General features: G+C 49.2%; 1 protein-coding gene across 2 annotated transcripts; it reads left to right on the forward strand.

The window, feature by feature from the left end:
* Positions 1 to 42,780: 42,780 nt before the first annotated feature.
* On the forward strand, positions 42,781 to 332,247 carry LOC138246699 (von Willebrand factor A domain-containing protein 7-like). Of its 2 annotated transcripts, none has more exons than XM_069201470.1 (17): positions 42,781 to 42,912; positions 58,440 to 58,661; positions 101,290 to 101,562; positions 103,784 to 103,880; positions 134,958 to 135,068; positions 135,157 to 135,337; positions 160,639 to 160,808; positions 169,097 to 169,209; positions 211,570 to 211,686; positions 213,135 to 213,686; positions 215,642 to 215,774; positions 221,916 to 222,068; positions 250,595 to 250,687; positions 254,328 to 254,596; positions 259,886 to 260,025; positions 260,131 to 260,290; positions 330,652 to 332,247. In XM_069201470.1, the coding sequence occupies exons 2-17, from the start codon at positions 58,449 to 58,451 to the stop codon at positions 331,051 to 331,053; spliced, it is 3,177 nt and encodes a 1,058-aa protein (XP_069057571.1). In that variant the 5' UTR covers positions 42,781 to 42,912; positions 58,440 to 58,448; the 3' UTR covers positions 331,054 to 332,247. The 2 variants fall into 2 exon arrangements, with proteins under 2 accessions (XP_069057571.1, XP_069057572.1); XM_069201471.1 differs by lacking the exon at positions 330,652 to 332,247 and adding an exon at positions 285,172 to 285,330.
* Positions 332,248 to 501,752: the final 169,505 nt, after the last annotated feature.

Genomic DNA, 501,752 nt, shown 5'->3' on the forward strand with positions numbered 1-501,752 from the left:
TCCCCCTGTACTAGAACTGGAGGTGGTTGGGAGGGTACCTTCTGGACTGCCTTTTTCAGGAGGGAAGTATGGAACACTGGATGAATACGTAGTGACCGGGGTAACTGCAGTTTATAGGTCACTGGATTCATTTGCAGGAGGACAATGTAAGGACCTATGAATTTGGGATTAAAAATGTGCTTTTTCTTGTAGTCTATGGGGGTCATTCTGACCCTGGCGGTAAAATCCGCCAGGGCCAACGACCGCGGGAGCACCGGCAACAGGCTGGCGGTGCTCCCATGGGCATTCTGACCGCGGCGGTACAGCCGCGGTCAGAAACGGAAAACCGGCGGAGTACCGCCGGTTTCCCGCTGCCCTGGGGAATCCTCCATGGCGGCGCAGCTTGCTGCGCCGCCATGGGGATTCCGACCCCCATACCGCCATCCTGTTCCTGGCGGTTTTGGCCACCGGGAAGAGAATGGCGGTATGGGGTGTCGTGGGGCCCCCGTAACAGGGCCCCACAAAGATTTTCAGTGTCTGCCATGCAGACACTGAAAATCGCGATGGGTGCAACTGCACCCGTCGCACCCCTTCCACTCCGCCGGCTCCATTCGGAGCCGGCATCCTCATGGAAGGGTATTTCCCGCTGGGCTGGCGGGCGGCCTTCTGGCGGTCGCCCGCCAGCCCAGCGGGAAACCCAGAATACCCGCAGCGGTCTTTTGACCACGCAGCGGTATTCTGGCGGATCCAGCCAGGCCGGCGGCTTCCGCCGCCAGCCGGGGTCAGAATGACCCCCTATATGTCTTGTAGAAAGCCACACTTTATCACCTGGTTGATACTGAGGTCCTTCACAATGTTTCTTGTCGTAGTGCTTTTTGTATTTTTGTTTAGCTTTTTCTAGATGCTGTTGAATCAGTTTCTGGGTTTGATGGAGGTGTTGAATGGTTTCTGACACAGCTGGTGTAAGAGAACTTTCTTGAGGAACCGTGATGGGCAGGCCATCTGGATGATAGCCAAACAAGCCAAAAAAGGATGTGACATCAGTGGAGGTGTGAAACGAGTTATTGTAGGCTAGTTCAGCTAACCAGAGCATTGATGTCCAGGAATGAAGAGCTTTCTCAGCGTAAGCATGCAGATATTGCTTCAATGTCTGATTCAGTCTCTCAGTTTGGCCATCTGTTTGAGGATGATGGCTAGTAGATAGTGTGGATGTAACTTGAAGCGGTTTGCACCAATTTTTCCAGAAGTTTAAGGCAAATTGCGTTCCTCGATCAGAGAGAATCATTCTCGGCAGCCCGTGATAATGGACCACTCTATTCAGTAGGATGGTTGCCAGTTCACTGGAGGTGGGCAATTTATTGCAGGCAATGAAATGTCCATATTTCGTGAGACTATCTACTACCACAAGGATTACTGAGTGCTGTTGAACCACTGGTAGTCGTGTAATGAAGTCTAGCGAGATGTGTTCCCAAGGTCGACATGGAGTTGGGAGCGGATGGAACAATGACTTGTCTTCATGCGAGCACAGACTTCACAGTTAGCGACCATTGTTTTGACGTTTTTTGTCAGAGTAGGCCACCAAAAGTAGCGTTGGATTAATTCAAGAGTTTTAGGAGTGCCTGGGTGACCTGCCGTAGGTATAACATGCAACCAATGAAATGCTAACTTGCGAAGCTTGGTAGTGGGCACGAACAAATGAGCGTCATGGAAAGGTAGTCCTTGCTTGATTGATCTTTTGGGATCTGCTTGCGCCCATGCCTGCCATTTCTCAATGGTGAAGGAATTACGGATGTCTTCAAAGAAGTCGTCGGTCTTTATAATGCAGAGGACTTTGTCTGGAGCAATGATAGCTCTGGAAAGCTGGATTGTAGGCAACGTGGTAGACTCTTGACGGGACAAGGCATCTGCTTTGTGATTGTCTTTACCAGGACGAAAAGTTACCACAAAATCGAAGTAGGCAAAAAAACAGCATCCAGCGTAATTGCAGAGGAGTCAAAAGTCTAGCTGAACTCATGAACTGGAGATTGCGATGATCAGTATATACTGTGACAGTGTATTTGGCACCCAACAAATGATGTCTCCACTCGTTAAAGGCATCACGGATCGGCAGAAGCTCTTTCTCTGCAATGACATAGTTCTGTTCGGCTTCGTTCAGCTTTTGAGACATGTAAGCTACAGGATGAAATTGGCCAGTGTCTTTACTTCGTTGTGACAAGACTGCACCAACTGCCACATCTGAGGCATCGGCTTCCACTATGAATGGACGATCCACATCAGGGTGAGTCAAGACTGGGGCAGTGGAAATGGCTTTTTTTTTAAGTTGAAAAGGCCCGGTCAGCTTCTGGACACCATACAAATTTTTCTTTCTTTCTCAATAACTTGGTGATTGGCGCCACTGTTTGAGAGAAATGCTTTGTAAACCTGTGTTGAAAGTTTGCAAAAACTGAGAAGCACTGTACATCTCAAACAGTCTTTGGAGTGGGCCATTCAGATACAGCTTGTACTTTCTTTTCTGCCATGACCATACCGTGAGGGGTAAGGATAACCCCCAAACACTCAACTGTGGTAACATGAAACTCACACTTGGTTAGTTTGCAATATAAGTAATGCTTTCAAAGAGCTGTGAGAATCTTCTTGACATGTTGCACATGTTCGGTTTCATTGTCCGAGTAGATCAAAATATCATCGATATAGACTATTACAAATATGTCGAGATACTCTCTAAGGACATAATTCAGGAAAAATTGAATTGCTGCTGGAGCATTGCACAGGCCAAAGGGCATGGCGGTGTATTCAAAGAGACCATGGCCCTCATAACAAACCTGGCGGTCGGTGGTAAAGCGGCGGTAAGACCGCAAAAAAAATTGAATCACGACCGTGGCGGAAACGGGCAACAGAGACAGCCACTTTAACACTCCGACTGCCACAGCGGTACAAACAAACAGCTTGGTGATCACTGCCAACAGACAGGTGGAAAACAATGTACCGCCCACACTATTATGACAGGCCAATCTGCCACCTTTTCTGGGGCGGATTCAATGCAAACAAAAACACGATGGAAACAGGAATTGGAAGGAAAAACTCTCATCTCTACACACCCCACGAGGAACCAGGACGCCATGGAACCGGAACTCCAAATACTCCCTGCGATTGTCTTCCTGCTCCTCTACCAGGAGCACAACCGACGGCGGTGACGACCACGGTGAGTACTGCACCTATGACACAGGGGAGGGAAAAGAGAGTGACACACACACGCAACACGCAGCACCCCCACCCCCACCCTCACCCGCAACAACACACACACAAATACATGCTGAAAAGTTACATTTCCCCCAACCCCTCCTTGAAGAACGCAAGGACAAAAGGAAATGATTTGAACAAATGTATTCAAGAAAAATCCATTACTCAAAAATTTATATACACTATTAACAAATATGTACACCAAGAATTCAAGTCCAGGTACTCCACCTATATAGTCTGTGGACCACTGGGCCCAAAATGCATGGGCGAGGCCCACACAAGATACCCGATACAAACTGAGAGAACACTGCAGGGGCATCAGATCGAAATAAAACAGGCACCTCAGGGGGACGGGGGGCACCTCAGCCAGATGAGTGCACGACGCCAGCTCTACGAGGAGGGACCATGCCCATTGATGTATCCTGGGGAGTGCAAAGACACAGGGGGTGATTCTAACCCTGGCGGTCGGTGATAAAGCGGCGGCCAACCCGCCAACAGGCCGGCGGTCCAAAAAATGGAATTCTGACCCTGGCGGGAACCGCCAACACAGGCCGCCACATTAACACTCCGACCGCCACGGCGGGACCGACAAACAGCGCGGCGGTCACCGCCAACAGACAGGCGGCAGACAATGTACCGCCCACACTATCATGACCGGCCAATCCGCCACCTTTTCCGGGGCGGGAGCACCGCTGATAAAAATACGGCGGAAACAGACTACGAACTGGAAAACGCGCACCTCTACGCACTCCACGAGGAAGGAGGACAGCATGGAACCCGAATTAAACATCCTACCTGCTCTCGTCTACCTGCTCATCTACCACGAGTACGAACGCCGGCGCAGACGACAACGGTGAGTACTGCACCTACGACACAGGGGAGGGGGGAGGACGAAAGGTTACGTGCACACACATACGCGATACACCCACCCCCCCAAACCATGTACACACCAATGCAGAGCAACAAGTCACAGTGAAACCACCCAAACCCCCGTAAAAAAAACAAGGATATAATTAAATTGTGACTCGAAATTTATGGGAAATAAAAACCACTGATAAGTCACGGTCAAATAGCAATAACAATTCAAAAATACCAATTCAATATCCAGTGCATACGATAAACCGAGGCAATAAGTCCTGCACATCTAACGAGATTCCAAGTGTCCGTGGGCCAAAGTGTAGCAACACAAGGGCAAAGCCCACACAGGAGACCTGAGTCCTTTGGAGAGAACACTGCAGGGGCATCTGATGAAAAAACCACAGGCACCTCAGGGGGAAGGGAAGGGGGGGGCACCACAGCCACATGATTCCACAACGCCAGATCCACGAAGGGGCCACCATGCCCACTGTGCCATCCTGGGGAGTGCAAAGCCACAGTCTCTCAAGTCTCTACAGTGGTGGCTTGCCCACTCGGCCATCCTGGGGAGTGCAAAGCCACAGTCTCTCAAGTCTCTACAGTGGGTGGCTTGGCCACTCGGCCATCCTGGGGAGTGCAAAGCCACAGTCTCTCAAGTCTCTACAGTGGGTGGCTTGCCCACTCGGCCATCCTGGGGAGTGCAAAGCCACGGTCTCTCAAGTCTCTACAGTGGGTGGCTTGGCCACTCGGCCATCCTTGGGATTGCAAAGCCACAGTCCATCAGGTGGATAACAGTCTCCACCGGTCAAGGAGGAGGCATGGTGGGCACAGTGAACCGTGAACAGTAGCTCGAGACAGATCTGGCACTGTCATTGTGCCAGTGGTGCTTGAGACGGCGGGCCCAGCGGAGCGGTGCATGAGACGGCGGGGCCCAGCGGAGCGGTGCATGAGATGAAGGGCCCAGCGGAGCGGTGCTTGAGACGGCGGGGCCCAGCGGAGCGGTGCTTGAGACGCCGGGGCCCAGCGGAGCGGTGCTTGAGACGCCGGGGCCCAGCGGAGCGGTGCTTGAGACGGCGGGGCCCAGCGGAGCGGTGCTTGAGACGGCGGGGCCCAGCGGAGCGGTGCTTGAGACGGCGGGGCCCAGCGGAGCGGTGCTTGAGATGAAGGGCCCAGCGGAGCGGTGCTTGAGACGGCGGGGCCCAGCGGAGCGGTGCTTGAGATGAAGGGCCCAGCGGAGCGGTGCTTGAGATGAAGGGCCCAGCGGAGCGGTGCTTGAGACGGCGGGGCCCAGCGGAGCGGTGCTTGAGATGAAGGGCCCAGCGGAGCGGTACTTGAGATGAAGGGTCCAGCGGAGCGGTGCTTGAGACGGCGGGGCCCAGCGGAGCGGTGCTTGAGACGGCGGGGCCCAGCGGAGCGGTGCTTGAGATGAAGGCCCCAGCGGAGCGGTGCTTGAGATGAAGGGCCCAGCGGAGCGGTGCGTGAGACGGCGGGGCCCAGCGGAGCGGTGCTTGAGACGGCGGGGCCCAGCGGAGCGGTGCTTGAGATGAAGGGCCCAGCGGAGCGGTGCTTGAGATGAAGGGCCCAGCGGAGCGGTGCGTGAGACGGCGGGGCCCAGCGGAGCGGTGCTTGAGACGGCGGGGCCCAGCGGAGCGGTGCTTGAGACGGCGGGGCCCAGCAGAGCGGTGCTTGAGATGAAGGGCCCAGCGGAGCGGTGCTTGAGATGAAGGGCCCAGCGGAGCGGTGCTTGAGACGGCAGGGCCCAGCGGAGCGGTGCTTGAGACGGCGGGGCCCAGCGGAGCGGTGCTTGTGATGAAGGGCCCAGCGGAGCGGTGCTTGAGACGGCGGGGCCCAGCGGAGCGGTGCTTGAGATGAAGGGCCCAGCGGAGCGGTGCTTGAGATGAAGGGCCCAGCGGAGCGGTGCGTGAGACGGCGGGGCCCAGCGGAGCGGTGCTTGAGGCGGCGGGGCCCAGCGGAGCGGTGCTTGAGATGAAGGGCCCAGCGGAGCGGTGCTTGAGATGAAGGGCCCAGCGGAGCGGTGCTTGAGACGGTGGGGCCCAGCGCGAGCGGTGCTTGAGACGGCGGGGCCCAGCGGAGCGGTGCTTGAGACGGCTGGGCCCAGCGGAGCGGTGCTTGAGACGGCGGGGCCCAGCGGAGCGGTGCTTGAGACGGCGGGGCCCAGCGGAGCGGTGCTTGAGATGAAGGGCCCAGCGGAGCGGTGCTTGAGACGGCGGGGCCCAGCGGAGCGGTGCTTGAGACGGCTGGGCCCAGCGGAGCGGTGCTTGAGACGGCGGGGCCCAGCGGAGCGGTGCTTGAGACGGCGGGGCCCAGCGGAGCGGTGCTTGAGATGAAGGGCCCAGCGGAGCGGTGCTTGAGACGGCGGGGCCCAGCGGAGCGGTGCTTGAGACGGCGGGCCCTGTTCAGCGGTGCTCTTCTGCACGGCGGGGCCCTGTTCAGCGGTGCTCTTCTGCACGGCGGGGCCCTGTTCAGCGGTGCTCTTCTGCACGGCGGGGCCCTGTTCAGCAGTGCTCCTCTCCACGGCGGGGCCCTGTTCAGCGGTGCTCTTCTGCACGGCGGGGCCCTGTTCAGCGTTGCTCCTCTCCACGGCGGGGCCCTGTTCAGCGGTGCTCTTCTGCACGGCGGGGCCCTGTTCAGCGGTGCTCCTCTCCACGGCGGGGCCCTGTCCAGCGGTGCTCTTCTGCACGGCGGGGCCCTGTTCAGCGGTGCTCCTCTCCACGGCGGGGCCCTGTTCAGCGGTGCTCTTCTGCACGGCGGGGCCCTGTTCAGCGGTGCTCCTCTCCACGGCGGGGCCCTGTTCAGCGGTGCTCTTCTGCACGGCGGGGCCCTGTTCAGCGGTGCTCCTCTCCACGGCGGGGCCCTGTTCAGCGGTGCTCTTCTGCATGGCGGGGCCCTGTTCAGCGGTGCTCCTCTCCACGGCGGGGCCCTGTTCAGCGGTGATCCTCTCCACGGCGGGGCCCTGTTCAGCGGTGCTCGTCCAGTAGGTCAAGGGAGCCAGACCTGGCCTGGACTCCCTGCTCAGTCGCCCTCCGACCGTGCTGTTGCTGGACCCTTCGGTGATGGAGTCCTGGGCCCTTTGGTGTCCTTCCTAACACCCAGGATGGGGCTTGTGGGCCCCTCCTGCTCCGCGCTCCTGCTGGCTGACTTTTCCGCCCTGCTGCCCTTTCGCTCCTTAGATGGGGCTCTCGGGCCCTTGCCTCCCCTAGATGTTGTGGCTGGTGAAGTGGGCGAACTTTGCTCCTTGGGGGCAGCCATGTCATTCCTCTCACGGCGGCCCTTTAGCTTCCTGGTCTTCTTGCCTGGTGGGGGGCTGGCTGTCCCCTTGCTGCTGATTGAAGTGTCACTGCTGGCAATGGGTGGGCTCCAGAACCCATGCACCACAGTGACACTCGAAGCTGGGCTGGTGGTGGCTGAGGTGCTCTTGGGACTCTTTGCAGATGGAGGGGGTGGGTCAGTGGAGGGAAAGAGGTCAAGATTAGCAAGGAAAACTTTCTTAGGACCAAGGTAAAAGGTAGGAGAAGTGGTGATGGAAGTGGAGGAAGAGGATGTGGTTGTAGGAGAGTCAGGTGTGCTGTCTTTGGGTGCAGGTGCTTGTGCTGGAGGCTGTCGTGAGGTGGATGGCTGTTGGGTGGGTGTCTGCCTGCATTTGTGTGTCTTGGAAGAGGGGGTGACAGACACAGTGGGAGAGGACACAGGGGACGTGTAAATGGTAGTGGGGGTGGTGACTGCACGTGTGCGGACTGGACTGGAGGGTGTGCTGGTGATGGAAGCACTGGCTGATGGTGGTGTACATGCAGGTGTGAGTGTAGACGTCACAGGGAGGGAGGAGGGAGACGAGGAGGAGGGGGACACAGAGGTGGTAGTGACTGTTGGAATGTCTGCATCTGGGTGTTGCTTGCGTGAATGCTTGTGGGTTCTGTGGTGCTTGTGTCTGGATGAGCTGCCCTTGGGTGTTGAGGTGTGTGCAGGCTGGTCTGATGGTGTGGATGGGATAGGCTGAGAAACAGGAGACAGAGACAGGCTGGAGGCAGTCAGAAGAGGGAGGCTGGAAACAGGGACAATGGCTGCCGTCAGTGCTGAGGCCAGAGCATTGAACGATCGTTGATGGGCAGCCTGACCCGAATGAATGCCCTCCAGGTAGGCATTGCTCCGATGCACCTCCCATTCTACCCCCTGGATGGCATTCAAAAGGGTAGTCTGCCCAACAATGATGGTCCGCAGGAGGTCAATGACCTCCTCACTGAGGGCAGCAGGGGTAACAGGGGCAGGTGCTTGAGACGGCGGGGCCCAGCGGAGCGGTGCTTGAGACGGCGGGGCCCAGCGGAGCGGTGCTTGAGATGAAGGGCCCAGCGGAGCGGTGCTTGAGACGGCGGGGCCCAGCGGAGCGGTGCTTGAGATGAAGGGCCCAGCGGAGCGGTGCTTGAGATGAAGGGCCCAGCGGAGCGGTGCTTGAGACGGCGGGGCCCAGCAGAGCGGTGCTTGAGATGAAGGGCCCAGCGGAGCGGTACTTGAGATGAAGGGTCCAGCGGAGCGGTGCTTGAGACGGCGGGGCCCAGCGGAGCGGTGCTTGAGACGGCGGGGCCCAGCGGAGCGGTGCTTGAGATGAAGGCCCCAGCGGAGCGGTGCTTGAGATGAAGGGCCCAGCGGAGCGGTGCGTGAGACGGCGGGGCCCAGCGGAGCGGTGCTTGAGACGGCGGGGCCCAGCGGAGCGGTGCTTGAGATGAAGGGCCCAGCGGAGCGGTGCTTGAGATGAAGGGCCCAGCGGAGCGGTGCGTGAGACGGCGGGGCCCAGCGGAGCGGTGCTTGAGACGGCGGGGCCCAGCGGAGCGGTGCTTGAGACGGCGGGGCCCAGCAGAGCGGTGCTTGAGATGAAGGGCCCAGCGGAGCGGTGCTTGAGATGAAGGGCCCAGCGGAGCGGTGCTTGAGACGGCAGGGCCCAGCGGAGCGGTGCTTGAGACGGCGGGGCCCAGCGGAGCGGTGCTTGTGATGAAGGGCCCAGCGGAGCGGTGCTTGAGACGGCGGGGCCCAGCGGAGCGGTGCTTGAGATGAAGGGCCCAGCGGAGCGGTGCTTGAGATGAAGGGCCCAGCGGAGCGGTGCGTGAGACGGCGGGGCCCAGCGGAGCGGTGCTTGAGGCGGCGGGGCCCAGCGGAGCGGTGCTTGAGATGAAGGGCCCAGCGGAGCGGTGCTTGAGATGAAGGGCCCAGCGGAGCGGTGCTTGAGACGGTGGGGCCCAGCGCGAGCGGTGCTTGAGACGGCGGGGCCCAGCGGAGCGGTGCTTGAGACGGCTGGGCCCAGCGGAGCGGTGCTTGAGACGGCGGGGCCCAGCGGAGCGGTGCTTGAGACGGCGGGGCCCAGCGGAGCGGTGCTTGAGATGAAGGGCCCAGCGGAGCGGTGCTTGAGACGGCGGGGCCCAGCGGAGCGGTGCTTGAGACGGCTGGGCCCAGCGGAGCGGTGCTTGAGACGGCGGGGCCCAGCGGAGCGGTGCTTGAGACGGCGGGGCCCAGCGGAGCGGTGCTTGAGATGAAGGGCCCAGCGGAGCGGTGCTTGAGACGGCGGGGCCCAGCGGAGCGGTGCTTGAGACGGCGGGCCCTGTTCAGCGGTGCTCTTCTGCACGGCGGGGCCCTGTTCAGCGGTGCTCTTCTGCACGGCGGGGCCCTGTTCAGCGGTGCTCTTCTGCACGGCGGGGCCCTGTTCAGCAGTGCTCGTCCAGTAGGTCAAGGGAGCCAGACCTGGCCTGGACTCCCTGCTCAGTCGCCCTCCGACCGTGCTGTTGCTGGACCCTTCGGTGATGGAGTCCTGGGCCCTTTGGTGTCCTTCCTAACACCCAGGATGTGGCTTGTGGGCCCCTCCTGCTCCGCGCTCCTGCTGGCTGACTTTTCCGCCTTGCTGCCCTTTCGCTCCTTAGATGGGGCTCTCGGGCCCTTGCCTCCCCTAGATGTTGTGGCTGGTGAAGTGGGCGAACTTTGCTCCTTGGGGGCAGCCATGTCATTCCTCTCACGGCGGCCCTTTAGCTTCCTGGTCTTCTTGCCTGGTGGGGGGCTGGCTGTCCCCTTGCTGCTGATTGAAGTGTCACTGCTGGCAATGGGTGGGCTCCAGAACCCATGCACCACAGTGACACTCGAAGCTGGGCTGGTGGTGGCTGAGGTGCTCTTGGGACTCTTTGCAGATGGAGGGGGTGGGTCAGTGGAGGGAAAGAGGTCAAGATAAGCAAGGAAAACTTTCTTAGGACCAAGGTAAAAGGTAGGAGAAGTGGTGATGGAAGTGGAGGAAGAGGATGTGGTTGTAGGAGAGTCAGGTGTGCTGTCTTTGGGTGCAGGTGCTTGTGCTGGAGGCTGTCGTGAGGTGGATGGCTGTTGGGTGGGTGTCTGCCTGCATTTGTGTGTCTTGGAAGAGGGGGTGACAGACACAGTGGGAGAGGACACAGGGGACGTGTAAATGGTAGTGGGGGTGGTGACTGCACGTGTGCGGACTGGACTGGAGGGTGTGCTGGTGATGGAAGCACTGGCTGATGGTGGTGTACATGCAGGTGTGAGTGTAGACGTCACAGGGAGGGAGGAGGGAGACGAGGAGGAGGGGGACACAGAGGTGGTAGTGACTGTTGGAATGTCTGCATCTGGGTGTTGCTTGCGTGAATGCTTGTGGGTTCTGTGGTGCTTGTGTCTGGATGAGCTGCCCTTGGGTGTTGAGGTGTGTGCAGGCTGGTCTGATGGTGTGGATGGGATAGGCTGAGGAACAGGAGACAGAGACAGGCTGGAGGCAGTCAGAAGAGGGAGGCTGGAAACAGGGACAATGGCTGCCGTCAGTGCTGAGGCCAGAGCATTGAACGATCGTTGATGGGCAGCCTGACCCGAATGAATGCCCTCCAGGTAGGCATTGCTCCGATGCACCTCCCATTCTACCCCCTGGATGGCATTCAAAAGGGTAGTCTGCCCAACAATGATGGTCCGCAGGAGGTCAATGACCTCCTCACTGAGGGCAGCAGGGGTAACAGGGGCAGGGGCTGAGGTGCCTTGGGCGAAGGAGACGCCCGCCTTCCTGGGCGAGCGGGCACGGAGCGTAGGCTGAGGGGCTGCGGGAGGGCGGGGCTGGTGCGCTGGGTGGCGGCTGTACCTGTAGAGGCGGGGGGCCCGGATGTTGCCGCCACCGCTAGGGAGCTCCCATCCGAAGACGTGTCGCTGTCGCTGGTGTCACCACCGGTCCCCGTTGTGGTGCTCCCCTCGCCCTCCGGATCACTGGTGCCCTCGGTGTCTGTTCCTGGTCCCACCGGGGCCTTGTAACTTGCAGCTCCCTCGTGCTCCGATGCCAATTCTCCTCCGCCTGATGATGCTAATGCACAGATGCACAAGAAGACGAAGAAGAAGGGTGGGGGGAGAAAAACGAAGACCAGGTTGAGTGCATGCAATGTCAACACCGTTGGCGGAGAGGACAGACACAGGAGCCTCATGCACTAAGCCGCGCATTCGGGGTACACTACTCAGTACTTCTGACTAGGACAACAGGTCTAGAGACGACAAAGGCGCACATGTGTGATGCTGGACCATCGATAGCTGTACTTGTCACCCTACAGAGGTGGGGGCCGGGAGCACAGGGCCATGCCTAAAGGAGAGGACTACACTACAGAAAGCGCCCTGGCCTAATGTCACCCCCAACCCTCCTCCCCCACCCAGACGCCTCCACTGCGCAGAGAGATAGCAGAATGTGCTGATACTCACCCCCTTTTGTCTGCTGTGATGTCCTCAAGCGCCCATCCAAATCAGCGTAGGCCACTGCCAGGATCCGGGACATCAGGGGGGTCAGGGTACGACTGGCACCCCTCCTAGGTTGGGAGGCCATCCCCAGCAGTGACTCGGCGGTCTTCCTGGTCCCGTGGCGGATGGCCTCCCACCTCTTGCGGCAGTGGGTGCCCCGTCTGACGTGGACCCCATGGCCCGGACTTCCTTGGCGATGGCACGCCAAATGTCCACTTTCTGATGGGCGCTGACCTATTTGACATGTACAGGGTGGGAAGGAAAAATCATAATTTTTCTGCATGTTAGATGCGATTGGCCCCCCTCCCCAACCTTGCCATATGGCACATGCTCTCATCTGTCGTGCGTTGCACTCCTCATTCGCCCCCCACCCCACCAACTTAGCATCCACCCCACTCCACACAGGCATAGCCCATTCAATGTGCACCCAGTGTACTTACCTGTTGGTCTGGAGGACCGTAGAGTAACGCATACTGGGGGAGGACCCCATCCACAAGTTTGTCCAACTCCTCAGACGTGAAGGCAGGGGCCCTTTCCCCAGTCGCAGCAGCCATTGTCACTTCCAGACCGAGGTGACAGCAGCACTTGCAGTATAGGTCCTCTCCTGTGGATGATCAGGTCTCGAGTGATTAAGCAGATAGAAAATGGCGGTCACTCCCGCGGCGGTGCGTACCGCGGCGGTGCGTACCGCGACCGCCGGCGCACCTCGTCATTGGCTCCTGAAACCCATAGGCCTCAATGTTAGCCAATGCGGCTTCGTATAGCGGTCTTCGACCGCCTACCGCCACGGTGTGCCACGCCGGCGCATTGACCTCACATCCCATTGTCCCACTTCACAGGTCAGGCAGCCGCCATTTCAAGGGCCCACATGGCATTATTTGTACTGCGTCACACAGGCCTAGGCCTTGCATTGCCACACATACACGCCTTTCAATACATAGATAATCGTGTGCTATGCATGCAGTGGTGAACGTACCTGTGATTTGCTTGACTCTGTGCGCCATGTTGTCCTTCCTAGGCACCGTCCGCTGGGACTTGCGAGGAGAAGGATGAATCCTCACGTGTACCGACCGCTGGTGGACCTGTCGACAATGGAAGAACGCCACATCATACTGCGATACCGACTTGACCGAGCCACTATACATGAACTGTGTGCCCAGCTGGAGCCAGCCCTGATGTCCCCCATCCGCCAACCCACAGGAATTCCCCCTCTAGTGCAGGTTCTGTCAGTCCTCCATTTTTTGGCAAGTGGCTCATTCCAGACAACAGTGGTCATGTCATCTGGAATGTCTCAGCCTATGTTTTCAAAAATCTTGTCTAGAGTGTTGTCTGCCCTGACGAAACACATGCGGCGCTACATTGTATTCCCTGAGGAGGTAGATTTGGCCACTGTGAAGGGTGATTTTTATGCCCTTGGACATATCCCCAACATAATTGGTGCCATTGATGGGACCCATGTGGCTTTAGTACCCCCAAAAGACGATGAGCAGGTGTACAGAAACAGGAAAAGTTACCATTCGATGAACGTCCAGGTGGTCTGTTTGGCTGACCAGTACATCTCCCATGTGAATGCCAAGTTCCCTGGGTCAGTGCATGACGCGTATGTGATGCGAAATAGCAGCATCCCTTATGTGATGGAACAGCTACAGAGACAACGTGTGTGGCTAATTGGTGACTCTGGTTACCCCAACCTGCCTTGGCTATTGACCCCAGTGAGGAATCCCCGGACCAGGGCAGAGGAACGGTACAATGAGGCCCATGGGCGAACTAGGAGGATCATTGAAAGAACCTTTGGCCTCCTGAAGGCCAGGTTTAGATGCCTGCATATGACAGGGGGATCCCTGATGTACTCACCAAAGAAGGTGTGCCAGATCATCGTGGCCTGCTGTATGCTTCACAATCTGGCATTGCGACGTCAGGTGCCCTTCCTGCAGGAGGATGGTCCAGATGGTGGTGTTGAAGCAGCTGTGGAGCCTGCGGAGAGTGAAGAGGAGGAAGACGAAGAGGACGACCCAGACAACAGGGACAGAGTTATCCAACAGTATTTTCAGTAGCTCACAGGTAGGAATCACCCACGCCATTTAACATTTACTGAATGCCCCCTGCATCTTTACTTTGTGTATTTCCCCCCAGTTCTTTTAAACTGAAGTTTACTTTTCCCTTCCCTTTTCAGTGCTGTATGACCCACTGCGCGACTTCTGCTTGGTTAGCCCATGGACTAATGCTTATAGACATCGGTATGTTGTCCAGACATAAATAACGCAACATTATTGATAAGTAATGTGTTATACATTTGTAAATAATACAGGCTGACTCCAGAATGATTTCTGTGCAATGAGTGATTTATTTTTAGTGCTATATATTGGTACATGATATTAAAACGGTGATGGGTGAGGGTGGAGTTATGTCCATGGCAGAGTCCAGTTCTCGGTCGCACAGGTGCATTGTTCATATGGCTGTGGAAGGATGGAGCAGGGGCAGTTCAAGGTTGGACAGGGTGACACTGTGGCACAGTGGAATGACATCCGGGGGGATATTAGGCTGGCGGGGGTCTTGGTATCCTACTCTGTCTTCCTTTGAGATCTCAGGTTCCTCTTGCGGGGTGGTTGTTCTTCAGCAGGAGGTGGGGTTCTGGTGGCCCGTCGTTCTGTGGGGGCCTCCTGACCACTAGCGCCGGCGGAGGTGGTAGGCTGTTCCTGGCTAGTGACAGGGGCCCTTTGCGGTGCCACATGGTCCCGCAATGTGGTTTCTATCCGGTTGAGGGCCTGGACTATGGTCCCCATAGCGGTAGCGATGTCCCGGAGTTCATTGCTGAACCCCATGTACCGTTCCTCCTGCTGTGCCTGGATCTCGGTGAACCTGGCCAGTACCGTCGCCATCGTCTCCTGGGAGTGATGATATGCTCCCATGATGGTGGTGAGGGCCTCTTGGAGAGTCGGTTCCCTGGGCCTGTCCTCCCCCCCCTGTCGCACAGCAGCCCTCCCAGTTGCCCTGTTTCCCCGGACCTCTGTCCCCTGGACGGTGTGCCCACTACCACTGCCCCCAGGTCCCTGTTATTGTTGGGGTGTTGGGTCAGCCTGGGTGCCCTGTAGTGGCGGACACACCGCTGATTGACGCGTCCGCGAGACAGAGGCATGGGCCCGCTGGGTGGGAGCTGTGCTGGTGTTCCAAGAGGGGTTTGGGTCTGCTGTGGCCTGTGTCTGTGTGTGGGGAACCGACTGTCCAGAGGTCCCCGATGGTCCGGGCTGGTCGTCAGGTTCTAGGTCCACAGAGCTGCTGTCCTCACTGGGGGCCTGTTCTGGGGGTGGGATGGACAAATCTGGACCCTCCGTGGCGGTGTGTTGGCGTTCGGGCCCTGCAGGGGTAAAGGAGTATGGTTATTGTTTCTGTGTGTGCCATGGCGTGCATTTTGAGTGCCCTTGTCCCCCAGTGCTGGCATTCCCTTGTGGGAGGTGTTGTGAGGGTTTGGGGGGGGGGGGTGTATGGGTATGTGCAATGGTCATGCTTTGGTGGTGGCTGTCTATGGTTTGTGTTGGCATTCAGGGGTTGGTGTTGTTTAGGGTGGGTTGTGCTGGTGAGACATTGGCAGGGAGGTTATGTGCTGGGGTGTGAGATTGGGGGTGGGGGGGGGTTGTCATGCTGGTGGTTGGGGGGGGTGAAGTAGTTGAGATTTGACTTACCAGAGTCCATTCCTCCGTGTACTCCAGCGAGGCCATCAGGATGCAGGATGTTTACCACCTCTTTCTCCCATGCTGTGAATTGGGGTGGAGTGGGTGGGGGTCCGCCGCCAGTCTTCTGCACAGCGATGTTGTGCCTGGAGATCATCGAGCGCACCTTCCCCCGTAGGTCGTTCCATCGCTTTCTGATATCTTCCCGATTTCTGGGATGCTGTCCCACAGCGTTGACCCTGTCTACGATCCTTTGCCATAGCTCAGCCTTCCTTGCTATGGTGGTGTGCTGCACCTGTGTGCCGAAGAGCTGGGGCTCAACCCTCATGATTTCCTCCACCATGACCCGGAGTTCTTGGTCCGAAAACCTTGGGTGTCTTTGGGGTGCCATGGGGTGGTGTGGATGAGGTGTGGGGTGGTGTTTGTGGTGATGTGCGTGGTGATATGTGGTGATGTGTGCGTAGATGTGGTGTGGGTGATGAAGTTGGGTTCCTGTGTGTGTTGGGGTTTTCTATTGCTGTGCTCGCTCTCTCTATCTCTATCTCTCTCGCTCTCGCCTTCGCTCCGATTTCCAACTAGTGGGGGTTTGTGGGTGATGTGGGTGTGTGTTTTAAAGTTGATTGGATGTGTGGGTGTGTTGTTTGTATGTGTCTTAGGAGTGCGTATTTCAAAATGTCCAATGTGGCAGTGTTTTGGAGCTGGGTGTGTATTTTGACCGCGGCGGTGTGTACCGCCAATGGAATACCGCGGTTGAAAGACCGCCGCGTGGATTCGTGGGTCAGAATGGCATGGGCGTGTTTGTGTTGGCGTGACGGTGGAGGTATGGTCATCTCCAGTTTTCCGCGGCCCGCTGATGTGGCGGCCTTCCTTGGATGTCGGATTTTTGGCGGTTTCACAGTTGGTGGTCAGAATGACCGTGGCGGTTTACCGCGGCCGCGGCGGTAGAATGGCGGACTTCTGACCGGCGGTAAGGGCCTTTTACCGCCGAGGTCAGAATGACCCCCACAGTCTCACAAGTCTCTCCAGTGGGTGGTTTGCCCACTGCTTTATCCTGGGGACTGCAAAGCCACAGTCTCTCAAGTGGATAACAATCTCCACTGGTTCTGGAGGGGGCTTTGTGCCCAGAGTGCTTCATCCTGCCAAGGACTGAGGTAGTGGATGCCTTTCTCCACTGGTTCTGGAGGGGGCTTTGTGCCCAGAGTGCTTCATCCTGCCAAGGACTGAGGTAGTGCATGTGATACTCTACTGACGGTGGGGCAACATGGAAGCTGCCCAGGCCCCTGGAACTGACCACCAGCCTCGTACGAATGACCACTGGGGATGGCAACCATGTCTGCGGTGGTGCCACTGGCTCAGGATGTGGCGTGGCCGCTGGCGGTGCTGGCAGCGGGCTCAGTAGCGGTGGTGCTTGCGGCGGTCATTGGGCAGTGGTGCTGGTGGGGGGCTCACTGACCTCGGTGATAGCGGCGGTGTCATGAGCGGCAGTGCTGGTGGTGGGCTCACTGACCGCGGTGCAGGCGGCGGTGTCATGAGCGGCGGGGCTGGTGGCGGGCTCACTGACCTCGGTGCTGCTGAAGGGCACAGTGTCTGCGGTGCTGGTGAAAGGCTCAGTGCCTTGGGTGCTGGTGGCGGAGGCCGTGGTGGCAGTGCATATGGCGGTGCCGGTTGCGGTCTTGTCCGCCGTGCAGGTTGGCGGCGACTTGCCTTTCTTTTTCAGTCCCTTCCCCACCTTGGAGGTGGCGCAGCTGTCTTGCCACTCCCAACTGTTGTCTTAGCTGAGCCCTTGGTGGCAGGTGTTTTGGCCTTCTCACTCCAGGATGTGGGCAACTTCTTCTGTTTTGGAGGTGGAGGAATGTCCTTGACCTCGCTCCTTAAGACACTGTAGGAAAGTACCATCTTGCCTGGCATGTTACCCCCATATTTCACTGTATATATGTTGTTTTAGTCTATGTGTCACTGGGACCCTGCCAGCCGTGGCCCCAGTGCTCATAAGTGTGCTCTGTATGTGTTACCTGTGTGATGACTAACTGTCTCACTGAGGCTCTGCTAACCAGAACCTCAGTGGTTATGCTCTCTCATTTCTTTCCAAATTGTCACTAACAGGCTAGTGACCAATTTCACCAATTTACATTGGCATACTGGAACACCCTTATAATTCCCTAGTATATGGTACTGAGGTACCCAGGGTATTGGGGTTCAAGGAGATCCCTATGGGCTGCAGCATTTCTTTTGCCACCCATAGGGAGCTCTGACAATTCTTACACAGGCCTGCCACTGCAGCCTGAGTGAAATAACATCCACGTTATTTCACAGCCATTTACCACTGCACTTAAGTAACTTATAAGTCACCTATATGTCTAAGCTTTACCTGGTAAAGGTTGGGTGCAAAGTTACTTAATGTGTGGGCACCCTGGCACTAGCCAAGGTGCCCCCACATTGTTCAGGGCAAATTCCCCGGACTTTGTGAGTGTGGGGACACCATTACACGCGTGCACTATACATATGTCACTACATATGTATAGCGTCACAATGGTAACTCCGAACATGGCCATGTAACATGTCTAAGATCATGGAATTGTCACCCCAATGCAGTCTGGCACTGATCCCACGAGTCTCTAGCACAGACCCGGGTACTGCCAAACTACCTTTCCCGGGGTTTCACTGCAGCTGCTGCTGCTGCCAACCCCTCAGACAGGTTTCTGCCCTCCTGGGGTCCAGCCAGGCTTGGCCCAGGAAGACAGAACAAAGGACTTCCTCAGAGAGAGGGTGTTACACCCTCTCCCTTTGGAAAAAGGTGTCAGGGCTGGGGAGGTGTAGCCTCCCCCAGCCTCTGGAAATGCTTTGATGGGCACAGATGGTGCCCATCTCTGCATAAGCCAGTCTACACCGGTTCAGGGATCCCCCAGCCCTGCTCTGGCGCGAAACTGGACAAAGGAAAGGGGAGTGACCACTCCCCTGACCTGCACCTCCCCTGGGAGGTGCCCAGAGCTCCTCCAGTGTGCTCCAGACCTCTGCCATCTTGGAAACAGAGGTGCTGCTGGCACACTGGACTGCTCTGAGTGGCCAGGGCCAGCAGGTGACGTCAGAGACTCCTTCTGATAGGCTCTTACCTGTGTTGCTAGCCTATCCTCCTTCCTAAGTAGCCAAACCTCCTTTTCTGGCTATTTAGGGTCTCTGCTTTGGGGAATTCTTTAGATAACGAATGCAAGAGCTCATCAGAGTTCCTCTGCATCTCTCTCTTCACCTTCTGCCAAGGAATCGACCGCTGACTGCTCTGGACGCCTGCAAAACTGCAACAAAGTAGCAAAGACAACTACTGCAACCTTGTATCGCTGATCCTGCCGCCTTCTCGACTGTTTTCCTGGTGGTGCATGCTGTGGGGGTAGTCTGCCTCCTCTCTGCACTAGAAGCTCCGAAGAAATCTCCTGTGGGTCAACGGAATCTTCCCCCTGCAACCGCAGGCACCAAAAGACTGCATCACCGGTCCTCTGGGTCCCCTCTCAGCACGACGAGCGTGGTCCCTGGAACTCAGCAACTCTGTCCAAGTGACTCCCACAGTCCAGTGACTCTTCAGTCCAAGTTTGGTGGAGGTAAGTCCTTGCCTCCCCACGCTAGACTGCATTGCTGGGTACCGCGTGATTTGCAGCTGCTCCGGCTCCTGTGCACTCTTCCAGGATTTCCTTTGTGCACAGCCAAGCCTGGGTCCCTGACACGCTAACCTGCAGTGCACGACCTCCTGAGTTGTCCTCCGGCGTCGTGGGACCTTTTTTTGTGACTTCGGGTGAGCTCCGGTTCACTCCTCTTTGTAGTGCCGGTTCTGGCACTTCTGCGGGTGCTGCTTGCTTCTGAGTGGGCTCTTTGTCTTGCTGGGCGCCCCCTCTGTCTCCTCACGCAATTGGTGACATCCTAGTCCCTCCTGGGCCACAGCAGCATCCAAAAACCCTAACCGCGACCCTTGCAGCTAGCAAGACTTGTTTGCGGTCTTTCTGCACGGAAATACCTCTGCAAGCTTCTTCACGACGTGTGACATCCATCCACCAAAGGGGAAGTTCCTAGTCCTCTTTGTTCTTACAGAATCCACAGCTTCTACCATCTGGTGGCAGCTTCTTTGCACCCACAGCTGGCATTTCCTGGGCATCTGCCCACTCCCGACTTGATCGTGACTCTTGGACTTGGTCTGCTTGTTCCACAGGTACTCTCGTCCAGAAATCCATCATTGTTGCATTGCTGGTGTTGGTCTTCCTTGCAGAATTCCCCTATCACGAATTCTGTGCTCTCTGGGGAACTTAGGTGCACTTTACACTTACTTTTCAGGGTCTTGGGGTGGGCTATTTTTCTAACCCTCACTGTTTTCTTACAGTCCCAGCGACCCTCTAAAAGCTCACATAGGTTTGGGGTTCATTCGTGGTTCGCATTCCACTTCTAGAGTATATGGTTTGTGTTGCCCCTATACCTATGTGCTCTCATTGCAATCTATTGTGACTGTACATTGCTTGCATTGCTTTCTATTGTTATTACTGCATATTTTTGGTATTGTGTACATATATCTTGTGTATATTTGCTATCCTCATACTGAGGGTACTCACTGAGATACTTTTGGCATAATGTCATAAAAATAAAGTACCTTTATTTTTAGTATATCTGTGTATTGTGTTTTCTTATGATATTGTGCATATGACACCAGTGGTATAGTAGGAGCTTTACACGTCTCCTAGTTCAGCCTAAGCTGCTCTGCTAAGCTACCTTTTCTATCAGCCTAAGCTGCTAGACACCTCTTCTACACTACAAACCAGGCCAGCCTCCTACATTGGTTGTGCAGCGGTGGGATAAGTACTTGTAACTACTTACCACTTTGTCATTTTGTACTTTTCATAAGAGAAAAATATACAAAACAAGTTCAGTGTATGTACACCTAACCAAAAATGTTTGCTTTTCTCCTCTTACTCTATTGCTAAGTGCTGAAAAGTACCTCTAAAAACTTTCAAAAAGTTCTTAAAAGTTGAAAAAGTTTTTTTTTTCTGTTCCTTAAAAAGTACTGAAACTTTGTCTTTCTTTTTCTATCCCTTAAACCTTTTTCTATCATGTCTGGTACAGGTCAAACTCTGGATCTGACCAGCACTGCTTATGACCACCTTAGCTGGAAAGGTGCAAGGAGTCTCTGTATTGATAGAGGTTTAGGGGTAGGGAAGAATCCCTCTAGACAATTGTTAGTAAATATGCTCATTGAACATGATAAGACCATAGCTGGCACATCTGGTGAGAGATTAGCTGATGGTTCACACTCTGATTCTGGGGCAGCCCCAGTGAAAGTGTTAGAAGGGAACCTTCCCAACCTGCCCCTTAGCAGGCCACCTAGCAGGGCTGGTACTGATGTGAGTTCTCATCACAGTAGAGAAGTTACTCCTTTAGGCCAGTTTGTTAGAGTGCCATCTGTTAGGGACAGGTCTCCCTCTGTTCATTCACACCATTCTTCTGTGTCAAGGCATGCCCAACCCACCCACCCTGAAGACAGAGTGTTAGAAAGGGAACTCAATAGATTGAGAGTGGAAGAATCCAGGCTGAAGCTGAAAAAGCAACAGCTGGATCTAGACAGGGAAGCATTTGACTTAGAAAAAGAAAGACAGAGGTTGGGGTTTGGACCCCATGGTGGCAGCAGCAGTATTACAGATTGTAATCCTGTAAAAGAGCATGATTCTAGGAATCTGCACAAGATAGTTCCCCCTTATAAGGAGGGGGATGACATTAACAAGTGGTTTGCTGCACTTGAGAGGGCCTGTGTTGTACAGGGGGTCCCTCAAAGGCAGTGGGCTGCTATCCTATGGCTATCTTTCAGTGGAAAGGGTAGGGATAGGCTCCTTACTGTGAAGGAAAGTGATGCCAATAATTTTACAGTTCTTAAGAATGCACTCCTTGATGGTTATGGCTTAACCACTGAACAGTACAGGATCAAGTTCAGAGAAACCAAAAAGGAGTCTTCACAAGACTGGGTAGACTTTGTTGACCATTCAGTGAAGGCCTTGGAGGGGTGGTTACATGGCAGTAAAGTTTCTGACTATGAAAGCCTGTATAACTTAATCCTGAGAGAGCATATTCTTAATAATTGTGTGTCTGATTTGTTGCGCCAGTATCTAGTGGACTCAGATCTGACCTCGCCCCAAGAATTGGGAAAGAAGGCAGACAAATGGGTCAGAACAAAAGTGAACAGAAAAGTTCATCCAGGGGGTGACAAGGAAGGCAAGAAGAAGGATGGTAAGTCTTCAGACAAGGGTGGGAACAAATCTAAAAATGAGTCTTCATCAGGCCCACAAAAACACTCTGGTGGGGGGTGGTGGGCCCAAATCCTCTTCTAATCAAGTAAAGAAACCATGGTGCTATTTATGTAAAATAAAAGGCCATTGGACAACTGATCCCAGTTGTCCAAAGAATAGCACCAAGCCTCCCACTACCACAACCCCTACTGCTACACCTAGTGCCCCTAGTAATAGCAGTGGTGGTGGGAGCAAACCTACTAATAGCCAATCCAAGGGAGTAGCTGGGCTCACTTTTGGTAATTTAGTTGGGGTTGGTCTTGTTAGGGAGACCACAGAGGCTGTGTTAGTCTCTGAAGGTGCTGTTGATTTGGCCACCTTGGTTGCTTGTCCCCTTAATATGGATAAGTACAAGCAACTTCCCCTAATAAATGGTGTTGAGGTTCAGGCCTACAGGGACACAGGAGCCAGTGTTACCATGGTAATAGAGAAACTGGTCCACCCTGAACAACACCTACTTGGTCACCAGTACCAAGTGACTGATGCTCATAACAACACTCTTAGCCACCCAATGGCTGTTGTGAATCTCAACTGGGGGGGTTACTGGTCCAAAGAAAGTTGTGGTTGCCTCAGATTTACCTGTAGACTGTCTACTATGGAACGATTTAGAGACATCAGCTTGGGCAGAAGTGGAGTTGGAGGCTCATGCAGCAATGCTGGGCATTCCTGGGCATATTTTTGCTTTGACAAGGGCTCAGGCCAAAAAGCAAAAAGGACAGGGTGACTTGGATCCTGGAACAATGGACCAAGTACTCCCTAAAGCTAGGGTTAGTAAAGGTAAAACACTACCAACTATCCCTCCCTCTACAGTGGATTCAACTTCTGAGGAAGAAGAATTTCCACCCTGTGCAGATCCTACACCAGAGGAGCTGGAAGCAGACACTGCTGAGCTTTTGGGTGGAGGGGGGCCTGCCAGGGAGGAGCTGAGTGTAACACAGCAGACCTGTCCCACACTAGAGGGTCTAAGACAGCAAGCTGTCAAACAGCAAAATGGGGATGTCAGTGACTCTCACAGAGTTTACTGGGAGGACAACCTCTTGTATACTGAGGCAAGGGACCCTAAACCTGGAGCAGCCAGGAGATTGGTCATTCCCTTGCAATACAGAGAGTTCCTCCTAACTCTAGCCCACGACATTCCCTTGGCTGGACATTTGGGACAAATGAAATCTTGGGACAGGCTTGTTCCCTTGTTTCATTGGCCAAGAATGTCAGAGGACACAAAGGAATTTTGTAAGTCCTGTGTCACCTGTCAAGCCAGTGGCAAAACAGATGGCACCCCAAAGGCACCCCTTATTCCACTGCCTGTGGTTGGGGTTCCCTTTGAAAGGGTAGGGGTTGACATAGTTGGCCCCCTTGACCCTCCTACTGCTTCAGGCAATAGGTTTATCTTGGTGGTAGTGGACCATGCCACCAGATATCCTGAAGCAATTCCTCTAAGGACCACTACAGCTCCTGCAGTGGCAAAGGCCCTCCTGGGAATCTTTTCCAGGGTGGGCTTCCCAAAAGAGGTGGTATCAGACAGGGGTAGCAACTTCATGTCTGCTTCCTTAAAGGCCATGTGGAAGGGTTGTGGTGTGACATACAAGTTCACCATACCCTATCATCCACAAACAAATGGACTGGTTGAGAGGTTTAATAAAACTCTCAAAGGAATGATAATGGGACTCCCTGAAAAACTCCGGAGGAGATGGGATGTCCTGTTACCTTGCCTCCTTTTTGCTTACAGGGAGGTACCCCAAAAAGGAGTGGGCTTCAGCCCCTTTGAACTCCTATTTGGACACCCTCTAAGAGGTCCTCTAACACTTGTGAAGGAGGGTTGGGAACAACCTTTAAAAGCTCCTAAGCAAGACATAGTGGACTATGTACTTGGCCTAAGATCTAGGATGGCTGAGTACATGAAAAAGGCCAGTAAAAACCTTCAGGCCAGCCAAGAGCTCCAAAAGCAATGGCATGACCAGAAGGCTGTTCTGATTCAGTACCAACCAGGGCAGAAAGTGTGGGTCTTGGAGCCTGTGGCCCCAAGAGCACTCCAAGCCAAATGGAGTGGACCCCACATTATTGTTGAGAAAAAGGGAGAAGTTACCTACTTGGTTGACTTGGGCACTGCCAGGAGTCCCCTTAGGGTGCTCCATGTCAATCGCCTGAAACCATACTATGACAGGGCTGATCTCACCCTGCTCATGGCAACAGATGAAGGACAGGAAGAAGAGAGTGACCCTCTCCCTGATCTCTTCTCTTCCACAGAACAAGATTCTCTAGTGGAAGGTGTAGTTATGGCAGTTTGTCTTACTGCTGAGCAGAAAGACCACTGCATAAATCTCCTGGGTCATTTTTCGGAACTCTTCTCTACCGTGCCAGGCACCACTTCTTGGTGTGAGCACACTATAGATACTGGAGACAGCTTGCCTGTCAAAAGTAAGATCTATAGGCAGCCTGACCATGTCAGAGACTGCATAAAACAAGAGGTTCAGAAAATGCTTGAAATGGGAGTGGTTGAGCACTCTGAAAGTCCATGGGCCTCTCCTTTGGTACTTGTACCAAAGCCTCATTCCAAAGATGGGAAAAGGGAAATGAGATTTTGTGTAGACTACAGAGGTCTCAACCAAGTAACGAAGGGCCAGATGTAGCAAAAATCCAATTTGCGAGTTGCAAATTGCGAGTCCTTCCGACTCGCAATTTGCAACTCGCAAATTGGTATGCAGAACGGTGTCTCAGACACCGTCTGCGAGTCGCTATGGAGTCGCAAAGACCCACCTCATTAATATTAATGAGGTGGGACGCAAATTGCGGCCCCATAGCGACTATGGGCACTCGCAAACATGGAGGCCTTCTGTAGTCAGCAGACCTCCATGTTCGTGACTGCTTTATCAATAAAGCAGTTTTTTTTTTTTTAAGTGTAGTCCGTTTTCCTTAAAGGAAAACGAGCTGCACTTAAAAAAAAATCCGAAACCTTTAGTTTCTGTATTTTTTCAGGGCGGGTAGTGGTCCCTTGGTCCCGACTCGCAAAATGCATTCCTGCATAGGAAACACGCATTTGCGAGTCGCAAACGGCAAATTTTGACATTTGCGACTCGCAAAGTGTTTCCTGCATCTGGCCCCAAAACTGATGCTCACCCTATACCCAGGGCAGATGAGCTCATAGATACACTGGCATCTGCCAAGTATCTAAGCACCTTTGATTTGACTGCAGGGTTATTGGCAGATCGTTATCAGAGGATGCTAAAGCAAAAACTGCATTTTCTATCATTGGAAGGCACTACCAATTCACAGTAATGCCCTTTGCTTTGAAAACTGCACCAGCCACTTTTCAGAGGTTGGTGAATACAGTCCTGAAAGGGTTGGAGGCTTTTAGTGCAGCATATCTAGATGATATAGCTGTCTTTAGCTCCACCTGGGATGATCACCTGGTCCACCTGTGGAAAGTTTTAGAGGCCCTGCAAAAGGCAGGCCTCACTATCAAGGCTTCAAAGTGCCAGATAGGGCAGGGGAAAGTGGTTTATCTGGGACACCTGGTACGTGGGGAACAGATTGCACCACTTCATGGGAAAATCCAAATTATCATAGATTGGGTTCCCCCTACAACTCAGACTCAAGTGAGAGCCTTCTTAGGCCTCACTGGGTACTACAGGAGGTTCATAAAGAACTATGGCCCGTATTTATACTTTTTGACGCTAAACTGCGTTAACGCAGTTTAGCGTCACAAAGTTTAGCGCCGGCTAACGCCATTCTGAAGTGCCATGCGGGCGCCGTATTTATTGAATGGCGTTAGCCGGCGCTAGCAGACCGGCGCTGCCTGGTGTGCGTGGAAAAAAAACACGTACACCAGGCAGCGCCGGCGTTGGGGAAAATGACGTTAGGGCGTCTTAAAAATGGTGCAAGTCAGGTTGACGCAAAAAAATCGCCTCCACCCGATTTGCACCATTTTTAACGACGCCCAGACGCCATTTACATGACTCCTGTCTTAGTAAAGACAGGAGTCATGCCCCCTTGCCCAATGGCCATGCCCAGGGGACTTATGTCCCCTGGGCATGGTTATTGGGCATTGAGGCATGTAGGGGGGCACAAATCAGGCCCCCCTATGCCAAAAAAAAATATAAAAAAAATAAAAATGTATACTTACCTGAACTTACCTGAATGTCCCTGGGATGGGTCCCTCCATCCTTGGGTGTCCTCCTGGGGTGGGCAAGGGTGGCAGGGGGGGTCCCTGGGGGCATGGGAGGGCAGCTGTGGGCTCATTTTGAGCCCACAGGTCCCTTAACGCCTGCCCTGACCCAGGCGTTAAAAAGAGGCGCAAATGCGGGGTTTTTTGCCCCGCCTACTCCCGGGCGTGATTTTTGCCCGGGAGTATAAATACGACGCATTTGTGTCGCAGTCATTTTTTTGGACGGGAACGCCTACCTTGCATCTCATTAACGCAAGGAAGGTGTTCACGCAAAAAAATGACGCTCTTTCCTCATACTTTGGCGCTAGACGCGTCTAACGCCAAAGTATAAATATGGCGTTGGTTTCGCGCCGAATTTGCGTCGAAAAAAACGACGCTAATTTGGCGCAAACGGAGTATAAATATGCCCCTATGGCTCCATAGCAGCCCCTCTTAATGACCTCACTTCAAAGAAAATGCCTAAAAAGGTATTGTGGACAGCTAACTGTCAGAAAGCTTTTTAAGGAGCTGAAGCAGGCCCTGTGCTCTGCACCTGTCCTGAAAAGCCCCTGTTACTCCAAATAATTCATTCTCCAAACTGATGCATCTGAATTAGGGGTAGGGGCAGTCTTATCACAACTTAATTCTGAGGGCCAGGATCAACCTGTTGCTTTTATCAGCAGGAGGTTGACCCATAGAGAAAAGTGTTGGTCTGCCATAGAGAGGGAGGCCTTTGCTGTGGTCTGGGCACTGAAGAAGTTGAGGCCATACCTGTTTGGCACTCACTTCATTGTTCAGACAGACCACAAACCTCTACTTTGGCTAAAACAAATGAAAGGTGAAAACCCTAAATTGTTGAGGTGGTCCATATCTTTACAGGGAATGGACTATACAGTGGAACATAGACCTGGGAGTACCCACTCCAATGCAGATGGACTCTTCAGATATTTCCACTTAGACAATGAAGACTCATCAGGTCATGGCTAGTCTTATTGTCCTTCGTTTTTTTGTGTAGGAAAGTACCATCTTGCCTGGCATGTTACCCCCATATTTCACTGTATATATGTTATTTTAGTTGTATGTGTCACTGGGACCCTGCCAGCCAGGGCCCCAGTGCTCATAAGTGTGCCCTGTATGTGTTACCTGTGTGATGACTAACTGTCTCACTGAGGCTCTGCTAACCAGAACCTCAGTGGTTATGCTCTCTCATTTCTTTCCAAATTGTCACTAACAGGCTAGTGACCAATTTCACCAATCTACATTGGCATACTAGAACACCCTTATAATTCCCTAGTATATGGTAGTGAGGTACCCAGGGTATTGGGGTTCCAGGAGATCCCTATGGGCTGCAGCATTTCTTTTGCTACCCATAGGGAGCTCTGACAATTCTTACACAGGCCTTCCATTGCAGCCTGAGTGAAATAACTTGCACTTAAGTAACTTATAAGTCACCCATATGTCTAACCTTTGCCTGGTAAAGTTTGGGTGCTAAGTTACTTAGTGTGTGGGCACCCTGGCACTAGCCAAGGTGCCCCCACATTGTTCAGGGCAAATTCCCCGGACTTTGTGAGTGCGGGGACACCATTACACACGTGCACTATACATATGTCACTACATATGTATAGCGTCAAAATGGTAACTCCGAACATGGCCATGTAACATGTCTAAGATCATGGAATTGTCACCCCAATGCCATTCTGGCATTGGGGAGACAATTCCATAATCCCCTGAGTCTCTCGCACAGACCCGGGTACTGCCAAACTACCTTTCCCGGGGTTTCACTGCAGCTGATGCTGCTGCCAACCCCACAGACAGGTTTCTGCCCTCCTGGAGTCCAGACAGGCTTGGCCCAGGAAGGCAGAACAAAGGACTTCCTCAGAGAGAGGGTGTTACACCCTCTCCCTTTGGAAAAAGGTGTCAGGGCTGGGGAGGAGTAGCCGCCCCCAGCCTCTGGAAATGCTTTGATGGGCACAGATGGTGCCCATCTCTGCATAAGCCAGTCTACACCAGTTCAGGGATCTCCCAGCCCTGCTCTGGCGCGATACTGGACAAAGGAAAGGGGAGTGACCACTCCCCTGACCTGCACCTCCCCTGGGAGGTGCCCAGAGCTCCTCCAGTGTGCTCCAGACCGCTGCCATCTCGGAAACAGAGGTTCTGCTGGCACACTGGACTGCTCTGAGTGGCCAGTGCCAGCAGGTGACATCACAGACTCCTTCTGATAGGCTCTTACCTGTGTGGCTAGCCTATCCTCCTTCCTAAGTAGCCAAACCTCCTTTTCTGGCTATTTAGGGTCTCTGCTTTGGGGAATTCTTTAGATAACGAATGCAAGAGCTCATCAGAGTTCCTCTGCATCTCTCTCTTCACCTTCTGCCAAGAAATCGACCGCTGACTGCTCTGGACGCCTGCAAAACTGCAACAAAGTAGCAAAGACGACTACTGCAACCTTGTATCGCTGATCCGGCCGCCTTCTCGACTGTTTTCCTGGTGGTGCATGCTGTGGGGGTAGTCTGCCTCCTCTCTGCACTAGAAGCTCCGAAGAAATTTCCCGTGGGTCGACGGAATCTTCCCCCTGCAACCGCAGGCACCAAAAGACTGCATCACCGGTCCTCTGGGTCCCCTCTCAGCACGACGAGCGTGGTCCCTGGAACTCAGCAACTCTGTCCAAGTAACTCCCACAGTCCAGTCACTCTTCAGTCCAAGTTTGGTGGAGGTAAGTCCTTGCTTCCCCACGCTAGACAGCATTGCTGGGTACCGCGTGATTTGCAGCTGCTCCGGCTCCTGTGCACTCTTCCAGGATTTCCTTTGTGCACAGCCAAGCCTGGGTCCCTGACACGCTAACCTGCAGTGCACGACCTCCTGAGTTGTCCTCCGGCGTCGTGGGACCTTTTTTTGTGACTTCGGGTGAGCTCCGGTTCACTCCTCTTTGTAGTGCCGGTTCTGGCACTTCTGCGGGTGCTGCTTGCTTCTGAGTGGGCTCTTTGTCTTGCTGGGCGCCCCCTCTGTCTCCTCACGCAATTGGTGACATCCTGGTCCCTCTTGGGCCACAGCAGCATCCAAAAACCCTAACCGCAATCCTTGCAGCTAGCAAGGTTTGTTTGCGGTCTTTCTGCACAGAAACACCTCTGCAAGCTTTTTCACGACGTCTGACATCCATCCTCCAAAGGGGAAGTTCCTAGTCCTCTTCGTTCTTGCAGAATCCACAGCTTCTACCATCCGGTGGCAGCTTCTTTGCACCCGCAGCTGGCATTTCCTGGGCATATGCCCACTCCAAACTTGATCGTGACTCTTGGACTTGGTCCCCTTGTTGCGCAGGTACTCTCGTCCGGAAATCCATCGTTGTTGCATTGCTGATGTTGGTTTTCCTTGCAGAATTCCCCTATCACGACTTCTGTGCTCTCTGGGGAACTTAGGTGCACTTTACACCTACTTTTCAGGGTCTTGTGGTGGGCTATTTTTCTAACCCTCACTGTTTTCTTACAGTCCCAGCGACCCTCTACAAGCTCACATAGGTTTGGGGTCCATTCGTGGTTCGCATTCCACTTCTAGAGTATATGGTTTGTGTTGCCCCTATACCTATGTGCTCTCATTGCAATCTACTGTGACTGTACATTGGTTGCATTGCTTTCTATTGCTATTACTGCATATTTTTGGTATTGTGTACATATATCTTATCTTTGCTATCATCATACTGAGGGTACTCACTGAGATACTTTTGGCATATTGTCATAAAAATAAAGTACCTTTATTTTTAGTAACTCTGTGTATTGTGTTTTCTTATGATATTGTGCATATGATACCAGTGGTATAGTAGGTGGTTTGCATGTCTCCTAGTTCAGCCTAAGCTGCTTTGCCACAGCTACCTTCTATCAGCCTAAGCTGCTAGACTCCTCTTCTACACTTCAAACCAGGCCAGCCTCCTACAGCAGGGCATACACTAAGCGGATGCACAGGGAGCAGGGCACACAATAGCCGGATGCACAGGGAGCAGGGCACACAATAGCCGGATGCACAGGGAGCAGGGCACACAATAGCCGGATGCACAGGGAGCAGGGCATACATTAGCAGGATGCACAGGGAGCAGGGCACACACTAGCTGGATGCACAGGGAGCAGCCCACACACCAGCAGGTTCCACAGGGAGCAGGGCACACACCAGCAGGTTCCACAGGGAGCAGGGCATACATTAGCAGGATGTGCACGAGGCAGGGCACTCACCAGCCATATTTGCAGGAAGTCCCAGGCTTGTGTGCCCTGCTCCCTGCTCATCCTGTGGTGTGTGACCCTGTCCTTGTGCATCCACTGTTGTGTGCCCCCCTCCCTGCGCATCCCCTGGTGTATGTCCTATTCATCCTCTGGTGTGTGCACCTCTCCCTGCTCATCCCCTGGTGTGTGCACCTCTCCCTACTCATCCTCTGGTGCGTGCACCTCTCCCTGCTCATCTCCTGGTGTGTCCCCTCCTAGTCATCCTCTGGTGTGTGCACCTCTCCCTGCTCATCTCCTGGTGTGTGCACCTCTTCCTACTCATCCCCTGGTGTGTGCACCTCTTCCTGCTCATCCCCTGGTGTGTGCCCGCTCCCTGCTCATCCCCTGGTGTGTGCACCTCTCCCTGCTCATCTCCTGGTGTGTGCACCTCTCCCTGCTTGTCTCCTGGTGTGTGCACCTCTCCCTGCTCATCCTCTGGTGTGTGCACCTCTCCCTGCTCATCCCCTGGTGTGTGCACCTCTCCCTGCTCATCCCTTGGTGTGTACACCTCTCCCTGCTCATCCCCTGGTGGGTGCATCTCTCCCTGCTCATCTCCTGGTGTGTGCACCTCTCCCTGCTTGTCTCCTGGTGTGTGCACCTCTCCCTGCTCATCCTCTGGTGTGTGCACCTCTCCCTGCTCATCCCCTGGTGTGTGCACCTCTCCCTACTCATCCCCTGGTGTGTGCACCTCTCCCTACTCATCCCCTGGTGTGTGCATCTCTCCCTGCTCATCTCCTGGTGTGTGCACCTCTCCCTGCTCATCCTCTGGTGTGTGCACCTCTCCCTGCTCATCTCCTGGTGTGTGCACCTCTCCCTGCTCATCCCCTGGTGTGTGCACCTCTCCCTGCTCATCCCCTGGTGTGTGCACCTCTCCCTGCTCATCTCCTGGTGTGTGCACCTCTCCCTGCTCATCCCCTGGTGTGTGCACCTCTCCCTGCTCATCTCCTGGTGTGTGCACCTCTCCCTGCTCTTCCCCTGGTGTGTGCACCTCTTCCTACTCATCCCCTGGTGTGTCCCCTCCTAGTCATCCTCTGGTGTGTGCCCGTTCCCTGCTCATCCCCTGGTGTGTGCACCTCTCCCTACTCATCCCCAGGTGTGTGCCCGCTCCCTGCTCATCTCCTGGTGTGTGCCCTGCTCATCCTCTGGTGTGTGCCCGCTCCCTGCTCATCCTCTGGTGTGTGCACCTCTTCCTACTCATCCCCTGGTGTGTCCCCTCCTAGTCATCCTCTGGTGTGTGCCCGCTCCCTGCTCAGCCCCAGGTGTTTGCCCCTCTCCCTGCTCGTCTCCTGGTGTGTGCCCGCTCCCTGCTCATCCCCTGGTGTGTGTCCCCCCAGCTTCTCATTCATATCATGCGTAATCCTCTCTCATCTCATCCCCTGGTCCTTGCCCACCTGAACCCTGGCAGCGGCTGGTGTGTGCCCAGTTATCTGCATGGTTTATGGGAGCACTGCTCACTGTCCTACTTGCTGCTGAGTGCCCTGCCCCTGCTCACTGTCCTACTTGCTGCTGAGTGCCCTGCCCCTGCTCACTGTCCTTCCTGCTGCTGAGTGTGCTGTCCCTGCTCACTGTCCTTTGTGCTGCTGAGTGGCCAGCCCCTGCTCACTATCCCTGCACACCCTCCTTCCTGCTGCTGAGTGTCCGGCCTGCTGCTCACTGTCCTTCCTGCTGCTGAGCTCCCTGCCCTTCCTGCTGCTGAGTGTCCTGTCCCTGCTCACTGTCCCTGCTCACTGCCCCTCCTGCTGCTGAGTGTCCTGTCCCTGCTCACTGTCCCTGCTCACTGTCCTTCCTGCTGCTGAGTGTCTTGTCCCTGCTCACTGTCCCTGCTCACTGCCCTTCCTGCTGCTGAGTGCCCTGACCCCGGTTGAATGGCTCTGTAGAGAACTTTAATGCCTGGATCACCAGAGCTGCCAACCAAGTCACCCCCACCAAACCAATCTAAACGCACAGATGACCAAACCAGCCAGATGGTATACGCTGGAACTCAGGATCAAAACAGGATCAAAACGCAGGTGTAAACAACTGGAAAAAAGATGGCGAACAAGCAGTAACCACACCGAACGAGCAGCCTACAAATCAGCCCTCAACGACTACCACCGCCTATTCAGCGCAAAAAAAAGAGGCCCTGACACACCGGATCAGATCGAGACCAGCACCAACCAAACCAAAAAACTCTACGCCATTGTCAGAGAATTCACCAGCCCATCAGCAGAGAAAACTCGATCCCTTCCACAAAGGAACTCTTCAATACCTCATCGATCATTTGCCCAATAGGATAGTAACCATCTACAGAAACTTCGATCCCCAACCCTCCGACCTCTTCAGCAACCCATCAACCACCAACCACCCACGCATCGGATGGGAACAACTTAGCACATCAACAACAACCACCCTGATGAACTCCATCCACTCAGGAGCACCCACGAGATCAGCCACCAGCTCAACCATAATCCTCAACACCACCATAACTACAGCCACCTTTCCCGAAGTATGGAAAGACCTGGAAGTTAGACCCCTCCTCAAGAAACCTTCGGTAGACCCCAGCAAGCTCCAGAACTACCGTCCAATCTCCCTTTTCCTGTTCCCCACCAAAGTCCTGGAGAAGGTCATCAACCTCCAACTCACCGATCATCTGGAAAGAAGCAAACTGCTAGACCCATCCCAATCTGGTTTCAGAGCGAACCACAGCACCAACACAGCCCTGACTGCCACAACCGATTACATCAGAGACCCACTCAACAGAAGAGAATCAGCCGTACGCATCTTCCTGGACCTCTCTGCAGCTTTTGACACCATCTCCCACCACCCACTCATCGATTGACTACGCCAGATTGGAATCACGGACGATGTGCTCAGATGATGGCATTCTTGCTGATGGGACACACCCAGAGAATTTGATTCCCTTCCTTCGCCTTGCAACCCAAGCACGCTATCTGCGGAGTACGCCAAAGCTCATCCCTCAGCCCAACCCTCTTTAACATCTACATAAGTCCACTCGCAGACATCGCCAGATGCCATGACATCAACATCATCTCCTACTCTGACGTCACACAGTTCGTCCTCTCACTCTCAGAGGAACCCACCTTGTTGAAGACGTACTTCTACAACTGTATGAAGAACATTGCAACATGGATGAAAGACAACTGCCTGACCCTCACCACGGACAAAACAGAAATTCTGATCTATGGCAGACACACCGCCCTTTGGAATAACTCCTGCTGGCCGGTGGAGCTTGGGCCTACTCCCACGCCAAAAGACCACACCTGCAACCCCAGCATCATCCTGGACAGTGAACTCTCAATGAAAGATCAGGTGAACGCTGTCTCCTCAGCCTGCTTCCACACAATCAAAACTCTGCAAAATCTTCAAGTTGCTCCCCATCAGCATAAGGCAAACTGTCACGCAAGCCCTCATCACCAGCTGCCTTGACCACAACAATGCACTCTCTGCGGCACCACCACAAAACTCATGCAAAGACTCCAGACAATGCAGAACGCAGCAGCCAGACTGATACCCAACCTGCCCAAGAGGACACACATCACCCAGCACCTAAAATGCCTCCTCTGGACCCCCCTCCAGAAGCAATGCCATTTCAAACTCCTGCCCCACGCCTTCGAAGCCCTCCACCGCCAAGCACCAGCCTACATGAGCCACCACCTGAACTTCCACCAGCCGACCAGAAACCTCTTCTCCGCACACCTTGCCCTCGCTCAGACACCACGTATCCGCCGCTCCGGAGGTCGCTCCTTCTCCCACCTCGTCGCCAAACCCTGGAAAACCCTCCAGCTCTGCACTGCACCCTCACTGACCCACTTCAGGAAGGGACTCAAGACCTGGTTGTATGACTGAAACCAGCAGCAGAGCACCTGGATACATCCGGGGTGAATAGTCGCGATATACAAATATTTGATTGATTGATTGACCCTTGTTTCCCTCAGTTCTGAGGCAGCGAGTTACTTCCCCACCCTCCTCCTTTGCTCTCCCACTACTCCCCGCTTGCTTCTTGTATTATTATTATTAAGAATGGGCAAAATATTCTTCTCTGTGGGCAGAAAAGGTAGAATTTTCTAAACTCAATATGTGCGCTTTTAACATTGAGTTCCAGCAAAATTCCACTGATCCCTGCATAACAGGTTTTTTTCTTGCATGCAGATCCAAAGCGGTAAGTTGCTGAGTGTGAGTGAGATTTGGCGTCCTCTAGAGTGATTTTCAGTCGCTATGAGGCCATCCGGCAACGCAAGCGGGCACCACTGTTCGGGGTCAGAAGGCTGCCGCTCGAGTAGAAAGTGTACTCGAACGGCAGCAAAATCAACGTGAGCAGTTGTGCCCTCTGCGTTCGCGATTTGTCATCTCGGAACAAGCTCCCAGCGTCAAATCACAGTGTGAGATGCCTAATTCCTCACCTTGGTGAAGCTCTGCAGAACGTTGCACTTTATGTAATCAGATTCCACAAGTTCCGCCCACCCCTAATTACTATTACGCTTCTTTTCGGGAAGGCCAAGCAGCTGCAGTGCGCTGCTGAGCTGCTCATTTCTCTACTCCATCTTGGAAGGTTAAATTAAAAGTTAAAAAGGCACTGTAGCGCCATGAGGCACATGTGCGCTTGAGAGCTGATACATGCGTAGATGTGCAATCATGCTCTGGTGGCCAGTTTGACTTTTTTTACTTTTCACCTGTTGTTCCGCATCATGAAAAATCATTGTTTCAATCTTTTCTTCCAATGCTGATCAACGTCACCAACCACCTTTATCAACCTATTGGCTTTGTCAATGCTCGTTCTCCCTAGTGATTGGTTCAGTATAGCTGCAGAGAGGATGTGGCAGTGCTTAATTTGAGCCAGTGGTTGCCAGTCGGTTCTCTGGCAGTCATTTTGCATCAAATATTTACCATGAGCAAAAGAAGGACATGGAAATGAGAGAGACGAGGAGACGAAAGTGGAAAAAACAATGAAAGTGAGAAGAAGGAATGTGCAGGACAGAGTTAAAAGGCAGGGAGTGGCTGGTGGTGGATTAAGGAAACATGATGTGGGTGTACAACTGCGCAGCCTTGGGATTGGGTGTGTGAATATTTAAATACACCGACCGCGATTCATAGCGTTCATGACAGAGTTTTACAGGCACATCTTATGCTTCTCACAGTTACATGCATGTCACATACATGTCATAGCATGAGTGCGAGCGAGAACGTAGCCTCTTTCTAGCCTAGTTACCCATTTTTGCCCAGTTTGTCAGTGTGTTTAACTGTGTCACTGGGATCCTGCAAACCGGGACCCCAGTGCTTATGCTCTCTCCCCGTTAAATTTGGTTGTTGGATACTGCTAACCCAGTATTCCGCTCATAATTGGCACACTGGTGCCCCTTTATAAGTACCTAGTACATGGTACTTAGCTACCCAGGGCATTGGGGTTCCAGGAGATCCATATGGGCTGCAGCATTTGTTTTGCCACCCATATGGAGCCCAAGCAAACGCTTCTGCAGGACTGCCATTGCAACCTGTGTGAAATGGTGCATGCACCCTTTCACTGCCATTTACACTGCACCAGGTCACTTACAAGTCAACCCTATAGCAGGCCCTCCAGCCCTGAGGGCAGGGTGCAGAGTACCTGTGTGTGAGAGCACCCCTACACTAGCAGAGGTGCCCCACATCGTCCGGGACCATTTTCCCAGACTTCATGAGTACGGGGACGCCATTTTACGCATGCACTAGACATAGGTCAATACCTATATGTAGCTCCACAATGGTAATTCCAAATATGGCCATGTAAGGTGTCTTACATCTCGAAATTATACCCCAATGCTGATTCTAGCATTGGTTGAATAATTCCATACACTCTGGGGTCTCCACAGTGGACCCCCCCGTGCTGCCCTACCAGCCTTCTGAGTTTTTCGATACAGCCCCAGCTGCTGCCACCTCACAGACAGGTTTCTGCCCTCCTGTTGCTCAAGTCGCTTAAGCCCAGGAAGGCAGAACAAAGGATTTCCTCTGAGAGAGGGGGTTACACCCTCTCCCTTTGGAAATAGGTGTCAGGGCTGGGGAGGAGTAGCCTCCCCCAGCCTCTGGAAATGCTTTGATGGGCACAGATGGTGCCCATCTCTGCATAAGCCAGTCTACACCGGTTCAGGGATCCCCCAGCGCCTGCTCTGGCTTGAAACTGGACAAAGGAAAGGGGAGTGACCACTTCCCGCTCCATCACCACCCCAGGTGTGGTACTCAGAGCTCTGTGAAACAATAAAACTCCCCAGGGGAAAAAAGCAATCACCACACAAAGTCAAATAATCAATCACTCAAATGATCAATCTCAGAATAAAGGAATCTAATAATAATAATTTAATAACACAAACCCATATGATTAAAAACCGAATATGACAACAATCACAATACAAAAAAATATATATTAATAAAAAGATCACATATGAACAATAAAATCCAACATGAGGGAGACAGAAGAAGACATCTACTATAGTCTATTGGGGTTAAACTGTCCCAATTTTGGTAGATTTAGGCCAATCGATTTCTGTCACCAATCCCTGTTCGATTCAGGCCTGCTCCTACCGGTCCAGTAATGTCATACAGTGTTGACGCGTTTCGGTGGTCTTTCAGGTCCTTTCAAAAACTTCTTCAGGACTAAAGAATGTCCTTCCAACACTTATTAAACCAAACCTAAATGAACCAACAGAAAAGGAAACTTAAATATGTCCAAAAACTTAACATCACCCTTCAGAAAAAAAACACTTTTTTTACCAAGTACCCCAAATAATAATAAAATGCCCAACATTTAAAAATAAACCTAGATTCCTTTATATAGACCGTCACTAGGAGAGGTTTCTTTATCAACATTCGCAATCACTCCTCCAGAGGGTCCATGGGTTTTGCCATCTTGGATCCTAAGGTGGTGGGGCACTCTGGGAGCATCTAAGTGGCCAGTGCCAGCAGGTTATGTCAGAGCCGTCCCCTGATAGGTGCATACCAGGATAGGTAGCCAATCCCCCTCTCACTGCTATTTAGGGTCTCTGCTCTGGGTGTTTCCTCAGATTCGGATTGCAAGACTCCAGCAGGAACCCTCTGCATCCTTTACTTCATCTTCTACCAACGGAACTGCATCTGGACCCTGCAGGAACTCTACAAACTGCAACAGAGAAGCAAAGACGACTTCTGCAACATTGTATCTTCAGCTCCTGCCAGCAACTGCAACAGTTTCCAGGTCGTGCATCCTCCGAGGACTGACTGTCTTCAGCCTGCACCGGAAGAACCAAAAGAATCTCCCATGGAGTGACGGAGTCACTTCCCTGCTTCAGCAGGCGCCCCTCTGCAGCTTGGGCTCAATTCCCTTGGACCAGCTAATTCTCGCCTCAGTGCCTAATCTAATTAATGGGTCCCACTCTGTAACTCTGGGCAATAGCTTGCTTAATCTCCACAACGGCCCTGACAGCGCTTGGATGCCTGGCTTCACCCTGGGGCTGTCCAGGAGTGGGCGCCTCACAGGGAAAAGCCAAGAGGGGTTCCACAGCGGTATGCGTACAGCGCCTTGAGACCCTAACAGGTGAGTAGTGTGCTATACAAGTACGAAGTTTACATTTATGTTTTATGTTTACACTTGCCTAAGTGGGAAACCAACTTTCGCATTCCACTATTTTAGTATATGGTTTGTGTTCCCCCTAGGCCCATTGTAACCTATTGTGATGTTCACTATTTTCTAAAAAATTTTACAGCTATTTCTGCATTCTATTGTAAATACTGTGTATACTACTTACCTTCTAATGTAGTATAATCTCTAAGGTATTTTTGGCATTTGTGTAACCAAAATAGAGTACCTTTATTTTTGTAACACTGAGTATTTTATTTCTTGTGTGTAAGTACTGAAAGACTGTAGTGATATTGCATGAGCTTTGAATGCCTCCTAGTTAGGCCTTGGCTGCTCATCCACAGCTACCCCTAGAGAGCCTGACTTCCAGACACTGACTACACTTCACTAATAAGGGATAACTGGACCTGGTATAAGGTGTAAGTACCTTAGGTACCCACTACATACCAGGCCAGCCTCCTACAGTGAGAGAGATGTCGGATTCTATCACATGAGAATCACAGCCATCAATCAATCAATCAAGAAAATTTGTATAGCGCGCTACTCCACCGGAGGGTCTCAAGGCGCAGGGGGAGGGGGGACCGCTACTGCTCGAACAGCCAGGTCTTGAGTTGCTTCCTGAAGGAGAGGTGGTCTTGGGTCAGACGGGGTGGATGGGGAGGGAGTTCCAAGTCTTGGCTGCCAGGTAGGAGAAGGATCTTCCTCCCATGGTGGCTTTTCTAATGCGTGGCACGGCGGAGAGGGCATGGCTGGTCGATCGTAGCTGGCGGGTGGGAGTGTAGAAGGTCAGGCGGTTGTTGAGGTACCTGGGGCCCAGGTCGTGGAGGGCCTTGTGTGCGTGGGTGAGGAGGCGGAACGTGATTCTCTTGCTGACGGGGAGCCAGTGCAAGTCTCTCAGGTGTCCGGAGATGTGGCTGTGTCGGGGGATGTCAAGGATGAGGCGTGTGGAGGCGTTCTGGATGCGTTGGAGTCTTTTCTGTAGTTTGGCCGTGGTTTCGGTGTAGAGGGTGTTACCGTAGTCCAGTCGGCTGGTGACGAGTGCCTGGGTGACCGTCTTCCTGGTTTCGGTGGGGATCCATCGGAAGATCTTTCGGAGCATGCGTAGGATGTTGAAGCATGATGATGAGACGGCGTTGACTTGTCTGGTCATCGAGAAGGAGGAGTCCAGGATGAAGCCCAGGTTGCGTGCGTGGTCCGTTGGTTTGGGTGCGCTGCCCAGGGCAGGGGGCCACCAGGAGTCATCCCAGGCAGAGGGTGATGATCCAAGGATGAGGACTTCCGTCTTGTCTGAGTTCAGTTTCAGGTGGCTGTTCATCATCCACTCGGCTACGTCTTTCATCCCTTCGTGCAGGTTGGTTCTGGCGGTGGCTGGGTCGTTGGTGAGGGAGAGGATCAGCTGGGTGTCGTCGGCGTAGGAGATGATGTTGAGGTTGTGATGGCGTGCGATGGCTGCGAGGGGGCTCATGTAGACGTTGAAGAGGGTGGGGCTGAGTGATGATCCTTGTGGTACGCCGCAGATGACTTCGGTGGCCTCGGATCTGAACGGGGGGAGGCGGACTCTCTGGGTTCTTCCGGCGAGGAACGAGATGATCCACTCTAGTGCCTTCTCTTGGATTCCGATGTTGCTGAGGCGCTGCACTAGGGTGCGATGGCAGACAGTGTCGAACGCTGCGGAGAGGTCCAGGAGGATGAGGGCCGCTGTTTCCCCGTTGTCGAGCAGGGCTCGGATGTCGGCAGTGGCTGCGATGAGGGCGGTCTCGGTGCTGTGGTTGGCTCAGAAGCCGGACTGCGAGTGGTCGAGGGATCCATTAGTCTCGAGGAAGGCGGCTAGCTGTCTGTTGACGGTCTTCTCGATGACTTTGGCAGGAAATGGGAGGAGCGAGATGGGGCGGTAGTTCTTGAGGTCGGTAGGGTCTGCTGACGGTTTCTTCAGGAGGGCGCTGAGTTCGGCATGCTTCCAGCTCTCCGTGAAGGTAGCGGTGTTGAAGGAGCAATTGATGATGTCCCGGAGATGGGGTGCAATGACAGAGTCGGCCTTGTTGAAGACGTGGTGGGGGCATGGGTCGGTTGGTGATCCGGAATGGATGGTGTTCATCGTATTGATGGTGTCTTCGGTGCTGACCGGGGTCCAGGCGCGGAGGGTGGTGTTGGGGGGCGTCGGTGTGGTGGTTGGGTGCGTGGTCTGTGCGCCGAAGCTGTTGTGTATGTCGGCGATCTTGCGGTGAAAGAACGAGGCGAGTGAGTCGCAGAGGTCTTGTGAGAGGGTGATGTCGTTGTTTCCGGCGCTGGGGTTGGAGAGCTCTTTGACGATGCTGAAGAGTTCCTTGCTGTTGTGTGCGTTGTTGTCTAGTCGTTCTTTGAATGCTGTCTTCTTGGTGGTGTGGATCAGCTGGTGGTGTTTACGGGACGCGTGCTTGAGGGCGGTCATGTTGTCTGTAGTCGGGTTTTTTCGCCAGGCTTTCTCGAGGGTGCGGCAGTTCTTCTTGGAGTTCTTGAAGTCGTTGTTGAACCAGGAGGCGTTCTTGCTGTTGGGCCTGATGGGATGGGTTTTCAGAGGTGCGAGGTTGTCAGCGCAGTTGGTGATCCACTGTGTGAGGTTGTTGGCTGCTTGGTTGGGGTCCGCTGAGCTGGCGGGAGGGTTCTGGCTCAGTGATGTGGAGAGCTGGTCGGTGGTGATCTTGTTCCAGCTCCTGCGGGGAGCCTGTTGTGGGTGGTGGTGAGTCGTGGTTCTTCTGAAGCTGAAGTGGACGCAGCTGTGGTCTGTCCAGTGGAGTCCGGTGGAGTGGCTGAAGGAGATGTACTTGCTGGAGGAGAAGACTGGGTCAAGCGTGTGTCCGGCGTAGTGGGTGGGGGTGTTCACCAGTTGCTTGAGTCCGAGGTTGGCGAGGTTGTCCAGCAGGGTGGTGGTGTTGTTGTCGTTGTTGTTCTCCAGGTGGAAGTTGAGGTCCCCTAGGAGGATGTAGTCAGCGGAGGGGAGGGCGTGAGGGCTGATGATGTCTGCGATGTCTTCGCTGAATTGTGTGCGGGGTCCTGGGGGTCTGTAGATGAGGGTGCCTCTGAGTGTGGTCTTGGGGTCGGTGTGAATCTGGAAGTGGAGATGTTCGGCCGCTGTGAGGGTGTCGTCGGAGTTGGTCGTGATGCGGATGGTGTTCTTGTGGACAATGGCGATGCCTCCTCCTGTCTGGTTGACGCGGTCCCTCCGGGTGATCTTGTATCCGTCCGGGATGGCGATGGCGATGTCGGGCGCTGAGGAGGCGTTCATCCAGGTTTCTGTGAGGAAGGCGACGTCTGGAGATGTGGTGTTGAGCAGGTTCCAGAGTTCCACGGCGTGTCTGTGGATGGAGCGGGTGTTGAGCAGGATGCACTTCAGGTGGTTGCTGCTGGTGCTTGGCTTGGCGGGTGCGGTGCGGGTCTGGATGCAGGAGAACTTGCATGATTGGCAGGCGAAGGGTCCGTGGGTGCATCTTGGGTCGGCACGGCAGCACCCGGGGATCCGGCTGGTGTTGAGTGCGAGGAGGGTGCCGGCGTCGTAGGTCCGGTGGGTAGGCTGGCAGCGGCGGGGGCCAGGGGGTCTGGCGCTGGGCGCGGTCCAGGCGCGGACGGTCGCAGACGGGCTTGCCTTTGGCGAGCCAGCGGCGCGGCCGCTGTGCGCCCGCTGCGCGGCCTCCATATGAGGGGAAGAGGGAGCGAGGAGCAGCTGGGAGGTGGGAGCGGGGCGGCCAATGAGGTGCAAGGGGGCGGAGCTACCGGGACGCGGCGGCTGGAAGAACGGGCGGAGAGGGGGAGACGCGGCAAGACGAGGGAAGCTGAGAAAAAGGGAGCACAGTCAAGGCAAGGCAACAAGTAGGGAGAGCAATCAGGGCAACAATAACAGTAACAATACCAGGGACACAGGCACTCGGGCACAGGATCGGCGGACACTGGCGCTCGGTCACAGGAGGCAGGCACAGGCAGTCAGGGCACGGCAGCGAGAGCGGTCACACTGGGGGCTGCGTGGCGGTGAGGGGAGCGACCTGCCTGGGAACCAGGGTCAGAGGTCACATGGTCACAGCCATGACATTGTTTCATCGACACATCTCATGCTTCTCACAGTGTTACAGGCATGTCACAAGCATGTCAGAGCATGAGAGAGGTGTCAGGGTATCACAAGAGAATAGCATCATGGCATTGTTTCACAGATGTAGCTCACACTTCTCACGGTGTTACATGCATGTCACATGCAGGTCATAGCATGAGAGAGGTGTTGAAGTTTATCACATGAGAATCACAGTCATGACATTGCTTCATCGACACATCTCATGTTTCTGACAGTGCTACAGGCATGTCCCCAGCACGTCATAGCATGAGAGAGGGTTCAGGGTATCACAAGAGAATCACACCAATGACATAATTTCACAGGCATATCTGATGGTTCTTCCAGTGTTGCAGGCATGTCACCGATCACAGGATGGACACTGCTGAGGTTTTGCTTGGATGTTGTAGATATGTTATGTTGTTGCAGGGTCGTCAGAAGCATGTCGCAGTACTTCAGACAAGCCAGAAACATGTCACAATATCAAAAGCATGCAGTGGTGTACATGGGCGTGCCCGGGGCATGCTGTGGTATGAAAGGAAGACCTCAAGCATGTCATGTGATGACAAGCATGCCACAAGTATGTCGTGATATTACGGAGATATTAGGGTATCACAGGTGGGCGACGTTTATTGAACAGGGTTACAGCTTACCTGAAGCATGTCCCAATATCACAGATAAGTCACGAGTATGTCGTGTAATACAGGCACGTCACAGGCCTATCACGATATCGTACGCATGTGACAAGCAGAGTAAGGCAACAAGTCTGTCACAGTATGACACAGGTCACATCAAGCACACACACGCCGGGGTTGCAGCCCTGACACCGCAGAGGCTTGAAGTGGGTATTATCAGCCCTGAGATGAAGGATAACATGAAAGTCCTTTCCTAAGTCCAACCCCCGCCCCTCCCAGCCCAGCCCCACCCCTGACGGATCAAAGCAGGACCGGCTCCCTCAGCCCAACTCAAGGGACGGCTTTATAAGGGCTGGGACGGTCCTGCCTGAGACCTGAGGGACCGAGAGGAGCCTTCATCACACCCGGGAGACGAGCATCACTCACGGAGGTAGGTGGGGTCTGTGGAGGGGCTCTGAGGGCAGGGAGGGTCTGTGGAGGGGTGGAGGGGTTATGAGGGCAGGGAGGGTCTGTGGAGGGGCTCTGAGGACGGAGAGGGGTGTCTATGGAGGGGCTAGGAGGGCAGAGAGGGTCTGTGGAGGAGCTCTGAGGGCAGGGAGGGGCTGTGGAGGGGCTCTGAGGGTAGAGGGGTGTCTGTGGAGGGGCTAGGAGGGCAGGGAGGGTGTGTGGGAGAGCTCTGCGGGCAGGGAGCAGGGCTGCTCCCACAGGAGGTAGGTGAGGCCCTTGGAAGGGATGTCGGGGGTCTCTGAGGGCAGGAAGGGCCTGTGAAGGGGCTCTGAGGGCTGGGAGGGTCTGTGGAGGAGCTCCGAGGGTAGGGCGTGTCTGTAGGAGAGCTCTGCGGGCAGGGAGGGTCTGTCTGTGGAGGGGCTCTGCGGGCAGGGAGGGTCTGTGGAGGGGCTCTGAGGGTAGAGGGGTGTCTGTGGAGGGGCTAGGAGGGCAGGGAGTGTCTGTGGAGGAGCTCTGAGGGCAGGGAGGGTCTGTGGAGGAGCTCCGATGGTAGGGAGTGTCTGTGGGGGGGCTCTGAGGGCGGGGAGGGTGTGTGGGAGAGCTCTGCGGGCAGGGATGGTCTGTGGAGGGCTCTGAGGGTAGGGAGGGTTTGTGGAGGGGCTCTGCGGGCAGGGAGGGTCTGTGGAGGGGCTCTGAGGGCAGGGAGGGTCTGTGGAGGGGCTCTGAGGGTAGGGAGTGTCTGTGGGGGGGCTCTGAGGGTAGGGAGTGTCTGTGGGGGGGCTCTGAGGGTAGGGCGTGTCTGTGGGGGGGCTCTGAGGGCGGGGAGGGTCTGTGGAGGTAGCAGGGCTGCTCCCACAGGAGGTAGGTGAGGCCCTTGGAAGGGATGTGGGGGGAGGCACAGCTTTGTCAATGCACTTCAGCCGTGGTGTATAGATCCAGTAGGCTTCCTGTGTACATTCTGCACACATCCTGTACGTATACTGTATATGTCCGCTAGATATCCTGTCTGTATCCTGTTTATGTCCTGTAGGCTTCTTGTGTACAATCTGTAGACATCCTGTATACGTCCTGCATACATCCGCTAGACTTCCTACAGACATCCATTACGTATCCTGTATAAATCCTGTAGACTTCTTGTGTACATTCTGTAGACATCCTGTCTGTATGCTGTTTATGTCCTGTAAGCTTCCTGTGTACATGCTGTAGACATTCTGTACGAATCCTGTATACATCCGTTAGACTTCCTCTAGACATCCTTTAAGTATCCTGTGTAACTCCAGTAGACTTCCTGTGTATATTCTAGACATGCTGTATGTAGCCTGGATATATCCGGTAGACTTCCTACAGACAACTTGTATGTATCCTGTATATTTCTAATGATTACCTGTGTACATCCTGTATGTTTACTGTAGACATCCTACAGACATATATACCCGCATATGCTGTGTAGGCTTCCTCTGTACATTCTGTAAACATCCTATATGTATCCTGTAAACCTCCAGTAGACTTCCTACAGACATTCTGTATGTATGCTGTATATATCCACTAGACTTCCCACAGATATCCTGTAGACCTCCCATATGTGCGTATCCTCTATATATCCAGTAGACTTCCTACAGACGTCCTGTATGTATCCTGTATATATCCGGTAGAATTTCTACACACACCCTGTACGTATCCTATATATATCCAGTAGAATTCCTACAGACGTCGTGTAAGTATCCTGTATGTATCCAGTAGACTTTCTACAGACATCCTGTATACATCCCGTAGACTTCCTACAGACATCCTGTACGTATCCTGTATATATTCAGTAGACTTCTTACAGACATCCTGCATGTAACCTGTATAAATCCAGTAGACTTCCTTCAGACATCCTGCAGACAACCTGTATGTACCCTGTATCTATCCAGTAGACTTCCTACATACATCCTTTACGTATCCTGTATACATCCTGTAGACTTCTTGTGTACATTCTGTAGACATCCTGTCTGTATGCTGTTTATGTCCTGTAAGCTTCCTGTGTACATGCTGTAGACATTCTGTACGAATCCTGTATACATCCGTTAGACTTCCTACAGACATCCTTTACGTATCCTGTGTAAATCCAGTAGACTTCCTGTGTATATTCTAGACATGCTGTATGTATCCTGTATATATCCGGTAGACTTATTGTGTACATTCTGTAGACATCCTGTATGTATCCTGCATACATCCACTAGGCTTCCTAAATAAATCCTGTATATATCCCATAGACTTCCTCCAGACATCCTATATGTATCCTGTATATATCCGGTAGACCTCCTACAGACATCCTGTATGTATCCTGTATATATCCCGTAGACTTCCTACAGACATCCTACAGATATCCTGCATGTATCCTGTATATATTCAGTAGACTTCCTACAGACATCCTGTATATATACTGAATACATCCGCTAGACTTCCTACAGACATCCTGTATGTAACCTGTATAAATCCGGTAGACTTTCTACAGACATCCTGCATGTAACCTGTACAAATCCGGTAGACTTCCTACAGACATCCTGCAGACAACCTGTATGTAACCTGTATCTATCCAGTAGAGTTCCTACATACATCCTTTACGTATCCTGTATACATCCTGTAGACTTCTTGTGTACATTCTGTAGACATCCTGTCTGTATGCTGTTTATGTCCTGTAAGCTTCCTGTGTACATGCTGTAGACATTCTGTACGAATCCTGTATACATCCGTTAGACTTCCTACAGACATCCTTTGCGTATCCTGTGTAACTCCAGTAGACTTCCTACAGACGTCCTGTATGTATCCTGTATATATCCGGTAGAATTTCTTCACACACCCTGTACGTATCCTATATATATCCAGTAGAATTCCTACAGACGTCGTGTAAGTATCCTGTATGTATCCAGTAGACTTTCAACAGACATCCTGTACTTATCCTGTATATATCCAGTAGACGTCCTACAGACATCCTGTATGTATCCTGTACACATCCGGTAGACTTCCGACAGACATCCTGTACCTATCCTGTATAGATGCAGTAGACTTCCCACAGACATCCTGTATATATGCAGTAGACTTCCTACAGATATCCTGTATGTAACCTGTATATATCCGGTAGAGTTCCTACAGTCATCCTGTACGTATCCTGTATATATTCAGTAGATTTCCTACAGACATCCTATATGTATCCTGTATATATCCTGTAAATCTCCTACAAACATTCTGTATATATCCAGTGGAATTCCTACAGACATCCTGTATGTATCCTGTATATATCCAGTAGAATTCCTACAGACGTCCTGTACATATCCTATATATATCCAGTAGACTTCCTAGAGACGTCCTGTAAGTATCCTGTATATATCCTACAGATTTTCTACAGACGTCCTGTATGTATCCTGTATATATCCTAGACTTCCTATAGACATCTTGTACGTTTCCTGTATATATCCAGTAGACTTCCTAGAGACGTCCTGTACCTATCCTGTATATATCCAGTAGACGTCCTAGAGATGTCCTGTACGTATCCTGTATATATCCGGTAGACTTCCTTCAGACGCCCTGTACGTATCCTGTATATATCCAGTAGACGTCCTAGAGACGTCCTGTAGGTATCCTGTATATATCCAGTAGACTTCCTTGAGACATCCTGTAGGTATCCTGTATATATCCAGTAGACGTCCTAGAGACGTCATGTAGGTATCCTGTATATATCCAGTAGACGTCCTAGAGACGTCCTGTACTTATCCTGTATATATCCCATAGACTTCCTACAGACATCCTATATGTATCCTGTATATATCCGGTAGACCTCCTACAGACATCCTGTATGTATCCTGTATATATCCCGTAGACTTCCTACAGACATCCTACAGATATCCTGCATGTATCCTGTATATATTCAGTAGACTTCCTACAGACATCCTGTATATATACTGAATACATCCGCTAGACTTCCTACAGACATCCTGTATGTAACCTGTATAAATCCGGTAGACTTTCTACAGACATCCTGCATGTAACCTGTACAAATCTGGTAGACTTCCTACAGACATCCTGCAGACAACCTGTATGTAACCTGTATCTATCCAGTAGACTTCCTCCATACATCCTTTACGTATCCTGTATACATCCTGTAGACTTCTTGTGTACATTCTGTAGACATCCTGTCTGTATGCTGTTTATGTCCTGTAAGCTTCCTGTGTACATGCTGTAGACATTCTGTACGAATCCTGTATACATCCGTTAGACTTCCTACAGACATCCTTTACGTATCCTGTGTAACTCCAGTAAACTTCCTGTGTATATTCTAGATATGCTGTATGTAGCCTGGATATATCCAGTAGACTTCCTACAGACAACTTGTATGTATCCTGTATATTTCTAATGATTACCTGTGTACATCCTGTATGTATACTGTAGACATCCTACAGACATATATATACCAGCATATGCTGTGTAGGCTTCCTGTGTACATTCTGTAAACATCCTATATGTATCCTGTAAACCTCCAGTAGACTTCCTACAGACATTTTGTATGTATGCTGTATATATCCACTAGACTTCCCACAGATATCCTGTAGACCTCCCATATGTGTGTATCCTCTATATATCCAGTAGACTTCCTACAGAAGTCCTGTATGTATCCTGTATATATCCGGTAGAATTTCTACACACACCCTGTACGTATCCTATATATATCCAGTAGAATTCCTACACATGTCGTGTAAGTATCCTGTATGTATCCAGTAGACTTTCTACAGACATCCTGTACTTATCCTGTATATATCCAGTAGACGTCCTACAGACATCCTGTATGTATCCTGTACACATCCGGTAGACTTCCGACAGACATCCTGTACCTATCCTGTATAGATGCAGTAGACTTCCCACAGAAATCCTGTATGTATCCTGTATATATGCAGTAGACTTCCTACAGATATCCTGTATGTAACCTGTATATATCCGGTAGAGTTCCTACAGACATCCTGTACGTATCCTGTATATATCCGGTAGACTTCCTACAGACATCCTATATGTATCCTGTATATATCCTGTAAATCTCCTACAAACATTCTGTATATATCCAGTGGAATTCCTACAGACATCCTGTATGTATCCTGTATATATCCGGTAGAATTCCTACAGACGTCCTGTACATATCCTATATATATCCAGTAGACTTCCTAGAGTCGTCCTGTAAGTATCCTGTATATATCCTACAGATTTTCTACAGACGTCCTGTACGTATCCTGTATATATCCTAGACTTCCTATAGACATCTTGTACGTATCCTGTATATATCCAGTAGACTTCCTAGAGACGTCCTGTACCTATCCTGTATATATCCAGTAGACGTCCTAGAGATGTCCTGTACGTATCCTGTATATATCCGGTAGACTTCCTTCAGACGCCCTGTACGTATCCTGTATATATCCAGTAGACGTACTAGAGACGTCCTGTAGGTATCCTGTATATATCCAGTAGACGTCCTAGAGACGTCCTGTAGGTATCCTGTATATATCCAGTAGACGTCCTAGAGACGTCCTGTACTTATCCTCTATATATCCGGTAGACTTCCTACAAACATCCCATATGTATCCTGTATATATCCGGTAGACGTCCTAGAGACGTCCTGTACGTATCCTGTTTATATTCTGTATAGTATTTCCTAAAAGAAGGTACTTTGTCAGGGTCCCTTCTGGCCCCCAACCTGCTGCCTATTCCCAGCACCCTGTGGTACGCTGGCCTGCTGTGTGGTGGGTACCTATGGTACTTACACCTTATACCAGGTATCCCCTCTCAGTGAGGTGTAGACGGTGCCTAGAAGCCAGGCTCTCTAGAGGTAGCTGTGGATGAGCAGCCAAGGCTTATCTAGGAGACATGCAAAGCTCATGCAATACCACTGTAGTCACACAGCACTTACACACAGGAAAGAAACCACACAGTGTTACAAAAATAAAGGTACTTTATTATAGTAACACCACACTAGAGTACTTATAGGCAGACCTCCAACCTCCAACACTCTATATACACATGGTAAGTACTAGGAATTATCATAGAAAAATAACAAGCATTGGTAACAAATAGCAGAAAATAGCGAGGGCCCTCTAGGCGGGCTAAACCATATTCTAAAATATTGGAATGCGAAGTGGGGTCCCCCATCCAAGGATATGGAGTAGTTAGAGGGGAGATGGGAGAACTCTGGACCCCAAGAGGTGAGCACCTGGGTGATCCCCAGCGACCAGGAGAGGCGAGGTAAGTTACCTGGTCTTCCCAGAGACTAACAAGGGGACATGGAAAAGGAAGATTACAAGACTGGGATCAGTCCGGTGGAACCCAGCGGTGGATTCTGGCAGAAGAGGACCTGCGAGAGAAGGGCACAGGGTCCAGTCCACGATGGAGTGTCCAGCCAGGGCCGGAGCCGCTGCTCACCCTTCTGTGGATGAAGATCCGTGCCGACGAGGGAGGATGAGGAGCAGCTGTGGAGCCCAGGAGCTGCAGGGAGGTCCGTGGAGTCACGCAGACGGTCACCTGGTCACAGATGGTCAGTGGTCAGGAGGACCACAAGCAAGCCTTGGCAAATGCAAATTGGGACAGAAGAGGATTTGCAGAGCTGAGGAGGACCAGCAAGGTCCAGGGGACTCAACCCTTGGCGAGCAGTCCGGGCTGACCCTCAGCAGTCGGGAGAGTCAGCAGAAGCAGTCAAAGCCCCCACAGGCACCCCACTGGCAGCAGGCACAGTAAGTCGCAGTGAGGCGCAGTCAGCACACGTGGAGAGGAGTCCCACGTCGCTGGAGCAACAGAGGAGACTGTCCTTGCAAGGATGACGTGCTGGAGGCCGGGGCTACTAGAAACCTGAAGATCCCTCAGAGCAGGAGTCAACAAGCCTTGGTTGCTGCAACAGTCATGGTGCACAGGGATTATGTCCTGGAGGAAGAGGCAAGTGCTCACCGTCTCCCAAGTTGGAGAGAAGGCAAAGAGGACCAGGGGACTCCTCAGAACCACCACCGGTGTTGGAGAATCTTCGCAGATCCAGAGGAAAGAAGGTCTCAGCAGCAGGACCTTGTTGCCTTAGGTGCTGGTGGATGCAGGGCAGTCACTCCTTCACTCCAAGGGAGATTCCTTCCTGCGTCTTTGGTGCAGCTGAAGGCTGGCTGACCCCGGAGGATGCTCAGCTGTGGAAATGTTGCAATTGCTGGACAGAGACAGAGAAACAATGTTGAAAGGCGGGGTCACCTGAGGAGGTGCCGGCTTGTTTGCTTCCTGAGAATTCCAGCAGCTGTTCCGGTGAAATAGCCCTAAAAGGGGGTCTGGTCACTCGGTAGGATGACCACCTATCAGAGGGGGTCAGTTACCTGTCCTGACCAACCAGACACTCCAAGGGTCTCTGCATATCTTGTTTCCAAGATGGCGGAATCAGGGGGCCACCTGAAGGAGCTCTGGGCACCTCCCCTGGGGTGGTGATGGACAGGAGAGTGGTCACTCCCCTTTCCTTTGTGCAGTTTCGTGCCAGAACAGGGGTGGGGGTTCCCTGGACTGACACAAACTGGATTATCCAAGGAGGGCACCAAATGTGCCCATCAAAGCAATCCGGAGGCGTGGGGAGGCTACCCCTCCCCAGCCATGTAAAACCTATTTCCAAGAGAGAGGGTGTTGTATCCCTCCTCCCACAGGAAATCCTTTGTTCCGCCTTCCCCTGCTTGAGCTGGTCAAGCAGCAGGAGGGCAGAAACCTGTCTGAATGGCTGTAGCAGTGCGGGCTGCTCTCAAACCATGGCTGACTGGTAGGAGCAATGCTGGGGGGTCCTCTAAGGAGCCCCCAGAGTGCATGGGATCATGCCGCCAATACTGGCAACAGTATTGGGATTATGATTTTATACCAAACATGCCTAGATTTGGAGTTACCATTATGTAGTTGGACACAGTGACCTGTGGCCAGTACATGGGTAAAATGGCTTCCCTGCACTTACGAAGTCCAGTGCATTGGAACTGGAGTTTGTAGGGGCACCTTCTCACTCAGGGGTTGTGAGAAAGTAGCCTCTTTCTAGCCTTGTTACCCCCACTTTTGGCCTGTTTGTGAGTGTATGTCAGGGTGTTTTCACTGTCTCACTGGGATCCTGCTAGCCAGGGCCCAGTGCTCATAGTGAAAACCCTATGTTTTCAGTATGTTTGTTATGTGTCACTGGGACCCTGCTAGTCAGGACCCCAGTGCTCATAAGTTTGTGACCTATAGGCATGTGTTCCCTGTGTGATGCCTAACTGTCTCACTGAGGCTCTGCTATCCAGAACCTCAGTGGTTATGCTCTCTCATTTCTTTCCAAATTGTCACTAACAGGCTAGTGACCAATTTCACCAATTTACATTGGCATACTGGAACACCCTTATAATTCCCTAGTATATGGTACTGAGGTACCCAGGGTATTGGGGTTCCAGGAGACCCCTATGGGCTGCAGCATTTCTTTTGCCACCCATAGGGAGCTCTGACAATTCTTACACAGGCCTGCCACTGCAGCCTGAGTGAAATAACGTCCACGTTATTTCACAGCCATTTACCACTGCACTTAAGTAACTTATAAGTCACCTATATGTCTAACCTTTACCTGGTAAAGGTTGGGTGCTAAGTTACTTAGTGTGTGGGCACCCTGGCACTAGCCAAGGTGCCCCCACATAGTTCAGGGCAAATTCCCCGGACTTTGTGAGTGCGGGGACACCATTACACGCGTGCACTACACATAGGTCAATACCTATGTGTAGCTTCACAATGGTAACTCCGAATATGGCCATGTAACATGTCTATGATCATGGAATTGCCCCCTCTATGCCATCCTGGCATTGTTGGCACAATCCCATGATCCCACGGGTCTGTAGCACAGACCCGGGTACTGCCAAACTGCCTTTTCAGGGGTTTCACTGCAGCTGCTGCTGCTGCCAACCCCTCAGACAGGTTTCTGCCCTCCTGGGGTCCAGCCAGGCTTGGCCCAGGATGGCAGAACAAAGGACTTCCTCAGAGAGAGGGTGTTACACCCTCTCCCTTTGGAAAAAGGTGTTAAGGCAGGGGAGGAGTAGCCTCCCCCATCCTCTGGAAATGCTTTGATGGGCACAGATGGTGCCCATCTCTGCATAAGCCAGTCTACACCGGTTCAGGGACCCCTCAGCCCTGCTCTGGCGTGAAACTGGACAAAGGAAAGGGGAGTGACCACTCCCCTGACCTGCACCTCCCCTGGGAGGTGCCCAGAGCTCCTCCAGTGTGCTCCAGACCTCTGCCATCTTGGAAACAGAGGTGCTGCTGGCACACTGGACTGCTCTGAGTGGCCAGTGCCAGCAGATGACGTCAGAGACTCCTTCTGATAGGCTCCTTCAGGTGTTGCTAGCCTATCTTCTCTCCTAAGTAGCCAAACCCTCTTTTCTGGCTATTTAGGGTCTCTGCTCTGCTTTGGGGATTTCCTTAGATAACGAATGCAAGAGCTCATCAGAGTTCCTCTGCATCTCTCTCTTCACCTTCTGCCAAGGAATGGACTGCTGACCGCGCTGGAAGCCTGCAAAACTGCAACAAAGTAGCGAAGCCGACTACTGCAACTCTGTAACGCTGATCCTGCTGCCTTCTCGACTGTTTTCCTGGTGGTGCATGCTGTGGGGGTAGTCTGCCTCCTCTCTGCACTAGAAGCTCCAAAGAAATCTCCAGTGGGTCGACGGAATCTTCCCCCTGCTACCGCAGGCACCAAAGAACTGCATCACCGGTACCCTGGGTCTCCTCTCAGCACGACGAGCGAGGTCCCTTGAATCCAGCAACTCTGTCCAAGTGACTCCCACAGTCCAGTGACTCTTCAGTCCAAGTTTGGTGGAGGTAAGTCCTTGCCCCCCCATGCCAGACTGCATTGCTGGGAACCGCGTCTTTTGCAGCTACTCCGGCCTCTGTGCACTTCCGTCGGAAATCCTTTGTGCACAGCCAAGCCTGGGTCCACGGCACTCAAACCTGCATTGCACGACCTCCTAAGTTGTACTCCGGCGGCGTGGGACTCCTTTGTGCAACTTCGGGTGAGCACCGTTTCACTCCTCTTTGTAGTGCCTGTTCTAGTACTTCTGCGGGTGCTGCCTGCTTCTGAGAGGGCTCCTTGTCTTGCTGGGCGCCCCCTCTGTCCCCTGACGCAATTAGCGACATCCTGGTCCCTCCTGGGCCACAGCAGCATCCAGAAACCCTAACCGCACAACTTGCAGCTAGCAAGGCTTGTTTGCGGTCTTTCTTCAGGAAAACACTTCTGCACAACTCTTCACGATGTGGGACATCCATCCTCCAAAGGGGAAGTTTCTAGCCCTTGTCGTTCCTGCAGAATCCTCAGCTTCTACTGTCCAGTAGCAGCTTCTTTGCACCCACAGCTGGCATTTCCTGGGCATCTGCCCACTCTCGACTTGATTGTGACTTTTGGACTTGGTCCCCTTGTTCCACAGGTACTCCAGTCTGGAAATCCATTGTTGTTGCATTGCTGGTGTTGGTCTTTCCTGCAGAATTCCCCTATCACGACTTCTGTGCTCTTTGGGGAACTTTAGTGCACTTTGCACTCACTTTTCAGGGTCTTGGGGTGGGCTATTTTTCTAACCCTCACTGTTTTCTTACAGTCCCATGGACCCTCTACAAGGTCACATAGGTTTGGGGTCCATCCGTGGTTCGCATTCCACTTTTGGAGTATATGGTTTGTGTTGCCCCTATCCCTATGTGCCCCCATTGCATCCTATTGTAACTATACATTGTTTGCACTGTTTTCTAATACTATACTGCATATTTTTGGAATTGGGTACATATATCTTGTGTATATTTGCTATCCTCATACTGAGGGTACTCACTGAGATACTTTTGGCATATTGTCATAAAAATAAAGTACCTTTATTTTTAGTATATCTGTGTATTGTGTTTTCTTATGATATTGTGCATATGACACTAGTGGTACTGTAGGAGCTTCACTCGTCTCCTAATTCAGCCTAAGCTGCTCTGCTAAGCTACCATTATCTATCAGCCTATGCTGCTAGACACCCTATACACTAATAAGGGATACCTGGGCCTGGTGCAAGGTGTAAGTACCCCTTGGTACTCACTACAAGCCAGTCCAGCCTCCTACAGGGGTGCCCTCACAAGCAGGGACCTGCACCCTGCCCTCTGGGCTAGGAGGGTCTGCCTTAGGGGTGACTTACAGTGACCTGGTGCAGTGAGCAGCAGTGAAAGGGTGCACGCACCTTCTCACACAGGCTGCAATGGCGGCCTGCAGACACAGTTTGCATGGGCTCTTATGGGTGGCACAATACATGCTGCGGCCCATGGGGAACCCCTGGTGCCCCAATGCCCTGGGTACCTAAGTAGCATATGCTAGGACAGGGGGACCAGTGTGCCAATTGTGAGGTGTAGGAAGTCCTAGGCACCCGAACCTAGAGGGAGAGAGCACAGTCACTGGGGTCCTGGTTAATAGGATCCCAGTGAACACAGTCCTAACCCACTGACAGCAGGCAAAATGTGGGAGTAACCATGCCAGAAAGAGGGTACTTTCCTACATGCACCTCATCCCCTCACCCCTCCTTCCTTCACTGCACCCCACTCTTTCACATTCTTTCAGGCAGGATCCAACCTGCAGCCCTTTTCGGGAAACTAGAGACACTGGGAGAGGCAGGAAGAGAATAACATGCAAGAGAGGTGAGGACATGGAAGGCTGTGGGGGGGGGAACACAAAACTGGAGCGAAGCAATGAGCGGAAGGATGAGGAGAGAATAAAATGAAACAAAGAGTGGGAAAGGAGGCGGACGTACAATGAAAGGGGGGCATTGAAATCTGTGAGACGAAAAGGAAAACATAAGACATTTTAGTGAGGGGCGAGGCAAGAAGATAAGACACTACAAGATCAAGCGGTTAGTGCGCTCACCTCGGGAGACAGGTGGGGCTGAGATGTCACCTGACGAAGATCACACGGGCAACCTTTCAGGATACTTGGGGTGTGTAGGAAAGTTTCCTCTTTCTGGAAAGGTTACCCCGACTTTTTGCCTGATGTCAGTTTGTTTAGACTGTTTTCACTGGGATCCAGTGCCCAGGAAGGCAGAACAAAGGATTTCCTTTGGGAGAGGAAGGCAATACCCTCTTCCTTTGGAAATAGGTGTTACATGGCTTGGGATGGGTAGCCTCCCCCAGCCACTGGTATGCTTTAAAGGGCACATTTGGTGCCCTCCTTCAATAATCCGGTTTGCACCAATCCAAGGACCCCTGGTCCCTGCTCTGGTGTGAAACTTCACAAAGGAAAAGGGAGTAACCCCTCCCCTGTCCATCCCCATCTCAGAGTTGGTGCCCAGAGCTCCTCCAGGTGGCTACCTGATTCTGCCATCTTGAATCCTTGAACCCTAGGAGAATCTGAGTGGCCAGGTCAGGCAGGTGACGTCACAGCCCCCTCCTGATAGGTGGTCACTCTGCTTGGTGACCAATCCCCCAATCTGGGCTACTTAGAATCTCCCTCTTGGGTGGGCAAGATTCCAGCAGGACTCCTCCGCAATGTTTACTTCATCTTCGGGCCACTGGAACCACAACTGTACTCTTCAGGAACCAACAGTCTGCAACTTCAGTGACGACTCCACTTTGCAACATTGTTTCCATGGCTTTCTCCACAACATTTCCCTGGCTGTGCATCCTCTGGGTTGGTAACTCTTCAGCCTGCACAAGAAGTATGAAGGAATCTCCCTTGGAGTGAAAGAGTCACTCTCCTGCATCTGCAGGCACCAACTGCAACGATGACCGGCTGCGTGGGTCCCCCTCCTCCAGAGCTGCTTGGATCCTGCCTCACAGGTGGTGGTCTAGAGTCCTCTCTACTAGCTGTCCAACTTGGGAGATGGTAATTTCTTGCAGGACAGTACACCTGTGCACCGCAACTCTTGCAGCAACCAAGGCGTGTTGTCTCCTGCTCCAAGGGATCTTCAGGCTCTGAGTAGCCCCGGCCCTCAGCACTTCTTCCGCCAATGTCTCCTCTCTGCTGCTCCAGCAACGTGACACTCCTTTTCATGTGTTCTGAGTGGGTCTCACTGTGACTTCTGTTCCTGCTGTCAGTGGGCTGCCTGCAGGGGTTGCCTCCTCTTCTTGTGACTCTCCTGACTGCTGAGGGTCACCCCAGACTCCCCCTCTTTGGTCGATTCCCCTGGGGCTTGCTGGTCCTCGTCACCCTTGCAATTAGTTTTCTTCTATTTTTGCATTTGCCAAGGCTTGTTGGTAGTTCTCCAGCACCACTGACCAACTGCAACCCGAAAGACGACATGGGACACCATCTGCATCACTTTAGGAACTCCTCTTCCTCTCCGGTGCTACGCTGCTGGTCTTCTTCGTCCTGCATCGACCTGGTCCTGCATCCACAGAAGGGTGGGTAGTGGCTCCTGCCACAACCGGACACTCCATCATGAACTGGACTTGGTGCCCTCCCCTTGCAGGTCCTCCTCTGCCAGGATCCACCTTTGGATTCTCATGTTTGGGTCTTGCACAATCCTATTCCAAAGTCTTCTTGTTGGGTTTGGGGAAAACCATATACTTACCTCTGCTTGCCTGGTCACTGGGGGTCACTCCGGTACTTACCTTTTGGGGTTCCTAGTTACTCCAGCTTCCTCCTCCTGATTCCATATCCTTAGGTGGGGGACAGCCTTTCACATTCCACTTTCTTAATATATGGTTTTGCCCTTGCGTAGGGCCCTCAATGTTTACCTACACATTTGCCAATGTTTATTGCTTTCTATGCTCTTTACAGATTGCTAATGTGTATATAATAGTGTGTTTACTTACCCCCAGTTGGGGTATTGCCTATGCATTATTTTAGTGTTTGTGTTACTATAATAAAGTACCTTTATTTTTGTAACACTGAGTATTTTCTTTCATGTGTGTAAGTGCTGTGTGGCTACAACGGTATTGCAGGAGCTTTGCATGTCTCCTAGATAAGCCTTGGCTGCTCAGCTACAGCTATCTCTAAAGAGGTTGGCTTCTAGACGCTGCCTCCACTTCACTAATAGGGGATACCTGGACGTGGTATAGGATGATATCTCCACAGGTGCTCACCACACACCAGGACAGCTTCCTACAGTGCAGTAAAGGAAGAAGGGGTGAGCTGTGCTTGTGTCACAAACACAGCCCAGGGGTGTCCCCTATCAAACACATCACCCCCCCACCGGAGGATTGAAAGCCCCCTCCCCTCCCCTGACCTGCCTAGATGTGCACCTGGGAGCACTGAATTGTATGGCAGGTCTCATCTAGCGCTTACTACACCTGTGTGGGTCACAAGTGAGAAGCACGCTACATCACATAAGGTGAAGTGTTGTCATGGTATGGGATGTAGCTCCTAGCAGTGGTTGGTTATGAGGTGTGAGAGACACACATGGTTTAGTGTTTTCATGAGTCTGACAGTGGGTTTGCACAGCTGCTGTGCTGTGTCCTCTCTGTGAGTTTGCACTGCTGTGCTGTACTGACAGGGTGTGTGAGGGAACCTTGCACAGCAGCTGACCATGCTGAACCTGTGTTGTGCATTAGTGAGACTTTCACTGTGGCTGCCCATGCTGTACCTGTGTTGTATGTAAGTGAAGCTTGCACAACAGCTGCCCATGCTGTACCTGTGTTGTGTGTAAGTGAAGCTTGCACAGCAACTGCCATTGCTCTTTATTTGCTGTATGTAAGTGAAGCTTGCACATAGGCTGCCCATGCTGTACCTGTGCTGTGTGTAAGTGAAGCTTGCACAGCAGCTGCCCATGCTGTACCTTTGCTGCATATAAGTGAAGCTTGTACAACAGCTGCCTATGCTCTACCTGTGCTGTATGTAAGTGAAGCTTTCACAGCAGCTATAAATGCTTTCCCTGTGTGTGAGGGAAGCTTGCTCAGGGGCTGTCCATGCTGTACCTATGCTGTATGTACCTATGCTGTATGTAAGTTAAGCTTGCCCATCAGCTGTCCATGCTGTACCTGTGCCGTGTATGAGGGAAGCTTGCACAGCAGTCGTCCATGCTGTTACCTGTGCTGTATGTAAGTAAAGCTTGCTCAGAGGCCATCCATTCTGTACCTATGCCGTATGTAAGTGAAGCTTGCACAGCAGCTGTCCATGCTATACTTGTGCTGAGTAGTGAAGGAAGCTTGCTCAGAAATCATACATGCTGTACCCGTGCTGTGTGTAAGTGAAGCTTGCACAGCAGCCGTCCATGCTGTACCTGTGTTAAATGTTAGTGAAGGTTGCACAGCAGCTGTTGATGCTGCACCTCTGCTGGTTGTGAGGGAAGCTTGCTCAGAGGCTGACCATGCAGTACCCATACTGTATGTGAGTGAAGCTTGCATAGCAGCTGTCCTTGCTGGCGCAATGCAGACACCTGGGGTTCAGGCAATACGTTTTGCTGCACTTAGTATGAATACTCTCCTGCCACATGTGTGTTCAGTTCTGGCCATGGCATGTTTCTGAATGACTGTTTGGTAATGTGCCGCTGGTCCAGCATGTAAGTAACTTACGGTGTCTCTTTGCAGGATCACAAGATGGCAACCGCGTGGAGGGTTCTGGTCTTGGCCGTGATTCTAGTCCACTCTGCCCACACCTTCCTGCCCAACCTGGAGCTGACCCCTCCTGGAACAGAAAACACCAGGACCCACGAGAGCATTACCAAGGATGGGGTGTTGAGCATCGCCCTGAAGGTCTTCCAGGATCTGGCCCAACAGAAGGGGAAAGTTCTAGACGTCGCTGCACTGAAGGTGAGTCCACAGAAGCCACTGAGGTGGGACACAAGCCACAAATTACTAAACCGTTTAATTATTGAAGAATACTGATTCAGCACTCATTCCAGGATGTCCAGTACCCGATTTCAGGTTGGAAACTCACAAGGGTTATTTCTGAGAGGCTTGCATTGCAGAAGCGTCACATTTTCTGAATCTCCGGCAGCACAAACCCTTCCACCATATCTATGAGTCACTGCGTTGCCTTACTGCGCATCACAAGGGGCCCTTCCCAGGTACAGGTGCAGGTACCCTTGCACCCTGATGCAAGGCAGCCTGTGTTGTAGGGAGGATTGTTTTTGTGCAGAAAGGAACATAAGAAACTCCAGAGAGGCTTTTTTGCTCTTTCTATATGTGTTACAGAAGGGAGCACACATGGAGAGGGGAAACACGGAAGAGAAGTAGCGTTATTTCTCCTCGTTGCGCTTTCGCTGGGAAGACGCACAGTTTTGATGCATTTTAAAATTTACAGATTCGTGTAAATCTGGGAGCGCGACAAAACCCATGGGTGTTGCATGGGAACACACAGCTCAACGGCCACGGATCCTCCGTGACTCAGTGAAAGGCACCGTTGTGGCTTTGCACTGCTTTGCCTTACTCCATATCTATGAGGCCACGAGAAGCCACGCAGAGCGCCTTCGCACGGCAAGGTAGATGTGGGTCTGCGCTCTGCGCCACCGGTACCTCACGAGAAGTGATGCTCCAGCAGCGCTTGGGCTTGTAAATATGCCGCACAGTGTTTAAGCCAAAAATGGGTTTATCTTGTCTGTCCCCACCCTGAAGTCGCCTCTTCTTCAATGGAGGTCACCGGGCGGAATACATCTTCTGATTATGGTTTTAGGATCTCAACGCTACTCTTTGGAAAGGTTGGCGCGTATATTGAAGGAGGAGCTCTCAGGCCCAGGCTTAACAATTCTGGTGGCAGCGCCGTCCCAGTTAGTGGTCACCACAAGTAGTCGGGTATTGAATGGGGAATAACGTGCTGTAACCTGGAACCACCAGGACCAAACCACATGGGATCCCCAATCCCAAACGCTTTCAGAAGGAGGAAAATGTACACAGAGCTTATTTGTTTTTACCAGGTGTGTGGTTGTTCCCGCTTCACGGGTTTAGCTTCGGATAGAAGAGGAAGAAGTCAGGGGAGTGCGACACGCGGCATTTCAATTGCAGGTCCAATATTTGGACATAGAGTATATTTTCCAAACTAGACCAAAAAAACCTCTCTTCAGGGTCCTTTGAAACTGATGTTTTCATACACATTTTTGGGTTGTGCTGCAAATTGATCGATTTGCCAACATGTTTTGACTCTCATTCACCAGTAGGCCTGAGGCTTCACCAGTTCACCTGGCTGTACATTATAACTATGTGAGGGGTTTCTTTTAAATGTCATTGTCTTATATAAAGTGCAACAATTTATTTGCAAAGTTATTGTTGTGGCACAGCAGACAGTGGTAGTGAGTAGGGAGCCCGTAGAGGGAGTGCTGGTGGCCACGGCATGTAGCAGAGCTTTGCAGACTCTCAGCTGTGAGCAGATAATCTCAGTCCCTCAGTGAGCCTCAGCGATGATCTGACAATCGCACCTGGGGCCAGATGGAGAGGTGCTGTGAGGATTACAGGAGGATTCAGAGCTGCCCTGACCATCCTCGGCTGCTTCACGACCGTTGGCTCCGTCACCATCCCAGGCCCTTTCACCATCCCAGGCCCTTTCACCATCCCAGGCCCTTTTACCATTCCAGGCTCCTTCACCATTCCAGGCTCCTTCACCATTCCAGGCTCCTTCACCATTCCAGGCTCCTTCACCATCCCAGGCCCCTTCACCATCCCAGGCCACTTCACCATCCCAGGCCACTTCACCATCCCAGGCCACTTCACCATCCCAGGCCCCTTCACCATCCCAGGCCCCTTCACCATCCCAGGCCCTTTCACCATCCCAGGCCCTTTCACCATCCCAGGCCCTTTCACCATCCCAGGATCCTTCACAGACTCCTTCACCATCCCAGACTCCTTCACCATCCCAGGCTCCATCCCCATCCTCAGCTCCTTCACCATCCTCAGCTCCTTCACCATCCCTGGCTCCTTCACCATCCCTGGCTCCTTCACCATCCCTGGCTCCTTAACCATCCCTGGCTCCTTCACCATCCTCGGCCCCTTCACCATCCTCGGCCCCTTCACCATCCCAGGCTCCTTCACTATCCTCCACTCCTTCACCATCCCAGACTCCTTCACCATGCTCTGCTCCTTCACCATCCCAGGCTCCTTCACAAGGCTCCTTCACCATCCTCCACTCCTTCACCATCCCAGACTCCTTCACCATCCCAGACTCCTTCACAGACTCCTTCACCATCCCAGGCTCCATCCCCATCCTCAGCTCCATCCCCATCCTCAGCTCTTTCACCATCCCTGGCTCCTTAACCATCCCTGGCTCCTTAACCATCCCTGGCTCCTTCACCATCTTCAGCTCCTTCACCATCCTCAGCTCCTTCACCATCCTCAGCTCCTTCACCATCCCAGGCTCCTTTTACCATCCCAGGCTCCTTCACCATCCCAGACTCCTTCACCATCCCAGATTCCTTCACAGACTCCTTCACCATCCCAGACTCCTTCACCATCCCAGACTCCTTCACCATCCCAGGCTCCATCCCCATCCTCAGCTCCTTCACCATCCCTGGCTCCTTAACCATCCTCGGCCCCTTCACCTTCCCAGGCTCCTTCACCATGCTCTGCTCCTTCACCATCCCAGGCTCCTTCACAAGGCTCCTTCACCATCCTCCACTCCTTCACCATCCCAGACTCCTTCACCATCCCAGACTCCTTCACAGACTCCTTCACCATCCCAGACTCCTTCACCATCCCAGGCTCCATCCCCATCCTCAGCTCCTTCACCATCCTCAGCTCCTTCACCATCCCAGGCCACTTCACCATCCCAGGCCCTTTCACCATCCCAGGCCCCTTCACCATCCCAGGCCCTTTCACCATCCCAGGCCCTTTCACCATCCCAGGATCCTTCACAGACTCCTTCACCATACCAGACTCCTTCACCATCCCAGGCTCCATCCCCATCCTCAGCTCCTTCACCATCCTCAGCTCCTTCACCATCCCTGGCTCCTTCACCATCCCTGGCTCCTTAACCATCCCTGGCTCCTTAACCATCCTCGGCCCCTTCACCATCCTCGGCCCCTTCACCATCCCAGGCTCCTTCACCATCCTCCACTCCTTCACCATCCCAGACTCCTTCACCATCCCAGACTCCTTCACCATCCCAGACTCCTTCACAGACTCCTTCACCATCCCAGGCTCCATCCCCATCCTCAGCTCCATCCCCATCCTCAGCTCCATCCCCATCCTCAGCTCTTTCACCATCCCTGGCTCCTTAACCATCCCTGGCTCCTTCACCATCTTCAGCTCCTTCACCATCCTCAGCTCCTTCACCATCCTCCGCTCCTTCACCATCCTCAGCTCCTTCACCATCCCAGGCTCCTTTTACCATCCCAGGCTCCTTCACCATCACAGACTCCTTCACCATCCCAGATTCCTTCACAGACTCCTTCACCATCCCAGACTCCTTCACCATCCCAGACTCCTTCACCATCCCAGGCTCCATCCCCATCCTCAGCTCCTTCACCATCCCTGGCTCCTTAACCATCCTCAGCCCCTTCACCATCCCAGGCTCCTTCACAAGGCTCCTTCACCATCCTCCACTCCTTCACCATCCCAGACTCCTTCACCATCCCAGACTCCTTCACAGACTCCTTCACCATCCCAGACTCCTTCACCATCCCTGGCTCCATCCCCATCCTCAGCTCCTTCACCATCCTCAGCTCCTTCACCATCCTCAGCTCCTTCACCATCCCTGGCTCCTTCACCATCCCTGGCTCCTTCACCATCCCTGGCTCCTTCACCATCCTCAGCTCCTTCACCATCCTCAGCTCCTTCACCATCCTCGGCTCCTTCACCATCCTCCGCCCCTTCACCATCCTCCGCCCCTTCACCATCCTCCACCCCCTTCACCATCCCAGGCTCCTTCACCATCCCCGGCTCCTTCACCATCCCAGGCTCCTTCGCCATCATCAGCCCCTTCACCATCCCAGGCTCCTTCACCATCCCAGGCTCCTTCACTATCCCAGGCTCCTTCACTATCCCAGGCTCCTTCACTAACCCAGGGTGCTTCACCATCCCAGGCTTCTTCACCATCCTCCACCATCCTCGGCTCCTTCACCATCCTCGGCTCCTTTACCATCCCCGGCTCCTTCACCATCATTGGCCCCTTCACCATCCCAGGCTCCTTCACTATCCCAGGCTCCTTCACCATCCTCCGCTCCTTCACCATCCTCCACTCTTTGATGATCCTCGGGTCCTTCACCATCCAAGGACCTGACGACCAGCCTCCACTCCTTCACCATACTCACTCCTTCGCTAACCTCATCTCCTTCACCATCCTCGGCTCTACCACCATCCTCAGCCCCTTCTCCAGACTCCCAGAGAAGACATCAAGAAACCAGAGGTGGATTCCTGGAGAGAAAGACCTGTGGAGAGAGGGGACCGATCCAAGAGTCACCGTGGAGTCCAGGAGGAGTAGGAGCTACTACCCACCCAGCTATGGATGCAGGAGTTGGTCGACGGTGATGAAGAGGACAGCACTGCAGCCCTGGAGCCGGAGAAGAGATCCTGAGGGGTGCAGATGAAGCCCCATGCAGGAAGGAAGATTGCATACAGGTGTTGGTGCAGGGATTCTACCAAAAAGCTTTGGCAAAGGCAAATATTTCAGTTGACGGAAAGTGATGCTGCTGGGGACCAGCAAGGCCCAGGAGGTCTCAATCCAGGAGGGGGAGTCAGAGAGGACCCTCAGCGACACAGAGAGCCCACAGGAGCAAAGGTAGCATCCACAGGAGCCCCACAGGAGCAAAGGTAGCATCCACAGGAGCCCCACAGGACGGGGACACAGAAGCTGCAGGAGAACATGCAGCACATAGAAGAAGGGTCCCACACTGCAAGAGAACCACGCAGAGGGCTGTGCTGCACAGGAAGGAGTGCTGGGGGCTTGAGCTGCATGTAGCCTGAAGTTCCCTTGGAGGAGAAGCAAACAAGCCTTGGCAGCTGCAAGAGACTTGGTGCACGGGGTACTCTCCTGCTTGGGAAGGCAAGGGTTTACCTCCACCAAAATTGGACAGCTGGCAGAGAGGACCAAGAGGACTACTCCGGACCACCACCCATGATGCAGGATTCACGCAGCTCATAATGAGAGGAGATCCATGCAGCCAGTCGTCGTTATAGTAGGTGCCTGCGGATGCAGGGGAATGACTTCTTCGCTCCGAGGGAGATTCCTTCTTCCTTCTTGGGCAGACTGAAGACTTGCCGCCCTCAGAGGATGCAAAGTGGGGGGAAATGTTGCAGAAGCTGGAAGGAGTCGTGGAAACAATGTTGCAGAAGAAGGCCCTAAATAGCCCAGAGAGTAGGCTTGGTTGCCTAGACAGGTGACCACCTATCAGAAGGTGCATCTGAAGTCACCTGCCTGGCCACCCAGATGCTCCCAGAGTTCCCTGCCAACCTTGGAAGCAAGAAGGCAGAACACAGGGACCCTCTGGAGGAGATCTGAGCACCACCCCTGGGGTGGTGATGGACAGGGGAGTGGTCACTCCCCTTTCCATTGTCCAGTTTCATGCCAGAGCAGGGACTGGGGGTCCCTGAAGCTGTAGACTGGTTTATGCAAGGAGGGCACCATCTGTGCCCTTCAAAGCATTACCAGTGGCTTGTGGAGGCTACCCCTCCCAAGCCTGTAACACCTATTTCCAAGGGGAGAGGGTGTTACCCCTCTTCCAAAGGAAATCCTTTGTTCTGCCTTCCTGGGCTAGATCAGATCAAGCAGCAGGAGGGCACAAACCTGTCTGAGGGGTGGCCACAGCTGGGCTACCCGGAAAACCCTGTAAGACTGGTGGTAGCCATAATGGGGGTCTTTGAAGGAGCCCATGGAATCATACTACCAATACTTGCGACACTATTGGTGTATGATTCCGACATGTTTGATTCCAAACATGCCCAGTTTCGGAGTTACCATTATGTTGCTGGAGATAGGTAGTGCCCTGTGTACAGTACACGCAACAAATGGCGTCCCGCACTCACGAAATCCAGTAAAATGGATCTGGAGTTTGTGGGGTACAGGGGTGCCCTCACACACAGAGGTACTTGCACCCTGCCCTCTGGGCTGAGGGCCTACCATAGGGGTGACTTACAGTGACCTGGTGCAGTGACCTGTAGTGAAACCGGGTGCATGCACCCAGTTCACGCAGACTGCAATGGCGGCCTGCAGAACCCTTTGCATGGGCTCCCTGTGGGTGGCAGAAAACATGCTGTAGCCCGTGGGGATCCCCTGGTACCCCAATGCCCTGGGTACCTATGTACCATATACTAGGGACTTATAATGGGGAACCAGTATGCCAAATGTGGGAAGAACAAGATACAGTTACACAGTCAAACACACAGACAAACAGGCAGAAAATTGGGGTAACCATGCCAAGAAATTGGGTAGTTTCCTAAACACACAGACATGCGCATGCACACACAGATGAGTAAAATAAAATGCACACACAGACACACATGCATGTGTGAATAAACCCAAACACAATTGTATATACAGACACACATGCATGTACATACAGACACACACATGCACGAATGGACACAAACACAAATGTACATAGAGACACACATGTATGGCTAAACAAATACACGCAGACAAGCACATGTACACATGGATGAATAAAGACAAATTCACATACAGGCACACATGCCTGTACAAATAAACACAAACACAAATGTATATACAGACACACATGCACATATGAATAACTGAACACACACACGGTCATGCACATATACACACTGACGAATAAACACACAGGCATACACATGCGTGTATGAATAAGACACACATGCCCACATGCACAAAAACACATGCTCACAACTCAGATCCAAATCACAACACAGAGCTCTGCACAGACACACACACACCGCTACCTCAGTCATGAATCACACCACACAGCTCTGCACAGACAGACACGCACACACACACACACCGCTACCTCAGTCGTGAATCACAACACACAGCTCTGCACAGACACATACACACATCCTACATCATACGTGAATCACAAGTGACAGCTCTGTACACACATACACACATTCCTCATCATACGTGAATCACAAGACACAGCTCTGTACACACACACACACACCTCAGACCCGAATCACAACACACAGCTCTGCACAGAAAGCCCCCCACCTCCACTGCCCCCCAGTCCTGAATCACAACACACAGCTCTGTACACACACACTCACTCTCACGCTTTAATCACAACACAGAGCTCTGCACAGACACACACACACACCGCCCACCTCAGTCGTGAATCACAACACACAGTTCTGCACAGACACACATCCCACATCATACGTGAATCACAAGAGACAGCTCTGCACACACACACACCTCACACCTGAATCACAACACACAGTTCTGCACAGACAGACAGAACCCCCCCTCCACTGCCCCCCAGTCGTGAATCACAACACACAGTTCTGCACAGACAGCCCCCCCCCACCTCCACTGCCCCCCAGTCCTGAATCACAACACACAGCTCTGCACAGACACACATCCCACATGATACGTGAATCACAAGAGACAGCTCTGTACACACACATACACACCTCAGACCCGAATCACAACACACAGCTCTGCACAGAAAGCCCCCTACCTCCACTGCCCCCCAGTCCTGAATCACAACACACAGCTCTGTACACACACACTCACTCTCACGCTTTAATCACAACACAGAGCTCTGCACAGACACACACACACACCGCCCACCTCAGTCGTGAATCACAACACACAGTTCTGCACAGACACACATCCCACATCATACGTGAATCACAAGAGACAGCTCTGCACACACACACACCTCACACCTGAATCACAACACACAGTTCTGCACAGACAGACAGAACCCCCCCCTCCACTGCCCCCCAGTCCTGAATCACAACACACAGTTCTGCACAGACAGCCCCCCCCCACCTCCACTGCCCCCCAGTCCTGAATCACAACACACAGCTCTGCACAGACACACATCCCACATGAAACGGGAATCACAAGAGACAGCTCCGTGCACACACACACTCACTCTCACACTTTAATCACAACAGATATCTCTGCACAGACAGACCCCCCTCCACTGCCCCCCCCAGTCCTGAATCACAAAACACAGACAGACCAACCCCCCCACTCCACTGCCCCCCAGTCCTGAATCACAATACTTCCACTTGTCTGGGCAGGTGTTAGCGGGGCCCTAAATCACCCGAGAGGGCACCTTTTGGGGCTCTTACGGGTGGGGGTGGAGGGGGGAGGGGGTGTTATAGGATCCAGAACATCCCAGGAATGTTTCGTGTCCTCACAGGAGCCAGCAGGTGGGGGCGCTGGCCCGAGGGGACATGGCAGATGCGATCACACCCAAGGAGGGGTGCGGCTCAGAGGCTGCCCCCCCCCCCCCCCCCGACAGAAGCTGCCCCCCCCCCCCCGTCAGAGGCTGACACCTACTCCCCCCCCCGTCAGAGGCTGACCCCCCCCCCCCGTCAGAGGCTGACCCCCCCCCCACCCCCCGTCAGAGGCTGACACCTACTCCCCCCCCCCGTCAGAGGCTGACCACCCCCCCCTCCCCCCCCCCCGTCAGAGGACTGGGCTTCCTAAGCCCCCAGAGACACTGGCACCCCCCCCCTCAGAAGACCAGGGTTCCTGCTCCCCCTCCATGCCCCCCCCCCCCACTCATAGGCTGACCCCCCCACCCCCCGTCAGAGGCTGACCCCTCCCCACCCCGTCAGAGGCTGACCACCCCCCCCTCACCACCCCCCGTCAGAGGCTGACACCTACTCCCCCCCCGTCAGAGGCTGACACCTACTCCCCCCCCCGTCAGAGGCTGACCACCCCCCGTCAGAGGCTGACACCTACTCCCCCCCCCGTCAGAGGCTGACCACCCCCCGTCAGAGGCTGACACCTACTCCCCCCCCCCCGTCAGAGGCTGACACCTACTCCCCCCCCCGTCAGAGGCTGACCACCCCCCGTCAGAGGCTGACACCTACTCCCCCCCCGTCAGAGGCTGACCACCCCCCCTCCCCACCCCCCGTCAGAGGCTGACACCTACTCCCCCCCCCGTCAGAGGCTGACCACCCCCCCTCCCCACCCCCCGTCAGAGGCTGACACCTACTCCCCCCCCCCGTCAGAGGCTGACCCCCCCCCCACCCCCCCGTCAGAGGCTGACACCTACTCCCCCCCCCGTCAGAGGCTGACCACCCCCCCCCCCCACCCCCCCGTCAGAGGCTGACACCTACTCCCCCCCCCGTCAGAGGCTGACCCCCCCCTCCCCACCCCCCGTCAGAGGCTGACACCTACTCCCCCCCCCGTCAGAGGCTGACCACCCCCCCCCCCACCCCCCCGTCAGAGGCTGACACCTACTCCCCCCCCCCCGTCAGAGGCTGACACCTACTCCCCCCCCCGTCAGAGGCTGACACCTACTCCCCCCCCCGTCAGAGGCTGACCACCCACCCTCCCCACCCCCCGTCAGAGGCTGACCCCCCCCCTCCCCACCCCCCGTCAGAGGCTGACACCTACTCCCCCCCCCCGTCAGAGGCTGACCACCCCCCCCCACCCCCCCGTCAGAGGCTGACACCTACTCCCCCCCCCCCGTCAGAGGCTGACACCTACTCCCCCCCCCCCGTCAGAGGCTGACCACCCCACCCCCCCGTCAGAGGCTGACACCTACTCCCCCCCGTCAGAGGCTGACCCCCCCCACCCCCCCGTCAGAGGCTGACACCTACTCCCCCCCCCCGTCAGAGGCTGACCCCCCCCACCCCCCGTCAGAGGCTGACACCTACTCCCCCCCCCGTCAGAGGCTGACCCCCCCACCCCCCGTCAGAGGCTGACACCTACTCCCCCCCCCGTCAGAGGCTGACACCTACTCCCCCCCCGTCAGAGGCTGACCACCCCCCCTCCCCCCCCCGTCAGAGGACTGGGCTTCCTAAGCCCCCAGAGACACTGGCACCCCCCCCCCCCCCCTCAGAAGACCAGGGTTCCTGCTCCCCCTCCATGCCCCCCCCCCCCCACTCATAGGCTGACACCCCCCACCCCCCTTTCAGGGGACTGCGCTTCTCCCAGAGGCTGCCACCCCCCACCCTCAGAAAACCGGGGTTCCTGCCTCCCCCCCTCAGAGACTGACTCCTGCCCCCCTCAGAAGACCGGGGTTCCTGCTCCCCCCCCCCATGCCCCTCCCCTCAGAGGCTGACCCCCCCCCCCCCCCCCACCCTTCAGGGGACTGCACTTCTCCCAGAAGCTGACACCCCCCACCTTCAGAAAACCGGGGTTCCCGCCCCCCGTAAGTGCAGGTGTTTTTGAATCAGATGCCGCAGAGGAAGGAAACACAAGGCAGCTGTGAAAACCCACAAAACTCCTGGAGCCCCCCAAAGAGGGGGAGAGAAGCGAATCCGAGCGGGGGGGGGGGGGGGGTCGCACACACTACCAATATCCCGCACGAACAACAGAGTCACAGAGGTGAAGCGCTGCCCAAAGGCCGAGGTTCCCCATCTTTGGGAATTCACGGAGGGCTTTCACGAGTACTTTTATTACATTGGACTGGGGGGTCCCATTCCGGGGTGCAGTGCGGATGTGAAGAAACCACTGAGGTCAGTGGCCCTAGACCCCTCACTGGGATCCTGCTACCCAGGGCCCCAGTCACTGGGCTTCTCCCTGTAAATGTGATTGCCTGGGGCTTCCTACACTGGTGCCCCTTACAAGTCCCTCGTATATGGTACCTGGGTACCCAGGGCATTGGGGTTCCGGATAGGATGCAGCATATATTTTGCCACCCATACTAACCCTCCTTCAGGACCGCCGTTGCAGCCTGCGTGAGAAGGTGACGCACCCTTTCACTGCCAGCTCACTGGACCAGGTCACTTATATGCCACCCCTATAGCAGGCCCTCCAGCCCTGAGGGCAGGGTGCAGAGTACCTGTGTGTGAGGGCACCCCTGCACCAGCAGAGGTGCTCCCACAAACTCCAGTTCCAATTTCCTGGTCTTTATAAGTGCCAGGGCGTCATTTTACCTATGTACTGGCCACTGGTCACCTGTGGTCCAGATATATAATTGTGACTCTGAACCTGAGCATGTTTGGTATCAAACTTGTCAGAATCATACCCTAATACTGATTCTAGTATTGGGGGTAATACTGGTTCCAGTATTGGGGGTAATACTGATTCCAGTTTTGGGGGTACGATACAATGCACCCTGGGGGTTCCTTAGAGGATCACCCAGTTCTGCTCCAACCAGCCTCCCAGCATCTGCGGGCAGCCCATGCTGCTGCCACCCTTCGGACAGGTCTCTGCCCTCCTGCTGCTTCCCAGGGCAGGCAGAAGAAGGCACAACAAAGGATTCCCTTTGGGAGAGGGGTGCAACCCCTCTCCGTTGGAAATAGGTGTGACTGGCTTGGGGGGGGGTAGCCTCCCCAAGCCACAGGTATGCTTTGAAGCACACATTTGGTGCTCTCCTTGCATAATGCAGTTTGCACCAGTTCAGGGACCACTGGTCCCTGCTCTGGCATGAAACACACAACACACAATGGAAAGGGGAGTATCCACTCCCCTGTCCATCTCCTAGGGTGGTGCTCGGAGCTCCTCCAGGTGGCCACTTAGTTCTGCCATCTTGGAACCAAGGTGTGCAGAGGCCCCTGGGGGCATCGGACTGGGTAGGCCAGGTGGCTGACATCAGTTACCCCTCATGATAGGTCGTCACCCCAGAGAGTGACTAAACCCCCTTTTTGGGCTATTTAGGGACTCCCTTGTGGGTGGATCCCCAGACTTGTCATGCAAGACTCCGCCAGGACCTCTTTGCAAAGACATCTTCTGCTCCTGGCCTCCGGAACTGCTGCTGGACTCCACAAGGACCCAACAAGACTGCAACACCAAGACGACCACACCTTGCAATATTGTTTCCGTGGCTCTTGTCAGCAATCTGCAACATTCTCAGGGCTGCACATCCTCTGGGGTCAGCAAGACTTCAGCTGCACCAAAGAAGGAAGAAGGAATCTCCGTTGGAGTGAAGGAGTCGCTCCCCCGCATCCGCGTCACCTAAGGCAACAAAGTCCTGCTGGTGGGATCTTCTGACTGTCAGATCAGCGAAGATTCTCCAACACAGGTGGTGGTTTGGAGGGATCCCCTTGGCCCTCTCTGCCTTCTAGCCAACGTGGGAGATGGTGAACCCTTATCTCTGCCACTGGGACAGAACCCCTGTGCACTGCACCTGTTGCACCAACCAAGGTTTGTTAACTCCTGCTCCGAGGGGTCTTCAGCCTCCCAAGCACTCCACCTCTGCAAGGGCAGGGTCCTCTCTGCAGCTCCAGCGACTCCTCTTCAGGTGTGCTGACTGGGCCCTGTCCCACCTGGACACTCCTGCGTGGACTGGACTCTGTCCCCTTCTTTTGCAGGTCCTCCTTGCCCTGAATCCCCCTTTGGGTTTCACCAGCCTGGCCCTGTTTCTGCATTTCTCCGATCACAACATCCCCATCTTAGCCTATAAGAAGACCGGGTAAATTACCTCTCTGCACCCGGCCGTTGGGGATCTTCTAGGTACTTACCTTTCGAGGTTCCACTGTCCCCCAGCCCTTGTCTAACTCTCAATACACTCTGGTGGGGGACACCCTTTCGCATCCCATTTTTTTAGTATATGGATTTGCCCCCCTCCCCTCCCCATGGGGTCCTTGTTAATTTATTCTTTTACTGAGTACTTATCAGTGTATATTTTGTGTTCATACTTCCAGAGGGAGGTATGCCAATGGTAGTCTAGTGTGGTGTGCCTATAATAAAGTACCTTTATTTTTTCAACACTGTGTGGTTCCTTTCAGGTGTGATAAGTTGCAGTGTGACTGCTGTGGCATTGCAAGTGCTTCACATGCCTCCTAGATAAGCCTTGGCTGCTCACCACAGCTACCCCTAGAGATCCAGGCTTCTAGACACCGTAACACTAACTAATAAGGATTGCTTGGACCCAGTATAAGGTGTAACACCATGGGTGTCCACCACACACTGGGCTAGCCTCCGACTTCCACCCCCCAGCCTCCCAAATCCATCCTGGTCAAGGGCCGGAAACCTGCATGCGCCATGAGGGCGTTGCATGCCTTGTACTCCACTGTCATGAAACCCAGGAAATCATTGGTGCCCAGGGCTTAATTTGTAAACACAAATCTCTAAATTAGACACACAGTGCCACCATGTGGCAGACTGCCATAAGAGCTGGTGTTGGTAATTAAATGCCGCTTTCAAGCACTGGAACCCACTGGCTCAAAATAAGCATGGTTTGTAGGAGGCTGGCTTGGCTTGTAGTGGGTACCAAGGGGTACTTACACTCTGTACCAGGTCCAGTTATCCCTTATTAGTGTAGAAGAGGTGTTTCTAGCAGCTTAGGCTGGTAGAAGGTAGCTATAGCAGAGCAGTTTAGGCTGAACTAGGAGACATGCAAAGCTCCTACTATACCACTGGTGTCATATGCACAATATCATAAGAAAACACAATACACAGATATACTAAAAATAAAGGTACTTTATTTTTATGACAATATGCCAAAAGTATCTCAGTGAGTACCCTCAGTATGAGGATGCCAAATATACACAAGATATAGGTACACAATACCAAAAATATGCACTAATAGCAAAAGGAAGTAATGCAAGCAGTGTATAGTTACAATAGATTGCAATAGGAGCACATAGGTATAGGGGCAACACAAACCATATACTCCAAAAGTGGAATGCGAATAACGTATGGACCCCAAACCTATGTGACCTTGTAGAGGGTCGCTGGGACTGTAAGAAAACAGTGAGGGTTAGAAAAATAGCCCACCCCAAGACCCTGAAAAGTAGGTGTAAAGTGCACCTATATTCCCCAGAGAGCACAGAAGTCGTGATAGGGGAATTCTGCAAGGAAGACCAACACCAGCAATGCAACCAAAGTGGATTTCCAGACCTGAGTACCTGTGGAACAAGGGGATCAAGTCCAAGAGTCGCGACAATGTTGAGAGTGGGCACATGCCCAGGAAATGCCAGCTGAGGGTGCAATGAAGCTGCCACAGGATGGTAGAAGCTGTGGATTCTGCAAGAATGAAGAGGACTAGGAACTTCCCCTTTGGAGGATGGATGTCCCACGTCGTGAAGAAGCTTGCAGAGGTGATCCCACGCAGAAAGACTGCAAACAAGCCTTGCTAGTTGCAAGGGTTGCGGTTAGGGTTTTTGGATGCTGCTGTGGCCCAGGAGGGACCAGGATGTCGCCACTTGGATGAGGAGACAGAAGGGGCACCCAGCAAGTCAGGGAGCCCTCACAGAAGCAGGCAGCACCCGCAGAAGTGCGGGAACAGGCACTACAAAAAGGAGTGAACCTGAGCTCACCCAAAGACACAAAAGGGAGTCCCACGACGCCGGAGGACAACTCAGGAGGTTGTGCATTGCAGGTTAAAGTTTCGGGGACCCAGGCATGGCTGTGCACGAAGGAAATCCTGGAAGAGTGCACAGGAGCCAGAGCAGCTGCAAATCATGCAGTACCCAGCAATGCAGTCTAGCATGGGGAGGCAAGGACTTACCTCCACCAAACTTGGACTGAAGAGTCACTGGACTGTGGGAGTCACTGGGACAGAGTTGCTGAGTTCCAGGGACCACGCTCATTGTGCTGAGAGGGGACCCAGAGGACCGGTGATGCAGTCTTTTGTTGCCTGCAGTTGCAGGGGGAAGATTCCGTCGACCCACAGGAGATTTCTTTGGAGCTTCTAGTGCAGAGAGGAGGCAGACTACCCCCACAGCATGCACCACCAGGAAACAGTCGAGAAGGCGGCAGGATCAGCGATACAAGGTTGTAGTAGTCGTCTTTGCTACTTTGTTGCGGTTTTGCAGGCGTCCTGAGCAGTCAGCAGTCGATCCTTTGGCAGAAGGTGAAGAGAGAGATGCAGATGAACTCTGATGAGCACTTGCATTCGTTATCTAAAGAATTCCCCAAAGCAGAGTCCCGAAATAGCCAGAAAAGGAGGTTTGGCTACTTAGGAAGGAGGATAGGCTAGCAACACAGGTAAGAGCCTATCAGGAGGAGTCTCTGAAATCACCTGCTGGCATTGGCCACTCAGAGCAGTCCAGTGTGCCAGCAGCACCTCTGTTTCCAAGATGGCAGAGGTCTGGAGCACACTGGAGGTGCTCTGGGCACCTCCCCTGGAAGGTGCAGGTCAGGGGAGTGGTCACTCCCCTTTCCTTTGTCCAGTTTTGCGCCAGAGCAGGACTGGGGGATCCCTGAACCAGAGTAGACTGGCTTATGCAGAGATGGGCACCATCTGTGCCAATCAAAGCATTTCCAGAGGCTGGGGGAGGCTACTCCTCCCCAGCCCTGACACCTATTTCCAAAGGGAGAGGGTGTAACACCCTCTATCTGAGGAAGTCCTTTGTTCTGCCTTCCTGGGCCAGGCCTGGCTGGACCCCAGGAGGGCAGAAACCTGTCTGAGGAGTTGGCAGCAGCAGCAGCTGCAGTGAAACCCCGGGAAAAGTAGTTTGGCAGTACCCGGGTCTGTGCTAGAGACTTGGAGGATCATGGAAATGTCTCCCCAATGCCAGAATGGCATTGGGGTGACAATTCCATGATCCTAGACATGTTACATGGCCATGTTCGGAGTTACCATTGTGACGCTGTACATAGGTGGAGACCTATGTACAGTGCACGCGTGTAATGGTGTCCCAGCACTCACAAAGTCTGGGGAATTTGCCCTGAACAATGTGGGGGCACCTTGGCTAGTGCCAGGGTGCCCACACACTAAGTAACTTTGCACCCAACCTTCACCAGGTGAAGGTTAGACATATAGGTGACTTAGAAGTTACTTAAGTGCAGTGGTAAATGGCTGTGAAATAACGTGGACGTTATTTCACGCAGGCTGCACTGCCAGGCCTGTGTAAGAATTGTCAGAGCTCCCTATGGGTGGCAAAAGAAATGCTGCAGCCCATAGGGATCTCCTGGAACCCCAATACCCTGGGTACCTCAGTACCATATACTAGGGAATTATAAGGGTGTTCCAGTATGCCAATGTAAATTGGTGAAATTGGTCACTTGCCTGTTAGTGACAATTTAGAAAGCAGAGAGGGCATAACCACTGAGGTTTTGATGAGCAGAGCCTCAGTGAGACAGTTAGTCATCACACAGGGAACACATACAGGGCACACTTATGAGCACTGGGGCCCTGGCTGGCAGGGTCCCAGTGACACATACACTAAAACACAATATATACAGTGAAATATGGGGGTAACATGCCAGGCAAGATGGTACTTTCCTACACAACCCCCCCCCCCAAACGAAGGACAATAAGACTAGCCATGACCTGATGAGTCTTCATTGTCTAAGTGGAAATATCTGGAGAGTCCATCTGCATTGGAGTGGGTACTCCCAGGTCTATGTTCCACTGTATAGTCCATTCGCTGTAGAGATATGGACCACCTCAACAATTTAGGGTTTTCACCTTTCATTTGTTTTAGCCAAAGTAGAGGTTTGTGGTCTGTCTGAACAATGAAGTGAGTGCCAAACAGGTATGGCCTCAGCTTCTTCAATGCTCAGACCACAGCAAAGGCCTCCCTCTCAATGGCAGACCAACGCTTTTCTCTAGGGGTCAACCTCCTGCTGATAAAAGCAACAGGTTGATCCTGGCCCTCAGAATTGAGTTGTGATAAGACTGCCCCTACCCCTAATTCAGATGCATCAGTTTGAACAATGAATTTCTTGGAGTAACATTGGCTTTTTAGGACCGGTGCAGTGCACATGGCCTGTTTTAGCTCCTCTAAAGCTTTCTGGCAGCTAGCTGTCCACAATACCTTTTTAGGCATTTTATTGGAGGTGAGGTCATTAAGAGGGGCTGCTATGGAGCCATAGTTCTTAATGAACCCTTCTGTAATACCCAGCGAGGCCTAAGAAGGCTCTCACCTGGGTCTGAGTTGTAGGGGGAACCCAATCTATAATAGTTTGGATTTTCCCCTGAAGTGGTGTAATCTGTTCTCCACCTACCAGGTGTCCCAGATATACCACCTTCCCCTGCCCTATCTGGCACTTTGAAGCCTTGATAGTGAGGCCTGCCTTTTGCAGGGCCTCCAAAACTTTCCACAGGTGGACCATGTGATCATCCCAGCCGGAGCTAAAGACAGCTATATCATCTAGATATGCTGCACTAAAAGCTTCCAGCCCTTGCAGGGGAGTATTCACCAACCTCTGAAAAGTGTCAGGTGCATTTTGCAATCCAAAAGGCATTACTGTGAATTGGTAATGCCCTCCAATAGTCGAAAATGCAGTTTTTGCTTTAGCATCTTCTGATAATTTGATCTGCCAATACCCTGCAGTCAAATCAAAAGTGCTTAGATACTTGGCAGATGCCAGTGTATCTATGAGCTCATCTGCCCTGGGTATAGGGTGAGCATCAGTTTTTGTTACCTGGTTGAGACCTCTGTAGTCTACACAAAACCTCTTTTTTTTCCCATCTTTAGAGTGAGGCTTTGGTACCAGCACCACAGGAGAGGCCCATGGGCTTTCAGAGTGCTCAACCACTCCCAGTTCAAGCATTTTCTGAACCTCTTGTTTTATGCATTCTCTGACATGGTCAGGCTGCCTATAGATCTTACTTTTGACAGGCATGCTGTCTCCAGTATCTATAGTGTGCTCACACCAAGAAGTGGTGCCTGGCACAGTAGAAAAGAGCTCAGAAAACTGACCCAGGAGATTTATGCAGTGGTCTTTCTGCTCAGCAATAAGACAATCTGCCAGTACAACACCTTCCACTAGATCATCTTGTTCTGTGGAAGAGAAGAGATCAGGGGGAGGGTCACTCTCTTCTTCCTGTCCTTCATCTGTTGCCATGAGCAGGGTGAGATCAGCCCTGTCATAGTAGGGTTTCAGGCGATTGACATGGAGCACCCTAAGGGGACTCCTGGCAGTGCCCAAGTCAACCAAGTAGGTGACTTCTCCCTTCTCTTCAACAATGATGTGGGGTCCACTCCATTTGTCCTGGAGTGCCCTTGGGGCCACTGTGAGAATGTAGCCTCTTTCTAGCCTTGTTACCCCCACTTTTGGCCTGTTTGTGAGTGTATGTCAGGGTGTTTTCACTGTCTCACTGGGATCCTGCTAGCCAGGCCCCAGTGCTCATAGTGAAAACCCTATGTTTACAGTATGTTTGTTATGTGTCACTGGGACCCTGCTAGCCAGGACCCCAGTGCTCATAAGTTTGTGGCCTATATGTATGTGTTCCCTGTGTGATGCCTAACTGTATCACTGAGGCTCTGCTAACCAGAACCTCAGTGGTTATGCTCTCTCTGTACAAATTGTCACTAACAGGCTAGTGACCAATTTCACCAATTTACATTGGCATACTGGAACACCCTTATAATTCCCTAGTATATGGTATTGAGGTACCCAGGGTATTGGGGTTCCAGGAGATCCCTATGGGCTGCAGCATTTCTTTTGCCACCCATAGGGAGCTCTGACAATTCTTACACAGGCCTGCCACTGCAGCCTGAGTGAAATAACGTCCACGTTATTTCACAGCCATTTACCACTGCAGTTAAGTAACTTAAAAGTCACCTATATGTCTAACCTTTACCTGGTAAAGGTTAGGTGTTAAGTTACTTAGTGTGTGGGCACCCTGGCACTAGCCAAAGTGCTCCCACATTGTTCAGGGCAAATTCCCCGGACTTTGTGAGTGCAGGGACACCATTACACGCGTGCACTACACATAGGTCACTACCTATGTGTAGCTTCACAATGGTAACTCCGAACATGGCCATGTAACATGTCTATGATCATGGAATTGCCCCCCCAATGGCATCCTGGTATTGGGGAGACAATTCCATGATCCCCTGAGTCTCTAGCTCAGACCCGGGTACTGCCAAATTACCTTTCCCGGGGTTTCACTGCAGCTGCTGCTGCTGCCAACCCCTCAGACAGGTTTCTGCCCTCCTGGGGTCCAGCCAGGCTTGGCCCAGGAAGGCAGAACAAAGGACTTCCTCAGAGAGAGGGTGTTACACCCTCTCCCTTTGGAAAAAGGTGTCAGGGCTGGGTAGGAGTAGCCTCCCCCAGCCTCTGGAAATGCTTTGATGGGTACAGATGGTGCCCATCACTGCATAAGCCAGTCTGCACCGGTTCAGGGATCCCTCAGCCCTGTTCTGGCGCGAAACTGGACAAAGGAAAGGGGAGTGGCCACTCCACTGACTTGCACCTCCCCTGGGCGGTGCCCAGAGCTCCTCCAGTGTGCTCCAGACCTCTGCCATCTTGGAAACAGAGGTGCTGCTGGCACACTGGACTGCTCTGAGTGGCCAGTGCCAGCAGGTGACGTCAGAGACTCCTTCTGATAGGCTCCTTCAGGTGTTGCTAGCCTATCCTCTCTCCTAAGTAGCCAAACCTCCTTTTCTGGCTATTTAGGGTCTCTGCTTTGGGGGATTCTTTAGATAACGAATGCAAGAGCTCATCAGAGTTCCTCTGCATCTCTCTCTTCACCTTCTGCCAAGGAATCGACTGCTGACCGTGCTGGAAGCCTGCAAAACTGCAACAAAGTAGCAAAGACGACTACTGCGACCTTGTAACGCTGATCCTGCCGCCTTCTCGACTGTTTTCCTGGTGGTGCATGCTGTGGGGGTAGTCTGCCTCCTCTCTGCACTAGAAGCTCAGAAGAAATCTCCCGTGGGTCGACGGAATCTTCCCCCTGCAACCGCAGGCACCAAAGAACTGCATCACCGGTCCTCTGGGTCTCCTCTCAGCACGACGAGCGAGGTCCCTTGAACTCAGCAACTCTGTCCAAGTGACTCCCACAGTCCAGTGGCTCTTCAATCCAAGTTTGGTGAAGGTAAGTCCTTGCCTCCCCACGCTAGACTGCATTGCTGGGAACTGCGTGTTTTGCAGCTACTCCGGCTCCTGTGCACTCTCTGAGGATTTCCTTTGTGCACAGCCAAGCCTGGGTCCCCGGCACTCTAACCTGCATTGCACAACCTCCTGAGTTGTCCTCCGGCATCGTGGGACTCTCTTGTGCAACTTCAGATGAGCTCCGGTTCACTCCACTTGGTAGTGCCTGTTCCGGCACTTCTGCGGGTGCTGCTTGCTTCTGAGTGGGCTCTTTGTCTTGCTGGACGCCCCCTCTGTCTCCTCACGCAATTGGCGACATCCTGGTCCCTCCTGGGCCACAGCAGCATCCAAAAACCCTAACCGCGACCCTTGCAGCTAGCAAGGCTTGTTTGCGGTCTTTCTGCGGGAAAAGACTTCTGCACGACTCTTTACAACGTGGGACATCCATCCTCCAAAGGGGAAGTTTCTAGCCCTTGTCGTTCTTGCAGAATCCAGAGCTTCTACCATCCGGTGGCAGCTTCTTTGCACCCACAGCTGGCATTTCCTGGGCATGTGCCCACTCCCGACTTGATCGTGACTTTTGGACTTGGTCCCCTTGTTCCACAGGTACTCTCATCTGGAAATCCATTGTTGTTGCATTGCTGGTGTTGGTCTTTCCTGCAGAATTCCCCTATCACGACTTCTGTGCTCTTTGGGGAACTGTAGGAAGTTGGCTCTGTATGCACTATTTCAAAGTAAGGAATAGTATGCACAGAGTCCAAGGGTTCCCCTTAGAGGTAAGATAGTGGAAAAAAGAGATAATACTAATGCTCTATTTTGTGGTAGTGTGGTCGAGCAGTAGGCTTATCAAAGGAGTAGTGTTAAGCATTTGTTGTACATACACACAGGCAATAAATGAGGAACACACACTCAGAAACAATTCCAGGCCAATAGGTTTTTGTTATAGAAAAATATATTTTCTTAGTTTATTTTAAGAACCACAGGTTCAAATTCTATATGTAATATCTCATTTAGAAGGTATTGCAGGTAAGTACTCTAGGAACTTTGAATAATCACAATAGCATATATACTTTTTACATAAAACACATTTAGCTGTTTTAAAAGTGGACACAGTGCAATTTTCACAGTTCCTGGGGGAGTTAAAGTAATGTTAGTTCTTGCAGGTAAGTAAACCACCTACGGGGTTCAAATTGGGGTCCAAGGTAGCCCACCATTGGGGGTTCAGAGCAACCCCAAAGTTACCACACCAGCAGCTCAGGGCCGGTCAGGTGCAGAGTTCAAAGTGGTGCCCAAAACGCATAGGCTTCAATGGAGAGAAGGGGGTGCCCCGGTTCCAGTCTGCCAGCAGGTAAGTACCCGCGTCTTCGGAGGGCAGACCAGGGGGGTTTTGTAGGGCACCGGGGGGGACACAAGTCCACACAAAAAGTACACCCTCAGCAGCGCGGGGGCGGCCGGGTGCAGTGTGCAAACAAGCGTCGGGTTTCCAATAGATTTCAATGGGAGACCAAGGGTTCTCTTCAGCGGTGCAGGCAGGCAAGGGGGGGGGCTCCTCGGAGTAGCCACCACCTGGGCAAGGGAGAGGGCCTCCTGGGGGTCACTCCTGCACTGGAGTTCCGATCCTTCAGGTCCTGGGGGCTGCGGTGCAGGGTCTTTTCCAGGCGTCGAGATTTCAGAGTCAGGCAGTCGCGGTCAGGGGGAGCCTCTGGATTCCCTCTGCAGGCGTCGCTGTGGGGGCTCAGGGGGGACAACTTTGGTTACTCACGGTCTCGGAGTTGCCGGAGGGTACTCCCTGAGGTGTTGTTTCTCCACCAGTCGAGTCGGGGTCGCCGGGTGCAGTGTTGCAAGTCTCACGCTTCTTGCGGGGATTGCAGGGGTCTTTAAATCTGCTCCTCTGTATACAAAGTTGCAGTCTTTGTTGAACAGGGCCGCTGTTCTCGGGAGTTTCTTGGTCTTTTGGAAGCAGGGCAGTCCTCTGAAGATTCAGAGGTCACTGGTCCCGGGGAAAGCGTCGCTGGAGCAGTTTTCTTCTGAAGGAGGGAGACAGGCCGGTAGGGCTGGGGCCAAAGCAGTTGGTGTCTTCTTCTTCTCTGCAGGGTTTTTCAGCTCAGCAGTCCTCTTCTTCTTTAAGTTGCAGGAATCTAAAATCTTAGGTTCAGGGGAGCCCTTAAATACTAAATTTAAGGGCGGGTTTAGGTCTTGGGGGTTAGTAGCCAATGGCTACTAGCCCTGAGGGTGGGTACACCCTCTTTGTGCCTCCTCCCAAGGGCAGGGGGTCACATTCCTATCCCTATTGGGGGAATCCTCCATCTGCAAGATGGAGGATTTCTAAAAGTTAGAGTCACTTCAGCTCAGGACACCTTAGGGGCTGTCCTGACTGGCCAGTGACTCCTCCTTGTTTTTCTCATTAATTCCTCCGGCCTTGCCGCCAAAAGTGATGCCGTGGCCGGAGGGAGCGGGCAACTCCACTAGCTGGAGTGCACTGTGGTGCTGTAACAAAGGGGGTGAGCCTTTGAGGCCCACCGCCAGGTGTTACAGCTCCTGCCTGGGGGAGGTGATAGCATCTCCACCCAGTGCAGGCTTTGTTACTGGCCACAGAGTGACAAAGGCACTCTCCCCATGTGGCCAGCAACATGTCTCGAGTGTGGCAGGCTGCTAAAACCACCGGTAGTTGGTTAAGGTTTCAGGGGGCACCTCTAAGGTGCCCTCTGGGGTGTATTTCACAATAAAATGTACACTGGCATCAGTGTGCATTTATTGTGCTGAGAAGTTTGATACCAAACTTCCCAGTTTTCAGTGTAGCCATTATGGTGCTGTGGAGTTCGTGTTTGACAGACTCCCAGACCATATACTCTTATGGCTACCCTGCACTTACAATGTCTAAGGTTTTGCTTAGACACTGTAGGGGCACAGTGCTCATGCACTGGTGCCCTCACCTATGGTATAGTGCACCCTGCCTTAGGGCTGTAAGGCCTGCTAGAGGGGTGACTTATCTATACTGCATAGGCAGTGTGAGGTTGGCATGGCACCCTGAGGGGAGTGCCATGTCGACTTACACGTTTTGTCCTCACCAGCACACACAAGCTGGCAAGCAGTGTGTCTGTGCTGAGTGAGGGGTCCCCCGGGTGGCATAAGCTATGCTGCAGCCCTTAGAGACCTTCCCTGCCATCAGGGCCCTTGGTACCAGGGGTACCAGTTACAAGGGACTTACCTGGATGCCAGGGTGTGCCAATTGTGTAAAACAAAAGTACAGGTTAGGGAAAGAACACTGGTGCTGGGGCCTGGTTAGCAGGCCTCAGCACACTTTCAAATCAAAACATAGCATCAGCAAAGGCAAAAAGTCAGGGGGTAACCATGCCAAGGAGGCATTTCCTTACAGGAACTTAGGTGCACTTTGCACCCACTTTTCAGGGTCTTGGGGTGGGCTATTTTTCTAACCCTCACTGTTTCCTTACAGTCCCAGCAACCCTCTATAAGGTCACAGAGGTTTGGGGTCCATTCGTGGTTCGCATTCCACTTCTAGAGTATATGGTTTGTGTTGCCCCTATCCCTATGTGCCCCCATTGCATTCTATTGTGACTATACATTGTTTGCACTGTTTTCTATTGCTATTACTGCATATTTTGGTATTGTGTACATATATCTTGTGTATATTTGCTATCCTCATACTGAGGGTACTCACTGAGATACTTTGGCATATTGTCATAAAAATAAAGTACCTTTATTTTTAGTATATCTGTGTATTGTGTTTTCTTATGATATTGTGCATATGACACTAGTGGTACTGTAGGAGCTTCACTTGTCTCCTAGTTCAGCCTAAGCTGCTCTGCTAAGCTACCTTTTCTATCAGCATAAGCTGCTAGACACCCCTCTACACTAATAAGGGATACCTGGGCCTGGTGCAAGGTGTAAGTACCCCTTGGTACTCACTACAAGCCAGTCCAGCCTCCTACAGCCACCGGCTCCAAAACCCACATCTTCTGTCCTGGTTGGTACTGAATCAGAACAGCCTTCTGGTCATGCCATTGCTTTTGGAGCTCTTGGCTGGCCTGAAGGTTTTTACTGGCCTTTTTCATGTACTCAGCCATTCTGGATCTTAGGCCGAGTACACAGTCCACTATGTCTTGCTTAGGAGCTTTTAAAGGTTGTTCCCAACCCTCCTTCACAAGTGTTAGGGGACCTCTTACAGGGTGTCCAAATAGGAGTTCAAAGGGGCTGAAGCCCACTCCTTTTTGGGGTACCTCCCTGTAAGCAAAAAGGAGGCAAGGTAACAGGACATCCCATCTCCTCCTGAGTTTTTCAGGGAGTCCCATTATCATTCCTTTGAGAGTTTTATTAAACCTCTCTAGCAGTCCATTTGTTTGTGGATGATAAGATGTGGTGAATTTGTATGTTACAACACATTCCTTCCACATGGCCTTCAAGTAAGCAGACATAAAGTTGCTACCCCTGTCTGATACCACCTCTTTTGGGAAACCCACCCTGGAAAAGATTCCCAGGAGGGCTTTTGCCACTGCAGGTGCTGTAGTGGTGCTTAGAGGAATTGCTTCAGGATATCTTGTGGCATGGTCCATGTAGGAGGCTGGCCTGGTTTGTAGTGGTACCAAGGGGTACTTACACTCTGCACCAGGTCCAGTTATCCCTTATTAGTGTAGAAGAGGTGTCTAGCAGCTTAGGCTGATAGAAAAGGGTAGCTTAGCAGAGCAGCTTATTCTGAACTAGGAGACGTGTAAAGCTCCTACTATACCACTGGTGTCATATGCACAATATCATAAGAAAACACAATACACAGATATACTAAAAATAAAGGTACTTTATTTTTATGACAATATGCCAAAAGTATCTCAGTGAGTACCCTCAGTATGAGGATAGCAAATATCCACAAGATATATGTACACAATACCAAAAATATGCAGTAATAGCAATAGAAAGCAATGCAAGCAATGTACAGTCACAATAGATTGTAATGAGAGCACATAGGTATAGGGGCAACACAAACCATATACTCTAGAAGTGGAATGCGAGCCACGAATGGACCCCAAACCTATGTGAGCTTGTAGAAGGTCGCTGGGACTGTAAGAAAACAGTGAGGGTTAGAAAAATAGCCCACCCCAAGACCCTGATAAGTGGGTGCAAAGTGCACCTAAGTTCCCCAGAGAGCACAGAAGTCGTGATAGGGGAATTCTGCAAGGAAGACCAACACCAGCAATGCAACAATGATGGATTTCCGAACGAGAGTACCTGTGGAACAAGGGGACCAAGTCCAAGAGTAACGATCAAGTCGGGAGTGGGCAGATGCCCAGGAAATGCCATCTGTGGGTGCAAAGAAGCTGCCACCGGATGGTAGAAGCTGTTGATTCTGCAAGAACGAAGAGGACTAGGAACTTCCCCTTTGGAGGATGGATGTCCCACGTCGTGAAGAAGCTTGCAGAGGTGTTTCTGTGCAGAAAGACCGCAAACAAGCCTTGCTAGCTGCAAGGGTTGCGGTTAGGGTTTTTGGATGCTGCTGTGGCCCAGGAGGGACCAGGATGTCGCCACTTGGATGAGGAGACAGAGGGGGCACCCAGAATGTCAGGGAGCCCTCACAGAAGCAGGCAGCACCCGCAGAAGTACCAGAACATGCACATGGAAGAGGAGTGAACCGGAGTCCACCCAAAGTCAGAAAAGGGAGTCCCACTATGCCGGAGGACAACTCAGAAGGTTGTGCACTGCAGGTTACAGTGTCTGGACCCAGGCTTGGTTGTGCATGCAGGAAATCCTGGAAGAGTGCACAGGAGCCGGAGCAGCTGCAAATCACACGGTACCCAGCAATGCAGTCTAGCATGGGGAGGCAAGGACTTACCTCAACCAAACTTGGACTGAAGAGTCACTAGTCTGTGAGAGTCACTTGGACGGAGTTGCTGAGTTCCAGGGACCACGCTCGTCGTGCTGAAAGGGGACCCAAAGGACCGGTGATGCAGTCTTTTGTTGCCTGCGGTTGCAGGGGGAAGATTCCGTCAACCCATGGGAGATTTCTTCAGAGCTCCTGCTGCAAGAAGGAGTCAGGCTACCCCCAGAGCATGCACCACCAGGAAACAGGCAAGAAAGCCGGCAGGATGAGGCGATACAGGGTTGCAGTAGTCGTCTTTGCTACTTTGTTGCGGTTTTGCAGGCGTCCTGAGCAGTCAGCGGTCGTTCCTTTGGCAGAAGGTGAAGAGGGAGATGCAGAGGAACTCTGGTGAGCTCTTGCATTCGGTATCTGAAGAATTCCCCAAAGCAGAGACCCTAAATAGCCAGAAAAGGAGGTTTGGCTACCTAGGAAGGAGGATAGGCTAGTATCCCAGGTAAGAGCTTATCAGAAGGAGTCTCTGACATCACCTGCTTGCCCTGGCCACTCAGAGCAGTCCAGTGTGCCAGCACACCTCTGAATCCAAGATGGCAGAAGTCTGGGGCACGCTGGAGGAGCTCTGGGCACCTCCCCTGGGAGGTGCAGGTCAAGGGAGTGGTCACTCCCCTTTCCTTTGTCCAGTTTCGTGCCAGAGCAGGGCTGGGGGATCCCTGAACCGGTGTAGACTGTCTTATGCAGAGATGGGCACCATCTGTGCCCATCAAAGCATTTCCAGAGGCTGGGGGAGGCTACTCCTCCCCAGCCCTGACACCTTTTTCCAAAGGGAGAGGGTGTAACACCCTCTCTCAGAGGAAGTCCTTGGTTCTGCCTTCCTGGGCCAGACCTGGCTGGACCCCAGGAAGGCAGAACCCTGTCTGAGGGGTTGGCAGCCGCAGCAGCTGCAGTGAAACCCCGGGAAAGGTAGTTTGGCAGTACCCGGGTCTGTGTGATCTGGGGATCATGGAATTGTCTTCCCAATGCCAGAATGGCATTGGGGTGACAATTCCATGATCTTAGACATGTTACATGGCCATGTTCGGAGTTACCATTGTGACGCTATACATAGGTAGTGACCTATGTATAGTGCACGTTTGAAATGGTGTCCCCGCACTCACAAAATCCGGGGAATTTGCCCTGAATGATGTTTGGGCACCTTGGCTAGTGCCAGGGTGCCCACACACTAAGTAACTTTGCACCCAACCTTCACCAGGTGAAGGTTAGACATATAGGTGACTTATAAGTTACTTAAGTGCAGTGGTAAATGGCTGTGAAATAACGTGGATGTTATTTCACTCAGGCTGCAGTGGCAGGCCTGTGTAAGAATTGTCAGAGCTCCCTATGGGTGGCAAAAGAAATGCTGCAGCCCATAGGGATCTCCTGGAACCCCAATACCCTGGGTACCTCAGTACCATATACTAGGGAATTATAAGGGTGTTCCAGTATGCCAATGTGATTTGGTGAAATTGGTCACTAGCCTGTTAGTGACAATTTGGAAAGCAGAGAGAGCATAACCACTGAGGTTCTGGTTAGCAGAGCCTCAGTGAGACAGTTAGTCATCACACGGGGAACACATACAGGGCACACTTATGAGCACTGGGGCCCTGGCTGGCAGGGTCCCAGTGACACATACAACTAAAACAACATATATACAGTGAAATATGGGTGTAATATGGCAGGCAAGATGGTACTTTCCTACAATGGTGTTTTTAACATATGACACCTGCTTGTTCTATGATGTATTTAACATGATATGACACCTGAATTTCCTGTGCTTATTCTGTGCTTGTCCAGTCCATGTCCTGCTGTTATCCTGTGCCTGTCCTGTGCATATCCCGTGACTCTCCTGTGAATATCCTGTGCCTGTCCAGTCCATGTCCTGTTGTTATCCTGTGCCGGTCCTGTGCATATCCTGTGACTCTCCTGTGAATATCCTGTGCCTGTCCAGTCCATGTCCTGCTATTATCCCGTGCCTGTCCAGTCCATGTCCTGCTGTTATCCTGTGCCTGTCCTGTGCATCTCTCGTATCTGTCCAGTAAATATATTGGTGTTATCCTGTGCCTGTCCAGTACATATCCTGTGCCTGTCCAGTACACGTGCTGCTGTTATCTTGGGCCTGTCCAGTACATGTGCTGCTATTATCCAGCACTTGTCCAATACATGTGCTGCTATTATCCCGTGCCTGTCCTCTGCATACTCTGTGCCTGTCCATTGCATATCCTGTGAATATCCTGTTCCTGTCCAGTACATGTCCTGCTATTATCCTGGCCCTGTCCCGTGCATATCCTTTGCCTGTTCAGTACATGTGCTGCTATTATCCTGTACCTATCTGCTGCATATCCTGTGCTTGTCCTGTGCATATCATGTGCCTGTCCTGTGCATATCCTGTGCCTGTCCAATACATGTGCTGCTATTATCCTGTGCCTGTCCGCTGCATATCCTGTGCCTGTTCTGTGCATATCCTGTGCCTGTCCTGTGCATATCCTGTTCCTGTACTGTGCATATCCTGTGCCTGTCCTGTGCATATCCTGTGCCTGTCCTGTGCATATCCTGTGCTTGTCCAATACATGTGCTGCTATTATCCTGTGCCTGTCCGCTGCATATCCTGTGCCTGTCCTGTGCATATCCTGTGCCTGTCCTGTGCATATCCTGTTCCTGTCCGCTGCATATCCTGTGCCTGTTCTGTGCATATCCTGTGCCTGTCCAGTACATGCCCTGCTCCTATGTAGGTGTAATGTGAAGTGGTGAAGAGTGCAGTGGCGTAGAGTGGAGTGGTGCAGAGTGCAGTGGTATGGAGTGGTATAAAATGGAGTGGTAAAGAATGGAGTGCAGTGGTGTGGAGTGGTGCAGAGTGCAGCAGTGTAGAGTGGTGCAGAGTAGAGTGCAGTAGTGTGGGGTGGTGCAGAACAGAGTGCAGTGGTGTGGAGCGGTGCAGAGTAGAGTTCAGTGGTGTGAAGTGGGGCATAGTGGAGCAGTGTAGAGTGGTGCAGAGAAGAGTGCAGTGGTGTGGAGCGGTGCAGAGTAGAGTTCAGTGGTATGTAGTGGTGCAGTGGTGTGGAGTGGTGCAGAGTGCAGTGGTGTAGACTGGTGCAGAGTAGAGTTCAGTGGTGTGGAGCGGTGCAGAGCAGAGTGCAGGGTATGGACCGGTGCAGAGCAGAGTGCAGTGGTGTGGAGCGGTGCAGAGTGAAGTGGTGTGGAGTGACGCAGCGGAGAGTGCAGTGGTGTGGAGCGGTGCAGAGTAGAGTGCAGTGGTGTGGAGTGGTGCAGAGTGCAGTGGTGTAGAGTGGTGCAGAGTAGAGTGCAGTGGTGTGGAGTGGTGCAGAGTGCAGAGGTGTAGAGTGGTGCAGAGTAGAGTGCAGTGGTATGGAGTGGTGCAGAGTGCAGTGGTATGGAATGGTGCAGAGTGCAGGGTATGGAGCGGTGCAGAGCAGAGTACAGTGGTGTGGAGTGGTGCAGAGTGCAGGGTATGAGCGGTGCAGAGGAGAGTGCAGTGGTGTGGAGCGGTGCAGAGTGCAGTGTTGTGGAGTGGCGCAGAGGAGAGTGCAGTGGTGTGGAGCGGTGCAGAGTGCAGTGTTGTGGAGTGGCGCAGAGGAGAGTGCAGTGGTGTGGAGTGGTGCAGAGTGCAGGGTATGGAGCGGTGCAAAGCAGAGTGCAGTGGTGTGGTGTGGAGTGGTGTAGAGCAGAGTGCAGTGGTGTGGAGCAGTGCAGAGTGCAGCGGTGTGGAGCGGAGCAGAGTGCAGTGGTGTGGAGTGGTGCAGAGCAGAGTGCAGGGTATGGAGCGGTGCAGAGCAGATTGCAGTGGTGTGGGGCGGTGCAGAGTGCAGTGGGGTGGAGTGGCACAGAGGAGAGTGCAGTGGTGTGGAGTGGCTCAGAGGAGAGTGCAGTGGTGTGGCGTGGCTCAGAGCAGAGTGCAGCGGTGTGGAGTGGTGCAGAGTGCAGGGGTATGGAATGGTGCAGAGCAGAGTGCAGTGGTGTGGAGTGGTGCAGAGTGCAGGGTATGAGCAGTGCAGAGGAGAGCGCAGTGGTGTGGAGCGGTGCAGAGTGCAGTGGTGTGGAGTGGAGCAGAGGAGAGTGCAGTGGTGTGTAGTGGTGCAGAGTGCAGGGTATGGAGCGGTGCAGAGCAGAGTGCAGCGGTGTGGAGTGGTGTAGAGCAGAGTGCAGTGGTGTGGAGCGGTGCAGAGTGCAGCGGTGTGGAGCGGTGCAGAGCAGAGTGCAGTGGTGTGGAGCGGTGCAGAGTGCAGTGGTGTGGAGTGGTGCAGAGCAGAGTGCAGGGTATGGAGCGGTGCAGAGCAGGGTGCAGTGGTGTGGAGCGGTGCAGAGTGCAGTGGTGTGGAGCAGTGCAGAGTGCAGTGGTGTGGAGTGGCGCAAAGGAGAGTGCAGTGGTGTGTAGTGGTGCAGAGTGCAGGGTATGGAGCGGTGTAGAGCAGAGTGCAGCGGTGTGGAGTGGTGTAGAGCAGAGTACAGCGGTGTGGAGTGGTGTAGAGCAGAGTGCAGCGGTGTGGAGTGGTGCAGAGCAGAGTGCAGTGGTGTGGAGCGGTGCAGAGTGCAGCGGTGTAGAGCGGTGCAGAGCAGAGTGCAGTGGTGTGGTGTGGAGTGGTGTAGAGCAGAGTGCAGTGGTGTGGAGCAGTGCAGAGTGCAGCGGTGTGGAGCGGAGCAGAGTGCAGTGGTGTGGAGTGGTGCAGAGCAGAGTGCAGGGTATGGAGCGGTGCAGAGCAGAGTGCAGTGGTGTGGAGCGGTGCAGAGTGCAGTGGGGTGGAGTGGCACAGAGGAGAGTGCAGTGGTGTGGGGTGGCTCAGAGGAGAGTGCAGTGGTGTGGAGCGGTGCAGAGTGCAGTGGTGTGGCGTGGCTCAGAGCAGAGTGCAGTGGTGTGGAGTGGCTCAGAGCAGGGTGCAGTGGTGTGGAGCGGTGCAGAGTGCAGTGGTGTGGAGTGGCACAGAGGAGAGTGCAGTGGTGTGGAGTGGCTCAGAGGAGAGTGCAGTGGTGTGGAGCGGTGCAGAGCAGAGTGAAGGGTATGGAGCGGTGCAGTCAGAGTGCAGTGGTGTGGAGCGGTGCAGGGTGCAGTGGTGTGGAGCGGTGAAGAGTGCAGCGGTGTGGAGCGGTGCAGAGCAGAGTGCAGTGGTGTGGAGCGGTGCAGAGTGCAGTGGTGTGGAGTGGTGCAGAGCAGAGTGCAGGGTATGGAGCGGTGCAGAGCAGAGTGCAGTGGTGTGGAGCGGTGCAGAGTGCAGTGGGGTGGAGTGGCACAGAGGAGAGTGCAGTGGTGTGGAGTGGCTCAGAGGAGAGTGCAGTGGTGTGGAGCGGTGCAGAGTGCAGTGGTGTGGCGTGGCTCAGAGCAGAGTGCAGTGGTGTGGAGTGGCTCAGAGCAGGGTGCAGTGGTGTGGAGCGGTGCAGAGTGCAGTGGTGTGGAGTGGCGCAGAGGAGAGTGCAGTGGTGTGGAGTGGCTCAGAGGAGAGTGCAGTGGTGTGGAGTGGCTCAGAGCAGAGTGAAGGGTATGGAGCGGTGCAGTCAGAGTGCAGTGGTGTGGAGCGTGCAGGGTGCAGTGGTGTGGAGCGGTGAAGAGTGCAGTGGTGTGGAGCGGTGCAGAGTGGGGTGCGGAGTGGTGTAAAGTGGAGTGGGGTACAGTGCTGTATTCATGGTGTGCCAGCGCACTGCCGTTACACACAGCATGTTTCCGATTGAAATGACCCTTACATTTGCACAGATAGGATAGACAGTTTTAATAATAAAGCTATGCAGTGCACAAACGAAAATGTATGGACTTTGCATCACCCAGTGTAATGAATTGTTCAGATCATATTAAAGTATTTGTTGCCAACACACTTCAGAATTAACAAAAATGTGCTTTGACTCTATTCCTAATTGTGATATTTTCTGAAATACTTACAGAGTTCTTTTAAATGTTGTCATGTGCTAGAAAAAAACTGTTTCCTACCCCCAGTATCCAGCAAGATGTTCACATCAATCCTCTCACTTTGAAGTCAGAGACTGAAAAGTAAGCACCAAGCTCGAACAAAGACAGCGCCTGACATTTGACCTTCTTGTATGAACGCACAGCAAATGTGACGAGATAAGAACAATATTCCAGGCCTGTTTACAGAAAAGGAGCCCCCGGAAGGATACTGTAAATAAGGTGTGGGCAAGGGAAGGGAAAAACTCAAGCTGGACAGGCTAAAATGAATAAAACCTGCAAATTGAAAGGAAAAAATTGTGAGTTACACACCATAAAGCCAATGGCAAGCAACAGGCAGAATGCATTCTTTTAAGTTACTTGAAGTGGCAGCCGCAGGATACCTTGTGGGAAAAGTCTAATATTTTAGCCCAGTCTTCATCGTGCAGAGGTTTGGCCATGTCAGTCTCCCAGGTAGTATGGGGAGAAGTCCTGGAGTGGTCTCAATGTTGCAGGAAAGGTCGGTACACCCATCTTATCAGCTTCTGGCATGCCTCATATGGGTTTAGAGCTGGGTGGCAGACATGAAATAGAGTATTTAACGGTTGTTTATGGTGTTTGTAAGTAAGGAGTTGACCCGAATGAAGATGGTAGTCTCCTACAAGGGTCTGGAATTCCAGTAGTTGACCGTCCACAAACAAAAGCCTCTATTTTAAGACGCCTGCAGCATGCCACTGATGGAGCTGCCCTGAGCGCAGCCGTCCTGTGCCGAGTAAAGGTAGTGCAGAAGCCTAGGGTTTCTTCGTGTTGGTGACTTTACACGTTCTAGAAAGGCGAGGGAAAGCTGTGCTGGATACCCTCGGAGGGCGTTCCGTGGAATGGTCAGTAAGAAACAATGAGCAGTGCAGCAAGTCCTTCCTAAAATCTTACGGATAAACCCCGACTCCTGCACGGAGCGGCCAGACAGCCAGCCAGGATCCAGCGGCAGATGTGCAGATAAATAATAAAGTTCTAAGTTTGCAAGGCCTAATCCACCCATAGTCACAGGTAGTTTTAGAGTAGAAAGAGCTACCAGACTGTGCCTCAGCGGTCAAATCTGATGTGTGGCATGTCTGAAAAAGAAATGAGGGATGATTAGGGGAAGGTTTGCAGAATAATGCAATAATTGGGGAGCACACCATCTTCATTAGTGCCATGTGGCCCATTACTGAAAGCGGAAATGAAGACCAAAAATCAAATTGGGCTTGGCTGGACGGTGTCAATCTGCCCGGACTTCCATCGTGCTAATCAGTGAGGGGATGGTAGATATTCATCCCTAGATATAGAAAGGTAACTGATTCCCAGTTCAATCTGAGGTCTAATTGTATATAAGAGGGAAACAGTGCCATATGTTAAAGAAACACTAATTACATTTTAGAATCTTTCTCATGTTCTTACATTTCATTTGTCCAATTTACATCCCAAATATTTAGAAGATTCTCTGTGTACTTTGACACTTCAAGATGGGCCAGATAACTGGCTCGGCTTTTGCTCAATTGCAAAACCATTTTAAGACCTGGATAAAGCGGGCAACTACCTTGCACAACCCTGCAAGGGGTATTATCTTTGATTGGTAGTCCAGGCTCCCATTTCTGAGATAAATGTAGAGTCCCAGACATACACTCTAGTGCTGTGAGGCTACAGACAAGTTGTGGGTACCTCACATCCTGGCATTGGGGGTGAGACTGTCGCCCACACCATTTGTTCTGCCTCATTACATTTTTGTTTAGGTTTGAAGTCCATTGGAGGCTGAGGTGAGCCAGATGCTTTTGTTCAACTTGTTTGAACTAGCAGACGGTCACTTACCTTAATATTTCCAAATTGTTTGCCATGGGATTTAAAATGTTTGGAAATATAATCAGAATTTGCTGTTGCTTTCTCTCCACCAAAGACTGGGTAGATTTGGGTAGGAGTGATGACCTTGACACCGTGCTGAAGGGCATTAATTTGCTACTGGACAAGGAAATAATGTGACACCTGAATGTGGCACACCAGGAGGAGATCACAAAAAGACCACAGTGAATAAATAGTGCTATGTAGAAAATAGTAAATGCACTTATAACGTAGTGGGTGTGGCCTCTCTTGGACGTGTCTGTAAAACTGATGTTTGTTCTTGAATTTGTGTCCTCAATTTTGACCCTACGTCCTGAGGTTTTACGATCCTGACCAGAATTTGCCTCCATGCTAGGTGGTCACCCTATGTGCCTGACCTGGGCAGTGACCCTGGACCTCCGTTGCAGAGAGTCAAAGCACCGTACAAGGGTGGATGTGTGAACACTTCATGCAGACACTACCCTGGGGTCACTGCAGACATGTAGCACATACCATGTACACAGCGGCGTGCGTCAGAGGAGTCACTGCCCTATACATGGGTGGGTGTGTGAACATTTCATTCAAACACCACCCTGGGGTCACTGCAGACATGTAGCACATACCATGTACAGAGCACTGTGCGTCAGAGGAGTCACTGCGCTATACATGGGTGGGTGTGTGAACATTTCATTCAAACACCACCCTGGGGTCACTGCAGACATGTAGCACATACCATGTACACAGCAGCATGCGTCAGAGGAGTCACTGCGCTATACATTGATGTGTTTGTGTGTGAGCACCATAGTCTGAGCCTTCCAAATGTGAGGTTCCTTTTAGTAGTTAATGAACAGTCCTTAAAATGTAAGTTTCCCAAAAGGTCCAATACACTGTTTGATCTTTGCTACGGGTTATATTTTCAGTCATTTTGAGCCTGTAGGCTAGGAATAAAGGGGCATATTTATACCCTGTTTGTGCATCATTTTATTTTACACAAAAATGGTGCAAATTTAACTCCATACTTAAATTTTGACTCTAGATCCGTCTAGCATCAAAATATTGTAGTTTGTGACATTTCTTGGATCCGTGAACCCACCTTGCGTCAATAAGATGAAAAGTAGGCGGTCCCATCCAAAAAATGATGCTATCCCCATATTTAGCTCCCCTTGTTAAAATGACGCACGGGTGGGGGGCGAAACCAAATGATGGCATTATGCTTGCTTAGCTCCATTATTGAAAGCCTGGTTCAGACCAGGCATTGGGGACCTGTGGAGCCATTTCCATGGCTAAGCGCCATGGATTCGGCCCACAGATGCCCACCCCAAGCCCCAGGAACACCCCCACCCAAACCAGAGGCACACCGGAGGATGGGGTCCCCATCCCACATAAGTATTTGTTAAAAAAAATGTAAGTGCCACTGGGGGCCCTGACATGGGCCCCCCAAGCCCAAGGGACACTTGTCCCCTGTGCTGGCCATTGGGGGGTAGGCATGACTCCTGTCTTCACTAAGACAGGAGTCATGTGTTTTGGATGGTTGTGCGTCAGGAGATAATGCTAGGCTGGTTAGCGCCATTTATTGTGCCTCTAACCAGCCTAGCGTCATTGTTTGACGCTCAACCTCCATCTCCTCTATCGCTGCCCCCTCCCGGCTAGCAACTTTTATTTTGACGCTAGCCCAAGCTTACCGCCGGCTTGCGCCATTCCTTAAATATGGTGCCGGCTGGCCCTGTAGATTGGCACAGTTTTGCATCAAAAAGTATAAATAAGCCCTAAAGTATTTTACGTCCGATAGAGACGGCTCTGTTCACACTCCCCACCCCCTGCCACAGCCTGCTCGGTCCCCACCGTGACTCTGGTTGTCTCATCGTACCATCATCCCCTCTCACAGTCCTCCGAGCTGCCTGTCTGAAAAGCTCTTTGATTTCCACATGTGTATCCCAGGTTTCAATTTTCAGCCCTTTAGATTACCTGAAGGGTGTTTGAGTAATTGTCTCTGGCAGTGGAGTCAGAAGAGAGATGGTTTTCAAGGGGCACTTAGGATGCTTGACACAATGCTGATTTTGGTGGACTGGCGGAGGCGGGCGTATTCCATCGCAAGGTGAATGGGAAGTAACCACTATCGTTAGAGCAATAAGGAACTGGGACAAAGAACCACTGAGGAAACACTAGAGCCCGGCCTCACGGATTGTGTTGTGCGAATGTTGTATTTTTCCTTCATGTTGGAAGAAATAATATTCTTCTCTTTTTCCATAAAAGTATTTGGCTGGACAGTGATTAGTTCTGGTGCTGCGCACGGTTTGTGTTGTGAGCCAGTGTCCATCCCGTACACCCACCTTCCCGAAGGAGTCTGGATCTGAGCTCTAGTGAGATGTCTCTTCGAGGAGCTGGATCTGAGCTCTAGTGAGACGCCTCTTCGAGGAGCTGGATCTGAGCTCTAGTGAGACGCCTCTTCGAGGAGCTGGATCTGAGCTCTAGTGAGACGTCTCTTCGAGGAGCTGGATCTGAGCTCTAGTGAGACGCCTCTTCGAGGAGCTGGATCTGAGCTCTAGTGAGACGCCTCTTCGAGGAGCTGGATCTGAGCTCTAGTGAGGCGTCTCTTCGAGGAGCTGGATCTGAGCTCTAGTGAGGCGTCTCTTCGAGGAGCTGGATCTGAGCGCTAGTGAGACGTCTCTTCGAGGAGCTGGCTCTGAGCTCTAGTGAAACGCCTCTTCGAGGAGCTGGATCTGTGCTCTGGTGAGGCGTCTCTTCGAGGAGCTGGATCTGTGCTCTGGTGAGGCGTCTCTTCGAGGAGCTGGATCTGAGCTCTAGTGAGATGTCTCTTCGAGGAGCTGGATCCGAGCTCTAGTGAGGCATCTCTTCAAGGAGCAGGTTCAGAGCTCTAGTGAGATGTCTCTTCGAGGAGCTGGATCTGAGCTCTAATGAGGGGTCTCTTTGAGGAGCTGGATCTGAGTTCTAGTGAGACGTCTCTTTGAGGAGCTGGATCTGAGCTCTAATGATGTGTCTCTTCGAGGAGCTGGATCTGAGCTCTGGCGATGTGTCTCTTCGAGGAGCTGGTTCAGAGCTCTAGTGAGGCGTCTCTTCGAGGAGCTGATTCAGAGCTCTCGTGAGGCATCTCTTCCAGGAGTTGGATCTGAGCTCTAGTGAGGCATCGATTCAAGGAGCTGGATCTGAGCTCTGGTGATGTGTCTCTTCGAGGAGCTGGTTCAGAACTCTAGTGAGGTGATCAGAGCTCTAGTGAGGCGTTTCTTCCAGGAGCTGGATCTGAATTCTAGTGAGGTGTCTCTTCAAGGAGCTGGATCTGAGCTCTGGTGAGACGTCTCTTCGAGGAGCTGGATTCGAGCTCTAGTGAGACGTCTCTTCGAGGAGCTGGTTCAGAGCTCTAGTGAGGCGTCTCTTCGAGGAGCTGGATCTGGGTTCTAGTGAGACGTCTCTTCGAGGAGCTGGATCTGAGCTCTAATGAGGTGTCTCTTCGAGGAGCTGGATCTGAGCTCTGGTGAGGTGTCTCTTCGAGGAGCTGGTTCAGAGCTCTAGTGATGCGTCTCTTCGAGGAGCTGGATCTGAGCTCTAGTGAGGAGACTCTTCAAGGAGCTGGATCTGAGTTCTAGTGAGATGTCTCTTCGAGGAGGTGGATCTGAGCTCTAATGAGGTGTCTCTTCGAGGAGCTGGATCTGAGCTCTAGTGAGCTGTCTCTTCGAGGAGCTGGATCTGAGCTCTAGTGAGGCTTCTCTTTGAGGAGCTGGCTCAGAGCTCTAGTGAGGTGTCTCTTCGAGGAGCTGGATCTGAGCTCTAGTGAGGTGTCTCTTCGAGGAGCTGGATCTGAGCTCTAAGGAGGTGTCTCTTCGAGGAGCTGGTTCAGAACTCTAGTGAGGTGTTCAGAGCTCTAGTGAGGCGTTTCTTCCAGGAGCTGGATCTGAACTCTAGTGAGGTGTTCAGAGCTCTAGTGAGGCGTTTCTTCCAGGAGCTGGCTCAGAGCTCTAGTGAGGTGTCTCTTCGAGGAGCTGGATCTGAACTCTAGTGAGACGCCTCTTCGAGGAGCTGGATCTGAGCTCTAGTGAGGCGTCTCTTCGGGGAGCTGGTTCAGAGCTCTTGTGAGGCCTCTCTTCCAGGAGCTGGATCCGAGCTCTAGTGAGGCGTCTCTTCGAGGAGCTGGATCTGAGCTCTAGTGAGATGTCTCTTCGAGGAGCTGGATCTGAGCTCTAGTGAGGCATCTCTTCAAGGAGCTGGTTCAGAGCTCTAGTGAGATGTCTCTTCGAGGAGCTGGATCTGAGCTCTAGTGAGGGGTCTCTTCGAGGAGCTGGATCTGAGTTCTAGTGAGACGTCTCTTCGAGGAGCTGGATCTGAGCTCTAATGAGGTGTCTCTTCGAGGAGCTGGATCTGAGCTCTGGTGATGTGTCTCTTTGAGGAGCTGGTTCAGCGCTCTAGTGAGGCGTCTCTTCGAGGAGCTGGTTCAGAGCTCTCGTGAGGCATCTCTTCCAGGAGCTGGATCTGAGCTCTAGTGAGGCATCTCTTCAAGGAGCTGGATCTGAGCTCTGGTGATGTGTCTCTTCGAGGAGCTGGTTCAGAATTCTAGTGAGGTGATCAGAGCTCTAGTGAGGCGTTTCTTCCAGGAGCTGGATCTGAATTCTAGTGAGGTGTCTCTTCGAGGAGCTGGATTCGAGCTCTGGTGAGGTGTCTCTTCAAGGAGCTGGTTCAGAGCTCTAGTGAGGTGTCTCTTCGAGGAGCTGGATCTGAGCTCTAGTCAGGCTTCTCTTTGAGGAGCTGGCTCAGAGCTCTAGTGAGGTGTCTCTTCGAGGAGCTGGATCTGAGCTCTAATGAGGTGTCTCTTCGAGGAGCTGGTTCAGAACTCTAGTGAGGTGTTTCTTCCAGGAGCTGGATCTGAACTCTAGTGAGGTGTTCAGAGCTCTAGTGAGGCGTTTCTTCCATGAGCTGGCTCAGAGCTCTAGTGAGGTGTCTCTTCGAGGAGCTGGATCTGAGCTCTAGTGAGGCGTGTCTTCGAGGAGCTGGATCTGAGCTCTGGTGAGGTGTCTCTTCGAGGAGCTGGTTCAGAGCTCTAGTGAGGCGTCTCTTCGAGGAGCTGGATCTGAGCTCTAGTGAGGCGTCTCTTCAAGGAGCTGGATTTGAGTTCTAGTGAGATGTCTCTTCGAGGAGCTGGATCTGAGCTCTAATGAGGTGTCTCTTCGAGGAGCTGGATCTGAGCTCTAGTGAGGTGTCTCTTCAAGGAGCTGGTTCAGAGCTCTAGTGAGGTGTCTCTTCGAGGAGCTGGATCTGAGCTCTAATGAGGTGTCTCTTCGAGGAGCTGGATCTGAGCTCTGGTGAGGTGTCTCTTCAAGGAGCTGGTTCAGAGTTCTAGTGAGGTGTCTCTTCGAGGAGCTGGATCTGAGCTCTAGTGAGGTGTCTCTTCGAGGAGCTGGATCTGAGCTCTAGTGAGGTGTCTCTTCGAGGAGCTGGATCTGAGCTCTAATGAGGTGTCTTTTCGAGGAGCTGGTTCAGAACTCTAGTGAGGTGTTCAGAGCTCTAGTGAGGCGTTTCTTCCAGGAGCTGGATCTGAGCTCTAGTGAGGCGTCTCTTCGAGGAGCTGGATCTGAGCTCTAGTGAGGCGTCTCTTCGAGGAGCTGGCTCAGAGCTCTAGTGAGGCGTCTCTTCAGGAGCTGGTTCAGAGCTCTAGTGAGGCGTCTCTTCGAGGCACTAGTTTACCCTCACTTGTCATTGTACATGTCTTTTATGTGTGACTTGATTTCTTTGGTATCAGTCACAAGAGGGATCTGTTCCTGCTCCGTTTTCCCCTCTTTAGAACCTCACATCTCTCTCCAATCTCCACCTCCCGAACCAAGAAGAGCCTGAAAACGGATTTATCCTTTTAAAACCTGTGAGGACTCGGGCTGCTCACAGTCTGGCGGCAGCAAAACACAACCTCTGACTCCGACTTACATTAAAGTTTTATCCCTGCTCTCAAGGGCCCCGTACATGCTGCTGCTGAGCTGGCACTGAGCACCAGACGTCGGGGGGGCCTTGGCCCATCGAGGGCCCCATACATGCTGCAGCTGAGCTGGCACTGAGCACCAGACGTCGGGGGCCCTTTGCCCCTCCAGGGCCCCGTACTTGATGCAGCTGAGCTGGCACTGAGCTCCAGACGTCAGGGCCCATTGGCCCCTCCAGGGCCCCATACATGCTGCTACTGAGCTGGCAGTGAGCACCAGACGTCAGGGGAGCCCTTGACCCCTCCAAGGCCCCGTAGATGCTGCAGTTGAGCTGACACTGAGCACCAGACGTCAGGGGAGCCCTTGACCCCTTCAAGGCCCCGTCGATGCTGCAGTTGAGCTGTATAGGAAAGTTACCCCCCCTTTTCGCCTGCTGTCAGTGTGTATAGACTCCAGTGTACTGGATCCTGCTAACCAGGACCCAGTGTCTGTCCTTTCTCCTCTAAATGTGGTTGCTGGTGAACGTTTACACACTACAATTGGCCTACTGCTGCACCCATGTAAGTCACTAGTATATGGTACCTAGTTACCCAGGGCATTGGTACACCAGGGGACCCTCAAGGGCTGCAGCATGTATCATGCCACCCATGGGAGCCCATGCAAACTGTGTCTGCAGGCCTGTCATTGCAGCCTGTGTGAAATGGTGCATGCAACATCCACACCAGATATGTGGCTTGCCTTATATCATGGTCACTGCACTTAGGCACTGTACGTCACCCCTCTGGTAGGCCCTTCAGCACAAGAGCAGGTTGCATGCTGCTAAGTGTGAGGGTACCCCTGCATGAGAAGGGTACCCCTACAAACCCCAGACTCCATTCCCTGGGGTTTATAAGTGCGGGGGAGCCATCTTAAGGTATGTAGTGGACATTGGTCAACATGAGTAGACCAAGTACATAATGGCTTCACTGACCAAACATGCTGAAGGCCTGCCCTGACTCCAAGAGTCAAGTCACTAGGACCTCGCTGGTCTTCCAAATTCTGCAAACTTCCTTGCAACTGTGATTTGCATTTGCCTAGGCTTGTTGCAGATCCTGCTGGCCACTGACCCTCCTGCAATCCAGCGACCGACGTAGGAAAGCTCATGGGTGTCTCCAAAGATCTCTTGCATCCCCCTGGACTCCACAGCTGGACTTCGTCTTTCACCGTTGTGCTAGAACTTCACATCCAAGAGGGTCGGGATGACTATCTGCACTGCCAGGACATCTCTGAGTGGTCTGGACACTGCCCCCATCTTTTACAGGTTCTTCACATCTGGAATTCACCTTCTGGTTCCACCGGCCTGGTCCACGGGTCACGACAGCAGCTGGACAACCGAGGCTTCCATTGAATCCAGCGAGGGTTTCAGGCACCACTTCACCTGGGCTCCCTGGTGTAGGTACTCTGGTCTTCTGGGTATCCACAGGTGGGGACACTATCAAACCTTCTTTGTTCCAACTGGTTTCCTCCTTGTCCACTGGGAAGGGTCCTGAATGCATAAAAATCCACCTGCCACATCCTGTGTTATCCTATGGGACACCCGGCTCAATAACAACTCTGCACCCCGGCGCCTGTGGGATTTCTGGTACTTACCTCTGGCAATTTTGCCCTCCCCCAGCCCCTGGGATCCTAACACACTTACCTTCGTTGGGCACCTCCATTCTTATACCACTTTCTAAGCATATGGTTTGCCCCTCCATAGGGTCCATGTATTTGTATTCTTTTGTTAACTAACTGTATATTTTTGTTTGGTGATATCTTGAGGTGGACATACACCAATGTTAGTATAATCTTAGTGTTTTAATAAAGAACCCTTTATTTTTGTAGCACTTGTGTGGCTCTTTCTTGTGAGTGAGTTATTTCTGACTACTCTGGTATTGCAAGTGCTATACATTCCTCCTGGATGGGGTTCAGCTGCTCGCCTCAGGTACCCCTAGAGAGCCTCTGCTATCTGGACACCTATTCACTATCACTGAGGGTTGCCTGGACTCGGTATAGGGGGCCACACCAGAGGGGTACACCATAAACTGAGACAGCCTCTTACAAACTGGCACTGATCAGCAGTTAGGGGCCCCGTGAGTGCTGCAGCCGAGCTGGGTTTAGGGGCCACAAAGGCTTGCATCAATTTACTGTGGTTTGTCCCTCTCTCCCCTGGTTTCTCTTACAACCAGGTGCAGACGGACATGCAAACCCCTCACATCAGGCCCATTGAAGGTTTAGTAATCCAGGGGGGCCCAATACTGCCCCCAGGGTAACAGCAACCCGTGATTTTAAAATCTAGTGCCTAGAAGTCAGTGGTATATTAGCCCAGGCATTGTCTCGCATCCTCTCCAGGGAGAACCTGTTCACCCACCTCCGGGCCTCCAGCCTTTTCTCTCCTCTGCCCACTCACTGTGCAGTGTCTTCGCTGTGTTGGGTATTGAGGTGCAGTTTTGTAACTCTTGACCTTACGTTCCCACATTTGGTAATATTGAGACATTTTGAACCCTCTGTGATTATCCATGTAACAACACACGTGTACTCTAGAATGCTCTGCACATTTCGGTAATGTCCACGCTATAGAACAAATCAGGAGTAAATAGAACCTATCAGTGTTATAAGACTGTCCTGGCTGTAGCTCGCTTCTCGAGCAGTAATCAGGACGTTGCATACATGCCAACCCCGACTCGGGCGGGAGACTCCACAATGTGTAAGCCAAAAATGCATTTATTTTCACTGCCTCCTGCCTGAAATCTCTGATGTTTAATCTTCAAAGTACATTGAGTGGAAAATCAATTCCCCAGTGTTTTTCAGAATCTCTCCTGTACCAGGTTCAGAATATCAGCATGTGTGATCTTGGTGGAGTGAGGGTGGTGGACGGAAGTGGGCAGAGGGGGGCATAGAAGCGATGACAGTGGAGAGCCTTACTCCACCCTTAAATAAAGCCAGAATTCGGGGATTGTTGCGTGGGGGGAAAGGAACTACTGAGGGGCGTGGAGGAGCTGTCTGCTGGAGTCACTGATGGAAAGTGGATGATGCGGGTATTTAAGGGTACCAGAAGCGCACACATGCACCAGGTCGAGGTCACACAAGTTGCAAGCTCAGACAATGTTTGCATGAATTTCAAGCAGCATCTCTGCCTCAAAAACACCTATGTTTTGTTTCAGGGAGATCTGATGGCAGAGGAAATATTCAAACTGTATTATGGGGTCCCGGTCTCCACAAAGAGATTCAAGATGGCGCTGGATGAGATAATCCGCAGCAACAACGAGGTCGACTTCCTCCTTCCAGATGATGCCAAGAGCCACAGTGAGGCAGAGAAGTTCAAAGAAGCAAAGATGCTCATACTGGAGAAGAAGAAACAGACCATCTCCAACATCATCAAGGAGAGGTACCCTGCTGCCAGGACCAGCCTGGGAGGGCTGCTCCACACACTGCAGGTAAGTAAAGAGAGTCTGGAGGAGTGCTGCAGCTATGTAGTGACATGCGTACACTCACCTGCACTCGCAGATGCACACACAAACATATACATACACACTCATGCAATTCCCCCTAGCATGTGGGGGTGCTCCACACACTGCAGGTAAGTAAAGAGAGTCTAGATCAGCGCTGTAGTTATGTGTTGGCATGTGTGCATTCACATGCACTTCCACATGCACACACAAACACATACACACCCACTCATACAACACCTTCCATCATGTGAGGGCTGCTCCACACACTGCAGGAAAGTAAAGAGAATCTAGATGAGCGCTGTGGTTATGTGTTGGCATGTGTGCATTCACATGCACTTCCACATGCACACACAAACACATACACACCCACTCATACAACACCTCCCATCATGTGAGGGGTGCTCCACTCACTGCAGGTGGGTAAAAAGAGTCTAGATGAGCGCTGTGGTTATGTGTTGACATGCGTGCACTTGCATGCACTTCCACATGCACACACAAATGCATACACACACAATCATACAACACCTCCTAACATGTGAGCACTGCTCCACACACTGCGGGTAGGTAAAGAGAGTCTGGGGAGTGCAGTGGTTGTTTCATGAAGTAAGTGCACTCTCATGCTCGCACGCATGCATACACATACACAAGCTCATACAACCCCCCAACTAGTCTTGGGGAGTGCTGCACCTTTGTGAAGATATGAGCGCGCTGGTATGTACGTGCACATCAAACACACACACACTTATACAACATCCCCTAGCTTGTGAGGGCTCTTCCACACACTGCAGTAGGTAAAGAGAGTTGGGGTGGCCTCCCTGTTAATTTTATGTCCTGGGTACATTTTCATGCCCTCCCACATACACACACCTACGCACACATGCATGAACACACAAACTCTCACACACCTACAAAGACACACACATCACACTTTGTGAAAGAGTAGGTGCCAGGCTTAAGGCACTTCCCTGCAGCTGGCACTGCCCACAGCTCCTCCCACTGCTGCAGAATGCCAGCACCACCGCTACTCACCACCCACCACTCTTCAGCGAAGTGCGTGAGTTTGGACTATTCCAGGTCACCACAAGCTGTTGTGTCACCTTTTAAACCCTCTGCTGATGTGCTTTTCTCAAATATTCGCAGAGAGTGCCACCGCGTGGTGCACTGCCATCAGTGCTGGTGTTTAGAAACACACTGCCACAAATCCAGCACAGAACAAGAGACACGATCAAGTACACACACAATCCCTTGGAGCAGGACACAACCTTAACGTGCTCCAGACAGGCAAACACACCTGTGATGCACACACAGTCTCTCTCTGTCTCCACCTCCTCTCTCCTTCATCTTTCATTTCAATCCCTCTGCATCACTCTCCCTCTCTCCCCCCTTCTCTCTCTCTCTCTCTCTCTCCCCCTCGATCTCTCTCTCTCTAACTTTCTGTCTCTCTCTTTATCTCTCTGTCTCTCTCTCTTCTCTCTCTTACTCTGTCTCTCTCTGTCTTCCCCTCTCTCTCTCTCTCTTTATCTCTCTTTCTCTTATAATCTGTCTCTCTCTCGCTCCCTCTCTCCCTCTCTCTCTCCCTCCCTCTCTCCCTCTTCCTCTATCTCTCTACATCTCTATCTGTCCCTCTCTCTGTCTCTCTCCCCTCTCTCTCTTAATCTCTCTTAATCTCTCTATCTCTCTCCCTTCCTCTCTCTCTCCGTCTCTCTGTCCCTCCCTCTCTCCCCCACTCTCTCCCCCTCTCTCTCCCTCGCTCTCTCTCTGCACCTCTATCTCTCCCTCTCTCTGTGTCTCGCTCTCTCTCTTCCTCTCGTTCTCCCTCTCCCTCGCTCTCTCTCTCTCCCTCTCTCTCTCCCTCTCTCTCTCTCCCTCCCTCTCTCTCTCCCTCTCTCCCTCTTAATCTCTCTATCTCTCTCCCTTCCTCTCTCTGTCCCTCCCTCTCTCCCCCTCTCTCTCCCTCTCTCTCTCCCCCTCTCTCTGTCTCGCCCTCTCTCTCTCTCTCACCCCCCCCTCACACTCTAAGCCTCTGACAATCAGTGCCTTGGGATGCGAACCCTGCGCCCTGGATGTGACAGTGAGCCCAGGATGCTGTGGGTGGGTGACCGACGGATGGGTGGGTGGGACGACGGATGGGTGGAGTGTGGCACAACGCTCACTAGATGTGTGTTTGCTGTTCTGTACTTTCAACAGATGTGTTTTCTGATTGCAGGATTTCTACAGCCACAGTAACTGGATTGAGTTGGGAAATGTCGACAACACCAACAAGGGCATGACCCTTCACAATGACATCATCGGCGTGACTGCAGGTAGGCGGTGCTTGCTGTCCCAAAGTACAGACAGAGGCCCTTTCACTGACTGCTAACATCCCCTCCTTTAACCCCCCTGTGGGTAGCCCCCCGACAGTGCTCCAGGGGTCACTGCACAAGATGCACGTTATATGGATCCCTGGGGGTAGCCCCCCGACAGTGCTCCAGGGGTCACTGCAGAGGTCACTGCACAAGCTGCACATTATGTGGATCTTCAGCCAGGGCAATATCAGAGGCGGCGCCGTAGGACGCTGGCTCTTTATATGGAATATCAAATGAGGAATATCCAAGGCCTCCCTTATAAGTGGACAAGGGCTTGATCTGCAGATCCCCAGGTGCTCTACTAGGGGTTCGTGTGGTCGATCCGCCTTAGGCTTCTCAGAGCGGAGTTTTAGACACAGTCTCAAAAAGGAGACCCACTCTCATTTGCACGTAGGGACTGGGGTCCAGTCTAGGTGAACCAACAAGTGGGTTAGGCACATGGGACCCCATATGGTCCTCTTCTCGGTCCAGGGCAGCCGGGTGCAGAGGTGTCCTTGTGCGTCAGGTTTCCATCACTGGAGGCGGTTGCAGTAGAGGGGACCTGCAAGCAGAGTCTGCGGGCGTTGAGTTTCCGGCACCGGCGGTGGGCGCGTCGACAGAGCCTGTAGAAAGACACAGCAGGCATCTAGTTTCCTGTCCCCAGTGGCGGTCGTGTAGGAAGATGCTGAAGGCGTGTTTTCCTTTACCAGTGGCGGTCACGTTGCCAAGGCCTGTACAAAGAGACTGCAGGCATGGGATTTTCCATCAACGGTGGCAGTCGCGATGACGGGGGCCTGCAAGGAGGACCTGCAGGCATTGGTAAAGAATCCACAGTGGGCAGGCCCACGGTGGGGACCACACTGACGGAGTTGGCCCACTTCCACTGGGACTAGGCGGCACAGGTGCGGTGGTGTCTTCTGCTGTTGGGTTTTGGCAGTCCGGGGGCCTCACAGGTTCTTCTTGGGGGTCTGCAGATACAGGGAAGAAGCTCCGCTACGCCACAGGAGTTCCTGTTTCTTGGGTGACGGCGGGCAGAGCTCTCAGGCTTTTGGAGGCACGAGCAGCTGAAGAACGAGGCGGGTTTGTCGCAATGGTGGAAGTCAGCAGGCAGGCTGGCAGGGTTTGTTGCCGAGTCCATCACAGATCTCCAGTTCTCACGTTTGTGTCTCTTTAGTGTCCTTCTTCTTCTTTCCAGATCAGCAGGATCTGCTTCTCTTTTTGTTGCTGCAGGGGGGTCACTCCTCTACTCCAAGGAGCTTCTCTGGCGATTGGCGAAGCACTGGCAGCCCTCTGTGTTTCCTGGAGTCAGCACAGCGGCAGGATGAGTGGGTTGCTCCACGAAGCTCGGGTGCAGCAGGCCAGCTGGCAGGATTGGTGCCAAGTCAGTTGACCTACTTGGCTCTTGGGTCAGCAGCCTTCTTTGTCCATTGAAATCTGATTTCCTGGTGCCAGGGGCTCCCCTAAATTGTACATTTGGGGCATTAGGGGAGTGTAGGGTAGTAGCCAATGTGCTAATGAACCCTGGGGCACTACACCCCCTATATGACCACTTCTCACAGGAAGTGGGCATGACCATCTCCCAGAGGGCATGACTCTGTCCCAGAAGTCCTAATTCTGCCATCACCAAGATGACAGACTTTCAAATTTCATGTTCATGTCAGGTAGCCCGCCTTAGAGGTGGCATTGGCGAGAAGGTGGACACGCCTCTCTGACTAGCTAAATTTCCCATCCTGTCCAGGCAACAAATGGGTCCTGGTCAGAGGGTCAGCGTCTTCTCACTTTTGAGGGAAGCCAGATTTGCATACCTGGGGTGGTAGGTTCTTTGAAGTCCCCTTGCCTCAGAATACTAATTTGCAGGCCATCCTGTTGGGAGGGGTGAGTTAACACCCCTGCCAGAGCAGACTGTCCCTGACTGCCTGAGAGCAGAGCACCTCCCCTTTGGAGTTCAGAATAATGTCTGGTGGTGGCAGGCTGGTTGTCATTAGTAGGTGTCAAGGAGTACCTCTAAGTGCGAGTATTAATAAATCCATCATAGGACTCAGTGAGGGTTTATTAATACAAGATGTTTGATACTAAACATCCCTGTCTTCCATCACGTAGCTGGGGATCTTGTAGTGACCAGTGACCAGCACATGTACTTAGAATGGCTTCACTGATCACTTACTATGTCTAAGGATCGACAAAGACATAGCAGGGGCTTATCTGCTTGTGCAACTATGTCCTCACATGCAATATAATGCACCCTGCCCTAGAGCTGAGGGCCTGTTGCATGGGTGACTTAAAGATATTACAAGCAGTGTTTTACGGGACATGGCACACAAGCGTGTGCGTGTCGTGTCTTCACTTTGGGAGCACCTTGTCACGCAGCCTACGGGGGCCGTCTGTCTGAGGTTGGTGCTGCCTCCCTTAGAGGGGCACAGGTTATGCTGCAGCTCTTAGGGAACCTCTTTAGTACTCATGCACCAGGTACCAGGGGTACCATTTACTAGGGACTCACAGAGGTGCTAAAGGCCTGGACACGTGGGGATCAAGTGACCAGTTGTCTTGTTTTGGGGAGAGAACGCTGGCACTGTGGACCTCGTTAGCAGGAACCTGATGCACCTCAGTCAACGTGGCATCGAATACAAGGCAAAGAAGTGTGGGGGTGGGAGGGTCACTGCAACCAGAACCAGCTTCCTACAGCGCCCTCTTCTGACTGATCCACCCCTCTTGCCTACCATCCAGCAAATGTCATTATTCAGGATCACCCAAGCAGCTGCTCCTTGGTAAAAATCACTTCAATTCAATTCTAAAGGCAGCTGTTTCTTTCTTCCCTGACGTCAGTGTCTGTGCCTCCCTCAAATCAGTGTCTGCGTCTCCCTCTCGTGAGTGTCTGCGTCTCCCTCACGTCAGTGTCTGCGTCTCCCTCGCGTCAGTGTCTGGGTCTCCCTCGCGTCAGTGTCTGCGTCTCCCTCGCGTCAGTGTCTGGGTCTCCCTCGCGTCAGTGTCTGGGTTTCCCTCCCCTCAGTGTCTGGGTCTCCCTCATGTCAGTGTCTAGGTCTCCCTCTCGTCAGTGTCTGGGTCTCCCTCACGTCAGTTTCTGGGTCTCCCTCACCTCAGTGTCTGGGTCTCACTCACGTCAGTGTCTGGGTCTCCCTCAAGTCAGTGTCTAGGTCTCCCTCACATCAGTGTCTGGGTCTCCCTCACGTCAGTTTCTGGGTCTCCCTCACGTCAGTGTCTGTGTCTCCCTAAAGTTATTGTCTGGTTCTCCGTCACGTCAGTGTCTGGGTCTCCCTCACGTCAGTGTCTGGGTCTCCCTCACCTCAGTGTCTGGGTCTCCCTCACATCAATGTCTGGGTCTCCCTCACGTCAGTGTCTAGGTCTCCCTCTCCTCAGTGTCTGGGTCTCGCTCACGTCAGTTTCTGGGTCTCCCTCAAATCAGTTTCTGGGTCTCCCTCACGTCAGTGTCTGGGTCTCCCTCCCCTCAGTGTCTGGGTCTCCCTCATGTCAGTGTCTAGGTCTCCCTCTCGTCAGTGTCTGGGTCTCCCTCACGTCAGTTTCTGGGTCTCCCTCACCTCAGTGTCTGGGTCTCACTCACGTCAGTGTCTGGGTCTCCCTCAAGTCAGTGTCTAGGTCTCCCTCACATCAGTGTCTGGGTCTCCCTCACGTCAGTTTCTGGGTCTCCCTCACGTCAGTGTCTGTGTCTCCCTAAAGTTATTGTCTGGTTCTCCGTCACGTCAGTGTCTGGGTCTCCCTCACGTCAGTGTCTGGGTCTCCCTCACCTCAGTGTCTGGGTCTCCCTCACATCAATGTCTGGGTCTCCCTCACGTCAGTGTCTAGGTCTCCCTCTCCTCAGTGTCTGGGTCTCGCTCACGTCAGTTTCTGGGTCTCCCTCAAATCAGTTTCTGGGTCTCCCTCACGTCAGTGTCTGGGTCTCCCTCACGTCAGTGTCTGGGTCTCCCTCCCCTCAGTGTCTGGGTCTCCCTCCCCTCAGTGTCTGCGTCTCCCTCCCCTCAGTGTCTGGGTCTCCCTCACGTCAGTGTCTAGGTCTCCCTCTCGTCAGTGTCTAGGTCTCCCTCTCGTCAGTGTCTGGGTCTCCCACACGTCAGTCTTTGGATCTCCCTCACCTCAGTGTCTGGGTCTCACTCACGTCAGTGTCTGGGTCTCCCTCATGTCAGTGTCTAGGTCTCCCTCACATCAGTGTCTGGGACTCCTAAAGTTAGTGTCTGGGTCTCCCTCACATCAGTGTCTGGGTCTCCCTCACGTCAGTGTCTGGGTCTCCCTCACATCAGTGTCTGGATCTCCCTCACATCAGTGTCTGGGTCTCACTCACGTCAGTGTCTGGGTCTCCCTCATGTCAGTGTCTGGGTCTCCCTCATGTCAGTGTCTAGGTCTCCCTCACATCAGTGTCTGGGTCTCCTAAAGTTAGTGTCTGGGTCTCCCTCACATCAGTGTCTGAGTCTCCCTCACGTCAGTGTCTGGGTCTCCCTCACATCACTGTCCGGGTCTCCCTCACATCAGTGTCTGGGTCACCCTCACATCAGTGTCTGGGTCTCCCTCACCTCAGTGTCTGGGTCTCCCTCACATCAGTGTCTGGGTCTCCCTAAAGTTAGTGTCTGGGTCTCCCTCACATCAATGTCTGGGTCTCCCTCACCTCAGTGTCTGGGTCTCCCTCACCTCAGTGTCTGGGTCTCCCTCACATCAATGCCTAAGTCTCCCTCACGTCAGTGTCTAGGTCTCCCTCACGTCAGTTTCTGGGTCTCCCTTACGTCAGTTTCTGGGTCTCCCTCACCTCAGTGTCTGGGTCTCCCTCACGTCAGTGTCTGGGTCTCCCTCACGTCAGTGTCTGGGTCTACCTTACATCAGTGTCTGGGTCTCCCTAAAGTTAGTGTCTGGGTCTCCCGCACGTCAGTGTCTGGGTCTCCCTAAAGTTAGTGTCTGGGTCTCCCGCACATCAGTGTCTGGGTCTCCCGTATGTCAGTGTCTGGGTCTCCCTCACGTCAGTGTCTCGGTCTCCCTCACGTCAGTGTCTCGGTCTCCCTCACGTCAGTGTCTGGTTCTCCCTCACGTCAGTGTCTGGGTCTCCCTCACGTCCGTGTCTGGGTCTCCCTCACCTCAGTGTCTGGGTCTCCCTCACATCAGTGTCTTGGGGGGTCATTCTGACCCCGGCGGTCTAAGACCGCCGGGGCCAGGGTCGGCGGGAGCACCGCCGACAGGCCGGCGATGCTCCCAAGGGCATTCCGACCGCGGCGGTAAAGCCGCGGTCGGACCGGCAACACTGGCGGTCTCCCGCCAGTGTACCGCCGCCCTTTGGAATCCTCCAAGGCGGCGCAGCTAGCTGCGCCGCCGAGGGGATTCCGACCCCCCCTACCGCCATCCAGTTCCCGGCGGTCCGCCCGCCGGGAACCGGATGGCGGTAGGGGGGGGTCGCGGGCCACTGGCATGGGCACTGCAGGGGCCCCCGTAAGAGGGCCCCTACAAGTATTTCACTGTCTGCTTGGCAGACAGTGAAATACGTGACGAGTGCAACAGCACCCGTCGCACCTTCCCACTCCGCCGGCTCGATTACGAGCCGGCATCCTCGTGGGAAGGGAGTTTTTCCCTGGGCTGGCGGGCGGTCTTTTGGCGACCGCCCGCCAGCCCAGGGAAAAACTTAGAATACCCTCCGCGGTCTACTGACCGCGGTGCGGTATTTCGGAGGGGGGAACTCTGGCGGGCGGCCTCCGCCGCCCGCCAGAGTTAGAATGACCCCCTTGGTCTCCATCACCTCAGTGTCTGCATCTCCCTCACGTCAGTGTCTGGGTGTCCCTCATGTCAGTGTCTGCATCTCCCTCACGTCAGTGCCTGGGTCTCCCTCATGTCAGTGTCTTGGTCTCCATCACCTCAGTGTCTGCATCTCCCTCACGTCAGTGTCTGGGTCTCCATCACATCAGTGTCTGGGTCTCCCTGACGTCAGTGTCTGGGTCTCCCTCACATCAGTGTCTTGGTCTCCATCACCTCAGTGTCTGCGTCTCCCTCACGTCAGTGTCTGGGTGTCCCTCATGTCAGTGTCTGCATCTCCCTCACGTCAGTGTCTGGGTCTCCCTCACGTCAGTGTCTTGGTCTCCATCACCTCCGTGCCTGCATCTCCCTCACATCAGTGTCTGGGTCTCCCTCACGTCAGTGTCTGGTCTCCCTCACATCAGTGTCTTGGTCTCCATCACCTCAGTGTCTGCGTCTCCCTCACGTCAGTGTCTGGGTCTCTGTCACATCAGTGTTTGGGTCTCCCTCACGTCAGTGTCTGGGTCTCCCTCACATCAGTGTCTGGTTCTCCATCACGTCAGTGTCTGGGTCTCCCTCACATCAGTGTCTGGTTCTCCATCACGTCAGTGTCTGGTTCTCATCACGTCAGTGTCTGGGTCTCCCTCACGTCAGTGTCTGGGTCTCCATCACATCAGTGTCTGGGTCTCCATCACGTCAGTGTCTGGGTCTCACTCACGTCAGTTTCTGTGTCTCCCTCACCTCAGTGGCTGGGTCTCACTCACGTCAGTGTCTGCATCTTCCTCACGTCAGTGTCTGGATTTCCCTCACTTCAGTGTCTGGTTCCCCCTCACATCAGTGTCTGGTTCTCCTTCACGTCAGTGTCTGGGTCTCCATCACGTCAATGTCGGGGTCTCCCTCACATCAGAGTCTGGTTCTCCGTCACGTCAGTGTCTGGGTCTCCCTCACGTCAGTGTCTGGGTCTCCCTCACATCAGTGTCTTGGTCTCCATCACCTCAGTGTCGGGGTCTCCCTCACATCAGTGTCTGGACCTCCCTCACATCAGTGTCTGGGCCTCCCTCACATCAGTGTCTGGGTCTCCCTAAAGTTAGTGTCTGGGTCTCCCGCACGTCAGTGTCTGGGCCTTCCTCACGTCAGTGTCTGGGCCTCCCTCACCTCAGTGTCTGGGTCTCCCTCTCGTCAGTGTCTGGGTCTCCCTCACCTCAGTTTCTGGGTCTCCCTCTCTTCAGTGTCTGGGTCTCCCTCACGTCAATTTCTGGATCTCCCTCACGTCAGTGTCTGGGTCTCCCTCACGTCAGTGTCTAGGTCTCCCTCACGTCAGTGTCTGGTTCTCCGTCACGTCAGTGTCTGGTTCTCCGTCACGTCAGTGTCGGGGTCTCCCTCACGTCAGTGTCTGGGTCTCCCTCACATCAGTGTCTGGTTCTCCGTCACATCAGTGTCTGGTTCTCCGTCACCTCAGTGTCTGCGTCTCCCTCAAGTCAGTGTCTGAGTCTCCCTCACGTCAGTGTCTGCATCTCCCTCACGTCAGTGTCTGGGTCTCCCTCACATCAGTGTCTTGGTCTCCATCACCTCAGTGTCTGCATCTCCCTCACCTCAGTGTCTGCATCTCCCTCACCTCCGTGTCTGGGTCATCGTCACATCAGTGTCTGGGTCTCCCTCACGTCAGTGTCTGGGTCTTACTCACGTCAGTGTCTTGGTCTCCATCACCTCAGTGTCTGTGTCTCCCTCACGTCAGTTTCTGGGTCTCTGTCACATCAGTGTCTGGGTCTCCCTCACGTCAGTGTCTGGTTCTCCATCACGTCAGTGTCTGGTTCTCCATCACGTCAGTGTCTGGGTCTCCCTCACGTCAGTGTCTGTTTCTCCCTCACGTCAGTGTCTGTTTCTCCCTCACGTCAGTGTCTGGGTCTCCCTCACCTCAGTGTCTGGGTTTCCCTCACGTCAGTGTCTGGGTCTCCCTCACGTCAGTGTCCGGGTCTCCCTCACATCAGTGTCTTGGTCTCCATCACCTCAGTGTCTTGGTCTCCATCACCTCAGTGTCGGGGTCTCCCTCACATCAGTGTCTGGGCCTCCCTCACATCAGTGTCTGGGCCTCCCTCACATCAGTGTCTGGGTCTCCCTAAAGTTAGTGTCTGGGTCTCCCGCACGTCAGTGTCTGGGTCTCCCTAAAGTTAGTGTCTGGTTCTCCGTCACGTCAGTGTCTGGTTCTCCGTCACGTCAGTGTCTGGGTCTCCTTCACGTCAGTGTCTGGGCCTTCCTCACGTCAGTGTCTGGGCCTCCCTCACCTCAGTGTCTGGGTCTCCCTCACCTCAGTGTCTGGGTCTCCCTCTCGTCAGTGTCTGGGTCTCCCTCACGTCAATTTCTGGATCTCCCTCACGTCAGTGTCTGGGTCTCCCTCACGTCAGTGTCTAGGTCTCCCTCACGTCAGTGTCTGGTTCTCCGTCACGTCAGTGTCTGGTTCTCCGTCACGTCAGTGTCGGGGTCTCCCTCACGTCAGTGTCTGGGTCTCCCTCACGTCAGTGTCTGGGTCTCCCTCACATCAGTGTCTGGTTCTCCGTCACGTCAATGTCTGGTTCTCCGTCACGTCAGTGTCTGGGTCTCCCTCATGTCAGTGTCTGTTTCTCCCTCACGTCAGTGTCTGGGTCTCCCTCACCTCAGTGTCTGGGTCTCCCTCACCTCAGTGTCTGGGTCTCCCTCACATCAGTGTCTTGGTCTCCATCACCTCAGTGTCTGTGTCTCCCTCACGTCAGTTTCTGGGTCTCTGTCACATCAGTGTCTGGGTCTCCCTCACGTCAGTGTCTGGTTCTCCATCACGTCAGTGTCTGGTTCTCCATCACGTCAGTGTCTGGGTCTCCCTCACGTCAGTGTCTGTTTCTCCCTCACGTCAGTGTCTGGGTCTCCCTCACCTCAGTGTCTGGGTCTCCCTCACGTCAGTGTCTGGGTCTCCCTCACGTCAGTGTCTGGGTCTCCCTCACCTCAGTGTCTGGGTCTCCCTCACGTCATTGTCTGGGTCTCCCTCACGTCAGTGTCTGGGTCTCCCTTAGATCAGAGTCTGGGTCTCCCTAAAGTTATTGTCTGGGTCTCCCGCACTTCAGTGTCTGGGTCTCCCTAAAGTTAGTGTCTGGGTCTCCCGCACATCAGTGTCTGGGTCTCCCGTATGTCAGTGTCTGGGTCTCCCTCACGTCAGTGTCTCGGTCTCCCTCACGTCAGTGTCTCGGTCTCCCTCACATCAGTGTCTGGGTCTCCCTCACGTCAGTGTCTGGGTCTCCCTCACATCAGTGTCTTGGTCTCCATCACCTCAGTGTCTGCGTCTCCCTCACGTCAGTGTCTGGGTGTCCCACATGTCAGTGTCTGCATCTCCTTCACGTCAGTGTCTGGGTCTCCCTCACGTCAGTGTCTGGGTCTCCATCACCTCAGTGCCTGCATCTCCCTCACGTCAGTGTCTGGGTCTCCATCACATCAGTGTCTGGGTCTCCCTCACGTCACTGTCTGGGTCTCCCTCACATCAGTGTCTTGGTCTCCATCACCTCAGTGTCTGCGTCTCCCTCACGTCAGTGTCTGGGTCTCTGTCACATCAGTGTTTGGGTCTCCCTCACGTCAGTGTCTGGGTCTCCCTCACATCAGTGTCTGGTTCTCCATCAAGTCAGTGTCTGGGTCTCCCTCACATCAGTGTCTGGTTCTCCATCACGTCAGTGTCTGGTTCTCCATCACGTCAGTGTCTGGGTCTCCCTCACGTCAGTGTCTGGGTCTCCATCACATCAGTGTCTGGGTCTCCATCACGTCAGTGTCTGGGTCTCACTCACGTCAGTTTCTGGGTCTCCCTCACCTCAGTGTCTGTGTCTCCCTCACCTCAGTGGCTGGGTCTCCCTCACGTCAGTGTCTGCATCTTCCTCACGTCAGTGTCTGGGTCTCCCTCACTTCAGTGTCTGGTTCTCCCTCACATCAGTGTCTGGTTCTCCTTCACGTCAGTGTCTGGGTCTCCATCACGTCAATCTCGGGGTCTCCCTCACATCAGAGTCTGGTTCTCCTTCACGTCAGTGTCCGGGTGTCCCTCACGTCAGTGTCCGGGTCTCCCTCACATCAGTGTCTTGGTCTCCATCACCTCAGTGTCTTGGTCTCCATCACCTCAGTGTCGGGGTCTCCCTCACCTCAGTGTCTGGGCCTCCCTCACATCAGTGTCTGGGTCTCCCTAAAGTTAGTGTCTGGGTCTCCCGCACGTCAGTGTCTGGGTCTCCCTAAAGTTAGTGTCTGGTTCTCCGTCACGTCAGTGTCTGGTTCTCCGTCACGTCAGTGTCTGGGTCTCCTTCACGTCAGTGTCTGGGCCTTCCTCACGTCAGTGTCTGGGCCTCCCTCACCTCAGTGTCTGGGTCTCCCTCACCTCAGTGTCTGGGTCTCCCTCTCGTCAGTGTCTGGGTCTCCCTCACCTCAATTTCTGGGTCTCCCTCACCTCAGTGTCTGGGTCTCCCTCTCGTCAGTGTCTGGGTCTCCCTCACGTCAATTTCTGGATCTCCCTCACGTCAGTGTCTGGGTCTCCCTCACGTCAGTGTCTAGGTCTCCCTCACGTCAGTGTCTGGTTCTCCGTCACGTCAGTGTCTGGTTCTCCGTCACGTCAGTGTCGGGGTCTCCCTCACGTCAGTGTCTGGGTCTCCCTCACGTCAGTGTCTGGGTCTCCCTCACATCAGTGTCTGGTTCTCCGTCACATCAGTGTCTGGTTCTCCGTCACGTCAATGTCTGGTTCTCCGTCACGTCAGTGTCTGGGTCTCCCTCACGTCAGTGTCTGTTTCTCCCTCACGTCAGTGTCTGGGTCTCCCTCACCTCAGTGTCTGGGTCTCCCTCACCTCAGTGTCTGGGTCTCCCTCACATCAGTGTCTTGGTCTCCAAAACCTCAGTGTCTGCGTCTCTCTCAAGTCAGTGTCTGAGTCTCCCTCATGTCAGTGTCTGCATCTCCCTCACGTCAGTGTCTGGGTCTCCCTCACATCAGTGTCTTGGTCTCCATCACCTCAGTGTCTGCATCTCTCTCACCTCAGTGTCTGCATCTCCCTCACCTCAGTGTCTGGGTCATCGTCACATCAGTGTCTGGGTCTCCCTCACGTCAGTGTCTGGGTCTCACTCACGTCAGTGTCTTGGTCTCCATCACATCAGTGTCTGTGTCTCCCTCACGTTAGTTTCTGGGTCTCTGTCACATCAGTGTCTGGGTCTCCCTCACGTCAGTGTCTGGTTCTCCATCACGTCAGTGTCTGGTTCTCCATCACGTCAGTGTCTGGTTCTCCCTCACGTCAGTGTCTGGGTCTCCCTCACGTCAGTGTCGGGGTCTCCCTCACATCAGTGTCTGGGTCTCCATAACGTCAGTTTCTGGGTCTCCCTCACGTCAGTTTCTGGGTCTCTGTGACATCAGTTTCTGGGTCTCCCTCACGTCAGTGTCTGGGTCTCCCTCACCTCAGTGTCTGGGTCTCCCTCACATCAGTGTCTGGGTCTCCCTAAAGTTAGTTTCTGGGTCTCCCTCACATCAATGTCTGGGTCTCCCTCACCTCAGTGTCTGGGTCTCCCTCACATCAATGCCGGGGTCTCCCTCACGTCAGTGTCTAGGTCTCCCTCACGTCAGTGTCTGGGTCTCCCTCACCTCAGTGTCTCGGTCTCCCTTACGTCAGTGTCTGGGTCTCCCTTACATCAGTGTCTGAGTCTCCCTAAAGTTAGTGTCTGGGTCTCCCGCACGTCAGTGTCTGGGTCTCCCTAAAGTTAGTGTCTGGTTCTCCGTCACGTCAGTGTCTGGGGCTCCATCACGTCAGTGTCTGGGTCTCCATCACGTCAGTGTCTAGGCCTTCCTCACGTCAGTGTCTGGGTCTCCCTCACCTCAGTGTCTGGGTCTCCCTCTCGTCAGTGTCTGGGTCTCCCTCTCGTCAGTTTCTGGGTCTCCCTCACGTCAGTGTCTGGGTCTCCCTCTCGTCATTGTCTGCGTCTCCCTCACGTCAGTTTCTGGGTCTCCCTCACGTCAGTTTCTGGGTCTCCTGGTTCTCCATCACGTCAGTGTCGGAGTCTCCCTCATGTCAGTGTCTGGGTCTCCATCACGTCAGTGTCTGGGTCTCCCTCACGTCAGTTTCTGGGTCTCCCTCACCTCAGTGTCTGTGTCTCCCTCACCTCAGTGGCTGGGTCTCCCTCACGTCAGTGTCTGCATCTTCCTCACGTCAGTGTCTGGGTCTCCCTCACTTCAGTGTCTGGTTCTCCCTCACATCAGTGTCTGGTTCTCCTTCACGTCAGTGTCTGGGTCTCCATCACGTCAATGTCGGGATCTCCCTCACATCAGAATCTGGTTCTCCGTCATGTCAGTGTCTGGGTCTCCCTCACGTCAGTGTCTGGGTCTCCCTCACATCAGTGTCTTGGTCTCCATCACCTCAGTGTCGGGGTCTCCCTCACATCAGTGTCTGGGCCTCCCTCACATCAGTGTCTGGGTCTCTCTAAAGTTAGTGTCTGGGTCTCCCGCACGTCAGTGTCTGAGTCTCCCTAAAGTTAGTGTCTGGTTCTCCGTCACGTCAGTGTCTGGGTCTCCATCACGTCAGAGTCTGGGTCTCCTTCACGTCAGTGTCTGGGCCTTCCTCACGTCAGTGTCTGGGTCTCCCTCACCTCAGTGTCTGGGTCTCCCTCACCTCAGTGTCTGGGTCTCCCTCTCATCAGTGTCTGGGTCTCCCTCTCGCCAGTTTCTGGGTCTCCCTCACCTCAGTGTCTGGGTCTCCCTCACGTCAGTTTCTGGATCTCCCTCACGTCAGTTTCTGGGTCTCCCTCACCTCAGTGTCTGGGTCTCCCTTTCGTCAGTGTCTGGGTCTCCCTTACATCAGTGTCTGAGTCTCCCTAAAGTTAGTGTCTGGGTCTCCCGCACGTCAGTGCCTGGGTCTCCCTAAAGTTAGTGTCTGGTTCTCCGTCACGTCAGTGTCTGGGTCTCCATCACGTCAGTGTCTGGGCCTTCCTCACGTCAGTGTCTGGGTCTCCCTCTCGTCAGTGTCTGGGTCTCCCTCTCGTCAGTGTCTGGGTCTCCCTCTCGTCAGTTTCTGGGTCTCCCTCACCTCAGTGTCTGGGTCTCCCTCTCGTCATTGTCTGCGTCTCCCTCACGTCAGTTTCTGGGTCTCCCACACGTCAGTTTCTGGGTCTCCTGGTTCTCCGTCACGTCAGTGTCGGGGTCTCCCTCACGTCAGTGTCTGGTTCTCCATCACGTCAGTGTCTGGGTCTCCCTCACGTCAGTGTCTGGGTCTCCCTCACGTCAGTGTCTGGTTCCCCGTCACATCAGTGTCTGGTTCTCCGTCACATCAGTGTCTGGTTCTCCGTCATGTCAGTGTCTGGGTCTCCCTCACGTCAGTGTCTGGTTCTCCCTCACGTCAGTGTCTGGGTCTCCCTCACCTCAGTGTCTGGGTCTCCCTCACCTCAGTGTCTGGGTCTCCCTCACATCAGTGTCTTGGTCTCCATCACCTCAGTGTCTGCGTCTCCCTCAAGTCAGTGTCTGAGTCTCCCTCACGTCAGTGTCTGCATCTCCCTCACGTCAGTGTCTGGGTCTCCCTCACGTCAGTGTCTTGGTCTCCATCACCTCAGTGTCTGCATCTCCCTCACGTCAGTGTCTGGGTCATCGTCACATCAGTGTCTGGGTCTCCCTCACGTCAGTGTCTGGGTCTCACTCACGTCAGTGTCTTGGTCTCCATCACCTCAGTGTCTGTGTCTCCCTCACGTCAGTTTCTGGGTCTCTGTCACATCAGTGTCTGGGTCTCCCTCACGTCAGTGTCTGGTTCTCCATCACGTCAGTGTCTGGGTCTCCCTCACGTCAGTGTCTGGGTCTCCCTCACGTCAGTGTCGGGGTCTCCCTCACGTCAGTGTGTGGGTCTCCATAACGTCAGTTTCTGGGTCTCCCTCACGTCAGTTTCTGGGTCTCTGTCACATCAGTGTCTGGGTCTCTGTCACGTCAGTGTCTGGGTCTCTGTCACGTCAGTGTCTGGGTCTCCCTCACGTCAGTGTCTGGGTCTCCCTCACGTCAGTGTCTGGTTCTCCATCACGTCAGTGTCTGGGTCTCCCTCACGTCAGTGTCGGGGTCTCCCTCACGTCAGTGTTGGGGTCTCCCTCATGTCAGTGTCTGGGTCTCCCTCACGTCAGTGTCTGGGTCTCCCTCACGTCAGTGTCTGGGTCTCCATCATGTCAGTGTCTGCATCTTCCTTACGTCAGTGTCTGCATCTCCCTCACTTCAATGTCTGGGTCTCCCTCACTTCAATGTCTGGGTCTCCCTCACATCAGTGTCTGGTTCTCCCTCATGTCAGTGTCTGGGTCTCCCTCACGTCAGTGTCTGGATCTCCCTCACATCAGTGTCGGGGTCTCCCGCACCTCAGTGTCTGGGTCTACCTCACATCAATGTCTGGTTCTCCATCACGTCAGTGTCTGGGTCTCCCTTACGTCAGTGTCGGGGTCTCCCTCACCTCAGTGTCTGGGTCTCCCTCACGTCAGTGTCTGGTTCTCCCTCACGTCAGTGTCTGGGCCTTCCTCACGTCAGTGTCTGGGTCTCCCTCTCGTCAGTGTCTGGGTCTCCCTCTCGTCAGTGTCTGGGTCTCCCTCTCGTCAGTTTCTGGGTCTCCCTCACCTCAGTGTCTGGGTCTCCCTCTCGTCATTGTCTGCGTCTCCCTCACGTCAGTTTCTGGGTCTCCCTCACGTCAGTTTCTGGGTCTCCTGGTTCTCCGTCACGTCAGTGTCGGGGTCTCCCTCACGTCAGTGTCTGGTTCTCCATCACGTCAGTGTCTGGGTCTCCCTCACGTCAGTGTCTGGGTCTCCCTCACGTCAGTGTCTGGTTCCCCGTCACATCAGTGTCTGGTTCTCCGTCACATCAGTGTCTGGTTCTCCGTCATGTCAGTGTCTGGGTCTCCCTCACGTCAGTGTCTGGTTCTCCCTCACGTCAGTGTCTGGGTCTCCCTCACCTCAGTGTCTGGGTCTCCCTCACCTCAGTGTCTGGGTCTCCCTCACATCAGTGTCTTGGTCTCCATCACCTCAGTGTCTGCGTCTCCCTCAAGTCAGTGTCTGAGTCTCCCTCACGTCAGTGTCTGCATCTCCCTCACGTCAGTGTCTGGGTCTCCCTCACGTCAGTGTCTTGGTCTCCATCACCTCAGTGTCTGCATCTCCCTCACGTCAGTGTCTGGGTCATCGTCACATCAGTGTCTGGGTCCCCCTCACGTCAGTGTCTGGGTCTCCCTCACGTCAGTGTCTGGGTCTCACTCACGTCAGTGTCTTGGTCTCCATCACCTCAGTGTCTGTGTCTCCCTCACGTCAGTTTCTGGGTCTCTGTCACATCAGTGTCTGGGTCTCCCTCACGTCAGTGTCTGGTTCTCCATCACGTCAGTGTCTGGGTCTCCCTCACGTCAGTGTCTGGGTCTCCCTCACGTCAGTGTGTGGGTCTCCCTCACGTCAGTGTGTGGGTCTCCATCACGTCAGTTTCTGGGTCTCCCTCACGTCAGTTTCTGGGTCTCTGTCACATCAGTGTCTGGGTCTCTGTCACGTCAGTGTCTGGGTCTCCCTCACGTCAGTGTCTGGGTCTCCCTCACGTCAGTGTCTGGTTCTCCATCACGTCAGTGTCTGGGTCTCCCTCACGTTAGTGTCGGGGTCTCCCTCACGTCAGTGTTGGGGTCTCCCTCATGTCAGTGTCTGGGTCTCCCTCACGTCAGTGTCTGGGTCTCCCTCACGTCAGTGTCTGGGTCTCCATCACGTCAGTGTCTGCATCTTCCTTACGTCAGTGTCTGCATCTCCCTCACTTCAATGTCTGGGTCTCCCTCACTTCAATGTCTGGGTCTCCCTCACATCAGTGTCTGGTTCTCCCTCATGTCAGTGTCTGGGTCTCCCTCACGTCAGTGTCTGGATCTCCTTCACATCAGAGTCGGGGTCTCCCGCACCTCAGTGTCTGGGTCTACCTCACATCAATGTCTGGTTCTCCATCACGTCAGTGTCTGGGTCTCCCTTACGTCAGTGTCGGGGTCTCCCTCACCTATGTGTCTGGGTCTCCCTCACGTCAGTGTCTGGTTCTCCCTCACGTCAGTGTCTGGGTCTCCCTCAAGTCAGTGTCGGGGTCTCCCTTAAGTCAGTGTCGGGGTCTCCATCACGTCAGCGTCTGGGTCTCCCTCACATCAGTGTCTGGGTCTCCCTCACCTCAGTGTCTGCGTCTCCCTCAAGTCAGTGTCTGGGTCTCCTTCTCGTCAGTGTCTGGGTCTCCCTCACGTCAGTTTCTGGGTCTCCCTCACCTCAGTCTCTGGGTCTCCCTCACGTCAGTGTCTGGGTCTCCCTCACGTCAGTGTCTTGTTCTCCCTCACGTCAGTGTCTGGTTCTCCATCACATCAGTGTCTGGGTCTCCCTCACGTCAGTGTCTCCCTACATCAGTGTCTGGTTCTCTGTCACGTCAGTGTCTGGGTCTCCCTCACATCAGTGTCTGGGTCTCCCTCACATCCGTGTCTGGGTCTCCCTCACATCAGTGTCGGGTTCTCCCTCACGTCAGTGTCTGGGTCTCCATCACCTCAGTGTCTGCATCTCCCTCACGTCAGTGTCTGGGTCTCCATCACATCAGTGTCTGGGTCTCCCTCACGTCAGTGTTGGGGTCTCCCTCACGTCAGTGTTTTGGTCTCCATCACCTCAGTGTCTGCGTCTCCCTCATGTCAGTGTCTGGGTCTCTGTCACATCAGTGTCTGGGTCTCCCTCACGTCAGTGTCGGGGTCTCCCTCACATCAGTATCTGGTTCTCCTACACGTCAGCGTCTGGGTCTCCCTCACGTCAGTGTCTGGGTCTCCCACACGTCAGTGTCTTGGTCTCCATCACCTCAGTGTCTGCATCGCCCTCACGTCAGTGTCTGGGTCTCCATCACATCAGTGTCTGGGTCTCCCTCACGTCAGTGTCTGGGTCTCCCTCACGTCAGTGTTTTGGTCTCCCTCACCTCAGTGTGTGCGTCTCCCTCACGTCAGTGTCTGGGTCTCTGTCACATCAATGTCGGGGTCCCCCTAATGTCAGTGTCTGGGTCTCCCTCACGTTAGTGTCTGGTTCTCCATCACGTCAGTGTCTGGGTCTCCCTCACATCAGTGTCGGGCTCTCCCTTACGTCAGTGTCTGGGTCTCCATCACGTCAGTGTCTGGGTATCCCTCACGTCAGTTTCTAGGTCTCCCTCACCTCAGTGTCTGGGTCTCCCACACGTCAGTGGCTGAGTCTCCCTCACGTCAGTGTCTGCATCTTCCTCATGTCAGTGTCTGGGTCTCCCTCACTTCAGAGTCTGGGTCTCCCTCACATCAGTGTCTGGTTCTCCTTCACATCAGTGTCTGGTTCTCCTTCACATCAGTGTCTTGGTCTCCGTCACGTCAATGTCTGTGTCTCCCTCACGTCAGTGTGGGGTTCTCCCTCACATCAGTGTCTGGTTCTCCATCACGTCAGTGTCTGGGTCTCCCTCACCTCAGTCTCTTGGTCTCCCTCACGTCAGTGTCGGGGTCTCCCTCACATCAGTGTCTGGTTCTACACCACGTCAGTGTCGGGGTCTCCCTCACATCAGTGTCGGGGTCTCCCTCACATCAGTGTCTGGGTCTCCGTCACGTCAGTGTCTGGGTCTCCCGCACATCATTGTTTTGGTCTCCATCACCTCAGTGTCTGGGTCTCCCTCACGTCAATGTCGGGGTCTCCCACACATTAGTGTCTGGCTCTACGTCACGTCAGTGTCTGGGTCTCCCTCACGTCAGTGTCGGGGTCTCCCTCACGTCAGTGTCTGGGTCTCCATCCTCCAGCCATCGGAAACGCTGTTAATGCACGTCCACTGTCTGGGAAGCTGTGCGCGCCTTCCATTGCACGCCGCGCTAAACCAGGGCCATTCAATATGGATTCCATTGAACCCAGCAATCCTACTTACAGTGCAGTCTCATTACCATGCATGAGCCACACATGCACTGTACACACGCGCACTCAACATGCACACGGAATATCAGCACAAAGGAGTGATATGAAAGCAGAATTTACACATGTGTGATCAGTAGACAACATACTTCTCTGACATGAGAAAAAGGTCTGGTCAGGGCGATCAACTCACTAAACTTGGTATAAAGCTGCCACTGCTTTATTTATTCCCACACGAGATGAGGAGTAGTCCCATGCCGCTATTGATGCACCCGGCTAGGTCATAGAACAGGCTGTTGACCTTGGCGTTTGCACGGACAGGCCTTGCCCACAGTGCACACGCTCTAGCAGCAGGTGTGTTGTGGAAGAAAGACGCAGGGTGCCATACTCACATGCAGTTGGGTCCGCTGCGGAGGTGCTCACGCCCACTCACATGCAGTTGGGTCCGCTGCGGAGGTGCTCACGCCCACTCACATCCAGTTGGGTCCGCTGCAGCAGGTGCTCACGACCACTCACATGCAGTTGGGTCCGCTGCAGCAGGTGCTCACGCCCACTCACATGCAGTTGGGTCCGCTGCGGCAGGTGTTCACGCCCACACACATGCAGTTGGGTCCGCTGCAGCAGGTGTTCACGCCCACACACATGCAGTTGGGTCCGCTGCGGAGGTGCTCACGCCCACTCACATGCAGTTGGGTCCGCTGCGGAGGTGCTCACGCCCACTCACATGCAGTTGGGTCCGCTGCGGCAGGTGTTCACACCCACTCACATGCAGTTGGGTTCGCTGCGGTGGTGCTCACGCCCACTCACATGCAGTTGGGTCCGCTGCGGCAGGTGCTCACACACACTCACATGCAGTTGGGTCCGCTGCGGCAGGTGTTCACGCCCACTCACATGCAGTTGGGTCCGCTGCGGAGGTGCTCACGCCCACTCACATGCAGTTGGGTCCGCTGCGGAGGTGCTCACGCCCACTCACATGCAGTTGGGTCCGCTGCGGAGGTGCTCACGCCCACTCACATGCAGTTGGGTCCGCTGCGGAGGTGCTCACGCCCACTCACATGCAGTTGGGTCCGCTGCGGCAGGTGTTCATGCCCACTCACATGCAGTTGGGTTCGCTGCGGAGGTGCTCACGCCCACTCACATGCAGTTGGGTCCGCTGCGGAGGTGCTCACGCCCACTCACATGCAGTTAGGTCCGCTGCGGCAGGTGTTCACAGCCACACACATGCAGTTGGATCCGCTGCGCAGGTGTTCACGCCCACACACATGTAGTTGGGTCCGCTGCGGAGGTGTTCACGCCCACACACATGTAGTTGGGTCCGCTGCGGAGGTGCTCACACCTACTCACATGCAGTTGGGTCCGCTGCGGCAGGTGCTCACGCCCACTCACATGCAGTTGGGTCCGCTGCGGCAGGTGTTCACACCCACATACATGCAGTTGGGTCCGCTGCGGAGGTGCTCACGCCCACTCACATGCAGTTGGGTCCGCTGCGGCAGGTGTTCACACCCACATACATGCAGTTGGGTCCGCTGCGGCAGGTGTTCACGCCCACTCACATGCAGTTGGGTCCGCTGCGGCAGGTGTTCACTCCCACTCACATGCAGTTGGGTCCGCTGCGGCAGGTGCTCACGCCCACTCACATGCAGTTGGGTCCGCTGCGGAGGTGCTCACACCTACTCACATGCAGTTGGGTCCGCTGCGGCACTTGCTCACGCCCACTCACATGCAGTTGGGTCCGCTGCGGCAGGTGCTCACGCCCACTCACATGCAGTTGGGTCCGCTGCGGCAGGTGCTCACGCCCACTCACATGCAGATGGGTCCGCTGCGGCAGGTGCTCACGCCCTCTCACATGCAGTTGGGTCCGCTGCAGCAGGTGTTCACACCCACACACATGCAGTTGGGTCCGCTGCGGCAGGTGTTCACGCCCACTCACATGCAGTTGGGTCCGCTGCGGCAGGTGCTCACGCCCACTCACATGCAGTTGGGTCCGCTGCAGCAGGTGCTCACGCCCACTCACATGCAGTTGGGTCCGCTGCGGCAGGTGCTCACGCCCTCTCACATGCAGTTGGGTCCGCTGCGGCAGGTGTTCACACCCACACACATGCAGTTGGGTCCGCTGCGCAGGTGTTCACGCCCACACACATGTAGTTGGGTCCGCTGCCGAGGTGTTCACGCCCACACAAATGTAGTTGGGTCCGCTGCGGAGGTGCTCACACCTACTCACATGCAGTTGGGTCCGCTGCGGCAGGTGTTCACGCCCACTCACATGCAGTTAGGTCCGCTGCGGCAGGTGTTCACACCCACTCACATGCAGTTGGGTCCGCTGCGCAGGTGTTCACGCCCACACACATGTAGTTGGGTCCGCTGCGGAGGTGTTCACGCCCACACACATGTAGTTGGGTCCGCTGCGGAGGTGCTCACACCTACTCACATGCAGTTGGGTCCGCTGCGGCAGGTGCTCACGCCCACTCACATGCAGTTGGGTCCGCTGCAGCAGGTGTTCACACCCACATACATGCAGTTGGGTCCGCTGCGGAGGTGCTCACGCCCACTCACATGCAGTTGGGTCCGCTGCGGCAGGTGTTCACACCCACATACATGCAGTTGGGTCCGCTGCGGCAGGTGTTCACACCCACTCACATGCAGTTGGGTCCGCTGCGGAGGTGTTCAAGCCCACTCACATGCAGTTGGGTCCGCTGCGGAGGTGCTCACGCCCACTCACATGCAGTTGGGTCCGCTGCGGCAGGTGTTCACACCCACATACATGCAGTTGGGTCCGCTGCGGCAGGTGTTCACGCCCACTCACATGCAGTTAGGTCCGCTGCGGCAGGTGCTCACGCCCACTCACATGCAGTTAGGTCCGCTGCGGCAGGTGCTCACGCCCTCTCACATGCAGTTAGGTCCGCTGCGGCAGGTGTTCACGCCCACTCACATGCAGTTAGGTCCGCTGCGGAGGTGCTCACGCCCACTCACCTGCAGTTGGGTCCGCTGCGGCAGGTGCTCACGCCCACTCACATGCAGTTGGGTCCGCTGCGGCAGGTGCTCACGCCCACTCACATGCAGTTGGGTCCGCTGCGGAGGTGCTCACGCCCACTCACATGCAGTTGGGTCCGCTGCGGCAGGTGTTCACACCCACATACATGCAGTTGGGTCCGCTGCGGCAGGTGTTCACGCCCACTCACATGCAGTTAGGTCCGCTGCGGAGGTGTTCACGCCCACTCACATGCAGTTGGGTCCGCTGCGGAGGTGTTCACGCCCACTCCCATGCAGTTGGGTCCGCTGCGGAGGTGCTCACGCCCACTCACATGCAGTTGGGTCCGCTGCGGCAGGTGTTCACACCCACATACATGCAGTTGGGTCCGCTGCGGCAGGTGTTCACGCCCACTCACATGCAGATAGGTCCGCTGCGGCAGGTGCTCACGCCCACTCACATGCAGTTAGGTCCGCTGCGGCAGGTGCTCACGCCCTCTCACATGCAGTTACGTCCGCTGCGGCAGGTGTTCACGGCAACTCACATGCAGTTAGGTCCGCTGCGGAGGTGCTCACGCCCACTCACATGCAGTTGGGTCCGCTGCGGCAGGTGCTCACGCCCACTCACATGCAGTTAGGTCCGCTGCGGCAGGTGCTCACGCCCTCTCACATGCAGTTAGGTCCGCTGCGGCAGGTGTTCACGCCCACTCACATGCAGTTGGGTCCGCTGCGGCAGGTGTTCACGCCCACTCACATGCAGTTGGGTCCGCTGCGGCAGGTGTTCACGCCCACTCACATGCAGTTAGGTCCGCTGCGGAGGTGCTCACGCCCACTCACCTGCAGTTGGGTCCGCTGCGGCAGGTGCTCACGCCCACTCACATGCAGTTGGGTCCGCTGCGGCAGGTGCTCACGCCCACTCACATGCAGTTGGGTCCGCTGCGGAGGTGCTCACGCCCACTCACATGCAGTTGGGTCTGCTGCGGCAGGTGTTCACACCCACATACATGCAGTTGGGTCCGCTGCGGCAGGTGTTCACGCCCACTCACATGCAGTTAGGTCCGCTGCGGAGGTGTTCACGCCCACTCACATGCAGTTGGGTCCGCTGCAGAGGTGTTCACGCCCACTCCCATGCAGTTGGGTCCGCTGCGGAGGTGCTCACGCCCACTCACATGCAGTTGGGTCCGCTGCGGCAGGTGTTCACACCCACATACATGCAGTTGGGTCCGCTGCGGCAGGTGTTCACGCCCACTCACATGCAGATAGGTCCGCTGCGGCAGGTGCTCACGCCCACTCACATGCAGTTAGGTCCGCTGCGGCAGGTGTTCACGCCCACTCACATGCAGTTAGGTCCGCTGCGGAGGTGCTCACGCCCACTCACATGCAGTTGGGTCCGCTGCGGCAGGTGCTCACGCCCACTCACATGCAGTTAGGGCCGCTGCGGCAGGTGTTCACGCCCACTCACATGCAGTTGGGTCCGCTGCGGCAGGTGTTCACGCCCACTCACATGCAGTTGGGTCCGCTGCGGCAGGTGCTCACGCCCACTCACATGCAGTTGGGTCCGCTGCGGAGGTGCTCACACCTACTCACATGCAGTTGGGTCCGCTGCGGCAGGTGCTCACGCCCTCTCACATGCAGTTGGGTCCGCTGCAGCAGGTGTTCACACCCACACACATGCAGTTGGGTCCGCTGCGGCAGGTGTTCACGCCCACTCACATGCAGTTGGGTCCGCTGCGGCAGGTGTTCACGCCCACTCACATGCAGTTGGGTCCGCTGCGGCAGGTGCTCACGCCCACTCACATGCAGTTGGGTCCGCTGCGGAGGTGCTCACACCTACTCACATGCAGTTGAGTCCGCTGCGGCAGGTGCTCACGCCCTCTCACAAGCAGTTGGGTCCGCTGCAGCAGGTGTTCACACCCACACACATGCAGTTGGGTCCGCTGCGGCAGGTGTTCACGCCCACTCACATGCAGTTGGGTCCGCTGCGGCAGGTGCTCACGCCCACTCACATGCAGTTGGGTCCGCTGCGGCAGGTGCTCACGCCCACTCACATGCAGTTGGGTCCGCTGCGGCAGGTGCTCACGCCCACTCACATGCAGTTGGGTCCGCTGCGGCAGGTGCTCACGCCCACTCACATGCAGATGGGTCCGCTGCGGCAGGTGCTCACGCCCTCTCACATGCAGTTGGGTCCGCTGCAGCAGGTGTTCACACCCACACACATGCAGTTGGGTCCGCTGCGGCAGGTGTTCACGCCCACTCACATGCAGTTGGGTCCGCTGCGGCAGGTGCTCACGCCCACTCACATGCAGTTGGGTCCGCTGCGGCAGGTGCTCACGCCCACTCACATGCAGTTGGGTCCGCTGCGGCAGGTGCTCACGCCCTCTCACATGCAGTTGGGTCCGCTGCGGCAGGTGTTCACACCCACACACATGCAGTTGGGTCCGCTGCGCAGGTGTTCACGCCCACACACATGTAGTTGGGTCCGCTGCCGAGGTGTTCACGCCCACACAATTGTAGTTGGGTCCGCTGCGGAGGTGCTCACACCTACTCACATGCAGTTGGGTCCGCTGCGGCAGGTGTTCACGCCCACTCACATGCAGTTAGGTCCGCTGCGGCAGGTGTTCACACCCACTCACATGCAGTTGGGTCCGCTGCGCAGGTGTTCACGCCCACACACATGTAGTTGGGTCCGCTGCGGAGGTGTTCACGCCCACACACATGTAGTTGGGTCCGCTGCGGAGGTGCTCACACCTACTCACATGCAGTTGGGTCCGCTGCGGCAGGTGCTCACGCCCACTCACATGCAGTTGGGTCCGCTGCAGCAGGTGTTCACACCCACATACATGCAGTTGGGTCCGCTGCGGAGGTGCTCACGCCCACTCACATGCAGTTGGGTCCGCTGCGGCAGGTGTTCACACCCACATACATGCAGTTGGGTCCGCTGCGGCAGGTGTTCACACCCACTCACATGCAGTTGGGTCCGCTGCGGAGGTGTTCAAGCCCACTCACATGCAGTTGGGTCCGCTGCGGAGGTGCTCACGCACACTCACATGCAGTTGGGTCCGCTGCGGCAGGTGTTCACACCCACATACATGCAGTTGGGTCCGCTGCGGCAGGTGTTCACGCCCACTCACATGCAGTTAGGTCCGCTGCGGCAGGTGCTCACGCCCACTCACATGCAGTTAGGTCCGCTGCGGCAGGTGCTCACGCCCTCTCACATGCAGTTAGGTCCGCTGCGGCAGGTGTTCACGCCCACTCACATGCAGTTAGGTCCGCTGCGGAGGTGCTCACGGCCACTCACCTGCAGTTGGGTCCGCTGCGGCAGGTGCTCACGCCCACTCACATGCAGTTGGGTCCGCTGCGGCAGGTGCTCACGCCCACTCACATGCAGTTGGGTCCGCTGCGGAGGTGCTCACGCCCACTCACATGCAGTTGGGTCCGCTGCGGCAGGTGTTCACACCCACATACATGCAGTTGGGTCCGCTGCGGCAGGTGTTCACGCCCACTCACATGCAGTTAGGTCCGCTGCGGAGGTGTTCACGCCCACTCACATGCAGTTGGGTCCGCTGCGGAGGTGTTCACGCCCACTCCCATGCAGTTGGGTCCGCTGCGGAGGTGCTCACGCCCACTCACATGCAGTTGGGTCCGCTGCGGCAGGTGTTCACACCCACATACATGCAGTTGGGTCCGCTGCGGCAGGTGTTCACGCCCACTCACATGCAGATAGGTCCGCTGCGGCAGGTGCTCACGCCCACTCACATGCAGTTAGGTCCGCTGCGGCAGGTGCTCACGCCCTCTCACATGCAGTTACGTCCGCTGCGGCAGGTGTTCACGGCAACTCACATGCAGTTAGGTCCGCTGCGGAGGTGCTCACGCCCACTCACATGCAGTTGGGTCCGCTGCGGCAGGTGCTCACGCCCACTCACATGCAGTTAGGTCCGCTGCGGCAGGTGCTCACGCCCTCTCACATGCAGTTAGGTCCGCTGCGGCAGGTGTTCACGCCCACTCACATGCAGTTGGGTCCGCTGCGGCAGGTGTTCACGCCCACTCACATGCAGTTGGGTCCGCTGCGGCAGGTGTTCACGCCCACTCACATGCAGTTAGGTCCGCTGCGGAGGTGCTCACGCCCACTCACCTGCAGTTGGGTCCGCTGCGGCAGGTGCTCACGCCCACTCACATGCAGTTGGGTCCGCTGCGGCAGGTGCTCACGCCCACTCACATGCAGTTGGGTCCGCTGCGGAGGTGCTCACGCCCACTCACATGCAGTTGGGTCCGCTGCGGCAGGTGTTCACACCCACATACATGCAGTTGGGTCCGCTGCGGCAGGTGTTCACGCCCACTCACATGCAGTTAGGTCCGCTGCGGAGGTGTTCACGCCCACTCACATGCAGTTGGGTCCGCTGCAGAGGTGTTCACGCCCACTCCCATGCAGTTGGGTCCGCTGCGGAGGTGCTCACGCCCACTCACATGCAGTTGGGTCCGCTGCGGCAGGTGTTCACACCCACATACATGCAGTTGGGTCCGCTGCGGCAGGTGTTCACGCCCACTCACATGCAGATAGGTCCGCTGCGGCAGGTGCTCACGCCCACTCACATGCAGTTAGGTCCGCTGCGGCAGGTGTTCACGCCCACTCACATGCAGTTAGGTCCGCTGCGGAGGTGCTCACGCCCACTCACATGCAGTTGGGTCCGCTGCGGCAGGTGCTCACGCCCACTCACATGCAGTTAGGTCCGCTGCGGCAGGTGCTCACGCCCTCTCACATGCAGTTAGGGCCGCTGCGGCAGGTGTTCACGCCCACTCACATGCAGTTGGGTCCGCTGCGGCAGGTGTTCACGCCCACTCACATGCAGTTGGGTCCGCTGCGGCAGGTGCTCACGCCCACTCACATGCAGTTGGGTCCGCTGCGGAGGTGCTCACACCTACTCACATGCAGTTGGGTCCGCTGCGGCAGGTGCTCACACCCTCTCACATGCAGTTGGGTCCGCTGCAGCAGGTGTTCACACCCACACACATGCAGTTGGGTCCGCTGCGGCAGGTGTTCACGCCCACTCACATGCAGTTGGGTCCGCTGCGGCAGGTGCTCACGCCCACTCACATGCAGTTGGGTCCGCTGCGGCAGGTGCTCACGCCCACTCACATGCAGTTGGGTCCGCTGCGGCAGGTGCTCACGCCCTCTCACATGCAGTTGGGTCCGCTGTGGCAGGTGTTCACACCCACACACATGCAGTTGGGTCCGCTGCGCAGGTGTTCACGCCCACACACATGTAGTTGGGTCCGCTGCCGAGGTGTTCACGCCCACACACATGTAGTTGGGTCCGCTGCGGAGGTGCTCACACCTACTCACATGCAGTTGGGTCCGCTGCGGCAGGTGTTCACGCCCACTCACATGCAGTTAGGTCCGCTGCGGCAGGTGTTCACACCCACACACATGCAGTTGGGTCCGCTGCGCAGGTGTTCACGCCCACACACATGTAGTTGGGTCCGCTGCGGAGGTGTTCACGCCCACACACATGTAGTTGGGTCCGCTGCGGAGGTGCTCACACCTACTCACATGCAGTTGGGTTCGCTGCGGCAGGTGCTCACGCCCACTCACATGCAGTTGGGTCCGCTGCGGCAGGTGTTCACACCCACATACATGCAGTTGGGTCCGCTGCGGCAGGTGTTCACGCCCACTCACATGCAGTTGGGTCCGCTGCGGCAGGTGTTCACGCCCACTCACATGCAGTTAGGTCCGCTGCGGAGGTGCTCACGCCCACTCACCTGCAGTTGGGTCCGCTGCGGCAGGTGCTCACGCCCACTCACATGCAGTTGGGTCCGCTGCGGCAGGTGCTCACGCCCACTCACATGCAGTTGGGTCCGCTGCGGAGGTGCTCACGCCCACTCACATGCAGTTGGGTCCGCTGCGGCAGGTGTTCACACCCACATACATGCAGTTGGGTCCGCTGCGGCAGGTGTTCACGCCCACTCACATGCAGTTAGGTCCGCTGCGGCAGGTGCTCACGTCCACTCACATGCAGTTGGGTCCGCTGCGGCAGGTGCTCACGCCCACTCACATGCAGTTGGGTCCGCTGCGGCAGGTGTTCACACCCACATACATGCAGTTGGGTCCGCTGCGGAGGTGCTCACGCCCACTCACATGCAGTTGGGTCCGCTGCGGCAGGTGTTCACACCCACATACATACAGTTGGGTCCGCTGCGGCAGGTGTTCACGCCCACTCACATGCAGTTAGGTCCGCTGCGGAGGTGTTCACGCCCACTCACATGCAGTTGGGTCCGCTGCGGAGGTGTTCACGCCCACTCACATGCAGTTGGGTCCGCTGCGGAGGTGCTCACGCCCACTCACATGCAGTTGGGTCCGCTGCGGCAGGTGTTCACACCCACATACATGCAGTTGGGTCCGCTGCGGCAGGTGTTCACGCCCACTCACATGCAGTTAGGTCCGCTGCGGCAGGTGCTCACGTCCACTCACATGCAGTTAGGTCCGCTGCGGCAGGTGCTCACGCCCTCTCACATGCAGTTAGGTCCGCTGCGGCAGGTGTTCACGCCCACTCACATGCAGTTAGGTCCGCTGCGGAGGTGCTCACGCCCACTCACATGCAGTTGGGTCCGCTGCGGCAGGTGCTCACGCCCACTCACATGCAGTTGGGTCCGCTGTGGCAGGTGCTCACGCCCAATCACATGCAGTTAGGTCCGCTGCGGCAGGTGCTCACGCCCACTCACATGCAGTTGGGTCAGCTGCGGAGGTGCTCACGCCCACTCACATGCAGTTGGGTCTGCTGCGGCAGGTGTTCACACCCACATACATGCAGTTGGGTCCGCTGCGGCAGGTGTTCACGCCCACTCACATGCAGTTAGGTCCGCTGAGGAGGTGTTCACGCCCACTCACATGCAGTTGGGTCCGCTGCGGAGGTGTTCACGCCCACTCACATGCAGTTGGGTCCGCTGCGGAGGTGCTCATGCCCACTCACATGCAGTTGGGTCCGCTGCGGCAGGTGTTCACGCCCACATACATGCAGTTGGGTCCGCTGCGGCAGATGTTCACGCCCACTCACATGCAGTTAGGTCCGCTGCGGCAGGTGCTCACGCCCACTCACATGTAGTTAGGTCCGCTGCGGCAGGTGCTCACGCCCTCTCACATGCAGTTAGGTCCGCTGCGGCAGGTGTTCACGCCCACTCACATGCAGTTAGGTCCGCTGCGGAGGTGCTCACGCCCACTCACATGCAGTTGGGTCCGCTGCTGCAGGTGCTCACGCCCACTCACATGCAGTTAGGTCCGCTGCGGCAGGTGCTCACGCCCTCCCACATGCAGTTAGGTCCGCTGCGGCAGGTGTTCACGCCCACTCACATGCAGTTAGGTCCGCTGCGGAGGTGCTCACGCCCACACCCATGCAGTTGGGTCTGCTGCGGCAGGTGCTCACGCCCACTCACATGCAGTTGGGTCCGCTGCAGCAGGTGTTCACACCCACTCACATGCAGTTGGGTCTGCTGCGGCAGGTGCTCACGCCCTCTCACATGCAGTTGGGTCCGCTGCGGAGGTGCTCACGCCCACTCACATGCAGTTGGGTCCGCTGCGGAGGTGCTCACGCCTACTCACATGCAGTTGGGTCTGCTGCGGCAGGTGCTCACGCCCTCTCACATGCAGTTGGGTCCGCTGCGGCAGGTGCTCACGCCCACTCACATGCAGTTGGGTCCGCTGCGGCAGGTGCTCACGCCCACTCACATGCAGTTAGGTCCACTGCGGCAGGTGCTCACGCCCACTCACATGCAGTTAGGTCCGCTGCGGCAGGTGTTCACGCCCACTCACATGCAGTTAGGTCCGCTGCGGCAGGTGTTCACGCCCACTCACATGCAGTTAGGTCCGCTGCGGAGGTGCTCACGCCCACACCCATGCAGTTGGGTCTGCTGCGGCAGGTGCTCACGCCCACTCACATGCAGTTGGGTCTGCTGCAGCAGGTGTTCACACCCACTCACATGCAGTTGGGTCTGCTGCGGCAGGTGCTCACGCCCTCTCACATGCAGTTGGGTCCGCTGCAGAGGTGCTCACGCCCACTCACATGCAGTTGGGTCCGCTGCGGAGGTGCTCACGCCTACTCACATGCAGTTGGGTCTGCTGCGGCAGGTGCTCACACCCTCTCACATGCAGTTGGGTCCGCTGCGGCAGGTGCTCACGCCCACTCACATGCAGTTGGGTCCGCTGCGGCAGGTGCTCACGCCCACTCACATGCAGTTAGGTCCGCTGCGGCAGGTGCTCACGCCCACTCACATGCAGTTAGGTCCGCTGCGGCAGGTGTTCACGCCCACATACATGCAGATGGGTCCGCTGCGGCAGGTGCTCACGCCCACTCACATGCAGTTGGGTCCGCTGTGGCAGGTGCTCACGCCCACTCACATGCAGTTGGGTCCGCTGCGGCAGGTGCTCACGCCCACTCACATGCAGTTGGGTCCGCTGCGGAGGGGCTCATGCCCACTCACATGCAGTTGGGTCCGCTGCGGCAATTGCTCACGCCCACTCACATGCAGTTGGGTCCGCTGCGGAGGTGCTCATGCCCACTCACATGCAGTTGGGTCCGCTGCGGCAGGTGCTCACGCCCACTCACATCCAGTTGGGTCCGCTGCAGCCGATGCTCACGCCCACTCACATGTAGTTGGGTCCGCTGCGGCAGGTGCTCATGCCCTCTCACATGCAGTTGGGTCCGCTGCGGCAGGTGCTCACGCCCACTCACATGCAGTTGGGTCCGCTGCGGAGGTGTTCACGCCCTCTCACATGCAGTTGGGTCCGCTGCGGCAGGTGCTCACGCCCTCTCACATGCAGTTGGGTCTGCTGCGGCAGGTGCTCACGCCCACTCACATGCAGTTAGGTCCGCTGCGGCAGGTGTTTACGCCCTCTCTCATGCAGTTGGGTCCGCTGCGGAGGTGTTCACGCCCACACACATGCAGTTGGGTCCGCTGCGGAGGTGTTCACGCCCACGTACCAACAGGGGACATTCCTGTTACAACAATATCTGGGATCTGTCTGCATCCACTAGAGTCTGCTGGACCCAAAATATTTGGAAATTTCATTTGCAATAAACCATAAAATAAGAATAGTTTATTTCACCCAAGTGAAGAAATGTTCCATGATTTAACTGAAAGTTGCCCGCCTTCACATTACGGGTTTGGATTGATACCATTAACATGATGTTGGTTTCCAGTGATGTTTGTAAGCTCTCAGTGCTTCTCTTTAAGCTTCCTAAATGCTTTTCTAAAGAGTGGAATCTACATTATCTTTCAAATAAAACATGTTGACAATTTGAGCCAAAAGCGAAAGAGGTTTGTTCTGACTCAGGGTACCTTCCGTGTGTGAGACGGAGAAACTCGGGAGACTCGTAAAATTAGTGCCTACACCATCGTTGGTGGTGCCATGTCATACAGACGCTCGTACTCTAAGCAGACTGCTGCATTTGGGGCGGCAGCACCTCTGCGTTGTAAGCGACTGGGTCACTCGCACACCTGTTGCCAGCTGTCAGCCCAACCCTCCTGGCTCCGAAGCAGCACCTCACCAAACCCGAACGGCAGAGGCGATTGTGGCAGCCTTACATGAAACTCTGAAAAAACCCTCAGGGAAACTCATGGTGACACAAGACTTAGCCTTTTCTCTCCACATCCGAGTCTCTTACACACACAGAGGCAATAATAAAATGAATACAGAAATACAGAGCTTGATTACTAGGTAAAAGGGCACAGGCCGCAAGCCTAGGCTAAGCTATCACTGAGCCCAAGCGTCTAACTAAAATGGACCCACGACAGTGTTGAGCACAGGCTTTACCACAAGGCAGAACATGCAAGTAGGAGGTGACAGCACCACCTGCATGTCATAGGAACTATCTAATGATGCGTTACCTGTTCCAACCTGTGCACCGACCACAGATGCTAAGAAAATCTATAGAAGACTCAAGAAAACATCTGACTTTTACACAGATTGGAAAGATATGTCTATATCCTGAATATCTTCTAGCATATGTGCTTATGGCATAAAATATACAGGAATGTATGTGAATCTTTGAATTCCAAAGTAGTAGATTTAAAATATGTTTTATTTTACTATAATAATCTTTAATAGTTTAGAAAGGAGAATGAAAATCTTGAGTTAAATATACCATTTGCTTTTCCAATATATTTGTAATTTTCTCCATAATACATCGTACATGAACTTATTTAAAATCTTAACTTTTTGTGTCTGCCCATACTTATTTAATGGTGCTAGCTAATGTGTTTTTCGCATTATACTTTAATTACTTCCTGTTCTGTATCATAATATTGTTTATAAATTCTAACAAAATTATCAAGCAGAAATAATCTCTCAGTGCTCAGTTCACTAAGCACTTTTCCCTCCTTTAGTTTTGTTATGTGTATTTGGGTTCCTCGCTCTGTGCTTGCTTGAACTTTCTGTATTAATTATTTCTTGAGATTTCATCTAGTCCATACAACTTGTTCTGTGTCTATATTCAGGATCCACGGAGAAGACGTGTGGCCCATGTAGCTCCTCAGCAAAGTGTGACCCCATCCTCACACCCATCCTCAGGGCAGAGAAGCTGACCAGCGGATACCCCAATGCGGCTGGTAGGTCCAAGGAGGTCCACGCGACACTGGTACCCAGAGTCAGGGTCTCTTGCACCCAATAACAAGGTTTCCTGATTTTCCTTGGCAGTGCCAGATGGGAAGTGCGCCCACGGTGGAGACTCACGTCCTGGAATCAACAAGGACACTACGTCGCCAGCCATGTCGCCTCAGCACCACCTTCACCAGGATGCGGCAAGACTTGCCCTCAAAGCCACCGAGGAGGTCCTACAAGACATCCGGGAGAGCGTGGACGGCCCCCTCTTTGTGAAGTAAGTTTTACCAGCACCTGGATACCCCTGCGGTTGATTAGTGCCGTCTACAAATCCAGATTCTTTGATTGATTGACAAGTGTGCCCAAAGCAGAAGCCTCTTGTGGTGTTTGTCTCAGCCATGGGTGTGGCTCATGGGAGCCCCCAGGAAGTCTGGGAAGATCTGTGAGATAGTGTGAAATGTTAAGGTGTTGTGAGGGGGTCATGTTAAAGCATAGCTCCCAAAAAAGGCTCTCATCATAGGAGGTCAATCCCTGCCTTTAGAAGGCCTCCCTTGGCTTCAGCCAAGGACTTGAGTCAGGGAACAAGTCCTGAAGAACCAGCATTCCTGTGTCAGAAGGACAGCAATGCTCTTAGAACAATCCACCCATCCAGAGCAACCTTCTACATTTGGCGGTAAAAACCAGGAAGGCCACCATGGGAATGTTGGTGCAGGTAACCTAAACAAGCATTGCTTTGCCTGCTGCAGCAGTGCACCCAACATTCCCATGTACAGGAATGGACGAACTTTGTGATGTTTACAAACGTTGTGCGACACAAGCAAGAGGGGTCTCCCAGAGTTACGTTGTTGACATTTATTGAACAGAAATGTATTTTGCAGTGTACAGTTTCTACAGGTCTGCAAACATCTTTATTTGAACCTTAGCACAGGCCTTCTTCTGCGAGCATGTTTCAGCTCTGCTTTTTAGATTGAGCACAAGTACTTTTACCTGTTGTAAGTATTGTGGACTTTTAACCACACCCGTCCCACGCCCATCACTTTCATTTATTTCTGGGCTTGCCTTTCAAAAATCACTTGATGTCATTGGTAAATGCTTTTACGTTTGTTCCGCCTTGAGGCTGTTTTTTCACACCTTGCAAACTGCTCCTGTTACATGGATTACTGGACAATTGCCGATATATTTCAGCAAGGGCGAACTATTTTTTCTTTTGTCTCTCCCCTTTGTGCTGCATGGCGGCCATTGTGCTCACAGCGCAAACTCGCACAACAGTGTGATTTTGATCGACGGTATTAGTGCGCTGGTCACATTGTTCACAGGTACCTGATCAGAGTCATTTCCTGTGGCTCTCCCCTTAAAACACTTGAAATTGGTAAATGCCTTATGTAAAACAGAAATCCTCTAAGCTAAAGCGGCTGTCCTGGCACAGTGGGAGAGCCGATGCTACAATATTGACTACACTCTGGAAAATCACCCCATAATGCTTTGCAGGGCATTACCTTTACAAAACACTTTTGCTCATAACTCTGCCTGTGGTGGTATTAGGCAATGGAGCCACCCTCAAAACACTGACTGCAATGAGCTCTTTCTGTCAACATCACTTCTGGGTCCCCACACTATGTTAGTGGGAACCCCAAAATAATAACCCCTCCCACCATTCAGTATCTTGAAGTGTTCTCATGCCTGCAATTTTTGTTTTATAGCTGAGAGAAGTTATGTTTTAAGGCCTTTGTTTATAATATCATTATAATAGGCTTGCTAGCCTTGCAAATGTGTAATGTACTATTTTCTCTAGGTGCTAAACATATGGTTACATTGCACTAATTTCTCCCATTCTTTTTTAATGTGGTTGTGCTCTCTAAAAGCTGACAGTATGATTATATGACAAGTGCTATTTTCATTATGGTGTCCTCTAGGGTTTGTTCTGAGCATTGCAGTCAACATACTATAGTATTTGCGGCACGAAAACTCGCCCCATAATGCTTTGCAGGGCATTACTTTTACATAGCATCTTTGCTCATAACTCAGCCTGTGGTGGTCTGAGGACAAGGGGACCACCTTCAAAATGTTTTTTCTGTCTACGTCATCTCTGGGTCCTCACACTAGGTTAGTAAGTAATAACCCCTCCCACCATGAATAATCTTTTGAGCTTTCTCATTGCTAGCACTTTTGTTTTACAGCTGTGAAGGCTGGTGTTTTAAAGGTCTTGTTTCTACTATCATTGAAGAAGACCTGTTAGCTCTAAACATCCTCTAGGGGACTAAATAAAGGGTTACGCTGCATTACTTTTTCCTTTTTAGTGGGTTTATGCTCTCTAGGATCTAACAATGTGGTTACATGACCATGTTTTTTAAAAATGATGCTTTTGTTATGATGTCATAAATATCTGAGTCCCGGCACTAATGATTGACATTCACCCTAAGCTGTACTGGACACCTCCCCACCTCTTCCACCTCAGGGATTTCCGCCCTCTGCTCTATTTACAGCCATACTATTCTGTCCTCCTGTGGCATTACAACCTCACTGTAGGAGGCTGGCCTGGCTTATAGTGGGTACCTTGTGGTACTTACACCCTGTGCCAGGTCCAGTTATCCCTTATTAGTGTAGAAGAGGTGTTTCTAGCAGCTTAGACTGATAGAAGGTAGCTATGGCAAAGCAGCTTAGGCTGAAATAGGAGACATGCAAAGCTCCTACTATACCACTGGTGTCATATGCACAATATCATAAGAAAACACAATACACAGATATACTAAAAATAAAGGTACTTTATTTTTATGACAATATGCCAAAAGTATCTCAGAGAATACCCTCACTTAGGAGGTAAGTAATATACACAAGTTATATGTACACAAACCCAAAACAGGTAAGTAACAGTAAGAAAAGTAGTGCAAACAATGTAGAATCACAATAGGATGCATTAGGTAAACATAGGCCTAGGGGCAACACAAACCATATACTCCAAAAGTGGAATGTGAATCACGAATGGACCCCAGACCTATGGGAGCTTGTAGAGGGTCGCTGGGACCCTTCTTTTGTGACTCCGGTTTCGCTGGGACTGTAAGAAAACAGTAAGGGTGTCCAAAATACCCCACCCCAAGACCCTGAAAAGTAGGAGTAAAGTTACCATTCTACCCCAGGAAGACACAATAGTCGTGAAAGGGAGATTCTGCAAGAACCACAAGCACCAGCAAAACACTGAAGAGGGATTCCTGGACGTGAGGACCTGCAAAGCAAGGGGACCAAGTGCAAGAGTCGCAATACTGTCCAGGGGGGGCAGGAGCCCAGGAAACCCCAGATGAAGGTGCAAAAGGGCTGCCTCCGGGTGGAAGAGGCTGAAGATTCTGCAACAACGAAAAGGGCTAGGAACTTCTCCTTTGGATGGAAAATGTCCCACGGTGTGCTGGATGTTGCAGAAGTGTTTCCACGCAGAAATACCGCAAACAAGGCTTGCTAGCTGCAAGGGTCGTAGTAGAGGTTTTTGGGTGCTGCTGGGGACCTGGAAGGACCACGATGTTGCCCCTTGGAGGAGGAGACAGAGGGGGCGCTTAGCAACTCAGAGAGCCCCCGCAGAAGCAGGCAGCACCCGCAGAAGTACTGGAGCAGGCACTTAGAAGATTTGTGAAACCGGAGTCACAAAAGGAGGGTCCCACGACGTCGGAGTCCAACTCAGAGGGTTGAGCACTGGAGGACGGAGTGTTGGGGACCCAGGCTAGGCTGTGCACAAAGGAATCCTGGAAGAGTGCACAGGAGCTTGAGCAGCTGCAAATCACGCAGTACACGCAGAGACAAGGACTTACCTCCACCAAACTTGGACTGAAGGATCACTGGACTGTGGGGGTCACTTGGATCCAACTCCTGTGTTCCAGGGACCAGCTCGTCAGGATGAGAGCGGACCCAGAGGACCGGTGATGCAGTCTTTTGGTGCCTGCGTTAGCAGGGGGAAGATTCCATCGACCCACGGGAGATTTCTTCTTGACTTCCAGTGCAGGGTGAAGGCAGACAGCCCTCAGAGCATGCACCACCAGGAAACAGTCGAGAAAGCGTGCAGGATGAGGCGCTACAATGTTGCTGGTAGTCGTCTTGCTACTTTGTTGCGGTTTTGCAGGGGTCCTGGAGCAGTCAGCGGGTGATCCTTGGCAGAAGTCAAAGAGGGAAGTGCAGAGGAACTCTGGTGAGCTCTTGCATTCGTTATCTGAAGAATACCCCAGAGGAGAGACCCTAAATAGCCAGAAAAGGAGGTTTGGCTACCAAGAAAGGAGGTTTGGCTAGGTAAGCACCTATCAGGAGGGGTCTTTGACGTCACCTGCTGGCACTGGCGACACAGAGCAGTCCATTGTGCCCCCAACACTTCTGAATCCAAGATGGCAGAGGTCTGGGAACACTGGAGGAGCTCTGGGCACCTCCCCTGGGAGGTACTAGTCAGGGGAGTGGTCCAGTTTCACGCCAGAGCAGGGCTGGGAATCCCTGAACCGGTGTAGACTGGCTTATGCAGAGATGGGAACCATCAAAGCATTTCCAGAGTCTGGGGGAGGCTACTCCTCCCCAGCCCTTCACACCTATTTCCAAAGGGAGAGGGTGTAACACCCTCTCTCAGAGGAAATCCTTTGTTCTGCCTTCCTGGGCCGGGGCTGCCCAGACCCCAAGAGGGCAGAATCCTGTCTGAGGGGTTGGCAGCAGCAGCTGCAGTGAAACCCCGGGAAAGGCAGTTTGGCAGTACCCGGGTTCTGTGCTAGAGACCCAGGGGATCATGGAATTGTCACCCCAATACCAGGATGGTATTGGGGTGACAATTCCATGATCTTAGACATGTTACATGGCCATGTTCGGAGTGACCATTGTAACGCTACACATAGGTAGTGACCTATGTGCAGTGCACGTGTGTAATGGTGTCCCTGCACTCACAAAGTTCGGGGAATTTGCCCTGAACAATGTGGGGGCACCTTGGCTAGTGCCAGGGTGCCCACACACTAAGTAACTTGGCACCCAAACTTCACCAAGTGAGGGTTAGACATATAGGTGACTTATAAGTTACTTATGTGCAGTGAAAGATGGCTGTGAAATAACGTGGACGTTATTTTACTCAGGCTGCAGTGGCAGGCCTGTGTAAGAATTGTCTGAGCTCCCTATGGGTGGCAAAAGAAATGCTGCAGCCCATAGGGATCTCCTGGAACCCCAATACCCTGGGTACCTAAGTACCATATACAAGGGAATTATATGGGTGTACCAGTGTGCCAATGAGAATTGGTAAAATTAGTCACTAGCCTGCAGTGACAATTTTAGAAAGCAGAGAGAGCATAAACACTGAGGTTCTGGTTAGCAGAACCTCAGTGATACAGTTAGGCACCACAGAGGGAACACATACAGGGCCTACATTATGAGCACTTGGGTCCTGCCTAGCAGGATCCCAACGACACAGGGGCTAAAACATACATACATACAGTGAAAATGGGGGTAACATGCCAGGCAAGATGGTACTTTCCTACACTGACCTCCTCCATCTGGGGCATTACAACCCCACCTCCTCCATCTGTGGCATTACAACCTCAGCTCCTCCATCTAGGGCATTACAACCCCACCTCCTCCATTTGAGGCATTACAACTCCACCTCCTCCATGTGAGGCATTACAACCCCACCTCCTCCATTTGAGACATTACAACCCCACCCCTCCATTGGAGGCATTACAACTCCACCTCCTCCATCTGAGGCTTTACAACCCCACCCATCCATTTGATACATTACAACCCCAACCCTCCATTGGAGGCATTACAACTCCACCTACTCCATTAAAGGCATTACAACCCAACCCCTCCATTGGAGGCATTGCAACCCCACCTCCTCCAGCTCCATCTCCCCTACACCTCCTCCATCTGAGTACTTAGGCTGAGAGGCACACCCACCAGCGTCTCTGCCCCTTGCATGAGAGGAAGGGAGTCTCCAAAGGTTGAGTAGATTACTATCTCAAGAACGTACTCCACTCCAGCCAATGAGCCTCAAGGCGATGGAAGGCCCGTATGACCAGGGCGAGAGCTGTAATAATAAAATAAGAGTGCCTGTGCCAGTACTGGCTCAAGGTGCTAGGCATGCAGCAGTGATAGATTGGACCTGACAGAAATGTGAGCAGTAATAGTAGAAGATGAATCTCTGCACTAGTCCAGCAACCAGTGCTTCTTCCCGGGACAATCAGGTGATTACGGCCAGTGACAGAAAGTCTCTCATCGCTCATGTTGTGCATGGCTTCCACACAAAGCCTTTACCATGATCAGTTCGATCGAGAAACAGTTATTCACTACTGTGATGTCACAACAGTGTGCAACCCAAATGATCAACCACTGTTGAGATGTCACTAGGAGTTGCACTCGCATCACCTTTGTAGGAAGTTGGCTCTGTATGCACTATTTTAAAGTAAGAGATCGTGTGCACAGAGTCCAAGGGTTCCCCTTAGAGGTAAGATAGTGGCAAAAAGTAGATAATTCTAATGCTCTATTTGTGGTAGTGTGGTCGAGCAGTACGCTTATCAGAGTGTAGCGTTAAGCATTTGTTGTACACACACAGGCAATAAATGAGGAACACACACTCAAAGACAATTCCAGGCCAATAGGTTTTTATATAGAAAAATATATTTTCTTAGTTTATTTTAAGAACCACAGGTTCAAGATTTGAAGTAAATACATAAAATGCAAGGTACTCCACACAGGTAAGTTAGGAACTTCGAATTAGAGCAATATCATATACAGTCTTTGTTAAAATGGCAATAAGCTATTTTAACAGTGGACACAGTGCAAAAATCAACAGTTCCTGGGGGAGGTAAGTAAAGGTTAGATTGTGAGGTAAGTAAGACACTTACAAGCCTTAGTTCCTGGGCATAGGCAGCCCACCATTGGGGGTTCAGGGCAACCCCAAAGTTACCACACCAGCAGCTCAGGGCCGGTCAGGTGCAGAGGTCAAAGAGGTGCCCAAAACACATAGGTGCCTATGGAGAACACAGGTGCTCCAGTTCCAGTCTGCTAGCAGGTAAATACCTGTGTCCTCGGGGGGCAGACCAGGGGTGTTTTGTAGAGCACTGGGGGGGACACAAGTAGGCACACAAAACACACCCTCAGCGGCACAGGGGCGGCCGGGTGCAGTGTGCAAAGCAGGCATCGGGTTTCAGGTTGGAAACAATGGTGGGACCCGGGGTCACTCTAGCGGTGCAGGCAGGCACGGGGGGCTTCTCGGGACAGCCACCACCTGGGCTAGGCAGAAGGTCGCCTGGCGGTCACTCCTGCACTGAGGTTCGGTTGCTTCAGGTCCTGGGGGCTGCGGGTGCAGTGCTTTTTCCAGGCGTCAGGTCCCATGTTACAGGCAGTCTCGGTCAAAGGGAGCCTCTGGATTCTCTCTGCAGGCGTCGCTGTGGAGTTCCAGGGTGGTCATCTCGGGCTACTCACGTGGTCCTCCCTGTGGTGTTGGTTCTCTAGCTCTCGAGCCAGGGGTGTCAGGTGCAGAGTGTGAAGTCGCACGCTTCCGGCGGGAAGAGTGAGTTCTTTGAAAGTTGCTTCTTTGTTGCAAAGATGTTGCTGTTTTTGAGCAGAGCTGCTGCTCACGGGAGTTTCTTGGTCCTGGGGTTCAGGGCAGTCCTCTGAGGCTGGTCCCTGTTGGATGCGTTGCTGGTTGAAGGTTTTCGAGTCAGGAGACAGGCCGGTAGGGCTAGGGCCAAAGCAGTTGTTGTCTTCCGTCTTCTTTGCAGGGCTTGTAGGTCAGAAGTTCTTGTTGTTGCTTCAGGTTGCAGGAATCTGATTTCCTGGGTTCTAGGGTGCCCCTAAATACTGAATTTAGGGGTGTGGTTAGGTCTGGGAGGGCAGTAGCCAGTAGCTACTGTCCTGGAGGGTGGCTACACCCTCTTTGTGCCTCCTCCCTGTGGGGAGGGGGGCACATCCCTAATCCTATTAGGGGATCCTCCAAAACCAAGATAGAGGATTTCTGAAAGCAGGGGTCACCTCAGGTCAGGGCACCTTAGGGGCTGTCCTGACTGGGGGATGAATCCTCCTTGTTTTTCTCATTATCGCCTCTGGATTTGCCGCCAAAAGTGAGGGCTGTGTCCAGAGGGGCGGACATCTCCATTAGCTGGGATGCCCTGGGGTGCTGTAACAAAATGCATGAGCCTTTGAGGCTCACCGCCAGGTGTTACAGTTCCTGCAGGGGGAGGAGGGTGTGAAGCACCTCCACCCAGAGCAGGCTTTGTGGCCCACTGGCCAGGAGACTCAGCCAAAGCTGGGAGAATCTTCCTAGTCTGTCAGGCGAGGAAGAGTAGGGAAAATAGGCTGGTTTGTTGGAGGGCCTACTCTGCCTTACATCCTCCTGTTCAGGTCATTCCCTGTGGGGAACTGACCCACTTCCACAGTGATAGGACCTAGTCTGAATTGCCTCTTGCCTGTGTCTTTAATGTCTTCACCCATTCTCTCTATTTTGGGGTTAGAGGTATCCACCTCTGCTAATCTTATCTTAGCGAGGGTCACCCCTAGCCTACCCAAAGAGGTTACCCAGAGCTGGAGTAACCCCACCGTGACCAACAGGGTCAGGGGGCCTAACTTGCTATTTGGCATGGGGTCAGACCACCATGCCAAGGATAGTGCAGCCATAAAAGCTAACACCCAGCAGAGGCCACTGACAGCTGTCAGTGCCGAGAACCACACCTTCAGCTCATCACCTACAAGGGAAGGGGCTAAGTTACAGGCTTCTTTGGGTTCAGGGTGCATGTCTGCTCTGTTAGAGTGGGGGTTACTACATCTTGTAGTAAACACCCTTCTTCCACTCTTTCTTCTGTTAACTGAGGAGCCACCCACTCAGGGTTAACAGTTGCCTGACTAGCCAGGACTTATTGTGGGTCAGGTTGGACCTTACCAGTGCCACTTTTGGAGTTCTCTCCTACTGGAACATAATCTCATTGGCTTGCTGGAACCTTGGCTAAAGGTTGTCCACCTTTCCTACACTGTTTTCTTTTCTTTTTCTTCTGGGGCCTACTTGCAGTAACTGCAAGGGCAGCACCTCCAGAATCCTTGGGAGAGGACTGGCACTGGACCAGTTCCTCTCTTGGGCTCTGACTAACCTCTGGGTAGGGTAGTCATTTCCAAGGAGACAATCAAGGGGGAGGTTTGTACTGACTACCACCCTTCTCCAGCTAAAAGTCCCACCAGCTTCTATGGGCACATAAGCCACAGGCCTATCAGTGGCCCTGTCTGGGCTAACTCTTGCTCGGGCAGTCTCACATGGAAAGTACTGGTTTGAGAACACCAGCCTCCTCATGCACAATAGTGTGACTGGCACAAGTGTCTCTCAGGGCAGTGGCTTGGATTCCATTCACCAGTAGGTGGTGGAAGTGTCTACTTCCCTCTGGAATCTCCAACTCACCTGTTGGGCCCTTTTTCCAGTTGAAGGCTATGAAGACCTCCTCATCTGAGGAGTCATCCCCAATGGCTACACTTGTCACCCTGGGATTTTGCTAGGGGGTTTGTTTTGGGACAAGAAGTGTCCTCTGTGTGGTGCCCTGTCTGTCTACAGTTTTGGCACCATGCTTTAGTGGCATCCCAGTTCTTACCCTGGTACCCACCTTTGTTTTGGGTTGTGTCTTGGGGCCCACCCACCTGGTCTGGTTTTTGGGGGCTTACAGAGGACACGTTTTCTTTATTTCTAGTGTCACCCACTATCTCCTGTGGAGGCTTTGTAACCCCTTTCTTTTGGTCACCCCTAGTGGAAACTTTGGTTACCCTAGTCCTGACCCAGTGGTCTGCCTTATTTCCGAATTCTTGGGGAGAAATTGGACCTAGGTCTACCAGATACTGATGAAACTTTTCATTGAAGCAGTTACTTAAAATGTGTTCTTTCATAAACAAATTATATAGCCCATCATAGTCATGCACTTCATTTCCAGTTGCCCAACTGTAGGAAGTTGGCTCTGTATATACTATTTCAAAGTAAGAAATAGTGTGCACAGAGTCCAAGGGTTCCCCTTAGAGGTAAGATAGTGGCAAAAAAGAGATAGTCTAATGATCTATTTTGTGGTAGTGTGGTCGAGCAGTAGGCTTATCAGAGGGTAGTGTTAAGCATTTCTTGTACACACACATGCAATAAATGAGGAACACACACTCAAAGGGAATTCCAGGCCAATAGGTTTTTGTATAGAAAAATATGTTTTCTCAGTTTATTTTAAGAACCACAGGTTCAAGATTTACAAACAATACTTTAAATGAAAGGTATTTCACTCAGGTATCTTAGGAACTTTGAATCAACAAAATAGCATGTACAGTTTTGGAAAAAATGGCAATAAGCTATTTTAAAACTAAACACTGCAAATTTCAACAGTTCCTGGGGGTGGTAAGTATTGGTTAGTTTTGCAGGTAAGTAAAGCACCTACAGGGTTCAAAGTTGGGTCCAAGGTAGCCCACCGTTGGGGGTTCAGGGCATCCCCAAAGTTACCACACCAGCTGCTCAGGGCCGGTCAGGTGCAGAGGTCAAAGTGGTGCCCAAAACGCATAGGCTTCAATGGAGAAGGGGGTGCCCCGGTTCCAGTCTGCCAGCAGGTAGGTACCCACGACTTCGGAGTGCAGACCAGGGGGGTTTTGTAGGGCACCGGGGGGGACACAAGTCAGCACAGAAAGTACACCCTCAGCGGCACAGGGGCGGCCGGGTGCAGAGTGCAAACAGGCGTTGGGTTTGCAATTGGTTTCAATGGGAGACCCAGAGGTCTCTTCAGCGAAGCAGGCAGGCAAGGGGGGGCTCCTTGGAGTAGCCACCACCTGGGCAAGGGAGAGGGCCACCTGGGGGTCGCTTTTGCACTGGAGGTCGGATCCTTCAGGTCCTGGGGGCTGCAGGTGCAGTGTCTTTACAAGGCGTCGGGTTCTTTGAAGCAGGCAGTCGCGGTCAGGGGGAGCCTCTGGATTCCCTCTGCAGGAGTCGCTGTGGGGGCTCAGGGCGATCAACTCTGGCTACTCACGGGGTCACAGTTGCTGGGGAGTCCTCCCTGTAGTGTTAGTTCTCCGCAGGTCGAGCCGGGGGCGTCGGGTGCAGAGTGGAAAGTCTCACGCTTCCGGCGGGAAACGTGTGGTCTTTAAAAGTTGCTTCTTTGTTTCAAAGTTGCAGGTTTGTTGAACAGGGCCACTGTCCTCAGGAGTTTCTTGGTCCTTCTAGATGCAGGGTAGTCCTCTGAGGCTTCAGAGGTTGCTGGACCCCGTTGGATGCGTTGCTGTTGCAGTTTTTCTCGAAGTGGGGAGACAGGCCGGTAGGGCTGGGGCCAAAGCAGTTGTCGTCTCCGTCTTCTCTGCAGGGCTTCAGGTCAGCAGTCCTTCTTCATCTTAGGTTGCAAGAATCTATCTTCCTAGGTTCTGGGGGCCCCTAAATACTCAATTTAGGGGTGAGTTTAGGTCTAGGGGGTTAGTAGCCAATGGCTACTAGCCCTGAGGGTGGCTACACCCTCTTTGTGCCTCCTCCCTGAGGGGAGGGGGGCACATCCCTAATCCTATTGGGGGAATCCTCCATCTGCAAGATGGAGGATTTCTAAAAGTCAGAGTCACCTCAGCTCAGGACACCTTAGCGGTTGTCCTGACTGGCCAGTGACTCCTCCTTGTTTTTCTCATTATCTCCTCCGGCCTTGCCGCCAAAAGTGGGGCCGTGGCCGGAGGGGCGGGCATCTCCACTAGCTGGAATGCCCTGTGGCACTGTAACAAAGGGGGTGAGCTTTTCAGGCTCACCGCCAGGTGTTACAGTTCCTGCAGGGGGAGGTGAGAAGCACCTCCACCCAGTACAGACTTTGTTTCTGGCCACAGAGTGACAAAGGCACTTTCCCCATGTGGCCAGCAACATGTCTGGTGTGTGGCAGGCTGGTAAAACTAGTCAGCCCACACTGTAAGTCGGGTATGTTTTCAGGGGGCATCTCTAAGATGCCCTCTGGGGTGTATTTCACAATAAAATGTACACTGGCATCAGTGTGCATTTATTGTGCTGATAAGTTTGATACCAAACTTCCCAGTTTTCAGTGTAGCCATTATGGTGCTGTGGAGTTTGTGTGTGACAAACTCCCAGACCATATACTCTTATGGCTACCCTGCACTTACAATATCTACGGTTTTGCTTAGACACTGTAGGGGCATAGTGCTCATGCACCTATGCCCTCTCCTGTGATATATTGCACCCTGCCTTAGGGCTGTAAGGCCTGCTAGAGGGGTGACTTACCTATGCCATAGGCAGTCTGAGGTTGGCCTGGCACCCTGAGGGGACGCTGTCAGGCGGGTAGGTAAATTAACCTACGAACGGCAAAATACAAATTGTCAGTTCCAGTCCCTGACAGGTGATTCCAAGGAGCCGTATCCTATTACCGGGGATGGGCGACCTTTTTTGACATAGCATAAACATACAAAAAGTAAGTGACTGTTTTTGCATTTCTTCCCCTAGTTGGGCTTATAGTTAAAATTATTTTTGGAGAAGTAATAATTCTTGTTGGTCCTGATGAAGCGTCGTTGGATCCGGCTGGACCACTAGACGTGAAACATGTAGACCTGACCAGAGGCACCATAAAAGGTTCTATCCTCTTGCGTTATTGTTGGGAGTATGTGAGCATTACAACTCAGTTTTAGACTCCCACTTCGGTTTTTAATCTTGGTCTCCATCTTACCAATCTTATTAAAATTTATAATTAATATCTCTTGATGGATAACCAATTTTAATATTTCTATACTCTCCTTTATTGTTTGAAACCTCACCGCTTTGAACAATACGGTTAAGAGCCCCCTTCGGAGAGCCCGTTAGGCATTGCAGCACCGGCCTAACGAGTAGCTGTCCCGATGATGAAGCCAGTCATCCAATGTGATGCTTGAGGGCTCTTGCTCCTGTTGATATTTGGTCCTCCGCTGCCCTAATTATTGGAACAGTGTACCTTTAATTTCTATTAACTTCGTATGGGAGACTGTACACTGGACCACTAACCTCCCGGTCCCCCTTCTTTTGTTTCTTGACCCTGAGGGGAGTGCCATGTCAATTTAGTCATTTTCTTCCCACCAGCACACACAAGCTGGCAAGCAGTGTGTCTGTGCTGAGTGAGGGGTCCCCAGGGTGGCATAAGACATGATGCAGCCCTTAGAGACCTTTCCTGGCATCAGGGTCCTTGGTACCAGGGGTACCAGTTACAAGGGACTTACCTGGATGCCAGGGTGTGCCAATTGTGGAGACAAAGGTACAGGTTAGGGAAAGAACACTGGTGCTGGGGCCTGGTTAGCAGGCCTCAGCACACTTTCAAATCATAACTTGGCATCAGCAAAGGCAAAAAGTCAGGGGGGTAACCATGCCAAGGAGGCATTTCCTTACACCAACCATCCAGTGTTTTCACTGAGTAGTCTGCAAAATCAACCCAGGTCTGGCTCGAGGTTTTCTGAGCCCCCCTGAACCTAATCCTGTACTCCTCAGTGGAGAATCCAAAGCCCTCAATCAGGGCAACCTTCATGAGGTCATAAGATTCTGCATCTTTACCAGAGAGTGTGAGGAGTCTATCCCTACACTTACCAGTGAACATTTCCCATAGGAGAGCTCCCCAGTGAGATCAGTTTACTTTTCTGGTTGCACAAGCCCTCTCAAAAGCTGTGAACCACTTGGTGATGTCATCACCATCTTCATATTTAGTTACGATCCCTTTGAGGACTTTTAGGATGTCAGTATTCTCTCTGACCCTATTTAAGTTGCTGCCACCATTGATGGGGGCTAAACCCATCTCTTGTCTTTCCCTTTCCATGGATAGGAGCTGCTTCTTCAAAGTCAATCTTTTGGCCATCCTGGCTAACAGGAGGTCATCTTCATTGAGGCTGCCCTCAATGATTTCAGAGGTACTGGTCTCCCCTGTGGAAGAACCAGTCTCTCTGACTATGATTTGTGGAGTCAGGGTTTCAGGGACCCTGTTCTCCCTATTTAGGACAGGAGGGGGAGGGGGGGATTCACCCTCCTGTTCAGGGGTGGTCCCTTTTGAACTCTGCCAAAAGCTCCTGGAGCTTTACTTTGGTAAGGTTGGACCCAGTTTGTATCTTTTTAGCTTACAGAGAGTCCTTAACTCTGACATCCTTAGATGCAGGTAAGGGTTGAGGTTGAGTTCCACCACCATCTCATCTGTGCTAGACATTATCACTCTAAAAGTTGGGATTACTTTTTAAGAATCTAAAAACTACTTCTAGAACTTAAATCCAAACGTTTACAAACTTTTAAACTGTAAAAAAAATGCCAACAGGGACTTACACAAGGCCCTAGTAGGACTTTTAAAACTTTAGAAAAATAGTTCAAATTGTAAAAATCAGTTTCTAATGTCAATTTTTGGAATTTAGTCATGTGATCAGGTATTGGCTGAGTAGTCCAGCAAATGCAAAGTCGTGTACCCCACCGCTGATACACCAATGTAGGAAGTTGGCTCTGTATGTACTATTTCAAAGTAAGAAATAGTGTGCACAGAGTCCAAGGGTTCCCCTTAGAGGTAAGATAGTGGCAAAAAGAGATAATTCTAAGGCTCTATTTTGTGGTAGTGTGGTCGAGCAGTAGGCTAACTACCACACTTACCTTAGTTGGGGCCATTTCACATTCCACTTTCTTAGTATATGGTTTGAGACCCCCCATATGGGTCTCCCTCACGTCCGTGTCTATACTTGCATTCGTATATCTCCCTTTGGAGATATTACACACAATATAAACACAAAGTAACCAACAGAAATACCGTAAGATATACAGAACCATATGGGGGGGGCGCAAACCATATACTAAGAAAGTGGAATGTGAAATGGGCCCAACTAAAGTAAGTGTGGTAGTTAGCTGGGGGTAGATGAAAACACCGAAGGTAAGCATGGTAAGTGTCCCTAGCGACCAGGTGCGAGGTAGTTACCTACTCACTTGTCCCATAGGCTAACACAGAGAGTAGTGGTGGGAGTTTGTGTGGTTCAGGGGCCTTCCCAGTGGTCTCAGAGGAAACAAGCAGGCAAGAGGATGGATGAGGAGTGCCCCTACCCCAGGATACCCAGAAGACAGGAGTACCTACACCAGGGACCCAGATGCAGATGAGAGAAGGGACTCTCTCTTAAGACTGTGGATGCCTCAGATTGTCCAGCTGCTGTCACTACTTGTGGACCAGGCCGGTAGAGCCCAGGGACGGATTCCAGACGTGGAGGACTTGCAAAGAGTCCAACACCCAAGGAGGGGCCCAGGTGGTGCGGGTGGCAATGCCCACCCTCCCATAGGTGAAGTTCTTACAAGTCGGTGGAGGAAGGAGTCCAGCTGCGGGGTGCAGGAGCTGCAGAAGACCCCAGGAGTCACCTATGAGCTGTCCCTCTATGGTCGCTGGATTTCAGGAGTGTCATTGACCAGACATGTCACCAACAAGAACTGGCAAATGCAAGCACGAGCTGAACATGTATTCGCAGAGTTTTGGGGACCAGCAAGGTCCAGGAGACTCTACCCTTGAGGGGGGTCAGGGCTGGCCCTGTGCACACAGGAAGACCAGGGGAAGTCATTGTAGACCCCATGAGTGACCGACAGGGGATGGACACAGGGAGTCACAAGCAGGCCTCAGCAGCATAACAAAACAGAAGTCTCGCGTTGCAGGAGTTGCAGGACAGGGACTGATCTCTGAGTTGTAGATTGCTGGAGGCCGGGGCTTCTTGGTGCCTGAAGATCCCCTGGAGGAAGAGTCAACAAGCCTTGCAGTGCACAGGGCTTCCAGTCCAGTGGCAGGAGCAGGGGCTCACAGTTTCCCAAGCTGGTCAGATGTCAAGCAGTACCCACCGGAAGGCACAGACTCACCACCTGTGAAGCAGAGCCTTTCGATCTATGTTGAACACCAGACCCCACCAGCCGGTCGACGTTGTCTTGAGGTGCCTGTGGATGCAGGGGAGTGACTCCACTCCAAGGGAGATTCCTTCGTGCTTCCAGGTGCAAACAGAGTCCTTATGAGCCCTGGATGAGCCCTGGGGGATGCACAACCTTGGATGTTTCAGAATTCTTACAGGATCCGGTGAACCAATGTTGCAGTAGGAGCCTTCCCACCAGAAGCAAACTTGTTCGGTTCCAGCAAAGACCAGCAGCGGTTCCAGAGGCCAGGAGCAGAAGATGTCTTGCAGAGAGTTCCTTGGATAGTCTTGTTCGACTAATCTGAGGTTCCACCCATGGGGGAGCCCTTAAGTAACCATAAAAGGGAGTTGGTCACTCTCTGAAGTGACCCACCTATCTAGGGATGGTCAGGAACATCATCTCCCTGGCCTAGCCATCAGTTGCTCTCAGGGGCTTCTGCCCATCTTGTTTCCAAGATGGCTGAATCAAGTGGCCACCTTGCAGAGCTCTGTGCACCTCCCTAGAGGAGGAGCTGGACAGGAGGGTGGTCACTCCCCTGTCGTTTGTGCAGTTTTGTGCCAGAGTGGGACGGGGGTTCCTGAACTGGTGCAAACCTGATTATGCATGGAGGGCCCCAACTGTGCTCTTCAAAGCAGCCTGGTGGTGCTTAGAGGCCACCCCACTCCAGCACTTAGACACCCAATACACATGGGGGTTGGTCACACCTCTCCCTCGCAGGAAATCCTTTGTTCTGCCTCTCCAGCCTGAGTCAGGCTCACCAGCAGGAGGGCAGAACAGTGTCTGGAGTCAGCAGCAGCGTGGGCTGGCAGCTAGACTTTGTAAGGCTGCACAGGCAGAACTTGGGGATCCTCTAAGCAACCCCCAGAGTACATGCTTTCATGCAACTAGCACTGGAATCGGTGTAATTGCATGATTCCAACATGTTTGATTCCCAACAATCCTAGGTTTGGAGAAGCCATTATGTAGATGGACCACTCGTGTTGACCAGTGTCCACTACATACCTTAAGGTGGCTTACCCGCAGTCCAGTAAATGGGGCCTGGGGTGTGTAGGGGCACCCTGCTCATGCAGGGGTGCCCTCACACTTAGAGACATGCACCCTGGCCTTGGGCTGTAGGGCCTACCAGAGGGGTTACTTACAGTGTCTAAGTGCAGTGACCAGGATACGGGGCAAGCCTTATATCTGTGGTGAAAGGTGCCTGCACCATTTCACACAGGCTGCAAAGTCAGGCCTGCAGACAGAGTTTGCATGGGCCCCCATGGGTGGTACAATACACTCTGCAGCCAATGGGGGACCCCCGGTGTCCCAATGCCCTTGGTACCTAAGTACCATATACTAGGGACTTACATAGGTGCACCAGTATGCCAATTGTGGGTTTTAAATGTTTTCCAGCAACCAAATTTAGAGGAGAGAGCACATACACTGGGGTCCTGCTTAGCAGGATCCCAGTGAACTGGAGTCTAAGCACACTGACATCAGGCAAAAAGTGGGGGTAACTATGCTAAGAAAGATGGCACTTTCCTACAGTGCACCATTTATGTCCAGATGTTAGAAGCTGTCTTCTTAACAGGCAATGCATGTGCACTGTGTCCCTAGCCTTGGACAGAATGTACTCCTGCACGTCGAGAAAAGGCTAACTAAACAAGCACATTGTACAGCATACTCCTAGGAGTTTATCATGCAGAGAAAGTTGGTAAAATATCAATGCTAAAAGTGATGCGGTTAAACCGTGTAAGATATAAAATGAAGCTACTAAAATGAGGAGGCAGCTTGGGCCCAAGAGGTCCCTACGACACAGCGAGAGTTTGCCTGCAGCGCTCCATGCTGACAAGTGTCTGTACTATAGTGCAGAAGCACTTCTCCACACTCACTGTGAGGGTGGAGAGTCCTGCTTTGGGCTGGGGGAGTGGAATGGCACACAGGGTGGTGGGATGGGTGTCAGGAGCTGAGGTAGTTTTCTCAGTTTGCTCAGCATGCGGGGGTTTGCAGAGAGTGATGTGGGCGGCAGAAGGATTTTGTGTTTCTTTTTATCTTTGGAGGTGTGTAGGGAGGCTTTTTTCAGAGGGTGATGCGGGAAGTTGGCAGGACGCCAGGTATGTTTTAGTTTGGGGAGGGGTAGAGAGTATGTAGAGGGTAGTTGAGATGGGTGTCAGGAGGCCAGATTTTGCTTGTACATATTTTTAAATGGTATATATGGCTCTCCATTACTCATCTGCCGCTGTCTGTATGTGGAAGCAGTAGCAGGTGACCTTGTTGGGCCAGGTTCAGCATCACATTATAGATGGCTAAACCGTGAATAATGGGGATGTTTTTTACCTCTGGGTTCTCAGTAGCATTATCGGCAATTTGAGCTTTGCTCTCGTTGTCTATATGATGATCTCTTGGTAAAAAACCTACAAGCTATTGACTGTTACTTATCCATAATTCTGAATGCTACGTATGGCAGTCAGAGAGCCTCTATCGTATATTTCAGTTTCCGAATCTCATAACCCACTGTTATGACCTAAGAACAGTTGATAACAACACTGGTTACCCACTGCTTTGAGGTCATAAAGGTCTCTGAGGCCCGGCTGACGGGCTTCCTGAGAGCCTGTTGGTGCAGCTCTGCTTGTCTGCCTTGACTGAAAGCAGAAACCAGAGCTGCAGTGGGAGAAGGAAGGCACAGAAGATGGTGGGGGCTGTAGGAGAACACCCTTTTAGACATGCTCACTTCCACTTTTTGCCTGGTAATTGATGCAATTTTGACTAAAAATGCACTCGGTTCCTGCAAACAAGGTCCCCAGTGCCAGATCTCTTTCCATAAAACTGCAATTGTTCCCCTATTGGCAATACCTTTGCGCCCCTGTAAGCTCCTAGTACATGGTCCCCCTGATACCTAGGGCATGGGTACCAAAGAGCCTCCCCAAGGGCTGTGGCAGGCAGTGTGCCAATCTGAGGGACTTCTCACCTAGCACATACTGGCTGTCCCTGCAGGCTGCGTGTCTTGGTGCAGCTAAAAGTGAAAACATGACATGGCGCACAGCCTGTGTGCCATGACCCCTAACACTGCATAAAATATATGTAAACCACCTTTACAGTAGTCCTTAAAGCCCTAAAGGCAGGGTGCATTATACTGCATGAGAGGGCATATCTGCACGAGCAGATAAGCCCCTGCTACGTCTTTATCAGTTTTTAGACATAGTGAGTGAACAGGGAAGCCATTTTAAGTACATGTGCCGGACACTGGTCACTACGAGTTCTCCAGTTACATGATGGCTTCACTGAAAATAGTCATGTTTGGAATCAAACATCTTGTATTAGTAAACCCTCACTGATGCCACTGATGGATTTATTAATGCATGCACCCAGAGGGCACCTTAGAGTTTGCCCCAGAAATCCACCCAACTACAGCTGTGCAGCCTGACCAGTTTCAGCCAGCCTGCCACTACCAGACATGATTCTGACCCCGAAGGGTGAGAGCCTTTGCTCTCGGTCTGTCAGAAACAAAGCCTGCTCTGGGAGAGGTCTTTACACACCCTACCCAACAGGATGACCTGCAAATCTGCATTCCAAGGCAGGGGGCATCAAAAAGCCCACCTCCCTTGGTATGCTGATCTGGCCTCACTCAAAGGATAGATGCCTACCCAACCTGCCCCAGGGCCCATTTGGCATCTGGACAGGCAGGAAATGTTAGTACTCAGAGAGGTGTGTGAGGTAACAGAAGAGCGGTTTCTTCATGAGTAGTAAAGCCAACTTGGTTTATTATAAGATACGTACGATGTCTAGAAGCCTCATCCTGTCAGCAAGACGTTCAAACACAACTGCCTCAGAAAGAACCTCCTTTGACCCTTTGCATTCTATATTCTAAGAACTGTCTTGCTCACGAGCTTGAGTGGCTCCTATAGTAACAGAACATTTCTTAATATTAAATGGTAACATAAGCAAATGGACATTACCACAGTGTGCCCACCCCTCAGGTCAGTTCACCCCTCAGGTCAGTCCCACCCCTAAGGTGCACTGCCTGATGTGGACACAACATTTAGAAATCTGCCATCTTGGTGTTGGCAGATTTAGGAACTCTGGGACAGGGTTATGCCCACTTCCCACAGGAAGTGGTCATATAGGGGTGTAGTGACCCCATGGGTAAGTACCCCATTGGCTACTACCCTACACTCCCAAAAATACCCCCAAATTCTGTATTTAGAGGAGCTCCTGGCACCAGGAAATTAGATTTCTGTGGACCTACGATGAAAAAGAACACTCAAGAGCCGCAAAATCAAAGACTGAACATGAAGCACCTGACTTGGACCCAGCCCTGCCGGCCTGTCTGCAGCTCCCATCAAATTGCGCCAAAGTCATCTTGACCTGAAGCTGTTGTTCCTCCAAAAGCCTGGGAGGACTGCCTTCCTTTAGAACCAGGAATTCCTGTACTTCACTGCATCTTGCAGGCACCCCAAGAAGGCTATGAGGACTCCGGACTGCTGAAAACCTGACCCCTGAAAGCACCACTGCACCCAAGCCGCTTAACCCGAGTTGAAGTGGACCAGTGGTGCCAGAGTGGTCCCCCAGCCCTCCAGAGACAAAGCCCACCTTGGACTTGCCACTGTGGACTCACCAACACCGGTTGCAGCCTCTGCGTGCAGGAACCCTCAACCACGAGTGCTCTGGTGGAGAAAACCCAACGCATCAGGACTTCTCTGCACCCGACGCCCCGGGCCTGTGGAGAAGAGGACCCAAGGTGTCCCCAGACTTCGGACTTCTCAAGATTGGAACCCACCTTGGTTCTTCCTTACTGGACTCCAAGTCTAAACCTGCAGCTTCTTCTCAACCAGCGTGATCTCCGTTGAGTAACAGTCGGCACCTTGCGCCGTACTACACCTGCGCACCTCTGCTCCCTGTCACCCCAGTGCCACAAAGTGTGACCTGTTGGTGTGGTCCTGACCCTTGCCCAGTGCTTGCCTTGAGTCCAGGAGACTGGTCCCGTAAGTCACTCTGCTGTACGTGAATGCAGTACTTGTTTCTCTCCATAGGATAACATTGCCGCATCAGGCTTTTGAAACCTGAAAGTATTTTTCTTGCAAAACGTACTTACCTGATCATATTGATTCTCGTTCCAAAACGTATATAAAGATACTTGTTTTTTTGTAAACTGGGGTGGATCTCCTTTTTGAGTCGTGTGTCTCATTTATTGGCTGTGTGTGTATTTGCAGCTGTCTCACACTCAGCTCTGATAAACCTAACTGCCCCTGAAAGAGCACCTTGGGATTACTGGAGTAAGCCCCTCTCCACTGGTAAGGGAACCCCTGCACTCTGCACTGTATATCTCTTTTTGATGTATCCTATAAAGAGCCGGCTTCCTACAGGGGCTGCTCAAGGATGTCAGGTACCGTTGTTCTTTACCTTTCAGACAGGGACACATAACAAAGGCCATGTTGTGTAGGATTTCTCTTTACTCTTCCGTCACTGCGTAGCAGCTGAGAGCGGGGGCAGATGATTTTGGGGCCATAAATTTTTTACCTTGGGGTTCGAAGTGACATCATAGACAACTCAAGCTTCGGTCTCCTTGTCTATTTGACGTCACTCCGAACCCCTTGGTGAGAACATCCCAGTAATTCACTACTAGCCATCTATAATTCTATATATTGTCCCTTGTGGTGTAACCTAGATGACAAGCAGTGGGAAGCAGAGCCCCTAAGAATGTAATATTTAAAAGGCCATCGGTCTATGTACCCAGAACCTGGGACATCCTCCCTGAGCCCACGGAAACCGCCCAGCCTCTGGAACATCCTCCCTGAGCCCACGGAGACGTCCAGCCTCTGGGACATATTCCCTGAGCCCACGGAGACCGTCCAACCTCTGGGACATCCTCCCTGAGCCCACAGAGACCGTCCAGCCTCTGGGACATCCTCCCTGAGCCCACGGAGACCGTCCAGCCTCTGGGACATCCTCCATCCTCCCTGAGCCCACGGAGACGTCCAACCTCTGGGACATATTCCCTGAGCCCACGGAGACCGTCCAACCTCTGGGACATCCTCCATCCTCCCTGAGCCCACGGAGACCATCCAGCCTCTGGGACATCCTCCCTGACCCCAGATCGTCCAACCTCTGGGACATCCTCCCTGAGCCCATGGAGACCTTCCAGCCTCTGGGCCCACGGAGACCGTCCAGCCTCTGGGACATCCTCCATCCTCCCTGAGCCCACGGAGACGTCCAGCCTCTGGGACATATTCCCTGAGCCCACAGAGACCGTCCAGCCTCTGGGACATCCTCCATCCTCCCTGAGACCATGGAGACCGTCCAGCCTCTGGGACATCCTCCCTGAGCCCAAGGAGACCGTCCAGCCTCTGGGACATCCTCCCTGAGCCCATGGAGACCGTCCAGCCTCTGGGACATCCTCCCTGAGCCCACGGAGAGTGTCCAGCCTCTGGGACATCCTCCCTGAGCCCACGGAGAGCGTCCAGCCTCTGGGATATCCTCCCTGAGCCCATGGAGACCGTCCAGCCTCTGGGACATCCTCCATCCTCCCTGAGCCCATGGAGACCGTCCAGCCTCTGGGACATCCTCCCTGAGCCCATGGAGACCGTCCAGCCTCTGGGACATCCTCCCTGAGCCCACGGAGAGGTTCCAGCCTCTGGGACATCCTCCCTGAGCCCATGGAGACCGTCCAGCCTCTGGGACATCCTCCATCCTCCCTGAGCCCATGGAGACCGTCCAGCCTCTGGGACATCCTCCCTGAGCCCACGGAGAGCGTCCAGCCTCTGGGACATCCTCCCTGAGCCCATGGAGACCGTCCAGCCTCTGGGACATCCTCCATCCTCCCTGAGCCCATGGAGACCGTCCAGCCTCTGGACATCCTCCCTGAGCCCATGGAGACCGTCCAGCCTCTGGGACATCCTCCCTGAGCCCATGGAGACCGTCCAGCCTCTGGGACATCCTCCATCCTCCCTGAGCCCAGACCGTCCAGCCTCTGGGACATCCTCCATCCTCCCTGAGCCCACGGAGACGTCCAGCCTCTGGGACATCCTCCATCCTCCCTGAGCCCATGGAGACCGTCCAGCCTCTGGGACATCCTCCCTGAGCCCATGGAGACCGGCCAGCATCTGCCTCTGGGACATCCTCCCTGAGCCCACAGAGACCGTCCAGCCTCTGGGACATCCTCCCTGAGCCCACGGAGACCGTCCAGCCTCTCGGACATCCTCCATCCTCCCTGAGCCCACGGAGACGTCCAACCTCTGGGACATATTCCCTGAGCCCACGGAGACCGTCCAACCTCTGGGACATCCTCCATCCTCCCTGAGCCCACGGAGACCATCCAGCCTCTGGGACATCCTCCCTGACCCCAGATCGTCCAACCTCTGGGACATCCTCCCTGAGCCCATGGAGACCTTCCAGCCTCTGGGCCCACGGAGACCGTCCAGCCTCTGGGACATCCTCCATCCTCCCTGAGCCCACGGAGACGTCCAGCCTCTGGGACATATTCCCTGAGCCCACAGAGACCGTCCAGCCTCTGGGACATCCTCCATCCTCCCTGAGACCATGGAGACCGTCCAGCCTCTGGGACATCCTCCCTGAGCCCACGGAGAGTGTCCAGACTCTGGGACATCCTCCCTGAGCCCACGGAGAGTGTCCAGCCTCTGGGACATCCTCCCTGAGCCCACGGAGAGCGTCCAGCCTCTGGGACATCCTCCATCCTCCCTGAGCCCATGGAGACCGTCCAGCCTCTGGACATCCTCCCTGAGCCCATGGAGACCGTCCAGCCTCTGGGACATCCTCCCTGAGCCCATGGAGACCGTCCAGCCTCTGGGACATCCTCCATCCTCCCTGAGCCCATGGAGACCGTCCAGCCTCTGGGACATCCTCCCTGAGCCCATGGAGACCGTCCAGCCTCTGGGACATCCTCCCTGAGCCCACGGAGAGGTTCCAGCCTCTGGGACATCCTCCCTGAGCCCATGGAGACCGTCCAGCCTCTGGGACATCCTCCATCCTCCCTGAGCCCATGGAGACCGTCCAGCCTCTGGACATCCTCCCTGAGCCCATGGAGACCGTCCAGCCTCTGGGACATCCTCCCTGAGCCCATGGAGACCGTCCAGCCTCTGGGACATCCTCCATCCTCCCTGAGCCCAGACCGTCCAGCCTCTGGGACATCCTCCATCCTCCCTGAGCCCACGGAGACGTCCAGGCTCTGGGACATCCTCCATCCTCCCTGAGCCCATGGAGACCGTCCAGCCTCTGGGACATCCTCCCTGAGCCCATGGAGACCGGCCAGCATCTGCCTCTGGGACATCCTCCCTGAGCCCATGGAGACCGTCCAGCCTCTGGGACATCCTCCCTGAGCCCATGGAGACCGTCCAGCCTCTGGGACATCTTCCCTGAGCCCATGGAGACCGTCCAGCCTCTGGGACATCCTCCCTGAGCCCATGGAGACCGTCCAGCCTCTGGGACATCCTCCATCCTCCCTGAGCCCATGGAGACCGTCCAGCCTCTGGGACATCCTCCATCCTCCCTGAGCCCATGGAGACCGTCCAGCTTCTGGGACATCCTCCCTGAGCCCACGGAGACCGTCCAGCCTCTGGGACATCCTCCCTGAGCCCATGGAGACCGTCCAGCCTCTGGGACATCCTCCCTGAGCCCATGGAGACCGTCCAGCCTCTGCCTCTGGGACATCCTCCCTGAGCCCACGGAGACCGTCCAGCCCACTCCAGGTCAGGAACCAGGTGAAGTCTCATCTCTGTTGGTGAGACAGGCTGGCAGTGCCTTTGCCCGTGCAGACCTCTGCGGCCTTTTGTCTACTTCAAGCTGCACTTTGTTAGGTTTCCAGACCTGATGGTTTACACCGAGCTGACTGGAGAACAGATGCAACTATTTGCCCTGGTAAACGGCAGCTTTACCCTTGTTAACTCGCTGCTTGGCATGTGGTTGTGGATAGTCTGCAGCACATGGTGATGGTACAGGCAAGAGATGAGGGGAGCCCTGGTGGGGCTCAGTATTTACTAGGGATCAGCTGTAGCGCTTTGTGCTCAGCGTGTTATGAGGACACTTGTCGGAGCTCTGAGAGGAACCGGGAGTAGCGCTTCGTAGGTATTAGATATCAGTCGTAGCGCTTTGTGCTCAGCGTGTTATCAGGGCACTTGTTAGAGCTCCGAGAGTAGCCGGGAGTAGCGCTTCGTAGGTATTAGGGATCAGTCGTAGCGCTTTATGCTCAGCATGTTATCAGGGCATTTGTTAGAGCTCTGAGAGGAGCCGGGAGCAGCGCTTAGTACTCACTGGGCAGCAGTCGTAGCGCTTTGGGCTCAGCCTGTTATGAGGACACTTGGAGCTCTGAGAGGAGCCGGGAGTAGCACTTCGTATGTATTAGATATCAGTCGTAGCGCTTTGTGCTCAGCGTGTTATCAGGACACTTGTCGGAGCCCTGAGAGGAGCCGGGAGTAGCGCTTAGTACTCACTGGGCGACAGTCGTAGCGCTTTGCAATGAGAATGCTGTGATACGATTCATTCTAACTTTAAATGAAAGATATTTGGGGCTGAGGGACCATTCGAGGAGGGCAGAAACAGAAGGATCCCTTGTTACCCAGGCCCTGATTCCTTCGTGCCCCGCTCTCAGTGTCTGTCCCTCACTTGCCATTAGAGATCCAAGCATTTGAATCTAAGCAGCGGGTCCAGTGTTTCGTCAGCTGAAGATGCTCTGAAAAGACCCCCCACATCCCTGAGCTTCAGGGATGCAGAACCCCCTCCGTTCTCATAAGCTGTCTCCATCTCCCTAGGTTTCTGGAACTGGAGCCGCCTTCGACCATTAGTTTCGTCATCGACACAACCGGAAGTATGAGTGACGACATCCTGGCAGCCAAGGAGCGAGTCTTCTCCATCATCGAGAGCAAGAAGGGGACCCTGAACGAGCCCTCTGTGTACGTGCTGGTGCCTTTCAACGACCCAGGTATGAAAACTAGGGCGGGGAAGGAAGCGCCCCGACAGCCAGCACCACTGTAGTGCCAAGAAGCTCTCCATCACACACCTACCTAGAGCAGGTGGGAGCTTCGGTGGGGTCCAGGGAAGACCATTCTGGGCGGCTGGGGCCTCCCCCAGGAACTCTATGGACCTTACAAGGTTGAAAGGCGGAGTCAGTCTCGCAGGTTTCAGATCTGTGATTTACAGGTTGCAGTTGGCACAAAAGGACACTGACCGAAACCTATTGCACACACACACACTGTGCTTGGAAACAGTAGGAAGACCAGCTCGAAGCACTACATAGCGTCGTCTTCTCATCAGGAAAGTGGTTGTGTGTGAGCTGTGATTTACATGTTAGAGTTGAACATGTGTGCTGCAGTGGCCAGGTCCCTACCCCAGACACCACTGTCTCCCCACTCTGCGTCTCCCCAATAATCTCTACTCAACGGATGTGCCCATCTCTGCTTGGTACGTTGTTCTGAATATTTGTGAAGCGCAGAATCACCCATGCAGGTATCCTGGCACCGAGCAGGTGTGTGCCCGGCCCTGTCTAGGGTAGGCTGGGTAATCACCCACAGGGCAGTGCTCTCACATAGCCCGGCAGAGACAGACCCTAGTGCTCTCACGTAGTGTCAGTGCGGTCTGAGACTACCCACAGGTGCCCGGGCAGAGACAGACCCTGGTGCTCTCACGTAGAATCAGTGCGGTCTGAGACTACCTACAGGTGCCCGGCAGAGACAGACCATAGTGCTCTCACGTAGTGTCAGTGCGGTCTGAGACTACCCACAGGTGCCCGGGCAGAGACAGACCCTGGTGCTCTCACGTAGAATCAGTGCGGTCTGAGACTACCTACAGGTGCCCGGCAGAGACAGACCATAGTGCTCTCACGTAGTGTCAGTGCGGTCTGAGACTACCTACAGGTGCCCGGCAGAGACAGACCCTAGTGCTCTCACGTAGCGTCAATGCGGTCTGAGACTACCCACAGGTGCCCGGGCAGAGACAGACCCTGGTGCTCTCACGTAGAATCAGTGCGGTCTGAGACTACCTACAGGTGCCCGGCAGAGACAGACCATAGTGCTCTCACGTAGTGTCAGTGCGGTCTCAGACTACCTACAGGTGCCCGGCAGAGACAGGTGCCCGGCAGAGACAGACCCTAGTGCTCTCACGTAGCGTCGGTGCGGTCTCCGAGACAGACCCTAGTGCTCTCACGTAGCGTCGGTGCGGTCTCAGAGACAGACCCTAGTGCTCTCACGTAGCGTCGGTGCGGTCTCACACTACCCACAGGTGCCCGGCAGAGACAGGTGCCCGGCAGAGACAGACCCTAGTGCTCTCACGTAGCGTCAGTGCAGTCTCAGAGACAGACCCTAGTGCTCTCACGTAGCGTCGGTGCGGTCTCACACTACCCACAGGTGCCCGGCAGAGACAGGTGCCTGGCAGAGACAGACCCTAGTGCTCTCACGTAGCGTCAGTGCAGTCTCAGAGACATACCCTAGCGCTCTCACATAGCGTCGGTGCGGTCTCAGTCTACCCACAGGTGCCCGGCAGAGGCAGACCCTAGTGCTCTCACGTAGCGTCGGTGCAGTCTCAGAGATACACCCTAGTGCTCTCACGTAGCGTCGGTGCGGTCTCAGAGACAGACCCTAGTGCTCTCACGTAGCGTCAGTGCGGTCTGAGACTACCCACAGGTGCCCGGCAGAGACAGACCCTAGTGCTCTCACGTAGCATCAGTGCGGTCTGAGACTACCCACAGGTGCCGGCAGAGACAGACCCTAGTGCTCTCACGTAGCGTCGGTGCGGTCTCAGAGACAGACCCTAGTGCTCTCACGTAGCATCAGTGCGGTCTCAGAGACAGACCCTAGTGCTCTCACGTAGCATCAGTGCGGTCTCAGAGACAGAACCTAGTGCTCTCACGTAGCGTCAGTGCGGTCTGAGACTACCTACAGGTGCCCGGCAGAGACAGACCCTAGTGCTCTCACGTAGCATCAGTGCGGTCTCAGAGACAGACCCTAGTGCTCTCACGTAGCGTCAGTGCGGTCTCAGACTACCCACAGGTGTCCGGCAGAGACAGACCCTAGTGCTCTCACGTAGCATCAGTGCGGTCTCAGAGACAGACCCTAGTGCTCTCATGTAGAGTCAGTGCGGTCTCAGACTACCCACAGGTGCCCGGCAGAGACAGACCCTAGTGCTCTCACGTAGCGTCACTGCGGTCTGAGACTACCCACAGGTGCCGGCAGAGACAGACCCTAGTGCTCTCACGAGCGTCGGTGCGGTCTCAGAGACAGACCCTAGTGCTCTCACGTAGCGTCGGTGCAGTCTCAGAGACAGACCCTAGTGCTCTCACGTAGAGTCAGTGCGGTCTAAGAGACAGACCCTAGTGCTCTCACGTAGAGTCAGTGCGGTCTGAGACTACCTACAGGTGCCCGGCAGAGACAGACCCTAGTGCTCTCACGTAGCATCAGTGCGGTCTCAGAGACAGACCCTAGTGCTCTCACGTAGTGTCAGTGCAGTCTCAGAGACAGACCCTAGCGCTCTCACGTAGTGTCAGTGCGGTCTCAGACTACCCACAGGTGCCCGGCAGAGACAGACCCTAGTGCTCTCACGTAGCGTCAGTGCGGTCTCAGAGACAGACCCTAGCGCTCTCACGTAGCGTCGGTGCGGTCTCAGACTACCTACAGGTGCCCGGCAGAGACAGACCCTAGTGCTCTCACGTAGCGTCGGTGCGGTCTCAGAGACAGACCCTAGTGCTCTCACGTAGCGTCGGTGCGGTCTCAGAGACAGACCCTAGTGCTCTCACGTAGCGTCAGTGCGGTCTGAGACTACCCACAGGTGCCCGGCAGAGACAGACCCTAGTGCTCTCACGTAGCATCAGTGCGGTCTGAGACTACCCACAGGTGCCGGCAGAGACAGACCCTAGTGCTCTCACGTAGCGTCGGTGCGGTCTCAGAGACAGACCCTAGTGCTCTCACGTAGCATCAGTGCGGTCTCAGAGACAGACCCTAGCGCTCTCACGTAGCGTCGGTGCGGTCTCAGACTACCTACAGGTGCCCGGCAGAGACAGACCCTAGTGCTCTCACGTAGCGTCGGTGCGGTCTCAGAGACAGACCCTAGTGCTCTCACGTAGCGTCAGTGCGGTCTCAGAGACAGACCCTAGTGCTCTCACGTAGCGTCGGTGCGGTCTCAGACTACCTACAGGTGCCCGGCAGAGACAGACCCTAGTGCTCTCACGTAGCGTCGGTGCGGTCTCAGAGACAGACCCTAGTGCTCTCACGTAGCGTCAGTGCGGTCTCAGAGACAGACCCTAGTGCTCTCACGTAGCGTCAGTGCGGTCTCAGACTACCCACAGGTGCAGGCAGAGGCAGACCCTAATGCTCTCACGTAGCGTCGGTGCAGTCTCAGAGACACACCCTAGTGCTCTCACGTAGCGTCAGTGCGGTCTCAGACTACCCACAGGTGCAGGCAGAGACACACCCTAGTGCTCTCACGTAGCGTCGGTGCGGTCTCAGAGACAGACCCTAGTGCTCTCACGTAGCGTCGGTGCGGTCTCAGAGACAGACCCTAGTGCTCTCACGTAGCGTCGGTGCGGTCTCAGAGACAGACCCTAGTGCTCTCACGTAGCATCAGTGCGGTCTCAGAGACAGACCCTAGTGCTCTCACGTAGCGTCACTGTGGTCTCAGAGACAGACCCTAGTGCTCTCACGTAGCGTCACTGTGGTCTCAGAGACACACCCTAGTGCTCTCACGTAGCGTCAGTGCGGTCTCAGAGACAGACCCTAGTGCTCTCACGTAGCATCAGTGCGGTCTCACGCTACCTACAGGTGCCCGGCAGAGACAGAGCCTAGTGCTCTCACGTAGCGTCAGTGCGGTCTCAGAGACAGACCCTAGTGCTCTCACGTAGCGTCGGTGCGGTCTCAGAGACAGACCCTAGTGCTCTCACGTAGCGTCGGTGCGGTCTCAGAGACAGACCCTAGTGCTCTCACGTAGCGTCGGTGCGGTCTCAGAGACAGACCTTGTTGCTTGCACATAGTGTCGGTGCAGAGCCCCAAAGGTCCAGCCCATTCACCAATGAGATTTAACCCCCTGACATTTCACATTCTGGGTTCTGGAGATAAGCTCTTTTCCTTTCTAAGCTGCTACAGTCCATCCAGGTGCAGCCTTCACTCCCACTAAGCCCTCCTGGTCTCACTAGACCCGTCCACCTTAGAAACATTACCCCGTTCCCCTTTCTTCAGCTAATTAGATCCATATGGAGCTGCCATATAAATGTTCTGCAGTCTCTGCATTGTCTCTTCAGTCTTTGTGAGGGTTGCTGCATTCCCTCTTGTACCAGCAGTGGGTGCACTTGAATCTTGCACCCTGTTCCCAGGCTGTGTTTGCTTTGTGCGTGAGAGGCGCGTGCTCTGCCTCTGCCAGTGTGGGATCTGGTCTGTGTGCGATCCTTTGCCTTATGTGTCTTGTTTTGTGGTTGAGGTAGATCAATAATTGTGTTCTCCACCTGTCATAGTGTCCTGGTTTGTGCATGTGGGAAACCTTCCATTGCGTTTATCCTGGTTTGTGCATATGGGAAACCTTCCATTGCGTTTATCCTGGTTTGTGCATGTGGGAAACCTTCCATTTCACTTAACCTGGTTTGTGCATATGGAAAAACTTTCATTGCATTTGTATTGGTTCGTGCATGTACAAAACCTTCCATTGCGTTTGCCTGGGCTACTCTTGTTTGTGTGAGGATAATGTTGTACTGTAGTCGACAAAGCTTAACTTGAATTCACAGTGAGCTTTGTCCTCACACAAGGTATTTTGTGTGTGTATGAGTGTGTATGTGTTTGTGTGTGTGTGTTTGTTTATATGTGTTTGTGTATGTTTGTGTGTGTGTGTCTGTTTATGAGTGTGTATGTGTTTGTGTGTGTGTATGTGTGTGCATGTGTGTGCATGAGTCTGTGGCCCAGATTAAAGAGGGCTTAGCACCTCCTTGTGGCACATTGCTAATGTTGTGGCCCCACAAAGCTAAAATCGCCATGCCAGATTTACAAACACCTTGCTCCACATTATGCATGTGCCAGGCATAATCTATGCAAGGGGGGGCATTCCCCCATTCTAAAAGACTTATTTGTTCCATGTGTTTGTGTGGTTGTGTGTGTGAGGGTGTGTGTGAGAGTGTATGTGTGTGTGTGCTTGTGTTTGTGTGTGTGTGTGTATATGTGTTTGTGTGTGTGAGTTTTTGTGAGTCTGTGTGCTTGTGTGTGTATGAGCGTGAATGTGTTTGTGTGCTCGTATGTGTATGCATGTGTATGTTTGTGTGCTTGTGTGTGTATGTGTGTATGAGTGTGTATGTGTGTGCGTTTGTGTGTGTATAAGTTTGTATGTGTTTGTGTGTATGAGTGTGTATGTTTTTTTGTGCTTGTGTGTGTATGAGTGTGCATTTGTTTGTGAGCTTGTGTGTGAGTGTGTATGTATTTGTGTGCTTGTGTGTGTAAGAGTGTACATGTGTTTGTTTGCTTGTGTGTGTATGAGTGCGTATGTGTTTGCTTGTGTGTGTATGAGTGTGTATGTGTTTGTGTGCCTGTGTGCAAATGAGTGTGTATGTGTCTGTGCGTGTGAGTGTGTATGTGTTTGTGTGTGCATGAGTTTGTATGTGTTTGTGTGTGTATTAGTGTGTATGTGTTTGTGTGCTTGTGTGTGTATGAGTGTGTATGTGTCTGTATGCTTGTGTGTGTATGAGTGTGTATGTGTTTGTGTGCTTGTGTGTATATGAATGTGTCTGTGTGCTTGTGTGTGTATGAGTTTTGTGTTTGTGTGCTTGTGTGTGTATGAGTCTATATGTGTTTGTGTGCTTGTGTGTGTGTATGAGTGTGTGTGTGTGCTTGTGTGTATGAGTATGTGTTTGCTTGTGTGTTTATTTGTGTGCTTGTGTGTGTATGCATGTTTATGTGTTTGTGTGTATGTTTTTGGGTGCTTGTGTGTGTATGAATTTGTATGTGTTTGTGTGTTTGTGTGTTTGTGTGCTTGTGTTTATATTAATTTGTGTGTGTTTGTGTGTGTATGTGTTTGTGTGCTTGTGTGTGTATGAGTGTGTATGTGCTTGTGTGTAAGTGTGTGCTTGTGTGTGTATGAGTGTGTATGTGCTTGTGTGTAAGTGTTTGTGTGCTTGTGTGTGTATGAGTATGTATGTGCTTGTGTGTAAGTGTTTGTGTGCTTGTGTGTAACTGTTTGTGTGTGTACATGTGTTTGTGCTTGTGTGTGTATGTGTTTGTGTGCTTGTGTGTGTATGTGTTTGTGTGCTTGTGTGTGTATGTGTTTGTGTGTGTGTATGTGTGTGTGTCTCTGTGTGTGCATGTGTTTGTGTGTGTATGTGTTTGTGTGCTTGTGTGTGTTTGTGTGTGTGTGTGTGTATGTGTGTGTGTCTCTGTGTGTGCATGTGCTTGTGTGTGTATGTGTTTGTGTGTGTATGTGTTTGTGTGTGTATGTGTTTGTGTGTGTATGTGTTTGTGTGTGTGTGTGTGTATGTGTGTGTGTCTCTGTGTGTGCATGTGCTTGTGTGTGTATGTGCTTGTGTGTGTATGTGTTTGTGTGTGCTTGTGTGTGTGTGTTTGTGTGTCTCTCTGTGTGTATGTGTTTGTGTGTGCATGTGTTTGTGTGTTTGTGTGTGTATGTGTTTGTGTGTGTATGTGTGTGTGTCTCTGTGTGTTTGTGTGTTTGTGTGTGTGTGTATGTGTTTGTGTGCTTGTGTGTGTATGTGTTTGTGTGCTTGTGTGTGTATGTGTTTGTGTGTGTGTGTGTGTATGAGCAAGCACTGGAGAAGCCTCTTTCTTCCATCATCCCTTCCTCAGGGTGTGTCCAGGCTGCTGAAGTCACCAGGTGAGCCCTCCTGGCCCTTACCTCTCTCCCAACTCTCACCCCCCTTGACGCTTCTCTCCCCAGTTTACCCAGAAACCCTCTGTACTACTGAATTGATCACACCTGCACCCCTCCATCACCACCGACAGCCCCCCTCTTCCCCTCCTCAAGCACGCTCCACCGCGCACCCCTCTTTCCATCGCTCTGTAGTCATGTTTGTTTCATGTAACTCTGAGGATGCACTTATATCAATGCATGTAATGTTGAAAATACACGCTTGTGCTCGTAGCTTGTAATCCTGAACACACACACTTTAGCTCTAAACACGTAATCCTGAACACACACACTTATGTCCGTGGCATGTAATCCTGAACATACACACTTATGTTGTGGCATGTAATCCTGAACACACACACTTATGTTGTGGCATGTAATACTGAACATACACACTTATGTTGTGGCATGTAATCCTGAACATACACACTTATGTTGTGGCATGTAATCCTGAATACACACACTTATGTTGTGGCATGTAATCCTGAACATACACACTTATGTCCGTGGCATGTAATCCTGAACACAGTAATCCTGAACACACGCACTTATGTCCATGGCATGTAATCCTGAACACACGCACTTATGTCCGTGGCATGTAATCCTGAACATACACACTTATGTTGTGGCATGTAATCCTGAACACACACATTTATGTTGTGGCATGTAATCCTGAACATACACACTTATGTTGTGGCATGTAATCCTGAACACACACACTTATGTTGTGGCATGTAATCCTGAACATACACACTTATGTTGTGGCATGTAATCCTGAACACACACACTTATGTTGTGGCATGTAATCCTGAACACACACACTTATGTTGTGGCATGTAATCCTGAACATACACACTTATGTTGTGGCATGTAATCCTGAACATACACACTTATGTTGTGGCATGTAATCCTGAACATACACACTTATGTTGTGGCATGTAATCCTGAACACACACACTTATGTCCGTGGCATGTAATCCTGAACATACACACTTATGTTGTGGCATGTAATCCTGAACACACACACTTATGTTGTGGCATGTAATCCTGAACATACACACTTATGTTGTGGCATGTAATCCTGAACACACACACTTATGTCCGTGGCATGTAATCCTGAACATACACACTTATGTTGTGGCATGTAATCCTGAACACAGTAATCCTGAACACACGCACTTATGTCCGTGGCATGTAATCCTGAACATACACACTTATGTTGTGGCATGTAATCCTGAACACACACTCCTGGTTACGCCAGTGTCTCCCGCCTGCTCAGGTTGTAGAGGGTCAGCATCTTAGAGCAGAAGTTGGGGCTCCAGGTCTCTTGTGGTCCAGGGTCTTTCTTGAAGAGGTGGTTCCTAACATCCTAATATTACATTTGTGTTCCAGACTTCGGACCGGCCCTGATTACGGACAACCCTGAGGAGTTCAAAACCGCCATTGAACAGCTGGTGGCCAACGGAGGAGGCGATACCCCAGAAATGTGTCTGTCTGGGCTCCAGGTGAGATGGAGATACCTTCAGAGCTCCATTTCAAGCATTTAACAGTTAAGAAGTTGCTAGTCCCAGTTCCTTTTATATTTGCTCAGACTGAGCCTTTAACACAAGGAATCCGATTAAATCTAATTGTGCCCTGCAGGTTGCCATCTTCTCTCACAGTTTATCTTTCTGTTATTTATAGGCTCGTTAAATTTCGAAGTCCATCTTTCTTTCATGATTAGATGCAACATCTCTTGATCTGCATCCATTTCTAAGATTACCATCTTCCTTTGTGTCTGCTGGTCTCTATGATTATACATCTCGGGCCAGATGTAGAAAAATCAGTTTTTGCGACTCGCAATTTGCAAGTTGCAAAAACGGATGCAGAACGGTGTCTCAGACACCTTCTGCGAGTCGCTATGGGGTCGCAAAGACCCACCTCATCAATATTCATGAGTTGGGTCGCAGTTTGCGACCCCATAGCGAGTCCCTGCACTCACAGGGATGGTGGCCTGCTGGAGACAGCACACCTCCATGTCTGTAACTGCTTTATAAATAAAGCAGTTTTTTTTTCATTTTGCAGCCCGTTTTCCTTAAAGGAAAACGAGTTGCAAAATGAAAACTAAACCGAAACCATTTGCTCTGAAAAAATATTTTTATCGACATTCACAAAGGGGAAGGGGTCCCATGGGGACCCCTTCCCTTTTGCGAATGTGTTACCACCTGAGTGACACTGGTGGTAACTGCCAGTGGTTTGCAACCGTATTCGCGGTCACAAAGCAACTCTGAATTGCGATGCGAGTCGCAAATAGGAAGGGAACACATTTGGGAATGTGCATCGCGTGAGGCCGTTTGCATGGCGTTTTTCGCAGTTTGCGCCATGCAAGCGGCGTGCTACATCTGGCCCTAAGATTATACATCTCCTTCCTTCCCTTTCTCCAACTCCCCTTCATGGAAACTTCTGACCTGTCTCTTGCGCTAATTCATTGATGCCATCTCAGGTGGATCTTGCTCTCCAAAAGGATCTTCTGTCTTTACGGCCTTCTTCCTCTGGTTGATGAAGCAGCATTTCTGGCACATTTATCCCTCATATTAATGGACTCTACACTGACTTCTCAAGCCCCCTCAATAATTGATGCAAATCTTTCCCTCACTCAAGGAACCTGTATTGATTTATATGTTGATTTCTTTCACAAATATGTTTTCTTTTAGATTTTTATCTTGATATCTTCCTGGGATTCATGTATCATCTCTCTCGTCCTGTCCCAATGTTTGGATTTCTCTGACACATTATTTTCCATCCTCGTCCTGCCTCGTCACTCCATACTGGATCACCTCGTCCTCCTATAGATCTTCCCTTTGATGTCACACTTGCTTGTAGTTATAGATTAATGCTCTCGACTCGTTCTCTTGTTGTCTTTAAGATATTGGGCCCGATTCACAGAGGTAAATTTAGACCAAAAGTCTAATGTAGACCAAAAGTTTAACTTCACTACTAGAAAGGTTAGACGTTTGGGCTAATTTTACATTTGCGAATTTGGCCTTCTCGGAAAGTCCCCTCTTGGTGGCGTGCTTACCCCTACTTGTTGCCTGATGTCAATGTGCTTCGATCAATCAATAAATCAATCAGTGATTTCAAAAGCGCGAATATTCACCTGTAGGGTCTCAAGGCGCTGTTTGTGGGTTGCTGCTCAGTCGTAGAGCCAGGCCTTGAGGTCCTTCCTGAACTGCCTCAGTGATGCGTCTGCCTGAGTGTGAGAGTAGCGTGTCCCATGTCCAGGCTGCGAGGTAGGAGAAGGATATTCCTCTTGCTGTGCTTTTTCGGATCTTGGGGATGGCTGCAAGGGTGAGCTGGGAGAAACATAGATGTCTGTTGGGTACGTAGAAGGCGAGGCGGTGGTTGAGGTATGACGGCCCTATGTTGTGTAGTGGCTTGTAGGTGTGGATCAGGAGTTTGTATGTGATGCACTTGTTGATTGGAAGCCAGTGTAGGTCTCTGAGGTGGGAGGAAATGTGGCTGTGTCGGGGGTGTCCAGGATGAGCCTGTGTAGGAGGCTGGACTGGCTTATAGTGAGTACCAAGGGGTACTTGCACCTTGCACCAGGCCCAGTTATCCCTTATTAGTGTATAGGGTGTCTAGCAGCTTAGGCTGATAGATAATGGTAGCTTAGCAAAGCAGCTCAGGCTGAACTAGGAGACGTGTGAAGCTACTACAGTACCACTAGTGTCATATGCACAATATCATAAGAAAACACAATACACAGTTATACTAAAAATAAAGGTACTTTATTTTTATGACAATATGCCAAAGTATCTTAGAGTGTACCCTCAGTAAGAGGATAGGAAATATACACAAGATATATATACACAATAGCAAAAATATGCAGTATAGTCTTAGAAAACAGTGCAAACAATGTATAGTTACAATAGGATGCAATGGGGAAACATAGGGATAGGGGCAACACAAACCATATACTCCCGAAGTGGAATGCGAACCACGAATGGACCCCAAACCTATGTGACCTTGTAGAGGGTCGCTGGGACTATTAGAAAATAGTGAGAGTTAGAAAAATAACCCTCCCCAAGACCCTGAAAAGTGAGTGCAAAGTGCACCAAAGTTCCCCTAAGGACAAAATAGTCGTGTTAGAGGGAAAATGCAAGGAAAACACAAATCAGCAATGCAACAACGATGGATTCCTGACTGAGGGTACCTGTGGAACAAGGGGACCAAGTCCAAAAGTCACAAGCAGCTCGGAGATGGGCAGATGCCCAAGAAATGCCAGCGGTTGGTGCAAAGAAGCTCTTACTAGGCTGAAGAACTGTGAATACTGCAGGAACGACAAGGGCTAGAGACTTCCCCTTTGGAGGATGGATCCCCCACGACTTGGAGAGTCGTGCAGAAGTGTTTTCCCGCTGGATGGACGCCAACAAACCTTGCTACACGCAAATCGTGCGTTTGGCGTTTTTGGACGCTGCTGGGGCCCAGGAGGGACCAGGAGGTCGCAAATTGGACCTGCAGAGAGAGGGGACGTCGAGCAAGACAAAGAGCCCTCACTGAAGCAGGTAGCACCCGGAGAAGTGCCAGAAACAGGCACTACGAGGATGCATGAAACGGTGCTCGCCGAAGTTGCACAAAGGAGTCCCACGTCGCCGGAGACCAACTTAGAAAGTCGTGCAATGCAGGTTAGAGTGCCGTGGACCCAGGCTTGGCTGTGCACACAGGATTTCCGCCGGAAGTGCACAGGGGCCGGAGAAGCTTGCAAAGTCGCGGTTCCCAGCAATGCAGCCCAGCGAGGTGAGGCAAGGACTTACCTCCACCAAACTTGGGCTGAAGAGTCACTGGACTGTGGGGGTCACTTGGACGGTGTCGCTGGATTCGAGGGACCTCGCTCGTCGTGCTGAGAGGAGACCCAAGGGACCGGTAATGCAGCTGTTTGGTGCCTGCGATTGCAGGGGGAAGATTCCGTCGACCCACGGGAGATTTCTTCTGAGCTTCTGGTGCAGAGAGGAGGCAGACTACCCCCACAGCATGCACAAGCAGGAAAACAGTCGAGAAGGCGGCAGGATCAGCGTTACAGAGTTGCAGTAGTCGTCTTTGCTACTATGTTGCAGGTTTGCAGGCTTCCAGCGCGGTCAGCGGTCAATTCCTTATCAGAAGGTGAAGAGGGAGATGCAGAGGAACTCGGCTGAGCTCATGCATTCGTTATCTAAAGTTTCCCCAGAGACAGAGACCCTAAATAGCCAGAAAAGAGGGTTTGGCTACCTAGGAGAGAGGAAAGGCTACTAACACCTGAAGGAGCCTATCACAAGGAGTCTCTGACGTCACCTGGTGGCACTGGCCACTCAGAGCAGTCCAGTGTGCCAGCAGCACCTCTGTTTCCAAGATGGCAGAGGTCTGGAGCACACTGGAGGAGCTCTGGACACCTCCCAGGGGAGGTGCAGGTCAGGGGAGTGGTCACTCCCCTTTCCTTTGTCCAGTTTCACGCCAGAGCAGGGGCTAAGGGGTCCCTGAACCGGTGTAGACTGGCTTATGCAGAATTGGGCACATCTGTGCCCAACAAAGCATTTCCAGAGGCTGGGGGAGGCTACTCCTCCCCTGCCTTCACACCATTTTCCAAAGGGAGAGGGTGTCACACCCTCTCTCAGAGGAAGTTCTTTGTTCTGCCATCCTGGGCCAGGCCTGGCTGGACCCCAGGAGGGCAGCTGCCTGTCTGAGGGGTTGGCAGCAGCAGCAGCTGCAGAGAAACCCCAGGAAGGGCAGTCTGGCAGTACCAGGGTCTGTGCTACAGACCACTGGGATCATGGAATTGTACCAACAATGCCAGGATGGCATAGAGGGGGCAATTCCATGATCATAGACATGTTACATGGCCATATTCGGAGTTACCATGGTGAAGCTACATATAGGTAGTAACCTATATGTAGTGCACGCGTGTAATGGTGTCCCCGCACTCACAAAGTTCAGTGAATTGGCTCTGAACAATGTGGGGGCACCTTGGCTAGTGCCAGGGTGCCCTCACACTAAGTAACTTTGCACCTAACCTTTACCAGGTAAAGGTTAGACATATAGGTGACTTATAAGTTACTTAAGTGCAGTGTAAAATGGCTGTGAAATAACGTGGACGTTATTTCACTCAGGCTGCAGTGGCAGGCCTGTGTAAGATTTATCAGAGCTCCCTATGGGTGGCAAAAGAATTGCTGCAGCCCATAGGGATCTCCTGGAACCCCAATACCCTGGGTACCTCAGTACCATATACTCGGGAATTATAAGGGTGTTCCAGTAAGCCAATGTAAATTGGTAAAAATGGTCACTAGCCTGTCAGTGACAATTTGAAAGTAATGAGAGAGCATAACCACTGAGGTTCTGGTTAGCAGAGCCTCAGTGAGACAGTTAGGCACCACACAGGGAACATATACATGCACACCTATGAGCACTGGGGCCCTGTGTGACAGGGTCCCAGTGACGCATACATATAGGCCACAAACTTATGAGCACTGGGGTCCTGATCAGCAGGATCCCAGTGACACATAACAAACATACTGAAAACATAGTGTTTTCACTATGAGCACTGAGGCCTGGCTATCAGGATCCCAGTGAGACAGTGAAAACAGTGACAAACACTCTGACATACACTCACAAACAGGCCAAAAGTGGGGGTAACAAGGCTAGAAAGAGGCTACCTTCTCACACAACCCCCCCCCAAACGAAGGACAACAAGGCTAACCTTGGCCAGTTGAGACTTTATTGTCTAAGTGGTGATAAGTAGAGAGTAGCTCTGCAATAGACTGGTTACTCCCTTTATCATCCACTATATGGTTACTTCCCTGTGGGGATGTAAACCACCCTGTTTGAAGTTTTTTAGCTAACCAACAATGTGAAGATGTATTTTCAGAGTTTCTATCAGTAAGTTTTAGTTTAGAGCAGTGGGAATTATCCACTGAACCTATTTGTAATGATGGAAATGCCAGACAGGGATGCTGTCTCAGTAAAGCCATAGCTGGGCAAAAACTTTGTCCATTTGGCTGGAAGAGAGAACAGGGATGCTGTTTCTCTTGAGTTGGAGCAGGGCAGGGATGCTGTCCTATGAGCTCCACACTAGGGCAGGGATGCTGTCCTAAGTGTTGTGAGGTAGTGCAGGGTTTCTGCACTAAAGTTTCTCTGGGAGGGTTGGAGGGATGCTCCATGTTAACTAAAATGGTGCTGTTTTTCTCACCAATGTTAGTTATCCCACAGAGAGGTACTTCCACCTCAGGGAGTCCAGCTTTTCCAGCTGATGATTCCCTTGGAACAGGTGCCACCCCAGGAGAGGTTTCTCCCACCACAGGAATAGTATCCTGAATGGTAGGGTGGTTAGGGGATACTGTGATACCCTTTTTACCTGTTGATGGAGAGGGATCCTGAGTTTTCAGGCCTTCTCTCCTTTGCTTTTTCATTTCATTTGAAATGAGAGGGAACAATTCCTCAGGGATGCCCAGCATGGCTGCATGGGCATAAAACTCTACATCAGCCCAACCTGAGGCCTCTAGGTCATTACCTAAGAGACAGTCTACAGGTAAGCTAGGTGATACCACCACCTGCTTAGGGCCAGTAACTCCACCCCAACTAAACTGAATTATAGCTAAGGGAAGAAACTTAGTGGAGTTATGGACATCAATAATCTTATACTGTTGTCCAATGATGTGTTGTTCAGGAGGCACTAGGTTTTCAGTCACCAAAGTGAAACTGGCACCTGTGTCCCTGTAGGCCAAGGCCTCAACACCATTTATTGAAACTGTCTGCCTGTACTTATCCATTGTAAGGGGACAAGCAGCCAGTGTGGCAAGGCCAATGCCACTAGGTGTGACAGAAACTTTCTTGGGACTGATTACATCAGTTTCCACTATGGACCCATAAGTGAACCCAACTACACCCTTTGCTTGACTGTTGCCAGCAGTCCCACCACTAGTACCACTACTGCTAGGGGCACTAGAGCTTGATGTATTAGTGGTGGTAGGCTCAGGGGGTTTACCTGGACAGGACTTATCCCCTGGCCTATGGCCTCTGTTTTTACACACAAAGCACCAAGGCTTTTTAATGTGTGCAGGTTGGGAAGAAGAGGAAGAATTTGTTTTATCCCCACCCTCTGAAGAGTGTTTAAGATTTGAAGTGGGATCTTTGGTTTTACCCTTATCCCCATGCTTATCTTGAGATTTTTCACCATCTTTCTTCTTATTGCCATCTTTGTCACCCCCTGTATGAACTTTTCTGTTCACCCTTGTTCTGACCCATTTGTCTGCCTTCTTTCCCAATTCTTGGGGAGAGGTCAGATCAGAGTCTACCAGGTACTGGTGCAACAAATCAGACACACAATTATTAAGTATATGCTCTCTCAGGATTGTGTTATACAGGCTTTCATAATCAGTAACTTTACTGCCATGTAACCACCCCTCCAAGGCCTTCACTGCCTGGTCAATGAAATCAACCCAGTCTTGTGAAGACTCCTTTTTGGTCTCTCTGAACTTTATCCTGTACTGTTCAGTGGTTAAGCCATAACCATCCAGGAGTGCATTCTTAAGAACTGTAAAATTATTGGCATCATTTTCTTTCACTGTAAGGAGCCTATCCCTACCTTTTCCACTAAATGATAGCCATAGGATAGCAGCCCACTGCTTTTGAGGGACATCCTGTACAGCACAGGCCCTCTCAAGTGCAGCAAACCACTTGTTAATGTCATCCCTCTCCTTATAAGGGGGAACTATCTTGTGCAGATTCCTGGAATCATGCTCTTTTGCAGGATGACTATGGGGAATACTGCTGCTGCCACCATGGGTATCTAAACCCATCTTCTGTCTTTCCCTCTCTATTTCTAAAGACTGTCTATCCAAATCCAGCTGTTGCTTCTTGAGCTTCAGTCTGGTTTGCTCCACTCTCAATCTATTGAGCTCCCTTTCTAACAATCTGTCATCAGGGTGGGTGGGAGGGACATTTCTAGATACAGAGGTATGATGGGAATGAACAGAAGGAGACCTGTCCCTTACCAAGGGCACCCTAACAGCTTGGCTACCAGCATAATGTGAGAGCACATCATCAGTATGATGTGATTCAACCTCTGTACCAACTATGCTAGACTGTCTAGTAATGGGCAGGCTGAGAAGTTTCTTTCCTGAACCTTTTCCTGGGGGAGTCCCTGGATCAGATTGAGAACCATTAGCTACTTTTTCTACAGATTGGGCACTTATGGCCTTATCCTGTACTCTAAGCATATTAATTAACAGTTCTAAGGAAGGATTCTTCCCTACACTCAAACCTCTCTCTATGCAGAGACTCCTTGCTCCTTTCCAGCTAAGGTGATCATATGCAAGTTTGGACAGTTCAACTTTTTGGCCTGTGCCAGACATTTTTAGAGAGAGTTAAAGTGATAGACAAAGAGAAAAAAGTTTTCAGAACTTTTTGGAAAGACAGAAAAAAACTTTTTAAACTTTTAAGAACTTTTTGAAAGTTTAGAAGTACTTTTCAGCACTTAGAAAAGAGTGAAAAGAGGAAATGCAAAACTTTTTGGCTATGTGTATATACACTGACCTTGTTTTGTATATTTTTCTCTTATGAAAAGTACAATGACAAGAGTGGTAAGTAGTCTCAAAGCACTTATCCCACCGCTGCACAACCAATGTAGGAGGCTGGACTGGCTTGTAGTGAGTACCAAGGGGTACTTGCACCTTGCACCAGGCCCAGTTATCCCTTATTAGTGTATAGGGTGTCTAGCAGCTTAGGCTGATAGATAATGGTAGCTTAGCAAAGCAGCTCAGGCTGAACTAGGAGACGTGTGAAGCTACTACAGTACCACTTAGTGTCATATGCACAATATCATAAGGAAACACAATACACAGTTATACTAAAAATAAAGGTACTTTATTTTTATGACAATATGCCAAAGTATCTTAGAGTGTACCCTCAGTAAGAGGATAGGAAATATACACAAGATATATATACACAATAGCAAAAATATGCAGTATAGTCTTAGAAAACAGTGCAAACAATGTATAGTTACAATAGGATGCAATGGGGAAACATAGGGATAGGGGCAACACAAACCATATACTCCCGAAGTGGAATGCGAACCACGAATGGACCCCAAACCTATGTGACCTTGTAGAGGGTCGCTGGGACTATTAGAAAATAGTGAGAGTTAGAAAAATAACCCTCCCCAAGACCCTGAAAAGTGAGTGCAAAGTGCACCAAAGTTCCCCTAAGGACAAAATAGTCGTGTTAGAGGGAAAATGCAAGGAAAACACAAATCAGCAATGCAACAACGATGGATTCCTGACTGAGGGTACCTGTGGAACAAGGGGACCAAGTCCAAAAGTCACAAGCAGCTCGGAGATGGGCAGATGCCCAAGAAATGCCAGCGGTTGGTGCAAAGAAGCTCTTACTAGGCTGAAGAACTGTGAATACTGCAGGAACGACAAGGGCTAGAGACTTCCCCTTTGGAGGATGGATCCCCCACGCCTTGGAGAGTCGTGCAGAAGTGTTTTCCCGCCGGATGGACGCCAACAAGCCTTGCTACACCCAAATCGTGCGTTTGGCGTTTTTGGACGCTGCTGGGGCCCAGGAGGGACCAGGAGGTCGCAAATTGGACCTGCAAAGAGAGGGGACGTCGAGCAAGACAAAGAGCCCTCACTGAAGCAGGTAGCACCCGGAGAAGTGCCAGAAACAGGCACTACGAGGATGCATGAAACGGTGCTCGCCGAAGTTGCACAAAGGAGTCCCACGTCGCCGGAGACCAACTTAGAAAGTCGTGCAATGCAGGTTAGAGTGCCGTGGACCCAGGCTTGGCTGTGCACACAGGATTTCCGCCGGAAGTGCACAGGGGCCGGAGAAGCTTGCAAAGTCGCGGTTCCCAGCAATGCAGCCCAGCGAGGTGAGGCAAGGACTTACCTCCACCAAACTTGGGCTGAAGAGTCACTGGACTGTGGGGGTCACTTGGACGGTGTCGCTGGATTCGAGGGACCTCGCTCGTCGTGCTGAGAGGAGACCCAAGGGACCGGTAATGCAGCTTTTTGGTGCCTGCGATTGCAGGGGGAAGATTCCGTCGACCCACGGGAGATTTCTTCGGAGCTTCTGGTGCAGAGAGGAGGCAGACTACCCCCACAGCATGCACAAGCAGGAAAACAGTCGAGAAGGCGGCAGGATCAGCGTTACAGAGTTGCAGTAGTCGTCTTTGCTACTATGTTGCAGGTTTGCAGGCTTCCAGCGCGGTCAGCGGTCGATTCCTTATCAGAAGGTGAAGAGGGAGATGCAGAGGAACTCGGCTGAGCTCATGCATTCGTTATCTAAAGTTTCCCCAGAGACAGAGACCCTAAATAGCCAGAAAAGAGGGTTTGGCTACCTAGGAGAGAGGAAAGGCTACTAACACCTGAAGGAGCCTATCACAAGGAGTCTCTGACGTCACCTGGTGGCACTGGCCACTCAGAGCAGTCCAGTGTGCCAGCAGCACCTCTGTTTCCAAGATGGCAGAGGTCTGGAGCACACTGGAGGAGCTCTGGACACCTCCCAGGGGAGGTGCAGGTCAGGGGAGTGGTCACTCCCCTTTCCTTTGTCCAGTTTCGCGCCAGAGCAGGGGCTAAGGGGTCCCTGAACCGGTGTAGACTGGCTTATGCAGAATTGGGCACATCTGTGCCCAACAAAGCATTTCCAGAGGCTGGGGGAGGCTACTCCTCCCCTGCCTTCACACCATTTTCCAAAGGGAGAGGGTGTCACACCCTCTCTCAGAGGAAGTTCTTTGTTCTGCCATCCTGGGCCAGGCCTGGCTGGACCCCAGGAGGGCAGCTGCCTGTCTGAGGGGTTGGCAGCAGCAGCAGCTGCAGAGAAACCCCAGGATGGGCAGTCTGGCAGTACCAGGGTCTGTGCTACAGACCACTGGGATCATGGAATTGTACCAACAATGCCAGGATGGCATAGAGGGGGCAATTCCATGATCATAGACATGTTACATGGCCATATTCGGAGTTACCATGGTGAAGCTACATATAGGTAGTGACCTATATGTAGTGCACGCGTGTAATGGTGTCCCCGCACTCACAAAGTTCAGTGAATTGGCTCTGAACAATGTGGGGGCACCTTGGCTAGTGCCAGGGTGCCCTCACACTAAGTAACTTTGCACCTAACCTTTACCAGGTAAAGGTTAGACATATAGGTGACTTATAAGTTACTTAAGTGCAGTGTAAAATGGCTGTGAAATAACGTGGACGTTATTTCACTCAGGCTGCAGTGGCAGGCCTGTGTAAGATTTGTCAGAGCTCCCTATGGGTGGCAAAAGAATTGCTGCAGCCCATAGGGATCTCCTGGAACCCCAATACCCTGGGTACCTCAGTACCATATATTAGGGAATTATAAGGGTGTTCCAGTAAGCCAATGTAAATTGGTAAAAATGGTCACTAGCCTGTCAGTGACAATTTGAAAGTAATGAGAGAGCATAACCACTGAGGTTCTGGTTAGCAGAGCCTCAGTGAGACAGTTAGGCACCACACAGGGAACATATACATGCACACCTATGAGCACTGGGGCCCTGTGTGACAGGGTCCCAGTGACGCATACATATAGGCCACAAACTTATGAGCACTGGGGTCCTGATCAGCAGGATCCCAGTGACACATAACAAACATACTGAAAACATAGTGTTTTCACTATGAGCACTGAGGCTTGGCTATCAGGATCCCAGTGAGACAGTGAAAACAGTGACAAACACTCTGACATACACTCACAAACAGGCCAAAAGTGGGGGTAACAAGGCTAGAAAGAGGCTACCTTCTCACAGCCTGGCTACTGCATTCTGAACTCTTTGAAGTCTTGATTGCAGTTTCTTTGTGATGCTGGCATACAATGGCCCTCATTCTGACCCTGGCGGTCTTTGACCGCCAGGGCGGAGGACCGCGGGAGCACCGCCGACAAGCCGGCGGTGCTCCAATGGGGATTCCGACCGCGGCGGTAAAGCCGCGGTCGGACCGGCACCACTGGCGGGGTCCCGCCAGTGTACCGCGGCCCCATTGAATCCTCCGCGGCGGCGCAGTTTGCTGCACCGCCGCGGGGATTCTGACCCCCCCTACCGCCATCCAGATCCCGGCGGTCGGACCGCCGAGATCCGGATGGCGGTAGGGGGGATCGCGGGGCCCCTGGGGGGCCCTGCAGTGCCCATGCCACTGGCATGGGCATTGCAGGGGCCCCCGTAAGAGGGCCCCTACATGTATTTCACTGTCTGCTGCGCAGACAGTGAAATACGCGACGGGTGCAACTGCACCCGTCGCACAGCTTCCACTCCGCCGGCTCGATTCCGAGCCGGCTTCATCGTGGAAGCCTCTTTCCCGCTGGGCTGGCTGGCGGTCTGAAGGAGACCGCCCGCCAGCCCAGCGGGAAAGTCAGAATTACCGCCGCGGTCTTTCGACCGCGGAACGGTAACCTGACGGCGGGACTTTGGCGGGCGGCCAAGGTCAGAATGAGGGCCAATGTGTTGCCATAGTCCAGTTTGCTAGTGACGATTGCGTGGGTGACTGTCTTCCTCGTGTCGGAGGGAATCCATTTGAAAATATTTCGAAGGAGTCGTAAAGTTTGGAAGCATGATGATGAGACGGAGTTGACTTGGCGGGCCATGGATAGAGAGAAGTCTAGTATGATGCCCAAATTATATATGTGGTCCGTGGGGGGTGGGGGGGTTTCTCAGTGCGGTGGGCCACCAGGAGTTGTTCGAGGCAGAAAGGGGTGGAGCCGATTAGGCTGTTTTCACTGGGATCCTGCTAACCAGGACTCCAGTGACTGTGCTCTCTCCTCTAAATGTCGTTGTTTCGGTACTTCTTACACCCCTCAATTGGCATACTGGTGTACCACCTGCAAGTTCCTAGTATATGGTACCTACGTACGCATGGCATTGGCACACCAGGGATCCCCCATGGGCTGCAGCATGCACTATACCACCCATGAGAGCCCATGCAAATGTGCCTGCAGGCCGCCATTGCAGCCTGTGTGAAAAGCTGCATGCGCCCATTTACTGCTGGTCACTACACAAGGTCACTGTAAGTCACCCCTATGGCAGGCCCTCCTAGCCCAGAGGGCAGGGTGCAGGTCCCTGTGTGTGAGGGCACCCCTGCATGACCAGAGGTGCCCCTACAAGCTCCAGTTCCAATGCACTGGACTTCGTAAGTGTGGGGACGCCATTTTACCCCTGTATCGGCTACAGGTCACTACTTATGGTCCAGCTACATAATGGTAACTCCAAAACCTAGGTATGTTTAGCATTAAACATGTCAGAATCATACCTCAATACTGTGGCCAGTATTGGTAGTATGATTCCATGAACTCTGGGGACTCCCTAGAGGACCCCCCAGTATTGCTCCTACCAGTCTCCCAGTGTCTGCGGGCAGCCCACGCTGCTGCCACCCTTCAGACAGGTTTGTGCACTCCTGCTGCTTGACCAGCTCAAGCAGAGGAAGGCAGAACAAAGGATTTCTTGTGGGAGAGCGGTGCAACCTCCTTTCCCTTGGAAATAGGTGTTACATGGCTTGGGAGGGGTAGCCTCCCCACACCATCAGTTTGCTTTGAAGGGCACATTTGGCCCCCTCACTGTGTGATCTGGTTTGCACCAGTCTAGGGATCCCTTGTCCCTGCTCTGGTGCGAAACTGCACAAAGGAAACGGGAGTGACCACTCCCCTGTCCATCACCGCCCCAGGGGTGGTTCCCAGAGCACCTCACTTGGTTCTGCCATCTTGAAAGCAAGATGTGCAGAGGCTGCTGGGAGCATCTGAGTGGTCTGGGTAGGTACCTGACACCCGTGACCCCCTCTGATAGGTGGTCACTTTAGCAGGTGACCAAGCCACTTTTTGGGCTATTTAGGGACTCCCTTGTAGGTGGGTCCCCAGATTTGTCATGCAAGACTCCACTAGGACCTCTCTGCAAAGATATCTTCTGCTCCTGGCCACCGGAACCACTGCTGGACTTCATTGGAACCGAACAAGACTGCAACAGAGATGACCTCTCCTTGCAACATTGTTTCCGCGGCTCCTGTAAGTAACTTACAACATTACCATGGCTGTGCATCCTCTGCGGTAAGCAAGACTTCACCTGCACCAAAGAAGCAAGAACGAATCTCCCATGGAGTGGAGTCACTCTCCTCCATCCACAGGCACCTAAGGCAATGACATCCGGCTGCTGGGCTCTCCTGTCCTCTGGACTCAGGAAGATTCTCCAACACAGATGGTGGTTGGGAGGGGTCCTCTTGGTCCTCTCTGCCTTTTGTCCAACTTGGTAGATGAACAGTCCTTGCCTCTTCTTTCAAGACAGAACCCCTGTGCAGCGCGGGTGTTGCAGCAACCAAGACTTGTTGACTCCTCCTCTGAGAGATCTTCAGGCTCCCGGTAGCCCCGGCCACCAGCTATGACTGCTTCTATTGGCTCTCCTGTCTTCTCAGGGTCAGCCTAAACTCCCCTCCAAGGTTCAAGTCCCCAGGACCTTGCTGGTGATCTTCAGCTCTGCAAATCTCCAACAGCTCCAGTTGCATTTGCTTGTGCTTGTTAGTGGTCTTCCTGACGACTGACCCATTGGCAATCTGGCGATCTTCTAGCAACAGCTCCTAGGTGATTTCAGGGACTTTTCTGCAGCTCCTGGGCCCCGCCGCTGGACGTCACCCATCTCCGTCGACACAGATCTTCACCCACAGAAGGGTGGGCATTGCCTCCTGCCCCACCTGTCCCCTTTTTTTGCAGGTCCTCTTTATCCAGAATTCACCCCTGGATTCCACCAGTCTAGTCCTGCTTTTTGCAATATTCCATTTACAAGTCCCCATGTTAGCCTATGGGGCGGCCAGGTAACTTACCTCTACTCTCCTGGTCGCTAGGGGTCTTCTAGATACTTATCTCTTGGGGTTCCACTCGCTCCCAGCCCTTTGCTAACTACTCCATATCCTCTGGTGGGGGACCCATTCTTGCATTCCACTTTTTTAGTATATGGTTTGGCTCCCCTATAGGGCCCTTGCTATTTTATGCTGTTTCCCAATAATTACCAGTGTATATTCTGTGTGTACTTACCTCCAGAAGGGGGTTTACCGATAGTAACCTACTGTGGTGTTCCTGTAATAAAGTACCTTTATTTTTGCAACACTCTGTGGTTCCTTCAATGTGAGATAAGTTACTGTGTGACTTCTGTGGTATTGCAGTTGCTTCACATTCCTTCTAGATAAGTCCTGGCTGCTCACCACAGCTACCACTAGAGACCCAGGCTCCCTAGACACTGTAACACTATCTAATAAGGGTTGCCTGTACCTGGTTTAGGGTGTAACACCATGGGTATCTACCACACACTGGGCCAGCCTCTTACATGCTAAATATTTATTAACTTCTCCTTCAAATTCATCCATTCCTCGCTTGAATGGTGTCCTCTTTTAAAATTCTCCCAGACCCGTGGACCACCTCTTTCATTTTGTTACTATCACCTTTCGTCTGTCTCTGACGTCACATTTCTGCACATGTTATGTCCCCTCTTTTATCTAATATTCTAGTCCCTTCTACATTTCCTGCCCTTTATTTAAGATTTAACCATCTCCTCCAACTACCTCTTACAGTACATGGTGAGCACGTAAGCCTCCCCCAACCACCTCACAGACCGCCTCTCTCTGGCCACACTTCCCCTCTGGCCCCTCCCACAGCGACCCTCTCGCTCCCACACCCCACCTGCTTCCTGCGGTGGTAGATGGGACCTTTAACTGGGAATAGGAAATACTGCTCACAATTTGACCGAGAACAATTGTGTCCACATGTTTGCCCCTATTCTGTAGCAACATAGTACTTGCGGGCATGTATTACTGCATCGTGTCAGTGTTTATGGGGTTTCTGCCCTTTAGTTCTGTGAAGCTTTTATCTTTAGATTTATGCTTCTTAGTAATTGTTGGGGCCTGAATATTGTAGACTCTCCAAGAATCCAGTTGCCTATCTATACAACATTATTATTTCACAAGTAACATGGATGTGCTTTGTACATTGTGGTTCCTCTGACCTGGACTCAGTAAGCTACAGTGACACAAGTTAATGTTTGGATGACAAGTGCCCGCCTTACTAGAAAGATGTTTGCTCTGTTTTTAATGTAATTTTTAACATATTAAGTTTTGTAATGTATCTTATGCTATTTTCAGAATTCTTGAGTGTGAGAAGGAAGCCTCTTTCTGGCCTTGTTACCCCTACTTTTGGCCTGTCTGTGATTATATGTCAGGGTGTTTTTACTGTCTCACTGGGATCCTGCTAGCCCAGGCCCAGTGTTCATAGTGAAAACCCTATGTTGTCAGTGTGTTTTTACTGTCTCACTGGGATCTGCTAGCCAGGGCCCCAGTGCTCATAGTGAAAACCCTTTTTGCCAGTGTGTTTTGCCTGTTTCACTAGGATCCTGCTAGCCAGGACCCCAGTGCTCATAGTTTATGGCCTATGTGTGTGTTGTCTGGAGTGCTTACTGTGTCACTGAGGTTCAGCTACTTTGGTCAGAAGATGTCCCACGGCGTGCTGGAGGATGCAGAGTTGTTTCCACGCAGAGAGACCACAACAAGCCTTGCTAGCTGCAAGGGTCACGGTTGAAGAAAAAGGGTGCTGCCCGGGCCCAGGAAGGGCCAGGAGGTCGCCACTTGCATGAGGAGAAAGAGGGGGGGGGGGCACAGCAAGACAGACAGCCCACGCAGAAGCAGGCATCCCCCGCAGAAGCACTTGAACAGGCATTCAAGAAATCTGAGCACAGCGGTCATCTCAACACTACAAAGGAGGGTCCCACGAAGCCACTTGTCAACTCTCCTCCTTTACAAGTGTTAGAGGACCTCTTACAGGGTGCCCAAATAGGAGTTCAAAGGGGCTGAAGCCCACTCCTTTCTGGGGTACCTCCCTGTAAGCAAAAAGGAGGCAAGGTAACAGGACATCACATCTCCTCCTGAGTTTTTCAGGGAGTCCCATTATCATTCCTTTGTGAGTTTTGTTAAACCTCTCAACCAATCCATTTGTTTGTGGATGATAAGGTGTGGTGAATTTGTATGTTACACCACATTCCTTCCACATGGCCTTTAAGTCTGATACCACCTCTTTTGGGAAACCTACTCTGGAAAAGATTCCCAGGAGGGCTTTTGCCACTGCAGGAGCTGTAGTGGTCCTTAGAGGAATTGCTTCAGGATATCTTGTGGCATGGTCCATTACCACCAAGATAAACCTATTGCCTGAAGCAGTAGGAGGGTCAAGGGGGCCAACTATGTCAACCCCTACCATTTCAAAGGGAACCCCAACCACAGGCAGTGGGATAAGGGGAGCCTTTGGGGTGCCACCAGTCTTGCCACTGGCTTGACAGTTGACACAGGACTTCCAAAAATCTTTTGTGTCCTCTGACATCCTAGGCCAATGAAACAGGGGGACAAGCCTTTCCCATGTTTTAATCTGACCCAAATGTCCAGCCAAGGGAATGTCGTGTGCCAGAGTTAGGAGGAACTCTCTGTATTGCAGGGGAATGACCAATCTCCTGGCTGCTCCAGGTTTAGGGTCCCTTGCCTCTGTGTACAAGAGGTTGTCCTCCCAGTAAACGCTATGTGAGTCCCTGACATCCCCATTTTGCTGTTTGACAGCTTGCTGTCTGAGACCCTCTAATGTGGGACAGGATTGCTGTGCCACACTCAGCTTCTCCCTGGCAGGCCCCCCTCCACCCAAAAGCTCAGCAGTGTCTGCTTCCAGCTCCTCTGGTGAAGGTTCTGCACAGGGGGGAAATTCTTCTTCCTCAGAAGTTGAATCATCTGTAGAGGGAGGGATAGTGGGTAGGGATTTACCCTTACTAACCCTAGCTTTAGGGAGCACTTGGTCCATTGTTCCAGGATCCAAGTCACCCTGTCCTTTTTGATTTTTGGCCTGAGCCCTGGTTAAAGCAAAAATATGCCCAGGAATGCCCAGCATTGCTGCATGAGCCTCCAACTCCACTTCTGCCCAAGCTGATGTCTCTAAATCGTTCCCTAGTAGACAGTCTACAGGTAAATCTGAGGCAACCACAACTTTCTTTGGACCAGTAACCCCCCCAGTTGAGATTTACAACAGCCATGGGGTGGCTAAGTGTGTTGTTATGAGCATCAGTCACTTGGTACTGGTGACCAAGTAGGTGTTGTTCAGGGTGTGCCAGTTTCTCTATTACCATGGTAACACTGGCACCTGTGTCCCTGTAGGCCTGAACATCAACACCATTGATTAGGGGAAGTTGCTTGTACTTATCCATATTAAGGGGACAAGCAACCAAGGTGGCCAAATCAATGGCACCTTCAGAGACTAACACAGCCTCCGTGGTCTCCCTAACAAGACCAACCCCAACTAAATTACCAAAAGTGAGCCCAGCTACTTCCTTGGATTGGCTATTAGTAGGTTTGCTCCCACCACCACTGCTATTACTAGGGGCACTAGGTGTAGCAGTAGGGGTTGTGGTAGTGGGAGGCTTGGTGCTTTTCTTTGGACAACTGGCATCAGTTGTCCAATGGCCTTTTACTTTACATTAATAGCACCATGGTTTCTTTACTTGATTAGAAGAGTATTTGGACCCACCACCCCACCAGAGTGTTTTTGTCGGCCTGATGAAGACTCAGTTTTAGATTTGTCCCCACCCTTGTCTGAAGACTTACCATCCTTCTTCTTGCCATCCTTGTCACCCCCTGTATGAACTTTTCTGTTCACTCTTGTTCTGACCCATTTGTCTGCCTTCTTTCCCAATTCTTGAGTCCACTAGATATTTGTGTAACAAATCAGACACACAGTTATTCAGAATATGCTCTTTCAGGATCAGATTATACAGGCTTTCATAGTCAGAAACTTTACTGCCATGTAACCACCCCTCCAAGGCCTTCACTGAATAGTCAACAAAGTCTACCCAGTCTTGTGAGGACTCTTTTCTGGTTTCTCTGAACTTAATCCTGTATTGTTCAGTGGTTAAGCCAAATCCATCCAAGAGTGCATTCTTCAAAACTGTAAAATTATTGGCATCACTTTCCTTCACAGTAAGGAGCCTACCCCTAACCCTTTACACTGAAAGATAGCCATAGGATATCAGCCCACTGCCTTTGAGGGACCCCCTGTACAACACAGGCCCTCTCAAGTGCAGCAAACCACTTGTTAATGTCATCCCCCTCCTTGTAAGGGGGAACTATCTTATGCAGATTCCTAGAATCATGCTCTTTCACAGGATTACTATCTGTAATACTGCTGCTGTCACCATGGGGTCCTAACCCCAACCTCTGTCTTTCTTTTTCTAAGTCTAAAGATTCCCTGTCTAGAGCCAGTTGTTGCTGTTTAAGCTTTAGCCTGGACTCTTCCACTTTCAATCTATTGAGCTCCCTTTCTAACATTCTGTCATCAGGGTGGGTGGGTTGGGCATGCTTTGACACAGAAGAATGGTGTGAATGAACAGAGGGAGAATTGTCCTTAACAGTTGGCACTCTAACAACTTGACCTGCAGGAATGACATCCCTACTGTGATGAGAGCTCACATTAGTACCAGTTATGCTAGGTGGTCTGCTAAGGGGCAAGTTGGAAAGAATACAATCTAACATTCTTACTGGGGCTACCACAGAATCAGAGTGTGAACCATCTGCTAACTTCTCAACTGATGTGCCAGCTAAGGCCTTATCATTTTCAATGAGCATATTAACCAACAATTCTCTAGAGGGATTCTTCCCTACCCCTAAACCTCTATCAATGCAGAGACTCCTTACACCTTTCCAGCTAAGGTGGTCATAAGCAGAGCTGACCAGATCAAGAGTAGGACCTGTACCAGACATGATAGAGAAAGGTTTAGGGACAGATAAAAGAAAGAAAAAGTTGCAGGACTTTTTAAGGAAACAGAAATTTTAAAAAAAAAACTTTTTAGACACTTTTTGAAAGTTTAGAGGTACTTTTCAGCACTTAGCAAATAGAGTAAAAGAAGAAAAGCAAAACTTTTTGGTTAAGTGTACATACACTGAACGTGTTTTGTATATTTTTCTCTTATGAAAACTACAACATGACAAAGTGGTAAGTAGTTACAAGTACTTATCCCACCACTGCACAACCAATGTAGGAGGCTGGCCTGGCTTGTAGTGGGTACCAGGGGTATTTACACTCTGTACCAGGCCCAGTTATCCCTTATTAGTGTAGAAGAGGTGTTTCTAGCAGCTTAGGCTGGTAGAAGGTAGCTATAGCAGAGCAGCTTAGGCTGAACTAGGAGACATGCAAAGCTCCTACTATACCACTGGTGTCATATGCACAATATCATAAGAAAACACAATACACAGATATACTAAAAATAAAGGTACTTTATTTTTATCACAGTATGCCAAAAGTATCTCAGTGAGTACCCTCAGTGTGAGGATAGCAAATATATACAAGATATATGTACACAATACAAAAAATATGCAGTAATAGCAAAAGGAAGTAATGCAAGCAGTGTATAGTTACAATAGTTTGCAATAGGAGCACATAGGTATAGGGGCAACACAAACCATATACTCCAAAAGTGGAATGCGAATAACGTATGGACCCCAAACCTATGTGAGCTTGTAGAGGGTCGCTGGCACTGTAAGAAAACAGTGAGGGTTAGAAAAATAGCCCACGCCAAGACCCTGAAAAGTAGGTGTAAAGTGCACCTATATTCCCCAGAGAGCACAGAAGTCGTGATAGGGGAATTCTGCAAGAAAGAACAACACCAGCAATGCAACCAAAGTGGATTTCCGGACGAGAGTACCTGTAGAATAAGGGTCCAAGTCCAAGAGTCGTGACAAAGTCGAGATTGGGCAGATGCCCAGGAAATGCCAGCTGAGGGTGCAAAGAAGCTTCCACCGGATGGTAGAAGCTGTGGATTCTGCAAGAACGAAGAGGACTAGGAACTTCCCCTTTGGAGGATGGGTGTCCCACGTCGTGAAGAAGCTTGCAGAGGTGTACCCACGCAGAAAGACCACAAACCAGCCTTGCTAGCTGCAAAGGTCGCGGTTAGGGTTTTTGCATGCTGCTGTGGCCCAGGAGGGACCAGGATGTCGCCACTTGCGTGAGGAGACAGAGGGGGCGCCCAGCAGGACAGGGAGCCCTCACAGAAGCAGGCAGCACCCGCAGGAGTGCTGGAACAGGCACTAAGAAAGGAGTGAACCGGAGCTCACCCGAAGTCACAAAAGGAGATCCCACGACGCCGGAGGACAACTCAGGAGGTTGTGCACTGCAGGTTAGAGTGTCGGGGACCCAGGCTTGGCTGTGCACAAAGGAAATCCTGGAAGAGTGCACAGGAGCCGGAGCAGCTGCAAATCACGCAGTACCCAGCAATGCAGTCTAGCGTGAGGAGGCAAGGACTTACCTCCACCAAACTTGGACTGAAGAGTCACTGGACTGTGGGAGTCACTTGGACAGAGTTGCTGAGTTCCAGGGACCACGCTCGTCGTGCTGAGAGGGGACCAAGAGGACCGGTGATGCAGTATTTTGTTGCCTGCGGTTGCATGGGGAAGATTCCATTGACCCACTGGAGATTTCTTCGGAGCTTCTAGTGCAGAGAGGAGGCAGACTACCCCCACAGCATGCACCACCAGGAAAACAGTCGAGAAGGCGGCAGGATCAGCGATACAAGGTTGCAGTAGTCGTCTTTGCTACTTTGTTGCGGTTTTGCAGGCGTCCTGAGCAGTCAGCGGTCGATTCCTTAGCAGAAGGTGAAGAGAGAGATGCAGAGGAACTCTGATGAGCTCTTGCATTCATTATCTAAAGAATTCCCCAAAGCAGAGACCCTAAATAGCTAGAAAGGGAGGTTTGGCTACCTGGAAAGGAGGATAGGCTAGCAACACAGGTAAGAGCCTATCAGAAGGAGTCTCTGACGTCACCTGCTGGCACTGGCCACTCAGAGCAGTCCAGTGTGCCAGCAGCACCTCTGTATCCAAGATGGCAGAGGTCTGGAGCACACTGGAGGAGCTCTGGGCACCTACCCTGGGAGGTGCAGGTCAGGGGAGTGGTCACTCCCCTTTCCTTTGTCCAGTTTCGCGCCAGAGCAGGGCTGGGGGATCCCTGAACTGGTGTAGACTGGCTTATGCAGAGATGGGCACCATCTGTGCCCATCAAAGCATTTCCAGAGGCTGGGGGAGGCTACTCCTCCCCAGCCCTGACACCTTTTTCCAAAGGGAGAGGGTGTAACACCCTCTCTCTGAGTAAGTCTGTTTTTCTGCCTTCCTGGGCCAAGCCTGTCTGGACACCAGGAGGGCAGAAACCTGTCTGAGGGGTTGGCAGCAGCAGCAGCTGCAGTGAAACCCCGGGAAAGGTGGTTTGGCAGTACCCGGGTCTGTGCTAGAGACTCGGGGGATCATGGAATTGTCCCCCCAATGCCAGAATGGCATTGGTTGACAATTCCATGATCTTAGACATGTTACATGGCCATGTTCGGAGTTACCATTGTGACGCTGTACATAGGTAGTGACCTATGTCCAGTGCACGCGTGTAATGGTGTCCCCGCACTCACAAAGTCCGGGTAATTTGCTCTGAACGATGTGGGGGCACTTTGGCTAGTGCCAGGGTGCCCACACACTAAGTAACTTAGCACATAACCTTTACCAGGTAAAGGTTAGACATATAGGTGACTTATAAGTTACTTAAGTGCAGTGGTAAATGGCTGTGAAATAACGTGGACGTTATTTCACTCAGGCTGCAGTGGCAGGCCTGTGTAAGAATTGTCAGAGCTCCCTATGGGTGGCAAAAGAAATGCTGCAGCCCATAGGGATCTCCTGGAACCCCACTGGACACAGTCAAAACATACTGACAACAGGCAAAAGTTTGGGGTAACCATGCCAGAAAGAGGGTACTTTCCTACAAACATTACCCAAGAGCATGTGCTGTGGCAACAAAAGGAAACCTACCCACAGAAGGGTGAGAGGGAGGCCAAGAAACACTATCCATGAGGAAAAGCAAGAGACCGGTCAGAGCTGGAAGGAGTTAAGCCATGAAATAATATCCACGATAGGAGCCAGAGCCCAGTCAAAAGAGCGGGGATTGGGAGCAAGTGATAGAAGGTGCAAGAGAAGAAGACCTCCAGGTGAGCAGGTTAGAAAAATATGGTACCAGAAAGTGAGCTCTACAAGAAAGAATCACAAGAGGGGCAGAGCATGGGAGGGCAAGCGGCAAAGGAGAAGACAGAGCAGAGGCCGGTGGGGACAGAAAGGTCTACAATAAAAAAATCTGTAGATTGTCCTGATTTGCTCCCTGCGCTTGTGCAACATTCCACAATTCATCTAAGCTTCTGAGTCCTTTGATCTACCATATAGAAACTTCTTGACTCTTGAGCAATATACTGCAATTCCCTTTCATTTTGGATTCATATCAAGCTATGTGATGAGCTTTGATCTTCTGGCATGTTCCAGGAATGATTTCCAACTTCCTAGAAGAAACTTTAGGCCTCGACTTGCATTGAAGATCCACGCCTGGTTTCGTGGAAGTCTGTGTGTGTTTCCTACTAAAGCCTTCAGTTCCTGGAACTCCCTGCTCATGCTTTGTCTCCAGCCAAGGAGGGCGGTGGAATCCATACACCTGTATCTTGCAGGTGCTAACTTGATCACACCACAGGCATGTGATCATTAATGAGTTCTTTTGAAGATTCTGTTTGCTTCAGTCCAGTGCTGATGATTCTAGCGGACTTCCTGTCCGGCTGACCCTTTTTGTAAAGGGATCCACATTTTCTGAGCTATGACTAATCCTTGGTTTTGAACCTGCTCTATGGTATAGAGCATCCCTGTTCCCGGAGTATGTTCTGCAGTTTGCCCTGATCCGTGAACCAGCGCTTTAAGTGCTTCCTGATTCCTTGAACTTTCACTCCTTCTGTAGTTTCCCTTTTGCAGTTCTTCTTTACTTTTCTGTGCTTTCTTGGTTCTCAGAGTTCTGCATTTCGATCCGTGCTGCTGAATTTCTCAGTTTCCTAGTGTGATTTATTTGCTTGAAGTTCCCTTTTGTTTTCCCTTCTTCCTTGTGAAGCAGTCCTCCTCTCCAGCTCATTGTTAGTTGTGTCTGTGTGTTTATTTCTGAACTCTGCTGCTTCTGCCTTGATAGGTCCTGTGTGTTCCTTGCTTCTTCCAGGACCTCTGGGCGCAGCTGCAGACCTCGGTGATGTTTCTCGTCCACTGGGATCATTGTCTTTACGTTCGTTTTGTAGCATCACCAAAAGTATCAGCTCCACAGATCCTGACTCTGCATGTATATTGTGCATGTAGATACTTGCAACCAATGTGTCCTGTTCAAAAATGCATTTTGTACTACAGCAGTACTACACACATACTACAAAATGATATTCACAACATATGTGGGGAGGTTCCGCCTCTGCCTGGCCCATCCATTCCCGTGTGGCGATCTCCACCCCGAGCACCGAGTCTCCACACACACAGTATTCATTTTAGTAATAAATATGAGAGGCACGGGGAGTTGTTGGAAATGGTGAATACTTTCCACTACTTGGGACGGGTTTGGGAGGAGTGAGGCGGGGTTAAGGCAGGGCTAGGGAGGGCTTTAAGGAGAGGTGTGTACTAACCCACAAAGGAGTAAGCCCATTGCTGCTCCCAAACTGCCCTGCCAAAGTGACTACAGCCAAAATGGAATTCAAAACAGTGGTAAATTACTCCAGCTCAGATCTGGAGTAAGTCCAGCACCAAACACGGTACTGCATCACCCTCCTGTAGAAAATAATGGAGGTAGGGACTTAAAATAGAACCCCATTGGAAATAATCTAATATTTAAAATTGTTAAGAATATATTATTAAAATATATTGTTATGTTTTAATCAAATTAAAAATTTATATATACTTGTTATTTAATTATAAAATATTTAAACAACCTTTTTAAATTTTAAAATAATGTTAGATCATGTTTTAATAAAATATAATGAAATTACTTTTAGTTAATTCTATACATTAATTTCAATAATTATTAATGCACAATTGAACTGTTTTTTTTTTTCTTTAGGTAGAAATGTATCTTTTAATTTGAACTTCAGCACACCATTTCTAATTTAATTTAATATATTTAAATTCATTACTTTTTTTAAATTTATATTTGAAATGTTTTATTTAAAACTAAGCTAATAGTCCTATAGCATTTAAAAAAAAAAATTGTTCTACATTTTAAATACATTTATAATATCAATATTTAAAATTAATTTATTTTTATTAATTCTTTTCAAGTTTACTTAACTTCTTATACTCTTTACCATACTTGACCATTCGAAGACTGCAGTCAGGCGGATCTCCTAATGGCAAAGTTTAGGGAAAAGGCAGACATAAGGCCGGTGTTTGATATAGTCCTACCTTCCTCTATTGCAGAGTTTGCCCTTTTCTGGTATTGTTCACTGAGTGTTTCATTAGTTCCCCAGTTTGTTTCTACTTTTGGTGGGCAAAGTAGTTTAGGAGAGCATTTGAGTTTGCAATTCTCCGTTACTTGGTGGTTGTTTTCTCAACCTTGCAACCTACCATCTCCGCCCTTTTGTTCTCCTTTTCAGATGATGGGTCAGCCGATTAGCTCTCTCTCTGGTGGCCACAATTATTGATTCCAACATTGCATTGGCTTAAGGGGTCCTTAGAGGAAAGCTTAGATTTTTTCTTCACTCTTGGATTTACAGTTTACATGTTGCTGGTTTTCTGACTGCCTCACTTCCTTGATCAAGAATGCTTGGTATTGGCTTTTCCTCTGCTTTTCCTCAGTGATGGCAAAAGGTTTCCATCGGAAAACAAAGTAGTGATCGCTCGTCTTCTAACTGCCCCCCATATTTGTCTGCAGCTCCTTTTATCACGCATTGCACATTGCAAGGTCATCTGGTGGTGATGATCTTGAAGGGTGGGAATTGATGCCCTGCTCTGGACAATCAGTGTTGAGAACGTTCCATTCTCCTTCGGTGGTTTCTAGAGGTTGTAGTACCCCCGCTCATACATTTCCTCCCCTTCGAAGAACACCTGATGCCCTTTTTTGTGTGGCTCATGCGAGGTTGACTTTTCATGGTAATACTGCTCTTCCTCTTATGTGGTTCCTCAGGGATTCCAAATTGTGCATCAAAATCCTTCTTTATCTGGAGGATCTCTGCCATCCTGGCTTCGAGGTGTATCTTCTTTTCTCTCGAACTTGAGCACCCTTTATTCAGCATCAAGACAGGGGACAGTATTTCTCTTCGCATTTGTGGGTCTTGTTTTGGGTCTTTCCCCCTATCTCAGTCTTAGGGTCTGATTTAGGTTTCAGCAGACGGGTCACTCGCCCGTCTGGCAAAATCTAAATCCCGTAGGACTTAATGGGATTAACATTTCAGCGGACGGGCTGTCACTGCTGTGAAAGAGTAACCCATCTGCTGAAATCTAAACCAGGCCCCAAATCATTTCTTCACACGGAAGATGTGTCTGAGGGAAATCCCCCAACAGTGTCCTTGTGTAGGGACCCATCGGGCTTTTACTGCTTTGACTTCCTTGTACTGTGCAAAGATTTTGCCGCCAGGGGTGTCTTTTAGATCCTGAAGTCCAAATGCTTCAGTTCAGCCCTGCTGTGTTTCTCTTTTATTACCTGAACATATCTTTTGTGGTCTCCTTTCTCGTTGGCTTCATCAGCGTACGTCGTTTTTTGTAGCTCAACCACAAACCCCTTTGGCATCGGACCCTTCTCCTTGTGCTACCTGTGAGTCCTTGCTGTTGTCATCATTGTTGCTCATCAAACCAAAGTCATGCGGGGAAAGCCGTTCTTTCTTCTCCGTCTGCGCTGTGGTGTAGTCCGCCCACTTCTGCTTTTCCCTGGTTATGTGGATGAAATGGAGTGTAAGCGCTGCAGCCTTCGATGCTCTGATCTGTGGGCGAGCAGAGGCTGTAGACCTTGTGGCTGCCTTTTTGGTAATATTTCTGTTGTTAGCTGGGACAGAAACTAAACAGGGTGTTCTCCATTGTCCTCTGGCTTCACATTCTTCGACTGCATGATCGATCACCCATGTGAGGTTCCTACTTCTTTGGTGAATCTCAGTACTTAGACACTGCCGGAGATGTTCATTTTCTTTATAGCTGATTTCCTGCATGTCAGCTGTATGATCCATTCATCCAGAGTCTTCCTCGAAGTTCCTGGAGCTCCATTTTGTGCTTCCAGACCAAAGAGCAGAAAAAAGATTCTGAAGATGACGACCACACAGAGGCCCATGCAGGCGCAGGTCTGACGTCACAAGGTGATGGATGTACCACCAAATGGTGACCGACAGCATTTGCTCCCAAAAAATCAGACCCAACCACTAAATGGTGGAATAATGAACAGCATGGGAATCCAGAGAGAGATTCACACTGTAAACCTGTCTGTAAACTCCCTCAGTGCCCTCACATCAGAGTCAAGCTGATTACTTGATGTTGATTACATTTACGCGGCCGGAGAGGAGCTTATGTTTTACTAAGTGGAGGTGTTTACACCTGGAGCATGTATCCTCTTTCCACCTTTTTTCCAAAAGTCTATAAATACATTTCTTTACTGAAAGTAAAGATACCGTTCTTATAAAAGCTAAACACTGCTGCTGTTAGCACATCGGTGTCCATACCTTCTCCTGGGAACCAAGTAGATGGCAAAAGAGGATTTAGCATAACTCAATGTAGGAGACTGGCCTGGCTTGTAGTGGGTACCAATGGTACATACACCTTGTGCCAGGTCCAGTTATCCCTTATTAGTAGTGTAGTAGTGTTCTAGCAGCTTAGGCTGATAGAGGTAGCTAAAGCAGAGCAGCCAAGGCTGAACTAGGAGACATGGAAAGCTCATACAATACCCAGCTCTCTGGGGTTTTCTCTGCAGCTACCGCTGCTGCCAACCCTCAGACAGGTTTCTGCCCCCCTGGGGTCTGGGCAGCCCAGTCCAAGGAAGGCAGAACAAAGGATTTCCTCTGAGAGAGGGGGTTACACCCTCTCCCTTTGGAAATAGGTGTTAAGGACTGGGGAGGTGTAGCCTCCCAGAGCCTCTGGAAATACTGTGAAGGGCACAGATGGTGCCCTCCTTCCATGAGCCAGTCTACACTGGTTCAGGGATCCCCCAGACCCTGCTCTGGCGCGAAACTGGACAAAGTAAAGGGGACTGACCACTCCCCTGTCCATCACCACCCTAGGGGTGGTGCCCAGAGCTCCTCCAGTATGTCCCAGACCTCTGCCATCTTGAATGCAGAGGTGTGAGGGCACAGTGGAGGCCTCTGGGTGGCCAGTACCAGCAGGTGATGTCAGAGACCCCTCCTGATAGGTGCTTACCTGGTTAGGTGGCCAATCCTCCTCTGAGGGCTATTTAGGGTCTCTCCTGTGGGTTTCTCGTCAGATAACGAATGCAAGAGCTCACCAGAGTTCCTCTGCATCTCCCTCTTTGACTTCTGCCAAGGATCGACCTCTGACTTCTCCAGGACGCCTGCAAAACCGAAACAAAGTAGCAAGAAGACTACCAGCAACATTGTAGCACCTAATCCTTTCCAGACTGTTTCCTGGTGGTGCATGCTCTGAGGGCTGTCTGCCTTCACCCTGCACTGGAAGCCAAGAAGAAATCTCCCCCGTGGGTCGACAGAATCTTCCCCCTGCTAGCGCAGGCACCAAACTTCTGCATCACCAACTCTCTGGGTCCCCTCTCATCCTGACGAGCGTGGTCCCTGGAACACAGGAGCTGGATCCAAGTGACCCCGACAGTCCAGTGGTCCTTCTGTCCAAATTTGGTGGAGGTAAGTCCTTGCCTCCCCACGCCAGACAGTAATCCTGTGTACTGCATGAACCTCAGCTGCTAGGGCCTCTGTGCACTCTTGCAAAGAATCCTTCATGCACAGCATAGCCCAGGTCCCCAGCACTCCATCCTGCATTGTAGGAAAGTACCATCTTGCCTGGCATGTTACCCCCATATTTCACTGTATATATGTTGTTTTAGTCTATGTGTCACTGGGACCCTGCCAGGCAGGGCCCCAGTGCTCATGAGTATGTGCCCTGTATGTGTTCCCTGTGTGATGACTAACTGTCTCACTGAGGCTCTGCTAACCAGAACCTCAGTGGTTATGCTCTCTCTTTGCTTTCCAAATTGTCCCTAACAGGCTAGTGACCAATTTCACCAATTCACATTGGCATACTGGAACACCCTTATAATTCCCTAGTATATGGTACTGAGACCCTGCTAACCAGGACCCCAGTGACTATGCTTTCTCCCTTTAAACTTGTTTGCTTGGACCACAAACACCCCACTTTTGGCATACTGGTGCCCCTTTATAAGTCCCTAGTATATGGTACCCAGGGCATTGGGACACCAGGGGTCTCCCATGAGCTGCAGCATGTATTGTGCAACCCATGGGGAGCCCATGCAAAGTGTATCTACAGGCATGCCAATGCAGCCTGCGTGAAAGGTGCAAGCACCCTTTTCACTACAGGTCACTGCACCAGGTCACTGTAAATAACCCCTATGGCACGCCCTCTCAGGCTAGAGGGCAGGGTGCAAGTACCTCTGTGTCAGGGCACCAATGCACAAGCAGAGGTGTCCCTACGAACTCCAGTTCCATTTTCATGGAATTAGGGAGTACGGGGACGCCATTTTATGTGTGTAATGGACGCCATTTTATGTGTGTATGTGTGTAGGTCACTACCTATGTCCAGCTGTGTAATTGTAACTCCGAACCTGAGCATGTTTGGTATCAAACATGTCGGAATCATACCCCTTTACTGTTGCCAGTATTGGAAGCATGATTCCATGCACTCTGGGGGCTCCTTAGAGGACCCCCAGCAGGAACCCCCAGCATTGCTCCTACCAGCTTTCAGGGGTTTTCCGGGCAGCCCAAGCTGTTGCCACCCCTCAGACAGGTTTCTGCCCTCCTGCTGCTTACACAGCTCAATCCAAAGAAGGCAGAACAAAGGATTTCCTTTGTGAGAGGGAGGCAACACCCCCTCCGTTTGGAAATAGGTGTTTCATGGCTTGGGAGGAGTAGCCTCCCAAAGCCACTGGTATGCTTTGAAGGGCATATTTGGTCCCCTCCTTGCATAAACCAGTCTTCATCGGTTCAGCAACCTCCAGTCCCTCCTCTGGTTCGAAACTGGACACAGGAAAGGGGAATGACCACTCCTGTGTCCATCACCACCCCAGGGGTGGCGCCCAGAGATCCTCCAGAGGATCCCTTGATTCTGCCATCTTGAATCCAAGGTGGGCAGAGGCCTCTGGGAGTATCTGAGTGGCCAGGTCAGGCAGGTAATGTCAGAGCCCCTTCCTGGTAGGTGGCCACCTTGCTAGGTGACCAATACCCCTTCCAGGGCTACTTAGGGTCTCCCTCTTGGGTAGGTCCTCAGATTCGACATACAAGATTCCAGCAGGACTCCTCTACAATGTCTACTTCGACTTCTGGCCCCTGAAACCACAACTGGACTCCACAGGAACCTACAATCTGCAGCTCCTGCAACATTGTTTCTCTGGCTCCTTCCAGCTTCTGCAACATTTCCACAGCTGTGCATCCTCTGAGGGCGGCAAGTCTTCATTTGAGTGAAGGAGTCCCTCCCCTGCATCCGCAGGCACCAACTTCAAAGATGACTGGCTATGTGGGTCTCCTCTCATCCTGAGCTGCGTGGATCCTGCATCACGTGTGGTGGTCTGGAGTGGTTCCCTTGGTTCTCTCTGCCAGCTGTCCAACTTTGGTGAAGGTAAGCCCTTGCCTTCCCATGCAGGACAGTACCCTTCTGCAGCACGTCTCTTGCAGCTACCACTGCTTGTTGGCATCTCCTCCAAAGGATCTTCAGGCTCCTTGTAGCCCCAGCCCCCAGCACTCTTCTCTGTGACGCACAGCCATCTGTGTGGTTCTCCTGTGGCGTGGCGTGGGCTCCTCTGCAACTCCTGGGTCCTCTTCCAGGGGGTCCTCTGTGGGAGCTGCCTCTTCTTTTGTGGACTCTGCATTGCTGAGGGTCCCCTGGGACTCCCCTGCATGAGTTGAGTCCCCCTGGACCTTGCTGGTCCCCGGCAGCTCCACTTTTTGTCTGCCACGACTCTTACCTTTGCCAAGGCTTGTTGGTGGCTTTTCCACACCACAGAGAGACTGCAATCTTCCCTCCGGCATGGGATGTCAACTGCATCCTCCAGGAACTCTTCACCAGCTCCAGGGCTGCATTGCGGACCATCTTCGTCCTACCGTCAACTAACTCCTGCAAACACAGACGGGTGTGTAGTGGCTCCTGCCACCACCGGCCACTCCCACGGGTTCTGAACTTGGTCCCCTTCTTTTACAAGTCTTCCTTCCTCAGGATCCACCGCTGGTTTCTTGCAGTCTTGTCTGGGTGATGCATTATTCTTCTTTTCAGTCCTTTTGGTGGTTTGTGGAAAATCCAGTAATTTACTCCTTTCTTCCTGGACGCTGGGGGGCACTGTGGCTCTTACCTTTTGGGGTTCCTAGTTCCTCCAGCTGCCCTCTACAAATTCCACTTACCTGGTTAGGGGTCCTGCATTCGCATTTCATTTTTTTAGTATATGGTTTGGGATCCCCCTAGGGTCACTACTGTCTATTGATATTTGCACTGTTTTCTATTGCTGTTTATGCCTATTTCTGATCACTAGTGTACATATCTTGTGTGCTACTTACCTCCTATTGGAGGGTTGCCTCTCTAGTACTTTTTGGTAATTGTGTCACTAAAATAAAGTACCTTTATTTTTTAACAACTGAGTATTTTCTTTCATGTGTGTAAGTGCTGTGTGAATACAGTGGTATTGCATGAGCTTTGCTTGTCTCCTAGATAAGCTTTGGCTGCTCATCCACAGCTATCTCTAGAGAGCCTGGCTTCTAGGCACTGACTACACTACACTAATAAGGGATACCTGGATCTGGTATAAAGTGTAAGTACCATAGATACCCACCACACACCAGGCCAGCCCCCTACAATATTCTTCTCACCAGTGGATGTCTTCCTCTTCATCTGTCTCTTAGATGGTGCTTCTTGAGCACCGTCTCCCTTGCTGGTAGACACTGGCCTGATCTCTCGTCTCTTCCACGTTGCTGCTTGACCCGTTGACCCACTTAATTCTATTTATTAATCTTAGCCCTCTACTGAGTTTTGCTGGTTAATCTCCACTCGGTATCATGTGCCTTTCTGTTTATCTTGCTTCTCCTGCTGATGGATCCCCGTCACGTCAATATTCCTTCCTGGCCTGGCTCCCCTCATGGCTTGCCGCTGTGTCCTGCTTCTGCAGAGTGTTCCTCGCCTGCATCTTCCTCTGTCCATCAGTTCCTGACCTGCCTCTTGCTCATGATCATTATGACATGACTTTCCGCTCTCTCTAGCTGATGCGTATCCCTCGGATAGTGCGCCTCTTGTTCTTTGATACAGTTTCTGGCCCTCCTTCTTTCTTGCTTGTGGCTCCCCTTCTCATGGCCCATCTGATAGTCTTAGACATTGCTTTCTGCCCTTCCTCTCGCTCTAGCTGGTTGAAATCCTTTTTTTGAGGTGGCGGGGGTGCGGAGATGATGCTGGAAGTGCCAGAGATCCAGCCAGGCTGTGGTGTAGGTGGTGCAGCTACAAACATCAGGGCTGTGTAGCAAAGCGGCTGGTGCACTAGGCATCAAGCGGTGCCTGTGGAGAACCGAGGCAGCCGGTGTTAGGCCAGTGCAGCTAGTTCCCGTGGTGATGCCTGCCCGTTTGCCATCTCATCTGTCTCTTTTATGCCCATCTCCAGATCTACTTTTTTAAGCGTTACTGTTTTCAGGCTCCCTCAGGCTGTGGGACGGCTTCTGGGTGCTTTTTGAGGCCTCAGTGGTTTCCAGAGTTTTGTGGTTCTGAGGTCACTGCACTTTGTGGACTTGGGCGCTGTGGTGCTGCGATGGGCATGGAGTTTATACTTTTACACTTCTTTTTTCACTCTTTTTCGAATTACCCATAAGCAGTAATTGTTTTTACTGTACTGCTCCCAGTCAGTCTTCACCCTGCTCTCCATGGGAAACAATGGCTTAAACACAGATCTCTGTTCTGGAGGTGAGTGAGTGAGATTGTTCAGCATTCTGTGCATCATGTCTTCTTTTTGCTCTTGTCTCCCTCATTGCACCGGGTATGATCAGACGTGGGTCCCAGGCTCACTGCACCACTGGAGCTAGCCTGGCTGATGAAGGGTGATACCCTGAAACCGGACCCGGGATGCTTGTTTCCGGTCCAGGGAGGACTCAGCTTGGTAGTTCGAGCTGGACTGCTCCCATTGGGAACAGGGTCAAGACTGATTTGCATATGGCTGGGTCCAAACTGGGGTGGTGAGAAAAAAATGATGGATTAAACCCAGATCTTTGTGACTGGGGGTGAACATTTGGACTGTTCAACATTCTGTCCATTATCTGTTCTTTTTGCTTTTGTCACCATAAGTGGGACGGGTATGTCCAGACGTGGGCCCTGTGCTCACTGCGCCACTGGATTTAACCTAATCAGGCTGATGAGGGTTGATACCCCGAAACTGGTCCCAGAAGGTTTGTTTCTGGTTAAGGGAGGACTTGGCCTGGCAGGTCGGGCTGGACCGTTCCCATGCGGAGCAGGTTCAACACTAATTTACGTATGGCTTTGTCCAAACTGGGGGTGTCATGGGAGCACAAGAGCTATGGATTAAACCCAGATCTGTGACGGTGAGTGTGATTTGTTTAGCATTCTGTCCATCAATTGTCGGTTTTGCAATCATCAATTTTAAAAGCACTTCCAATCAGATGTTCATGTAATAGCCACGTTAATCCTGTCACAGGTTTGTCGCCTCCTAGGAATTGTTTTTCTTGAAACATTAGATCCTCCGTGGAGGGATCCTGAGGCAGCAGTTGTGAGAAGGTAGCCTCTTTCTAGCCTTGTTACCCCCACTTTTGGCCTGTTTGTGAGTGTATGTCAGGGTGTTTGTCACTGTTTTCACTGTCTCACTGGGATCCTGATAGCCAGGCCTCAGTGCTCATAGTGAAAACACCATGTTTTCAGTATGGTTGTTATGTGTCACTGGGATCCTGCTGGTCAGGACCCCAGTGCTCATAGGTTTGTGGCCTATATGTATGTGTCACTGGGACCCTGTCACACAGGGCCCCAGTGCTCATAGGTGTGCATGTGTATGTTCCCTGTGTGGTGCCTAACTGTCTCACTGAGGCTCTGCTAACCAGAACCTCGGTGGTTATGCTCTCTCATTACTTTCAAATTGTCACTGACAGGCTAGTGACCATTTTTACCAATTTACATTGGCTTACTGGAACACCCTTATAATTCCCTAGTATATGGTACTGAGGTACCCAGGGTATTGGGGTTCCAGGAGATCCCTATGGGCTGCAGCATTTCTTTTGCCACCCATAGGGAGCTCTGACAATTCTTACACAGGCCTGCCACTGCAGCCTGAGTGAAATAACGTCCACGTTATTTCACAGCCATTTTACACTGCACTTAAGTAACTTATAAGTCACCTATATGTCTAACCTTTACCTGGTAAAGGTTAGGTGCAAAGTTACTTAGTGTGAGGGCACCCTGGCACTAGCCAAGGTGCCCCCACATTGTTCAGAGCCAATTCACTGAACTTTGTGAGTGCGGGGACACCATTACACGCGTGCCCTACATATAGGTCACTACCTATATGTAGCTTCACCATGGTAACTCCGAATATGGCCATGTAACATGTCTATGATCATGGAATTGCCCCCTCTATGCCATCCTGGCATTGTTGGTACAATTCCATGATCCCAGTGGTCTGTAGCACAGACCCTGGTACTGCCAGACTGCCCTTCCTGGGGTTTCACTGCAGCTGCTGCTGCTGCCAACCCCTCAGACAGGCAGCTGCCCTCCTGGGGTCCAGCCAGGCCTGGCCCAGGATGGCAGAACAAAGAACTTCCTCTGAGAGAGGGTGTGACACCCTCTCCCTTTGGAAAATGGTGTGAAGGCAGGGGAGGAGTAGCCTCCCCCAGCCTCTGGAAATGCTTTGTTGGGCACAGATGTGCCCAATTCTGCATAAGCCAGTCTACACCGGTTCAGGGACCCCTTAGCCCCTGCTCTGGCGCGAAACTGGACAAAGGAAAGGGGAGTGACCACTCCCCTGACCTGCACCTCCCCTGGGAGGTGTCCAGAGCTCCTCCAGTGTGCTCCAGACCTCTGCCATCTTGGAAACAGAGGTGCTGCTGGCACACTGGACTGCTCTGAGTGGCCAGTGCCACCAGGTGACGTCAGAGACTCCTGCTGATAGGCTCCTTCAGGTGTTAGTAGCCTTTCCTCTCTCCTAGGTAGCCAAACCCTCTTTTCTGGCTATTTAGGGTCTCTGTCTCTGGGGAAACTTTAGATAACGAATGCATGAGCTCAGCCGAGTTCCTCTGCATCTCCCTCTTCACCTTCTGATAAGGAATCGACCGCTGACCGCGCTGGAAGCCTGCAAACCTGCAACATAGTAGCAAAGACGACTACTGCAACTCTGTAACGCTGATCCTGCCGCCTTCTCGACTGTTTTCCTGCTTGTGCATGCTGTGGGGGTAGTCTGCCTCCTCTCTGCACCAGAAGCTCCGAAGAAATCTCCCGTGGGTCGACGGAATCTTCCCCCTGCAACCGCAGGCACCAAAAAGCTGCATCTCCGGTCCCTTGGGTCTCCTCTCAGCACGACGAGCGAGGTCCCTCGAATCCAGCGACACCGTCCAAGTGACCCCCACAGTCCAGTGACTCTTCAGCCCAAGTTTGGTGGAGGTAAGTCCTTGCCTCACCTCGCTGGGCTGCATTGCTGGGAACCGCGACTTTGCAAGCTTCTCCGGCCCCTGTGCACTTCCGGCGGAAATCCTGTGTGCACAGCCAAGCCTGGGTCCACGGCACTCTAACCTGCATTGCACGACTTTCTAAGTTGGTCTCCGGCGACGTGGGACTCCTTTGTGCAACTTCGGCGAGCACCGTTTCACGCATCCTCGTAGTGCCTGTTTTTGGCACTTCTCCGGGTGCTACCTGCTTCAGTGAGGGCTCTTTGTCTTGCTCGACGTCCCCTCTCTCTGCAGGTCCAATTTGCGACCTTCTGGTCCCTCCTGGGCCCCAGCAGAGTCCAAAAACGCCAAACGCACGATTTGCGTGTAGCAAGGCTTGTTGGCGTCCATTCGGCGGGAAAACACTTCTGCACGACTCTCCAAGTCGTGGGGGATCCATCCTCCAAAGGGGAAGTCTCTAGCCCTTGTCGTTCCTGCAGTATTCACAGTTCTTCAGCCTAGTAAGAGCTTCTTTGCACCAACCGCTGGCATTTCTTGGGCATCTGCCCAGCTACGAGCTGCTTGTGACTTTTGGACTTGGTCCCCTTGTTCCACAGGTACCCTCAGACAGGAATCCATCGTTGTTGCATTGCTGATTTGTGTTTTCCTTGCATTCTCCCTCTAACACGACTATTTTGTCCTTAGGGGAACTTTAGTGCACTTTGCACTCACTTTTCAGGGTCTTGGGGAGGGTTATTTTTCTAACTCTCACTATTTTCTGATAGTCCCAGCGACCCTCTACAAGGTCACATAGGTTTGGGGTCCATTCGTGGTTCGCATTCCACTTCTGGAGTATATGGTTTGTGTTGCCCCTATCCCTATGTTTCCCCATTGCATCCTATTGTAACTATACATTGGTTGCACTGTTTTCTAAGACTATACTGCATATTTTTGCTATTGTGTATATATATCTTGTGTATATTTCCTATCCTCTCACTGAGGGTACACTCTAAGATACTTTGGCATATTGTCATAAAAATAAAGTACCTTTATTTTTAGTATAACTGTGTATTGTGTTTTCTTATGATATTGTGCATATGACACTAAGTGGTACTGTAGTAGCTTCACACGTCTCCTAGTTCAGCCTGAGCTGCTTTGCTAAGCTACCATTATCTATCAGCCTAAGCTGCTAGACACCCTATACACTAATAAGGGATAACTGGGCCTGGTGCAAGGTGCAAGTACCCCTTGGTACTCACTACAAGCCAGTCCAGCCTCCTACAGCAGTGATCTCTGATTCTCGTCTCCTGGATAAATCTGATTGTAACGATCCCCTGTCCCCTGCCCATTCTTTCAGGCTTGAGGTGTTGGGTGAACTAAAGCGTGTGGTTTGCCCGCTTCTTTGGGGGCGACGAAAATACATTCTAAGTTTAATATTGAAAGTGAGACTGTTGTTCAGGCTGGTCTTGGAGTATCTGACAATAAGTCTGTTTCTTCTGAGAAAGCACCAATGCCCGACGTTTCTAGGTGTCAGAGGAAGAAGACACTTTCTAAAGTTCATAGAATAAAGAAGCAGCCGTGTGGAACAATAGGTTTGTTAAATTATCATAATTTGCTGGGCCAGAGGGCAGGAGCGCTACTCTAGAGGGCCCGGCATCCCTCCAATCACCCAAGATAGTTTATGTGTAGCTGGAGTCGCTGCAAGTAATGAGGTGCTGCCACTTCACTGAGTGCATGTAGTGAGTGAAAGGAGGAGGAAGTCCAGGGGTGAGTGCAGCTCTGGTGCATCTGCTGCTAGAACAGGGGAAATGTTCAACTTTACCCAATGCTGTGAGGCTTTCTCCAAAAACTAAGTTAGAATACTGGAATGGAGAGTTGACGACCCTCCAAAAAACCAAATTTTTTGAAGCTCATGCACGTTTTTAAAGTGTATTGAATTGATTCCTGCTCTTAGCGCCACTTTGTTTTGTATAATCAAGTTGTTTTAAATATATTTGTAATGTTTACAGCCTGAGGGCGGCCTCCTCTCAGGATTTTGCTTTAGTTGAGCTGCAGTCACACATTGATGAGAGCCAAGACCTTTATGAGACTGTTGTCCATTCTCATTCTGAGACAGTTTCTTTGATGATAAAACACAGCAAGACATTTCTTAAAATGCGCATTGCTGGTTTACCCACGAATGGGCGTGGCGTTTATAATATTGCCACATATACATCTTCCTCTCACCAATCTTCAGCATCAACATAATCTTATTACTCAAACCACCCCACCTCCTGGGCTTGCTGCAGTTTGACAGTTATTAATTCTAATGGTCTCAGGTGCGTGAAGGAGGAAGTGACGTGTGAGGTTATAAAGGACAGTAGTTGGTCCTGGCTCCCCACTGTGCTCATCTGGAACCATTTTCGCTTTTCGCTGAACTTATGCGATTGGGGCATGGCTCTTCTGTGTCTAGGACCCAAATGCACCAGATTGGAAAAGTACGGCACATTCCTGCCTTTCCTCTGTGATGCAGGGAGCACAGTGAGGTGACTAGCTCCGCTGCCCTGCGCCACAAAACCCAGACATGTGAGCCTTAGAATTGGTGTAAGGAAATGCCTCCTTGGCATGGTTACCCCCTGACATTTTGCCTTTGCTGATGCTAAGTTTTGATTTGAAAGTGTGCTGAGGCCTGCTAACCAGGCCCCAGCACCAGTGTTCTTTCCCTAACCTGTACTTTTGTTTCCACAATTGGCACACTCTGGCATACAGGTAAGTCCCTTGTAACTGGTACACCTGGTACCAAGGGCCCTGATGCCAGGGAAGGTCTCTAAGGGCTGCAGCATATCTCATGCCACCCTGGGGACCCCTCACTCAGCACAGACACACTGCTTGCTAGCTTGTGTGTGCTAGTGAGGACAAAACGACTAAGTCGACATGGCACTCCCCTCAGGGTGCCATGCCAACCTCACACTGCCTATGCAGTATAGATAAGTCACCCCTCTAGCAGGCCTTACAGCCCTAAGGCAGGGTGCACTATACCATAGGTGAGGGCACAAGTGCATGAGCACTGTGCCCCTACAGTGTCTAAGCAAAACCTTAGACATTGTAAGTGCAGGGTAGCCATAAGAGTATATTGTCTGGGAGTCTGTCATACACGAACTCCACAGCACCATAATGGCTACACTGAAAACTGTGAAGTTTGGTATCAAACTTCTCAGCACAATAAATGCACACTGATGCCAGTGTACATTTTATTGTAACATACACCCCAGAGGGCACCTTAGAGGTGTCCCCTGAATCCTTAACCGACTATCCGTGTAGGCTGACTAGTTTTAGCAGCCTGCCACACACCAGACATGTTGCTGGCCACATGGAGAGAGTGCCTTTGTCACTCTGTGGCTAGTAACAAAGCCTGTACTGGGTGGAGGTGCTTCACACCCCCTTTGTTACAGCACTCCAGGGCACTCCAGCTAGTGGAGTTGCCCGCCCCCTCTGGCCACGGCCCCACTTTTGGCGGCAAGACCGGAGGAGATAATGAGAAAAACAAGGAGGAGTCACTGGCCAGTCAGGACAGCCCCTAAGGTGTCCTGAGCTGAGGTAACTCTAACTTTTAGAAATCCTCCATCTTGCAGATGGGGGATTCCCCCAATAGGATTTGGGATGTACCCTCCCCCCCTCAGGGAGGAGGCACAAAGAGGGTGTAGCCACCCTCAGGGCTAGTAGCCATTGGCTACTAACCCCCAGACCTAAACACACCCCTAAATTCAGTATTTAGGGGCCCCCAGAACCTAGGAACTCAGATTCCTGCAACCTAAGAAGAAGAGGACTGCTAAGCTGAAAAACCCTGCAGAGAAGACGGAGACACCAACTGCTTTGGCCCCAGCTCTACCGGCCTGTCTCCCCATTTCTAAAGACACTGCTCCAGCGACGCTCTCCCCAGGGACCAGCGACCTCTGAAGCCTCAGAGGACTGCCCTGCATCTAGAAGGACCAAGAACTTCCGAGGACAGCGGCTCTGTTCACCCAAGACTGCGACTTTGCTACAAAGAAGCAACTTTGAAACAACTTGCGTTTCCCGCCGGAAGCGTGAGACTTGACACTCTGCACCCGACGCCCCCGGCTCGACTTGTGGAGAACAATCACTTCAGGGAGGACTCCCCAGTGACTGCGAGACCGTGAGTAGCCAGAGTTGCCCACCCCCTGAGCCCCCACAGTGACGCCTGCAGAGGGAATCCCGAGGCTCCCACTGATCGCGACTGCCTGCTTCTCAGAACCCGACGCCTGGTAGGGACACTGTACCCGCAGCCCCCAGGACCTGAAGGATCCGAACTCCAGTGCAGGAGTGACCCCCAGGAGGCCCTCTACCTTGCCCAGGTGGTGGCTACCGCGAGGAGCCCCCCCCTTGCCTGCCTGCATTGCTGAAGAGACCCCTTGGTCTCCCATTGATTTCAATTACAAACCCGACGCTTGTTTGCACACTGCACCCGGCCGCCCCCGTGCCGCTGAGGGTGGACTTTCTGTGTGGACTTGTGTCCCCCCCCCGGTGCCCTACAAAACCCCCCTGGTCTGCACTCCGAAGACGCGGGTACTTACCTGCTGGCAGACTGGAACCGGGGCACCCCCTTCTCCATTGGAGCCTATGCTTTTTGGGCACCACTTTGACCTCTGCACCTGACCGGCCCTGAGCTGCTGGTGTGGTAACTTTGGGGTTGCTCTGAACCCCCAACAGTGGGCTACCTTGGACCCAAACTTGAACCCCGTAGGTGGTTTACTTACCTGCAAAAACTAACAAACTCTTACTCCCCCCAGGAACTGTTGAAAATTGCACTGTCTAGTTTTAAAATAGCTATATGTGATTTATGTGAAAACTGTATATGCTATTTTGCTAATTCAAAGTTCCTAAAGTACCTACCTGCAATACCTTTCATTTGAAGTATTACATGTAAATCTTGAACCTGTGGTTCTTAAAATAAACTAAGAAAAGGTATTTTTCTATACAAAAACCTATTGGCCTGGAATTGTCACTGAGTGTGCGTTCCTCATTTATTGCTTGTGTGTGTACAACAAATGCTTAACACTACTCCTTTGGTAAGCCTCCTGCTCGACCACACTACCACAAAATAGAGCATTAGAATTATCTCTTTTTGCCACTATCTTACCTCTAAGGGGAACCCTTGGACTCTGTGCATGCTATTCCTTACTTTGAAATAGTGCATACAGAGCCAACTTCCTACAATTGAGGTCTAAGTTTACCTTTGTGAATTAGGTCCTTACAGCCTCTCAATACTGCAAGTGGGAAGGAAAATTATTAAAAATACTCAAGAGGCAAAGGTTTAGTTTCATCTTTTGTCTGCGGTGAGCTCTCACAATCTGCGCCAATACTGGATTGTAAAAGCCGTAAGTTTAGGCTGGGACACTAACAGAATTCCTATTCCAGTAGATGGAGATAGATGGTGTTCTTATTTTCGTTTGTTGTATGCATCAACATTCTCTCACATTCCTAATCCAAGACACTTAGGCCCTGATTTATACTTTTTGGTGCAAAACTGCACCAACGCAGTTTTGCACCAGAAAGTTTAGCACCGGCTTGCACCATTTCTGAGCACAAGCCGGGCACCATATTTATGGAATGGTGAAAGCCGGTGCAAAGGGTGGGCTAGCGTGAAAAAAAAGGATGTTAGCCCGGTGGGGCTGGTGGTATGGAAGAAGGGGGTTTTGTACCAAAAAATGACGTTAGGCAGGTAAGAGTAAAAAAATGACTCTAAGCAGCGTAGAGTCATTCTCTGACGCAAAACCATCCATACCACATGACTCCTGTCTTAGAAAAGACAGGGGATTACAATCTTCTAAAAAGTTATTATCCAGTTGCACTCTTAGACGTTCTCAGGAAAAATATTTGCCAAATGTTTATTAAATCACTTGGAGCCTGATTTAGCTTTTGACGGATGGGTTAGTCCGTCACAATGATGATAGATATCCCGTCCGCTGAGATCAGAATACCATTATTTTCTATAGTATTAAGATTTTGGCGGACGGGATATCCATCACTGTGGAGTTCCCTATGACCTGTTACTCCCTCAGATATCCTTCACTCCGACAGCTGCTTGAAGTACTCTTGAGCTCTGGAGAGGAATATTCTGATAAAAGTCCAGAGGGCAGGGGCCTCAAACATCTTGTGTGTTTTGTCTGCTTTGTTACTTTCTCTTTCTTTGTCTTATTTAACTTGTTTTTAAAGTAACTGCGCTACATATCCTCCTGAATGAGGACCATGGGAGGCCTGGCCCTGGTTGGAGGTGGATGACTGAGTCTTGATGTCCCTGACTCCTACTGGTTCTCAGAAGCCACCTGGTGTTTGAGCTTCTCCTGCTCAAAACCTTTCAGAGGAAAACTAAATTATAATGAGAAGGGCCAGAGGTGTTCAGTCTTCCGGGTCTTGTCTTCTAGAGCTGGAGGTGATAAAAGAATATTTGCACATAGGAGTGAGTATCCCCAACAACTTGTCATGGGTCCCTCTAGACACACACGACCTTTCCAAATCGAAATCTACAGGAATTGGCCTTTTTTTGTGTTTTTTCAGTTTTATTTTATTATATTTTTCAGTTGTTGAGTAGTCCAGACAATGCACTGAAAAAGGTTCTATGGAGTGAACCTTGGAGGGATAATAAAGGGACTTACACAAGTGGGACTCTTTGCAATCTTGGCCCTAACCAGTAACGAGGCGCTATCTTGCCTGACTAGCTGTGGGGAGCTACAATGTTATTTCAAGGACAATTTATGTCCTCTTGTAGGAAGACCTTTTAAGAAGAGCTTAAGAGGTTTCATCAGAGTCCGTTTGGTGAAAGCCTGTGATGGAGAAGGAAGGTTTGTCCTGTCACCAAGTGGTCAGCGCTGTGGAGCGGGCAGCGGGACCGGAGTCTGTCCATGCTTCAGTCCTTGTTAAATACCCCCACAGTGGAAGTCTGGTATCATCTGCTGAGATTTATTTGGATTCTTTCTTGTAGTAAATTGAGTTATTTTATTGCATTATAATGTATATGGAATGTTTGAACTATGCATCTATTCTCTTAATTTGTATACTACGTTCAATAGTTCTTTTTTTGCATTCTATTTACATATTTCTGCTTCTTGTGGTTTTACGTGCACTCTGTCAATGCATTTTACAGATTAAATAAATAATGAGTAAAGGTGCCCTCTCTTCAAGTAGCTCTGCATTACTCCAGTTGTACTGCTGTGCACCCTAGAATGTACCCTTCATCCGTCTGAAGTGTCATGTGTCTTCCTTCCAGCTGGCCTTGCTCAGCACACCACCTGATTCTGAGATTTACGTCTTCACGGATGCAGTGGCGAAGGACTATGAGCTCAAGAACCGAGTCCTCACCCTTTGCCAAGAGACCAGATCTAAGGTACATGGTGGGCGAGCTCGTCAAAACAATGGTTGTGACATTGTAGGTAAGAGCCAAGAGTAGGAGCTCAGCTTTGTCACTTCAGGTGCACTCCTACTGAGAAGAAGCAATAGAAAGACAATCAGTGTATGTCAAGAACTCATGAGGAGTCCTCAGGGCTACCCTCAGATAACATAACATAACATAACATGTGTATTTGTAAAGCGCACGTTCACCCGCAGGCATCTTGGCGCTGAATAACAGATGTCTCCTGTATATCCGGCACTCTCTGTCAGCCCAATGTGAAGCTTGTGCGGGTGCTTGCAGGAAGTGTCTCCTGAAAGGACCAGAGTTCTGTACTACATAAGATGCACCTAGTTTAGATTTTCTAGATGTCAAGCATCAATATTTCTTCATTTTCCATTCCTTATTAGCAAGGATGACACAGAGAGAGCTGCGAAGGGGATGAAAGAAAGAGCAGACAGTGTTGTCCTCATAAATATCTCCTTCCAGTGGGCACTCTACCATCTGCCACTGTGATGTTTCCATCTCATTGAAGGCATCAGCACCCCTCAACACACACACACATCTCCATGAACAACAGAGCTGCCAGTCAGTCCTTTCAGTTTTTGGACTGGGCTCTTTAAGTCACATGGCATTCCATGCTTCCCATTTGATGAAGGTATGCTCATCCCATCCTCTCACACATCCAGGCCACCACATAGTCTAATACTCCTTCTACTGGGCGCTATAGACAAGGCTGAGTCTCTGACACACTTCTTTTATGGTGAAGGAATCCTCACTCCTTCACATTCTCTCGCACAGTTATGCCATCACATAGTCATTCCTCCTTCCAGTGGGTGCTTGCATCCTGTAAATCTGAGATGCTTCCTGCTTGACGATGGTGTCTTCATCCCTTCACATCCCTCACACAGCAACGCCGCATCCGCTGGGCGCTTTAGGAAAGAGTGCATTTCATACCGTCTTCCTTCTTTGCGAAGGTGTTATCAACACAAAACTCTCTTACAGTGTAGTCACTCAATCCCACTTCCACTGGATTCTTACACCGGTCTGCGCCTCCATCACGCCTCGTCTTGAGGAAGTTATTGCCACCCTTGCACATGCTCCCACACAGCTGTGCCACAATGTAGTCTACTACTCCTTCCACCAAGAGGCCTATGACAGAGTAGGAAAGGGGTCCTCACTCCCAAAGGAAGTACCACCAACAAGCAGAGTCCAGCCCCAAGCGAGAAGTCCAGTCCTAAATAATCTTCACCCATCTTTCTCCAATGCCCATCATTCCCCACTCCTGACCAACGAACAGGTCATCATGCATGAGACTCCTTGGTGCACCCGGAAACTCAATACTCACCCTACAGAGCTCACATAAGGGGCATTGCATATTGATGAAAAATTGCCTTCTTTTCAATCTTTGTAATGAATAACTAGATTATGTTTAATATTTTTAGGTGACCTTCCTTCTAACTGATGCCTACAGTAGAAGGAAACGCAGAAGCTCTGGAAACATGCGCCTGACTAGCTCACGGACCGATGATGCGACAAGGTCCAGAGGGTGCGGACGGTCTTCAGTGGGATCCAGAGGATGTGAGGCACGTTCTAGGACCAGGTCTGGAACAAGTGCTCGTGGCAGGACCCGACGTAGCAGCTGGCAGCCTGATATAAGGCACCGGAGACCATCCCGCCTGGATAGCTCCTACCTCAGTGCGGAGTACAGACAGGGGGCCCATCTGCGGAGACTGCACCCCGGTACAGGACACGGGCACAGGTCTGAGCCTTCTGGGTCCCTTACTGGACTCGGACACAGCAGCAGGGCAACCTCACACCACATGTCCCAGAGCAGTTCTGGACACCAGGGCAGGATACGCCGGCAGAGCTCAGAGTCTGACTTCTCTCTCTACCAGGACATCGCTTTGACATCCGGTGGTCAGTTTATCTCCAGTACCAAATCTGAGCTCTCCAGTGTCACCAAGATCATCGAAGACTCAGTGTCCTTCTCAACGGTGAGGGTCTGCTGTGAAAGTGCATGCTTTTCTGTACATTACCTCAGGTTGTAAGAAATGATGTAAGCCAATCGCACATGGAGTTATTCATTATGGCCCATATTATGCCCCGGTGGTCCAAAGACCACCAGGGCCACAGTGACAGTCTCACTGCCGACGGGCCAGAAGTGAAGACGGCTACGTTATGCGTGTGGCGGGATGGCAGAGGCCAAACCACCACATCCCCGCCTGTCCCGCCAGGGCGGTTAGACAGCCGAGCCGGAGATTAGCATCTTCGACCCAGTGGTCCAATGAAGACCACCGGTGGTATTAAGATTCAGCTTTCCACCAGGGTTTCCACGGCAGTAGCACTGCCAAGAAAACCTTGGCGGAAAGGATACCGGTGACAAAAAATGTCTTTCCTGTCACTGGCAGATGACTCCCCTAATGCCCCCCTGCAATTCCAATGCCATCCAAACCCCCCTCCATACCAGAACCCCCACCCCGTCTTTCCAGTACAGCACCCCCCTCCCCCAACCTTCCCCTTCCAGTACAGCATCCCCTCCCCGCATACACGCACACACACACCCACATGCACCCCGCATACACTCATTCACCAACACTTACATACACGCATTCACTCACATGCATCCATAAATGCATTCACTCACATGAATCCATACACGCATTCACTCAAGCGCATCCATACATGCATTCACTCACACACATCCATACAAGCATTCACACAAACATTCCAACACACACCCAAACACACACACATTCACACACGCATTCGAACACCCATACGCACACGCATAGCCACACACATTTGAACATCCACACACACACTTACAATCACACACGCAAACAACACCCACTCATAAATGCACACACAACAACTCCACAGCGTCACCTTCTTGAATGTAATAACATAAATTCTAAATGATCGAAGATAGGGATTCCAAACTTTTAGAAGGAAGCTCAGGCCAATTTTACATAGGGAATGGTGATGTCATTGAACAAATATGGCTGCCCCCGCAACCAGGCTTATGGCAACTTCTCCATCAAGCCGTAGATCAAGGAGGATTTGAACAAATTCCAAAATATCTAAGATGAGCATATGTTCTCAGGAAGCCTGGGATCAATGCATGTACCTATATATGTTTGTGTGCGTGTGTGTGCATGTGTGTGTGCAGATGTGTGTGTGTTCATGTTCATGTGTGTGTTTGTATATATGTGTGCGTATTATGTCAGTGTACATATGTATTTATGAATGTGTGTGTATATATATATGTGCATGTATGTGCATATGTGTGTATACATGTGTGTGTATGTATTGGTGCATGTCTGTGTTTGTTTATACGTGTATGTATGATACTGGTGCATAGTGTAAGCCTCGTCAAAAGGCAGCTGAGCACTTTAGAGGCTCAAAGAGAAACATTCAAGTAGAGATTGGAGGGGTGTCTGGGTTCTGGGACTCGGGGTGCACTCTTCTTTCATCATGATGTACTGTCTTATAAAGCAGGATGTGTTCAGCTCTAAGTTCCTGATGATACAGGTTAATGTTCCAGATTCCTGGTTCATGACTACAGAAGGCCTGTTTCCTAGTTCTTCCCTTCTCCCACCTCTGTGTCTCCAGTCTGAGGGTGTCCTGGCTGCCATTGTGTTGAGAGCCTCTGGTGATGGTGCGCTGTCCACCCAGCGCACCATCACTCATGGTTACGGCTTTTTAGATGATGCAATTAAATTCATATAAAAAATACCAGATTTTAGTAAACATCCTGTGCATCAGGATGTCAGGGGCTCCAAGCTGCCTTGGACATTACCCCCGGCACAGACGGTAAATAACTAATGTTGCTTTAAACAAGGGTCTTCCCTAGGAGGACACCTACAGCCTGGGTCCTCCTGTCTCATCACATTCTCGCCAAATGTTGAACCATCACCTTTTGCATCATTTGCTCCTCCTCTTCCAACAGGTCACTTTACTTCAGCTGAGGAAGTCACCACCGACCCCCCCACAGAACTTCACCTTCAACATTGACAGCAGCGTCAGCAACGTGTCTCTGTACATCACCGGCAAACCGCAGTTCAGCCTCTTCAATCCAGCGGGTAGGTGGCCACCAGCAGGCTTCACGCAACACATGGGAAGGGGAATGTGGGACGTGCAGCTGTGCCAATGAGCCGGTGCTAGGAGAGACAGGAGGGAGGGCAAGAAGAGCTAATGGTAACGCCCAACTGGGGTAAGGTAGAGCAGAGGTGGGGGAGCCCTGATGATGTGATGAGCGAATGATAACACCCAACTGGGGTAAGGTAGAGGAGATGTGGGGGGCTCTGATGATGTGATGAGCGAATGATAACACCCAACTGGGGTAAGGTAGAACAGAGGTGGGGGAGCTCTGATGATGTGATGAGCGAATGATAACACCCAACTGGGGTAAGGTAGAGCAGAGGTGGGGGAGCTCTTATGATGTGATGGAAGGAGTAAGGTCTGGAGCTAGAGAAGATCACTCCAGAGACTGAGATGAGAAAACACAGAGCTAGAGATACAGATGGAGATACAGACCGAGATAGAGATAGAGAGAGAGAGAGAGAGATAGAGAGATAGAGGTAGAGATAGAGATAGAGATAGAGCTAGAGCTAGAGATAGAACTGAAGATAGAGATACAGACAGAGTTAGAGATAGAACTGAAGATAGAGGTAGAGATAGGGATAGAGATAGAGATAGAGATAGAGATAGAGATAGTGATAAAACTGGAGATAGAGATAGAGGTAGAACTGGACATAGAGATAGAGATAGAACTGAAGATAGAGGTAGAGATACATATAGAGATAGAACTGTAGATAGAGATAGACCTGGAGACAGAGAAAGATAGAACTGAAGATAGAGTTAGAAGTGTAAATAAAGATAGAGGTAGAGATAGAACTGAAGATAGAGGTTGAGTTAGAGATAGTGATAGAACTGGAGATAGAGATAGAGGTAGAACTGGAGATATAGATAGAGATAAAACTGAAGATAGAGGTAGAGGTAGAGATAGAGATAGAACTGAAGATAGAGATAGAGATAGAACTGAAGATAGAAATAGAGATAGAACTGTAGCTAGAGATAGAGGTAGAACCGTAGATAGTGATAGTGATAGAGACAGAGACAGAGAGAGATGGAGATAGAAACAGGAAAAGAAACAGAGACAGAGTCACAGACAGAGACAGAAATAGAGAGATAAAGATAGAGATCGAGACAAAGATAGAGACAAACAGAGATAGATAGAGAGATAGAACAGACACAGCGATAGAGACAGAGACCAAGGCAGAGATAGAGACAGAGATGGAACAGACACAGCGATAGAGATAGCGATAGAGACAGAGACCAAGACAGAGACAGAGCTAAACATAGAAACTGAGACAGAGACAGAGCTATATAGACAGTGATAAAGATAAAAAAAGAGATCGAGATTAAAAGAGAGACAGTGTTGAAGAGAAAGCATTAGACTCAATTTAGAATCCAAGGAAATATTTTCAATTTTCCTTTTTTTTTCTTGAAAAGGTGACACTATATGAATGTGTGTTGTAACAGTAGCCATGTAGATATGCAATGTAAGAATACAAAGTGCATATTGCACTGCTTGGGTGTCTGCCTAAGGTGGAAGGAGTGAAAGGTAATAAACACAGGCTGCTCAGTACATCAATGGATGCATCCAGGAGGCAGGAGGACGCCAAATCCTCTTCAGGTTCCATCTTATCTTTATTCTGCATGAACGCCATCTCTAGTCCACAGAGATCTGCCCCTTCATCCCACCTTTCACGCCTGAGTATATACAGCATCATCCCAGTCTGACTGACAAGCCTTGGAGGGAACTTCAGAAGAAAACTGATGGTAGCTTGCCCAATGGACAGAGAGAAATCCTGACCAATTTATTAATCTCTTGGAGAGCTTGAACCAAATACACCTGGACCGTAAAACACCTAGGGCCTGATTCACGAAGGTAAACTTAAACCGGAAGTCTACGTTTAAAGTCTACGTTTAGAGCTACAGTCTAACTTTACTGCAAGTAAAGTTAGACGTTTGGTGTAAGTTTAGATGTTTAGTCTATGTTTAGAACAGAAGTCTAAACGTACACCTTGGGCCCGATTCACAAAGGTAAACTTAGACCAAAAGTCTTGAGCCCTGATTTATGAAAAGTGGCGCTGCACACGGTACAGCGTCACTTTTCTTGAGCTCCTTAGGGCCCCCCTAACGCCACCCCGTGTGCTCCGTATGTAAGATACGGCACACCATGGAAGTAGTTAAGGGAACTAACATCAACATTTTTGACACTAGTTCGGAGCTTTGCAGGATTAGCATAAAAAATGTTGACGCTAATCCTGCAAAGCCCATTGAGGCCCATTGTAAACAGTTGTGTGCCTGCTTTTAACACCTGCTCCGAGCAGGCATCAAAAGTGACAAAAAAGTGAAGCAAAGAGATCTCTTAGCTTTGTTTGCACCAATTTATGGCCCCCCCTAACGGGGGAATGCCCCCTTTGCATACATTATGGCTGGCGCAGGCATAATGTAGAGCAAAGGTTTACAAAGTGGCGCAATGCATGCACTGCACCACTTTGTAAATTTAACGCAGCGATTTTGGCTTTGTTGGGCCACATTAGCGTACAAAAAATTACGCTAACGTGGCGCACGGAGGCACTAGGGGTTTTAAATCTGCCCCCAAGGTTAGACCTAAAGTCTACCTTTACTTGTAGTAAAGTTAGACTTTTGGTGGAAGATTAGACTTTTGGTCTAAGTTTATCTTTGTGAATAGGGCCCCTAGTAAATAGCTGGGTTAATTGAGCGGTGGTGCCAACACCTCAAAAACATAACGTATCATTATGAAAGCCCCTGGCGTGAAGCCTTTTTGGGGTATAATATGTATCCTGAGGATATTGGAACTGACAGATCCTTTATGCCCTTGAATTGTGTGCTTAGATATTTCGTCTGTAGTAATCAATACTCTCAGTCTGCGTGTCCGTCTACTTGTAAAATGCTGCAAAGTGTTGGGCGGTCCCTCCGCCACTAAATGAGACACTGGTCACTGATGCCTTGACGTGCATCATGCGCCTGATCCACTTGTTGTCGAGCTAGAGCTGATGCTCGAGAAGAACTGGGGAAGAGGCGGGCTACTCCGGTGAGAGCTACGGCTAGTAGCCAACCAAATACATTCATAGCTCGCTGAAGTCCTAGAGACTTTCTTTAAAATATAATGAATCAAAGAAACCAGTGAAAGAAGGTCGGCCAGCCGGCATTGGTGAGTCCTAATAAATGTGAAATTCTAGCAGAAATGCAGCTCAATAATTTCATTTTCACGTTTCTTGAGGCATCACTTGAACAAGACATTGCTGCATCTGGCCAAGCTTCGTAGACACCAGAGGGCATATTTATACTCTGTTTGCGCCGTTTTAGCGTCATTTTGTTTTACACAAAAATGGTGCTAACTTATTTCCATATTTATATTTTTGCGATAGACACATCTAGTGTCAAAATATTGGGGTTAGTGCCATTTTTTGGATGCATGAACCCACCATGCCTCAATGAGATGCAAGGTAGGTGTTCCCGTTCAAAAAATTACTCTAAGCCCGTAGCGCCATATTTATCCCCTGTGCAAAAATGGCGGGTGGATGGGAGGCGGATCTAAATAATGTTGCTGAGCTTCCTTAGTTCCATTATTTAACACCTGGGTCAGACTAGGCGTTAAGGTACCTGTGGACATATTTCCATGGCTAAACACCTTGGAATGGGCCAACAGGTACCCACCACAAGCCCCAGGAACACCTCCACCCACACCAGAGGGACACCAGAGGATGGGGGGCCCATCCTGGGTATGTATAGGTGAGTATAGGTAAGTATTAATTTAATTTATTGGCTGTGCTATTGGGGGCCCCTTACATAGGCAACCCTGCATGGCACTGGGTCTAATGCCCATGCCCAGGGAACACTGGTCCCCTGGGCGTGGCCATTGGACCATAACTAAGACAGGACTCATTTGTAGGTGCTAGTGCATCAAGAAATGACGCTAGGCTGGTTAACGCCATATATTTTGGTGTTAACCAGACTAGTGTCATTTCTGGCACCCTAACACCATTTTCCCATATTGTCACTCCCTGGCTAGCGTCTTTTCTTTTGGCGCTAGTCGATCCTTACAGCCAGCTTGCGCCATTCCATTAATATGGCGCCTGGCTTGCCCTCAGGAATGGTGCAAGCTGGGGGTAACATTTATGACGCAAAACTGTATTCGCGCAATTTTGCATCAAAAGGTATAAATATGGGCCTATTGTGCATATTTAGGAGCCCCTACTACCACTGGAGGGTCACTTTACGTGGCACTCCAGTGGCGCTAAACTCTGCTCCATATTTACACGGAGGTGTAACGCCACTTTTTGTAGTGTTACGCCTCCTTGTAAATATGGGTCATTAAGTGCAGTTTTCTGCATCAGAGGGGCGTGCAATGGGTGTTGCTGTGGGCGTGCCACAGCAACACCCATTGCATTTTGACGTTGCCTCAGATTTCCGAGATTTCGTAAACCTGAGGCAGCGGAAAAATCTGACACCACCCCTAGTGGTGGCGTTAGCAAGGCGCAACAAGGAGGAATACTTTTATTCCTTGTTTTTTTAATTTTACCATACATTCTGCAGCATGCATAGAAAGACTAAAATGCCAGACATGATTGTTTATGTGCAGGAAGGTGTCTCTTCCTGCACATAAACAATCATTTGAAAATTACACTTTGGCACTTCTCTGTGTGCTGCGTTCTGCAGCACGTATAGAAAGAGCAAAATGCCAGAAATGACTGTTTATGTGCAGAAAGGTGTCTCTTCCTGCACATAAACAATCATTTGAAAATTACACTTTGGCACTTCTCTGTGTGCTGCGTTCTGCAGCACGTATAGAAAGAGCAAAATGCCAGAAATGACTGTTTATGTGCAGCAAGGTGTCTCTTCCTGCACATAAACAATCATTTGAAAATTACACTTTGGCACTTCTCTGTGTGCTGCGTTCTGCAGCACGTATAGAAAGAGCAAAATGCCAGAAATGACTGTTTATGTGTAGGAAGGTGTCCCTTCCCGCACATAAACAATCACACTCTTCAACGCAGACATCCTTGCACAATGGTGATTTAAATTTAGCGCCAGCACAGGGGTGCACGCATTCAATTAAATATGTTGCATCCCTGCTTTGTGAAAATGATGGAGTGCGGTACTGCCAATTGCGGCGCAGCGTCATTTTCCCATAAATATGGGCCCATATTTCTTCAAGCATCTTCTTTAACTTGTAAGATTTTAATCTAAATGATTCTTCTAAGGCGGTTCTCAGGCCAGACTATGCTTCACTTTTTGTAAAGGTGAATCTAATCCAGATGCAAACACTTGTACTAATGTCTAAAGCTGTAACTTTCTTAAAGTCTCTTTACTAATATCTTCTTAAGTGAACTTTTCAGATTTGCATAAAGAATGTAACGCTGTTCCTAAAATCATATCAGGCCTGATTTCGATTTTGACGGATGGGTTACTGCACCACAACGGTGACGATTATCCCATCTTCCGAAATATAAATACCGTAGAGAATACTGAGATTCACCTTTTGTTGGGACGGAGTAACCCGTCCACCAAAATCTAAATCCGTCTCGGTCCCACTTCGAATGTTGTCCTGAGGCTGTAAGCCACGTCCCCTCTGTGCTGGATCAGAAACAGCTCCAGCTCTCCTCACAAGGCTGCTAGGTTCAACATGGGTTTGAATCCCATCTCCAGGACTTGCCCAAAAATCTTGTGATTCTTGATAAATAACGTTTTATCATATTGTAAATGAAGATTTGTACCGGGTTCTGTTCATGTATGTGCTGAAGTCTCACCACCGTACCCTCGTTGCATCACAGGCTCTCTGCTCCGGCCCCCCACGGACCTTGTAGAGACCTTTCCACTCGGGTTCAGCCGCTCTTCCCTGTAAAGACCCAGGAAGAGACTTCTAAATTATTGTTGGAGCTGTTCTCTGTCTTGTCAAGGCTCTTTCCCGGGGGGCTGTCATCTTTTCCTCTCGTGGATAGGTTTGTGGCTAGAGTTTAATAAGAGAGAACAGTGTAAGTGCAACTCATTTGCCCTTTTACCTGTAGCATTTAATGATTTCTAGGTTTCTTTGGTGAGGTTTGGTCTTTGCATTGTCATTTGTCTCTTACTACCAAGACTGCATAACATAAACCTTCCCATTTGCATCCTGATCTTATCCTTGGCAGGGGCGTCATACACTGGAGTGGCCAAGCCATCCCCCATCGCAAGCTCCCAGGTGGCCGGAAGCTTGGAGCGGGTCATCCTGACATCACCTGTCCAGCCTGGGACATGGACGCTGCAGGTGACATCAGCTGCTGAGTTCACTGTTCGAGTCACAGGTACCACCGCTGGGGACGAGCATTTCTATGCGTTGAGTGATGAGACTGGAGGCTGGATATGGCTTTGTGGGCATCATTTGTACATTTACAACACACCCTCTACCTCTGCGTAGCACGTATGTGCATCCTCCCCACATTGTGGAGACATCCTTCTTCTGCTGATGCTGCAAATGTGGACGCCTCGCCACAGCTTGAGGACACCTGCTGCCTTTGCTAACATTCATGGATGTATCTCCACATTTTGAGACACCCACTGGTGTATGGTCCAACTGTTACCCCTGTACATATATGTACCCCCAGGGGATCCACACTTACGTCACATCTGAAGTGCATCCTCAGCCACGTGTCCCTACTGATTCCTATGACACCCTGTAGCACACACGGTCTTCTGCTCTCCGTCCTGTACCTGTCTCCTGTAGTGCCTCACCTGTCCCCTGTGATTCTGTACTTGTCTTGCGTGATTATGTACCTGTCTCCTGTGATTCTGTACCTGTCTCCTGTGATTCTGTACCTGTCCCCTGTGATTCTGTACCTCTCTCCTGTGATTCTGTACCTGTCCCCTGTGATTCTGTACCTCTTTCCTGTGATTCTGTACCTCTCTCCTGTGATTCTGTACCTCTCTCCTGTGATTCTGTACTTGTCTCCTGTGATTCTGTACCTCTCTCCTGTGATTCTGTACCTGTCCCCTGTGATTCTGTACCTCTCTCCTGTGATTCTGTACCTGTCTCCTGTGATTCTGTACCTGTCTCCTGTGATTCTGTACCTCTCTCCTGTGATTCTGTACTTGTCCCCTGTGATTCTGTACCTCTCTCCTGTGATTCTGTACTTGTCCCCTGTGATTCTGTACCTCTCTCCTGTGATTCTGTACCTGTCTCCTGTGATTCTGTACCTCTCTCCTGTGATTCTGTACCTCTCTCCTGTGATTCTGTACCTGTCTCCTGTGATTCTGTACCTCTCTCCTGTGATTCTGTACCTCTCTGCTGTGATTCTGTACTTGTCCCCTGTGATTCTGTACCTGTCTCCTGTGATTCTGTACTTGTCTCCTGTGATTCTGTGCCTTTCTCCTGTGATTCTGTACCTGTCTCCTGTGATTCTGTACTTGTCTCCTGTGATTCTGTGCCTTTCTCTTGTGATTCTGTACCTGTCTCCTGTAATTCTGTGCCTTTCTCCTATGATTCTGTACCTGTCTCCTGTGATTCTGTACCTGTCTCGTGTGATTCTGTACTTGTCCCCTGTGATTCTGTACCTGTCTCCTGTGATTCTGTACTTGTCTCCTGTGATTCTGTGCCTTTCTCTTGTGATTCTGTACCTGTCTCCTGTAATTCTGTGCCTTTCTCCTATGATTCTGTACCTGTCTCCTGTGATTCTTTGCCTGTCCCCTGTGATTCTGTACCTGTCCTCTGTGATTCTGTGCCTTTCTCCTGTGATTCTGTACCTGTCTCCTGTGATTCTGTGCCTTTCTGCTGTGATTCTGTACCTGTCTCCTGTGATTCTGTACCTGTCTCGTGTGATTCTGTACCTGTCCCCTGTGATTCTGTACTTGTCTCCTGTGATTCTGTACCTGTCCCCTGTGATTCTGTACTTGTCTCCTGTGATTCTGTACCTGTCTCCTGTGATTCTGTGCCTTTCTGCTGTGATTCTGTACCTGTCTCGTGTGATTCTGTACCTGTCTCCTGTGATTCTGTACCTGTCTCCTGTAGTGCCTCACCTGTCCCCTGTGATTCTGTACTTGTCTCCTGTGATTCTGTACCTGTCTCCTGTGATTCTGTACCTCTCTCCTGTGATTCTGTACCTGTCCCCTGTGATTCTGTACTTGTCTTGTCTGATTCTGTACCTGTCTCCTGTGATTCTGTACCTGTCTCCTGTGATTCTGTGCCTTTCTCCTGTGATTCTGTACCTGTCTCCTGTGATTCTGTACCTGTCTCCTGTGATTCTGTGCCTTTCTGCTGTGATTCTGTACCTGTCTCGTGTGATTCTGTACCTGTCCCCTGTGATTCTGTACCTGTCTCCTGTGATTCTGTACCTGTCTCCTGTGATTCTGTACCTCTCTGCTGTGATTCTGTACCTGTCCCCTGTGATTCTGTACCTGTCTCCTGTGATTCTGTACTTGTCTCCTGTGATTCTGTACCTGTCTCCTGTGATTCTGTACCTGTCCCCTGTGATTCTGTACCTGTCCCCTGTGATTCTGTACTTGTCTTGTCTGATTCTGTACCTGTCTCCTGTGATTCTGTACTTGTCTCCTGTGATTCTGTGCCTTTCTCCTGTGATTCTGTACCTGTCTCCTGTGATTCTGTACCTGTCTCCTGTGATTCTGTACTTGTCTTGTCTGATTCCGTACCTGTCTCCTGTGATTCTGTGCCTTTCTCCTGTGATTCTGTACCTGTCTCCTGTGATTCTGTACCTGTCTCCTGTGATTCTGTACCTGTCCCCTGTGATTCTGTACCTGTCCCCTGTGATTCTGTACCTGTCTCCTGTGATTCTGTGCATGTCTCCTGTGATTCTGTGCATGTCTCCTGTGATTCTGTGCCTTTCTCCTGTGATTCTGTGCCTTTCTCCTGTGATTCTATACCTCTCTCCTGTGATTCTGTACCTGTCTCCTGTGATTCTGTGCATGTCTCCTGTGATTCTGTGCATGTCTCCTGTGATTCTGTGCCTTTCTCCTGTGATTCTGTACCTCTCTCCTGTGATTCTGTACCTGTCTCGTGTGATTCTGTACCTGTCTCGTGTGATTCTGTACCTGTCTCGTGTGATTCTGTACCTCTCTCCTGTGATTCTGTACCTCTCTCCTGTGATTCTGTACCTGTCTCCTGTGATTCTGTACTTGTCTCCTGTGATTCTGTACCTCTCCCCTGTGATTCTTCATCTGTCTCCTTTGTCTGTACTGCGTCACCTGCTTCAATGATCTACCTATCTAGTGTGTCTGTAACACGGTACATGTGTCACCTGTGTCTAGAATACTGTGCCTGTCTCCTGTGCCTGTACTGCATCACTTGTCTCATGTGAGTCTTTACCTATCTCCTGTGCCTGTACTTTTTCACCTGTCTCTTGGGATTATTCACCTGTCTCCTGTGCCAGTACTGCCTCACCGGATATGATGCTCTATATTAGAAATGGGGTCTTTGGTTGGCAGTCGGGTTGCCCCCTGTCCAAGCAAGTACCCTCACTCTACTCAGGGTAAAGGAGAATCACCCCCAGTTAATCCCCGCTCACCCCCTTGGTAGCTTGGCACGAGCAGGCACGCTTAACCTCAGAAGAAATGTGTAAACTATTTGTACCAACACACACAGTAACACGGTGTAAACGCTACAAAATGGACACCACACCAGTTTAGAACAATAGGTAATATTGATCTAAATCAAACAAGACCAAAACGACAAAAATCCAACATTCACAAGTCAAGATATGAATTTTCTAAATAATAAGAGTCTTAATCAATAGAAAACAGTGAGAATGCTGTTGTTACACAAACCTGTAACAGCGTGCTTCGGAAAAGGGTAGCAATGCGTCGATTCCTTACTCGCAAGTGAGGCTGTGCAGCGTTGTTTCCTTCTCCACTCAGGTCGTTGATGCATAATTTTTCTTCCTTGCAAGAGAGCGATGCATCGATTTCCGGACGGGGCACCTCAGATTCTCACAGTCATCTTGACTTTGATGCCCAGGGACGATGCATGGAAAATCCTGTCGCATGGTATCAGAAAACTGCGCTGCAGGAGGTTTGCATCGTTACTAGCCCCATAAGCGGGTTTTGCGTGTCATTTCTCCAGCTGCGATGTGTCGATCTCCCAGCTGCAATGCAGGTGGACCGTTGATTTCAGCCGCAAAGCCAGTGGCGCATCGTCTATTAGCCGCGTTACGGAAGATGCATCGTAAATTCTCCCACACGGCATTCTGTGTGGGGATTTTTAGTTCTTGCCTATCAGCTTCACCTTTCAAGGGCCCAGGAACTGGATAGGGCACCACTTGACAGGGCAGGAGTCTGAGCAGAGAGTCCAGGTGCTGGCAGGGGAAGTCTTTGATGGCCCTAGGACTTCAAGAACATGAGGCAAGCTCAGCACAAGCCCTTGGAGATTTCTTCACAAGCAGGAATGCACAACAAAGTCCAGTCTTTGTCCCCTTTCACAGGCAGAAGCAGCAACTGCAGGATAACCCAACAAAGCAGAGTCACAGGCAGGGGCAGCACTTCTCCTCAGCTCTTCAGCTCTTCTCCTTGGTAGAATCTAGAAGTGATCTAATTTTCAGGGGTTTTGGTTCTACTACTTATATTCCTTTCTGCCTTTGAAGTAGGAAAATTGCAAAGGAAAGTCTTTCTTGTTTGTAAGACCCTGCCTTGTCCAGGCCAAGCCCCAGACACACACCAGGGGGTTGGAGACTGCATTGTGTGAGGGCAGGCACAGCCCTTTCAGGTGTGAGTGACCACTCCTCCCCTCCCTCCCAGCACAGATGGCCCATAAGGATGTGCAGACTACACCCCAGCCCCCTTTGTGTCACTGTCTAGTGAGAGGTGCAAACAGCCCAACTGTCAAACTGACCCAGACAGGGAATCCACAAACAGGCAGAGTCACAGAAATGGTATAAGCAAGAAAATGCCCACTTTCTAAAAGTGGCATTTTCAAACACACAATCTAAAAAACAACTTCACTAAAAGATGTATTTTTAAATTGTGAGTTCAGAGACCCTAAACTCCATATTTCTCTCTGCTCGCAAAGGGAATCTACACTTAAATAATATTTAAAGGCAGACCCATGTTAACCTATGAGAGAGATAGGCCTTGCAACCGTGAAAAACGAATTTGGCAGCATTTCACTGTCAGGACATATGAAACACATTAGTATATGTCCTACCTTAAACATACACTGCACCCTGCCCATGGGGCTACTTAGGGCCTACCTTAGGGGTGTCTTACATGTAATAAAAGGGAAGGTTTACGCCTGGCAAGTGGGTACACTTGACAAGTCGAATTGGCAGTTTACAACTGCACACACAGACACTGCAGTGACTAGTCTGAGACATGATTACAGAGCTACTCATGTGGGTGGCACAATCAGTGCTGCAGGCCACTAGTAGCATTTGATTTACAGGCCCTGGGCACCTCTAGTGCACTTTACTAGGGACTTACTAATAAATCAAATATGCCAATCATGTAAAAGCCAATTACATACACCTTTTTTATAGGAGCACTTGCCCTTTAGCACTGGATTGCAGTGGTAAAATGCCCAGAGAAACAAAAACAGCAAAAACAGAGTCCAGCACACATTAACAACCTGGGAAACAGATGCAAAAAGTTAGGGGAGACCACGCCAATGAAGACAAGTCTAACACTCTACCTGTCTAGTGTATCTGTACTGCTTCACCTGTCCACTGAGTCTCTGACGGTGTACCTGTCCCCTGCACATGTGATGATGTACCAGTTTCCTGCATCTGTGATGGTGTGCTGTGTCCTGCGGCTGTGACGGTGTACCTGTCCCCTGCACCTGTAATGGTGTACCTGTCCCCTGTGACTCAGATGGTGTATCTGTCTCCTGCATCTCTCATGGTGTACCTGTCCCCTGCACATGTGATGATGTACCTGTTTCCTGCATCTGTGATGGTGTACCTATCTCCTGCGTCTGTGATGGTGTACTGTGTCTTGCATCTGTGATTGTGTACCTGTTTCCTGCATCTGTGATGGTGTACCTCTCTCCTTCATCTGTGATGGTGTACTGTGTCCTGTGTCTGTGAGGGGGTACCTGTCTCTTGTGTCTGTGATGGTGGACGTTTCTCCTGCGTCTGTGATGGTATACCTGTGATCTGCTGTACCTGCCCATGTCTGTAATGCTGCGTCTGTCCTCTCAGTCTGTACTGCTGTATCCGTCCTCTCTGTCTGTAATGCTGCACCTGTTCCTTCTCTCTGTAATGCTGTACCTGTCCTCTCTGTCTGTAATGCTGCGTCTGTCCTCTCCGTCTGTAATGCTGCACCTGTCCTCTCTGTCTGTATTACCGTACCTATCCTCTCTGTCTGTAATGCTGCACCTGTCCTCCCTATCTGTAATGCTGTATCCCTCCTTGCTGTCTGTAATGCTGCACCTGTCCTCTCTGTCTGTAATGCTGCACCTGTCCTCTCTGTCTGTAATGCTGTACCTGTCCTCTCTGTCTGTAATGCTACATCTGTCCCTTCTCTCTGTAATGCTGCAACTGTCCTTTCTGTCTGTAATGCTGTATCCGTCCTTTCTGTCTGTAATGCTGCATCTGTCCTCTCTGTCTGTAATGCTGTACCTGTCCTACCTGTCTGTAATGCTGCACTTGTCCTCGCTGTCTGTAATGCTGTACCTGTCCTCGCTGTCTGTAATGCTGCACCTGTCCTCTCTCTTTGTATTGCTGTACCTGTCCTCTCTGTCTGTAATGTTGCACCTGTCCTCTCTGTCTGTAATGCTACATCTGTCCCTTCTCTCTGTAATGCTGCACCTGTCCTATCTGTCTGTAATGCTGCACCTGTCCTCTCTGTCTGTAATGCTGCACCTGTCCCTTCTCACTGTAATGCTGCATCTGTCCCTTCTCTCTGTAATGCTGTACCTGTCCTCTCTGCCTGTAATGCAGCACCTGTCCTCTCTCTCTGTAATGCTGCATCTGTCCCTTATCTCTGTAATGCTGTACCTGTCCTCTCTGTCTGTAATGCTGTACCTGCCCTCTCTCTCTGTAATGCTGCACCTGTCCTCTGTGTCTGTAATGCTGTACCTGCCCCTGCCTGTAATGCTACATCTGTCCCTTCTCTCTGTAATGCTGCACCTGTCCTCGCTCTCTGTAATGCTGCACCTGTCCTCTCTCTCTGTAATGCTGCACCTGCCCCTGTCTGTAATGCTGCATCTGTCCCTTCTCTCATTAATGCTGTACCTGTCCTCTCTGCCTATAATGCCGTACCTGTCCTCTCTCTCTGTAATGCTGCACCTGTCATCTCTGTCTGTAATGCTGCACCTGTCGTCTCTGCCTGTAATGATGTACCTGTCCTCCCTGTCTGTAATGCTGTGTCCGTCCTCTCTGTCTGTAATGCTGTACATGTCCTCTCTGTCTGTAATGCTGCACCTGTCCTCTCTGTCTGTAATGCTGCACCTGTCCTTGCTGTCTGTAATGCTGTGCCTGTCCTCTCTCTCTGTAATGCTGCACCTGTCCTCTCTTTCCTAATGCTGCGTCTTTCCTCTCTGTCTGTAATGCTGCACCTGTCCTCGCTGTCTGTAATGGTGTACCTGTCCTTTCTGCCTGTAATGCAGTACCTGTCCTCTCTCTCTGTAATGCTGCAACTGTCCTCCCTGTCTGTAATGCTGTACCTGTCCTTTCTGCCTGTAATGCTGTACCTGTCCTCTCTGTCTGTAATGCTGCACCTGTCCTTTCTGCCTGTAATGCTGTACCTGTCCTCTCTGCCTGTAATGCTGTACCGGTCCTCCCTGTCTATAATGCTATGTATGTCCTCTCTGTCTGTAATGCTGTACATGTCCTCTCTGTCTGTAATGCTGCACCTGTCCTCTCTGTCTGTAATGCTGGACCTGTCCCTTCTCTCTCTAATGCTTTACCTGTCCTCTCTGTCTGTAATGCTGTACCTGTCCTCTGTCTGTAATGCTGTACCTGTGCATTTTCTCAGTAATGCTGCTCCTGTCCCTTCTCTCTGTAATGCTGTAACTGTCCTCTCTGTCTGTAATGCTGTATCTGTTCTCTCTGTCTGTAATGCTGTACCTGTCCTCTCTGTCTGTAATGCTGCACCCGTCCTCTCTGTCTGTAATGTTCTACCTGTCCTCTTTGGCTGTAATGCTGCACATGTCCTCCCTCTCTGTAATGCTGCACGTGTCCCTTCTGTCTGTAATGCTGTACCTGTCCTCTCTGTCTGTAATGCTGCACCTGTTCCTTCTCTCTGTATTGCTGTACCTGTCCTCTCTGTCTGTAATGTTGTGTCTGCCCTCTCTGTCTGTGATGCTGCACCTGTCCTATCTGTCTGTAATGCTGTAACTGTTCTCGCTGTCTGTAATGCTGTACCTGTCCCTTCTCTCTGTAATGCTGTACCTGTCCTCTCTGTTTGTAATGCTGCACCTGTCCTCTCTGTCTGTAATGCTGCACCTGTTCCTTCTCTCTGTAATGCTGTACCTGTCCTCTCTGTCTGTAATGCTGCGTCTGTCCTCTCTGTCTGTAATGCTGCACCTGTCCCTTCTGTCTGTAATGCTGCACCCGTCCTCTCTGTCTGTAATGATGCACCTGTTCCTTCTCTCTGTAATGCTGTACCTGTCCTCTCTGTCTGTAATGCTGTGTCTGTCCCCTCTCTCTCTAATGCTGCACCTGTCCTCTCTGTCTGTAATGCTGCACATGTCCTCTCTGTCTGTAATGCTGCACATGTCCTCTCTTTCTGCAATGCTGTACCTGTGCCTTCTGTCTGTATTGCTGCACCTGTCCTCGCTGCCTGTAATGCTGTACCTGTCCTCCCTGTCTGTAATGCTGGACCTGTCCCTTCTCTGTGTAATGCTTTACCTGTCCCTTTTCTTGTAATGCTGCACCTGTTCCTTCTCTCATTAATGCTGTACCTGTCCTCTCTGTCTGTAATGCTGTACCTGTCCTCCCTGTCTGTAATGTTGTACCTGTCCTCCCTGTCTGTAATGTTGTACCTGTCCTCTCTGTCTGTAATGCTGTGCCTGTCCTCTCTGTCTGTAATGCTGTGCCTGTCCTCTCTGTCTGTAATGCTGTACCTGTCCTTTCTCTCTGTAATGCTGCACCTGTCCACTCTATCTGTAATGCTGTAACTGTCCTCGCTGTCTGTAATGCTGCACGTGTCCCTTCTGTCTGTAATGCTGTACCTGTCCTCTCTGTCTGTAATGCTGCACCTGTTCCTTCTCTCTGTATTGCTGTACCTGTCCTCTCTGTCTGTAATGTTGTGTCTGCCCTCTCTGTCTGTGATGCTGCACCTGTCCTATCTGTCTGTAATGCTGTAACTGTTCTCGCTGTCTGTAATGCCGTACCTGTCCCTTCTCTCTGTAATGCTGTACCTGTCCTCTCTGTCTGTAATGCTGCACCTGTCCTCTCTGTCTGTAATGCTGCACCTGTTCCTTCTCTCTGTAATGCTGTACCTGTCCTCTCTGTCTGTAATGCTGCGTCTGTCCTCTCTGTCTGTAATGCTGCACCTGTCCCTTCTGTCTGTAATGCTGCACCCGTCCTCTCTGTCTGTAATGATGCACCTGTTCCTTCTCTCTGTAATGCTGTACCTGTCCTCTCTGTCTGTAATGCTGTGTCTGTCCCCTCTCTCTCTAATGCTGCACCTGTCCTCTCTGTCTGTAATGCTGCACATGCCCTCTCTGTCTGTAATGCTGCACATGTCCTCTCTTTCTGCAATGCTGTACTTGTGCCTTCTGTCTGTATTGCTGCACCTGTCCTCGCTGCCTGTAATGCTGTACCTGTCCTCCCTGTCTGTAATGCTGGACCTGTCCCTTCTCTGTGTAATGCTTTACCTGTCCCTTTTCTTGTAATGCTGCACCTGTTCCTTCTCTCATTAATGCTGTACCTGTCCTCTCTGTCTGTAATGCTGTACCTGTCCTCCCTGTCTGTAATGTTGTACCTGTCCTCCCTGTCTGTAATGTTGTACCTGTCCTCTCTGTCTGTAATGCTGTGCCTGTCCTCTCTGTCTGTAATGCTGTGCCTGTCCTCTCTGTCTGTAATGCTGTACCTGTCCTTTCTCTCTGTAATGCTGCACCTGTCCACTCTGTCTGTAATGCTGTACCTGTCCTCTCTGTCTTTAACGCTGCACATGTCCACTCTCTCTGTAATGCTGTACCTGTGCCTTCTCTCTGTAATGCTGTATCTATTGTCTCAGTTTGTAATGCTGTATCTGTCCTCTCTGTCTGTAATGCTGCACATGTCCTCTCTTTCTGCAATGCTGTACCTGTCCCTTCTCTCTGTAATGCTGCACCTGTCCTCGCTCTCTGTAATGCTGCACCTGTCCTCTCTGTCTGTAATGCTGTACCTGCCCCTGCCTGTAATGCTACATCTGTCCCTTCTCTCTGTAATGCTGCACCTGTCCTCGCTCTCTGTAATGCTGCACCTGTCCTCTCTCTCTGTAATGCTGCACCTGCCCCTGTCTGTAATGCTGCATCTGTCCCTTCTCTCAGTAATGCTGTACCTGTCCTCTCTGCCTATAATGCCGTACCTGTCCTCTCTCTCTGTAATGCTGCACCTGTCCTCTCTGTCTGTAATGCTGCACCTGTCGTCTCTGCCTGTAATGATGTACCTGTCCTCCCTGTAGGAGGCTGGACTGGCTTGTAGTGAGTACCAAGGGGTACTTGCACCTTGCACCAGGCCCAGTTATCCCTTATTAGTGTATAGGGTGTCTAGCAGCTTAGGCTGATAGATAATGGTAGCTTAGCAAAGCAGCTCAGGCTGAACTAGGAGACGTGTGAAGCTACCACAGTACCACTTAGTGTCATATGCACAATATCATAAGAAAACACAATACACAGTTATACTAAAAATAAAGGTACTTTATTTTTATGACAATATGCCAAAGTATCTTAGAGTGTACCCTCAGTGAGAGGATAGGAAATATACACAAGATATATATACACAATAGCAAAAATATGCAGTATAGTCTTAGAAAACAGTGCAAACAATGTATAGTTACAATAGGATGCAATGGGGAAACATAGGGATAGGGGCAACACAAACCATATACTCCAGAAGTGGAATGCGAACCACGAATGGACCCCAAACCTATGTGACCTTGTAGAGGGTCGCTGGGACTATTAGAAAATAGTGAGAGTTAGAAAAATAACCCTCCCCAAGACCCTGAAAAGTGAGTGCAAAGTGCACCAAAGTTCCCCTAAGGACAAAATAGTCGTGTTAGAGGGAGAATGCAAGGAAAACACGAATCAGCAATGCAACAACGATGGATTCCTGTCTGAAGGTACCTGTGGAACAAGGGGACCAAGTCCAAAAGTCACAAGCAGCTCGGAGATGGGCAGATGCCGAAGAAATGCCAGCGGTTGGTGCAAAGAAGCTCTTACTAGGCTGAAGAACTGTGAATACTGCAGGAACGACAAGGGCTAGAGACTTCCCCTTTGGAGGATGGATCCCCCACGCCTTGGAGAGTCGTGCAGATGTGTTTTCCCGCCGGATGGACGCCAACAAGCCTTGCTACACGCAAATCGTGCATTTGGCGTTTTTGGACGCTGCTGGGGACCAGGAGGGACCAGGAGGTCGCAAATTGGACCTGCAGAGAGAGGGGACGTCGAGCAAGACAAAGAGCCCTCACTGAAGCAGGTAGCTCCCGGAGAAGTGCCAGAAACAGGCACTACGAGGATGCGTGAAACGGTGCTCGCCGAAGTTGCACAAAGGAGTCCCACGTCGCCGGAGACCAACTTAGAAAGTCGTGCAATGCAGGTTAGAGTGCCGTGGACCCAGGCTTGGCTGTGCACACAGGATTTCCGCCAGAAGTGCACAGGGGCCGGAGAAGCTTGCAAAGTCGCGGTTCCCAGCAATGCAGCCCAGCGAGGTGAGGCAAGGACTTACCTCCACCAAACTTGGGCTGAAGAGTCACTGGACTGTGGGGGTCACTTGGACGGTGTCGCTGGATTCGAGGGACCTCGCTCGTCGTGCTGAGAGGAGACCCAAGGGACCGGAGATGCAGCTTTTTGGTGCCTGCGGTTGCAGGGGGAAGATTCCGTCGACCCACGGGAGATTTCTTCGGGGCTTCTGGTGCAGAGAGGAGGCAGACTACCCCCACAGCATGCACAAGCAGGAAAACAGTCGAGAAGGCGGCAGGATCAGCGTTACAGAGTTGCAGTAGTCGTCTTTGCTACTATGTTGCAGGTTTGCAGGCTTCCAGCGCGGTCAGCGGTCGATTCCTTATCAGAAGGTGAAGAGGGAGATGCAGAGGAACTCGGCTGAGCTCATGCATTCGTTATCTAAAGTTTCCCCAGAGACAGAGACCCTAAATAGCCAGAAAAGAGGGTTTGGCTACCTAGGAGAGAGGAAAGGCTACTAACACCTGAAGGAGCCTATCAGCAGCAGTCTCTGACGTCAGCTGGTGGCACTGGCCACTCAGAGCAGTCCAGTGTGCCAGCAGCACCTCTGTTTCCAAGATGGCAGAGGTCTGGAGCACACTGGAGGAGCTCTGGACACCTCCCAGGGGAGGTGCAGGTCAGGGGAGTGGTCACTCCCCTTTCCTTTGTCCAGTTTTGCGCCAGAGCAGGGGCTAAGGGGTCCCTGAACCGGTGTAGACTGGCTTATGCAGAATTGGGCACATCTGTGACCAACAAAGCATTTCCAGAGGCTGGGGGAGGCTACTCCTCCCCTGCCTTCACACCATTTTCCAAAGGGAGAGGGTGTCACACCCTCTCTCAGAGGAAGTTCTTTGTTCTGCCATCCTGGGCCAGGCCTGGCTGGACCCCAGGAGGGCAGCTGCCTGTCTGAGGGGTTGGCAGCAGCAGCAGCTGCAGTGAAACCCCAGGAAGGGCAGTCTGGCAGGACCAGGGTCTGTGCTACAGACCACTGGGATCATGGAATTGTACCAACAATGCCAGGATGGCATAGAGGGGGCAATTCCATGATCATAGACATGTTACATGGCCATATTCGGAGTTACCATGGTGAAGCTACATATAGGTAGTGACCTATATGTAGTGCACGCGTGTAATGGTGTCCCCGCACTCACAAAGTTCAGGGAATTGGCTCTGAACAATGTGGGGGCACCTTGGCTAGTGCCAGGGTGCCCTCACACTAAGTAACTTTGCACCCAACCTTTACCAGGTAAAGGTTAGACATATAGGTGACTTATAAGTTACTTAAGTGCAGTGTAAAATGGCTGTGAAATAACGTGGACGTTATTTCACTCAGGCTGCAGTGGCAGGCCTGTGTAAATATTGTCAGAGCTCCCTATGGGTGGCAAAAGAAATGCTGCAGCCCATAGGGATTTCCTGGAACCCCAATACCCTGGGTACCTCAGTACCATATACTAGGGAATTATAAGGGTGTTCCAGTAAGCCAATGTAAATTGGTAAAAATGGTCACTAGCCTGTTAGTGACAATTTAAAAGTAATGAGAGAGCATAACCACTGAGGTTCTGGTTAGCAGAGCCTCAGTGAGACAGTTAGGCACCACACAGGGAACATATACATGCACACCTATGAGCACTGGGGACCTGTGTGACAGGGTCCCAGTGACACATACATATAGGCCACAAACCTATGAGCACTGGGGTCCTGACTAGCAGGATCCCAGTGACACATAACAACCATACTGAAAACATGGTGTTTTCACTATGAGCACTGAGGCCTGGCTATCAGGATCCCAGTGAGACAGTGAAAACAGTGACAAACACCCTGACATACACTCACAAACAGGCCAAAAGTGGGGGTAACAAGGCTAGAAAGAGGCTACCTTCTCACACAACCCCCCCTCAAACGAAGGACAATAAGGCTAACCTTGGCCAGTTGAGACTTTATTGTCTAAGTGGTGATAAGTAGAGAGTAGCTCTGCAATAGACTGGTTACTCCCTTTATCATCCACTATATGGTTACTTCCCTGTGGGGATGTAAACCACCCTGTTTGAAGTTTTTTAGCTAAGCCACAATGTGAAGATGTATTTTCAGAGTTTCTATCAGTAAGTTTTAGTTTAGAGCAGTGGGAATTGTCCACTGAACCTATTTGTAGTGATGGAAATGCCAGACAGGGATGCTGTCTCAGAAAAGCCATAGCTGGGCAAAAACTTTGTCCATATGGCTGGAAGAGAGAACAGGGACGCTGTTTCTCTTGGGTTGGAGCAGGGCAGGGATGCTGTCCTATCAGCTCCACACTAGGGCAGGGATGCTGTCCTAAGTGTTGTGAGGCAGTGCAGAGTTTCTGCACTAAAGTTTCTCTGGGAGGGTTGGAGGGATGCTCCATGTTAACTAAAATGGTGCTCTTTTTCTCACCAATGTTAGTTATCCCACAGAGAGGTACTTCCACCTCAGGGAGTCCAGCTTTGCCAGCTGATGATTCCCTTGGAACAGGTGCCACCCCAGGAGAGGTTTCTCCCACCACAGGAATAGTATCCTGAATGGTAGGGTGGTTAGGGGATACTGTGATACCCTTTTTACCTGTTGATGGAGAGGGATCCTGAGTTTTCAGGCCTTCTCTCCTTTGCTTTTTCATTTCACTTGAAATGAGAGGGAACAATTCCTCAGGGATGCCCAGCATGGCTGCATGGGCATAAAACTCTACATCAGCCCAACCTGAGGCCTCTAGGTCATTACCTAAGAGACAGTCTACAGGTAAGCTAGGTGATACCACCACCTGCTTAGGGCCAGTAACTCCACCCCAACTAAACTGAATTATAGCTAAGGGAAGAAACTTGGTGGAGTTATGGACATCAATAATCTTATACTGTTGTCCAATGATGTGTTGTTCAGGAGGCACTAGGTTTTCAGTCACCAAAGTGAAACTGGCACCTGTGTCCCTGTAGGCCAAGGCCTCAACACCATTTATTGAAACTGTCTGCCTGTACTTATCCATTGTAAGGGGACAAGCAGCCAGTGTGGCAAGGCCAATGCCACTAGGTGTGACAGAAACTGTCTTGGGACTGATGACATCAGTTTCCACTATGGACCCATAAGTGAACCCAACTACACCCTTTGCTTGACTGTTGCCAGCAGTCCCACCACTAGTACCACTACTGCTAGGGGCACTAGAGCTTGATGTATTAGTGGTGGTAGGCTCAGGGGGTTTACCTGGACAGGACTTATCCCCTGGCCTATGGCCTCTGTTTTTACACACAAAGCACCAAGGCTTTTTAATGTGTGCAGGTTGGGAAGAAGAGGAAGAATTTGTTTTATCCCCACCCTCTGAAGAGTGTTTAAGATTTGAAGTGGGATCTTTGGTTTTACCCTTATCCCCATGCTTATCTTGAGATTTTTCACCATCTTTCTTCTTATTGCCATCTTTGTCACCCCCTGTATGAACTTTTCTGTTCACCCTTGTTCTGACCCATTTGTCTGCCTTCTTTCCCAATTCTTGGGGAGAGGTCAGATCAGAGTCTACCAGGTACTGGTGCAACAAATCAGACACACAATTATTAAGTATATGCTCTCTCAGGATTGTGTTATACAGGCTTTCATAATCAGTAACTTTACTGCCATGTAACCACCCCTCCAAGGCCTTCACTGCCTGGTCAATGAAATCAACCCAGTCTTGTGAAGACTCCTTTTTGGTCTCTCTGAACTTTATCCTGTACTGTTCAGTGGTTAAGCCATAACCATCCAGGAGTGCATTCTTAAGAACTTGGAAATTATTGGCATCATTTTCTTTCACTGTAAGGAGCCTATCCCTACCTTTTCCACTAAATGATAGCCATAGGATAGCAGCCCACTGCTTTTGAGGGACATCCTGTACAGCACAGGCCCTCTCAAGTGCAGCAAACCACTTGTTAATGTCATCCCCCTCCTTATAAGGGGGAACTATCTTATGCAGATTCCTGGAATCATGCTCTTTTGCAGGATGACTATGGGGAATACTGCTGCTGCCACCATGGGTATCTAAACCCATTTTCTGTCTTTCCCTCTCTATTTCTAAAGACTGTCTATCCAAATCCAGCTGTTGCTTCTTGAGCTTCAGTCTGGTTTGCTCCACTCTCAATCTATTGAGCTCCCTTTCCAACAATCTGTCATCAGGGTGGGTGGGAGGGACATTTCTAGATACAGAGGTATGATGGGAATGAACAGAAGGAGACCTGTCCCTTACAGAGGGCACCCTAACAGCTTGGCTACCAGTATAATGTGAGAGCACATCCTCAGTATGATGTGATTCAACCTCTGTACCAACTATGCTAGACTGTCTAGTAATGGGCAGGCTAAGAAGTTTCTTTCCTGAACCTTTTCCTGGGGGAGTCCCTGGATCAGATTGAGAACCATTAGCTACTTTTTCTACAGATTGGGCACTTATGGCCTTATCCTGTACTCTAAGCATATTAATTAACAGTTCTAAGGAAGGATTCTTCCCTACACTCAAACCTCTCTCTATGCAGAGACTCCTTGCTCCTTTCCAGCTAAGGTGATCATATGCAAGTTTGGACAGTTCAACTTTTTGGCCTGTGCCAGACATTTTTAGAGAGAGTTAAAGTGATAGAAAAAGAGAAAAAAGTTTTCAGAACTTTTTGGAAAGACAGAAAAAACTTTTTAAACTTTTAAGAACTTTTTGAAAGTTTAGAAGTACTTTTCAGCACTTAGAAAAGAGTGAAAAGAGGAAATGCAAAACTTTTTGTCTATGTGTATATACACTGACCTTGTTTTGTATATTTTTCTCTTATGAAAAGTACAATGACAAGAGTGGTAAGTAGTCTCAAGCACTTATCCCACCACTGCACAACCAATGTAGGAGGCTGGACTGGCTTGTAGTGAGTACCAAGGGGTACTTGCACCTTGCACCAGGCCCAGTTATCCCTTATTAGTGTATAGGGTGTCTAGCAGCTTAGGCTGATAGATAATGGTAGCTTAGCAAAGCAGCTCAGGCTGAACTAGGAGACGTGTGAAGCTACCACAGTACCACTTAGTGTCATATGCACAATATCATAAGAAAACACAATACACAGTTATACTAAAAATAAAGGTACTTTATTTTTATGACAATATGCCAAAGTATCTTAGAGTGTACCCTCAGTGAGAGGATAGGAAATATACACAAGATATATATACACAATAGCAAAAATATGCAGTATAGTCTTAGAAAACAGTGCAAACAATGTATAGTTACAATAGGATGCAATGGGGAAACATAGGGATAGGGGCAACACAAACCATATACTCCAGAAGTGGAATGCGAACCACGAATGGACCCCAAACCTATGTGACCTTGTAGAGGGTCGCTGGGACTATTAGAAAATAGTGAGAGTTAGAAAAATAACCCTCCCCAAGACCCTGAAAAGTGAGTGCAAAGTGCACCAAAGTTCCCCTAAGGACAAAATAGTCGTGTTAGAGGGAGAATGCAAGGAAAACACGAATCAGCAATGCAACAACGATGGATTCCTGTCTGAAGGTACCTGTGGAACAAGGGGACCAAGTCCAAAAGTCACAAGCAGCTCGGAGATGGGCAGATGCCGAAGAAATGCCAGCGGTTGGTGCAAAGAAGCTCTTACTAGGCTGAAGAACTGTGAATACTGCAGGAACGACAAGGGCTAGAGACTTCCCCTTTGGAGGATGGATCCCCCACGCCTTGGAGAGTCGTGCAGATGTGTTTTCCCGCCGGATGGACGCCAACAAGCCTTGCTACACGCAAATCGTGCATTTGGCGTTTTTGGACGCTGCTGGGGACCAGGAGGGACCAGGAGGTCGCAAATTGGACCTGCAGAGAGAGGGGACGTCGAGCAAGACAAAGAGCCCTCACTGAAGCAGGTAGCTCCCGGAGAAGTGCCAGAAACAGGCACTACGAGGATGCGTGAAACGGTGCTCGCCGAAGTTGCACAAAGGAGTCCCACGTCGCCGGAGACCAACTTAGAAAGTCGTGCAATGCAGGTTAGAGTGCCGTGGACCCAGGCTTGGCTGTGCACACAGGATTTCCGCCAGAAGTGCACAGGGGCCGGAGAAGCTTGCAAAGTCGCGGTTCCCAGCAATGCAGCCCAGCGAGGTGAGGCAAGGACTTACCTCCACCAAACTTGGGCTGAAGAGTCACTGGACTGTGGGGGTCACTTGGACGGTGTCGCTGGATTCGAGGGACCTCGCTCGTCGTGCTGAGAGGAGACCCAAGGGACCGGAGATGCAGCTTTTTGGTGCCTGCGGTTGCAGGGGGAAGATTCCGTCGACCCACGGGAGATTTCTTCGGGGCTTCTGGTGCAGAGAGGAGGCAGACTACCCCCACAGCATGCACAAGCAGGAAAACAGTCGAGAAGGCGGCAGGATCAGCGTTACAGAGTTGCAGTAGTCGTCTTTGCTACTATGTTGCAGGTTTGCAGGCTTCCAGCGCGGTCAGCGGTCGATTCCTTATCAGAAGGTGAAGAGGGAGATGCAGAGGAACTCGGCTGAGCTCATGCATTCGTTATCTAAAGTTTCCCCAGAGACAGAGACCCTAAATAGCCAGAAAAGAGGGTTTGGCTACCTAGGAGAGAGGAAAGGCTACTAACACCTGAAGGAGCCTATCAGCAGCAGTCTCTGACGTCAGCTGGTGGCACTGGCCACTCAGAGCAGTCCAGTGTGCCAGCAGCACCTCTGTTTCCAAGATGGCAGAGGTCTGGAGCACACTGGAGGAGCTCTGGACACCTCCCAGGGGAGGTGCAGGTCAGGGGAGTGGTCACTCCCCTTTCCTTTGTCCAGTTTTGCGCCAGAGCAGGGGCTAAGGGGTCCCTGAACCGGTGTAGACTGGCTTATGCAGAATTGGGCACATCTGTGACCAACAAAGCATTTCCAGAGGCTGGGGGAGGCTACTCCTCCCCTGCCTTCACACCATTTTCCAAAGGGAGAGGGTGTCACACCCTCTCTCAGAGGAAGTTCTTTGTTCTGCCATCCTGGGCCAGGCCTGGCTGGACCCCAGGAGGGCAGCTGCCTGTCTGAGGGGTTGGCAGCAGCAGCAGCTGCAGTGAAACCCCAGGAAGGGCAGTCTGGCAGGACCAGGGTCTGTGCTACAGACCACTGGGATCATGGAATTGTACCAACAATGCCAGGATGGCATAGAGGGGGCAATTCCATGATCATAGACATGTTACATGGCCATATTCGGAGTTACCATGGTGAAGCTACATATAGGTAGTGACCTATATGTAGTGCACGCGTGTAATGGTGTCCCCGCACTCACAAAGTTCAGGGAATTGGCTCTGAACAATGTGGGGGCACCTTGGCTAGTGCCAGGGTGCCCTCACACTAAGTAACTTTGCACCCAACCTTTACCAGGTAAAGGTTAGACATATAGGTGACTTATAAGTTACTTAAGTGCAGTGTAAAATGGCTGTGAAATAACGTGGACGTTATTTCACTCAGGCTGCAGTGGCAGGCCTGTGTAAATATTGTCAGAGCTCCCTATGGGTGGCAAAAGAAATGCTGCAGCCCATAGGGATTTCCTGGAACCCCAATACCCTGGGTACCTCAGTACCATATACTAGGGAATTATAAGGGTGTTCCAGTAAGCCAATGTAAATTGGTAAAAATGGTCACTAGCCTGTTAGTGACAATTTAAAAGTAATGAGAGAGCATAACCACTGAGGTTCTGGTTAGCAGAGCCTCAGTGAGACAGTTAGGCACCACACAGGGAACATATACATGCACACCTATGAGCACTGGGGACCTGTGTGACAGGGTCCCAGTGACACATACATATAGGCCACAAACCTATGAGCACTGGGGTCCTGACTAGCAGGATCCCAGTGACACATAACAACCATACTGAAAACATGGTGTTTTCACTATGAGCACTGAGGCCTGGCTATCAGGATCCCAGTGAGACAGTGAAAACAGTGACAAACACCCTGACATACACTCACAAACAGGCCAAAAGTGGGGGTAACAAGGCTAGAAAGAGGCTACCTTCTCACACTCCCTGTCTGTAATGCTGTGTCCGTCCTCTCTGTCTGTAATGCTGTACATGTCCTCTCTGTCTGTAATGCTGCACCTGTCCTCTCTGTCTGTAATGCTGCACCTGTCCTTGCTGTCTGTAATGCTGTGCCTGTCCTCTCTCTCTGTAATGCTGCACCTGTCCTCTCTTTCTTAATGCTGCGTCTTTCCTCTCTGTCTGTAATGCTGCACCTGTCCTCCCTGTCTGTAATGGTGTACCTGTCCTTTCTGCCTGTAATGCAGTACTTGTCCTCTCTCTCTGTAATGCTGCAACTGTCCTCCCTGTCTGTAATGCTGTACCTGTCCTTTCTGCCTGTAATGCTGTACCTGTCCTCTCTGTCTGTAATGCTGCACCTGTCCTTTCTGCCTGTAATGCTGTACCTGTCCTCTCTGCCTGTAATGCTGTACCAGTCCTCCCTGTCTATAATGCTGTGTCTGTCCTCTCTGTCTGTAATGCTGTACATGTCCTCTCTGTCTGTAATGCTGCACCTGTCCTCTCTGTCTGTAATGCTGGACCTGTCCCTTCTCTCTCTAATGCTTTACCTGTCCTCTCTGTCTGTAATCCTGTACCTGTCCTCTGTCTGTAATGCTGTACCTGTGCATTTTCTCAGTAATGCTGCTCCTGTCCCTTCTCTCTGTAATGCTGTAACTGTCCTCTCTGTCTGTAATGCTGTATTTTCTCTCTGTCTGTAATGCTGTACCTGTCCTCTTTGGCTGTAATGCTGCACATGTCCTCCCTCTCTGTAATGCTGCACGTGTCCCTTCTGTCTGTAATGCTGTACCTGTCCTCTCTGTCTGTAATGCTGCACCTGTTCCTTCTCTCTGTATTGCTGTACCTGTCCTCTCTGTCTGTAATGTTGTGTCTGCCCTCTCTGTCTGTGATGCTGCACCTGTCCCTTCTCTCTGTAATGCTGTACCTGTCCTCTCTGTCTGTAATGCTGCACCTGTCCTCTCTGTCTGTAATGCTGCACCTCTTCCTTCTCTCTGTAATGCTGTACCTGTCCTCTCTGTCTGTAATGCTGCGTCTGTCCTCTCTGTCTGTAATGCTGCACCTGTCCCTTCTGTCTGTAATGCTGCACCCGTCCTCTCTGTCTGTAATGATGCACCTGTTCCTTCTCTCTGTAATGCTGTACCTGTCCTCTCTGTCTGTAATGCTGTGTCTGTCCACTCTCTCTCTAATGCAGCACCTGTCCTCTCTGTCTGTAATGCTGCACATGTCCTCTCTGTCTGTAATGCTGCACATGTCCTCTCTTTCTGCAATGCTGTACTTGTGCCTTCTGTCTGTATTGCTGCACCTGTCCTCGCTGCCTGTAATGCTGTACCTGTCCTCCCTGTCTGTAATGCTGGACCTGTCCCTTCTCTGTGTAATGCTTTACCTGTCCCTTTTCTTGTAATGCTGCACCTGTTCCTTCTCTCATTAATGCTGTACCTGTCCTCTCTGTCTGTAATGCTGTACCTGTGCTCCCTGTCTGTAATGTTGTACCTGTCCTCCCTGTCTGTAATGTTGTACCTGTCCTCTCTGTCTGTAATGCTGTGCCTGTCTTCTCTGTCTGTAATGCTGTGCCTGTCCTCTCTGTCTGTAATGCTGTACCTGTCCTTTCTCTCTGTAATGCTGCACCTGTCCACTCTGTCTGTAATGTTGTACCTGTCCTCTCTGTCTTTAACGCTGCACATGTCCACTCTCTCTGTAATGCTGTACCTGTGCCTTCTCTCTGTAATGCTGTATCTATTGTCTCAGTTTGTAATGCTGTATCTGTCCTCTATGTCTGTAATGCTGTACATGTCCCCTCTCTCTGTAATGCTGTATCTATTGTCTCAGTTTGTAATGCTGTAGCTGTCCTCTCTGTAATGCTGTACCTGTCCTCTCTGTCTGTAATGCTGCACCTGTCCCTTCTCTCTGTAATGCTGTATCTATTGTCTCAGTTTGTAATGCTGTATCTGTCCTCTCTGTCTGTAATGCTGTACGTGTCCCCTCTCTCTCTAATGCTGCACCTGTCCTCCCTGTCTGTAATGCTGTACCTGTCCTCTCTGTCTGTAATGCTGTACGTGTCCCCTCTCTCTCTAATGCTGCACCTGTCCTCTCCGTCTGTAATGCTGCACCTGTCCCTTCTCTCTGTAATGCTGCACCCGTCCTCTCTGTCTGTAATGGTGTGTCTGTCCTCTCTCTCTGTAATGCTGCACCCTTCCTCCCTGTCTGTAATGCTGTAGCTGTCCTCTCTGTCTGTAATGCTGTACCTGCCCCTGTCTGTAATGCTACATCTGTCCCTTCTCTCTGTAATGCTGCACCTGTCCTTGCTGTCTGTAATGCTGCACCTGTCCTCTCTCTCTGTAATGCTGCACCTGTCCTCTCTGTCTGTAATGCTGTACCTGCCCCTGTCTGTAATGCTACATCTGTCCCTTCTCTCTGTAATGCTGCACCTGTCCTCGCTGTCTGTAATGCTGCACCTGCTCCTGTCTGTAATGCCGCATCTGTCCCTTCTCTCTGTAATGCTGTACCTGTCCTCTCTCTCTGTAATGCTGTACCTGTCCTCCCTGTCTGTAATGCTGTACCTGTCCTTTCTGCCTGTAATGCTGTACCTGTCCTCTCTGTCTGTAATGCTGCACCTGTCCTTTCTGTCTGTAATGCTGCACCTGTCCTCTCTGCCTGTAATGCTGTACCTGTCCTCTCTGTCGGTAATGCTGCACCTGTCCTCTCTGTCTGTAATGCTGCACCTGTCCTTTCTGTCTGTAATGCTGCACCTGTCCTCCCTGTCTGTAATGCTGTCTGTCCTCTCTGTCTGTAATGCTGTACATTTCCTCTCTGTCTGTAATGCTGTCTGTCCTCTCTGTCTGTAATGCTGTACATTTCCTCTCTGCCTGTAATGCTGTACCTGTCCTTTCTGTCTGTAATGCTGCACCTGTCCTCTCTGCCTGTAATGCTGTACCTGTCCTTTCTGTCTGTAATGCTGCACCTGTCCTCTCTGCCTGTAATGCTGTACCTGTCCTCTCTGTCTGTAATGCTGCACCTGTCCTCCCTGTCTGTAATGCTGTCTGTCCTCTCTGTCTGTAATGCTGTACATTTCCTCTCTGTCTGTAATGCTGCACCTGTCCTCTCTGTCTGTAATGCTGGACCTGTCCCTTCTCTCTCTAATGCTTTACCTGTCCTCTCTGTCTGTAATGCTGTACCTGTCCTCTCTGTCTGTAATGCTGGACCTGTCCCTTCTCTCTCTAATGCTTTACCTGTCCTCTCTGTCTGTAATGCTGTACCTGTCCTCTCTGTCTGTAATGCTGTACCTGTCCTCTCTGTCTGTAATGCTGCACCTCTTCCTTCTCTCTGTAATGCTGTACCTGTCCTCTCTGTCTGTAATGCTGCGTCTCCCCTCTCTGTCTGTAATGCTGCACCTGTTCTATCTGTCTGTAATACTGCACCTGTCCCTTCTCTCTGTAATGCTGTAACTGTCCTCGCTGTCTGTAACGCTGTACCTGTCCCTTCTCTCTGTAATGCTGTACCTGTCCTCTCTGTCTGTAATGCTGCACCTGTTCCTTCTCTCTGTAATGCTGCACCTGTCCTCGCTGTCTGTAATGCTGCACCTGTCCTCTCTCTCTGTAATGCTGCACCTGTCCTCTCTGTCTGTAATGCTGTACCTGCCCCTGTCTGTAATGCTACATCTGTCCCTTCTCTCTGTAATGCTGCACCTGTCCTCGCTGTCTGTAATGCTGCACCTGCTCCTGTCTGTAATGCTGCATCTGTCCCTTCTCTCTGTAATGCTGTACCTGTCCTCTCTCTAATGCTGCACCTGTCCTCCCTGTCTGTAATGCTGTACCTGTCCTTTCTGCCTGTAATGCTGTACCTGTCCTCTCTGTCTGTAATGCTGCACCTGTCCTTTCTGTCTGTAATGCTGCACCTGTCCTCTCTGCCTGTAATGCTGTACCTGTCCTCTCTGTCTGTAATGCTGCACCTGTCCTCCCTGTCTGTAATGCTGTCTGTCCTCTCTGTCTTTAATGCTGTACATTTCCTCTTTGTCTGTAATGCTGCACCTGTCCTCTCTGTCTGTAATGCTGGACCTGTCCCTTCTCTCTCTAATGCTTTACCTGTCCTCTCTGTCTGTAATGCTGTACCTGTCCTCTCTGTCTGTAATGCTGGACCTGTTCCTTCTGTCTCTAATGCTTTACCTGTCCTCTCTGTCTGTAATGCTGTACCTGTCCTCTCTGTCTGTAATGCTGTACCTCTTCCTTCTCTCTGTAATGCTGCGTCTCCCCTCTCTGTCTGTAATGCTGCACCTGTTCTATCTGCCTGTAATACTGCACCTGTCCCTTCTCTCTGTAATGCTGTAACTGTCCTCGCTGTCTGTAATGCTGTACCTGTCCCTTCTCTCTGTAATGCTGTACCTGTCCTCTCTGTCTGTAATGCTGCACCTGTTCCTTCTCTCTGTAATGCTGTAACTGTCCTCTCTGTCTGTAATGCTGCGTCTGTCCTCTCTGTCTTTAATGCTGCACCTGTCCCTTCTGTCTGTAATGCTGCACCTGTCCTCTCTGTCTGTAATGCTGTACCTGTCCTCTCTGTCTGTAATGCTGTACCTGTCCTATCTGTCTGTAATGCTGTGTCTGTCCCCTCTATCTCTAATGCTGCACCTGTCCTCTCTGTCTGTAATGCTGCACATGTCCTCTCTCTCTTTAATGCTGCACATGTCCTCTCTCTCTGTAATGCTGTACCTGTGCCTTCTGTCTGTAATGCTGCACCTGTCCTCTCTGCCTGTAATGCTGTACCTGTCCTCCCTGTCTGTAATGCTGTGTCTGTCCTCTCTGTCTGTAATGCTATACATGTCCTCCCTGTCTGTAATGCTGCACCTGTCCTCTGTGTCCGTAATGCTGTACCTGTTCTTTCTGTCTGTAATGCTGGACCTGTCCCTTCTCTCTGTAATGCTTTACCTGTCCTCTCTGCCTGTAATGCTGTACCTGTCCTCCCTGTCTGTAATGCTGTGTCTGTCCTCTCTGTCTGTAATGCTGTACATGTCCTCCCTGTCTGTAATGCTGCACCTGTCCTCTGTGTCCGTAATGCTGTACCTGTTGTTTCTGTCTGTAATGCTGGACCTGTCCCTTCTCTCTGTAATGCTTTACCTGTCCCTTTTCTCTGTAATGCTGCACATGTTCCTTCTCTCTATAATGCTGCACCCGTCCTCTCTGTCTGTAATGATGCACCTGTTCCTTCTCTCTGTAATGCTGTACCTGTCCTCTCTCTCTGTAATGCTGCACCTGTCCTCTCTCTCTGTAATGCTGCACCTGTCCTCCCTGTCTGTAATGCTGCACCTGTCGTCTCTGCCTGTAATACTGTACCTGTCCTCCCTGTCTGTAATGCTGTGTCTGTCCTCTCTGTCTGTAATGCTGCACCTGTGCTCCCTGTCTGTAATGCTGTACCTGTCCTTTCTGCCTGTAATGCTGTACCTGTCCTCTCTCTCTGTAATGCTGCACCTGTCCTTTCTGTCTGTAATGCTGTACATGTCCTCTCTGTCTGTAATGCTGCACCTGTCCTTTCTGTCTGTAATGCTGGACCTGTCCCTTCTCTCTCTAATGCTTTACCTGTCCTCTCTTTCTGTAATGCTGTACCTGTCCTCTCTGTCTGTAATGCTGGACCTGTCCCTTCTCTCTCTAATGCTTTACCTGTCCTCTCTGTCTGTAATGCTGTACCTGTCCTCTCTGTCTGTAATGCTGCGTCTGCCCTCTCTGTCTGTAATGCTGCACCTGTCCTATCTGTCTGTAATACTGCACCTGTCCCTTCTCTCTGTAATGCTGTAACTGTCCTCGCTGTCTGTAATGCTGCACCTGTTCCTTCTCTCTGTAATGCTGTACCTGTCCTCTCTGTCTGTAATGCTGCGTCTGTCCTCTCTGTCTTTAACGCTGAACCTGTCCCTTCTGTCTGTAATGCTGCACCTGTCCTATCTGTCTGTAATGCTGTACCTGTCCTCTTTGTCTGTAATGCTGTACCTGTCCTATCTGTCTGTAATGCTGTGTCTGTCCCTTCTCTCTCTAATGCTGCACCTGTCCTCTCTGTCTGTAATGCTGCACGTCCTCTCTCTCTGTAATGCTGCACATGTCCTCTGTCTCTGTAAAGCTGTACCTGTGCCTTCTGTCTGTAATGCTGCACCTGTCCTCTCTGCCTGTAATGCTGTCTGTCTGTAATGCTGTGTCTGTCCTCTCTGTCTGTAATGCTGTACATGTCCTCCCTGTCTGTAATGCTGCACCTGTCCTCTGTGTCTGTAATGTTGTACCTGTTGTTTCTGTCTGTAATGCTGGACCTGTCTCTTCTCTCTGTAATGCTTTACCTGTCCCTTTTCTCTGTAATGCTGCACATGTTCCTTCTCTCTATAATGCTGCACCCGTCCTCTCTGTCTGTAATTCTGCACCTGTTCCTTCTCTCTGTAATGCTGTACCTGTCCTCTCTGTCTGTAATGCTGTACCTGTCCTCTCTGTCTGTAATGCTGTACCTGTCCTCCCTGTCTGTAATGCTGTACCTGTCCTCCCTGTCTGTAATGCTGCACATGTCCTCTCTCTGTAATGCTGCACATGTCCTCTGTCTCTGTAATGCTGTACCTGTGCCTTCTGTCTGTAATGCTGCACCTGTCCTCTCTGCCTGTAATGCTGCGTCTGTCCTCTCTGTCTGTAATGCTGTACATGTCCTCCCTGTCTGTAATGCTGCACCTGTCCTCTGTGTCTGTAATGCTGCACCTGTCCTCGCTGTCTGTAATGCTGTACCTGTCCTCTCTGTCTGTAATGCTGTACCTGTCCTCTGTCTGTAATGCTGTACGTGTCCCCTCTCTCTCTAATGCTGCACCTGTCCTCTCTGTCTGTAATGCTGCACCTGTGCCTTCTGTCTGTAATGCTGCACCTGTCCTCTCTGCCTGTAATGCTGTCTGTCTGTAATGATGTGTCTGTCCTCTCTGTCTGTAATGCTGTACATGTCCTCCCTGTCTGTAATGCTGCACCTGTACTCTCTGTCTGTAATGTTGTACCTGTTCTTTCTGTCTGTAATGCTGGACCTGTCTCTTCTCTCTGTAATGCTTTACCTGTCCCTTTTCTCTGTAATGCTGCACATGTTCCTTCTCTCTATAATGCTGCACCCGTCCTCTCTGTCTGTAATTCTGCACCTGTTCCTTCTCTCTGTAATGCTGTACCTGTCCTCGCTGTCTGTAATGCTGTACCTGTCCTCCCTGTCTGTAATGCTGTACCTGTCCTCCCTGTCTCTAATGCTGCACCTGTCCTCTCTGTCTGTAATGCTGCACATGTCCTCTCTCTCTGTAATGCTGCACATGTCCTCTGTCTCTGTAATGCTGTACCTGTGCCTTCTGTCTGTAATGCTGCACCTGTCCTCTCTGCCTGTAATGCTGCGTCTGTCCTCTCTGTCTGTAATGCTGTACATGTCCTCCCTGTCTGTAATGCTGCACCTGTCCTCTGTGTCTGTAATGCTGTAACTGTCCTCGCTGTCTGTAATGCTGCACCTGTCCTCTCTCTCTGTATTGCTGCACCTGTTCCTTCTCTCTGTAATACTGCACCTGTCCTCTCTGTCTGTAATGCTGCACCTGTCCTCTCTGTCTGTAATGCTGCACCAGTCCTCTCTGTCTGCAATGCTGCACCTGTCCTCTCTCTCTGTATTGCTGCACCTGTTCCTTCTCTCTGTAATACTGCACCTGTCCTCTCTGTCTGTAATGCTGTACCTGTCCTCCCTGTCTCTAATGCTGCACCTGTCCTCTCTGTCTGTAATGCTGCACATGTCCTCTCTCTCTGTAATGCTGCACATGTCCTCTGTCTCTGTAATGCTGTACCTGTGCCTTCTGTCTGTAATGCTGCACCTGTCCTCTCTGCCTGTAATGCTGCGTCTGTCCTCTCTGTCTGTAATGCTGTACATGTCCTCCCTGTCTGTAATGCTGCACCTGTCCTCTGTGTCTGTAATGCTGTAACTGTCCTCGCTGTCTGTAATGCTGCACCTGTCCTCTCTCTCTGTATTGCTGCACCTGTTCCTTCTCTCTGTAATACTGCACCTGTCCTCTCTGTCTGTAATGCTGCACCTGTCCTCTCTGTCTGTAATGCTGCACCTGTCCTCTCTGTCTGCAATGCTGCACCTGTCCTCTCTCTCTGTATTGCTGCACCTGTTCCTTCTCTCTGTAATACTGCACCTGTCCTCTCTGTCTGTAATGCTGCACCTGTCCCTTCTCTCTGTAATGCTGCACCTGTCCTCTCTGTCTGTAATGCTGTACCTGTCCTCATGCTGCACCTGTCCCTTCTCTCTGTAATGCTGTATCTATTGTCTCAGTTTGTAATGCTGTACCTGTCCTCTCTGTCTGTAGTGCTGTACCTGTCCTCTCTGCCTGTAATGCTGTACGTGTCCCCTCTCTCCCTAATGCTGCACCTGTCCTCTCTATCTGTAATGCTGTACCTGTCCTCTCTGTCTGTAATGCTGTACGTGTCCCCTCTCTCTCTAATGCTGCACCTGTCCTCTCTATCTGTAATGCTGTACCTGTCCTCTCTGTCTGTAATGCTGCACCTATCCCTTCTCTCTGTAATGCTGCACCCGTACTCTGTGTCTGTAATGCTGTGTCTGTCCTCTCTCTCTGTAATGCTGCACCCGTCCTCCTTGTCTGTAATGCTGTAGCTGTCCTCTCTGTCTGTAATGCTGTACCTGTCCTCTCTGTCTGTAATGCTGCACCCGTCCTTCCTGTCTGTAATGCTGTAGCTGTCCTCTCTGTCTGTAATGCTGTACCTGTCCCTTCTCTCTGTAATGCTGTACCTGTCCCTTCTCTTTGTAATGCTGTATCTATCGTCTCAGTCTGCAATGGTGCATCTCTCCCCTTTGTTTATGAAGCTCTAACTGTCCCTGTCTGTAATGCTGTAAATGCCCCTCCATCTGTAATGCTGAAACTGTACCATCTGCCTGTAATGCTGTATATGTTCTCTGTTTGTAATCCTTATCTGTCTCTTGTGCCTGCACCAGCATCGTCCCAGTCAAAGGCTCACTGACACTGGCTGTGTCTTCTCTTTTCTCTCTCAAAGGGGACAGCCTTGTGGACCTAACTTATGACTTTGTGGAGGAGGTGAGAGGCACACACCCTGGCTTCATGAAGATCTCAGGACGCCCTCGTGCAGGTAGGATCAACAGTGTGCAAGAGAGCTACAAGACATCATCCGCTGTGTAACAGAGCCACAGGAGAGTGACCAGTGTATAAGAGAGAGAATGTCCAGTGTGTAAGAGAGAGAACGTCCAGTGTGTATCAGAGCCACAAGAGAACATCCAGTGTGCAAGAGAGCTACAAGAGATCATCCGCTGTGTAAGAGAGCCACAGAAGAGCGACCAGTGTGTCAGAGAGAGAATGTCCAGTGTGTAAGAGAGCCACAAGGGAATATCTAGTGTGTAAGAGAGCCGAAAGAGAACACCCAGTGTGTAAGAGAGAGAACGTCCAGTGTGTATGAGAGCCACAAGAGAAAGTCTAATTTGTAAAACATAAGGAAAGGTTGGGTTCCCTTATAGTCACACTCACGTCAAAGGAAATACCCTGCAGGAGTACCTATGGTCCGTGTCCCAGCCGCTCCAAAACCTCCCTCCATAAACTCCCAGACCAGAGGCAATCCGCCTTCAGACGCTGGGCCTACTACCAGAGAACAAAAGTTCAGGTAGGCCCAACCTTTCCTTATGTGTTAAGCATACTTTCATGCATCTCCTCTTAGGGCATCCACGACCCTGACGAATGCCCCAGACCTTCCAGCTCCTAGTGAGGGCAGAAACATGTTGGTCCCTGTCTTTTAGACTCCGTGAGTCATCAATCTCAACTGAGTCCCTGGTATAGTTTTTAACCTTACCTGCATACACCTACATAAAATTTCTAATCGTAATAAGTGACTTGTAAGGTCATTTTATTATCTTTCCACACCTCATCTGGATCCCTGAAATTATCCAGTCAGATTTCAATCTCAGCACTCCCTCAGTGGTTCTTTTAAACAACGAGGTTGAATCCGCCCAGATAGTATCATCTTACCTGGGTGTGGCTAGGTGGTCCAATGATGAAGCAAGACACTATAAAGTGTGTGAGACCACCTAGTCCGTAAAGGGAACTCCCTCCTATAAAACACAACCCCGCCCACATCCACTGCCTTTCTTTATCTTTATCCGGAAACTACGCGCCTAGCTAGTGCGCCCTGAACCAGACTTAACAGTCAAGTTCTTCTCAAATTCACATCCCACACTTTTTAGTAATTTAATAAAGTACTTATGCAGTACACAAACAACAACACAGTGAAACCACAACACAATACAAATCCCAAACTAATTTAGAAAAATAGAGCAAATTTGAATAAATTATTAGAAACCAAAACTATCAAAATCAAATTAGTTGAACCAGAGTTATACATTTTTTAAGTTTATTGTTCAAAATAACAATTCCTCAATTTTAGAAAATGGCCACCTGGGCACCTTTAGCACCACAACCAAGGGTCCAGGAATGGATGGAGACCTGCTGAAGGTGCAGGACTCTCTCAGGCTGGGTCGACGTGCAAGTTTGGGATGGTGGGAGCCTGTTATATCCTGGTGGGCCAAAACAGGAGACCAGCTAAACTAGCCCTTAGAGTCACTTCTGAAGTCCTGGGTGCAGGTGAAGATGTAGGGCTGCACAGCAGGGCTGGCCTATGAGGGTTCAAGGCAGACTCCAGGCAGCGAAACAGTCCTCGCAGGTACAGCAGCTGACTGGTAAAATGCACAGAAGGTCACAGCAGCAGGCAGTCTTCTGAGAGTCCTTCCCCAGGTCAAGTAGTGAACTGAGGAGCAGGTCTGAGAGCCATTTTTTATACCCTGCTGCCCTGCTCCTAGAAGTTTCATGCCTCCCTTGCCATGGCTCCTTGCTGGTTGCACTGACAATATAGGGTTGTTCAGCCTATCGTGTGGCAGCAGAGCTCAGCCCATTCAGATGTGAGTGGGGTTGTGCTTAGCTCCCCACCCCCCCTTAAGTCAGTTAATGGCTAATTCAAGCTCAGATCATCCCCCTTTTACGTGGCTGTCTGGGGTGGATACACAAAGTCCCAACTGCCAGTTACACCCAGTCACATGATAGAAGGCAGGCTGTAGGGACAGAAGGCTAAGGGCAGGAAAATGGCAAGTTTCTAAAAGTAGCATTTTCAAACTTGCAATGATAAATTTGACTTTGCCATTAAAGAGGGTTTATCATTACAAGTTCACAGATACCAAACATGGCTTTTCTACCAGATTTAGTTTAGGAATTAAAACATACATTTTTATAAGAAATCCCCAATGTTACTCTATGGGAGAGGTAGGCCTCCCAGTAGTGAAAAACTAATTTGGGAGTGTTTCACTGCCAGGACATGTAAAAGTAAAAGGTACAAGTCTTAATTACTAAGGTAGGCCCTTAGGGGTGACTTATATGTAATAAAAGGGGAGTTTAAGGCTTGGGAAGGGGTTTTAAATGTAAAGACAACATGGCAGTGGCGGGCTTAAGACATGTTTTATGGGGCTATTTAAGTGGGTGGCACAATAAGTGTGCAGGCCCACTGGTAGCATTTATTTATAGGCCCTGAGTATATGGTATACTACTCAATAATGGACTTACATGTAAATTAAATATGCCAATTAGGTGTATGCCAATAAAATCATGTTTTAGGAACAGAACACAAGCACTTTAGCACTGGTTACCAGTGCACAGAGTCCTAAGGCCAACAAGCAAAACTCCTGCAAAAGGTAGGAGGAGGAAGGCAAATGTTTGGGGATGACCCTGTACAGAGGGCCATTTCCAAAAAGAAGACTCTTGAGTTTTCTCCATTGAAGAATCCATTAAGAATATTTCTCCAAGAGGGTATTGTTTTTGCATGATTGTAATTAAAAAGGGTGTAAATATATAAGTAAAGCAATGTCATTTAGTTCTGCACAAAAGTATCACAATTCTAATTCTGTGGGAATGCAAATACTTATACACATAACGCTAGGCTGTGATAGAGCACTCTAAACTGCAATGCAAGGAACCTTCCCAGGTTCGGGACCTTGGAGAAGCAAGAAAGATAGGCTCTGTGCACAAACATATGTCTGGTAACTGTGACCTCGGGGTCAAGGGTGTGAGGGCAGGAGCTGAATTGGGGGTTATCATCGCCCTGATGTTGTCCCTTGGTCCTCTTATCACCCTCTCAAGGGCACGCTCAGCTTTCAGAAAGCTTTTCATTGACTCTTTTCAGTAAAATAGATGGGAAGTGATAAGAGATGTTATGGTGCTCCTCATTAGGACTTTTGTTTATTTGAAAAACAAATTCCGATTGACCTTTGAATTAAAAGTCAGTTTGTGAGCTCCATGCTATTTAAATCACCACTTACCGGGAATGTCTGCCCATCCCATCTGCTGGGTGCCATTTTGAGTCTTGCCCAGAGATGTCTACCTGTTCCCTCTCCTGGCACCCATCTTGTGTCTTGACCAGAGATGTGTGCCCATCCACACTCCTGGTGGCCATCGTCCCCGGAGATGTCTGTCCATCCCTTCTCCTGGCTGCCATCTTGCATCTTGCCCAGAGATGTCTGCCTAGCCCCTATCCTGGCGGGCATCTTTCATCTTGCCCAGAGATGTCTGCTCATCCCCTCTCCTGGCGGCCATCTTGCATCTTGCCTGGAGATGTCTACCCGTCCCCTCTCCTGGCGGCCATCTTGCATCTTGCCCAGAGATGCCTGTCCATCCCCTCTCCTGGTGGTCATCTTGCGTCTTGCTCGAAATAATGTAATCTTCCTTTTCTGTCTTTTCAGGGGCTCCTGCAAACATGCTTGTGCGAGTTTCAGGCTTGAAGACGTTTCCCACAGTGTCCTTGAACAGCTTATATCTCACCGACATACAGGGAACTATTCAGCAGCAACTGCCCCTGAATCGCACTGCATCTCCAGATACTTTCCGAGCTGTTTCCAACTCTCTACCCAGGGACCAGTTCCTGGTCATCCTCAATGGAGTGGATGGTGCTCGCAACACACTGCAACGGGTCTCCCCTTCGCTGAACACCATCTCAGCCTCCAGAGTACAGGTAATAAATGCAGAGGGTCTCCCCCTCAATAAACATGACCTCAGCTTCTAGGGTGCAGGTCTGTAGAGGTGAGTTACTAGAGCTCACTGCAGAGTGACTTCCTTTACTTAACACCACCTGACTCCAAAGGCCACATACTACAGCTCACTGCAGAGTGTGTTGTATCACTTAAAACCATCTGACTCCAAAGGACACATACTAGAGCTCACTGTAGAGTGCCTCCCTTCACTTAACACCACCTGACTCCACAGGAGGTATACCATAGCTCACTGCAGAGTTTCTCCCTTCACTTAAAACCACCTGACTCAACATGACACATAATAGAGCTCACTACAGAACAGACTGTCTCCCTTCACTTAACACCACCTGACTCCAAAGAACATGTACCACAGCTCACTGCAGAGTGTCTCCCTTCACTTAACACCACTGGACTCCACAGGACAGGTACCACTGCTCACTGCAGATTGTCTCCCTCACTTCACACCACCTGACCCGACACAACACATACCACAGCTCACTGCAGAGTGTCTCCCTTTACTTAACACCCCCTGACTCCAAAGGACATATAGCACAGCTCACTGTAGAGTGTCTCCCTCACTTAATACCACCTGACTCCAAAGGTCACACACCACAGCTCCCTGCAGAGTGTGTCCCTTCACTTAACACCACCTGACCCCACAGGACACATACCACAGCTCACTGCAGAGCGTCTCCCTTTACTTAATACCACCTAACCCCAAAGGACACATACCACTACAAAATACTAGACAAGTGACCCACCCTTAGGAGGTAAGTAATAAACTAAATATATACACTAATAATCAGAACAGGCATAGAAAAGGTTAGAAAACAGTGCAAATAGCAATAACTAATAGTGACCCTAGGGGGAGAACAAACCATATACTAAAAAATTGAATACAAACAAGGTATCCCCACCTAGGTAAGTAAAATGTGCAGAGGGGAGCTGGGAGTACTAGACAACCACAGAGGTAAGTAACACAGTACCCCCCAGCAACCAAGAGTGCAGGAGTAAAACACTGGATTTTCCCCAAACCACTCAAAAGGAGGAAAAGAAGAAAAATAAAACACCCAGACAAGACTGCAAGAAACCAGTGGTGGATTCCTGAAGAAAGAAGACCTGTGGAGAGAGGGGACCAAGTCCAAGAGTCACAGCGGAGTCCAGGAGGGGGGGAGAGGCTACTACCCACCTAGCTGTGGATGCAGGAGTTGGTCGACAGTGTTGAGGAACAGGTCAGCACTGTAGCCCTGGAACCGGAGAAGAGTTTCTGATGGATGCAGATGAAGTCCCATGCTGGAAGGAAGATTGCAGATGGATGTCGGTGCAGGAATTCTACCAATAAGCCTTGCCTAAGGCAAACTCGTGGTTAGTGGAAAAAAGGTGCTGCCGGGGACCAGCAAGGTCCAGGGGGAATCAACCCAGGAGGGGAAGTCACAAGGGGACCCTAAGCGTCACAGAGAGTACAAAGAAGCAGAGACAGCACACACAGGAGTCCCACAGGATGGAGACACAGGAGTCACAGAAGAAGTCCATTCAGCATTACAAAAGAGGATCCCACGCCACAAGGGAAGCTGTGCCTTGTAGGATGGAGTGCTGGGGGCAGGAGCTACAAGTCGCCTGAAGATCCCTTGGAGGAGATGCAAACAAGCCTTGACATCTGCAAGAGACGTGGTGCATGGGGTACTGTCCTGCATGGGAATGCAAAGGCTTACCTCCATCAAAGTTGGACGGCCTGCACAGAGGACCAAGAGGACTACTCTGGACCATCTCCCGTACTGTAGGATCCACGCAACTCAAGATGAGAGAAGATCTACGCAGCCGGTTGTCGCTTGATGTAGGTGGCTGCGGCTGCAGGGGAGTGACTCCTTCACTTCAAGGGAGATTCCTTCTTCTTCTTGTGCAGGCTGCCACAGCCGGGGAAATGTTGCAAAGCTGGCAGGAGACGTGGAAACAAAGTTGCAGAAGAGTCTTCTTTGTTGTAGCAGCGTTTGTCGGTTCCTGACGGGTCCAGCCGCGGTTCCAGTGGCCAGAAGTCCAAGCAGAGGTTGCAGAGGAGTCCTGCTAGAATCTTACAAGCCAAATCTGAGGACCCACCCAAGAGAGAGACCCTAAATAGCCCTGAAATGGGGATCGGTCCCCTAGCCAGGGAAGCACATGTCAAGAGAGGGCTCTGACGTCACCCGCCTGGCCTGGCCACTCAGATGCTCTCATAGTTCCGTGCCAACCTTGGAAACAAGATGGCAGAACCCAGGGACTCTCTGGAGGAGCTCTGAGCACCACCCCTGGGGTGGGGATGGACAGGGGGCTCTGTGTGGCCCTAACTACGGCACATTCCTGGCCGGTCCCAGTGATGCAGGGCAGTAGGCTGACTTGCACGCTGCACCGCACCGCGCTGCACTTCGTCATACATGTGCCCGTAAATGTTGTCTTGGATTTCATTGGTCCCCGTGGGCATTAGTCACTATGACACCATCAGCCATTCATGACCTTTCACAAACACAATGCTGCATCATGGGGAGTGTAGTTTTGCTTTTAACACTTTCATTACCGGCTCACAACCTGAGCATACAATGTGCTTTTGGCTAAAACTCCAGAACTGGCCGAAGATGTTGTACTCGACAAGCAGCCCCTTATCGGCTCTTTATTTACATTTTTGTAAAGTCTTGTAGTCCATTTAAAAGAATGCTTGGTTCTCATGACGGTGGTTCCCAACCTGTGGTCAGAGGAACCAGGGGGGTCCGCAAAGCTTCCTCACAGGGTCCATGACTGCTTAGAAAATTAACGAATATTAACAGAATAATAAATTTATATAAATAAAGTGGCTAAATGTCCAATTAAAAATGTTAAAACATACTGTAAATGTCAATGAATTTGAAATTGGAGGCTAAAAAGGACATTCGTATCCACAGAGTGATTTGGGGGAGCGGGTCGGGGGAATCAAACAGAACGCAGTTTGGACAATGTGTGGTGTCAATTGAATTTAGAAAAGATCCATCCTTCCTATTAACACCTTTGTCTTATTTGTTTGCAAATAAAATAAAATGTATAATTTGTGTATGTGTTTGATGAATTCCTGTTTCTGTATTTGTTGTGTATTGTTTTGAGGTTCAAATCATTGACAATGTTTAAGCCAGGGTACCCGGCTTCCAGTAATGACTCAGTGGGGGGGGGGGATGTACCCGGCTTCCAGTAATGACTCAGTGGGGGGGTGTAAACGGCTTCCAATAATGACTTAGTGGGGGGGGGTGTACCCGGCTTCCAGTAATGAATCAGTGGGCGGGGTGTACCCGGCTTCCAGTAATGACTCAGTGGAGGGGGGGAGGAGGAAGGGGGGTGTACCCGGCTTCCAGTAATGACTCAGTGGGAGAGGGGGTGGGTGTACCCAGCTTCCAGTAATGACTCAATGGAGGACGGGGGGTGTACCCAGCTTCCAGTAATGACCCAGTAGGGGTGTACCCGGCTTCCAATAATGACTCAGTGGGGGGGTGTACCCGGCTTCCAGTAATGACTCAGTGGGGGGGGTGTACCCGGCTTCCAGTAATGACTCAGTAGGGGAGGGGGAGGGTGTACCCGGCTTCCAGTAATGACTCAGTGGGGGGGTGTACCCGGCTTCCAGTAATGACTCAATGGAGGACGGGGGTGTACCCAGCTTCCAGTAATGACCCAGTAGGGGTGGGGGGCGGCTTCCAGTAATGACTCAGTGGAGGGGGGGATCGCGGATTCCAATAATGAATCAGTGGGGGGGTAACCCGGCTTCCAGTAATGACTCCTTCGGGGGTCCCGGATTCCAATAATGACTCAGTAGGGGTCCCCTGGTTCCAGTAATGATAAAGTGGGGATCCATAGAAGTTAAAAGGTTGGGAACCACTGTCACCTGGTTTACCTGACAGGTACACTTGGGCAGAAATGGTGCAACCTTCCCTCCATCAGTGGACAGGTACAGGCAGGGCAGCAGCATCTCAAGCTTCCCCATCGCAGGAGGACATATACAGATCGGACAGCAGAGGGGCACGCTTTGCTTCCTTTCGGGACAGGTACAGCCTGGCAGTAGCAAAGCTCACTTACCCCTCTCACCACAGTCAGTAATGGAAGTCTTCCATTCCTCGTACAACAGATGCAGCAGGGCTCGCTAGTATAAGCTTTTTTCGCTCACAAAACAAGTACAGGTTGGCTTGAGTGAGAGGCTCTATGCAGAGCTCTGGTGCGGGTGCTTAACGCACTGAGAGGCATATATAGGTGGATGAGTGCAACTAGCTGTTTGTGTTTTTTTTTTCGTTTTGAGAAACAATCGACCCCTAGTAAGTAATTGTTAGTTAGAGAAGCTCGACCCCTGCTGATGTAACTAAATGGCTGGGTTACAGTGTGATGAACATTATTCCATCTGCCAGGGTGGTGAAGAACACTATGGGGCATATTTACCATGAACTGAAACAGCACTGCACCAGAATTGGCAGCGCCGCGATGCGTCAATTCTGAAATGCGGGGATGTGTCGTATTTACAAAAATATGGTGCACCCCCCTGTTTCCCGTAGCGCTGGCACTAAAGTTAGCTGAATGCAGCACACATAGAAGTAGCAAATCATCATTATTTAATGATTGTTTATGTGCACAAGGGACACCTTTTTGCACAATTATTAATGCCCTTTTGCTTTTTTTATGATTTTGCAGCACACATAGAAAAAGCAAAAAGAAGGAGAAATAAAAGTATTCCTCCTCGTCGCGCCACGCTAAGGCCACCGCTGTGGAGGTGTTGTGTTTAGCGTTGCCACAGATTTACCTTTCTTGTAAATCTGGCAGCGTCAAAAGCAATGTGTGTTGCATGGTTACACCCAGAGCCACACCCTTTGCACGCCCCTTTGCTGCAGAAAACTGTATCGGGCAATATTTACAAGGCGCGTTAAGGCTCAAAAAGTGGCTTAGCACCGCCTTGTAAATCTGGCGCAGTGCACAGCGGTACCAGAGTGTAACAAAAAATAACGCTTCAGTGGCGCCACGGACTTGTAAATATCTCCCTCTATCTGCCACCATGACGGACCACCGTTCACCAGAGTTAGGTATGACTGCTGACCTCATCAGGGCAGTTTCTATCAACGTACAAAAGGTTGGGTGGATGGCTGGCATCTACTTTGATGGCGTTCACAAAACTTTTCCAAAGTTTTTGTTTTTCAGAAACAGACCCTCAAAGCTGCAGTATTTTCACCTTGTTTTGGCCAGTTTTGCACTGTAGCGATCCCCTATACAAACATATACATACATCCTTTCTCTTACAGCTGCTGAACACCCTAACATCCCTCTACCCTGGGGAGAAATATGAGATTCCCTTCACGGTCAACAACAGCGGCTCAGAATCCAACTTCACCATTCTCGTCCAGGGGGGGGAAGGCTTTGTCTCTGAATTTCATCCACACAGGTACGTGTGCGCCTCGTGACAGAGTGTGTGCTCTCCGCCTTTTCGCCATTCTTCAAACACATTGGTACTGCAGCCTAGCTCACATGTCTTCTCTTGGTACCCTAGCATCCGCCTTAGCACAAACCAGGCTGTGAATGGCAGCGTGAAGCTGAACGTGCCCGCCAGCACCGAGCCTGGCACTCTGCTGACCCTCACTGTCCAATCGGAGACCGCCGACAAGTCTGACTTCAACTACGCCTTCCTGCAGCTGGCAGTGAGCCAGAAGGTAACGTCAGAGGGTGAGGGTCAGTCACCACTGCTGGGAGGTCAGTCACAACCATGTCATTACATAGCACAGCATAATACAACTCAACACAACGCAGCATAACCAAACGTAAATTAACAGAGCACAGCATAGCACAACACATCCAATCCTAAAATAACACAACAGAGCATAATGGAACAAAATACTACATAAAACAAAAACATAACCTACTGAACATACTGCAGAACTTCGGATGCAGAATTAAACCACAGTGACAAGAAGGTCCCTGAGAAATGGGGAGGCAAGTGAGTAGCTGACATTTCAAGCTCATTTAAGTGAGATGTCCCAGATGTTTGGCCCGTTTCCCACCTGGAGATGTTGGCTGCTTTTTGCTTCTAAAATGTACATAGTGAACTCTTGCACTGCAGTGTTTGGCACCATCTGCAGTCCTTATGTGGCAGGTATCTCCTGTTACTAGGATTTTTTTTTAAAGTGAGTGTACCTGACATCTTGTTGCAGATCCTCTATGTGGTACCAGTTTCTTCCTACGATGGAGGTCTTTAGTAGAAGATGTTGCAGCACAAGTAACTCTGAGTTATCCCTGGTCACCCCCCTCTCTTGAATGATGCCTTCAGACGGCTGCAACAAGCTCTCACTCGACTGTAGACCTAGCGTGTCCCTGGCAGCCATTGGAAGGTTTTCACACCCACGTTTCACCAGTTGTCATAGAAATATTGGACACTATTGTGAAGCATGGTCTTCACACGAAGTGAAGCAGACACCATACGTCCATCCAATACCTCCTGGCCAAGCCCACTCCAGGCATATGTCCCACCTCCTGACCAAGCCCACGCCTCCTTCCCAATCCCACTCCAGGCCTATGTGCCACCTCCTGACCAAGCCCACGCCTCCTTACCAAGCCCACTCCAGGCCTATATCCCACCTCCTTACCAAGCCCACTCCAGGCCTATATCCCACCTCCTGACCATGGCCAACCACGGTGAGACAGTGATGGTAGTATACTTAAAGATGCGTCTCCATCACCATAAACTGTGTGATCCAAATCACACTTCAAGGCCTTGGGTTAGAGCTCAAAAACACAGTCAGACACTCCTTAATAAGACTTCTAGAATGTAATCAGACTTCTACATCTCAGTCAGACCCATGGAACCAAATCAGATCTTCTAGATGATAATCACTTCACTAAAGTGTGGAGACGTCTCTAGAAGCCACTCATGCTTCTGGACCTGAGTATTCTAAACACCATCAGAGACTGAAAATAAAATCAAACCTCTTTACCCCAGTAACACTTAAAGACCGCACTGAGAACTACCTACCGACATGGGTATACAAGACCCAGTCAGACTTCTAGGTTTTGGTAGGACCTATGGAGCCAATCAAACATTGAGAACCCCACTAGTCGCTTCCAGACATCAAGCAAACTTTAAAACCCCAGTCTAAACTCCAAAACTGAACCAGATTCCTACACTCCAACCACATGCTAGACCGAGTCAGAACTGTGGAATCTAATTAGACCTCTAGACCCAGATCAAACTACTATACCCCAGTCAAACCTTTAGAATCCAAAGCGAGTATTAGCCCCCAGTCTGTGTAGGAGATGACCAAACAAACTTCTTAATCAATCAACCAATCAGTCGACTTGTAGAGCGTGACTTGTCACCTGTGAGGGTATCCAGGTGATGGTCTCATTTGAAGAGCCAGGTTTTCAGAATCCTCCAGAACTCCTGTAGAGTAGGGGAGGTCTTAAGTTGCAGGGGAGGTGGTTCCAGGCTTTGGCTGTGAGGTAGGAGAAGGAGTGTCCTCCTGCTCTGCTGCGTTTTAAGCGGGGATTGTGAGCCAGCACGAGGGAGGTGAAACAGAGGTGTCTGGAGGGTTTGGGGAAACTCAAGTGGTGGTTGATGTAAGTGGGTCTGGATTTGTGCAGGGCATTAAACGCGTGGGTGAGGAGCTTGAACTCTCATCTCTTCTGAACCAGGAGCGAGTGGAGTTTCTTGAGGTGGGGGTGATGTGAGGGGAGATCAGGGATGAGTCTTGCTTTGGCGTTATGAATGGTCTGTAGTCTATGAAGTAGGTGGGCCTAGATTTCAACGTAGAGGGAATTTCCATAGTCCAGTCGGCTTGTGATGAGGGCTTGTGTGATGGTGTGTCTTGAGTTTTGGGAAAGCCACTTGAAAATCTTACGTAACATGCACAGGATGAAGAAGCAGGAGAATGGCAAAGAGTTGACTTGGGGATGGACCCTGTTCAGACCTCTAAAACCCAATCACCAAGACATTTTAAGGCATGGACAAAGTGGGTAATTGCCCAGGCCCTTCTTCTTCAAACGGGCACGAAGGGGCAGTAAAAGTTATCTTCATTTAGCTCAGCTCTTTCAATTACCATATCTCAGCCTCTCTCCGCCTACCTCTATCCCCGAGTGTACCTCTCTTTTACCAGGTTGATCTGAAGGATTTTTGGGGGCCCGCAAAGACATATTACTTCTGTTCACATAGCCGAAAATGGGCACTCAAATTATGAACCGGGGGCCAAAAATATGTCTTGCCAGAGGCCTCAGAAATCTTTAAGCCGACACCGCCCAACCTGGGTCCCAGAAATCAATGAGACATTTAGAACATAATCAGACTTCTATTGGCCAATCAGATCTCTTTACTCTACTCAAACCTCTAGGCCTCGGCCAAGACTATAAGACGGAGGTCAAACCTCTGGATCTCAACCAAAATGCTAGACCCAAGCCAGACTTCTATACACAGTTACGATTTGTCAACACAGGTGTAGTCTCAGGAACCAAACCAGACTTCTAGACCCCAGTCTGGTTTCCAGCAAAGTCTTGAAATGAATCAACTCCTGTCTTTAGGGCCTAGATCACCAGAGACGTCGCTCTGGGAAGGCACCTCAAATGTATTGACTTTGGAAAGAGAATAGGCAAAGTTGGCCTTTACAGGATTCAAACATGTCACACGCCAATGCTTACCTACAAAACATCTTGTGGGTTAATCACTCATGACCACTTATGAACATACGCATGGGTTGGTTTCTATTTGGACTGCCTAGGTTCTTCCAAAACTTAAGGCTTACGGGAAAACAACCACAAAGACGAAGAAAAACAAATATATATGGATTTCTGTGAGTGGGAGGTGGTTATGGTGCTTTGGAAATAGTAGCATGTCCTTCCAGGCTCTTGATGAAAGCAGTTCCAGCCGTGGTGGACATGGCGCTGGTGTGGCACTTGCTTTTCGTGATCTTGCTATAGGCATCGATAATCAATACTCAAGTGCATACTAAGGTCCTGATTACAAGTTGCATGGTAATGCCAAGGGGGTAAATCTTCTTTACTGTGCAGTGAATCAACACTAGTACAATGCAATTGCAAGCTAAGCACTATGGAATAAGGAATTTCTGTGTGTGGCTGGATTTACTGGTCATAAAACCACACAGAAGCCCCTCTTCTCTGATGTTTACTTCATATATTTACCTCTTGCTCTGAAGAGGAGGGGAGGGAAAGGTAAGTCCTGGCTGGAGGAGCTAGAGTGCTCAGCCCATTCTGACTCAGGCAGGGCAGAAATCCATGTGGATTGCGCTCTGCGTAACTGACAATCAGGCCTCCTAGCAGTCTTTGGATCCGCCCCTGGCACAGGATCGGATGCTTGATGTCTACGTCAGTTCCGTGCACCTGGCCCTGTGGCCATGCTCCTCCTCTCTCCGTTCGTCCCACCACTGGAGCACTTGGGTCTTACCTGGTGATCGGACGAGTGCGTCCTGATTAATATCAATTAATGGGAAAAAAAAAACTGAGAAACCACATTGGAGGAAACCAAATCATGGAAAACAAATCATGTAAATTGAGTTATAGGGAAATACAAATGTATTGAAAACTAAAGAAAAGCCTTTAAAAGAAAGGTAATTTAAGAAAAAATCCAACATTACATTAAAATTTAGCGGATTTAGGGGGTGGTCAGGGTTTTTTGGGATCAGGAATGGGTGATTTTTAAGGACAGTGAGGGCCTTTTAGGGTTTTTTCATAAGTGTGTGAAATTTGCATTAGCTGTTTTTGCATAATTATTCAAAATGATGACATATTGACAACAAAATTGCGGGAAAATATGCCTAATTACACCAAATGTAAATCTGTCATTTTACATTATGTTTTACAGCAAATTGCACCCTCGTGTCATTTTTTGGTACAAGGATGCTTTCAAACAAAATCACTGCAAACATCTGTTAGCATCCTGTTCTTCCTGTTTGTTGTACATTTTTACCTGCAACTACACAGTTCATGGTGCACAATTACACAAAGTGATGGAATGGCGTAATTTCGGGAATTTTGTGTAACAAGCGTAACATGAACTTCCAGATGTTATGTGAATTACGCTGGCCAGTATAAAGCGACACTTGCATATAAAGTTTGCACCTCTGAAGCTCCAGGCATGTGGATGCCACATCTGTGGGAAAAGCACCTCTGAAGATACAGGGGTGTGGTTTCCACGTCTGTGGGAAAAGCACCTCTGAAGCTACAGGGGTGTGGATGCCACATATGTGGGAACAGAGAAGGCACCAGCAGACACATGGGCCCGGCTACCACAGCTATGCAAGGAAGAGCACCTCTGAAGCTACAGGGGTGTAGTTGCCATATCTGTGGGAAGAGCACCTCTGAAGCTACAGGGGTGTGGTTGCCACATCTGTGGGAAGAGCACCTCTGAAGCTACAGGGGTGTGGTTGCCACATCTGTGGGAAGAGCACCTCTGAAGCTACATGAGTGTGGATGCCACATCTGTGGGAAGAGCACCTCTGAAGCTACAGGGGTGTGGTTGCCACGTCTGTGGGAAGAGCACCTCTGAAGCTACAGGGGTGTGGTTGCCACATCTGTGGGAAGAGCACCTCTGAAGCTACAGGGGTGTGGTTGCCACATATGTGGGAACAGAGAAGGCACCAGCAGACACATGGGCCCGGCTACCACAGCTATGCAAGGAAGAGCACCTCTGAAGCTACAGGGGTGTAGTTGCCATATCTGTGGGAAGAGCACCTCTGAAGCTACAGGGGTGTGGTTGCCACATCTGTGGGAAGAGCACCTCTGAAGCTACAGGGGTGTTGTTGCCACATCTGTGGGAAGAGCACCTCTGAAGCTACATGAGTGTGGATGCCACATCTGTGGGAAGAGCACCTCTGAAGCTACAGGGGTGTGGATGCCACATCTGTGGGAAGAGACGGCACCAGCAGGCACATGGGCCTGGGTACCACAGCTGTGCACTGAAGAGCACCTCTGAAGCTACAGGCTTGTGGATGCCGCTTCTGTGGGAAGAGCACCTCCGAAGCTACAGGCATGTGGATGGCACATCTGTGGGAACAGAGAAGGCACCAGTTGGCACATAGGCCCGGGTACCACAGCTGTGTAAGGAAGAGCACCCCTGAAGCTACAGGCATGTGGTTGCCACGTATGTGGGAACAGAGAAGGCACTAGCAGGCACATGGGCCCGGATACCACAGCTATGCAAGGAAGAGCACCTCTGAAGCTACAGGCATGTGGATGCCACCACATATGTGATAAGAGCACCTCTGAAGCTACAGGCATGTGGATGCCACCACATATGTGGGAAGAGCACCTCTGAAGCTACAGGGGTGTGGATGCCACATCTGTGGGAACAGATAAGGCACCAGCAGGCACATGGGCCTGGGTACCACAGCTATGCAAGGAAGAGCACCTCTGAAGCTACAGGCATGTGGATGCCACCGCATATGTGGGAAGAGCACCTCCGAAGCTACAGGCATGTGGATGCCACCGCATCTGTGGGAAGAGCACCTCTGAAGCTCCAGGCATGTGGATGCCACCACATATGTGGGAAGAGCACCTCTGAAGCTACAGGCATGTGGATGCCACCACATATGTGGGAAGAGCACCTCTGAAGCTACAGGCATGTGGATGCCACATCTGTGGGAACAGATAAGGCACCAGCAGGCACATGGGCCTGGGTACCACAGCTATGCAAGGAAGAGAACCTCTGAAGCTACAGGCATGTGGATGCCACCGCATATGTGATAAGAGCACCTCTGAAGCTACAGGCATGTGGATGCCACCACATATGTGGAAACAGCACCTCTGAAGCTACAGGCATGTGGATGCCACATCTGTGGGAACAGAGAAGGCATCAGTTGGCACATAGGCCCGGGTACCACAGCTGTGTAAGGAAGAGCACCCCTGAAGCTCCAGGCATGTGGTTGCCACATCTGTGGGAAGAGCACCTCTGAAGATACAGGGGTGTGGTTGCCACGTCTGTGGGAAGAGCACCTCTGAAGCTACAGGGGTGTGGATGCCACCACATCTGTGGGAAGAGCACCTCTGAAGCTACAGGCATGTGGATGCCACATCTGTGGGAACAGAGAAGGCACCAGCAGGCACATGGGCCCGGGTACCACAGCTGTGTAAGGAAGAGCACCCCTGAAGCTACAGGCATGTGGTTGCCACATATGTGGGAAGAGCACCCCTGAAGCTACAGGCATGTGGTTGCCACATATGTGGGAACAGAGAAGGCACCAGCAGGCACATGGGCCCGGATACCACAGCTATGCAAGGAAGAGCACCTCTGAAGCTACAGGCATGTGGATGCCACCACATATGTGGGAAGAGCACCTCTGAAGCTACAGGCATGTGGATGCCACATCTGTGGGAACAGATAAGGCACCAGCAGGCACATGGGCCTGGGTACCACAGCTATGCAAGGAAGAGAACCTCTGAAGCTACAGGCATGTGGATGCCACCGCATATGTGATAAGAGCACCTCTGAAGCTACAGGCATGTGGATGCCACCACATATGTGGAAACAGCACCACTGAAGCTACAGGCATGTGGATGCCACATCTGTGGGAACAGAGAAGGCACCAGTTGGCACATAGGCCCGGGTACCACAGCTGTGTAAGGAAGAGCACCCCTGAAGCTACAGGCATGTGGTTGACACATATGTGGGAACAGAGAAGGCACCAGCAGGCACATGGGCCCGGAGACACAGCTATGCAAGGATGAGCACCCCTGAAGCTACAGGCATGTGGATACCACCACATATGTGGGAAGAGCCCCTCTGAAGCTACAGGCATGTGGATGCCACATCTGTGGGAACAGAGAAGGCACCAGCTGGCACATGGGCCTGGGTACCACAGCTGTGTAAGGAAGAGCACCCCTGAAGCTCCAGGGATGTGGTTGCCACACTGGTGCAGGAAAAAGGTAAAAGCAGACACAGACCAGTTGACGCAACAGTTGTGCAAACTGAGAAGGCATTAACAAAAACATGGCTGCAGATGCCACAACTGTGGATGAAAGAGACCCTCAGAAGGTACAGCGGAAGGAGGAAGTAAATGTGCAAAGGAAGATGGCACCGGCAGACACAGGGGAGTGGATACCGCAGCGTTGTAAAAAGAGATGGCACCTGTGGGCACAAGGGCATAGCTAGCATAGCTGTGTAGGGAGCAGACACCAACAGGCATAGGGTCATGGATGGTCAACAGCAGGATACCCTCGTGGGTGATAGTGCGCTTTACAGATGCGCGTAACATAACATATAACCTAACGTAACTCAACATAACATAATATAACATATAGCAAAACATATAATATAACGTAGCATAATATGACATAACATTATATAATATAACATAATATAAGATGCCTGACCCCTAACCTCCAAAGGTAGCGTTCTCTGCACACACAGGTAGTCCTGCCTCACGTGGCCCTGTGTCCACCACCGTCAGGTTCACATGGAGTGTGGTAAAGTTTAACCCACACTTAGGCCCATATTTATACTTTTTTAGCGCTGCATTTGCGCCACTTTTTGATGCAAAAACAGCCCAAACTTACAAAATACAATTGTATTTTGCAAGTTTGCACCACTTTTGCGTCAAAAAATTACGCAAAAGTGGCGCTAAAAAAGTATAAATATTGGCCTTAGTTCCAAACAGAGTGGACATGGCTGAGAGTCCGGGGTTGTGAATATTTACATTTCTATATGGCTCGTACAATGAGCACACAAAGCAGCAAGAGGCACAGCTTGGGCAGTGTTGTGTCCAGCTGGTGCCTCCTTGTGTTATGTCAACGGCTTTCATATGGTTTCCTGTTCTGTAATCTCATGTGGCCTTATCTTCACCTGTGCTGTTTGTCTCTTACACTGATGATTAATATGACATCTTTGTGTACTGTTATGTCATATATTGTTTTGAAATGTATTGTTCATGTGATAATTTTCTCATGCTGGTGTATATGATCCCATGTTGGTAGAGGTTCTCTTGTGTTATATTATCTCATAAGATGTTACTTTCTGTTGTTTTATGCTGTTCTGTATTGTGTTATCTTTTGTGATGTTACTTGTGTCCTGTTATGCTTCTTCATGGTGTGTATGTTACCTCATGTGTTATGTTTTACATTGTGTGATATGTCACGATATGTCACAGCATGTTATCGTGTTTTGCTATCACTTTGTACATTATCTTGAGTTGGAAGTGTGCCTTGTGTTGTTGTGTGAAGGATATGCAGAATGCGCTATGCCACCAAAGCTTCGAAGTGCCACACACTGTGTCACACACCTTCAGCAGTCGATGGCAGTTCTGGAGGGTAAGGGGAGGTAAAGTTTGAGATCGGTCCACAGTTGCTCTCCCTACAACCGTCTTTACTACATGGTGGCCCCCTGGCTCTCACTCCTAGGAGTTTTCCAACATTTTCATTCCCACCATCTTCTGGAAGAGTAGGGAGCAGGCTGTGCCGTTGTGGCTGAAAGAAGGGCATCAAGGGTGTGGACCTGAACCCCCAGGCATCAGTGCCCAAGTCTCACCATCCTGAACTTCAGAGGGTGCAGTCTGAGGTAGGACTGTGCCAGCCGCCCGGTATTAAACCGTGGATCCATGGCCGCCTCATGGATGGTGAGAAGAAGATTGGAGAGAGAGCAGAGGGATATTTTGATGAAGCTCTCATTGAAGAAAATTAGGTCTCTGATGCTGAATTGATCTATGACCTTTTGAGCATCTTTTAGAGACAGGTAGGCAGTGCTGTTTGTTAAAGTGGTGTGCCACAGAGCCCAATCTTCTCAGGTCTTGCATCCGTGTGCAGCTGCCCTGTATATGCTCTTTGAATGTGGAGGGAGCGTTTTGATAGCTGTGGCCCAGCATGGAGGTAGTTATGCCTGGATCATGGTAGGTGCATCAAACATCCAGCAGAAGACTTTTCCTTAGAGTCCATAAGGTAAGGAAGAAGGTTCAGGTGACCAGTTCAATCAGCCATGTTACTGATAAAGTAATTTGTTAAATAAAACACCAGTTTCTGACATAGTTCACCAGGTAGGTGCAGCACTCGCCGGTGGGATCACCAAAGATAAGACCTGATGGTGGTGGTCCCCCCTATGACCAATATATTCACCTTTCCTTTGTTTAAGTTCAAGGCATCTCTGTGAATCCAGACAGTGTTGAATCAACTGTTCCTTGTCCTCCAAACAAATAATCAATTGAACATTTTCCGCATACCCCGAAAACATCCAACTGAATGAGTGGCTAAATGTGGCCAGAGGTCTCAAACGCAGACTAACTGATGCAGAATGAAGTGGAGAGCCATATGGAGCTCTGTTTTCTAGCTGTGTACAAGGTGAACTAGTGCTCCTACCAGGATCAACTGCGGTCAACCATAGAAGAAAGAACAATGGGTAATGCAAGGCGTGCAGGGTGTTTTATTGCATCATCTACGGGCTCTTCTTTGTTTATATCTGCTGGTTCTTAGTGTTGGAGTTATTAGTTATTACTTTCCACAGATGATATTAGCTTCTGCGTAGCAGTGATCTTATCAGCTTCTTTTTAGTGTGGGTGGTATCTTAGAAGGGGTGGTATCAGCTCATCCTTGGAGATGGCATCAATTCCTTCATAGAGGTGGTGGTGTCAGCTGGTTCTCAAATGTGGTGGTAGCTGGTTTTTAAACGTGGTGGTATCAACTGGTTCCCAGTTACGGTGGTATCAACTGATTCTTGGAGGTGATGGTGTCAGCTTGTTCTTAGTGATGCTGTTATCAGCTTGCTCTCAGAGGTGGTGGTATCGGCAGGTTCTTAGAAGTGGTGGTATTGGCTGGTTTTTAAAGGTGGTGGTATCCACTGGATCTTAGAGATGGTGATATTGGCTCGGTTGTTAGTGGTGGTGGTATCAGCTGGTTCTTAGAGGTGGTGGTATTGCTAGTTCAAAGAGGTAGTGGTATTGTTTGGTTCTTAAAAGTGATGGTATCGACTGATTCTTAGTGGTGCTGATATCAGTTGGTTTGTAATGGTGGTATCAAGTGGTTCTTATAGGTGGTGGTATCAACTGGTTCTTAGAGGTGGTGATATTGGCTGGTTCTTAGAGATGGTGGTATCGGATGATTCTTGGAGGTCGTGGTATCCTCTGGTTCTTAGAGGTGGTGGTATCTGTTCGTTCTTAGAGTTGGTGGTATCGGATGGTTCTTGGAGGTGGTGGTATCGGCTGGTTTTTAGAGGTGGTGGAATCCACTGGTTGTTAGAGGTGGTGGTATCAACTGGTTCTTAGAGGTAGTGGTATCGGCTGGTCCTTAGAGGTGGTGGTATCGGCTGGTTCTTAGAGGTGGTGGTAGTGACTAGTTCTTAGAGGTAGAGGTATCGGCTGGTTCTTAGAGGTGGTGGTATCGGACAGTTCTTGGAGGTGGTGTTATTCTCTGGTTCTTAGAGGTGGTGGTATCTGCTGGTTCTTAGAGGTGGTGGAATTAGCTGGTTCTTAGAAGTGGTGGTATCGGCTGGTTCTTAGAGGTGGTGGTATTGTTTGTTTGTCAGAGGTTGTGGTATTGGCTGGTTCTTAGAGGTGGTGAAATCGGCTCATTCCTAGAGGCGATGTTATCAGCTGGTTTTTAGAGGTGGTGGTATCGGCTAGTTCTTAGAGGTGATAGTACTGGCTAGTTCGTAGAGGTGGTGGTATCAGCTGGTTCTTAGAGGAGGTTCTATCCACTGGTTCTTAGAGGTGGTGGTATCAGCTGGTTCTTAGAGGTGGTGGTATCTACTGGTTCTTGGAGGCGGTGGTATTAGCTGGTTCTTTCAAGCAGTGGTATTGGCTGGTTCTTAGTGGTGCTGGTACCCGCTGGTTCTTAGAGGAGGTGGAATCAGCTTGTTCTTGGCTGGTTCTTAGAGGTGGTGGTATTGGCTGGTTCTTAGAGGTAGTTACATCGGCTGATCCTTAGAGGTGGTGGTGTTGGCTGGTTCTTAGAAGTGCTGGTATCGACTGGTTCTTAGAGGTGGTGGTATCCGCTGGTTCTTGGATGTGGTGGTATTAGCTGGTTCTTTCAGGCAGTGGTATGGGCTCATTCTTAGAGAAGGTGGTATCAGCTGGTTCTTATAGGTGGAGGTATCACCTGGTTCTTAGAAGGGGTAGTGTCAGCTGGTTCTTATAGGTGGTGGTATTGGCTGTTTTTTAGAGGTGGTGGTATCGGCTGGCTCAGAGATTAGGTGGTATCAGCTTGTTGTTAGAGGCAGTGGTATCGGCTGGTTATTAGAGGTGGTGGTATCTGCTGGTTCTTAGAGGAGGTGGTATTGGCTGGGTCTTAGAGGTGGTGGTAGTATTGGCTGGTTCTTAAAGGCGGTGGTGTTAGCTGGTTCTTAGATGTGGTGGTATCGGCTGGTTCTTAGAATTGGTGGTATCGGATGGTTCTTAGAGGTGGTGGTATCAGCTGGTTCATAGTGGTGGTGGTATGTGATGGTTCTTAGAGGTGGTGATATCGGCTGGTTCTTAGAGGCGGTAGTATCAGATGGCTCTTAAAGGGGGTGATATCATCTGGTTCTTATAGGTGGTGGTAGTATTGGCTGGTTCTTAAAGGCGGTGGTGTCAGCTGGTTCTTAGAGGTGGTGGTACCAAATGGTTCTTGGAGGTGGTGGTACCGGCTGGTTCTTAGAGGTGGTGGTATCATATGGTTCTTAAAGGGGGTGATATTGTCTGGTTCTTATAGGCGGTGGTATCCGCTGGTTCTTAGAAGTGTGGTATCAGCTGGTTCTAAGAGGAGGTGGTGTCGGCTGGTTCCTAGAGGCAGTAGTATCCGCTGGTTCTTAGAGGTGGTGGTATTGGCTCGTTCTTAGAGGTGGTGGAATCAGCTAGTTCAAGGAGGTGGTAGTATTCTTAGAAGCGGTGGTATTGGCTAGTTCTTAGATGGGGTGGTATTGGCTGTTCTTAGAGGTGGTGGTGTCAGCTGGTTCCTATAGGTGGTGGGATCGGCTGGTTCTTAGAAGTGGTGGTATTAGCTGGTTCTTAGAGGTGGTGGTATTAGCTGGGTCTTAGATAAGGTGGTATCTGCTGGCTCTAAGATGAGGTGGTATTAGCTGGTTCTTTGAGATGGTGGAATCAGCTGGTTGTTAGAGGCAGTGGTATTTGCTGGTTTTTAGAGGTGGTATCAACTGGTTCTTAGAGGTGGTGGTATTAGCTCGTTTTTAGAGGTGGTGGTAACAGCTCGTATGTAGCCGCTGTGTTAACAGGTGGATCTGAGTGGTGTGATGTCTGGTGGATCTGGTTCTTAGAGGTGGTGGAATCTGTTGGTTCCTAGAGGTGGTGGTGATATCAGGTGGATCTGGTATTATAGGTGGTAGAAACTGATTGTTCTTGGAGGTGGTGGTATCAGCTGGTTCCTAGAGGTGGTAGAATCTGCTGGTTCTTAGAAGTGGTGGTATTCTTAGAAGTGGTGGTATTGGCTGGTTCTTACATGGGGTGGTATTGGCTGTTCTTAGAGGTGGTGATATTAGCTGGTTCTTAGAAGTGGTGGTATTCTTAGAAGTGGTGGTATTGGCTGGTTCTTACATGGGGTGGTATTGGCTGTTCTTAGAGGTGGTGGTATTTGCTTTTTCTTAGAAGTGGTGGTATTCTTAGAAGTTGTGGTATTGGCTGGTTCTTACATGGGGTGGTATTGGCTGTTCTTAGAGATGGTGGTGTCAGCTGGTTCTTATAGGTGGTGGACTCTGTTGGTTCTTAGAGGTGGTGGTATTATTAGAGGTGGTGGGATTAGCTGGTTCTTGAATGAGGGGGTATTAGCTGGTTCTTGAATGAGGTGGTATCAGCTAGTTCTTAGATGTGGTGGTATTAGCTTGTATGTAGTCTTTGTGTTAACAGGTGGTTCTGTGTGGTGTGATGTCACGTGGATCTGGTTCTTAGTGCCAGTCTTATCATTGTTTTATTAGTGTTGTCATCTGGTCCTTATTGCTGATGTGATCATCTTGTCATCTGCTTCTAGTGCTAGTGAATGTTATCTGACTCTTAGCGCTAATGACTAGGATCTGGGTCGCAGTGCTGGCGATTTACTCCTGGTTGTAAGAGCTGGTGATTTACTCCTGGTTCTCAGTGCTAGTTATTTACTCCTGGTTCTCAATGCTAGTGATTTACTCCTGGTTCTCAGTGGTGGTGATTACCTCCTGGTTCTCAGTGCTAGTGATTTACTCCTGGTTCTCAGTGCTGGTGGTAGTCATGAGCAGTGAGAACCACATCACAATCACCTGGTTCTCAATGCTAGTGATTTACTCCTTGTTCTCAATGCTAGTGATTTACCCCTGGTTCCCAGTGGTGGTGATTACCTCCTGGTTCCCAACACTAGTGATTTACTCCTGGTTCTCAGTGGTGGTGATTACCTCCTGGTTCTCAGTGCTAGTTATTTACTCCTAGTTCTCAATGCTAGTGATTTACTCCTAGTTCTCAGTGGTGGTGATTACCTCCTGGTTCTCAGTGCTAGTGATTTACTCCTGGTTCTCAGTGCTGGTGGTTGTGATGTGGTTCTCACTGCTCATGACTATCACCTGGTTCTCAATGCTAGTGATTTACTCCTTGTTCTCAATGCTAGTGATTTACCCCTGGTTCCCGGTGGTGGTGGTGATTACCTCCTGGTTCTCAGTGGTAGTGATTTACTCCTGGTTCTCGGTGGTGGTGATTACCTCCTGGTTCCCAGTGCTGGTGTTCTACTCCTGGTTCTCAGTCCTTGTGATGTCATACAGTTCTGAGTGATGTTATTGTCACTGGGCTCTTTGTGGTGGGCTCACATATTACTCCAAAAGGGCTGCAATAATCAATGGATTCAGGGAGCACTGATGATAAACCAAGTGCATCTCTGAATCATTTACCACAATTTGAACTTAGGCTTTGGCCCCTCAAACAGGAAGTCTTTGTTTAGAGTGTGACCCCCAAAGTGTGACACTGAGTCCAGATGTTTAGCGTTCTTCAGACACATGTATAATCAAGCATCATCAGGCCTTAGCACCTTACCTCGTAGACACCGGGACCTCAGGGCAGCATCAGTCCCTGCAGGTAATTGTGATAACACTTCACTGGATGTCAAGGTAAAACACACCATATTCTGAAAGTTATGGCTAAGGAGAAAACATACTATATACTAAATATACCATCTTTCTCTGGAGAGCTGTTCCCAGCACTCATCCCTAAAGTGTCACCTGCAGACCAGAAACTTAAAAGGCGCAGGTGTTTCAATGTATGCTCTAAACCTGGGCATCTGTTGATACTAAGCTTCAGGCCATGAGAGCTCCAGGAATGTACAACTCCTCAAAATTTCAGATCTTCAAGAATGTACAGCTCCTCAGACCTTCAAAGTTCCAGGAATGTACAGCTCCTCAGACCTCCAGGAATGTACAGCTCCTCAGGCCATCAGACCTCCAGGAATGTACAGCTCTTCAGACCTTCAAAGCTCCAGGAATGTACAACTCCTCAAAACTTCAGATCTTCAAGAATGTACGGCTCCTCAGACCTTCAAAGCTCCATTAATGTACAACTCCTAAGACCAGGAATGTACTGCTCCTCAAACCTCCAGAGCTTCAGGAATATACAGCTCCTCAGGCTTTAAGAGCCCCAGAATGTACAGATCTTCTGACTTTCAGAGCTCCAGAAATGTAGAGCTCATCAGACCAGGATTGTAGAGCTCCTCAGACTTTCAGAGCTCCAGGAGTGTACAACTCCTCCGACCTTCAAGGCTCCAGGAATGTACAGCTCCTCAGACCAAGAATGTACAGCTCCTCAGCCCTTCTGATCTCCATGAATGTACAGCTCCTAAGGCCTTCAGAGCTCCAAGAATGTACAGCTCCACAGGCCTTCGGAGCTCCAGGAATATAGAGCTCCTCAGACCAGGACTCTGCAGCTCCTCAGACTTTCAGAGCTCCAGGAATGTACAGCTCCTCAGACCTTCAGAGCTCCAGGAATGTATTGTTCCTCAAACCTCCAGGAATGTACAGCTCCTCAAACTAGGAATGTACAGCTCCTCAGAGCTCCAGGAATGTACAGCTCCTCAGGGCTTCAGAGATCCAAGAATGTACAGCTCCACAGGCCTTCAGAGCTTTAGGAATGTACAGTGCCTCAGGCCTTCAAAGTTCCAGGAATGCACAGCTCCTCAGACCTTCGAAGCTACACGAATTTACAGCTCCTCAGACCTTCAGGACCCAGGAATGCACAGCTCGTCAGACCTGCAAAACTCAAGGAATGTACAGCTCCTCAGACCCGGAATAGTACCTTCTCAGACATTCAGAGCTCCAGCAATGTACGGCTCATCAGAGCTCCAGGAATGTACAGCTCCTCAGGCCTTCAAAGGTACAAGAATTTACTGCTCCTCAGGCCTTCAGAGCTCCAGGAGTGTACAGGTCCTCGGGTCTTCAAGGCTCCAGGAATGTACGCTCCTCAGACCAAGAATGTACAGCTCCTCAGACCTTCAGAGCTCCATGAATGTACAGCTCTTCAGGCCTTCACAGCGCCAAGAATGTACAGCTCCTCAGGCCTTCAGAGCTCCAGGAATGTACAGCTCATCAGACCTTCAGAGTTCCAGGAATGCACAGCCCCTCCGACCTTTGAAGCTACAGGAATGTACAGCTCCTCAGTCCTTCAGTACTCAGGAAAGTACAGCTCTTCAGACCTTCAAAGCTCCAGGAATGTACAGCTCCTCAGACCTTCAGAGGACCAGGAATGTACAGCTCCTCAGACCTTCAGGGCTCAAGAAATGCACAGCTCTTTAGGCCTTCGGAGCTCCAGGAATGTACAGCTCCTCAGACCTTCAGAGCTCCAGGAATGTACAGATCCTCAGACCTTCAGAGCTCCAGGAATGTACAGCCTCTCTGAGCTCCAAGAATGTACAGCTCCTCAGACCTTCAAAGGTCCAGGAATGTACAGCTCATCAGAGCATCGGGAATATACAACTCGTCAGACCTTCAGAGCTCCAGGAATATACAGCTCTTCAGACCAGGAATGTACAGCTCCTTAGGCCTTCACAGCTCCAGGAATGTACAGCTGGTCAGACCTTCAAAGCACCTGGAATGTGCAGCTCCTCAAACCTTCACAGCTCCAGGAATGTACAGGTCCTCAGACCTTCGGAGCAACAGATTGTACAGCTCATCAACGCTCCAGGAATGTACAGCTCCTCAGACATTCAGAGCTCCAGGAATGTACAGTTCTTCAGACCCGGAATGTATAACACTATAGTAGAGGAAGTGCTTCAGTCTAAATGAAGAAACTTGGAGGCAGTTGAGAAACTGGTTAAAATTCTCACCAAAGAGTATTACCGACACAGAGACTTCAACTCACTAAGATTCACACAGCTGCTGCCTTAACTCTCAACCAAGGTCCAGCACTAGGCCTCCACAGTTACCTTTCAAAGGATTGTGCCTGAGGGAGTCCTCAATATATATCACCTACAGGGATCCTCCCAGCAGATACCACCCAGTGGGAGTCCCCCAGCAAATGCCACCAAGAGTGACCTTCTCAGCAGATACCACCCGGCAGGAGTCCTGAATATATATTACCTAGAGAGGCCCTCATAGCAGATACCACCCAGAGGGATTCTCCAAGCAGATACCTCCCAGATTGAGTCCTTCTGCAGATTCCACCCAGAGGGAATCCCCCCAACAGATGTCACCAAGAGTGACCCTCTCAGCAGATACCACCCAGAAGGAGTCCTCAATGTGTATCACATAGAGGGACCCTCCCAGCAGATGCCACCTAGAGGGACACTGCCTGCAGATACCACCCTGAGGGAGTCCTCAATATATATATCATCTACAGAGACCCTCCCAACAGATACCACCCAGAAGGAGTCCCTCTGTAGATACCACCCAGAGGGAGTCCCTCAGCAGATTCCACCCAGAGGGAGTCCCACAGCAGATGCCACCCAGTGGGGGTCCCTCAGCAGATACTACCCAAACGGAGTCCCCCAGCAGATGCCACCAAGAGTGACCCTCTCATCAGATACCACCCAGAAGGAGTCATTAGTAAATATAACCAAGAGGGACCCTCCCAGCAGATACCACCCAGAGGGACCCTTCAAGCAGATACCACCCAGAGGGAGTCCTCAATATATATCACCCAGAGGGAGTCCCCCTGCAGATACCACACAGAGTCCCTCAGCATACTCCACCCAGGGGGAATCCCCCAGCAGATGCCACCAAGAGTGACCCTTTCAGCAGATACCACCCAGAGGGACCCTCCCAGCAGATACCACCCTGAGGGAATCATAAATATATATCACCTAGAGGGACCCCTCAGCAGATACCACCAAGAGTGATGCTCTCAGCAGATACCACCCAGAAGGAGTCCTCAATATATATCACATAGAAGGACCCTCCCCAGCAGATACCACCTTGAGAGATCTTCCCAGCAGATATCACCCAGAGGGAGTCCTCCAATAGGTATTAGCTGAAGGGAGTCCACCAACACATTTTTTTGACAAGGAGTCTCTAAACAGATGTCACCAAGAGTTATTTCATCAAGGACTTTGACTCAGCACAAGTCCCCAGCCAGACACCTCACTGGTGGACCTGTAACTACGCACATCACTGGTGCCTGATTCACATTTCTGCTGTGCTCCGTCAGACTGTGGAGCCCCTCTGGGCTTATCCTTATCTCGTTGACTGCAATGGGCAAGTATGGAGAGCTCAGCCACAGTGTTTCACTTACCCTGGTCTTTCTGCCCGTGGAAGCCTCTCTTCCCTCAACTGGTGTCAATCCCATCCTCCCTTAGATCTGATTACCATTAGACCCAGCAGAACATCCTGAAACGTTGGGCTATGAAAGTAAACCACACGTGCTTGGTGACCAGAAACTCTGCACATGAGACTTCTGTCCTATGGTTTCATTCCAACCATCAGAAAACTGAGCATCAAATAAGGTGACGATCTGGGTGTTGATGACCAAATGACCTGTCCTCCTGAGGCTCATGAAGGATGCAGCAGCTGAGGAACCCAGTGTTGCTACTCAACGCAAGTCCACCTCACCTGTCCTCCTGAGACTCCTGCAGGATGCAGCAGCTGAGGAACCCAGTGCTGCTACTCACCTTCCCTCCTGAGGCTCCTGCAGGATGCAGCGGCTGAGGAACCCAGTGCTGCTACTCAACGCAAGTCCACCTCGCCTGTCCTCCTGAGACTCGTGAAGGATGCAGCGGCTGAGGAACCCAGTGCTGCTACTCAACGCAAGTCCACCTCACCTGTCCTCCTGAGACCCCTGCAGCATGCAATAGCTGAGGGACCCAGGGCTGCTACTCAACGCAAGTCCACCCCACCTCTCCTCCTGAGACTCCTGCAGGATGCAGCAGCTGAGGAACCCAGTGCTGCTACTCACCTCACCTCACCTCTCCTCCTGGGGCTCCTCCAGGATGCAGCAGCTGAGGAACCCAGTGCTGCTACTCACCTTCCCTCCTGAGGCTCCTGCAGGATGCAGCAGCTTAGGAACCCAGTGCTGCTACTCAACGCAAGTCCACCTCGCCTGTCCTCCTGAGACTCGTGAAGGATGCAGCGGCTGAGGAACCCATTGCTGCTACTCAACGCAAGTCCACCTCACCTGTCCTCCTGAGACTCCTGCAGGATGCAGTAGCTGAGGGACCCAGTGCTGCTACTCAATGCAAGTCCACCTCACCTGTCCTCCTGAGACCCCTGCAGGATGCAGTAGCTTAGGAACCCAGTGCTGCTACTCAACACAAGTCCACTCCACCTCTCCTCCTGGGGCTCCTCCAGGATGCAGCAGTTGAGGAACCCAGTGCTGCTACTCAATGCAAGCCCACCTCACCTGCCCTCCTGAGACTCCTGCAGGATGCAGCAGCTTAGGAACCCAGTGCTGCTACTCACCTCACCTCTCCTCCTGGGGCTCCTCCAGGATGCAGCAGCTGAGGAACCCAGTACTGCTACTCAACGCAAGTCCACCTCACCTGCCCTCCTGAGGCTCCTGCAGGATGCAGCAGCTGAGGAACCCAGTGCTGCTACTCAACGCAAGTCCACCTCACCTGTCCTCCTGAGACTCGTGCAGGATGCACCAGCTGAGGAACCCAGTGCTGCTACTCACCTGCCCTCCTGAGGCTCCTGCAGGATGCAGCGGCTGAGGAACCCAGTGCTGCTACTCAACGCAAGTCCATCTCACCTGCCCTCCCGAGACTCGTGCAGGATGCAGCAGCTGAGGAACCCAGTGCTGCTACTCAACGCAAGCCCACCTCACCTGCCCTCCTGAGGCTCCTTCAGGATGCAGCAGCTTAGGAACCCAGTGCTGCTGCTCACCTCACCTGTCCTGCGTGGTGCAAGGGCGATTCAAAACTTTGATAAATATGTGCCCTGGTTTGAAGGTCTGATGTGAGGAGTGCAGCTGTATTGAACAGACACTGCATCAGTGAGAAAGATGCGCACAGAGCCAGGCAGTAAGGCCCAGAGTTACGAAGGCTCTGTGCTAGCACTCGCGCAACCAAAAGCGGCACGAAGGAACGAATGCTGCTTACGTTCCAGCATGACCTGAGTTTTGTCATAGAAAAGTGCTTTTTCCACAGTGCCAAGGGAGTGGCTCAGCAGAAACACAAATAGGTTTTGACACAAAGTGTAATCTGCTAAGATTAGAGAACCTGGACAGCAATGGGAGAAATGGGTCCATTTCTAAAAAAATAAACAGAAGAATGCCTGCACACCACACCTCCAATGTATGGGACCCTTCTGAGGTTGTCTACACACAGGAATGCATGCGGGAAGGTGTGTGTCCGGGACAAGTCCTAACCTAGGCAATGCACACTTAACTCTGCACCGTGATGCAAGGCTGAGTGCCAGGCAAGGCAGCCGCTGTTGAGCACAAGCGCAGGGGAGGACACCAGCAGGAAGCCACTATAGGTATATTACAGAGAGGAAAACTCCATTGATGGTTGTTTATGCGCAGGAAGGTGTCCCTTCCTGCACATGAAAAATCATCCCTCCAACGCACCTTGGTGCAAGGGTGCCAGCATTGGTGCCCGGCAGCAATTTCTGCAACCGTGCAGTGGACAAGGACAGGAATGCTTTGTATTTTACAGATACGGTGCATTCCAGCCCTTTTGTTTTGATGCAGGGTGGCACAGCAAAAAGGCTTGCAGCGCTGCCCTACGCCAAGACTTAGCAATTGAGGATCTGAGTCTGTAAGAAGGATGTGCAGTGTCTGCAGAGTGAACCCAAGCACTGAGTCTGTACGAAGGGCGCGCAGTGTCTGCAGAGTGAACCCAAGCACTGAGTCTGTACGAAGGACGCGCAGTGTCTGCAGAGTGAACCCAAGCACTGAGTCTGTACGAAGGGCGCGCAGTGTCTGCAGAGTGAACCCAAGCACTGAGTCTGTACAAAGGGCGCGCAGTGTCTGCACAGTGACCCAAGCACTGAGTCTGTACGAAGGGCACGCAGTGTCTGCAGAGTGAACCCAAGCACTGAGTCTGTACGAAGGGCACACAGTGTCTGCAGAGTGAACCCAAGCACTGAGTCTGTACGAAGGGCGCGCAGTGTCTGCAGAGTGAACCCAAGCACTGAGTCTGTAAGAAGGACGTGCAGTGTCTGCAGAGTGAACCCAAACACTGAGTCTGTACGAAGGGCAACCCAAGCACTGAGTCTGTAAGAAGGACGTGCAGTGTCTGCAGAGTGAACCCAAACACTGAGTCTGTACGAAATGCGCGCAATGTCTGCAGAGTGTGACCCAAGCACTGAGTCTGTGCGAAGGGCGCGCAGTGTCTGCAGAGTGAACCCAAGCACTAAGTCTGTGCGTAGGGCGCACAGTTTCTGCAGAGTGAACCCAAGCACTGAGTCTGTGCGAAGTGCTCGCAGTGTCTGCAGAGTGAACCCAAGCACTGAGTCTGTACGAAGGGCGCGCAGTGTCTGCAGAGTGAACCCAAGCACTGAGTCTGTACGAAGTGCGCGCAGTGTCTGCAGAGTGAACCCAAGCACTGAGTCTGTACGAAGGGCGCGCAGTGTCTGCAGAGTGAACCCAAGCACTGAGTCTGTACGAAGGGCAACCCAAGCACTGACTCTGTACGAAGGGCACGCAGTGTCTGCAGAGTGAACCCAAGCACTGAGTCTGTACGAAGGGCAACCCAAGCACTGAGTATGTACGAAGGGCACGCAGTGTCTGCAGAGTGAACCCAAGCACTGAGTCTGTACGAAGGGCGCGCAGTGTCTGCAGAGTGAAGCCAAGCACTGAGTCTGTACGAAGGGCGCGCAGTGTCTGCAGAGAGAACCCAAGCACTGAGTCTGTACGAAGGGCACGCAGTGTCTGCAGAGTGAACCCAAGCACTGAGTCTGTACGAAGGGCACGCAGTGTCTGCAGAGTGAACCCAAGCACTGAGCCTGTACGAAGGGCGCGTAGTGTCTGCAGAGTGAACCCAAGCACTGAGTCTGTGCGCCCAAGCACTGAGTCTGTACGAAGGGCGCCCAGTGTCTGCAGAGTGAACCCAAGCACTGAGGATCTTATTTACAAGCCCCATGCGCCTCTGGAGTGTCACTTGTTTAGATGCTCAGTGCACAGGCCTTTCAGTCATACCTAGGCACTCACTCAAAGCCACTTTCCGTAGCTTTTCATAGCCTCATTGATATGGAGTTAGGCAAGGCAGCACAAAGCACTGCATTGCCTTACTCTGCGCTCTGGTGTCATTCCCTTGGCGTTGCAGTGGGTGTACCAACACAACACCCATGGATTTTGACGCATCCCCAGATTTACAAGAACCTGTAAACCTAGGGTAGCACCACAAGCTTACGCCTCCCCAGAGCAGACGTTACGAGGAGAAATGTTTTATTTTTTCCTTGTTTTTCCTCTTTCTATGTGTGCCATATTGTGCTCGAAAACAATCTTGTCAACAACGCAGACACCCTTGCACCATGGTGCAAGTGTGCCTGCGTTGCCTCTAGGCCCCAAATTGTGTGCTGGTACTGGCTGAAAGCACAGAGTGCACCGTCTCTCATAGATACGGTCATTCCTGCCCTTTTGATTTGGGGTAGGACAGCACAGCAAGAATTCTTGTGGCAGTACCCTACGCCAAATCGTTGTAAATGAGGCCCGAGTCTATAAGAAGGACGTGCACTGTCTGCACTAAGAACCCAAGCGCAGTCTGGGAGAAGGATGTACAGTGTCGGTGCAACTATAGAAAGGACGTGCAGTGTCCGTGCCACTATAGAAAGGACGTGCAGTGTCTGTGCCACTATAGAAAGGTTGTGCAGTGTCCGTGCCACTATAGAAAGGATGTGCAGTGACCGTACAACTATAGAAAGGATGTGCAGCGTCTGTGCCACTATAGAAAGGACGTGCAGTGTCCGTGCCACTATAGAAAGGATGTGCAGTGTCCGTGCTACTTTAGAAAGTATGTGCAGTGTCTGTGCAACTATGGAAAGGATGTGCAGTGTCCGTGCAACTATAGAAAGGATGTGCAGTGTCCCTGCCACTATAGGAAGGATGTGCAGTGTCCGTGCAACTATAGAAAGGATGTGCAGTGTCTGTGCAACTATAGAAAGGACTGCAGTGTCTGTGCCACTATAGAAAGGATGTGCAGTGTCCGTGCAACTATGGAAAGGATGTGCAGTGTCCGTACAACTATAGAAAGGATGTGCAGCGTCTGTGCCACTATAGAAAGGACGTGTAGTGTCCGTGCCACTATAGAAAGGATGTGCAGTGTCCGTGCTACTTTAGGAAGGATGTGCAGTGTCTGTGCAACTATGGAAAGGATGTGCAGTGTCCGTGCAACTATAGAAAGGATGTGCAGTGTCCCTGCTACTATAGGAAGGATGTGCAGTGTCCGTGCAACTATAGAAAGGATGTGTAGTGTCCGTGCAACTATAGAAAGGATGTGCAGTGTCTGTGCCACTATAGAAAGGATGTGCAGTGTCCGTGCCACTATAGAAAGGATGTGCAGTGTCCGTGCTACTTTAGAAAGGATGTGCAGTGTCTGTGCAACTATGGAAAGGATGTGCAGTGTCCGTGCAACTATAGAAAGAATGTGCAGTGTCCGTGCCACTATGGAAAGGATGTGCAGTGTCCGTGCAACTATAGAAAGGACGTGCAGTGTCCGTGCCACTATAGAAAGGATGTGCAGTGTCCGTGCAACTATGGAAAGGATGTGCAGTTTCCGTGCAACTATAGAAAGGACGTGCAGTGTCCGTGCTACTATAGAAAGGACGTGCAGTGTTGGTGCCTCTATAGAAAGGACGTGCAGTGTCTGTGCCACTATAGAAAGGACATGCAGTGTCCGTGCCACTATAGAAAGGACGTGCAGTGTCTGCGTATTGAACCCAAGCTCTGAGTCTGGGTGTAGAGTGTCCTCACACAGAATCCTCACTTTAGACCTGATTTTCCAAGCACCGAAGAAAGTGTACATGGATAGTCTATAGGTAATACTGGTAGGACATTGTGGGGCCCTGTCATGCTTGAGTGACAGAGGTTGCGGCGTTGCCACTTTGAGGTGGAGACCAGAGCCCTTCACTCGCACCATCATCTCACTTGGATCCAGAACCAGTCATCTGATGCTCTTCATATCTGGGGTGCCAGGTGCTGAAGGGAGGAATGGTGATGCGTAAAGGGCTGGAGAATAATCAAGGGTGTGGAGATGGCTCCATAGGGCACCAAGCACCAAATTGTAAGAAGGCAATGAGTAGAGGGGAGCTGGGCCCCGCCACAAATGTTTGTGCACTTTCTATGATATAAGTCCAGGATCTATGATTGGCGTCCGTTTAAACTGGGAGGTACCAGACATTCAAAGGGTGGTTTGCAAAGGGGTGGTGGCCACTATAAAAAGTGCTGCAGAAACATCTGTTCATGCCACCTGTACAACTGCTCAATCGGGGTAGCAGTACGGGGTCAATGGGGTCTCTGTGATTAAATGGGGGGCATAATACACCAAACAGAGAGGACTGATGGGCAAAGGGTAGAGGCAGGCATGTCTGGTGGTCTCTGTTCTGGAGGGGTATCAGGCACCCTATCCCACACAGGAGATATTGAAATGAGAGATACCCCACACGAGCAGAGATACTGAAAGATCTGGGCAGCATTCTAGAGTGCACGGTGGTCCCCATGAGTAGGGGGGCATGACGATTTAGATCAAGGGGGTATGATGGTTAAAAGATCTGGGCAGCAATCTAGGGTTAACAGTGGGCTCCAGTACTGGGGGTCCATCAAGAACCAAACCCCAAGCAGGAGATGAAGAAATCAGAGCTGGACCATTCTACTTGTGCACCTAAAAGATCAAGTTCAAGAGGTCTAGGGTCCATGTGGTCAGGGGCTAGGAGCCATGAGGTGCTGTATATAGGAAGTAAGATGATTCCAGAACTGTGGCATTGGGCTAGGGTCCATGGTGCCATGATGAATCAGAGGTAGCGGTCTAGGGTTCATGGTGGTCTCCATGATCAATCAGAGGCAGTGGTTTAGGGTTCCTGGTGATCTCCATGATGAATCAGAGGCAGTGGTCTAGGGTCCATGGTGGTCTCCTTGATGAATCAGAGGCAGTGGTCTAGGGTCCATTATGGTCTCCTTGATTGGGGGGCGTGAGATAAAGGAAGTATGATTGTTCCACACCTGGGGAACTGGTTTTTTTGATGCTTTGGGTGGAACGGAGAGAATTCACTAGTTTATAGTACATATAACTCTGTCTCTCCGCACTCTCTTGGTTCTAGGCCCAACATCCCGTTCCTGAAGGTCTGCCCAGGATGGACTAGACGCGCGTCTTTACAGGACATCTCTCTTATCGAAGGACCCATTGCACTTATTTATTTCTCGCCCAGACTGGGCACTTTTGTAGTATAGATCTAAATAAAGGTATTATGTTGCACTTACTACCTCGTTCTCGTGCACTCCTTGCTGTCTCTAACAGGCATACCTACACATATATTGTTGAAGACATTGGTCAAGGCGGCTCCCTTAAAGCTAATTCCTTGTAACTTGGAGACATTCAGTAGCCTAGAAGCGCAGCAGTGGAACACGTCTCAGTGGGGATCGGTGTGTGCTGTGCACTATTAAACCTGTGCACTGTGTATAAGTGCTCAGTGTGCACCAAGAAACTATGGCGGATGTCTCTCTACAGTGTGTACCATGAAACTCTGGAGGATTAATCTGTGTACAGTGTGCACCATGAAATTTATGAGTATTAATCTGTGTACAGTGTGTAGCATGAAACTATGGAGGATGAATCTGTGTACAGTGTGCACCATGAAACTATGGAGTATTAATCTGTGTACAGTGTGCAGCATGAAACTATGGAGGATGAATCTGTGTACAGTGTGTACCATGAAACTATGGAGAATTAATCTAGGTACAGTGTGTACCATGAAACTATGGAGGATGAATCTGTGTACGGCATGCACCATGAAACTATGGAGTATTAATCTGTGTACAGTGTGTACAATGAAACTATGGAGTATTAATCTGTGTACAGTGTGCAGCATGAAACTATGGAGGATGAATCTGTGTACAGTGTGTAACATTAAACTATGGAGTATTAACCTGTGTACAGTGTGCAGCATGAAACTATGGAGGATGAATCTATGTACAGTGTGCAGCATAAAACTATGGAGGATGAATCTGTGTACAGTGTGTAACATTAAACGATGGAGTATTAATCTGTGTACAGTGTGCACCATGAAAGTATGGAGGATGAATCTGTGTACAGTGTGCACCATGGAACTATGGAGTATTAATCTGTGTACAGTGTGCAGCATGAAACTATGGAGTATTAATCTGTGTACAGTGTGTACCATGAAACTATGGAGGATGAATCTGTGTACGGTATGCACCATGAAACTATGGAGTATTAATCTGTGTACAGTGTGCAACATGAAACTATGGAGGATGAATCTGTGTACAGTGTGCACCATGAAACTATGGAGGATGAATCTGTGTACAGTGTGCACCATGAAACTATGGAGTATTAATCTGTGTACAGTGTGCACCATGAAACTATGGAGGATGAATCTGTGTACAGTGTGCACCATGAAACTATGGAGTATTAATCTGTGTACAGTGTGCACCAGGAAACTATGGAGGATGAATCTGTGTACATTATGCACCATGAAACCATGGAGTATTAATCTGTGTACATTGTGCAGCATGAAACTATGGAGTATTAATCTGTGTAATGTGTGTACCATGAAACTATGGAGGATGAATCCGTGTACGGTGTACACCATGAAACTATGGAGTATTAATCCGTGTACAGTGTGCACCATGAAACTATGGAGGATGAAAATGTGTACAATGTGCACCATGAAACTATGGTGGATGAATCTCTCTACAGTGTGCACCATGAAACTATGGAGGATGAATCTGTGTACAGTGTGCACCATGAAACTATGGAGGATGAATCTGTGTACAGTGTGTACCATGAAACTATGGAGTATTAATATGTGTGCAGCATGAAACTATGGAGTATTAATCTGTGTACAGTGTGTACCATGAAACTATGGAGGATGAATCTGTTTACGGTATGCACCATGAAACTATGGAGTATTAATCTGTGTACAGTGTGCACCATGAAACTATGGAGGATGAATCTGTGTACAGTGTTCACCATGAAACTATGGAGTATTAATCTGTGTACAGTGTGCAGCATGAAACTATGGAGTATTAATCTGTGTACAGTGTGCACCATGAAACTATGGAAGATGAATCTGTGTACAGTGTGCAGCATGAAACTATGGAGTATTAATCTGTGTACAGCGTGCACCATGAAACTATGGAGGATGAATCTGTGTACAATGTGTTTCATGAAACTATGGAGGATGAATCTGTGTACGGTATGCACCATGAAACTATGGAGTATTAATCTGTGTACAGTGTGTACCATGAAACTATGGAGGATGAATCTGTGTACAGTGTGCACCATGAAACTATGGAGGATGAATCTGTGTACAGTGTGTACCATGAAACTATGAAGTATTAATCTGTGTGCAGCATGAAACTATGGAGTATTAATCTGTGTACAGTGTGCACCATGAAACTATGGAGGATGAATCTGTGTACAGTGTGTTTCATGAAACTATGGAACATGAATCTGTGTACGTTATGCACCATGAAACTATGGAGTATTAATCTGTGTACAGTGTGCAGCATGAAACTATGGAGTATTAATCTGTGTACAGTGTGTACCATGAAACTATGGAGGATGAATCTGTGTACGGTATGCAACATGAAACTATGGAGTATTAATCTGTGTACAGTGTGCACCATGAAACTATGGAGGATGAATCTGTGTACAGTGTGCACCATGAAACTATGGAGTATTAATCTGTGTACAGTGTGCAGCATGAAACTATGGAGTATTAATCTGTGTACAGTGTGCACCATGAAACTATGGAAGATGAATCTGTGTACAGTGTGCACCATGAAACTATGGAGTATTAATCTGTGTACAGTGTGCAGCATGAAACTATGGAGTATTAATCTGTGTACAGCGCGCACCATGAAACTATGGAGGATGAATCTGTGTACAGTGTGTACCATGAAACTATGGAGGATGAATCTGTGTACGTTATGCACCATGAAACTATGGAGTATTAATCTGTGTACAGTGTGTACCATGAAACTATGGAGGATGAATCTGTGTACAGTGTGTACCATAAAACTATGGAGTATTAATGAGTGTACCGTGTGCAGCATGAAACTACGGAGGATGAATCTGTGTACAGTGTGTACCATTAAACTATGGAGTATTAATCTGTGTACAGTGTGCACCATGAAACTATGGAGTATTAATCTGTGTACAGTGTGCACCGTGAAAGTGTGGAGGATGAATCTGTGTACAGTGTGCACCATGAAACTATGAAGTATTAATCTGTGTACAGTGTGCAGCATGAAACTATGGAGTATTAATCTGTGTACAGTGTGCAGCATGAAACTATGGAGTATTAATCTGTGTACAGTGTGTACCATGAAACTATGGAGGATGAATCTGTGTACGGTATGCACCATGAAACTATGGAGTATTAATCTGTGTACAGTGTGCAGCATGAAACTATGGAGTATTAATCTGTGTACAGTGTGTACCATGAAACTTTGGAGGATGAATCTGTGTACGGTATGCACCATGAAACTATGGAGTATTAATCTGTGTACAGTGTGCAACATGAAACTATGGAGGATGAATCTGTATACAGTGTGCACCATGAAACTATGGAGGATGTATCTGTGTACAGTGTGCACCATGAAACTATGGAGTATTAATCTGTGTACAGTGTGCGCCATGAAACTATGGAGGATGAATCTGTGTACAGTGTGCACCATGAAACTATGGAGTATTAATCTGTGTACAGTGTGCACCAGGAAACTATGGAGGATGAATCTGTGTACAGTGTGCACCATGAAATTATGGAGTATTAATCTATGTACAGTGTGCAGCATGAAACTATGGAGTATTAATCGGTGTAAAGTGTGTACCATGAAACTATGGAGGATGAATCTGTGTACGGTATGCACCATGAAACTATGGAGTATTAATCTGTGTACAGTGTGCACCATGAAACTATGGAGGATGAAAATGTGTACAATGTGCACCATGAGACTATGGTGGATGAATCTCTCTACAGTGTGCACCATGAAACTATGGAGGATGAATCTGTGTACAGTGTGCACCATGAAACTATGGAGGATGAATCTGTGTACAGTGTGTACCATGAAACTATGGAGTATTAATATGTGTGCAGCATGAAACTATGGAGTATTGATCTGTGTACAGTGTGCACCATGAAACTATGGAGGATGAATTTGTGTACAGTGTGCACCATGAAACTATGGAGTATTAACCTGTGTACAGTGTGCAGCATGAAACTATGGAGTATTAATCTGTGTACAGTGTGTACCATGAAACTATGGGGGATGAATCTGTGTACGGTATGCACCATGAAACTATGGAGTATTAATCTGTGTAAGGTGTGCACCATGAAACTATGGAGGATGAATCTGTGTACAGTGTGCACCATGAAACTATGGAGTATTAATCTGTGTACAGTGTGCAGCATGAAACTATGGAGTATTAATCTGTGTACAGTGTGCACCATGAAACTATGGAGGATGAATCTGTGTACAGTGTGCACCATGAAACTATGGAGTATTAATCTGTGTACAGTGTGCACCATGAAACTATGGAGGATGAATCTGTGTACAGTGTGCACTATGAAACTATGGAGTATTAATCTGTGTACAGTGTGCACCAGGAAACTATGGAGGATGAATCTGTGTACAGTATGCACCATGAAACTATGGAGTATTAATCTGTGTACAGTGTGCAGCATGAAACTATGGAGTATTAATCTGTGTAATGTGTGTACCATGAAACTATGGAGGATGAATCCGTGTACGGTGTACACCATGAAACTATGGAGTATTAATCTGTGTACAGTGTGCACCATGAAACTATGGAGGATGAAAATGTGTACAATGTGCAACATGAAACTATGGTGGATGAATCTCTCTACAGTGTGCACCATGAAACTATGGAGGATGAATCTGTGTACAGTGTGCACCATGAAACTATGGAGGATGAATCTGTGTACAGTCTGTACCATGAAATTATGGAGTATTAATATGTGTGCAGCATGAAACTATGGAGTATTAATCTGTGTACAGTGTGCAGAATGAAACTATGGAGTATTAATCTGTGTACAGTGTGCACCATGAAACTATGGAAGATGAATCTGTGTACAGTGTGCACCATGAAACTATGGAGTATTAATCTGTGTACAGTGTGCAGCATGAAACTATGGAGTATTAATCTGTGTACAGTGTGCAGCATGAAACTATGGAGGATGAATCTGTGTACGTTATGCACCATGAAACTATGGAGTATTAATCTGTGTACAGTGTGTACCATGAAATTATGGAGGATGAATCTGTGTACAGTGTGTACCATAAAACTATGGAGTATTAATCTGTGTACAGTGTGCACCATGAAAGTATGGAGGATGAATCTGTGTACAGTGTGCACCATGAAACTATGAAGTATTAATCTCTGTACAGTGTGCAGCATGAAACTATGGAGTATTAATCTGTGTACAGTGTGCAGCATGAAACTATGGAGTATTAATCTGTGTACAGTGTGTACCATGAAACTATGGAGGATGAATCTGTGTACGGTATGCACCATGAAACTATGGAGTATTAATCTGTGTATAGTGTGCAGCATGAAACTATGGAGTATTAATCTGTGTACAGTGTGTACCATGAAACTTTGGAGGATGAATCTGTGTACGGTATGCACCATGAAACTATGGAGTATTAATCTGTGTACAGTGTGCAACATGAAACTATGGAGGATGAATCTGTGTACAGTGTGCACCATGAAACTATGGAGGATGTATCTGTGTACAGTGTGCACCATGAAACTATGGAGTATTAATCTGTGTACAGTGTGCACCATGAAACTATGGAGTATTAATCTGTGTACAGTGTGCGCCATGAAACTATGTAGGATGAATCTGTGTACAGTGTGCACCATGAAACTATGGAGTATTAATCTGTGTACAGTGTGCACCAGGAAACTATGGAGGATGAATCTGTGTACAGTGTGCACCATGAAATTATGGAGTATTAATCTGTGTACAGTGTGCAGCATGAAACTATGGAGTATTAATCTGTGTAAAGTGTGTACCATGAAACTATGGAGGATGAATCCGTGTACGGTATGCACCATGAAACTATGGAGTATTAATCTGTGTACAGTGTGCACCATGAAACTATGGAGGATGAAAATGTGTACAATGTGCACCATGAAACTATGGTGGATGAATCTCTCTACAGTGTGCACCATGAAACTATGGAGGATGAATCTGTGTACAGTGTGCACCATGAAACTATGGAGGATGAATCTGTGTACAGTGTGTACCATGAAACTATGGAGTATTAATATGTGTGCAGCATGAAACTATGGAGGATGAATCTGTGTACAGTGTGCACCATGAAACTATGGAGGATGAATCTGTGTACAGTGTGCAGCATGAAACTATGGAGTATTAATCTGTGTACAGTGTGCACCATGAAACTATGGAAGATGAATCTGTGTACAGTGTGCACCATGGAAATATGGAGTATTAATCTGTGTACAGCGTGCACCATGAAACTATGGAGGAGGAATCTGTGTACAGTGTGTACCATGAAACTATGGAGGATGAATCTGTGTACGTTATGCACCATGAAACTATGGAGTATTAATCTGTGTACAGTGTGTACCATGAAACTATGGAGGATGAATCTGTGTACAGTGTGCACCATGAAACTATGGAGGATGAATCTGTGTACAGTGTGTACCATGAAACTATGGAGTATTAATCTGTGTGCAGCATGAAACTATGGAGTATTAATCTGTGTACAGTGTGCACCATGAAACTATGGAGGATAAATCTGTGTACAGTGTGCACCATGAAACTATGGAGTATTAAACTGTGTACAGTATGCAGCATGAAACTATGAAGTATTAATCTGTGTACAGTGTGTACCATGAAACTATGGAGGATGTATCTGTGTACGGTATGCACCATGAAACTATGGAGTATTAATCTGTGTACAGTGTGCACCATGAAACTATGGAGGATGAATCTGTGTACAGTGTGCACCATGAAACTATGGAGTATTAATCTGTGTACAGTGTGCAGCATGAAACTATGGAGTATTAATCTGTGTACAGTGTGCACCATGAAACTATGGAAGATGAATCTGTGTAAAGTGTGCACCATGAACCTATGGAGTATTAATCTGTGTACAGTGTGCAGCATGAAACTATGGAGTATTAATCTGTGTACAGTGTGCACCATGAAACTATGGAGGATGAATCTGTGTACAGTGTGTACCATGAAACTATGGAGGATGAATCTGTGTACGTTATGCACCATGAAACTATGGAGTATTAATCTGTGTACAGTGTGTACCATGAAACTATGGAGGATGAATATGTGTACAGTGTGTACCATAAAACTATGGAGTATTAATGAGTGTACCGTGTTCAGCATGAAACTATGGAGAATGAATCTGTGTACAGTGTGCACCATGAAACTATGGAGTATTAATCTGTGTACAGTGTGCAGCATGAAACTATGGAGTATTAATCTGTTTACAGCGTGCACCATGAAACTATGGAGGATGAATCTGTGTACAGTGTGTACCATGAAACCATGGAGGATAAGTCTGTGTACGGTATGCACCATGAAACTATGGAGTATTAATCTGTGTACAGTGTGTACCATGAAACTATGGAGGATGAATCTGTGTACAGTGTTTAGCATGAAACTATGGAGTATTAATCTGTGTACCGTGTGCAGCATGAAACTATGGAGGATGAATCTGTGTACAGTGTGTACCATGAAACTATGGAGTATTAATCTGTGTACATTGTGCAACATGAAACTATGGAGGATGAATCTGTGTAAAGTGTGTACCATGCAACTATGGAGTATTAATCTGTGTACCGTGTGCAGCATGAAACTATGGAGGATGAATCTGTGTACAATGTGCACCATGAAACTATGGAGTATTAATCTGTGTACAGTGTGCAGCATGAAACTATGGAGGATGAAAATGTGTACAATGTGCACCATGAAACTATGGAGGATAAATCTGTTTACAGTGTGCACCATGAAACTATAGAGTATGAATCTGTGAACAGTGTGCAAGTTAAACTATGGAGAATGAGTCTGTGTATAGTGTGCAACATGAAACTATGTAGTATTAATCTGTGTGCAGTGTACGCCATGAAAATATAGAGTATGAATCTGTGAACAGTGTGCAAGTTAAACTATGGACTATGAGTCTGTGTACAGTGTGCACCATCAAACTATGTAGTATTAATCTGTTTACAGTGTGTACCATGAATCTATGGAATATGAATCTGTGTACAATGTACACCATAAGACGTTGGAACATGAATCTGAATACAGTGTGCACCATGAAGCTATGGAGTATGAATCTGTGTACAGTGTGCACCATGAAACTATGGAGTATTAATCTGTGTAAAATGTTCACCGTTAAACCATGGGAGTATGAATCTGTGTACAGTGTGCACAGGTAAACCATGGAGTATGAATCTGAGTACAATATGCACCATGAAACTCTGGAGGATGAATCTGTGCACAGAGTGCACCATGAAACTATGGAGTATGGATCTGTGTATGGTGTACACCATAAAACTATGGAGGATGAATCTGTGTACACTATGCACCATTAAACTATGGAGTATTAATCTGTGCACAATGTGCACCATGAAACTATGGAGAATGAATGTTTGTACACTGTGCACCATGAACTGATGGAGTATGAATCTGTGTTCAGTGTGCAAGTTAAACTATGGAGAATGTACCTGTGTGCAATGTGCACCTTGAAACTATGGAGTATTAACCTGTATACGGTGTGCACCCTGAAACTATGGAGTATGAATTTGTGTACAGTGTGGACTATGAAGCTATGAAGGATAATTCTGTGTACAGATTGCACCATGAAACTCTGGAGTGTGAAGCTGTATACAGTGTGCAAGTTAAAATATGGAGTATGAGTCTGTGTACAGAGTTCAACTTAAACTATGGAGTATGAATCTGTGGACAGTCTGCACCATGAAACTATGGAGTATGCATCTGTGTGCAATGTGCACCATGAAACTCTCTAGTATGAATCTGTGTACAGTATGCAGAGTTACACTTTGGAGGATGAATCTGTGTACAGTGTGCATCATGAAACTATGTAGTATGAATCTCTGTACAGTGTGCACAATTGAAATACAGAGTATGAATCTGTGTACAGTGTGCAGAGTTAAACTTTGGAGGATGAATCTGTGTACAGTGTGCATCATGAAACTATGGAGTATGAATCTGTGTACAGTGTGCACGTTACATTATGGCGTGTGAATTGGTCTATAGTCTGCACTATGAAACTATGTAGTATGTATCTCTGTACAGTGTGCACAATTGAAATACAGAGTATGAATCTGTGTACAGTGTGCAGAGTTAAACTTTGGAGTATGAATCTGTGTACAGTGTGCACCATGTAACTATGTAGCATGAATCTGTGTACAGTGTACACCATTAAACTATGGAGTATGGATGTGTGAACAGTGTGCAAGTTAAACTATAGAGTCTGAATCTGTGTACACCGTGCACCATGAAACTATGGAGGATGAATCTGTACAGTGTACACAATGAAACTATAGAGTATGAATCTGTGTACATTGTGCGCCTTGAAACTATCGGTAATGAATCTGTGTAGACTGCGCACCATGGACCGATGAAGTATGAATCTGTGTACAGTGTGCAAGTTAAACTATGGAGTATGAATCTGTGTACAGTGTGTACAGTTAAACTATGGAGGATGAATCTGTATAGAGTGCGCACCATGGACCGATGGAGTATAAATCTGTGTACAATGTGCATCATGAAAAAATGGAGTATGAACCTGTGTACAGTGTGCATCGTGAAACTATATATGATGAATCTCTATACAGTGTGTACAGTTAAATTATGTAGTATGAATCTGTGTACGGTGTACACCATGAAACTTTGGAGCATAAATCTGAATACAGCGTGCACCATGAAGCTATGGAGTGTGAATCTGTGTACAGTGTGCACCATGAAGCTATGGAGTATGAATCTGAGTACAGTGTGCACCATGAAATTATAGAGTGTGAATCTGTGAACAGTGTGCACCATGAAACTATGGAGTATTAACCTGTGTAAAATGTTCACCGTTAAACCATGGGAGTATGAATCTGTGTACAGTGTGCACAGTTAAACCATGGAGTATGAATCTATGTACAATGTGCACCATGAAACTATGGAGTATGAATCTGTGTACAGTGTGCACAATGAAACTATGGAGTATTAATTGGTGAACAGTGTGCACCATGAAACTATGCCCCATGAACTGATGGAGTATGACTCTGTGTACAGTGTGCAATTTAAACTATGGAGTATGAATCTGTGTACAATGTGCACCATGAAACTATGGAGTATGAACCTGGGTTCAGTGTGCACCATGAAACTATGGAGTATAAATTTGTGTACAGTGTGGACCATGAAACTATGAAGGATGAATCTGTGTACAGATTGCACCATGAAACTCTGGAGTATGAAGATGTGAACAGCGTGCATGTTAAAATATGGAGTATGACTGTGTGTACAGTGTGAAACTTAAACTAAGAAGTGTAAGTCTATGTACAGAGTTCAAGTTAAACAATGGAGTATGAATCTGTGTACAGTGTGCACAATTAAACTATAGAGAATGAATCTGTTTACAATGTGCACCATGAAACTGTGGAGTATGAATTTGTGTGTTGTGTGGACAGGTAAAATATGGAGTATGAATCTGTGTACAGTACACACCATGAAACTATGGATTATGAACCTTTTTATATTGTGCCCAATTAAACTATAAAGGATGAACGTGTATAAAATGCACAATGAACTTATGTAGTATGAACATGTGTACAGTGTGCCCCATGGAACTATAGAGTATGATTCTCTGTACAGTGTGCATCATGAAAGTATGGAGCATGAATCTGTGTACAATGTGCACCATGAAACTATGTAGTATGAATCTGAGTTCAATCTGCACCATGAAACTATGGAGTATGAATCTGTACACACGGTGCATATTAAACTATGGCCCATTAATCTGTGTACAGTGTGCACCATGAAATGATGGAGCATGAATCTAAGTACAGTGCGTACCATGAAATGATCGATGATTGATCTGTGTACAGGCTGCATCATGAAACTATGGAGTATGAATCTGAATACAGTGTGCACCATGAAACTATGGAGGATGATTCTGTGTGCAGTATGGACATTTAAACTATAGAGTATGAATCTGTTTACAAAATGCACAATGAAACTATATAATATGAATCTGTTAACAGTGTGCATCATGAAACTATGGAGCATGAATCTGTGTACGTGTGCCATGAAACTAAGGATAATCAATCTGTGTACATTGTACACCTTGGAACTATGGAGGATGAATCTGTGTTCAGTGTGCACATTTAAGGTATGAAGTATGAATCTATGTACAAAATTCACCATGAAAATATCTAATATGAATCTGTGCACAGTTTGCATCATGAATCTACAGAGCATGAATCTGTGTACAATGTGCACCATGAAACTACAGAGTATGAGTCTGTGTACAGTGTGCAGCATGAAGCTATGGAGCATGAATCTGTGGACAGTGTGTACCATAAAGCTATAGTGTATGAATCTGTGTACATTGTGCAAATTAAACTATGTAGTATGAATCTGTGTACAGCATATATCATGAAATTGTGGAGAATGAATCTGTGTAAAGTGTGCAAGTTAAACTATGGAGTATGAATCTGTTTACAATATGCACTATGAAACCATGGAGGATGAATCTGTGTACAGTGTGAAAGTTAAACTATAAAGTATGAATCTGTGTACAGTGTGCACCATAAAACCATAGTGTATGAATCTGTGTACAGTGTGCAAGTTAAACTATGTCTGATGAATCTGTTTACAATATGCACTATGAAACTATAGAGTATGAATCTGTGTACAGTGTGCACCATGGAACTACGAAGCATGAATCTGTGTACAGTGTGCATCATGAAACTATGGAGCATGAATCTGTGTACAGTGTGCACCATGAAAATATGGAGCATGAATCTGTGTACAGTGTGCACATTTAAACTATGGAGGAAGAATCTGTGTACAATGTGCACCATGACATATTGGAGGATGAATCTGTGTACAATGTGAACCATGAAATTATAGAGTATGAGTCTGTGTACAGTGTGCAAGTTAAACTATGGAGTATGAATCTGCGTACAGTGTGCATCATGAAACTACGAAGCATGAATCTGTGTACAATGTGCATCATGAAACTATGGAGCATGAATCTGTGTACATGTGCATGAAACTATGGAGAATTAATCTGTGTACATTGTACACTGTGAAACTATGGAGGATGAATATGTGTACAGAGTGCACACTTAAGGTATGAAGTATGAATCTATGTACAAAATTCACCATAAAACTATCTAATATGAATCTGTGCACAGCTTGCATCATGAAGCTACAGAGCATGAATCTGTGTACAATGTGCACCATGAAACTATAGAGTATGAGTCTGTGTAAAGTGTGCACCATGAAACTATGGAGGATCAATCTGTGTACAGTGTGCACCATGAAACTATGGAGTATTAATCTGTGTACAGTGTGTAGCATGAAACTATGTAGTATGAATCTGTGTACAGCGTGCATCATGAAACTATGGAGTATGAATCTGTATACAGTGTGCACCATGAAACTATGTCTGATGAATCTGTGCACAGCATGTACCATGAAATTATGGAGAATGCATCTGTGTAAAGTGTGCAAGTTAAACTATGGAGTGTGAATCTGTTTACAATATGCACTATGAAACTATAGAGTATGAATCTGTGTACAGTGTGCACCATGAAACTATGGAGTATGAATCTGTGTACAGCGTGCACCATGAAACTATGGAGTATGAATCTGTGTACAGTGCGCACCATGAATCTATGTAGTATGAATCTGTGCACAGTGTGCACCATGAAACTATGTAGTATGAATCTGTGTACAGTGCGTACCATGAATCTATGTAGTATGAATCTGTGTACAGTGTGCACCATGAAACTATGTAGTATGAATCTGTGTACAGCGTGCACCATGAAACTATATAGTATGAATCTGTGTACAGTGTGCACCATGAAACTATGTAGTATGAATCTGTCTACAGCGTGCACCATGAAACTATGGAGTATGAATCTGTGTACAGTGTGCACCATGAAACTATGTCTGATGAATCTGTGTACAGTGTGCACCATGAAACTATGTAGTATGAATCTGTGTACAGCATGTACCATGACATTATGGAGAATGCATCTGTGTAAAGTGTGCAAGTTAAACTATGCAGTGTGAATCTGTTTACAATATGCACTATGAAACTATAGAGTATGAATCTCTGTACAGTGTGCACCATGAAACTATGTAGTATGAATCTGTGTACAGTGTGCACCATGAAACTATGGAGTATGAATCTATGTGCACCATGAAAGTCTGGAGCATAAATCGATGGGGTGAGGATCTGGTATCACTTTATCCTAAGGATAGGCTTGTAGGGGGCACCTGGGGTTGTATCCTAAGGGTAGGTGGGTAGAGAGCACCTGGTGTCGTTGTATCCTAAGGGTAGGCTGGTAGATGGCACCTGGTGTCATTGAATCCTAAGGATAGGCTGGTAGAGGGCACCTGGTGTCATTGTATCTAAGGATATCCTGGTAGAGGGCACCTGGTGTCATTGTATCCTAAGGATAGGCTGGTAGAGGGCACCTGGTGCCATTGTATCCTAAGGATAGGCTGATAGAGGGCACCTGGTGCCATTGTTTCTAAGGATAGGCTGGTACAGGGCACCTGGTTTCATTGTATCCTAAGGAGAGGCTGGTAGAGGGCACCTGATGTCATTGTATCCTAAGAATAGGCTGGTAGAGGGCACCTGGTGCCATTGTATCCTAAGGATAGGCTGGTAGAGGGCACCTGATGTCATTGTATCCTAAGGATAGGCTGGTAGAGGGCACCTGGTGCCATTGTATCCTAAGGATAGGCTGGTAGAGGGCACCTGGTGCCATTGTATCCTAAGGATAGGCTGGTAGAGGGCACCTGGGGTCATTGTATCCTAAGAATAGGCTGGTAGAGGGCACCTGGTGCCATTGTATCCCAAGGATAGGCTGGTAGAGGGCACATTGTGTCATTGTATCTAAGGATAGGCTGGTAGAGGGCACCTGGTGTCATTTTACTAAGGATAGGCTGGTAGAGGGCACCTGGTGCCATTGTATCTAAGGATAGGCTGGTAGAGGGCACCTGGTGTCATTGTATCTAAATATAGGCTGGTAGAGGGCACCTGGTTTCATTGTATCCTAAGGATAGGCTGGTAGAGGGCACCTGGTGTCATTGTATCCTAAGGATAGGCTGGTAGAGGGCACCTGGGGTCATTGTTTCCTAAGGATAGGCTTGTAGAGGGCACCTGGTGTCATTGTATCCTAAGGATGGGCTGGTAGAGGGCCTCTGGTGTCATTGTATCCTAAGGATAGGCTGGTAGAGGGCCTCTGGTGTCATTGCATCCTAAGGATAGGCTGGTAGAGGGCACCTGGGGTCATTATATCTAAGGATAGGCTGGTAGAGGGCACCTGGGGTCATTGTATCTAAGGATAGGCTGGTAGAGAGCACCTGCTGTCATTGTATCCTAAGGATAGGCTGGTAGAGGGCACCTGGGGTCATTGTTTCCTAAGGATAGGCTGGTAGAGAGCACATGGTGTCATTGTATCCTAAGGATAGTCTGGTAGAGGGCACCTTGTGTCAGTGTATCTAAGGATAGGCTGGTAGAGGGCACCTGGTGTCATTGTATCTAAGGATAGGCTGGTAGAGGGCACCTGGTGTCATTGTATCTAAGGATAGGCTGGTAGAGGGCACCCCTTTTGTCATTGTATCCTAAGGATAGGCTTGTAGAGGGCACCTGGTGTCATTGTATCCTAAGGATAGGCTGGTAGAGGGCACCTGGTGTGGTTGTATCCTAAGGATAGGCTGGTAGAGGGCACCTGGTGTCATTGTATCCTAAGGATAGGCTGGTAGAGGGCACCTGGTGTGGTTGTATCCTAAGGATAGGCTGGTAGAGGGCACCTGGTGTCATTGTATCTAAGGATAGGCTGGTAGAGGGCACCTGGTGTCATTGTATCCTAAGGATAGGCTGGTACAGGGCACCTGGTGTCATTGTATCTTAGGATAGGCTGGTAGAGGGCACCTGGTGTCATTGTATCTAAGGATAGGCTGGTAGAGAGCTCCTGGTATCATTGTATCCTAAGGATAGGCTGGTAGAGGGCACCTGGTGTCATTGTATCTAAGGATAGGCTGGTAGAGGGCACCTGGTGTAATTGTATCCTAAGGATAGGCTGGTAGAGGGCACCTGATGTCATTGTATCCTAAGAATAGGCTGGTAGAGGGCACCTGGTGCCATTGTATCTAAGGATAGGCTGGTAGAGAGCACCTGGGGTCATTGTCTCCTAAGGATAGGCTGGTAGAGGGCACCTGGTGTCATTGTATCCTAAGGATAGGCTGGTAAAGGGCACCTGGTGCCATTGTATCTAAGGATAGGCTGGTAGAGAGCACCTGGGGTCATTGTCTCCTAAGGATAGGCTGGTAGAGGGCACCTGGTGCCATTGTATCTAAGGATAGGCTGGTAGAGGGCACCTGGTGTCATTGTATCTAAGGATAGGCTGGTAGAAGGCACCTGGTGTCATTGTATCCTAAGGATAGGCTGGTAGAGGGCACCTGGTGTCATTGTATCCTAAGCATAGGCTGGTAGAGAGCACCTGGGGTCATTGTCTCCTAAGGATAGGCTGGTAGAGGGCACCTGGGGTCATTGTATCCTAAGGATAGGCTGGTAGAGGACACCTGGGGTCATTGTATCCTTAGGATAGGCTGGTAGAGGGCACCTGGGGTCATTGTATCCTAAGTATGGGCTGGTAGAGAGCACCTGGTGTCATTGTATCCTAAGGATAGGATGGTAGAGAGCACCTGGTCTCATTGTATCCTAAGGAGAGGCTGGTAGAGAGCAGCTTCTGTCATTGTATCCTAAGGATAGGCTGGTAGAGAGCTCCTGGTGTCATTGTATCCTAAGGATAGGCTGGTAGAGGGCACATGGTGTCATTGTATCCTAAGGATAGGTTGGTAGAGGGCACCTGGTGTCATTGTATCCTAAGGATGGGCAGGTAGAGGGCACCTGGGGTCATTGTATCCTAAGGATAGGCTTTTAGAGAGCTCCTGGTGTCGTTGTATCCTAAGGATAGCCTGGTAGAGAGCACCTGGGGTCATTGTATCTAAGGATAGGCTGGTAGAGGGCACCTGGGGTCATTGTATCCTAAGGATAGGCTGGTAGAGAGCTCCTGGTGTCGTTGTATCCTAAGGATAGGCTGGTAGAGGGCACCTGGGGTCATTGTATCCTAAGGATAGGCTGGTAGAGAGCACCTGGGGTCGTTGTATCTAAGGATAGGCTGGTAGAGGGCACCTGGGGTAATTGTATCCTATCGATAGGCTGGTAGTGGGCACCTGGTTTCACTGTATCCTAAGGATAGGGTGGTAGAGGGCACCTGGTGTCATTGTATCCTAAGGATAGGCTGGTAGAGGGCACCTTGTGTCATTGTACCCTAAGGCTAGGCTGGTAGAGGGCACCTGGTGTCATTGTATCTAAGGATAGGCTGGTAGAGGGCATCTAGGGTCATTATATCTAAGGATAGGCTGGTAGAGAGCACCTGGTGTCATTGTATCCTAAGGATAGGCTGGTAGTGGGCACCTGGGGTCATTGTATCCTAAGGATAGGCTGGTAGAGGGCACTTGGGATCATTGTATCCTAAGGATACGCTGATAGAGGGCACCTGGTGTCATTGTATCCCAAGGATAGGCTGGTAGAGGGCACCTGGTGTCATTGTATCCTAAGGATAGGCTGGTAGAGGGCACCTGGGGTCATTGTAGCCTAAGGATAGGCTGGTAGAGGGCACCTGGTGTCATTGTATCTAAGGATAGGCTGGTAGAGGGCACCTGTTGTCATTGTATCCTAAGGATAGGCTGGTAGAGGGCACCTGGTGTCATTGTATCCTAAGGATAGGCCGGTAGAGGGCAACTGTTGTAATTGTATCCTAAGGATAGGCTGGTAGAGGGCACCTGCTGGCGTTGTATGCTAAGGACAGGCTGGTAGAGGGCACCTGGGGTCATTGTATCTAAGGATAGGCTGGTAGAGGGCACCTGGTGTCACTGTATCCCAAGGATAGGCTGGTAGAGGGCACCTGGTGGCGTTGTATGATAAGGATAGGCTGGTAGAGGGCACCTGGTGTCACTGTATCCCAAGGATAGGCTGGTAGAGTGCTCCTGGTGGCATTGTATCCTAAGGATGGGCTGGTAGGGTGCTCCTGGTGGCATTGTATCCTAAGGATAGGCTTGTAGAGGGCTCCTGGTGGTGTTGTATCCTAAGGATAGGCTGGTAGAGTGCTCCTGGTGGCGTTGTATCCTAAGGATAGGCTGGTAGGGTGCTCCTGGTGGCGTTGTATCCTAAGGATAGGCTGGTAGAGGGCACCTGGTGGCGTTGTATGATAAGGATAGGCTGGTAGAGGGCACCTGGTGTCACTGTATCCCAAGGATAGGCTGGTAGAGTGCTCCTGGTGGCGTTGTATCCGAAGGATGGGCTGGTAGGGTGCTCCTGGTGGCGTTGTATCCTAAGGATAGGCTGGTAGAGGACACCTGGTGTCATTGTATCTAAGGATAGGCTTGTAGAGGGCTCCTGGTGGCGTTGTATCCTAAGGATAGGCTGGTAGAGTGCTCCTGGTGGCGTTGTATCCTAAGGATAGGCTGGTAGGGTGCTCCTGGTGGAGTTGTATCCTAAGGATAGGCTGGTAGAGGGCACCTGGTGTCATTGTATCTAAGGATAGGCTGGTAGGGTGCTCCTGGTGGCGTTGTATCCTAAGGATAGGCTAGTAGAGTGCTCTTGGTGGCGTTGTATCCTAAGGATAGGCTGGTAGAGGTCACCTGGGGTCATTGTATCCTAAGGATAGGCTGGTAGGGTGCTCCTGGTGGCGTTGTATCCTAAGGATGGGCTGGTAGGGAGCTCCTGTTGTCATTGTATCCTAAGGATAGGCTGGTAGGGTGCTCCTGGTGGCGTTGTATCCTAAGGAGAGGCTGGTAGGGAGCTCCTGTTGTCATTGTATCCTAAGGATAGGCTGGTAGAGGGCACCTGGTGGCGTTGTATCCTAAGGATAGGCTGGTAGGGTACTCCTGGTGGCGTTGTATCTAAGGATAGGCTGGTAGGGTGCTCCTGGTGGCGTTGTATCCTAAGGAGGGGCTGGTAGGGAGCTCCTGGGGTCATTGTATCCTAAGGATAGGCTGGTAGAGGACACCTGGGGTCATTGTATCCTAAGGAGAGGCTGGTAGAGAGCAGCTTCTGTCATTGTATCCCAAGGATAGGCTGGTAGAGAGCTCCTGGTGTCATTGTATCCTAAGGATAGGCTGGTAGAGGGCACATGGTGTCATTGTATCCTAAGGATAGGTTGGTAGAGGGCACCTGGTGTCATTGTATCCTAAGGATGGGCAGGTAGAGGGCACCTGGGGTCATTGTATCCTAAGGATAGGCTTTTAGAGAGCTCCTGGTGTCGTTGTATCCTAAGGATAGCCTGGTAGAGAGCACCTGGGGTCATTGTATCTAAGGATAGGCTGGTAGAGGGCACCTGGGGTCATTGTATCCTAAGGATAGGCTGGTAGAGAGCTCCTGGTGTCGTTGTATCCTAAGGATAGGCTGGTAGAGGGCACCTGGGGTCATTGTATCCTAAGGATAGGCTGGTAGAGAGCACCTGGGGTCGTTGTATCTAAGGATAGGCTGGTAGAGGGCACCTGGGGTAATTGTATCCTATCGATAGGCTGGTAGTGGGCACCTGGTTTCACTATATCCTAAGGATAGGGTGGTAGAGGGCACCTGGTGTCATTGTATCCTAAGGATAGGCTGGTAGAGGGCACCTTGTGTCATTGTACCCTAAGGCTAGGCTGGTAGAGGGCACCTGGTGTCATTGTATCTAAGGATAGGCTGGTAGAGGGCACCTAGGGTCATTATATCTAAGGATAGGCTGGTAGAGAGCACCTGGTGTCATTGTATCCTAAGGATAGGCTGGTAGTGGGCACCTGGGGTCATTGTATCCTAAGGATAGGCTGGTAGAGGGCACCTGGGATCATTGTATCCTAAGGATACGCTGATAGAGGGCACCTGGTGTCATTGTATCCCAAGGATAGGCTGGTAGAGGGCACCTGGTGTCATTGTATCCTAAGGATAGGCTGGTAGAGGGCACCTGGGGTCATTGTAGCCTAAGGATAGGCTGGTAGAGGGCACCTGGTGTCATTGTATCTAAGGATAGGCTGGTAGAGGGCACCTGTTGTCATTGTATCCTAAGTATAGGCTGGTAGAGGGCACCTGGTGTCATTGTATCCTAAGGATAGGCTGGTAGAGGGCACCTGTTGTCATTGTATCCTAAGGATAGGCTGGTAGAGGGCACCTGGTGGCGTTGTATGCTAAGGACAGGCTGGTAGAGGGCACCTGGGGTCATTGTATCTAAGGATAGGCTGGTAGAGGGCACCTGGTGTCACTGTATCCCAAGGATAGGCTGGTAGAGGGCACCTGGTGGCGTTGTATGATAAGGATAGGCTGGTAGAGGGCACCTGGTGTCACTGTATCCCAAGGATAGGCTGGTAGAGTGCTCCTGGTGGCATTGTATCCTAAGGATGGGCTGGTAGGGTGCTCCTGGTGGCATTGTATCCTAAGGATAGGCTTGTAGAGGGCTCCTGGTGGTGTTGTATCCTAAGGATAGGCTGGTAGGGTGCTCCTGGTGGCGTTGTATCCTAAGGATAGGCTGGTAGAGGGCACCTGGTGGCGTTGTATGATAAGGATAGGCTGGTAGAGGGCACCTGGTGTCACTGTATCCCAAGGATAGGCTGGTAGAGTGCTCCTGGTGGCGTTGTATCCGAAGGATGGGCTGGTAGGGTGCTCCTGGTGGCGTTGTATCCTAAGGATAGGCTGGTAGAGGACACGTGGTGTCATTGTATCTAAGGATAGGCTTGTAGAGGGCTCCTGGTGGCGTTGTATCCTAAGGATAGGCTGGTAGGGTGCTCCTGGTGGAGTTGTATCCTAAGGATAGGCTGGTAGAGGGCACCTGGTGTCATTGTATCTAAGGATAGGCTGGTAGGGTGCTCCTGGTGGCGTTGTATCCTAAGGATAGGCTGGTAGAGTGCTCCTGGTGGCGTTGTATCCTAAGGATAGGCTGGTAGAGGTCACCTGGGGTCATTGTATCCTAAGGATAGGCTGGTAGGGTGCTCCTGGTGGCGTTGTATCCTAAGGATGGGCTGGTAGGGAGCTCCTGTTGTCATTGTATCCTAAGGATAGGCTGGTAGGGTGCTCCTGGTGGTGTTGTATCCTAAGGAGAGGCTGGTAGGGAGCTCCTGTTGTCATTGTATCCTAAGGATAGGCTGGTAGACGGCACCTGGTGGCGTTGTATCCTAAGGATAGGCTGGTAGGGTGCTCCTGGTGGCGTTGTATCTAAGGATAGGCTGGTAGGGTGCTCCTGGTGGCGTTGTATCCTAAGGAGGGGCTGGTAGGGAGCTCCTGTTGTCATTGTATCCTAAGGATAGGCTGGTAGAGGGCACCTGGTGTTGTATCCTAAGGATAGGCTGGTAGGGTGCTCCTGGTGGCGTTGTATCTAAGGATAACCTGGTAGGGTGCTCCTGGTGCCCTTGTATCCTAAGGATAGGCTGGTAGAGGGCACCTGGTGTTGTATCCTAAGGATAGGCTGGTAGGGTGCTCCTGGTGGCGTTGTATCTAAGGATAACCTGGTAGGGTGCTCCTGGTGCCCTTGTATCCTAAGGATGGGCTGGTAGGGAGCTCCTGGGGTCATTGTATCCTAAGGATAGGCTGGTAGAGGGCTCCTGGTGGCGTTGTATGCTAAGGACAGGCTATTAGAAAGCCCCAGTTGTCAGTGAATGCTAATTCACATTAGAGGGCCCTTGCTGCTGCCATCCTTCTGTGAGGTGCACAATCAGTGCAATCGGAGGTAGCGTCGGGCTCCAGTGAGATGAACCTATACAGTGTAAGAATGCAGCAAGGTGAGGGATGAGCTAGTTTGGTGGCGCCGGCGTCCTATGTGATGTGAAATTAGTGGACACTGCAGTGTTTCACCCCTAAGAGGTGCTGACTAGGGTCAGCATCCTTTGAGGTGCAGGATTACAAATCTCACTACTACTGAGATCTTGTGAGGTGAAGGATTATTGGGTTGAGTAGAGTCAACCTTCCTTGAAGTGCAGAATTAGAGGGTAGGTAGTGTCAGCCTCCCATGAGGTGCAGAATTAGAGGGTATGTAGTGTCAGCCTCCCGTGAGGTGCAGAATTAGAGGATAGGTAGTGTCAGCCTCCCATGAGGTACAGAATTAGAGGGTAGGTAGTGTCAGCCTCCCGTGAGGTGCAGAATTAGAGGGTAGGTAGTGTCAGCCTCCCGTGAGGTGCAGAATTAGAGGGCAAGTAGTGTCAGCCTCCCGTGAGGTGAAGAATTAGAGTGTAGGTAGAGTCTGCCTCCCGCAAGGTGCAGAATTAGAGGGTAGGTAGTGTCAGCCTCCTGTGAGGTGCAGAATTAGGGGTTAGGTAGTGTTAGCCTCCTGTGAGGTGCAGAATTAGAGGGCAGGTAGTGTCAGCCTCCCATGAGGTGTAGAATAAGTGGGTAGGTAGTGTCAGCCTCCCGTGAGATGCAGAATTAAAGGGAAGGTAGCGTCAGGCTCCTGTGAGGTGAAGAATTAGAGGGTAGGTAGTATCAGCCTCCCGTTAGGTGCAGCATTAGAGGGCAAGTAGTGTCAGCCTCCCGTGAGATGCAGAATTAGAGGGTAGGTAGTGTCAACCTCCCATGAGGTGCAGAATTAAAGGATAGGTAGTGTCAGCCTCCCATGATGTTCAGAATTAGAGATAGGTAGTGTCAGCCTTCCGTGAGGTGCAGAATTAGAGGGTAGGTAGTGTCAGCCTCCCGTGAGGTGCAGAATTAGAGGGCAAGTAGTGTCAGCCTCCCGTGAGGTGCGGAATTAGAGGGCAAGTAGTGTCAGCCTCCCGTGAGGTGCAGAATTAGAGGGCAAGTAGTGCCAGCCTCCCGTGAGGTGCAGAATTAGAGGGCAAGTAGTGTCAGCCTCCCGTGAGGTGCAGAATTAGAGGGTAGGAAATGTCCACCGCCCGTGAGGTGCAGAATTAGAGGGTAGGTAGTGTCAGCCTCCCATGAGGTGCAGAATTAGAGGGTAGGTAATGTCCACCGCCCGTGAGGTGCAGAATTAGAGGGTAGGTAGTGTCAGCCTCCCGTGAGGTGCAGAATTAGAGGGTAGGTAATGTCCACTGCCCGTGAGGTGCAGAATTAGAGGGTAGGTAGTGTCAGCCTCCCATGAGGTACAGAATTAGAGGGTAGGTGGTGTCAGCCTCCCATGAGGTGCAGAATTAGTGGTAGGTAGTGTCAGCCTCCCGTGAGGTGCAGAATTAGATGGCAAGTATTGTCAGCCTCCTGTGAGGTGCAGAATTAGAGGGTAGGTAGTATCAGACTCAGTTGAGGTGCAGAATTAGAGAAAAGGTAGTGTCAGACTACTGTGATGTGCAGGTTTAGTGGGTCTGACTCCGCTGAGGTGCACAATCAGAGGTAGGTAGAGTCAGACTCTGTTGAGGTGCAGAATTAGAGGTAGGTAGAGTCAGACTCTGTTGAGGTAAAGTATTAGAGGACTCATAAGTGTCAGCCTCCTGAATGTTTATGGATTTGAGGGATCAGTTGTCAGCCTCCTCCTAGGTGCAAGTTTATTGACTCTGTAGTGCTGCCTCTTGTGAGCTGCAGAATTAGGGGGTCATTCTAACTCTGGCGGGCAGCGGAGGCCGCCCGCCACAGTTCCCCCCTCCAGAGTACCGCACCGCGGTCAGAAGACCGCTGCGGTTATTCTGTGTTTCCCGCTGGGCTGGCGGGCGACCGCCAGAAGGCCGCCCGCCAGCCCAGCGGGAAACCCCCTTCCCACGAGGAAGCCGGCTCCGAATGGAGCCGGCGGAGTGGGAAGGTGCGACGGGTGCAGTTGCACCCGTCGCGAATTTCAGTGTCTGCTGAGCAGACACTGAAAATCTTTGTGGGGCCCTCTTACTGGGGCCCCTGCAGTGCCCATGCCATTGGCATGGGCACTGCAGGGGCCCCGAGGGGCCCCACGACACCCCATACCGCCATCCTGTTCCTGGCGGGCGAACCGCCAGGAACAGGATAGCAGTATGGGGTGTCTGAATCCCCATGGCAGCGCAGCAAGCTGCGCCGCCATGGAGGATTCAGCAGGGCAGCGGAAAACCGGCGGGAGACCGCCGGTTTTCCTGTTCTGACCGCGGCCAAACCGCCGCGGTCAGAATGCCCTGCGGGGCACCGCCAGCCTGTTGGCGGTGCTCCCGCCGACCCTGGCCCTGGCGGTCAAGGACTGCCGGGGTCAGAATCACCCCCTTAGTGTGTTTAGGAAAGTCAAAATCGAGCGGGGTGCAAGAACAGAAAAAGCTGTAGCGTTAAGACTCCCATGAGGTGAAGGGTTCGTGTACTTTCAGACTCCTGTGAGATTTGTGTGTAGAATGCTCAGTAGTGTTGGACTCCTACTTTAGGAAAGTACCCTCTTTCTGGCATGGTTAACCCCCCTTTTTGCCTGCTGTCAGTGTGTTTTCACTGTGTTCACAGGGATCCTGTTAACCAGGTCCCCAGTGACTGTGCTCTCTCCCTCTAAATTTGGTTGTTCCTGACTCAGTACACCCCACAATTGGCATACTGGTGCTCCCATGTAAGTCCCTAGTATATTGTACTTAGGTACCAAGAGCATTGGGGCACCAGGGGTTCCCCATGGGCTGCAGCATGTATTATGCCACCCATGGGAGCCCATGCAAAATGTGTCTGCAGGCCCCCATCGCAGCGTGCATTAAAAGGTGCATGCACCCTTTCACTACAAGTCATTGCAACAGGTCACTGTAAGTTACCCCTAGGGCAGGCCCTCCTAGCCCAGGGGGCCGGGTGCAGGTATCTGTGTGTGAGGGCACCCCTGCAAACCAAACCCCAGCTCCATTTTCCTGGACTTCATAAGTGCAGAGGAGCCATTTTACACGTTTACTGGAGACAGGTCACTACATGTGTCCTGCTACATAATGGTAACTCCGAACCTGGGCATGTTTGGTATTATACATGTTGGGATCATACCCCAATACTGTTGCCATTATTAGTTGTATGATTCCATGCACTCTGGTGGCTCCTTAGAGGACCCCCACATTTTCTCCTACCAGTTTGCAGGGTTTTCTTGAGCAGCCCAAGCTGCTGCCATCCTACAGACAGGTTTATCCCCTCCTGCTGCTTGACCAGCTTACGTCCAGGAAGGCAGAACAAATGATTTCCTGTGGGAGAAGGAGGTAACACCCTCTCTCTTGGAAATAGGTGTTCCATGGCTTGGGAGCGGTAGCCTCCCCAAGCAACCGGTATTCTTTGAAGGGCACATTTGGTGCCCTCCATGCATAAACAGGTTTGCACCAGCCCAGGGACCCCTGCTCCCTGCTCTGAGGCGAAACCTGACAACAGAAAGGGGATTGACCACTCCCCTGCCCATTACAACCCCAGGGGTGTTGCCCAGAGCTCCTTCAGGTGGCCACTTGATTCTGCCATTTTGACTGGCAGAGGCCCCTGGGAGCATCTGAGTGTCCACGTCAGGCAGGTAACGTCACAGCCCCCTCCTGATAAGTGGTCACCCTGCTAGGTGACCAAACCCCCTTCCTGGGCTATTTAGGGTCTCCCTCAAGGGTGGGTCTTCAGATTCGACGTGCAAGATTCCAGCAGGACTCCTCTGCATCCTTTACTTCATCTTCTGGCCACCGGGACTGCAAATGGAGCCTCCAGGAACCGACAATCTGCAACTCCAAAAACAACTCCACTTTGCAACATTGCCTCTCCTGCTCCTTCCAGCGACTGCAACATTTCCCGGGCTGTGCATCCTCTGAGGGTGACGAGTCTTCAGCCTGCACAAGAAGCAAGAACGAATCTCCCTCAGAGTGAAGGAGTCACTCCCCTCCATCCGTAGGCATCAACTGCAATGGTGACTGGCTGCATGGATCTTCTCTCCTGCAAAACTGTGTGGATCCTGCAACACAGGTGGTGTTCTCGAGTGGTTCTCTTGGTTCTTTCTATCAGCTGTAGAACTTGGGAGATAGTAAGCTCTTGCCTCTCCTTGTAGGACAGTACCCCTGTGCACTGTGACTCTTGCAGCTACCAAGGCTCGTTGTCTCTTCCTCCAAGAGATCTTCAGGCTCCATTTAGCCCTGGTCTCCAGCACTCTTCCTTGCAAAGCACTGTCTCCTGCTGCTGCTCCAGTGACGCAGGGCTCCTCTCCAGGTGTGCTACATGGGCCTCACTGTGACTCCTCTGCCTGCTGCGCCAGCGACCTGGGACTCCTCTCCAGGTGTGCTACGTGGGCCTCACTGCGACTCCTCTTGCTGCTGCGCCAGCGACCTGGGACTCCTCTCCAGGTGTGCTGTGGGCCTCACTGCGACTCCTATGCCTGCTGCTCCAGCGACGTGGGACTCCTCTCCAGGTGTGCTGCGTGGGCCTCACTGCGACTCCTCTGCCTGCTGCTCCAGCGACGTGGGACTCCTCTCCAGGTGTGCTGCGTGGGCCTCACTGCGACTCCTCTGCCCGCTGCTCCAGCGACCTGGGACTCCTCTCCAGGAGTGCTGCGTGGGCCTCACTGCGACTCCTCTGCCCGCTGCTCCAGCGACCTGGGACTCCTCTCCAGGTGTGCTGCGTGGGCCTCACTGCGACTCCTCTGCCCGCTGCTCCAGCGACCTGGGACTCCTCTCCAGGAGTGCTGCGTGGGCCTCACTGCGACTCCTCTGCCTGCTGCTCCAGCGACCTGGGACTCCTCTCCAGGTGTGCTGCGTGGGCCTCACTGCGACTCCTCTGCCTGCTGCTCCAGCGACCTGGGACTCCTCTCCAGGTGTGCTGCGTGGGCCTCACTGCGACTCCTCTGCCTGCTGCTCCAGCGACGTGGGACTCCTCTCCAGGTGTGCTGCGTGGGCCTCACTGCGACTCCTCTGCCTGCTGCTCCAGCGACGCGGGACTCCTCTCCAGGTGTGATGCGTGGGCCTCACTGCGACTCCTCTGCCTGCTGCTCCAGCGACCTGGGACTCCTCTCCAGGTGTGATGCGTGAGCCTCACTGCGACTCCTCTGCCTGCTGCTCCAGCGACCTGGGACTCCTCTCCAGGTGTGCTGAGTGGGCCTCACTGCGACTCCTCTGCCTGCTGCTCCAGCGACCTGGGACTCCTCTTCAGGTGTGATGCGTGGGCCTCACTGCGACTCCTCTGCCTGCTGCGCCAGCGACCTGGGACTCCTCTCCAGGAGTGCTGCGTGGGCCTCACTGCGACTCCTCTGCCTGCTGCGCCAGCGACCTGGGACTCCTCTCCAGGAGTGCTGCGTGGGCCTCACTGCGACTCCTCTGCCTGCTGCTCCAGCGACCTGGGACTCCTCTCCAGGTGTGCTGCGTGGGCCTCACTGCGACTCCTCTGCCTGCTGCTCCAGCGACGTGGGACTCCTCTCCAGGTGTGCTGCGTGGGCCTCACTGCGACTCCTCTGCCTGCTGCTCCAGCGACCTGGGACTCCTCTCCAGGTGTGATGCGTGGGCCTCACTGCGACTCCTCTGCCTGCTGCGCCAGCGACCTGGGACTCCTCTCCAGGTGTGATGCGTGGGCCTCACTGCGACTCCTCTGCCTGCTGCGCCAGCGACCTGGGATTCCTCTCCAGGTGTGCTGCGTGGGCCTCACTGCGACTCCTCTGCCTGCTGCTCCAGCGACGTGGGACTCCTCTCCAGGTGTGCTGTGGGCCTCACTGCGACTCCTCTGCCTGCTGCTCCAGCGACGTGGGACTCCTCTCCAGGTGTGCTGTGGGCCTCACTGTGACTCCCCTGCCTGCTGCTCCAGCGACCTGGGACTCCTCTCCAGGTGTGCTGTGGGCCTCACTGTGACTCCTCTGCCTGCTGCTCCAGCGACCTGGGACTCCTCTCCAGGCGTGCTGAGTGGGCCTCACTGCGACTCCTCTGCCCGCTGCTCCAGCGACCTGGGACTCCTCTCCAGGTGTGCTGTGGGCCTCACTGTGACTCCTCTGCCTGCTGCTCCAGCGACGTGGGACTCCTCTCCAGGAGTGCTGTGGGCCTCACTGCGACTCCTCTGCCTGCTGCTCCTGCAACCTGGGACTCCTCTCCAGGTGTGCTGCGTGGGCCTCACTGTGACTCCTCTTCCTGCTGCTCCAGCGACCTGGGACTCCTCTCCAGGTGTGCTGCGTGGTCCTCACTGCGACTCCTGTGCCTGCTGCTCCAGCGACGTGGGACTCCTCTCCAGGTGTGATGCGTGGGCCTCACTGCGACTCCTGTGCCTGCTGCTCCAGCGACCTGGGACTCCTCTCCAGGTGTGCTGTGGGCCTCACTGTGACTCCTCTGCCTGCTGCTCCAGCGACGTGGGACTCCTCTCCAGGAGTGCTGTGGGCCTCACTGCGACTCCTCTGCCTGCTGCTCCTGCGACCTGGGACTCCTCTCCAGGTGTGCTGCGTGGGCCTCACTGTGACTCCTCTGGCTGCTGCTCTAGCGACCTGGGACTCCTCTCCAGGAGTGCTGCGTGGGCCTCACTGTGACTCCTCTGCCTGCTGCTCCGGTGACGTGGGACTCCTCTCCAAATGTGCTGTGGGCCTCACTGTGACTCCTCTGCCTGCTGCTCCAGCGACGTGGGACTCCTCTCCAGGTGTGCTGCGTGGGCCTCACTGTAACTCCTCTGCCTGCTGCTCCAGCGACCTGGGACTCCTCTCCAGGTGTGCTGTGGGCCTCACTGTGACTCCTCTGCCTGCTGCTCCAGCGATGTGGGACTCCTCTCCAGGAGTGCTGCGTGGGCCTCACTGCGACTCCTCTGCCTGCTGCCAGTGAGTTGCCTGAGGGGGCTGCATCATCGACTTCTGACTCTGCTTACTCCCAAGCATTACCTGTGACTCGCCTCCTTGGGTTGAGGTTCCCTGGTCCTTCCTGGTCCCCGGCAGCTCTGCAACTCTTCTTATACAACTCTTGCCTTTGCCAAGGCTTGTTAGTGGTTCTTCCACATCACTGACTTACTGCAACTCTTCTTCCGATGTGGGACATCGACTGCATCACTCCTGGAACTCTTCTTCAGCTCCTGTGCTGCATAGCTGACTCCTGGTCTTCACCATCGACCTGGTCCTGCATCTCCAGCAGGGTGGGTAGTACCTCCTGCCCCAAACGGACACTCCAACTGGAACCGAACTTGGCCCCCTTCATCTGCAGGTCCTCTTCTGTCAGGATCCACCTTCTGTTCTTTCCAGTCTAACTTGGGTCTTGCACAGTCCTTTTACAAAGGTTACCTGCAGGTTTGGGGAAAAACTAGGTACTTACCTCTTCTCTCTTTTGGGCTTCTTAGTTCCTCCAGCTCTCCTCTATAGATTCCACTTCCTTGTTGTGGGACTGATTTTCGCGTTCCATTTGCTTAGTATATGGTTTGGTCTCCTCCTAGGGTCTCCATTATTTTCTGTTATTTCACTGTTTTACTGTTAGTAAAGTATTGCCTATGTAGTATTTTAGTGTTTGTATTACCATAATAAAGTGCCTTTTTTTTGTAACACTGTGTGGTTCTTTAATGTGTGTAAGTGCTGTACGACTACAGTAGTATTGCATAACCTTTACATGCCTCCTAGATAAGTCTTGGCTGCTCATCCACAGCTACCTCTAGAGAGCCCTAACTTCCTAGACGCTGTCTACACCTCACGAGTAGGGGATAGCTGGACCTGGTATAATGTGATAAAACCATAGGTGCTCACCACACACCAGGACAGCTTCCGATACTTATGACATGTGAAACTAGAGAGCTTGGTAGAGTCAACCTCTTGGGTTAAACCTCCCCACCAGTAGCAGAGGGTCAGCATTAGTCGATCAACCATGCAGGGTGGAGGGACGTCTATTTAGCATGGGCTGGACTACTGCCCCCTTTCAGTGTGATGTTTCTTAGCATCATTTGCTGCTCAAACAAGCTTGCAGTTGAGGTAGACAACTGACCGGAAGTGGTCATTAAATGGGGTTGGTGGGCCAGGGAATTTAAAAGACTGGTCACCCTCTAGTGTGCCCTCTTAGTTCCCTGTGACATGGTGATGTGCAGATCACTGAAATCTCATCCACCCACTCCCAAGGGTGTAAATGCCAAATAATGGTACTTAAGTGCCTGCGTGCCCTGGAGTTTGTTGTCAAGGCCCTCTCTATGAGGGGTTCTTTGAGCAGGGGGCTGCTTAGAGGGGGACTGACCTGCTGGTTGTTCAGGCCTTCTAGCCCGAACTCAGGTGCCATGATATTTCTTGGAGTAGGACCATGTCGTCTTGGCAATGCACTAAGCGTTTCCCTGTTACCGTATTTATCGGCGTATAACATGCACCGGCGTATAACACGCACCTCATTTTAAGAGGAAATTTCAGAAAAAAAACCCATTACATTTTATCGGCGTATAACACGCACACATCATTTGCCCCCTATTTTCAGGGAGAAAAAGTGCGTGTTATACGCCGATAAATACGGTATTTGCCTTTTTCAATTGAATGTGTCATTCATTCTGAATAATGTTTAATAACCTTTCTCTTTGTTTGAGTAATTGATTTTGGCCGAGGCCTCTGGGACTCTTCCTCTCCCAGCCAGATGTAAATTGGAAATGTGTACCATTTTCCAGTGCTTACATCTGTCTTAAATTGTTCATGATGTGCAAGGAAGAGCGTGATGTGGTATCCTGCTCAGCATTATATTCTCATGAAGTAAACTTTGCTATGTCCCACTTCAGTGCAATTGTTTGTCAGTCTAATTGCAGTTGGGTAAATGTTAGCTGAGACAAAGCCATAGAGCAAGCAAGCACCCTACGTGAAGTGTGGGGTTAGAAGGGTTGGCTGTTTCCACCTCCTGTGAGGTGCAGGGTTAGTGGCTTTAGAAATGTCAGCCTCCTGTGAGGTTCAGGATTATAGCACTTGGTAATGTCAGCCTCCTGTGAGGTGCAGGATTAGAGGGCTCAATCATGTCAGCCTCCTTTGAGGTGCAGGATTAGAGGGGTTAGTAATGTCTGCCTCCTGTGAGGTGCAGGATTAGAGGGTTTAGAAATGTGAGCCTCCTCTGAGGTGCAGGATTATAGCACTTTGTAATGTCAGCCTCCTGTGAGGTGCAGGAGTAGAGGGCCCTATACTGTCAGCCTCCTGTGAGGTGCAGGATTACAGGGCTCAGTAATGTCTGCCTCCTGTGACGTGCAGGGTTAGAGGGTTTAGAAATGTCAGCCTCCTGTGAGGTGCAGGATTAGAGGGGTTAGTAATGTCTGCCTCTTGTGAAGTGCAGGATTAGAGGGGTTAGTAATGTCTGCCTCCTGTGAGGTGCAGGATTAGAGGGTTTAGAAATGTGAGCCTCCTGTGAGGTGCAGGATTATAGCACTTTGTAATGTCAGCCTCCTGTGAGGTGGAGGATTAGAGGACTCAGTAATGTCAGCCTCCTGTGAGGTGCAGGAGTAGAGGGCCCTATACTGTCAGCCTCCTGTGAGGTGCAGGATTACAGGGCTCAGTAATGTCTGCCTCCTGTGACGTGCAGGGTTAGAGGGTTTAGAAATGTCAGCCTCCTGTGAGGTTCAGGTTTATAGCACTTGGTAATGTCAGCCTCCTGTGAAGTGCAGGATTAGAGGACTCAGTAATGTCAGCCTCCTGTGAGGTGCAGGAGTAGAGGGCCCTATAGTTTCAGCCTCCTGTTAGGTGCAGGATTAGAGGGCTCGGTAATGTCTGCCTCCTGTGAGGTGCAGGAGTAGAGGGCCCTATACTGTCAACCTCCTGTGTGGTGCAGGATTAGAGGGCCCTATACTGTCAGCCTCCTGTGAGGTGCAGGATTAGAGAGCCCTATACTGTCAACCTCCTGTTAGGTGCAGGATTAGAGGGCTCAGTAATGTGTGCCTCCTGTGAGGTGCAGGATTAGAGAGCCCTATACTGTCAGCCTCCTGTTAGGTGCAGGATTAGAGGGCTCAGTAATGTCTGCCTCCTGTGAGGTGCAGGATTAGAGGGCTCAGTAATGTCTGCCTCCTGTGAGGTGCATGATTATAGCACTCGGTAATGTCAGCATCCTGTGTGGTGCAGGGTTAGAGGGCTCAGTAGTGTCAGCCTCCTGTGAGGTGCAGGATTAGCCGGCTCAGTGTTAGCCTCCTGTGAGATGTAGGATTAGAGTTTGTTTATATCAGGCGACTGTGAGGGTGAGGATTAGAGGGCTCAATCCTGTCAGCCTCCTATGAGATGCAGGATTAGAGGGCTCAATCATGTCATCCTCCTGTGAGGTGCAGGATTAGAGGGGTTAGTAATGTCAGCCTCCTGTAAGGTGCAGAATTAGAGGGTTTAGTAATGTCTGCCTCCAGTGAGGTGCAGGATTAGAGGGTTTAGAAATGTCAGCCTCCTGTGAGGTGCATGGTTATAGCACTCTGTAATGTCAGTATCCTGTGTGGTGAAGGGTTAGAGGGTTTAGTAATGTCTGCCTCCTGTGAGGTTGAGGACTAGAGGGCCCTATGCTGTCAGCCTGCTGTGAGGTGCAGGATTAGAGGGGTTAGTAATGCCTGCCTCTTGTGAGGTGCAGGATTAGAGGGGTTAGTAATGTCTGCCTCCTGTGAGGTGCAGGATTAGAGGGCTCAATCATATCAGCCTCCTGTGAGGTGCAGGATTAGAGGGGTTAGTAATGTCAGCCTCCTGTGAGGTGCAGGATTAGAGAGTTTAGTAATGTCTGCCTCCTGTGAGGTGCAGGATTAGAGGGCCATATGCTGTCAGCCTCCTATAAGGTGCAGGATTAGAGGGTTTAGAAATGTCAGCCTCCTGTGAGGTGCAGGACTAGAGGGTTTAGAAATGTCAGCCTCTTGTGAGGTGCATGGTTATAGCACTCTGTAATGTCAGTATCCTGTATGGCGAAGGGTTAGAGGGTTTAGTAATGTCTGCCTCCTGTCAGGTTGAGGATTAGAGGGCCCTATGCTGTCAGCCTCCTGTGAGGTGCAGGATTAGAGGGGTTAGTAATGTCTGCCTCTTGTGAGGCGCAGGATTAGAGGGGTTAGCAATGTCTGCCTCCTGTGAGGTGCAGGATTAGAGGGTTTAGAAATGTGAGCCTCCTGTGAGGTGCAGGATTATAGCACTTTGTAATGTCAGCCTCCTGTGAGGTGCAGGATTAGAGGACTCAGTAATGCCAGCCTCCTGTGAGGTGCAGGAGTAGAGGGCCCTATACTGTCAGCCTTATGTGAGGTGCAGGATTACAGGGCTCAGTAATGTCTGCCTCCTGTGACGTGCAGGGTTAGAGGGTTTTGAAATGTCAGCCTCCTGTGAGGTTCAGGATTATAGCACTTGGTAATGTCAGCCTCCTTTGAAGTGCAGGATTAGAGGACTCAGTAATGTCAGCCTCCTGTGAGGTGCAGGAGTAGAGGGCACTATAGGTTCAGCCTCCTGTTAGTTTCAGGATTAGAGGGTTCGGTAACGTCTGCCTCCTGTGAGGTGCAGGAGTCGAGGGCCCTATACTGTCACCCTCCTGTGTGGTGCAGGATTAGTGGGCCCTATACTGTCAGCCTCCTGTGAGGTGCAGGATTAGAGAGCCCTATACTGTCAGCCTCATGTTAGGTGCAGGATTAGAGAGCCCTATACTATCAGCCTCCTGTTAGGCGCAAGATTAGAGGGCTCATTAATGTCTGCCTCCTGTGAGGTGCAGGATTAGAGGGCTCAGTAATGTCTGCCTCCTGTGAGGTGCAGGATTAGAGGGCCCTATACTGTCAGCCTCCTGTGAGGTGCAGGATTAGAGAGCCCTATACGGTCAGGCTCCTGTTAGGTGCAAGATTAGAGGGCTCAGTAATGTCTGCCTCCTGTGAGGTGCAGGATTAGAGAGCTCTATACTGTCAGCCTCCTGTTAGGTGCAGGATTAGAGGGCTCAGTAATGTCTGCCTCCTGTGACGGTCAGGGTTAGAGGGGTCAGTAATGTCTGCCTCCTGTGAGGTGCAGGATTAGAGGGCTCAGTAGTGTCAGCCTCCTGTGAGGTGCAGGATTAGCCGTCTCTGTGTTGTCAGCCTCCTGTGAGTTGTAGGATCAGAGGGTTTGTTTATGTCAGGCTGCTGTGAGGGTGAGGATTAGAGGGCTCGGTGATGTCAGCCTCCTGTAAACTGCAGGGTTAAAGGGCTTGTTAATGTCAGCCTCCTGTGAGTTGTAGGGTTAGAGGGTTTGTTTATGTCAGCCTCCTGTGAGTTGTAGGATCAGAGGGTTTGTTTATGTCAGCCTCCTGTGAGGTTGAGGATTAGACGGCTCCTTGATGTCAGCCTCCTCTAAAATGCAGGTTTAAAGGGCTCGGGAATGTCAGCCTTCTGTGAGGTGCACGGTTAAAGGATTTGTTTCTGTCAGCCTCCTGTGAAGTGGAGGAATAAGGGGCTCTGTAATGTCAGCCTCATCTGAGGTGCAGGACTAGAGTGTTCAGCAGTGTCCGCATCCTGTGAGGTGCAGGAGTAGAGGGCTCATTTTGGTCAGCCTCCTTTTAGATGCAAGGTTGGAGGGCTCATTCATCTCAGAGTCCTGTGAGATTCAGGATAGGAAGACTTGGTTTTAGAAATGGGGTCTTTGGTTGTCAGTCAGTTTACCCCCTGCCCAAGTAAGGACCCTCACTCTAGTCAGGGTAAAGGGGAATCACCCTTAGTTAACCCCCGCTCACCCCCTTGGTAGCTTGGCACGAGCAGGCACGCTTAACATCAGAAGCAATATGTAAAGTATTTGTACCAACACACAGAGTAACTCAGTGAAAGCACTACAAAATGACACAACGCAGGTTTAGAAAAATAGGCAATATTTATATAAACAAAACAAGAACAAAACAACAAAAATCCGACAAACACAAGTCATTATGAATTTTTTTAAAAATAAGAGTCTTAGGGCCAGATGTAGCAAGCAGTTTTGCCCATTCTTGCCCGTATTTATACTTTTTTTGCGCCGCATTTGCGTCGTTTTTTGACGCAACAACGGCGCAAACTTGCAAAATGCCATTGTATTTTGTAGGTTTGCGCCGTTTTGCGCCAAAAAGCGGCGCAAAAGCGGCGCTAAAAAAAGTATAAATACGGGCCTCTGTGTCTATGGCAAAATGTGTTCGTACATATGGCCCTTAATCCTTAGAAAACAGTGAGAAAGCTGTTATTGCACAAAAGTACTTGGGAAGTGTTCAAATAAAGCCACACGGGTGAGTGTGTGTCAAAAAAGGCCAGTGATGCATCGATTTCTCATCCGCAAGCGAAAATGTGTGTTGTTCCTTCTCCGGTCGGGTCATTTCTACTCTCCCGCAAGAGAGCGATGCTTCGATCTGGATGGGCACCTCGGGTCCGGGCAGGCTTTGCGTTGATTTTCTGCACCCAGCGATGTTGCTATGAAATCCGGTCGCAGAGTGTCAAGAAACCGTGCTGCGTGAGGCCTTGAGTCATTAACAGCAGCCGCTGCGGGTGTTGCACGTCGTTTCTCCAGCCGCATTACATCCATCTCCCAGCCGCGATGCAGGTGGAGTATTGATTTTAGCCACAAGGCCGGCGGCGCGTCGTTTATCAACCGCGAGGCGGGCGATGCGTCAAAAGTTTCCCTGCACTGCGGTCTTTGCGTAGATTTCAGTCCTTTTCCAGCAGCTGCACCTTTCAAGGGCCCGGAGACAGGTTAGGGCACCACTTGTCAGGCAGGACTCTCAGCAGAAAGCCCAAGTCTTGGCAAAGAGAAGTCTTTGTTGTCCCTGAGACTTCAACAACAAGAGGCAAGCTCAGTTCAAGCCCTTGGAGATTCTTCACCAGTGAGAAGTCACACAAAAGTCAGTCTTTGTCTTCTCTCAGGTAGAAGCAGCCACTGCAGGAAAACCCAGAAAAGCACAGTCACAGGCAAAGGGGCAGCACTCCTCCTCCAGCTTCTCCAGCTCTTGTCACAGGCAGAGGTTCCTCTTGGTTCCAGAAGTAATCTGATTTTCAGGGGTTTTGGATACTCTTCTTATACCCCTTACTGCCTTTGAAGTAGGCCAACTTCAAAGAGAAGTCTCTGTTGTTTTGAAGACCCTGCCTTGCTCAGGCCAGGCTCCAGACACACACCAGGGAGTTGGAGACTGCATTGTGTGAGGGCAGGCACAGCCCTTTCAGGTGTGAGTGACCACTCCTCCCAGTACAGGTGGCTCATATGGATATGTAGGTGACACCCCAGCCCCCTTCGTGTCACTGTCTAGAGAGTGGTGCAAACAGCCCAACTGTCAAACTGACCCAGACAGGGAATTCACAAACAAGCAGAGTCACAGAATGGTTTAAGCAAGAAAATGCCCACTTTCTAAAAGTGGCGTTTTCAAACACACAATCTAAAAACCAGCTTCACTAAAGGTGTATTTTTAAATTGTGATTTCAGATACCCCAAACTCCACACGTCTATCTGCTCCCAAAGAGAATCTGAACTTTAATCATATTTAAAGGCAGCCCCCATGTTAACGTATGAGAGAGATAGGCCCTGCACAATGAAAACCGAATTTGGCAGTATTTCACTGTCAGGACATGTAAAACACATAAGTACATGTCCCACCTTTAACATACACTGCACCTTGCCCATGGGGCTACCTAGGGCCTACCTTAGGGTGCCTTACATGTATTAAAAGGGAAGGTTTAGGCCTGGCAAGTGGGTACACTTGCCAAGTTGAATTGGCAGTTTAAAACTGCACACACAAACACTGCAGTGGCCATGTTTATAGGGCTACTAATGTGGGTGGCACAACCAGTGCTGCAGGCCCACTAGTAGCATTGGATTTACAGGCCCTGAGCACCTCTAGTGCACTTAACTAGGGACTTACTAGTAAATCAAATATGCCAATCATGGATAAACCAATGTACACAAACAATTTATACAGGGAACACTTACACTTTAGCACTGGTCACAGTGGTAAAGTGTCCAGAGCAAACAAAAGCAGCAAAAACATACTCCAGAACACAGAAGCAACCTGGGAAGTAGAGGCAAAAATTTAGGGGTGATCATGCCAATGATGCCAAGTCTAACACATGTTCCCCCAGCTGAAAGTGGGGAGTAACTACCCAACCTCATGGGAGTTCTCATCACTAAGGCGGAAGAATCTGGACACACCATCAACATTGGCGTAGTCGGTGACAGGGTTGTGTTCCACCATAAAGTCCATTCCCTGTAGGGAGATGGACAACCTCAACAATTTGGGATTTTCACCCCTCATCTGCATTAACCAACTGAGGGGCCTGTGGTCTGTCTGAACTCGGAAGTGAGCGGGAAACTACCTTACATCAATGAGATGCAAGGTAGGCCTTCCCTGGAAAAAAATGATGATATGGCCTTAGCACCATATTTATCCCCGTGCTAAAATCAAGCACTGGGGAAGGTGGCCTTAAATAATGGTGCTAAGCTTGCATAGCACCATTATTTAATGCCTGGGTCAGGGCAGGCGTTAGGGGACCTTTGAGCTTATTTCCATGGTCCGAAACCATGGAATGGGCCCACAGGTGCCCTTCGCTAGCCCCCGGGACACCTCTACCCGCACCAGAAGGACACCAGATGATGGGGGACCCCATCTCAGGTAAGCACAGGTGAGTATATAATTTTTATTTTAAAGTGGCATAGGGGGCCCTAACTTGGGGCCCCCTACATGGAATGGGGCACCAATGGCCATGCCCAGGGGACATATGTCCCCTAAGCCTGGCAATCGGGGTGGTGGGCATGACTCTCTTTACTAAGGCAGGAGTCATGCCCATGGAGGTTGTGCATCAAAGGATGACGCTAGTCTGGTTAGAGGCATTTTTTATGCCTCAGCCCATACTAGTGGCATCCTTTGATGCACAAACTCCTGTTCCCCCTACGCCTCCCCCACCTGGCTACCGTCCTTTTTTATGACGCTAGCCGGGCCTTTACCGCCGGCTACCGCCATTCCATAAATATGACGCCCAGCCGGCATCTTTGAATGGCGCTAGCCGGCGGTATACTTTTTAATGCAAAACTGCAAATTACAAATATGTCCCTTTGTGTTTAACCTCTTAGCTGCTGGGCCTTTCCCCCTGGTGTTGAGCCCTTTTTAAGCTTTTTGTGGTAGTTTGCGCTTAGGCCTTCATAATTTTTTGTCCACATAAGCTATCCACGCCACATTTGCGTCCTTTTTTCCCAACATCCTAGGGATTCTAATAGTACCCAGAGTTTGTGGTTTCCCCTGGAGGAGACCAATAAATTAGCCAAAATACAGTGAATTTTTTTTTTTTTTTTTTAAATGAGAAAAAAGGGCTGCCGAAGAATGCTTGTTGTTTTTTCCCTGAAAATTGCATCAACAAAGGGTTTCTGGTGCTAAAATCACCATCTTCTCACCTTTCAGGAACGGGCAGACTTGAATCAGAAAACATTTTTCAATGCAATTTTCTCATTTTACTGGGACATACCCCATTTTTACTTTTTTTGGTGCTTTCAGCCTCATTCCAGTTAGTGACAGGAATGGGTGTGAAACCAATGCTGGATCCTGGAAAGCTAAACATTTCTGAAAAGTAGACAAAATTCTGAATTCAGCAAGGGGTCATTTGTGTAAATCCTAGCTGAAATAAAAAGAAATTGAAAGTGAGCTGAAAAAAACAGCCATTTTTCTCCACGTTTTACTCTGTAACTTTTTCCTGCAATGTCAGATTTTTTAAAGCAATATACCGTTACATCTGCTGGACTCATCTGGTTACGAGGATATATAGGGCTTGTAGGTTCATCAAGATCCCTAGGTACCCAGAGCCAATAAATGAGGTGCACCTTGCAATGGGTTTTCAATCTATACCAGGTATACAGCAATTAATTTGCTGAAATATAAAGAGTGAAAAATAGGTATCAAGAAAACCTTTGTATTTCCAAAATGGGCATAAGATAAGGTATTGAGAAGCAGTGGTTATTTGCACGTCTCTGAATTCCGGGGTGCCCATACTAGCATGTGAATTACAGGCCATTTCTCAAATAGATGTCTTTTTTACACACTGTCTTACATTTAGAGGGAAAAAATGTAGAGAAAGACAAGGGGCAATAACACTTGTTTTGCTATTATGAGTTCCCCCAGGTCTCCCAATAAAAATGGTAGGTACCTCACTTGCGTGGGTAGGCCTAATGCTCGCGACAGGAAACGCAACATGGACAAATCACATTTTTACATTGAAATCTGACGTGTTTTTTGCAAAGTGCCGAGCTGTAGATTTTGGCCTCTAGCTCAGCCGGCACCCAGGGAAGCCTACCAAACCTGTGCATTTTTTAAAACTAGAGACCTAGGGGAATCCAGGATGGGGTGACTTGTGGGGCTCTCACCAGGTTCTGTTACCCAGAATCATTTGCAAACCTCAAAATGTGGCTAAAAAACACTTTTTCCTCACATTTCGGTGACAGAAAGTTCTGGAATCTGAGAGGAGCCACAAATTTCCTTCCATCCAGCGTTCCCCCAAATCTCCGGATAAAAATGGTACCTCACTTGTGTGGGTAGGCCTGGTGCCCGCAACAGGAATAGATCACACAACCGTCAATGTTGGTCCTTAAATGAGGCAGCTGTTGACCCTGGGATGATCCATTCCGGATGCAGGCCCTAGGTATAGGCACTCAAGTGGGGTAGCGTTTTTATCAGGACAGGTGAGGAATCACTGGGTGGTAGGAATTTTGTGGATCCCAGCATGTTCCTGTAGTTTGTGTGACAGAAATGCGAGAAAAATAGAGTTTTTATTCAACATTTCAGCTTTTCAGGGTATTCTGGGTAAGAAAACTTTGGGGAATCCACACAAGTCACACCTCTGTGGACTCCCCCGGATGTCTAGTTTCCAGAAATGTTTTGGGTTTAGTATGTTTCTCTATATGGCCGCCGAACCCAGGACCAAAACACAGGTGCCTGCCTTACAAAACCAGTTTGTTTTGTGATAGATCATTTTGATGTCTCCACAATACGATTTGGGCGGTGGTATTTGGGGCTGAACTAAATTGGGGAGCTCCCAAGAGAGCACTCTCTCTCTCTGCTTGTCGCCGCATTCACCTGCTCTCTGGGTTGGGCTAACCCACTATTACCCCGTTGCACAGACTGTGCTTGCAAAGGGACAGCAGGACTGTCCTCATCACCTCCCTCATAATTTACTGGAAGAGGAGTTATCGAATGGGACTCTTCCGACTGAAAAATCACTCCCAGAGTCTGCGCCATTGTCATCCCTCAGATGCTGTCTCAGTATCTGATGTCTCAGTCTCTGATCCTATGTCAGAGCGGTCGTCTATAACCTGAGTGCAGGCAGCAGTCATCCATCAAGATGCCATCTCTGCTATTGGCTAAACTGTTGCTCTAAAACACTAGCCTACATAGACAGTCACAAAATCGATGGTGTGTGTGAGATACGTGCAACAGTAGAGGCCACCTTACCTGCGCTTCTTCCCTCAATCAGCACGTTCTTTCAAGACACTCAAAAAACACCTTGTCACATACCAGTCGTCACAGTCTTTAGCACCTCCTGCGCCCAGTCCAACAATCATTATTGGTGCTCCCACTCCCTCCTCCTCGGATTCCCTCAATACCACCCAGCAAAAGTGCCTTTCATCTTTCCACAGCCGCCCCCCACCCCGCACATACATTTCATTTGTATTATAGCGCAGGTAATGCCTGACTTTACTAATGTACTCAGCTATTTACATAAAATACAGATTTGCTCTTTGCAGTAGGCACATAAACCTTCTGCGCTTCTTTATGGCACTAAAACTGCCACTAGACAAAAGTCTGATCCTTTTGTAGCAGAAACATAATCACAATACTTACTTGACTTATTTATTGCTGCCTAAAAGCTACAGTTGAAATGCATCAGTTGAAGTATGTGCACTGCTTTGAAGACACAAGCTGCAACTGCAAGACAACTGGATATATATATATATATATATATATATATATATATATATATATATATATATATATATATATATATATCACTTTTATATGTGGGTCTGGTTTTCCTGGGGGCCGATCGCATGTATTGACAAAAGTGATCTATATATATATATATATTTCTCTCTCTATATATATATATATATATATATATAGATCTATCTCTGTATAGATATATCTATCTACATAGATATATCAATAGATAGATCGAGATATATATATATATATATATATATATATATATATATATATCAATCTATCTATAGATATATCCATGTAGATAGATATATCTACATAGATATATCTATATATATATATATATATATATATATATAGATCTATATTTTTTTAAATAGATTTATGGTTTCCTTGGGGGCCATTACAACAATAACAACAAAAATATTGCCCGCACAGGGGGTCGCCCTGCCCACGGGCAACCCCCTGTTCATTTCTTTTTATTTATTTTTTATTCTTTTTTTAAAAATAAAATTTAGCCCCTGTGGGGGGGGGCGAAGCCCGTTTTCCGAGGGGGCCGACCCCCCCAAGTGAAATCTCTGGTGTCTAGTGGTGTTTCCTGGCCCACTATCGCTGTGCTGCGATCAGGGGCCAGGAAACACTTTCAGGAAGGCCTCGTAAGAAAGGGGAGAGTCTCCCCTTTCTTACAAGGCCTTCCCGAACGTGGGGAAGGCCGTTTGGGGCCGTTTTCCCCATCGGAGCAGGAAGCGGCCTTACTGTCGCTTACTGCTCCGATGGGGAAATCAACAAGGTGACATCAGCAAAGGGGCGGGTGGGGGGCGGAGGGAGACACGGAAAAGCTTCCGTGTCTCCCAGGTATTAAAAAAAAAAAATCCTCGGGTGCATTTATTAACCCCCTCCCTGATGTCGCCCACTGGTCGTGACCCGCACCAGGGAGGTAGTGTGGGCGTCAGCCAGTGGCCGACGCCCGCATTAAAGGGGTTAACAGTAGGACTGTCCCCAGTGTCCACATTGTGTGTACACAAGTGTGTGACTCCTGGGATCAGGGAGAACAGTGAGGCAAACTGACCCAACACCCGAAGACAGTCCCTCTGCTGCTCTGCAGTCAGGGAGGGGGAGAGGTTCACTCCCTCCACAGACTCATCTTTCTCTCGAGCAGACAGGAGGTCAGGAAGAGGTTCACTCTCTTCCTCCACCCCATCATCAGTTGCTAGGAGCATGGACATCTCAGTCCGCTCAAAGTGTGGCTTGAGCCGGTTCACATGCAGGACCCTCAAGGGGTTCCTGGGAGTCCGCAAATCCACCAGACAGGTGACTTCACTCTTGCGCTCCACCACCTCAAATGGCCCAGTCCACTTGTCCTGAAGCGGCCTAGGCTCCACTGGTGCCATCACCCACACTTTCTGCCCAGGTTGAAACTCGACCAGAGTGGCATTCTGGTCATACCAGAATTTCATGTTTTCCTTCTAGGTTCTCTTGTGCAAGAATCCTGAAGTGGGCAGTCTGGTTCTTCAGAGCTAGCATGTAACTGAATACATCCTGGGGGGGGTTTACTAGGGGCTTTCTTCAAAGCCTCCTTTACCAGGCTCACAGGTGCCCTCACAGGGCGGCCATACAACAGCGCAAAAAGACTAAAGCCAAATCCTTTTTGAGGCACCTCCCTGTAAGCGAATAGAAAGCATGGCACGAGAACGTCCCCCGTCCACCTCAAGGGCTCTGACAGGCCCATGATCATGCCCTTCAAGGTGCGGTTGAATCTCTCAACCAGACCATTGCTTTAGGGTTGGTAGGGTGTGGTGAACTTGTAGGTTACCCTACAAAACTTCCACAGAGACTTCATATATATTGATATGAAGTTCGTACCCCTATCGGACACCACCTCCTTGGGCAACACCATGCGGGTTTGAGAAAGTAGCCTCTTCCTAGCATGATTACCCTCACCTTTTGCCTGTTTGTGAGTGTGTGTCAGTGAGTTTTTACTGTGCTAGACAGGACACCAGTGCTCATAGATAAAAACCTATATATCAGTATGTTTGCCTGTCTCACTTGGATCCTGCTAGCCAGGACCCCAGTGCTCATAGTTTGTGGCCTAATCAGTATGCCTGTGTAGTGCCTAACTGTGCCTAACTGTGTCACTGAGGCTCTGCTAATCAGAACCTCAGTGCTTATGCTCTCTCTGCTTTTAAATTTGTCACTGTAGGCCAGTGACTACACTTACCAATTTCAATTGGCATAGTGGACCCCCCCTTATAAGTCCCTAGTATATGGTACCTAGGTACCCAGGGCATTGGGGTTCCAGGAGATCCATATGGGCTGCAGCATTTCTTTTGCCACCCATAGGGAGCTTAGACAAACCCTTACACAGGACTTCCACTGAGCACACTATTTCACAGCCATTTTCACTGCACTTAAGTAACTTTTAAGTCACCTATATGTCTAACCTTCCCTTGCTGAACGTTAGATGCAAAGTTACTAGGTGTGAGGGCACCCTTGCACTAGCAGAGGTGCCCCCACATAGTTCAGGGCCATTTCCCCGGTCTTTGTGAGTGTGGGGACGCCATTAAACGCGTGCATTACATATAGGTCTATACCTATATGTAGCTTCACAATGGTAACTCCGAATATGGCCATGTAACCTGTCTAAGATCATGGAATTGTCCCCCCATTCCCCATATCTGGTATTAGGGAGCCAATTCCATGAATCCTGGGGGCTCCACCAAGGACCCCCAGTACTGCCAAACCAGCTCTTTGAGGCTTTCACTGCAGCTACAGTTGCTGCCACCTCACAGACAGGGTTCTGCCCCTCTGGGGTCTGGGCAGCCCGGTCCCAGGAAGGCAGAACAAAGCATTTCCTCTGAGAGAGGGTGTTACACCCTCTCCCTTTGGAAATAGGTGTTACAGGCTGGGGACTGGTAGCCTCCCCCAGCCTCTGGAAATGCTTTGAAGGGCACGGATGGTGCCCTCCTTGCATAAACCAGTCTACACCGGTTCGGGGACTCCTCCCCTGCTATGGCGAAAAGGGGGTGACCACTCTCCTGTCCATCACCACCCCAGGGGTGGTGCCCAGAGCTCCTCCAGTGTGTCCCAGACTGCATCCATCTTGCTTTGCAAGGTGTGGGGGCACTCTGGAGGGCTCTGAGTGGCTAGTGCCAGCAGGTGACGTCAGGGACCCCTCCTGATAGGTCCAGGCTTTAATAATATTTAAAGGCAGCCCTAAAGTTAACCTATGCGGGAGATAGGCCTTGCAACAGTGAAAAACGAATTTGGCAGTATTTCACTGTCAGGACATGTAAAACACATAAGTACAAGTCCCACCTTTAACATAAACTTCACCCTGCCCATGGGGCTACCTAGGACCTACCGTAGGGGTGCCTTACATGTATAAAAAGAGAAGGTTTAGGCCTGGCAAGTGCGTACACTTACCAAGTTGAATTAGTAGTTGAAAACTGCACACACAGACACTGCAGTGGCAGGTCTGATCCATGTTTACAGGGCTACTAATGTGGGTGACACAACCAGTGCTGGAGGGCCACTAGTAGCATTTGATTTGCAGGCCCTGGGCACCTCTAGTGCACTGTACTAGCACTGATCAGCAGTGGTAAAGTGTCCAGAGCAAACAAAACAGCAAAAACAGAGTCCAGCACACAGAAGCAATTTGGGAAGTAGAGGCAAAAGTTAGGGGAGACCATGCCAATTATGGCAAGTCTAACGCTTGGTAATGTCAGTCTCCTGTGAGGTTCAGGATTAGAGGGCTCTGTAGTGTCAGGGTCCTCTGAGGTGCACTATTAGCAGTCTCTGTAATGGTGGTGTCCGATGAGGTGCGCCATCATGGCCACCGGTCAGTGCTTGGCACCTACTTACGAGATATGTGCAATGGTGGTAGTTTGTGTAGTTGCTTCCTCGTTCAATATGCATGAACAGGGCATCTTGCGCACTGCCTTCCTCTGGTCTCACACTGAGGTCTATGATTTTCACTGGTCAAGTAGTTTTATCATTTGAGGTTCCTCCATCTAGTGAGCTACCCTATTTTGTGAGGTGCACCATATTGTGAACTACCCCATCTTCTGAAGTGCACCATCTTGTGAACTACCCCCATCTTTTGAGGTGCACTATCTCGTGAGGTGCACCATCTTGTGAACTACCCTCATCTTGTGATGTGCACCATCTTATGAGCTCCCTCCATCTTGTGAGGTGCACTATCTTTTGAGCTACCTCAATCTTGTGACGTGCACCATCTTGTGAGGTGCTATATTTTGGGTGCGGTTCACAAAGGTAAACTTACACCAAAAGTCCAAACTTAGACCAAATGTCTAACTTTACTATAAGTAAGCTAGATTTTAGGTCGAAACAGACTTTTGGTGTAGATTTAGACTTTTGGTCTAAGTTTACCTTTGTGAATCGAGCCCACATTTTTGGTCTAAAGTCAGGGTTATGTTACACTTAGACTAAAAGTCCAACTTTACTCCTTTTCGGTAATCACAAAGGTAAGTTACTACTAGTAAAGTTAGTCTTTTGGTCTAACTTTACCTTTGTGAATCGGGCCGTCCATCTTATATACTACTCAAAACTGATTTTTGCATTTCCACGAAAACATGCCACACACAGCATGGCACGTACACGTCACCCATGTCTGACATGGATGATATGAAAGGGCATGTTGCAGTGGACTGGCGGACCAATATAACAGGAGAGGTCAATCCTGCCTCAACTGTCAGTCCTAGAGTGCCCAGAGAGTTGACAGCAGCCACATTGACTGTAGAAAGTGTAAAGTGCCACCCGGTTTCTCCCCTACATTGTGTCACAACATGCAGCCAGAGGGCGGGCGAGTCCCAAATGTATAAATAAAGGATGGGTGGCCACCTGTGGTCACTCGGCGATGCCCAGTATTTAGTGTATGCTCTGCGCTCTATCCTGTGAGCAGCCAGTGGTCTGTTGCAAGACCTCATAGAAGCGTCCTCCAGACCACAGGGCCCAACATTAGATCTCATTTCATGTTACAGGAGCGCTCAGGGCACACGCATGACCGGCCTGTGTGCTGAGGTAGGAATCTATAACTCACAGAAACTCGCACTGGGGAGCTCGATTCAGGGGCGCAGAGACCTTTTCCATCCCAGCAGTTAAATATGTTTCTTGTTCATTAAATTGGGAAAGTGCTATGGGAGGGAAATGTTTGAGAATGCTCAGGTTTCGGGTCTCTTGTCTAGGGTGAAGGACTCAGATTGTGTTTTTTATGAGCTGAACAGTGGGATCAATGTTCCACTGCTGTGTGACGGTTGTGGTTAATGGGGTTGTGGTTAATGGGGTAGTGGTAAATGGGGTAGTGGTTAATGGGTGGTGGAAACAGGTGGTGGCTAATGGGGTGGTGGTAATGGGGTGATAGTTAATGGGGTGGTGGTTAAAAAGGTGGTAAGATTGAGGTCAGACTGGGCATGTGGCTACAGCACTTTATAAGCAAAGCTGACAAGCACATGCACCTCCATAAATGAGAGGACCCTGCTTAACAAAGGCACTGAGTGCTGTGAATGTTGTTCTTCTGTATAACACACTTTAGACCTGTCATGACTTAGGATCTCCTGCGGTGTAACATCTCTCACATGTTTACTTTTACAGGTGACGGACTTCGATCCCCCACTCTGTAACATCACATCATTAAAACAAAACTGCAGCAGCCTCACCAAAGACCACTGCAGTTCCCTCTCCTGGAGCATGGAGGCCAAAATCAGTGACAACGGCACCAGAATTGAGAAGATCTACAGGAACTTCCGCAACTCAACTCTGATCCTGAAAGAGCAGGAGAAGGCTGAGACGAAGGAGGTCCGTGTGATCCAAACCATCTCCTGCTGCTTCAATGAGGTGGACATCACTGCGGTGGACACCGTGGGCAATGTCGGGAAGTGTGAGGTTAGGTTTGAGTTTAAGAGCTCAGGCACGGCCTCGGTGCTATCTGTGTCCTCTGCCCTGCTGATGCTTTGCTCCCTTCTCTGTGGGGTCCTGATTATACCATTCGCGTAACACATGAGGCAGCCAGCCCTGTGGTCATCCAGGCTGATGTGCCCTCGAAGGACATTCCACAAGCCATCTTGAGACCTATCTTCATCTTGGGACCTTTTCAATGTTGAGCCAGATATGTTGGCCATAGTTCTGTATCTTACAACATGTTTACAATGAGCCATTGACTCTCTACTCTTCGGTTTGTTTTCACTGATACCTCAGTACATATGCACATGGCTCACCTTGGTGATGGGTTGATGGCCCCCAACCTTCTCCTGCTGCACTGTCAAAAGATCACACCATCCTCTTCATCTGTACTCTAGGTATCTCAGCCTGAGTTTGAATTTAAAAGATCAGATCACATGAGTCCTGCATCAATGTCTGGAGCTTGCTTCCCTTGGAGAGTTCCTATAGGTAATGTCTTTGGTAAGTTTGTTGGATAGTATGAACTTGCAATGTTTCCCACTGTAGACACTGCCATGGGTTTCCAGGTATCAAACTGCCCAGTATTTAGTGGTTTGTGACTCAGGCATAATTTTCAACAAGCTTTTCAGATGTTAGTGTGGGACCAGGGACCAAAACCTAATGTGGGGCCCAATGGAAGCTTCTTCTGTGTTCCTCATGTATCATAAGCTGCTGTTTCCATAAACTAAACAATGTGTTTCAATAACAAATAAAACATGGCACCTGGCATGTTTACTTATACAGGTAGCAGTTTGGCCTAGTGACCTGCCTCAATGTTAATTGAGATGGTAGGTTTGCTAATTGATAAATGTGGCAGAAGGAGAGCGGACCTCTGCGTGTCCCCTCCTGGTGATGGCCATGGCTTTCAGTGGCATGAGATGAGCCAGTGGATGTGGCATCACTCGGTCCATCAGCCTCCCACCACCCACACAGCAGGGGGCACAGGAGGGGCAAACAGGAACCCCAGCTCCTTGTTTTGTTAAAGTCCTTGTATCACCTTCCTTTGAATCAGTTGTTTTCCTTCACTGACCACTGTAAGCATTTGAAGTGCATTTTTGTCTCTTTTAAGTAACAGCTGCATATTTTTCAACTGAAAATATTGTACTCTTCACTAGGTTATGTTTTGTGAACAATCAAACTAATGTGTTTGAATAAACGGTGTCAATGATGCCAGCAGCAGTTGAATAATGTGATAGATGTGATTGTGGTGAGGCCACCTCAGTAAAGCAGCCCGTGGGCTCTATTCTAGTATTAGTTGTCTCTGCCTCTTCCTATTCCACTCTGTGAATGGTCCTCAGCACCCTCCAGTGTTAGCGCTTTGAGGTGCGCCCAGTGGGGTCTATGAGCCTTGTGCCTGTCAGTCATACTTTCATTAAGTGTACTATAGCTTGTGGGGTCTCCTGAAGGCATATATTGCGCCTCAAGATGTGTGTCTAGGTCCCCATTGCAATGTGTCTCAGTATCCCCTGCTGCACAGATATCCACAGGTCTGTGTGTGCTGTCCACATCCACACAAACCGCTCGACATATCCACCTGCAGCAGCTCTGTGTGTGATCTCCACATCCACACACACCGCACGACATATCCAAGTGCAGCAGCTCTGTGTGTGATCTCCACATCCACACACACCATACAACATATCCATGTGCAGCAGGTCTGAGTGTACTGTCAACACCCACACACACCATACGGCATATCCACCTGCAGCAGCTCTGTGTGTGCTGTCCACATCCACACACACCATACGACATATCCATGTGCAGCAGCTCTGTGTGTGCTGTCCACATCCACACACACCATACGACATATCCATGTGCAGCAGGTCTGAGTGTACTGTCAACACCCACACACACCATACGGCATATCCACGTGTAGCAGGTCTGTGTGTGCTGTCCACATTCACACACAACATACAACATATCCACGTGCAGCAGGTCTGTGTGTGCTGTCCACATCCGCACACACTGCACGACATATCCATGTGCAGCAGCTCTGTGTGTGCTCTCCACATCCACACACACCGCATGACATATCCATGTGCTGCAGCTCTATGTGTGCTGTCCACATCCACACACACCGTACGGCATATCCATGTGCAGCAGGTCTGTGTGTGCTGTCCACATCCACACACACCATATGAAATATCCACCTGCAGCAGTGCTGTTTTTGCTGTCCACATCCACACACACCACACAACATATGCACCTGCAGCAGGTCTGCTTGCGCTGTCCACATCCAGACACACCATACAACATATCCATATGCAGCAGGTTTGTGTGTGCTGTACACATCTACACACACCATACAACAAACCCACATATGTGCATGTGCCCACACAATTTATGCCTAGGATCCTGTGTGGTAGTTATGAATCCTGGCATGAGAGAGCAACAACTTACCTGAAGGTGGGCTACATATACGTTCAAAGTGCAAGAGCTTGGATTCAAAACTAAGTGTGAAGAGACCAACAGTGTGCATTACCACATGGTGATGTGGTGTGCAGTATCACATGATGCATAGAGAGTGTGTGGTGTGATGTTATAACATGAGAATGTGGAGAAAGCATGTGCTTTGAGTCAGTGATGTGGAGAAAGCATATGTTGTGCGTTATCATATGATGAATCTGATGATGTGTAGAGAGTATCTGTTCTGTGTTATCATATGACAATGTGTAGAGAGTATGTGTTGCGCGTTAGCACATGATGATGTGGAGAAAGCATGTGGCATGCATCATGCAGCGTGCATTATTACATGATGATGTGGAGAGAGCAGCATGTGGTACGTTTTATAACATGATAATGTGGAGAAATCATGTGGCGTGCATAAATGCGATAATGTGGAGAGAGAGGCATGTGGTGTGTGTTATACCATGATGATGTTGCGAGAGCATGAGATACTTGTCATAACAAGATGATGTTGAGAAATCATATGGCGTGCATTATTACATGATGATGTGGAGAGAGCATGTGGTACATGTTAGTGATGTGGAGAAAGCATGTGATGTGTGTAGGAGGCTGGCTTGGAGTGTGGTGGGTACCCAAGGTACTTACACCTTATACCAAGTCCAGGTATCCCCTATTAGTGTAGAGTAGCTAGTGTCTAGCAGCCAGGCTCTCTAGAGGTAGCTTTGGATGAACAGCCAAGGCTTATCTAGGACACATGCAAAGACTCATGCAATACCACAGTAGTCACACAGTACTCACACACATGAAAGAAAACACTCAGTGTTACAAAAATAAAGGTACTTTATTTTGGTGACACAAACACCAAAAATACCATAGAGGCTATACTCCCTTAGGAGGTAAGTATTACACAAATTATATACACTAGTATGCAGAAATAGGCTTAAAAACAGTTAGAAAACAGTGTCAAAATCGCAACAGAGAATAATGGCCCTAGGGGAGCACAAACCATACACTAAAACATTTGAATGCAAGAGTCGGTCCCCCACCTAGGTAAGTGGAGTGTGTAGAGGTGTGCTGGGAGTATAAGGAAAGCCCAAAGGTAAGTGGTCACTTCCCTTTCTTTTGTCCAGTTTCGCACCAGAGCAGGGGCTGGGGGGTCCCTGAACCTGTGTAGACTAGTTTACGCAAGGAGGGCACCATCTGTGCCCTTCAAAGCATTTCCAGAGGCTTGGGGAGGCTACCCCTCCCCAGCCTATAACAACTATTTCCCAAGGGAGAGGATGTAATACCCTCCTCCCAAAGCAAATCCTTTTTTCTGCCTTCTTGAGCTTGAGCTGCTCAAGCAACAGGAGGGCAGAAGCCTGCCTGTGCCATGGGAGCAGCTTGGGCTGCCTGGAAAACCTCAGAGGCTTTAATAGCAATGCTGAGGGTCCTCTAAGGAGCCCCCAGAGTGCATGAAATCATACAACTAATACTTGGAAAAGTATTTGGGTCTGATTCCAACATGTTTGATACCAAACATGCCTATGTTCGGAGTTACCATTATGTAGCTGGACATACGTATTGACCTATGTCCTGTACACACATAAAATGGCGTCCCCACACTCACAAAGTTCGTGAAAATGGGGCTGGAGTTCGTGGGGGCACCTTTGCTAGTGCAGGGGTGCCCTCACACACAGGTACTTTGCATCCTGTCTTCTGGGCCTGCCATAGGGGTGACTTATAAGTGTCCTGGTGCAGTGAAGTGGCAGTGAAAGGGTGCATGCACCCGTTACACGCAGGCTACAATGGCGGTCCTGCAGAGCCCTTTGCTTGGGCTCCCTATGGGTGGCAATATATATGCTGCAGCCCATAGGGATCCCCTGGTACTCCAATGCCCTGGGTACCTAGGAACCATATTCTAAGGGCTTACAGTAGGGCACCAGTATGCCAATTGTGGAATGAAACACAGAGTTTTGGGAGTGAGCATAATCACTGGGGACTTGGTTAGCAGGATCCCAGTGAACAGAGTCAAACAAACTCACATCAGGCAGAAAAAGGGGATAACCATGGCAAGAAAGAGGGTACTTTCCTACAGTGTGCATGATTACATGATAATTGTGAGAGGAGGCCTCTTTGTACAGAGTGTGCCCCCCCCCACGTTTTGCCTGATGGTGATGTGTACTAGAAGATATAGGCCCTCATTCTGACCTTGGCGGGCGGCGGAGGCCGCCCGCCAAAGTCCCGCCGTCAGGTTACCGTTCCGCGGTCGAAAGACCGCGGCGGTAATTCTGACTTTCCCGCTGGGCTGGCGGGCGGTCGCCTTCAGACCGCCAGCCAGCCCAGCGGGAAAGAGGCTTCCACGATGAAGCCGGCTCGGAATCGAGCCGGCGGAGTGGAAGCTGTGCGACGGGTGCAGTTGCACCCGTCGCGTATTTCACTGTCTGCGCAGCAGACAGTGAAATACATGTAGGGGCCCTCTTACGGGGGCCCCTGCAATGCCCATGCCAGTGGCATGGGCACTGCAGGGGCCCCCAGGGGCCCCGCGACCCCCCCCTACCGCCATCCGGATCTCGGCGGTCCGACCGCCGGGATCTGGATGGCGGTAGGGGGGGTCGGAATCCCCACGGCGGTGCAGCAAGCTGCGCCGCCGCGGAGGATTCAATGGGGCCGCGGTACACTGGCGGGACCCCGCCAGTGGTGCCGGTCCGACCGCGGCTTTACCGCCGCGGTCGGAATCCCCATTGGAGCACCGCCGGCCTGTCGGCGGTGCTCCCGCGGTCCTCCGCCCTGGCGGTCAAAGACCGCCAGGGTCAGAATGACCACCATAGTGCCCAAGGCCCCTACTAAACAGGTTCCCTGGCCAGAGCTCTTTCCTTAAATATGTTGTGATTCTTGGCACAATTGGATACACTCCTAAATGCCCCTGTAAGTCCCTCATAAATGGGTACTCCAGTATCCAGGGCATAGGATATAAAGGGTAGGCCCCCTGAGGGCAGTAGCTCTGATTGTGCCACCCTCTAGGGCCCTGCACCCAGATGCACCCAGCACTTCCATTGCAGGCTGAGTGTTCTGGGGCAAACCTAAAAAGACAATTTCGGCATGGCACACTCCCTGTGTGCCCGTCCACCCTACATTGCATATGTTATGGGTAAGTCATGCCTCTAGCAGGCCTTCCAGGCCTAAAGCCAGGTGCACCATACTATATGTGAGGGCATAGCTGAAGGAGGAGTATGCCCCCGCTGTGTGGTTCCCAAACCTGGGACATAATGAATGAACAGATCCGCCATTTTAAGTACATGTGCTGGACACTGGTCTAACATGGGTTCCCCAACTACATGATGGTCACTCTGCATTCTGGGTTGTTTGGTATCAAACAACTCAGGATGATAAATCCAAACTGGTACCAGTATTGGATTTATCCCCAAATGTACCCAGGAGTCGCCTTAGAGGTGCCCCCTTCAAAAGCTAACCTAACTAGCATGGTTGCTGGCTGGTTCCATCCAGCATGCCACCTCCAGAAAGCCAATACACAAACCCCGGGGAAGAGTCCTGTCTCTCTGGTTTGTGAGACAATGCCTTTCCTGGGTGGAGGAGCCAACACCTCCTCCCTCAGGAATGTGCATTCCCCTGGCGGTGAGCTTCAAAGGGCTACTTCCCTTGAAACTCAAGCCCCCAGGCCTGCTGCTAGCAGCAGATGTCTCCACCCATGCCCTTTTGGTGGGAAACTACACAAAGGGTAGAAGGAGGGTTCTCACTGAGCATGCACCACCCCTAGGGGCTTGCAGGAGAAGTGGACCCTCCATTTCATTTTCATCCATGCTGGATGACAGCAAAATAGCCAATGAGGTTTAGGGTAGTGACCCTTCCCACAGGAAGTGGCCATTGTAGTGGGAGTAGCCACCCAAGGATCAGTGTCCCATTAGACACTACCAGATTCCCCCTAAAAGGCCCACTAAGTTGGCTTCCCTAGACCAGGAAATCAGATTCATCAGGAAGAAAAGAAGACAGCACCAAAGCACCTGACAGCACGACAACAGAGGACCTGCTGCACCAGAAGAGGCTCCAAGACCCCTGCTTGCTGCACCAGAGACCTGACAATCGCTGCTGTGGAGGAGCTGACTACTGGACTGACGTCAAAAGACCCATAGGACCTCCAGGCTTTGGGTCCTGAGTGGAGGCATCCCTCAAGAAACCAAAGAAACCTACAAGGAATCAGCAAACTGGTGACAGTCACTTCACTGACAAACGATATCTCCGCAACTCAAAGACACCAACAATAGCCCAGATGAGACCTGAAAGTGCACTAGTTTTGGTGGCACAGCGCCCTCCCGTGGCCCAGTTGTGCCAATACCCCAGGTGCCGGTCAGCGCACATCAGACACCACCAAAAACAGCTCCCCCAGAGCTACAACTGGACTAGGGGGAAGCCCCAGTTGAGGGACTTCAGTAACATCCTGCACCTCCCACCGGAGTGTCCTCGTTGACCAGCAAAGACCCTGGAAGACTTACCTCCTGCTCCAGAGGGCTCCATTGCCCACAGCATCCAAGACCTCCAACTCACCCTGCATCCTGCCGCCCTGAGCCCTGCATCGTGGAACCTGCTGTGTGCCCCAGGCCCCTAAACCCTTGCGACCTTGAAAGCCCAAGGGGACCCAAAGGCACCATCTTTAATTCCTATGGTGCATAATTATGCACAGAAAGACTAAGGCCCGTATTTATACTCCGTTTGCGCCGAATTTGCGTCGTTTTTATCGATGCAAATTCGGCGCAAAACTAATGCCATATTTATACTTTGGCGTTAGACGCGTCTAGCGCCAAAGTATTGGCAAAGAGCGTCATTTTTTAGCGTGAACGCCTTCCTTGCGTTAATGAGATGCAAGGAAGGCGTTCCCGTCTAAAAAAATGACGGCGACGCAAATGCGTCGTATTTATACTCCCGGGCAAAAATCACACCCGGGAGGTGGCGGGTCAAAAAACCCCGCATTTGCGCCACATTTTAACGCCTGGGTCAGGGTAGGCGTTAAGGGGCCTGTGGGCTCAAAATGAGCCCACAGGTGCCCTCCCCTGCCCCCAGGGACCCCCCCTGCCACCCCTGCCCACCCCAGGAGGACACCCAAGGATGGAGGGACCCACCCCAGGGACATTCAGGTAAGTTCACGTAAGTATAATTTTTGTTATTTTTCAATTTTTTTGGGGTGGCATAGGGGGGCCTTATTTGTGCCCCCCTACATGCCACTATGCCCAATGACCATGCCCAGGGGACATAAGTCCCCTGGGCATGGCCATTGGGCAAGGGGGCATGACTCCTGTCTTTACTAAGACAGGAGTCATTTAAATGGCGTCTGGGCGTCGAAAAAATGGCGTAAATCGGGTTAAGACGATTTTTTAGCGTCAACCCGACTTGCGCCATTTTAAGACGCCCTAGCGCCATTTTCCCCCTACGCCGGCGCTGCCTGGTCTACGTGGTTTTTTTCCACGCACACCAGGCAGCGCCGGTCTGCTTGCGCCGGCTAACGCCATTCCATAAATACGGTGCCCGCATGGCGCTTCGGAATGGCGTTAGACGGCGCTAAATTTTTTGACGCTAAACTGCGTTAGCGCAGTTTAGCGTCAAAAAGTATAAATATGGGCCTTAATTGCAGCAGCCGCCTGTTTAAGAGGAGGGCTTTGGGCACCGGCACGTTTTTATTTGCAAATTTAGCAGTGGCTGATACCACTTTTTCAATTGTGTGAACAGATGAATAACTCTCTAAATTGTCTTTAGATAATTATTTTGATTGTCTAATTGATTAACAATTTTTTACAAATTTCTAAAATAACTGTTAGGACCATGGTTAGGTCCCTACAACTTCAGAAAACCTTTTTAAAATTCTTTGCTCTAGTTGGTTATCCAAAAAGGGGAGTTTTAAATTCTAAAAAGGTCCCTACTTCAGTAAGATAAAAATGTCAGAAGTAGAGTCCAGGACACGGGTGCTCAACCTGGAACCTTATCAGGCATATACCCATGACCAGTTAAGGAGTCTCTGCAAGCTGTACACGATCCAAACTGGAGAAAGCCCCAACACAGAGAAACGTAGGTTTCCGGTGCCCAGTATAAGGAGAACATTCCCAGCGGATAATGATGATGATTCATCTGAGGTGGATGAAGAACCCGTGGACGATGGGGGGAGGGTAACTCCTCTTCCCTCAGCAGCTCTAGAGCACCCACAGACACAGACCTGGACATTGCCAGGCTGACCAAAAGGCTGGCTTTAGAAAGTCAGCTTTTGGAGACAGAGAAACAAAGAAAAGCGTTGGGCTTGGCACACATCTCTGGTGGCAGCATACAAGTGTTGAAAGAAAAAGCTTTCAACACCAAACTCCCAAAATGAGTTGTATCTCCCTTCTCTGAAGGGGATGATACAGTGAAATGGTTTCTGCCTTTGAAAGAGCCTGCATTGGGTGGGAACTTGAGAAAAGGCACCGGGCACACTGCTGTGGGAGTTATTCTCAGGGAAGTGCTGGGATAGGCTCCTGTTAGACCTGGCAGCCTTAGGGTGCTCATCCCCCAACTTTTTTTGTGGCTCCCCCCACTTTTCTGACACTGTTTTTGCTGGTTTTAGGACTTTATGCACTTTACCACTGATAACCAGTGCTAAAGTGCATATGCTCTCTCCCTTATACATGGTTACATTGGCTCATACACAATTGGCATATTTGATCTACTTGTAAGTCCCTAGCAGAGTGCACTATATGTGCCCAGGGCCTGTAGATGAAATGCTACTAGTGGGCTGCAGCACTGATTGTGCCACCCACATAAGTAGCCCCTTAACCGTGTCTCAGGCCTGCCATTGCAAGGCCTTGGTGTGCAGTTTCACTGCCACTTCAACATTTAAAAGTACTTGCCAAGCCTTAAAGTCCCCTTTTTCGACATATAAGTTACCCCTTACGTAGGACCTAGGTCACCCATCGGGCAGGGTGCTATGTAGGTAAAAGGCAGGACATGTACATGTGTGTTTTAGACGTCCCGGTAGTGGAAAACTCCTAAATTCATTTTCCACTACTGTGAGGCCTGCTCCGTCATAGGCTAACATTAGGGCTATCCTCATATACGGTTTGAGTGGTAGATTCTCATCAGAAAGAGGTAACCAGGTCATATTTAGTATGGCCAGAATGGTAATAGAAATTCCTGCTTATTAGTGAGGTTGGATTTTATATTACTATTTTAGAAATGGCACTTTTAGAAAGTGAGCATTTCTCTGCACTTAAATCCATCTATGTCTTACAGCCTGTCTCCAATCCACGTCTGGGTTGGGCTGGTTGACAGCTTCCTTGGGCATTTCACCCAGACTACCACAAACACAGGATACTCGGTCACACCTACACTCATCTGCTTACTGAATGGGTCGTCCTGGGTGGCAGGCCTGACACTTACATTTCAAAGGCTAGTGGCCTGCCCTCACACAACGGACTGCCTAACCCCCTACTGGGATCCTGGCAGACAGGCCTGTACTGAAAGGGGAACTTGTGCGCTTCAAAACTACTCTTTGAAATCTCCCCCACTTCAAAAGCATTTTTGGATATATAAACTGGGTCCCTGACCCCACCAACCCAGACACTTCTGGACCTGAATATGCAACATTTCAAGGGGAACTGTCTGGCTGCCCAAAGGACTCATCTGGACTGCTTTGCTGTCAAGGACTGCTGCCCTGCTGGTGCCCTGCTGTTGCCCTGTGCCATTAGACTTTGCTGAGAAGTGCTCTCCAAGAGCTTGGATGGAGCTTGCCTCCTGTTTTCTGAAACCTTAGGGCCAAAATGACTTAATATCTTCAAGGAATCTCCTTGTGTGCCAAAAATAGGCGCACAGCCTGTCTGGAACGACACACACCCTGCCCTGCGATGAGAAAATCGCTTCACAGCCGAACCGGAACAACGCAGCCCAACTTCTTGAGCGAAGATCGACACAGCGGCTGCATTGCAACCAGAAATTTGATGCACAGCCCTACCTGATCAATGCCCAGCCGAGCCAGAACAACACAGCCGGACTTCCTGAGTGAAGAATCGACGCAGTGCCTGGAGTGAGAGAGAAAATTCAATGCATCACCAACCAGATCGACGCAACACCTCTGACATTTTCCCGCACGCCCAGGATTGTCCATGCATCGTTCCTGTGACATCCAAACATCCCCGCATCCCAGTGAAGAATCAAGACTGCGCACCTGAAATTGATGCAAAGCCCCTTGCAGCACTGAAAAAAACAACTCATCGTCTGTGCTGTGTCGGAAAATCAGACGCACACCTTATTTTTCCATGCATATTCTCCTCTGTGGTCTCCGTGCGTGGTAATTTTGAGGCAAACCAGGTACTTTGTGCAAACAAGAGACAACTGGTGATTTCTAAGATTTAAGATTCTTTTTAATCTTGAAAAAGTGATATCTCAACTGGTGCTTATTAAATTTTTATCGTTTTGACCTTAATTTAACCAGATAAATATCTTATATTTTTCTAAAACTGTGTGGTGTATTTTTGTGGTGTTTTCACTGTGTTACTGTATGATTTATTGCACAAACACTTTACACATTGCCTTCTAAGTTAAGCCTAACTGCTCAGTACCAAGCTACCAGAGGGTGGGCACAGGGTAATTTGGATTGTGTTGTGATTTACCCTGACTAGGATTGTGGTCCCTACTTGGACAAGGGTGTATACCTCTGCCAACTAGAGACCCCTTTTCTAACAATGAAAAAGTTGTTTGGAGAAGTTTGTGTATCTTGATTCTGCTGGAGATACAGGCACAGTCACTGGGAATGCAATTGTCTACTGTAGAGATGGTGCTCTTAGCAAGGGGGTACTGTCTTGCATGGGGATGCAAGCTCTTACCTCCACCAAAGTTGGAGAGCTGGACTTCAGGACTATTGGGACCACTTCAGTCCACCACCCGTGTTGCTGGATCTAAGCACTTCGTCAGGAGAGGGGACCTAAGCCACCGGTCATTCCTGCAGAGGGGTGCCTCCATCACTTCAAAGGAGATTCCTTTGTTCTTCTGGTGCAGGCCGGAGAATGGCTGTCCTCTGAGGATGCACGACTGGGAAACAGTTGTATTTGCTGACAGGACCTGAAGATACAATGTTGCAGAAGTTGTCTTTGCTTCTTTGTTGCAGTTGTAGAGTTCCCGGAGGGTCCAGATGCTGTTTCTTAGGTAAAAAGGTGAAGTAAAGGATGCAGAGGATTCCTGCTGGAGTCTTGCAATCGGAATCTGAGGAAACACCCAGGAGAGAGACCCTAAATAGCCCTGAAAGGGGGATTGGTCAGATTCACAGGTAAGCACCTATCGGGGGGGGGCTCTGACGCCACCTGCTGGCACCGGCCACTCAGATGCTCCCAGAGTGCCCAGCCAACTTGGAATCCAAGATGGCAAAACCCAGGGACACTCTGGAGGAGCTCGGAGCACTACCCCTGGGGTGGTGATGGACAGGAGAGTGGTCACTCCCCTTTCCTTTGTCCAGTTTCGCACCAGAGCAGGGACTGGGGGTCCCTGAACCGGTGTAGACTGGATTATGCAAGGAGGTCACCATCTGCGCCCTTCATAGCATTTCCAGAGGCTCTGGGAGGCTACTCCTCCCAAGCCTGTAACACCTATTTCCAAAGGGAGAGGTTGTAACACCCCTGTCCCAAAGGAAATGATTTGTTCTGCCTCCCTGGGTTCAAGCTGCTTGAGCAACAGGAGGGCAGAAAACTGTCTGTGAGGTGGCAGCAGCTGGGGCAGTCTGGCAAACCTCAGAAGGCTAGTATGGCAGTACTGGGGGTCCACTGTGGAGCCCCCAGAGTGCATGGAATTATACAACCAATGCTAGAATCAGCATTGGTGTATAATTCCGAGATGTTAGACACCTTACATGGTAAATGGCTATGAAATGGCAGTCCTGTAGAAGCCTTTGCATGGGCTCCCTATGGGTGGCAAAAGTAATGCTGCAGCCCATAGGGATCCCACAGAACCCCAATACCCTGGGTACCTAAGTAGCATATACTAGGGACTTATAAGGGGTGACCAGTATGCCAATTTGGGATGAAATGTGGGTTACCAGTATGCATTGACAAAATGTAGAGGAGAGAGAGCATAATCACTGGAGCCCTGGTTAGCAGGATCCCAGTGACACAGTCAAACACACTGACATCAGGCAGAAATTGGTGTAACATGCCAAAAAGAGGGTATTTCCTACAACATCTAAGTATCTGAGTAGTTTGGATTTAACATCAGGGTACTAGTAGATTGGCTTGACCCCAGGAGCAAAATAGAGGTCAGCATTTTCTACTCCTAGTGGGCATTATCAGTTCACTGTTATGCCCTTTGGACTCGAAAATGCACCTGCCATCTTCCAAAGGTTGGTGAACCAAGTCTTTGCTGGATTGGAAACTTTTAGTGCAACTTACCTAGATGACATATCTGTCTATAGTTCCACCTGGCAGGATCACCTGATCCACCTTGGCAAGGCCCTTGAGGCTCTGCAGAAGGCAGGCCTCACTATCAAGGCCAATAAGTACCAGGTAGGGCAGGGAAAAGTTTGTACTTGGGCCACCGAGTTGGTGGAGGCCAAGTACAATCTCTACAACCCACAATTCAGACCATTCTGGCTTGGGAAGCTCCTACAACCGAGGCACAAGTCAGGGCATTCCTTGGCTTAACTGGATATTACAGGAGGTTTGTGAAGGATTATGGCACAATATTTGCCCCCTCACAGAACTCACCTCCAAAAAGATGCCCAGAAAGATCAACTTGACAGTGAGTTGTCAAGAGGCCTTTGACATTCTGAAGAAAGCTATGTGCTCTGCCCCACATCTGCAAGCCCCAGACTACTCCAGGGAATTAATAGTCCAGACAGATGCTTCAGAGATGGGGATCTGAGCAGTCCTCTCCGCAAGGAATGATGATCGACATGACCAGCCGGTTGCTTTTTGTTAGCAAAAAGCTACTCCCTAGGGAACAAAAATGGAGTGCCATAGAGAGGGAAGCCTTTGCTGTGGTTTGGGCTCTGAAAAAGTTGAGGCCATATTTGTTTGGCTCTCACTTCACTGTTCAGACTGACCACAGGCCTCTGAGATGGCTACAACAAATCAAAGTTGAAACCCCCAAACTGCTTAGGTGGTCTATTTCCCTACAGGGGACATACAGGCCTGGGACTGCCCATGCCAATGCAGATGGCCTCTCCAGGTTCTTCCACTTAGAAGATGAAGACTCACTAGGGAAAGGGTAGTCTCATCCTCTTTCGTTTGGGTTGCAGCTGGACCTGACGACACACCAACAACAGCCCAGATGATATCTGGAAGTGTGCCAACTTAGGTGGTACAGCACCCTCCCATGGGTGAGTTGTGCCAATACCCTAGGTACCTGTCAGTGCACATCGGACAGCCCCTAAATCAGCTCACCTAGAGCTGCAATTTGGCCAAGCAGATGCCCCAATGGTGGGACTTCAGTGACACCCTGGACCTCCCACCAGAGCGCCCACTACGTCCTGCAAGGCCCCACGAAAGAAGACTTACCTCCACCTCCAAAGGGTCCCTTGGCGCACAGCACCCAAGTCATTCAACTTGCCCTGCATTCGGCCACCCTGAGCCCTGAATCGTGGGATACCATGTGTGCCTGGGCCCCCAACCCCTTTGCTTCCTCAACAACCCACGTGGCCCACAAGGCACCACCTTTAAATCTGCAAGCCAGCTCCTTTTCCAAGAGGCCTCTCCAGGTGGCCCTGTGCCAAGAGACGTTCCAACGCTACTCTCGCCGGAACACGGAGCCCCCCAAGGCTCACCAGCTGGCACAGTGTGCCCACTGACTACTACGACCATCCCGCAAAAGAAGAGACTGGTACCTCAACTGTACAATTTTTAAAGCATTTTTAAAAGGGTCATCCTATTGATTGCTGTGCGCACAGAAAGACTAACTTTATTACAACTTTGAAAAGTCATATCTCAAAAAGTACTTAACATATCTTAAAGATCTTGGTCTTAAAATGTATATAAATGTCTGAAGTATTTTTTTTATAAATTCTGGTCCTGAGTTATTCATTGAGTGTGTGTGGTGCATGATTGGATTTGCGAGTACAGCAAATACGTAGCACATCTCCTGGATTAGTCTAACTGCTCGACCAGCTACCTTAAAAATTAGAGCATTGGGTGGTCCATTTTTTACCTCTGGAAACCAGCGTGTGGTTGCCTGGACCCCCTGCATAGTGTACCTAGCTTTGCACACTACATAGAGGGTCAGCCTCATATAGCTAAATGCCACACTTCACAGGAAGTGATCATCAGGAAGGAGGGGACCTGGTTGACCATTGACTGCCAACCACATCCTACGCAGATCTCAGCGGACTGGAGAAGACGACCGAAGGACTGCCCTGCTGCACCAAGGAACCGGCACAAAGACGCTGCCCTGGTGTGAACTGCACCTGCTGAACCTGGTTGCTAGTAAAGGAGAAGGAACTTTGACTCCTATGGGGTAAACGATGGGGCTAGGACCAGATGGACTGCAGACCTCACAACCACTGGCAGATAAATTCTGTGCCCGGGAACTCCAGCAGGTTAAGGAGGTGTCTCAAAATGCTTGATTCCGCTTTACTCAGTTTAACTATCTTCAAGAAAGACACTTGATGCTCTCCTGACCCCACTGCATGTTCCCTGTGCTGCTCTCTGCCTGTCCTAGATGGGGCTACTTAATGCCAGTGTTTCCCTCGTGGTCCTTGACTGCACAGTGATCCGGGGGGCCTTGGAGGAGGTCACAGGAGCCCCACCTGAATCCTGCTTACTTGGACTTTGATCCAAATCAAAAGGAGATAAATATTTACAAAGGTTCATTGACTTGGCCTTTGTCCTGTTCAAATGCAATATTGCAATGGCCTGGAAGGCACCAACTGCATCAAAGTTTAAGTGCTGCCCGGTTGCATTGCTGAAATGGGCATGAGCTTAATTTCATGCCCTTGCAATGGTGCATACTGCATTGGTTGGGCCAATGAATGGAGGGAACTGGGGGATTTACATTAGGAATCTGGAGGCAAAATATTATGACCAACCACCTTTACTGCAATTCAGAAGTTAAATATTCTATCCTACAGCACACTAATTCATTATTCTACCATTCCCTGGAGAGACACTCCTGGGGCTCTGGGGTGTGAACCTGTCCACAATATCACTGCTGGGTTGTGACGTCTGTGTGTAGTACGGCACTGAGATGTTACTGATCCTTGATGACTCCACTGATGTTTTTTTGTTTCTGCTTTTGGTTACACGTCTTGATTATTGCACACATTTATGTTTGTAACTCATACCCAGGTTGCAAATGTGAATGCGAATGACGGCTACATAGCCGTTACTGTCAAGAGTGTTGCACGCCCTATTATGTTGTGAGCTAATATCAATAAAAATACATGAAAAAAAAGGTTAAGGTAGTGTCCTAATGATGGAGAAGTCGTCTCCAGAATCCAGCCACAGGAATAGACTCCAAAGGTCAGTCGACTGACCTGTTCGCAGCATCAGACCAACAGCTGAAGACTATTGGGGGGAGTTGATAGCCAAAATATTCAAGCCACTGTTTCGCATTGCTGTGCAGCACCAGAGAACAGGACTTGATGCTGAAAGTTGTAGTACTCAAGGCTGCTGGACCCAGGAAAGTTCTCAGAGTGAAGCTTGGGCACCCAGAAGGTAAGTTATTGCCCAGGAAAGAATGTATCCATAACCTGATACTGAGCAATTGGTAGCCCAGTGGCAACTGGATGTCTGCCAGGACCGAGAGGAATTCAAAGGCCATTGACCCTTGTATCCAGCACTGCCTCATCGATTTTGTGAACTGAGGAGTATCCACAGAAAGACCCAATTCAACTACATCACTTTCAGAGCATCCTTGAGCATCTTCAGCATCCTGTATCCCTTACATCAGGACCACTTTCACAAGGAACCTACAAAAGGCGTATGAAGGAGACGACCTGAGAACTGCTTCTTCCTCCAAGGTAACTGCATCTGAGGACCTTGCTGGTCCCCTGACTGGGTCCGGCCTGAGTCGGCTGCTTAAAGTCACTCAGAGGTTCCACATTGATACTACACTTCCTTTTCTTTGAGAACGCTTTTAAGGGCCAAATGTGTTGAATTTGTAAATACGTGGTTTACGTTAAGTGAAAAAGTGCTAATACAAAAGCTTGTAATTGTGTTATCCCAGAACCCTCTGGTGGATCTTTTTCATTGTGGTGTCCATCAATACATAAAAATACAGCCTATTTGTATAAAACGGTGGCACATTTGTTGAGTGTCGGCTGAATTTCTTCTTCAGTTGTTTTGGTGCACTTTAAAAGCTTTACATTTGTTCCTTTGTGAAAGCCTTGCTGCTCAGAGCCACGAAACCTGGAATTACACAAAATGAATGAAAACCTTCTGACCTGTTGTAAGTCTTCTGTGGGCTTTTGCCCATCGCACACCCATCACTTTAATTTGCTTGTGATAGAGAGATGAGAGAGAGGATAGAGAAATAGAGAAGAGAAGAGAGAGACAGGATAAAGTGATAGAGGAGAGATGAGAAAGAGGAGAGAGTGATAGAGGAGTGATGAGAGAGATGGAGAGAGGATAGAGTGATAGAGGAGTCATGAGAGAGAGGATAGAGTGATAGAGGAGAGATGAGAGAGGACAGAGTGATAGAAGAGAGATGTGAGAGAGGATAGAGGGATAGAGAAGAGAGAGAGGGAGGATAGATTGATAGAGGAGAGATGATAGAGAGAACACAGTGATAGAGGAGAGATGAGAGGGAGGATGGAGTGACAGCGGAGAAATGAGAGAGAGGATAGAGTGATAGAGGAGAGATGAGAGAGAGGATAGGGTGATAGAGGAGAGATGAGACAGAGGATAGAGTGATAGAGAGAGATGAGAGAGAGGATAGAGTGACAGATGAGAGATGAGAGAGAGGATGGAGTGATAGAGGAGAGATGAGAGAGAGAAGATATAGAGTGATAGAGGAGAGATTAGAGAGAGGATAGGGTGATAGTGGAGAGATGAGACAGAGGATAGAGTGATAGAGGAGTCATGAGAGAGAGGATAGAGTGATAGAGGAGAGATGAGAGAGGAGAGTGATAGAAGAGAGATGTGAGAGAGTATAGAGGGATAGAGAAGAGAGAGAGGGAGGATAGATTGATAGAGGAGAGATAAGAGAGAGGACACAGTGATAGAGGAGAGATGAGAGGGAGGATGGAGTGACAGCGGAGAAATGAGAGAGAGGATAGAGTGATAGAGAGGGGGGTGAGAGAGGATAGGGTGATAGAGGAGAGATGAGACAGAGGATAGAGGGATAGAGAGAGATGAGAGAGAGGATAGAGTGACATGAGAGATGAGAGAGAGGATGGAGTGATAGAGGAGAGATGAGAGCGAGAAGATAGAGTGATAGAGGAGTGATGACAGATAGAATAGAGTGATAAAGGAGAGATAAGAAAGAGGATAGAGTGATAGGGAGAAATGAAAGAGAGAGGACAGAGTGATATAGGAGAGAGGAGAGAAAAGCTAGAGTGATAGAGGAGAGATGCAAGAGAGGATAGAGTAATAGAGAGATATGAGAGAGAGGATTGACTGATAGAGGAGATGAGAGAGAGGGAGGATAGAGTGATAGAGGAGAGATGAGAGAGGAAAGAGTGATAGAGGAGAGATGGGAGAAGATAGAGTGATAGAGGAGAGACGAGCGAGAGGATAGAGTGATAGAGGATAAATAAGGGAGAGGATAGAGTGATAGAGGAGAGATGAGAAAGGGGATCGAGTGATAGAGGAGAGATTGGAGAGGATGGAGTGATAGAGGAGAGATGAGAGAGATGAGAGAGGATAGAGTGATAGAGGAGAGGTGAGAGAGAGGATAGAGTGATAGAAGAGTGATGAGAGACATGGATAGAGTGAAAGAGAGAGATGAGAGAGAGGATGGAGTGATAGAGGAGTGATGAGAGAGATAGAGAGAGGATAGAGTGATAGAGGTGAGATGAGAAAGGACAGAGTGATAGAAGAGAGATGTGAGAGAGGATAGAGGATAGAGGGATAGATAAGAGAGAGAGGGAGGATAGAGTGATAGAGGAGAGATGAGAAGAGGATAGAGTGATAGAGGAGAGATGAGAAGAGGATAGAGTGATAGAGGAGAGATGAGAGAGAGGACACAGTGAGAGAGAGAGATGAGAGAGAGGATGGATTGATAGAAGAGTGATGAGAGAGGATAGAGTGATAGAGGAGAGATGAGAGAGGATAGAGTGATTGAGGAGAGATGAGAGAGAGGATAGAGTGATATAGGGGAGATGAGAGAGAGAGGCTAGAGGGATAGAGAAGAGAGGGGGAGGATAGAGTACTAGAGGAGAGATGAGAAGAGGATAGAGTGATAGAGGGGATATGGGAGAGAGGACAGGGTGATACAGAGAGATGAGAGAGAGGATGAAGTGATAAAGGAGTGATGAGAGAGAGAGGATAGAGTGATAGAAGAGAGATGAGACAGAGGATAGAGTGATAGAGAGAGATGAGAGAGAGGATAGAGTGACAGAGGAGGGATGAGAGGATGGAGTGATAGAGGAGAGATGAGAGAGAGAAGATAGAGTGATACAGGAGTGATGATAGATAGAATAGAGTGATAAACGAGAGATAAGAAAGAGGATAGAGTGATAGGGACACATGAAAGAGAGAGGACAGAGTGATATAGGAGAGAGGAGAGAAAAGTTCGAGTTATAGAGGAGAGATGCAAGAGAGAATAGAGTGATAGAGAGATATGAGATAGAGGGGAAAGAGTGATAGAGGAGAGATAGGAGAAGATAGAGTGATAGAGGAGAGACGAGAGAGAGGATAGAGTGATAGAAGATAAATAAGGGAGAGGATAGAGTGATAGAGGAGAGATGAGAAAGGGGATTGAGTGATAGAGGAGAGATGGAAGAGGATGGAGTGATAGAGGAGAGATGAGAGAGATGAGAGAGGATAGAGTGATAGAGGAGAGGTGAGAGAGAGGATAGAGTGATAGAAGAGTGATGAGAGACATGGATAGAGTGAAAGATAGAGATGAGAGAGATGATGGAGTGATAGAGGAGTGATGAGAGAGATAGAGAGAGGATAGAGTGATAGAGGAGAGATGAGAAAGGACAGAGTGATAGAAGAGAGATGTGAGAGAGGAATGAGGATAGAGGGATAGAGAAGAGAGAGAGGGAGGATAGAGTGATAGAGGAGAGATGAGAAGAGGATAGAGTGATAGAGGAGAGATGAGAGAGAGGACACAGTGAGAGAGAGAGATGAGAGAGAGGATGGATTGATAGAAGAGTGATGAGAGAGGATAGAGTGATAGAGGAGAGATGAGAGAGGATAAAGTGATTGAGGAGAGATGAGAGAGAGGATAGAGTGATAGAGGGGAGATGAGAGAGAGAGGCTAGAGGGATAGAGAAGAGAGAGGGGGAGGATAGAGTACTAGAGGAGAGATGAGAAGAGGATAGAGTGCTAGAGGGGAGATGGGAGAGAGGACAGAGTGATACAGAGAGATGAGAGAGAGGATGAAGTGATAGAGGAGTGATGAGAGAGAGAGGATAGAGTGATAGAGGAGAGATGAGACAAAGGATAGAGTGATAGAGAGAGATGAGAGAGAGGATAGAGTGACAGAGGAGAGATGAGAGGATGGAGTGATAGAGGAGAGATGAGAGAGAGAAGATAGAGTGATAAAGGAGTGATGATAGATAGAATAGAGTGATAAACGAGAGATAAGAAAGAGGATAGAGTGATAGGGACACATGAAAGAGAGAGGACAGAGTGATATAGGAGAGAGGAGAGAAAACTTAGAGTTATAGAGGAGAGATGCAAGAGAGAATAGAGTGATAGAGAGATATGAGATAGAGGGAAAAGAGTGATAGAGGAGAGATAGGAAAAGATAGAGTGATAGAGGAGAGAGGAGAGAGAGGATAGAGTGATAGAAGATAAATAAGGGAGAGGATAGAGTGATAGAGGAGAGATGAGAAAGGGGATCGAGTGATAGAGGAGAGATGGAAGAGGATGGAGTGATAGAGGAGAGATGAGAGAGATGATAGAGGATAGAGTGATAGAGGAGAGATGAGAGGAGAGAGAGAGGAGAGAGTGGTAGAAGAGTGATGAGAGAGAGGGATAGAGTGAAAGAGAGAGATGAGAGAGAGGATAGAGTGATAGAGGAGAGATGAGAGAGAGGATAGAGTGATAGAGGAGTGATGAGAGAGATAGAGAGAGGATAGAGTGATAGAGGAGTCATGAGAGAGAGGATAGAGTGATAGAGGAGAGATGAGAGAGGACAGAGTGATAGAAGAGAGATGTGAGAGGATAGAGGGATAGAGAAGAGAGAGAAGGAGATAGAGTGATAGAGGAGAGATGAGAAGAGGATAGAGTGATAGAGGAGAGATGCGAGAGAGGACACAGTGATAGAGAGAGATGAGAGAGAGGATGGATTGATAGAAGAGTGATGAGAGAAGATAGAGGGGAGATGAGAGAGGATAGAGTGATAGAGGAGAGATGAGAGAGAGGGTAGAGTGATAGAGGGGAGACGAGAGAGAGAGGATAGAGTGATAGAGAAGAGAGAGGGGGAGGATAGAGTGCTAGAGGAGAGATGAGAAGAGGATAGAGTGATAGAGGGGAGATGGGAGAGAGGATAGAGTGATAGAGGAGAGATGAGAGAGGACAGAGTGATAGAAGAGAGATGTGAGAGAGGATAGAGGGATAGAGAAGAGAGAGAGGGAGGATAGATTGATAGAGGAGAGATGAGAGAGAGGACACAGTGATAGAGGAGAGATGAGAGGGAGGATGGAGTGACAGCGGAGGGATGAGAGAGAGGATAGAGTGATAGAGGAGAGATGAGAGAGAGGATAGGGTGATAGAGGAGAGATGAGACAGAGGATAGAGTGATAGAGGAGTCATGAGAGAGAGGATAGAGTGATAGAGGAGAGATGAGAGAGGACAGAGTGATAGAAGAGAGATGTGAGAGAGGATAGAGTGATAGAGAAGAGAGAGAGGGAGGATAGATTGATAGATGAGAGATGAGAGAGAGGACACAGTGATAGAGGAGAGATGAGAGGGAGGATGGAGTGATAGAAGAGTGATGAGAGACATGGATAGAGTGAAAGAGAGAGATGAGAGAGATGATGGAGTGATAGAGGAGTGATGAGAGAGATAGAGAGAGGATAGAGTGATAGAGGAGAGATGAGAAAGGACAGAGTGATAGAAGAGAGATGTGAGAGAGGAATGAGGATAGAGGGATAGAGAAGAGAGAGAGGGAGGATAGAGTGATAGAGGAGAGATGAGAAGAGGATAGAGTGATAGAGGAGAGATGAGAGAGAGGACACAGTGAGAGAGAGAGATGAGAGAGAGGATGGATTGATAGAAGAGTGATGAGAGAGGATAGAGTGATAGAGGAGAGATGAGAGAGGATAAAGTGATTGAGGAGAGATGAGAGAGAGGATAGAGTGATAGAGGGGAGATGAGAGAGAGAGGCTAGAGGGATAGAGAAGAGAGAGGGGGAGGATAGAGTACTAGAGGAGAGATGAGAAGAGGATAGAGTGCTAGAGGGGAGATGGGAGAGAGGACAGAGTGATACAGAGAGATGAGAGAGAGAATGAAGTGATAGAGCAGTGATGAGAGAGAGAGGATAGAGTGATAGAGGAGAGATGAGACAAAGGATAGAGTGATAGAGAGAGATGAGAGAGAGGATAGAGTGACAGAGGAGAGATGAGAGGATGGAGTGATAGAGGAGAGATGAGAAGAGGATAGAGTGATAGAGGGGAGATGGGAGAGTGGATAGAGTGATAGAGGAGAGATGAGAGAGGACAGAGTGATAGAAGAGAGATGTGAGAGAGGATAGAGGGATAGAGAAGAGAGAGAGGGAGGATAGATTGATAGAGGAGAGATGAGAGAGAGGACACAGTGATAGAGGAGAGATGAGAGGGAGGATGGAGTGACAGCGGAGAGATGAGAGAGAGGATAGAGTGATAGAGGAGAGATGAGAGAGAGGATAGGGTGATAGAGGAGAGATGAGACAGAGGATAGAGTGATAGAGGAGTCATGAGAGAGAGGATAGAGTGATAGAGGAGAGATGAGAGAGGACAGAGTGATAGAAGAGAGATGTGAGAGAGGATAGAGTGATAGAGAAGAGAGAGAGGGAGGATAGATTGATAGATGAGAGATGAGAGAGAGGACACAGTGATAGAGGAGAGATGAGAGGGAGGATGGAGTGACAGCGGAGAGATGAGAGAGAGGATAGAGTGATAGAGGAGAGATGGGAGAGAGGATAGGGTGATAGAGGAGAGAGGAGACAGAGGATAGAGTGATAGAGAGAGATGAGAGAGAGGATAGAGTGAAAGATGAGAGATGAGAGAGAGGATGGAGTGATAGAGGAGAGATGAGAGAGAGAAGATAGAGCGATATAGGAAAGAGGAGAGAAAAGCTAGAGTGATAGAGGAGAGATGCAAGAGAGGATAGAGTAATAGAGAGATATGAGAGAGAGGATTGACTGATAGAGAAGAGATGAGAGAGAGGGAGGATAGAGTGATAGAGGAGAGATGAGAGAGGAAAGAGTGATAGAGGAGAGATGGAAGAAGATAGAGTGATAGAGGAGAGACGAGAGAGAGGATAGAGTGATAGAGGATAAATAAGGGAGAGGATAGAGTGATAGAGGAGAGATGAGAAAGGGGATCAAGTGATAGAGGAGAGATTGGAGAGGATGGAGTGATAGAGGAGAGATGAGAGAGATGAGAGAGGATAGAGTGATAGAGGAGAGGTGAGAGAGAGGACAGAGTGATAGAAGTGTGATGAGAGACAGGGATAGATTGAAAGAGAGAGATGAGAGAGAGGATGGAGTGATAGAGGAGAGATGAGCAAGGACAGAGTGATAGAAGAGAGATGTGAGAGAGGATAGAGGGATAGAGAAGAGAGAGAGGGAGGATAGAGTGATAGAGGAGAGATGAGAAGAGGATAGAGTAGAGATAAGAGAGATAACACAGTGAGAGAGAGAGATGAGAGAGAGGATGGATTGATAGAAGAGTGATGAGAGAGGAGAGATGAGAGAGGATAGAGTGATTGAGGAGAGATGAGAGAGAGGATAGAGTGATAGAGGGGAGACGAGAGAGAGAGGCTAGAGGGATAGAGAAGAGAGAGGGGGAGGATAGCGTACTAGAGGAGAGATGAGAAGAGGATAGAGTGATAGAGGGGAGATGGGAGAGAGGACAGAGTGATACAGAGAGATGAGAGAGAGGATGAAGTGATAGAGGAGTGATGAGAGAGAGAGGATAGAGTGAAAGAGGAGAGATGAGACAGAGGATAGAGTGATAGAGAGAGATGAGAGAGAGGATAGAGTGACAGAGGAGAGATGAGAGGATGGAGTGATAGAGGAGAGATGAGAGAGAGAAGATAGAGTGACAGAGGAGTGATGATATATAGAATAGAGTGATAAACGAGAGATAAGAAAGAGGATAGAGTGATAGGGACACATGAAAGAGAGAGGACATAGAGATGTAGGAGAGAGGAGAGAAAAGTTAGAGTTATAGAGGAGAGATGCAAGAGAGAATAGAGTGATAGCAAGATATGAGATAGAGGGGAAAGAGTGATAGAGGAGAGATAGGAGAAGATAGAGTGATAGAGGAGAGACAAGAGAGAGAATAGAGTGATAGAAGATAAATAAGGAAGAGGATAGAGTGATAGAGGAGAGATGAGAAAGGGGATCGAGTGATAGAGGAGAGATGGAAGAGGATGGAGTGATAGAGGAGAGATGAGAAGGATGAGAGAAGATAGAGTGATAGAGGAGAGATGAGAGGTGAAAGAGAGGATAGAGTGGTAGAAGAATGATGAGAGAGAGGGATAGAGTGAAAGAGACAGATGAGAGAGAATAGAGTGATAGAGAAGAGATGAGAGAGAGGATAGAGTGATAGAGGAGTGATGAGAGAGATAGAGAGAGGATAGAGTGATAGAGGAGTCATGAGAGAGAGGATAGAGTGATAGAGGAGAGATGAGAGAGGACAGAGTGGTAGAAGAGAGATGTGAGAGGATAGAGGGATAGAGAAGAGAGAGAGGGAGATAGAGTGATAGAGGAGAGATGAGAAGAGGATAGAGTGGTAGAAGAGTGATGAGAGAGAGGGATAGAGTGAAAGAGAGAGATGAGAGAGAGGATAGAGTGATAGAGGAGAGATGAGAGAGAGGATAGAGTGATAGAGGAGTGATGAGAGAGATAGAGAGAGGATAGAGTGATAGAGGAGTCATGAGAGAGAGGACAGAGTGATAGAGGAGAGATGAGAGAGGACAGAGTGATAGAAGAGAGATGTGAGAGGATAGAGGGATAGAGAAGAGAGAGAGGGAGATAGAGTGATAGAGGAGAGATGAGAGAGAGGACACAGTGATAGAGGGAGATGAGAGAGAGGATGGATTGATAGAAGAGTGATGAGAGAGGATAGAGTGATAGATGAGAGATGAGAGAGGATAGAGTGATAGAGGAGAGATGAGAGATGAGAGAGAGGATAGAGTGATAGAGGGGAGAGGAGAGAGAGAGGATAGAGTGATAGAGAAGAGAGAGGGGGAGGATAGAGTGCTAGAGGAGAGATGAGAACAGGGTAGAGTGATAGAGGGGAGATGGGAGAGAGGACAGAGTGATAGAGAGAGATGAGAGAGAGGATGAAGTGATAGAGGAGCGATGAGAAAGAGGATAGAGTGATAGACAAGAGATGAGAGAGTATAGAGTGATAGAAGAGAGATGAGAGAGGACAGAGTGATAGAAGAGAGATGTGAGAGAGGATAGAGGGATAGAGAAGAGAGAGAGGGAGGATAGAGTGATAGAGGAGAGATGAGAAGAGGATAGAGTGATAGAGGAGAGATGAGAGAGAGGACACAGTGATAGAGAGAGATGAGAGAGAGGATGGATTGATAGCAGAGTGATGAGAGAGGATAGAGTAATAGAGGAGAGATGAGAGAGGATAGAGTGATAGAGGGGAGATGAGAGAGAGAGGATAGAGGGATAGAGAAGCGAGAGGGGGAGGATAGAGTTCTAGAGGAGAGATGAGAAGAGGATAGAGTGATAGAGGGGAGATGGGAGAGAGGACAGAGTGATAGAGAGAGATGAGAGAGAGGATGAAGTGATAGAGGAGTGATGAGAGAGAGAGGATAGAGTGATAGAGGAGAGATGAGAGAGTATAGAGTGATAGAGGAGTCATGAGAGAGAGGACAGAGTGATAGAGGAGAGATGAGAGAGGACAGAGTGATAGAAGAGAGATGTGAGAGAGGATAGAGAGATAGAGAAGAGAGAGAGGGAGGATAGAGTGATAGAGGAGAGATAAGAAGAGGATAGAGTGATAGAGGAGAGATGAGAGAGAAGACACAGTGATAGAGGAGAGATGAGAGGGAGGATAGAGTAACAGCGGAGAGATGAGAGAGAGGATAGAGTGATAGAGGAGAGATGAGAGAGAGGATAGAGTGATAGAGGAGAGATGAGACAGAGGATACAGTGATAGAGAGAGATGAGGGAGAGGATAGAGTGACAGAGGAGAGATGAGAGAGGATTGAGTGATAGAGGAGAGATGAGAGGTGAAAGAGAGGATAGAGTGGTAGAAGAATGATGAGAGAGAGGGATAGAGTGAAAGAGAGAGATGAGAGAGAGGATAGAGTGATAGAGGAGAGATGAGAGAGAGGACAGAGTGATAGAGTGATAGAGGAGTGATGAGAGAGATAGAGAGAGGATAGAGTGATAGAGGAGTCATGAGAGAGAGGACAGAGTGATAGAGGAGAGATGAGAGAGGACAGAGTGATAGAAGAGAGATGTGAGAGGATAGAGGGATAGAGAAGAGAGAGAGGGAGATAGAGTGATAGAGGAGAGATGAGAAGAGGATAGAGTGATAGAGGAGAGATGCGAGAGAGAACACAGTGATAGAGGGAGATGAGAGAGAGGATGGATTGATAGAAGAGTGATGAGAGAGGATAGAGTGATAGAGGAGAGATGAGAGAGGATAGAGTGATAGAGGAGAGATGAGAGAGAGGATAGAGTGATAGAGGGGAGAGGAGAGAGAGAGGATAGAGTGATAGAGAAGAGAGAGGGGGAGGATAGAGTGCTAGAGGAGAGATGAGAACAGGATAGAGTGATAGAGGGGAGATGGGAGAGAGGACAGAGTGATAGAGAGAGATGAGAGAGAGGATGAAGTGATAGAGGAGTGATGAAAAAGAGGATAGAGTGATAGACAAGAGATGAGAGAGTATAGAGTGATAGAAGAGAGATGAGAGAGGACAGAGTGATAGAAGAGAGATGTGAGAGAGGATAGAGGGATAGAGAAGAGAGAGAGGGAGGATAGAGTGATAGAGGAGAGATGAGAAGAGGATAGAGTGATAGAGGAGAGATGAGACAGAGGACACAGTGATAGAGAGAGATGAGAGAGAGGATGGATTGATAGAAGAGTGATGAGAGAGGATAGAGTAATAGAGGAGAGATGAGAGAGGATAGAGTGATAGAGGGGAGATGAGAGAGAGAGGATAGAGGGATAGAGAAGCGAGAGGGGGAGGATAGAGTACTAGAGGAGAGATGAGAAGAGGATAGAGTGATAGAGGGGAGATGGGAGAGAGGACAGAGTGATAGAGAGAGATGAGAGAGAGGATGAAGTGATAGAGGAGTGATGAGAGAGAGAGGATAGAGTGATAGAGGAGAGATGAGAGAGGACAGAGTGATAGAAGAGAGATGTGAGAGAGGATAGAGAGATAGAGAAGAGAGAGAGGGAGGATAGAGTGATAGAGGAGAGATAAGAAGAGGATAGAGTGATAGAGGAGAGATGAGAGAGAAGACACAGTGATAGAGGAGAGATGAGAGGGAGGATAGAGTAACAGCGGAGAGATGAGAGAGAGGATAGAGTGATAGAGGAGAGATGAGAGAGAGGATAGAGTGATAGAGGAGAGATGAGACAGAGGATAGAGTGATAGAGAGAGATGAGAGAGAGGATAGAGTGACAGAGGAGAGATGAGAGAGGATGGAGTGATAGAGGAGAGATGAGAGAGAGAAGATGGAGTGATAAAGGAGTGATGATAGATAGAATAGAGTGATCAAGGAAAGATAAGAAAGAGGATAGAGTGATAGGGAGAAATGAAAGAGAGAGGACAGAGTGATATGGGAGAGAGGAGAGAAAATATAGAGTTATAGAGGAGAGATGCAAGAGAGGATAGAGTGATAGAGAGATATGAGATAGAGGGGAAAGAGTGATAGAGGAGAGATAGAAGATAGAGTGATAGAGGAGAGACGAGAGAGAGGATAGAGTGATAGAGGATAAATAAGGGAGAGGATAGAGTGATAGAGGAGAGATGGGAGAGGATGGAGTGATAGAGGAGAGATGAGACAGATGAGAGAGGATAGAGTGATAGAGGAGAGATGAGAGGTGAGAGAGAGGATAGAGTGATAGAAGAGTGATGAGAGAGAGGGATAGAGTGAAAGAGAGAGATGAGAGAGAGGACAGAGTGATAGAGGAGAGATGAGAGAGAGGATAGAGTGATAGAGGAGTGATGAGTGAGATAGAGAGAGGATAGAGTGATAGAGGAGTCATGAGAGAGAGGATAGAGTGATAGAGGAGAGATGAGAGAGGACAGAGTGATAGAAGAGAGATGTGAGAGAGGATAGAGGGATAGAGGGAGGATAGAGTGATAGAGGAGATATGAGAAGAGAATAGAGTGATAGAGGAGAGATGAGAGAGAGGACACAGTGATAGAGAGATGAGAGAGAGGATGGATTGATAGAAGAGGGATGAGAGAGGATGGAGTGATAGAGGAGAGATGAGAGAGGACAGAGTGATAGAGGAGAGATGAGAGAGAGGATAGAGTGATAGAGGGGAGACGAGAGAGAGAGGACAGAGTGATAGAGAAGAGAGAGGGGGAGGATAGAGTGCTAGAGGAGAGATGAGAAGAGGATAGAGTGATAGGGGGAGATGGGAGAGAGGACAGAGTGATAGCGAGAGATGAGAGAGAGGATGAAGTGATAGAGGAGCGATGAGAGAGAGGATAGAGTGATAGAGGAGAGACGAGAGAGTATAGAGTGATAGAAGAGAGATGAGAGAGGACAGAGTGATTGAAGAGAGATGTGAGAGAGGATAGGGGGATAGAGAAGAGAGAGAGGGAGGATAGAGTGATAGAGGAGAGATTAGAAGAGGGAAGAGTGATAGAGGAGAGATGAGAGAGAGAACACAGTGATAGAGAGAGATGAAAGAGAGGATGGATTGATAGAAGAGTGATGAGAGAGGATAGAGTGATAGAGGAGAGATGAGAGAGGATAGAGTGATAGAAGAGAGATGAGAGACAGGATAGAGTGATAGAGGGGAAACGAGAGAGAGAGGATAGAGGGATAGAGAGGAGAGGGGGGAGGATAGAGTACTAGAAGAGAGATAAGAAGAGGATAGAGTGATAGAGGGGAGATGGGAGAGAGGATAGAGTGATAGAGGGGAGACGAGAGAGAGAGGATAGAGGGATAGAGAGGAGAGGGGGGAGGATAGAGTACTAGATGAGAGATGAGAAGAGGATGAAGTGATAGAGGGGAGATGGGAGAGAGGATAGAGTGATAGAGAGAGATGAGAGAGTATAGAGTGATAGAAGAGAGATGAGAGAGAGGATAGATGGATAGGGAAGAGAGAGGGGGAGGATAGAGTGCTAGAGGTGAGATGAGAAGAGGATAGAGTGATAGAGGGGAGATGGGAGCGAGGACAGAGTGATAGAGAGAGATGGGAGGATGAAGTGATAGAGGAGAAATGAGAGAGAGGATAGAGTGATAGAGGAGAGATGAGAGAGAGAGGATAGAGTGTTAGAGGAGAGATAAGAGAGTATAGAGTGATAGAGGAGTCATGAGAGAGAGGACAGAGTGATAGAAGAGAGACTTAGAGAGGACAGAGTGATAGAAGAGAGATGTGAGAGAGGATAGAGGGATAGAGAAGTGAGAGAGGGAGTATAGAGTGATAGAGGAGAGATGAGAAGGGGATAGAGTGATAGAGGCGAGATGAGAGAGAGGACACAGTGATAGAGGAGAGATGAGACGGAGGATAGAGTAACAGCGGAGAGATGAGAGAGAGGATAGAGTGACAGAGGAGAGATGAGACAGAGGATAGAGTGATAGAGAGAGATGAGAGAGAGATTAGAGTGACAGAGGAGAGATGAGAGAGAGGATGGAGTGATAGAGGAGGGATGAGAGAGAGAAGATAGAGTGACAGAGGAGTGATGGTAGATAGAATAGAGTGATAAAGGAAAGATAAGAAATAGGATAGAGTGATAGGGAGAAATGAAAGAGAGAGGACAGAGTGATATAGGAGAGAGGAGAGAGAGAAAAGATAGAGTGATAGAGGAGAGATGCAAGAGAGGATAGAGTGATAGAGAGATATAAGAGAGAGGGGAAAGAGGAGATATGGGAGAAGATAGAGTGATAGAAGAGAGACAAGAGAGAGGATAGAGTGACAGAGGATAAATAAGGGACAGGATAGAGTGATAGAGGAGAGATGAGAAAGGGGATCGAGTGATAGAGGAGAGATGGGAGAGGATGGAGTGATAGAGGAGAGATGAGAGAGATGAGAGAGGATAGAGTGATAGAGGAGAGATGAGAAAGGACAGAGTGATAGAAGAGAGATGTGAGAGAGGATAGAGGATAGAGGTATAGAGAAGAGAGAGAGGGAGGATAGAGTGATAGAGGAGAGATGAGAAGAGGATAGAGTGATAGAGGAGAGATGAGAGAGAGGACACAGTGAGAGAGAGAGATGAGAGAGAGGATGGATTGATAGAAGAGTGATGAGAGAGGATAGAGTGATAGAGGAGAGATGAGAGAGGATAAAGTGATTGAGGAGAGATGAGAGAGAGGATAGAGTGATAGAGGGGAGATGAGAGAGAGAGGCTAGAGGGATAGAGAAGAGAGAGGGGGAGGATAGAGTACTAGAGGAGAGATGAGAAGAGGATAGAGTGCTAGAGGGGAGATGGGAGAGAGGACAGAGTGATACAGAGAGATGAGAGAGAGGATGAAGTGATAGAGGAGTGATGAGAGAGAGAGGATAGAGTGATAGAGGAGAGATGAGACAAAGGATAGAGTGATAGAGAGAGATGAGAGAGAGGATAGAGTGACAGAGGAGAGATGAGAGGATGGAGTGATAGAGGAGAGATGAGAGAGAGAAGATAGAGTGATAAAGGAGTGATGATAGATAGAATAGAGTGAGAAACGAGAGATAAGAAAGAGGATAGAGTGATAGGGACACATGAAAGAGAGAGGACAGAGTGATATAGGAGAGAGGAGAGAAAACTTAGAGTTATAGAGGAGAGATGCAAGAGAGAATAGAGTGATAGAGAGATATGAGATAGAGGGAAAAGAGTGATAGAGGAGAGATAGGAAAAGATAGAGTGATAGAGGAGAGAGGAGAGAGAGGATAGAGTGATAGAAGATAAATAAGGGAGAGGATAGAGTGATAGAGGAGAGATGAGAAAGGGGATCGAGTGATAGAGGAGAGATGGAAGAGGATGGAGTGATAGAGGAGAGATGAGAGAGATGATAGAGGATAGAGTGATAGAGGAGAGATGAGAGGTGAGAGAGAGGATAGAGTGGTAGAAGAGTGATGAGAGAGAGGGATAGAGTGAAAGAGAGAGATGAGAGAGAGGATAGAGTGATAGAGGAGAGATGAGAGAGAGGATAGAGTGATAGAGGAGTGATGAGAGAGATAGAGAGAGGATAGAGTGATAGAGGAGTCATGAGAGAGAGGATAGAGTGATAGAGGAGAGATGAGAGAGGACAGAGTGATAGAAGAGAGATGTGAGAGGATAGAGGGATAGAGAAGAGAGAGAGGGAGATAGAGTGATAGAGGAGAGATGAGAAGAGGATAGAGTGATAGAGGAGAGATGCGAGAGAGGACACAGTGATAGAGAGAGATGAGAGAGAGGATGGATTGATAGAAGAGTGATGAGAGAAGATAGAGTGATAGAGGGGAGATGAGAGAGGATAGAGTGATAGAGGAGAGATGAGAGAGGGTAGAGTGATAGAGGGGAGACGAGAGAGAGAGGATAGAGTGATAGAGAAGGGAGAGGGGGAGGATAGAGTGCTAGAGGAGAGATGAGAAGAGGATAGAGTGATAGAGGGGAGATGGGAGAGAGGATAGAGTGATAGAGGAGAGATGAGAGAGGACAGAGTGATAGAAGAGAGATGTGAGAGAGGATAGAGGGATAGAGAAGAGAGAGAGGGAGAATAGATTGATAGAGGAGAGATGAGAGAGAGGACACAGTGATAGAGGAGAGATGAGAGGGAGGATGGAGTGACAGTGGAGAGATGAGAGAGAGGATAGAGTGATAGAGGAGAGATGAGAGAGAGGATAGGGTGATAGAGGAGAGATGAGACAGAGGATAGAGTGATAGAGGAGTAATGAGAGAGAGGATAGAGTGATAGAGGAGAGATGAGAGAGGACAGAGTGATAGAAGAGAGATGTGAGAGAGGATAGAGTGATAGAGAAGAGAGAGAGGGAGGATAGATTGATAGATGAGAGAGAGGACACAGTGATAGAGGAGAGATGAGAGGGAGGATGGAGTGACAGCGGAGAGATGAGAGAGAGGATGGAGTGATAGAGGAGAGATGAGAGAGAGAAGATAGAGCGATAAAGGAGTGATGATAGATAGAATAGAGTGATAAAGGAGAGATAAGAAAGAGGATAGAGTGATAGGGACACATGAAAGAGAGAGGACATAGTGATATAGGAGAGAGGAGAGAAAAGTTAGAGTTATAGAGGAGAGATGCAAGAGAGAATAGAGTGATAGCGAGATATGAGATAGAGGGGAAAGAGTGATAGAGGAGAGATAGGAGAAGATAGAGTGATAGAGGAGAGACGAGAGAGAGAATAGAGTGATAGAAGATAAATAAGGAAGAGGATCGAGTGATAGAGGAGAGATGGAAGAGGATGGAGTGATAGAGGAGAGATGAGAAGGATGAGAGAAGATAGAGTGATAGAGGAGAGATGAGAGGTGAAAGAGAGGATAGAGTGGTAGAAGAATGATGAGAGAGAGGGATAGAGTGAAAGAGACAGATGAGAGAGAATAGAGTGATAGAGGAGAGATGATAGAGAGGATAGAGTGATAGAGGAGTGATGAGAGAGATAGAGAGAGGATAGAGTGATAGAGGAGTCATGAGAAAGAGGATAGAGTGATAGAGGAGAGATGAGAGAGGACAGAGTGGTACAAGAGAGATGCGAGAGGATAGAGGGATAGAGAAGAGAGAGAGGGAGATAGAGTGATAGAGGAGAGATGAGAAGAGGATAGAGTGGTAGAAGAGTTATGAGAGAGAGGGATAGAGTGAAAGAGAGGGATGAGAGAGAGGATAGAGTGATAGAGGAGAGATGAGAGAGAGGATAGAGTGATAGAGGAGTGATGAGAGAGATAGAGAGAGGATAGAGTGATAGAGGAGTCATGAGAGAGAGGACAGAGTGATAGAGGAGAGATGAGAGAGGACAGAGTGATAGAAGAGAGATGTGAGAGGATAGAGGGATAGAGAAGAGAGAGAGGGAGATAGAGTGATAGAGGAGAGATGAGAAGAGGATAGAGTGATAGAGGAGAGATGCGAGAGAGGACACCGTGATAGAGGGAGATGAGAGAGAGGATGGATTGATAGAAGAGTGATGAGAGAGGATAGAGTGATAGAGGAGAGATGAGAGAGGATAGAGTGATAGAGGAGAGATGAGAGAGAGGATAGAGTGATAGAGGGGAGACGAGAGAGAGAGGATAGAGTGATAGAGAAGAGAGAGGGGGAGGATAGAGTGCTAGAGGAGAGATGAGAACAGGATAGAGTGATAGAGGGGAGATGGGAGAGAGGACAGAGTGATAGAAGAGAGACTTAGAGAGGACAGAGTGATAGAAGAGAGATGTGAGAGAGGATAGAGGGATAGAGAAGTGAGAGAGGGAGTATAGAGTGATAGAGGAGAGATGAGAAGGGGATAGAGTGATAGAGGAGAGATGAGACGGAGGATAGAGTAACAGCGGAGAGAGGAGAGAGAGGATAGAGTGACAGAGGAGAGATGAGACAGAGGATAGAGTGATAGAGAGAGATGAGAGAGAGGATAGAGTGACAGAGGAGAGATGAGAGAGAGGATGGAGTGATAGAGGAGGGATGAGAGAGAGAAGATAGAGTGACAGAGGAGTGATGGTAGATAGAATAGAGTGATAAAGGAAAGATAAGAAATAGGATAGAGTGATAGGGAGAAATTAAAGAGAGAGGACAGAGTGATATAGGAGAGAGGAGAGAGAGAAAAGATAGAGTGATAGAGGAGAGATGCAAGAGAGGATAGAGTGATAGAGAGATATAAGAGAGAGGGGACAGAGGAGAGATGGGAGATGATAGAGTGATAGAGGAGAGATGAGAAAGGACAGAGTGATAGAAGAGAGATGTGAGAGAGGATAGAGGATAGAGGGATAGAGAAGAGAGAGAGGGAGGATAGAGTGATAGAGGAGAGATGAGAAGAGGATAGAGTGATAGAGGAGAGATGAGAGAAAGGACACAGTGAGAGAGAGAGATGAGAGAGAGGATGGATTGATAGAAGAGTGATGAGAGAGGATAGAGTGATAGAGGAGAGATGAGAGAGGATAAAGTGATTGAGGAGAGATGAGAGAGAGGATAGAGTGATAGAGGGGAGATGAGAGAGAGAGGCTAGAGGGATAGAGAAGAGAGAGGGGGAGGATAGAGTACTAGAGGAGAGATGAGAAGAGGATAGAGTGCTAGAGGGGAGATGGGAGAGAGGACAGAGTGATACAGAGAGATGAGAGAGAGGATGAAGTGATAGAGGGGTGATGAGAGAGAGAGGATAGAGTGATAGAGGAGAGATGAGACAAAGGATAGAGTGATAGAGAGAGATGAGAGAGAGGATAGAGTGACAGAGGAGAGATGAGAGGATAGAGTGATAGAGGAGAGATGAGAGAGAGAAGATAGAGTGATAAAGGAGTGATGATAGATAGAATAGAGTAAGAAACGAGAGATAAGAAAGAGGATAGAGTGATAGGGACACATGAAAGAGAGAGGACAGAGTGATATAGGAGAGAGGAGAGAAAACTTAGAGTTATAGAGGAGAGATGCAAGAGAGAATAGAGTGATAGAGAGATATGAGATAGAGGGAAAAGAGTGATAGAGGAGAGATAGGAAAAGATAGAGTGATAGAGGAGAGAGGAGAGAGAGGATAGAGTGATAGAAGATAAATAAGGGAGAGGATAGAGTGATAGAGGAGAGATGAGAAAGGGGATCGAGTGATAGAGGAGAGATGGAAGAGGATGGAGTGATAGATGAGAGATGAGAGAGATGATAGAGGATAGAGTGATAGAGGAGAGATGAGAGGTGAGAGAGAGGATAGAGTGGTAGAAGAGTGATGAGAGAGAGGGATAGAGTGAAAGAGAGAGATGAGAGAGAGGATAGAGTGATAGAGGAGAGATGAGAGAGAGGATAGAGTGATAGAGGAGTGATGAGAGAGATAGAGAGAGGATAGAGTGATAGAGGAGTCATGAGAGAGAGGATAGAGTGATAGAGGAGAGATGAGAGAGGACAGAGTGATAGAAGAGAGATGTGAGAGGATAGAGGGATAGAGAAGAGAGAGAGGGAGATAGAGTGATAGAGGAGAGATGAGAAGAGGATAGAGTGATAGAGGAGAGATGCGAGAGAGGACACAGTGATAGAGAGAGATGAGAGAGAGGATGGATTGATAGAAGAGTGATGAGAGAAGATAGAGTGATAGAGGGGAGATGAGAGAGGATAGAGTGATAGAGGAGAGATGAGAGAGAGGGTAGAGTGATAGAGGGGAGACGAGAGAGAGAGGATAGAGTGATAGAGAAGAGAGAGGGGGAGGATAGAGTGCTAGAGGAGAGATGAGAAGAGGATAGAGTGATAGAGGGGAGATGGGAGAGAGGATAGAGTGATAGAGGAGAGATGAGAGAGGACAGAGTGATAGAAGAGAGATGTGAGAGAGGATAGAGGGATAGAGAAGAGAGAGAGGGAGAATAGATTGATAGAGGAGAGATGAGAGAGAGGACACAGTGATAGAGGAGAGATGAGAGGGAGGATGGAGTGACAGCGGAGAGATGAGAGAGAGGATAGAGTGATAGAGGAGAGATGAGAGAGAGGATAGGGTGATAGAGGAGAGATGAGACAGAGGATAGAGTGATAGAGGAGTCATGAGAGAGAGGATAGAGTGATAGAGGAGAGATGAGAGAGGACAGAGTGATGGAAGAGAGATGTGAGAGAGGATAGAGTGATAGAGAAGAGAGAGAGGGAGGATAGATTGATAGATGAGAGATGAGAGAGAGGACACAGTGATAGAGGAGAGATGAGAGGGAGGATGGAGTGACAGCGGAGAGATGAGAGAGAGGATGGAGTGATAGAGGAGAGATGAGAGAGAGAAGATAGAGCGATAGAGGAGTGATGATAGATAGAATAGAGTGATAAAGGAGAGATAAGAAAGAGGATAGAGTGATAGGGAGAAATGAAAGAGAGAGGACAGAGTGATATAGGAGAGAGGAGAGAAAAGCTAGAGTGATAGAGGAGAGATGCAAGAGAGGATAGAGTAATAGAGAGATATGAGAGAGAGGATTGACTGATAGAGAAGAGATGAGATAGAGGGAGGATAGAGTGATAGAGGAGAGATGAGAGAGGAAAGAGTGATAGAGGAGAGATGGAAGAAGATAGAGTGATAGAGGAGAGACGAGAGAGAGGATAGAGTGATAGAGGATAAATAAGGGAGAGGATAGAGTGATAGAGGAGAGATGAGAAAGGGGATCGAGTGATAGAGGAGAGATTGGAGAGGATGGAGTGATATAGGAGAGATGAGAGAGATGAGAGAGGATAGAGTGATAGAGGAGAGGTGAGAGAGAGGACAGAGTGATAGAAGAGTGATGAGAGACAGGGATAGAGTGAAAGAGAGACATGAGAGAGAGGATGGAGTGATAGAGGAGTGATGAGAGAGATAGAGAGAGGATAGAGTGATAGAGGAGAGATGAGAAAGGACAGAGTGATAGAAGAGAGATGTGAGAGAGGATAGAGGGATAGAGAAGAGAGAGAGGGAGGATAGAGTGATAGAGGAGAGATGAGAAGATGATAGAGTGATAGAGGAGAGATAAGAGAGATGACACAGTGAGAGAGAGAGATGAGAGAGAGGATGGATTGATAGAAGAGTGATGAGAGAGGATAGAGTGATAGAGGAGAGATGAGAGAGGATAGAGTGATTGAGGAGAGATGAGAGAGAGGATAGAGTGATAGAGGGGAGACGAGAGAGAGAGGCTAGAGGGATAGAGAAGAGAGAGGGGGAGGATAGCGTACTAGAGGAGAGATGAGAAGAGGATAGAGTGATAGAGGGGAGATGGGAGAGAGGACAGAGTGATACAGAGAGATGAGAGAGAGGATGAAGTGATAGAGGAGTGATGAGAGAGAGAGGATAGAGTGATAGAGGAGAGATGAGACAGATGATAGAGTGATAGAGAGAGTTGAGAGAGAGGATAGAGTGACAGAGGAGAGATGAGAGGACGGAGTGATAGAGGAGAGATGAGAGAGAGAAGATAGAGTGATAGAGGAGTGATGATATATAGAATAGAGTGGATTAAGGAAGAGGATAGAGTGATAGAGGAGAGATGAGAAAGGGGATCGAGTGATAGAGGAGAGATGGAAGAGGATGGAGTGATAGAGGAGAGATGAGAAGGATGAAAGAAGATAGAGTGATAGAGGAGAGATGAGAGGTGAAAGAGAGGATAGAGTGGTAGAAGAATGATGAGAGAGAGGGATAGAGTGAAAGAGACAGATGAGAGAGAATAGAGTGATAGAGGAGAGATGAGAAAGAGGATAGAGTGATAGAGGAGTGATGAGAGAGATAGAGAGAGGATAGAGTGATAGAGGAGTCATGAGAGAGAGGATAGAGTGATAGAGGACAGATGAGAGAGGACAGAGTGGTAGAAGAGAGATGTGAGAGGATAGAGGGATAGAGAAGAGAGAGAGGGAGATAGAGTGATAGAGGAGAGATGAGAAGAGGATAGAGTGGTAGAAGAGTGATGAGAGAGAGGGATAGAGTGAAAAAGAGAGATGAGAGAGAGGATAGAGTGATAGAGGAGAGATGAGAGAGAGGATAGAGTGATAGAGGAGTGATGAGAGAGATAGAGAGAGGATAGAGTGATAGAGGAGTCATGAGAGAGAGGACAGAGTGATAGAGGAGAGATGAGAGAGGACAGAGTGATAGAAGAGAGATGTGAGAGGATAGAGGGATAGAGAAGAGAGAGAGGGAGATAGAGTGCTAGAGGTGAGATGAGAAGAGGATAGAGTGATAGAGGGAGATGGGAGAGAGGACAGAGTGATAGAGAGAGATGGGAGGATGAAGTGATAGAGGAGAAATGAGAGAGAGGATAGAGTGATAGAGGAGAGATGAGAGAGAGAGGATAGAGTGTTAGAGGAGAGATAAGAGAGTATAGAGTGATAGAGGAGTCATGAGAGAGACGACAGAGTGATAGAAGAGAGACTTAGAGAGGACAGAGTGATAGAAGAGAGATGTGAGAGAGGATAGAGGGATAGAGAAGTGAGAGAGGGAGTATAGAGTGATAGAGGAGAGATGAGAAGGGGATAGAGTGATAGAGGAGAGAGGAGAGAGAGGACACAGTGATAGAGGAGAGATGAGACGGAGGATAGAGTAACAGCGGAGAGATGAGAGAGAGGATAGAGTGATAGAGGAGAGATGAGACAGAGGATAGAGGGATAGAGAGAGATGAGAGAGAGGATAGAGTGACAGAGGAGAGATGAGAGAGAGGATGGAGTGATAGAGGAGAAATGAGAGAGAGAAGATAGAGTGACAGAGGAGTGATGGTAGATAGAATAGAGTGATAAAGGAAAGATAAAAAATAGCATAGAGTGATAGGGAGAAATGAAAGAGAGAGGACAGAGTGATATAGGAGAGAGGAGAGAGAGAAAAGATAGAGTGATAGAGGAGAGATGCAAGAGAGGATAGAGTGATATAGAGATATAAGAGAGAGGGGAAAGAGTGATAGAGGAGAGATGGGAGAAGATAGAGTGATAGAGGAGAGACAAGAGAGAGGATAGAGTGACAGAGGATAAATAAGGGAGAGGATAGAGTGATAGAGGAGAGATGAGAAAGGGATCGAGTGATAGAGTAGAGATGGGAGAGGATGGAGTGATAGAGGAGAGATGAGAAGACGATAGAGTGATAGAGGAGAGATGAGAGAGAGGACACAGTGAGAGAGAGAGATGAGAGAGAGGATGGATTGATAGAAGAGTGATGAGAGAGGATAGAGTGATAGAGGAGAGATGAGAGAGGATAAAGTGATTGAGGAGAGATGAGAGAGAGGATAGAGTGATAGAGGGGAGATGAGAGAGAGAGGCTAGAGGGATAGAGAAGAGAGAGGGGGAGGATAGAGTACTAGAGGAGAGATGAGAAGAGGATAGAGTGCTAGAGGGGAGATGGGAGAGAGGACAGAGTGATACAGAGAGATGAGAGAGAGGATGAAGTGATAGAGGAGTGATGAGAGAGAGAGGATAGAGTGATAGAGGAGAGATGAGACAAAGGATAGAGTGATAGAGAGAGATGAGAGAGAGGATAGAGTGACAGAGGAGAGATGAGAGGATGGAGTGATAGAGGAGAGATGAGAGAGAGAAGATAGAGTGATAAAGGAGTGATGATAGATAGAATATAGTGATAAACAAGAGATAAGAAAGAGGATAGAGTGATAGGGACACATGAAAGAGAGAGGACAGAGTGATATAGGAGAGAGGAGAGAAAAGTTAGAGTTATAGAGGAGAGATGCAAGAGAGAATAGAGTGATAGAGAGATATGAGATAGAGGGAAAAGAGTGATAGAGGAGAGATAGGAAAAGATAGAGTGATAGAGGAGAGAGGAGAGAGAGGATAGAGTGATAGAAGATAAATAAGTGAGAGGATAGAGTGATAGAGGAGAGATGAGAAAGGGGATCGAGTGATAGAGGAGAGATGGAAGAGGATGGAGTGATAGAGGAGAGATGAGAGAGATGATAGAGGATAGAGTGATAGAGGAGAGATGAGAGGTGAGAGAGAGGATAGAGTGGTAGAAGAGTGATGAGAGAGAGGGATAGAGTGAAAGAGAGAGATGAGAGAGAGGATAGAGTGATAGAGGAGAGATGAGAGAGAGGATAGAGTGATAGAGGAGTGATGAGAGAGATAGAGAGAGGATAGAGTGATAGAGGAGTCATGAGAGAGAGGATAGAGTGATAGAGGAGAGATGAGAGAGGACAGAGTGATAGAAGAGAGATGTGAGAGGATAGAGGGATAGAGAAGAGAGAGAGGGAGATAGAGTTGTAGAGGAGAGATGAGAAGAGGATAGAGTGATAGAGGAGAGATGCGAGAGAGGACACAGTGATAGAGAGAGATGAGAGAGAGGATGGATTGATAGAAGAGTGATGAGAGAAGATAGAGTGATAGAGGGGAGATGAGAGAGGATATAGTGATAGAGGAGAGATGAGAGAGAGGGTAGAGTGATAGAGGGGAGACGAGAGAGAGAGGATAGAGTGATAGAGAAGAGAGAGGGGGAGGATAGAGTGCTAGAGGAGAGATGAGAAGAGGATAGAGTGATAGAGGGGAGATGGGAGAGAGGATAGAGTGATAGAGGAGAGATGAGAGAGGACAGAGTGATAGAAGAGAGATGTGAGAGAGGATAGAGGGATAGAGAAGAGAGAGAGGGAGGATAGATTGATAGAGGAGAGATGAGAGAGAGGACACAGTGATAGAGGAGAGATGAGAGGGAGGATGGAGTGACAGCGGAGAGATGAGAGAGAGGATAGAGTGATAGAGGAGAGATGAGAGAGAGGATAGGGTGATAGAGGAGAGATGAGACAGAGGATAGAGTGATAGAGGAGTCATGAGAGAGAGGATAGAGTGATAGAGGAGAGATGAGAGAGGACAGGGTGATAGAAGAGAGATGTGAGAGAGGATAGAGTGATAGAGAAGAGAGAGAGGGAGGATAGATTGATAGATGAGGGATGAGAGAGAGGACACAGTGATAGAGGAGAGATGAGAGGGAGGATGGAGTGACAGCGGAGAGATGAGAGAGAGGATAGAGTGATAGAGGAGAGATGGGAGAGAGGATAGGGTGATAGAGGAGAGATGAGACAGAGGATAGAGTGATAGAGAGAGATGAGAGAGAGGATAGAGTGAAAGATGAGAGATGAGAGAGAGGAGATGAGAGAGAGAAGATAGAGCGATAGAGGAGTGATGATAGATAGAATAGAGTGATAAAGGAGAGATAAGAAAGAGGATAGAGTGATAGGGAGAAATGAAAGAGAGAGGACTGAGTGATATAGGAGAGAGGAGAGAAAAGCTAGAGTGATAGAGGAGAGATGCAAGAGAGGATAGAGTAATAGAGAGATATGAGAGAGAGGATTGACTGATAGAGAAGAAATGAGAGAGAGGGAGGATAGAGGAGAGATGAGAGAGGAAAGAGTGATAGAGGAGAGATGGAAGAAGATAGAGTGATAGAGGAGAGACGAGAGAGAGGATAGAGTGATAGAGGATAAATAAGGGAGAGGATAGAGTGATAGAGGAGAGATGAGAAAGGGGATCGAGTGATAGAGGAGAGATTGGAGAGTATGGAGTGATAGAGGAGAGATGAGAGAGATGAGAGAGGATAGAGTGATAGAGGAGAGGTGAGAGAGAGGACAGAGTGATAGAAGAGTGATGAGAGACAGGGATAGAGTGAAAGAGAAAGATGAGAGAGAGGATGGAGTGATAGAGGAGTGATGAGAGAGATAGAGAGAGGATAGAGTGATAGAGGAGAGATGAGAAAGGACAGAGTGATGGAAGAGAGATGTGAGAGAGGATAGAGGGATAGAGAAGAGAGAGAGGGAGGATAGAGTGATAGAGGAGAGATGAGAAGAGGATAGAGTGATAGAGGAGAGATAAGAGAGATGACACAGTGAGAGAGAGAGATGAGAGAGAGGATGGATTGATAGAAGAGTGATGAGAGAGGATAGAGTGATAGAGGAGAGATGAGAGAGGATAGAGTGATTGAGGAGAGATGAGAGAGAGGATAGAGTGATAGAGGGGAGACGAGAGAGAGAGGCTAGAGGGATAGAGAAGAGAGAGGGGGAGGATAGCGTACTAGAGGAGAGATGAGAAGAGGATAGAGTGATAGAGGGGAGATGGGAGAGAGGACAGAGTGATACAGAGAGATGAGAGAGAGGATGAAGTGATAGAGCAGTGATGAGAGAGAGAGGATAGAGTGATAGAGGAGAGATGAGACAGAGGATAGAGTGATAGAGAGAGATGAGAGAGAGGATAGAGTGACAGAGGAGAGATGAGAGGATGGAGTGATAGAGGAGAGATGAGAGAGAGAAGATAGAGTGATAGAGGAGTGATGATATACAGAATAGAGTGATAAACGAGAGATAAGAAAGAGGATAGAGTGATAGGGACACATGAAAGAGAGAGGACATAGTGATATAGGAGAGAGGAGAGAAACGTTAGAGTTATAGAGGAGAGATGCAAGAGAGAATAGAGTGATAGCGAGATATGAGATAGAGGGGAAAGAGTGATAGAGGAGAGATAGGAGAAGATAGAGTGATAGAGGAGAGACGAGAGAGAGAATAGAGTGATAGAAGATAAATAAGGAAGAGGATCGAGTGATAGAGGAGAGATGGAAGAGGATGGAGTGATAGAGGAGAGATGAGAAGGATGAGAGAAGATAGAGTGATAGAGGAGAGATGAGAGGTGAAAGAGAGGATAGAGTGGTAGAAGAATGATGAGAGAGAGGGATAGAGTGAAAGAGACAGATGAGAGAGAATAGAGTGATAGAGGAGAGATGATAGAGAGGATAGAGTGATAGAGGAGTGATGAGAGAGATAGAGAGAGGATAGAGTGATAGAGGAGTCATGAGAGAGAGGATAGAGTGATAGAGGAGAGATGAGAGAGGACAGAGTGGTACAAGAGAGATGCGAGAGGATAGAGGGATAGAGAAGAGAGAGAGGGAGATAGAGTGATAGAGGAGAGATGAGAAGAGGATAGAGTGGTAGAAGAGTGATGAGAGAGAGGGATAGAGTGAAAGAGAGAGATGAGAGAGAGGGTAGAGTGATAGAGGAGAGATGAGAGAGAGGATAGAGTGATAGAGGAGTGATGAGAGAGATAGAGAGAGGATAGAGTGATAGAGGAGTCATGAGAGAGAGGACAGAGTGATAGAGGAGAGATGAGAGAGGACATAGTGATAGAAGAGAGATGTGAGAGGATAGAGGGATAGAGAAGAGAGAGAGGGAGATAGAGTGATATAGGAGAGATGAGAAGAGGATAGAGTGATAGAGGAGAGATGCGAGAGAGGACACCGTGATAGAGGGAGATGAGAGAGAGGATGGATTGATAGAAGAGTGATGAGAGAGGATAGAGTGATAGAGGAGAGATGAGAGAGGATAGAGTGATAGAAGAGAGATGAGAGAGAGGATAGAGTGATAGAGGGGAGACGAGAGAGAGAGGATAGAGTGATAGAGAAGAGAGAGGGGGAGGATAGAGTGCTAGAGGAGAGATGAGAACAGGAAAGAGTGATAGAGGGGAGATGGGAGAGAGGACAGAGTGATAGAGAGAGATGAGAGAGAGGATGAAGTGATAGAGGAGCGATGAGAAAGAGGATAGAGTGATAGACAAGAGATGAGAGAGTATAGAGTGATAGAAGAGAGATGAGAGAGGACAGAGTGATAGAAGAGAGATGTGAGAGAGGATAGAGGGATAGAGAAGAGAGAGAGGGAGGATAGAGTGATAGAGGAGAGATGAGAAGAGGATAGAGTGATAGAGGAGAGATGAGAGAGAGGACACAGTGATAGAGAGAGATGAGAGAGAGGATGGATTGATAGAAGAGTGATGAGAGAGGATAGAGTAATAGAGGAGAGATGAGAGAGGATAGAGTGATAGAGGGGAGAAGAGAGAGAGAGGATAGAGGGATAGAGAAGCGAGAGGGGGAGGATAGAGTACTAGAGGAGAGATGAGAAGAGGATAGAGTGATAGAGGGGAGATGGGAGAGAGGACAGAGTGATAGAGAGAGATGAGAGAGAGGATGAAGTGATAGAGGAGTGATGAGAGAGAGAGGATAGAGTGATAGAGGAGAGATGAGAGAGTATAGAGTGATAGAGCAGTCAGGAGAGAGAGGACAGAGTGATAGAGGAGAGATGAGAGAGGACAGAGTGATTGAAGAGAGATGTGAGAGAGGATAGAGGGATAGAGAAGAGAGAGAGGGAGGATAGAGTGATAGAGGAGAGATAAGAAGAGGATAGAGTGATAGAGGAGAGATGAGAGAGAAGACACAGTGATAGAGGAGAGATGAGAGGGAGGATAGAGTAACAGCGGAGAGATGAGAGAGAGGATAGAGTGATAGAGGAGAGATGAGAGAGAGGATAGAGTGATAGAGGAGAGATGAGACAGAGGATAGAGTGATAGAGAGATGAGAGAGAGGATAGAGTGACAGAGGAGAGATGAGAGAGGATGGAGTGATAGAGGAGAGATGAGAGAGAGAAGATAGAGTGATAAAGGAGTGATGATAGATAGAATAGAGTGATAAAGGAAAGATAAGAAAGAGGATAGAGTTATAGGGAGAAATGAAAGAGAGAGGACAGAGTGATATGGGAGAGAGGAGAGAAAAGATAGAGTTATAGAGGAGAGATGCAAGAGAGGATAGAGTGATAGAGAGATATGAGATAGAGGGGAAAGAGTGATAGAGGAGAGATAGAAGATAGAGTGATAGAGGAGAGACGAGAGAGAGGATAGAGTGATAGAGGAGAGATGGGAGAGAGGATAGGGTGATAGAGGAGAGATGAGACAGAGGATAGAGTGATAGAGAGAGATGAGATAGAGGGGAAAGAGTGATAGAGGAGAGATAGGAGAAGATAGAGTGATAGAGGAGAGACGAGAGAGAGAATAGAGTGATAGAAGATAAATAAGGAAGAGGATCGAGTGATAGAGGAGAGATGGAAGAGGATGGAGTGATAGAGGAGAGATGAGAAGGATGAGAGAAGATAGAGTGATAGAGGAGAGATGAGAGGTGAAAGAGAGGATAGAGTGGTAGAAGAATGATGAGAGAGAGGGATAGAGTGAAAGAGACAGATGAGAGAGAATAGAGTGATAGAGGAGAGATGATAGAGAGGATAGAGTGATAGAGGAGTGATGAGAGAGATAGAGAGAGGATAGAGTGATAGAGGAGTCATGAGAGAGAGGATAGAGTGATAGAGGAGAGATGAGAGAGGACAGAGTGGTACAAGAGAGATGCGAGAGGATAGAGGGATAGAGAAGAGAGAGAGGGAGATAGAGTGATAGAGGAGAGATGAGAAGAGGATAGAGTGGTAGAAGAGTGATGAGAGAGAGGGATAGAGTGAAAGAGAGAGATGAGAGAGAGGATAGAGTGATAGAGGAGAGATGAGAGAGAGGATAGAGTGATAGAGGAGTGATGAGAGAGATAGAGAGAGGATAGAGTGATAGAGGAGTCATGAGAGAGAGGACAGAGTGATAGAGGAGAGATGAGAGAGGACAGAGTGATAGAAGAGAGATGTGAGAGGATAGAGGGATAGAGAAGAGAGAGAGGGAGATAGAGTGCTAGAGGTGAGATGAGAAGAGGATAGAGTGATAGAGGGGAGATGGGAGAGAGGACAGAGTAATAGAGAGAGATGGGAGGATGAAGTGATAGAGGAGAAATGAGAGAGAGGATAGAGTGATAGAGGAGAGATGAGAGAGAGAGGATAGAGTGTTAGAGGAGAGATAAGAGAGTATAGAGTGATAGAGGAGTCATGAGAGAGACGACAGAGTGATAGAAGAGAGACTTAGAGAGGACAGAGTGATAGAAGAGAGATGTGAGAGAGGATAGAGGGATAGAGAAGTGAGAGAGGGAGTATAGAGTGATAGAGGAGAGATGAGAAGGGGATAGAGTGATAGAGGAGAGATGAGAGAGAGGACACAGTGATAGAGGAGAGATGAGACGGAGGATAGAGTAACAGCGGAGAGATGAGAGAGAGGATAGAGTGATAGACGAGAGATGAGACAGAGGATAGAGGGATAGAGAGAGATGAGAGAGAGGATAGAGTGACAGAGGAGAGATGAGAGAGAGGATGGAGTGATAGAGGAGAAATGAGAGAGAGAAGATAGAGTGACAGAGGAGTGATGGTAGATAGAATAGAGTGATAAAGGAAAGATAAAAAATAGCATAGAGTGATAGGGAGAAATGAAAGAGAGAGGACAGAGTGATATAGGAGAGAGGAGAGAGAGAAAAGATAGAGTGATAGAGGAGAGATGCAAGAGAGGATAGAGTGATAGAGAGATATAAGAGAGAGGGGAAAGAGTGATAGAGGAGAGATGGGAGAAGATAGAGTGATAGAGGAGAGACAAGAGAGAGGATAGAGTGACAGAGGATAAATAAGGGAGAGGATAGAGTGATAGAGGAGAGATGAGAAAGGGATCGAGTGATAGAGTAGTAATGGGAGAGGATGGAGTGATAGAGGAGAGATGAGAAGAGGATAGAGTGATAGAGGAGAGATGAGAGAGAGGACACAGTGAGAGAGAGAGATGAGAGAGAGGATGGATTGATAGAAGAGTGATGAGAGAGGATAGAGTGATAGAGGAGAGATGAGAGAGGATAAAGTGATTGAGGAGAGATGAGAGAGAGGATAGAGTGATAGAGGGGAGATGAGAGAGAGAGGCTAGAGGGATAGAGAAGAGAGAGGGGGAGGATAGAGTACTAGAGGAGAGATGAGAAGAGGATAGAGTGCTAGAGGGTAGATGGGAGAGAGGACAGAGTGATACAGAGAGATGAGAGAGAGGATGAAGTGATAGAGGAGTGATGAGAGAGAGAGGATAGAGTGATAGAGGAGAGATGAGACAAAGGATAGAGTGATAGAGAGAGATGAGAGAGAGGATAGAGTGACAGAGGAGAGATGAGAGGATGGAGTGATAGAGGAGAGATGAGAGAGAGAAGATAGAGTGATAAAGGAGTGGTGATAGATAGAATAGAGTGATAAACAAGAGATAAGAAAGAGGATAGAGTGATAGGGACACATGAAAGAGAGAGGACAGAGTGATATAGGAGAGAGGAGATAAAAGTTAGAGTTATAGAGGAGAGATGCAAGAGAGAATAGAGTGATAGAGAGATATGAGATAGAGGGAAAAGAGTGATAGAGGAGAGATAGGAAAAGATAGAGTGATAGAGGAGAGAGGAGAGAGAGGATAGAGTGATAGAAGATAAATAAGGGAGAGGATAGAGTGATAGAGGAGAGATGAGAAAGGGGATCGAGTGATAGAGGAGAGATGGAAGAGGATGGAGTGATAGAGGAGAGATGAGAGAGATGATAGAGGATAGAGTGATAGAGGAGAGATGAGAGGTGAGAGAGAGGATAGAGTGGTAGAAGAGTGATGAGAGAGAGGGATAGAGTGAAAGAGAGAGATGAGAGAGAGGATAGAGTGATAGAGGAGAGATGAGAGAGAGGATAGAGTGATAGAAGAGTGATGAGAGAGATAGAGAGAGGATAGAGTGATAGAGGAGTCATGAGAGAGAGGATAGAGTGATAGAGGAGAGATGAGAGAGGACAGAGTGATAGAAGAGAGATGTGAGAGGATAGAGGGATAGAGAAGAGAGAGAGGGAGATAGAGTGATAGAGGAGAGATGAGAAGAGGATAGAGTGATAGAGGAGAGATGCGAGAGAGGACACAGTGATAGAGAGAGATGAGAGAGAGGATGGATTGATAGAAGAGTGATGAGAGAAGATAGAGTGATAGAGGGGAGATGAGAGAGGATATAGTGATAGAGGAGAGATGAGAGAGAGGGTAGAGTGATAGAGGGGAGACGAGAGAGAGAGGATAGAGTGATAGAGAAGAGAGAGGGGGAGGATAGAGTGCTAGAGGAGAGATGAGAAGAGAATAGAGTGATAGAGGAGTCATGAGAGAGAGGATAGAGTGATAGAGGAGAGATGAGAGAGGACAGGGTGATAGAAGAGAGATGTGAGAGAGGATAGAGTGATAGAGAAGAGAGAGAGGGAGGATAGATTGATAGATGAGAGATGAGAGAGAGGACACAGTGATAGAGGAGAGATGAGAGGGAGGATGGAGTGACAGCGGAGAGATGAGAGAGAGGATAGAGTGATAGAGGAGAGATGGGAGAGAGGATAGGGTGATAGAGGAGAGATGAGACAGAGGATAGAGTGATAGAGAGAGATGAGAGAGAGGATAGAGTGAAAGATGAGAGATGAGAGAGAGGAGATGAGAGAGAGAAGATAGAGCGATAGAGGAGTGATGATAGATAGAATAGAGTGATAAAGGAGAGATAAGAAAGAGGATAGAGTGATAGGGAGAAATGAAAGAGAGAGGACAGAGTGATATAGGAGAGAGGAGAGAAAAGCTAGAGTGATAGAGGAGAGATGCAAGAGAGGATAGAGTAGTAGAGAGATATGAGAGAGAGGATTGACTGATAGAGAAGAGATGAGAGAGAGGGAGGATAGAGTGATAGAGGAGAGATGAGAGAGGAAAGAGTGATAGAGGAGAGATGGAAGAAGATAGAGTGATAGAGGAGAGACGAGAGAGAGGATAGAGTGATAGATGATAAATAAGGGAGAGGATAGAGTGATAGAGGAGAGATGAGAAAGGGGATCGAGTGATAGAGGAGAGATTGGAGAGGATGGAGTGATAGAGGAGAGATGAGAGAGATGAGAGAGGATAGAGTGATAGAGGAGAGGTGAGAGAGAGGACAGAGTGATAGAAGAGTGATGAGAGACAGGGATAGAGTGAAAGAGAGAGATGAGAGAGAGGATGGAGTGATAGAGGAGTGATGAGAGAGATAGAGAGAGGATAGAGTGATAGAGGAGAGATGAGAAAGGACAGAGTGATAGAAGAGAGATGTGAGAGAGGATAGAGGGATAGAGAAGAGAGAGAGGGAGGATAGAGTGATAGAGGAGAGATGAGAAGAGGATAGAGTGATAGAGGAGAGATAAGAGAGATGACACAGTGAGAGAGAGAGATGAGAGAGAGGATGGATTGATAGAAGAGTGATGAGAGAGGATAGAGTGATAGAGGAGAGATGAGAGAGGATAGAGTGATTGAGGAGAGATGAGAGAGAGGATAGAGTGATAGAGGGGAGACGAGAGAGAGAGGCTAGAGGGATAGAGAAGAGAGAGGGGGAGGATAGCGTACTAGAGGAGAGATGAGAAGAGGATAGAGTGATAGAGGGGAGATGGGAGAGAGGACAGAGTGATACAGAGAGATGAGAGAGAGGATGAAGTGATAGAGCAGTGATGAGAGAGAGAGGATAGAGTGATAGAGGAGAGATGAGACAGAGGATAGAGTGATAGAGAGAGATGAGAGAGAGGATAGAGTGACAGAGGAGAGATGAGAGGATGGAGTGATAGAGGAGAGATGAGAGAGAGAAGATAGAGTGATAGAGGAGTGATGATATATAGAATAGAGTGATAAACGAGAGATAAGAAAGAGGATAGAGTGATAGGGACACATGAAAGAGAGAGGACATAGTGATATAGGAGAGAGGAGAGAAAAGTTAGAGTTATAGAGGAGAGATGCAAGAGAGAATAGAGTGATAGTGAGATATGAGATAGAGGGGAAAGAGTGATAGAGGAGAGATAGGAGAAGATAGAGTGATAGAGGAGAGACGAGAGAGAGAATAGAGTGATAGAAGATAAATAAGGAAGAGGATCGAGTGATAGAGGAGAGATGGAAGAGGATGGAGTGATAGAGGAGAGATGAGAAGGATGAGAGAAGATAGAGTGATAGAGGAGAGATGAGAGGTGAAAGAGAGGATAGAGTGGTAGAAGAATGATGAGAGAGAGGGATAGAGTGAAAGAGACAGATGAGAGAGAATAGAGTGATAGAGGAGAGATGATAGAGAGGATAGAGTGATAGAGGAGTGATGAGAGAGATAGAGAGAGGATAGAGTGATAGAGGAGTCATGAGAGAGAGGATAGAGTGATAGAGGAGAGATGAGAGAGGACAGAGTGGTACAAGAGAGATGCGAGAGGATAGAGGGATAGAGAAGAGAGAGAGGGAGATAGAGTGATAGAGGAGAGATGAGAAGAGGATAGAGTGGTAGAAGAGTGATGAGAGAGAGGGATAGAGTGAAAGAGAGGGATGAGAGAGAGGATAGAGTGATAGAGGAGAGATGAGAGAGAGGATAGAGTGATAGAGGAGTGATGAGAGAGATAGAGAGAGGATAGAGTGATAGAGGAGTCATGAGAGAGAGGACAGAGTGATAGAGGAGAGATGAGAGAGGACAGAGTGATAGAAGAGAGATGTGAGAGGATAGAGGGATAGAGAAGAGAGAGAGGGAGATAGAGTGATAGAGGAGAGATGAGAAGAGGATAGAGTGATAGAGGAGAGATGCGAGAGAGGACACCGTGATAGAGGGAGATGAGAGAGAGGATGGATTGATAGAAGAGTGATGAGAGAGGATAGAGTGATAGAGGAGAGATGAGAGAGGATAGAGTGATAGAGGAGAGATGAGAGAGAGGATAGAGTGATAGAGGGGAGACGAGAGAGAGAGGATAGAGTGATAGAGAAGAGAGAGGGGGAGGATAGAGTGCTAGAGGAGAGATGAGAACAGGATAGAGTGATAGAGGGGAGATGGGAGAGAGGACAGAGTGATAGAAGAGAGACTTAGAGAGGACAGAGTGATAGAAGAGAGATGTGAGAGAGGATAGAGGGATAGAGAAGTGAGAGAGGGAGTATAGAGTGATAGAGGAGAGATGAGAAGGGGATAGAGTGATAGAGGAGAGATGAGACGGAGGATAGAGTAACAGCGGAGAGATGAGAGAGAGGATAGAGTGACAGAGGAGAGATGAGACAGAGGATAGAGTGATAGAGGGGAGACGAGAGAGAGAGGATAGAGTGATAGAGAAGAGAGAGGGGGAGGATAGAGTGCTAGAGGAGAGATGAGAACAGGAAAGAGTGATAGAGGGGAGATGGGAGAGAGGACAGAGTGATAGAGAGAGATGAGAGAGAGGATGAAGTGATAGAGGAGCGAGGAGAAAGAGGATAGAGTGATAGACAAGAGATGAGAGAGTATAGAGTGATAGAAGAGAGATGAGAGAGGACAGAGTGATAGAAGAGAGATGTGAGAGAGGATAGAGGGATAGAGAAGAGAGAGAGGGAGGATAGAGTGATAGAGGAGAGATGAGAAGAGGATAGAGTGATAGAGGAGAGATGAGAGAGAGGACACAGTGATAGAGAGAGATGAGAGAGAGGATGGATTGATAGAAGAGTGATGAGAGAGGATAGAGTAATAGAGGAGAGATTAGAGAGGATAGAGTGATAGAGGGGAGAAGAGAGAGAGAGGATAGAGGGATAGAGAAGCGAGAGGGGGAGGATAGAGTACTAGAGGAGAGATGAGAAGAGGATAGAGTGATAGAGGGGAGATGGGAGAGAGGACAGAGTGATAGAGAGAGATGAGAGAGAGGATGAAGTGATAGAGGAGTGATGAGAGAGAGAGGATAGAGTGATAGAGGAGAGATGAGAGAGTATAGAGTGATAGAGCAGTCAGGAGAGAGAGGACAGAGTGATAGAGGAGAGATGAGAGAGGACAGAGTGATTGAAGAGAGATGTGAGAGAGGATAGAGGGATAGAGAAGAGAGAGAGGGAGGATAGAGTGATAGAGGAGAGATAAGAAGAGGATAGAGTGATAGAGGAGAGATGAGAGAGAAGACACAGTGATAGAGGAGAGATGAGAGGGAGGATAGAGTAACAGCGGAGAGATGAGAGAGAGGATAGAGTGATAGAGGAGAGATGAGAGAGAGGATAGAGTGATAGAGGAGAGATGAGACAGAGGATAGAGTGATAGAGAGATGAGAGAGAGGATAGAGTGACAGAGGAGAGATGAGAGAGGATGGAGTGATAGAGGAGAGATGAGAGAGAGAAGATAGAGTGATAAAGGAGTGATGATAGATAGAATAGAGTGATAAAGGAAAGATAAGAAAGAGGATAGAGTTATAGGGAGAAATGAAAGAGAGAGGACAGAGTGATATGGGAGAGAGGAGAGAAAAGATAGAGTTATAGAGGAGAGATGCAAGAGAGGATAGAGTGATAGAGAGATATGAGATAGAGGGGAAAGAGTGATAGAGGAGAGATAGAAGATAGAGTGATAGAGGAGAGACGAGAGAGAGGATAGAGTGATAGAGGAGAGATGGGAGAGAGGATAGGGTGATAGAGGAGAGATGAGACAGAGGATAGAGTGATAGATAGAGGGGAAAGAGTGATAGAGGAGAGATAGGAGAAGATAGAGTGATAGAGGAGAGACGAGAGAGAGAATAGAGTGATAGAAGATAAATAAGGAAGAGGATCGAGTGATAGAGGAGAGATGGAAGAGGATGGAGTGATAGAGGAGAGATGAGAAGGATGAGAGAAGATAGAGTGATAGAGGAGAGATGAGAGGTGAAAGAGAGGATAGAGTGGTAGAAGAATGATGAGAGAGAGGGATAGAGTGAAAGAGACAGATGAGAGAGAATAGAGTGATAGAGGAGAGATGATAGAGAGGATAGAGTGATAGAGGAGTGATGAGAGAGATAGAGAGAGGATAGAGTGATAGAGGAGTCATGAGAGAGAGGATAGAGTGATAGAGGAGAGATGAGAGAGGACAGAGTGGTACAAGAGAGATGCGAGAGGATAGAGGGATAGAGAAGAGAGAGAGGGAGATAGAGTGATAGAGGAGAGATGAGAAGAGGATAGAGTGGTAGAAGAGTGATGAGAGAGAGGGATAGAGTGAAAGAGAGAGATGAGAGAGAGATAGAGTGATAGAGGAGAGATGAGAGAGAGGATAGAGTGATAGAGGAGTGATGAGAGAGATAGAGAGAGGATAGAGTGATAGAGGAGTCATGAGAGAGAGGACAGAGTGATAGAGGAGAGATGAGAGAGGACAGAGTGATAGAAGAGAGATGTGAGAGGATAGAGGGATAGAGAAGAGAGAGAGGGAGATAGAGTGCTAGAGGTGAGATGAGAAGAGGATAGAGTGATAGAGGGGAGATGGGAGAGAGGACAGAGTAATAGAGAGAGATGGGAGGATGAAGTGATAGAGGAGAAATGAGAGAGAGGATAGAGTGATAGAGGAGAGATGAGAGAGAGAGGATAGAGTGTTAGAGGAGAGATAAGAGAGTATAGAGTGATAGAGGAGTCATGAGAGAGACGACAGAGTGATAGAAGAGAGACTTAGAGAGGACAGAGTGATAGAAGAGAGATGTGAGAGAGGATAGAGGGATAGAGAAGTGAGAGAGGGAGTATAGAGTGATAGAGGAGAGATGAGAAGGGGATAGAGTGATAGAGGAGAGATGAGAGAGAGGACACAGTGATAGAGGAGAGATGAGACGGAGGATAGAGTAACAGCGGAGAGATGAGAGAGAGGATAGAGTGATAGACGAGAGATGAGACAGAGGATAGAGGGATAGAGAGAGATGAGAGAGAGGATAGAGTGACAGAGGAGAGATGAGAGAGAGGATGGAGTGATAGAGGAGAAATGAGAGAGAGAAGATAGAGTGACAGAGGAGTGATGGTAGATAGAATAGAGTGATAAAGGAAAGATAAAAAATAGCATAGAGTGATAGGGAGAAATGAAAGAGAGAGGACAGAGTGATATAGGAGAGAGGAGAGAGAGAAAAGATAGAGTGATAGAGGAGAGATGCAAGAGAGGATAGAGTGATAGAGAGATATAAGAGAGAGGGGAAAGAGTGATAGAGGAGAGATGGGAGAAGATAGAGTGATAGAGGAGAGACAAGAGAGAGGATAGAGTGACAGAGGATAAATAAGGGAGAGGATAGAGTGATAGAGGAGAGATGAGAAAGGGATCGAGTGATAGAGTAGTAATGGGAGAGGATGGAGTGATAGAGGAGAGATGAGAAGAGGATAGAGTGATAGAGGAGAGATGAGAGAGAGGACACAGTGAGAGAGAGAGATGAGAGAGAGGATGGATTGATAGAAGAGTGATGAGAGAGGATAGAGTGATAGAGGAGAGATGAGAGAGGATAAAGTGATTGAGGAGAGATGAGAGAGAGGATAGAGTGATAGAGGGGAGATGAGAGAGAGAGGCTAGAGGGATAGAGAAGAGAGAGGGGGAGGATAGAGTACTAGAGGAGAGATGAGAAGAGGATAGAGTGCTAGAGGGTAGATGGGAGAGAGGACAGAGTGATACAGAGAGATGAGAGAGAGGATGAAGTGATAGAGGAGTGATGAGAGAGAGAGGATAGAGTGATAGAGGAGAGATGAGACAAAGGATAGAGTGATAGAGAGAGATGAGAGAGAGGATAGAGTGACAGAGGAGAGATGAGAGGATGGAGTGATAGAGGAGAGATGAGAGAGAGAAGATAGAGTGATAAAGGAGTGGTGATAGATAGAATAGAGTGATAAACAAGAGATAAGAAAGAGGATAGAGTGATAGGGACACATGAAAGAGAGAGGACAGAGTGATATAGGAGAGAGGAGATAAAAGTTAGAGTTATAGAGGAGAGATGCAAGAGAGAATAGAGTGATAGAGAGATATGAGATAGAGGGAAAAGAGTGATAGAGGAGAGATAGGAAAAGATAGAGTGATAGAGGAGAGAGGAGAGAGAGGATAGAGTGATAGAAGATAAATAAGGGAGAGGATAGAGTGATAGAGGAGAGATGAGAAAGGGGATCGAGTGATAGAGGAGAGATGGAAGAGGATGGAGTGATAGAGGAGAGATGAGAGAGATGATAGAGGATAGAGTGATAGAGGAGAGATGAGAGGTGAGAGAGAGGATAGAGTGGTAGAAGAGTGATGAGAGAGAGGGATAGAGTGAAAGAGAGAGATGAGAGAGAGGATAGAGTGATAGAGGAGAGATGAGAGAGAGGATAGAGTGATAGAAGAGTGATGAGAGAGATAGAGAGAGGATAGAGTGATAGAGGAGTCATGAGAGAGAGGATAGAGTGATAGAGGAGAGATGAGAGAGGACAGAGTGATAGAAGAGAGATGTGAGAGGATAGAGGGATAGAGAAGAGAGAGAGGGAGATAGAGTGATAGAGGAGAGATGAGAAGAGGATAGAGTGATAGAGGAGAGATGCGAGAGAGGACACAGTGATAGAGAGAGATGAGAGAGAGGATGGATTGATAGAAGAGTGATGAGAGAAGATAGAGTGATAGAGGGGAGATGAGAGAGGATATAGTGATAGAGGAGAGATGAGAGAGAGGGTAGAGTGATAGAGGGGAGACGAGAGAGAGAGGATAGAGTGATAGAGAAGAGAGAGGGGGAGGATAGAGTGCTAGAGGAGAGATGAGAAGAGAATAGAGTGATAGAGGAGTCATGAGAGAGAGGATAGAGTGATAGAGGAGAGATGAGAGAGGACAGGGTGATAGAAGAGAGATGTGAGAGAGGATAGAGTGATAGAGAAGAGAGAGAGGGAGGATAGATTGATAGATGAGAGATGAGAGAGAGGACACAGTGATAGAGGAGAGATGAGAGGGAGGATGGAGTGACAGCGGAGAGATGAGAGAGAGGATAGAGTGATAGAGGAGAGATGGGAGAGAGGATAGGGTGATAGAGGAGAGATGAGACAGAGGATAGAGTGATAGAGAGAGATGAGAGAGAGGATAGAGTGAAAGATGAGAGATGAGAGAGAGGAGATGAGAGAGAGAAGATAGAGCGATAGAGGAGTGATGATAGATAGAATAGAGTGATAAAGGAGAGATAAGAAAGAGGATAGAGTGATAGGGAGAAATGAAAGAGAGAGGACAGAGTGATATAGGAGAGAGGAGAGAAAAGCTAGAGTGATAGAGGAGAGATGCAAGAGAGGATAGAGTAGTAGAGAGATATGAGAGAGAGGATTGACTGATAGAGAAGAGATGAGAGAGAGGGAGGATAGAGTGATAGAGGAGAGATGAGAGAGGAAAGAGTGATAGAGGAGAGATGGAAGAAGATAGAGTGATAGAGGAGAGACGAGAGAGAGGATAGAGTGATAGATGATAAATAAGGGAGAGGATAGAGTGATAGAGGAGAGATGAGAAAGGGGATCGAGTGATAGAGGAGAGATTGGAGAGGATGGAGTGATAGAGGAGAGATGAGAGAGATGAGAGAGGATAGAGTGATAGAGGAGAGGTGAGAGAGAGGACAGAGTGATAGAAGAGTGATGAGAGACAGGGATAGAGTGAAAGAGAGAGATGAGAGAGAGGATGGAGTGATAGAGGAGTGATGAGAGAGATAGAGAGAGGATAGAGTGATAGAGGAGAGATGAGAAAGGACAGAGTGATAGAAGAGAGATGTGAGAGAGGATAGAGGGATAGAGAAGAGAGAGAGGGAGGATAGAGTGATAGAGGAGAGATGAGAAGAGGATAGAGTGATAGAGGAGAGATAAGAGAGATGACACAGTGAGAGAGAGAGATGAGAGAGAGGATGGATTGATAGAAGAGTGATGAGAGAGGATAGAGTGATAGAGGAGAGATGAGAGAGGATAGAGTGATTGAGGAGAGATGAGAGAGAGGATAGAGTGATAGAGGGGAGACGAGAGAGAGAGGCTAGAGGGATAGAGAAGAGAGAGGGGGAGGATAGCGTACTAGAGGAGAGATGAGAAGAGGATAGAGTGATAGAGGGGAGATGGGAGAGAGGACAGAGTGATACAGAGAGATGAGAGAGAGGATGAAGTGATAGAGCAGTGATGAGAGAGAGAGGATAGAGTGATAGAGGAGAGATGAGACAGAGGATAGAGTGATAGAGAGAGATGAGAGAGAGGATAGAGTGACAGAGGAGAGATGAGAGGATGGAGTGATAGAGGAGAGATGAGAGAGAGAAGATAGAGTGATAGAGGAGTGATGATATATAGAATAGAGTGATAAACGAGAGATAAGAAAGAGGATAGAGTGATAGGGACACATGAAAGAGAGAGGACATAGTGATATAGGAGAGAGGAGAGAAAAGTTAGAGTTATAGAGGAGAGATGCAAGAGAGAATAGAGTGATAGCGAGATATGAGATAGAGGGGAAAGAGTGATAGAGGAGAGATAGGAGAAGATAGAGTGATAGAGGAGAGACGAGAGAGAGAATAGAGTGATAGAAGATAAATAAGGAAGAGGATCGAGTGATAGAGGAGAGATGGAAGAGGATGGAGTGATAGAGGAGAGATGAGAAGGATGAGAGAAGATAGAGTGATAGAGGAGAGATGAGAGGTGAAAGAGAGGATAGAGTGGTAGAAGAATGATGAGAGAGAGGGATAGAGTGAAAGAGACAGATGAGAGAGAATAGAGTGATAGAGGAGAGATGATAGAGAGGATAGAGTGATAGAGGAGTGATGAGAGAGATAGAGAGAGGATAGAGTGATAGAGGAGTCATGAGAGAGAGGATAGAGTGATAGAGGAGAGATGAGAGAGGACAGAGTGGTACAAGAGAGATGCGAGAGGATAGAGGGATAGAGAAGAGAGAGAGGGAGATAGAGTGATAGAGGAGAGATGAGAAGAGGATAGAGTGGTAGAAGAGTGATGAGAGAGAGGGATAGAGTGAAAGAGAGGGATGAGAGAGAGGATAGAGTGATAGAGGAGAGATGAGAGAGAGGATAGAGTGATAGAGGAGTGATGAGAGAGATAGAGAGAGGATAGAGTGATAGAGGAGTCATGAGAGAGAGGACAGAGTGATAGAGGAGAGATGAGAGAGGACAGAGTGATAGAAGAGAGATGTGAGAGGATAGAGGGATAGAGAAGAGAGAGAGGGAGATAGAGTGATAGAGGAGAGATGAGAAGAGGATAGAGTGATAGAGGAGAGATGCGAGAGAGGACACCGTGATAGAGGGAGATGAGAGAGAGGATGGATTGATAGAAGAGTGATGAGAGAGGATAGAGTGATAGAGGAGAGATGAGAGAGGATAGAGTGATAGAGGAGAGATGAGAGAGAGGATAGAGTGATAGAGGGGAGACGAGAGAGAGAGGATAGAGTGATAGAGAAGAGAGAGGGGGAGGATAGAGTGCTAGAGGAGAGATGAGAACAGGATAGAGTGATAGAGGGGAGATGGGAGAGAGGACAGAGTGATAGAAGAGAGACTTAGAGAGGACAGAGTGATAGAAGAGAGATGTGAGAGAGGATAGAGGGATAGAGAAGTGAGAGAGGGAGTATAGAGTGATAGAGGAGAGATGAGAAGGGGATAGAGTGATAGAGGAGAGATGAGACGGAGGATAGAGTAACAGCGGAGAGATGAGAGAGAGGATAGAGTGACAGAGGAGAGATGAGACAGAGGATAGAGTGATAGAGAGAGATGAGAGAGAGGATAGAGTGACAGAGGAGAGATGAGAGAGAGGATGGAGTGATAGAGGAGGGATGAGAGAGAGAAGATACAGTGACAGAGGAGTCCTACGCCGACGACACCCAACTTATACTCTCCCTCACCAAGGACCCCGCCAGCGCCAAGACCAACCTACAAGAGGGTATGAAGGACGTCGCAGATTGGATGAGGCTCAGCCGCCTAAAGCTGAACTCTGAAAAAACTGAAGTCCTCATCCTCGGCAACACCCCGTCCGCCTGGGACGACTCCTGGTGGCCCACGGCCCTCGGCACCGCACCGACCCCCGCAGACCACGCCCGCAACCTCGGCTTCATCTTGGACCCCCTTCTCACCATGACCAAGCAAGTCAACGCCGTGTCCTCCGCCTGCTTCCTCACCCTCCGCATGCTCCGCAAGATCTTCCGCTGGATCCCCGCCGACACCAGAAAAACCGTGACCCACGCCCTCGTCACGAGCCGCCTGGACTACGGCAACACCCTCTACGCTGGGACCACCGCCAAACTCCAAAATCGCCTGCAACGCATTCAAAACGCCTCAGCCCGCCTCATCCTCGACGTACCCCACAACAGCCACATCTCCGCACACCTGAGACACCTGCATTGGCTCCCAGTCAGCAAAAGGATCACCTTCCGACTTCTCACCCACGCACACAAAGCCCTCCACGACAAGGGACCGGAATACCTCAACAGACGGCTCAACTTCTACGTCCCCACCCGCCCCCTCCGCTCCTCTGGCCTCGCACTCGCCGCCGTCCCTCGCATCCGACGCTCTACGGCGGGTGGGAGATCTTTCTCCTTCCTGGCGGCCAAGACCTGGAACTCCCTCCCCACCAGCCTCAGGACCACCCAGGACCACTCCGCTTTCCGGAGACTCCTAAAGACCTGGCTGTTCGAGCAGCGATAACCACCCCCTTTGTCCCTAGCGCCTTGAGACCCGCACGGGTGAGTAGCGCGCTTTATAAATGCTAATGATTTGATTTGATTTGATTTGATGGTAGATAGAATAGAGTGATAAAGGAAAGATAAGAAATAGGATAGAGTGATAGGGAGAAATGAAAGAGAGAGGACAGAGTGATATAGGAGAGAGGAGAGAGAGAAAAGATAGAGTGATAGAGGAGAGATGCAAGAGAGGATAGAGTGATAGAGAGATATAAGAGAGAGGGGACAGAGGAGAGATGGGAGAAGATAGAGTGATAGAGGAGAGACAAGAGAGAGGATAGAATGACAGAGGATAAATAAGGGAGAGGATAGAGTGATAGAGGAGAGATGAGAAAGGGGATCGAGTGATAGAGGAGAGATGAGAAAGGACAGAGTGATAGAAGAGAGATGTGAGAGAGGATAGAGGATAGAGGGATAGAGAAGAGGGAGAGGGAGGATAGAGTGATAGAGGAGAGATGAGAAGAGGATAGAGTGATAGAGGAGAGATGAGAGAAAGGACACAGTGAGAGAGAGAGATGAGAGAGAGGATGGATTGATAGAAGAGTGATGAGAGAGGATAGAGTGATAGAGGAGAGATGAGAGAGGATAAAGTGATTGAGGAGAGATGAGAGAGAGGATAGAGTGATAGAGGGGAGATGAGAGAGAGAGGCTAGAGGGATAGAGAAGAGAGAGGGGGAGGATAGAGTACTAGAGGAGAGATGAGAAGAGGATAGAGTGCTAGAGGGGAGATGGGAGAGAGGACAGAGTGATTCAGAGAGATGAGAGAGAGGATGAAGTGATAGAGGAGTGATGAGAGAGAGAGGATAGAGTGATAGAGGAGAGATGAGACAAAGGATAGAGTGATAGAGAGAGATGAGAGAGAGGATAGAGTGACAGAGGAGAGATGAGAGGATAGAGTGATAGAGGAGAGATGAGAGAGAGAAGATAGAGTGATAAAGGAGTGATGATAGATAGAATAGAGTAAGAAACGAGAGATAAGAAAGAGGATAGAGTGATAGGGACAGATGAAAGAGAGAGGACAGAGTGATATAGGAGAGAGGAGAGAAAACTTAGAGTTATAGAGGAGAGATGCAAGAGAGAATAGAGTGATAGAGAGATATGAGATAGAGGGAAAAGAGTGATAGAGGAGAGATAGGAAAAGATAGAGTGATAGAGGAGAGAGGAGAGAGAGGATAGAGTGATAGAAGATAAATAAGGGAGAGGATAGAGTGATAGAGGAGAGATGAGAAAGGGGATCGAGTGATAGAGGAGAGATGGAAGAGGATGGAGTGATAGAGGAGAGATGACAGAGATGATAGAGGATAGAGTGATAGAGGAGAGATGAGAGGTGAGAGAGAGGATAGAGTGGTAGAAGAGTGATGAGAGAGAGGGATAGAGTGAAAGAGAGTGATGAGAGAGAGGATAGAGTGATAGAGTAGAGATGAGAGAGGACAGAGTGATAGAAGAGAGATGTGAGAGGATAGAGGGATAGAGAAGAGAGAGAGGGAGATAGAGTGATAGAGGAGAGATGAGAAGAGGATAGAGTGATAGAGGAGAGATGCGAGAGAGGACGCAGTGATAGAGAGAGATGAGAGAGAGGATGGATTGATAGAAGAGTGATGAGAGAAGATAGAGTGATAGAGGGGAGATGAGAGAGGATAGAGTGATAGAGGAGAGATGAGAGAGAGGGTAGAGTGATAGAGGGGAGACGAGAGAGAGAGGATAGAGTGATAGAGAAGAGAGAGGGGGAGGATAGAGTGCTAGAGGAGAGATGAGAAGATGATAGAGTGATAGAGGGGAGATGGGAGAGAGGATAGAGTGATAGAGGAGAGATGAGAGAGGACAGAGTGATAGAAGAGAGATGTGAGAGAGGATAGAGGGATAGAGAAGAGAGAGAGGGAGAATAGATTGATAGAGGAGAGATGAGAGAGAGGACACAGTGATAGAGGAGAGATGAGAGGGAGGATGGAGTGACAGCGGAGAGATGAGAGAGAGGATAGAGTGATAGAGGAGAGATGAGAGAGAGGATAGGGTGATAGAGGAGAGATGAGACAGAGGATAGAGTGATAGAGGAGTCATGAGAGAGAGGATAGAGTGATAGAGGAGAGATGAGAGAGGACAGAGTGATAGAAGAGAGATGTGAGAGAGGATAGAGTGATAGAGAAGAGAGAGAGGGAGGATAGATTGATAGATGAGAGATGAGAGAGAGGACACAGTGATAGAGGAGAGATGAGAGGGAGGATGGAGTGACAGCGGAGAGATGAGAGAGAGGATGGAGTGATAGAGGAGAGATGAGAGAGAGAAGATAGAGCGATAGAGGAGTGATGATAGATAGAATAGAGTGATAAAGGAGAGATAAGAAAGAGGATAGAGTGATAGGGAGAAATGAAAGAGAGAGGACAGAGTGATATAGGAGAGAGGAGAGAAAAGCTAGAGTGATAGAGGAGAGATGCAAGAGAGGATAGAGTAATAGAGAGATATGAGAGAGAGGATTGACTGATAGAGAAGAGATGAGATAGAGGGAGGATAGAGTGATAGAGGAGAGATGAGAGAGGAAAGAGTGATAGAGGAGAGATGGAAGAAGATAGAGTGATAGAGGAGAGACAAGAGAGAGGATAGAGTGATAGAGGATAAATAAGGGAGAGGATAGAGTGATAGAGGAGAGATGAGAAAGGGGATCGAGTGATAGAGGAGAGATTGGAGAGGATGGAGTGATAGAGGAGAGATGAGAGAGATGAGAGAGGATAGAGTGATAGAGGAGAGGTGAGAGAGAGGACAGAGTGATAGAAGAGTGATGAGAGACAGGGATAGAGTGAAAGAGAGAGATGAGAGAGAGTATGGAGTGATAGAGGAGTGATGAGAGAGATAGAGAGAGGATAGAGTGATAGAGGAGAGATGAGAAAGGACAGAGTGATAGAAGAGAGATGTGAGAGAGGATAGAGGGATAGAGAAGAGAGAGAGGGAGGATAGAGTGATAGAGGAGAGATGAGAAGAGGATAGAGTGATAGAGGAGAGATAAGAGAGATGACACAGTGAGAGAGAGAGATGAGAGAGAGGATGGATTGATAGAAGAGTGATGAGAGAGGATAGAGTGATAGAGGAGAGATGAGAGAGGATAGAGTGATTGAGGAGAGATGAGAGAGAGGATAGAGTGATAGAGGGGAGACGAGAGAGAGAGGCTAGAGGGATAGAGAAGAGAGAGGGGGAGGATAGCGTACTAGAGGAGAGATGAGAAGAGGATAGAGTGATAGAGGGGAGATGGGAGAGAGGACAGAGTGATACAGAGAGATGAGAGAGAGGATGAAGTGATAGAGGAGTGATGAGAGAGAGAGGATAGAGTGATAGAGGAGAGATGAGACAGATGATAGAGTGATAGAGAGAGTTGAGAGAGAGGATAGAGTGACAGAGGAGAGATGAGAGGATGGAGTGATAGAGGAGAGATGAGAGAGAGAAGATAGAGTGATAGAGGAGTGATGATATATAGAATAGAGTGGATTAAGGAAGAGGATAGAGTGATAGAGGAGAGATGAGAAAGGGGATCGAGTGATAGAGGAGAGATGGAAGAGGATGGAGTGATAGAGGAGAGATGAGAAGGATGAAAGAAGATAGAGTGATAGAGGAGAGATGAGAGGTGAAAGAGAGGATAGAGTGGTAGAAGAATGATGAGAGAGAGGGATAGAGTGAAAGAGACAGATGAGAGAGAATAGAGTGATAGAGGAGAGATGAGAAAGAGGATAGAGTGATAGAGGAGTGATGAGAGAGATAGAGAGAGGATAGAGTGATAGAGGAGTCATGAGAGAGAGGATAGAGTGATAGAGGAGAGATGAGAGAGGACAGAGTGGTAGAAGAGAGATGTGAGAGGATAGAGGGATAGAGAAGAGAGAGAGGGAGATAGAGTGATAGAGGAGAGATGAGAAGAGGATAGAGTGGTAGAAGAGTGATGAGAGAGAGGGATAGAGTGAAAAAGAGAGATGAGAGAGAGGATAGAGTGATAGAGGAGAGATGAGAGAGAGGATAGAGTGATAGAGGAGTGATGAGAGAGATAGAGAGAGGATAGAGTGATAGAGGAGTCATGAGAGAGAGGACAGAGTGATAGAGGAGAGATGAGAGAGGACAGAGTGATAGAAGAGAGATGTGAGAGGATAGAGGGATAGAGAAGAGAGAGAGGGAGATAGAGTGCTAGAGGTGAGATGAGAAGAGGATAGAGTGATAGAGGGGAGATGGGAGAGAGGACAGAGTGATAGAGAGAGATGGGAGGATGAAGTGATAGAGGAGAAATGAGAGAGAGGATAGAGTGATAGAGGAGAGATGAGAGAGAGAGGATAGAGTGTTAGAGGAGAGATAAGAGAGTATAGAGTGATAGAGGAGTCATGAGAGAGACGACAGAGTGATAGAAGAGAGACTTAGAGAGGACAGAGTGATAGAAGAGAGATGTGAGACAGGATAGAGGGATAGAGAAGTGAGAGAGGGAGTATAGAGTGATAGAGGAGAGATGAGAAGGGGATAGAGTGATAGAGGAGAGATGAGAGATGAGAGAGAGGACACAGTGATAGAGGAGAGATGAGACGGAGGATAGAGTAACAGCGGAGAGATGAGAGAGAGGATAGAGTGATAGAGGAGAGATGAGACAGAGGATAGAGGGATAGAGAGAGATGAGAGAGAGGATAGAGTGACAGAGGAGAGATGAGAGAGAGGATGGAGTGATAGAGGAGAAATGAGAGAGAGAAGATAGAGTGACAGAGGAGTGATGGTAGATAGAATAGAGTGATAAAGGAAAGATAAAAAATAGCATAGAGTGATAGGGAGAAATGAAAGAGAGAGGACAGAGTGATATAGGAGAGAGGAGAGAGAGAAAAGATAGAGTGATAGAGGAGAGATGCAAGAGAGGATAGAGTGATAGAGAGATATAAGAGAGAGGGGAAAGAGTGATAGAGGAGAGATGGGAGAAGATAGAGTGATAGAGGAGAGACAAGAGAGAGGATAGAGTGACAGAGGATAAATAAGGGAGAGGATAGAGTGATAGAGGAGAGATGAGAAAGGGATCGAGTGATAGAGTAGAGATGGGAGAGGATGGAGTGATAGAGGAGAGATGAGAAGACGATAGAGTGATAGAGGAGAGATGAGAGAGAGGACACAGTGAGAGAGAGAGATGAGAGAGAGGATGGATTGATAGAAGAGTGATGAGAGAGGATAGAGTGATAGAGGAGAGATGAGAGAGGATAAAGTGATTGAGGAGAGATGAGAGAGAGGATAGAGTGATAGAGGGGAGATGAGAGAGAGAGGCTAGAGGGATAGAGAAGAGAGAGGGGGAGGATAGAGTACTAGAGGAGAGATGAGAAGAGGATAGAGTGCTAGAGGGGAGATGGGAGAGAGGACAGAGTGATACAGAGAGATGAGAGAGAGGATGAAGTGATAGAGGAGTGATGAGAGAGAGAGGATAGAGTGATAGAGGAGAGATGAGACAAAGGATAGAGTGATAGAGAGAGATGAGAGAGAGGATAGAGTGACAGAGGAGAGATGAGAGGATGGAGTGATAGAGGAGAGATGAGAGAGAGAAGATAGAGTGATAAAGGAGTGATGATAGATAGAATAGAGTGATAAACAAGAGATAAGAAAGAGGATAGAGTGATAGGGACACATGAAAGAGAGAGGACAGAGTGATATAGGAGAGAGGAGAGAAAAGTTAGAGTTATAGAGGAGAGATGCAAGAGAGAATAGAGTGATAGAGAGATATGAGATAGAGGGAAAAGAGTGATAGAGGAGAGATAGGAAAAGATAGAGTGATAGAGGAGAGAGGAGAGAGAGGATAGAGTGATAGAATATAAATAAGTGAGAGGATAGAGTGATAGAGGAGAGATGAGAAAGGGGATCGAGTGATAGAGGAGAGATGGAAGAGGATGGAGTGATAGAGGAGAGATGAGAGAGATGATAGAGGATAGAGTGATAGAGGAGAGATGAGAGGTGAGAGAGAGGATAGAGTGGTAGAAGAGTGATGAGAGAGAGGGATAGAGTGAAAGAGAGAGATGAGAGAGAGGATAGAGTGATAGAGGAGAGATGAGAGAGAGGATAGAGTGATAGAGGAGTGATGAGAGAGATAGAGAGAGGATAGAGTGATAGAGGAGTCATGAGAGAGAGGATAGAGTGATAGAGGAGAGATGAGAGAGGACAGAGTGATAGAAGAGAGATGTGAGAGGATAGAGGGATAGAGAAGAGAGAGAGGGAGATAGAGTGATAGAGGAGAGATGAGAAGAGGATAGAGTGATAGAGGAGAGATGCGAGAGAGGACACAGTGATAGAGAGAGATGAGAGAGAGGATGGATTGATAGAAGAGTGATGAGAGAAGATAGAGTGATAGAGGGGAGATGAGAGAGGATATAGTGATAGAGGAGAGATGAGAGAGAGGGTAGAGTGATAGAGGGGAGACGAGAGGGAGAGGATAGAGTGATAGAGAAGAGAGAGGGGGAGGATAGAGTGCTAGAGGAGAGATGAGAAGAGGATAGAGTGATAGAGGGGAGATGGGAGAGAGGATAGAGTGATAGAGGAGAGATGAGAGAGGACAGAGTGATAGAAGAGAGATGTGAGAGAGGATAGAGGGATAGAGAAGAGAGAGAGGGAGGATAGATTGATAGAGGAGAGATGAGAGAGAGGACACAGTGATAGAGGAGAGATGAGAGGGAGGATGGAGTGACAGCGGAGAGATGAGAGAGAGGATAGAGTGATAGAGGAGAGATGAGAGAGAGGATAGGGTGATAGAGGAGAGATGAGACAGAGGATAGAGTGATAGAGGAGTCATGAGAGAGAGGATAGAGTGATAGAGGAGAGATGAGAGAGGACAGGGTGATAGAAGAGAGATGTGAGAGAGGATAGAGTGATAGAGAAGAGAGAGAGGGAGGATAGATTGATAGATGAGAGATGAGAGAGAGGACACAGTGATAGAGGAGAGATGAGAGGGAGGATGGAGTGACAGCGGAGAGATGAGAGAGAGGATAGAGTGATAGAGGAGAGATGGGAGAGAGGATAGGGTGATAGAGGAGAGATGAGACAGAGGATAGAGTGATAGAGAGAGATGAGAGAGAGGATAGAGTGAAAGATGAGAGATGAGAGAGAGGAGATGAGAGAGAGAAGATAGAGCGATAGAGGAGTGATGATAGATAGAATAGAGTGATAAAGGAGAGATAAGAAAGAGGATAGAGTGATAGGGAGAAATGAAAGAGAGAGGACTGAGTGATATAGGAGAGAGGAGAGAAAAGCTAGAGTGATAGAGGAGAGATGCAAGAGAGGATAGAGTAATAGAGAGATATGAGAGAGAGGATTGACTGATAGAGAAGAGATGAGAGAGAGGGAGGATAGAGTGATAGAGGAGAGATGAGAGAGGAAAGAGTGATAGAGGAGAGATGGAAGAAGATAGAGTGATAGAGGATAAATAAGGGAGAGGATAGAGTGATAGAGGAGAGATGAGAAAGGGGATCGAGTGATAGAGGAGAGATTGGAGAGGATGGAGTGATAGAGGAGAGATGAGAGAGATGAGAGAGGATAGAGTGATAGAGGAGAGGTGAGAGAGAGGACAGAGTGATAGAAGAGTGATGAGAGACAGGGATAGAGTGAAAGAGAGAGATGAGAGAGAGGATGGAGTGATAGAGGAGTGATGAGAGAGATAGAGAGAGGATAGAGTGATAGAGGAGAGATGAGAAAGGACAGAGTGATGGAAGAGAGATGTGAGAGAGGATAGAGGGATAGAGAAGAGAGAGAGGGAGGATAGAGTGATAGAGGAGAGATGAGAAGAGGATAGAGTGATAGAGGAGAGATAAGAGAGATGACACAGTGAGAGAGAGAGATGAGAGAGAGGATGGATTGATAGAAGAGTGATGAGAGAGGATAGAGTGATAGAGGAGAGATGAGAGAGGATAGAGTGATTGAGGAGAGATGAGAGTGAGGATAGAGTGATAGAGGGGAGACGAGAGAGAGAGGCTAGAGGGATAGAGAAGAGAGAGGGGGAGGATAGCGTACTAGAGGAGAGATGAGAAGAGGATAGAGTGATAGAGGGGAGATGGGAGAGAGGACAGAGTGATACAGAGAGATGAGAGAGAGGATGAAGTGATAGAGCAGTGATGAGAGAGAGAGGATAGAGTGATAGAGGAGAGATGAGACAGAGGATAGAGTGATAGAGAGAGATGAGAGAGAGGATAGAGTGACAGAGGAGAGATGAGAGGATGGAGTGATAGAGGAGAGATGAGAGAGAGAAGATAGAGTGATAGAGGAGTGATGATATACAGAATAGAGTGATAAACGAGAGATAAGAAAGAGGATAGAGTGATAGGGACACATGAAAGAGAGAGGACATAGTGATATAGGAGAGAGGAGAGAAACGTTAGAGTTATAGAGGAGAGATGCAAGAGAGAATAGAGTGATAGCGAGATATGAGATAGAGGGGAAAGAGTGATAGAGGAGAGATAGGAGAAGATAGAGTGATAGAGGAGAGACGAGAGAGAGAATAGAGTGATAGAAGATAAATAAGGAAGAGGATCGAGTGATAGAGGAGAGATGGAAGAGGATGGAGTGATAGAGGAGAGATGAGAAGGATGAGAGAAGATAGAGTGATAGAGGAGAGATGAGAGGTGAAAGAGAGGATAGAGTGGTAGAAGAATGATGAGAGAGAGGGATAGAGTGAAAGAGACAGATGAGAGAGAATAGAGTGATAGAGGAGAGATGATAGAGAGGATAGAGTGATAGAGGAGTGATGAGAGAGATAGAGAGAGGATAGAGTGATAGAGGAGTCATGAGAGAGAGGATAGAGTGATAGAGGAGAGATGAGAGAGGACAGAGTGGTACAAGAGAGATGCGAGAGGATAGAGGGATAGAGAAGAGAGAGAGGGAGATAGAGTGATAGAGGAGAGATGAGAAGAGGATAGAGTGGTAGAAGAGTGATGAGAGAGAGGGATAGAGTGAAAGAGAGAGATGAGAGAGAGGGTAGAGTGATAGAGGAGAGATGAGAGAGAGGATAGAGTGATAGAGGAGTGATGAGAGAGATAGAGAGAGGATAGAGTGATAGAGGAGTCATGAGAGAGAGGACAGAGTGATAGAGGAGAGATGAGAGAGGACATAGTGATAGAAGAGAGATGTGAGAGGATAGAGGGATAGAGAAGAGAGAGAGGGAGATAGAGTGATAGAGGAGAGATGAGAAGAGGATAGAGTGATAGAGGAGAGATGCGAGAGAGGACACCGTGATAGAGGGAGATGAGAGAGAGGATGGATTGATCGAAGAGTGATGAGAGAGGATAGAGTGATAGAGGAGAGATGAGAGAGGATAGAGTGATAGAGGAGAGATGAGAGAGAGGATAGAGTGATAGAGGGGAGACGAGAGAGAGAGGATAGAGTGATAGAGAAGAGAGAGGGGGAGGATAGAGTGCTAGAGGAGAGATGAGAACAGGAAAGAGTGATAGAGGGGAGATGGGAGAGAGGACAGAGTGATAGAGAGAGATGAGAGAGAGGATGAAGTGATAGAGGAGCGATGAGAAAGAGGATAGAGTGATAGACAAGAGATGAGAGAGTATAGAGTGATAGAAGAGAGATGAGAGAGGACAGAGTGATAGAAGAGAGATGTGAGAGAGGATAGAGGGATAGAGAAGAGAGAGAGGGAGGATAGAGTGATAGAGGAGAGATGAGAAGAGGATAGAGTGATAGAGGAGAGATGAGAGAGAGGACACAGTGATAGAGAGAGATGAGAGAGAGGATGGATTGATAGAAGAGTGATGAGAGAGGATAGAGTAATAGAGGAGAGATGAGAGAGGATAGAGTGATAGAGGGGAGAAGAGAGAGAGAGGATAGAGGGATAGAGAAGCGAGAGGGGAGGATAGAGTACTAGAGGAGAGATGAGAAGAGGATATAGTGATAGAGGGGAGATGGGAGAGAGGACAGAGTGATAGAGAGAGATGAGAGAGAGGATGAAGTGATAGAGGAGTGATGAGAGAGAGAGGATAGAGTGATAGAGGAGAGATGAGAGAGTATAGAGTGATAGAGCAGTCAGGAGAGAGAGGACAGAGTGATAGAGGAGAGATGAGAGAGGACAGAGTGATTGAAGAGAGATGTGAGAGAGGATAGAGGGATAGAGAAGAGAGAGAGGGAGGATAGAGTGATAGAGGAGAGATAAGAAGAGGATAGAGTGATAGAGGAGAGATGAGAGAGAAGACACAGTGATAGAGGAGAGATGAGAGGGAGGATAGAGTAACAGCGGAGAGATGAGAGAGAGGATAGAGTGATAGAGGAGAGATGAGAGAGAGGATAGAGTGATAGAGGAGAGATGAGACAGAGGATAGAGTGATAGAGAGAGATGAGAGAGAGGATAGAGTGACAGAGGAGAGATGAGAGAGGATGGAGTGATAGAGGAGAGATGAGAGAGAGAAGATAGAGTGATAAAGGAGTGATGATAGATAGAATAGAGTGATAAAGGAAAGATAAGAAAGAGGATAGAGTTATAGGGAGAAATGAAAGAGAGAGGACAGAGTGATATGGGAGAGAGGAGAGAAAAGATAGAGTTATAGAGGAGAGATGCAAGAGAGGATAGAGTGATAGAGAGATATGAGATAGAGGGGAAAGAGTGATAGAGGAGAGATAGAAGATAGAGTGATAGAGGAGAGACGAGAGAGAGGATAGAGTGATAGAGGAGAGATGGGAGAGAGGATAGGGTGATAGAGGAGAGATGAGACAGAGGATAGAGTGATAGAGAGAGTTGAGAGAGAGGATAGAGTGACAGAGGAGAGATGAGAGAGAGGAGATGAGAGAGAGAAGATAGAGCGATAGAGGAGTGATGATAGATAGAATAGAGTGATAAAGGAGAGATAAGAAAGAGGATAGAGTGATAGGGAGAAATGAAAGAGAGAGGACAGAGTGATGTAGGAGAGAGGAGAGAAAAGCTAGAGTGATAGAGGAGAGATGCAAGAGAGGATAGAGTAATAGAGAGATATGAGAGAGAGGATTGACTGATAGAGAAGAGATGAGAGAGAGGGAGGATAGAGTGATAGAGGAGAGATGAGAGAGGAAAGAGTGATAGAGGAGAGATGGAAGAAGATAGAGTGATAGAGGAGAGACGAGAGAGAGGATAGAGTGATAAAGGATAAATAAGGGAGAGGATAGAGTGATAGAGGAGAGATGAGAAAGGGGATCGAGTGATAGAGGAGAGATTGGAGAGGATGGAGTGATAGAGGAGAGATGAGAGAGATGAGAGAGGATAGAGTGATAGAGGAGAGGTGAGAGAGAGGACAGAGTGATAGAAGAGTGATGAGAGACAGGGATAGAGTGAAAGAGAGAGATGAGAGAGAGGATGGAGTGATAGAGGAGTGATGAGAGAGATAGAGAGAGGATAGAGTGATAGAGGAGAGATGAGAAAGGACAGAGTGATAGAAGAGAGATGTGAGAGAGGATAGAGGGATAGAGAAGAGAGAGAGGGAGGATAGAGTGATAGAGGAGAGATGAGAAGAGGATAGAGTGATAGAGGAGAGATAAGAGAGATGACACAGTGATTGAGAGAGATGAGAGAGAGGATGGATTGATAGAAGAGTGATGAGAGAGGATAGAGTGATAGAGGAGAGATGAGAGAGGATAGAGTGATTGAGGAGAGATGAGAGAGAGGATAGAGTGATAGAGGGGAGACGAGAGAGAGAGGCTAGAGGGATAGAGAAGAGAGAGGGGGAGGATAGCGTACTAGAGGAGAGATGAGAAGAGGATAGAGTGATAGAGGGGAGATGGGAGAGAGGACAGAGTGATACAGAGAGATGAGAGAGAGGATGAAGTGATAGAGCAGTGATGAGAGAGAGAGGATAGAGTGATAGAGGAGAGATGAGACAGAGGATAGAGTGATAGAGAGAGATGAGAGAGAGGATAGAGTGACAGAGGAGAGATGAGAGGATGGAGTGATAGAGGAGAGATGAGAGAGAGAAGATAGAGTGATAGAGGAGTGATGATATATAGAATAGAGTGATAAACGAGAGATAAGAAAGAGGATAGAGTGATAGGGACACATGAAAGAGAGAGGACATAGTGATATAGGAGAGAGGAGAGAAAAGTTAGAGTTATAGAGGAGAGATGCAAGAGAGAATAGAGTGATAGCGAGATATGAGATAGAGGGGAAAGAGTGATAGAGGAGAGATAGGAGAAGATAGAGTGATAGAGGAGAGACGAGAGAGAGAATAGAGTGATAGAAGATAAATAAGGAAGAGGATCGAGTGATAGAGGAGAGATGGAAGAGGATGGAGTGATAGAGGAGAGATGAGAAGGATGAGAGAAGATAGAGTGATAGAGGAGAGATGAGAGGTGAAAGAGAGGATAGAGTGGTAGAAGAATGATGAGAGAGAGGGATAGAGTGAAAGAGACAGATGAGAGAGAATAGAGTGATAGAGGAGAGATGATAGAGAGGATAGAGTGATAGAGGAGTGATGAGAGAGATAGAGAGAGGATAGAGTGATAGAGGAGTCATGAGAGAGAGGATAGAGTGATAGAGGAGAGATGAGAGAGGACAGAGTGGTACAAGAGAGATGCCAGAGGATAGAGGGATAGAGAAGAGAGAGAGGGAGATAGAGTGATAGAGGAGAGATGAGAAGAGGATAGAGTGGTAGAAGAGTGATGAGAGAGAGGGATAGAGTGAAAGAGAGAGATGAGAGAGAGTATAGAGTGATAGAGGAGAGATGAGAGAGAGGATAGAGTGATAGAGGAGTGATGAGAGAGATAGAGAGAGGATAGAGTGATAGAGGAGTCATGAGAGAGAGGACAGAGTGATAGAGGAGAGATGAGAGAGGACAGAGTGATAGAAGAGAGATGTGAGAGGATAGAGGGATAGAGAAGAGAGAGAGGGAGATAGAGTGATATAGGAGAGATGAGAAGAGGATAGAGTGATAGAGGAGAGATGCGAGAGAGGACACCGTGATAGAGGGAGATGAGAGAGAGGATGGATTGATAGAAGAGTGATGAGAGAGGATAGAGTGATAGAGGAGAGATGAGAGAGGATAGAGTGATAGAGGAGAGATGAGAGAGAGGATAGAGTGATAGAGGGGAGACGAGAGAGAGAGGATAGAGTGATAGAGAAGAGAGAGGGGGAGGATAGAGTGCTAGAGGAGAGATGAGAACAGGATAGAGTGATAGAGGGGAGATGGGAGAGAGGACAGAGTGATAGAGAGAGATGAGAGAGAGGATGAAGTGATAGAGGAGCGATGAGAAAGAGGATAGAGTGATAGACAAGAGATGAGAGAGTATAGAGTGATAGAAGAGAGATGAGAGAGGACAGAGTGATAGAAGAGAGATGTGAGAGAGGATAGAGGGATAGAGAAGAGAGAGAGGGAGGATAGAGTGATAGAGGAGAGATGAGAAGAGGATAGAGTGATAGAGGAGAGATGAGAGAGAGGACACAGTGATAGAAAGAGATGAGAGAGAGGATGGATTGATAGAAGAGTGATGAGAGAGGATAGAGTAATAGAGGAGAGATGAGAGAGGATAGAGTGATAGAGGGGAGAAGAGAGAGAGAGGATAGAGGGATAGAGAAGCGAGAGGGGGAGGATAGAGTACTAGAGGAGAGATGAGAAGAGGATAGAGTGATAGAGGGGAGATGGGAGAGAGGACAGAGTGATAGAGAGAGATGAGAGAGAGGATGAAGTGATAGAGGAGTGATGAGAGAGAGAGGATAGAGTGATAGAGGAGAGATGAGAGAGTATAGAGTGATAGAGCAGTCAGGAGAGAGAGGACAGAGTGATAGAGGAGAGATGAGAGAGGACAGAGTGATAGAAGAGAGATGTGAGAGAGGATAGAGGGATAGAGAAGAGAGAGAGGGAGGATAGAGTGATAGAGGAGAGATAAGAAGAGGATAGAGTGATAGAGGAGAGATGAGAGAGAGAATAGAGTGATAGAAGATAAATAAGGAAGAGGATCGAGTGATAGAGGAGAGATGGAAGAGGATGGAGTGATAGAGGAGAGATGAGAAGGATGAGAGAAGATAGAGTGATAGAGGAGAGATGAGAGGTGAAAGAGAGGATAGAGTGGTAGAAGAATGATGAGAGAGAGGAATAGAGTGAAAGAGACAGATGAGAGAGAATAGAGTGATAGAGGAGAGATGATAGAGAGGATAGAGTGATAGAGGAGTGATGAGAGAGATAGAGAGAGGATAGAGTGATAGAGGAGTCATGAGAGAGAGGATAGAGTGATAGAGGAGAGATGAGAGAGGACAGAGTGGTACAAGAGAGATGCGAGAGGATAGAGGGATAGAGAAGAGAGAGAGGGAGATAGAGTGATAGAGGAGAGATGAGAAGAGGATAGAGTGGTAGAAGAGTGATGAGAGAGAGGGATAGAGTGAAAGAGAGAGATGAGAGAGAGGGTAGAGTGATAGAGGAGAGATGAGAGAGAGGATAGAGTGATAGAGGAGTGATGAGAGAGATATAGAGAGGATAGAGTGATAGAGGAGTCATGAGAGAGAGGACAGAGTGATAGAGGAGAGATGAGAGAGGACATAGTGATAGAAGAGAGATGTGAGAGGATAGAGGGATAGAGAAGAGAGAGAGGGAGATAGAGTGATAGAGGAGAGATGAGAAGAGGATAGAGTGATAGAGGAGAGATGCGAGAGAGGACACCGTGATAGAGGGAGATGAGAGAGAGGATGGATTGATAGAAGAGTGATGAGAGAGGATAGAGTGATAGAGGAGAGATGAGAGAGGATAGAGTGATAGAGGAGAGATGAGAGAGAGGATAGAGTGATAGAGGGGAGACGAGAGAGAGAGGATAGAGTGCTAGAGGAGAGATGAGAACAGGAAAGAGTGATAGAGGGGAGATGGGAGAGAGGACAGAGTGATAGAGAGAGATGAGAGAGAGGATGAAGTGATAGAGGAGCGATGAGAAAGAGGATAGAGTGATAGACAAGAGATGAGAGAGTATAGAGTGATAGAAGAGAGATGAGAGAGGACAGAGTGATAGAAGAGAGATGTGAGAGAGGATAGAGGGATAGAGAAGAGAGAGAGGGAGGATAGAGTGATAGAGGAGAGATGAGAAGAGGATAGAGTGATAGAGGAGAGATGAGAGAGAGGACACAGTGATAGAGAGAGATGAGAGAGAGGATGGATTGATAGAAGAGTGATGAGAGAGGATAGAGTAATAGAGGAGAGATGAGAGAGGATAGAGTGATAGAGGGGAGAAGAGAGAGAGAGGATAGAGGGATAGAGAAGCGAGAGGGGAGGATAGAGTACTAGAGGAGAGATGAGAAGAGGATAGAGTGATAGAGGGGAGATGGGAGAGAGGACAGAGTGATAGAGAGAGATGAGAGAGAGGATGAAGTGATAGAGGAGTGATGAGAGAGAGAGGATAGAGTGATAGAGGAGAGATGAGAGAGTATAGAGTGATAGAGCAGTCAGGAGAGAGAGGACAGAGTGATAGAGGAGAGATGAGAGAGGACAGAGTGATTGAAGAGAGATGTGAGAGAGGATAGAGGGATAGAGAAGAGAGAGAGGAAGGATAGAGTGATAGAGGAGAGATAAGAAGAGGATAGAGTGATAGAGGAGAGATGAGAGAGAAGACACAGTGATAGAGGAGAGATGAGAGGGAGGATAGAGTAACAGCGGAGAGATGAGAGAGAGGATAGAGTGATAGAGGAGAGATGAGAGAGAGGATAGAGTGATAGAGGAGAGATGAGACAGAGGATAGAGTGATAGAGAGAGATGAGAGAGAGGATAGAGTGACAGAGGAGAGATGAGAGAGGATGGAGTGATAGAGGAGAGATGAGAGAGAGAAGATAGAGTGATAAAGGAGTGATGATAGATAGAATAGAGTGATAAAGGAAAGATAAGAAAGAGGATAGAGTTATAGGGAGAAATGAAAGAGAGAGGACAGAGTGATATGGGAGAGAGGAGAGAAAAGATAGAGTTATAGAGGAGAGATGCAAGAGAGGATAGAGTGATAGAGAGATATGAGATAGAGGGGAAAGAGTGATAGAGGAGAGATAGAAGATAGAGTGATAGAGGAGAGACGAGAGAGAGGATAGAGTGATAGAGGAGAGATGGGAGAGAGGATAGGGTGATAGAGGAGAGATGAGACAGAGGATAGAGTGATAGAGAGAGTTGAGAGAGAGGATAGAGTGACAGAGGAGAGATGAGAGAGAGGAGATGAGAGAGAGAAGATAGAGCGATAGAGGAGTGATGATAGATAGAATAGAGTGATAAAGGAGAGATAAGAAAGAGGATAGAGTGATAGGGAGAAATGAAAGAGAGAGGACAGAGTGATGTAGGAGAGAGGAGAGAAAAGCTAGAGTGATAGAGGAGAGATGCAAGAGAGGATAGAGTAATAGAGAGATATGAGAGAGAGGATTGACTGATAGAGAAGAGATGAGAGAGAGGGAGGATAGAGTGATAGAGGAGAGATGAGAGAGGAAAGAGTGATAGAGGAGAGATGGAAGAAGATAGAGTGATAGAGGAGAGACGAGAGAGAGGATAGAGTGATAAAGGATAAATAAGGGAGAGGATAGAGTGATAGAGGAGAGATGAGAAAGGGGATCGAGTGATAGAGGAGAGATTGGAGAGGATGGAGTGATAGAGGAGAGATGAGAGAGATGAGAGAGGATAGAGTGATAGAGGAGAGGTGAGAGAGAGGACAGAGTGATAGAAGAGTGATGAGAGACAGGGATAGAGTGAAAGAGAGAGATGAGAGAGAGGATGGAGTGATAGAGGAGTGATGAGAGAGATAGAGAGAGGATAGAGTGATAGAGGAGAGATGAGAAAGGACAGAGTGATAGAAGAGAGATGTGAGAGAGGATAGAGGGATAGAGAAGAGAGAGAGGGAGGATAGAGTGATAGAGGAGAGATGAGAAGAGGATAGAGTGATAGAGGAGAGATAAGAGAGATGACACAGTGATTGAGAGAGATGAGAGAGAGGATGGATTGATAGAAGAGTGATGAGAGAGGATAGAGTGATAGAGGAGAGATGAGAGAGGATAGAGTGATTGAGGAGAGATGAGAGAGAGGATAGAGTGATAGAGGGGAGACGAGAGAGAGAGGCTAGAGGGATAGAGAAGAGAGAGGGGGAGGATAGCGTACTAGAGGAGAGATGAGAAGAGGATAGAGTGATAGAGGGGAGATGGGAGAGAGGACAGAGTGATACAGAGAGATGAGAGAGAGGATGAAGTGATAGAGCAGTGATGAGAGAGAGAGGATAGAGTGATAGAGGAGAGATGAGACAGAGGATAGAGTGATAGAGAGAGATGAGAGAGAGGATAGAGTGACAGAGGAGAGATGAGAGGATGGAGTGATAGAGGAGAGATGAGAGAGAGAAGATAGAGTGATAGAGGAGTGATGATATATAGAATAGAGTGATAAACGAGAGATAAGAAAGAGGATAGAGTGATAGGGACACATGAAAGAGAGAGGACATAGTGATATAGGAGAGAGGAGAGAAAAGTTAGAGTTATAGAGGAGAGATGCAAGAGAGAATAGAGTGATAGCGAGATATGAGATAGAGGGGAAAGAGTGATAGAGGAGAGATAGGAGAAGATAGAGTGATAGAAGAGAGACGAGAGAGAGAATAGAGTGATAGAAGATAAATAAGGAAGAGGATCGAGTGATAGAGGAGAGATGGAAGAGGATGGAGTGATAGAGGAGAGATGAGAAGGATGAGAGAAGATAGAGTGATAGAGGAGAGATGAGAGGTGAAAGAGAGGATAGAGTGGTAGAAGAATGATGAGAGAGAGGGATAGAGTGAAAGAGACAGATGAGAGAGAATAGAGTGATAGAGGAGAGATGATAGAGAGGATAGAGTGATAGAGGAGTGATGAGAGAGATAGAGAGAGGATAGAGTGATAGAGGAGTCATGAGAGAGAGGATAGAGTGATAGAGGAGAGATGAGAGAGGACAGAGTGGTACAAGAGAGATGCGAGAGGATAGAGGGATAGAGAAGAGAGAGAGGGAGATAGAGTGATAGAGGAGAGATGAGAAGAGGATAGAGTGGTAGAAGAGTGATGAGAGAGAGGGATAGAGTGAAAGAGAGAGATGAGAGAGAGGATAGAGTGATAGAGGAGAGATGAGAGAGAGGATAGAGTGATAGAGGAGTGATGAGAGAGATAGAGAGAGGATAGAGTGATAGAGGAGTCATGAGAGAGAGGACAGAGTGATAGAGGAGAGATGAGAGAGGACAGAGTGATAGAAGAGAGATGTGAGAGGATAGAGGGATAGAGAAGAGAGAGAGGGAGATAGAGTGATATAGGAGAGATGAGAAGAGGATAGAGTGATAGAGGAGAGATGCGAGAGAGGACACCGTGATAGAGGGAGATGAGAGAGAGGATGGATTGATAGAAGAGTGATGAGAGAGGATAGAGTGATAGAGGAGAGATGAGAGAGGATAGAGTGATAGAGGAGAGATGAGAGAGAGGATAGAGTGATAGAGGGGAGACGAGAGAGAGAGGATAGAGTGATAGAGAAGAGAGAGGGGGAGGATAGAGTGCTAGAGGAGAGATGAGAACAGGATAGAGTGATAGAGGGGAGATGGGAGAGAGGACAGAGTGATAGAGAGAGATGAGAGAGAGGATGAAGTGATAGAGGAGCGATGAGAAAGAGGATAGAGTGATAGACAAGAGATGAGAGAGTATAGAGTGATAGAAGAGAGATGAGAGAGGACAGAGTGATAGAAGAGAGATGTGAGAGAGGATAGAGGGATAGAGAAGAGAGAGAGGGAGGATAGAGTGATAGAGGAGAGATGAGAAGAGGATAGAGTGATAGAGGAGAGATGAGAGAGAGGACACAGTGATAGAAAGAGATGAGAGAGAGGATGGATTGATAGAAGAGTGATGAGAGAGGATAGAGTAATAGAGGAGAGATGAGAGAGGATAGAGTGATAGAGGGGAGAAGAGAGAGAGAGGATAGAGGGATAGAGAAGCGAGAGGGGGAGGATAGAGTACTAGAGGAGAGATGAGAAGAGGATAGAGTGATAGAGGGGAGATGGGAGAGAGGACAGAGTGATAGAGAGAGATGAGAGAGAGGATGAAGTGATAGAGGAGTGATGAGAGAGAGAGGATAGAGTGATAGAGGAGAGATGAGAGAGTATAGAGTGATAGAGCAGTCAGGAGAGAGAGGACAGAGTGATAGAGGAGAGATGAGAGAGGACAGATTGATAGAAGAGAGATGTGAGAGAGGATAGAGGGATAGAGAAGAGAGAGAGGGAGGATAGAGTGATAGAGGAGAGATAAGAAGAGGATAGAGTGATAGAGGAGAGATGAGAGAGAAGACACAGTGATAGAGGAGAGATGAGAGGGAGGATAGAGTAACAGCGGAGAGATGAGAGAGAGGATAGAGTGATAGAGGAGAGATGAGAGAGAGGATAGAGTGATAGAGGAGAGATGAGACAGAGGATAGAGTGATAGAGAGAGATGAGAGAGAGGATAGAGTGACAGAGGAGAGATGAGAGAGGATGGAGTGATAGAGGAGAGATGAGAGAGAGAAGATAGAGTGATAAAGGAGTGATGATAGATAGAATAGAGTGATAAAGGAAAGATAAGAAAGAGGATAGAGTTATAGGGAGAAATGAAAGAGAGAGGACAGAGTGATATGGGAGAGAGAAGAAAAAAGATAGAGTTATAGAGGAGAGATGCAAGAGAGGATAGAGTGATAGAGAGATATGAGATAGAGGGGAAAGAGTGATAGAGGAGAGATAGAAGATAGAGTGATAGAGGAGAGACGAGAGAGAGGATAGAGTGATAGAGGATAAATAAGGGAGAGGATAGAGTGATAGAAGAGAGATGGGAGAGGATGGAGTGATAGAGGAGAGATGAGACAGATGAGAGAGGATAGAGTGATAGAGGAGAGATGAGAGGTGAGAGAGAGGATAGAGTGATAGAAGAGTGATGAGAGAGAGGGATAGAGTGAAAGAGAGAGATGAGAGAGAGGACAGAGTGATAGAGGAGAGATGAGAGAGAGGATAGAGTGATAGAGGAGTGATGAGTGAGATAGAGAGAGGATAGAGTGATAGAGGAGTCATGAGAGAGAGGATAGAGTGATAGAGGAGAGATGAGAGAGGACAGAGTGATAGAAGAGAGATGTGAGAGAGGATAGAGGGATAGAGGAGAGAGGGAGGATAGAGTGATAGAGGAGATATGAGAAGAGAATAGAGTGATAGAGGAGAGATGAGAGAGAGGACACAGTGATAGAGAGAGATGAGAGAGAGGATGGATTGATAGAAGAGGGATGAGAGAGGATGGAGTGATAGAGGAGAGGTGATAGAGTGATAGAGGAGAGATGAGAGAGAGGATAGAGTGATAGAGGGGAGACGAGAGAGAGAGGACAGAGTGATAGAGAAGAGAGAGGGGGAGGATAGAGTGCTAGAGGAGAGATGAGAAGAGGATAGAGTGATAGAGGGGAGATGGGAGAGAGGACACAGTGATAGCGAGAGATGAGAGAGAGGATGAAGTGATAGAGGAGCGATGAGAGAGAGGATAGAGTGATAGAGGAGAGACGAGAGAGTATAGAGTGATAGAAGAGAGATGAGAGAGGACAGAGTGATAGAAGAGAGATGTGAGAGAGGATAGAGGGATAGAGAAGAGAGAGAGGGAGGATAGAGTGATAGAGGAGAGATTAGAAGAGGGAAGAGTGATAGAGGAGAGATGAGAGAGAGAACACAGTGATAGAGAGAGATGAAAGAGAGGATGGATTGATAGAAGAGTGATGAGAGAGGATAGAGTGATAGAGGAGAGATGAGAGAGGATAGAGTGATAGAAGAGAGATGAGAGAGAGGATAGAGTGATAGAGGGGAGACGAGAGAGAGAGGATAGAGGGATAGAGAGGAGAGGGGGGAGGATAGAGTACTAGAGGAGAGATGAGAAGAGGATAGAGTGATAGAAGGGAGATGGGAGAGAGGATAGAGTGATAGAGAGAGATGAGAGAGAGGATGAAGTGATAGAGGAGAAATAAGAGAGAGGATAGAGTGATAGAGGAGAGATGAGAGAGTATAGAGTGATAGAAGAGAGATGAGAGAGAGGATAGATGGATAGGGAAGAGAGAGGGGGAGGATAGAGTGCTAGAGGTGAGATGAGAAGAGGATAGAGTGATAGAGGGGAGATGGGAGAGAGGACAGAGTGATAGAGAGAGATGGGAGGATGAAGTGATAGAGGAGAAATGAGAGAGAGGATAGAGTGATAGAGGAGAGATGAGAGAGAGAGGATAGAGTGTTAGAGGAGAGATAAGAGAGTATAGAGTGATAGAGGAGTCATGAGAGAGAGGACAGAGTGATAGAAGAGAGACTTAGAGAGGACAGAGTGATAGAAGAGAGATGTGAGAGAGGATAGAGGGATAGAGAAGTGAGAGAGGGAGTATAGAGTGATAGAGGAGAGATGAGAAGGGGATAGAGTGATAGAGGAGAGATGAGAGAGAGGACACAGTGATAGAGGAGAGATGAGACGGAGGATAGAGTAACAGCGGAGAGATGAAAGAGAGGATAGAGTGATAGAGGAGAGATGAGACAGAGGATAGAGTGATAGAGAGAGATGAGAGAGAGGATAGAGTGACAGAGGAGAGATGAGAGAGAGGATGGAGTGATAGAGGAGAGATGAGAGAGAGAAGATAGAGTGACAGAGGAGTGATGGTAGATAGAATAGAGTGATAAAGGAAAGATAAGAAATAGGATAGAGTGATAGGGAGAAATGAAAGAGAGAGGACAGAGTGATATAGGAGAGAGGAGAGAGAGAAAAGATAGAGTGATAGAGGAGAGATGCAAGAGAGGATAGAGTGATAGAGAGATATGAGAGAGAGGGGAAAGAGTGATAGAGGAGAGATGGGAGAAGATAGAGTGATAGAGGAGAGACAAGAGAGAGCATAGAGTGACAGAGGATAAATAAGGGAGAGGATAGAGTGATAGAGGAGAGATGACAAAAGGGGATCGAGTGATAGAGGAGAGATGGGAGAGGATGGAGTGATAGAGGAGAGATGAGAGAGGATAGAGTGATAGAGGAGAGATGAGAAAGGACAGAGTGAAAGAAGGGAGATGTGAGAGAGGATAGAGGATAGAGGGATAGAGAAGAGAGAGAGGGAGGATAGAGTGATAGAGGAGAGATGAGAAGAGGATAGAGTGATAGAGGAGAGATGAGAGAGAGGACACAGTGAGAGAGAGAGAGATGAGAGAGAGGATGGATTGATAGAAGAGTGATGAGAGAGAATAGAGTGATAGCGAGATATGAGATAGAGGGGAAAGAGTGATAGAGGAGAGATAGGAGAAGATAGAGTGATAGAGGAGAGACGAGAGAGAGAATAGAGTGATAGAAGATAAATAAGGAAGAGGATAGAGTGATAGAGGAGAGATGAGAAAGGGGATCGAGTGATAGAGGAGAGATGGAAGAGGATGGAGTGATAGAGGAGAGATGAGAAGGATGAGAGAAGATAGAGTGATAGAGGAGAGATGAGAGGTGAAAGAGAGGATAGAGTGGTAGAAGAATGATGAGAGAGAGGGATAGAGTGAAAGAGACAGATGAGAGAGAATTGAGTGATAGAGGAGAGATGATAGAGAGGATAGAGTGATAGAGGAGTGATGAGAGAGATAGAGAGAGGATAGAGTGATAGAGGAGTCATGAGAGAGAGGATAGAGTGATAGAGGAGAGATGAGAGAGGACAGAGTGGTACAAGAGAGATGCGAGAGGATAGAGGGATAGAGAAGAGACAGAGGGAGATAGAGTGATAGAGGAGAGATGAGAAGAGGATAGAGTGGTAGAAGAGTGATGAGAGAGAGGGATAGAGTGAAAGAGAGAGATGAGAGAGAGGATAGAGTGATAGAGGAGAGATGAGAGAGAGGATAGAGTGATAGAGGAGAGATGTGAGAGAGGATAGAGGGATAGAGAAGTGAGAGAGGGAGTATAGAGTGATAGAGGAGAGATGAGAAGGGGATAGAGTGATAGAGGAGAGATGAGAGAGAGGACACAGTGATAGAGGAGAGATGAGACGGAGGATAGAGTAACAGCGGAGAGATGAAAGAGAGGATAGAGTGATAGAGGAGAGATGAGACAGAGGATAGAGTGATAGAGAGAGATGAGAGAGAGGATAGAGTGAAAGAGGAGAGATGAGAGAGAGGATGGAGTGATAGAGGAGAGATGAGAGAGAGAAGATAGAGTGACAGAGGAGTGATGGTAGATAGAATAGAGTGATAAAGGAAAGATAAGAAATAGGATAGAGTGATATTGAGAAATGAAAGAGAGAGGACAGAGTGATATAGGAGAGAGGAGAGAGAGAAAAGATAGAGTGATAGAGGAGGGATGCAAGAGAGGATAGAGTGATAGAGAGATATGAGAGAGAGGGGAAAGAGTGATAGAGGAGAGATGGGAGAAGATAGAGTGATAGAGGAGAGACAAGAGAGAGGATAGAGTGACAGAGGATAAATAAGGGAGAGGATAGAGTGATAGAGGAGAGATGACAAAAGGGGATCGAGTGATAGAGGAGAGATGGGAGAGGATGGAGTGATAGAGGAGAGATGAGAGAGGATAGAGTGATAGAGGAGAGATGAGAAAGGACAGAGTGATAGAAGGGAGATGTGAGAGAGGATAGAGGATAGAGGGATAGAAAAGAGAGAGAGGGAGGATAGAGTGATAGAGGAGAGATGAGAAGAGGATAGAGTGATAGAGGAGAGATGAGAGAGAGGACACAGTGAGAGAGAGAGATGAGAGAGAGGATGGATTGATAGAAGAGTGATGAGAGAGAATAGAGTGATAGCGAGATATGAGATAGAGGGGAAAGAGTGATAGAGGAGAGATAGGAGAAGATAGAGTGATAGAGGAGAGACGAGAGAGAGAATAGAGTGATAGAAGATAAATAAGGAAGAGGATAGAGTGATAGAGGAGAGATGAGAAAGGGGATCGAGTGATAGAGGAGAGATGGAAGAGGATGGAGTGATAGAGGAGAGATGAGAAGGATGAGAGAAGATAGAGGCCCTAATTCTGAGTCTGACGGGCGGCGGAGGCCGCCCGCCAGACTTCCCCCCTCCGAAATACCGCTCCGCGGTCGAAAGACCGCGGAGGGTATTCCGAGTTTTCCCCTGGGCTGGCGGGCGGTCTTCGCAAGACCGCCCGCCAGCCCAGGGGAAAACTCCCTTCCCACGATGACGCCGGCTCGTAATAGAGCCGGCGGAGTGGGAAGGTGCGACGGGTGCAGTTGCACCCGTCGCGTATTTCAGTGTCTGCTTTGCAGACACTGAAATACTTTTAGGGGCCCTCTTACGGGGGCCCCTGCCGTGCCCATGCTATAGGCATGGGCACGGCAGGGGCCCCCAGGGGCCCCGCGACTCCCCCTCCCGCCATCCGGTTCCCGGCGGGAGAACCGCCAGGAACTGGATGGCGGGAGGGGGAGTCGGAATCCTCCATGGCTGCGGAGCGCGCTCCGCAGCCATGGAGGATTCCTACGAGCGGCGGAAAGTCAGCGGGAGACCGCTGGCTTTCCGCGTCTGACCGCGGCTAAACCGCCGCGGTCAGAATGCTCGTAGGAGCACCGCCAGCCTGTTGGCGGTGCTCCCGTGGTCGGTGGCCCTGGCGGCCACCGACCGCCAGGGTCGGAATGACCCGCAGAGTGATAGAGGAGAGATGAGAGGTGAAAGAGAGGATAGAGTGGTAGAAGAATGATGAGAGAGAGGGATAGAGTGAAAGAGACAGATGAGAGAGAATAGAGTGATAGAGGAGAGATGATAGAGAGGATAGAGTGATAGAGGAGTGATGAGAGAGATAGAGAGAGGATAGAGTGATAGAGGAGTCATGAGAGAGAGGATAGAGTGATAGAAGGGAGATGAGAGAGGACAGAGTGGTACAAGAGAGATGCGAGAGGATAGAGGGATAGAGAAGAGAGAGAGGGAGATAGAGTGATAGAGGAGAGATGAGAAGAGGATAGAGTGGTAGAAGAGTGATGAGAGAGAGGGATAGAGTGAAAGAGAGAGATGAGAGAGAGGATAGAGTGATAGAGGAGAGATGAGAGAGAGGATAGAGTGATAGAGGAGTGATGAGAGAGATAGAGAGAGGATAGAGTGATAGAGGAGTCATGAGAGAGAGGACAGAGTGATAGAGGAGAGATGAGAGAGGACAGAGTGATAGAAGAGAGATGTGAGAGGATAGAGGGATGGAGAAGAGAGAGAGGGAGATAGAGTGATAGAGGAGAGATGAGAAGAGGATAGAGTGATAGAGGAGAGATGCGAGAGAGGACACCGTGATAGAGGGAGATGAGAGAGAGGATGGATTGATAGAAGAGTGATGAGAGAGGATAGAGTGATAGAGGAGAGATCAGAGAGGATAGAGTGATAGAGGAGAGATGAGAGAGAGGATAGAGTGATAGAGGGGAGAGGAGAGAGAGAGGAGAGAGTGATAGAGAAGAGAGAGGGGGAGGATAGAGTGCTAGAGGAGAGATGAGAACAGGATAGAGTGATAGAGGGGAGATGGGAGAGAGGACAGAGTGATAGAGAGAGATGAGAGAGAGGATGAAGTGATAGAGGAGCGATGAGAAAGAGGATAGAGTGATAGACAAGAGATGAGAGAGTATAGAGTGATAGAAGAGAGATGAGAGAGGACAGAGTGATAGAAGAGAGATGTGAGAGAGGATAGAGGGATAGAGAAGAGAGAGAGGGAGGATAGAGTGATAGAGGAGAGATGAGAAGAGGATAGAGTGATAGAGGAGAGATGAGAGAGAGGACACAGTGATAGAGAGAGATGAGAGAGAGGATGGATTGATAGAAGAGTGATGAGAGAGGATAGAGTAATAGAGGAGAGATGAGAGAGGATAGAGTGATAGAGGGGAGATGAGAGAGAGAGGATAGAGGGATAGAGAAGCGAGAGGGGGAGGATAGAGTACTAGAGGAGAGATGAGAAGAGGACAGAGTGATAGAGGGGAGATGGGAGAGAGGACAGAGTGATCGAGAGAGATGAGAGAGAGGATGAAGTGATAGAGGAGTGATGAGAGAGAGAGGATAGAGTGATAGAGGAGAGATGAGAGAGTATAGAGTGATAGAGGAGTCATGAGAGAGAGGACAGAGTGATAGAAGAGAGATGTGAGAGAGGATAGAGGGATAGAGAAGAGAGAGAGGGAGGATAGAGTGATAGAGGAGAGATGAGAGAGAAGACACAGTGATAGAGGAGAGATGAGAGGGAGGATAGAGTAACAGCGGAGAGATGAGAGAGAGGATAGAGTGATAGAGGAGAGATGAGAGAGAGGATAGAGTGATAGAGGAGAGATGAGACAGAGGATAGAGTGATAGAGAGAGATGAGAGAGAGGATAGAGTGACAAATCAAATCAAATCATTAACATTTATAAAGCGCGCTACTCACCCGTGCGGGTCTCAAGGCGCTAGGGGGGGAAGGGGGGGTTATCGCTGCTCGAACAGCCAAGTCTTTAGGAGTCTCCGGAAAGCGGAGTGGTCCTGGGTGGTCCTGAGGCTGGTGGGGAGGGAGTTCCAGGTCTTGGCCGCCAGGAAGGAGAAAGATCTCCCACCCGCCGTGGAGCGGCGGGTGCGAGGGACGGCAGCAAGTGCGAGGTCAGCGGAGCGGAGGGGGCGGGTGGGGACGTAGAAGCTGAGGCGTCTGTTGAGGTATTCCGGTCCCTTGTTGACAGAGGAGAGATGAGAGAGGATGGAGTGATAGAGGAGAGATGAGAGAGAGAAGATAGAGTGATAAAGGAGTGATGATAGATGGAATAGAGTGATAAAGGAAAGATAAGAAAGAGGATAGAGTGATAGGGAGAAATGAAAGAGAGAGGACAGAGTGATATGGGAGAGAGGAGAGAAAAGATAGAGTTATAGAGGAGAGATGCAAGAGAGGATAGAGTGATAGAGAGAAATGAGAGAGAGGATAGAGTGATAGAGGAGAGATGAGAGAGAGAGGATAGAGTGTTAGAGGAGTCATGAGAGAGAGGACAGAGTGATAGAAGAGAGACTTAGAGAGGACAGAGTGATAGAAGAGAGATGTGAGAGAGGATAGAGGGATAGAGAAGTGAGAGAGGGAGTATAGAGTGATAGAGGAGAGATGAGAAGGGGATAGAGTGATAGAGGAGAGATGAGAGAGAGGACACAGTGATAGAGGAGAGATGAGATGGAGGATAGAGTAACAGCAGAGAGATGAGAGAGAGGATAGAGTGATAGAGGAGAGATGAGACAGAGGATAGAGTGATAGAGAGAGATGAGAGAGAGGATAGAGTGACAGAGGAGAGATGAGAGAGAGGATGGAGTGATAGAGGAGAGATGAGAGAGAGAAGATAGAGTGACAGAGGAGTGATGGTAGATAGAATAGAGTGATAAAGGAAAGATAAGAAATAGGATAGAGTGATAGGGAGAAATGAAAGAGAGAGGACAGAGTGATATAGGAGAGAGGAGAGAGAGAAAAGATAGAGTGATAGAGGAGAGATGCAAGAGAGGATAGAGTGATAGAGAGATATGAGAGAGAGGAGAAAGAGTGATAGAGGAGAGATGGGAGAAGATAGAGTGATAGAGGAGAGACAAGAGAGAGGATAGAGTGACAGAGGATAAATAAGGGAGAGGATAGAGTGATAGATGAGAGATGAGAAAGGGGATCGAGTGATAGAGGAGGGATGGGAGAGGATGGAGTGATAGAGGAGAGATGAGAGAGATGAGAGAGGATAGAGTGATAGAGGAGAGATGAGAAAGGACAGAGTGAAAGAAGAGAGATGTGAGAGAGGATAGAGGATAGAGGGATAGAGAAGAGAGATAGGGAGGATAGAGTGATAGAGGAGAGATGAGAAGAGGATAGAGTGATAGAGGAGAGATGAGAGAGAGGACACAGTGAGAGAGAGAGATGAGAGAGAGGATGGATTGATAGAAGAGTGATGAGAGAGGATAGAGTGATAGAGGAGAGATGAGAGAGGATAAAGTGATTGAGGAGAGATGAGAGAGAGGATAGAGTGATAGAGGGGAGATGAGAGAGAGAGGCTAGAGGGATAGAGAAGAGAGAGGGGGAGGATAGAGTACTAGAGGAGAGATGAGAAGAGGATAGAGTGCTAGAGGGGAGATGGGAGAGAGGACAGAGTGATACAGAGAGATGAGAGAGAGGATGAAGTGATAGAGGAGTGATGAGAGAGAGAGGATAGAGTGATAGAGGAGAGATGAGACAAAGGATAGAGTGATAGAGAGAGATGAGAGAGAGGATAGAGTGACAGAGGAGAGATGAGAGGATGGAGTGATAGAGGAGAGATGAGAGAGAGAAGATAGAGTGATAAAGGAGTGATGATAGATAGAATAGAGTGATAAACGAGAGATAAGAAAGAGGATAGAGTGATAGGGACACATGAAAGAGAGAGGACAGAGTGATATAGGAGAGAGGAGAGAAAAGTTAGAGTTATAGAGGAGAGATGCCAGAGAGAATAGAGTGATAGAGAGATATGAGATAGAGGGAAAAGAGTGATAGAGGAGAGATTGGAAAAGATAGAGTGATAGAGGAGAGAGGAGAGAGAGGATAGAGTGATAGAAGATAAATAAGGGAGAGGATAGAGGGATAGAGGAGAGATGAGAAAGGGGATCGAGTGATAGAGGAGAGATGGAAGAGGATGGAGTGATAGAGGAGAGATGAGAGAGATGATAGAGGATAGAGTGATGGAGGAGAGATGAGAGGTGAGAGAGAGGATAGAGTGGGAGAAGAGTGATGAGAGAGGGGGATAGAGTGAAAGAGAGAGATGAGAGAGAGGATAGAGTGATAGAGGAGAGATGAGAGAGAGGATAGAGTGATAGAGGAGTGATGAGAGAGATAGAGAGAGGATAGAGTGATAGAGGAGTCATGAGAGAGAGGATAGAGTGATAGAGGAGAGATGAGAGAGGACAGAGTGATAGAAGAGAGATGTGAGAGGATAGAGGGATAGAGAAGAGAGAGAGGGAGATAGAGTGATAGAGGAGAGATGAGAAGAGGATAGAGTAATAGAGGAGAGATGCGAGAGAGGACACAGTGATAGAGAGAGATGAGAGAGAGGATGGATTGATAGAAGAGTGATGAGAGAAGATAGAGTGATAGAGGGGAGATGAGAGAGGATAGAGTGATAGAGGAGAGATGAGAGAGAGGGTAGAGTGATAGAGGGGAGACGAGAGGGAGGATGGAGTGACAGCGGAAAGATGAGAGAGTGGATAGAGTGATAGAGGAGTCATGAGAGAGAGGATCGAGTGATAGAGGAGAGAAAAGAGAGGACAGAGTGATAGAAGAGAGATGTGAGAGAGGATAGAGTGATAGAGAAGAGAGAGAGGGAGGATAGATTGATAGATGAGAGATGAGAGAGAGGACACAGTGATAGAGGAGAGATGAGAGGGAGGATGGAGTGACAGCGGAGAGATGAGAGAGAGGATAGAGTGATAGAGGAGAGATGGGAGAGAGGATAGGGTGATAGAGGAGAGATGAGACAGAGGATAGAATGATAGAGAGAGATGAGAGAGAGGATAGAGTGAAAGATGAGAGATGAGAGAGAGGATGGAGTGATAGAGGAGAGATGAGAGAGAGAAGATAGAGCGATAGAGGAGTGATGATAGATAGAATAGAGTGATAAAGGAGAGATAAGAAAGAGGATAGAGTGATAGGGAGAAATGAAAGAGAGAGGACAGAGTGATATAGGAGAGAGGAGAGAAAAGCTAGAGTGATAGAGGAGAGATGCAAGAGAGGATAGAGTAATAGAGAGATATGAGAGAGAGGATTGACTGATAGAGGAGAGATGAGAGAGAGCGAGGATAGAGTGATAGAGGAGAGATGAGAGAGGAAAGAGTGATAGAGGAGAGATGGAAGAAGATAGAGTGATAGAGGAGAGACGAGAGAGAGGATAGAGTGATAGAGGATAAATAAGGGAGAGGATAAAGGGTGATAGAGGAGAGATGAGAAAGGGGATCGAGTGATAGAGGAGAGATTGGAGAGGATGGAGTTATAGAGGAGAGATGAGAGAGATGAGAGAGGATAGAGTGATAGAGGAGAGGTGAGAGAGAGGACAGAGTGATAGAAGAGTGATGAGAGACAGGGATAGAGTGAAAGAGAGAGATGAGAGAGAGGATGGAGTGATAGAGGAGTGATGAGAGAGATTGAGAGAGGATAGAGTGATAGAAGAGAGATGTGAGAGAGGATAGAGGGATAGAGAAGAGAGAGAGGGAGGATAGAGTGATAGAGGAGAGATGAGAAGAGGATAGAGTGATAGAGGAGAGATAAGAGAGATGACACAGTGAGAGAGAGAGATGAGTGAGAGGATGGATTGATAGAAGAGTGATGAGAGAGGATAGAGTGATAGAGGAGAGATGAGAGAGGATAGAGTGATTGAGGAGAGATGAGAGAGAGGATAGAGTGATAGAGGGGAGACGAGAGAGAGAGGCTAGAGGGATAGAGAAGAGAGAGGGGGAGGATAGCGTACTAGAGGAGAGATGAGAAGAGGATAGAGTGATAGAGGGGAGATGGGAGAGAGGACAGAGTGATAGAGAGAGATGAGAGAGAGGATGAAGTGATAGAGGAGTGATGAGAGAGAGAGGATAGAGTGATAGAGGAGAGATGAGACAGAGGATAGAGTGATAGAGAGAGATGAGAGAGAGGATAGAGTGACAGAGGAGAGATGAGAGGATGGAGTGATAGAGGAGAGATGAGAGAGAGAAGATAGAGTGATAGAGGAGTGATGATATATAGAATAGAGTGATAAACGAACAGATTGATAGGGACACATGAAAGAGAGAGGACATAGTGATATAGGAGAGAGGAGAGAAAAGTTAGAGTTATAGAGGAGAGAAGCAAGAGAGAATAGAGTGATAGCGAGATATGAGATAGAGGGGAAAGAGTGATAGAGGAGAGATAGGAGAAGATAGAGTGATAGAGGAGAGACGAGAGAGAGAATAGAGTGATAGAAGATAAATAAGGAAGAGGATAGTGTGATAGAGGAGAGATGAGAAAAGGGATCGAGTGATAGAGGAGAGATGAGAGGGAGGATGGAGTGACAGCGGAGAGATGAGAGAGAGGATAGAGTGATAGAGGAGAGATGGGAGAGAGGATAGGGTGAGAGAGGAGAGATGAGACAGAGGATAGAGTGATAGAGAGAGATGAGAGAGAGGATAGAGTGAAAGATGAGAGATGAGAGAGAGGATGGAGTGATAGAGGAGAGATGAGAGAGAGAGGATAGAGCGATAGAGGAGTGATGATAGATAGAATAGAGTGATAAAGGAGAGATAAGAAAGAGGATAGAGTGATAGAGAGAAATGAAAGAGAGAGGACAGAGTGATATAGGAGAGAGGAGAGAAAAGCTAGAGTGATAGAGGAGAGATGCAAGAGAGGATAGAGTAATAGAGAGATATGAGAGAGAGGATTGACTGATAGAGAAGAGATGAGAGAGAGGGAGGATAGAGTGATAGAGGAGAGATGAGAGAGGAAAGAGTGATAGAGGAGAGATGGAAGAAGATAGAGTGATAGAGGAGAGACGAGAGAGAGGATAGAGTGATAGAGGATAAATAAGGGAGAGGATAGAGTGATAGAGGAGAGATGAGAAAGGGGATCGAGTGATAGAGGAGAGATTGGAGAGGATGGAGTGATAGAGGAGAGATGAGAGAGATTGAGAGAGGATAGAGTGATAGAGGAGAGATGAGAAAGGACAGAGTGATAGAAGAGAGATGTGAGAGAGGATAGAGGGATAGAGAAGAGAGAGAGGGAGGATAGAGTGATAGAGGAGAGATGAGAAGAGGATAGAGTGATAGAGGAGAGATAAGAGAGATGACACAGTGAGAGAGAGAGATGAGTGAGAGGATGGATTGATAGAAGAGTGATGAGAGAGGATAGAGTGATAGAGGAGAGATGAGAGAGGATAGAGTGATTGAGGAGAGATGAGAGAGAGGATAGAGTGATAGAGGGGAGACGAGAGAGAGAGGCTAGAGGGATAGAGAAGAGAGAGGGGGAGGATAGTGTACTAGAGGAGAGATGAGAAGAGGATAGAGTGATAGAGGGGAGATGGGAGAGAGGACAGAGTGATAGAGAGAGATGAGAGAGAGGATGAAGTGATAGAGGAGTGATGAGAGAGAGAGGATAGAGTGATAGAGGAGAGATGAGACAGAGGATAGAGTGATAGAGAGAGATGAGAGAGAGGATAGAGTGACAGAGGAGAGATGAGAGGATGGAGTGATAGAGGAGAGATGAGAGAGAGAAGATAGAGTGATAGAGGAGTGATGATATATAGAATAGAGTGATAAACGAGAGATAAGAAAGAGGATAGAGTGATAGGGACACATGAAAGAGAGAGGACATAGTGATATAGGAGAGAGGAGAGAAAAGTTAGAGTTATAGAGGAGAGAAGCAAGAGAGAATAGAGTGATAGCGAGATATGAGATAGAGGGGAAAGAGTGATAGAGGAGAGATAGGAGAAGATAGAGTGATAGAAGATAAATAAGGAAGAGGATAGTGTGATAGAGGAGAGATGAGAAAGGGGATCGAGTGATAGAGGAGAGATGGAAGAGGATGGAGTGATAGAGGAGAGATGAGAAGGATGAGAGAAGATAGAGTGATAGAGGAGAGATGAGAGGTGAAAGAGAGGATAGAGTGGTAGAAGAATGATGAGAGAGAGGGATAGAGTGAAAGAGACAGATGAGAGAGAATAGAGTGATAGAGGAGAGATGAGAAAGAGGATAGAGTGATAGAGGAGAGATGCGAGAGAGAACACAGTGATAGAGGGAGATGAGAGAGAGGATGGATTGATAGAAGAGTGATGAGAGAGGATAGAGTGATAGAGGAGAGATGAGAGAGGATAGAAGAGAGATGAGAGAGAGGATAGAGTGATAGAGGGGAGACGAGAGAGAGAGGATAGAGGGATAGAGAGGAGAGGGGGGAGGATAGAGTACTAGAGGAGAGATGAGAAGAGGATAGAGTGATAGAAGGGAGATGGGAGAGAGGATAGAGTGATAGAGAGAGATGAGAGAGAGGATGAAGTGATAGAGGAGAAATAAGAGAGAGGATAGAGTGATAGAGGAGAGATGAGAGAGTATAGAGTGATAGAAGAGAGATGAGAGAGAGGATAGATGGATAGGGAACAGAGAGGGGGAGGATAGAGTGCTAGAGGTGAGATGAGAAGAGGATAGAGTGATAGAGGGGAGATGGGAGAGAGGACAGAGTGATAGAGAGAGATGAGAGAGAGGATGAAGTGATAGAGGAGCGATGAGAGAGAGGATAGAGTGATAGAGGAGAGACGAGAGAGTATAGAGTGATAGAAGAGAGATGAGAGAGGACAGAGTGATAGAAGAGAGATGTGAGAGAGGATAGAGGGATAGAGAAGAGAGAGAGGGAGGATAGAGTGATAGAGGAGAGATTAGAAGAGGGAAGAGTGATAGAGGAGAGATGAGAGAGAGAACACAGTGATAGAGAGAGATGAAAGAGAGGATGGATTGATAGAAGAGTGATGAGAGAGGATAGAGTGATAGAGGAGAGATGAGAGAGGATAGAGTGATAGAAGAGAGATGAGAGAGAGGATAGAGTGATAGAGGGGAGACGAGAGAGAGAGGATAGAGGGATAGAGAGGAGAGGGGGGAGGATAGAGTGCTAGAGGTGAGATGAGAAGAGGATAGAGTGATAGAGTGGAGATGGGAGAGAGGACAGAGTGATAGAGAGAGATGGGAGGATGAAGTGATAGAGGAGACATGAGAGAGAGGATAGAGTGATAGAGGAGAGATGAGAGAGAGAGGATAGAGTGTTAGAGGAGAGATAAGAGAGTATAGAGTGATAGAGGAGTCATGAGAGAGAGGACAGAGGGATAGAAGAGAGACTTAGAGAGGACAGAGTGATAGAAGAGAGATGTGAGAGAGGATAGAGGGATAGAGAAGTGAGAGAGGGAGTATAGAGTGATAGAGAAGAGATGAGAAGGGGATAGAGTGATAGAGGAGAGATGAGAGAGAGGACACAGTGATAGAGGAGAGATGAGACGGAGGATAGAGTAACAGCGGAGAGATTTAAGAGAGGATAGAGTGATAGAGGAGAGATGAGACAGAGGATAGAGTGATAGAGAGAGATGTGAGAGAGGATAGAGTGACAGAGGAGAGATGAGAGAGAGGATGGAGTGATAGAGGAGAGATGAGAGAGAGAAGATAGAGTGACAGAGGAGTGATGGTAGATAGAATAGAGTGATAAAGGAAAGATAAGAAATAGGATAGAGTGATAGGGAGAAATGAAAGAGAGAGGACAGAGTGATATAGGAGAGAGGAGAGAGAGAAAAGATAGAGTGATAGAGGAGAGATACAAGAGAGGATAGAGTGATAGAGAGATATGAGAGAGAGGGGAAAAAGTGATAGAGGAGAGATGGGAGAAGATAGAGTGATAGAGGAGAGACAAGAGAGAGGATAGAGTGACAGAGGATAAATAAGGGAGAGGATAGAGTGATAGAGGAGAGATGACAAAAGGGGATCGAGTGATAGAGGAGAGATGGGAGAGGATGGAGTGATAGAGGAGAGATGAGAGAGGATAGAGTGATAGAGGAGAGATGAGAAAGGACAGAGTGATAGAAGGGAGATGTGAGAGAGGATAGAGGATAGAGGGATAGAGAAGAGAGAGAGGGAGGATAGAGTGATAGAGGAGAGATGAGAAGAGGATAGAGTGATAGAGGAGAGATGAGAGAGAGGACACAGTGAGAGAGAGAGATGAGAGAGAGGATGGATTGATAGAAGAGTGATGAGAGAGGATAGAGTGATAGAGGAGAGATGAGAGAGGATAAAGTGATTGAGGAGAGATGAGAGAGAGGATAGAGTGATAGAGGGGAGATGAGAAGGATGAGAGAAGATAGAGTGATAGAGGAGAGATGAGAGGTGAAAGAGAGGATAGAGTGGTAGAAGAATGATGAGAGAGAGGGATAGAGTGAAAGAGACAGATGAGAGAGAATAGAGTGATAGAGGAGAGATGAGAGAGAGGATAGAGTGATAGAGGAGTGATGAGAGAGATAGAGAGAGGATAGAGTGATAGAGGAGTCATGAGAGAGAGGATAGAGTGATAGAGGAGAGATGAGAGAGGACAGAGTGGTAGAAGAGAGAGGTGAGAGGAGAGAGGGATAGAGAAGAGAGAGAGGGAGATAGAGTGATAGAGGAGATATGAGAAGAGGATAGAGTGATAGAGGAGAGATGCGAGAGAGGACACAGTGATAGAGGGAGATGAGAGAGAGGATGGATTGATAGAAGAGTGATGAGAGAGGATAGAGTGATAGAGGAGAGATGAGAGAGGATAGAGTGATAGAGGAGAGATGAGAGAGAGGATAGAGTGATAGAGGGGAGACGAGAGAGAGAGGATAGAGTGATAGAGAAGAGAGAGGGGGAGGATAGAGTGCTAGAGGAGAGATGAGAACAGGATAGAGTGATAGAGGGGAGATGGGAGAGAGGACAGAGTGATAGAGAGAGATGAGAGAGAGGATGAAGTGATAGAGGAGCGATGAAAAAGAGGATAGAGTGATAGACAAGAGATGAGAGAGTATAGAGTGATAGAAGAGAGATGAGAGAGGACAGAGTGATAGAAGAGAGATGTGAGAGAGGATAGAGGGATAGAGAAGAGAGACAGGGAGGATAGAGTGATAGAGGAGAGATGAGAAGAGGATAGAGTGATAGAGGAGAGATGAGAGAGAGGACACAGTGATAGAGAGAGATGAGAGAGAGGATGGATTGATAGAAGAGTGATGAGAGAGGATAGAGTGATAGAGGAGAGATGAGAGAGGATAGAGTGATAGAGGGGAGATGAGAGAGAGAGGATAGAGGGATAGAGAAGCGAGAGGGGGAGGATAGAGTACTAGAGGAGAGATGAGAAGAGGATAGAGTGATAGAGGGGAGATGGGAGAGAGGACAGAGTGATAGAGAGAGATGAGAGAGAGGATGAAGTGATAGAGGAGTGATGAGAGAGAGAGGATAGAGTGATAGAGGAGAGATGAGAGAGTATAGAGTGATAGAGGAGTCATGAGAGAGAGGACAGAGTGATAGAGGAGAGATGAGAGAGGACAGAGTGATAGAAGAGAGATGTGAGAGAGGATAGAGGGATAGAGAAGAGAGAGAGGGAGGATAGAGTGATAGAGGAGAGATGAGAGAGAAGACACAGTGATAGAGGAGAGATGAGAGGGAGGATAGAGTAACAGCGGAGAGATGAGAGAGAGGATAGAGTGATAGAGGAGAGATGAGAGAGAGGATAGAGTGATAGAGGAGAGATGAGACAGAGGATAGAGTGATAGAGAGAGATGAGAGAGAGGATAGAGTGACAGAGGAGAGATGAGAGAGGATGGAGTGATAGAGGAGAGATGAGAGAGAGAAGATAGAGTGATAAAGGAGTGATGATAGATGGAATAGAGTGATAAAGGAAAGATAAGAAAGAGGAAAGAGTGATAGGGAGAAATGAAAGAGAGAGGACAGAGTGATATGGGAGAGAGGAGAGAAAAGATAGAGTTATAGAGGAGAGATGCAAGAGAGGATAGAGTGATAGAGAGAAATGAGAGAGAGGATAGAGTGATAGAGGAGGGATGAGAGAGAGAGGATAGAGTGTTAGAGGAGAGATAAGAGAGTATAGAGTGATAGAGGAGTCATGAGAGAGAGGACAGAGTGATAGAAGAGAGACTTAGAGAGGACACAGTGATAGAAGAGAGATGTGAGAGAGGATAGAGGGATAGAGAAGTGAGAGAGGGAGTATAGAGTGATAGAGGAGAGATGAGAAGGGGATAGAGTGATAGAGGAGAGATGAGAGAGAGGACACAGTGATAGAGGAGAGATGAGATGGAGGATAGAGTAACAGCAGAGAGATGAGAGAGAGGATAGAGTGATAGAGGAGAGATGAGACAGAGGATAGAGTGATAGAGAGAGATGAGAGAGAGGATAGAGTGACAGAGGAGAGATGAGAGAGAGGATGGAGTGATAGAGGAGAGATGAGAGAGAGAAGATAGAGTGACAGAGGAGTGATGGTAGATAGAATAGAGTGATAAAGGAAAGATAAGAAATAGGATAGAGTGATAGGGAGAAATGAAAGAGAGAGGACAGAGTGATATAGGAGAGAGGAGAGACAGAAAAGATAGAGTGATAGAGGAGAGATGCAAGAGAGGATAGAGTGATAGAGAGATATGAGAGAGAGGAGAAAGAGTGATAGAGGAGAGATGGGAGAAGATAGAGTGATAGAGGAGAGACAAGAGAGAGGATAGAGTGACAGAGGATAAATAAGGGAGAGGATAGAGTGATAGAGGAGAGATGAGAAAGGGGATCGAGTGATAGAGGAGAGATGGGAGAGGATGGAGTGATAGAGGAGAGATGAGAGAGATGAGAGAGGATAGAGTGATAGAGGAGAGATGAGAAAGGACAGAGTGAAAGAAGAGAGATGTGAGAGAGGATAGAGGGATAGAGAAGAGCGATAGGGAGGATAGAGTGATAGAGGAGAGATGAGAAGAGGATAGAGTGATAGAGGAGAGATGAGAGAGAGGACACAGTGAGAGAGAGAGATGAGAGAGAGGATGGATTGATAGAAGAGTGATGAGAGAGGATAGAGTGATAGAGGAGAGATGAGAGAGGATACAGTGATTGAGGGGAGATGAGAGAGAGGATAGAGTGATAGAGGGGAGATGAGAGAGAGAAGCTAGAGGGATAGAGAAGAGAGAGGGGGAGGATAGAGTACTAGAGGAGAGATGAGAAGAGGATAGAGTGCTAGAGGGGAGATGGGAGAGAGGACAGAGTGATACAGAGAGATGAGAGAGAGGATGAAGTGATAGAGGAGTGATGAGAGAGAGAGGATAGAGTGATAGAGGAGAGATGAGACAAAGGATAGAGTGATAGAGAGAGATGAGAGAGAGGATAGAGTGACAGAGGAGAGATGAGAGGATGGAGTGATAGAGGAGAGATGAGAGAGAGAAGATAGAGTGATAAAGGAGTGATGATAGATAGAATAGAGTGATAAACGAGAGATAAGAAAGAGGATAGAGTGATAGGGACACATGAAAGAGAGAGGACAGAGTGATATAGGAGAGAGGAGAGAAAAGTTAGAGTTATAGAGGAGAGATGCAAGAGAGAATAGAGTGATAGAGTGATATGAGATAGAGGGAAAAGAGTGATAGAGGAGAGATAGGAAAAGATAGAGTGATAGAGGAGAGAGGAGAGAGAGGATAGAGTGATAGAAGATAAATAAGGGAGACAATAGAGTGGTAGAGGAGAGATGAGAAAGGGGATCGAGTGATAGAGGAGAGATGGAAGAGGATGGATTGATAGAGGAGAGATGAGAGAGATGATAGAGGATAGAGTGATGGAGGAGAGATGAGAGGTGAGAGAGAGGATAGAGTGGTAGAAGAGTGATGAGAGAGAGGGATAGAGTGAAAGAGAGAGATGAGAGAGAGGATAGAGTGATAGAGGAGAGATGAGAGAGAGGATAGAGTGATAGAGGAGTGATGAGAGAGATAGAGAGAGGATAGAGTGATAGAGGAGTCATGAGAGAGAGGATAGAGTGATAGAGGAGAGATGAGAGAGGACAGAGTGATAGAAGAGAGATGTGAGAGGATAGAGGGATAGAGAAGAGAGAGAGGGAGATAGAGTGATAGAGGAGAGATGAGAAGAGGATAGAGTGATAGAGGAGAGATGAGAGAGAGGGTAGAGTGATAGAGGGGAGACGAGAGAGAGAGGATAGAGTGAGAGAGAAGAGAGAGGGGGAGGATAGAGTGCTAGAGGAGAGATGAGAAGAGGATAGAGTGATAGAGGGGAGATGGGAGAGAGGATAGAGTGATAGAGGAGAGATGAGAGAGGACAGAGTGATAGAAGAGAGATGTGAGAGAGGATAGAGGGATAGAGAAGAGAGAGAGGGAGGATAGATTGATAGAGGAGAGATGAGAGAGAGGACACAGTGATAGAGGAGAGATGAGAGGGAGGATGGAGTGACAGCGGAGAGATGAGAGAGAGGATAGAGTGATAGAGGAGAGCTGAGAGAGAGGATGGATTGATAGAAGAGTGATGAGAGAAGATAGAGTGATAGAGGGGAGATGAGAGAGGATAGAGTGATAGAGGAGAGATGAGAGAGAGGGTAGAGTGATAGAGGGGAGAGGAGAGAGAGAGGATAGAGTGATAGAGAAGAGAGAGGGGGAGGATAGAGTGCTAGAGGAGAGATGAGAAGAGGATAGAGTGATAGAGGGGAGATGGGAGAGAGGATAGAGTGATAGAGGAGAGATGAGAGAGGACAGAGTGATAGAAGAGAGATGTGAGAGAGGATAGAGGGATAGAGAAGAGAGAGAGGGAGGATAGATTGATAGAGGAGAGATGAGAGAGAGGACACAGTGATAGAGGAGAGATGAGAGGGAGGATGGAGTGACAGCGGAGAGATGAGAGAGAGGATAGAGTGATAGAGGAGAGCTGAGAGAGAGGATAGGGTGATAGAGGAGAGATGAGACAGAGGATAGAGTGATAGAGGAGTCATGAGAGAGAGGATAGAGTGATAGAGGAGAGATGAGAGAGGACAGAGTGATAGAAGAGAGATGTGAGAGAGTATAGAGTGATAGAGAAGAGAGAGAGGGAGGATAGATTGATAGATGAGAGATGAGAGAGAGGACACAGTGATAGAGGAGAGATGAGAGGGAGGATGGAGTGACAGCGGAGAGATGAGAGAGAGGATAGAGTGATAGAGGAGAGATGGGAGAGAGGATAGGGTGATAGAGGAGAGATGAGACAGAGGATAGAGTGATAGAGAGAGATGAGAGAGAGGATAGAGTGATAGAGGAGAGATGAGAGAGACAGGACAGGGTGATAGAGGAGAGATGAGAGAGGATAGATTGATAGAGGAGAGATGAGAGAGGATAGAGTGATAGAGGAGAGATGAGAGAGAGGACACAGTGATAGAGAGAGATGAGAGAGAGGATGGGGTGATAGAGGAGAGATGAGAGAGACAGGATAGGGTGATAGAGGAGAGATGAGAGAGGATAGAGTGATAGAGGAGAGATGAGAGAGGATAGAATGATAGAGGAGAGATGAGTGAGAGGATAGAGTGGTAGAGGAGAGATGAGAGAAGATAGAGTGATAGAGGAGAGAAGAGAGAGAGAGGATGGAGTGATAGATGTTTGATGAGAGAGAGAGGATCGAGTGATAGAGGAGAGATGAGAGACAATAGAGTGATAGAGGAGAGATGAGAGAGAGGACAGAGTGATAGAGAGAGATAGAGAGAGGATAGAGTGATAGAGGAGTCATGAGACAGAGGATAGAGTGATAGAGGAAAGATGAGAGAGACAGTACAGGTTGATTGAGGAGAGATGAGAGAGGATAGAGTGATAGAGGAGAGATGAGAGAGGATAGAATGATAGAGGAGAGATGAGAGAGAGGACAGAGTGATAGAGGAGAGATGAGAGAGAGGATGGAGTGATAGAGGAGAGATGAGAGAGACAGGATAGGGTGATAGAGGAGAGATGAGAGAGGACGGAGTGATAGAGGAGAGATGAGAGAGGATAGAATGATAGAGGAGAGATGAGTGAGAGGATAGAGTGGTAGAGGAGAGATGAGAGAAGATAGAGTGATAGAGGAGAGACGAGTGAGAGAGGATGGAGTGATAGATGTTTGATGAGAGAGAGAGGATCGAGTGATAAAGGAGAGATGAGAGATAATAGAGTGATAGAGGAGAGATGAGAGAGAGGACGGAGTGATAGAGAGAGATAGAGAGAGGATAGAGTGATAGAGGAGTCATGAGACAGAGGATAGAGTGATAGAGGAGAGATGAGAGAGACAGTACAGGTTGATAGAGGAGAGATGAGAGAGAACAGAGTGATAGAGGAGAGATGAGAGAGGATAAAATGATAGAGGAGAGATGAGAGAGAGGACAGAGTGATAGAGGAGAGATGAGAGACAGGATAGAGTGATAGAGAGAGATGAGAGAGGACAGAGTGATAGAGGAGAGATGTGAGAGAGGATAGAGGGATAGAGAAGAGAGAGAGAGGGAGGAAAGAGAGATAGAGGAGAGATGAGAGAGAGGACAGAGTGATAGAGAGAGACAGAGAGAGGATAGAGTGATAGAGGAGTCATGAGACAGAGGATAGAGTGATAGAGGAGAGATGAGAGAGACAGGACAGGGTGATAGAGGAGAGATGAGAGAGGATAGATTGATAGAGGAGAGATGAGAGAAGATAGAGTGATAGAGGAGAGATGAGAGAGAGGACACAGTGATTGAGAGAGATGAGAGAGAGGATGGGGTGATAGAGGAGAGATGAGAGAGACAGGATAGGGTGATAGAGGAGAGAAGAGAGAGAGAGGATGGAGAGATAGATGTTTGATGAGAGAGAGAGGATCGAGTGATAGAGGAGAGATGAGAGACAATAGAGTGATAGAGGAGAGATGAGAGAGAGGACAGAGTGATAAAGAGAGATAGAGAGAGGATAGAGTGATAGAGAAGTCATGAGACAGAGGATAGAGTGATAGAGGAAAGATGAGAGAGACAGTACAGGTTGATAGAGGAGAGATGAGAGAGGATAGAGTGATAGAGGAGAGATGAGAGAGGATAGAATGATAGAGGAGAGATGAGAGAGAGGACAGAGTGATAGATGATAGAGTGATAGAGGAGAGATGAGAGAGACAGGATAGGGTGATAGAGGAGAGATGAGAGAGGATAGATTGATAGAGGAGAGATGAGAGAGGATAGAATGATAGAGGAGAGATGAGAGAGAGGATGGAGTGATAGAGGAGAGATGAGAGAGACAGGATAGGGTGATAGAAGAGAGATGAGAGAGGACGGAGTGATAGAGGAGAGATGAGAGAGGATAGAATGATAGAGGAGAGATGAGTGAGAGGATAGAGTGGTAGAGGAGAGATGAGAGAAGATAGAGTGATAGAGGAGAGACGAGAGAGAGAGGATGGAGTGATAGATGTTTGATGAGAGAGAGAGGATCGAGTGATAAAGGAGAGATGAGAGATAATAGAGTGATAGAGGAGAGATGAGAGAGAGGACGGAGTGATAGAGAGAGATAGAGAGAGGATCGAGTGATAGAGGAGTCATGAGACAGAGGATAGAGTGATAGAGGAGAGATGAGAGAGACAGTACAGGTTGATAGAGGAGAGATGAGAGAGAATAGAGTGATAGAGGAGAGATGAGAGAGGATAGAATGATAGAGGAGAGATGAGAGAGAGGACAGAGTGATAGAGGAGAGATGAGAGACAGGATAGAGTGATAGAGAGAGATGAGAGAGGACAGAGTGATAGAGGAGAGATGTGAGAGAGGATAGAGGGATAGAGAAGAGAGAGAGAGGGAGGAAAGAGAGATAGAGGAGAGATGAGAGAGAGGACAGAGTGATAGAGAGAGACAGAGAGAGGATAGAGTGATAGAGGAGTCATGAGACAGAGGATAGAGTGATAGAGGAGAGATGAGAGAGACAGGACAGGGTGATAGAGGAGAGATGAGAGAGGATAGATTGATAGAGGAGAGATGAGAGAAGATAGAGTGATAGAGGAGAGATGAGAGAGAGGACACAGTGATTGAGAGAGATGAGAGAGAGGATGGGGTGATAGAGGAGAGATGAGAGAGACAGGATAGGGTGATAGAGGAGAGATGAGAGAGGATAGATTGATAGAGGAGAGATGAGAGAGGATAGAATGATAGAGGAGAGATGAGTGAGAGGATAGAGTGGTAGAGGAGAGATGAGAGAAGATAGAGTGATAGAGGAGAGAAGAGAGAGAGAGGGTGGAGTGATAGATGTTTGATGAGAGAGAGAGGATCAAGTGATAGAGGAGAGATGAGAGACAATAGAGTGATAGAGGAGAGACGAGAGAGAGGACAGAGTGATAGAGAGAGATAGAGAGAGAATAGAGTGATAGAGGAGTCATGAGACAGAGGATAGAGTGATAGAGGAAAGATGAGAGAGACAGTACAGGTTGATGAAGGAGAGATGAGAGAGGATAGAGTGATAGAAGAGAGATGAGAGAGGATAGAATGATGGAGGAGAGATGAGAGAGAGGACAAAGTGTTAGAGGAGAGAAGAGAGACAGGATAGAGTGATAGAGAGAGATGAGAGAGGACAGAGTTATAAAGGAGAGATGTGAGAGAGGATAGAGGGATAGAGAAGAGAGAGAGGGTGGATAGAGAGATAGAGGAGAGATGAGAGAGAGGACAGAGTGATAGAGAGAGATAGAGAGAGGATAGAGTGATTTAGGAGTCATGAAACAGAGGATAGAGTGATAGAGGAGAGATGAGAGGCACAGGACATGGTGATAGAGGAGAGATGAGAGAGGATAGAGTGATAGAGGAGAGATGAGAGAGGATGGAGTGATAGACGAGAGATGAGAGAGGATAGAATGATAGAGGAGAGATGAATGAGAGGATAGAGTGGTAGAGGAGAGATGAGAGAAGATAGAGTGATAGAGGAGAGAAGAGAGAGAGAGGATGGAGTGATAGATGTTTGATGAGAGAGAGAGGATCGAGTGATAGAGGAGAGATGAGAGACAATAGAGTGATAGAGGAGAGATGAGAGAGAGGACAGAGTGATAGAGAGAGATAGAGAGAAGATAGAGTGATAGAGGAGTCATGAGACAGAGGATAGAGTGATAGAGGAAAGATGAGAGAGACAGTACAGGTTGATAGAGGAGAGATGAGAGAGGATAGAGTGATAGAGGAGAGATGGGAGAGGATAGAATGATAGAGGAGAGATGAGAGAGAGGACAGAGTGATAGAAGAGAGATGAGAGAGAGGATGGAGTGATAGAGGAGAGATGAGAGAGACAGGATAGGGTGATAGAGGAGAGATGAGAGAGGATAGAGTGATAGAGGAGAGATGAGAGAGGATAGAATGATAGAGGAGAGATGAGTGAGAGGATAGAGTGGTAGAGGAGAGATGAGAGAAGATAGAGTGATTGAGGAGAGACGAGAGAGAGAGGATGGAGTGATAGATGTTTGATGAGAGAGAGAGGATCGAGTGATAGAGGAGAGATGAGAGATAATAGAGTGATAGAGGAGAGAAGAGAGAGAGGACGGAGTGATAGAGAGAGATAGAGAGAGGATAGAGTGATAGAGGAGTCATGAGACAGAGGATAGAGTGATAGAGGAGAGATGAGAGAGAATAGAGTGATAGAGGAGAGATGAGAGAGGATAAAATGATAGAGGAGAGATGAGAGAGAGGACAGAGTGATAGAGGAGAGATGAGAGACAGGATAGAGTGATAGAGAGAGATGAGAGAGGACAGAGTGATAGAGGAGAGATGTGAGAGAGGATAGAGGGATAGAGAAGAGAGAGAGAAGGAGGATAGAGAGATAGAGGAGAGATGAGAGAGAGGACAGAGTGATAGAGAGAGACAGAGAGAGGATAGAGTGATAGAGGAGTCATGAGACAGAGGATAGAGTGATAGAGGAGGGATGAGAGAGACAGGATAGGGTGATAGAGGAGAGATGAGAGAGGATAGAGTGATAGAGGAGAGATGAGAGAGGATAGAATGATAGAGGAGAGATGAGTGAGAGGATAGAGTGGTAGAGGAGAGATGAGAGAAGATAGAGTGATAGAGGAGAGAAGAGAGGGAGAGGGTGGATTGATAGATGTTTGATGAGAGAGAGAGGATCAAGTGATAGAGGAGAGATGAGAGACAATAGAGTGATAGAGGAGAGATGAGAGAGAGGACAGAGTGATAGAGTGAGATAGAGAGAGAATAGAGTGATAGAGGAGTCATGAGACAGAGGATAGAGTGATAGAGGAAAGATGAGAGAGACAGTACAGGTTGATGAAGGAGAGATGAGAGAGGATAGAGTGATAGAGGAGAGATGAGAGAGGATAGAATGATAGAGGAGAGATGAGAGAGAGGACAAAGTGATAGAGGAGAGAAGAGAGACAGGATAGAGTGATAGAGAGAGGTGAGAGAGGACAGAGTGATAAATGAGAGAAGTGAGAGAGGATAGAGGGATAGAGAAGAGAGAGAGGGTGGATAGAGAGATAGAGGAGAGATGAGAGAAAGGACAGAGTGATAGAGAGAGATAGAGAGAGGATAGAGTGATTTAGGAGTCACGAGACAGAGGATAGAGTGATAGAGGAGAGATGAGAGAGACAGGACATGGTGATAGAGGGGAGATGAGAGAGGATAGAGTGATAGAGGAGAGATGAGAGAGAGGATGGAGTGATAGAAGAGAGATGAGCGAGGATAGAATGATAGAGGAGAGATGAATGAGAGGATAGAGTGGTAGAGGAGAGATGAGAGAAGATAGAGTGATAGAGGTGAGACGAGAGAGAGAGGATGGAGTGATAGAAGTTTGATGAGAGAGAGAGGATCAAGTGATAGAGGAGAGATGAGAGACAATAGAGTGATAGAGGAGAGATGAGAGAGAGGACAGAGTGATAGAGAGAGATAAAGAGAGGATGGAGTGATAGAGGAGTCCTGAGACAGAGGATAGAGTGATAGAGGAGAGATGAGAGAGACAGGATAGTGTGATAGAGGAGAGATGAGAGAGGATAGAGTGATAGAGGAGAGATGAGAGAGGATAGAATGATAGAGGAGAGATGAGAGAGAGTGTAGAGTGGTAGAGAAGAGAGAGAGAGGATGGAGTGATAGAGGTGAGATGAGAGAGAGAGGATGGAGTGATAGAGGAGAGATGAGAGAGACAGTAGAGGTTGATAGAGGAGAGATGAGAGAGGATAGAGTGATAGAGGAGAGATGGGAGAGGATAGAATGATAGAGGAGAGATGAGAGAGAGGACAGAGTGATAGAAGAGAGATGAGAGAGAGGATGGAGTGATAGAGGAGAGATGAGAGAGACAGGATAGGGTGATAGAGGAGAGATGAGAGAGGATAGAGTGATAGAGGAGAGATGAGAGAGGATAGAATGATAGAGGAGAGATGAGTGAGAGGATAGAGTGGTAGAGGAGAGATGAGAGAAGATAGAGTGATTGAGGAGAGACGAGAGAGAGAGGATGGAGTGATAGATGTTTCATGAGAGAGAGAGGATCGAGTGATAGAGGAGAGATGAGAGATAATAGAGTGATAGAGGAGAGAAGAGAGAGAGGACGGAGTGATAGAGAGAGATAGAGAGAGGATAGAGTGATAGAGGAGTCATGAGACAGAGGATAGAGTGATAGAGGAGAGATGAGAGAGAATAGAGTGATAGAGGAGAGATGAGAGAGGATAAAATGATAGAGGAGAGATGAGAGAGAGGACAGAGTGATAGAGGAGAGATGAGAGACAGGATAGAGTGATAGAGAGAGATGAGAGAGGACAGAGTGATAGAGGAGAGATGTGAGAGAGGATAGAGGGATAGAGAAGAGAGAGAGAAGGAGGATAGAGAGATAGAGGAGAGATGAGAGAGAGGACTGAGTGATAGAGAGAAACAGAGAGAGGATAGAGTGATAGAGGAGTCATGAGACAGAGGATAGAGTGATAGAGGAGGGATGAGAGAGACAGGATAGGGTGATAGAGGAGAGATGAGAGAGGATAGAGTGATAGAGGAGAGATGAGAGAGGATAGAATGATAGAGGAGAGATGAGTGAGAGGATAGAGTGGTAGAGGAGAGATGAGAGAAGATAGAGTGATAGAGGAGAGAAGAGAGGGAGAGGGTGGATTGATAGATGTTTGATGAGAGAGAGAGGATCAAGTGATAGAGGAGAGATGAGAGACAATAGAGTGATAGAGGAGAGATGAGAGAGAGGACAGAGTGATAGAGTGAGATAGAGAGAGAATAGAGTGATAGAGGAGTCATGAGACAGAGGATAGAGTGATAGAGGAAAGATGAGAGAGACAGTACAGGATGATGAAGGAGAGATGAGAGAGGATAGAGTGATAGAGGAGAGATGAGAGGGAGAGGGTGGATTGATAGATGTTTGATGAGAGAGAGAGGATCAAGTGATAGAGGAGAGATGAGAGACAATAGAGTGATAGAGGAGAGATGAGAGAGAGGACAGAGTGATAGAGTGAGATAGAGAGAGAATAGAGTGATAGAGGAGTCATGAGACAGAGAATAGAGTGATAGAGGAAAGATGAGAGAGACAGTACAGGTTGATGAAGGAGAGATGAGAGAGGATAGAGTGATAGAGGAGAGATGAGAGAGGATAGAATGATAGAGGAGAGATGAGAGAGAGGACAAAGTGATAGAGGAGAGAAGAGAGACAGGATAGAGTGATAGAGAGAGATGAGAGAGGACAGAGTGATAAATGAGAGAAGTGAGAGAGGATAGAGGGATAGAGAAGAGAGAGAGGGTGGATAGAGAGATAGAGGAGAGATGAGAGAAAGGACAGAGTGATAGAGAGAGATAGAGAGAGGATAGAGTGATTTAGGAGTCACGAGACAGAGGATAGAGTGATAGAGGAGAGATGAGAGAGACAGGACATGGTGATAGAGGGGAGATGAGAGAGGATAGAGTGATAGAGGAGAGATGAGAGAGAGGATGGAGTGATAGAAGAGAGATGAGCGAGGATAGAATGATAGAGGAGAGATGAATGAGAGGATAGAGTGGTAGAGGAGAGATGAGAGAAGATAGAGTGATAGAGGTGAGACGAGAGAGAGAGGATGGAGTGATAGAAGTTTGATGAGAGAGAGAGGATCAAGTGATAGAGGAGAGATGAGAGACAATAGAGTGATAGAGGAGAGATGAGAGAGAGGACAGAGTGATAGAGAGAGATAAAGAGAGGATGGAGTGATAGAGGAGTCCTGAGACAGAGGATAGAGTGATAGAGGAGAGATGAGAGAGACAGGATAGTGTGATAGAGGAGAGATGAGAGAGGATAGAGTGATAGAGGAGAGATGAGAGAGGATAGAATGATAGAGGAGAGATGAGAGAGAGTGTAGAGTGGTAGAGAAGAGAGAGAGAGGATGGAGTGATAGAGGTGAGATGAGAGAGAGAGGATGGAGTGATAGAGGAGAGATGAGAGAGACAGTACAGGTTGATAGAGGAGAGATGAGAGAGGATAGAGTGATAGAGGAGAGATGGGAGAGGATAGAATGATAGAGAGAGATGAGAGAGAGGACAGAGTGATAGAAGAGAGATGAGAGAGAGGATGGAGTGATAGAGGAGAGATGAGAGAGACAGGATAGGGTGATAGAGGAGAGATGAGAGAGGATAGAGTGATAGAGGAGAGATGAGAGAGGATAGAATGATAGAGGAGAGATGAGTGAGAGGATAGAGTGGTAGAGGAGAGATGAGAGAAGATAGAGTGATTGAGGAGAGACGAGAGAGAGAGGATGGAGTGATAGATGTTTGATGAGAGAGAGAGGATCGAGTGATAGAGGAGAGATGAGAGATAATAGAGTGATAGAGAAGAGAAGAGAGAGAGGACGGAGGGATAGAGAGAGATAGAGAGAGGATAGAGTGATAGAGGAGTCATGAGACGGAGGATAGAGTGATAGAGGAGAGATGAGAGAGAGGACAGAGTGATAGAGGAGAGATGAGAGACAGGATAGAGTGATAGAGAGAGATGAGAGAGGACAGAGTGATAGAGGAGAGATGTGAGAGAGGATAGAGGGATAGAGAAGAGAGAGAGAGGGAGGATAGAGAGATAGAGGAGAGATGAGAGAGAGGACAGAGTGATAGAGAGAGACAGAGAGAGGATAGAGTGATAGAGGAGACATGAGACAGAGGATAGAGTGATAGAGGAGAGATGAGAGAGACAGGATAGGGTGATAGAGGAGAGATGAGAGAGGATAGAGTGATAGAGGAGAGATGAGAGAGGATAGAATGATAGAGGAGAGATGAGTGAGAGGATAGAGTGGTAGAGGAGAGATGAGAGAAGATAGAGTGATAGAGGAGAGAAGAGAGGGAGAGGGTGGATTGATAGATGTTTGATGAGAGAGAGAGGATCAAGTGATAGAGGAGAGATGAGAGACAATAGAGTGATAGAGGAGAGATGAGAGAGAGGACAGAGTGATAGAGTGAGATAGAGAGAGAATAGAGTGATAGAGGAGTCATGAGACAGAGGATAGAGTGATAGAGGAAAGATGAGAGAGACAGTACAGGTTGATGAAGGAGAGATGAGAGAGGATAGAGTGATAGAGGAGAGATGAGAGAGGATAGAATGATAGAGGAGAGATGAGAGAGAGGACAAAGTGATAGAGGAGAGAAGAGAGACAGGATAGAGTGATAGAGAGAGATGAGAGAGGACAGAGTGATAAATGAGAGAAGTGAGAGAGGATAGAGGGATAGAGAAGAGAGAGAGGGTGGATAGAGAGATAGAGGAGAGATGAGAGAAAGGACAGAGTGATAGAGAGAGATAGAGAGAGGATAGAGTGATTTAGGAGTCACGAGACAGAGGATAGAGTGATAGAGGAGAGATGAGAGAGACAAGACATGGTGATAGAGGGGAGATGAGAGAGGATAGAGTGATAGAGGAGAGATGAGAGAGAGGATGGAGTGATAGAAGAGAGATGAGAGAGGATAGAATGATAGAGGAGAGATGAATGAGAGGATAGAGTGGTAGAGGAGAGATGAGAGAAGATAGAGTGATAGAGGAGAGACGAGAGAGAGAGGATGGAGTGATAGAAGTTTGATGAGAGAGAGAGGATCAAGTGATAGAGGAGAGATGAGAGACAATAGAGTGATAGAGGAGAGATGAGAGAGAGGACAGAGTGATAGAGAGAGATAAAGAGAGGATGGAGTGATAGAGGAGTCCTGAGACAGAGGATAGAGTGATAGAGGAGAGATGAGAGAGACAGGATAGTGTGATAGAGGAGAGATGAGAGAGGATAGAGTGATAGAGGAGAGATGAGAGAGGATAGAATGATAGAGGAGAGATGAGAGAGAGTGTAGAGTGGTAGAGGAGAGATGAGAGAGGATAGAGTGATAGAGGAGAGAAGAGAGAGAGAGGATGGAGTGATAGAGGTGAGATGAGAGAGAGAGGATGGAGTGATAGAGGAGAGATGAGAGACGATAGAGTGATAGAGGAGAGATGAGAGAGAGTACAGAGTGATAGAGAGAGATAGAGAGAGGATAGAGTGATAGAGGAGTCACGAGACAGAGGATAGAGTGATAGAGGAGAGATGAGAGAGAGGACAGAGTGATGGATAAGAGATGAGAGAGAGGACACAGTGATAGAGAGAGATGAGAGAGAGGGTGGAGTGATAGAGGAGTGATGAGAGAGAGGATAGAATGATAGAGGAAAGATGAGAGAGGATAGAATGATAGAGGAGAGATGAGAGGACAAAGTGATAGAGGAGAGATGAGAGAGAAGATAGAGTGATAGAGGAGAGATGATAGAGAGGATAGAGTGATAGAGAGGAGACGAGAGAGAGAGGATAGAGGGATAGAGAAGAGAGATAGGGAGGATAGAGTGATAGAGGAGAGATGAGAAGAGGATAGAGTGGTAGAGGAGAGATGAGAGAGAGGACAGAGTGATAGAGAGATGAGAGAGAGGATGAAGTGATAGAGGAGAGATGAGAGAGGATAGAGTGATAGAGGAGAGATAAGAGAGACAGGATAGGGTGATAGAGCATAGATGAGAGAGGATAGATTGATAGAGGAGAGATGAGAGAGGATAGAGTGATAGAGGAGAGATGAGAGAGAGGACAGAGTGGTAGAGATGAGAGAGAGGATGGAGTGATAGAGGAGAGACGAGAGAGACAGGAAGGACTGAGAGAGGAGAGATGAGAAGAGGATAGAGTGATAGTGGGGAGATGAGAGAGAGGACAGAGTGATAGAGACAGATGAGAGAGAGGATGGAATGACAGAGGAGAGAGGAGAGAGAGAGGATGGAGTGATAGTGGAGGGATGAGAAAGAGATGAGAGAGTGATGGAGGAGAGATAAGAGACAATAGAGTGATAGGGATGAGAGAGAGAGGATAGAGTGATAGAGGAGAGATGAGAGACAATAGAGTGATAGAGGAGAGATGAGAGAGAGGACAGAGCGATAGAGTGATAGAGGAGTCATGAGACAGTGGATGGAGTGATAGAGGAGAGATGAGAGGGACAGGACAGGGTAATAGAGGAGAGATGATAGAGGAATGAGTGATAGAGGAGAGATGAGAGAGGATAGAATGATAGAGGAGAGATGAGAGAGGATAGAGTGGTAGAGGAGAGATGACAGAGGATAGAGTGATAGAGGAGAGACGAGAGAGAGAGGATGGAGTGATAGAGGTGAGATGAGAGAGAGGAAAGAGTGGTGCACAAGAGACGAGATAGAGAGGATGGAGTGATAGAGGTGAGATGAGAGAGAGGATAGAATGATAGAGGAGAGATGAGAGACAATAGAGTGATGGAGGAGAGATGAGATAGAGGACAGAATGATAGAGAGATATATAGAGAGGATAGAGTGATAGAGGAGTCATGAGACAGAGGATAGAGTGATAGAGGAGGGATGAGAGAGACAGGATAGTGTGATAGAGGAGAGATGAGAGAGAATAGAGTGATAGAGGAGAGATGAGAGAGAATAGAGTGATAGAGGAGAGATGAGAGAGGACAGAATGATAGAGGAGAGATGAGAGAGAGGACAGAGTGATAGAGGAGAGATGAGAGACAGGATAGAGTGATAAAGAGAGATGAGAGTGGACAGAGTGATAGAGGAGAGATGTGAGAGAGGATAGAGGGATAGAGAAGAGAGAGAGGGATGATAGAGAGATAGAGGAGTGATGAGAGAGAGGACAGAGTGATAGAGTGAGATAGAGAGAGGATAGAGTGATAGAGGAGTCATGAAACAGAGGATAGAGTGATAGAGGAGAGATGAGAGAGACAGGACAGGGTGATAGAGGAGAGATGAGAGAGGAGAGAGTGATACAGGAGAGATGAGAGAGGATAGAAAGATAGATGAGAGATGAGAGAGAGGACAGAGTGATAGAGGAGAGATGAGAGACAGGATAGAGTGATAGAGAGAGATGAGAGAGGACAGAGTGATAGAGGAGAGATGTGAGAGAGGATAGAGGGATAGAGAAGAGAGAGAGGGAGGATAGAGAGATAGAGGAGAGATGAGAGAGAGGACAGAGTGATAGAGAGAGATAGAGAAAGGATAGAGTGATAGAGGAGTCATGAGACAGAGGATAGAGTGATAGAGGAGAGATGAGAGAGACAGGAAAGGGTGATAGAGGAGAGATGAGAGAGGATAGATTGATAGAGGAGAGATGAGAGAGGATAGAGTGACAGAGGAGAGTGAGAGATAGGACAAAGTGATAAAGAGAGAAGAGAGAGAGGATGGGGTGATAGAGGAGAGATGAGAGAGACAGGATAGGGTGATAGAGGAGAGATGAGAGAGGATAGAGTGATAGAGGAGAGATGAGAGAGGATAGAATGATAGAGGAGAGATGAGTGAGGGGATAGAGTGGTAGAGGAGAGATGAGAGAAGATAGAGTGATAGAGGAGAGAAGAGAGAGAGAGAATGGAGTGATAGATGTTTGATGAGAGAGAGAGGATCGAGTGATAGAGGAGAGATGAGAGACAATAGAGTGATAGAGGAGAGATGAGAGAGAGGACAGAGTGATAGAGAGAGATAGAGAGAGGATAGAGTCATAGAGGAGTCATGAGACAGAGGATAGAGTGATAGAGGAAAGATGATAGAGACAGGATAGGGTGATAGAGGAGAGATGAGAGAGGACGGAGTGATAGAGGAGAGATGAGAGAGGATAGAATGATAGAGGAGAGATGAGTGAGAGGATAGAGTGGTAGAGGAGAGATGAGAGAAGATAGAGTGATAGAGGAGAGACGAGAGAGAGAGGATGGAGTGATAGATGTTTGATGAGAGAGAGAGGATCGAGTGATAAAGGAGAGATGAGAGATAATAGAGTGATAGAGGAGAGATGAGAGAGAGGACGGAGTGATAGAGAGAGATAGAGAGAGGATAGAGTGATAGAGGAGTCATGAGACAGAGGATAGAGTGATAGAGGAGAGATGAGAGAGACAGTACAGGTTGATAGATGAGAGATGAGAGAGAATAGAGTGATAGAGGAGAGATGAGAGAGGATAGAATGATAGAGGAGAGATGAGAGAGAGGACAGAGTGATAGAGGAGAGATGAGAGACAGGATAGAGTGATAGAGAGAGATGAGAGAGGACAGAGTGATAGAGGAGAGATGTGAGAGAGGATAGAGGGATAGAGAAGAGAGAGAGAGGGAGGAAAGAGAGATAGAGGAGAGATGAGAGAGAGGACAGAGTGATAGAGAGAGACAGAGAGAGGATAGAGTGATAGAGGAGTCATGAGACAGAGGATAGAGTGATAGAGGAGAGATGAGAGAGACAGGACAGGGTGATAGAGGAGAGATGAGAGAGGATAGATTGATAGAGGAGAGATGAGAGAAGATAGAGTGATAGAGGAGAGATGAGAGAGAGGACACAGTGATTGAGAGAGATGAGAGAGAGGATGGGGTGATAGAGGAGAGATGAGAGAGACAGGATAGGGTGATAGAGGAGAGATGAGAGAGGATAGATTGATAGAGGAGAGATGAGAGAGGATAGAATGATAGAGGAGAGATGAGTGAGAGGATAGAGTGGTAGAGGAGAGATGAGAGAAGATAGAGTGATAGAGGAGAGAAGAGAGAGAGAGGGTGGAGTGATAGATGTTTGATGAGAGAGAGAGGATCAAGTGATAGAGGAGAGATGAGAGACAATAGAGTGATAGAGGAGAGACGAGAGAGAGGACAGAGTGATAGAGAGAGATAGAGAGAGAATAGAGTGATAGAGGAGTCATGAGACAGAGGATAGAGTGATAGAGGAAAGATGAGAGAGACAGTACAGGTTGATGAAGGAGAGATGAGAGAGGAGAGAGTGATAGAAGAGAGATGAGAGAGGATAGAATGATGGAGGAGAGATGAGAGAGAGGACAAAGTGTTAGAGGAGAGAAGAGAGACAGGATAGAGTGATAGAGAGAGATGAGAGAGGACAGAGTTATAAAGGAGAGATGTGAGAGAGGATAGAGGGATAGAGAAGAGAGAGAGGGTGGATAGAGAGATAGAGGAGAGATGAGAGAGAGGACAGAGTGATAGAGAGAGATAGAGAGAGGATAGAGTGATTTAGGAGTCATGAAACAGAGGATAGAGTGATAGAGGAGAGATGAGAGGCACAGGACATGGTGATAGAGGAGAGATGAGAGAGGATAGAGTGATAGAGGAGAGATGAGAGAGGATGGAGTGATAGACGAGAGATGAGAGAGGATAGAATGATAGAGGAGAGATGAATGAGAGGATAGAGTGGTAGAGGAGAGATTAGAGAAGATAGAGTGATAGAGGAGAGAAGAGAGAGAGAGGATGGAGTGATAGATGTGGATGAGAGAGAGAGGATCGAGTGATAGAGGAGAGATGAGAGACAATAGAGTGATAGAGGAGAGATGAGAGAGAGGACAGAGTGATAGAGAGAGATAGAGAGAAGATAGAGTGATAGAGGAGTCATGAGACAGAGGATAGAGTGATAGAGGAAAGATGAGAGAGACAGTACAGGTTGATAGAGGAGAGATGAGAGAGGATAGAGTGGTAGAGGAGAGATGGGAGAGGATAGAATGATAGAGGAGAGATGAGAGAGAGGACAGAGTGATAGAAGAGAGATGAGAGAGAGGATGGAGTGATAGAGGAGAGATGAGAGAGACAGGATAGGGTGATAGAGGAGAGATGAGAGAGGATAGAGTGATAGAGGAGAGATGAGAGAGGATAGAATGATAGAGGAGAGATGAGTGAGAGGATAGAGTGGTAGAGGAGAGATGAGAGAAGATAGAGTGATTGAGGAGAGACGAGAGAGAGAGGATGGAGTGATAGATGTTTGATGAGAGAGAGAGGATCGAGTGATAGAGGAGAGATGAGAGATAATAGAGTGATAGAGGAGAGAAGAGAGAGAGGACGGAGTGATAGAGAGAGATAGAGAGAGGATAGAGTGATAGAGGAGTCATGAGACAGAGGATAGAGTGATAGAGGAGAGATGAGAGAGAATAGAGTGATAGAGGAGAGATGAGAGAGGATAAAATGATAGAGGAGAGATGAGAGAGAGGACAGAGTGATAGAGGAGAGATGAGAGACAGGATAGAGTGATAGAGAGAGATGAGAGAGGACAGAGTGATAGAGGAGAGATGTGAGAGAGGATAGAGGGATAGAGAAGAGAGAGAGAAGGAGGATAGAGAGATAGAGGAGAGATGAGAGAGAGGACAGAGTGATAGAGAGAGACAGAGAGAGGATAGAGTGATAGAGGAGTCATGAGACAGAGGATAGAGTGATAGAGGAGGGATGAGAGAGACAGGATAGGGTGATAGAGGAGAGATGAGAGAGGATAGAGTGATAGAGGAGAGATGAGAGAGGATAGAATGATAGAGGAGAGATGAGTGAGAGGATAGAGTGGTAGAGGAGAGATGAGAGAAGATAGAGTGATAGAGGAGAGAAGAGAGGGAGAGGGTGGATTGATAGATGTTTGATGAGAGAGAGAGGATCAAGTGATAGAGGAGAGATGAGAGACAATAGAGTGATAGAGGAGAGATGAGAGAGAGGACAGAGTGATAGAGTGAGATAGAGAGAGAATAGAGTGATAGAGGAGTCATGAGACAGAGGATAGAGTGATAGAGGAAAGATGAGAGAGACAGTACAGGATGATGAAGGAGAGATGAGAGAGGATAGAGTGATAGAGGAGAGATGAGAGAGGATAGAATGATAGAGGAGAGATGAGAGAGAGGACAAAGTGATAGAGGAGAGAAGAGAGACAGGATAGAGTGATAGAGAGAGATGAGAGAGGACAGAGTGATAAATGAGAGAAGTGAGAGAGGATAGAGGGATAGAGAAGAGAGAGAGGGTGGATAGAGAGATAGAGGAGAGATGAGAGAAAGGACAGAGTGATAGAGAGAGATAGAGAGAGGATAGAGTGATTTAGGAGTCACGAGACAGAGGATAGAGTGATAGAGGAGAGATGAGAGAGACAGGACATGGTGATGGAGGGGAGATGAGAGAGGATAGAGTGATAGAGGAGAGATGAGAGAGAGGATGGAGTGATAGAAGAGAGATGAGAGAGGATAGAATGATAGAGGAGAGATGAATGAGAGGATAGAGTGGTAGAGGAGAGATGAGAGAAGATAGAGTGATAGAGGTGAGACGAGAGAGAGAGGATGGAGTGATAGAAGTTTGATGAGAGAGAGAGGATCAAGTGATAGAGGAGAGATGAGAGACAATAGAGTGATAGAGGAGAGATGAGAGAGAGGACAGAGTGATAGAGAGAGATAAAGAGAGGATGGAGTGATAGAGGAGTCCTGAGACAGAGGATAGAGTGATAGAGGAGAGATGAGAGAGACAGGATAGTGTGATAGAGGAGAGATGAGAGAGGATAGAGTGATAGAGGAGAGATGAGAGAGGATAGAATGATAGAGGAGAGATGAGAGAGAGTGTAGAGTGGTAGAGGAGAGATGAGAGAGGATAGAGTGATAGAGGAGAGAAGAGAGAGAGAGGATGGAGTGATAGAGGTGAGATGAGAGAGAGAGGATGGAGTGATAGAGGAGAGATGAGAGACGATAGAGTGATAGAGGAGAGATGAGAGAGAGTACAGAGTGATAGAGAGAGATAGAGAGAGGATAGAGTGATAGAGGAGTCACGAGACAGAGGATAGAGTGATAGAGGAGAGATGAGAGAGAGGACAGAGTGATGGATAAGAGATGAGAGAGAGGACACAGTGATAGAGAGAGATGAGAGAGAGGGTGGAGTGATAGAGGAGTGATGAGAGAGAGGATAGAATGATAGAGGAAAGATGAGAGAGGATAGAATGATAGAGGAGAGATGAGAGGACAAAGTGATAGAGGAGAGATGAGAGAGAAGATAGAGTGATAGAGGAGAGATGATAGAGAGGATAGAGTGATAGAGAGGAGACGAGAGAGAGAGGATAGAGGGATAGAGAAGAGAGATAGGGAGGATAGAGTGATAGAGGAGAGATGAGAAGAGGATAGAGTGGTAGAGGAGAGATGAGAGAGAGGACAGAGTGATAGAGAGATGAGAGAGAGGATGAAGTGATAGAGGAGAGATGAGAGAGGATAGAGTGATAGAGGAGAGATAAGAGAGACAGGATAGGGTGATAGAGCATAGATGAGAGAGGATAGATTGATAGAGGAGAGATGAGAGAGGATAGAGTGATAGAGGAGAGATGAGAGAGAGGACAGAGTGGTAGAGATGAGAGAGAGGATGGAGTGATAGAGGAGAGACGAGAGAGACAGGAAGGACTGAGAGAGGAGAGATGAGAAGAGGATAGAGTGATAGTGGGGAGATGAGAGAGAGGACAGAGTGATAGAGACAGATGAGAGAGAGGATGGAATGACAGAGGAGAGAGGAGAGAGAGAGGATGGAGTGATAGTGGAGGGATGAGAAAGAGATGAGAGAGTGATGGAGGAGAGATAAGAGACAATAGAGTGATAGGGATGAGAGATAGAGGATAGAGTGATAGAGGAGAGATGAGAGACAATAGAGTGATAGAGGAGAGATGAGAGATGAGAGAGAGGACAGAGCGATAGAGTGATAGAGGAGTCATGAGACAGTGGATGGAGTGATAGAGGAGAGATGAGAGGGACAGGACAGGGTAATAGAGGAGAGATGATAGAGGAATGAGTGATAGAGGAGAGATGAGAGAGGATAGAATGATAGAGGAGAGATGAGAGAGGATAGAGTGGTAGAGGAGAGATGACAGAGGATAGAGTGATAGAGGAGAGACGAGAGAGAGAGGATGGAGTGATAGAGGTGAGATGAGAGAGAGGAAAGAGTGGTGCACAAGAGACGAGATAGAGAGGATGGAGTGATAGAGGTGAGATGAGAGAGAGAGGATAGAATGATAGAGGAGAGATGAGAGACAATAGAGTGATGGAGGAGAGATGAGATAGAGGACAGAATGATAGAGAGATATATAGAGAGGATAGAGTGATAGAGGAGTCATGAGACAGAGGATAGAGTGATAGAGGAGGGATGAGAGAGACAGGATAGTGTGATAGAGGAGAGATGAGAGAGAATAGAGTGATAGAGGAGAGATGAGAGAGAATAGAGTGATAGAGGAGAGATGAGAGAGGACAGAATGATAGAGGAGAGATGAGAGAGAGGACAGAGTGATAGAGGAGAGATGAGAGACAGGATAGAGTGATAAAGAGAGATGAGAGTGGACAGAGTGATAGAGGAGAGATGTGAGAGAGGATAGAGGGATAGAGAAGAGAGAGAGGGATGATAGAGAGATAGAGGAGTGATGAGAGAGAGGACAGAGTGATAGAGTGAGATAGAGAGAGGATAGAGTGATAGAGGAGTCATGAAACAGAGGATAGAGTGATAGAGGAGAGATGAGAGAGACAGGACAGGGTGATAGAGGAGAGATGAGAGAGGAGAGAGTGATACAGGAGAGATGAGAGAGGATAGAAAGATAGATGAGAGATGAGAGAGAGGACAGAGTGATAGAGGAGAGATGAGAGACAGGATAGAGTGATAGAGAGAGATGAGAGAGGACAGAGTGATAGAGGAGAGATGTGAGAGAGGATAGAGGGATAGAGAAGAGAGAGAGGGAGGATAGAGAGATAGAGGAGAGATGAGAGAGAGGACAGAGTGATAGAGAGAGATAGAGAAAGGATAGAGTGATAGAGGAGTCATGAGACAGAGGATAGAGTGATAGAGGAGAGATGAGAGAGACAGGAAAGGGTGATAGAGGAGAGATGAGAGAGAGTGTAGAGTGGTAGAGGAGAGATGAGAGAGGATAGAGTGATAGAGGAGAGAAGAGAGAGAGAGGATGGAGTGATAGAGGTGAGATGAGAGAGAGAGGATGGAGTGATAGAGGAGAGATGAGAGAGAGTGTAGAGTGGTAGAGGAGAGATGAGAGAGGATAGAGTGATAGAGGAGAGAAGAGAGAGAGAGGATGGAGTGATAGAGGTGAGATGAGAGAGAGAGGATGGAGTGATAGAGGAGAGATGAGAGACGATAGAGTGATAGAGGAGAGATGAGAGAGAGTACAGAGTGATAGAGAGAGATAGAGAGAGGATAGAGTGATAGAGGAGTCACGAGACAGAGGATAGAGTGATAGAGGAGAGATGAGAGAGAGGACAGAGTGATGGATAAGAGATGAGAGAGAGGACACAGTGATAGAGAGAGATGAGAGAGAGGGTGGAGTGATAGAGGAGTGATGAGAGAGAGGATAGAATGATAGAGGAAAGATGAGAGAGGATAGAATGATAGAGGAGAGATGAGAGGACAAAGTGATAGAGGAGAGATGAGAGAGAAGATAGAGTGATAGAGGAGAGATGATAGAGAGGATAGAGTGATAGAGAGGAGACGAGAGAGAGAGGATAGAGGGATAGAGAAGAGAGATAGGGAGGATAGAGTGATAGAGGAGAGATGAGAAGAGGATAGAGTGGTAGAGGAGAGATGAGAGAGAGGACAGAGTGATAGAGAGATGAGAGAGAGGATGAAGTGATAGAGGAGAGATGAGAGAGGATAGAGTGATAGAGGAGAGATAAGAGAGACAGGATAGGGTGATAGAGCATAGATGAGAGAGGATAGATTGATAGAGGAGAGATGAGAGAGGATAGAGTGATAGAGGAGAGATGAGAGAGAGGACAGAGTGGTAGAGATGAGAGAGAGGATGGAGTGATAGAGGAGAGACGAGAGAGACAGGAAGGACTGAGAGAGGAGAGATGAGAAGAGGATAGAGTGATAGTGGGGAGATGAGAGAGAGGACAGAGTGATAGAGACAGATGAGAGAGAGGATGGAATGACAGAGGAGAGAGGAGAGAGAGAGGATGGAGTGATAGTGGAGGGATGAGAAAGAGATGAGAGAGTGATGGAGGAGAGATAAGAGACAATAGAGTGATAGGGATGAGAGATAGAGGATAGAGTGATAGAGGAGAGATGAGAGACAATAGAGTGATAGAGGAGAGATGAGAGATGAGAGAGAGGACAGAGCGATAGAGTGATAGAGGAGTCATGAGACAGTGGATGGAGTGATAGAGGAGAGATGAGAGGGACAGGACAGGGTAATAGAGGAGAGATGATAGAGGAATGAGTGATAGAGGAGAGATGAGAGAGGATAGAATGATAGAGGAGAGATGAGAGAGGATAGAGTGGTAGAGGAGAGATGACAGAGGATAGAGTGATAGAGGAGAGACGAGAGAGAGAGGATGGAGTGATAGAGGTGAGATGAGAGAGAGGAAAGAGTGGTGCACAAGAGACGAGATAGAGAGGATGGAGTGATAGAGGTGAGATGAGAGAGAGAGGATAGAATGATAGAGGAGAGATGAGAGACAATAGAGTGATGGAGGAGAGATGAGATAGAGGACAGAATGATAGAGAGATATATAGAGAGGATAGAGTGATAGAGGAGTCATGAGACAGAGGATAGAGTGATAGAGGAGGGATGAGAGAGACAGGATAGTGTGATAGAGGAGAGATGAGAGAGAATAGAGTGATAGAGGAGAGATGAGAGAGAATAGAGTGATAGAGGAGAGATGAGAGAGGACAGAATGATAGAGGAGAGATGAGAGAGAGGACAGAGTGATAGAGGAGAGATGAGAGACAGGATAGAGTGATAAAGAGAGATGAGAGTGGACAGAGTGATAGAGGAGAGATGTGAGAGAGGATAGAGGGATAGAGAAGAGAGAGAGGGATGATAGAGAGATAGAGGAGTGATGAGAGAGAGGACAGAGTGATAGAGTGAGATAGAGAGAGGATAGAGTGATAGAGGAGTCATGAAACAGAGGATAGAGTGATAGAGGAGAGATGAGAGAGACAGGACAGGGTGATAGAGGAGAGATGAGAGAGGAGAGAGTGATACAGGAGAGATGAGAGAGGATAGAAAGATAGATGAGAGATGAGAGAGAGGACAGAGTGATAGAGGAGAGATGAGAGACAGGATAGAGTGATAGAGAGAGATGAGAGAGGACAGAGTGATAGAGGAGAGATGTGAGAGAGGATAGAGGGATAGAGAAGAGAGAGAGGGAGGATAGAGAGATAGAGGAGAGATGAGAGAGAGGACAGAGTGATAGAGAGAGATAGAGAAAGGATAGAGTGATAGAGGAGTCATGAGACAGAGGATAGAGTGATAGAGGAGAGATGAGAGAGACAGGAAAGGGTGATAGAGGAGAGATGAGAGAGGATAGATTGATAGAGGAGAGATGAGAGAGGATAGAGTGACAGAGGAGAGTGAGAGATAGGACAAAGTGATAAAGAGAGAAGAGAGAGAGGATGGGGTGATAGAGGAGAGATGAGAGAGACAGGATAGGGTGATAGAGGAGAGATGAGAGAGGATAGAGTGATAGAGGAGAGATGAGAGAGGATAGAATGATAGAGGAGAGATGAGTGAGGGGATAGAGTGGTAGAGGAGAGATGAGAGAAGATAGAGTGATAGAGGAGAGAAGAGAGAGAGAGAATGGAGTGATAGATGTTTGATGAGAGAGAGAGGATCGAGTGATAGAGGAGAGATGAGAGACAATAGAGTGATAGAGGAGAGATGAGAGAGAGGACAGAGTGATAGAGAGAGATAGAGAGAGGATAGAGTCATAGAGGAGTCATGAGACAGAGGATAGAGTGATAGAGGAAAGATGATAGAGACAGGATAGGGTGATAGAGGAGAGATGAGAGAGGACGGAGTGATAGAGGAGAGATGAGAGAGGATAGAATGATAGAGGAGAGATGAGTGAGAGGATAGAGTGGTAGAGGAGAGATGAGAGAAGATAGAGTGATAGAGGAGAGACGAGAGAGAGAGGATGGAGTGATAGATGTTTGATGAGAGAGAGAGGATCGAGTGATAAAGGAGAGATGAGAGATAATAGAGTGATAGAGGAGAGATGAGAGAGAGGACGGAGTGATAGAGAGAGATAGAGAGAGGATAGAGTGATAGAGGAGTCATGAGACAGAGGATAGAGTGATAGAGGAGAGATGAGAGAGACAGTACAGGTTGATAGAGGAGAGATGAGAGAGAATAGAGTGATAGAGGAGAGATGAGAGAGGATAGAATGATAGAGGAGAGATGAGAGAGAGGACAGAGTGATAGAGGAGAGATGAGAGACAGGATAGAGTGATAGAGAGAGATGAGAGAGGACAGAGTGATAGAGGAGAGATGTGAGAGAGGATAGAGGGATAGAGAAGAGAGAGAGAGGGAGGAAAGAGAGATAGAGGAGAGATGAGAGAGAGGACAGAGTGATAGAGAGAGACAGAGAGAGGATAGAGTGATAGAGGAGTCATGAGACAGAGGATAGAGTGATAGAGGAGAGATGAGAGAGACAGGACAGGGTGATAGAGGAGAGATGAGAGAGGATAGATTGATAGAGGAGAGATGAGAGAAGATAGAGTGATAGAGGAGAGATGAGAGAGAGGACACAGTGATTGAGAGAGATGAGAGAGAGGATGGGGTGATAGAGGAGAGATGAGAGAGACAGGATAGGGTGATAGAGGAGAGATGAGAGAGGATAGATTGATAGAGGAGAGATGAGAGAGGATAGAATGATAGAGGAGAGATGAGTGAGAGGATAGAGTGGTAGAGGAGAGATGAGAGAAGATAGAGTGATAGAGGAGAGAAGAGAGAGAGAGGGTGGAGTGATAGATGTTTGATGAGAGAGAGAGGATCAAGTGATAGAGGAGAGATGAGAGACAATAGAGTGATAGAGGAGAGACGAGAGAGAGGACAGAGTGATAGAGAGAGATAGAGAGAGAATAGAGTGATAGAGGAGTCATGAGACAGAGGATAGAGTGATAGAGGAAAGATGAGAGAGACAGTACAGGTTGATGAAGGAGAGATGAGAGAGGAGAGAGTGATAGAAGAGAGATGAGAGAGGATAGAATGATGGAGGAGAGATGAGAGAGAGGACAAAGTGTTAGAGGAGAGAAGAGAGACAGGATAGAGTGATAGAGAGAGATGAGAGAGGACAGAGTTATAAAGGAGAGATGTGAGAGAGGATAGAGGGATAGAGAAGAGAGAGAGGGTGGATAGAGAGATAGAGGAGAGATGAGAGAGAGGACAGAGTGATAGAGAGAGATAGAGAGAGGATAGAGTGATTTAGGAGTCATGAAACAGAGGATAGAGTGATAGAGGAGAGATGAGAGGCACAGGACATGGTGATAGAGGAGAGATGAGAGAGGATAGAGTGATAGAGGAGAGATGAGAGAGGATGGAGTGATAGACGAGAGATGAGAGAGGATAGAATGATAGAGGAGAGATGAATGAGAGGATAGAGTGGTAGAGGAGAGATTAGAGAAGATAGAGTGATAGAGGAGAGAAGAGAGAGAGAGGATGGAGTGATAGATGTGGATGAGAGAGAGAGGATCGAGTGATAGAGGAGAGATGAGAGACAATAGAGTGATAGAGGAGAGATGAGAGAGAGGACAGAGTGATAGAGAGAGATAGAGAGAAGATAGAGTGATAGAGGAGTCATGAGACAGAGGATAGAGTGATAGAGGAAAGATGAGAGAGACAGTACAGGTTGATAGAGGAGAGATGAGAGAGGATAGAGTGGTAGAGGAGAGATGGGAGAGGATAGAATGATAGAGGAGAGATGAGAGAGAGGACAGAGTGATAGAAGAGAGATGAGAGAGAGGATGGAGTGATAGAGGAGAGATGAGAGAGACAGGATAGGGTGATAGAGGAGAGATGAGAGAGGATAGAGTGATAGAGGAGAGATGAGAGAGGATAGAATGATAGAGGAGAGATGAGTGAGAGGATAGAGTGGTAGAGGAGAGATGAGAGAAGATAGAGTGATTGAGGAGAGACGAGAGAGAGAGGATGGAGTGATAGATGTTTGATGAGAGAGAGAGGATCGAGTGATAGAGGAGAGATGAGAGATAATAGAGTGATAGAGGAGAGAAGAGAGAGAGGACGGAGTGATAGAGAGAGATAGAGAGAGGATAGAGTGATAGAGGAGTCATGAGACAGAGGATAGAGTGATAGAGGAGAGATGAGAGAGAATAGAGTGATAGAGGAGAGATGAGAGAGGATAAAATGATAGAGGAGAGATGAGAGAGAGGACAGAGTGATAGAGGAGAGATGAGAGACAGGATAGAGTGATAGAGAGAGATGAGAGAGGACAGAGTGATAGAGGAGAGATGTGAGAGAGGATAGAGGGATAGAGAAGAGAGAGAGAAGGAGGATAGAGAGATAGAGGAGAGATGAGAGAGAGGACAGAGTGATAGAGAGAGACAGAGAGAGGATAGAGTGATAGAGGAGTCATGAGACAGAGGATAGAGTGATAGAGGAGGGATGAGAGAGACAGGATAGGGTGATAGAGGAGAGATGAGAGAGGATAGAGTGATAGAGGAGAGATGAGAGAGGATAGAATGATAGAGGAGAGATGAGTGAGAGGATAGAGTGGTAGAGGAGAGATGAGAGAAGATAGAGTGATAGAGGAGAGAAGAGAGGGAGAGGGTGGATTGATAGATGTTTGATGAGAGAGAGAGGATCAAGTGATAGAGGAGAGATGAGAGACAATAGAGTGATAGAGGAGAGATGAGAGAGAGGACAGAGTGATAGAGTGAGATAGAGAGAGAATAGAGTGATAGAGGAGTCATGAGACAGAGGATAGAGTGATAGAGGAAAGATGAGAGAGACAGTACAGGATGATGAAGGAGAGATGAGAGAGGATAGAGTGATAGAGGAGAGATGAGAGAGGATAGAATGATAGAGGAGAGATGAGAGAGAGGACAAAGTGATAGAGGAGAGAAGAGAGACAGGATAGAGTGATAGAGAGAGATGAGAGAGGACAGAGTGATAAATGAGAGAAGTGAGAGAGGATAGAGGGATAGAGAAGAGAGAGAGGGTGGATAGAGAGATAGAGGAGAGATGAGAGAAAGGACAGAGTGATAGAGAGAGATAGAGAGAGGATAGAGTGATTTAGGAGTCACGAGACAGAGGATAGAGTGATAGAGGAGAGATGAGAGAGACAGGACATGGTGATGGAGGGGAGATGAGAGAGGATAGAGTGATAGAGGAGATGAGAGAGAGGATGGAGTGATAGAAGAGAGATGAGAGAGGATAGAATGATAGAGGAGAGATGAATGAGAGGATAGAGTGGTAGAGGAGAGATGAGAGAAGATAGAGTGATAGAGGTGAGACGAGAGAGAGAGGATGGAGTGATAGAAGTTTGATGAGAGAGAGAGGATCAAGTGATAGAGGAGAGATGAGAGACAATAGAGTGATAGAGGAGAGATGAGAGAGAGGACAGAGTGATAGAGAGAGATAAAGAGAGGATGGAGTGATAGAGGAGTCCTGAGACAGAGGATAGAGTGATAGAGGAGAGATGAGAGAGACAGGATAGTGTGATAGAGGAGAGATGAGAGAGGATAGAGTGATAGAGGAGAGATGAGAGAGGATAGAATGATAGAGGAGAGATGAGAGAGAGTGTAGAGTGGTAGAGAAGAGAGAGAGAGGATGGAGTGATAGAGGTGAGATGAGAGAGAGAGGATGGAGTGATAGAGGAGAGATGAGAGAGACAGTACAGGTTGATAGAGGAGAGATGAGAGAGGATAGAGTGATAGAGGAGAGATGGGAGAGGATAGAATGATAGAGGAGAGATGAGAGAGAGGACAGAGTGATAGAAGAGAGATGAGAGAGAGGATGGAGTGATAGAGGAGAGATGAGAGAGACAGGATAGGGTGATAGAGGAGAGATGAGAGAGGATAGAGTGATAGAGGAGAGATGAGAGAGGATAGAATGATAGAGGAGAGATGAGTGAGAGGATAGAGTGGTAGAGGAGAGATGAGAGAAGATAGAGTGATTGAGGAGAGACGAGAGAGAGAGGATGGAGTGATAGATGTTTCATGAGAGAGAGAGGATCGAGTGATAGAGGAGAGATGAGAGATAATAGAGTGATAGAGGAGAGAAGAGAGAGAGGACGGAGTGATAGAGAGAGATAGAGAGAGGATAGAGTGATAGAGGAGTCATGAGACAGAGGATAGAGTGATAGAGGAGAGATGAGAGAGAATAGAGTGATAGAGGAGAGATGAGAGAGGATAAAATGATAGAGGAGAGATGAGAGAGAGGACAGAGTGATAGAGGAGAGATGAGAGACAGGATAGAGTGATAGAGAGAGATGAGAGAGGACAGAGTGATAGAGGAGAGATGTGAGAGAGCATAGAGGGATAGAGAAGAGAGAGAGAGGGAGGATAGAGAGATAGAGGAGAGATGAGAGAGAGGACAGAGTGATAGAGAGAGACAGAGAGAGGATAGAGTGATAGAGGAGTCATGAGACAGAGGATAGAATGATAGAGGAGAGATGAGAGAGAGTGTAGAGTGGTAGAGGAGAGATGAGAGAGGATAGAGTGATAGAGGAGAGAAGAGAGAGAGAGGATGGAGTGATAGAGGTGAGATGAGAGAGAGAGGATGGAGTGATAGAGGAGAGATGAGAGAGACAGTACAGGTTGATAGAGGAGAGATGAGAGAGGATAGAGTGATAGAGGAGAGATGGGAGAGGATAGAATGATAGAGGAGAGATGAGAGAGAGGACAGAGTGATAGAAGAGAGATGAGAGAGAGGATGGAGTGATAGAGGAGAGATGAGAGAGACAGGATAGGGTGATAGAGGAGAGATGAGAGAGGATAGAGTGATAGAGGAGAGATGAGAGAGGATAGAATGATAGAGGAGAGATGAGTGAGAGGATAGAGTGGTAGAGGAGAGATGAGAGAAGATAGAGTGATTGAGGAGAGACGAGAGAGAGAGGATGGAGTGATAGATGTTTGATGAGAGAGAGAGGATCGAGTGATAGAGGAGAGATGAGAGATAATAGAGTGATAGAGGAGAGAAGAGAGAGAGGACGGAGTGATAGAGAGAGATAGAGAGAGGATAGAGTGATAGAGGAGTCATGAGACAGAGGATAGAGTGATAGAGGAGAGATGAGAGAGAGGACAGAGTGATAGAGGAGAGATGAGAGACAGGATAGAGTGATAGAGAGAGATGAGAGAGGACAGAGTGATAGAGGAGAGATGTGAGAGAGGATAGAGGGATAGAGAAGAGAGAGAGAGGGAGGATAGAGAGATAGAGGAGAGATGAGAGAGAGGACAGAGTGATAGAGAGAGACAGAGAGAGGATAGAGTGATAGAGGAGTCATGAGACAGAGGATAGAGTGATAGAGGAGAGATGAGAGAGACAGGATAGGGTGATAGAGGAGAGATGAGAGAGGATAGAGTGATAGAGGAGAGATGAGAGAGGATAGAATGATAGAGGAGAGATGAGTGAGAGGATAGAGTGGTAGAGGAGAGATGAGAGAAGATAGAGTGATAGAGGAGAGAAGAGAGGGAGAGGGTGGATTGATAGATGTTTGATGAGAGAGAGAGGATCAAGTGATAGAGGAGAGATGAGAGACAATAGAGTGATAGAGGAGAGATGAGAGAGAGGACAGAGTGATAGAGTGAGATAGAGAGAGAATAGAGTGATAGAGGAGTCATGAGACAGAGGATAGAGTGATAGAGGAAAGATGAGAGAGACAGTACAGGTTGATGAAGGAGAGATGAGAGAGGATAGAGTGATAGAGGAGAGATGAGAGAGGATAGAATGATAGAGGAGAGATGAGAGAGAGGACAAAGTGATAGAGGAGAGAAGAGAGACAGGATAGAGTGATAGAGAGAGATGAGAGAGGACAGAGTGATAAATGAGAGAAGTGAGAGAGGATAGAGGGATAGAGAAGAGAGAGAGGGTGGATAGAGAGATAGAGGAGAGATGAGAGAAAGGACAGAGTGATAGAGAGAGATAGAGAGAGGATAGAGTGATTTAGGAGTCACGAGACAGAGGATAGAGTGATAGAGGAGAGATGAGAGAGACAGGACATGGTGATAGAGGGGAGATGAGAGAGGATAGAGTGATAGAGGAGAGATGAGAGAGAGGATGGAGTGATAGAAGAGAGATGAGAGAGGATAGAATGATAGAGGAGAGATGAATGAGAGGATAGAGTGGTAGAGGAGAGATGAGAGAAGATAGAGTGATAGAGGAGAGACGAGAGAGAGAAGATGGAGTGATAGAAGTTTGATGAGAGAGAGAGGATCAAGTGATAGAGGAGAGATGAGAGACAATAGAGTGATAGAGGAGAGATGAGAGAGAGGACAGAGTGATAGAGAGAGATAAAGAGAGGATGGAGTGATAGAGGAGTCCTGAGACAGAGGATAGAGTGATAGAGGAGAGATGAGAGAGACAGGATAGTGTGATAGAGGAGAGATGAGAGAGGATAGAGTGATAGAGGAGAGATGAGAGAGGATAGAATGATAGAGGAGAGATGAGAGAGAGTGTAGAGTGGTAGAGGAGAGATGAGAGAGGATAGAGTGATAGAGGAGAGAAGAGAGAGAGAGGATGGAGTGATAGAGGTGAGATGAGAGAGAGAGGATGGAGTGATAGAGGAGAGATGAGAGACGATAGAGTGATTAAGGAGAGATGAGAGAGAGTACAGAGTGATAGAGAGAGATAGAGAGAGGATAGAGTAATAGAGGAGTCACGAGACAGAGGATAGAGTGATAGAGGAGAGATGAGAGAGAGGACAGAGTGATGGATAAGAGATGAGAGAGAGGACACAGTGATAGAGAGAGATGAGAGAGAGGGTGGAGTGATAGAGGAGTGATGAGAGAGAGGATAGAATGATAGAGGAAAGATGAGAGAGGATAGAATGATAGAGGAGAGATGAGAGGACAACGTAATAGAGGAGAGATGAGAGAGAAGATAGAGTGATAGAGGAGAGATGATAGAGAGGATAGAGTGATAGAGAGGAGACGAGAGAGAGAGGATAGAGGGATAGAGAAGAGAGATAGGGAGGATAGAGTGATAGAGGAGAGATGAGAAGAGGATAGAGTGGTAGAGGAGAGATGAGAGAGAGGACAGAGTGATAGAGAGATGAGAGAGAGGATGAAGTGATAGAGGAGAGATGAGAGAGGATAGAGTGATAGAGGAGAGATAAGAGAGACAGGATAGGGTGATAGAGCATAGATGAGAGAGGATAGATTGATAGAGGAGAGATGAGAGAGGATAGAGTGATAGAGGAGAGATGAGAGAGAGGACAGAGTGGTAGAGATGAGAGAGAGGATGGAGTGATAGAGGAGAGACGAGAGAGACAGGAAGGACTGAGAGAGGAGAGATGAGAAGAGGATAGAGTGATAGAGGAAAGATGAGAGAGACAGTACAGGTTGATGAAGGAGAGATGAGAGAGGATAGAGTGATAGAGGAGAGATGAGAGAGGATAGAATGATAGAGGAGAGATGAGAGAGAGGACAAAGTGATAGAGGAGAGAAGAGAGACAGGATAGAGTGATAGAGAGAGATGAGAGAGGACAGAGTGATAAATGAGAGAAGTGAGAGAGGATAGAGGGATAGAGAAGAGAGAGAGGGTGGATAGAGAGATAGAGGAGAGATGAGAGAAAGGACAGAGTGATAGAGAGAGATAGAGAGAGGATAGAGTGATTTAGGAGTCACGAGACAGAGGATAGAGTGATAGAGGAGAGATGAGAGAGACAGGACATGGTGATAGAGGGGAGATGAGAGAGGATAGAGTGATAGAGGAGAGATGAGAGAGAGGATGGAGTGATAGAAGAGAGATGAGAGAGGATAGAATGATAGAGGAGAGATGAATGAGAGGATAGAGTGGTAGAGGAGAGATGAGAGAAGATAGAGTGATAGAGGAGAGACGAGAGAGAGAAGATGGAGTGATAGAAGTTTGATGAGAGAGAGAGGATCAAGTGATAGAGGAGAGATGAGAGACAATAGAGTGATAGAGGAGAGATGAGAGAGAGGACAGAGTGATAGAGAGAGATAAAGAGAGGATGGAGTGATAGAGGAGTCCTGAGACAGAGGATAGAGTGATAGAGGAGAGATGAGAGAGACAGGATAGTGTGATAGAGGAGAGATGAGAGAGGATAGAGTGATAGAGGAGAGATGAGAGAGGATAGAATGATAGAGGAGAGATGAGAGAGAGTGTAGAGTGGTAGAGGAGAGATGAGAGAGGATAGAGTGATAGAGGAGAGAAGAGAGAGAGAGGATGGAGTGATAGAGGTGAGATGAGAGAGAGAGGATGGAGTGATAGAGGAGAGATGAGAGACGATAGAGTGATTAAGGAGAGATGAGAGAGAGTACAGAGTGATAGAGAGAGATAGAGAGAGGATAGAGTAATAGAGGAGTCACGAGACAGAGGATAGAGTGATAGAGGAGAGATGAGAGAGAGGACAGAGTGATGGATAAGAGATGAGAGAGAGGACACAGTGATAGAGAGAGATGAGAGAGAGGGTGGAGTGATAGAGGAGTGATGAGAGAGAGGATAGAATGATAGAGGAAAGATGAGAGAGGATAGAATGATAGAGGAGAGATGAGAGGACAACGTGATAGAGGAGAGATGAGAGAGAAGATAGAGTGATAGAGGAGAGATGATAGAGAGGATAGAGTGATAGAGAGGAGACGAGAGAGAGAGGATAGAGGGATAGAGAAGAGAGATAGGGAGGATAGAGTGATAGAGGAGAGATGAGAAGAGGATAGAGTGGTAGAGGAGAGATGAGAGAGAGGACAGAGTGATAGAGAGATGAGAGAGAGGATGAAGTGATAGAGGAGAGATGAGAGAGGATAGAGTGATAGAGGAGAGATAAGAGAGACAGGATAGGGTGATAGAGCATAGATGAGAGAGGATAGATTGATAGAGGAGAGATGAGAGAGGATAGAGTGATAGAGGAGAGATGAGAGAGAGGACAGAGTGGTAGAGATGAGAGAGAGGATGGAGTGATAGAGGAGAGACGAGAGAGACAGGAAGGACTGAGAGAGGAGAGATGAGAAGAGGATAGAGTGATAGTGGGGAGATGAGAGAGAGGACAGAGTGATAGAGACAGATGAGAGAGAGGATGGAATAACAGAGGAGAGAGGAGAGAGAGAGGATGGAGTGATAGTGGAGGGATGAGAAAGAGATGAGAGAGTGATGGAGGAGAGATAAGAGACAATAGAGTGATAGGGATGAGAGAGAGAGGATAGAGTGATAGAGGAGAGATGAGAGACAATAGAGTGATAGAGGAGAGATGAGAGAGAGGACAGAGCGATAGAGTGATAGAGGAGTCATGAGACAGTGGATGGAGTGATAGAGGAGAGATGAGAGGGACAGGACAGGGTAATAGAGGAGAGATGATAGAGGAATGAGTGATAGAGGAGAGATGAGAGAGGATAGAATGATAGAGGAGAGATGAGAGAGGATAGAGTGGTAGAGGAGAGATGACAGAGGATAGAGTGATAGAGGAGAGACAAGAGAGAGAGGATGGAGTGATAGAGGTGAGATGAGAGAGAGGAAAGAGTGGTGCACAAGAGACGAGATAGAGAGGATGGAGTGATAGAGGTGAGATGAGAGAGAGAGGATAGAATGATAGAGGAGAGATGAGAGACAATAGAGTGATGGAGGAGAGATGAGATAGAGGACAGAATGATAGAGAGATATATAGAGAGGATAGAGTGATAGAGGAGTCATGAGACAGAGGATAGAGTGATAGAGGAGGGATGAGAGAGACAGGATAGTGTGATAGAGGAGAGATGAGAGAGAATAGAGTGATAGAGGAGAGATGAGAGAGAATAGAGTGATAGAGGAGAGATGAGAGAGGACAGAATGATAGAGGAGAGATGAGAGAGAGGACAGAGTGATAGAGGAGAGATGAGAGACAGGATAGAGTGATAAAGAGAGATGAGAGTGGACAGAGTGATAGAGGAGAGATGTGAGAGAGGATAGAGGGATAGAGAAGAGAGAGAGGGATGATAGAGAGATAGAGGAGTGATGAGAGAGAGGACAGAGTAATAGAGTGAGATAGAGAGAGGATAGAGTGATAGAGGAGTCATGAAACAGAGGATAGAGTGATAGAGGAGAGATGAGAGAGACAGGACAGGGTGATAGAGGAGAGATGAGAGAGGAGAGAGTGATACAGGAGAGATGAGAGAGGATAGAAAGATAGATGAGAGATGAGAGAGAGGACAGAGTGATAGAGGAGAGATGAGAGACAGGATAGAGTGATAGAGAGAGATGAGAGAGGACAGAGTGATAGAGGAGAGATGTGAGAGAGGATAGAGGGATAGAGAAGAGAGAGAGGGAGGATAGAGAGATAGAGGAGAGATGAGAGAGAGGACAGAGTGATAGAGAGAGATAGAGAAAGGATAGAGTGATAGAGGAGTCATGAGACAGAGGATAGAGTGATAGAGGAGAGATGAGAGAGACAGGAAAGGGTGATAGAGGAGAGATGAGAGAGGATAGATTGATAGAGGAGAGATGAGAGAGGATAGAGTGACAGAGGAGAGTGAGAGATAGGACAAAGTGATAAAGAGAGAAGAGAGAGAGGATGGGGTGATAGAGGAGAGATGAGAGAGACAGGATAGGGTGATAGAGGAGAGATGAGAGAGGATAGAGTGATAGAGGAGAGATGAGAGAGGATAGAATGATAGAGGAGAGATGAGTGAGGGGATAGAGTGGTAGAGGAGAGATGAGAGAAGATAGAGTGATAGAGGAGAGAAGAGAGAGAGAGAATGGAGTGATAGATGTTTGATGAGAGAGAGAGGATCGAGTGATAGAGGAGAGATGAGAGACAATAGAGTGATAGAGGAGAGATGAGAGAGAGGACAGAGTGATACAGAGAGATAGAGACAGGATAGAGTCATAGAGGAGTCATGAGACAGAGGATAGAGTGATAGAGGAAAGATGATAGAGACAGTACAGGTTGATATAGGAGAGATGAGAGAGGGTAGAGTGATAGAGGAGAGATGAGAGAGGATAGAATGATAGAGGAGAGATGAGAGAGAGGACAGAGTGATAGAGGAGAGAAGAGAGACAGGATAGAGTGATAGAGAGAGATGAGAGAGGACAGAGTGATAGAGGAGAGATGTGAGACAGCATAGAGGGATAGAGAAGATAGAGGGTGGATAGAGAGATAGAGGAGAGATGAGAGAGAGGACAGAGTGATAGAGAGAGATAGAGAGAGGATAGAGTGATTTAGGAGTCATGAGACAGAGGATAGAGTGATAGAGGAGAGATGAGAGAGACAGGACATGGCGATAGAGGAGAGATGAGAGAGGATAGAGTGATAGAGGAGAGATGAGAGGGGATAGACTGATAGAGGAGAGATGAGAGAGAGGACAGAGTGATAGAGTGAGATAGAGAGAGGATAGAGTGATAGAGGAGTCATGAGACAGAGGATAGAGTGATAGAGGAGAGATGAGAGAGACAGGACAGGGTGACAGAGGAGAGATGAGAGAGGATAGAGTGATAGAGGAGAGATAAGAGAGACAGGATAGGGTGATAAAGCATAGATGAGAGAGGATAGATTGATAGAGGAGAGACGAGAGAGGATAGAGTGATAGAGGAGAGATGAGAGAGAGGACACAGTGATAGAGAGAGATGAGAGAGAGGATGGGGTGATAGAGGAGAGATGAGAGAGACAGGATAGGGTGATAGAGGAGAGATGAGAGAGGATAGAGTGATAGAGGAGAGATGAGAGAGGATAGAATGATAGAGGAGAGATGAGTGAGAGGATAGAGTGGTAGAGGAGAGATGAGAGAAGATAGAGTGATAGAGGAGAGAAGAGAGAGAGAGGATGGAGTGATAGATGTTTGATGAGAGAGAGAGGATCGAGTGATAGAGGAGAGATGAGAGACAATAGAGTGATAGAGGAGAGATGAGAGAGAGGACAGAGTGATAGAGAGAGATAGAGAGAGGATAGAGTGATAGAGGAGTCATGAGACAGAGGATAGAGTGATAGAGGAAAGATGAGAGAGACAGTACAGGTTGATTGAGGAGAGATGAGAGAGGATAGAGTGATAGAGGAGAGATGAGAGAGGATAGAATGATAGAGGAGAGATGAGAGAGAGGACAGAGTGATAGAGGAGAGATGAGAGAGAGGATGGAGTGATAGAGGAGAGATGAGAGAGACAGGATAGGGTGATAGAGGAGAGATGAGAGAGGACGGAGTGATAGAGGAGAGATGAGAGAGGATAGAATGATAGAGGAGAGATGAGTGAGAGGATAGAGTGGTAGAGGAGAGATGAGAGAAGATAGAGTGATAGAGGAGAGACGAGAGATGTTTGATGAGAGAGAGAGGATCGAGTGATAAAGGAGAGATGAGAGATAATAGAGTGATAGAGGAGAGATGAGAGAGAGGACGGAGTGATAGAGAGAGATAGAGAGAGGATAGAGTGATAGAGGAGTCATGAGACAGAGGATAGAGTGATAGAGGAGAGATGAGAGAGACAGTACAGGTTGATAGAGGAGAGATGAGAGAGAACAGAGTGATAGAGGAGAGATGAGAGAGGATAAAATGATAGAGGAGAGATGAGAGAGAGGACAGAGTGATAGAGGAGAGATGAGAGACAGGATAGAGTGATAGAGAGAGATGAGAGAGGACAGAGTGATAGAGGAGAGATGTGAGAGAGGATAGAGGGATAGAGAAGATAGAGGGTGGATAGAGAGATACAGGAGAGATGAGAGAGAGGACAGAGTGATAGAGAGAGATAGAGAGAGGATAGAGTGATTTAGGAGTCATGAGACAGAGGATAGAGTGATAGAGGAGAGATGAGAGAGACAGGACATGGCGATAGAGGAGAGATGAGAGAGGATAGAGTGATAGAGGAGAGATGAGAGAGGATAGACTGATAGAGGAGAGATGAGAGAGAGGACAGAGTGATAGAGTGAGATAGAGAGAGGATAGAGTGATAGAGGAGTCATGAGACAGAGGATAGAGTGATAGAGGAGAGATGAGAGAGACAGGACAGGGTGACAGAGGAGAGATGAGAGAGGATAGAGTGATAGAGGAGAGATAAGAGAGACAGGATAGGGTGATAAAGCATAGATGAGAGAGGATAGATTGATAGAGGAGAGATGAGAGAGGATAGAGTGATAGAGGAGAGATGAGAGAGAGGACACAGTGATAGAGAGAGATGAGAGAGAGGATGGGGTGATAGAGGAGAGATGAGAGAGACAGGATAGGGTGATAGAGGAGAGATGAGAGAGGATAGAGTGATAGAGGAGAGATGAGAGAGGATAGAATGATAGAGGAGAGATGAGTGAGAGGATAGAGTGGTAGAGGAGAGATGAGAGAAGATAGAGTGATAGAGGAGAGAAGAGAGAGAGAGGATGGAGTGATAGATGTTTGATGAGAGAGAGAGGATCGAGTGATAGAGGAGAGATGAGAGACAATAGAGTGATAGAGGAGAGATGAGAGAGAGGACAGAGTGATAGAGAGAGATAGAGAGAGGATAGAGTGATAGAGGAGTCATGAGACAGAGGATAGAGTGATAGAGGAAAGATGAGAGAGACATTACAGGTTGATTGAGGAGAGATGAGAGAGGATAGAGTGATAGAGGAGAGATGAGAGAGGATAGAATGATAGAGGAGAGATGAGAGAGAGGACAGAGTGATAGAGGAGAGATGAGAGAGAGGATGGAGTGATAGAGGAGAGATGAGAGAGACAGGATAGGGTGATAGAGGAGAGATGAGAGAGGACGGAGTGATAGAGGAGAGATGAGAGAGGATAGAATGATAGAGGAGAGATGAGTGAGAGGATAGAGTGGTAGAGGAGAGATGAGAGAAGATAGAGTGATAGAGGAGAGACGAGAGAGAGAGGATGGAGTGATAGATGTTTGATGAGAGAGAGAGGATCGAGTGATAAAGGAGAGATGAGAGATAATAGAGTGATAGAGGAGAGATGAGAGAGAGGACGGAGTGATAGAGAGAGATAGAGAGAGGATAGAGTGATAGAGGAGTCATGAGACAGAAGATAGAGTGATAGAGGAGAGATGAGAGAGACAGTACAGGTTGATAGAGGAGAGATGAGAGAGAACAGAGTGATAGAGGAGAGATGAGAGAGGATAAAATGATAGAGGAGAGATGAGAGAGAGGACAGAGTGATAGAGGAGAGATGAGAGACAGGATAGAGTGATAGAGAGAGATGAGAGAGGACAGAGTGATAGAGGAGAGATGTGAGAGAGGATAGAGGGATAGAGAAGAGAGAGAGAGGGAGGAAAGAGAGATAGAGGAGAGATGAGAGAGAGGACAGAGTGATAGAGAGAGACAGAGAGAGGATAGAGTGATAGAGGAGTCATGAGACAGAGGATAGAGTGATAGAGGAGAGATGAGAGAGACAGGACAGGGTGATAGAGGAGAGATGAGAGAGGATAGATTGATAGAGGAGAGATGAGAGAAGATAGAGTGATAGAGGAGAGATGAGAGAGAGGACACAGTGATTGAGAGAGATGAGAGAGAGGATGGGGTGATAGAGGAGAGATGAGAGAGACAGGATAGGGTGATAGAGGAGAGAAGAGAGAGAGAGGATGGAGTGATAGATGTTTGATGAGAGAGAGAGGATCGAGTGATAGAGGAGAGATGAGAGACAATAGAGTGATAGAGGAGAGATGAGAGAGAGGACAGAGTGATAGAGAGAGATAGAGAGAGGATAGAGTGATAGAGAAGTCATGAGACAGAGGATAGAGTGATAGAGGAAAGATGAGAGAGACAGTACAGGTTGATAGAGGAGAGATGAGAGAGGATAGAGTGATAGAGGAGAGATGAGAGAGGATGGAATGATAGAGGAGAGATGAGAGAGAGGACAGAGTGATAGATGATAGAGTGATAGAGGAGAGATGAGAGAGACAGGACAGGGTGATAGAGGAGAGATGAGAGAGGATAGATTGATAGAGGAGAGATGAGAGAAGATAGAGTGATAGATGAGAGATGAGAGAGAGGACACAGTGATTGAGAGAGATGAGAGAGAGGATGGGGTGATAGAGGAGAGATGAGAGAGACAGGATAGGGTGATAGAGGAGAGATGAGAGAGGATAGATTGATAGAGGAGAGATGAGAGAGGATAGAATGATAGAGGAGAGATGAGTGAGAGGATAGAGTGGTAGAGGAGAGATGAGAGAAGATAGAGTGATAGAGGAGAGAAGAGAGAGAGAGGGTGGAGTGATAGATGTTTGATGAGAGAGAGAGGATCAAGTGATAGAGGAGAGATGAGAGACAATAGAGTGATAGAGGAGAGACGAGAGAGAGGACAGAGTGATAGAGAGAGATAGAGAGAGAATAGAGTGATAGAGGAGTCATGAGACAGAGGATAGAGTGATAGAGGAAAGATGAGAGAGACAGTACAGGTTGATGAAGGAGAGATGAGAGAGGATAGAGTGATAGAAGAGAGATGAGAGAGGATAGAATGATGGAGGAGAGATGAGAGAGAGGACAAAGTGTTAGAGGAGAGAAGAGAGACAGGATAGAGTGATAGAGAGAGATGAGAGAGGACAGAGTTATAAAGGAGAGATGTGAGAGAGGATAGAGGGATAGAGAAGAGAGAGAGGGTGGATAGAGAGATAGAGGAGAGATGAGAGAGAGGACAGAGTGATAGAGAGAGATAGAGAGAGGATAGAGTGATTTAGGAGTCATGAGACAGAGGATAGAGTGATAGAGGAGAGATGAGAGGCACAGGACATGGTGATAGAGGAGAGATGAGAGAGGATAGAGTGATAGAGGAGAGATGAGAGAGGATGGAGTGATAGACGAGAGATGAGAGAGGATAGAATGATAGAGGAGAGATGAATGAGAGGATAGAGTGGTAGAGGAGAGATGAGAGAAGATAGAGTGATAGAGGAGAGAAGAGAGAGAGAGGATGGAGTGATAGATGTTTGATGAGAGAGAGAGGATCGAGTGATAGAGGAGAGATGAGAGACAATAGAGTGATAGAGGAGAGATGAGAGAGAGGACAGAGTGATAGAGAGAGATAGAGAGAAGATAGAGTGATAGAGGAGTCATGAGACAGAGGATAGAGTGATAGAGGAAAGATGAGAGAGACAGTACAGGTTGATAGAGGAGAGATGAGAGAGGATAGAGTGATAGAGGAGAGATGGGAGAGGATAGAATGATAGAGGAGAGATGAGAGAGAGGACAGAGTGATAGAAGAGAGATGAGAGAGAGGATGGAGTGATAGAGGAGAGATGAGAGAGACAGGATAGGGTGATAGAGGAGAGATGAGAGAGGATAGAGTGATAGAGGAGAGATGAGAGAGGATAGAATGATAGAGGAGAGATGAGTGAGAGGATAAAGTGGTAGAGGAGAGATGAGAGAAGATAGAGTGATTGAGGAGAGACGAGAGAGAGAGGATGGAGTGATAGATGTTTGATGAGAGAGAGAGGATCGAGTGATAGAGGAGAGATGAGAGATAATAGAGTGATAGAGGAGAGAAGAGAGAGAGGACGGAGTGATAGAGAGAGATAGAGAGAGGATAGAGTGATAGAGGAGTCATGAGACAGAGGATAGAGTGATAGAGAAGAGATGAGAGAGAATAGAGTGATAGAGGAGAGATGAGAGAGGATAAAATGATAGAGGAGAGATGAGAGAGAGGACAGAGTGATAGAGGAGAGATGAGAGACAGGATAGAGTGATAGAGAGAGATGAGAGAGGACAGAGTGATAGAGGAGAGATGTGAGAGAGGATAGAGGGATAGAGAAGAGAGAGAGAAGGAGGATAGAGAGATAGAGGAGAGATGAGAGAGAGGACAGAGTGATAGAGAGAGACAGAGAGAGGATAGAGTGATAGAGGAGTCATGAGACAGAGGATAGAGTGATAGAGGAGGGATGAGAGAGACAGGATAGGGTGATAGAGGAGAGATGAGAGAGGATAGAGTGATAGAGGAGAGATGAGAGAGGATAGAATGATAGAGGAGAGAAGAGAGGGAGGATTGATAGATGTTTGATGAGAGAGAGAGGATCAAGTGATAGAGGAGAGATGAGAGACAATAGAGTGATAGAGGAGAGATGAGAGAGAGGACAGAGTGATAGAGTGAGATAGAGAGAGAATAGAGTGATAGAGGAGTCATGAGACAGAGGATAGAGTGATAGAGGAAAGATGAGAGAGACAGTACAGGTTGATGAAGGAGAGATGAGAGAGGATAGAGTGATAGAGGAGAGATGAGAGAGGATGGAATGATAGAGGAGAGATGAGAGAGAGGACAAAGTGATAGAGGAGAGAAGAGAGACAGGATAGAGTGATAGAGAGAGATGAGAGAGGACAGAGTGATAAATGAGAGAAGTGAGAGAGGATAGAGGGATAGAGAAGAGAGAGAGGGTGGATAGAGAGATAGAGGAGAGATGAGAGAAAGGACAGAGTGATAGAGAGAGATAGAGAGAGGATAGAGTGATTTAGGAGTCACGAGACAGAGGATAGAGTGATAGAGGAGAGATGAGAGAGACAGGACATGGTGATAGAGGGGAGATGAGAGAGGATAGAGTGATAGAGGAGAGATGAGAGAGAGGATGGAGTGATAGAAGAGAGATGAGAGAGGATAGAATGATAGATGAGAGATGAATGAGAGGATAGAGTGGTAGAGGAGAGATGAGAGAAGATAGAGTGATAGAGGTGAGACGAGAGAGAGAGGATGGAGTGATAGAAGTTTGATGAGAGAGAGAGGATCAAGTGATAGAGGAGAGATGAGAGACAATAGAGTGATAGAGGAGAGATGAGAGAGAGGACAGAGTGATAGAGAGAGATAAAGAGAGGATGGAGTGATAGAGGAGTCCTGAGACAGAGGATAGAGTGATAGAGGAGAGATGAGAGAGACAGGATAGTGTGATAGAGGAGAGATGAGAGAGGATAGAGTGATAGAGGAGAGATGAGAGAGGATAGAATGATAGAGGAGAGATGAGAGAGAGTGTAGAGTGGTAGAGGAGAGATGAGAGAGGATAGAGTGATAGAGGAGAGAAGAGAGAGAGAGGATGGAGTGATAGAGGTGAGATGAGAGAGAGAGGATGGAGTGATAGAGGAGAGATGAGAGAGACAGTACAGGTTGATAGAGGAGAGATGAGAGAGGATAGAGTGATAGAGGAGAGATGGGAGAGGATAGAATGATAGAGGAGAGATGAGAGAGAGGACAGAGTGATAGAAGAGAGATGAGAGAGAGGATGGAGTGATAGAGGAGAGATGAGAGAGACAGGATAGGGTGATAGAGGAGAGATGAGAGAGGATAGAGTGATAGAGGAGAGATGAGAGAGGATAGAATGATAGAGGAGAGATGAGTGTGAGGATAGAGTGGTAGAGGAGAGATGAGAGAAGATAGAGTGATTGAGGAGAGACGAGAGAGAGAGGATGGAGTGATAGATGTTTCATGAGAGAGAGAGGATCGAGTGATAGAGGAGAGATGAGAGATAATAGAGTGAAAGAGGAGAGAAGAGAGAGAGGACGGAGTGATAGAGAGAGATAGAGAGAGGATAGAGTGATAGAGGAGTCATGAGACAGAGGATAGAGTGATAGAGGAGAGATGAGAGAGAATAGAGTGATAGAGGAGAGATGAGAGAGGATAAAATGATAGAGGAGAGATGAGAGAGAGGACAGAGTGATAGAGGAGAGATGAGAGACAGGATAGAGTGATAGAGAGAGATGAGAGAGGACAGAGTGATAGAGGAGAGATGTGAGAGAGGATAGAGGGATAGAGAAGAGAGAGAGAGGGAGGATAGAGAGATAGAGGAGAGATGAGAGAGAGGACAGAGTGATAGAGAGAGACAGAGAGAGGATAGAGTGATAGAGGAGTCATGAGACAGAGGATAGAATGATAGAGGAGAGATGAGAGAGAGTGTAGAGTGGTAGAGGAGAGATGAGAGAGGATAGAGTGATAGAGGAGAGAAGAGAGAGAGAGGATGGAGTGATAGAGGTGAGATGAGAGAGAGAGGATGGAGTGATAGAGGAGAGATGAGAGAGACAGTACAGGTTGATAGAGGAGAGATGAGAGAGGATAGAGTGATAGAGGAGAGATGGGAGAGGATAGAATGATAGAGGAGAGATGAGAGAGAGGACAGAGTGATAGAAGAGAGATGAGAGAGAGGATGGAGTGATAGAGGAGAGATGAGAGAGACAGGATAGGGTGATAGAGGAGAGATGAGAGAGGATAGAGTGATAGAGGAGAGATGAGAGAGGATAGAATGATAGAGGAGAGATGAGTGAGAGGATAGAGTGGTAGAGGAGAGATGATAGAAGATAGAGTGATTGAGGAGAGACGAGAGAGAGAGGATGGAGTGATAGATGTTTGATAAGAGAGAGAGGATCGAGTGATAGAGGAGAGATGAGAGATAATAGAGTGATAGAGGAGAGAAGAGAGAGAGGACGGAGTGATAGAGAGAGATAGAGAGAGGATAGAGTGATAGAGGAGTCATGAGACAGAGGATAGAGTGATAGAGGAGAGATGAGAGAGAGGACAGAGTGATAGAGGAGAGATGAGAGACAGGATAGAGTGATAGAGAGAGATGAGAGAGGACAGAGTGATAGAGGAGAGATGTGAGAGAGGATAGAGGGATAGAGAAGAGAGAGAGAGGGAGGATAGAGAGATAGAGGAGAGATGAGAGAGAGGACAGAGTGATAGAGAGAGACAGAGAGAGGATAGAGTGATAGAGGAGTCATGAGACAGAGGATAGAGTGATAGAGGAGAGATGAGAGAGACAGGATAGGGTGATAGAGGAGAGATGAGAGAGGATAGAGTGATAGAGGAGAGATGAGAGAGGATAGAATGATAGAGGAGAGATGAGTGAGAGGATAGAGTGGTAGAGGAGAGATGAGAGAAGATAGAGTGATAGAGGAGAGAAGAGAGGGAGAGGGTGGATTGATAGATGTTTGGTGAGAGAGAGAGGATCAAGTGATAGAGGAGAGATGAGAGACAATAGAGTGATAGAGGAGAGATGAGAGAGAGGACAGAGTGATAGAGTGAGATAGAGAGAGAATAGAGTGATAGAGGAGTCATGAGACAGAGGATAGAGTGATAGAGGAAAGATGAGAGAGACAGTACAGGTTGATGAAGGAGAGATGAGAGAGGATAGAGTGATAGAGGAGAGATGAGAGAGGATAGAATGATAGAGGAGAGATGAGAGAGAGGACAAAGTGATAGAGGAGAGAAGAGAGACAGGATAGAGTGATAGAGAGAGATGAGAGAGGACAGAGTGATAAATGAGAGAAGTGAGAGAGGATAGAGGGATAGAGAAGAGAGAGAGGGTGGATAGAGAGATAGAGGAGAGATGAGAGAAAGGACAGAGTGATAGAGAGAGATAGAGAGAGGATAGAGTTATTTAGGAGTCACGAGACAGAGGATAGAGTGATAGAGGAGAGATGAGAGAGACAGGACATGGTGATAGAGGGGAGATGAGAGAGGATAGAGTGATAGAGGAGAGATGAGAGAGAGGATGGAGTGATAGAAGAGAGATGAGAGAGGATAGAATGATAGAGGAGAGATGAATGAGAGGATAGAGTGGTAGAGGAGAGATGAGAGAAGATAGAGTGATAGAGGAGAGACGAGAGAGAGAGGATGGAGTGATAGAAGTTTGATGAGAGAGAGAGGATCAAGTGATAGAGGAGAGATGAGAGACAATAGAGTGATAGAGGAGAGATGAGAGAGAGGACAGAGTGATAGAGAGAGACAGAGAGAGGATAGAGTGATAGAGGAGTCATGAGACAGAGGATAGAATGATAGAGGAGAGATGAGAGAGAGTGTAGAGTGGTAGAGGAGAGATGAGAGAGGATAGAGTGATAGAGGAGAGAAGAGAGAGAGAGGATGGAGTGATAGAGGTGAGATGAGAGAGAGAGGATGGAGTGATAGAGGAGAGATGAGAGAGACAGTACAGGTTGATAGAGGAGAGATGAGAGAGGATAGAGTGATAGAGGAGAGATGGGAGAGGATAGAATGATAGAGGAGAGATGAGAGAGAGGACAGAGTGATAGAAGAGAGATGAGAGAGAGGATGGAGTGATAGAGGAGAGATGAGAGAGACAGGATAGGGTGATAGAGGAGAGATGAGAGAGGATAGAGTGATAGAGGAGAGATGAGAGAGGATAGAATGATAGAGGAGAGATGAGTGAGAGGATAGAGTGGTAGAGGAGAGATGAGAGAAGATAGAGTGATTGAGGAGAGACGAGAGAGAGAGGATGGAGTGATAGATGTTTGATGAGAGAGAGAGGATCGAGTGATAGAGGAGAGATGAGAGATAATAGAGTGATAGAGGAGAGAAGAGAGAGAGGACGGAGTGATAGAGAGAGATAGAGAGAGGATAGAGTGATAGAGGAGTCATGAGACAGAGGATAGAGTGATAGAGGAGAGATGAGAGAGAGGACAGAGTGATAGAGGAGAGATGAGAGACAGGATAGAGTGATAGAGAGAGATGAGAGAGGACAGAGTGATAGAGGAGAGATGTGAGAGAGGATAGAGGGATAGAGAAGAGAGAGAGAGGGAGGATAGAGAGATAGAGGAGAGATGAGAGAGAGGACAGAGTGATAGAGAGAGACAGAGAGAGGATAGAGTGATAGAGGAGTCATGAGACAGAGGATAGAGTGATAGAGGAGAGATGAGAGAGACAGGATAGGGTGATAGAGGAGAGATGAGAGAGGATAGAGTGATAGAGGAGAGATGAGAGAGGATAGAATGATAGAGGAGAGATGAGTGAGAGGATAGAGTGGTAGAGGAGAGATGAGAGAAGATAGAGTGATAGAGGAGAGAAGAGAGGGAGAGGGTGGATTGATAGATGTTTGATGAGAGAGAGAGGATCAAGTGATAGAGGAGAGATGAGAGACAATAGAGTGATAGAGGAGAGATGAGAGAGAGGACAGAGTGATAGAGTGAGATAGAGAGAGAATAGAGTGATAGAGGAGTCATGAGACAGAGGATAGAGTGATAGAGGAAAGATGAGAGAGACAGTACAGGTTGATGAAGGAGAGATGAGAGAGGATAGAGTGATAGAGGAGAGATGAGAGAGGATAGAATGATAGACGAGAGATGAGAGAGAGGACAAAGTGATAGAGGAGAGAAGAGAGACAGGATAGAGTGATAGAGAGAGATGAGAGAGGACAGAGTGATAAATGAGAGAAGTGAGAGAGGATAGAGGGATAGAGAAGAGAGAGAGGGTGGATAGAGAGATAGAGGAGAGATGAGAGAAAGGACAGAGTGATAGAGAGAGATAGAGAGAGGATAGAGTGATTTAGGAGTCACGAGACAGAGGATAGAGTGATAGAGGAGAGATGAGAGAGACAGGACATGGTGATAGAGGGGAGATGAGAGAGGATAGAGTGATAGAGGAGAGATGAGAGAGAGGATGGAGTGATAGAAGAGAGATGAGAGAGGATAGAATGATAGAGGAGAGATGAATGAGAGGATAGAGTGGTAGAGGAGAGATGAGAGAAGATAGAGTGATAGAGGAGAGACGAGAGAGAGAGAATGGAGTGATAGAAGTTTGATGAGAGAGAGAGGATCAAGTGATAGAGGAGAGATGAGAGACAATAGAGTGATAGAGGAGAGATGAGAGAGAGGACAGAGTGATAGAGAGAGATAAAGAGAGGATGGAGTGATAGAGGAGTCCTGAGACAGAGGATAGAGTGATAGAGGAGAGATGAGAGAGACAGGATAGTGTGATAGAGGAGAGATGAGAGAGGATAGAGTGATAGAGGAGAGATGAGAGAGGATAGAATGATAGAGGAGAGATGAGAGAGAGTGTAGAGTGGTAGAGGAGAGATGAGAGAGGATAGAGTGATAGAGGAGAGAACAGAGAGAGAGGATGGAGTGATAGAGGTGAGATGAGAGAGAGAGGATGGAGTGATAGAGGAGAGATGAGAGACGATAGAGTGATAGAGGAGAGATGAGAGAGAGTACAGAGTGATAGAGAGAGATAGAGAGAGGATAGAGTGATAGAGGAGTCACGAGACAGAGGATAGAGTGATAGAGGAGAGATGAGAGAGAGGACAGAGTGATGGATAAGAGATGAGAGAGAGGACACAGTGATAGAGAGAGATGAGAGAGAGGGTGGAGTGATAGAGGAGTGATGAGAGAGAGGATAGAATGATAGAGGAAAGATGAGAGAGGATAGAATGATAGAGGAGAGATGAGAGGACAAAGTGATAGAGGAGAGATGAGAGAGAAGATAGAGTGATAGAGGAGAGATGATAGAGAGGATAGAGTGATAGAGAGGAGACGAGAGAGAGAGGATAGAGGGATAGAGAAGAGAGATAGGGAGGATAGAGTGATAGAGGAGAGATGAGAAGAGGATAGAGTGGTAGAGGAGAGATGAGAGAGAGGACAGAGTGATAGAGAGATGAGAGAGAGGATGAAGTGATAGAGGAGAGATGAGAGAGGATAGAGTGATAGAGGAGAGATAAGAGAGACAGGATAGGGTGATAGAGCATAGATGAGAGAGGATAGATTGATAGAGGAGAGATGAGAGAGGATAGAGTGATAGAGGAGAGATGAGAGAGAGGACAGAGTGGTAGAGATGAGAGAGAGGATGGAGTGATAGAGGAGAGACGAGAGAGAGGACAGAGTGATAGAGACAGATGAGAGAGAGGATGGAATGACAGAGGAGAGAGGAGAGAGAGAGGATGGAGTGATAGTGGAGGGATGAGAAAGAGATGAGAGAGTGATGGAGGAGAGATAAGAGACAATAGAGTGATAGGGATGAGAGAGAGAGGATAGAGTGATAGAGGAGAGATGAGAGACAATAGAGTGATAGAGGAGAGATGAGAGAGAGGACAGAGCGATAGAGTGATAGAGGAGTCATGAGACAGTGGATGGAGTGATAGAGGAGAGATGAGAGGGACAGGACAGGGTAATAGAGGAGAGATGATAGAGGAATGAGTGATAGAGGAGAGATGAGAGAGGATAGAATGATAGAGGAGAGATGAGAGAGGATAGAGTGGTAGAGGAGAGATGACAGAGGATAGAGTGATAGAGGAGAGACGAGAGAGAGAGGATGGAGTGATAGAGGTGAGATGAGAGAGAGGAAAGAGTGGTGCACAAGAGACGAGATAGAGAGGATGGAGTGATAGAGGTGAGATGAGAGAGAGAGGATAGAATGATAGAGGAGAGATGAGAGACAATAGAGTGATGGAGGAGAGATGAGATAGAGGACAGAATGATAGAGAGATATATAGAGAGGATAGAGTGATAGAGGAGTCATGAGACAGAGGATAGAGTGATAGAGGAGGGATGAGAGAGACAGGATAGTGTGATAGAGGAGAGATGAGAGAGAATAGAGTGATAGAGGAGAGATGAGAGAGAATAGAGTGATAGAGGAGAGATGAGAGAGGACAGAATGATAGAGGAGAGATGAGAGAGAGGACAGAGTGATAGAGGAGAGATGAGGGACAGGATAGAGTGATAAAGAGAGATGAGAGTGGACAGAGTGATAGAGGAGAGATGTGAGAGAGGATAGAGGGATAGAGAAGAGAGAGAGGGATGATAGAGAGATAGAGGAGTGATGAGAGAGAGGACAGAGTGATAGAGTGAGATAGAGAGAGGATAGAGTGATAGAGGAGTCATGAAACAGAGGATAGAGTGATAGAGGAGAGATGAGAGAGACAGGACAGGGTGATAGAGGAGAGATGAGAGAGGAGAGAGTGATACAGGAGAGATGAGAGAGGATAGAAAGATAGATGAGAGATGAGAGAGAGGACAGAGTGATAGAGGAGAGATGAGAGACAGGATAGAGTGATAGAGAGAGATGAGAGAGGACAGAGTGATAGAGGAGAGATGTGAGAGAGGATAGAGGGATAGAGAAGAGAGAGAGGGAGGATAGAGAGATAGAGGAGAGATGAGAGAGAGGACAGAGTGATAGAGAGAGATAGAGAAAGGATAGAGTGATAGAGGAGTCATGAGACAGAGGATAGAGTGATAGAGGAGAGATGAGAGAGACAGGAAAGGGTGATAGAGGAGAGATGAGAGAGGATAGATTGATAGAGGAGAGATGAGAGAGGATAGAGTGACAGAGGAGAGTGAGAGATAGGACAAAGTGATAAAGAGAGAAGAGAGAGAGGATGGGGTGATAGAGGAGAGATGAGAGAGACAGGATAGGGTGATAGAGGAGAGATGAGAGAGGATAGAGTGATAGAGGAGAGATGAGAGAGGATAGAATGATAGAGGAGAGATGAGTGAGGGGATAGAGTGGTAGAGGAGAGATGAGAGAAGATAGAGTGATAGAGGAGAGAAGAGAGAGAGAGAATGGAGTGATAGATGTTTGATGAGAGAGAGAGGATCGAGTGATAGAGGAGAGATGAGAGACAATAGAGTGATAGAGGAGAGATGAGAGAGAGGACAGAGTGATAGAGAGAGATAGAGAGAGGATAGAGTCATAGAGGATTCATGAGACAGAGGATAGAGTGATAGAGGAAAGATGATAGAGACAGTACAGGTTGATATAGGAGAGATGAGAGAGGGTAGAGTGATAGAGGAGAGATGAGAGAGGATAGAATGATAGAGGAGAGATGAGAGAGAGGACAGAGTGATAGAGGAGAGAAGAGAGACAGGATAGAGTGATAGAGAGAGATGAGAGAGGACAGAGTGATAGAGGAGAGATGTGAGACAGCATAGAGGGATAGAGAAGATAGAGGGTGGATAGAGAGATAGAGGAGAGATGAGAGAGAGGACAGAGTGATAGAGAGAGATAGAGAGAGGATAGAGTGATTTAGGAGTCATGAGACAGAGGATAGAGTGATAGAGGAGAGATGAGAGAGACAGGACATGGCGATAGAGGAGAGATGAGAGAGGATAGAGTGATAGAGGAGAGATGAGAGAGGATAGACTGATAGAGGAGAGATGAGAGAGAGGACAGAGTGATAGAGTGAGATAGAGAGAGGATAGAGTGATAGAGGAGTCATGAGACAGAGGATAGAGTGATAGAGGAGAGATGAGAGAGACAGGACAGGGTGACAGAGGAGAGATGAGAGAGGATAGAGTGATAGAGGAGAGATGAGAATGGAAAGAGTGATAGAGGAGAGATGAGAGAGAGGACATAGTGATAGAGAGAGATGAGAGAGAGGATGGAGTGATAGAGGAAAGATGAGAGAGACAGGATAGGGTGATAGAGGAGAGATGAGAGGGGATAGAGTGATAGAGGAGAGATGAGAGAGGATAGAATGATAGAGGAGAGATGAGTGAGAGGATAGAGTGGTAGAGGAGAGATGAGAGAAGATAGAGTGATAGAGGAGAGACGAGAGCGAGAGGATGGAGTGATAGATGTTTGATGAGAGAGACAGGATCGAGTGATAGAGGAGAGATGAGAGATAATAGAGTGATAGAGGAGAGATGAGAGAGAGGACGGAGTGATAGAGAGAGATAGAGAGAGGATAGAGTGATAGAGGATTCATGAGACAGAGGATAGAGTGATAGAGGAGAGATGAAAGAGACAGTACAGGTTGATAGAGGAGAGATGAGAGAGAATAGAGTGATAGAGGAGAGATGAGAGAGGACGAAATGATAGAGGAGAGATGAGAGAGAGGACAGAGTGATAGAGGAGAGATGAGAGACAGGATAGAGTGATAGAGAGAAATGAGAGAGGACAGAGTGATAGAGGAGAGATGTGAGAGAGGATAGAGGGGTAGAGAAGAGAGAGATAGAGGAGAGATGAGAGAGAGGACAGAGTGATAGAGAGAGATAGAGAGAGGATTGAGTGATAGAGGAGTCATGAGACAGAGGATAGAGTGATAGAGGAGAAATGAGAGAGACAGGAAAGGGCATAGAGGAGAGACGATAGAGGATAGATTGATAGAGGAGAGAGGATAGAGTGATAGAGGAGAGATGAGAGAGAGGACACAGTGATAGAGAGAGATGAGAGAGAGGATGGGGTGATAGAGGAGAGATGAGAGACACAGGATAGGGTGATAGAGGAGAGATGAGAGAGGATAGAGTGATAGAGGAGAGATGAGAGAGGATAGAATGATAGAGGAGAGATGAGTGAGAGGATAGAGTGGTAGAGGAGAGATGAGAGAAGATACAGTGATAGAGGAGAAAAGAGAGAGAGTGGATGGAGTGATAGATGTTTGATGAGAGAGATGGGATCGAGTGATAGAGGAGAGATGAGAGACAATAGAGTGATAAAGGAGAGATGAGAGAGAGGACAGAGTGATAGAGAGAGATAGAGAGAGGATAGAGTGATAGAGGAGTCATGAGACAGAGGATAGAGTGATAGAGGAAAGATGAGAGAGACAGTACAGGTTGATAGAGGAGAGATGAGAGAGGGTAGAGTGATAGAGGAGAGATGAGAGAGGATAGAATGATAGAGGAGAGATGAGAGAGAGGACAGAGTGATAGAGGAGAGAAGAGAGACAGGATAGAGTGATAGAGAGAGATGAGAGAGGACAGAGTGATAGAGGAGAGATGTGAGAGAGGATAGAGGGATAGAGAAGAGAGAGAGGGTGGATAGAGAGATAGAGGAGAGATGAGAGAGAGGACAGAGTGATAGAGAGAGATAGAGAGAGGATAGAGTGATTTAGGAGTCATGAGACAGAGGATAGAGTGATAGAGGAGATTTGAGAGAGACAGGACATGGCGATAGAGGAGAGATGAGAGAGGATAGAGTGATAGAGGAGAGATGAGAGAGGATAGAGTGATAGAGGAGAGATGAGAGAGAGGACACAGTGATAGAGAGAGATGAGAGAGAGGATGGAGTGATAGAAGAGAGATGAGAGAGGATAGATTGATAGAGGAGAGATGAGTGAGAGGATAGAGTGGTAGAGGAGAGATGAGAGAAGACAGAGTGATAGAGGAGAGACGAGAGAGAGAGAATGGAGTGATAGAAGTTTAATGAGAGAGAGAGGATCGAGTGATAGAGGAGAGATGAGAGACAATAGAGTGATAGAGGAGAGATGAGAGAGAGGACAGAGTGATAGAGAGAGATAGAGAGAGGATGGAATGATAGAGGAGTCCTGAGACCGAGGATAGAGTGATAGAGGAGAGATGAGAGAGCCAGGATAGGGTGATAGAGGAGAGATGAGAGAGGATATAGTGATAGAGGAGAGATGAGAAGGATAGAATGATAGAGGAGAGATGAGAGAGAGAGTAGAGTGTTAGAGGAGAGATGAGAGAGGATAGAGTGATAGAGGAGAGAAGAGAGAGAGAGGATGGAGTGATAGAGGTGAGATGAGAGAGAGAGGATGGAGTGATAGAGGAGAGATGAGAGACGATAGAGTGATAGAGGAGAGATGAGAGAGAGTACAGAGTGATAGAGAGACATAGAGAGAGGATAGAGTGATAGAGGAGTCACGAGACAGAGGATAGAGTGATAGAGGAGAGATGAGAGAGAGGACAGAGTGATAGAGGAGAGATGAGAGAGAGGATAGAGGGTTAGAGAAGAGAGAGAGGGAGGATAGAGAGATAGAGGAGAGATAAGAAGAGGATAGAGTGATGGAGGAGAGATGAGAGAGAGGACACAGTGATAGAGAGAGATGAGAGAGAGGGTGGAGTGATAGAGGAGTGATGAGAAAGAGAGGATAGAATGATAGAGGAAAGATGACAGAGGATAGAATGATAGAGGAGAGATGAGAGGACAAAGTGATAGAGGAGAGATGAGAGAGAAGATAGAGTGATAGAGGAGAGATGATAGAGAGGATAGAGTGATCGAGAGGAGACGAGAGAGAGAGGATAGAGGGATAGAGAAGAGAGAGAGTGAGGATAGAGTGATAGAGGAGAGATGAGAAGAGGATAGAGTGGTAGAGGAGAGATGAGAGAGAGGACAGAGTGATAGAGAGAGATGAGCGAAAGGATGAAGTGATAGAGGAGAGATGAGAGAGAGGATAGAATGATAGAGGAGAGATGAGAGAGGATAGAGTGATAGAGGAGAGATAAGAGAGACAGGATAGGGTGATAAAGCATAGATGAGAGAGGATAGATTGATAGAGGAGAGATGAGAGAGGATAGAGTGATAGAGGAGAGATGAGAGAGAGGACAGAGTGGTAGAGATGCGAGAGAGGATGGAGTGATAGAGGAGAGACGAGAGAGAGAGGAAGGAGTGACAGAGGAGAGATGAGAAGAGGATAGAGTGATAGTGGGGAGATGAGAGAGAGGACAGAGTGATAGAGAGAGATGAGAGAGAGGATGGAGTGATAGAGGAGAGAGGAGAGAGAGAGGATGGAGTGATAGTGGAGTGATGAGAGAGAGATGATAGAGTGATAGAGGAGAGATAGGAGACAATAGAGTGATAGGGGTGAGATGAGAGAGAGAGGATAGAGTGATAGAGGAGAGATGAGAGACAATAGAGTGATAGAGGAGAGATGAGAGAGAGGACAGAGCAATAGAGTGATAGAGGAGTCATGAGACAGAGGATGGAGTGACAGAGGAGAGATGAGAGAGACAGGATAGGGTAATAGAGGAGAGATGATAGAGGATTGAGTGATAGAGGAGAGATGAGAGAGGATAGAGTGGTAGAGGAGAGATGACAGAGGACAGAGTGATAGAGGAGAGACGAGAGAGAGAGGATGGAGTGATAGAGCTGAGATGAGAGAGAGAGGATAGAGTGATAGAGGAGAGATGAGGGACGATAGAGTGATAGAGGAGAGATGAGAGAGAGGACAGAGTGATAGAGAGAGATAGAGAGAGGATAGATTGATAGAGGAGTCATGAGGCAGAGGATAGAGTGATAGAGGAGAGATGAGAGAGAGAGGACAGAGTGATAGAGGAGAGATGAGAGAGGATAGAGTGATACAGATGAGAGAAGAGTGAGGACAGATATGGAGGAGAGATGAGAGAGGACAGAGTGATAGAGGAGAGATGAGAGAGAGGATAGAGTGATAAAGATGAGAGAGGACAGAGTGATAGAGGAGAGATGTGACAGAGGATAGAGGGATCGAGATGAGAGAGAGGGAGGATAGAGAGATAGAGAAGAGATAAGAAGAGGATAGAGTGATAGAGTGATAGAGGAGAGATGAGAGAGAGGACACAGTGATAGAGAGAGATGAGAGAGTAGATGGAATGATAGAGGAGTGGTGAGAGAGAGAGGAATGAGTGATAGAGGAGAGATGAGATAGGATAGAGTGATAGAGGAGAGATGAGAGAGGATTGAATGATAGATGAGAGATGAGAGAGAGGATAGAGTGTTAGAGGAGAGACGAGAGAGAGAGATGTGAGAGAGGATAGAGGTATAGAGAAGAGAGAGAGGGGGGATAGAGTGATAGAGGAGAGATGGGTGAGAGGATAGAGTGATAGAGGAGAGATGAGAGAGGATAGAGTAATAGAGGAGAGATGAGAGAGGATGGAGTGATAGAGGAGAGATGAGAGAGAGGACACAGTGATAGAGAGATAGGAGAGAGAGAATGGAGTGATAGAGGACTGATGAGATAGAGAGAGAGGGAGATAGAGTGATAGAGAGAGATGAGAGATAGAGGATAGAATGATAGAGGAGAGATGAGAGAGGATAGAGTGACAGATGAGAGAGGATAGAGTGATAGAGGAGTCATGAGAGAGAGAATGGAGTGATAGAGAGATAGGAGAGAGTGAATGGAGTGATAGAGGAGAGATGAGAGAGAGGATAGAGTGACAGAGGAGAGATGAGAGAGGATGGAGTGATATAGAGGTAGGCGAGAGAGGATGGAGTGATATAGAGATAGGAGAGAGAGGATGGAGTGATAGAGGAGTGATGACAGAGCGAGAGAGTGATAGAGTGATAGAGAGAGATGAGAGAGTGGATAGAGTGAGAGAGGAGTGATGAGAGAGAGAAAGGATAGAGTGATAGAGGAGAGATGAAAGAGGATAGAGTGATAGAGGTAAGATGAGAGAGAATATGGAGTGATAGAGAAATAGGAGAGAGGGGATAGAGTGATAGAGGAGAAGTGAGAGAGAGGATAGAGTTATAGAGAGAGATGAGAGAGAGGATAGAGTGATAGAGGAGAGATGAGAGAGAGGATAGAGTGATAGAGGAGAGATGAGAGAGAGAGGATAGAGTTATAGAGAGAGATGAGAGAGAGGATAGAGTGATAGAGGAGTCATGAGAGAGAGGATAGAGTGATAGAGGAGAGATGAGAGAGAGGATAGAGTGATAGAGAGAGATGAGAGAGAGAGGATAGGATGATAGGGGAGAGATGGTTGAGAGGATAGAGTGATAGAAGAGAGATGAGAGGATAGAGTGATAGAGGAGTGATGAGAGAGGATGGAGTGATAGAGAGATAGGAGAGAGAGGATGGAGTGATAGAGGAGTGATGAGCTAGAGAGAGGGAGATAGAGTGATAGAGAGAGATGAGAGATAGAGGATAGATTGATAGAGGAGAGATGAGAGAGGATAGAGTGACAAAGGAGAGATGAGAGAGGATAGAGTGATAGAGGAGTCATGAGAGAGAAAATGGAGTTATAGAGAGATAGGAGAGAGTGGATGGAGTGATAGAGGAGAGATGAGAGAGAGGATAGAGTGACAGAGGAGAGATGAGAGAGTGAGAAGATGAGTGATACAGGACAGATGAGAGAGAGGATACAATGATATAGGAGTGATGAGAGAGGATGGAGTGATATAGAGGTAGGAGAGAGAGGAATGAGTGATAGAGAGATAAGAGAGAGTGGATGGAGTGATAGAGGAGTGAAGAGAGAGAGAGGGATAGAGTGATATAGAGGGATGAGAGAGGGATAGAGTGATAGAGGAGAGATGAGATAGAGGATAGAGTGATAGAGGAGAGATGAGAGAGGATGAAGTGATTTAGAGGTAGGAGAGAGAGGATGGAGTGATAGAGAGATAGGAGAGAGAGGATGGAGTGATAGAGGAGTGATGAGAGAGCGAGAGAGTGATAGAGAGAGATGAGAGTGGATAGAGTGATAGAGGAGAGGTGAGAGATGATAGAGTGACAGAGGAGAGATGAGAGATAGGACAGAGTGATAGAGAGAGATAGAGAGAGATTAGCGTGATAGAAGAGTCATGGGACAGAGGATAGAGTGATAGAGGAGAGATGAGAGAGAGGACAAAGTGATAGAGGAGAGATGAGAGAGAAGATAGAGTGATGGAGGAGAGATGAGAGAGAGGATAGAGTGATAGAGGGGAGACGAGAGGATAGAGGGATTAAGAAGAGAGAAAGGGAGGATAGTGTGATAGAGGAGAGATGAAAGGAGGATAGAGTGATAGAGGAGAGATGAGAGAGAGGATAGAGGGATAGAGAAGAGAGAGAGGTAGGATAGAGTGATAGAGGAGAGTTGAAAGTAGGATAGAGTGATAGAGGAGAGATGAGAGAGAGGACAGAGTGATAGTGAGAGATGAGAGAGAGGATGAAGTGAAATAGGAGAGATGAGAGATAGAGAGGATGGAGTGATAGCGGAGAGATGAGAGGTGAGAGAGAGGATAGAGTGATAGAAGAGTGATGAGAGAGAGGGATAGAGTGAAAGAGAGAGATGAGAGAGAGGACAGAGTGATAGAGGAGATATGAGAGAGAGGATAGAGTGATAGAGAGAGATGAGAGAGAGAGGATAGGATGATAGGGGAGAGATGGTTGAGAGGATAGAGTGATAGAAGAGAGATGAGAGGATAGAGTGATAGAGGAGTGATGAGAGAGGATGGAGTGATAGAGAGATAGGAGAGAGAGGATGGAGTGATAGAGGAGTGATGAGCTAGAGAGAGAGGGAGATAGAGTGATAGAGAGAGATGAGAGATAGAGGATAGATTGATAGAGGAGAGATGAGAGAGGATAGAGTGACAAAGGAGAGATGAGAGAGGATAGAGTGATAGAGGAGTCATGAGAGAGAAAATGGAGTTATAGAGAGATAGGAGAGAGTGGATGGAGTGATAGAGGAGAGATGAGAGAGAGGATAGAGTGACAGAGGAGAGATGAGAGAGTGAGAAGATGAGTGATACAGGACAGATGAGAGAGAGGATACAATGATATAGGAGTGATGAGAGAGGATGGAGTGATATAGAGGTAGGAGAGAGAGGATGGAGTGATAGAGAGATAAGAGAGAGTGGATGGAGTGATAGAGGAGTGATGAGAGAGAGAGGGATAGAGTGATATAGAGGGATGAGAGAGGGATAGAGTGATAGAGGAGAGATGAGATAGAGGATAGAGTGATAGAGGAGAGATGAGAGAGGATGAAGTGATTTAGAGGTAGGAGAGAGAGGATGGAGTGATAGAGAGATAGGAGAGAGAGGATGGAGTGATAGAGGAGTGATGAGAGAGCGAGAGAGTGATAGAGAGAGATGAGAGTGGATAGAGTGATAGAGGAGAGGTGGGAGATGATAGAGTGACAGAGGAGAGATGAGAGATAGGACAGAGTGATAGAGAGAGATAGAGAGAGATTAGCGTGATAGAAGAGTCATGAGACAGAGGATAGAGTGATAGAGGAGAGATGAGAGAGAGGACAAAGTGATAGAGGAGAGATGAGAGAGAAGATAGAGTGATGGAGGAGAGATGAGAGAGAGGATAGAGTGATAGAGGGGAGACGAGAGGATAGAGGGATAGAGAAGAGAGAAAGGGAGGATAGTGTGATAGAGGAGAGATGAAAGGAGGATAGAGTGATAGAGGAGAGATGAGAGAGAGGATAGAGGGATAGAGAAGAGAGAGAGGTAGGATAGAGTGATAGAGGAGAGTTGAAAGTAGGATAGAGTGATAGAGGAGAGATGAGAGAGAGGACAGAGTGATAGTGAGAGATGAGAGAGAGGATGAAGTGAAATAGGAGAGATGAGAGAGAGAGGATGGAGTGATAGCGGAGAGATGAGAGAGGATAGAGTGATAGAGGAGAGATAAGAGAGACAGGATAGGGTGATAGAGGAGAGATGAGAGAGGATAGAGTGAGAGGAGAGATGAGAGAGAGGACAGGGTGATAGAGATGAGAGAGAGGATGGAGTGATGGAGGAGAGACGAGCAAGAGAGAAAGGAGTGACAGAGGAGATATGAGAAAAGGATAGAGTGATAGTGGGGAGATGAGAGAGAGGACAGATTGATAGAGAGAGGTGAGAGAGAGGATGGAGTGAAAGAGGAGAGAGGAGAGAGGAGAGAGAGAGGATGGAATGATGAGAGAGAGAGGATAGAGTGATAGAGGAGAGAGGATAGAGTGATAGAGGAGAGATGAGACAGAGGATAGAGTGATAGAGGTGAGATGAGAGAGAAGATAGAGTGGTAGAGAAATAGGAGAGAGACGATAGAGTGATAGGGGAGAGGTGAGGGACAGGATAGAGTGATAGAGGAGAGATGAGAGAGAGAGAATAGAGTGATAGAGAGAGATGAGAGAGAGGATAGAGTTATAGAGAGAGATGAGAGAGAGGATAGAGTGATAGAGAAGAGATGAGAGAGAGGTTAGAGTGAGAGAGAGAGATTAGAGAGAGAGAGAGGATAGGGTGATAGGGGAGAGATGTGTGAGAGGATAGATTGATAGAGGAGAGATGAGAGAGAGGATAGAGTGATAGAGGAGAGATGAGAGAGGATGGAGTGATAGAGAGATAGGAGAGAGAGGATGGAGTGATAGAGGAGTGATGAGATAGAGAGAGAGGGAGATAGAGTGATAGAGAGAGATGAGAGATAGAGGATAGATTGATAGAGGAGAGATGAGAGAGGATAGAGTGACAGAAGATAGATGAGAGAGGATAGAATGATAGAGGAGTCATGAGAGAGAGAACGGAGTGATAGAGAGATAGGAGAAAGTGAATGGAGTGATAGAGGAGAGTTGAGAGAGAGGATAGAGTGAAAGAGGAGAGATGAGAGAGGATGGAGTGATATAGAGGTAGGCGAGAGAGAATGGAGTGATAGAGAGATAGGAGAGAGAGGATGGAGTGATAGAGGAGTGATGAGAGAGCGAGAGAGTGATAGAGTGAGAGAGAGAGATGAGAGAGAGAGAGGACAGAGTGATAGAGGAGAGATGAGAGAGGATAGAGTGATACAGATGAGAGAAGAGTGAGGACAGATATAGAGGAGAGATGAGAGAGGACAGAGTGATAGAGGAGAGATGAGAGAGAGGATAGAGTGATAGAGATGAGAGAGGACAGAGTGATAGAGGAGAGATGTGACAGAGGGTAGAGGGATAGAGAAGAGAGAGAGGGCGGATAGAGAGATAGAGAAGAGATAAGAAGAGGATAGAGTGATAGAGTGATAGAGGAGAGATGAGAGAGAGGACACAGTGATAGAGAGAGATGAGAGAGTAGATGGAATGATGGAGGAGTGATGAGAGAGAGAGGAATGAGTGATAGAGGAGAGATGAGAGAGGATAGAGTGATAGAGGAGAGATGAGAGAGGATTGAATGATAGATGAGAGATGAGAGAGAGGATAGAGTGGTAGAGGAGAGACGAGAGAGATGTGAGAGAAGATAGAGCTATAGAGAAGAGAGAGAGGGGGGATAGAGTGATAGAGGAGAGATGGGTGAGAGGATAGAGTGATAGAGGAGAGATGAGAGAGAGGATAGAGTAATAGAGGAGAGAAGAGAGAGGATGGAGTGATAGAGAGATAGGAGAGAGAGGATGGAGTGATAGAGGAGTGATGAGATAGAGAGAGAGGGAGATAGAGTGATAGAGAGAGATGAGAGATAGAGGATAGATTGATAGAGGAGAGATGAGAGAGGATAGAGTGACAGAGGAGAGATGAGAGAGGATAGAGTGATAGAGGAGTCATGAGAGAGAGAATGGAGTGATAGAGAGATAGGAGAGAGTGAATGGAGTGATAGAGGAGAGATGAGAGAGAGGATAGAGTGACAGAGGAGATATAAGAGATTGGAGTGATATAGAGGTAGGCGAGAGAGGATGGAGTGATATAGAGATAGGAGAGAGAGGATGGAGTGATAGAGGAGTGATGACAGAGCGAGAGAGTGATAGAGTGATAGAGAGAGATGAGAGAGTGGATAGAGTGATAGAGGAGTGATGAGAGAGAGAAAGGATAGAGTGATAGAGGAGAGATGAAAGAGTATAGAGGAGAGATGAGACAGAGGATAGAGTGATAGAAGTGAGATGAGAGAGAATATATAGTGATAGAGAAATAGGAGAGAGAGGATAGAGTGATAGAGGAGAGATGAGATAGAGGATAGAGTGATAGAGGAGAGATGAGAGAGAGAGGATAGAGTTATAGAGAGAGATGAGAGAGAGTATAGAGGGATAGAGGAGAGATGAGAGAGAGGATAGAGTGAGAGAGAGAGATGAGAGAGAGAGGATAGGATGATAGCGGAGAGATGGTTGAGAGGATAGAGTGATAGAAGAGAGATGAGAGGATAGAGTGATAGAGGAGTGATGAAAGAGGATGGGGTGACAGAGAGATAGGAGAGAGAGGATGGAGTGATAGAGGAGTGATGAGCTAGAGGGAGAGGGAGATAGAGTGATAGAGAGAGATGAGAGATAGAGGATAGATTGATAGAGGAGAGATGAGAGATGAGAGAGGATAGAGTGACAAAGGAGAGATGAGAGAGGATAGAGTGATAGAGGAGTCATAAGAGAGATAATGGAGTTATAGAGAGATAGGAGAGAGTGGATGGAGTGATAGAGGAGAGATGAGAGAGAGGATAGAGTGACAGAAGAGAGATGAGAGAGTGAGAGGATGAGTCATAGAGGACGGATGAGAGAGAGGATAGAATGATGTAGGAGTGATGAGAGAGGATGGAGTGATATAGAGGTAGGAGAGAGAGGATGGAGTGATAGAGGAGTGATGAGAGAGAGGGAGAGAGTGATAGAGAGGGATGAGAGAGGGATAGAGTGATAGAGGATAGAGTGATAGAGGAGAGATGAGAGAGGATGGAGTGATTTAGAGGTAGGAGAGAGAGGATGGAGTGATAGAGAGATAGGAGAGAGAGGATGGAGTGATAGAGAGATAGGAGAGAGAGGATGGAGTGATAGAGGAGTGATGAGATAGAGAGAGAGGGAGATAGAGTGATAGAGAGAGCTGAGAGATAGAGGATAGATTGATAGAGGAGAGATGAGAGAGGATAGAGTGACAGACGATAGATGAGAGAGGATAGAGTGATAGAGGAGTCATGAGAGAGAGAACGGAGTGATAGAGAGATAGGAGAGAGTGAATGGAGTGATAGAGGAGAGATGGGAGAGAGGATAGAGTGACAGAGGAGAGATGGAAGAGGATGGAGTGATATAGAGGTAGGCGAGAGAGAATGGAGTGATAGAGAGATAGGAGAGAGAGGATGGAGTGATAGAGGAGTGATGAGAGAGCAAGAGAGTGATAGAGTGAGAGAGAGAGATGAGAGAGTGGATAGAGTGATAGAGGAGAGATGAGAGAGGATAAAGTGACAGAGGAGAGAGGATAGAGTGATAGAGGAGAGATGAGAGATGATAGAGTGATAGAGGAGTAGTCATGAGAGAGAAGATGGAGTGATAGAGAGAGATGAGAGAGATGATGGAGTGATAGAGGAGAGATGAGAGAAGATAGAGTGATAGAGAGAGATGAGAGAGGATAGTGATAGAGGAGAGATGAGAGAGAGGACACAGCGATAGAGAGAGATGAGAGAGAGGATGGAGTGATAGAGGAGAGATGAGAGAGGATAGAGTGATAGAGGAGAGATGAGAGCGGATGAAGTGATAGAGGAGAGATGAGAGAGAGGATGGAGTGATAGAGGGGAGATGAGAGAGGATGGAGTGATAGAGGAGAGATGAGAGAGAGGATAGAGTGATAGAGGAGAGATGAGAGAGAGATTGGAGTGATAGAGGAGAGATGTGAGAAAGGATAGAGGGATAGAGAAGAGAGAGAGGGAGGATACAGTGATCGAGGATAGATGAGAAGAGGATAGAGTTGTAGAGGAAAGATGAGAGAGAGGACACAGTGATAGACGAGAGATGAGAGAGGATGGAGTGATAGAGGAGTGATGAGAGAGTAGACAGAGTGAAAGAGGAGAGATGATAGAGAGGAAAGAGTGATAGAGAGAGATGGGAGAGGACAGAGTGATAGAGGAGAGATGTGAGAGAGGATAGAGGGATAGAGAAGAGAGAGAGGGTGGACACAGTGATAGAGGAGAGATGAGAGAGGATGGAGTGATAGAGGAGAGATGAGAGAGGATAGAGTGATAGAGGGAGATGAGAGAGGATAGAGTGATAGAGGAGTGATGAGAGAGAGGATAGAGTGATAGAGGAGTGATGAGAGAGATAGTATAGAGTGATAGAGAGATGAGAGGGAGGATAGAGAGATGAGGGAGTTGCAGAGTGTAATGCAGTAACTGAAGGGACGAGTTTGTACAGAAATGTTTGGAAACAGCTGTGAATGGAACTAAGGGCCAGATGTACCAAGAAGGCCTTTTGAAAGTCGGAAATAGCGATTTTTAAGAAATCGCTATTTCGAATTCGCAAAATGCAATGTATCGCATTTGCGATTCGGTAAAAGCGATTTCTTAAAAATTGCAAATGCTAGTACTGAATTGCAAATTGCGATACCGGCTCCATTCGCACCTCATATCTGCAAATTTTTTGCATTTCCAAAATTGCGATTTCTTAACTGGAAATCGCAATTTTGGAAATGCAAAACCCCAGGGTGCTGGGGGCCTAAGGCCCATTCCGCTGCACCCCAAAATATTTTTTTACAACATGTATTGTGCACCCATGCCAAAAGGGCATGTGTGCTTTACATGTAAATTTTTAAAATGCATTTAAAATGCATTTTTAAAATTTGCACATGGTTATCACCAGGTTCAACCTGGTGGTAATTAGCGATTCCTAATTGCCCAATTCGCATTTAGGAAGTGCTTCTTACATGTGCTTTAGAAATCGCAAATAAGGAATCCTTATTTGCGATTTCTTATTTAGCGAGTCGCAATTTGTGACTCTCTAAACCGGGTCACAATTTTAGGGAATCGCTATTTTAGCGATTCCTTAAAATTGCTTTTGGAATGCCTTTAATACATTCTGAAATAGCTTTTTGCATTCGCAAACGGGCATTCGCACCGTTTGCGAATGCAAAAAGCTTTCATACATCTGGCCCCATATGAGCAATACAATGGGAAATGGCTGAGAAGTGAATGCAGAGTTGCTAAGTGGCAGTGCTGTTAAAGGCAATCAGATGAGCGATTGTTCTTGTTCATTGTAAGGACTGATAGACCCTCTTCTTCTGACAGCCAGCCTGAGGGTGATGACTGGTGGATTTGACATTTACTGCACAAGTGTTGTATTAGTGCATTCAAGAATTTCGAAAATAATTTAAAACCCCTGTTAAATATGGTTTTCAGATGGTAACCCATGTAATCTGAGAATCACCATCATGAAAACCATGAGCAATTGATGAGCGGTAGATGCTTGTGAAGGGGACTGATATGTGTGTATGTCAACTACAAACAAGAGTGCTGTATATCCATGGTAGGAATTTCGTGGATCTACACAGATTCCAGAACTTTCTGTTACTGAAATATAAGGAAAATTGATGCTTTTTGTCAAACTCTGAGTTTTGCATGGCTTTCTAGTTAAAACAAGCATTTGCAATGCAAAGGGTCTTGCGTTTGCTCGTGTTAGAGCTAATAGCGTTGTAAACTCCTAACTGGACTTTTCACTCGTAATGAAACCTATCAGCAAAAGTGCAATTATGTACGTAACCGGAAAAAGTGCAATTAACTGTGTAACAGGGTCGATATGATGCCAAGCGCTCTACATCTGCCAAGCGCGATAGCGCTGCGAAAATAGAGAAAAAGTAGTCCACGAACCGGATGGAAAACAGCGAGCCTCGTATGTTTTCTGTACTTGGTCGATGAGCTCGAGGAGGGCTAACCACCGGAAAAGGCATGACGTATGCGTGCCTTCCACTAATGAAATCAAGCAGATTCTAACAGGCAAGCCCAAGGACCAATGAAAGACACTGACGTGACGAGGACGGGGCTCCGAGCCCTTTTTAGTTCCTTAAGCGTCTCGCTTAGTGAAACGTATGCGCGAGCGCATGCGACGCAGGCTCGACCCTAATAAGGTTATGGGGTCTACACGTCACACCACCCTGGACTCCCCGGGGTATGTAGTTTTCTGAAACCTCTTGGATTGCTCCGTTTCCTGGCAGGCCATCTACTACTTAAGTACAGACTCACACCACTGGTTATAGCACCTCCACTGCTGGAAGATAAGTAATAACAGTTCAGGAAAAGAGAGACAGTGATTTCTGGATGTGAGCTATAATGCCTCGTCGAGGCACAAAACACTTTACAGTCCATTCACGCACCTTACAGACACCACCCATAATGCCATTCTCAAACCCACCACCAGCACAACACTGCAGAACCCTCACATCAAATACTGCTGCCCTTCAATGACCCATCACATTCATACCTCACAGGACTGAACTACCACTCACGAGCGCCACTCGGCCAGTCACCAGTCAACTTTCATGCAAAGACATCACCAGCAGACCTCAAGTCTCAAACCAGCCGACACGATGGACAAACTGCACAACATCTCACAGAAACAAGCTCCAGGCCCTGCTTTACTACCTGCTCATATCTCTGTCCACCTCAAAGTCCTGAGTGGTATTGTACGTGACGCCTCCTGCGACAGCAACCTGAGACTCAGGAAGGCATGTCTTTCAAGCACCTTTAGCGCCCTGACATTGGGAAGTCAAATTTCTAATTTGTGGATGTAAGTTGGGGAGAGTCCGAGGACGCCTTCTGGAATTTCCCTATATTCCTCAGAACATCTATCTTTGAAGCTAAAGTAAGTATTCTGAGGTTGACTGTCCTAAGCTCCCTGAAGAGCACTTCCAGGACTGCTAGGTGCTTTAGGATTGGGTGCACAGGGTGCACAGGGTACTCTGTGACGATGTGACGTACGCCCGTCCTCCGCGATGTAGCGTGCTTCGACTGTACTGCATGCGTCATACGGCAAACGGACCTTCGATCGCTGCTGAAGGATGATTGTGACAAGCAGGCCTCAGATGTCACCCATGTGTGTAGTGCAGGGTGCAGTGTTCTGTGTGTCACTCGTACCTTGACCATCTGCCTTTTATTTACACAAGATCCCTATGAAAGCAAACATGGGCTCAGCGTCTCCTCCTGTTCATGTCTCTCTGCCACAGAGCCCTGACAAATAGTTATGCATGCCAAGTGAACCTTTCCTTACAGCTTTGTATGGTAGCCACATGAGGCTCAGGAAGACATGTCTCTCATGCACCTTTAGAACAATAGCTGGGTTAAATCCAACATCTCCCAGAGTGTGGATGTCAGGAAATTAAGGTACACATGCTGGGGCATCCTGCCTTCAGCTCCCTAAAGAGCACTTCCAACACCACCATGAGATTTATGGTATGGCACACAGGGTGTATGGCACTCAAGGTACGGCACACAGGGTGTATGGCACACTGAGTACACAGGGTGCAGCACACAGGGTGTATGGCACACAGAGTACGGCACACAGCGTACAGCACTATGAGTAAACAGGGTGCAGCACACAGGGTACAGCACACTGAGTACAGCACACTCAGTACACAGGGTACAGCACAGAGAGTAGGGCACACTGAGTACACAGGGTGCAGCACATAGAGTATGGCACACAGAGTAGGGCACACAGAGTACACAGGGTGAAGCACACAGGGTGTATGGCACACTGTGTACGGCACACAGGGTACGGCACACAGAGTACGGCACACAGCGTAGGGCACACAGAGTACGGCACACTAAGTACACAGGGTACAGCACACAGGGTGTATGGCACACAGGGTACGGCACACAGGGTACGGCACACAGAGTAGGGCACACAGAGTACGGCACACTAAGTACACAGGGTACAGCACACAGGGTGTATGGCACACAGGGTACGGCACACAGAGTACAGCACACTGAGTACACAGGGTGTATGGCACACAGAGTAGGGCACACAGAGTACGGCACCCTGAGCACACAGGGTGCAGCACACAGGGTGTGTGGCACACAGGGTACGGCACACAGGGTACGGCAAACAGAGTATGGCACACAGAGTACAGCACACTGAGTACGGCACACAGAGTACACAGGGTGCAGCACACAGGGTGTATGGCACACTGTGTACGGCACACAGGGTACGGCACACAGAGTAGGGCACACAGGGTACGGCACACAGAGTATGGCACACAGAGTACACAGGGTGTGTGGCACACAGGGTACGGCACACAGGGTACGGCACTCAGAGTACGGCACACAGAGTACACAGGGTGCAGCACACAGGGTGTGTGGCACACAGGGTACGGCACACAGGGTACGGCACACAGAGTACGGCACACAGAGTACACAGGGTGCAGCACACAGGGTGTGTGGCACACAGGGTACGGCACACAGGGTACGGCACACAGAGTACGGCACACAGAGTACAAAGGGTGCAGCACACAGAGTACGGCACACTGAGTACACAGGGTACAGCACACAGGGTGTATGGCACACAGGGTACGGCACACAGAGTACGGCACCCTGAGTACACAGGGTGCAGTACATAGGGTGTATGGCACACAGAGTACGGCACCCTGAGCACACAGGGTGCAGCACACAGGGTGTGTGGCACACAGGGTACAGCACACAGGGTACGGCACACAGAGTACAGCACACAGAGTACAGCACACTGAATACGGCACACAGAGTACACAGGGTGCAGCACACAGGGTGTATGGCACACTGTGTACGGCACACAGGGTACGGCACACAGAGTAAGGCACACAGAGTCCGGCACACAGAGTACGGCACCCTGAGTACACAGGGTGCAGCACACAGGGTGTATGTCACACAGGGTACAGCACACAGGGTACGGCACACGGAGTAGGGCACACAGAGTACGGCACACTGAGTACGGCACACAGAGTACGGCACACAGAGTACACAGGGTGCAGAACACAGGGTGTGCGGCACACAGGGTACGGCACACAGAGTACGGCACACAGAGTACAAAGGGTGCAGCACACAGAGTACGGCACACTGAGTTCACAGGGTGCAGCACACAGAGAACGGCACACTGAGTACACAGGGTGCAGCACACAGAGTACGGCACACAGAGTACACAGGGTGCAGCTCACAGAGTACGGCACACAGAGTACACAGGGTGCAGCACACAGAGTACGGCACGCAGAGTACGGCACACAGAGTACGGCACACAGAGTACGGTACCCTGAGTACACAGGGTGCAGCACACAGGGTGTGTGGCACACAGGGTACGGCACACAGATTACGGCACACAGAGTACAAAGGGTGCAGCACACAGAGTACGGCACACTGAGTTTGCAGGGTGCAGCACACAGAGTACGGCACACAGAGTACACAGGGTGCAGCTCACAGAGTACGGCACACAGAGTACACAGGGTGCAGCACACAGAGTACGGCACACAGAGTACACAGGGTACAGCACACAGGGTACGGCACACAGAGTACGGCACACAGAGTACACAGGGTGCAGCTCACAGAGTACGGCACACAGAGTACATAGGGTGCAGCACACAGGGTACGGCACACAGAGTACGGCACGCAGAGTACGGCACACAGAGTACGGCACACAGAGTACGGCACCCTGAGTACACACGGTGCAGCACACAGGGTGTGTGGCACACAGGGTACGGCACACAGGGTACGGCACACAGAGTACAAAGGTTGCAGCACACAGAGTACGGCACACTGAGTACACAGGGTGCAGCACACAGAGTACGGCACACTGAGTACACAGGGTGCAGCACACAGAGTACGGCACACAGAGTACACAGGGTGCAGCTCACAGAGTACGGCACACTGAGTACACAGGGTGCAGCACACAGAGTACGGCACACAGAGTACACAGGGTGCAGCTCACAGAGTACGGCACACAGAGTACACAGGGTGCAGCACACAGAGTACGGCACGCAGAGTACGGCACACAGAGTACAGCACACAGAGTACGGCACACAGAGTACGGCACCCTGAGTACATAGGGTGCAGCACACAGGGTGTGTGGCACACAGGGTACAGCACACAGAGTACAGCACACAGAGTACAAAGGGTGCAGCACACAGAGTACGTCACACTGAGTTTGCAGGGTGCAGCACACAGAGTACGGCACACAGAGTACACAGGGTGCAGCACACAGAGTACGCCACACAGAGTACACAGGGTACGGCACACAGGGTACGGCACACAGAGTACGGCACACAGAGTACACAGGGTGCAGCTCACAGAGTACGGCACACAGAGTACATAGGGTGCAGCACACAGGGTACGGCACACAGAGTACGGCACGCAGAGTACGGCACACAGAGTACGGCACACAGAGTACGGCACCCTGAGTACACAGGGTGCAGCACACAGGATGTGTGTCACACAGGGTACGGCACACAGGGTACGGCACACAGAGTACAAAGGTTGCAGCACACAGAGAACGGCACACTGAGTACACAGGGTGCAGCACACAGAGTACGGCACACTGAGTACACAGGGTGCAGCACACAGAGTACGGCACACAGAGTACACAGGGTGCAGCTCACAGAGTACGGCACACTGAGTACACAGGGTGCAGATCACAGAGTACGGCACACAGAGTACACAGGGTGCAGATCACAGGGTGTGTGGCACATAGGGTACGGCACACAGAGTACGGCACACAGAGTACACAGGGTGCAGCACACAGAGTACGGCACACAGAGTACACAGGGTGCAGCTCACAGAGTACGGCACACTGAGTACACAGGGTGCAGCACACAGAGTACGGCACACTGAGTACACAGGGTGCAGCACACAGAGTACGGCACACAGAGTACGGCACACAGAGTACACAGGGTGCAGCACACAGGGTGTGTGGCACACAGGGTACGGCACACAGAGTACAGCACACAGAGTACAGCACACAGAGTACAGCACACTGAGTACACAGGGTGCAGCACACAGAGTACAGAGGGTGCAGCACACAGAGTACGGCACACAGAGTACGGCACCCTGAGTACGGCACACAGAGTACGGCACACAGAGTATGGCACACTGAGTACACAGGGTGCAGCACACAGGGTGTGTGGCACACAGGGTACGGCACACAGAGTACGGCACACTGAGTACACAGGGTGCAGCACACAGAGTACGGCACACAGAGTACACAGGGTGCAGCTCACAGAGTACGGCACACAGAGTACACAGGGTGCAGCTCACAGAGTACACAGGGTGCAGCTCACAGAGTACGGCACACAGAGTACACAGGGTGCAGCTCACAGAGTACACAGGGTGCAGCTCACAGAGTACGGCACACAGAGTACACAGGGTGCAGCTCACAGAGTACACAGGGTGCAGCACACAGAGTACGGCACACAGAGTACAGAGGGTATGGCACACAGGGTGCAGCACACAGAGTACGGCACACAGAGTACACAGGGTGCAGCACACAGAGTACGGCACACAGGGTACGGCACACAGGGTGCAGCACACAGGGTACGGCACACAGGGTACGGCACACAGGGTACAGCACACAGGGCGCAGCACACAGGGTACGGCACACAGGGTACGGCACACAGGGTACAGCACACAGGGTGCGGCACACAGGGTACGGCACACAGGGTACTGCACACAGGGTGCGGCACACAGGGTACGGCACACAGGGTACGGCACACAGGGTGCAGCACACAGGGTGCAGCACACAGAGTCCGGCACACAGAGTACGGCACCCAGAGTACACAGGGTGCAGCACACAGGGTGTATAGCACACAGGGTACGGCACACAGAGTACAGCACACTGAGTACACAGGGTGCAGCACACAGGGTGTATGGCACACAGGGTATGGCACACAGAGTACGGCACAGTGCTGTGACGGTAATGCAGATGTTATACAGCAAAGAGCACAGCGGTCGTGCTCTGGCAGAGGATGGAGACGGTGAGCAGGCCATAAGCAAGACTTCGCGCCTTATTCAGAACTTGGCGGACGGGTTACTCCATCACAACAATGACGGATATCCTGTCCCCCAAAATCCAAATCCCATGAGACATAATGGCATTTCGATTTCGGCAGATGGGATATCCGTCAGCGCTGAGCCGTAGTAACTAATCTGCTGAGCTCTAAGTAAGGCACATAGTAGAGAATTAAAGAACTTACACACTGTATGTTGCCAACTGCTCACGTTGGTAAAGAACTTCTTATGCTCACATCATATGGCAGAATTACCTGCACCTTCTTATCCATTCCGTCTTGTACATGTGCAATCAAGTACAGAGGCGAGCTTCCGAACGTCCACCAGCTGACCCCAAACAGTAATTGGGGAGTGCTCTCGTCATGGATGGTAGTGACCATGTTACCATCCTATCCATACTATCTGGGAGTTTGACTGCGAATGCATTGGAGTGCAATCGAGTGATCTGGCCTTTTTGAAGCTTCTTACAAACAAGCTCCTGAGGGAATCGTTGCAGTGACTTTCAACTGTACCACATGCCACAGTGCCAGTTTTGTGCATCTTGGTGAACAGCTGGTATCCTGTATAGAAATTGTGCACATGAAGTTTATAACCTTTAGGAAGGAGTGATTGGCCAAGTTCCTATACAATCTTTGCAACCATCTCTAGCATGGGAGGCCAACCTGAAGGATTTATAGCCCAGTCTTTTCCTGTACAGATTGTTTGGCTACGTACCTAACCAGTAGAGGTCTCACATCATGGGTCTGTACTGCCTGGATAGTAGTTGCTCTTTATACAGCACAATGGCCTGATCAATGGCTGTGTTCTTTCTTCCAGCAATATGAATCTCAGGAAGCCTGGCAAACAGATGTTCCACAACAGGCTACGTTTTGGTCTGTGGGTGATGATGCAGAAGTATCACTGAAATACAGCTAAGGCTGCATAAATAAAACGTGACTCTGCTCATTTCCAGTGCAAACCTGGGCTGTGTCTAAACCCTGTGACTAGACTAGGAGGACTATATGCTTGGTTTGTGCACTATCCACACATTGAGCCGAAGGCCAAGAAATTTGTCAACTATCTAAACAAATGGAGTTAGAATGCCTCCATGCTCCCTCAGAAACTGTTGTGCATGCAAAATGTATTTGGTGCACAATTTCATCAAGGTAGTCAACACCTAGAAGGAGATGGACATATTCAATAGGTGAATACTTTGCAGTATTTATTTTACATCCAGCTTCGGCAGTGAATGGGGGCATTTGGGACTAAACTAAACTGGGGGACACCAAGCGAGCACTCCGTCCGTGCTTGCCACTGTCGCGTAGGCTCTCATTATTCTAATGAGACTTCTGGATTTTGAGCTGCAGAATCGCCCGCGGTGTGGGAGACTGAGTCTAACCCACTGCGGGTGACACCTGTTGCTCCAATCCAGGTTTTGCTCTGGCTAACTAGCAGTGCCTCATCCCTACCCAAGGATAGTGATGATAGGGCAGCCAAGCGCACCTTCATCCTGGTGGGTAGGGACTCCTGCCCTCCCTGGATTCTGCTGTGCTTCTTGGACTTGGTCCCCTTCTTCCACAGGTTCTTTTGTCCAGGAATCCAATGTTGATGTCTTGCAGTCTCTTCTGGGCTTTGCGTAATTCTTCTTCTCTTCTTTGTGTGTGATCAGGCAAATTTACAGTGATTTACTGCTGCTTTCCTGGTCGCTGGGGTGGGTTGTGGTACTTACCTTTTCGGCTTTCCTAGTACTCCCAGCTCCCCTCTACACACTACACTTACCTAGTGGGGACCGACTTTCGCACTTCTCTTTCTTCGTATATGTTTTGTTCACTAAAGGCCCGTATTTCTAAGTGTTTTTATGCCTATTTCTGCATACCAGTGAATATAAAATGTGTATTACTTACCTCCTAAGAGAGTATCGCCTCTATGGGATTTTTGGTATTTGTGTCACCAAAATAACTACTTTTATTTTTGTAACACTGAGGCCCTCATTATGACATTGGCGGTAAATCCCACTTACCGTCATGCTGACTGCCGCCAACATACCACCGCCACCTCGGATATCCGCTAACCATATTATGACACACACACACCAATCCGTAACTATTCAGACACACACACAAATCTGACAGCCCAAAGGCCAGTGATAATCTGGCGGGATCAAAACCCACACCGTTACGCCAACAGAACAACGCCCACAATATTATGACCCACGAATCACCACAGCGGACATTCAATGGTGGTAAACCATTGGCGGTACATACCGCTGCACTCAAAATACACACACACAAACAAACCAGCACCACATTGGACAATTTAAATAACACACACCTGACACTCAAACACATACCACACCCACACACCCACACCCACATTACCCACAACCTCTTATGACAAGAAATAATTGCCAGCAGAGAGACAGCAAGAGCACCCACACAACCAGAGCCACATACCACCATCAACTTATACACCACCCACTCACCTTACTTCACACACGCCAACACAGCACCCTACACATCCTTACCCACACCACTCACACTACACCCATGGCACCACAACGACACCCCAGATTCTCTGAGGAGGAGCTAAGGGTCATGGTGGATGAAATCATCCGGGTAGAGCCACAGCTATTTGGATCACAGGTGCAGCAGACTTCCATTGCTAGGAAGATGGAGCTGTGGTGGAGAATCGTGGACAGGGTCAACGCCGTGGGACATCACCCAGGAACAAGGGATGACATCAGGAAGAGGTGTAACGACCTACAGGGGAAGGTACGTTCCATTGCAGCAAGACACCAACTAGCTGTACAGAGGACTGGCGGTGGACCCCTACCTCCTCCCCCACAACTAACAAAATGGGAGGAACAAGTCTTGGCAATCATGCATCCTGAGGGCCTGGCAGGAGTAGCAGGAGGACTGGCCTCTAGTAAGTCAACTCTTAACTACATTCACCCCCTTACCTGCATGCCATCACATACCCTCACCCTCACTCCCATCACTCCACCACTACCCACACACCACACCATTGCAACCCACTCATCCCAATACCAAGCCCTGCATGCCATACCAATGCATGGAAACCACTCACAGACCTGCATGGACACCTATCACTACAGCATGCACACTAGAGACAATCAGGTAGCCCACCAAATAACAACTCACACAATGCAAAGCTACCAGGGCAATAACAACCATAGAGGACAACACACCCATGCACAATATGTCACACACAGAAACATTAACACTGCATTTACATCCCCACTGGTACCCCACCCAATGTCACCGGAGAAAGGTGCAAGCAACATCCAGCTACTTCCTGAGCTCCTGTCCAGTGGCCTATTTGATCTTCCAGACATCTGACTTTCATTCTTTATTTGGATATCCTTGTTCTGGGCGGTACGACGGTGGTTGGGCTGGCCTCCCGACGCCGTTATCGAGAACTCTCATGTTCTTGGGCCTAATCCTTTTATGATTTGACAGAGTACTTTGCACGTGTGAAATATGCGCTTGAGTGTTTGTGACATTTGCAGGGTGGCTTGTGAATCGGCAAGACGCGCAATTCGTTTCATGATAATTTAATCTTGTTAATTATTGCACGCTACCATTTCTTGACATTTACATGGTGGCTTAAGAATCGGCAAGACGCGAGATTAGTTTTATGGTGTTTTAACTTTGTTGTTCATTGCCCGCTACCATTTCTTGACATTAACATGGTGGCTTAAGAATCGGCAAGACGCGCGATTCACTTTATGGTGTTTTAACTTTGTTGTTCATTGCCCGCTACCATTTCTTGACATTAACATGGTGGCTTAAGAATCGGCAAGACGCGCGATTCACTTTATGGTGTTTTAACTTTGTTGTTCATTGCGCGCTACCATTTCTTGACATTTACACGGTGGCTTAAGAATCGGCAAAAGACGCGCGATTCTTTTCATTGTACTTTGATCATGTTATTCATTGTGAGCTGTTATTTCTTGGCACTTACATCGTGGTTTACGAATCGGCAAGACGCACGATTCTCTCCTCAAGTTTAATTCATGTTGTTTATTGTATGCCACTATTCTAAGATATTTATCATGTAATATTCGAGTTAACAAGTTATGTGATTTGTTTTTCCTGAATCCATATTGTGTTATTCATGGTGCACAATCCTTTAATGGTGTTTACTGTATATATATATATATATATATATATATATATATATATATATATATATATATATATATATATATATATATAAATCTACAATATGCGCATTTGTGTTGAAACATTTTAAGAGTACACAGAAGATCAGAGTGTCTAGATGCAATATTGTATGGTCCTAGTATGCATTCTCAAAAAAGGATTTATATGACTGGTTTAAAATTTAGTCAGAACATTTTTCTGATTCTCATGTAAAGGAAAGTACTTGAATAAGAAAGTTTTCATTTAATCCATCTTGATTCCCTTACAGGTATCCGGCCATCTTGAAACTTAGTCATTTTAAAATTAATTCTTAGATTGTTCATGTTTTCAGAATGACTATGCTTAGAATCATAGTCTAGTATTGATTTCAGGAGATACATTTTTCATATTGTGTGTTCTAACCTTTTTCTTACTACAGGTCTCCTTCTCAGCTGTTTCCCTTCCTAATCCCCTCTTCCCCTCTTGAACTCTCTTAGCCTCTGTGATTTATCTATCAGAGTCTTGTGGCTGTTCAGTGGTGGACGTGTTGGGAATGTGCACAGACCCCGAGGATCTGGTGACTCTGACAGTCTCATTACCTGGATCAGTTCCTGATGGGATGAAGTGATGTACAGATTATGATGAGATGGTGATGCACCCTGTGTCTGGATCAATGCCTGATGGAATGGGTTGACACCCAATTTATGATGAGATGGTGATGGTCCCCTTGCCTGGATCAGTTCCTGATGGAATGACGTGATGTACAGTTTATGATGACAGGGCGAAAAACTCCTTGTCTGGATCAGTTCTTGATGGGGTGGATTGATACCCAGTTTATGATGAGATGAACCCATTGCCTGGATCAGGTCCTGATGGGATGGCATAATCCCCAGTTTATGATGAGATGGAGATGGTCTTATTACCTAGATCACTTCTTGATGGGATGGCCTGAGACTCACTATATGAAGAGATAGTGACGCACCCTGTGTCTGGCTCACTTCCTGATGGGATGGAGAT

Source organism: Pleurodeles waltl, chromosome 7 (assembly GCF_031143425.1).
Source record: "Pleurodeles waltl isolate 20211129_DDA chromosome 7, aPleWal1.hap1.20221129, whole genome shotgun sequence".
Taxonomy (NCBI): Eukaryota; Metazoa; Chordata; class Amphibia; order Caudata; family Salamandridae; genus Pleurodeles; species Pleurodeles waltl.

What these genes read in the sequence shown, in the direction of transcription:
- LOC138246699 (XM_069201470.1), top strand. Translation starts at nt 58,449, where the DNA reads ATGGCAACCGCGTGGAGGGTTCTGGTCTTGGCCGTGATTCTAGTCCAC. An exon ending in GGCTGCTCCACACACTGCAG is followed by an intron (nt 101,563 to 103,783) that starts GTAAGTAAAGAG and finishes TTCTGATTGCAG; the next exon opens with GATTTCTACAGCCACAGTAA. An exon ending in ACTCAGTGTCCTTCTCAACG is followed by an intron (nt 213,687 to 215,641) that starts GTGAGGGTCTGC and finishes CTCTTCCAACAG; the next exon opens with GTCACTTTACTTCAGCTGAG.